This window comes from Lodderomyces beijingensis (genome assembly GCF_963989305.1).
Source record: "Lodderomyces beijingensis strain CBS 14171 genome assembly, chromosome: 4".
NCBI lineage: Eukaryota > Fungi > Ascomycota > Pichiomycetes > Serinales > Debaryomycetaceae > Lodderomyces > Lodderomyces beijingensis.
In genome coordinates this window covers 1,076,593-1,616,748 of record NC_089973.1, presented here as the reverse complement: position 1 = coordinate 1,616,748, position 540,156 = coordinate 1,076,593, and the positions used below count along the sequence as shown (strand labels likewise).

Sequence of the window (540,156 nt, the reverse complement as noted above, 5' to 3'; positions counted from 1 at the left end):
TGAAAAAGCCTTGGGGGTACGATATTTCAAATTCAACAAAGCATCTGATTCAAAGACCCGGTTTGCAAACTCCAAATTCTATGCATCGACGGTGTTGACGCCAGACCCAGAGTCGCTCATGCAACTCTTGCAAGTCAACCCTTACCACCACGAGACTCTCTTGCAAGTGGCGATGGTGTTGCTCCGACAAGGCGACAACAAAGCCACGTCGAATGCGTTGGTTGAACGAGCTCTCTTTACATTTGACAGAGGCTTCCATAGAGTGTTTCACGAGTTGATGTCATCTGCCGAAAACGGGTTGATACGATTGCCCTATGAATTTTTTTCCAACAGACAGTTTTACTTGAATTTGTTCAGGTACATTGTCTCTTTGGGCGAGCGATCGTTATTCTCCACTGCATTGGCATACTGCAAATTCATGTTGAGCTTGTCCCCAGCTGAAGATCCGCTTGGAGTAAGGTACTTTATGGACTTTTACGCCATCATGAGCGAAGAATACGAATATTTGATCCAGTTTAGAAATTCGCCCTTGGTGACAAGCTATACTCGCTGGTATACTCCCGGCATTGCATTTTCCACCGCGCTTGCATATTTGAATTTGGACAAGGTAGACGAAGCTAAACGAGAGTTGATGAACGCCGCCAAAGCGTACCCATACGTTGCATACAAGATCTTGACAGAAGTCGCACTTTGCAATAGCTCAAACTTGAAAGGCTTGGACTTTAAAACTAACCACGAAATACTTGTTAGTGCAGAGACATATTTGCTTCGAGCAAAGCCCTTATGGCAACTGCATTTGCAGTTTTTGAGCGCAAACTTGGAAAAGTTCTTTTCCGAGAGGCCCCAAATGAAAGATAGCCTGGGATTTGTCAAGTCGTTTATGGGCCTCTTTAGCGGCAAATCCGAGGAGAAAAGCGCAGCAGATTCAAAGGAAGTGCCAATAAATCTCGTCCGATTTGCGATTTTATCGGGAGAAAACAAGATTATGGGAAAGCTTCCTCAAGCAGTCTGGAGCAGAGAAGACATTCTTGAATACGACTTGTTGCCACCGAGGGACCACGATACGGGCGAGTTGACTTTCGGGACCACGCAGAACCGCCGTGCCTTGGTGTGCGACAGCCTCTTGGACCATGTCGACCAAAGGATTCTTGGGACCATTGTCCAGGAGAATACTCGTGGAAACGCAGATGTGCTTACTGAAGAAGAGCTCGAGATCATGAGAAACCTCTTGCGAAACGCCGTGGAACGAGGCGAAGCTAACAACAACGACAACAACAACAACAATAATAATGATGGTGATGGTGATGATTAAGAACATGTATAGAGTAAGTCAGTATGTATTCCAGAATGTGTCGATGCATGTTGAAGTATAGAGAACGAGAAATGAAAAAAAAATTGGAACCATCCCAACAAAAGTCGTTGTGCGAAAAATTGGCTCCGTGGTGGTGTTGGCAGTTGCAGAAGCAAGAAGCAGGAATTGACGTTCAAAGCGTGTGAGGATACGACTGTCTTACAGCAGTATCCATTCTCCTTCCTCCTTCATGATTGCAATTGACTTGGAGTTTCAGCATTGGCAATGGCAGTACCAGATTTCAACCACATTTGTCCTATTCGTGATCCTCCCATTTCTATACTATGTCTATTGCAAATACGTCACGTCCTCCCCCAATGGATACAACAAGTTGGAGAGTCCCGTTAAGATCACCCTTGCGATTCCAGAAGAGGCCCGACCAAACTGGAAGGGAAAGAGGTTGTACCCCAAACCAAGGCTCATTGTCGAGAATGAGCCGACCAAGATCCAAAGCTATTGTCCTGCCACGGGTCAGGACTTGGGCGTTTTCGCAGCCACGAGCCGGCTGGATATGGACGAGATGATTGCCAAGGCAGCCAAGGCGCAAAAGGCATGGGCCAACAGCTCATTCATTGCGCGACGCAAATTGCTCAAGACGTTGGCAAGGTACATTTTGGAGAACCAGGAAATCATTGCGCGCGTCGCTTGCAGAGACTCGGGCAAGACCAAGCTTGATGCGTCAATGGGCGAGATCATGGTGACGTTGGAAAAGATTAACTGGATAGTGGCACACGGCGAGCGGTGCTTGAGGCCCAGTCAACGGCCCGGTCCTTCGAATTTCCTCTTGGGGTTCATGAAAAATGCCGAGGTCAGGTACGAGCCCATGGGGGTAGTCTCGGCCATCATTTCGTGGAATTACCCCTTCCACAACTTGATGGGCCCCATCTTGGCGGCCTTGTTCACGGGGAATGCCATTGTGGTCAAGTGTTCGGAAAATGTCGTTTGGTCGAGCATGTGGTATGTGGAAATGTGCCGCACGGCGTTGAAAACTTTGGGAATCGATGAGGATTTGATCCAGTTGTGCTATTGTTTCCCACAAGATGCAAACTACTTCTCATCGCACCCCGGGTTGAACCATCTTACATTTATCGGCTCGCAGCCAATTGCGCAGCATGTGGTGGCGAATGCCGCGAAACAATTGACACCCTGTGTCGTTGAACTCGGAGGCAAGGATTCCTTCATTGTGTTGGACGACGTCAAGGACCTTAATGCAATCTCGTCGATTGCCCTTCGAGGAACGTTTCAAAGCGCAGGCCAAAACTGCATTGGTATAGAGAGGGTGATTTGCCTCCCGAAAGTATATGACGAATTGGTGCAAATCTTCACCACGCGGGTGAAAAATTTCCGGGTTGGCTCTGACATTGATCAACTGGACGAGATCGACATGGGCGCCATGATTTCCGATAATAGGTTCCACCAACTCGAGGAGTTGATCCTGGATGCGGTGTCCAAGGGCGCCAGGCTCATCCACGGCGGCAAACCTTATCATCACCCAAACTACCCCCTGGGCCACTACTTTGAGCCAACTTTGCTCGTGGACGTGGACAATACGATGAAGATCTTCAACCAGGAGGTGTTTGGCCCGATCTTGACCATGATCAAAGCCAACAGCGTGGATCACGCAATCGAGCTAGCCAACGGCTGCGATTACGGATTGGGCAACTCGATATTTGGGTCCAACTTCAGACAATTGAGCAGCTTGGCCAACCAGTTGAAAAGCGGCAACGTTGCCATTAACGACTTTGCCACGTTTTACGTGGCGCAGTTGCCGTTTGGCGGCGTCAAGAAATCAGGGTACGGCAAATTTGGAGGCGAAGAAGGGCTACTTGGCCTCTGCAATGCCAAATCTGTGGTGATGGACAAACCTCTCTTGAGGATGCTTGGAGTGGCCACGGCAATCCCACCGCCAATCGATTATCCCATCCGCGACGACAAGAAAGCGTGGGGGTTTGTCAAGAGTTTGAACGTGGCGGGCTACGACGGCAGAGTATGGGCCAAGATCAAAGCATTTACAAGGTTAGCCAAAGGTGGGGAGTGACTAAAAGAGAGAGATAGCATAATAGACGGGAGGATATAATGAATTGACGATTGAAAATTTTTTTTTATTTTGTTTTGTTTTGTATAAAAAAACTGAATTCTATGTTCTCCGACGGTATTACTCCGATCTCCATCTATTCAAGTGGCTCGTTTCTGCTATTACTTTGCTGCGTTGATGTGCAATTGAGGGTGGGAAGTAATGGTTGCATCAACCAAGAGCTTAATGACATCCTGCTTCTTCTTCTCAAACTGTTCCTTCAAGCTCTTCAACTCCTGCTCAACTTCAGCATCGGCCTCCTTGTCGATCTTTTCATTGATCCCTTCGTGCTCCTTTTCGTATTTTTGTAGTTCTTCTTCCTTCAGTTTCTTGTAGGCTTCAATCTCTTGCTGCGCATCTTGCTTGGCTGTCTTCAACCTGTTTGTCCTGTATTTTCTGGCCTCGTTGACGATCTCCGCTGCCTCCTTCTCTGTCTTCAACAACGACTGGATCCCTGATGACATTGCGAATATGTAGTATGTGTAGGGAGCAATTGGGTCTTGGAACGATGGTTGGGGGTTGCAGAATCGTAAGTGTGTCGAAGCGGCGTGGATTGATTATCAACAAAAAGTCGTGCAAAATGGTTCCAAATGCTTGCCTTGCGAGGAGAGGTGTCGCTACCAAAATATCCAGAAGTGAACCTCTTTTTGCAGTCAATATATATATGAAGAAAACCACCAACATCTATTGAAAAAGGGAAACTAAAGAAGACTCTACTTGTTTGACTCTAACTAGACCTTGTCTTTTACCGAGAATTGTAAATCTGTGGGGGTTGCGAAAAAAGCCGCTTTAATCTTTGCAGCGATGCTCATGGTCAAACCAGTGAGATTCACAAGACAAATAAAAACCAATGCAACCGCAAAGATGGCACTCATGACCTTGAAGAATACAAAATCGTATCCGCCAACCCCTTTTGCAATTTCACCGTTGGCCAACGACATGGTGCCAACGGGGAAAGTCATTGTCCACCACCCTTTGCTCCATTTTATAAGGCCGAATCGCTTTGTTGTCCACTCGGGGTTGACGTTGGTTGCAAACGGCCTGCTTTTGGACATGCAGGAGATGATTGCAATGATCATGTAGATGTAGGCGCCCGCGAGTAGCAAGTACGCTGACAAGGCACAGGGCACGAGAAAGGACGTGCCGAGAACCTTGTCCGGAATGAAATGGAACATGTTGTTGCCGAAGAGCATTATGCTGTAGCTGCTCTGGCCCGTGAACCCCACGGGTAGGAACTGGGTAAAGATTTGCAGGGTGTCTGGTACTTTTAAGAGGATTAGTCGCATCATGTAAACGGCACCCACGCCATGGAATAGCATTATCGAGATGCAAAACAACATAAACGCCAATAGCTCCGTTATAATCTGTTGGTTTCGTCCTTCGAGATCGGCGGCGATAATGTGGCCCGTGGACGAGATGACGCAGCAGCACACCACGTGCATGAGGACGGTGGAGTTGATATCGCTCATGGTGTGGATGTTGAGCTTGGACAAGAACGTAAAATAGAAAAGGATGGTGTTGTTGAACGTGGCGATACCGACGCCAATCCACCACAACACCCAAAGGAAAATCGGGTACCGTCCTTGAACAAATAGGTGGATAGCATTGACAATGGTGGTGTAGCCCATCGAGTGCACGGCAAAGTATATCGAGTAGTTGTACTTGTGCATGTAGAGCGATATCCGCTCGGGATAGTACCAACAACTGAGCACAAGCATGATGTTGGTGGATACAAAGATTAGTATCGTGAGACAGAACATGATGATGCCGCAAATTCGCAACCATTGCGCTTCAAAGGGGAACCCGTATAGGATGTTTGCCGTGATTCCACAGCCCAAGAAGCCCACAAAGTACGACGGGTGGAATTCGTCAATGCATTCCTTCTTGAGGAACTTGCGGAGCATTTTGAAGAAATGGGGCGCGTCCTGACCCTTGGTACGCACGTCCGTTCCATCCATTTTGCTTTTGTCTCCCTCACTGTTTCCCGCCAAGCTCGTCTCGAGCGTGGATGAGGTTTGGGAAGTCATGAAGCCAGGGTGGGTGATGGCCAGCTGTACCTGTTCATCAAAACCCGTGCCGTCAAAAATTACTTTACTTCCAAGCAATCAACACAAGCGATCTATCGATGTCTTTCTTTTCTTATTCTACTTATTTTCTAAACATATCTATATATATATTATGAATCTGATGGCGTTTTCGATGTGACTCTTTTGTTCGTTACCATTTTACCGTGGATAATATCGCTGGTGGGACTCACTGGCCTCGCGAGGGGGAAAAAGAAGTCAGCTTTCTGGCATCGGACTTTTCAGCCACACGGCTGTGATCCACACAGACCCCCACATAGAAATTTTGGACTTGCTGCTACTACTGCTGCTGCTTTATGGCAGAGATTGAGTTATCAGATCTACGAAAGCATCCTACTTTCTTTTCTTTTCTAAATCCAAGCCACTTCAGGAGCTTTAGCAGCGAGAACGGATAGTTACTCGTTGCGTCAACTGGCAAGCGTTGACGGTCTCAGAATTGACTCCTTTATTTTCGTTCCTTCTTTCTTTCCGCTACCACAAACCCGCTTGTAACTCCGACGACGGAAAGTTGCCGAAAGCGGAAAGTTGCGTCGCTGTTATGGTCCTCTCAGAAAGCCGCGGCCCGATTTCGCAGCTGGACCCCTTTTTTGCAATTTTTATTTTCTTTATTTAACCGGCCAAGATGCCTCGACGAATGCGCTAGCATTGGAATCTGTCAGGATGTAGGAGATGCGGGGTCCTATATGGACGCTCCTAACGTTCTACAAAGTTATCTTTGTCTGAAATTACCTGGAGTTGCCGAAAACAAAAACGAGAAACCATCTCATTTCTAGGATAAGCGGGGGACATTCGTTGCAATGCTATGGAAATTATGTACCTGCATTCTTTTTTTGTTTTCGTTCTCTTTACATTTACGGACTTTGAATGTACATAGCTAAAACCAGGCAACATCCAGGCTACAACGTTCAATAATACCCGTCGGCAATGAAGCGCAACATGTACTCATCAATGTGGCCAATCCCTTCTTCGTAGTCCAAGTCAGCAGCTTCGTCCTCCTCTCCCGTTGATGCAAGAGCAGCAGCAGCTTCGAAATTGCCCTTGGCCTTGCCGTCTTCGGTGAAATCCTCGTCGTCAACGGCAACTTCCTTGAGTGCCGCTCCAGTGGCAGCTCGGTCTTCCTCGTCTTCCGCCTGGGCCAACGCAGAACCCATCTTGGCATCGCCCGAAAAATCAATGGTTCTGTTTGTGATATCCCGAGTGACGTCAGAGAGCGGATCGTTGACCAAATCGCGCACGGAAAATTTACCGAAATAGTCAGTGGTGAACTCACCTTCTTGAATAACGACATTATCCAATTGGCGCTTTTGATTGGCCTTTTTGATAATGTTCGACTCGATGGTGTACTCGGAAACAAATCGGTAAATGTGGACATCGCGCACCTGACCGATTCTGTGACAACGGTCCTGACACTGCTTGTCCATTGCTGGGTTCCAATCTGAATCGTAAAAGATGACTGTGTCTGCACCGGTCAAGTTGATGCCGAGACCACCGGACCTAGTGGACAAAATGAACACGGGAATCTTGGCATCACGGTTGAATTTCTCAGTGAGGAGTTGTCGATCTTCAATCTTTGTCGATCCATCAAGCCTCATGTACCGGTAGCCATGGATGTTCAAAAACTGCTCCAAAATATCCAACACCTTGGTCATTTGCGTGAAAATCAAAGCCCGGTGTCCCTCGGCGGTCAAGTCTCGCAAAAGAGTAGCCAATTTTTGCAATTTCCCACAATCGTACTGCAATAGGGTCTTGTCCGGAAACGCTATCGACAATTTCACTTGAGACTTGTGGAACGGGTTCTGAATCTCTCGAGTTGCAATTTCTTTGCTTAGTCTATACTGTGTCGATTTGGGGATGAGTTGGTCCTTCATGTCCAACGCCACCACAGAAGGGGTCACTATGGAGAATTTGTCAATCGCATCCGACATGAGCTCAGCTCGTTTCGAGACTGAGATGCAAAGCTCTTCAAATAAACCCAAGTCTAAACCCAGATGCAATTTTTTATTTCTCCTTATATTGAGCCTCTTTAACAAAGCTTCCCCGTATATTGGCCTTTTGCTGCATCGCAAATCATTGAGATACGACGCGTGCTGTAGCTTTTCCTTAACTTCATTTTGCTGCTCTCGTTTCAAAAGTCGATAATACTGCAAGTAATCATTAGTCTCCACTTGGTGGTGGTGGTGGTGGTGGTGGTGATGTTGCTGATCGTCGTTGTTTTCGCCAAGGAGAGTGTCAAACCCTCGCACTTGCTTCCTCATCTGTTCCAGAGACACTAGTCTCTTTGTGGACTCACAAACAAAATAATTGAGATGCTCGTTAGCTGTCAAATCCAAATTCAAAACACTGCGATCCACTTGGCCATTTCCTCCACTTTTGGTTAAGTTTTGAACTACATCACCAATCAACTGGTACTGCAGCGAGACCGCTCGGGGCATTGCAAATGATGTGACAATGGGCCTCACTTCAAATAGGTCCGGATGGTTACAAACTTTCCTCAACTGCATTAAGCAGTTGATGATTGACAAAAAATTACCCGAGGCCAACGTCTCCTTGGTCTTGGCGCGTGACATGAAATCATCATACAAGTACCGCTGTCTTTTCGACAATCGGCAATAAACAATGTGCTCGTATTTGCCCGGCATTTGCTTCTCCACGTCCTTCTTCAATCTCCGCAAAATGTAGGGTCTCAACACCTGGTGTAGTCTCGCCACCGTGTTTCTCGTTTCTTCGTCCATTACCTGAGTGGTCTTTTCATTGTCATCCACAATGTTGGAGCCAGACGCCAAACTTGCTTGCTCCAAAATTTTGTCAACTGGCTTTCCGAACCATTGCTGGAAATCTTCCAAATTCGTAAAACCCTCAGGCATCGACATATTTGCTTTGGACGAGGGCATCAAGAAATAAAGCAAGGACCACAACTCCATCAAATTGTTCTGCAACGGTGTACCCGTGAGGAGCAACCTGTTTTCGGTGTTGAAGTTGAGCAATGCTCTCCATCTTGTTGATCTAAAGTTTTTTATATTGTGAGCCTCATCGAGAATCATATAACGCCACTGTCTCCTCTTGAAAGCCTGTTGATCTTGCACCACGAGTTGGTACGAGGTGATGCAAACGTGGAAGGCATCGGGCTTGAACCAGCCTTTCCTCTTTTGCGCTCTTTGCTGAGGCGATCCGTAATAAGTCAAAACCTTGAGTCCAGGCGCAAATTTTTTGAATTCCATATCCCAGTTCAACATGACAGATGTCGGCACCACAATCAAATGAGGTCCCCATATATGGTGCTCACATGCCAAGTACGAAAGTAAAGATATAGTTTGAATGGTTTTCCCCAACCCCATTTCATCCGCCAATATCCCATTGGTGCTGTTATTGTAAAGGCTTGCTAACCAGTTGAGACCTTGCTTTTGGTACGGTCTCAACGTGCCTCTTAAGAGTTCTGGCACGGGAACATCCCGCACCTTGGATCCATTGACCATCTCAACCGCCTCCTCCTCATCCGATCTAGTGTCGGGAGTTTCCTCGTCCTGATGCTCGACTGCAGGTTCCAAATTGTCCGCTTCATGGTTGTTTTTACGCACCTGCCCGTTTGTAAATACTTTTTCTTCGCCGGAAAAGATGGACTCGTCGTCACTATCAGCACCGGAACCAGAATCGGAGCTTTCCATTTCAACATCTTGGTCACTTTCAGAGTCATCCATGTTGTCCGCAAACAAGCTGGCTAAACCGCCGCCCATGTTGATGGTACTCGAATTGTCGTCACGAGTTCCGTCGTCATCTGAGCCGTTCTGGTCATCCAGCTCCTCATTCTCATTCTCATTCTCATTCTCATTCTCATTTTCATCTTCATCTTCGTCGTCATCATCATCCTCGTCTGAGCTAGATCCAGTCATAGAACTGCTTTGATCAGAACCCAAAAGCGACCCTTCGAGATGTTCATCAAAGTCGATCCTTTGTGCTGACTTTTGTTGCTCCTCCTCTAGTTCCTTTGCTTGACCATTGGATACAATAGGTTCAACAGACTCGTTTTCAGCAGGTGAGATTGTGCCTTTTTTGGCATTCGGAGTTTGGTCATCGTGACTACTAACACCACTTATTTCTTCACTTTCTACTTCCTGATCATGCTCATGAGCCTTTCCATTGTTCATCGTGGTAAGTTCTGCGGGACTTCCCAAGTCGGCATATTTCTTTTTCAACTCTTCAATCGATAAATTAATATCATTCTTGTCTGCACCAGCATGTTTCAGCCGGTTGGATCCATTTGAAGGTTGCCCTGTTGCAAATTCTTTTTCCTCTTCTTCATCATCCTCTTCTTCCTCCGATGTAGTTGAAAATTGATCCGAGTCATCGCCCTCAAGTTCATGTTCATGAAAAGTGTCGTTCTCAGTCTCGTCTTCTTTAGATGACGTCCATTGCGCTTCGAGAAGCTGGGTCGAATGCTCCAACATTTGGCTCAAGTGTTCCCGCCCTTTCAACTGCTTCATTTCCTCGATTTTTTCGTTTTGGATAATCTGGTAAACCTTAAACGCCTCGGCCCACCTTTTCTTAATTGCTTGCATAACCGCTCTACTCAATTTCCTCAAATTCATATCTCTTTCCCTATTGATTCTGTCCTTTTCTCCCTTTTTCTTTTTAAAATGCTGTTCAACCATCAATGCAACCTTTCTCGATCGATTGATGTGTTGTCTTCTCATCTGATTGTGGATTCGAGAAAAGGATACTGCTTGTGCAAGAAGATGGTCCTGGTGTGTCAAGTTGTTACTAGTTCCTTGCAATTTGGGAGTAATCGACGTGGTGTCTCGAAAGGGGTCACTGAGTTTGACAGTTGATGTTGGAGGTAACAAGATTTTTCTTCTTTCCACCTTGTTGTTGATAAACTCCAACGTGTTGTCGCGGTTTATCTTGTTGTATATGTCCCGAAACATCTGCTGTTGCTGTTGATTGATGTCATCAAATTCTGGCTTTGTATAGTTGTAGTCGAGAGCATTAGCCTCGTCAATGATTGGCGTCCTGTAGCGCTCTTCCAAGAACAATCGAAGCTTGTTGCTTAGCTCCGGAGCTATTTCCACTTGTTTCCCCTGTTCCATTTTTATTCGAATACACTGAGGTTCAAATGGTTTGATTTGCGGCTCCGGCTGGCTCCGTGAAGGTTCAACTTCCATCAGTTCAGAAGGCTGTGGCTGCCACCCGGGCACGTGCGATGGGTGTGTAATCAAAAGACCAGGTATACTTGTTGTGACCAGTTTCACTCTTTTGTTCAACCGGGTACGACTTTTGGGTTCATTGATGAGCTCGATTTCGTCGTCTTCAGAATTTTCAAGTTTGTCTTCGTTTTCGGAAATCTCAGCCAGATCTTCCAGTGGCCTCTTGATGTCGGGTTGTTTATTTATTTGCTTCTTGGTCTTGCTCTTGGTTTGACTCAGGGTCTGAGTCTGGGTCTGGGTCTTTGTCTCGGGTTGCGCCTGTGTTTGTGTTTGTGTTTGTGTCTGTGTCTTTGATTCAGTTTGGGTTTGTCGCTGTCGGCTTTTAGTTGGGATCGAGGGCGCCGTTTTGGTCTCTAGCTTGGTTTGCTTTGGTGGTTTATTACTGGCTGCAGTTTTCAAATCAGGCTGTTTGGTAAACCGCTCCATCTCTATTTGGGCGTGCTTTTCTAGGACAACAGTCCGGAACGGATAAAGTTCATTTAGTCTGTCATCTCTCTCTTGTAGTCTTTTCTTCTGGAATCGAAACGGTAGAACTTTGAGCTCCTCGTCGTTTTCTATCTCTGCATCCCATTTCATCTTGTAATCGCCATCGTCACAAAACTTTGTAAACGACTCCGGCACACCCTTTGTGCATGACTTGGAAAACTCACTTGGTCGCCAGCTCACTATACTTCGGTAGTCGCAAAGTTGATATAGCTCATTGACCGCCTCCGTGAACTCACTCAAAACGGCGGCTAATCGATCTTCTTTCGACCTGATATCGACTTTTCGCCTCTTGGAAGATGGTAATGGTGATGTTTGACTTTCTCTTTTCGTGGTATTATTTGAGTTTGCGCCGGAATGGGTCTCCTGTGACCCATTATCGGCGGCACTGAAACGAGCCAGTGTCCTTCTTCGTATGCCGTCCCCTGACATGGATGAAATGACGGTGGAGATGCTTGATAGTTTTGGTATTTACAAACTACGCATAGAATAAGAAAGGAATGGTGTATATCACCTAAAATTCCGTAAAAGAAAAATTTAGAAACAAGAGGCGCGCTGAATTTTCACTTTTTGCAATCTTCAAGCTCGGGAGAAACACCTTTGTTCATGGAATCCAGCAAAGAATGGAATGTGGTTCCGTCGAAGAGGGACTTTAAGTTTTAAAGAGAAAAAAGGGAGACAAGTGATGAGCATCCCGGACCATGCGGTAGAAGCTGTACGCAGAAATAACCGAAGAGTCTCCCCATTATCTAGAACGGGGCACAATGCGAACTGATTCTGTTCCAATAACGTGAGGCACCTACGTATCAACTTTTTTTTTTCTTAATTGAATGAATCAAAAACAAAAGTCTGTGCCGATAGGACAGGGGATTGAGGAGCTACTTGAAAGTTCACTTTTCCTTTTTTTTTTTTTTTTCAAATTTGCCATTATTGTCTCCTACCCATCTATACTTTTCCAAAACCTTTATTCTCCGCAAGGTACTCCTTCTTGTTGCTCTCTATCTCGCCATCAGCGGGCAAGACGCCGCATTCCTTTTCAGCGGACAAATCAGGCTTAGCTTGATAAAAGGCAGCATTGTCCTCGGAAGTAGCACCCAACTCATTGGCCAAACCATTGAAAGGGTATGAGCGAATCATTGCTGGCTTTTCAGGGTTCAACTGAAGGTAAGCAACGATGGCGGCAACTCCTGCGATTAAGCCAAAGAATATGCCATTTTGCTTTAATGCCTCCTTGTTTGAGACAAAGTCGTAGTAGTCGGGAGACCAGACGTCCAACATATCTTCGTCAATGTGGACGGGGTCATTGAGGTTCCTTCTATTCTGCTGGTCATCGTATTTCTGGTACGGATCCTTATCCTGGGCCAACACCGGCTTTGGGTTCTTGTAGTCTCCAAACTCTGGGCGTTCTGGGTCTGCCAACACTATAGTTTTGCCTGTTGGCAAGTCGAAAATGGTCTTATCTGAGTAGCTCCTAAGTGAGGTCATTTGCACATGGCGAGCAGCAGCGCATGGGGTTGAGCGTACCAAACCGCTGGCTCCTCTTGTGGAGCGCAATCCGATCCTAGATATCATCTTGGTGTAGTATAGGGGAGGGGGCGGTCAATTGGTAAAGAAGATGTTAATCTAACTCGGTGTATCTCTGTTCTCCCATATTTGCGTTTTTTTTTTTTTTTCGGAGCCAATAAGATCAACTTTGATTACGACTGAGCAAACAGGAGAACAAGCACCATGGCACCTTTCAATATCTCAAACATCAAAGAAACAACACCAAGACAAGAGAAGAAGAAAGAGGAAAGAAGCCGTAGTAGGAATTGGAGCGTCTGGCAGCACAAGGGCCAGCTTTTTCAAAGCGGAGGTTGTCGGCCGAGTGGACTTGTAGAGAGTAATATCCATCTTCATCAATTGATACGTAGCATAAATAACCTATCCTCTCTACACGAAGTTTCCGAGAAAGAAGAAAAGTTCAAGAACTCTAATCACTTGCCTGTTTAATCTCTTGTGGCTCTCCGAATTTGATAGATTTTAGTGGAGAGTTGTCGCCATTGGCATATTGCAAAAGACCAGCTTGTGATTCCAAATTGACACCTATATCCTTGGCAAGGTAAGCAACTCCCAAAAACACCGGCACAAAAGCAAACAAGATACTTGAGTTGTATATGTTCCAGTACTCGTGTACTGGTGGTGGGTCCAAGTTGAAGTTGTATCTATTGGCAAAGGGATGCGTTTCCTTTGGTGCAGCGTGAGCCGCTGTGCTGTGCTGGAATCTCTTGGACAATACTCTTTTCGACACTCTTGAGAACATATTTGCGATGAGAAAGGAATGGACAGTCGGGGTAGGAAAGGTCGAAAACGACTGTGTTTGTTGTCTATTCTTTTTCGTTTTGTAAATGGAAAGAAACCGTCTAGTTGTGATGATACCACTATCACTACGCCAGATTACCTCCGGAATGAGTTTGTTTTTTCAGTGTCGTGAACTTTTGCGACAGTCGCATCTTCCCCATAGAGTAAATGCTCCTCACGTGACAGAGCAGTAGTGGCGGCCACCGTCATCGTCAACCCTTTTTCCAACCCATACGTTGCAGCTTGACTCCCTTGCTCAATACCTCAAGCTAACGCTTAGCTGCTGTCACTGCTACAATCAGCTGTATATATGGTCTAGATTCTCTGGTGTGCTCTCAAGCCAGGACGTTAATTGATACACGTGACATGTAATGAGCTGAAACCTTTTCAGGAGGAGTGTGAGCCGTGTAGTATCACCGTTGTATAGGCAATGACAACGTGATGCTTCTGAAGAACAGCTTCCATCTCCACCAGTTTGGGGATTCTCTTCTTCAACGACTTTGGTATAGCTCAAAAAAAATTCACATCAAGGTTGAAAATTTCAATTCAAAAAGTTTTTGCAAATGTGCTGCAAAAAATAAAAAAAATCAAGAGCCAAAAGTCACCACCACCAACCTTTTACCAAAGCAATCACCAAAAAAAAGGGAAGAAGAAGGAGATGGACTTTTTGGGTATTATCAGGTTTGAAACTCTCAACGGCACCAAGGTACGTGTTGGCACAGAGAGTCAAATAGACGAAAAAAAAGCAGTTTCAGATACTTGTCTGACCATTCGCGTCTTCACCACGGAGGTGTTGAAATTTGGGCGAGGACGAGGTTGCGACGTTCGAATTGAGAATCCGGCTGTTTCTCTTCACCACCTAACAATCTGGTCGGTTCAGTTTGACCCGACAACCCCGCCTGTGCTTTACGTTAACGACAATTCCCGCAATGGAGTGGTTTTCAACGGCCAGGAGATGCAGAGAGGAGAAACAAGAATGGTGAAAGATGGCGACGAATTGGAAATCAAGACGGCTGCTTTGCTCACCTACGAGGCCCTCTCGCTAGATCCGATCACTCCATCTTACACTCACCACAATACGGATGCAACGGTTGGCAAGTGGCAGATTACACCAATCAAGATTGGATGCGGCTCTTTTGGCTCCGTGTATGTTGCAAGATTGAGCGGCTCGCTCAAATCCTTTGCGGTGAAAGTTCTACACCCAAAAATCCCCGATTTGACCTTGTCGAATTCACGCTCAAACCGAGAGTACAATCTTTTGAATGGGATCAAACATGTACGTAGCACAACTTCAATTGCCACAACGGTGACATGATTTGAAACGTGTATCCTTTTTTTTTTTTTTTTTTTTTTTTTTTGCAACCAAAATTTACTAACCCATAATCTTTCTCACCCAAAGCCAAATATCATCACAGTGCATGAGGCCATTACTACAAAGGCGGCCACTTATATCTTCCAAGACCTCATTTGCGGCGGTGACCTATTCTCGTATTTGGTTGATGAAAACTACCTCAAAGCAGTTCCCGAAAAAGAGGCCATTTTTATCGTGTTTCAAATAATGAAGGGGCTCCAGTTCCTTCACAAAAAGTTGCAAATAGTTCATCGCGATTTGAAGTTGGACAACATATTGATGCAGATCCCATTGCCGAAAACTAAAATTTACATTTGCGATTTTGGCATTGCTAAGCAATTGGAGAAAAGCAGAACAAATACATGCGTTGGAACCGTTGAGTACAGCGCTCCCGAAGTATTTAGAGCCAACGAGAAGGGGCAATCCGACTCTCCGTACAATTTCAAATGCGACACCTGGTCTTTGGGGATCATCACTCATATTGTCTTGTCTGGCATTTCGCCATTCTATTCAGATCGCAAGGAAGTGATTTTGAAAAACGCTAGAGATGGCCGGCTCGATTTCCAAAGGAAGCAATTTTCGAAAATCAGCACATATGCAAAAGACTTTGTGGCTGCCCTCTTGAATATCGACGTCGGCTGCAGGCTAGACATTGACGAGTGTTTCGAACACTGCTGGATCAAGTCCAATCGAGCTAAACTAGAAAAGTTTTACCGCGAAAAAATCGAGAACATATTGTGACGCGCAGAGGCAATAAAAGAAAAAAAAAAAAAAAAAAAGGAATTAAAAACTCCTCTAAAGGCAGCAAAAACCAAGACCAAATCCAGAGGCAAAGGGTTACCATCCCATCAGTAATGCCGTCCTCATCATTTCCGCCATCATCGTCATCATCTCGATCGTACTACAATGGGCCTAGAGATAATGAAGGGCGATGGAATGCAAACACGTCGGGCAATCGGGGCAGATCCCTGTATTCGCTGAATAGCGGCCGCACTCAAGCGTACCAAGGGCACCAAGGGCATCAAGGGCACCAAGGGCATCAAGGGCATCAAGGGCACCAAGGGCACCAAGGGTACCAAGGATACCAAGGATACCAAGGTTCCTCTTCATACAGGGCCAGACAAAATTTGTATCAACAGCACGGCGCTCCGCGACAAATTGACCCGCAGTTTCAGATGTGGATGGGGGACTTGGACCCGAGCTGGAATGAGGACACATTGTGGGCAATCTGGAGTGACTTGGCTGCAACTCCAGCTTCTGTGAAAATAATTAGGGACAGAGTCAGTCCTCTGAAACCTTCATATGCATTCATCACGTTTGACTCGCAAGAGCTGCTCGACCTCGCAATCCAAAGGAACGGGCAGCCTGTGCCAAACAACACGCAAAGAAGATTTAAAGTCGATTATGCCAGCGGCAGGAAACGCGCTGCTCCAATAACGGCGGCGAATGCCGGGCGAGGCGGAGACGGTCTGGGAGGAAACGATTTTTCCCTATTTGTTGGCGACCTCTCCTCCGAAGTGACAGAGGCGACTTTGCACAACAAGTTTAGTTTGAAATACCCCAACGATATTAAACAGGTCAGAGTCATTGTGGACCAATCCACGGGGAAAGGGAAAGGGTTTGGGTTTGTCCGGTTTTACAATGCCGACGCCATGAAAAGAGCGTTGACGGAGATGCAAGGGATCATGGTTGGCTCGAAACCTATAAGGGTGGGCGTAGCCGCGGGATCGGAAACTGCACAATTAAGCAGTGCTGACCCACGAAGTGAGACGAAGCGGATCAAGCTTCCCCAGACTCAACCAGAACTCAGTGCAAGCACCGATGAAAACAACACCACGCTCAAGTTTCTAGGTTTGAATTCTAAATGCACCGAGTCAGAGTTGGAACTATACCTCAAGGCATTTGGAGATATTGTCTACTGCCAGATATCACCCAATCTAAAAGAGGCCAGTGCCAAGTTCTTACTTCGCTCATCAGCCAATGCAGCGATGACTCACTTGAATGGCGCAGTGATCAACAATTGCCCCATTGAGGTTATCTGGGGCTCGAGCGTGCAAGTGAAGGACGGAAGCACAAACTTTGCTCCGAATAACACAACCGCGGGCCGTTACACCCCCGCTGAACGGCCTCCACCTCCAGTGTTTTTTTCGTCGGAATATCCAAGTCAAAGGTTGGATCAGTTGGAAGAGGGTCAGCAGATCAGAGATTTTGCAGAAAGGTTTGACGCAAGCGAGATAAAGTCGACAACTTTAGTTAATGCTATATATTTGGAAAAAAAGATGGCGCGGGACGCTATTCTTTCATAGTAGATCAATGCAAGTGTTCTGAAGATGATGATGCAGCTGCTGCTGTTCTGGAGGACAGTTATGTAATAAGTCCTCTCTGGATTCGTACTGGTGACCACAATGCCAGCAGTAATTATGCGATTCTCTCAAATATCTGACAAGGCTCACAATTGCTTGATCTAGATCTAGATCTGGATCTTTACGATTTCGATCTTCATCGTTCATCGTTTCTCCCAGTTTTTTCATTTCATTCAGTTCTGACTCGACTAATGCACGCCAGAGCGGATTCACACGCAGTAAATCACTCTTGCCATGGCTGTCAAACAAATCGTATTCTCCGCTCATTTCAAAACATAACTTCATCAACTTTTGATGTTCGCGACGCTTGTGAGAGTGCTTGTAGTGGTCAACGATTTGCGCTTGGCGAGTTAATACGTCTGGTTCAGCAAGCTCGGTAAACATGGGCGTTGTAAGCATCCCGCCAACACCTCTCTTGTGATTCGCGGGATTAATTCTAATCGGTTCCCTGCCAGCTGTGTTCAGGGCGGAGGAAGACGAGCCTAGGGCATCTCCGACTTTGAATCCCATCTTTTGCATGATTTTAAGCCCTATCGAATTCGGATTCGTTTCAAATAGCGATCTGTCCAAAGAGTTCGCCTTAAGCGGGCCCGCTAGCTCCGGATCGAGATCTGTTTGTTCGTCATTCTCAGTGGAGTCCATGTGATCAAGGAAAAGCTCATGGTCTTGGCCGTCATCGCTAGGTGGAAACGCATCCAGAAACCTCCCTAAGGTCAATTTCTTCTTCACAACTGTGGGAACAGAAACAACGTCATCTTCATCGCTGTCGGACTCGTCAAAAGCAGTGGTTCGTCCAAAAAAGACCATCTACTACATAGATAAGACACAAGGCACAAGACGCCAGACTCAAGACAAGAGTCAAATGGCATCTTTTTCAACACCCAAGTGAGATTTGGACGCGCATAAACTATTTTCTCACCAACTTTCAGTCCATCAGTCCGCAAGATATAGCTTCAGTAGACTTGTCCGCTCTCCATGCTCCCACACAGAAGACTAGACCCCTCGCTCAAGTCGAACTCGGTCTCGCGGGTCGGCTCGTCTACACGATTGAACCACCTCGCGCAGGATGCAGCAGTACTCGAATCGTCGCCGTCTACACCGTCAGCCTACGTCACGTCGTCCTTGAACCCGTCCCGAAATTTACCAGCAACAACAACAACAGCAACACAAGCAGGTAAGACAACCCGCAATGTGGATGGAGCAGCCGATGCCTTCAGCCGACTACCAATAGCCAAGAACCTTCAAGAATTCCGAGTCTTGTTGGATAAATTGAGCGATAACGTCATGCAATTCCGGGACGACCAGGTGTTTGCAACCGTGGAGGAGTTAGCGCAAGTGAACACGGCACTAGAGAACGACATTGACGAGTTGTCTAAGCACAAACAGAGAAGGCGAACCATTGACGAGCTCAAGCGTAGGAACGAAAGCTTGGATGAGACTTTAAAGAGTAATTTAAAGCAGTTGTTGAAGTATCGCGGCGAGTTGAAGAAACTTCCGAAAATTAAAAATGAGGACCCAATGGAGTTGCATCGTGGTCCTGATGTGTCCGTGGAGAACATTTTAAACTATTCCATGAAGCTTGCCAAATTTACAAAAGCGCCAGCGGCGATGGGGAACATGCCGTTGCAGATACATCCAAACAACTTTGTCTGGCCAGCTGAGGACTCGTTGAGGAGAGGCATGTTGGCTCTAAGCTCGATACAAGGCGAGGAGATTATTCGAAACATTTTAGGTGTTGAAGAAACGGGCCCAGAAGAGAATATAGTGGATACTCACGAGGGAGACTCGGAGAGTCTTCTGGAGGTTAAGAATAAATTAGGCGAGCCCGGTGCTGCAGAACGGAAAAATTCACATAGTTTCGGAGTAAGTGGCGAGGCAGACACGTCAACGGTTGAAAGAGAAGAGGAGAGCCAGCCTGGAGGCTTGGATCTTGACTTGTTTGACCCCGATGACGAATTGTCGGACTGAAATAACAAAAAAAGCTAAATACTAGAAGTAATTTGTATTAGTAAACGTTCCATTCTATTTATTTACAAGTAAGATGCTTCTAATGCTTCCCAAACATTTCACTGGGATGCTTGAAGGTCCCACTAGCCTTTTCACCTCCCAATATGCAATCCAACTCCAACTGTTTCGAGTACTTTTGACCGCTTTGCAAGTGATCCTTGACAAGATCAGCCAACCCGGCAATAAACAACTCATTGCCATTCATAGATTCCGCCCTTTTGATCTTTTCAGGGTGCTCGGCATCCTCCATGATCTCGATATCCAACTCGTGTAAAGTTTCAATATGATCCGAGGTGAACGCAATGGGCACGAGCACAAGACCCTTGACGTCGTCCCTCTTTTCCAACTTGTCTATAATCTTGGCAGTTTGTCCACCCAACCACGGCTTGGGACCAACTTGAGATTGCCAGACTAATCTATACGGATTGGAAAATTGCAACGACTCCATCACTTTGTAAACCGTGGCGGCTACTTCAGCAGGGTAAGAGTCACCCAAATTGACAATGTCCATGGGTAACGAGTGTGCCGAGAACAAGATAATCACTTCGTCCCTGATCTCCGGTGGGAACTCGGCCAATTTCTCCTTGATGTTGCTGCCGAACGCCCGCACCAACCCAGTCTGTTGCGGCCATCTGTCAATGATGGACCATTCAATGCTCCTCTCGGGGTCGTGCTTCAACGTTTGTCTATACAACTCATTAATCGAGGAGCCCGTCGTGGAGTACGAAAACTGCGGATACTGCGAAAACGCCACTGCTCGCTCGACTCCATCCTTTTTCATTTCATTCAACGCGTCCTCAGTGAGTGGTTTGGCGTATCTGAACGCCACATAAGGTTTATGCGGCGCAGTTTCCGGGTTGGTCTTGTCCAAAATCTCGCAGACTTTTTGACACTGGTACTGCGACCATTTCTTGATTGGTGATCCTCCACCAATCTCTCTATAGTGTTCCTCTATCTTGGGTGTGCGTCGCTTGGCAATAAATTGACCCAAGGGTTTTTGGAAAATTCCAAATGGGATGAGATCGCCATCTTGGAATAGACGTAATAGAAAGTCATACGTTTCTTCAGTTGTTGACGGGCCTCCCATGTTCATAAACACAATTCCCGTTGGCGGCTTGCCTCCAGTTGCCACTGTTGCTGTTGCTGCTCCGGAGTTGTATCTTGCATAGGTTCTAATTGTAGAAGCCAAGAACGGCCTCGACGTGATATTGAGCAACATCTTCTTGCCGTAAACGTGGTCTTCTGAAAGCTGAGATTGGTTTGGATCTCTGGTTCGGTGGGATCTGTGCAAAGGTTGCTGAAAACAGCGTCGTGATGCCCAAATTTATGCCCAAAATTTTTCACCAACGTCACACTTGCCTTGTGTGGTGGGGGAGGAGTTTGGAGGTGGTTGGGGGTGCCTGTAGCAATTTTAAAGAAACTTCGCAGCCACGTTTGAGTCGGTGCTTTTCTCTTTGGAAGAGGGCAGGTACGGGAAAACTCGACAAACAGACTACAAGCTTGCTCTAAAGAAGAAGAAGAAATAGAATAAGATGAAGCAAAAAGAGCAGGGCAGTTGGTGATCATAGACTCCCCGCGGTACTTCTTGTTGGAGTGCAGGATCCAACTTTGGGGAAGTACTTGGTCTGGAGTTTGATCAAATAGATAAGAATTTAGATAATGGCGGACATACGCGCGGGAGGAAAAGTTTTGGCTATGAAAGCGAGGTTCAATCTGAAATGTTTCAACCTAAAAGTCTATCAAGAAGTAAAAAAGAAAGTATAATGAGTCAGCAGCTGTCGTTTAGAAACCACCAACCTGCACTTTGAAAGTAAGAAAGAATGTGTGTCCCAGCGTCCGTTAATTGTTTGGTGGATTATAATGGATTTAATCTCACTCGTGTTTCATGGTCTTTTCCTTCCCCACCTCGATCCCCTTCAGGATCTTTTCCTTCTCCTTTTCGAGCTCCTCCAGAATCTTTCCCTTTTCCTTGACAATCTCCTCCTTTGTCTTGTGGAAAATGCTATTAATCTCGTCGGAAAACTTTCTGTAGGCTTCTCTCAACCCCTCGAAATCGTCGTCTTGCAAAAGCTTGCGCGACTTGAAAGAGTCCCAGGCTTCATGCAAATGTTTAATGTCTTCATCGAGCTCGTCTTTGTCGAAATTTTGGAAAACGTCAAACGAAGGGATCCCCAACGCAGGCGCATCGTATTCTTTTTCCAATTTCTTCTTCACCACTTGGGAAACGTCTCGGTTCTCCTTTGCAGATAATTGTGAGTCGGCAAGATGACCTTTTGCAACAGCAACATCGGCCAGCGCAACGGGTTTCTTTGGTCTTTTGCTCTTGAAATATTTTGCAAAGGGGCCCTGGTATATGAAAAATGTAAGGGCAACAACAACCACCAACCAGAAATATACCGTGCCCCAGCAGTATAGCGACTTATCCAAGTCCAAAATGACAAACGGCTGAGCCAAGAATCCAACTGCTACTTGCGTGTTGAACCAACACACCAAATCGTAAACGCGCTTGGTGGGCTTTGGGCTTCCATCCGCAGTCAAAAAAAGGGGTCGAATGTTCCGCCTGTAGTACTTACCAATGGTTTGAAGGAAAGCGCCAAGAAGGAACGTCAAGTAGTAGCCCGGCATTGTGCCGTGCCAAGCTGCACTCGTCAAAAAGGTGAAAACAGTGCTTTTGAAACCGGGTTTCTTGCCCGGCTTCACCACTCGCAAATAAACATAGTGTTTCAACCACTTGTTTGTATTTTGATTCCAAGCTTCAAAAGCACCACGGACATTCTGTGCAGTCTCAAACCCGCAGGGGTCGATATTCTGGACTCTGTCCCATCTGCTTTCGCCAGTTTTCGGATCGATGCCATTGTATCCGATCCCGCACAAGATGCACGCTCCTTCGGCAATTAGCCAGATTGTATAGTATTTCAACCGGTACGTGAACCCCAAGACCCACATGTAAAGCACCCTATACAAAAACCCGTGCGTGTCCATGAAGGATGAAGAGTACATGTAGTCCATATCGGCATATTTCGGAGACTGGAGCAACAAGAACGCCCAGAAGAACCCTTGAAGAAGCTTGAAAGTGGCCTCCTTGCCGCTTTTGGGGATTCTTCTTCTCACTTTCGTGCCGGGTCTTTTCTCCTCTGGAACGTCGTCAAACAAGGTTGAGCGTATAAACCTGTCGTAGTCGGCGTAATCAAACGCTGGGCCGGTCAATAGCGAAGCGTAAAAGAACAGGTAGCTAATGAACGGCAAGATGTTGGGGTGTTTCTTGATTGCTCTCGATCGATTGTACTCCGTGAGCGACTCGGGTGCTTGCTTGCCGTCGTAGACGCTCCATCCAAAGGCAGACAACTTCATCACCAAAATCATTTGCGCGCCACTGATATCGATCGCAGTGTGGTCATACTCGGCAAAGAACTGAAGCCGAGCGTGGTTGTATAACAAGTGGACCATCAAGAATAAGAAATTGATCCACGGCATGTTTGGCGTTGACAAGTATCTCGTGATGAAATAAGATCCCATGGCGGCAATGAAAAGCGTGGCAAACCCGCTTCTCAAGTTGCAGATGCCAAAGACATAGAATGCAGAAACGGAAACGATAAATAGATTCTTCAACGTATAGTTGCGGTCTGGTAATCGTTTGAACACAATGCCAACGGGATACGAAAGCAAGGTGCACACCAACACCTTGATGCTCGCGTGATCTAGCTTCGTCAACTCCAGCAACTCATTGACGTAGTACTGGATAATTGAGATCATCGTGGATCTTGTCCCGCTAGGTGAATCGACCGAAAACTGGGCCAAAAAGAGAAAAGAAAGAACAAGGAAAGGAAAAGGAAAGGGTGTTCGTGATACTTATCACGAACCAACAAGCCGGATGCAACAGAACCACAGCGAGGTAGCGCACGCTGTGACACCAGAGAGAGAATGGCCCGACACGGCAAGTAGTCGGTCCCTTTGATGGTGATGATAACCAGCTCTTCACTCAGGTCACCGGGTTCAGCATTGCAAGGCAAGGCCAGCGGTTTGCTCTCTTGAGCGGGGGTTAAAAGTAAAGAAAGCAGTGCTTCCTACACTAGTTCCAGATGGACAAAACGTCCAACAAAACGTCCATTTTCTTTCTTGTTCCCTTTATTTATTTTCTTTGCTTCATGACAGACGGTGAAACTTATAGCTGCAAGAAGTTTTCATCTTTCTGATCTTTTTTACTTTTTCCTTTTTTTGTTTATTCTTTCGACAGCACCATCCGATAGCCTTGCTTTATAGCCTCGGTGATATCGTCGTTGGTAAAGGGAAAAGTTTCCAATGCAAACGCCACGTCTTTCCACTCCTTCTCATCTCTAGCTTTCAGCAATCTCACCATCAACTTCTCGCACAATTGTTTCTGGTGACGCTCTTTATCAACAAAGCCAATCAAAAATTTCAAAATTCTCTTGAACGCATCGTGTCCCAAGGATTCATCGAATGAAAGCCCACTGAAAATGTCAATAAAGCCATTGTAGATTGCATTATCCTTGGCTGCCAACTCAGTGAAGAATAAACGGCACATATCGCTGATATTTTGGTCTGGATGTTCCAAACACTTTGCCATCGACGACAATTGGCCCTTGACCTTGACTTGGCCAGCAAGAATCAAAAATGTCACCGTCATCAAACAAGTCCTTTGAACCATGATGTTCTCATCCGTGAGCCGGCGATAGATGTAGTCTGTGTTTTCGTCAATCAACCTGTTGAAGCTAATGGCAAGATCTCCGAGTCCCAAGACGCAGTTGCATCTTATGACAGGATCGGCGGAGCTCTCCATGATGCTTAAAAGCAAAGGGAGATTCTCCTCACAATAAATCGAGGATACACACATCAACTTCACCAAGCACAAGCAAGCGTGTCTTTGGAGAGTGGCATTGCGGTATTTTTTAGGAGACGAGCAAATCTGTCGCACCATAGCTCCAAACCCAGCTAGCAAGGCCTTTTCGCCATATAGTAGCTCTTTCTCTCTAACGTGCGAGACAGCATCGGCAAAGTCATCCTCCGATGTTCCGCCAATCATTTCTAGTTCATTTCCCTGTGCTGCATCGTCCTCTTCGGCCCTAGCGTTAGCCTTGCCGCTTGCCTCTGCTGCCTGCTTTTTCTTCTTAAATTGAGCTTCAAGAGTTTCGAGGAAAACAATGGTTTTGATGGCAATGTGGCCCACCAAGAAAAGCAATTGCGAAAGCCCACTTGATCGCTTCTCGTTCGCATCTGGGGATTTGAAAACACTGTTTGTTTTAATTTTTAAAACCTTTGTACATGCGTCAACCGGGTTTGGAGAAATGCAAAACAAGGCGTGAATCGCTTGCTCAGCTGCCGCAAACCATTCGGCATCGTCGCTGTACTTTGTAAGCACGTGTTGCAATTTCCGTACAGCTTCTTCCTTGTCGCTAGAGGATACCGGGTTGTTCGTCCACTTGCCGCTCGTCTTTTGCAAGGCAATGCACGAGTATCGACACAATATGCAATCTCGCTCACCACTGTCACCCAATCCAATATTCAAAATCAGCTCAATTCCCTGTGTCACCACTCGAGGGTCTTCGTTACCTAGCATCCCGAGAATGATGATAGCTGCGCGACGCTTTCCAATCACTTCCTCGGTATCTCCTGCATCGATCTTGTAAATTTGCCATAGCACGGTGACCACATCCGCGTTGATCATGTGCATGGAGTACATCGTGCAAAGTAGCTTCTCCAACGAAACCAAGTCCGAGAGCGATGCCTGCACAGTCAAATTCATGAGGTTCTTGGCAATGTGCGCCGACTTCTCGGCTCGAGACCCCTCGGGAGTCAACAAAAATAGATTTTTGTAGCAGTCAATCAAGTGAGCAGAGACAGATTTCCCTTCTTCGGAAGTTCCTTTCGTCCATATCAAATGCAACATTTTCTTGATCCCATCACTCGCGTTTTCAATTTCATACGCGTCGGCCAAGACAAGGTAATCCATAGAGTCGATGGCTTCATTCCTGTTTCTGGAAAGCAATAGCTTGCAGACGAGATAAGTTCCTTCTTCAACGGCATCGATAAACTCTACAGCAGCTTTGTAAAACACAAATTTTAGTTTGGCACGAGCCATTTGTGTGGTATCAGGTAGCACTTTCAAATTAGCTGAGGTGTTTGAGTTTCCTGGGGCAGATTCGTCCAGCTCGTGCTCGTTTGTGGTGGTTGCCACATCCGCCTCGTTGTTGTTTTCCTCTGCATCTTGCATAGAGACGTCCGAGTTTGAACCCGATTCTGATTCCAGGTCTGACGCTTCGTTTGAGGCGTCGCTAGTCTTTCTACTTTTGCCGTCACCACCGGCATCCAAAGTCGGCGACGTATCGATCAAAGGTTGCGGCATGCAGCTCAATAACGCTTCTTCAGCTTCCTTAAGCTGAGCTCTCCAATATCTGCGAGCTAGATGGGTACCATGATTTCCTTGAAACGGGTGATTCAATACGAGCTTCCCAAGCAATTTTATCGCGTTTCGTCTCACGAGCGTGCTTTTGTCGCTTAATGATTTGACCGCCACTATGATCATCTTTCCTCTTCGTTCACTTAATTTGAGCTTCAACTCTGCGACCCGGGTCAAGGCCTGGATAGCCTTTGCTCGCACAAAACTGCTTTGGTCCAAAACTCGCTCGGACAACAAGTTCAAGATCCTTGCCGCCTGAGTTTCGGTGTTGTGGATGTCGTCATCCTCATTCGTCAACGACCGATCAATGCGCTTCAACAACTCCACGGCGACATTCCCACAGGCCTCCATCACGGCGCACCGTAGCTGGTAGTTGGTATTTGCCAACAACTGGATGACGCTGGTCATTTGCTTTAACACTTGCATAGGATCTAACTCTGAGAGCTTCACCAAAAACTCGGACAACGCCTTGGGGCCATTGGTGTCATTCGGGTTGAAACGGGTCTGGGCGATTTCGCGCAAAACCAGCTCAGTGAGATGGGTGTGCTGGTGTTTTGAGCTCAAGGTATTGAGGAACGCGGCAATGTAAGGTGGCAAGTGAGGGTAGAAGGTTATGTATTGAATCAATGAGTGCTGCATGATTGTGCCGTGGTGGTGCTTCGTCACTGCGTAGGCCAAAACTTCAAACATAAGGAGCCTTATACCAAGAATCTTCATCCTTTCTGGACTCTCCATCATATTGACGATTGGTCTCGAGAACAATTCAACAAATGCATCCCTCTCCGGCGTAGTGATGAACATTTTCCCCAAGTCGAGGGTCATGATCACTTTAGCTGCCGTGAGGGCAGCTTCAACATTGGCGCAGTTTGTTTTCCACTTTGCTAAAAGCTCCCGGGGCACACTTTTCTGCGAGCGTGCCTCCCCTATCGGCAGAAAATCCTCGCTTCCATAATGCTTGAGAAGGACATAGCCCAAGTAGCCAAATCTTTCCATAACCGTTTTGAACTGGCCCGCCAATTCCTCTTCTTCTTGGTAATCTTCTCCCGCAAGAATCTCCAGGTAGATCTGCGCCAAATTATTCAACGAGGAGGTGATGAGATACGACCATGTCTTTTGCTGCTTGGAGTCCAACCCCTTGTAAGCATGCGTGATTTCAACAATCTCTTCAAAGCGATCCGCGTCTGTGGTGATGTACTGGGGATTGTGAGCCAACGCGTCAACTATGGATTCTATCTTAGCAGGGAGATCATCATAGTCGAGGGAATATTCCCTATCCACGTCGAATTCATTGAAATAAGACTGGAGGTTAAAGTCCATGCTATCTTGAAGCAAGCAGAACCCCTTTCTCGAGTGTTTCCTGCAATATGAGTAGCAGAAGGAGATTGTAATGGGTTCAAACTGTCACGTCAAATACAAACAAACAATACAAACAAGGGTGATCCAGACCGGTGTCGCAGAATCAGTGTCGTGTCGCAAATACTACAAATTGATACCGTGAAGACTACAACATATAACCATAATGACAGTATATCCCCAATACAATAGCGGTTGTTGGGCACAAGGCAACCAGAAGCCAAAGATACTGGTCAATAGAGTATAAACTTCAGTCTCTGAGCTTGGCATAGCCTTTCGTGACAGCATGCTGGGTTCCCTTTTTCTCTCCTTCCAAGGCATTTAGCAAATCCTTCAAGACCACCGAGTTGGTCGAGCGCACTTCTCTGTACCTCAAGCCATTGTCGCCCCTCGCGGCTATGATTGCGCTTTTTTTGCTCCTTGAACCAGAGCTATTTCCTGCCGCATCTGGGCCCCCGCCCAAGGACCCGCCGCCGTTGCTTCCAGAGTTCATCCAGCTATATTTCTTTTTGCCCGTGGCCATCATGGCCGCGGTGGCATTAGCAGCACGATGCAACGTCTCCTCGGTGCCCGCTTTGGAGTCAACCTGTTCTCCCGTGGAATCATTGGCGCTGGTTTCCAACCCGAGCAATATCCTCTTTTGCACCCGTTTCTCTTCCATTTCCTTTTGCTTCAACGCGATGTTTCTCAACTCTTTGGAAACGTGAGACCTCTGCGATGTTGACAGCGACGAGTTTTTCTTTGACGAAGAAGAAGAAGAAGAAGAATTTTGCGTTTGACCGCCTCTCCTTCGATGTCGAGACACCATGAGGGCTTTGCTCGCAAGATGGGTGATCCAGTCTTCGCAGGCACTGGAAATCAAGTTCAATATGTCGCCATCTTCAAGAAAATTCTGGTTGATTTGGTGGGTTTTTGTGATCTTGGTAAGAAACGCTGAGAGATGGTATGGGTTTAGTAGAGGCGCCGCGGCGGACGACCTTAACGTGTCCGACCTTTCCAATCCGCCCTGGGCACGTCTAGCGCTCTGTCTTTGCAAAAGAAGCTCCTCCTCTTTTTGAATGTCCACGCCCGCCGCAGCAATGGCGTCATTAAGCTTTGACGAGTCTTGTTGGTCTAGCTGCTTTGAGGTTGAGGCCTCATTCAGCTTAGACAAGTCTTGTTGGTCCAGTTGTCTCGTGGTCGAGCCCTCATTCAGTTTGGACGAGTCTTGCTGGTCCAACTGCTTCGAGGCCAGGGCATCTCCATCTGAGGGTTGTACATTTGCTAGTCGCGTAGTAGCGTAATTTGCTGCTCCCGCTGCCCCTGCTGCTCCCGCTGCCCCTGCTGCCCCTGCTGCCCCTGCTGCCCCTAATGCTCCTGCTACTGTTGCTGCTGCTGTTGCTGCTGATGAAGACGATGGAGTGTTGGTTTCAACGTCGTTTTCCTCCACTTTGGCTGTCTCCACCGAGGTCCGCGGCACTTGGATTGCGTTCTGAACTTCATTCGCAACTGGAGTACTCACATACGCGTCGTTGCTCAACTTTAACCTCTTTGACCCCTCGCCGTCCTCCTCACTAGACGCCGGCATCTTCTGGTCCTCCATTGTCTTTTGATAGTGCCGTATGGTGTGTGTTGTGTGCAATGGAGGAAAGTTGTTGAGAATCATTCGTGTGCACATTTGGTAGCGGTGCACGTGACAAGGAAACTGGCGATGCTCTGCCCTCAAAAAAAATTCAGATACCACAGGTGTTCAAGAACACACTCTTTACCACAGCACAGTTCATTTCTGAAATCCCAGGGTCCATTGTTAAGTTTGCCTAAAAAAGAACAATAGCATGTATTCAAAAAGCAATGTCTTATTTCAAGGACACCGGAACTTCCGTCTCCGAATAGTGCTCGCAACTTTATCAGGCAAGGCCATCAAAATCACCAAGATCAGGTCCCATGACTTGAACCCCGGTTTGAAAGATTACGAGGTTTCGTTCTTGAGGCTCATTGAGTCCGTCACGAACGGCTCTCACATCGAGATCTCGTATACTGGTACCACGGTAATTTACAGGCCAGGGATAATTGTCGGCGGCAAAGTGACGCACAACTGCCCGCATTCGAAATCGATTGGCTATTTCTTGGAGCCGCTTTTGATGCTAGCGCCCTTTTCCAAGCACAAATTCAGCGTGCTTTTGAAAGGGTTAACGAACAAGGAGAGCGACGTTGGGGTCGACACCATCAAGTGGGGGTTGCTTCCGGTGATGGAGAAATTCGGCGTGCGAGATTGCTTGATACACATTGTGAAACGCGGCTCGCCGCCCTTGGGCGGCGGCGAAGTTCACCTCGTGTGCAACTCGCTCTTGCCCGTGCCGCTCACGATTCACGCGATCGAGTTGCCCAAATTTTCAGCCATTAGGGGCGTGGCGTACTGCACCAGGGTGAGTCCGTCCACTGTCAACCGGATGATTGATGGCGCGAGGTCGGTGCTCAAGGGAACGGGATGCGAGGTCAATATCACGGCCGACGTGTGGAAGGGGGAGAACTCGGGCAAGTCTCCCGGGTTCGGCATCACCTTGGTTGCAGAATCGAAAAAGGGATGGAGAATCGTGGCCGATAACGTGGGCGGGACCCAGGGCTTGCCTGAAGATCTCGGCGAGCTAACCGCTTATCAATTGATGGATGAAATTACTAAAAGTGGAGGCGTGGGCCGCTTCCAATTGGCGCTATGCCTCGTGTTTATGACCATTGGCAAAGAGGATATAGGAAGGATCAAAGTCCACGATAGCCAGATTGATGAAAACTTGATTCACGACCTAAGAGATATCAAGGAGCTTTTTGGTACGGAGGCGTTCATACAAAATGACACCGATTTGGACGCCAACGACGAATACAAAATCATCTCGCTCAAAGGAAGTGGTTTCACCAATATATCCAAGAAAATAGCTTGACGAAATGAAAAGAAAAAAAAATTGGAAATCCAATATAGACTTATATATACTTCTAATTTATATTTTTTTTTTTTCCTTTTTGTTTCATCTTCACCAGAAGGAACACCAACCAATGTAATGCTGGCACAAGTTTTCAACACTAGTAGCTTGTTGTATCAACTTGTCCACTTGGGTGGGCACATCCAACCCTTTCAACCGCTTAATGTCATTACCCGTGAGTTTATCTGTTATTCTCTTCAACACCAACCCAGCTCTCGCGTTTCGTATCTCGAGCTCATTCTGCTTCTGTAAACGAGTAGCCTCTTGCTCGTCGATGCGGCCGTTTCTCAACAAATCGCCGACGTTGACCAAGTTGACACGAATACCAGTGGCTTCAGCGAGCACTTTGGTCGGGAAGTCAAAACCCCAGTTGATCAAAGGATCATAAGCAAAAGCCTCCAATATTGCCATTAGCGACTCCTTGTTATCTCTCAAGACCCGCATAACGTGTTCGCAAGTGATTCGGAACGAGCCCTCTATACCACTTACCTCCATAGCGTAATTCAACATTCGTGTCAATCTAAATGGCACCTTTTCAGGGTACTTTTCCCGCAAGATGGCAGCTTCAAAACAGTCACCAAAATCAATGTGCACTACTTTACCGGTGGTCCTGTTCAACATCAAATTTGATGGGTGGCGGTCACCAAGGCCCAAGATATAACCCACCATGGACATAACCGCCAAGGATCTAGTATAGGTTGTTCTTCGATCCAACCACGCTTCCGAAGACTTGGACTTCAACCACAACACCTTGTACAAGTCCTGTCCTCTCGTATTGTCGAGTGCGCTCGTAAACACCTCAACTTTTTGAAGAAGTGTAAGAATATCATAGTCGGGAGACATCTGTATCAAAAGCCTGTGCTCAATGTTCAACATGATATTTCTTGACTCCCGGTAGTTTTTGATCAACATGTGGAAAGTGTCACTGTTGGAAACCCAGACTAGCAACCCTACTTTTGGAGATAACGGAATAGCCGCGTACTGCTGAATATCAAGGTGACGTTTGAAACACTCGGGGTCGTTCACCAACAAAGTGTTTACCAACCCAAACAACTGCATCACTAGATTGTCCTGTCTGATATCTTCGTGACCCTTTAGAACATACTGGTAGTCCTTGCCGTTACTTCCCCTGATGGAGAGTTTTCTTGGCCGTTGTTTCGATGATATGACTGAAAGGGTGGGGTCAAATTTGATGATTCGGATAACGGGCTTACCAGCTTCATAAGTCCCCGGTACCGCTAGCTCCAAGTCGTGTGCCTTCTCCAACATGGGCGACACAAACTGCAACTCGAGACTGATAATCTGAGGAAGTTGTCGCGAGATTCTGCGGAAAATGTTATAGTAAATGTCCCAAGCCTGATTCAAGTTCGATACATCCTTTGTTCGCTTGAAATTCAACACCCACTCAAAGGCGTCTGCTATATCTCGGCCGTACTGATTAGCAAACGCCTGTTCTCTCATAGTCTCGGGCCCCTTCTGCAATGCCTGGTGCAAAGGCTCCAACACTTCGTACATCTTGTCGCTGTCCTTTTCACCAAAAAACAATCTCGAGGCATCCTCGAGCCCCTCGTACCACTGCTCGTGCCACAAGACAGCAACCCGGATCAATTCTCTACTGACCAACTCAGATTGATCCACCAAGACTGAAGAATGGAATCTCATCTTTTCAATTATCGACTGGGCTGCTTTTTTCCTGCTAGCCGACTCCGATGTGATGGCAACAGCCAAAGGGTACACCAACGCTTGAGGATGAGACTTGCCCAACTCCGTCAATAAGCCAAACAAGGATCGGCTCACGATTTCGTTTGGCTGGTGGATCCGCGATATCAATTGCGGAACCACTTCGAGCCAGGTGTCAATCTTGACCATACTAAAACCTTCGGTCATCGCCTGAGCAGCCTCTGGTATGCCACCGAATTTGAACCATAGCGTGAGCAATCGCAACATATCCTGAAGCGAGTTTGAATTGGAGAGAGCAATGGAATGGAAAAACCCTTTGATGGAAGGGATGACGTGACGTTGGATGGCCTCCATCAGAATCACGCTGGATTTGTTGGCTGCAAGCATTTGGGAGTTGTTTTGCACGCTTTGCACGCCAGCTTTCTGTTGAACGCCGGCAGGCTGATGATCCGCGGCTTCGCTAGGGTGAGTTTCTTCCAAAGTTTCAATTTTTTTGTTCGTTTGAGGCTGGCTTGTGTATAATGAAATCACCTCAAAATTTGCCAATGCCCAATTATGCCAGGCTTTATACCACTTGTTATCAAAATGCGTAGCCAACAAATATGCACCCAAGATTATCTCCGAGGTTTCAGACCTCCAACTATTGTTCAATGCAATCTGCCACTCTCCTTGTTTCAAAAAACACCTGGCTAATAGCCGCGTGTACTCTTCGACATGCTTTGGAATTCCCGGACCTTCCGATGGCAACGGTTGTGTAATCAAGTCGTTTGGGTTCAATCCTAGATCCTGCGACATTCTGGTGGTAAAGTCGATCAAGTGCCTCAAGGCTTCGGACCTTTGTCCTTTTGCCCACATATACTTCAACTGGGCGTACACAACTTGTGGCGGCGCCCTCGACGGATTCTCGGCTGATCCTTCCTCTAAAAGCAAATTTAAAGACTTTTCAGCAAGATTCAACCGACCTGACTTTCGACAAAGATTGGCAAATTTTATCCACATGTCCATATCCTGTTTGGGCTTTATAACCAATGCTCTCACTTTCAACATTCGTTGCCAAATGTCTACGTTCCGTTGACACCCGAGCAACCTCGTGTTCCACGTCTTTCTCATAACTGCTCTTTTCTCGGACCCCTGCGGCAAACACTTGTACTTGATAATCTCCTCCAACTCCGCCAACATTTGCACCCTAACCACAACACCATAGGCTCTGTTGTAACTTTCACTAACAAGCGCCGTGATTTCCGTCACCAATAAATCTCTAGCCTTCAATATTTGCTCAGATGCCTCGTCAAAGTTGTTGCGATGCAAGCTCAAGATTGCATTGAAAAAGGCCTTGTCAGGGGACGCGGTTTTCATAACCTTGATGCATGCATCCATTCGGTCCCACTGACCCAAGCCCCAAGCCGCTGCGGCGGCCAACGGAGCAACACTTCTTTTGATATCACTAGATGAGCTATCCCACTTTTTGCGTGTCAACTCCGAGAGTTGCTCCCACTCACCCAACGCGTGGAAACACCTCATTTTCCCCATGGTGATTTCCATATTTTCGGGTTCGGTCTTTTCCCGCTCGTTGTAAGCTTCAAGGGCATCATCCCATCGGTGCAATTTCTCATACCACGTTTCCTTCAACTGGAGGTCATGGTGCATCTGGGCATGCTTCAATATACCTATTGCCGCGTCAGACTGCTGAAGTTGATTGTTTATACTGATCAAGGCCTCGATGGTGGGCGTGGTGGGCTCTTCATAAAATTCCAATTCCTTATAGTGCAACGCCTTGGCAAACGCGTGGCAACGTTGAGCATATTGGCCAAGGGTGCTGATGGCAATTGGCAAAGATTTATCGTCGTGCTCCATAAACTCTGCCAAATTCAAAAGCGTCTGGTATATTTCCGGAGGATTTGTTGGAGACGAAAGCGCAATACAAAAAGCCTGCACCAATTCCTCCTTGTGCTGCGAGTATAATTCACTCCAACAACTAGCAAAACTTGCGTTGAAAAGATCCTTGGCCAAAGGGTAGTAATCCGTGGCTAACCCTGCACATGCACGAATTGCGTGCGATGGACTTTGCAATAATAGTTCTTTGCTCAATTTGGTGAACCACTCCTGCCAATCTTCCTTGGTATGCTTTTGGCTTGCATCCCAGGACATCTTCAACATTCCCTGGTTGACGGGCAACTTCTTTGACGGCATATCGGAGTCAGCGGCAGTAAATGGGCCGTGGTCATAATCCTTGTAAACGTCTAGATATAGTGGCAACGGATCACCACTTAAAAGCTTTTCGACTAGTTGCTCAAATTTGGGAGATGTAATCTTTTGCTGGACCAAAGTCTTTTTGATGATGGGCACAAAAACAGTAAACTCGGCACCTAGCCGAATGAGCATATAATTCAAAGTGTTGACGCACGGCTCTCTCAAGTCGTCCAAGCCCAGACTCAAGACCCGGAGCAACGGGTGTATAATTCTCGAGGCCATGTCGTTCAACATTACATTCTTGGACAATCTTCCAATGGTTTCTATTGCCTGCCTTCGTAAGTCGATGGGGCCGGTCTCAAACAACTTCACAATGGCGGGAACGATTATATCAACAAACTCCTCGATGGTTGACCCAAAAACAACAAAGCTTTTCAACACGTGGTGTGACGAGATTCTCTTTGGCGAGTTATCTTCTTCAAAAACGCCAAGTAAGAGCATCAATACCTCGGGTAAATACAGTTTGAACTCTCCCTCTAATGCCTTGGAGATGGACTGGATGACGTTAATGATGGTGACTTGAATGTGCAACTGGCTGTTGATGTGGAAAAACTCCTTGATGGCCTTGAAAATCTCTTCCAAATACGGCCTTATATGCTGCTTGACAATCACGATTATATACCCGAGTTGCTGAAAGTAGAATTTGAGCATGTTTTGCTGACAAGTGTGCATTACATTGATGATTCCTGGTATGATTTGCGGGAGAAAGGAGACACAGCGCAAGCCAATCGTTTGGAATATGTACATTATTGCTTGGATAACTTTGGTGTGGTGCAAACTCAATGAAGGGTCCTTGAGGATTTTCATTAAATTGGAAATGGCCACCGTGGGGTAGTATTCCTCGCTTGAAGGTGAAATGCCCAGCATCAAAAGCGCAACATCAACTGGAGGAGCATTTTGTTCAACTGGTATGTTCTTCGAGGTTTGCTCAACCTCCCGGTGCTTGTACGGGTCCAACGCCCCTAGAATTCCCAACAATCTCACCGTTTCCCTTCTTATTTGTACCGAGTTGTCCGATTTCAAAATCGCCACCAACATACCAAGGAGCTGTGGGTAATCGAGCAACGGCTGGATGACATAACCCGACGATGATGATAATTGCCCCAATGTTTTCAAAGCAGCATCACGCTTGTATGAAGAGCTTTGGTCTTGAAAAGTGTCGAGAATCAAGGGCATCAAATCGGGAATAAACGGTTTCAAGTCTTCTCCGCCAACAACGGCGATTTCTCCCAAGCACTTTATGGCACTTGAAGCAACAGATGAGCTCATATCCTTGGCCTTGGGTAGTAGCGATTCCACAATCGGCTTGACATAGGGTCGTGTTAATTCCTTAGAATTGGCAATGAGCAACGATAACAAAATTGCGCTTTCTTCCTTTTTCCTACTCGTCACTGAATAGTCCAATTTGGAGAGCAACTGGATCAAAGTTTTCCGCAATGAAGGGACTATATACGCCGGGTTGATCGACGAGAGACGGCCCAAGATCTTAATGGCAACTTTCCGTATCAGGAACATTTCATCGTTCAAAGCAATGAAAAGCAATCGAACGTTTTCCGCTTGCGATAATTGAGGGTCAAAATTGCCGGCTTTCGCTAGCGAGTTCAATCCCGTGAGCCTAATGTCGGGTATGGGGTCCGTTATGGAAATGGCCAACAACTTGCCCAAGACGTCGTTAACCGCAGTCAAGGCATTGACGCTGACTTGCTGACAAATGGGGTCCTTCAGGAAAATCTCACAACAAGTCTTTGTTGCTGTGAGTCTCACTTTGGGGTCGTTGCTGCCCAAGTAAGTTATGGTGCAATGCCGCACAAACTCGTTCAACTGGTAATTTTCGAATTTGAACGCGGTCAACATCTCCAACGCTTGCACTATTATCATCCCATCGAGTTTCTCGTATTTCGCTTGATCGCTCCTTATACTGGACACGCTCATTCCCGTATCTCGAGAAATCATAATTAGTCGACAATCGCGCGCAAAACTCTCCTTCATCTTTATACTGCCATATGGTGACCCTGGCGGCTGGAAACCTTTTCCCGAAAGAACCAAACTAAGGAGATTTAACAACTTTTCGTTGACTAGATTGTTCAATGTGGGAATGTTTTGGCCCAAAGTTTGCAACACCACCTGCATGTGGGTCGATAGCGAACAGTTGGTAAACATCATATCCAAAATGTCTCTTTGAAGGTGCTTGGTCAATGCTGGTCCAACGGCGATGGATAGCTTACCGATGCAGTCGAAAATCGCGGGCTCGGTCTCCTTCTTGCTGATGCTGTATTTTGAGGTCGATGAGTATGCTGCCATGTTTGCCGATATCGCGTTGGCATTGTCTGTTTGCGTGGCCGCGTTGTTTAAAATCAGCTGCACTCCCGTGTGTGTATTATATGCCAAGCCTTCTCTAATGTTGTCCAAAATTGCATCCAAGTAGGTTGCCGTTTGGTTGCCGACTTCCAACGCAATAAGGCCAATACTTGTGAAAATGGCGCTCTTATCTGCGTTGGCGGTCTCGTTATGCTGGCCTCGATATTTTTTCAACTGCGATAAGAAATAGTAGAATGTTCGATGCAAGCATTTTTCAACAAACAACTCCGAGTTCACCTTGCACAACAAAGGAAATATCGCGGTGATTTCCTGCCGGATAACGGCAAGTTTGTGATGTTTATAAAGCATGGTGTTTTCGTAGATGGAGTCAAACCGGGAAACAATGAACGAGTCCCTGTGGTATTTAAGGAAAACGCGATACACCAAGAGCGAGCCGTGGATATCCTCGCTCAGTTGCGTTGCCGAAGGAGCCACTGATGTTTTAGCGTCACTGATGGTGAGTGAGCCAGTGTCGTTGTCATTCAAAATCTTTGACGAGAGCTCAATCATTTTTTTGATCCAAAATGCTCGAGCAGTGGCGTCTCTATTGTAGATGATGTCCATGCATTTTGCCAACGCAATGGCGGCATCCTTCCTTATGGTGAGTTTGTAGTCGCGCAAGGGCGACCAAAGAGTATCCAAGATTTGATTTGTCAATGGAAATAGCAACGTCGGAGCATAGTCTGCCAACGCCGTGATTATGAGTATCGCGGCGTGCCGACGATTCTCATTCTGTCTGCTATCACTCTGGAGCCACTCGATTGCTCTTTTTGCCTCGTAGTCGACAAAGTCGCCCGTCAAGTTGCCGCCAAGTGTAGACAACCTCCCCAACGTCCTCGTGGCCTGCCTCATGATCACCAAGTCGTTGGACAATATAAGCGACCCAAGGTAGTTTGAAAACCTCGCCGTCTTGCTGGCATTCTCCTTGCCGACGCCCGAATCGAACTCAATCAACGCATTCAATGCGGCAATCCCGCCAAGGATCTCCGCCGTGTTTTCGCGGTGAAGCATGTCAAAGATCGTCTTGTTGATGTCATTGTTGTACCGGTTGAAATGCTCCGATGACAAGTCTCTTGCAATCGACGATAGGTAGTTGTGTAGTTCTTGCGCAAACCGCAACCTCTCCTCTTCGTGGCTCGAGGTCAAGCCCTTGAATATCTCGTTGAGCGCTAACCCGTCAACGACTTGCGGCTGCACTAGAGTTCCCGCAGACATAAAGACATCCAAAAGGAAAAGACAGAGTATGCGTGGAGATGTAAGATAAAGAAAGAAAGATAAAAAAAAATGGAATGGGCGGATGTCTGGATAATTTCACCCAGAAGTATACTTGGAACTTATCATCGGTTCTTGTGTGGGCGGGAAAAAAAAAATCAAACATCTACAACAAGGTGAAGAAATTGCAATCACCATCCGCCACGAGAGGTATGGAGAGACAGAGAAAGGACTTTACCGATATATATAAGTATATATGTATTCACCAGGGGCTTTCAAAAGGTGGGGAGCTCTTACGTTGGCAGAAAAGAGCCTCAAAAATCTGTTTTTTTGTAGTAGTAGGAGTAGGAGTAGTATCTATGGAACGGAGAACAAGGAGAAACTTCTCACAATGCTTGGACCATACTCGTCATAATCGCTCTTGGTGTAGCAGAAACTCTTAAACTCCGAAGTCTGCGCCAACAAGGAACCACCAAACCAAACTGCATATCTCTGTTTCTTATGCGAGATGACTTGCACGTCGACGCCGCTGCTTTGAACTCCACTCAATCGCTCGCTCAATGCAACTCTTTCTTTTGTGATTGTCTTCAAGTCTCGTTGCAATCTTTTACCGAAATCTTTGAACATGGTGGATCCGCCGGACAAGACAATGTTTTTGTAAAGCTTTTTCCGCACATCTATTGGGGTTGCTTGGATGACTTGGTCGACCACAATGGGCAACGGAGTCAAGAAATCCGACGAGCATATCTCCGGGTTGAAGAAGATTTCAGGAGCCAAAAACCGCTCGTAGCCCACATCAACCACCTTGTTTTTGTGTCTATCGGTGTACTCAACAATGTACTGGGCAAACTTCTCGGTTGGGTACTGGTCGAACCTGGTAAACTCCTGGACAATGTCTGGGCACACGTAACAAAACTGTTGCTTGATCTTCTCCGCGGTTTGCAAACTAGTGTCGGCCTCGCCTCTATCTCTCAATAGCTGCTGGATAAACAACGTGATGTCTCTACCAGCCAACGGGATGTTCTTGATGGCAGCTCCAATGACATAGCCTTCAGCCACGGGGATAACGTGGGTGACACCGTCACCGGAGTCGATAACGGTGCCGCTCAACGACCGATCTTGCACTTTGGGGGAAGTCCACGAGGCAGCCAAGGCCAAGACAGCCTGTACGGCAATATATAGACCAGCGCAATTGAAACTCTCAAACATGATCTCAGCGGTGCTTTCTCTATTTTCCGGCGGGTTCAAAGGAGGCTCGGTCAACAAGAAATAGTGGTCCTCGGGCTCGCATCTCAAGTATCTGAAAATCGAGCTTTCCCAAAACCTCTCCATCTGGTCCCAGTCTTCAATCTGGCCGTGTTTGATGGGGTAGTGCAAGCCATACCCGGGCCCACTTGCAGCTTCGAGAGCTTCGTCGCCGATGTAAAAGTCCAAGTCCTCCAAGCCCCTCTTGGATGACACGTTTGACGATCTGCCTCCAATCGCGGTCTTGCCGCCTTTCGATGAAGCCGATGACGTGGCAATTGCGGTGGGGAAGACAAATGACGGCGAATCATTACCCGCGAATCCGAGTTTCGTCAACCCTGTACCGTTGTCCATGACAACTGCTGGTGTTCCCATACTCATCGTGCCGTTGAATAAAATATGTCTGTATATGTATATATCTCCTTTTTTTCGTATCTATTGAAAGTTGAGCAAAGAAATGAAAGCAAACGGGCCGGGATCAGGGTCAATCTCCGATAAGATCTGGTTATTTGGTGATTGCTGTCGCCGTTATCGTTGTTGATGAATAACGGGTCTAAGAGCTGTTCTAAAGAGAAACACCGAATAGCCGGTGTCGTCGAAACCACCCTCTTGTTTGCTGGTGGTGTGCGGCACTACCAAATTTCGCTCAGTCACCTCGACGGCCTTTCATTCAAAACCAACTACATTGTTCAACCAACTACACTTCGATTTCTTCGTTTTGTATTTCACTTAGAGGCGGATGCTTGTAGGTATTCAAGTTGAAAATTGCTATCTAGTCTAATAATCGTCAGCGCCACTGATTATAACATCGTTGATTTTCAAAATCATCCTTGTCAATTGCGTAGCCAAGTACAATTGTTGTTTCTTGCCAATCAACGGATCAATGACAAATAGTTCTCTCATGTCGTTGGTGCCCTTACCTAGACAGTCGACACCCAAATGCGAGTTGTTTTCGTGCGCTTGTTTAGCTTTCAAGTTGCTCAATGTTTCAATTGGGTCTAACCCAGAGTTCTCAGCTAGGGTCAAGGGGATGGTATCCAAGGCGGCTGCAAATGCTCGGAATGCATACTGGTCGATGCCCTTTTGCTTGTCGGCGGCCTCAGACACCGCGAGCGAGCACGTCAATTCGGCTGCACCGCCTCCATAAACGACCCTGTTGTCTCTGATGAGGTTTCTAACCACGCATAAGGAGTCGTGGAGAGCCCTCACGGCCTCGGCCACAATCATCTCGTTGGAACCTCTGATGAAACAGGTGACTGCTTTGGTGTTTGAGCACTCCTCAATCACCAACATACGGTCCTTTGTAGTTCCAAACTCCAACTCTCTAATAAGGCCAGCTTTGCCCAATTTCTCGGGGCTCAAGTCTTCAAATCGAGGCACAATACGACCATTGGTAGCTATAGCAAGTAGTTCGAGCTCGGAGCCGCCTATCCACCTGATGGCATTCAACCCATTGGCCAATAACAAGTGGTTGGCCTCGTCGTCAAACCCCCACTGGCAAGCAACCACATTTGCCCCTGAAGCCTTGACTAGATCTATCATCTGCTGAAACTTCATTTGCTCGTATTCTTGCAACGCTTTGAACTCCTCCACGTTGGAGATGTCCAACTTGTGCTTTGTCTTGGGCTTTGGTGGCTCAAACGGACACGTCAAAATGGCAATTCTGCAGTCCCTGACCACTTTGGGCATTTGGGGATGACTCCAGTCTTTTTCTAATAGCACACCTTTGATGAGCTCCGAGTCTTCGATGGATCCACCGACTTTCTTTTCAACCTTGATCAACTCGAAATCGACATCTTTTCTGTCAAAGTCGGCAACGTCGGTAACAGCGTCCACCGCCATATTGGCAAACTGATCGTGTGCTTTAGAAACAATCTTTGAGCCCAACGAAGTCTTTGCAGCTTTCAACAAGTTGCATTTATCCGAGATCGTCAATGCATCGGCTACTCTGTCCAACTGCTCCACGGCAATCTTGCACGCCTCGTCGAACCCATTGGCAATCTTGATGGGGTGTATTCCCTTTTCAATCAACTCTAAAGCCTGGTCCAACAATGCGCTAGCCAAAACAACGACTCCCGTGGTACCATCGCCGATTTCATCGTCCTGCGACTTGGACAACTCAACTAATAGCTTGGCAATTTGATTGTCCAAATCCATTTGCGACAAAATGGTGGCGCCGTCGTTGGTGATGGTTATATCTCCATCCGGACTGATCAAGATCTTGTCAAGCCCCCTGGGTCCCAAGGAAGTCTTGACGATACTGGCCACGGATCTAGCTGCCAAGATGTGAGATTTGGTGGCTTCGACGCCATGTTTCCTCTGCTTTTTACCTTGGTCTCTCACAATGATGAATGGTCTGCCCATTTCATCTTGAGCCACAATGGCATTGGACAAGTCCGGCATCCCCTGTGCTGCCATTTTCTTTGAATTCTAGGTTAATTTGATGGAGGTGTTGGTGCAATCCAACGAAAAGATATGGCTCTCTGATTTTTTTTTTCGTCTCTCTTTTGAGGTTTCGAATTCGATGGAATGTTGAAGAGAGACGTGTTTGAGTAGAGGGAAAGGAAGAAGTAGGTTAAAGGAGACAGGGAGGGAAAACCAAAGATTCAAACCTAGGCGAATTGAAGATAGATAGAGGCGGTGGCGAACGGGGGACCTTACTTTTACTAGCTGTTTCATTACAAGATTGGTTTTGAAATGACAGGTGCAGGTATATCTAGCGCTCAGGGAGGAACAAACTCTTTTGGAGACGCTCTTTTTCAGAACAAACTCTTCAAGGATGAACTCTTTCAGTTTAAATCTCTTCCTCTAGGTAATGACTATTCCTTGGATCAGCATCCTGCTACTCCGTATTACGGAAAAAACAGCTGTTTTCAGTGTAGGTAAAAACTGGATCCTCTGTCCGTCAACCTCATCTCGTGATAAAAAAAATCAGGATGCGAAAAATCTCTCGAGCTTCATCCTCATCATCATCACCAGTCATCATCATTAGTATCCACTTTACACACGTCAACAAACTAGTGATTAAATGTCGGTAGTAGGTTCATTGATATTCTGCACATACTGCGGCGACTTACTCGACTCGCATAGCTCCACATCGAACATCACATGCCGGATATGTCTGGCTTCGTACCCCAAGTCCGAGTTTGCCAACTTGAAAGTCGTGACGAAAAGCTCGGATGACGCGTTCCCGTCCAAGTTGAAACTGGCCCGGTCCGTGGTCAAGACGAGTTTGAAAAAGGATGAGTTGGATGAAGGTGCCACTATCAAGGAAAAATGTCCCAAATGTGGCAACGAGGAAATGCAGTATCACACATTGCAGCTTCGGTCGGCTGATGAGGGAGCTACGGTGTTTTATACGTGCACAAATTGCGGCTACAGGTTCAGAACCAACAATTAAAGGATAGGCTAGAGAAGGAAGAATATTGACTTCTATACATTATAATGGACGGAGAAAATTAACGAGGATTTGTCTTTTTTTTTTTTTATTCCTTTTGATTTGTTCAATTCACAGTAGCGTATTCCAATTGACCAGAGTTTTCATACTCATACATGTCCAACGCGACAATGGCCGAGTCTCTAACAACTTGCTCTTCGTCGTTCAAGAACGACCGCAACACGGGCAAGCACTCGTCAGTGGCAATACTGCCGAGTGCCTCGGCAGCTTCGTGTCGAACCATGCCAGCTTCAGTTTCATCTTTCAACACTTTGATCAACGATGGCACCGTCACGGGGTTGCACAATTGTCCAAACACATAAGCGACTTCGTGCTTGAACAAGGCACTAGGGTCATCGAAGCCCGTGGCCAACGCCAAACACGCTTCATCCGTGCCGATATCTCTCAACCTGAACATGGCTCTATACCTCTCAAATAACGGTTTCTCCTGGTCGTTCAAGATGGCCTGTAGTTTTTCAACTTTGGAATTCGAGGGGTCGCTAGCTAGTGGCGGCGCAGGGTCGACCGATTCGTATAGCGACTTCTCCAACACTTCAGTCTTGGCCTGGTCGGAATTCTCCCACTTTATCCTCTCAATCGCCAACTCGCACGTCTGTCTAATCTCAATCGAAGGGTCATTCTCGAAATAGTCCGTCAACAACGGGAGCGACTCCTTGTCCCCCAACGCGCCCAATGCCTCAGCCGCTTCGTGTCTCACCATCACCTGCTGCTGCGAGTCCGTCAAGACATCACGCAAGTAAGTAGCAGCGTACAAGTCCTTGGTCTGGCCCAACACGTAGGCGACCTCGTGCTTCAACAATTCGGAGCTGTCGCTAAACGACTCGGCTATGTATCTGATGGCCTTGTGTGCCCTTTCCTTATCCTCATCTTCAGATCCGATCGACTTTAAGCTGAACAACGCTCTGAACCTGTGGGCCAAAGGCTGCGTTTTGGATGCGTTGACGAGCACATCTCGGAGCTGCTCCAAGCTGCTTTCCTCGATTTGATCTACAGCTGACATAACGATGGTTCTTGAAGTATATGTGTATGAGCTAGGAGATCTTCAATGATAAAAAAAAAAAAAAAATGAAAAAAATTTGAAAAATGCTACGGTAAAAAATTTTCAGCTTTGTGTAACTGTAGAGCCAAAAAGAGAAAAAAAAAAGAAAAAAGGGGAAGAAACTGCGCCGCACAAAAAACGGCTTTATTGGCATCGGTGGTTCTTCCCCACTAGTCAGTCTCGTGTGGTATCATATCTAGATGGTAGGCTATACAGCCTCTGATCTGGACTCTTAAGTCTCACTTTGGCGTCTTTTGAGGAATAGACCCACTTGTTACGGTGTATTCGAGAAGCCAGATGGTATTGCAGCGCAAGTCCTCCCAAAAAGGAAAGCGCAATTTTCTTTTCTCTTTCTCTCTCTTTGGAGTTCCCGCGCATCGGAGAAGCTCCATCACCTTCGAGAAATTGGGCTCAATTTTTGAGTCTAGTTGCTGTCACATTTAGTGCCTTTTGGGAGACGCCGTGTCAGAATAGAGGTCACACGGGGGCAGTTGCGGTGTGTAATTTCCTTCATCACTTTGTTTTCTTTGATTTTCTTTTTGTTTTTTTTTTTTTTTTTGCAAGTTTTCCCATTCAGTTACTGTATCTTTATCTACAATCTATAAGCTAATTGCTATTCTAACAAGCTCTTTACCTCGTCCTTTGCGATTTCCTTGTCAAAGTCAGGTCTAGGCTTTTCGTAGCCTTCAACGGTTCTAGCATAAGTGATACCACCCAACCTACTGACTGGCTTCAATTTTGCAATGTCCAAGTTGTTGAGGTCGGCATTGATGACGTCTTCTCTAACGTGGAAGTTGACACCCTCGATGATACACAAAGTACCGGTAGCTCTGGTTGGATCGGACTTGGATTTCCATTCATGAGAAGCAATCAACTTGCCTTCAATTGAAAAAGCCGACTCGGCAACATGCTGGGGCTTGACTTTGGTGGACTCGAGTGGCGTCAACCCTGACAATTTCCACTCATCAACGTCGATGGGACTGTTGATGGCGCAATAGTTGGCAGCTTCAACAAACCACTCGCTGATAATATTTATGGTCATTTCCTCGGTGTCCAAGATGTTCTTACAAGTGTCCTTGGGGTTGCCTCTACCGCCTGAAAAGCCAATTGTAAAAATGGGTGGGTCGTGGTTGACAAGCGTAAAGTAGGAAAATGGAGCCAAATTGCGGACGCCATCTTTCGATATCGTTGAAACAAATCCAATTGGTCTAGGGACAACGGCACTGATCAAAGTCTTGTAGTTGTCAACTGGGCTTCTGCCTTCTCCATATGGGTCGATAGCAATCTTTTTGTGCTGTTTCCAGCTATCGTCATTGGCACCGGATCCGACTTTCCAGTCCTTGACGGGGATCTGGGAGTAGCTCCACACTTTTTCAGTGGGGAAAGGTGGTCTCTCGTTTTCAACCTTGTTGAAATCTGGGTGGGGGTTTCTTCTGACTTGGTTCTCTAAACCGAACCTCTTGGGCTCTTCTTTGGCTGACATATTTGCAAGGGTCTTCTTGGTGGTGAGGTTAGCTGAGCGACACTTCAGAATAAAGAGTAGCAGCAGTGGTATTTTTCTTGCAAATACCAAAGGTCTTAAACAGTTCATACTCTTGATCTCATGACGCAGAGATTACTAATGCGTAGGCCACAGATCCCCAAATTGATATAAATCGGAATTGTGAAGGAAAAAGCCCCGGTGCCTGCTTTCTGGCTTGTTTTTATTCGCATTTCTCAATATACACCCGCAGTTGTGGTGATAATATTTTATTTTCCGAGTTCGAAGGGGATTGAGAGCGATGGTGCACATTGCTGTGAATTAGAGTGTTTATGGGTAGAAGATTGAACCGACAATAGGGACTCAATGGTTAAGCCGTCATCCTTAGCCCGGTTGCCCTCCCGGGAAAAGCGTTTTTCCAGAAATAACCACGCTGCGTGGGGTTTTTGAAGGAGAACCAGGGCTCTTGATTCAGGAAGCCTGAAAAAGGTTACCGATAAGGGGACCCACCACGGCCGGCACCACTGTAGCCACTACTACTGCCGCCGCTACTTTTTTCAAACTTCATGTAGCAGCCCACTCGCTCGCTCGCTCAGGGGAACGTTGCCAAAGTAGTCCAGATCGAAACTAGCCACAGTTTGTATTGCCACTTTGGTGGGATGTTTTGCGGAAAATGAAAACGCTCATCTCGTTGGGGTAGAAAATATGCATACACGATGAGCAGGGCAATTTTTCAGCAAATGAGGGCCACGAGCACGAGCTTTTCTGGCTGCCGAACTTACTAACTGCCTGACAAACTACTAGATGGTTTGACACGGCATGGGGACATTTTCTTCCAGCAAGACTCGATCCGGCTCGGGCAGCACAACTCGGGTCTGATAAAACCAACCACTGCTCTGTATTAACCCAAAGAGAGAAAAGAAAAAAGGTCAATGGGGGGGTTGACGTTTTCTATTTGGGATACCAACCGGGTTTTGGAAAATCCCCCATTTCATCTTTCAAAGCATCAACGGGAAAGAACTTCCCCGTCCCCCAACACCTTAATGCGTGTAAATCTACTCGAAACCAACCGCACAATGTGGTGAAACTGTTGCACTGAGAACACACGAAGTGGATACTGGAAATCGAGGAGACCCTCTACACCAGGGAAACACCCACTTGCCAATTCATTGCTCCAAAACCAGCCCCAGTCCAAGACCCAGTAAGCTGCTTTGTATTGGAAACTCTGCGATTATAATTTGCCCTCGTTTTCGTTTGGTTTTGTTTATTTTGAAATATAATTCACTTTCTACCTCGTAATTTCCTTTTACCCCATCTTTGAAATTTCAAGTCCACAAGCACACACGGTCAGCTTTTTTATTTTGCTTTTCTTTGATCGTATGACCAAGAAAAGTTGAGGTAAAAGAGAGGATCATGGGAAGGCCATTGGTTTTTCTTTTTTGTTACCAAGAGACCCCCTTCCCCACATTTTTATATCAACTCCGGTTGGTTTATGGAAGTCAGATGTTCAACACTCTCTCTCTCTTCATGGGCTCCCCAGAAACCATCGGACTTTTATTTAAAAAAATGTGCATACTGCGGATATACACTTTAATTTTCCAGATAACCAAGTGGAAAAAAAACCACCCCCCATGATATTTAAACGGTAGGAATCATCCACTCTTGAAACCCATCATGGTTTAATCTTGTTTGGTTTTTTTTTTCATTCTTCACGAAACTTTCAACCTACAAGGACAAAAAGTTTTTCTTTTAAACCAACCAAGATATATAAATCAAAAGACACAATGCCAGAAGCAGTAAGGAAAGGTCCAAAGATCACGGACATGACCGATGAGACCATCACAGAAAACACCATCTTGGTCAACTCCCAACACGATGACATGAGATTGATGTTCCTTTTACAAAAAGCCGTTCAGCACTTGCACGATTTTGCAAGAGAGACCAGGTTGACTACCGACGAATGGATGGCCGCCATCATGTTCTTCACCGAAGTCGGTAAGATGTGCAGTGACATTCGCCAAGAGTTCATCTTGTTGTCAGACACCATGGGTTTGTCCGTCTTGGTTGATGGTATCTCCCACCCAAAGCCAGCCAACGCTACCTCGGGTACCTTGTTGGGACCTTTCCACACGCACGATGCTGAAGTCAAGGAACAGGGTGGCTCGATCTGCTCCGACGGCAAAGGTGAGCCTTTGTTGATTGAAGGTTTGTTGACTGACCCTGAAGGCAACCCCTTGGCAGATGCCGATATTGACCTTTGGCACTGTGACGCCAATGGGCTTTACGACACTCAGTACTCGGACAGAGACGCCAACGGTCCAGACATGAGAGGTATCGTCAAGACCAACGCAGACGGTTCCTTCATCATCAAATGCACCAGACCCGTGCCATACGCCATTCCTCACGATGGTCCCGTAGGTAAATTGTTGCAGAAATTGAACAGACACCCCTTCAGACCCGCTCACGTTCACTTTATGATTAGCAAGCCCGGCTACGACCAGTTGATTACTGCCTTGTACGAAAAGGGAGACCCATATGAAACCTCCGATGCCGTCTTTGGTGTCAAGACCCCTTTGATTTACACTTTGGACAAGTTGGGCGAAGAGAGAGCCAAGAAGTACGGCATGAACGCCGACGACTGGTACTTGAAATGGCACTTTAAGATTGTTACTGAAGAGCAATCCGTCAAGTTGGTCCAAGAGAAGAACAAGGCTGCTTTGAGAAAGAGTGCTGCCAACGTTGTTCTCAACGACCAAGGTTTGCCCGAATTCTCTCCATTGGATTAAGCGTCGATGTAGTAGTAGTAGCTAGCATAGCATGAGAGAGTATATGACTGTTTATGATTGCCTTTGTTTCAATTTTTTTCCCTTCTTTCTGGAACTGTACTGTATTGAATCTAACCGGTTTTCTGCAACCAGTTGGTGTGATGTAATTTGGTGTTTCGGCCACGGGCCGGCCCTTCGGATCTAATTCCGGCGATCTTGAAAATTTGGGTGGGGCGATTCTAACCGATTTCCGATAACGAACCATAACACCACCAAGAATATATGGAAAAGAAAGAGCAGATATATCCGGGCTATAGCGTATAAGCATTGACTTTTTGGTTTCCTATTTGTTTGTTGTTGTTTTTTTGAACAATACCGTACATGGGTCAGTTGGAGTAGAGCTTGTAGTTGGAAAGGAAACGTAACAACGCTGACATCATCTACAATTCTGCTCAGTTTTGATGTGGAATTAGCTGTATATATGAAAAGGAAGAAGAGAAATTACATGTGGGTTATCTACTATCGTGTCTTAACTCGTCTTGTCCTGTCCTGTCCTGTCCTGCCTTGTCCTGTCTTGCCTTGTCTTGTCTTGTCAGCTGGTCACCTGCCATGACGTGGGGTGGGGCGTTGACGAGCTTTTTCCTTGGGAATGAATGATGGATAATAAAAACCATTCTCCCACTCCCCCCTCTCCCTCCCCCCAAATATGGGTCCCTCTTGACCCTTGTCTTTTCCCCCATCGCTTTCCCCCACCTCCCAATCCCGATGCCTAGACCCGAGCCACGCCCGCGGAGAAATTATTTCTGGTGGCCGCCAACCTCGAGGTTGTTTATTCCTGGCGTCATGGGCTCTCCATTTAAACGCATTTCCGACAAGTGCGAATTTCCACGAGATATCCGGGTTTTGCGTGTGGAGCTGGTGAAACATTTACCTTGTCCATGTTAAAAGTAGAGGGAAGAAGACGGTTTCACACACAAACTGCGATGGCTTCTTCTATATAAGCAAACTAGATTGGCATTGTTGTCTCATACCGTGGTGCCAGGTTCAGCTCACTTGTATTAACAGAAAAACTGGACAAGCTATTTCTCACCATGAAATTGCCCACGTTTACAAGATTCTATAGATCGAGTCTTCTACAAAGATGCTTTTACGCAACTAGTAATGGCAAGAGCAAAGTCGTTCAGACTACAGATGAAGCATTGGAGGGAGTCGGATCCAACATCACCTTGTTGTCCGGTGGGTTCGGACTAAGCGGTGTTCCCGATACCATCATCAATGCCATGGTCAACAAACCAGGGATCCAAAACGTCACTGCGGTTTCCAACAATGCTGGGCTCGACGGCCGAGGATTGTCGCAATTGTTGACAACTGGACAGATTACCAAGATGGTCAGCAGCTACATTGGTAGCAACAAGACGTTTGAGAAGTTGTACTTGACGGGCCAGATCGATGTCGAGTTGACTCCGCAGGGAAACTTGGCAGAAAGAGTCAGAGCTGGTGCTGCTGGCATCCCTGCTTACTATAGTCCCGCTGGTGTTGGCACGTGGTTAGAAGAAGGTAAACTACCAGTGAGATACGACAGCAAGGGGGAACAAGTCTTGAAAACAAGCACCCCGAGGGAAGTAAGGGTATTTGGCGGCAGAAAATTTTTATTGGAAGAGGCCATTGTTGGTGATGTTGCTATCGTCAAGGCCCACAAGGTTGACACTATGGGCAACTGTTGGTTCCGCGGGGCTGCCAACAACTTCAACTCGGTGATGGGAAGAAACGCAAAATTGACCATTGTTGAGGCTGAAAATATCGTGCAGCCGGGGGAGATTAAACCCGAGGATGTGCACCTCCCCGGAATCTACGTTGACAGAATTATTCAGTCCACCACACCAAAAGACATTGAAATTTTCAAATTTTCAGAACCAGAAGAACAAGCAGAAGGAGAACAAGGCAAAGACAATGCTCAGTCTGCAAGCGACTTGAAGAGAGGCAAGATTGTACGGAGGGCATCTCAGGAGTTCCAAGATGGCACATTTGCCAACTTGGGCATCGGTATGCCCACTTTGGCACCTAAATACTTACCCGAGGGAGTCCACGTCACTTTGCAGTCGGAAAATGGTATCTTGGGCATGGGCGCCTACCCTAAAAGAGGTGAAGAAGATCCAGACATGATCAATGCCGGTAAGGAAACCGTTACTCTTGCCCCCGGTGCCTCGTTATTTGGCTCCGAGGAATCGTTTGCCATGATCAGAAGTGGCAAGATTGAGTTGACCATGTTGGGAGCCTTGCAAGTGGCAGCCAATGGAGACTTGGCCAACTGGGGGTTGCCCGGTAGAGTCAAGGGCATGGGTGGTGCCATGGACTTGGTCAGTAACCCAGCAAACACCCGAGTTGTCGTTACGATGGAGCACGTGGACAAGAAGAACAGGCCAAAGATTTTGGACGAGTGCCAATTCCCCTTGACGGGCCAGAAATGTGTCTCCCGCATCATCACCGACTTGGCCGTGTTTGACGTCATCGATGAAAAATTGGTGTTGATTGAAATCGACGCCGAAAGTAGTCTTGAAGAAGTCACGGCAAAGACTGCCGCTAAATTCACGGTGTCCCCTGACTTGAAGACTATTGCATTTTAATGAAAATCAACAAAGAAACAAAACAAGTAACCGCATAGACGTGTATAGATTTTTTCGTCACCGATTTTTAACGAAGTATAATTTTGATTTTCCTTTTGGTTCTAAACACCGTTCAACACTGACGACTGAATGATAGTTCATAATTATATATCCTACGTTTCGGCTATATTCCGGCTATATTCGAGAAGCACCAGTGCCCGATCAAAAATAAAAAAAAAAAGAGTGTTTAGCATAAAAGCAAAACCAGACACGAGATTTTTTTTTTTCCCACTCTTGAACTCTAGGGAATGGAGTCAACACCAGCCATTAGTGATGAGTAACGGTATCCATCTGGAGATGGTGGTCTAAAACCATGTAGCGGGTTATAATATGACAAAGCAACAAACCTGGAACAGAAAAGAAGAAAAACCAAAAAAAAAAAAAAAGAGTTTAGAATCAGGCCACTTTTATGAATAAAACAGAGTCAGTAACGAGAATCGATGGTGGTGATGTGTAGTACAATTGACACGGGTCTGCCATGCAAAGGAGACCCTGTCGATATCTGACAAACCTTCCATGTTTCCTCACTTGGGTGGTAAGTCCAATCTTGGGCGAAAATAAAGAAAAAGAGCGAATATGTTGGAGAACGAAGCTAGAAGCTAGAATAATATTCCACGGGACTGGAAAACATACAGCCCAAGGCAAATGTACCTTCATGCCGCGTGAACTTGTATTTTTACCACCACCTGGAAGTACCCAGCAAAGCGAAACCCCGAACCTCACTCTTCTGTTGCACTTGCAAACTCAGTACGGCCTTTGTCTTTCGCCTTCCCCTTTTTGCAATGTAGAATCAGGTACCTTCTCCACCGATAGTGTTCCCTCTCGTGCCTATTTATCGGCCACAGAAACGGACTTATAATAAGTGGTGAAACACCAGTTACTTTCGCCGTTGATGATAAATAATCAAATTGCCTTGAGCGAGACCGAAGAGCGTGGCGGATAGGGCGGGTTCTTTACACGTTCGAGGCAGTTTATTGCGCTGACTCTTGAAGGCGGTGAGAAATGAAAGGGCAAAGGCTGAGAGAGAAGGTGAAGAGATTGGTTGCTTCACACCATTCTCCTTGTGTGAAGCAACAAAGCATGGTTCATCTCCAAACCCGATAGATGGAAAGCTGTCAGAAAGGACTGGACCCTGGAATGGCACCCCTCTCCCCCCCCCTCCTCCTTCTACTTCTCTTTCTCCTCTTTCTCCTCTTTCTCCGTCGCCGCTGCCGTCATCTCACAGGACCGAGTTGCTCTTCGCTCTCCCATTACAAGAAGAGAAAACAAAAACTCAACTGCAACATTCCCTGCAAGATATCTTTGTATGTGGCGTGTGCAGTGCGTGGTAGATGTAGTTGGTGGTATTATTTTGGCTCCATTCTTTTATTATTTATGGATCACCAACATCACCAGAAAACCCTCCTCTCGACAACACACTCACCCACTCTGAACTAGAATCTTTTGCGTAAAGCAAATACTTTGAATAATAACCTCCTTCAAAAAAACCCACAACACAACTTCATCCAGCTTCATTCTGCAGAAAGAGAGTATACGAGAAATCCCTTTTGGAGCAAGTTCGATTCAAAAGAATACTTTTATGACTGCCATCTAACAGGACACTATAAAACTAGAGTACATTAGTCTGACATTCACCCACGTCGGAGCCAAAGTCCCATCGATCATTTGCGGGGAAAAAACCACCAACCACAAATTAAAAAAAAAAGGAACAACCAAAAAAAAAAAAAAGTCAACCACTGGAATATCGAACTTAGGAACTACAAATAGGGCGTAATCTGGACTAGTCAGAGTGAAACAGCCTTGTCTTAGCCTTGCCTCATCGTCAAATTCCACTTAGCCCTCCTGTCTCGCTTTAGTTGTGCTTCGTTTTCAACAAAAGACTTTTGCGATAGACAGGTGATTCTTTTATTTTGTTCTTTGTCTTTGTTCGCTTTTGTTTGTTTTCTGTTCTTCTTCCCTGTTTCTACGATTCCGCCGGCTTTTCCAACAATTTTTGTTCCGTATGAGTGCGGTGAAGAATGAAGAGTCGTCCCAGCCCAAGAGAAGACGGATAAGTCAAGCTTGTGATTTTTGCCGGTCAAAGAAAGCCAAATGCGACGGACTCACGCCCTCGTGCTCCAACTGTGCCGCTAGTGGAGAAACATGCAAGTATACTCAGTCGTCCAAGCGCAGAGGGTTGCCCACGGGGTACACGCATGACCTCGAAAAGCGAATCTTGATCTTACAGGGTTTGCTTGGAAGCTTGGTGGAGAAGGATGCCAAGATCGAGAGTCGCATTTTGGAAACACTCAAGGACTCGGCATCGTTTATCGAGAACTTGACCAAGTTGAACCGGCTGTGGGCGGGCACTTCCACGTCAAAGGGGGTAGAAATGATCCAGGAAGAACTCGACCCCGTGTTCAGGGGCATGAAACATGGAAATATCTTGAAAAGCGTGGCCTCTTCAAACCAGAGTATTCGCGATAGCAACTCCAATCTGCCGTCAAGTGCATCAGATCAGTTCTCGGAATCGGGACGCCTTCAGAAGGCCTCTTTGATCAAGTTGGAATCGGACGGCGACGCCAAGTCGGTTCAAGCACCTTCGGACGTTCTGCTGCTACCGACATCGTACACCCACGATCCTCCCTCTGACCAATACCATATGTTGAGCACTTCAAACTCGCTATACCCAGTGAGTATCGTCAACGATCCTTCATTCTTTTTAAACTACGATGTTTTCCAATTTATTTCCGACGAAATTGAAGGTGCCGACAGCGCTGATGATAGTTGGGAACCAGTGGCCCTCCAATACCATGGTTTGTCTTCGATTATATCTGGCTTCACCAATAGAGCCATCCAACTGGCTTACAATCAAAAGATGCAAAAACGCAAAAAGAACCCATTCCGCGTGGGCTCCATTTTCAACGTGTCGTCGTTTGCAATCAACGCTGCGTTCCAAACTAGTATCCTGCTCCCAGCGGAAATCTTTAAGCTTCCATCAAATGTACGGCAACATGTCAATGACTATTTCCAGATCATCCACATCATATTCCCCATCGTTGACAAGATCATGATCAACAGACAACTACACCATTTGCAAACCAGCCATAGCGACGAGCGGCAGAATGTCGATTGCAACTCGATTGCATTGTTGTGGGCCGTGTTGGCCTTGGGTGAATGCTGCGCCAACCCAACGGCCGACATGAGCATCAGCATGGAGTACGCCAAAAATGCCATTATGGCTTTAGAGCATTCTCTTACCTCGACTATAGAAACGATGCAGGCGATGTTATTGTTGGGGATCTACTACTACCAAGCCGGCCAATGGGACTACTCGTGGGTCTTAGTCAGTTCCAGTTCTAGAATGGCCATTGATGTGCGGTTGATGAGACCTGCGACCGATGAAGAGAAGAACCGGTTCAAAACACACACGAGCACAACGCTAAACAACATCAGCCGAGAGCGGACTTGGGCCGGCGTGTTTTTGTTGAATACATTCTTGTCTGCGCGAATGGGTAGGTCGCCCGTTGTGAGGGCTACTGATTGGCCCGTGCCTCAAGTCAATAACGATGGCTGGGAAGAATGGGATCCCTGGGTCAGCTACCAGGCGCCCAATGAGTTGAAATTAGACCACGGTAGATTTCTTTCAGCATTCAACGAGCTATTGAAAATTATTGCCATATTGAATTTGGCCATCACTTCGACGTTGCACACCGTTAAGGGAATGGTGGATGACCCCGAGGCAGATGTCAAACCTGACTTGAAACTCGACTACGACGATCGTAAAAACTCCGAGATGAAGACGATGAAAGATTTCGAGTCTTCAATCAACGAGTGGTCCAATAATGTACCCAGTTTTTTGCAATTGAAACCCAAGAATAACCCACCAACGGTTTTAAGCTCGCATGGTGTTAAGCAGCTCATTTGGTGCATATTGATGGTGAGATTGAGCAAATTAAAAGGAACCAATGAAACGCAGGACCGAATAATCAAGGCAAGAAACAGGACGTACACCAGAGCCATCACCAGTTTAAAGGAGATTTTCACTGCCGAAACGGTTGCCTTGGTCCAATGCTATCCATTTGTTGACTATTTCTTCACCATGATGCTAAATTTCCCACAAATGAATGACATGCACACTGAACAGGAACAAATGGTGTACTATAGAGATGTGAGAAACATAATGACAACGGCGGCAGCCACGTCTGCCCCCATGAGAGTCTCGCTCGAGATATCCAAGATGCAAGTAGTAACTGAGCCACCTTCGCAGCTAGATACACCAAAGGCACAAGAGAGTCCCACGATTGCCAATTTGCTAAATTCTCCAACTCAGCAAACGGCACGAACGCCATCTTTGCCCCTTGGTCAGCGTCCATTCGCTTTTAAGCCGATGGTGGAGCCCTTGGATGCTCAATCTCGTGCATTATTGAATGGAGTCGATGCATTGAGTCCGCCGTTGGACCATGAATATGATCAGAAGTTTAGAAGAGGAGCAAGACCAATTCCAGTCGGTCCTCATCCTCATCCTCATCATCAACATCATCGTCAACATCAGCATCAACATCAACATCAAAATCAGCATCAACATCAAAATCAGCATCAGCATCAGCATCAGCATCAACATCAGCATCAACACCCTCATAGTCATCCTAATGACCGCGGTCTCGTCCCGCCAATTGTCGGACCTCAACCTGACTCATCAACGCGTCCCATAGGCTCCAGTGCAGGTGCAAATCCGAATCCATATCGACAACAAAATCCGGCTTATCCTCCACAGGCTCCACTTCCCAATAGTCAATATTACGCACATCCGCTTTTCCCGCAACAGAATATGCCGTTGAACGGGCAAATCATGGAGAAAACCATGGGTGGTGGTGGCGGTATGGCTAGTTCTGTGCCTCTTCCCAATGGCCCATACAATTTCGGAAACCCCCAATATTGTCAATCGCCCACTTTGCATTCTAGTTCTGTACGACAGCAAGTTCAGCTGCCGCATCAGAAGCAAGGTCAATAGAAATGAATCAACTTGAGAAGGGAGGCCACCACCTAGAGACAATCTTTGCTGTGTTTGTATTTTTTTAAGGACCTTTTTTTTTTTTTTTTTTGTAGAAAGAATATACACCGATAGACCACTATTAGACGAAACACCAACTTCTTTCCACCAATTATAAATATATTCCATCATTGTTTTACCCGAATATACCTTCTTCCATGGCAGAAGGCACATCTTTATCACCATAAGCCCCATGCCAACTAACAGGCTCGACAACGCCACCACCAGTTGTGGTCTTCTTCTCAATCTTCAACTCGCCAAGAACGGCATCAAACATCAGTCGCGCATCGTGGAAATTGTCGCCTTCATAAGCATAGCTCACAACGAGCACAACCTCAACGTCCTTCAACTCCACTACGGCGCGCTCGCCACGAGGCAAATTGAACACCAGGAGCAAGGTCTTGACGAACCGGTTCAGGTGATCGTCCTCGCCATTATCATCATCCCGCGGAACATCCTCTAGCTCCTTGCCTTTTGAAATTGACAATTTCTCCAACGTGGACGAGACCAAGTTGTGAGCCGTGTAGACGCGAATGGTACCGCTCGCGATTCCCTCGACAACGCCCGCATCCGCCGAGTTCAAAATCACACACTTGCTGAACTTGTTATTTTGGATGAATGGCACGATGATTTGCATCACGTAGGAGGGAGTGTACGTTGGAGCGATGGGGCTGCGTTGTTGGACCAAGACAAGGCCGAGTTTCGCGCTGTGGTAGACTTCGACGGCGTGGCTTATCCCCGGGGGAGGAGGCGGCGTTGCGTAGTCCACGGGCGACGCGAACGGGTATAGATATAGGTCGTCTAAGTAGCCGATCTTGGTGAAGTCGTAGTTGTGTATTAGGAGATCGATTGTGAGTTGCGGGATGTTGCCGATTGAGATCGAGGGTAGGATCAATGTTGTCTTGGACAAGTCGGGTTGAGTCACGTCTTTCAATGGGATGTAGAACGTCATATTATCTCTCGGTGGGAGTCCTTGCTTAAAAAAAAATGGAAAGATGTTCTGCTATGGCTGTTGCTCTTGGAGTGTTTTGGCCCTTCGAGATCTAAGGGAATGGGGGGGGGGTTTGGGGTAGACATGTTGGCGGTGGTCGGGGTGTGTGCTACCATGTGTTGAAATTACTGCGGCTCAAGTGCTGGAAGTATGTCACATGATAGTCACGATATTGTCACATGACTATCATGTGACTAATCAAAATATTGCCACGTGACAGTCACGTGACTAATCAGAACACGGGCACGTGACACATCTCTGCATCGAGCGCTCGCTACTTCTCCACCTTGATCAATGATTGGAACCGCCGAGGCGATGGAAGCAAGAGCGTGGGGTGGAACGAGCGGCGGGAAGGAGGTGACACTAGCTTTGCCATGGATGAAACCGACACGTGACTACCCTTTCCCACAGTAGAAACCAAAAAAGACGACAAATGTTACGCTGAGACGAGTTCAACTAGGCAGTTTACCTTGCTCTCCTTGAAAGGCGGAGGACCGTAGTGCCGTTTTCGTTTCTCCCTCTCTCTCTCTTTTCCCCCCTTGCTTGCAATTGTTACTGCGTATCTCCAACAGCACACAACCACTCTTTGTCCATGCATAATTCTACACTTTGAACATAATATCAACAACCACTTCATTTCTAACCCCCCTCTTTTGCTTTCTCAGTAGCCTTTCATAAACAGTTATTTATCTCAATTGTACTTGCACCGACTGGATTAGCTTCTTACATGCCTAATCTTTTGAAAAAGCTCCACATCACAAAATCTGGCAATCTCGATAATAGTAGTAGCAGGAGCAGCAGCAGCAGCAGCAGTAGCACTAGTAATAGTCTTGACCGGAAAGCGCAACCTCCGCCTACCAGCAAGCAAAATAGTATCAGTAGTAGTGTTTACAGCACAACAACTTCATCCATCATGAGTCAACAACAACAGCAACTACTGTCCCAGACGCAGTACTACAACCAGATGCAACCGGGTCAAGACATTAACCATCCAGGAAGTGCCCAGTCAGCAAGTAATCCAGAGACAGTCAGTGCTACTACTACGGCTAATGTGACCCAGGCTCAGCAGCAGGAACAACGACGCCAACAGCAGCAGCAGCAACAGCAGCAGCAACAGCAGCAGCAGCAGCTACAACAGCAGCAACAGCACCACCAGACGGCTGCAGACGAAGCCATTCAGAGATCGTTGTTGCCTGCTAGGTCCACTGTCAGCAAAGGGAAGTACTCGTTGAGAGATTTTTCCATAATGAGAACATTGGGCACGGGAAGCTTTGGCAGGGTCCATTTGGTTCGTTCTGTGCACAACGGGCGGTTCTATGCGATAAAAGTGTTGAAAAAGCACCAAGTGGTCAAAATGAAACAAGTTGAGCATACCAACGACGAACGCAAAATGTTGAAGTTGATCGAGCACCCCTTTTTGATTAGAATGTGGGGCACGTTCCAAGACTCCAAGAACTTGTTCATGGTGATGGACTACATTGAAGGGGGCGAGTTGTTTTCACTCTTGAGGAAATCTCAAAGGTTTCCCAACCCCGTGGCCAAGTTCTATGCTGCCGAGGTTGTGCTAGCATTGGAGTACTTGCATAGTCACGACATCATCTACAGAGACTTGAAGCCGGAAAACATCTTGTTGGATAGAAACGGACATATCAAGATTACAGATTTCGGCTTTGCCAAGGAAGTTAATACAGTGACATGGACCTTGTGTGGTACTCCCGATTATATTGCGCCCGAGGTGATAACAACGAAACCATATAACAAGTCGGTCGACTGGTGGAGCTTAGGGGTGTTGATTTTTGAAATGTTGGCTGGTTATACTCCATTTTACGATTCAACACCAATGAAAACTTATGAAAAAATTCTTGCGGGCAGGATTCGTTATCCAAGTTTTTTCCAACCTGACGAAATTGATTTGCTTTCGAAGTTGATCACGGCTGACTTGACGAGAAGATTGGGCAATTTGATCAATGGGCCGGCAGATATCAGAAACCACCCGTGGTTTCAAGAAGTTGTGTGGGAGAAGTTGTTGGCTAAGGATATTGAAACTCCTTATGAGCCTCCCATCACCGCGGGAGTCGGCGACTCGTCCTTGTTTGATCATTATCCTGAAGAGCAACTAGATTATGGAATCCAAGGCGAAGACCCATACGGACAATATTTCCTTGACTTTTGAAAAGGAAAAGGAAATGGAAAAGGCTAAGGCTAGATGAGATTATACAGTAGTAAAAAAAAAAAAAAAAGAAAGATAAGCAAAGTGTACAATATTTGAGAAGAACTGAACTTTTTCAACTTTTTCAACTTTTTCAACGTTTCAACGTTATTTTAGGATCTTACTCTGTGCAAGAGGGGTGGGCTGGTTGGAGTCAATTTCTGAAAAACCATGGACGTGTTTTTCGCCACTTTTAACGTGCCTTATTTTCATCGTGTCTTTTCCTCAATTCCATCTCTTCTGGATTCCAGGCAAGCAATCTCGATTGGATCTTATCCTTACCCTTCGTTCTATTTCCCTCCCCCCAGTTCGTAAAACTAGGCCTGGAAAACATTCTTACATTCCAAACAAACGAAAAACAAAATCATACTAGTATCCTTCCGACGCTGCTGACTCTGGAAAAAAACGCAATCACGATTCCCACAATTGGGACACTCCTTATCGCTTCGAGGCAACGTTGGATCGTTTCCTATATCATCAACGACACCAGCAGTAGCGCCGATATTTGTAATCAATTCGTGTCGATAGACTCGGGGCGCATCGGCAATCTCTTTGTAGTCGCAGTTTCTGCATGCGTATAGTAATCTCTGGCCGTCTTTGTCTTCTTGTGGGTAGAGCATGTTGTTGCACTCTGCGCAGAATCTGAATGATGCCATCTTCTTGGGATGATAGTGGAGCTGTTGTAATTTAGATGTCTTAGTGGATAGATGTCTAGGTAGTGATTGCCAGTGGTTGGTTTTTTTATTTCCTTACAGTGAGTCGTGGAATGCAGCCAATTTTCAACACTTGCGAAATACGTTCAAAAATTTTTCAAGAGCTTTTCAAACATCAATCCAAACCTCCCGAAAGCCCAACCCAAACCAGCGTGTGTGTGTGAGTGTGTGTTGACCCGTACCCCCATTTCAGTTTTATTCCTTTTTCCACATATTTAAGAACAATGTCAATGCTAGTGATTCGCACCGCAGTGAATCTCGCCAAGAGATCATCGCCCCTTACAAGAACAGCAGCATCCTTCGTATCCACAACGAGACTCAATTCCACCACCCAGACCTCAACCGCCGCTGAAGTATCTCCCAAAATCGCCCAGATAGTAGAGCAAATCTCCACCTTGACCCTCCTCGAAACGTCAACGTTAGTAACGGAGTTGAAAACCAAGTTGAACATATCAGACATCGCCATGCCCGTCGCCGGAGCTGGCGCAGGCCCCGCTGCCTCGGCTGCACCAGTGGAGGAAGAAGAAGCCAAAGAGCCAGTGGAGGAGAAAACCATATTCAGCATCAAATTAGAGAGTTTTGACGCTAAATCGAAGCCCAAGATCATTAAGGAAGTTAAAGGTTTGCTCGGGTTGAGTTTGGTTGAAAGTAAAAAGTTTGTTGAGAGCGCCCCCAAGGTCTTGAAGGAGAATGTTACGAAGGATGACGCTGAGAAGATCAAGGCTACTTTGGAGGGTTTGGGCGCAAAAGTTAGTTTAGAGTAGAGTCTTGGGTTAGGGTCTTGTAAATAAATATACATTATTCACGACTGGCGAGCACGCGAATCGAGGAAAGAGAAAAGAGGACAGGAGGGTAGGAGGAGCAAAGTCGCGGGACGCGCTTAAAGGGCTTTTAGGACCTGCTTGGAAAGATGGTAAGATTCTCAAACGGAGAAGGGGCCCACCAACAGCTCCCGACGTAATTCTTTCTCTTTGCTTTGGACATGGTCTTTTCTCTCTCCTTCACATCCAACCAGTGGCGCACAAGGGGCACAGAAAGGATAAATTAAGAGTTGTCCCCTCCTGCCATACGAGCCTTTTTAGTGGGCTTTATTTTTCCACGACTTGCTGCTGCAAAACGAACAATCAGATTAGTCTGCCAAACCCTTGACTCCGTGCTTAGCCATCGAAAGACGAGACACCAAAGGGACGTCAAACCACGTCAAAAAAAATTCAACCTGCAACATGAGTTTTTACCATCTCCACGCCATGCAACGTCACTAACTACCTAATCGGAGCCAGTTTGACTCAGGAAAGGAGATCCGTGATCTCTTTGTCATACATTTAAATTGAATCGAATTTTGCAGATGCTGAAAGTCCAACTTTGCTGTTTCGTTCACTTCCGATCGGGGTTGGTTTAATTATCAATACCTTCCCCCCTCTCTCTCTGAATATTCCTCTTTTTTCCTCTACTCTCTCCGTGACAAAGTCTAGAAACTCCGCAGGGATCTCAGATCAGATCTTGCTCCCCGTCTACTCCGTCCAGAGGCAACAGAATATGTCCTTCAATCTCTCGATAGAGAAGGGGGAGTAATAAAAAGGGCCGTGTCACGTGACTTGTTCCATTTCTTGCAAAAGACAACTGCAATTATGTAATCAATACACCAGAAGTATATCTCCACACAACTCACCTCCTCGAGAACCCCGAGATTCCACCATCAGAGGCTACAGATCGATCCGATGGGTGAATCCAACTAGGCTTTGGGGTTGGTGCCACTTTACAAAACAAACTCCTACTTTTTACTTACATTATTACGCTCACATCCGCCTCCCCCCTTCTAGGGCGTGCTCTCTCTCTCTCTCTTTTTTTTTTTTTCTTTTCGCAACCACATAAGAAATACGGCAATATCAGAAGTCTCTGTGGCACATCAGCAGCTGCTTCGTCAACGTATCCGGACTTCTGCACTCGTGGTATTCGCGAGTGTTGGGACCCGGGTATATGTGTGTCTCTGAGTGCTCGTTTATCAGCTGGACCGTTGCAGTGGGGGAAGGGGGGGACAAAAAACAACTAATCTATTTCATTCTTGACGTGGCTGCAAAAACGAGTAAAATTGCGGCCATCGAGCAAGATTAGTGCGTGGGGGGATAAACATCATCGAGCCATTGGCTCCGAGCATTCTCCGTGGTTGCGTCACAAGTACAGAAAAGAAGGTAGATGATGATGAAATTGCCATTTTGACGAGAGATTAGCGAGCCGGCCCCAAAAAATAAAAAAAAAAAAAAAAAAAAAAAGAAAAAGTGCCCATCTTGCAGCAAGGATAAGCTGTTTGAACTTCCCAGCTGAAGTTTAGTACCCAAGAAAAACCCCCGGTTCCTATTTTGCACGGTGCACGAGGCAGTGGTTGTCATCTGGTCCGCCTTGACCAACCACAACCACAACCAAAGACGACGGTGGCGACAAATCGACAGTGTGAAGGTTTTTTTTTTTTTTTTATCACCTGGAGTCAACAATGTTGGTCACATTGTACCCAGCATTCCGCGTTTGCTCTGGATTCAAAATCCCCTGGCATTTTCGTAGATTTGCTCTGAGATCTACAGCTTTGAAATGCCCTAGTTTTTCTTTTTTAGGTCATCGTCTTGACGTGCAATTACTCTTCCACTGCCCAAAACAAATAATTAGATAAAAAAAAAGGAAAGAGAGAAAGAAGCGATATTTAACACTGGATCTGACCTCGTCGCTCTCTATTTTGGCTCATTTCAAAAACGTTAGGGCCCGTTGGCGGGGCCTTGGATCTTTAGGCGCCCTATAAAGTCTTGTTGGAGACTTAACAAAAATAGAATTAAAAAAATTGATGATTTTGTTTAGCTTGCTGTTTCGTCCCTTGCTGTCCCCCTCGAAGAAGACTCTTTTTGATCTATTTTAACTTGCGTCGCTTTAGGCTTATTCTAAATGTGCTTCGAGTTGTGATACCCAGGGCATAGCCTAGCCCCAATCCGAGTAGTTTCGAAGGGTTATATCCCTCTTGCCTAGCTCCACTCTTAGCCCGTTTAGACCCCCTCCTTCTTCAAACTACAAGAGCCACCGTGGCTACGCTGTGTATGCAATCAATCTTCCAGCTGCAAATTAAAAGATTAAAAAAATAAAGAATCAAAGTCGATTGTTTTGTTTGGGCAGAAGGACAGAAAGAAAGGAAGAAACAACCAAAGACGCAGAGAGCAAGGCAATCTTCACCATTACTCAACGTTTTTATATATATGCTCAGATTGCCCCCCCCCCCCCCCTTTCTGCTTACTCCTCGCTCGTCTTGAAACAAGATCTTTAGTGAAGTTCCATATGTTCATCTGTTAAAAGTCAGATACTCAACTGCCAACACCATTTTTGTTCTTTTCTTCCCGCATCAATCAATCATTGACTCGATCAATCAATCGGATTCCTAACTGCCTACCCCAGAAGAGAGAGTGTGTGTTTCTTTCGAAAAAACGATACTTGCTGGAACAGACCAAGAAGGGGTTCCATTCGAAGCAACTCAACTTATATATATATTCATACATCAACTAAGTGGAGTTCCGTCCTTTTACACTTGCGTACAACCCTGACACATATATATATCCATACATATACCCAAGTAGAGTGTGATTCTAAATCGACAGAGGAACCAAGAAGGCTGAAGCAATCCATCCATCGATCTCACACTGGCCAGAGTTTGAAACAATCAGCAACTTGAATAAAGGCTGAGAAAATTTTACAGAAAGAGTATGAATTGGACGAGTTCAATCTTTACAAACACGCCATAACTTTTCAACCAAAAGTCACACTCACACACTCGCAACCTGCTGGGTGATATCTACGCTGTATCTCAAGTCTGAGATCCCGAACTCCATTCAAGACCCGAGCACCGACAACAGCACCAACAACAACACCAAAAAAAAAAAAAAAAAAAAAAAAAATTAAAAAAAATTACGAAGAGCCCTTCATGGCAGAAAAACCCCAATATAGAGTACCACTCGATTTTTTGGATTTGGATTCTCAGAAATTTGTATCCAAAGAACAGATTAAGCCATGGTTGCAAGAAGGCTTGCAAAACAGCGGCATTCATGTTGTCATTGAACGATCCGATACCAGTAAGATCATTTTCAAATGCAAGAACAAGGAGAAAAAGACCAAAGTGGTCGAGTCCAAAAATAAAAATACCAAGATCCCCGTGAGGCGACATACAACGTGTCCGTTCAAAATAAGAGCAAACTATAGCGTTCGAAATAAAGTATGGACTATTCTGATGGTCAATGACACCCACGACCACGTTGTGCTCCCGCCGCAACTGGTGGGCCAGTCCGTTGTTGAAGATCTATCCCAGCTCAGTAGCAATAGCAACAGCAATAGCAATAACAACTTGGGAAATGGCATGAGTTTGAGTATGAGCAATATGAAGACAAAACTGCGGATGGAATCAAATTCAAGCAGTCGCAAAAATAGTACCGGCGATAATCAAAGCTTGTCAACCTCGGCTTTTTCCAATAGAAACAGCGACGAGTCAAAGGATAGTCCTCCTACATCGCTCACCTCGATTGGTGAAGGATTATCAGGCACCGATGATAGCTCTTCTGGTGCCAGCTCCAACGGCAATGGCAACGGCAGTGGCAAAAGGAGGAGAAAATCTCAACTGGCCAATGGCACGGCCAAGCCCAAGAAGTTTAAGGAAGAGCCGCCAATCAGCAATAGTCATAAATCGGGGATGGGGTCCAGAATCGACCACAAGCAGATGAACCCTTATAACCAAAATGAACTTCTCAAGAGACCTGTGGAACAGATCCCAAACGGCGGGGCTCTCCAAGGAAATTTCCTCCAAACCCCACAACTTCCGCCAATACCTCCTGTTGACCCACAACCAAAGCAGCTGCGACAAAAGAATCATCCATCTCCTAATAAAAAAAGTCACCACCTGCGTCATTTACCGAATGCCTATGCATTTCCTACTCAACAACAACAGCAACAACAACAACAACAACAACAACAACAATCACAACCACAATTAATGAATGAACCACCACCCACTTCAAACCAGAGCCAAATGTACTCCATTTACGCATTGCAGAATTTGCAAAATCAAGTGCGGGAAAATGTCAAGATCAACATTCTCAATGACCCCAGGATCACCCCGCAGCAAAAGACAACCATGTTGGACTCGTTTGTGTCCCAGTTGCTCCTCGATTACCGAAACTATTTTAGTCCGCAGTTTATGATGTCCTTGAAAGAGAATCTATTCGACCAAGGCAAAAATGCAGGTGTTTCTCTCCCTGCAAACAACGATTTCACTCCAACAAATCACACTTTGCTTCTGCAACAGCAACAGCAACAGCAACAGCAACAGCAACAGCAGCAGCAACAGCAACATCAGAATCATCACCAGAATCACAATCACCACCATCAGAACATTCTGAAAAAAAACATGCTCAGCAATTGGCTACTCTCGGCACCAAACGGAACAAACGGCAACACAGCGTCGATTCCATTGTCTCCGCTCTTGAACGACAATGCCACCAACACTGACTACTCTTCTGCGGCCGCGGCTGCGGCTGCTGCTGCGGCTGCTGCTGATGCCGCGGCTGGAGTGCTACCGGCAAACTCCGGCATTTACGGAAGCGGACTAGATAATATGAAAATCTCGCCGCCTCAAATGAATGGTCAAAGCAATGGACAAGTCCATTCCAATAGTTCCAGCGGCCACTCCGCTACTTCCTTCAATTATAACCAACCCCTCAGTGCAAACGATCAAGCTCAGAATCAATTACCACCGCTCAATATACAAGGTCCGCCCAAGGACATTAACCTAGCAGATTTCCCCTTGAGCAACAACCCACTTCCACCTGCATCCCAGAATAACTCCAACATAAAATCAAGTCACCATTATAACATGTACAACTCAAACAATGGTGGGTTCCCTAGCATCAACAATCTCAACACCCCAACCTCCTTAATGCCCCCGCTAAACACAGCTGCATCGACGCTCAACCCATCGCAAATCCTCAAACATGGAAACGGCTCAACCAATTCTAATTCGCATTCGCATTCCCATCCCCATTCCAATTCCCATTCCAACGGGACGTCCAACGGCAATGGCAATGGCAATGCGAGCACCAATGGTGGTTCATTATCCACGGGAATGAACTACAGCGGATCAGGAAAAGGCATAAACCTCCATAACAACAGTTTTCTCGGCTCATCGCTATTGAGCTCGGCGTTCTTGTTTGGACCAATGAATAACCCATCATTGGGTCACGCTAATGGCACAAGTGGGGCGTTGAGCTTTGGAGCTGGCGACAAAGATGGCAACGGCGTCGCCGGTGGCGGTGTTGGTGGTACGAACATCATGAACAATATGACAAGTTATGATTCAGGATGAGAGATTGTAAGGGCAAAGGGACGATCTATTTAACTTAACTTATAAAGTGTCAAATTGCTTCACTGAAACAATTTTCTTTTTTTTTTTTTCATGTGTATTTGACGCTAAACTTTTACGTGTGCATTCATATAACATTTCAGTTCTCGTGTTTGTAATTTTGTATAATAAATTGTTGATACATTTGCATCGGATAATGAAGTCTTGATCAAGCATTTGGCGCTCTCTCTCTCTTTCTCTCCCTGGAGATTGAATAAGAAGGGGGAGAAACGGGGGTAGTGAAAGTGAACCATCTGTCAGCAATGAAGGCAAATTTCAACTTGTCTCTTACGGAGTAAGAGCGATGGTATTCTAACCGCAAAGAAAACTCTACTATATTTGTTCATCTTGATTTAAAAAAGGAATCCGTGTGTGGTTTTAACGAAGAAGTCAGGTGGACGAACTGAGAGCTTATCCATAAATTTCGCTTCAATTCTCCTCAAAGTTGCAGAGGAGTCACAACACTATATCATAGTTCGAAGATCCGTATCGCTCATATTCAATCCAAACATAGCAGAGTAATCGGCAACATTAGCTCAGCCCATTCTAATGAAGCCCAAGCTCTCTCTTCCGAGCCAATTTGCAAAAGTCGAGCAGAGGAAAGAAGTTGCACCCAGGCTCGATACAAGTTGCAAAAAGAAAAATCGAGGAGCGACAGGGGTTCGAACTTGTCTTCTAGTTCAAACTATCACGTGCCAAAGAAAAAAAAAGAATAAAGTGCTCCCAGACAGGGAATTGAACCCTGGTCTACCACGCGACAAGCGGTAATTCTAGCCACTAAACTATCTGGGACTTTCTATGACCTAGCGTTGTGTGTAAAAGTAGTCTCTACATTTTACCAAAGCTGGTTATGTTTGTTGAAATATTCTGGAATTTTGTTCAACTTGGTAAAGGTCAATGGTTTTAGTTGACGAGTGCCCATGTACGAAAGAGTACTATAACTACTCCCCAAAGCAATTCATTTTGCATCGCTTTCTTGAGAATAGCCGTGGAATTTGCTATTTGAAAGAGACTTTTACTCTTTAATTTGGTGTTGAGTATACGAGAAATCAACCTTGGGCGTTTCAACGCCGACAAGAGCGAGAACCAAAGTCAGAGCCAAAGTCAGAGTCAAAATCATAGGCAAGGCGGCAGCGTACTTCTGCCAAGATACACATCTTTATATCCATGTGAAAAGCGGCATTCGGTTCCTCTTTGACAGCAATAATTGCTGCCGTTTGTAAGGGTTGTGTCTCTAGATACGAGACTTCCCGGGTGGAAAATATGCACCATAAATTACATCTTCTTTTCCCACTATTGTTTCTCCAATTCCGCAAAACTTTTGTTGTTTTTTTTCATTTTAAGATTGAACGCATTAGGGGCCCTTCCATCAAGAACGATTTCACTTACATAACGGGCAATTTGACGGACGCATTGGTCGATTTGGTTCCCTTGATTGCAAAAAAAAAAAAAAAAAAAGGAGAAAGAAGTCTGTGTACCATGACAGTTGAATTTTTAGGAATTTTTTTTCTTTTTTTTTAAGTGGCTCATGGCTCAGGGACAACAATTGTCACGGCAATCTAGAATGTCGATCAAGGAGAGCTAAAGCTTAGACGAGAAGGGGGATCAGCAGACCAAGGAGTCAACGGTCTGATTTGAGAAGAAACTATTTTGGTTGCAACGGTGAAAAAAAAAAAATCGCTGGATTTCTAGAACCCTCAAAACCCCCTTAACTCCACCCCCCTATGATTAGAACATCACCAACCCAGGCAGTTACTGAACATGAGTTTTTTTTTTTTCAATGGCGATGTGTTCCTCCTGGGAACCAATAGCGTTGACATTGTTCTTTTTGATAAATTAAAGACTCCTTCTTGATCTTTGTTTTTTGCAGCTTAAGCAAGTGTGCGCCAGGTGTAATATTCCCACTTCACAAGTACGCGGCCACGCTCTACCTCCACCCCCCCTCCCATATGTCCCATGTGTTCCCAAATCCGCCCTATCCCATCTAGAAACGCTGGAGCCTAAGTTGTCACTAGTCGAGCCAAAGAACACGTGAAATTGGAATCGTGGGTCTAGACTTGGGTAAACGTCAAGAAAGAGATGGTGGACCCGCAGCTTCCAACTGGGGTATAAATAGGGCCCCCGAAAACCGACCATGGGAGGAGGATTTCACGAATTTAGTGAGCTCCAAATCCTGAGATTTCCACCACCACTGCAATCCCAGTTATTCAATTTTCGTTCGCTAATTTAAATATCATCGTTATCATGAGAGTTTCATCCGTTGCTGCTTCTGCTGCTTTGCTTTCTGCTGCGCAAGCAAACATTATCCTTTACAAATCGATCGGCATCGACAAGAACATTGGCTTGGACAAGAACATCGGCTTGGACAAGAACATCGGTCTCGACAAATCGATCGGTCTCGAAAAGACCATCGGGTTAGACAAATCGATCGGTCTCGAAAAGACCATCGGGTTCGACAAGACCATCGGCTTTGAAAAAACCCTCGGTATCGAGCTTAGCAAATCCTTCGGGTTCGAGCTCAGCAAGTCCTTCGGGTTCGAAAAGACCAAGTCTGCTCCTCCTCCTCCTCCTGTCGTTACCGATTACACCACTGTCACCGACGTGACTACCACCTACACCACTGAATGTCCTGAGACTACTCCCACTCCTCCTCCCACCACTACTGAATGTCCTGAGACTACTCTTAAACAAAAATGGACATAGACCAAAATTTTCTTTTCCCGCTCTAGTTTCATAGATTTTAAAGTTGGTCACATCGATGGTGAGATACACCACTGATTTTCTAGATGGTGATGGGTTGCTAGAGCCTATCTTGGTTTTTTTTTTATATATATTTCCACTCCCGTTGCAAAGAATTTTACATTCACTTCCACTGATACAATACCCGACCCATTTTTTTTTTTTGCAGTTTGTTGAATTACATCGAATATCAAGTCTTTCTCGCGTTTCGAATTTTGTACAGTTCATTTATATATCCCCGTGTATGATATTAAACATGGCTTGCTTTCGTTCTATCTTTAACTCCCCGCTCACTCACTCGAGAGCAGCCTGGGAGATGTAGTTGATGCAAAAAAGAGGGTTGCCATTTTTTATACCTGTATTGTCCTATAGAAACCTTGTTCAACCGGAAACGCCATCCTTGGCCATTTGGTAAATGGCATAAACATTCAACACCGAGACAAAGATCCAAATGACGACAGCAACCACAGAGGTGACCCAGTTGTTCGTCATGTCCTTATACCGTGCCTCTTCTTCATCATCGCTTCCGCTTCGCTGCTGCTGGTGTTCTTCTTCATCGTCGTCTGGCAACTTGACACGCATAATCTTTTTCGAACAAGTGAAATATATCAACGGTGCAGTCAAGGGAGCCAACAAGATGGAGATGATAACTTGCGAAATGTTCAACGCTACCCCCATCCCGTTCCTCCCGATACACAAACTGATAATCAAACACGGCACTATGGAAATGCCACGAGTTATCAACCGACGCAACCACGGCCGTATGGTCCAGTTGATGTGTCCCTCGCTTACCACTTGGCCCGCGATGGTGCACACGATTCCAGCGCTCTGACCGCTGAATAATAGCGCCACCATGAATATCGTACCCATTGCCGGTGCAATCGAGCGCGAGATCAAGTCGTGGATGGTGTACAAGTCTGCATCGATCGCTTCTGGAGTCCCGTATAGCGTTGAACCCGCGACGATGAGTATCGCGGCATTGACGAAAAGAGCTAGCGTGAAGAGGGTGATTGTGAGTTCTATAATGGAGTATTTGAGGGAGTACTTGATGGCTTTGTATGAGGGCTTGTACTCGTTGTAGAAAAACGCAGCTTCTCTCTCGTATGATTTTTGTTTTTGATCGTCCTTTTTCTCATCAGCATGGTTGTTATTATTGTTGTCATCAGTGGTAATCTCTTCGAGTTTCACGTAGCCATTCTTGACGTCAAACTCTCGCAATCTTGGCTGGACTAATCCCGACCCAAGGAAAAGCGAGTGGATCATCACCGTGGCTCCCACAATTGAGGTAGCCACAGTCATCCCATTGCCTTGAAACATCTGCTTGCTAGGAACAAACCCGCGAAAGACATCTCCGACATCAGCATGGATTTGGCTCAACTGAATAGCAAAGCAAATGACAACAACCATCACCAACGCGCCAATGGTATATTCGAATATCTTGACAAATCGCATCGAGCTAGTCTCAGCTCGATACGTCATCATCACAAAGAGGACATCGACGATGGTGATGCACACACCGGCGGGCAACGGGATGTGCAACAAGATGTTCAACGCAATGGCACTTCCGATAACTTCAGCTACGTCAGTCGCGATAATGGCACACTCAGCCAAGATCCAAAGCATATAGTTTAATTTGCGCGGTAGATATTCGCGGCAACAGCGCGCTAAATCGTAGCCCGTGACACTACCCAACTTGATACATAAACTCTGGAGGAAAATGGCAATGACGTTGGACAAAAAGACAATGAAAAGGAGACTGTATTGGTTCGAGCTACCTGCTGTGATGGCAGTTTGGTAGTTTCCCGGGTCGAGATACGAGACACTCACGACGAGTCCCGGCCCGATGAACTTCAGGTATTTCTTGAGGATAGCTGTTGTTCGTGAAGCATAGTGTTGGAACTTAACGTTGAAAGTGGGGGTTATGTTTGCAAAGGGAGGGAAGTACAGTTGTTGTGGTTCAGGTGCAGCTTCGATACGTCGCGGCGACGTTGAAGATGACATCGAAATGGTTTCAAGCTCACTGTTTCCCTGGTCGACTATATCTAGCGACTTCATATTCTTGTATGTTGTTTGACCTATAAGTGTACCCCTTTTTTCTTTAAAGTTGAAGCCGGTTTACTTGAAGTTAAGTAAGGCTATTTGAAGTTCTGCCAAAAATAAGAAAATTCGGTTTCGTGGCTTGTCTCCTGACCGTGACCTTTAACTCAAGCTTGGCTCTGCTAATTATATTCTTGATATTACTATATCTTTTACAAATTCTGTCACGAACACCAGCCGCGTTTTGTGAGGTAAAATTTTTTTTTGACGGGGCCAAAATAAAAAGCGTTCTGAAGTATGAGTGTTCGTTGATATAGCTGGCTACGGTACGGCGTGGTTTCTTTGCAAGTCAACGGAATGAAGTGGTGAAGAAAAGAGGGCGGTTTACCTTTTTGTATAACTGCTGGTGGTTTGAGTCAACTCCACTCGAGATGTGTTGCGTCGTGAAAAGAGAGAGGGGGGGGGGGGAAAGGCCGGAAGAACTCTCGACCGCCGTTCCGGTTTATTTTCGTGGTAGCTCTGCAGCCCCAGGACATCACCGCTTCCTGCTGGAGCTGAGTAGCAGAGCAAGACGTTTGTGGGCCAGAGCCCAGAGACTAGGAAAGCGTTGTTTCTTACAAAGTCAAGCAATGAGACTGCATCGAATTCTTCTCTATCATCTATAATCTAAGTTGCGCTTTTTTTAAAAAATCTATGGGTTTTCAACAAAGTCCTTGATAGGTTCGCCGCCCATGATCTTCTTCAACTTGTTCAAGATATCAGCAAAGTCATTAAACTCAGTGTATGGGATGTTTTCTCTAACACAGTACTTGATCAAATCCTTACCGTGCTTGGCAAACAACAAATCCGTCTCTTTAGCCGCACTCAAGTCGCTGACACCATCGCCGGCGTAGAACAATTTAGGCAGAACCAACCCTTCGCTATCCTGGTCCAAGTCGGCATACCCGTGCTTTTCCAAGTACTCCTTGATCGACTTGGCCTTATCGTGGCCAAATGGAGACTCGGGGTCCTTGTACAAGAGCTCCCAATTGGCACCATCGTCGCCACCAAGACGCACGTCGTTCGAAAGAATGTCGATCTTCTCAACTGCCTCGGGCCCAATCAACTTGGTGATCAACGCCGATATAATCGGTTTCATCCCGGACGAAACGACAATTATGGGGATGCCTTGTTCTTGACAATAGGTGAAAAACTCCTTGAAGCCAGGGTCAAGTTTAATGTTGGCAAGCAAAGTCTCTACACATTGGTTGAAGGGGGTCTTGACCGATTCAATCTCTTCTCGGAACCCATCGCGGAAGTTGGTTCTGCCTTCCAAGATTTCGTTCCCGATGAATTCTCTTTGCTTTTGGCCCATGCCGAGGTTATCTGTGAGATAGTCATTGGAGTCTTGTAAGGTTATTGTTCCGTCAAAGTCGCTAAAGACAATTGCTGGTGGGTTCTGCAAAGCCATGGTTGTAACAGTAAGTTCAAGAAAGCGCCGTGGTAGGAAGAAAGAACTCTCGTGAAAGAATTAATCACGTTGAAGGCTTGTTGTTGCATTCAGTTTCGAAAGGAGCAATGAATGTGTTGAGGAATATCTGTCACATGCGCACGACTTTGCTGCACCATTCATTTCGCCGTCAAAGGTGAGTTTCTATTGTGGGGTACCCTAGCTCACTCAGGGTCAACAATTGATGAAGAAAATTCCTTATTCAATCCGTTTTGGACTCGTTGGTTTATGATACAATATTGCAAACTGCCCTTACTGTTACTTGCTCTTTTTCTTTTTCAAAAAAATTGCTTGTGGCGTGGGCACCAAAAGTCACGTGACCCACGTTTTTGGTTGGCTGCAAACTTTACAAGAACATGAAATTGTCATGATGTGCGAATGTTGGCTTCTATTTCGGCGAAAGTGGACCCCAAGGTTGTACAGCCCACGGCCCGCCAGCAAGTGCACATTTTAATTTCCCCACGGAAGGTAAAGCATTTTTCCAGCTGGAGATATGCCGCTTTCGCTTTTAGAGTCATGTTATATCGGCATCGCACTAAAGTAGACACAGCTACCCTTTTGCAGGAGAAGAACTCGTAAAAACGACAAGATGACAAATTCCATCATCTAGCGCCGACGATACTTTGCAAAAAACAAGAAGGACTTACAAGATTGGCTTAATTCCGAACCCACCAATTACAGAAATTATCCTCTTGCAGTTGCATCCCATATTCTTTTCTTGTGTGTTTGATCACTGGTACTGTATCTCAGTTCCGGTATTGTTGCAACCCCTTATATCTCGGAATCGAGCCTGCTTATCGCCCAAACACGTGTTTATGTCAATAGTGACGAGATTCAGGAGTACCGTTTATTGTCAAGCAAAGAAAGAAAAAAAGGATTCCCGTTTGCGAAATGTATATACATCTCCGAAATCATACTATAACGACGTTACTATTGTGCTTGAGACTTTAAACGCGTGCCAACTCCGTGCGAGGAGGGAGGCGGGGAGTCAGCTCTCTTTGAAAGTTTGATGAAGAAGCTCTGGGCATTACTCAGAGCTCTGGATATTCAAGAACTTATTCCAGAGTCAAAGTTTCTTTTTTTTTCCCTGGTTTACCATGTGGCGCAAGTGTGGCGAATTGTGGACAAGGTTTCGCGGAAGGCTAACTAGCGTGAAAAACATATCCGGACCAGATCTAAAACCCCCATGACCGGAGTTGAGTTTAATGGAAACGGGCCCGGATTTCAAAGCTTTTAATAAAAGCAGTACTTTTTTTTTTTTTTTGCTTATGAAAGATTAGGGTATTTCCGAAACGCGGTAGGAGGTTTGTAATTCACATTGTAGAGACGGAGATGAGATCAAACAAACAAACAAGAAGTCTCAATTCAGCCGTTTCTCGAGCGGAACAGAGTAGAAAGCAACAGAGTGAGCACAAGCAAGATTTATTTCAACATCTTCTCAGAACGGGTAGAGCTTGGGGAGAAAGATCTACTTGTTGCAAGTGGGAAAGCTCTCGAGGAGTGAAGATCCCCGAGATCTAGATCCAATACAAGATGCCATTGCCACATTGCCATGCACGTGACGCATGTGATTTATAACTCGGGTGTTTGTTGTTCCACTTCCATCTAAAACAGATGCAGAATGGCAGGAGTATTCGCCACAGCGCCCTCTGTGGTCGACCCTACTGAGGCGACAAGGGCAATACTAGTCTGAGTCTGAGTTTGAGTCTGAGGGTAGAGTCAAAGGAAGGGGGTGCTCTTTACTCTGCGCAATTATATTTTAAAAAAAAGAAGGGCTAGGGCGCTGCGTTGATGTCGTCGACTATGCGTACCAGCCACAAAAGACACCACCATGCCAGTCGGGCAAATGTGGTCGCAATTGTTGTGCTGTTCTTGCGATTTTGGTGGTGGTGGTGATAATGCAGGTGGAGTTGCTGTTGGGGCCTGCTGTGATGGAACCGAAGAGCCGAAGAATTCGACGTTGATGCAATTTTTTTTTTTTTTGTATTCCTCTGTAGTTGCTTTCATGGTCTCACCACGGACTTCAGCCAAGGAGAAGCACCAAGGGGGGGGGGGGGGGGGGAAGAAAGCTGTACCAGGTGATACTTTGAAGCTACTTTCTTTCAGAAGGCCTGTAAAGTATTATTGTGTAGAGGGCAGTGAACGAGATGCGAGCAAGTGGGGATTACTCTGGGAAATGTGAGTTCTTGCTACTTTGCTCAACATACAGGGCAGATAAAAAGAAGAGCCCGACAAAGAACTTGAAGGACCTCTGCTTCTAGATTTCTACAACTATTCTGCTAAACAACTGGAGAGAAGGAAGTAGAGGGATGACTGATGCAATCTGTGAATCAATCATGTCTTGAAATCAAACAAAAAAGAAAATGCAGCTCCACCACGGGCTATATTCTTAGGCTGTGCAGTGGGAGGGTCGGGGGCCTGGGCTGCTTGATCAGCTCAGCACATACCTTCCGATTGGACAAAAAATCGGCAGTGGCAGGCCAGGTACAAGTGCTTAAAACACGGGAAAACCAAGGTCACCAGCAAAAGACATCCCGCCACAAGTTTTCCTTATTTGCCTTGTATCTTTATATATATACTTTTTTTTACGATTGCTTCTTCGTCTTCCGTCTGGATCAAGACGGACACATTCATTAGTCACCTCTTGCGCGTGACGGATTTCAGCCCGATGCGAAAGCTGAAAACACTCGAATCAATGACAGGTTTATCAGTTTTTTTTTGCACCCGTGGCACCGACGGCGTGGGAGAGGAAAAACGCAGTAACAAGAGGAAGTAAGATCTCTCCCAGGGTCAAAGGTTGAACACTATGGTGCTGCTGCTACTACTACTACTAGTATTACATCGTGCCGTCTATCTTTCCTCTACATTCTCAAATCTACACCTCCTGCTTCATCTGCTGTGGTTCGAAGACCCCCAGTGGGTGTGGGCGGAAAGTAGACAAAAAAAATATAAAATTCTTTTAATTGGCGATTTAAAATTGCTTTGTTGCTGCCACCAGCCGGTACCCGTTACAAGCTATAAGGTACAAGTTTGTAATGCAACTGACAAGTAGAAGCACCAGTGTCAGAAGAGACAGCAGAGGTGTTTACTGCCAAGTAGATGAACCAGAAGTAGTTTGCTCTACAGGACAATTATAATCCGTTTTTCTTTTTCCAATTTTTTTTTTTTTATATTTTTGATACCTGTTTAAACCATTGAGAATAGACAGTTGTACCTTTGCTTTTTCAAGTACATCAGCCTGTCTGGCAAAAGGAGTCTGAAAGCAGGTTGGGGCGTTTTTTCACAGTAGATTCAGATTTCAATAAAAGGAGAGATAAAGTACAGCAAAGATTCAGAAGCAATCAGCATATATTGAACACTATTTTCATTCTGGAACCCCCCCATCCATCACTACCTCCCTTCTTCTTCCCGTCTTGACCTGACTTGACTCCATTTCGACACTAGTATTTTTCAATTCATCCGTATAGATTTCACTAGACTTCTAGAGAGTGACAGAGTGAGAGCCACTGTGTGTATCCGTATCCCGTATCCCACATCCCACGTCGGCGGCAGAATTTCACAATTTTCAAAACCCACACAACGGATTTTTCCTTTTTCCATATTGGCATATTTTGTAAGCTAGATTATTTATACATATAATACATCAACACCAGCAGTGACATGTTTGAAAATCTCAAGGCGTTCATCAGACATGGCAAGCAGGCCAATGACATGAAAAAGAAAGGTTCTTTCTATGAAATCCCATCGAACCGCCACCACAACCACAACACATATGCCACGTCAGATCCTTACGACTCGGAATACCAAGTTCTCGACACTTATAACCCATCAGATAAGCAATACGAGCAGTACCAAAAACAGTACGAAGAAGAGTTGGGCCTCACAGACCCTGAATTAGCTGGTCTTCAACAGCAGAACAACCATCACGACAACCACCAAGAAAATGGCATTTACCAAAACTACGACTCGCGGTTCTCGGACGTGACCTTAAATGAACCTACACAACAGCAGCAAATGAACAACAAAGTTGCCACGCAAATGGTGGAAGAGGAACGATTGCAAAAGATGAAGTTCAAACAATACCCCAATTTGGACAAATACCAAGTGCTCGAGCAAATGGGCGAAGGCGCGTTCTCCGTGGTTTACAAGGCGGTGCATTTGCCCAGCGGCAAAGATGTTGCCATCAAGATTTTGCGCAAGTTCCAAATGGACCAGCAACAGAAACAAGCCGTGTTGAAAGAAGTTACTATAATGAGACAATTGAAGCACCAAAATTGTGTTCGTTTTATCGAGTTTATCGACTCGCCAGTGTATTACTACATTGTACAGGAATTAGTCTCGGGAGGCGAGATCTTCACCATGATTGTCAAGTACACGTATCTCAGTGAAGATTTATCGCGCTGGATAATAACTCAAGTGGCCCACTCGATAAGATATTTACACGAGGAAGTTGGTATAGTGCATCGTGATATTAAACCGGAAAACCTTTTGTTTGAACCCATTGACTTTAAACCCAGTGCCAATCCAATTGCCAAACTAAGAAAAAGTGACGACCCAAACACCAAGAAAGACGAAGGTGAGTTTACGGCTAATGTTGGTGGTGGAGGTATTGGGGTAGTCAAGCTTGCAGATTTCGGTCTTTCGAAACAGATTTGGGAACACAACACCAAGACCCCATGCGGTACCGTTGGCTATACTGCCCCGGAAATTGTTCGTGACGAGCGCTATTCCAAAGAAGTGGACATGTGGGCCATTGGCTGTGTGCTCTATACTTTACTTTGTGGATTCCCTCCCTTTTACGATGAAAGAATCGAGACGTTGACTGAAAAAGTCGCCAAGGGCCAATTTACATTTTTGCAGCCATGGTGGGACGAAATCAGCGATGGCGCCAAAAACTGCGTGTCCAATTTGCTTACAGTTGACCCCAAGCGTCGTTACACCATAGACCAATTTCTCGAAGACCCCTGGATGAAACTAGAATCGAAATCGGTGCCCGAGCTTGCCATTCCGCTGCGGGTGCCTTCGCGCGCAAAAGTGTCACACCCCATCCAATCACAAAACCAAGGTGGCCACTCGAGCAAGTACTCCAAGAAGTTTAAAGCTCAAAACCAGGATTTGTACTCGCCTGCCGCAGTGGCATTGCGTGACGCATTTGACATTTCCACGGCGGTGCACCGTATGGGAGAAGAGGCGGCCCTTTCCAATAAATTCACGCAGCAAAATGTCCAAGATTTGATTGAAGAGGAAGAAGAGGAAAACGAAGAAGATGTAACTGATTCGGGCCGTGTTCTCCATCACCATCACCGTAATTCTTCAAGCATCAAACTCAGATCGCACAAGAGGCAGGAGAAGGACCCTCGAGTCCCCAGATCTGCTGCCAACCATATCAACATCAACAATGGATTCGATTTGAATCTTGGCGGAGCGCTGATTATCGAGAGGAGGAAAAACAAGCAAATCCCCGTGCAAAGCAGGTAACAACTGACATCCTTTTTTTTTTTTTTTTTCCTTTTATCAAAAGCGGAGTTTTTGTCAAGTTGTTGTTGCTGTTGCAGTTATCCGGGTTCTGCTCTGAGGTGTTATTTAGATAGAAATTAGATTAGAATGTTTTACATAGATTGAAGTTTTTCAATGTTTAGATACTGAAGGTTCTCATGTCCAACCATTGCAACAAGAGACTTGATTTCTATTTCCGCCGCTCAGTTGAGGTTTTCAGTGATATATGCACTGCGCATGCTTAGGCGGCGTCACCTCTACACCTCTCTCGTGGTTGAATCGGCCAATAACAATTGAAGTTTTCTAAGAACAGTGGTAAGGGCGGCTTCAAGGATTCAATGAAGCATCTCTACAAATAGCGAAAATAGCCAAGCTTGCGCATGGGATGTAGCAGCCGAAGGTCCTTTCAAGATTATAACTAAGATTAAGTTTAGGATTAGAATTAAGATTAGAATTTCGCTAACGATCGCAAGGTCCATGAGTCCGCCCCCCTTGGTTGCATCGAGGGTGTAAGTGTCTGTAACTCTGACTCAACTTGGCCCCGGTGTCATCACTCAGTCACGAGTTGCCATGAGCCACATCTTTTCAGTGAAGATTTTGGTATAACCCCTTTTTTTTTGCAGCCTCGGGAGGATCGCTTCGTGATGAAAAGGTGCCTGTTTTTCTTTGGTTTTTTTTGTTGGTCAACGACGACGAAGCTTGGTTTGAGGGCAATGGCACTCGATCCCTGCATTATGAATCCCCGTATGGATGTAACCGACACTCTGTCGCTTGTCGTCGACACACTTGCTCTATTGCGCAATTTGCAGTTTATGCGGCGGGTTCAGGGCTTCACGCAGTCCTTGACTCAGCTGCTTACAAATGCACCAACTCCCTTACAAAATAGTATGCTCCATCCACACCCGAACCAAGATCCACAGTTATATAGATACACATATATAACCAACTCAAGTGCTGCTAGATCCAGCCCATTTGCGGTCAATTGATTCAAGAACAAGAGTGAAGATGTCCACAGCTAGCACCAACACCGCGGAACTCCCCAAGACGCAAGCAGTCTCCAGCTTCACCGAAGTGGGAGACTTTGACAAGATCACCTTTGACACCAACTACCCCACACCGCAAATTACTACGCCCCACGATATCATCGTCAAAAACGCCTACTCCGGCATCAACTTCATCGAGGCATACTTCAGAAAGGGCATCTACCCTGCCCAGGAGAAACCATACGTGTTTGGCCGCGAAGCCAGCGGAACCGTGGTCGCCGTGGGATCATCCGTCACCAGCTTACAGGTAGGTGACAAGATCGCCTATTTAGCCCCGCAGACATTTGCCCAATACACCAAGATCACCACCGACAACTTCAGATACATCATCTTGCCCGCAGACTCCAGCGACGCCGACTTGAAAATCTACGGCAGCTTGTTCCTCCAGGGATTAACGGCACTCACGTTGATCAACGAGGCGTACAAAGTCAACCAGGGTGACTATGTCTTGGTATGGGCCGCCGCTGGTGGCGTAGGCAAGATCTTGGTGCAATTGATCTCACAGATTGGAGCCCACGTGATTGCCGTCGCTTCGACGCGTGCAAAGCTCGAAATCGCCCAAGGGCTCGGCGCGCAGTACGTGATTAACTCCAGCACCGATGACGTTGTCGCGAAAGTCGATGAGATTACGGGTGGTAAAGGTGTCGCGGCATCGTTTGACTCGGTTGGCAAGGACACGTTTGAAGCTTCACTTGGCGCGTTGGCGCTCAAGGGATCGTTTGTATCGTTTGGAAACGCTAGTGGGCCCGTGACGCCATTTCCCTTGAGTCGCTTGTCGGCTAAGAATACGAAATTGACGAGACCTACTTTGATGGGGTACATTGCCACGAAAGAGGAGTGGGATCATTACTCGCATCAGTTGTTGGAGTTGGTTCGAAGCGGCAAGTTGAAGTTTGACGTGAGCAAGACGTATGATTTGAAGGATTACCAACTTGCTGCAAAGGATTTGGAGAGCAGAGCCACTACTGGTAAGTTGACTTTGAAAATTCCCGAGTAAGATGAAAAAGTCTCAGGTTATGGTCTAATTAGTTATTTTTCGGTATGGACAGACTAATCACTTTTATGACTACCACCCACTAGCTGAATAGTGAGCTTAATGCAGACAATCGACAATGGACAATGATAATTTTCCTCTGTTGTAGAGAGGTGGCCCCGGTCTTGGACCTACTATCCATCGCCCCCCCCCCCCCCCCCATCTTCCAGAAATTTGCTTCCGTCATCTCTCTGTAACCATTTCCCCCAAGATCAAAGCTTGGGTCTACTCTGTTCATACTTCATCAAATCCTCCGGCGTAACAACCCCATAGACAAAATTGCCCAAGCCAGCATCATTAGTAACGATAGCGAAATAGTTGCCCCGGTTGAAAAACCCCGCTAGGTCCTCAAGCGGACTCAACGGCGTCAACACACTATACCTCTTTCCGCGCGGCTTCAAGATCTTGGTCGTGGCACTCGTCCTCTGATTCGTGCCCGTGGTGCCCTTGGTCGACCCCGCATCTTGCTGTTCGCGAAGTTGATCGCTTAGATACTTGCGCTTCGCGCCCTGGTTGAACCACATCATATGGTCCAACACCACACCCAGCACCTTGGCACCGTTCGCCCCGAGGTCAATTACTCCGAGAAGTCTCTTGTTGACCTCGTGGATTACTGGTAAGAAGGTGAACTCATTCTCAAAGCCGATGGCGAGGGCGTCGCTAGTTGGAGTGGTGGGGTTCACGGATATGGCTTGTGGGATGTTGAGGTCTTCTATTGTTGCGCCTCTGTAGTCCGTGGTGTGGAATAGCGTTGTCGTTGTTGGCGTTGCCATTAGTAGTCGTAGAGGGTGGTTGTTGTTTGAACTATGGAGTTTTGGTTGATTCATTTCTTGATGTTTTTTTTTTTTCCTGATGATATCACACCACCACCAAAATACTTTGGAATAATATAGACAGATCATTTAAAAAAGAAAGAACGCTTGATCAACGTGAGAAGGTTAAATGTACAGATATATATATCCCACTAGGCTGCTTCGGCGGTACGGTATTGAGCTTGTCCGTTTCTAGACTCGCGAGCCTCGGCAACCTCGCCTTCCTCCTTGACGACTCTTCGCCACACTTCTTCATCATTGCCCGTGTCCAATATGCCGATCCTCATCGTTGCTAAAAGATTAGTCGCGGCAGTCAGATGGCCATAGACACCGCCATAGAAAGCCTGCGTAGCATCTTTACCATGCGAAGCTTTCAACAACGGGACTCCACCGGGATGTTGGTGCATAAACGGCGTAATGTCATGGATGATATTCTGAATCACTATGTAGATGCGGTCCTTGTTGGAAGACGCCGCAATGGTGTTTTTGAAATCTTTTGGGGAAATGAGCGGGAGTTTCGAGATTGGCGTGCCCCAATTCAACTGGCTCTTGGCTCGATTAATGACTCGTTGCTGCTGCTGAAGGCATAGATGCGCTACTAAATTATCGGGAGTGCGACATAGCTCATAAACGACGCCTAGTTTCTCCAACGTCCAAAGGAGCCACTTGGTAGGGTCATAGGTGAAGACGCCATTGTTGCATCTGTAATCGTGCGGGAACTCATGATGGAAATTCTGGTGAGCTTGTCCATACGTCAACAACGCCACCAATGGGTTGTGACAATTCTGAGACGAGTTTTTGTCGTTAAAAGGTTGCGTCGGAATCGTCACCTGGATGCGCTTCAAATGACACACGGACTCTGTGCTTAGGAGCGACTGCTGGCAAAGAAACATCCGTAGTATTCCAGGGTATATTATTCCGTTGGTTATAGTATCGCCGCAAACAAATCTTGTGATTACCGCCGGTATTAAAAAAGTCGTGATTGCAAACCAGTAAAGGTACAGTTTTTCCTGCCAAATAAGCAACGTCCTCAAACTTTCATCGTAATTCTCGCTAGTTGTATCATCTGGTGAATACTCATTATCATTGTCACGGCCATTGTCATTACCATCGTCAAGCTGGGGCATCAACTCGACAACCTCGTTATCTGTAGAGTCCTCCTTATTTTCCACAACATCAACAGGGCTCTGTTTCATTGGAAACTCATGTTCGATAAACTCGTCGTAAAACCTCGTAATCTTGGGCTTTTTCAACAACCACCCATAGTGACTAAACAAAAAACCCCTTTTTATCAGGTACGGGTCGCGTTCTGTATCCTCAGTGAATCGGTGATGAGCCCGATGTAGAGCAGCCCACCATCGAATCGATCCCAACCCACAGGCACAGCCAAAGATGGCAAAAATGTACTTCAACGCTGCGTAGCGGATCTTGAACGAGTTGTGGGCAAAGTATTTGTGGTAGCCGGCACTAAACGCAAGCATGGAAACATTGTAATAAATAATTGTGAAATAGAGAGTCTTTTGGTTTGCCGGTAGTATACCTTCATCAAAATATATCATATAACATAGCGCCAAAAACGGCAAGATGACGGTGGTGAATAGATGCGAATAGTTGATTCTTTGGACAAAATCCCGCTTCTTCTTTTTCATTTCGTGAATACGGGTGTTTTTCATCTTCTGAGCTTGGTTCATCAAGTGCTGAGAAGTAAATGAAGCGGAGCTTGTGGAGGAGCTTGCAACTTTCCTTCGCTGGATCTTGAATGTCTTTCCCGTGTCATCTCTGCCTCGTCTTTCTCCTCCAACTCCTCCAACTCCTCCAACTCCTCCTTCGTCCTCTTCTTCTTCCCTCATATCAATTTACCCAACGCAAACACACACCTGCACTCTTTCTCCTCTAAATCAAGCCGTAAAGCTAAGCAATTCGATATCCCAAGTTCCCGGGAGTTAGAGCGTCTATGCCTGTGCCAGCTAAATACTTAGTCCAAAGGTTGATCCAATAGTGGTTATGGTGTGTGTGGTTGATGATGTGTAATGAATGCCTCCCTGAAGAGGTGTTCGTGCCCACTGGCGCGAAATCTTTTCTTCTTGAAACCGACAAATCCCCCCTCCAAAACATCAAGAACTCTCTAGCCATTGGCATCAACAAGCTAACCAACTAGCAAAGGGGTTCCCAGATCCAGGTTTATATATATATTTATATCTAAATAAATACAGGTGCCGTTTTCAAGGTTGAGCAAAGATGAGTCTGAGAAGCGGAATGCCCACCATATCTTACACGCCCACGGATATAACCATCCCTCAATCGATTTACGATAAGGTCCCCAATCTCGAAGAATACAAGAACCTCAAGGAAGCGGAGCGCAAGATTGATCTTTTGATAGCTAGAAAAGCGCTAGATTTCCAGGCAATACAGCAAAAGACGATACATCCGTTTGAGTACAGGTCAAGCACGGGACTATTGAGGGTGTTTGTTTACAATACATGCGAGAACCAACCATGGCAGAAACAGCAGCAAGAACAACAACAACAACAGGCAGCGTCAGATCCCACTGCAGACTCAACGTGGACACTCAGGGTGGAAGGGAAGTTCATCAGTGACAACAAAACAGAAGCCATCGACACCCACAATTTGAAATTCAGCTCTTTCCTATCGGCAATCTCAGTGGACTTGCTCCCCAATGAGCACTATCCACACTTGAAAGACTCGCCCGCCAACATCATCGAGTGGAGAGACGATGGCTCAAATAACCTACAGAGGAACCCCGCCACCGAGGTCAACTTTGACGGATTGGACGTGAAGAGAAACGGGATCTTCAATTTGAAGTGCAAGATTGCCCTCTTGGTGAAGAGCTACTCCAACAAATTGCGAGTCTCGGACGAAATGGCCCAGTTTATCGGCAAGACAGAGTGCACGCAACAGGAAGTCATGTATACCATCTGGAGCTATGTCTTGTGGAATAAGCTCTTCAAAGTCAACGACCTGTATATGCACGTTCCCGCTGTTGAAAACGCCACTATCAACCCCATGAGTGACAAATCTGGCGGCGCCAGCGGTGGCGAAGCCGGCGGTGTCAATGACGATTTAACGCTCACGACAGCCGATGATGCCCTTTACGATCTCCTCAAGGTCCGAGAGTTTACATTTAAGGACTTGTACAGGTTGATTCAGCCACATTTCAGGCCCAGAGAACCCGTGATTATCGACTACGAAATCGACACTAGAAAATCGACAACGTTGGGCGGATTGATCATAGACATACCAGTTGAGTTACCCGTTAATCTTTCCCAGGCTCAAAAGGAGTTGTTGGACTTGAACAAGAATGCCTTTGACAACTTGGCGCATCACGATGCGGCTATTGAGAAATTGAACCTGAAATTGTCGTTGGCTATCATTGCCTTGAGAAATGCAAACTCGCGCGAAATCTTTTTTGAAGATTTGAGCAAGGACCCCGTGGGGTTCGTGGAGAAATGGTTGGCAACTCAATCTGAAACGTTGAAAGCTTTAAAAAGCGATGACGGCTACGACGAGGAGACGGTGAGAAGAGCTCAATATTTTGTAGACAACGAGGACTTGATAAGGGAAAAGATTGACCTCTTGTTTGGAGCTGGCAAGTTTTAGAAATTTGAATCCTATCTAATAAAATGTATTATATTGTGCTTTTTTTTTAAAAGAAATTTTTTTTGGTGTTCTCAGTCTATATACTCTTTGTCGTCATCATCATTGTTATCGTTATCGTTATCGAGATTGTCATCGAGGTTGTCTACTTCGTCTTCAGCGTACTCTTCATCCAGACGGTCGTCATCTATCCAAGTATAAGGGTTGCCAAACAGGTCGGTATAGCGAGTCGAGTTTGAACTTGATGCCCCGCGATCTAGTCGTCTTCGTTTCAGTCTGCTCGTGGTAGACAATTCTTCTTGTCTCTGTAGCAAAGGTGAAATTTCAGATAAATACGCATGTAGTCTCCGCAGCGCTTTGCAAAACGATAATTCGCGGCTCTCGAACCTCGTCTCTTGAATTTTGTCTCCCAAGAAAGCAATGAAATCATTCAACTCGTCACAGTCACTGGCAACTTCGAACCAAAAGCTATTTGTTGTTTCCTTTGCATCTATTTTGTTCAGTCTAATCTCATTGCCTTCTGCATCAAACTGCACGCCGTATCTTGCTGAGTCATACTCGAGCATGCCTTTGACATCCTGAACGTACAACTTGAAGCTTGATGAACGGGGCCCGCCAATGGTCGAGTCAGACCCTTTAAAGGCGCTCGACATTTTCTTGACGCTTCCAAGACCGCCCGTATTTTCATCGGACATGCGACACAAGTAGAAAAGCCCTCCTTCAAAGTCAAGATCTCCAGCAACGAGATCTAGCAACCGTAGACTCATAGAGTGCAGACTTGGGTCAGACGTTGGATCAACGTATTTCAAGTTTTCTTCAGAAGATTTCATCTTGGACAACTTTTTTTCAGCTTGAGATTTGGCATCGTGGCAATTTTGGAATCCGTAAATTACGGACCTCGCTGCATAATAGGTATCTTTCTCACCGGGCAACTCTTGAGCTAGAATATTTGGAACGAGGTAGCCCTTGATGGCTTCCGACCTGGTCAAAGACCACCGAGCCAACGTTTGCAACAAAATCAAGCGATCATGGGGCAACAAGGCGGGCAAACCCTTGGATTCAAAGTTGCTATCGTAGAATGGATTGAATACAGTGACATAGTCACTCTCAACTTTTGGAAAGGCATCCATGAGAAGTTCGGGATGTGCAGGGTAAACGGGACTACCAGCATCACAGCTTTCAACTTCCAAAGGTTCAAGCTTTTTCCATTCACTTGGCATGCCTAGCTTATTAGTTTGAGGCTTCAACTCCAGAATAGCACTTGTTGAACTTTGCACCTCTTTCTTCCGGTTAAGAACCAAACCCAACAATTTTTTAAAAAGAGCATCCATTTCTTTCGACACGTAATTGGCGTCATACGCCTCGGCACTGGAATCGTCTTTCGGTGGTTGCCCTAAACCAGGCTTGGGCAAACTCAACCCCATTTCAAAATCTAGTGGTCCTAGGTTGGCTTCTAAAGGCACCAATTGCTTGAATTTTAACAAAAATGACACTAGAAACACAATGCTTTCAGCGTAGGGTGACTCTTTTACTGGGTACCCCAACGCAAGTGGATTGCTTTTCTCAACCGACACCCCGAAATTGGACCTGTGAGCATCCGACATGAGGCTGATGGGCACTAAAGGTGACGGCAAAGTTTTTGAAGTTTTTGAACTTTTCTTTACTGGTGGAGCAGCTCGGCTTATGCCGATGGAAATGGACTGGCCATGGTCTTTTCTAGAGGTAGACGGAGGTTGAGATGGAGACGGCAGCTTCATGGGCGTGGCTCGAGGACCCTTGGAAAGTAGCATCTTCTTGGGATGCTGGTTTTCTTTGTTCAACGCATCGTCTATTGAACTAGACTTGCCAGGAGCTGCCTGATGAGTGTCTAAAGTTGGCGCTGGGCCCGACTTTGGCGTTGGCTTTGGCACTGGACTGAAATTCAACACAGACTGCTGTTTTGGCTTCCCTATCGACCGCAGCAGCGTCACGAGTCCCTTTGTTACCCGAGGCGTGCCTTTCCCACCTCTAGAACCAGGACCCTCGACTGGCTGATGGTCGAACCTAAACTTGGACATCATGGCCTCGTTATAGTTTTGCGTCGAGGAAGATTCCGGCGGCGATGGTAGCTTCGTAATGTGTTTTCTCGGCCGCCCGAGCCTTTCAGGCTTTGCCTCGGGGTCATAAGGGACAACTCTAACTTTTGCCGTAGGCGTGGGTGTAAGCGTAGACGTAGGGGTCGTGGTGTGCGTGGGAGTGGTTGGAGCTTTGACATTGTCGCTTGCCTTTGCAAAAGGTAGCAGGGACTCGCTTGAGCCATCTGTGATTGCATCTCCAACTGCAGCAGAGACGAGTAGCGACGATGCTTCATTTGAGCCGTTTGGCAGCACAATCGAGTGTTCCCTGGGGAGGTTCCTCGGCAGCTGCCCATAGTGGAATTCGGGTAATTTTTCAAAATTTGGATCAATCTCCATAATCTCGGTAAAGCCCCTGTCGTCGAAGGAGTATAGCTTGTGGAAGGTAGCTATATAACTTGAATTCCAGCTGAAGCTTTATAGATGCAGCTTAAATCGGTTTAGTATTCCTCGTGGCGTGGCTTTCACTTTCCAACGGCCTGGCTCAATGACTCTTATGCTTTCAAATGCTCTAATCGAAAAGCGAAACGGCAAAACAATCAATTGACTTTCTTTGTTTATCTGAGCAAGCACAGTTTTATATAAAAGTTGACGCTGGGGGACCACTGGTTCATGGATTTGGCTGCTTTCTTGCAAAACTTCCAGGTACACTGGTGATATCACGAGAAGAGGCTCCACCCAAAAAAAAAACACGGGTAGAATCAGAACAAGACGCGTTATCCCTCTCATAGAGACCCCCAACCACTAGAGTTTATACATCCAGCACAGACCCAGCAAAATGGCAGACTTTGGCAACTACGGCAACTACGGCGGTAATTACGGAGACGGAGGGTTCGCCAATACCGGCTTTTCAGATGGCGGGTTCAGCAATGACAGTCAGCAAGCAAACACCAAGCAGCAAGTGCGCTCGAGTCTCACGCCGGTCACGATCAAGCAGATCTTGGAGGCAACGCAGCCTACACCAGATGGCGACTTCAAAATCCACAACGTCCATTTGAACATGATTAGCTTTGTTGGGGTTGTGCGCAAGGTCGATGGGCAAGGTATGAGTGTCGTGATTGCCGTTGAAGACGGCACGGGGTCAATCGAGATACGTAAATGGATCGACGAAAACAACAGCTCGCTTGCTGAAGAAGTGGAGAAATACCTGGCTTATAAGAACAAGTACGTCTCCGTGGGAGGCTCGTTGAAAACCCACATGAATAAAAAGAGTATCCAGAATGCGGCCATCTCGCCCATCACCAACGCCAACCAGATTTTGTACCACCACTTGAGTGCCATTGACGTTCACTTGAAGAGCCAGGGAATCCCAAAGAGCAGTGGTGCCGGTGATGATGGCTTGTTTGTCAAGGACAATGACGGCGACCAGTCGATCATTGACAGAGTCTTGAATTTCATTACAGAGGAAAGCAAAACGATGCAGGACGGCGTTCCTATCAACTACATCGTGGAGAAACTCGGCATTTCAAAAGACGAAGGGTTGAGGCACTGCAATGAGTTGGTTGAGAATGGAAGGATATATTTGGGTTTCAATGACGGCGGATATATAGCTGTTTAAAATGTATTGTTTATTTCATGTTGTGTTTTTCATCTACTCGTGGCCGTCGCGGTGGCCGTAGCCCTACCTGTTTCATGTTTCAACAGCTTTTTGCTGAAAAGACCGTCCCACAAGTCAGTATCCGTAACTACTTCTCCTTCTGCACGCTGTTTGTGCAGTACAATACCGATGTTGCTCATCACCGATAAAGAGTCGGCTTGCACGAGATCGCGCTCGTTGAGCTCACCACCATCAATATCATCGTTATCATACTCATAATCATCACCATCATCGTGATGACCATGTCCCAGGCCGTTTTTATGGTGGAGCAATTTCAATCTCTTGTTTGTTGAAGTAACAACAATATTCTCCTCCACGGTATTTTCAATCGCAAACATCCACACAGTGGTTGGCTTTCTTTGACCGATTCGATGGATTCTTGATATCGCTTGGAGCTCAAGCGAGGTGTTTAGTAATGGCTCACAAAGGAAAATATGGGTTGCGTTGACCAAAGTCAAGCCACTTGATTGTGCATTGGCATTCAACAAAAAGCAAGTGAACCCATTGCTTGGGTCCTTGAATAATTCAACGGCCCCGGGCCATGTGCGCCTCTTGCTTCTAGTCCTATTGCTGCTCTCGCCATCAAACGTCAAAAAGGTGACTTTTGCTGCCCTCAACGCAGAGCTCAAAATGTACAACATGTCTTGCCACTGGCTGAAAATGATGATTTGTACGCTAGGGTCTTTGCTGCGTAAATAGAGAACCTGCTTGACAATCATGTCAATCTTGGAGCTATAAGTGGCTTTCAATTTGATATCTTCAATCTCTCGAAGAATGTAATCCTCGACACCTTTGTAAACACCATGCAAACCAGAGGCGGCTTGGTGGCCACCATCGTGTATCTCATTGCCTTTCAAGGACAGCTCATATCTGCTGAAATTGTACACCGAGCCATGGTCAATGGCCGTGTTGCACATGGGGCATCTTGGTCTTCTATTGGCAAAGCCAAAGTAGCTCTGCTGCGAGTTCTTGATCCAGTGGTCCAAACATTCCCGGCAGAACTTGTGGCCACACGTTGTTAGCGATCCAACAGTGATTCCGGACTGGCAAATGATGCACAACATCTCGACGTTTTCTTTGCCCTCGGCATTTGACTCCTTCACCAACTCAGAGAGGTATCTCAACCTCGCAACCATCGAGTCCATCGACAGGTGAGTACGCTCAAAGGTTCTTGTTAGCTTGCGCAACTGCGCCTCAATGTGTGGCGCCCTCAAATTCTTGCGATCGAATGGGTCATACTTGGGAGCAGCCACCGAGTCCGAAATCTGTTGAAGTTGCCTATAGTAATCGACCCTCAAATTGAAAATGCTGTTGCAGTGCACGTTGAGCTCTCTATTGAATAAACTAAAAGCAAGCTTTTGATTTTCAAATATCGTTCGCACCCTTTGAGCAATGGCTTGAATGACCTCGGCTTCGGCCGAGGAAGAGGCATTGGCAGACTCCTTTGCATCGTATTCGATTGAACCCAATTCCGCAATCAAGTCCGAGAATATCGGTTCCTGCGAGTTGAATGTGCTGCCAGGTTTCGATATCACATCTGTTTGCCCTAGAATCAAATGGTTTCTTTCGACGAGTTTCTCGCCCAACAGGGACAAAGAAGATGCAATCGCCTCCTGGTTCTTTAAACCATTGTCGTATTCGTTATCGTCTGGATTTGTGCTCTTTTCGGTGACTTTCTCCGAAAGAAGATCCACGAGTTCTTTGAAGCCGCTATTGAGCTCGGAAGCGTTTTTGTTTAATGGCTCCACTGTTCTTTTTAAATTCCTTATAAAAGTGGCCACAGTGGCATTCAAGGCTAGCTCCTCCAACTCGGCAATTTTTATCGTAGGTAAAACGTTAAAAAATCTTTTTGATGTTTTGGGTAGTAGCCAAAGACCCTCATCTACAAGAGACTGGTCCCAATTTGTGTAAAATGTACGGTCAAAAATCCTTTCACGCAAAGCTTTGCCCAACTGCTCCAAACTTTGCTTTAAAATAAGGGCACGGATCTGCTCTGCCAACTCATAAAACTTGGTTTCATTTTCTTGCGGCGTGTCCATTAGTTCATCAAGTTTCTCCTCATGTTTAAAATCAGCCATGGGGACAGAACTGACAACCGAAGCAAGTTCGTCGGCTCGCTCGTCGCCCTTGTATTGACCAAAACTTTCTTCAAGAATGGAGTCGAGATCTACCTCGACTCTGTATTTTTCAATATGCAGCTGAAACTCTTTATCGTACAATTGGAAATTTGCTGATGCAAATAGGAAATAAAATTTGTGCAAAGTCACCAACCAATTTCTCAAACGCAACCGAATGGAGCTGATTTTGGACTCCAAATGGGATTCGTCCGAATTGGGCTGCTCGTGGTGGCCAATCCTGCCAATCTCGTCATCATCTTTCCTTTCCAGGTTACTTCCCGAGGCATCGTTTCGGAAATCTTGCAAGTACTTGCCAAGCACGACTTCGAGCCTGCGAATAATCTTTCTTGTTTCGATGATTCCACTTTTCAAATACTTGATGGCATCTTGCGGCCGGTAGATAAACTCCAAGAATTCGCACAACTGGGAAACCAATTCGACTTGTCTTCTCTCCTTCTCGGTGACTTCGCCATACAGACGAGTCAACATGTCGTCCAACAATTTCTCCAACGATTCCAAGGGCTCTACAAAATCGTGTAGTCGCGACTTTCGCGGCCTCGAGTGGCTCATTTCCAACATACCCACTTGCGGCGAACAACAGATTTGCCGCAATCTGCGAAGCCAACTTCTCATGGTCTGCTGCAAATTTGTTGTTTCAAAGTCGCTTCCAAGTGGATTCCCTTCGCGGTCCAAGCCAATGGCAGCTGAAAACTCGGCAAACTTTTCGTCGTAGAATTCTTGCTCAATCGGCGTGAAAGGTATCGTTAAAAGGATCCGGTTCTGTGCAGGTAAGCGGATATCGTTGCGAACCATAGCTTTCGTATGTCGTATCGCTATAGTGGACCAAAACTGTTTAAAAAGCTCGTAATTGCTCGTCAAGTTATACCAGCCGAGGTCTCCAATGTTCGAGTCGAAAGGGTAAAACTGGAGAAACTTTAAATAGGAATAAAGGTCGTTCAAGTCCTTCTGGATGGGTGTTCCTGACACCCCCCAGCTGTGGAATCGCGGGATCATTTGTGCGCTTTGGAAAGCTCTGGTCATACTCAGTGATACCATTTGAACTTCGTCCAAAATCAACCTCCAGAACTCCATCAACATCAAAGGGCATGCATAATCGATGGCTTGGTACCAATCTGGTACTTCGTTATGCTTCAAGCTCAATGCAATCTCGTCCTGGAGCGCTTGTTCATAATCGGTGAAAGGCTGCTCATCGCTGGATTTGATATTGGCCCTCGGTGGTGGCTTTGACTTTAGTGAATAGTATATGGTCTCGGCATCCGAACGCAGAGACTCGATTTTTTCCACGTGGCCCGTCAAATCTGTTGGCTCTTTGCAAAAAAGCGAATCCTTGCGAGCCGCGCGAGTCTTTCTCAAGTTGTTTGAAAACTTTGCATAGTCCAATTCCTTGGAGATGACCGAATAAGTGGCAAACACAATGTCGAACTTGTTCAAGTACTCGGCAATAATGGCAGGCTTGTAGTTGAACATCTTGTAGGAGCTCACGCCCGTGTACTCGATGATGGAAAGCGAAGGCGCGAGTCTCAAGATCTCTTCTTGCCATTGTTTGATGATTGTAACGGGAGCAATGATCAAGGTGGCCCTGCTCTTGATGACCATCTTGTAGTCACCAACGGAGCTGAGAGGTCGCTTCACCCTCTGGTCGACATCCTGGAGAGGCCTCTGGTTCAACAATATAGTTGCAGCCGACTCCACCGTCTTGCCCAACCCCATCTCTTCGCACAAGAGTCCCTTTGCCGGGAGCACAGTTGGGTACTGACTCTTGTCCTCGCTGCTCAAGTAATTTTCCAAAAACGAGCAAAGGTGGCTCATTGTCGAGATGTGGCCGGTGATGGCGTTGAAATATAGTTCTTGGTTATTGAAAGCTATGGGCCCCTTCCACCCGGGAGACAATTTGTTCATGGCAGATAGCACTTTTTCGTCATTGCGCAAATCCTCTTTCGTGACAAAGGGCACCTGGGTGCATCGACTATCGTCAGAATTATATCGGGCATTCTCCATCGATAGCATCCAGTTGACAGTCTTTTTCTGAAACTTTAGCAAAGTCGTTTCCAACTCAGGTATGTCGAAATCGTCTTCAAACGGGGGCATCTTTTCCGTGTGCGCATACACAGCACTGTAAAACAGTTCCGCTGAAACTGAACCGCTTTCTTCTGCAGAGTCCGTGGCGGAAAAGAGAAGGCCAGAAAGCAAGTTCAGGATCTCCTTGGTTACAGCGTTTTTGAAGTTGACAAAGTAATCGAGTTTGTATGCGACAGTCAACGATACGGACGAACCCCGCGTCTTTAAGCAAATGGACACACTCGGCCTCATCCCGTTTCTGGGGTTGGCAAGACGAACGAGCTGGAGCTCGTTCTGCACTTGGCCCTCGCAGTCGGTAAACTCTACTATCGGAAACTGTTTTGTAGAACTTTTTGCACACCAACTTATGGTGAACTTGTCGTCACTTCTCCTCGCGTGTTTGAAGCCAGTAACACCCACACTAAAGCTCACTTCCTCGGGAATCTCTCCCAGGGGAAAGAGGACACTGGACGTCTCCTCGATCGTTATCGTCCGCGAAAACAAGTGGGTTTCGTCCTGCGGGGCCGACTCTTGCTCATCCACCTTTCTTCGCTTTGGTAAACGTGCCTCAACACCACCACCCAGCTCCAATTTGCTTTCCTGGTCGACATACCGTAGCACGTTGCTCTTGTATATTTTAACAATCTTCATCTCTGGTATCCTTGAGAAAGAAAAAGTTGAAGAAGAAGGATGAAGTGTACCACCACAAGACACCCACACCACCTACTCACTCACTCAAACACTTACACACACTCACACGCTTGCCTACTCGCTTTGCCACGCGCGCGCACCTCTCCTTCTGGCTTCACTTTTGGCGGCCAAATAAAAGGGGGAGGGAGAGTTTTGATCAATTGCGTGAACACGAGATAGAGAGAGAAGAGGAGTAAGAGTATAGATGAGATGCCAGTATAGGTGAAACATGATCTAGTGTTTTCCGAGAAGGTAGATAATCTCTAACAAGCGTGTGTGCTGTCACCTTTTCAGGATCCGGTTTTTATGGGGCTTTTTCGACCTCGTTGCAGTGGCGTTGTTCCTTTTAGCACTTTCAGCCAATATTCTTTCGGCCTCGTCTCCGTGTCGAAGCCTCTTCCCTTTCGTGCCTGCCTGTTCCTTGAACGCATAGGCGGCACTGACTTTTGAGTTCATCAAGACGGAGTTGTTCATTTTCTCAATCGCCCTGTCGCTCGCGTCGAAATCCAGAAACGTGACAAACGCATGCCCCATCGACTTGCCCTCGGGGTCTCGACGTATCTCGGGTTGCTTGATCACCGTTCCGAAGCCCAGAAACGTCTGGAGAAGAAACTGCTCGTCTATCAACGGGTTCAAGTTGCTGATAAAGATCCTTGCTCCCACGTCGACGTACTTGTCGCTGAGGAGCTCCAGCCTCGTGTTGACAAAAGTGCCTATCGAGCGGTTCTGCTGCGTCTGCACGGGGGTTCTCGTGTCCAATTTTTTCAACTTCAATAGCTTGCCAAATAAGCGGACGCCTCGGAGGATGTCTTCAGTGTACTTTGCATCTTCGGCGTTTTTAAACTCGACAAACCCGTACCCTTGGTGGCTCTTGTGTACTCGGTCCTTGGGCATGTTGATGTTCTTGATCGGGCCAAATTGGAGAAACAACTCGTACATTAGTATCTCCAGACACTGCGGATCAAGGTTCCCAAAGTACAACGAGGCATTTGAATTTCTATCCGAGTCAGACAACCTTTTGAATATCGAGCTCATGGCATCATGAAAGGGGGGGGGGGGGGTGGCGGGAACGGAACCTACCTTCAGAAGAAGCAGTAGACTTCTTTGGTTCTCCTGCCTTTATTTTTTTGCACCAGTAGAGAAACAGAGCAAAAGTGAAAAATAATGGTGAGTCGCCCATATCGTCTGTCAAGTACATCCACTTTTCAAGGATGCAACTAGTCTACTTCGTCTATATCTACTTCGCTAGGTTTAGTTATTTCCCCGAGTGTTGAGTCCAGAATAACTTGTATCCCTGGACCTGGCTCTCGTTGGTGGTTATCGATACTATGGGAGGGTTTCAGAGTAGACTCCTCCGGTGCGCCCTCGGAATCACCCTCATCCTCGTCGTCGTCACTACTACTCAGGTCTGAGGTAGACGAACAAGAAGAAGAAGAGGATTCCGAGGAGCTAGCGTCCAGGCTGTCTTCTTGCCGCAAATCGTAACCATGTTTTTCGTCCACAACTATGCTTTCTAACTGTGCCCCGGCCGTTGCCACGTAGATAGTAGGATACTCCAAAACAATCTTGTCCTTCAACGCGGAGCTCAAAGTAGACCCCGGCTCCAAGACCAAGACCGAGTTTTTCGGGGTATTAAGAGCATTTTTGAGGTAAAAGCCGAGCTGCAGCCCTTCCTTGCCGTTCATCATGCCGTGGGAATCCAAAATGTGCTTCGGTACGAGGTCTTGCAAGGTTAGATTCTCCTTCAGCCGGTAGGTCGTAAAAAGCGCAAGCTCCTTGCCGTTGCTACCGACAAAGATCCACTCTATAGTCCACACAAAACAGTTCAGTTTCTTGTCGTAGCCCGATTTGTTTGACGAGGCCCGCTGCATGCCGCTGGGGACCTGTATCACGAGGGTATTCTCTCTTTTCACCATCATCGCAGGATCGTGCGGAAACACTTTCAACACCAGTTTCTTGCGAGGGTCGTCTCCTTCGCCAGGTCTTCTGAATCGTTTTCTGCTTTGCTGAATCTCATTCCTCGATCTTTTCAAAATGTTCCGTGCATTCTGACGTATATCCTTCTTGGACAAGTCGATGGCCCTATCAAAGCTTTGCAAGAGGTTGTAGTCTCTGTTTAGATGTATAGGGTCTGACGCCAAGTCATCTTGTTTGATGAATCGCGATACATCTACTTTACCTGAACACGAATGCCGACTCTTATGGGTTCGGTAGCACTCTAAAGAGCAGGTTTTGTGAGAACACGCTGGACAGGTATACTTTGAAATTAGAGTCTGACATATCATACACTTGCTTTGGGAGCCCTCCATGTGAAAGATAATTGAACTTGTAGTCCATTTCCATCCCCTGTTGTGAGATCCACATTGAAGCGTTTTTTTTTTTTTTTTTTTTTTTTCACATTTTTCACCCACAAAAATTTTCCAAGTCAAACACCACCAAGAACCCACTCTACACTCTACACTTGATTTAGAGCTGTTGCGATTTACAATGTCATTGGCTCGAACGATGATGAGGGGTGTTTTCTCTCCAGGATCGGTGCGGAACGTTTATACGAGAACTGCTAGAAAATTTGTCGAGGTGCAGTTACTACAAGACGTGCCTGGAATCGGCGTCAAGGGTCAACTATTGAAAGTCAAGCCAGGGTTTATGAGAAACTACCTACATATCGACAACAAAGCCTGCTACGTGACACCAACCACCCCGCCAAGAATAGAGGTGGTGGACATTGAGGAACTCCGGTTGAAGGAATTGCAAAAACAAGAAAGGATGTTGAGGTTGAAGAAGCAGGAGGAGGCCCTTGCATCCAAGCAAGAACAAGAACAAAAAGAGCCAGTGGCAGGAGGAGAAGCTGAAGCCTTGTCCCTTGACGACCTTTCGGACATATTCTCGAGCATGAAGTCGTCCTACAGGAGAACGCAAAAACCTGAACTCGATCTCCAGTCCAACTCGCCTGAGCTCGACTTTGAAATTGCCCTAGATGAAACCCGCAAAGCTGGCTTGAAAAGCGTCGAGGAGTTGCTGCAGGAAGAAGCGGCAAATAAGAATGATATCAAGATTAAGAGGACAACAAGTAAAGGAACACTTCCTGCGATGGTGACGTTCAATGCGTCATCAATACCCATTGGCAAAGAGAGCATTGCTATCAAGTTGAGCGAGCTAGGTGGCAAGCCGATCAACCCAAACACCGTGCAACTAAGCTACATTGACACGCCCGACACGCCAATCACCAACATAACAGAAGTCGGTAGATACAACGTGAAGATTGAATCTTTCACTACGGGAAACAACGGCGAAACCGTCATTTTGGAAGTAGAATAGTTCCCTCGAACGTCGTAGATGTAAATAGTAAAAAATCGAGTCGAACTTGTACTGGCCATAACAATTACTCTGTTCAGCGGCACAACTACCGCTTGTAGCCAAAAATTGAAATATAAAAAGATAGCGAGTGCCTGGATTCTTTTTGCCATCATTTTTCATCATCTTGGTCTCTGATTCTTGTACCCAAGAGATATGCCGTTACAGTATAGTGCAGCTAAAACCTCTACCTCGAACCGAAGCCCGTCCAAATCACCCATCAAGAAATTCCAACGGGACGCAAAGAAGATCTTGCCGTCGCAGCGGGTCTATAAACAGAACTTGCTCAAGAAGAACTCAAGCTCCTCTCCATCACCGCCGTCTTCGCCAACTAAAGGCAACGCGGAGAAGCTTCAAGTTTCCGATTACAACGTGCAGCTAGACTATCAGCTCCCAGATAAAGATGACATTGTTGTGGCTATAGATTCAATAACCGGCAACCGGTGGTCAGAGTCCACCAGTTTGCACGACAAGTACAGGCTCGGCCATTTGCATGGTCTCCCACTAGAGGAAGCTATATCCAGTATAAAGGGGCTTTCAAGTGTGTCCAAGGCGGATTTGCTCAAGTTTAGGCAAGCGTTGCCCCTGGGTTTGGTGACCGTTTCGCAGATGTACTCCATCTTCAACTCACAGGGAAATACATTTGTGGACAAGTCCATCGAGATGAACATCCAGCGAGGGTTGATTCGAAAATTCGTCATTAGCAACGCCTCCCCCGTGATTCTGAGGTCTTTCAGTAATTTTCCGCTGAAAGTCAGTTATGGATTTGAAAACGTCGATGTGATAGCCAAGAGTGACGACTTTTATGATGCCTTGAAGGTGTCTATCGCTGCAGTCGCTGACAAAAAGGACTGTGCCAGGAAAAGCCTCGAGAGGTTTTATGAGTTTGTTCAATCACATCCACAAGAACTATTTGTTTCCTCAAGCTCGTTTGACGATGAAGGCATTTCAAACTTGGTGCAACTTGGCTACATCACCTTGACGTCAAACTATTTCAATGAGCAAGAAAGCCACTTTGCCATTTCGTACCCTGGCTGCGGGACATACCTCAGGTTGGTGAACGAGGGCAGACTTTGGCTAGTCAAGACATTAAACAAAACTAAACACAAGGAATTGCTAGAAGAGGACATATTTAAAAAGTATCTGGGGGTAAACATGGAGGGAGATCCAAAGTTGAACAATTTCCGCAAACCCTTTTACGGCTACGATCTACATTGGATCTTGGCGGATGCCTTAGGGTCGGGGATCATTGAAGTTTTCAACACGCCAGTTGGAAGAGGTTGGAGATTAACGGGGAAAATATAGAAAAGGTTTCTTTGAGATAATGTACATATATATGCTGCGTAAATACCGAACGAATGACGAACATGACTAATTTAAGTATTTTTATTCTTGACAATTTTTTGGGGAAGGAACTTGAACGATGTGACATAAACCCTTGTTACAGCTTAGGTTCTAAGCAAAAACAAACAAAAGAACCCTCAGTTGGACTTACATCTTGATTCTTTGTTTCTTTTGCAATTTCTTTTGCTTCTTCTCCTGCGCTTTCTTCTCTGCCTTTAATTGCTCTTCTCTCGACAAGCTTCTCAATTTCTCTCTTTCCTCCCTCTTCAACCTCGCTTGTTCGTCGGCCAATTTCTCATTTTGAATCTCTTGTTCAATCTTTTTCAACTTTTCAAGTTCCAACTCTCTCGTCTTGACTACTTTTTTGATTGCCTCGGGTCTGAAGGTGATGGTTTGCTCGGACAATTTGTCAACGAGGTCAAACACCGCGTCAAAGACGTTGTTGATGACCTTGATGGCCTCCTTGTTGTTTGTGAGAGACAACTCGATAACCACTCTTCTTTGAGGAGCAAACCCTCTCAAGGTTTCAGGCTTGACAGCTGGCTGGTCGGTGAATGCCACCAATTTCACGTAGGAGGCACTCTGCAAAGTAAGCGAGTTTTTCAACTCAGCAGTTGTGATTTTCTCCTGAAACTCGTTGACTTCGCTCATGTACACAAAGCTTTCTGGCAAGTTTGGAGAGTCGGAAGTTTTGCACAAGGACAAGTAGTAGTTGAACTTTCTGGCGTCGTTCATCCCCAATTTGGAAACAACAGCGGAAATGAAATTGTCGTACTTGCCCAGAGGAGTAATGGTGATTTCAACCTTGTCTTGTGGCGCAGCGACACTACTTGTGAATAAGCTGAACCCAGTCTCCATGATCCAGAGGAAAATGTTTTGTCTAGGCACGAGGCTAAACTTCAAGTCGACTTTGGAAATGTTCAAACGTCCCGTGGCATAAGATGAGTAGTTTTCAGCGCTATCTTTCACGTAAAGCTTGTTTGGCGTGACTCCGAATTGGTAAAATTGCTTCTTGAAAGTTGGTTCAATCCCTTTTAAAAAGTTTGTCACCTTGGCTTGACTGTACAAATCGCCGGCTTTGAACAAGGCGATGAATAGCAAGATAAACCCAAGCGTGAAAAACTCTAACCTCCAATCCCTCAACTTGACTCTTTCCCATAACGTCAATGCCTGAAGTTCTTCCAACGTGATGCCAGCAGCTCTAAACAAAAAATCGGTTAGTATCTAGACAAACATAGTTCTGTTTTTTTTTTTCCTTCACTTCCTACGTATTTTTGTTGGAGTCAATTTAACATACTGATGGCTTACTTGCGATGGGAAATACTTTGACAAGAACTCGAAAATCATCTTTTTGCTGTCGTCTATCTACGAATTGTTTGTGATGGATTGAGATATCTCGAGATCTTGTCGAGATCCTGAACGATTTTTCAACCACAACAGATAGAATACATGCGAGCGAAACGTCGCTACCCTTAGCCGTGTGCTCCTCCACGCTTCCACAACAAATCCAAGGTCAAGGCCGTTTTCTTTTCTACTTCTTTGGTATCAGTCTATAAATGTTTCAGTGTATATGTGTTTGCGGATGCTACTTTCTCTTTTTACTACTAGGTTCTTCGCTAGTCAGCTCATCGTTGTCCTGCTTCAACCCTTCATGAACGGCATTCTGGATCAATTTGCGCAACTCTTCTTCTGGATTCTCACTGTTCAACACCGCCTCAATCTTCTTCCTCCTCTCTTCCAACTCTTCTGGACTGAGTTGCTCGTCCCCGTCTTGCTGCTGCTCCGTCTCCAAAGTATACTTAATTTCATGTCCATCGACGTTTCTGGGCTCAGGCAAACTCTCCAAAAACGCATTGGCCTCCTTTGCTTCTTTCTCGGCATCTTCATCGCCACCGCCATTTTCTCCAGCGTCTGCTGGCTTCCCGTGTGCAAGCCCTCTCAAGTACTTCGCTACATCGGGGAATTCGTCCTCCTCTTCAATATACTCTGCTGCCGTTAACCCATCGCTGTTTTTGATCTTGTAGTCCGCGTCAAACTGCTCGATTAGAGCCTTGGCGACACTGAGGTCTTCAACGTGGTGCAACGGGGTATCCCCTTCGGCATCCTGTATGTTGATGTCGCCGCCTTTGCTTAGCAAGTACTTTAATAGATCGAGATGGCCATACGACGCTGCCGCGTGCATCGGGGTGTACCCGTTGGGGTCCTTGGCATTTGGCGAGAGACCCTCCACTTCAACCAATTTAGCAACGGCGTCTTTCTCATCGTTTGCAGCTGCAATCCATATGTTTGAGACCATCTTCTTGTTGGCTATTGTATAGGTTTCAAAGCAGTTGCCTGTAGCTTCAAGGGCTCACTGGCATCCCCATCCATCGCGATAAGTTTAAAGAGGTAGAGGCTCCCCCGCGGTTTTCCTTACATGCACGACTACTAGCGGGCCACCGACCTTACGTCAAGCCCTTGCCATTCTGGAATATCCACATACGCTGCTTGCCATGATTGCTTTGAAAGAGTGGATTGCACGAGGTTGAAGCGTTGTTACGTATTTCTAGAGGCAGGAAGTCACCAAGACCTTCCCTCTTCCCTCCAAAATCTGCAGACAAAGAGAATTCTCCCGAGACCGCAAAACTAACCATGTTCCAATACTCAATAACTTCTATCTAGATGTAACCAAAAAACAAACAAAAAACAAGAATAGGGCATTGCAAGTGGTCTGCCCCCTCCTTCCGTCCTGTTTTTTTTTCAATCTTGACATCTTCTTTTGAAAAATTGAGGACGACGTAGGCTTTGGGTGAGGAAGCCGTTGGTAAATTTTTAACATGGGTAAAGGTTTTTTCGTTATCCAAGTCCAAGATCTTAAAGTTACCGTAAACCAAAAGATCTTTGTTTTCTTTTCTCAACCTCAATGATTTTTTCCAGAAATTTAACAACGAGTCGACATCGTCTAATTGACTAGCGACGTTGACTTGCTTGTAGTTGGTATTGACCCTAGTCCACGGTTCGAGGTCTGAAAACCGCCAAACTCACTCGAGTCCCACTGCATTGGCGACCTCGCGTGGTCTCTAGCGACAAGGTTGATAACGTCCATGAGCTTTTCTCTCTTTTTCAGGGAAATCCTTGTCCTTGCCGTATTTCTCCTCAAAAGCTTTATAGTAGTTGATGGTATTGATGTCCTTGTACTCTTCAATTGGCCATTCTCGCGGCAAGTTGGTCATTCCAATTTCTTGACCTTGGTACCAGTGAGTGTTGTCTGCATGATACTCAACAATTTACCGTTTTTAACTTGATGCTTTTTATCTCCAAATCGTGAGATGGTCCTTGCTTGGTCATGATTCTCAATAAACACGGTGAACCAGGCGTCAGTACCTTCAATAAACAGGCATTCGTTTTGCACTGCTTGTTTGAGGTCTTTCAAGTTGAAACCTTTGTATCTGAATTTGTCGCCATCTTCACAACCAACCTCAATCACATCAAATAAAAAGATCATGTTCATTTCATTCTCTGAAGCACCCACGTATTTCAACGCCTCCTCTTTGCTGCAGTACCCGACTTCACCAACGGTCATAACATCGTATTTGGAAGTGACTTGATCAAACATCTCCTTGTGGAACTCGTGGGTCCTGGGCCCGTTGTTGGTGTATATTGCACTAGGTTGATAATATTGATCCTGGAATACAATGGGGGCATCGAGAAACGCTTGATCTTTAGAGTACATACCGGCGGTATCGATTCTAAATCCATCGACGCCACACTCAAACCAAAACTTCAAAGCCGTGTCATATACGGCCTGTCTCGTCTCTTTATTCTCCCAGTTCAAATTAGGTTGTGTCGAAGCAAACAACCTCAAGTAGTACTCCCCTGTATGTTCATCATACTCCCACGCTGATCCAGAGAGACATGCGGGCCAGTTCTTTGGAGGACACTTTTGCCCACTTTTGTCGTATTTGGGTTTCTTCTCTCTTTGCTAGACTCTTTGAACCAGGCATGTTCCGACGAAGTGTGGTTGATCACCAAATCGCAGATAATCTTCATGCCTCTCTCATGGCACCCGTCAATCAACGCCTGCATATCCTCCATCGTGCCATACCATATCATCCTGCGGGGAATCATACATCGGACTCAACCAAATTACATCCACAAACTCTTGAGGTAGTCCAACTTAGAGATTATACCCTGGATATCACCACAGGCGCCATCAAATGTCTTGTCGTCACCATTGTACTTGCCTTGAAGCCTCTTAGCGAACGTAGCGGGAGAAACTTGATAAACTGTAGCCTCTTTCCACCAGGTATAGTCAATAGTCGTGTGGGACCATCTAGCAACAACAAAGTCTGAGTAATTGCAGCAAAAAGAAGAAGCGAAAATGACATCCTCCAACAAGAGGGGTGGTCAAGTCAACTTTCTATAAAGCAAATCGTTTCGTCCATCCCCTCACTAACTTCTTCAGGCTCGAAGTTTGAAAAAGTGGAGACTTTGGCCAATCCGAGGAGAAGAAGGAGAAGGATAGAAGAAGTAGAGTCAACAGGAGAGTTCGCCTAGTTTCTCGAATTAATCAAGTGCTGCCAGTTTCGAAAGATCGCTTCAATTCTCGTTGAGATTTGAAGCCCTGCTTGGGGCGAATTTGCCTCGACGAGTCGTACGTTTTTTCTTCTTCTTTGCTTCCTCCAAAAGAATGGGGGTAACTTGATTGTCGTGATTGGCGGGAGAGTTGGGGTTAAAGGTCTGGGGTATGCCTGTATGTCCCCCCCTCCTCAGGTCATGTCCGAAGCAGGGTTAAGTTCAAACTGCTTCTTTTAATTTTTATTGCGGTGTTGCCTCGACGAATTAACCAGCTCAGCTTCCCCCAAATTTTCATGGTAAATTTCCGTTTGGAGAAAAGGGTTGCCAATCAACTTGACTTACCTTTTTTTTTTGCTTTTGGAGGGTTCTATTGATTCAGTGTGAAGCAAATAGCGGCCATCTGGTCTGACTTGTGGCTTGTGACTGCATGGAAGGTTCGCCAGACACATGTTCACTGCTGTTGTTGTTGTCCAAATCTGAATGTCCATATGCAAAGAATGATATTCTGGTTTTTCATCGTCTTACGATCTATCCTATTGTTCTACTCGAGAATTTTACGAATTTTCAAAAGTGTGGGGAAAAGGTGAAGGGTGGAGGGTGGAGGGTGGAGGGTGGAAGGGGGGATCGGAAGAACGCAACACTTGCCATGCCAGCTGTTTGTCCAATTCATGGAGTTCTCCCGAGCATTTCATGTTTGCTTCTTCCCCGCCGCATGACTCAGGAAACCCAAAAAGTGCAAGATTTGGCCAATACGGACAAAAGTGTTGAATAATAAGCATTAGCCAGCTTTGCATCTGGTTAGCATGATACGCGTATTCAACATGGGAAGGCTGTCCATTCCTCTCCCTCCCTCCATACTTCCAGACCTCCCCCCTCCGCTGCTGTGTGTATGGACCTCCAAGCAAGCAAGAAAATCCTGGCCGAATTTCCGTTTTTCACAAATTGGGTATTCAGCCAACAGTCCAGCTACTCTATAGGATCTATGGTCATGGCGTCTATAAATACCCAAACATTCGACCATGTTCTTAGCCTCGACTCACGGACTCGTTAAGAACAAAAAAGAAAAAAAAAAGGAGACCAAAACCAATTGCCAAGATGTCTTCTGATGGTGTTGGCCCAAAGTATGCAAGCGACATGAAGCTCTTTGCAACAAGCTCGGTGACCAGTGATATCGATGAAAAATCCGCTGTCACGAAAACCAAATCAAGTGCAAACGTTGACGACTACATTGCTAAATTCTTGGAATTATCCGAAGATGCCAAAGCTGACGATCAGAGGGAAAAACAGATGACGTTAAGTGAAGGGTTGAGAACTTTCCCCAAGGCCATTGGATGGTCGTTGATTTTGTCCACCGCTTTGATCATGGAAGGTTATGACGTGAACTTGTTGACGAGTTTCTTTGCTTATCCGGGCTTTGCCAAAAAATTTGGTGACTATTACCCTGAAATCGACCAGTACCAGGTCCCTGCAAAGTGGCAAACGGGTTTGTCCATGGGTTACCAATGTGGTCAGTTGTTTGGTTTATTTGCCGCTGGTGTTTACGCAGACAAGATTGGGTACAGAAAGACATTGATGCCGGCATTGGCCATCTCGGTGGGGCTCATATTCATTCAGTTTTTTGCTCCCAACCGTGAAGTGTTGTTGTTGTCTTACATTCTATTGGGCATCAACTGGGGTTCGTACCAAACTATAACTGTAACTTACGCATCAGAAATTAGTCCCGCTAGTCTACGGGTTTATCTAACCACATACGTCAATGTTTGTTGGGTTATCGGTCAATTGGTTTCTTCCGGGGTGGTGAAAGGTATTTCAAACATGGATGATCCGCACGCGTATCGGATTGCTTACGGAATCCAGTGGATATGGCCCTTGCCTATATTGGCTGGAGTGTTTTTAGCTCCCGAGTCTCCCTACTTTCTTGTGCGAAAGGGCAGGCTTCAAGAAGCCAAATATGCATTGAGCAGATTGTTGTCGAATTGCAAGTATCTTCCGGACAAGAGTCTTGTAATTGATGGGATGGTGACCAAGATCCAGCTCATTGTTGCTGAAGAAGGCGCCCTCAACGCGGGTGCAAGCTTCAAGGATTGTTTCAAGGGCAAGAACTTGAGAAGAACCAGAATTTCGGCAACCACTTGGTTGATTCAGAACATGACGGGGTCAACTTTGATGGGCTACTCAACCTATTTCTACCAACAAGCAGGCATGGCTACTTCAATGGCTTTCACTTTTTCCATCATCCAGTACTGCCTCGGTATTATTGGCACTGTGGGCTCGTGGTTTTTGTCGCAAAAGTTCGGTCGGTTCACCATATATTTTGGTGGTCTATGCTGCATGACAGTTCTTCTCATGATCACTGGAGGCTTAGGTTGTTCAAACTCGAAATCCGCTAGCTGGGGAGTTGGCTCGATGCTTTTGGTTTACACTTTTGTCTACGACTTGACGGTGGGGCCCATGTGCTACTGCATCGTGCCAGAAATGCCCTCGGCCAGGTTGAGACAAAAGACGGTGATGCTTTCGAGATTTTTATACAATATCGCGGGAATCATTGTGTCTGTCTTGTCCAACTACATGCTCAACCCGACCGAGTGGAACTGGAAGGCCAAGAGTGGGTTCTTTTGGGGCGGGTTTGCCTTCTTGGCTGCTATATGGGCGTATTTCGACTTGCCCGAAACACGCAATAGAACATTTGCTGAGCTCGACAAGTTGTTTGAAGATGGTGTTCGGGCAAGACAATTCAAGCATACAATCCCCAACACGTTTGATGCTATGGAGATGATGCAAAAGATGGGAGACCAAGGAGTCAAGGATGTTATTAACACAAGAGAGCATGTTGAGTATGCTGATCAGGAACAAGGAGTGGAGAACCAGCAGAGAGAGGAGACCAAAAGAAGCTCGTAAACGAGAGGCAGACCCTAGAAGGTTGAGCTTGAGCTTGAGCTTGAGCTTTTGTTGTTTCAATTCTTCGTATTCCAATTCAAGAGATATACAACTTAAAAAATTAACTACTCCATATGCTTTTACGGAAACTACTGAATGTAGACGCGATTGTTCAGAAAGGAGGAAGGTTAGGACCAGAGTAAGGTCTTCTTTTATAAATAACACTTTGATTAAGGTCTATAAACTTGTGCAAAAAAATATAACGAACGAATGAAAGGAGAACAGTTTGTGGTAGTATGAGATGGACAACGAGAATCGTGGGGGGTAATTAAAAGTTGAACTCGGATTCGGTATCGGTATCTGGCTTAGGGCCTTTCTGGTCCTCAGCGGTGGGGTATGGAGGATTGGTTCTAGCTTTAGGAGGCGGAAGGGGCAAGTCGTGCCTTGGAGGAAGCGATTTGTCAGCGTCGGCGTGAGGTTGCTGTTTGGGCACAGTGAAATCCCACTCGTCAGATTCGATATCGGATTCTTCAAAGTAGAACTTGTCTTCTTCTTCGTCTGTTGCTCCTGCTTCCACATCGTCGTCGTCATCATCATCGTCGCCATAGTAGTTGGCATTTGCAGCGTTGGCCGCTTCTTGCCTCGACTCGGAGTTCTTGTAGCCGTGTGCGGTAACGCCGCGCATCTTGCCATACGTTTCTGGTCTATCTCTATGGAACCCTTCTTCGTCTTCATCTGAACTTGGGTAGTAGGTTTGCTCAGCAGTGACGATTTCTCTCACTGGCTTAGGCAATCTATCGGGCTTGTAGAAACGCAAATCGACTCTGCCAAAGATGTAAAGCAAGTTGATGATGAGTTCAAAGATTCCCCAACACACGTACATAAACCACTTGTTGGCTGCGCCGCCGGCGTATCGATCCTGTCTGGCTTGGAACACGACAATGGCTCTACCAATGGCGCCAATCAAGATCAAAGTGGTGGTTATAATCAACAACCCCATCGACACGTTGTGCTTCAAGTCGCCGCGCTGGTTGGTCAAGCCTTTGACACTGTGGAAATGATGGTGCGTCGCAGCGATAACTCTCGTTGCATGCCTGTGATTCGAGTTTCGCTTCATGAACCCAGCAGCTGCCCTTTGAGCAGCTCCCTTTTCAGGGAAATAAAACGGAGCAAAACTCTCAATCCACCACGGCTGATAAGTGTATCTCAACTCATCCTTTTTAGTGGGCAACCAGAAACTCAAGCCGATCAAGGCAACCGCAGTCAAAGAATAGGCAATGATCATGATTGATGTAAATTGCACCGTGGCAATCCACGATCTATACGACCGGTAGCTGAGAAAGTTGATGTATGGTGAAAATGAAGCGGCAATGGTCAACCCGAGCAAAATCAACACGAAGGAGTAGGTAAGCAACATGAATCCCCAAAACAACCTCCTCGAACCACCCACGGGGTGTCTCCAGGTGAACAACCGTTGCGCTAGGATCAAGTTGGCCAGCACAATGACAATAGCAGGCACAATCAAAAACACTTCACTCGTCAACCCCGTGGGGATCTGCGTCACGTCTTTCGACCACTGAGCACGCAAGGCAAAGCCCAAAATCTTCAAGATGGAGTAAAAAATCCACATGTAGGAAAGGTAAAAGTAATGGCCCCTCCATTGGTCAACGGCGAAAATGATAACGTGCATAACCATGATGAGGGCAAACAAGACGGCAAACACTATCGACGGGGCGAAATCCAGCATATCGGGGTATCCTCCAAACACATTGTTTTGGGTAATGACACAGTAATTGACAATCGAGTCGGGAATAATGGGGCCTTGTAGGTTTCGCGCAATGGAAGCTAGTCTGAGGATCCCTGTCCCCGTTGCGGCTCCATTTTGAACGTGGTATACGAGGTTAAGTAGCGCCGTGGTGGGCGTGTAGTAAAACTGATCGTCCCCCATGCTGATGCCGGATGAATAGCAATCTTTTCCTGTATCTTTCTATCAAGCTGAATCACTAGCCCGTAGTGTGTGTGGTTGTCGGCGGATCCGCAAGTTGGATTGACTTGAAAAGACCCGTGTCGTTTTCTCAAGATCTTCAGGGAAAACTCACAGCAAATGTAGGAAATGAAATGAAAACGAAAACGAAATGAAAGTGGTATTAAATGGAAATCAATTTGCTTCTGAAATCTCAGAACCATCCTCGAATTCCGTACATTTCAAAAAGGGCAAGATCTTTTCCGTTACATGCATCTGCCCCACTTATCCCCCTCCCTGCTTGCCCCTCTGCAGTTCATTTACCAAGTAGGCAGCTGTCATCATATCCCACCACGAAAGATTACTATACCTCTTTTAGACAATCTAAAACTGCCGAAATACTTCTAGTCCTTACAGCGTGAGAAAGCATCTGAATTAATGAGAAAAAAAAATAAGTTGCGAAATTTCGTTTTTCTTTTTTTTTTTTTTGCAACTTTTAGTTCGACAGTTGAACAGATCGAACCGTCAAAGTAAGTTGGGAGTAAAAGCATCTGGTATTATATCGCCCATCTTGCCTCACACACGAAGCAACTGGTATTTCGCCTAGCTGATAGGAGTGAACGTGGCAAACACGTTTCTTTATTATTTTTTCGTCTTCTTCTTACTTAAAATCGCGCCAGGGGGAGGGGGGGGGGGAAAGGAAAGAAAAGGGTTTAAGAGGAAGGTTTAGAGGAAGCTTCCCAGACTTGGATCATATCTGTAATATAGAAATACAAATTTAGATAAAATTGAATTATTTGAAACCCAGACACGGTCGTTTGACGTTGAACGTTTTGCTTGGTGTTTCTTTTTCTTTCTAATTTTTGGTTCCACTCGTTTAGATGGAGCAAGGCGAGTATCGCTTAATTACCAGTGGGTCGATTTTCTGCCGAGCAGAGGCTATACAGCATCGATGGAGACCCCATCTTTCACAGCTCATCGGTCGGTTCTCGAACCATATACTGGTGCTGGGCCTACCAGTTCTCGTCTCGTGATCGCATCGTGACATCGTCACATCGTTTTGTCGTCTTCTGTCGTCTGGTGTCGTTCCCTGTCGTCTCTTTCTCAAACCAACCCTCGCAATCCACTGCGATCCCCATTTGTAGATCTCCTTGGGGGTATTTACATTGATTCCGTATCGGGGGAGGCCCCAGTTGGCAAGATTACACAAAACCACTCATTACCACACATTGCCCAAAGAGGAAATTTCCACGGAACACGCTACCAAAAGGGTTGCATTTTTCTTGCAACCCATGTGAGCTGTTGTGTGGATGGTGAAAGTGTGAGAAGCCAGAACCTCAGAAACCTCTGAACAATCCATATAACCCTAAATGTGGTCCTTTGTGATTGAGGCTGTATCAGATAAGAGCTGGAAAAACGAAAAAAAAATAGCCATGTTTCTTTTAAACGACTAGCTTAAGGCTCCAGACTTTAGAATGTAAACTCCGAGTGAGCATCGTCGTTGTCAACATTGCGAGCTTTTTTATCCTTGACACTAGTCGGGTACGGTGCTTGGGTTTTATCCTGGATGGTTGGAGCTGGCTCATCGGAGCTCGAGCTGACAAATTTTTCAGGCTTGGCGACGGTGAAATCCCAATCCTCCGACGCGACCTCATCAAAGTCGGCATAGTCATCTTCGTCATCTTCGAACGCTGATTGCTGACCCTCGGGGTCAAAGTCCTTGTAGTCCTTAGTTGGCGGTGGTGGGGATTGCGAATATGCATCTTCCGTTTGTATTTGTGGGCCGCCATATGCGTTGGGATTGTTTGGAAATGCCTTGACCTTGTAGCCATGCTCAGCGCGACCACGTAGTTTACCATACGTTTCCGGTTTGTCTCTGTGGAAACCGTCTTCCTCTTCATCTGAACTTGGGTAGTAGGTTTGGTTAGCGGTGGCAATGTTTCGAACTTCCTTTGGTAGTCTGTCGGGTCTGTAGAATCGCAAGTCCACCCGGCCAACAATGTAAAGGACATTTATGATGACTTCGAATATTCCCCAGCAAACATACATGAACCACTTGTTGGCTGCGCCGCCGGCGTATCGATCCTGTCTGGCTTGGAACACGACAATGGCCCTGCCAATGGCGCCAATCAAGATCAAAATGGTAGTAATGATCAACAACCCCATCGACACGTTGTGCTTCAAGTCGCCACGTTTGTTTGTTAACCCTTTGACGTTGTGGAAGTGGTGATGCGTAGCAGCAATGACTCGTGTGGCATGCCTGTGATTCGAGTTTCGCTTCATGAACCCAGCAGCTGCCTTTTGAGCTGCTCCCTTTTCGGGGAAGTAAAACGGAGCAAAACTCTCAATCCACCACGGCTGATAAGTGTATCTCAACTCATCCTTTTTAGTGGGCAACCAGAAACTCAAGCCGATCAAGGAAACCGCGGTTAATGAATACACTATAACCATGATTGATGTAAATTGCACCGTGGCAATCCACGATCTATACGACCATAGACTGATGTAGTTCAAATACGGCACGAATGAAGCCAAAATAGTGACGGCAATTAGGATCAACACGAAAATATACGTGACAATCATGAACCCCCAAAACAATTTCCTCGAACCACCCACGGGGTGTCTCCAGGTGAACAACCGTTGCGCTAGGATCAAGTTGGCCAGCACAATGATAATAGCAGGCACAATTAAAAACACTTCGCCGGCCAAGCCGAGATTCACCTGGGTTATATCCTGAGACCAGCATGCTCTCAACGCAAACCCAACGACTTTCATGGCCGAGTACAAGATCCAAAGACACGAAATGTAGAAATGATGGCCTCGATACTGGTCTATAATGAAAATCACGCTGTGAAGTAGCAAAATCACGCCAAAGATCACGGCCAATACTAGCGAGGGGACATAATCGCTCATGGTGGGGTACCCTCCAAACAAGTTATTCTGGATGGAAATGGCATAGTTGATCAAGACTTGCGGTAACTTGGGCCCAATGAGTTCATGGGCAAAAGTCACGACCCGCACAATCCCAGTTCCCAGTGCAGCACCATTATGGATGCTTCGGACTAGATTTATAAGCGCCGCTGAGGGTGTGTAGTAATACTCCTCTGACATGATGATCCAGTCAATACCAGAGTGGTGCTCTCTTTTTGATCCGCTTTTTGTATATCCTAGTTGACTAACGGCTCGTCGCCCCAAAACAATGCCGGGGTGGAAACTGGCTATATAAATATATCAACATCTGTCAAAAACAGTAACATTGCATCCAGGAAACGGCTCTCTTTATTATAATACAGCTTGGAAGAGCCCTGCCCTCGGACACCCTTCCCTGCCTTCCCCACCTCAAACAATTGCCAGCCAATTCAGTAGGCAAATTTACTTCTGAAGTGAAGATTAATTTTTTTTTTCTTTATTACTTTTAAACTTTGAATAGTCGAGGGCATTGCTTAAAAAAAAAAAAACAAAAAAATCTTGAGTCGTCCTAGGATTCCCAGATTGAGGTAAATGGAGTCTGAAAGCTAAACGTACGTCAGGTGGAGATAGCATGTTTCATTGGGGTCGATTGATGGATTGAGCTGTCTGTCTCTTTTTTTTTTTTTTTGCGGAAATTGCTACATGAAGTTGAAAAAGGAAAAAGGTCCAGTTCCGCTTGGAGTAATAATTCGAGGTGGTAATTGGGGGTGGTGGGAAGAATGACACACGGCTGCAAGTGAGGACCCCATTCGAGGTTCAACATCGCTTTAAAAAGAGCACCAATCCCACCCCCCCTCTCCATTCCTTCAACTCACAAACAATAGAGCGAGTGAAGGTTGTGCGACACTTGAGACGAGGTGCAAAAATAGCTCCGTTCGAAAGGGTCCCACACAAAGGAGAAGGAGAAGGTTTTGAAAAAAATCTATTATTCTCCACACCGCAGTGCATGTACGGCTTCCCCCCCCTAAATTAACCATTGTCTCGTGGAATCATTTTATTAGCCCAGCCATGCATTGTCAACACAGCCAGAGGTACAATTCGATCACCCCGGGCGATCGAAATTTACTAAAAAAGTTTTTAGCTCCCCCAGCAATCTCAGAAGCTCATGGAGTGTTGACGCTTAACACCCGGTCTTCTCGTCTTCTTCTGCTCTCTTACAGCGTAATGAACAAGCCTTCTGTTCTGGAGGATTGCAGCGGCTTCAGAACCATGAATGGTCCAGTCCGGATGAGGCTAGGGTGGGAGACAGCAGCAGCACACATCAGCGTGGCTCTAGACATGCGAAATCAAAAAGGACAGCTTGATCTCTTGGTGGAGCACCAGTGCAAGGCGGCACTTTCCCAGTGTGGGAAAATTAACAAGTCACACCGTATCTTGACATTCAAAGACACACGTAAATACATACCTACGTATTGTTCAGCCCATGTTGGTCTTGCGTGAATCAGATCTATGTGTGTGCTCACAACCGCACTTGTGGAGCAAAAGAATTTTAAAAAATCACCTAATTTGGAATGCAACGCAATCTTTGTAATTCCTCGCTCTCTCACTCCACTGTCCATCAATGTGATAAGGACTTAGTAATACAATGCTCAAGTAGACAATGAATGTTGGGGACTTGGACTAAATCTCGGTTCGCCTTCGGAACGTGACGACATCCCGAAATAAGTGCTTGGTCTAAGTGGAATGGAACGTGGCAGTAGGGTGCTATTGCTCTTCTGGTTCTCTTTACTTGTCGTACAGCTTTCCTTCTGCACTGTTGCTGAACAGTGGTTTTTCTTGCTTTACTAGCCTATGAACTTCCCATCCCAAATGTTTCCTGCTCCTCAGCTCAAGTGTATCTAGTGCCATAAACTGTCATGCGTAAACAAGATAAAGCACTCTTTCATTCAGTATTCAGGGCCTCATAAACTGATAGAGAGGGGCCAGCTGGATAGAGTTGAAACCATAATTTATACTTTTTTTTTTTCTCATAAGGGGGTTGTTGCAGCAAAATTAAGGGGTCGCAGTATCAAATTAACTTGCTGCGTGGTACAAGAATTAAAACTTATTTTGTCCTCCACTCCTCCACTCCACAAAAAGTTCCAAACTAAAACCTACAGAAAAGAACAAACAAAGATATGGGAGGTCCGGATAGATATATTATTTAAAACACTAGATACAAGCAGCAGATTACACTGGGCCCACTAATGAATCCAAACCAGCATATGATATTCCCCAAGACTCGGCGTCCCTTGAGCAATTTCGTCTGACTCAACATAATCAACGGTATCTGCGACATCTGGAACCACAACAAGTAACCACGCACGGTGCCAAAGATGATATACATCACCAACTCGTGAACGAGACTGCTCAAGATGAAAGTGAAAAGCGCCGCGTGGATCTTGTTGACGTGGAACGCACTGATGCTGGAATGGTAGACGTGTCTGAGTAAGAAATTGTGCACTGGCTTGTTCCATAAGCGGGCAAACTGGGAAAAGTCAGTACATGACCACCAGGCCCCGTAGAATTCGCGGTCGGCGAATCGTGTAAGCTCAGCGAGCGCGTTAAGCACGGAATCCCAAATGAGGAAAAAAGTGAATAAATAATTCATGAAAAATGGCGGGATAGTGTCGAGGAGAATGAAAATGAATTGAGGAATCTCTTGTTTAAAGGGGAGCTTTTTCACTTCTTGACAGCGAGCAAATATCGGCAACAAGCTGTTTTCCGAAATGGTGATCATCAAAAAGAATAGACCAAACACGGCGCAGGTCTTTGCAAACACATAGCTCCAGCGGATCCTTTTAGTTCTAGGGTACGTCAAGGTGTAAACAAGGGTCGGGAACATGCTGTATTCAAAGTATGTGCCAAGGTTGACGTTCTGGGGGAACTTGATAATGCCCTGCTTTTGAAGCTCCTCGATGGAGATGTCGAGTCTTGCGGCCTCGAATTTGTGATGGTCATTCTCGGGTTTATCCGTCGTGGCGCGCGACTGGTACTCCAACTCATACTTGGCAAACTCGATACTTCCCTCCAAAGTTTTCAAAGTCGAGCTTAATTCATGGCCCTCGGGTAGTTCAACTTCATCGTTCAACAACTTGTTCAAGTAGGACTCGGAGAATAACCCCTCGGTGTAAACAGCCCACAAGTACCCGTTGTAGAAGGAATACGAATGAATCTTCATCAAAAACACAAGACTATGCAAAACCAAAAACACCCTGGCGATCCAGGGGAAATGCATGTAATAAACAAACCAAATCACGGTGCCCACAAATGCAACTTCGTAGACACTTTCAATGATCCATCCAAACCTTCTCCAGCTCAATAACCTCTTCTTCACCAAGAGCTGAGTGAAAAAGGAGAAATAGGTAGCCAAGTACATCACCAAATCGGTGATTCCAACTTTGAGCAAATCCTGGCGTAAGGTCTTGACCACGACCCAGTTGTAAAACGGGGTGGCGTTTTCGAAATAAATATGCACGAGCTGGTTCATCATGGTGAAGGCCGTCGCGAGCCAGAACAAAACGTAAAAGCCAAAGAACTGCGAGTTGATAAACTCGGGCGAGTCGAAAATCGTCGGGTTGGACGATTTGAACGAGAGGTCGCTAAATCGCAATTTGTATTTGCCGTCCTTGGCCAATTGTCGATGTTGTTTCTTGCAATCATGACCTTGGTCATCTGCATCTGCGTCTGTTGCCTCCGTTTTCTCCTTCTTTCTGTTGTTAAGACGCGCCTTGTCTTGCTTGGAGACATACTTGACCAACCCCGCCAACGTTATATCGGACTCGCTAGTCTGTAACCCGCTGCTGGTAGCCTTGGGCTTTGGTCTTTCCTTAAGCTCTTTATTGTGGTGGTGGTGGTGGTCTTGATGACGTTCGAGTTTTCCATGCTTTGGTAGTGTGCCATTGACTTCGTTGGCAAGGGGACTCGACGATATTGGAGTCGTCGCTGCCGACGAAGCGGTGGAGCCAGCGGAAGACACTTCACTGTTGGTTCTGAAATAGGACCCGTTCTTGGATACCTGCGCCGGCCGAATATCAGTGAGGTCCGCGGGGTCCTTGATTATCTTGAGATGTTCCGACTCATCGTTGTCGCTGGAAGAACCATACTCGTTGTTGATGCTGAGCAAATCTCGCTTGTCAATTGCGTCTTGTATCAGGTCGAGTCTGTCTGCCGTTGAAGTCCTCATTTTTGCGGAAAATGACGTATGAATATGACGTTGAATGAAGGAAAAGCTCCAGCGGAAGTGCTTAGTGTTTTTTGGTCAAGTTGATACTCTAGTGCAGGTCTTGGTCTTGGTCTTGGTCTGGGTCCGGGTATCTTACTGCTGGTGCTAGTGTTGGTGTTGGTGTTGGTGTCATGTAATTTGCCCTTGCTATCCGTCTCCTCCGTATGGCACACTTTTTTTTTCAAATTTCTGTTTGGGGGTTTTTTTTTGAAGTTTTAATTTCAGGGGGGGGGGGGGGGCGGCACTCTCTCAAGCCAACAAATCTCCTTCAACAAAGAATGGACCAGACCGGGTCCTCACGTAAATGTCGAATAGACAATCTTAACTAACTCTCAACGTGGTTATGGGGACTATTCTGTTCATAGCTCTCGCTTTCTTTACATATATGCATTCACGTAGTGCGTGAGTGCTCGTGACATCAGGCCTAGACTTGGTTTCTTGCACCACTTTTATTCTGTTGGGCTCGTAATCCTCAGGATAGCAAGCTTGCCTTTCCCAGCGTGGGCCGGAAACGGAAGGGAGGCATGTTACGTTTCAAAAAAAAAGCATGCGTTTAAAGACAACGGCAGGAGAACAATCAACCAAGATTCATCTGCAAGGGAACCTTGCGTGCAGTTTACTTTGCGTTGCAGAACCGACCAATTGAGGATGCCGGGGATGCCGTTTCCGCCCTTTTCTCGTTGACCGGCAGCCGCCGCTCGGTTAGGAGAGATTGGCCGGCAGCTGACCACATCGGCTAAACGAAATACATATATACATCCATACATCTATCACCAATGACTTCGGATATACAATGCCTTGCGTGTGTTCTCTTGAATCCCACCCGCCTGACGTTACTCAGCGGGAAACTATCAACGCTTGCAACGCTTGCAACGGCATCAAACTAAACTCACTTGAGTCATTTTGTCTATTCGTTTTCTTTTTCTATTTATACACACGTTCGAAAGGTCTCGTGTCGTTGAAACAGCTCTTCCAAACTACATCCACCACGGATTCAGCCTCTTGGCGACTCAGGCATCTGGGGTTGGCCTCGACGGACAACACAGCTCTTCTCTTGACGCAGTCCTGGAACTTTTTCCCGAAATTGCCCAACCCCGTCTTTTTAATCTCGTTCCAAACTCGACACTCGCCACTAAGCATACTGGCCCTGATCTCGGTGCACGCGTGATGTCTCAAATTGTCCATCTTCAAATCAAACTTCATGTAGTCGTACATGTGCACCAACTCATGCACCAAGACATCTTCAAGCTGCCATTTCGACCGGATCCAATTGCTGCAGAGCACAATGCCCAAATTGGGATCGAAGCCTCCGCCTTTGGTGAAATCGCAACTCTGGCAGATTATCTGCAGAGTGGGGAACGGTTTCTGGTCGCGGTTGAGTTTCCTGATGTGGTCCATCATAAACACAACCGAGGGTGAGTAACTCAACATCCAAGTCAAGTTTTCCTGACACTCGCGACATTTCGCGTCCAAGTTGCGATTCACGTAGTCGTACTCGTACTGCTGTTTGTCTTGATCGGATAGCCCGAGCCCCGTTTGGTACTGTAGCGTCCTCCTCCACCATTCAAAGCCGTTGTTTTTCTCCTTTGGCGATAGGGTGAGACCGTCTGTTGTCGAGCCAGAGCCACTTCTTTGCTCTGGCGATGCGGATGGCGCCGACATGATCCGGTCTTTTTGCTACTGTATGCCGTTGTAGTAGCAGGGTTAGTTAATAACCTGCGTTGACTGCTTGATTGAGGACTGGGGGCTGAGCTTTGTCTTGAGTCCAAGGATTGAAGGTTACGGGTGGTGGAAGAAAAAAAAAAAAGACCATCTCGTGGTGTGGAAAGTCGGCCCGCATCTAACCGCTGTCCAACAGAGACCTCTCCTTGATGTGGCAGAGAAATCACTTATCCCTTCCCACTACAACCGAGGGAAAGCATCTTCGTCGGTGTACACTGTTGACCACTCGCTAGCGAAACACCATGCACGGTTTTTGCTCGAATCAGCCGTGGTTTCAGCTCCATGGGGTCACCCCCGCCACGGCTGCTCCATAAATTCGTCTTAGCGCAAAAAAGTGAGAAAAAAAATTTGGGTGAAAAAAATTGAGGAAAAGTGAGCAGGGAGAGCCATTAGCACCTTTCTTGAATCCATTTTCGGGCCACGTTTAGCTTTCTTTCATCTAGCAGCAGCAGCAAGAGCACCAAAGACTACTACACCGCAATCGACAATGGCTGAAGGATTATCTCACCCATCAATTAAGGACGGCTGGTTTGCAGAGATCTCCGAGACTATGTGGCCCGGCCAGGCGATGTCTTTGGAAGTCGACAAGATTCTCCACGTTGAAAAGTCCAAGTACCAGGATGTGCTCGTTTTCAAGTCAAAAACCTATGGTAACGTGTTGGTTTTGGACAACTGTATCCAAGTGACTGAGCGTGACGAGTTCTCCTACCAGGAAATGATCACTCATTTGGCGTTGAACTCCCACCCCAACCCCAAAAAGGCGCTTGTTATTGGCGGTGGTGACGGTGGTGTTTTGAGAGAGATTTTGAAACACTCGTCGATTGAAGAGGCCTGGTTGTGTGACATTGACGAGACCGTGATTGAAGTGTCCAAGAAGTACTTGCCCGAGATGTCCGTTTCCTACCAAGATCCAAGAACCAAGGTCCACATTGGAGACGGGTTCAAGTTTTTGGAGGAGTACAAGAACCAGTTCGATGTCATCATCACCGACTCCTCCGACCCGGAGGGCCCAGCCGAGTCCCTTTTCCAGAAACCATACTTCCAATTGTTGAAAGATGCCTTGACTGAAAAGGGCGTCATCACCACGCAAGCGGAAAACTTGTGGATCCACATGGACATTATTTCCAAGTTGAAGAAGGACTGCCGTGACATCTTCCCTGTTGCCGAGTATGCTTACACTATGATCCCAACTTACCCTTCAGGCTCAATTGGGTTCATGGTTTGCTCCAAAGATGCCAATGCCGACGTTAAAAAGCCAATCAGATTCGACTGGGATGACGATTTCGTTGCAAAGAACTTGAAGTACTATAATAAGCAAATACATGAAGCTGCTTTTGTCTTGCCCAACTGGGCAGACCAAAAGTTGAACAAGGGACTTTAGAAATTGTATCAATTTAGTAGTTTCTATATATATAACTTTAACGGTATGCAAAGAGCAGGAGTGAAAGCAAGAGTAAGAGCCATAAAAAGATTGTAAACGATCGACTATACCCAGTATTGGAAAAATAAAATACACTATGCGTGCTCTCAAAGCTGATGCACAACGAAGCAATGCGGCATGGTTGCAACAAAAGACCGTCTTTCTTTTTTACTGTTTTTTTGTTTTTTTTTTTGCAACCGGAGCCTCAAGCCATTCTTATCAACTGACTTGCAGCTTGTTTTGAGGAGAGTTTTTGCAGAAGAAACTAACGGCACAGATGTTGGAAGCAAAAAGTAACCCCATCGGAGAGGCCGCGGTTGAATATCCGGATTAGGCAATACCCGCATCGCAGTCTTTACGGTGCCGCGTGCAAATTTCAAGATGAGTTCGGAGGCGGCAGCCACCAGAAGACAATGTTCATATAAAAATTTTCTTTTATAAAGAAAATGGAACCCTAAGGTTGTGGTTTCAAGACGAGGCCAGCTACGGACTGTTTCCAATCACATTCAGATTTTAAAAGTTCACCTATTTGTCAACTTTTCTCACAAATAGCGATGGCTTTTCCTTGCAGCCACAAGTTCACCGACTTCCTTCGCGAGTTACCCAAATGCGAACATCACGTGCATCTAGAAGGAACGCTTGAACCGCTGTTTCTTTTCAAGCTCGCCCAGCGCAACCACATCACCTTACCCTCGAGCTTCCCCAAGACCATCGAAGAGTGTAAGCAGCGCTATGACCAGTTTGCAGACTTGCAAGACTTTCTCGACTTCTACTATATTGGGATGAGCGTGCTTGTCTCGGAGCAGGACTTTTATGAGTTGGCCATGATGTATTTTGAAAAAGCGCATCACGATGGGTGCTTGCACTCTGAGGTGTTTTTCGATCCACAGAGCCACTTGCAACGAGGTGTGGAGATGGACACGGTGGTGCTGGGCTTTGATAGAGCATGTCACGATGCCACCGCCAAATTCGGCACGAGCAACAAATTGATCATGTGTCTATTGAGACATTTGCCCGCTTCTTCCGGGTTAGACACCATCAAGTTAGCGGACAACCTTTACCAAAAGGGGGTTATCCACGGCTTGGGGTTGGACTCGAGTGAAAAGCCATTTCCGCCCGAGCTCTTTACCGAGTGTTATAGTTATTTGAAAAACAAGCACCCGCAAGTCGGACTAACTGCTCACGCGGGCGAAGAAGGCGACTATACCTACGTTGAGAACGCGTTGGATCTCTTGCACACCACGAGAATCGACCATGGCATCCATTCAAGACAGAGCGAAAAAGTCATGCATCGCTTGAGCAGGAACCAGACTATGCTCACCGTGTGTCCGCTTTCCAACGTCAAATTGCAAGTAGTTAATGAAGTGGGACAATTGCCAATCAAGGTGTTTTTAGAGAAAGGCGTGCCTTTCTCGATCAACTCCGATGATCCTGCGTATTTTGGCGGGTACATTTTGGATAATTATGTGGCTGTGCAAAAGAGCTTTGCGTTGACTGCAGCGCAGTGGAAACAGATTGTCTTGAATGGGATTAATGGATCGTGGTGTAGCCACGAGAGGAAGCAGGAGTTGACGAGCTTGGTTGACGTAGTATGTGGAAGGTACTCAGACTTGTTTTAAGAAGTGTTGGAAAGATTAGAGAATAGATAGAGCTTTTATAGAATGTGATAGATTAGAACCTTGATGATTGGCAAATCAATATGGTGATGGGTGCAAAATCGGCGGGACAAGAATCGAATTGGTAGCGACGAGGTTTCCATGAGTCGTGTAGAAGTGGAGAAAAATTGATAGATGACAACAGCCTCCCCTTACCAGTCCCGGTTCCCCATTTACCACCACCACCCCCATCACTACTACATGAACCACTAGAGACAACAAAGATAGACTCAACCCCATACAATTCAAAATTAAAGACCCCTACCCATACCCTGCGCTTTTTTTTTCTTTTAAATAGCAAAAAGAAAGAATGTCTAACGCATCACGAAAGAAGCTCTTGCTCATGGGCCGTTCAGGCTCGGGCAAATCGTCCATGAGATCCATCATCTTCTCCAATTACTCAGCATTTGACACGCGACGTCTCGGAGCAACAATGGACGTCGAGCTCTCGCATCTACGGTTTCTAGGCAATATGTCACTAACGTTGTGGGATTGCGGTGGCCAGGACGTGTTTATGGAAAACTATTTTTCAAATCAAAAAGACCACATTTTCAAGATGGTCCAAGTGTTGATCCACGTGTTTGACGTTGAAAGCAAGCTGATTAACAACGACATTGAGATGTTTGTTAAGGCGTTGACGAATTTGCAAAAGTATAGTCCCGACGCCAAGATCTTTGTCTTGCTACATAAGATGGACTTGGTCCAAGTTGACAAGCGGCAAGAGTTGTTTACGGTGATGATGGACAAGTTGCAAAAGATTAGTAATCCGTACCAGTTTAAGTTATTTGGTTTCCCCACGTCGATATGGGACGAGAGTCTATACAAGGCATGGTCGCAGATTGTTTGTTCCTTGATCCCGAATATCAACTTGTTCAACGAGAACTTGCTTAAATTTAACCAAATATTGGATGCCGAGGAGATTATCCTATTTGAGAAAGCCACCTTTTTGGTGATTTCTTCTACGGCTTCGATTATACAGCAGCAGCAACAACAACAGCAACAGCAACAGCAACAGCAACAGCAACAGCTAAATCTGAACCTGAGCCTGAAGTCGAGTCTGAACCCGAACCTGAACCAGAACCAAATACATAAAGTCAGTGGACAAAGCCTAGTTAGCGACCCGCCTCTGAATCCAGACGAAGAATTGGATCCCAAGCGATTTGAGAAAATCTCAAACATAATCAAGACTTATAAACAATCGATATCCAAATTGCGGACCAACTTCACAAATCTCATCATTCGCGGCAGCAATGGCACCAGTTTCTACCTCGACGTCTTGACTGAAAACATGTTCATCATGATTGTTTTAAAGAACCAAACTGAAGTCTCCGAGGGGGTCAAAATCAGCCAGAATGAAGAATTGTTGGTCTTGGACAATATCAAAGCTGCTAGGAAATGGTTTGAAAAGATTGAAAACTCCAAATGAAAACCACGAAACCGTAAAGAATATGCATTAAATATCTCGTCATATGTAATTGCAAGAGATGGATGGTATAGACAATTTCTACCCTCTGAGAATGTCGCGCAAATGTCGCGTCGTAAAGTTTCCTCCCAATGTCGCTGGCGTCGTTTAAGGAGACAAACGACCAGAGAGAAGATTCACCTTTGCGAACAACACGCTCTCACCAATCAGGTTTTCAAATCCCACCAGTTGAGAGACATACCAACCAACCAACCAGCCGCTAAATTACCCATCCAATCAACTTCAATTGGCCCTAACTCGCCAAAATTTCAAAAAGCTAGCGCTTTATATTCCAAATCCACGTTTTTAGAAAAAATGGGTAAGCTAATCCAGTTGATAACTCATCCTTCAGAATTGAAAGCTGCAATTCAGTTGATGGGATTTAGACAGTCGCTACACCAAAAATCTTCCAATGACAACACTTCCCCTGAACTTATAAGATGCTACGAATTGCTCAATTTAACCTCGAGGTCTTTTGCTGCCGTGATTGAGGAATTGCATCCTGAATTGAGAGATGCGATTATGATCTTTTACCTCGTTTTGCGAGCACTAGATACCGTTGAAGATGACATGACCATAAAGCCCGAGGTCAAGATCCCCTTGTTGCGTCATTTTGACGAGAAATTGGACACGCAGGACTGGACTTTTGACGGGAGTGGCCCCAATGAAAAAGACCGGGCCGTCTTGGTTGAGTTTGACCAGATTCTAACCATTTACCACGGTTTGAAGCCCCAGTATCAGGAAATCGTCAAGGATATAACGTTCAAGATGGGCAACGGGATGGCTGACTACATCTTGGACGAGAATTTCAACCTTAATGGAGTTGAAACTATCACAGACTATGACTTGTACTGTCATTACGTTGCGGGGTTAGTCGGCGAGGGCTTAACGAAACTAATAGTGTTGGCGAGATTTTCAGATCTGAGTTTAGTTGAAGACAATTTTGTCAAGTCCAACTCGATGGGTCTATTCTTGCAAAAGACCAATATAATCAGAGACTACCATGAGGATTTGCAAGATGGACGATCATTCTGGCCCAAGGAAATCTGGTCGAAATACACAACTCTGCTTCCCCAATTCAACGAAGACCCCGCGTGTGAATTTGAGGGGCTCTCATGTATCAATGACTTGGTATTGAACGCGTTGGGCCACGTGAAGCATGTATTGGAGTTTTTGTCCTTGGTGAAGGACCCTTCAACTTTTTCCTTTTGCGCCATACCTCAAGTTATGGCAATTGCCACCTTGGCAGAAGTCTATAACAACCCCAAGGTGCTCCATGGCGTGGTCAAGATCAGGAAAGGCACCACGTGTAAGCTTATTCTTGAAAGCAGAACCTTCCCTGGAGTCGTCAAGATCTTCAGACACTATATCCAGGTTATAAATCACAAGTCGTCCGTGAGAGATCCCAACTACTTGAAGATTGGTATCAAGTGTGGAGAAATTGAGCAATTTTGTGAATCACTCTACCCTTCGTTGGATGCCTTGCCAAAAGGGGTCAAAGCCCCCGAGGGCTCGCTCGCCAAGGCTTTAAAGAGTAGAAAATCGATTGATGATAGTGTACAGGCAATTATCGACCAAGAAACTTTCAACACGAACGCGGTCTTGGGCGTTATTGGTGTTTTGATTGCTGCATTGTGTTCATATCTTTTAGGTTATAGAACCTGAGAGGAAGAAGAAAAAAAAAATCTTGAGGCTGTTATAGAGTTTGTTTTGAACATAATTTTTTAGTCTTTTTTTTTTTTCTACTTCATACGATTTGCATGACCGTGGCTATGGTATTTCAAATTGCTCATATCTATTGGTGATATCTTTAACCATGAAAAGCCATTGAAAAGCCATTGAAAATCCCACAGCCCTCTTGGGTGCCAAAAAACAAAATATCAGAGCCGACAGTCACACTTGGTAGCAAACCCCGGTCCGAATATAAACCGGCTTATATGTGCAACACTCATAATCAGTAATGATGTAACTTTCTGATCCAGACAACAAACCACCACCACCGCCACAACCACCACCTTCTCCTCCTCCTCCTCCTTCTTCAAGTGCCGACTCCAGAGTAGAGCTGCAACGTTGTGTCGACATTCCAAGCATCTACCAGGGTTTTTTTTTTGCACAACCACAAACACCTCCGATATCACAATCTGATCTGGACCCTGAACCCATCCCCCATCCCGTTTCTTCTCCACACCATGTCTCAAGAAGAAGTGAGTTTCCCCATCAAGTTGATCACGTGGTCGCCCCATATCAACAGCTCAACAAGCATCACCACGCCGGTGCTACTCCAGGATAAGAACGGCCCTTGTCCCTTGATCGCTCTCGTGAACACGCTACTTTTACACCAAGACATCACTGCAGTCGAGGAAATCGTGCCATTGCCAGCTTCGAAACAGACCAAGGCGGTCGCCAACCTCAAGTCGGAACTCGTGGAATACTGCCACACTAATGCCAGCCAAAAGATCAAATTGGACGAGATTTTGCTCTTGGTGGGCGACTTGCTCTTGACGTTTGCTGAAAAACTGCCGAAGTTGAACTCGCGAGTGGTGGATCGGTTATTGCTGCAATTGCCGAAGTTGCACACGGGCTTAGATGTCAACCCGGATCTTTTGGAGGGTGACTTTGCCCCGAGCTTGGCGACGCAGTTGTTTAGTATATTTGAGTTGCAGTTTCGTCATGGTTGGATTGTCGACCAGAAACACAAAGAGACAAGGGTAGTTGATGACGAGGAGGAATCTGTGAGCCGATTTGATGAAGTTGGAGGTGCTGGCGATGACGAAGATGATCACGCGCAGTTGGTCAAGACTTTAAGGAATTTGAAAACTTTTGATGACACCCAGGACTACCTTTTTGTCCAAAGCGAAGACAAAAGCCCCGATCCCGAAACAATACGAAGCCATAATTTGATAAGCAGTTGGCTTGATGAAAACTGCACTCAGCTCACCCGCGAGGGACTCACCAAGTTGAACTCGGACTTGCACAAGAACCAATTTATAATATTTTTCAGAAACAACCACTTCAACACCTTGTTGAAGCGGGGAAATGACGAGTTTTACCTCCTCGTGACTGATTCCGCATTCAGAAACAAGTCCTTGAGCAATCAGATTGTGTGGCAGAGTCTAACTTCGGTCTCGGGACAAGGAGATTTGTTCTTCACGGGGGACTTCTCACCCGTGTTGGACATCGACCAGGACTTGAGCTATTCTAATAGTAATAGTCTAGCAGCGGGTAGCCACCATGGGTATGGGGAAACTTTTGATTCAGACTTGATGCTCCTGAGACAACTTCAAGAAGAGGAAGATGCTGCGATTGCGAAACAGATGCAGGAGAGGTATAACAAGAGGCAAGAACGGTCGCAGCAGGGACAAATGGGCCAAACTACGCTGCAGCAACTTGATGACAAGACACTGTTGAAGCTGAAGCTAAAACTGACGCTGAAACAGAAATCTGCACAACCCACGCAATTCGCACAGCCTACATCAGCCATGACGTCCGATGAAAAGACAGTGCAGTCAGCAGAGTTGACTCCAAAAGAAGGCAAAAAGAGAAAGAAACTATTTGGGATATTCAGCAAAGGCGGGTAGAATGTACTTTTTTTTTTCTAAAACAAGTTGAATGAAACAATATTAGACGATACAATCACTACTATTCTTCTTTTTCTTCTTCTTCTCCATCTCCTTCTTCTTCTTCTTCTTCTTCTCCATCTCCATCCCCTTCTTCTCCTTCTCCATCTCCTTCTCCATCCGGTTTATTTTTCGCGAGGCTATCTGAACTTTTTCCTTCACTCTCATTCTTCTCTTCGCTTTGGACATTGACTTGCGTGTGATTATATTCTTCAGCTCCCTCCTGTTCCCCCTCATCACCTTCATCTTCATCATCGTCACCTTCATACTCCATCGGATCATATTGGGATCTAGCTCTATCCATCAGCTTCAATTCGTTGGTAGTGGGCTCGCGCAATTTGAAATTCACCAAATCAAACGTTTTTTCCTTGACGAATTTGTTGATTTCGCGATTAGTTGAAGTTCTATATTTTTTCAACTCGACTTTACCCGTGATGGGCAAATAATATGCCACTTTCTTCTTTCTAGTGGTGGTGGTGGCACCATCTTTTTCCTCTGCTGATTCAGGAACAAACTTGACAGCTAATTCCTGGTTCAAATGAGGATACTCCTGATACAGCATCTCGTAGTTTTTCGCAAACTTGAACTGGAACTGCCCACCAGTGTCGTCTTCCAAATCGAGCAAATTCACCGGTTTTTCAGGCTCGGTAGAGTTTAAAACCTGGTGCAATTTGCCCGCTTCGTCTTCATTGGGAACCTGAAACATCGACATCCACTCACCATCTTTTGAATTTATAGGTTTGAAAATCGCCGACTCCTGCTTCTGCCGTTGGAAGCGTTCATTGTAGGAGTCACCTTTTCTCCTCTTTAGCATCTTGAGCTCGCGATCTATCGATGCACTGCCCAAGAACCTCAAATTCATCAAGACGTTATCCATCATTGAAGTATCAGGTAAGAGCGGCCACGTATCTACCGCCTTGACCCTCTTTTTACGAGGATGCTGGAGCTTTGAGAAGTCATGCAACGAGTCATTGGCAGCAGTGAATGTCTCTTCCACCGCGTCGAGCTGAGCATCGGCGTCCAAGCTATGCATGGCCTCATTCTTGATCTTGGCATTGGCCTTGGCCTCTTCAGTTTGGATCGCAGCTGAAGTAGTCGTCTTTGGCGTGCTTCTCTCCGAGATGTATTCGGTTCTTCTCAAAAACGAGACCCCCGGTTCAGACTTGTTGATCTTGCCGATCCCCGCGTCTCTCAAGAGAGCACGGTCTTTGGGGTGTAACGGTATGGGCTGGTCATTTCGTGTAAGCTGGCCTATACTGGAGGGTTTGCCATAATCCAAAAACCCATTGTTGTTGATCAAGTTCAATTCCAAGCCTGACTGGTCATCGATCTTTTCCATTAGAATCTGGAAATTCTCCTTACGAAACAAGGATGCAAGTAGTTGTTCCGCTTCAGTCTTTTGTGAGATTGGGTTTGCCGTGTTGTACTCGATGTATTTGGGGTTTAGTGGTGGCGGGGGTAAGTTGTTGGTGTACCGAATCTTGGCCACGTAGTCCTGCCTCACTGGTTTATTCCTCTGCGACATGATGGTGATGTGACGTCCTTTTGGTTGTTGTTGATGAAGTTCTATAGTCTACCACAACCAAATCCTTTGAACCCGCTACATTTTTTTTTTTCAAGAGTTTGTCTTTCACCAAAACTTCAACGCGCGGGACGGTCCTACAATCTTCCTACAATGTATGTCAAACAAAGCACATATATAATCAAACAGCCACTGCTGCTACAACAAATACAAATGTACCAACAGCTTGCTGATCTTCACGACTTCCACTTGGTGATCATTTGAACGAAATCGTGTCCCTGTTGCTCGGCGAGATTCTTCTCCAACTCAGTAACTTGTCTCGAACCATCGCCGGCAGCAAACGTACCCGCGCCCCAAGGTGACCCACCATGGACCTCATCCAAGTTCGCTTGTCCCGGATGCCCGTACCCGAACGGAACATAAATAATGCCATGATGCGCCAACGTGCTCAACGTGTTAATAACGGTGGTCTCCTGCCCGCCACCCTGTGTACCGGTGCTGACAAACACACCGGCGTGTTTCCCGCGGAGTGCCCCCTTGGCCCATAATCCACCCGTGGCGTCCCAGTACGCCTTCCATTGCGCGGGCATGTTGCCGTATCTCGTGGGCACGCCAAACAAAAACGCGTCGTAGTCGGTGAGGACGTTGATGTCGGCTACGGGGATGTCTGGTTTCGGCAAGGCGTGAACGAGTTGGAGGATTTCGGGACTCAATGTTTCTTTGACTTGGAACATGTCTGCTTGGAGGCCTGCTCTCGCTATGCCTGCCTTGGCGGATTCACCGAGGGTGTACACGTGGTGGTATAACGAGTACAAGACTATTGCTATTCTTGGAGACGATGACATTGTGCGAGGGGGGGGGGGAGGAACTAGGACTATTGCAATTGAGTTATTGAGTTGGAATTGTGTTGAGCTTGCGGTGGGCTTGAGGTGGACTTGGAAGAGAAGAGGGGCTGTTTAACAGGTATTTATAACAGAAATAGAGCAAACAGCGCAAATTTAACAATTGGTGGATTTGTGCAAACAGATGTATACCTGTAATGCTTATTAAATAGCAAAGAAGGAATCAAAGTGAAACTACTTGAATAAGATATGCACAATTGATATAAACTGTGGTTTGCTGTAGTAATCATTTAGTAAAATTGGAGAAAAGGAAGAAGAGACTACCCCCTTAACAAACGCACAATCTAGATCTTCAAAAATGACCAACAACAAAACAATGTCTTATTGACGGAGATCTGGGTCACAGCTACATGGAACTAGCATGCCCTATTGAGGCAAGCAATGGTGCTGTCAAGCAGTTCGGTGATATTTGAAAAATAAAAAAAAATATGAGCGTGAGTCCCCCGGGGGAGATTTGAACTCCCGACCCCAAGATTGCTTTTATTGCAAAGCAGGTTCGTTCCAAATTACAGTCTCATGCTCTAAACCAACTGAGCTACCAGGGGTGTCTCTACGAACAGTATGCGGGGTAAGATGACCCAATCAGCTGTAAATTTCTAGCTTACACTGTAGCTGTTAAGCCAAGTCAAGTCAGGTCATACGCGTACATGTCTACTAGCATATTGTATTGAATCATGTGGTGAATACCAATGTACTAACTAAAAGCTACTCCTAATATTTAGTGAGCACCAGAGATGAAGAACCATTTGTCGATGGACTTGTCAATTGGAGCAGCAGGCAATGGTGAAGCTTCAGGGATATCGGCAGTGTCAGCCAAATAAGAAGGAGTCTTTGACAAAGTGGTGTTGGCCAAATCGATGCCCTTGGAGTCGACACTTTGGCCATTGATCAAAGCAGTCCAAGCCTCGGCACACTCGTTGATGACATCTTGAGCATATTTCTTATTCTTACATTCACCACTGAAGGCAAATTGATTTTCCGGCTTGCCATCTGGGATTTTGTAAATTCTAAACCATTCGTTGGAGGCTCTCAACAAACCCGGCAAATGCAGCTCGACATCTTCAATGTCATTCAATTTCGAAGCCAAGGGGTCGTTAACGTCAATAACAATGACTTTCCAATCGGTTTCACCTTCATCCAACAACGCCATGACTCCAAGAACTTTGACTTGCTTAACTTCACCGACACTGGCGACTTTTTCGCCAATTTCACAAACATCCAATGGATCATTGTCACCTCTGGCCTTGGTTTCCGGGTGGGTCACGTTTGGGTCTTCCCAAGTCTGAGGGAAAGCACCATAATTGTGAATGTAACCGTGGTGAGGGAAGCAGTTTCTAACAAATCTCAACTTGCCCTTTTTGGTGTCCTGAATGATGGGGTTCAACTTCAAGTCCTTGGAGATTTCCAACTTGGCGTTGGTCCATCTTGGGACTTCAACAATCATGTTGAGAATGGTTTTCTCTTCGTTGGCGTATAATGGAATGTCGTGGAATGGTGACACTGGCTTGCCATCTTTCTCAATGTAGACTTTGTAGTCCAAGGTGTTGGCTGCGCCGACCTGGCGAGTAGTGTATGGAGAAGACATTGGCTCGATTCAATTAGATTTCGACTCGTGTTCAACGAAAGAAGAAGAGAAGAAGAAACAACCGGGGACGAATTGCCAGAGTGAAAATTTCACCACCTCCTGCTGAAGTATTTTTTTTCTCCCACTCTCAGACTCTCACACAACAACAACAACAAGTGGTTGGTGGGTCGATGCACGTGCCTGCTAGTAATCACCAACCAGACGAGTATCTTTGCAACTTCTCCACTGTGGTTGCAAACAAGAATAACAAGCATGATGAGCTCAGGCTTGGGACTCGGAGCCGAAGTCTAGCTACTGCTTGAGTTTGCAAATTATAAACTTGATTTTTGTAATTCTAGAGGGGGGGGGGGGGGTTGATGTCAACAAAATGACGAGGACACAGTGGTTTTTCAAGAACTCGCGCACCAATAAAGTGCAGCCATTGCAATCCTTTCATGTCGAGCAAGGGCTGCAAGTGTATGTAGGCAGAATGGCATGTCATGGCGCACTTCACAATCAGATCTGTAATCAAGGCAGAGATCAAGACACGCCAAAGGACCCCGCAAAAAGACGTTGCTTGATGGCGAAGCCGCCCTGCTATGAGAGCGAGATCGGAACGGACAATATGAGTCTGTTACGGATAAGAGAGGGACGCATTCACATCCGCAAGGCTGTATCTCAATCCCATATCGGGGCTCTTTTTTTTTTTTTTTTTTTTTTTTTTAGTTACGACCAAGAGGAAATGAGGCTTTGTAAAAGCTTAGCTTTTGAATGCAAGCAGCCTTTTTTTTTTAAGAGGTGAACAGTGTGATGATGTCAGCTGAACATGAAATCCACAAACCTCGAGAGTTATGGAGAAGAGTACAACGTAGAAGAGAAGGACGAGGGCAAGTTTTGGAGCTCTTCTCGGCCTGTGCAACGCTGATTTGTCATCCCAAGAGTTTTTCGCAGCAATCGGAGTCCTCGCAAAATTGCTTTTTCTCACGTCATGCTGACAAAAAAGCGGAGGTCCGATTTTGGAAATATATTCACCTATACAAGGGACCAACGAGTCATGTTTGAAGGGACGCAAAATAGGGTTGAATTGAGCTCGTTGGGCTGTTGGTTTTACATCCACTAGTGGCCGGTGTTGAAGCACTCGCGGTTTTACGCCCCATATTGCCAACTTCTCTCGCCAAGGCTCATGGGCCTTTTCTTTTTTCTTTCTTTTAAGAAACTGCAGAGACGCTTAGCATTTAGACATCAAGGGTTATCATCCCTAGTTTTCTTGGAACCAACCCACACCCACCAAGTCACTGATGATTTGCAGCGATCTACACACCCACAATATCCACCATGCAGCTACTGCCACTGCTGCGGATAATTTTCGAGTCGCATTTCGGTACAATTCTTTTGCGGAGTCGACTGAACCTATCTCTTATACTTTGACAAGAATTTATTTAGAAAATAGCCCCACCAAGACCTGCGCTGCACTTTAAAGTGGTTTATAATGTGCAATGAAAAGAAATGAGCATGAAGAAAACTCTAACCTGCCATCACGCCCTCCCCTCCTTCGCACCCCCTTGTCCGTTGAGATGAAGCATAAATATAAAAGTCATGGGATGCGCCGTGACGTTGTCTTAGCTTCAACTTTAAATTTTTTTCATCCCCAGGTTAAAATTCCCCAACTTTCTCCAAATCTACCAATCTGCCAACACTAGAAAGCAATATAACACCAAGGTAAACAAACAATCAATCAGTTCTTCGAGCAAAACATTTACATAGGCCGTGGTCATCAAGAAACAAAAAACTACACAGAACAATATGTATCATCACGTAATCGCCGACTTCCAGCTCGAGAAACGGCTCTGGGGAAGCGGAGACCCCGGCAGCGGTCCACGCTGGGCGTTTTTCGCCATTTTGATAGCTATAGTAATCATAATAGTGCTAGGCACAATCTACGTTAATCGCAAGCGCGCCATGCGCGGAGTCAAGCCAGTGTACGGCACGCAATGGATGACCCCTCCCAATTATCGACAATCACAAACTGCGTATCAGCAGCCTAGTAATCATCCCGATTTGCCTAGTGGATACGTTCCCACATACACAAAGACTGCGAACGAGAACGACTATGATATGGGGTATTATGACGCGCAGGGGGTGTTCCATCGTAACCCTAATGCCAAGCTGATGGTTCAACGTCCGCCTCTGGCGAAAGTGCGCGATAGTGGCGGAAGCACGAGCGATGGAGGCGAAGTAGTGCGAACAAGCAACGAAGGTGAAGCTGGAGGTGAAGCTGGAGACTTGGAGGATATTAGTCGACCTGCGGGACCACCGCCACCTCGAGCCGGCGAGCTGGCTGAAACTCGTGCAGGAGAAAATACAAGGCGCGGGAACTGAAGAGAATGATAATGACACTCTATGACGCGGGAGGGGAACGGCTTTGAAGCGGACAAGGTGATAACGAGAATGGACGGTTTGGGTGTTCACTAGATTGAGTTTTACTCATGCATCATTTGCTCAGGGCTCAAATTTATCTCATCATGTTGAAACCTATCCAGAACAAAAGTGCATGACACGTATCTCCGCCCCACTGTGTAATTGTAAATCACTTTTAAGTAGAGTTTAATGAAACACATATTTATATTTATATATTGCTTCATATGTTTGATTTTGCTATTGCTCGTGGTTGCAAAAAACACACGGGTGGTGATAAAGTCAAGTTTGTGTCGTGGGTCACAAGTCAGTGTCGTGACAATGGTAAAGAGAACAGCGACACTCGATGCAGCTACCAAGTGCACTCTTGATAAAATGCGGAGACCGAGTGCTTCCAAATTTAAATCACGAACCACCACCACCACCATCACCACCTCCACTGGCGTTGTCGGCTACAAGCTCTTTGAGATTTTGCTAAATGAAAACGGATCGGCATGAAGAGGCACCGCGGTTAATAAGCAAAAGTGTTAAAATCGACTAGTTTCCATGATATCCAGTTGTTTTTGCCGCTGGATACTAAATTCGGAAGCGGTGTCTCCCCCCCTTCCCCCTTGCGCTTGATTTGAATGGAATAATTACCAGAGCTAAAATCATCTTTTTAACTCGTATCGAGTCGTACCCTATCGAGGTTGCCACTAGGGTATAGACAAAGACTATTTGCTTCTTGACAGAAGCGATAAAAGTCTGAGCTCAAGAAAAACACTTTTCTTGCTCGCCATACTCTTTTGGTGGTTATGACTCGGGGTAAATTGCGGACTCGGGTTCCAACACAATTTACAACAAACGGGGCGCCTCGCTCAAAAGTCTACTTTCAAGAAGCTTCACCACGAGAGTGGCTCTCTCTCACATGTCCACACTCCCGCTCTTGCTCTGAAACCTGACTTGACCTACTCTATCATCTTTCGTCCACCTCTCGTTGAAAAACCTGCCCTGTGGTTGTACCCCGGCGAGGATGTTCCCGTAGTTTTATATTTACGGAAGATTTCACTCGGCAAAAATACCGCTCGCTGTTTTCCCACACAAACCGTCTTCAACAACCTTAAACTAAAAGAAAAAAAAAATAGGTAGATACAGAAACGTACAGATTATAGACCGTTTCTATATATCCCAAGGGCAAAACAAAGCTATCGCGGATAACCACACAAAGAGTTCAACAACCTTTACATCCTCTTGACTCCGTCTAGATACGGATAAATCTTAGAAAAAAGAAAAAAGCCTGTAGAAAGAAAGGTCCAGTTACGATCTTGTTTGAAAAAGAAGTTTTGAATCAAGCTACCGATATCAACCTCCACAAGATCCATCTGGACATCACATTTCATCCCCACTAACCAACAACCAATAACCAGTGAGCAATATTCCTTGGATTACCATAACCACCATCGAGAAAAAATTCCAACGCCAGCACCACTAGCGACTACAACCAAGATGTACCATCCAACCCCATCGCAGCTCAGCTGGAAAAGAGACTGGGCAGACGGATACTGGGAAAACTCAAACGGCGCAAGATGGGCATTTTTTGCCATATTCATCGTGCTAATAATCGTGGTGGTATTGGGCACGATCCGAGTCAACAAGCGTCGTGCCCGACACGGAGTACAGCCCATTTACGGTACACGTTGGATGACGCCGCCCAACTATCGACAATCGCAAACTGCATATCAACAACCGGACCATCTCCGCGATCCTGACTTGCCTAGCGCTTACGTGCCCACGTATACCGCCACTGCGAACGAAAACGACTATGACATGGGCTACTATGATGCGCAAGGGGTGTTCCATTCCAACCCCAACGCCAAGCTGATGATGCAGCGTCCACCGGAGGCGAGAACTAGAGACGGTTTGAGGCGAGTCAGTGATGAGCATGCGGATGTCGACGAGTTGGGCGACGTTACTAGACCCCTGGGCCCACCACCACCGCAGCAATCACAACAAGCACATCAGCAGAGGGGGGAAATTGACGAAATTGTCGAAGTTGAGAGGTATAGTATCCTGGATTCGAATTCAAGTTTCGCGAGACCCGAGGGTCCTCCACCTAGTGGCACCGTTGGTTCTTCGTCGTCTACTTCTTCCGAGAAAGCTACGCCTGTTCAAGTGACGACTCTCGAGCGGAAGAAGTAAGAATATGACATGGAATATGCTTTTTTTTTACTTTTTTTTCAATGTTTCACTTCGGAATACGACACTTTCATCTGTTCAACCTTGTTTTGATTTTTTGATTTTCGTTTTTTTATATATATATATTTATACTTTGCATACGAAACACACGTTTGGTTGAAGAATTGTTTTTTTGTTTTTTTTGCCCGGTGATGACGGTCATTGAGATATGATAGACAAGTGGCGCTATGTGTTGTTTGGATTTTTTGCCGTTTTCCATCTTCAATATACAGATATATATATCTTTACATGTTTCAATTTGAGATTTCCTCCGCGTAATCTTGTATGCAAAATAGGGAACGTTATCTCGCCACGCTCTTCAAAGTGGTGATTCTCCTCACCTTCTCACCGGTTCGCAGCTTTGCAGCTTTGCAGTTTCGCCTCTCGCATGACGCACCACCCCCGCAAACTCATGTCTAGTCCATCAAGCCAATTTCTACCTCGGTGTCAGACCAACCAAAAAATAAACAAAAACAAAATCGCCCTTCAAATGGCCAACATACGAGTCGCCATCAAAACTGAAATCAATCAACTTCTCACCATGTCTGAGATCAAGCTCGCGAACCATCGCCTCAACTCGCTCAACTTCCTCCTCTGTATTATCATTATCGTCACCATCGTGGCTAGATACGGCATATGAGCCCACGTACTGGAGTCGTGGTTTCTTGTTGTAGAAAATGTAAATTTTGGCTAGCGGGAGCGTATTGTATAGCGAGAGTGTTTTCGATATGGTTTCAATTGTGGATGGCGCGAGGTGGGTCATGGCCTTTCCGCTTGAGCTGAGCCATGGTGGTTGTGGTGGTTGTTGTTGATTTGATGATCGGTTCTCTGTTTCTTTTTTTTTTCTGTTGTGGAGTCGACTTGCCATGTCGGGATTATTTGGTTGCAAATTCAAATTGCAGATTCCAATTGCAAATGCGGCAGCAACATGACAACGGGTTCTATCACCCCTGGACCAGTTTCGTTGAAGATGACGTTTGCTGTGGAAAGTGAAGTCGAGGCGAGGGGGGGGGGAGGAGGGGAAGAAGAAAACGAAAAAGAAGAAGTAGAGGCGATGGCTGTTTTGAAGATCACGTCTTTTTTTGTATCTAAGCTCATGTAGTTGTTTTTGTCATGGGCTGACGTTGACGACTCTGAGTGTCGGTCAAAGAAACAACAAGCAGACAACGTCAAGGTCAGAATACTAGTAATGGGTTGGTTATGTTGTACACATAAACTCTGGTGTTTCAGGGCAAGGGAGAGGAACCCCTTTTTTTCAACCGTCAGGATCGAGTTTGGACTCGCAGTTTCGTGGTATAATTACATCAAATTCAGGATCTTCTTTCTTTTACATCTACACTCCATTCCCCTTTCACACTCTCACTCCCTTTCTTATTAATCTCCTAGTTTGAAGCCCTGAAATCGAAAGTAAATGGCACAGTTCGGTACTGTAGATGACTCGGACCATGTGGTTGCAACAGCGGCAACAAAAATGCAACAATTGCTACACGGAAAAGTCATTCAAGCGTGGTAGTTACTCAAACTCTCCACGTTGAAGCCGTTCCCCTCTTTTTCACCAGTTTTCGCTAACTTGGACCAAAACTCGAGTTTGACAACCTTAAACACACTCTCCTATTTGCAATTCATACACATTTGATTGCGTTGAAACATGGCTCTTTCATTTGATACACCGCGAGAGGCGATCTGACAAGGATGCAATATTGACGTGACAACGAAAACCAGAACCAAATTTTATCTCAACGTCGACGGATATTAAAGACATGGATGTTGGCTGTTGGCTGTTTAGTCGGGGATACCGTTGAGCTGATGTTGTAGGGTCAGCTCCTTCTTCTTCGCCTTTTTCTAAACCTTCACCAACGCGACCCGCACCAAATCCAAGAAGGGTTTTAACTGATTGTTGAACTGACTACTTTAAATTGAATGCAGTAGTCAGAAAGACCTCTTGTAAAGGATCCTTGAAACCTCTCATCCCAGTTATTTTTTGTTTTTTCAATCGAGCTCGATGGGAGTTATAAATGAGGAGGCAAAGTGGCAGCAAATTCGTTCTTAAAATCTGTTGCCACATTACTCCACCCACCATCACATACAGATCAACTTTATCAGGCTGTAGAGATTGATTTCACACAAACCGAGTATACATTGTGCTGCTTTGCAAGTGAATCCAATCCACAAGATCCCAGCCCCGATTTACTCTACCTTTTACGTCCACCGTTGAGATTAAGGGGGACAAATACTCGAGTGCTTTACATATAAGACCCACCGCGGTGGTTTTTGGCTCCACTCAGCAACAGCATCGAGTTTCAGTTTCATTTTTTTTTTATTTATCTGAAAAATTCCTGCTGCGTTTGGCTTGATAAAGCGGTAGTGAAACTTGGAGAATTCATTACAACAATTGCTGATACCAACGGCTTCTTTTTTGCAACAACAGCCTACATCGTTAGGACCTACGCACAGTGCTGCCAGAAAAAAAAAAAAACCAGTGGGATTTCAATTCTACGACTCGAGGAAGCCTTGCAAAAACAAACAAAGAAAAATTACGAGGCTGTTTCATTGAGCATTTGTCTCCATTGATACATTTGGTGTCCCAATCAAGAGTGTGACAGGATCCGCCCCGCTAGCGAATTTCCACTTCAATACTTTTTTTTTTTTTTGGGAAAAATAGAGACAGACAGCAAGAAGGAAAGGAAAAAACTTGTCAATTTCTTAGCTCGTGTTGTCACAATAATTATTTACCAGCGCCAGGCGGACAAGATAACGGATTACCGTGGAGTGGGGAGAATTTGGGGTTTGAGGTTTTCAAAGATAATAAAGTCCGCGAAATTAATATTCGCGTGTCGCGAATACCACCGCCACCACCAGCAACACTATTGCCACTAGACCCGACGACTGTCAACCGAGTTGCACTACACCGGGCTTGTTAGCAACTAAGAAGACACCACGAAGCACGAAAAGAAGATAATAGAACTCGAGAAGAATTTAACGCGCTTTGAATTACAAGAAGGTATACATTTCCTGTAGCAATTCCAATAAGTCCCAACAAGTCCAAACAACTCCGAACAAGAACAACAACCACAGTACAACAAGCGACAGCAGAGGGGTCGAGACAACGAAACAACGACACAACGACACATAAAAAAAATAAAAAAAAAACCTGGGGATTGGAACGGGTACAAGAGACATTTGGCCACGGGTATTTGAAACCCACCGTGATAATTCTCACAAGTACAGCAATTTAACGCTGGCCCGAAAATACAACCCCTCAAAGAAAGGAAAAGAACAGGAAAAAGAAAACAACAACAGCAAATAAACATTAGGGGACAGGGGAATTTCGTAATTTCAGACAAAAGACAAATCTCCAATCTCAGTACACACACAAACTCCAATACAGTACACAATCTCCTCCTACTCCTACTCTCCCTTTTGCCCCCCTACCCCCTACCCACTTTCAACCGGTTCATAACTCAACAAACCCAAGACTAAGCGCAACAGCAGCGGATATTGCTGTTTTTCATTCCGCTTGTTTGGTTGAGAGTCTCCAGTGGGTGAAGCAGAAAGCCAAAAAGTGACGTGCCAAAAAAAGGAATTTGAGAAGAAAAAAAAAAAAAAAAAAGAGTCACCGAATTTTAAATTTTAAATTGAGCCAACCCAACCCACCAACCTACCTGTGTCCAGCTACAGCCCCAATTTCAGCACTAAAAAGAGAAGTGAGTGTTTTGAAACAACAAAGAAACATATACATATACATATATATATAAGTGGTTGAGTCGGGTACATACAAAGGATCGAAGTATACTTGACCCCCCCCTCCGTGCTACCCCTCGCTCCCCACTATCCAGTGCCGCTTTTCACAATTGGCGAATTTTTCACATTTTTCAGAATAATATTAAGAGAGCGACACACTGTGCTTATATACAGGAACACACACGCACACACTAGTGAGTTCATAAACAAATAACAAAAACCACCTAGTGCTACTTGAAATATAACCCACCACCGACTACAAGGACCACCCCCAGAGCAACTACTACAGCAGCAAAGATGTCTTCTAAGTCGCCGCTCTCCATATCGAATCTAATGAACCACTCCAACGGCTCGTCGGAACACCCAACGCGGACGCAGTCCCCCAGAATTAACAACTTGTCGAGTAGTCCTATTTATAACTATCTACAATTGCAGTCACAACAACACCCACTTCCACACCCACAGCCGCTTCCACAGCCACACATGAGCCATGAACAGAATCCAAGCAGCAGCTACAACTCGGTGCTAAGCTCACCCCAAAAGCAACCTCCAAATAACCAACAACAGCAACAACAACAACAACAACAACAACAACAACTATCAAAGCAACAGTTTCAGCAACAACAGCTCGACTCGCTATCCTCAGAAACCATCAGTCAAGCAGTGTCCCATGCTGCCAAAAAGGCCCTACTTTCAACATCGTCGCCAGAGGGCATCCAAGTAGCGTCTCAGATTACTCCCACAAGGTTGGCGAATTTACTCATCAAAAAGGGTCCCTTGCCTATTCGGCATATAACTGCACAATTATCAATTGAAGTGCCGCTGTTTGAAATGTTGAGTTTGAGCAAGCAACGAAGATTGATCATGGCTGCAATGGAGCAAACCGATCCATTGAACAATGTCGTTTTCGAAAAAATCGGCTGGGGCCAGTGGGCGGTTAGAGGCGTCGATTCCGACTATATTGTAACCGAAGGCAGTGAACAGAAACTAGCCCAGCAAAAGGAATCTTCGAAACTGGACTCTAGTAAAAACGGACCCAAGATGAAAACACTGTCGTTTGAAGAAAACAAAAAGATTATCAACATTAACGATTTAAGAAACCAGACTAATTTGAAATTGGGCTGGCTGAAGAAGAAAAAGCAGCAACAGCAATCACATTTGCCTCCTCCTCCTCCACCACTGACATTGAAAAACAATAATGAATTGGATAGATTGAGAAGAGAATCCATCACCAATCAAGTGCGAAATTTGCACAATTTGAAATTACCAAATGAAAGTATAGATAATGCGATAGCTTCTGACTCAGAAGATGAAGCAGAGGAAGTATCCGGGATATTGAGGGAAGAAGATGAAAGAGAAAGGCCAAGCTTCAGTGAAGAAGAGGAGGAAGAAGAAGAAGAAGAAGAAGAAGAAGATGGTGATGACGAGGAAGAAGAGGACGATGACGAAGAAGTAGTGGGAGGTGAAGGAGGCAGAGAAGGATCAGGAACAGGAGCAGGAGCAGGAGCGGTAGATGATGAAGACGAGGAAATGTTTGCTGTTGATGACGTAATACCTGAAGACAAAGCAACTAACGGAGAAACGAGATTCAAAAAGACTTCTCCTCCAATCAAGTTTGCCAAGAGAGTCCCCATCAGGTTCAGCCCACCTCCCATCCTGCTGTCTGTTTCGTCATTTGAGCTCAAAACAAGACGCAGAAAGTCAAGTTCATCAGCTCCCAACTCCATCACCAAGCCCTCGATAACACGCCAATACTACACTGGCAACTACCATCACCATCATTCACTGAAATTAAACTCGCTTGAGAATTTGGATAACTACCTTGTTTCATCGGCGAGAAACTCAACCGTGCTGATAAATCTGCCGACTCCTCCAGCAATTTCCTTCAGTTACAGCGGCAACAACAGCGTTGGCATCAATTCAGGTCCAGGTTCAGCGTTGAGTAGCAGCTCGCCAATTGGCTCCTATTCTGCTAATAACTCGGCAAACAGTTCAAGCAACTATTACATCCACAATGAAGAAATAGCCAAGGCCAATAAAAACAGAAGAAAATCCTCATTTAATGAATCCCATGTTCGTTCCACTTTGGCTCATGGACCCCATAATCAAACACAACTAAGACCAGCTTCAAATGTCAACAGTAACGATGCTTCAAGCGATACAGATGAAGAGGACTGGGAGTCTATTGGACCCGAGTTTTTAAGAAGGAAAACCACCACAACCCTGACCAGTGCAGCATCAGCTGCAGCTGTTCGCCCTGTTCCCACTGTTCCCACTGTTCCTGCTGCTGTCAATGTTGAACATAAAGTCAACGAAAGCTTAATAAGGAAACTAAAAGAGAAACACGCAAGCGACGAAGAATTGGACGGTGCAGGGGCCAACGACGAAGAGAAATCAGCTGCTTTTGCTTTAGTCAATCTAATGTCTGTTTGATGCAACAGGCAAAGGGCAAACTCAGCCCGTAATTACGTTTTTCCTAGGTTTTTTTTTTAGTTTTGTCTCAATGTGTATAATTACGGTATTATTACTACTGGTTAGATTAATAAAAACGAAAAAAAGTGCTGTTCGTCTCTTGAAATCTATGCATTTGTAAAGCGCCCCTAGAGAGCAATCTCTCGATTGAATGAAGGGGAATTTCCCACGGTGTGTGTGTGTGTGTGTGTGGCTTTTCCTTTTTGGGGTAGCCATTTCCTAATTGGGATTTAATATACAACAGCATTTTCTTTTGAACAAGACGCGTCTCATATGCAATAAATTTTCTTTTCCATTCTTCTTTTTTGAAGAATATCAACCGCCACCAACTCACTCACTTGTTGATTCATTGATTCATTCATCCAACTTGTCAATTTAGTCAGTCGCTTTCAAGATAATCAATCATGGCTACGTTAGCTACCACTACAACCACAGCAGCTGTGCTCCCGTCGATTCAACTAAAAGTCAACTACAAGGATTGCAAAGAGATCATCAAGGATTTCATCCAAACTTTCAAATCATCATCTAGCAACATTGACTTTGACGAGCAGCTTGAGCAAACGCATGAAGGCAAATACATGAATATTTTGCAACAAGTGGCCAACAGAGAGCAGGCCACCATATATATCGAGCTAGACGACCTCAAGTCTTTTTTGCGGTACTACGACGCTGACTCGCCGCTGTTGTATCAAGAAGCCAGAAACTTGTTACAGACTGTTATGACAAACACATATAGATTCATCGAGGTGTTTAGCACTGTTATCGACAAGTTGATGCCCGAACCGACCAAGGATATAAGCTACCAGGACGACGTGTTGGACGTCATTTTGTCGCAAAGAAAATTGAGAAACCAAAGATTGCAACAGGATGCAAATGAAGAGTTTAGTAGTTTGAGAGACGGGTTCACGCAACCAATGGACGAGTTTGGTGAACGAGACGACGTTGCTGATCCCACCGATGTCAACATTTTCCCCGCGAAATTGACTAGGCGATACTGCTTATATTTCAAACCGTTGACTCAAGGTGATGGTGATGGTGATGGCGGCGTCGGTAAACACGACACGGCATTGTCGGTTCGGCAAATCAAGGGTAAGTTTGTTGGCCACTACATCACAGTCCGCGGCATTGTGACGAGAGTCAGCGACGTCAAGCCAAGCGTCTTGGTCACTGCTTACACATGTGACAAGTGCGGATACGAAATTTTCCAAGAAGTCAATTCAAAAGTGTTTACTCCGTTATCGACGTGCAACTCGCCGGCGTGCACCTCCGATAACAACAAGGGCCAATTGTTCATGTCAACTAGAGCTTCGAAATTCTCTAGTTTCCAAGAAGTGAAAATCCAAGAAATGTCGACCCAAGTCCCCATCGGCCACATTCCTAGACAATTGTCAATACATGTCAATGGCGAGATGGTTAGAGCAATGAACCCCGGTGACACCGTTGACGTTTCCGGTATCTTCATGCCGCTGCCATACACCGGGTTCCGAGCTTTGAAAGCTGGTTTATTAACTGAAACCTATTTGGAGGCCCAATACGTTAGACAGCACAAGAAGCAATACGATTTGATGGAGTTGAATGATGAAACAGAAGCGAAAATCAGAGAGTTGCGGGCTGGCTCCCCCGGTGACGTTTATGAAAAATTGGCCAAGTCCACGGCACCGGAAATATACGGCCACTTGGACGTGAAAAAGATTTTGCTCTTGTTGCTATGCGGTGGTGTCACCAAGGAAATTGGTGACGGTTTGAAAATCAGAGGCGACATCAATGTCTGTCTCATGGGTGACCCCGGTGTCGCCAAATCGCAGTTGTTAAAAGCCATCAACAAGATTGCGCCAAGATCAGTCTACACCACGGGTCGCGGTTCCTCTGGAGTCGGGTTGACTGCAGCAGTGATGAGGGATCCAATAACCGATGAAATGATCTTGGAAGGCGGTGCTTTGGTGCTTGCTGATAATGGTATTTGCTGCATTGACGAGTTTGACAAGATGGAAGAAGGCGATCGTACTGCGATCCACGAGGTTATGGAACAACAAACGATATCTATTTCGAAAGCCGGTATCACGACAACTTTGAATGCTCGTACTTCAATCTTGGCAGCTGCCAATCCACTTTACGGAAGGTACAATACCAAATTGTCTCCACATGAAAATATCAACCTCCCTGCTGCCTTGTTATCGAGATTCGATATCATGTTTCTCATATTGGATCAGCCAAATAGAGAAAACGACGAAATGTTGGCTCAGCATGTCACCTATGTCCACATGCACAATAAGCAGCCCACCGTGTCACTCAGTAATGGAGGTGAAGAATTTCAACCGATAGACTCAAAAACCATTCGAGAATACATTTCAAAAGCAAGAACATATAGACCCGTTGTGCCTACAGAAGTGGGCGACTACGTGGTGCAATCATACATCAACATGAGAAAAGAGTCTCATCGCAACGAGGATTCAATCAAGAAATTCAGTCACATAACACCAAGAACACTTCTCGGTATACTTCGATTATCGCAAGCACTCGCGAGACTTCGCTTCGACAATTTGGTCACTATGGAAGACGTAGACGAGGCATTGAGACTCATAGAAGTGAGCAAATCTTCGCTTTACGCTGACGACGACGCAATGCAACAAATTAGAGACGACGAATCCACGACATCAAAGATTTTCCAAATCATCAAGGGTTTGGCGGTCAATTCTTCAGATGGCCGGTTAAAGAAACATTTGAAAATGCAAGATATCAAGGAGCGTGTCATTGCCAAAGGGTACACCGTGCAGCAGTTGGATGACTGTATGTTTGAATACGATGGTGTGGGACTCTGGCAAGTTATCGATAACGGGGAAACTTTGATGTTTACCAATACGGGAAACGACGACGACCGTGATGATGAGGAAATGGAGGAGTAAGTAGAAGCAAAAGAGAGGCGAGGAGAGAGAAAGCAGATGTATATTAATCTCATTGTAACATTACCGACGCAATTTATCCACTAATAGAAGTTGATGTACCGAACAAACTCTGTTTCTCAATAGGGCTCGCTCTTCAAAGCAAATCGGCCAAGTCACGTGACGCATGCACCAACTACCACCATCCCCCTCCCCCTCCACTCCTCCATGTATTATTCTAACCATCCACTCCCTAACTTTTTTGACAAGTGTGATATCGATTTTACACCTCCACCACTTTTGTTCAACACTTTTATCAAAAACAGAAACAGAAGAAAGATTCTCGAAAAAAAAAAATGTCGAAATCAGAAGACGTGCTAGACTTTCTCAACTCGCTTCCTGAAGTTGAATCCAAGTCGACCGCCGCAGATGGCACTCAAACCAAGAACGCTAAAGATGAAAACTTGTTTGATTTCTTGGACGAAATAGCACAACACGAGCAGCAGAAACCGAAAAAGAAGCTAGTTCCAAGAAGCGCATCGGCCAAGCCGGAAGAGTCATCGGCTTCCGTATCATCGGCTTCCGTCGCCACGGTCACCCCTGCTTCTGCTCGCCCAGCCAAAACTACACCACCACCATCACAACAACAACAACAACCTCAAGCAGGTGATGACTCCACCGATCCCACCACAGGCACATCATCCTCAACCACAAGTGAAGTCGAAGAGAAAATAGGCCATGTACTCCACGTAGCCGAGGAAGAATTGGGCGCATTAGAGCTGGAGTTGTCGAACCCCTTAGCGTCAATCTCGCTGTGGTGGAATCGTGAAGGTGGCCAGCGAGTCAGCAGCTTATGGGGCGCCATCACGTCCAACGCCGAGAAGTTGGGCGAGCAAACTTACCAGTTGGCGTCTCAAACCACAAATCAGATCAATGAGCGATCACGTAGCTTGGACGGAGAGCAATTAAGTCATCGCTTGAACTCGATGTTTATCAATATTTCCAACCAGATTAAGCAGGGCTTGATTGACGATGTCGATGAAGTGCTCAATGTGCTTGTAGTGTCGGACTTGTATGGGTTTCAATATTTGCCGCTGGTTGTCGAGGACAATTTCCAGCTGGTTATGGAGCAGGTGCAAGGTAAAATTCGCGTTAGTGTCAATGAATATAACCGTCATCATGAGAATGAGGCGCGCGGGGACAAAGTGGAGATGAATATGTTTTATGGCAAGTTAATTGATGGTGAGAAGTTGGCTTTGGCGAATTTGGAGAGCGCAATCAAGGAATATAAGAAGGTTGAAATTGAACAAGAAAATGAACAAGAAAAGGGAAATGGAAAAGGAAAAGAACATGAAAATGAAAAGGAAAATGAAGACAAACTTGAGAAAGAGCATCAAAATGGAAATGGCGATGGCAGTGATGAGATGTTGAAGCTGAATATTTTCATCTCGATCCAGCCCATCTCAACAGGAAAACTCAACGAGCCCAGCGAACCCACTTTGCAATCTGGACCAGCAACCACAGTGATAGATACCGCAAATGCTGATTCATTTACATTCACGGTTATACTCCATGATATAACAAACGAAATCTCAATCACTACCCGCACACAACCTTTCCCACTTCGCTGGGGATTGTGGCTCGATGGCGAACCGTTAGTTGCTACAGATGCAAACGCACAAGTTGACGATGAAAGCGTTGATCCAAAGGAATGGGTGCGCGACTGGATCCGCCAAGGTATACATTTGGGGTTGGGGGTATTGGCTCAGGAATACGTCATCAAGCGGATGGGTATTTAAATCTAAAAAAAAAAATATTCAATCTCCTCGACTGTAACCAATTATCTCACCTTTTTTTTTTCTTTACTTTATATGATATACATGAACTATAGGCACCTTCAAAATAGCTCAAACGGTTGAGGAGAGACGCCGATAAGCTTTATGTGGTTGTAGACTCACGTAATCTTAGTCATAAATGGTGGAAGGGGAAAGCTCAACTCAACAAAAGTCGAGTGCGGCTTTAGCAACTTTTTATTTTGTTGCATCTTCGGCCGTTATCCCAAAACGGCAATTGATCCGAAACTCCTTTTTTCAAAATCACCAGCAAGAATGTCACCGGCGGATATAACGAAGCTGATAAAGAGGGTGGAGGTCTGTGAGTGGTGGCAATTATTGATTGGTATAGGTATCCAGATATCCCCCTGATAACCTCAGCCCATTGATATATATATATGTATCAACTTTCTGACAAGTTTTGAAATTAAAATCCAATTTTCAACTTACATACGACAACTAATCCAACCATCATGTCGCAACCGAAACAAGTGGTAATAGTAGGAGGGTCGTATGCAGCAATTTCGGCCCTCAAAACCATTGCAGCTTCAACCAAGACCCAGTTATCCATCACTGTCGTGGCACCAAGCACCAAGTCATTTTTCAATGTGGCAGCGCCGAGATTGTTGGTTGACCCCAGCTTGATCCCACAAACACTCTTTTCATTAGAAGAGACAATACAAAAGTCGACTGAGTTGACCATCCATGAGTCGAGATTCATTCACGCCAGCGCTGACTCGTTGGACCTCGACCAGAATGAGCTCACAATCAAAACCAGCGACGGTAAAAAGGAGATCTTACGCTATGACTATTTGGTGATTGCCTCGGGAGCAAGATCGATTTCCCCCGCGTGGAAACTCAACCATGAGAAAGACTACCAGTACGCGGTGGACGAGATTGAGAAATTGAGCAGTGCTATCAAGGACGCGAGCTCGATTGCTATTGTTGGGGGCGGTCCCACGGGGGTGGAGACTGCGGGTGAGTTGGCTACCGCGTACAAGAACAAACATATAACATTGTACACGGGGTCGCCAGCTCCCTTATCTGCACAACTCCCCAATCACAGTAAGTCCACTATTGCCAAGCTTGAAAAGTTGGGAGTTGAAATCATTAATGACCAGCGCGTCACGAGGACATCTACCGGTGTATCATACGATGGCAAGAGCAAAGACTACGATGTGGTGCTTGAAGCGCAGCAGCTTTACCCCAACACCGAGTTTGTCCCCGCTGCACACCTCGACTCGTCCAAGTTCTTAATCACCGACGAGCATTTGCGCGTTCCAAAACACCATAACGTGTTGGCATTGGGGGACGTGTTGAGCTTGGGAGCGAGGTCCATTGTAGACTTGAGCTACGTGCAAAAACCGGTGTTTGAAAAGACGGTGGCTCGCGAGATTGGCGGCGACCAACGCGTGCAGTTGAAGAAGTACCAACGCGCTGGAAGTGTTACCATTCTTGTCCCCTTGGGGCCAAGTGGTGGTGTTGGGTCCATTTCCGGGTGGAGCGTGCCTAGTTTTCTTGTGTGGTTGACTAAAGCTCGTGATTATATGATTCCAAGGGCAAAAAATTTGTTAGAGTAGAAAGTTAGAGAGGTGCGGTCAAGTTTTTTTATTTGATATTACTAGTTAGCCGTTTCGTGTTGTTTAATAATCATTTCCTGTTACTGATTAAAGAAAAGGTGGAAAGAGAAGAAAAGAGACCATGTCCCTATCAATATTTTTCAAAAACAGCTCGTTTCTCTCGTGTAGGTGAAAGTTTCACATCCTTGGAGACAAGGATAACTTCGACGACTCTTGGTCCTCTACCAAAAAACACATCTCGTTGTAGAAGCTTCGTAGAGGATCAAAGCGTAGTGAAAGATTGCCCTGCGTGTTTGCTCAACTGTGGAAAATATTCATCATCATCAACAACAACGAAAAAAAATACCCACAACACACAACAGAAAGCTGTGAGAAACAACGAAATACAACTTTCAAATTACAAATTTCAACACCCCCTCCGCCCTCACTCGAACCCAATCACCCAGCCGCTCCATCATGTCGGATTACTCATCGCAAACAGTAGCCCAACTAAAAGATATACTAAAGGAAAGAGGATTGAGCACCGATGGTAAAAAAGCAGACTTAGTCACGAGGTTAATTGATTCAGACAATGTCACTACCACCAACGACGACGACAACGCACCAGCCGCCACAGCAGAAGCGACGATAGAAACTGCTCAATCTACGACGACACCAGCCGAAAAACCGGCAGCAGCAGAACAACAGCCATCCGCTGTTAGCCAGGAGGAGTCGACGTTGACCGTGATACAACCGCAACCAAAAAAAACCAAACACGCGGAAGACGCACCAGCACCAGCACCACCGCCAAAAGTGCTAACTGCCGACGAGAGAAAACAATTGGCAATTGAGTTATTGCAAAAGAAAGTCGCTCGTGCCGAAAAGTTTGGCGACGAAAAAGCAGCAGCGGAAGCACGTAAGGATTTGTCCCGAGTTGAGAAATTCGGCGTTGAGTTGGGCACTGCGTTAGCTAGAGAAATCGGGCTTGTTGATGACAAGTTGAAGAGCCATGGCTTCAAGAAGAGGTTCAATAATGGCAAGCATAGAGGGTTCAAGAAGAGTGGCCGAGGCGGACGGAAATAGCTGGATGCGATTCAACTATCATCTACACCTCTCAGTTTTTCCTTTTTGTAGTCTCTTCTCTGTTTCTTTCTCTTCTATAGAGTTTATATCGCTGTACTATACATATATAAGAAAAGACAAAACAATTCAAAACAAAAACTAATAAAAACGAAACGAAACGAAATTGGTTTCTTCGCTGGCCAAGCTCTTTATTATACCCTGATATCTTGTCCTTGTCCTTGTCCTTGCTCTTGTTCTTGTTCTTCTTCCTCATCGGAAATGTTAAAGTTTGGAACATCGGCGTATTCAATTGGATCATTAGCATTGGGATCGACAATTAGCCCGTTATTGTCCTTGATCCAAAGGAAAAATAATGAAATGATCAACGAAAAGAAATAAAACCATGTTGACCAAAGCACTGGTATCATGAATTTCGCCATTGACTTTTCAAGCATCCACATGCCTAAAGCCGATTGGTAGACGGGGTCTCTTTCTGTACGTGTTGGATAATCAGGCATGTTTTTAAAAGATTGCGCTGTCATCACCCCAGCGACAATACCTCCAAATATCGAAGTTACAATGGGCAAGATGTAAATCACCACAAAGGATTTACGGAAAGCCGAAACGACTTTTTCGGTGGAATCTGCATCTGACGCCGGCGGGAATGCGGCAATGGTTTTCTTGGTCTTGAAATAGAAAATCATGGAAAGAATGAACCATGCCATTGAAAGCAACCCGGCAAGACCCAAAAGGAATGCGGTAAGGGTACCGTATTGATTCAATAGCGTCTGTCCATGGTATCCAATTATAGGAGTGTCACTGGCACTGTTCGCCAAGCGTACATGCGATGCAAATTGAACCACAAGCGTAGCGACAAAGAAAGCGGTAACTTTGAAAAAGGAATCTCGTGGGAATTGTCTGTAATTATGCGAGTTGCCGCTATGGTAATAAATCACGCCGAATCCCATGGAGAATAAAAGTACCGCGTACTTCAAAAATGTGGTAAATGTTGTTTCACCAAATTGTGAAAGGAGCAACAAGAAACTGATGATCCGTGAACGTTGACAAGTTTCCAAAAAATTGTTGATCAAAAAAAGGACAAACCATTGATACATAGACAAAAGTGTAAACGGAGCCAACACCAAAAAGATCACGGCTTTGGAAATCACGGAAATCGAGTCCAAGTGCTGGAAATTGTCCCCAACTTTGAACTTGAGGATATAATTGAACAAGCTTGCAAAGACAATGATGGCAACGGCAATGGTGAATTTCGATTGCGCATAAATTAAGTAAAACGGATACGATAAGTTCCCGTAGTAGTTCTTGAACACAATCGGTATCTCAAATGGGTCTTTGTCTTCCACAGGCGGAGCAACGTAGACACAATAAAAACCAGAGTGGTCCACCTGAAACTTGACATCTTTGTCGACTATGCCGCTCCATAGTTTTGACTTGTCAACGTCATAGCCGTCAGCAGCATCGAGTATAAAAGTTCCATCGTCTTGATTCAAGATCTTCTTGAACAACACTTCCTTATCCTTGGGGCACAATCGACTAAACTCTTCCACAATCGGCACCGAGGTGAAGTTGACAATATCGGGATAGTAAAAGATCAAGCCCGGAATCTTGAAATCTGCCGAAGCGTGTTCCGGGTGAAGTTTGATATAGCTCTTTCCAGGGTGTGATGGAGATACCTGGATATTGGAACAAAAAACACCCTTTTTTGAAGTCAATATTGATGGACTGCGAAGAAACGCTGATGCCAAAGTTGTATATGCCGCCAATAGCACAATGGCTGTACTAAACCCGGGAAGCATTCTGTTCTGGACAAGCGGTCTACCTTTTCTTTCTCTTTCTTCTTCGGTTTCTTCTTCTTTGTTAAAGAGTAGTGTTACAATTACTTATTCCAATCCAACTGAGAACCTGCCACGATTTGTACGCTTGCTTTCTTGAGGAAAAGAACTGACAAGCTGACGGTTATGTGGATTTATATCGTGTTAAATTCAGTAATAATAGTAGTCGTTGATTGGTGGCTCTGGTAGAAATTATTTAATTTTAGGGGGGGTTTGCACTTTATTGGTGCGGCTCCAAATTCACAAACTATTTGGGGAAAGAGCAACTAAAACCGGCAAAAACAACCACCAGTGCCGCTAGCTCGGTCCTGAACGATGGCATAAGAGCCACCCATTGCTGTTAAAGAGTTATTGTCTTTCAAAGGACATGCGGATGTTGTCTCCTTCAGGCATCCTGTTGTCAGCAAACCGTGTAAAACCGAGTTCCATTGGACCTCGAGAGAGCCGTGGCAATAACAATAATAACAACTTGCTTTGCAAGTTGGAACCCTTCCATGAACCATGAGCCGTCTCCTCAGGGTTCACAGGCTCACAGGGCTCTTGACACGAGACTCACCTGTCACTCTACCTTTTAACTAGCGACAATGCAAGGCCAAACTCAGCTCAGTTCAGCTCGCATATAGCTCAATTTACAGAGTAGGTTCAGCTGCAAGATAGGGGTTTCTTCGCGGGGAAAAAAACCTCGAAAAGTCCAACTCGTTCCAATCCTTGAGTAAACCCGAGGAAAAAAAAAGCAGCAAGTCTTTTATACTAGGCTAATGCTAACTCTTGTATATATTTACATGAAAGTTGATCTTTCAAGAGCATCTCCATAGTGGAAGGGAGGGTTTTATTTATGATGGCATGGCATTAGTCACATCGAAGTTACAATGTCGTGAAATTTTGCCTCTGTCGCTTTTTCTGTCGTTTCTTTTGTTGCGACAATAAACCCCTTTTTTTTGCGACATCTCTTTTGACACTTGTTTGTTGTAGCGCACACGACCACTACCGGGCTGGAAGCTTCGAGGCTGGTTGTTGCAAACAGGGCCAAAGGTGTGTCCTTTTTTTTTTACAACCACCACCGTTATTAGCAGCAGCAACAAGATTGATTGATTCCCAGTCCAGAACAGGAAGAATGGGCGGGGAAGAGCCATATTATGAGGCATTGCCTACCAATTTAAAACCAACTCACTACGACTTGTCGATTTATGACATCAATGCCGAGAAAGACACGTTCAAGGGTACGGTTGTTATACATTTGGATGTGGTGGAAGCCGCAAGTGAGCTATACCTTAATTATAGAGACATCAAGGTTGCCTTGGAAAGCATATCTGTTGAAGTGGACGGGAACCCCATTTCTGTTGTTGCAATTGAGGAAAATGCAAAGAAGGAGTATTTCATTGTGAAATTTGCTGCTGCTGCTGCTGCTGCTGCGGAGAAAGTCAAAGTGACGATTACTTACGACGCCTTGATTCAGAATAACATGGCTGGGTTTTACAAGTCGAGCTACGTCGAAGCCGGCAAGGAGAAGTTAATGTTGAGCACGCAATTTGAAGCCACAGACGCGAGAAGAGCGTTCCCGTGTCTTGACGAGCCAAGTCTCAAGGCCACTTTCAAAGTAGACGTAACGGCAGACAAGGAATGGACAATCTTGGGAAACACGCGCGCCAAGAGACGCGAAGAGGTGGGCGATGAGTTACAAAAAGTGGAATTTGAAAAGACACCCGTAATGTCCACCTATTTATTAGCTTGGGCGTGTGGTGAATTCGAGTATATTGAATCATTCACCAAGGAAAATTACAACAACGGCAAACCGCTTCCCGTGAGAATCTATACTACTCCAGGCTATTTGGAAGACGCCAGGCTCGCCTCGGAGCTCACCCCGAAAATCGTCGACTATTTTTCCAAGATCTTTGAGATCCCGTATCCGTTACCCAAGTTGGACCTCATTGCCGTGCACTCGTTTTCACACAATGCAATGGAAAACTGGGGACTCATAACATACAGGTCGACTGCGCTTTTGTTCTCGGAAACAAAGTCGGCCCCGTCTTATAAGCAAAGAGTCGCCTATGTGATAGCCCACGAGTTGGCGCATCAATGGTTCGGGGATCTTGTAACTATGAAGTGGTGGGATGAACTCTGGTTGAACGAAGGGTTTGCCACCTGGGTTGGCTTTGTTGCTGTTGATTATTTGTACCCCGAGTGGGATATATTCAGTGGATTCGTATCTGAGTCGTTGCAACAGGCTTTGGATTTGGACGGTTTGAAAAACTCACATCCAATTGAAGTGCCCGTGGTGGATGCATTGGATATCGACCAAGTCTTTGACACCATTAGTTATCTAAAAGGCGCATCAACTATTCTAATGATTTCCAAATACTTGGGCACTGAGACATTCTTAAAAGGCGTGAGCTTATACCTCAAGAGAAACGCATATGCCAATGCCACGAGCCATGATTTATGGGCAGCCGTGAGTGAAGTTTGTGGCAAACCAATCGACCAACTTATGGACCCGTGGATCAAAAAAGTGGGATTCCCAATTGTGACTGTGGACAGGCACGGTGAAAATTTGGTGTTGACCCAGCTGAGATTTTTGAATGGTGGTGGTGTCACACCCGAGGAAAATGAAACTAAATGGTGGATTCCTTTAAATATTGAAACAGATTCCGCCACGTTGAAGAAGCATGAAAAAGCCGATTCTTTTGCAAGCGAAAAACTCGTGATTAATGAGTTTACCTTGGAGAAAAATGATTCCGTCTTTTTCAAAATCAATAAAGATACCGCTGGTGTTTACCGAGTCAAGTATGACGAGTCGATTCTCAAGGACAATATACTTGCCCACTTTGATAAACTATCGGCGAGGGATAAAGTGGGCTTGATTGCAGACTCGGCCGCTATTGCCTGCGCAGGAAACAGCTGCACAACTGCATTTCTCAAACTCGTGGTGGACATCGTGCCCCAGCTAGGAGACGATTACGTGGTTTGGTTAGAGCTTGGCAAACGATTGAGTGATTTCTCGATTGCCTTCACCACGAGTGATGCAGAAGTTGCAAAAATCAAACAGTTTCTCACTAAAATATACGCACCAAAAGCCGTCGAAATTGTCGAGGCAATTGGCGAGTTTAACAAATTTGACAATGCAGATTTTTTGGAGACAAAATTCCGGTCCGAGATATTGACGCAGGCAGGTAAGGTGCAGATTCCTCAAGTCTATGACTTTGCATTGAAGTTGTTCAATGAGGGCAATATCCACCCTTCGTTGCGCTCATTTGTCTACACCACTATAGCATCCTCGCCACGTTTCAACCAACAGCAATTTGAGACTTTGCTTACCCAAGTTACCCACCCGAGCTCGCTTGACTCGAGAGAAATTGCGCTTGGTGCATTGGGATCGGTCACCAACGAGTCCATCGCACCGCTTCTTCTTAATGCGCTCATTGACACCAGCATTATCCCCGCCATGGACCTGCATTTCTTGGGCAAACCACTTTGCACAAACTTTGCCACCAGGAAGTTGTTTCTTTCCTTTTTCTTGGAACACTATGAAAGTTTCTACAAGATCATGTCGACGAATATGGTTGTGTTGGACCGGTTTGTAAAGTTGACATTGCGAAACTACCTGACGCGGTCTGATTTGGACAGGATTGAAAAGTTTTTCGCCACGAGGAACGTGCATGGGTTTGAACGTAGTTTGAAGCAAGCGTTGGACAATGTCAAGATTAATTACAACTGGTACGAACGCGACCATGAAAAAGTTGCAAAATATTTAAATGAGTATGATTATGAAGCTTGAAAAAAGTACATAAATTAGTATTTACAACTTGTATTAAAGGGTTTTTCTTTTTTTTTTATCTACTATACGTCTACTCTACTAATGACGTCTCCTCTTTATTATATAAGCTTATCAAGAAGTAGTCAAGAAGAAGTTAAGAAGAAGTTAAGAAGAAGTAGAAGAAGCATCGACTTTATGATCGTGGGTAGTGGCGTATCTTCCACTTGGGTCCGAATGGCAACCCCACTCAGCTTTTGGAATCCATCTCATAACAGTCGAGGCAGCAGCCTTGGAGCCAGCAAACATCTTGTCAAACTTGCATCTGTACCAATAAGCCTCCTTAGTCTGAGGGATATCGTCGCCCCATTCGGGCTTGGGGTTCTTCATATCTTCATCGCTAACCAACTTCTCAGCGGTATCCTTCAAGCAATCGATCCAGGAGTAGCCCACGCCATCGGAAAACTGTTCCTTTTGTCTCCACAAGATTTCATCCGGCAAGTATGGGTTCTCCTTAGTGTCAAATGCCTTTCTCAAGACGTATTTCTCAATGTGGTCCTTCGTGATCAACTTGTCCTTGGGGTCGATGTTCATGCACACTTCCAAAAACTGCTTATCCAAAAACGGCACACGCGCCTCGAGTCCCCACGCCATGGTGGACTTGTTGGCACGTAAGCAATCGGCATAGTGCAAGTTCTTAACACGTTGCACACACTCTTGATGGAAGGAGTCGGCGCTGGGCGCATTGGCAAAGTACAAGTATCCGCCAAAGATCTCATCTGATCCCTCACCGGACAAGACCATCTTGACTCCCTGGGCCTTGATCTTGCGTGACAACAAGTACATGGGCGTCGATGCTCTAATGGTGGTGACGTCGTAGGTTTCCAAATGGTAAATGACGTCGTCCAAGGCGTCGATGCCTTCTTCCAAGGTGAAGGTGTGCGAGTGGTGGATGGTGCCGATGTAGTGGGCGACTTTTTCCGCGGCAATCAAGTCCGGCGCACCAGGTAAGCCAATGGCGAACGAGTGGAGCTGGTTGAAGCCACCCGATGCGTGCAAGGAGCCCGAGGTGTCGACTCCGGACAATTCTTTGTTGGCGTCGATACCTTGCTGGTGCGACTTGATGGCGTTCTCAGCGGCCTTTTTCGTTTCTCTAGCGGCGATCGAAGCGATTAAACTCGAGTCCAAGCCACCACTCAAAAGCACTCCGTATGGCACCTCGGCCATTAATCTTTTCCTTACTGCCAACTCCAAGGTTGTTCTGACTTTGGTGTAGTCGACCGGCTCAGTGGGGATCTTGTTTGCATCCCACCAGCTTGGCTTGTAGTATCGGACAATCTCATCCGAGTTGGAGTCGTAAATATGTCCCGGTGGGAACGCTTCGATCTCATCGCACTCGTCAATCAAACATTTCAATTCGGAAGCAAAGAACCTCGTCTCGGGGCTCTTGCTGCTCTTGCCCAAGTACAACGTGGTGATACCAATAGGGTCACGAGCAGCAACAATACGGTCGCTGGTCTTGTCATGCAAGACCCAAGCAAACATCCCGTCCAAATGTTGTGGAGCATCCAAGTCGTACTTCTGGAAAAGCGGAATGATGGGCTCACAATCGCTCAAACTCTTGAACTTGTAGTCGGGGAACTGCGTCCTCAACTGGATGTGGTTGTATATCTCCCCATTGACCGCCAACGTGAATCGGTCATCGGGCGACACAATGGGCTGAGCACCGGCGTCCAAGCCCACAATGGCCAATCTTTCATGACACATGATGCAGTCTTGCGATGTTATCATGTTGCCTGACCAGTCGGGGCCCCTGTGGCGGATTAATTTCGAGTACTGTAATGCCTTGGGCTTGAAGGACTCAACGTCCTTAACCCTAAACGCCGCAAATATACCACACATTGTCGATCTGGACCTTTGTTCTTTCACGAGATTTTCGTTATCGGCGGTGTGAAAAATTTTTTGGGGAGAGTTGAAAAAAAAAAAAAGGAAAAATTCAAATGGCGGCGGCGCACTCTGATGGAAAAAAGAGTCAGAGGGCCGAGTCTAGGATGGGTGCAAGTTGAGTCATCGTCGCTGAGACAGTCCTACTTTCACCCACAGAGTTTCATGGGGGGGTTGTGGGTATGTGTGCTTACGTTTACAGTGGTACGATCTTGTCGTTGTCTCTTGCGTAGCAGAAGCGGATTGCCAGTGGTAGAAGCTACTCTTGGGTGCAAAATCCCGGGGGTATCCGAGAGCGGTAGCGGGAGCGGGAGCGGCTTGCCTTGACGCTCGTACTCGTTCTCACTCTTGCCATCTCGCCATCTCATCTCCTTGAACCAACACGGGGAACGCAGTTTAGCGAGAGATGAGCCGGAGAGTGGCATCACGATGTTTGCCAGCAGAGAGTAATCTGTGCGGCTAACTCACTCGAAGTCGCCACCAATCGGTCTTTCCAGAAATTACCAGAAAATTGCAGGATTTTCTTCAAGATGTGTTTTGCTTCCAATTAAATAAATTATATTGAGTGTTGGTGACATGCGCCTCTGCCGTTGAATGTTTCTAAAATCTAATCTCTAACTTATCCACTTGCTTCCATGACCTCCACGCTCTTCCTTACATCATGGATTTTTCCCCATGATATTGTTATATCTTACTACCTCTCAATTTTGAAACTCTTTCCAACTCGCCTATGTCCCTTTCAAAGTTCTTATTAGTAATGTCGATAACATAGTTAACATTGATTTCGTCGGTCAAGAGATTCTTTTCCTCGGTGTTGACATGCAACAACTGGATCAAAAACCTATTGATAACTTGCAAATCTCTAGGGTTCAAAATCTGGACAAACGCCTTGGTCTTGGCCTTGTTCTTGAAGATCTTGATCAATTGTAAATTGTTGAGGTAGTACAAGTCGCTCACCAAGTACTGCTTGTTGATGGACTCGAGTGATTGGAACTGCGCCTTTTTCCGCAGTTGGGCAATGATGTATTTGAGAAGACCCTTTGTTGTTGGATACTTCAATTCGTCGTCGTCAAGAATGATTTGATCGTGCGTTTGTTGTTGCTTGGCTCTAGCATAGTTGCTGGCCAAGTTGCTAGTCATTTCCAAAATGTTGGTAATCAAAACGACATACGACTCCAAAAATGGTTGAGCCAAGTTGGCAAATAGTCTAACAAAGTTGGGGTCATCGATGGTGTATATGGCATATTCAGAGTCTTCCGCCTTGGATTTGGAAATCACGCCAAGGTCAGTGAGATCCTGGATGATAAACGACATGCCGTTTCTCTCATTTTCATCATAGTCGAAAAGAAACTCGTTTTTAAGGAAACCAGTGAGGATGTAAAATAATTTGCCAATGATTCTCCTGTTGCAATGCTCGGTCCCGTTAAGCAAGGTGATGATGTACATAACGAGACATCTTTGGATGATCAAGTGAATGGTCAAGTTCTTGTAGTAAAGTAGCTCAATGGGAGACTCGATTCTGATAAGGTTCTTTGTATCATTCACCTTGATGTGTCTAAAGAAATTGGTGATTTGCTCGATAATCAAGCTCGATAACTCAGCATCGGAAAACTTCAACATGTTTTGCAAAATGATTTTGTTGGTCTTTGACGACTCATTTTCTCTCAACAAGGCCTCAACAACGATCCTGTACACGGGGATCAACTCTTGCACCGAAAAGATGGCCTTATTGGCAAAGTAATTGTACGCCTGTAATGCAGTTCCTACAATGGAAACTTCTGGAAGAAAGGAGTTTCTATTGATTTCGTGTAAAATGGTGAATCCCAATTTCTTCAAGTTTACGTCTTTTTCATGCCTAATCTCAGGATTATCAATAAATCGTTCAAGAGTAAAACTTTCACCCAACTTGAGAAAAATCTTACCCGTCAATTTCCTGGTGCTGTTATCGGTGAAACCTTGCTTGTCGCGTATAATGACATCTTTCTTGTTGCTAAAAGCACTTCCGGCAACCGATAATATTCCAAACAAACTCTCTTGCTTCTTGTCGTCACCTTTCAATTCTTTTAAAAACTCGTCATTTTCGTAAACACGTTCATATGTCACGGCAACTGGTTGGAACAACATATTGAATTTTGGGTTGTGTTCTTCAAATCGTTGTTTTAAATAAATAGAAACCAAACTTTTCAAAATCCCGTATTTGGGGAGTAACAATTTGCCATCTCTTGAACGAGTACCTTCGATAAACACTTCAAATGGGATCTTGTTGATTAGTAAAAACTCCATGACATTGTTTAGGTTCCGCTCGGTGTATAATTCATTATTAAAAGTTCTAGGAATGAAAACGGCACCCAACCCTTTTAACAAGCCACCGACAACGGCAACATTTAAGTTTTCACCAGCGATAACCGCTGGGGTCGCCATTTGGAACCGGACGCAGATTAAGTGCAAGATGATATAGTCCAAATGCGACTGATGCGACGGGGTCCAAATGATACTCATGGGGTCCTCGAGGTATTTTTGGTATAAATTGGAAATGTCCTGGTTCGAGACCCAGATCCCCTTGGGGAACAACCTTCTCATGATTGTCATCACCGTGAGGTAAGCAGATCTAACAAAATTGTGCGAGGGGAAGGTTGGCAAATTTTTTTCATTATTTTGCTTGTAAAATTCCACCATGTACTTCTTGACTTCTTTGAATCTAGCTTTAAAGTCCTTGGCCTCGATCAACTTCATATTCAATTCCTGATTGATTAAGTCATAGACAATTTCGTCCAACTTGGTGTCATCTTTTTCCAACTTGCTGTTCATGTAGTTTTTGAATTTTGTTTTAAACTCGTCCGAGTGCTTGTTGAGAAAGTACTTGTACTCATTCTTGGAGTAAATCTCGTCGTAATTGGCGCCATACCCGAGAATCATCCTTATCGCCGAGTTCAAAATGTTAAACGACTGGCCCAAGGACTCGTAATTGTCCTCCACGTCGACATAGGTCTCCTTATCTATCGGCAAGGGGAACTTCAAGTCGATATTTGGGTTTTCAAACGGGTCGTGGAGGATATTGACGTCAAAGTCCGAATTGGCGACGGACTCGGCAACTCCCTTTTTCTTTTCCTGCCTTCTCGTTGTAGTGCTCATCTCAGCAGTAGTAGTGGTAGTAAATGCCTATATATGTATATGTCACTTTTCTGTTTTTTTTTGGTTCTAGTTGTTGTTCTTCTTCTACCGTTGGCGGTTTGAGGTCTCGAGATGAAGAAGATGTTATGGTCAACAGCTCCAAGTAACTCTAGCAGATGAAGCAGAAACGGAAACCAAAAAAAAAAAACGGCAAAAGACGGTTAGAAGTGTATTCCGATGAGGAATTGATTGGGTCAAAATCCTCTTGATAAGCCAATCTCACCGAGCGGAGGGGTGTCTACACGTCAATTGAAAGAGATCAGGAGACGGGGATCTTGAAGGGTATTTATCCTCCTCCAAATACCACCACCGGCAGTTGCATCAATTTTGGTTTTATTTTAAATTTTTTTTTTTTTTTTGGTCGTTCTGGTTATGTTTTGTTGGGTAAAATCTTAAACTGCATCAACAGCAAAAAGAACCCCCCCTTGTCGCCATCTTCATGAGCATCTAAGCAGGGGGGGATCTTGATAGACTGCTTGGAAGGGGCTGCTGATTGGCGAAGGGAGGGAGAATCATGGTTGGCTCCACCTTTTCTTCCATGATTGACATCACTACAGAGTATATCTTCTAGAGTGTTGGATTGATGAGGGGTATTTTTTTTCTTCCTCTGAAGACATCTTACGTTCTTACGATCTTGACACACACAACGGGTTCTCTCTTTTGACCTTGTAAATTACGTCCGAGGGGGGCAGGAAGAAGGTTGGTTTTCAGCTTCGTAGTCTCGCAAGAAGACAGTTTCCCCTTATCTGTCTGTCTTGATGAAACACCTCGGACGTAAACGCTCGAAGTTTCAACGGGGTTGGGAGTTTTAGGCTGAAATTTTTCCGTCGCCGAGTTGGTAGCACTGGCGCCATTGGAGATGGCACATACCGAGATTTTGACCCAAATTGGCAAATTAACCAACCAAAGCAAAACCCACCAGCACCAGCACCCACCACCCTCGAGTTCAAGCACGTTGGGTTAATGCAAATGTGGATATCAAGAGAAGGACATAGAGAAATATATTCGCCAGCAAAACAACAAACAAAAAACAAAGAACAAAAAAAAAACAGAAAAGGCTAACGTGCATGATATTGGAGGCGTGTGTGAAAATCGCCAGAGGGTAACCAAACATAGAGCCCTACTGCACGATCCTTCTTGGTTTGAGGCAAGTGGAGAACAAATGGGCCAAATTGGCATTGAAATTGGCACCCTAGTTGGGCCTCCTCCGCCCCCCCTCTTGGCTCAGAGCTCTCATCAAACGTTTCACCAATATCTATTCTAGTAAAAAACAAAACACACACATGCACCCTACTCCCTGTTTGCCCCTTAGCGCATTAATCTCGTTGTCTCTTCTTCATTGTATGATGCCACGAAGTGCTCAAATGAACCGAGGCTTGATTTGACAGATGTCAACTATTTAAAAGAGGCATTTCGTTTTGGCACATGTAGTACAGACTTTTTTGATATTTGCATCCATTTCATCAGTCCATCGCCTCTTCAGGGTCCCCACCGCACGTCGTCCTCAGTTTATTATCTCTCGGGGGAGACTTTTGCTCCAACAAAATTTTTTCTTTTGGTGATAATGAAGTATTATTCGCGGACAAAAGGGGTGGACCAACAAATATGAAAAAGAGTCGAGACTTTTGGCGGAATTTTCAGGAACCAGCTATACGAAGTTGAAGCTAGGTTCAAGACATCCGAGGCAAGACCTTGACAGCAGAGAGAAACAGAGGGAAAGGAGAAAAGCCTGAATTTGGTTTCGTTTTCTCTATTTTAGGACGCTTCGAGCAACGGAGACTAAACTTTCTCGGCTTAGCTTTCCTGTAAATCGCTCGCTAACTCTTTGGTGTGGCTTCAGCCGTGGGTTACACGATATCTACACCGTGGACGTGTTCAGTAGTTGCCTAAACAAATGTTTCATTGCACGTAGAAATGTTTCGTTTGGAACGGAAAGCTGAATCGGAGCGAGATTTCGAGCAGGGATTACCAAACACTCCAATCTGCGCTTCTAGTTGAACTAAACTTACACACAACTTGACACGCCTGTCGATATACACAGGGACGTAGATAAGAGAGCACAATGGTAGAATCCGGAAACCAGACCATTATATATAGTACTGCTTACACCTGATTTCGGCCCACCTCAGCTGATCTCGATCAGACCATGAGATATAATTTGCATCGCCCTCTCTCGCTTCTTCAAGCGCCAATCTGCTTCCCCCCTAGCACCCCCACCTGGCACAAAAAATGGTTCTACATCGGAGATAAGATAAGAGAATTTTTTTTTTTTTTTTTTTTTTTTTGGGAAACGGTGAAACTTCAACCTCAACCTGCGTTCAATTGCAAAAGTGGTCCAGTACTACTGAGTCGATATTTTTATATTTTTTGGCAGACCTGAGCTGTTGAATGTGTTGTAAAGCCGCGGGTAGAGATGAGTTGGGTAAACCGGCAACATTTGTTCTTGGTTTTAAATAGTTTTCAGCACCAAATCGCGGCAAAAGCTTTCTGTCCATTTCTGTTGGAAACGTCTCCATGTTGTTTCTTTTTTGAACCATTGCAATGAACGAGTTTCTAAGCTCAGTCAGGTCATCGAACCATCTCGCATTTCCCATTTATCAGGGTCTTGGATGACTTGTGCTCATCAACTTGCCACAGTGGCACGTATCGAGATTTCTCCCTGCTTTCTTGCCGTGACTTGTGTTGTGGACTTTCTCCTGACATCCAACGACACACGTGATTTGCAAAATAAGAAAAAGAAAAACAAACAGAAGCTCGAAACTATCGCTTTCCCAGCGCTATGTTTCAATCCAAATATAAAACATGCAGAGCAAAAGTATATCATTGCAATCGTTTAATCACTCTGTAAATTTTGCAGTTGGACTACACTTACAGAAAAAAAAAATAAAAAAAATGAACATACTAGATGGGTCGGTGCGTTGGAACGGCGGACGCACTCAATTTTACAAATTGGACTTTGAAACATACTCTCTACTCTCCTTCCCAATCAAGCCCTTGTTCACGTGACCATTGGAGTGGCATAAATAACATGTAGAACAACAATTTCGAGGTTTTGGCTTGCAATGTTTTTATTTTGCTTGACCTTGGGTTTGGCTCATGAGAATGTGATCCACGTTTGTACAGCTTTTTAAGAGGGAGAGGAGTGAAGATAAAAAGGGTGGAGGAGAAAAGAACTGGTTCATGAATACTAGTATTGGCAAGGTGTCGATACCGTGACTCAGTTTTTTGTTTTTGAATCACTTTGGTACCAGATTGATTTTGGATGACTCTGTTGCTCTGTCCCTCATTTCCCTCATTAGAACCTATCCTTGCCTCTGAAAGCTGGCCTCTTCAAACGAGCATCTTGTAGTTTGACAATTGGTTTTGAGAGAGAAAAGTAAAGGTCAATACACTTCCCTTGGTACCGTGCAATCGTTGCAACCCCGTTTCACCCACAATAACAACAACCACCTCACACATTCACACTGGGATGATCAAGGGTATGGGTTTGAACACGAACACACACACAGCTACGACAACAGCAACAACAACAACACGTGGTGGCATGGCTCTTTCTCACGGCGTTTTTGATAGAGTCATGCTTCGCCCTGGCTTTGTCGATCTTTATCATTCAACATGAGCAAATATTTTCTAAATACAAAGTAATCAACGCAGCTCTACTTTCTACTTAAGAACAAGATTTACGAACTTTTCTCAGACCATGAAGCGATTGGGGCATTGTTTACGACATGGTAGGATTTTCTATTCCTACCACTATAAGCTATTAGCAATCTAAGCCCAAAATAGTTTCGATTTTCGATTCTCGAATTTTTTTTAGTTTAGAGGGGGGCGTTGCTGAGGGTTGCAAAAATATGACACAAAGCTGGACGAGGAGCGGAACCGGTGATCTTTCCTACCCCCTACCCCCCAATGCAATTTCCATCGAGAATCATGCTGATCGCAGTCTTGCTTTTAAATCAAAAGAGTGCGTCCTGAATAAACCTCTGCTATTTCGAGCTCCATGACAGTGAGACCCGCGGGAGCGTGTTCCCCCAGATCTATACCTGTTTCTCACCAAGTTGATACCAGTCAAAGTGAGTCTGGTCAACACCACAAGCAAAGTCCCCTACAATCGATTCCCCGTTGCTGTAGATTATACAGAAACAAAGTCCCCACAAGTATAGCACGTTCGCTTACATCGCACAACCTTGCCCAAAACCGGCAGTGTTAGAAAAAGCACCAGATTCAAGCATGCTGAAGAAAAAAAGAACCATTTTTAGTCTAGACTAATTGCTAAACTCTTTTTTAGATGAACTCGAGAGGAGGAGCACTTACGAAGAGATCTTCGTAAATCTTTTCGTTGTTTCAGAAGAGGGGGACCACTTACGGTTGATGCAACATGGAGCCGTGCATTCAACATGATACTAATCCTTCTTTTTCTTCGTGGAAGATCATGAAGGCTTTTACAAGAGGTTGGTATTTCCATTTGAGGTCAAGATTTTTCAAAAAGGACGCCACGAGGCGAGCCGTTGGAGACCGTTATCTGGCTCATGTGGCGGGGTGTCAGTCAGGGACTGCCGAAAGCTGTCATTTACTTTCTTTTTTCTACAACCCTCAATTTCTTCCACGAAACAGGTTGGTTGTTTATTTTCCCCACACGAACTCACCTGCCCAAGGAAAAAAAGAACCACAGATGACGACCCCGAAATTGTTATGGAGTCCCCACGGTCGTAACTGGTTTAGTCGCACTAAAAAACAATCCCCACTATCTTTAGCCAGCTACAAAACAAAACATTCTAGAAAGGTCACCCTTGGTCTATTTCTCTGTCTTCCCACTTCACCCCGTTGAACTATTATTCATTTTTCGTATTATTCTACATTTCAAGAAGAAGGCGAAATAAGGTTTTTATCATTTTTAAGGGTTCTCCGTTTCTTTCTTAATTCTATTTTTCTGTTTCCTTTTTTTTTTTTTTCTTTTTTGTTTTGCAGCCCTTGAATTCTATTTAAACTACATCGCCTATTGCCCCTCATTCCCTTTTCAGGGTTTTTGTCAATGCCAATGCAACATGGTATCGGAAATATGATCATCAGTAGAAGAACGTTAGAAAGTCGCTAACTCCGCCCTATGGAGATGTAAACGGTGCTCGATAATGAACGCAGACTTGATTTGCTTTTTTCGCTCCTTCGATCGCTCGAATCAGAAACTTGAAATTCAGGTTCAATTGAGAGATAAGCTTTCCATAAAAAACAGCAAACGCAAGAAGATGGTGGAAATGGGCAAAGGAGCGCGGATATTACTCTAGATGATGACGATACACCGATCCATCTCTTATTTGAAAACTGGGTTGCTTTTAGATTGTGTTGTTGAAAACTAAAATGGGTCGCATCTTGCCTTGGAACTATAATGGGCGGTTGCGGAGTTGAACGTAAACGTTTGTGGACATGGCATGATTTTACCAAGACTTGAGGGGAGGGGGGTCATGGGTCCCCAACAAAACACAAGAGCAAGTTTTCAGGCGAAATTGGGGAGATGTGGCAGTTGGGCAAATACTGGCTACTTGGAAGTATGATCTAGTTTTGAGATTAGACTGCTTATATTTTCGTATATGATCAAGCATTTCTAGAGCACCACGACGATGAACAGCATTGATCTTCTTTTCAAAGTAAACTACCTTTGTCTTTCGATAATTCGAAAAAACCCCACAATTGATCGTCAAACAGGTAATTTTCACTGGAGTGTCCTCTTCTGGGGAAGGGGTTGTTTGGTCAGAAATCTTCTCTTGTTGCAAAAAAATAATGTTCCTGACACAAAGCCAAAACGCGTAAGAAGGACCGCATTTGGATTCCACAAATTACTCCATCCTAAACCTTCTATTTTTTATATTCCTTTTCTTATTTTGCATCTATCCCGAGAAAAAACACTCTTTAGTCGAACAATCTAATCGACAAATGTAACCACTTAAGTGTGACCCTGCTGAGTAAGTCCAAAGGTGCCATGATACCAGTACTGCCCAAACTGCTCAAGACTACGATGCCAGCGACTTCAGGAACTCTTTCTTTGACTATCTTGCTCGTAATATGGAAAAGAACTGAGATTTCTGGATCCATAGAACTTATGCCCTCTGTTTTTGTATTGACTGTGTTTAGATGTTTGCAATGAAAGGTTTAAGCCTGTCAAAACATTGAAAGCTTAGTGGAAGTCGACTCAAGAATCGGGAAAAACCCCCCTCGCGCTAGGGAGGCCAGTTCATCGCCCCCCTTGATGAAAATGAGAACAGCCGATTTCTTTTTTTTTTTTTTCTTTTTTTCTACTCACCAGTCGGAAACAGCTCCCAACTTGGACACAAGCTTGGTCCGATTCAGGGCAGTGGTTCTTTTTGTTCTTTTCTTCATACCCTCTATCTAGAAGGATATTGACGGTATTTTTTCATAACCACTCTAATTGCTTTTTTTTTCTTAGAAATTGCTTTTTCTCTACGCCGTATGATTAAAAATCTCTATGGGGGTAATCACTTACCAAAGCCCCTAATGGAACCTCTTTGCAGCTCAAAAAAAAAAAATAAACGGCAGACAAATACACACTCGACCAAGCCTTTGACATTGAGATGTCAAATCAACTCTTCAAGAGTTGAAAACGAGTATTTAAAAAGAAGACCTCCCCGAAGCCTGGAAACACTTCAAATTTGTTTTCTTTCCTTTCCTATCCCTCCTCCTCCTCCTCTTGACTTTCACCTATCAAAAACCCCCTTAGAGCTACCAACTTCTACCCCCCAACACCTCAGAAAGAAAAAAAATCAAAATCTGAAGAGTTTTTAGAAAATGTTGCCAAAGTTGAAAGAGTTCTTTATACTCTGGTTTTTCCTCATTCTATCAGTATGGGGTTTGGAAGTTACAGAAAACAGGGTCGATAGAGGTACGATTGATGTCAATGTTGGCAATATCAATATCCATTCCGGAGCTTATTGGTCTATAATCAATAATGCTGTCACTGCTTTTGTCTCGAGTGTAAATGTGCAGCCAAACGCTGGACTTTACATCTCCAGTACGTCGTCGTTGATTGCTTTACAAATTACAATGTTGGGGGTCTTGAACTCGATCGAGAATGACGGGGTGATTTCTTTCAACTCGCTCGCCTCCTTAACTGCTTCCACTTACAATCTTGTTGGTGCATCATTCACCAATAACGGTGAAATGTACTTGGCCGCGTCAGGTGTTGTGCCGAGTGTGATGAGCATCACCGCTGCGAATTGGCAAAATAACGGATTATTGGTCTTTTATCAAAACCAAAGAACCTCAGGTGTTGTGAATCTCGGCACGCCTCTCGTTGGACCAGTCAACAACAATGGTCAGATTTGTTTACATAATCAAGTTTACCAACAACTTACTGCCATTGCTGGTACTGGTTGTTGGACAGCTAGTCAGGACTCGTCGATTTACATTTCCAATGCAGCTTTGTCGGTATCAACAGGTCAAACTTTCTACTTGGCCGACTCGGGATCGTCAATGATTGTTCAAGCCGTGTCTACTCCGCAAACTTTCACAGTTAAAAACTTTGGTCGTCAAGCAAATGGAGTTTCAAATAAAATCGGCTTGACCTTGCCACTTCTTTCCACTTTGTTGCCAGCTTTCTCGTACAACTCAAATACAGGTATTCTTACTTTGAGAGCAGGAGGACTTTTGGCTCAAAATTTCAATATCGGTACCGGTTATAACTCGGCCTTGTTTCAAATTGTCACCGATAGCGGATTAGGTTTACCTTCAACTGTGGGCGGTTCAGTGCAATATAATGGCCCTGTACCAAGTCCTGGTTTACCTGCAGCATGTAGAGCCTGTAAAGGACCACCAGCAATCCCTGGAACTGAACCAACTCAATTCACCACCACCATTACTAGAACAACAAATGGTTCTCCACTTACTGAAACTGGTGTCGTTGATATAACCACTGATTCAAACGGTTCCTTTTATACCAGCACCACCATTTTCACCACTGCTGCTGTGCAGACTCAGTACACCACTACCTGGACCGCTACCAACGAGGATGGATCTGAAAAGACAGAGTCTGGAGTAGTGAGCCAATCTGGTCAATCGTTGACTACAGTCACCACATTCCCACAACCTGTTCAAACTCAATACACCACCACCTGGACAGCTACTAACGAGGATGGATCTGAGAAGACCGAATCTGGTATTGTTTCACAGTCAGGAGAATCGTTGACCACTGTCACCACATTCCCTCAACCTGTTCAAACTCAGTACACCACTACTTGGACAGCTACCAACGAGGATGGATCTGAAAAGACCGAATCTGGAGTAGTGAGCCAATCTGGTGAGTCATTGACCACTGTCACCACATTCCCTCAACCAGTGCAGACTCAGTACACCACTACTTGGACAGCTACCAACGAGGATGGATCTGAGAAGACCGAATCTGGTATTGTTTCACAGTCTGGGGAGTCATTGACCACTGTCACCACATTCCCTCAACCTGCTCAAACTCAGTACACCACTACTTGGACAGCTACCAACGAGGATGGATCTGAAAAGACCGAATCTGGAGTAGTGAGCCAATCTGGTGAGTCATTGACCACTGTCACCACATTCCCTCAACCAGTGCAGACTCAGTACACCACTACTTGGACAGCTACCAACGAGGATGGATCTGAGAAGACCGAATCTGGAGTAGTGAGCCAATCTGGTGAGTCATTGACCACTGTCACCACATTCCCTCAACCAGTGCAGACTCAGTACACCACTACTTGGACAGCTACCAACGAGGATGGATCTGAGAAGACCGAATCTGGTATTGTTTCACAGTCAGGAGAATCGTTGACCACTGTCACCACATTCCCTCAACCTGTTCAAACTCAATACACCACTACTTGGACCGCTACTAACGAGGATGGATCTGAAAAGACCGAATCTGGAGTAGTGAGCCAATCTGGTGAGTCATTGACCACTGTCACCACATTCCCTCAACCAGTGCAGACTCAGTACACCACTACTTGGACAGCTACCAACGAGGATGGATCTGAGAAGACCGAATCTGGTATTGTTTCACAGTCTGGGGAGTCATTGACCACTGTCACCACATTCCCTCAACCTGCTCAAACTCAGTACACCACTACTTGGACAGCTACCAACGAGGATGGATCTGAGAAGACCGAATCTGGTATTGTTTCACAGTCTGGTGAGTCATTGACCACTGTCACCACATTCCCTCAACCTGTTCAAACTCAGTACACCACTACTTGGACCGCTACTAACGAGGATGGATCTGAAAAGACCGAATCTGGAGTAGTGAGCCAATCTGGTCAATCGTTGACTACAGTCACCACATTCCCACAACCTGTTCAAACTCAATACACCACCACCTGGACAGCTACCAACGAGGATGGATCTGAGAAGACCGAATCTGGTATTGTTTCACAGTCAGGAGAATCGTTGACCACTGTCACCACATTCCCTCAACCTGTTCAAACTCAATACACCACTACTTGGACCGCTACTAACGAGGATGGATCTGAAAAGACCGAATCTGGAGTAGTGAGCCAATCTGGTGAGTCATTGACCACTGTCACCACATTCCCTCAACCTGTTCAAACTCAGTACACCACTACTTGGACCGCTACTAACGAGGATGGATCTGAAAAGACCGAATCTGGAGTAGTGAGCCAATCTGGTCAATCGTTGACTACAGTCACCACATTCCCACAACCTGTTCAAACTCAATACACCACCACCTGGACAGCTACCAACGAGGATGGATCTGAGAAGACCGAATCTGGTATTGTTTCACAGTCAGGAGAATCGTTGACCACTGTCACCACATTCCCTCAACCTGTTCAAACTCAATACACCACTACTTGGACCGCTACTAACGAGGATGGATCTGAAAAGACCGAATCTGGAGTAGTGAGCCAATCTGGTGAGTCATTGACCACTGTCACCACATTCCCTCAACCAGTGCAGACTCAGTACACCACTACTTGGACCGCTACTAACGAGGATGGATCTGAAAAGACCGAATCTGGTATTGTATCACAGTCTGGTGAGTCATTGACCACTGTCACCACATTCCCTCAACCTGTTCAAACTCAATACACCACCACCTGGACAGCTACCAACGAGGATGGATCTGAGAAGACCGAATCTGGTATTGTTTCACAGTCAGGAGAATCGTTGACCACTGTCACCACATTCCCTCAACCTGCTCAAACTCAGTACACCACCACCTGGACAGCTACCAACGAGGATGGATCTGAGAAGACCGAATCTGGTATTGTTTCACAGTCTGGTGAGTCATTGACCACTGTCACCACATTCCCTCAACCTGCTCAAACTCAGTACACCACTACTTGGACAGCTACCAACGAGGATGGATCTGAGAAGACCGAATCTGGTATTGTTTCACAGTCTGGGGAGTCATTGACCACTGTCACCACATTCCCTCAACCTGCTCAAACTCAGTACACCACTACTTGGACAGCTACCAACGAGGATGGATCTGAGAAGACCGAATCTGGTATTGTTTCACAGTCTGGGGAGTCATTGACCACTGTCACCACATTCCCTCAACCTGCTCAAACTCAGTACACCACTACTTGGACAGCTACCAACGAGGATGGATCTGAGAAGACCGAATCTGGTATTGTTTCACAGTCTGGGGAGTCATTGACCACTGTCACCACATTCCCTCAACCTGCTCAAACTCAGTACACCACTACCTGGACCGCTACCAACGAGGATGGATCTGAGAAGACCGAATCTGGTATTGTTTCACAGTCTGGAGAATCTTTGACCACTGTCACTACTTTCCCAAATACAATAGCAGCTTCGCCTTACACAACTACTTGGACTGCGACAAATTCCGAAGGATCCGTTATCACTGAATCAGGTATAGTTTCACAATCTGGCGAATCATTGACCACCATCTCCACTTTCCCAGCTGCTTCTCTGGAAGGCGGTTCAATTTACACTACCACCTGGACCACCACCAATGCTGATGGATCTGTTGCCACTCAGTCTGGCATTGTATCCCAATCTGGCGAGTCATTGACCACCATCTCCACTTTCCCAGCTGAGACCGCATCTACTGACGCCACTTCGACAGAGGAAGGCTCAATCTACACTACCACCTGGACCACCACCAATGCTGATGGATCTGTTGCCACTCAGTGTGGCATTGTATCCCAATCTGGCGAATCATTGACCACCATCTCCACTTTCCCAGCTGCTTCTCTGGAAGGCGGCTCAATCTACACTACTACCTGGACCACCACCAATGCTGATGGATCTGTTGCCACTCAGTCTGGCATTGTATCCCAATCTGGCGAATCATTGACCACCATCTCCACTTTCCCAGCTGCTTCTCTGGAAGGCGGCTCAATCTACACTACTACCTGGACCACCACCAATGCTGATGGATCTGTTGCCACTCAGTCTGGCATTGTATCCCAATCTGGCGAGTCATTGACCACCATCTCCACTTTCCCAGCTGAGACCGCATCTACTGACGCCACTTCGACAGAGGAAGGCTCAATCTACACTACTACCTGGACCACCACCAATGCTGATGGATCTGTTGCCACTCAGTCTGGCATTGTATCCCAATCTGGCGAGTCATTGACCACCATCTCCACTTTCCCAGCTGAGACCGCATCTACTGACGCCACTTCGACAGAGGAAGGCTCAATCTACACTACCACCTGGACCACCACCAATGCTGATGGATCTGTTGCCACTCAGTCTGGCATTGTATCCCAATCTGGCGAATCATTGACCACCATCTCCACTTTCCCAGCTGCTTCTCTGGAAGGCGGCTCAATCTACACTACTACCTGGACCACCACCGATGCTGATGGATCTGCTGCCACTCAGTCTGGCATTGTATCCCAATCTGGCGAATCATTGACCACCATCTCCACTTTCCCAGCTGCTTCTCTGGAAGGCGGCTCAATCTACACTACTACCTGGACCACCACCAATGCTGATGGATCTGTTGCCACTCAGTCTGGCATTGTATCCCAATCTGGCGAGTCATTGACCACCATCTCCACTTTCCCAGCTGAGACCGCATCTACTGACGCCACTTCGACAGAGGAAGGCTCAATCTACACTACCACCTGGACCACCACCAATGCTGATGGATCTGTTGCCACTCAGTCTGGCATTGTGTCCCAATCTGGCGAGTCATTGACCACCATCTCCACTTTCCCAGCTGAGACCGCATCTACTGACGCCACTTCGACAGAGGAAGGCTCAATCTACACTACCACCTGGACCACCACCGATGCTGATGGATCTGCTGCCACTAAGTCTGGCATTGTATCCCAATCTGGCGAATCATTGACCACCATCTCCACTTTCCCAGCTGCTTCTCTGGAAGGCGGCTCAATCTACACTACTACCTGGACCACCACCAATGCTGATGGATCTGTTGCCACTCAGTCTGGCATTGTATCCCAATCTGGCGAATCATTGACCACCATCTCCACTTTCCCAGCTGCTTCTCTGGAAGGCGGCTCAATCTACACTACTACCTGGACCACCACCAATGCTGATGGATCTGTTGCCACTCAGTCTGGCATTGTATCCCAATCTGGCGAGTCATTGACCACCATCTCCACTTTCCCAGCTGAGACCGCATCTACTGACGCCACTTCGACAGAGGAAGGCTCAATCTACACTACCACCTGGACCACCACCAATGCTGATGGATCTGTTGCCACTCAGTCTGGCATTGTATCCCAATCTGGCGAATCATTGACCACCATCTCCACTTTCCCAGCTGCTTCTCTGGAAGGCGGCTCAATCTACACTACTACCTGGACCACCACCGATGCTGATGGATCTGCTGCCACTCAGTCTGGCATTGTATCCCAATCTGGCGAATCATTGACCACCATCTCCACTTTCCCAGCTGCTTCTCTGGAAGGCGGCTCAATCTACACTACTACCTGGACCACCACCAATGCTGATGGATCTGTTGCCACTCAGTCTGGCATTGTATCCCAATCTGGCGAGTCATTGACCACCATCTCCACTTTCCCAGCTGAGACCGCATCTACTGACGCCACTTCGACAGAGGAAGGCTCAATCTACACTACCACCTGGACCACCACCAATGCTGATGGATCTGTTGCCACTCAGTCTGGCATTGTGTCCCAATCTGGCGAGTCATTGACCACCATCTCCACTTTCCCAGCTGAGACCGCATCTACTGACGCCACTTCGACAGAGGAAGGCTCAATCTACACTACCACCTGGACCACCACCGATGCTGATGGATCTGCTGCCACTAAGTCTGGCATTGTATCCCAATCTGGCGAATCATTGACCACCATCTCCACTTTCCCAGCTGCTTCTCTGGAAGGCGGCTCAATCTACACTACTACCTGGACCACCACCAATGCTGATGGATCTGTTGCCACTCAGTCTGGCATTGTATCCCAATCTGGCGAATCATTGACCACCATCTCCACTTTCCCAGCTGCTTCTCTGGAAGGCGGCTCAATCTACACTACTACCTGGACCACCACCAATGCTGATGGATCTGTTGCCACTCAGTCTGGCATTGTATCCCAATCTGGCGAGTCATTGACCACCATCTCCACTTTCCCAGCTGAGACCGCATCTACTGACGCCACTTCGACAGAGGAAGGCTCAATCTACACTACCACCTGGACCACCACCAATGCTGATGGATCTGTTGCCACTCAGTCTGGCATTGTATCCCAATCTGGCGAGTCATTGACCACCATCTCCACTTTCCCAGCTGAGACCGCATCTACTGACGCCACTTCGACAGAGGAAGGCTCAATCTACACTACCACCTGGACCACCACCGATGCTGATGGATCTGCTGCCACTAAGTCTGGCATTGTATCCCAATCTGGCGAATCATTGACCACCATCTCCACTTTCCCAGCTGCTGAATCTTCTCTTGATCCTGTTATTTGCAGAAGAGATGAGACTGATTGTATTCCAGCTTCAGAGACGTTTAAGTCTAGCTTATCGTCAACCGATAGCTCGGACAATACACCTCAAACCTCTTCTGTTGTCGCTTCCACAGGAGGTGGAGTTTCAGACAACGTGTTCACTTCTGATGCTCCAACTACTGTTGATGGAGGCAAAGCTTACACTACCACATGTACCACCACCAACTCCGAAGGTGTTGTTGAAACGCAGTCAGGAATTGTATCACAATCGGAAGGCTCGTTAGTCACCATTTCCACGTTTGGTCCAACTGCTGTTGATGGAGGCAAAGCTTACACTACCACATGGGCCGCCACCAACTCCGAAGGTGTTGTTGAAACGCAGTCAGGAATTGTATCGCAATCGGAAGACTCGTTAGTCACCATTTCCACGTTTGGTCCAACTGCTGTTGATGGAGGCAAAGCTTACACTACCACATGGGCCGCCACCAACTCCGAAGGTGTTGTTGAAACGCAGTCAGGAATTGTATCGCAATCGGAAGACTCGTTAGTCACCATTTCCACGTTTGGTCCAACTGCTGTTGATGGAGGCAAAGCTTACACTACCACATGGACCGCCACCAACTCCGAAGGTGTTGTTGAAACGCAGTCAGGAATTGTATCGCAATCGGAAGACTCGTTAGTCACCATTTCCACGTTTGGTCCAACTGCTGTTGATGGAGGCAAAGCTTACACTACCACATGGACCGCCACCAACTCCGAAGGTGTTGTTGAAACGCAGTCAGGAATTGTATCGCAATCGGAAGACTCGTTAGTCACCATTTCCACGTTTGGTCCAACTGCTGTTGATGGAGGCAAAGCTTACACTACCACATGGACCGCCACCAACTCCGAAGGTGTTGTTGAAACGCAGTCAGGAATTGTATCGCAATCGGAAGACTCGTTAGTCACCATTTCCACGTTTGGTCCAACTACTGGATCAATTGCTCATCACGAAACCGCAACGGAGATTGAGGTGTCCAAGGAAACCCAGACAGCTGTGGATGGCGGAGAAAATCATCAGACAGTCAGTGCAGATAAACCAGCTAGCGTCGATCAAGGAGAAGCTGCCACTCAGGCTTATGCAATCTCAGAGGGTGGAAACACATTGAGCACTTCTTTCATAAAGACGCTGACTACTGCTACTCCAAGTGGTGAAGAAAGATTCGAGCTGGTTCTGGCTGAGACCCATGTGCAATTTACTGGATCCACTGTGGAATCAGAAAGCCTGGCTAGGACATCAACTCCAAGTTCATCTACTTTTGTCAACGTCGACACGCCAGCATCGGCAGTACCTTACGAGGGAAGTGGCTCTGCCGTCATTCCTTCATCACTTTTCGCCATAGTACTCGCCATCCTTTCCATTGCGTTTTAGAGGATGCAGATGAGCTCAGTTCAGCTTGGCTCAGCTCAGTTTAGTTCTATTCAGTTCAATTTTGAAAGTGGCACGGTGCTATCTTTGCATTGTAAAAAGATTTTCACTTAACCTATACTACTTTTTTTTTATCATCAATCGTCAACTTCATTTTCGTTCATTCCTTTACAGGGGTTATATATTTACTAGATTTGCTTTAATTTACATTTACTGTTTCATTTTCTTGATCTTTTCTACTTCTCAAACCCTGCTGGTAGATTATTTTACCCAAAAGATCAGTCACGTGCGCGCGCCGCACCGCAATTTCTTTTTGTTGAAAACATTGTTGCAGATATTGCACATGTGCACGTGATGAAGTATCAGCCTTCATCTTTAATTTACTAGGTTTTTCACCACGAGCTTCAAATGGAAATGAGTCCAAAAGTTATCAGTTCCTGGACAGCTTTCTTGAGATAAAGTGCTCAGTAGTGGTGAAAGAGAAAAAATGGCACCTCACGCTTTGATCCAAGAACCAGTGAAGCTGGAGTCGGTTAGCGTCAACACCGGCGTTTCTTCGATTGTCACTTCAAACCCGTTTGGATTAACCACAGACCCACGATCAGTGAGGGGGGCTTCTTACGTTTCGGCTACTACGATCATCAACCAGACGGTTTTTGCTATTGCTTCCAAGATTTTCAGTTACGAGAGTGTTGGTGCAGAAAATGTTCTTGATTCGTATATCCAGTTGTGGTTGCACAAGCAACATGCCAACGCTTTTGGCGTAGTGCCGTTTTTCAACAAGTTCCAAGTTAGATCTGGTGCTGCCAATGCAATCTTGGGATATTTCAAGAAAAACGGAACTAACGGACAAGTTGTGTCTGCCATTTTGGGAGCTAGCGGTATCGACTACATGAGAAATGCCTTGTCAGATCAAAGGGCTCCATTGGCTTTGAATGTTTCCGCTCTTGACTTTGACGATTCGGTTTTGGTCCCCAATTACGGCCGTGCCTTGAATGTGGCTCGTGACTTGAACTTTCCAGTCTTTACCCCAGTTGAATCCGGGGTGGAAACGCAACATCTTGCAATTTTGAACCATTTTTTGGCTTTTATTACCGGGCAGCCCTCGGTGTTTTTGTTTGATGGCGTTGACTCTGCCAAGACTTTTAGGAGATTTGCCAACTTGTTGTCCGTTGAAGAAGTTGGTAATGTGTACCAGGAGTTGTTGGACTCTGCGAGCGCCAGTGGCGACATCACCGTGGATGCCGCGTTTGCATTGTTGAACAAGGTTACTGGAAAACTGTACTCTCAGTTTGAATACAATGGCGCAGAAGATGCAAAGACTGTTTTTGTCGTTTATGGAACCAGCCTTGTTGAAGAATGGAGCAATGTTGTTCCAAAAGAAGATATTGGGTTGATCAAAGTCAGAGCTCCAATACCTTTTAATCAGGAAAAGTTTTTGAGTTTGATTCCAAAGAGTACAAACAAGTTGGTTATCGTCAATGCCAACGAGAGGTTAGGTGCTGATATCACCGCCTCTGTGTTTTTGAGTGACTGGGCAAACTCGTTTGCTATTGAAAACTTTAAATATCCGCTTGACTTTGACTGGACTCCCATCACCATTACCAAGGTGTTGGCACAGTATGTTGACGTTGATGCTGAGAAAATCTTGACTGCACCTCCTGCCAAAGATGAAATTATCACCGCAAACACTTCTCCAGAAGGTAAATACTTGTTCTGGAGCAGGGACAACTTTATGTTGGTGGAGACAGCAGATAAATTGGCATTGTCGTTGTCATTGGATGATTCAAAGAATGTGCTGGTGAGAAACAAGTATGACAACTCCAAATCAGGAGGTGTTTTCCAGTCACAAATTGTTTCGACTTCTTCCAACTCAGCTGGTGCAGTTGACGCTGCAGATGTTGTTGTTATTGACGACTTGTCACTTTTAGACTCCTACGACATATTGGCAACTGCTAAACCAGGCAGCACCATCATTTACGTCAATTCGAAACTGCAAATCGATGTTGAGAAACTCCCTGTTGAGTTTAGAAAGGCATTGGCTTTGAACCAGAACAAGTTGGTTGCAGTTGACTTCACCACTGTTGATGCGTTGGATGAAGCCAACAACGCCACCAAGGGCTTGACGGCTGAGCTTTTGTTGCAGTTGGCATTTTGGAGGCTGGCTTTTCCTGAACTCGGTGGATTCATTGTCAATAAGTTGTTGCAAGCTAATGGAGGATCGTTTGAGCTCTTGGCCACCGTGTTGGACAATTTCATCAAAGCTGCTGATTTGAAGAATTCCATTGTTAACATTAAGGTACTTCCAGAATGGGCCGAGTTGGACGAACAGACCACCGAAGCAGTTGAGGGCGAAACCAAGGAAGATGATGTCAAGAATGGCGATGCCAAAGGAAAAGGCAAAAACCAAGAGAAAGAAGACAAAGTTAGTGGCGCTGAGGAGAAAGCTCCACTTCCGTTCTTTGTCGCAGAAAACTCCTTATTTGCCAATCCTAGAATTCTGACTGAGCAAAGTGAAGAAGTGAAATCATCTGCACACAAGAATATTGCCCAAAGACTTGTTTTCTCCGAGGCGTTTGGTGTTTCAAAAGATTTACGTCCCGATTTGCCAGTCAAGAACTTCATTGTTAAGGTTCAAGAAAACAAGAGATTGACTCCAACCGAATACTCGAGAAATATTTTCCATATTGAATTCGACACCACCGGTACTGGTTTGAAATATGAAATTGGTGAAGCTTTGGGTATCCATGGAAGAAACAATTCGCAAGAAGTTGAAAAATTCCTTGAATTTTACAACGTTGATGGCGATTCGCTCGTTGAAATCACCAATAAGGAAAACGCCAAACTTTTGGAAATAAGGTCGGCACGGCAAATATTGAGCGAGTCGATTGACTTTTTGGGTAAACCTCCAAAGAGGTTCTATGAATCATTGGCTGATTTTGCAACTGATGCCAAGGAAAAGGAACATTTGCAGAAATTAGCCGGTGCTGAAGGTGCCGAGGAATTGAAAAAGAGACAAGAAGTCAGCTTTGATAGTTATTTTGACATTTTGGAAGAATTCAAGTCAGCTAGACCTCAATTTGCCGATTTGGTTCGAATCATTGCTCCGTTGAAGAGAAGAGAGTACTCCATTGCATCATCACAAAAGATCCACCCTAATGCCGTTCATCTTCTTGTTGTTGTCGTTGATTGGGTTGACCCCAAGGGCAGATTAAGATACGGCCATTGCTCCAAGTACTTGTCGGATTTGAAAATTGGGGATGAGCTCGTCGTCAGTGTCAAACCATCAGTTATGAAGTTGCCACCCTTGTCCACCCAGCCCATTGTCATGTCCGGGTTAGGAACTGGTTTAGCTCCATTCAAGGCTTTCATTGAAGAGAAGATCTGGCAGTTGGAACAAGGTATGGAGATTGGTGATATATATTTGTACATGGGTTCGAGACATAAGAAGGAAGAATATCTTTATGGTGAATTATGGGAAGCCTATAAAGAGCATGGCTTGTTGACCCACATTGGCGCTGCTTTCTCCAGAGATCAACCGCAAAAGATTTACATCCAAGATAGAATCAGAGAAACCATTGAGGATTTGACCGATGCCATTGTTGACAAAAAGGGTTCCTTCTACTTGTGTGGTCCCACTTGGCCTGTGCCTGACATCACTGCATGTTTGGAGGATATTGTTTCCAACGGCGCCAAGCGTGCTGGAGAAACTATCAAGGATGTTGCCAAGGTTGTTGAAGATATGAAGGAAGACGGAAGGTATATTTTAGAGGTGTATTGAGAATATAGACGTTTTTGTAGATTGCCTGGAACCTATTATTCTATTTTTTTTTTCTAGTTTCGGCCTTATATATTTATGCTTGTTTGACGACTCTTTTTTAAAGCATTTGCTTAGCTCGTAGAAGCCTCCTTAGCTTTTACCGTCGAATTTCATCGAATGTTGAAAAACCTGTCTACAATTTACACCAGCTATCTAAGAAAACGTATCAAGATGGGTGCAAAATATCAAATGTGCGGGCCTTTGCTACCACCAAGTGTCTTAAGCTCTGGTTTAGCGCGGTTGAGTTTTTTCTACTTTTAACCCAATACTGGCAATTTGCATACCACCCGCTCTCATGGACGTCATTTCTTTTGACTACCAACCTCAGTTGCTCATTACTTTTGCTTACCTAGTGCTAATCTCGGGTGTACTAATAGTCAAGCTCATTACGCCGCTAAACAGGTTGTTGGAGTATGGAAAAAACACTCAACTAGTGGCCAATGCATCCTCCGCACCAACAACGCCACTCGTGAGTGTCATAGCCGACAAATTGGTGGTGCCAAAGCTGTGGTTTACGCATTTCTACATTTGCCTCTTTACGCTATCAACTGCCTCGTACTTCCGCGCCTGTCATGACAAGTTGGTCCCAGGGGAATCGGCAAGTTACAAGAATGCCCTGATAATTCAAGGGCTACTCGTGTTGCAAGGGGGTCGAAGGATGGCCGAAAGTTTTTTGGTGACGAAATTTTCGCCAACTTCAAAGATGAACTTCAGCCACTACGCCGTTGGGTTGTCGCATTACGTGTTGATCGCTATGGCCACCTACTTTGGAGTCAATGAGTTTTGCGCCACGAGCGCAACATTCACCATCATGGACTACCTTTTGATGGCAATGTTTGGTGCGTCGTCGTACCAGCAGTTTAGCGTCCACTACCACTTGGCAAACTTGCACAAATACTCATTGCCCCTGTTCCAAACTGTCGCTTCGCCTCACTATATGTGGGAAGTGGCTCTCTATTCTGTGCTTTTGATCTTCAGCGTCAAGGATGGAGTTACACCGATGACTTGGTCTTTTCTAGCTGCTTGGGTCTTTGTCGTGGTGAATTTGTCCATCACTTCCATCGAAACTTACAAGTACTACAAGAGCAAATACCCAGATGAGTTTAGATTGAAATGGGCCATCATCCCCGGTATCTTGTAAAACATACAACTAGAAGAGGATGTAACCCGTAAACCAAAAGATAGCACTCGCGCTTCATCGCCACACACGTAGTTCTCTCATTTGAGGCTGAGGGGATCTCTCTACAAGCAACAAGAGGACCTCATCAGTGGCTGATGCTACTCAAGGCTTATTCTACAATCTCGCAAAAGACAGAATGCCCCATAACAGTGTACCTCGAGCCAAGCTCGTCTTCCATAGTGCAAGGCTGTCCGGGAATACCGAGAAGTATCCCCAGGATTGAAACCGTGGCGCACATTAGATCGATCAATGGCTTGCCGTTCCCGCTCAGGTCTGTGTCGCTCTACTTGATAATGCGCCAGAAAGTTGTGGTGCCTACTAAATTTGGAACCAATGAGCCGTTTAAGGAGTTGAAAGTGTATGAAGAGCCGTTGGCGTTCAAACCGGCTCGAGACGTTTCGCAGAGTCTCTTGGGGCTAACGCTCCCCATCTTGATTCCAATCCCGCGGGATGTCACTCCATCAGCGTCGCTGGCGACATTTGGAGCCACCACGGTCCACTACTTGATGGTGAAAGTGGCAATCGGCGATAGCAGTGCCACGGTGCCGCTGTCGTATGTTGAAAGTTTCCCCGTGGTCATCAAGTGTTACGATACTTTGCCGTTGTATCGACAGTTCAACGAGCCGGTGCTCAATTCGTCAAAGAGTCCCGATAATCAAATCATTGCCGATGTCATGATCCCAACCACGTCGATTGGTCCTGGCGATAAGTTGAATTTGAACTGCAAACTCATGACGAACTCGGCCAGTAATAAAGTCAAACGACACATTACATTGAAACAAATCACTTTCCAGGTGAAGGAGTATTTGGAATGTTTTGATGGCGGGCTACCGCCTTTGAGAGAAAACAAGCTTTACACCACGACTTTAACGTCGCCATACGAACTCAGCACACAGGGCATGGACCACAAGTTTTCCCTTGATTTTCCTCGACTGAATGATTATTTACGCATCTACCAGATGGACGAGCCAACTATCATCGAGCAAGAAGTGTCCCAAGATCACGCCACCTCCATTATAGAGTCCACCACAATCTCATCAAGCAAGCCCTCGGATAAATTGGGGGAAGGGTTGCCAATAACCCATAATCAAAGTTTCACCCTCCAAGGGCATTTCTACTCTATCAAGTTTGAAGTGATTTTGAAAATCAGATTCTCCAAGGCTAAAGATTTTGATATAAGACTCCCAATAACCGTTTGCCCTTTTGATCGCAGTTCTAGTGAATATTTGTTGAAATGGATCATGCATGAGTGCGAAGTTGCCAAAGCTCGCTTCGGTAAACAGTTTATCGATGAGTTTTTTGCAGCTAAAAAATATAGTGATGTTTGCTTGTTAATGAATCGATATCGATCGCCGCCTGTTGTTTATCGATATTGCAAAGAAGACTGGGAAAAGTTGGGTTATGATCCAGCCAGCTTTAACGATCCAAAGTCAGCACATATATCGCTGTACATAGACTAGCTACAATTTTTATCGCTGACGACAAGTGTCTACCAGAGGAGCTCAAAAGTTGCGATACCTGTAAAGCCCCCGATTAACTTACATTGACTGCATTTGAATACCTTGAGCTGGATGCATGTAGATCTTGAGGGCATTGTTGTATTTGGTTGTGTCAATGGACTTGTTTCTCCGTCCACGTGACTTTTCTTTTCAAATCTGTTCACGTGACTTAGCAGCATTTTGAAGGGTTGAACAGACAGGCCGTCCTCCCCACACACACTCTATCAACAACCAAACCACAGAAGAGAAGACAGTTATAAAAGCCATATCCCAGGGCCTAACTATGAGCCATTTTCCAGAGTATGCTCCAACCGCGGCAACATCATTCACAGTGTCAACCAACTCGGCGCAATATAACCGAGAAGTAACGAAATCATCGCTAATAAAATCAACATTGCACAAGTCAACTTACGACTCACTCGCTGAAATATGCTCGATCATATCTCTGCTAGAGATGTTTGAGAATGCATTCATCAAGGACTTTGTTACCGACCGAGAAAAGTTTACTTCGACTACGTATCGACTAATTTCGCAATACCAAATCATAATCAAGACATTTGATCAACCTAAAATCAACTTGCTACAATCTGTGCTACTACCGGACTTGAAACTGGACATGTCCAACTTCTTGGAGTTGTTAATGGCGAAGTTTGGATTGAATTGCCCTCAAGCCATGGCTAGACTAAAAAGTGGTGTACCGTCCACAGTTGAGCGTGCTAGTGAAATTCAACTTGAAAGTGGGAGTGCAAATGGAAATGAAAGCGGGAATGGAAACAGTAACAACAACAACAACAACAACGCAAGCGCAAATGCAAGATTAATTGCTGAGATTACTGGTAATTTCATCACTCTAATGGATGCTGTCAAGTTGAACTATCGAGCTAGAGACCAATTGCATCCGCTATTGTCTGATCTCGTGGTAAACTTGAATGAATTTAGTGAAAATATCGAGTTCCAAGGCAAGTCGAAGTTGGTCAATTGGCTAATCAAGATTAACAACTTGGAGAAAGAGTTGGGACAGGAAGATGCCGATACATTCTTGGATGATTTGGACTTGGCTTACAAAGGGTTCTATTCATCATTGGACAAACAATGATTGACTTATACTATTGACTCTATTTGTTCCGCATAACCCAATACATTCTTGATGATGGATTCGTTATCAACATTAAGTTCTTCCTCGGGCTTGCTAAAGTAGATGACTCCATTCTCGAATCGCCAGTTCTTCAACTCCAACGAGTTTTTCAAAGTTTGTTCAAACGTGGCATCGCTCATCTCTTGCGGTAAATACAAGAGATTCTTGCAATTTGAGATGGGGATTTCCGCGTACGAGATTTGCAAACTTTTGGCGATTTCCAATCTCAAAGCGTGAATCAACGTGTCGACAAAATGAGTAAACTCCTTACATGGCAAGTTTTTCTCCTCCTTTAACAATTTCCAAATCTTGATGTAGTTGCCCTCCATCAAGTTACTTTCCAAATCAACGGGGAAGCTCAAGTACTTGTCCTGCTCGACATCAAACTGCTGTGAATTGTAAATAGACTCCAATTCTACATGGAATTTCGAACTCAAGCCCTGGCTCAATAGATATAGCAAGTACAACGAGATAATCTTTGTTGCATCGGTATTCACGTGAGCTTTCTTCAAATTGTGCAACTTACCATTTGTGTAAAAAGGTTTCAACTGAGCAAAATAGTTTTCAAAGCTCGAGTAGTCATTCTGGAGCAAGGATGACAATGCCCCAATTTCCAAGATTCTTTGCGTTATTCTTATATCGTTTATTTGGTCGCTGGTTTGGGTGTTTGATGCTAATGGTAGTAGTAAATTATGCTTGACCAATTCTAGTTTTATGGGCATCAACAATTGCTGGCATTTGCCATAGTCTTCTTTTTCAAACAGATGATATATTTCAGCAGTTAGCTTCTGTAATGACATTGTGTGTGTGTCTATATTGTAGTGGTATCAGTGGTTTTGGTGGTGGTTGTTGCCACTAAGTTTTTGGCGTTGGTTGTGCTGAAGAAAAAAGGAAGGTCGTGTGCGAGGGCCATCTTGATAATTTTCAGTACAAGTCCAGCTCAGCTCAGCTCAGCTTGGTTCAGATACTTTGAACTACAACATCTCCAAGCTACAAACCACGTAGAAGGACCCAGGAAATACGCCGGTTTCAATTGAAAAGTGGGGCACTAGGGAAAAGGAAAAAAAAAATTTGAAAAAAGATGAAGTTTATAACAACCAATTTCGTGAAATGCGCAGTTAAATCATGCCAATCGTCGCTAGACTCATTCCCTTTGCAGTATGAAGAGTGTCAGCTAGTGCAAGAAGAACAGGAGTTTAAGCCGGAGTTCGTGGTGCACATGTTGGGTAAACTAGAATGGGATGCCGTGTTATCGGTTGCTAAGGATTTGGGCAATGAGTCGCTTCCGCCTACAAAGCCCGAAGGGTTGGATCCTATCATGGAAGATGACTTGGCTGTCTTGAAAGAGCTACATACCTTGTTGATTGAGACCCAGCTTGTTGAAGGCAAAATGACGTGCAGGAACTGCAAACACGTATATTTCATCAAGAACTCGATACCGAATTTCTTGTTGCCTCCACATCTTGCTAACTAGTTTTCGGGTGGTGTTTTGGTGTTTCGGTGTTTTGGTGTTTTGGTGTTTTGGTGGAAAGTTACGGTGCCAGTGCATATCATGGTTTCCAGCCTGAGACGTTGGTTGTAAAAGGACGAGCCCGCAGGCAAAGTTGGTCTCCATCCAGCACAGCTCCGAGACAAGCTAGTCCCCGCACTCCATATACCCAGGCCGTGCACTTCTCCTTGGAAGCGAGTCCCCTGGCAAGGCTTCACCGGCTGGGTAACTTTAGCACTCTCTATAGCTTTTATTATCTACCTATTTTAATTTTGACAGCAGCGGCGGTGGTCGCCATGGGTGGCTTGCTATGCGTTGAACTACAAAAAGTCATGTTTTCTCGATTAGAACAAGACTCCGAGCATAGCATGACCTCCCATACGACAGTATGGCCCGTTAGATGCCAATAAGGCGAGCCTTGTATACCCATATACATGCTGGATCGGGATGGTTGGTTGCTTTCCCCCAGCCATGGAGTGGTGGAGAGCACGCTGGTGGGTCGGACGCTACCAAGTTTCTTCGCTCGCGAATTGTACAGCGGACTCACAATTTCTTCCAGTTGCATTTTCTGCCACCACCTTCACCACCAAGAGGGATAAGGAGTACAACAAGAAGGTCCAATCAGCCACCCACACCCTTCCTTTTGCTTCTCAAGACAAACCTATACCAACCGATAAGGAGATACCCCTCGACGGCACTATTTATTTAGTACTTGGCGGAAGAGGAGACCCCCCCCCCCCCAATCAAAAGAAAACGAGTCAGCCTATAGGTGTGCACGTTGTAGGAAGGCTTTTTCTCCCCACGACTTAGATCTGCCCTGTTACTCCACACATATACCTGCATTGCACCAAAGAATAGTTTGGTTGTTTGGAGCAAAGATTGGCTTTTTTTGTTTTTTTTTTAAGTTTGTAGGATTTTGCATTGGTTGAAACTAAAGAGTTGGAAAAACTTCGACACAAGAAAGGGGGAATGGTGAACATATCACTTTTCAGCAACTTCAGTTCGAGTTCCAACAGCAACAATGACTTGGAAGCGGCATCTAACCAAACGGGGAGCCCCTTGTCGCCGGCGTTGAGAAACGACCGGGACAGCTCGACGTCAAGCCCCGAGCTCAAACCGGTCTCGCGAACGCTGTCGCGAAATCGAACCAGATCAATATCCATAACGCGACTCTTGTTTGCAAACAAGGACGCTGACAGCATCAGACAGGAGCACGTGTTTGAGCCGACCAACCAGGGCTCGCCGCCTTCGACGTCGTCTGCTACAAACTCGGATAGCAACGGAGTGCGCAAGTTCAAGAGCATGTTCCGACTACCGTCGGGCTCGGCCGAGGAACGCATGGGAAGAATGAGGTCCACGTCGTCTCCGCAGAGATCACCAGTCAAACCGAAAAATCCAGAGTTGAAACGCGCCATTCCGAGCATAGTAACAACACTGTCGCCTCACTCGGAGTCGCACGACTTGGCCGAGGACTCGAGCCCCGTTGTTCGTTCTAACCCGTATTTCCACCACCAGGGTCTCCCGCCCCATTTGCAAGTTGCCCTGCCACCACAGCCAAAGTATTTAAACACAAACAAGTCCGAGATTACGGTTTCGTTGAGACATAATGATTCCGTTTACTCGTTGAACGAAAATGGAGTATTGAAACCTCCAAAAACAAACTTTGGCCAGTTGTCCTCGGGAGAGGAGTCCGACGAAGAAAGGTCTTTTCCGAAAACCCCAAAGCTTGGACCTGTGTCTGGAACTGGAACTGGAACTGGAACTGGAGCTGGACATGCACAAGGAAATGGACAGGGAACTGGACTTGGGATCGGACATCAACAGGGAAGTGGAACTGCAACTGCAACTGGACCTGGACCTGTACATGGGTCTGCACACGGGCACGGCTTACTGGATCAAGAACTTGGAGAAGATTTGCTGCAGAAACCTTCGCATTTGGAAAATGTGACGCCTCCGCCGTCTCCATTCCAAAGAGCTTTGCGTCGAGTTGCCTCGGCTCCATTGGTGCACAAGTTGGTTGTAAATGAACGCAACGAGGCTGCTGCTCAGCGCGAGTTGGACGAATCTTTCGACTTGAACAAGCATATTGGTGAGGTCAAAATTACTGGCAGGCCCAGAACTTTGACCCAAGATCGAACCTATTCGCATTCTGCAACTAAAGTGGTTACTGTCCAAGTGGGGCCAGATAGCTTTGAAAAAATCCGTTTACTTGGTAAAGGCGATGTGGGAAAAGTTTATCTTGTAAGGGAAAAGCAATCCAATAGACTCTACGCGATGAAGATTTTGAGCAAAAGGGAAATGATTGAAAGAAACAAGATCAAGAGGGCATTGGCAGAGCAGGAGATTTTGGCGACATCAAACCATCCATTCATTGTCACCTTGTACCATTCGTTCCAGTCAAGAGATTTCTTGTACCTTTGTATGGAGTATTGCATGGGAGGCGAGTTTTTCCGCGCACTTCAAACTAGAGAATCAAAGACAATTTCCGAAAATGACGCCAAATTCTATGCTGCTGAAGTCACTGCTGCATTGGAATACCTCCATCTCATGGGATTTATCTACCGAGACTTGAAACCGGAAAACATATTATTGCATGAGTCGGGCCACATTATGTTGAGTGATTTTGACTTGTCGAAGCAGAGCGAGAGAGCCAAAAATCCAGAAATCACATTTGCCAAAAATGGGATGCATTTATCTTCAGGAACCAGCTCTCCCCACCATGGGCCTTCGATTGATACAAAAGCTTGCATTGATGGATTCAGAACCAATTCCTTTGTTGGAACCGAAGAATATATTGCCCCCGAAGTCATCAGAGGCAAGGGACACACCAGTGCCGTGGACTGGTGGACATTGGGGATTTTCATCTATGAAATGTTATTTGGCATCACCCCTTTTAAAGGACACGACCGCAAAAAGACATTTGCCAATGTGTTGAAAAGAGATGTGAAGTTCCCCGATACACAATACATTTCGTCTCTGTGCAAGAACTTGATCAAGAAATTGTTGATCAAAGAGGAAGAGAAACGACTCGGCTCAAAAACAGGAGCCTCTGAAATCAAGAACCATTCGTTTTTCAAAAACACCCAGTGGGCCTTGTTGCGTCATGAAAAGCCGCCGATGATACCCGTCTTGACGAAATCGTCATCTAAAAAGCGTGAGATTCAAAAACAGGTTGACGAAGACTCAGCGCCTTCAACCAAGGCTGCCGACGACGACAATACCACTACCTCCACCACAACCACAACAACCACCTCCCCTGGCAAAGATGTAGTTGAATCAGTTGACGATCCAAACGATCCATTTGCCAAATTCAATTCCGTAACTTTGCGTTATGGCGAAGATTTTGGTGATGCTGCGTTGGAATTGAATGCAACTACTTATAATGAAGATCGCAGCGATTATACCAATGTTGCTTACACCATGACCTCGGTTACCCCGTCGCATGTCAAGCAACGTGGTTTCCTAAAGCGATGATAAAATTTTATTTAAGAAACTTATATGTATACTAGATATATATATATACATACATATATGCATACACGCGGCATATATGAGGGAAATTTCCACCTGGTGAAATTTGGAATTTTTTTCCATCTATTCCGAAATAGGAGTGTTGTTGAAGGTTATAAGTTTTGATGCTGCAAACATTTTTACGAATATTGCTATCCGCAATGACTCCTAAATTTTCAGAGTGTTGGAAACAAGGACTTCTTTCCTCGAGAAACTTTCTGGTAAAGCCAACTTGGAGAAGAAATAAACTACGAACCAAGCAAACAAACAAACAAACAAACAAACAAAACTCCACGGGCACGCCTCCGTCTCTCCTCTTTCCCCACATCCTCCCTGCAGATTCTCAAACAACAGCAACCATGATATCCATCTATAACTGAATCGAGAAGTGAGGGGGTTATCGAATGCATTTAACATCAAAATAATTTTATATAAAAAAAAAAAAATTCTAACCGAAAGAAAACGTAACGAGTTTGAACCAAGTGGAAAAGACAAACAAATAAAAGAAAAAGAACCACAGCGAAGCAACAACAACAAAGAAAACCTCTCTATACCGATACCTATAACCTGTTACCCCGAATTTTCTTTTCGTCCACCAGCTTTACATTTTTTGCCCTTTTTGTCTTTTATTAATCCTTTTTTTGGTTTTTTTTTTATTTTGTTTTTTGTTTTTCAAATGCTTATTTAGCAAGTGACGAAATTGATGATCTTCAACTTGACGCCACTACACTGAGCAGCAACATTTTGATCGTACAAGTTGTAGAAGTCACCACTCTTGCACTGGTAAAACTTGTCAGAGTCGCCCAAGGTCAAGTATCCATCTTTCGAGATCGACCAGCCTGCAGCGTAGATTGAGCCTGCTTGAGGTGGTGGGCCATCGAATTGGAATTGACGGTTGGCAACAATGGCACCGACTCTACCGTGGGAGTCAGTCAACAATCCCTTGTGCAAGGTGACAATAAGGTTGTTTTCTGATGAGCATGAAGTAGCGATTCCCTCAATTGGTGGAGTTATTGGTGTTGTACCGTTGGATTGTGGTTGGCCATCCGCTAATGTAGTGGCAGCAGCAGCAGCAGCAGCAGTGGTAGTGCCGTTGGTTGGCTTTTGAATTTGACCATCGCCAATTTGCTTAGCTGCTGAAGCGGTGGTTTGGTGTTGGATTTGGCCATCGCTGATTTGTTTGATTGCCGATGCAGTTTGGTGTTGGATTTGACCATCGCCAATTTGGTTAATCACGGAAGCAGCGGTCTGGTGTTGGATTTGACCATCGCCAATTTGGTTAATCACGGAAGCAGCGGTCTGGTGTTGGATTTGGCCATCGCCAATTTGGTTAATCACGGAAGCAGCTGTCTGGTGTTGGATTTGTCCATCGCTAATTTGTTGAATTGGAGCGGCGGTGGTTTGTTTTTGAATTTGACCGTCACTTATCTGCTTAACTGGAGCAGCAGTGGTTTGTTTTTGAATTTGACCGTCACTTATCTGCTTAACTGGAGCAGCAGTGGTTTGTTTTTGAATTTGACCGTCACTAATTTGCTTAATTGGAGCAGCAGCAGTGGTTTGGTGTTGGATTTGTCCATCTGTGATTTGTGCCACTGGTGCAGCAGTCAGATAAGTCGAAGTGGTGATGACATTTGGTTGACCATCGGATAATGTATTCACAACTGCCCTTTTATCCTTGATGGATTCGGTAGCAACTGCTTCAAAAGTTTCAATTTGAATACCAAAACTACCCGAGTAATCAGTGGTGGCATCAGCGGGGATCTTTCCTGTTGGTGTCAAAGTAGACCATGGCGCACTTGGAACAGTAGCAGCTAAAGCTGATGAGACTAATAATGCTGTAGTTGAAGCGAATGTGAAATATTTCATAGTCTATAATATTACTTGGCCGGTCCGTTGGATGATGATGATAAACGAAATCTCCTTTATTTTCTTTCGCCAAGACAAGATGGCTAAGGGGATCATGGCCCCATATTTATATCGAGCAATCGGTAAGCAACAGCTTGCCAAAAAATTAAAACCTCATTACGAGTTTTTCGTTGTTGGTTTTTCTTTTTTTTTTTTTTTTGTTTTCAACGACTCTGGCATAGATTGTGTGGTTTGGTATGAACAAAGGGAGAGGGAGCACCAGCAATTTCCAGTTGATGATGCAAATGTGCATAGCTTGTTCAATGCAGACACTTTGAAGAAGAAGAAAGGAACTAACATGGGGGATGGTGTATTAATAGACTGCATTGGTTGAGGTGCACTGCGCTAGTTTTATCCTACCCCTTTTGCGATCTTGCACTAATTGCATGCATGCTAACTTTTGTATGTTGGTAAACAACAAACAACAGCGAGCTGTGGCCCTATTCGTTCGAGTTTTGGTTCAATTGGTCACCGCTGTCATTACGGCAGCACAGCACATCAGGTAGGCAGCGGGGCATGTAGGCGGCAAGCCTCACGGTGCCGACGCAAGTTCGTTCCTTTTTTTTTTTGCTTTCCCGCTTTAATTCAAAGATAAAGTGCAACACCAGCATGTTGCGTTGCAATGACATCAATCACGCACTCGAGTGATCTGTCTCCACGATCTGTGCTGGCTGAATGAATAATCTTTTGCTGGCGACAGATGCAACAACAAAACTAATAAAAAAAAAAATGAACCAATAAATTTAGGATCGCTTAAACTTGAATGCAGTTGACACTGCCAGTCGGTCGAAACAAAGGTTGAGTTTGCCGGGCACAAACCAAAAACTTCCGAGCTTCATGGGGTGTTTCGTGATAATCTCTCAATCTCTCCGTCTCACACAGAAAGACGGGAAGAAACGAGCCACAAAAAGAGAGCATTCATTTCACCAGATTCCAAGGGTCAAACGGGCATGAGCATGAGCTTGATTTTGAGTTGGCATTGCTTGCATTGGAAGGTGTTGGAAGTTGAAAGTTGTTGCACCTGCGCCATGCAAATTAGGGGCAACAAGACAGGGGGGGAGGTTTTGATTCGCGCTAAAAAAACAGGGCCTAAAAAATTAATTAGAGATGACTAAATCAACGATGGCTGGTTCAATCAACGAGCTTCCATTGCTTAAGAGAAAGAGGCCAGAAGAAGTAGGTTGTGTCATCATCGTACCTATGCTTTTAGCTCAAGCTCAGATCTTATCCCTTCCGGCAAGGATCAGATGAATGACCGCACTCGATAGGTCTCGGGGCCTCTTATCTCATGTTTACACACCGGAGCTCACGCGGATCTCAAAAAACTCCTTTCAACAAAGTTGTTGAATGTAAAAGTTTATGTTTTGCTGTTGTTATTGTTGTTTTCTTTCTTCCGTCTCTTGTTAAAATGCGAGGCATTTTCGGTCATGGAACTTGCGGATGAAGCAGGGTTAGGTCAGATTTCGCCAAAGACTGAGAAGTTGCCGTCGAGTTCAACGAATCACCTTTTCGAAATTTTAGTTTTTGGCGACTATCCAAGTGGAATTCAGTCAAAGAAAGAAAAAAAGAAAAGAATCTAGCTAGCTAGCTACTGGTAGTCTTCTACGGTGCCCAAATATGACTGGGAAACACTATTACAATTCCAATTTTCGGGTTCAACTGAACGCTGTTTGGAGACGGATACCAACATCAAGGGTCCGTTAGGTTCACCTACGATAAACAATTTTTTTCTGAAACCAGCGTATTGTTGTCGATTCTTCATCGGCTCTAAACAAGGTGACGCAGCAAACAAGCCTTGCAAGCCGGAATTGCATTATTCTTGTTGTTCTTCTTCTTCTTCGAAGTCTAACCTGATTTAGACGCTATGTGGACATGATATATTTTTAGCTTCACCGATGAAAATTCTGATAAGCGCATCAGCTTCTATTGTCATACCCCTGCCTCCTCTTCCTCTTCCTCCTCCTACTTCTTCTTCATCTACATTCTTCCTCGTAAACAGCGCCGGGAGATCTGAGATTGGCGATGGCTCGTTGCCAGGCTCGACTTGCTACTAGCTACTTACTCATTGCTCCTGGTTACTTGCTATTTGCTAATTTGCTAAGATTCCCCTTAGGCCGTTTTTAGTGCTCGGGTGGGCTTATAACTGGGCTTGAGTGCTTGGTTTTAATATCAGAAAAGTCTCACATCGGCCGTAACGTTCGAGGGCCTTTCTTCTTATCTTCTTTTCTTCCGGCAATCATCCTCTTCGTTTTCATGAAACGGTATGGTGGCTACAATAGCAGCTCAATTACATTATTAATCAATGCCTCGAGTGCAATGTCATCTTGCTATATGTGCCCAATCGCTAAATCAAAAGCCCCCCGCCCCTCCGTCCCTCCGCTCTCCGTCCTCTTTTCTGTCAAAATAAAGTGCACCATGTTGATGACTTTCATAAGTAGATTTTTTTCATTGGAAAGCTTTCGTGAACAATCATCATCCTTAGCCAATAGAACCCCGAGGAACAAGAAAGGCTTGATTAGTTGCAAAAGTTTTGAGACTTAGCGGGTACGAACAATAGCAGCAGCAGTAGTAGAAGAACAAGAAGAAGAAGAAGAAGAAGAGGTCAATGCAGACAATTTAGGAGGAAAACGTTATGCTCCTTGAGTCTCGATAAACTTGAACCATATACTCAACTTTGAGAATTGAGTACAGCCTACCCTGATAAAAGGATCTGCTGTCCCGATTCTTTTTTTTCTTGATGTTGGTCAAAACACTTTGAAAAAAATTAAACTCATGTAGCCCACAGTTCAACAAGCAGGAGTTTTGGTCTGCCAAAATCGCCGTTTGATGTGGTGCAAGTTTTTTTGTAAATTGTTGCAATATCTGGAATTGTTGCCTATCGCTGCTTGTCGCCAAGAGGAGCGTTTATTGTAGGGTGTTGAGGACTAAAAAAACAAAAAATATCTCCCCGACTTCAGGCGGGATATCCGCTGAGGCTCATGAACGTGGCCGTGCAAAATTGTTTGAAACAATACTGCCTCGTTCAAGCACGGCCTTGGTGCCATGAAACAATATGGCTCCTGAGCTGAAAATTTATTACGCCCAGAGGTCAACAGTGGGAAAAAATTGTGTTAAACAACTGTAGTGAAGCACACACGAAGTAAAACACTCGATGGAGTATGTTTCTATAGTGTTCTCATTTATATATGATTTTGCCAAATTTCACGAATTTCTCTTTTTCAACCAAATTCAAGGATTGACTCCACTCATACATGAGGTAAAGTTGAGCATCTTCTGCAGCATCTTGCAAAGTGGGTTTCAATAGAGCCAGAGCAAACGGCGCACCTTTGCCGCGTAAATTACTTGAAATCTACTGCTATAGAACAAGTAAAAAATTAGTACAATAGGGGGGGTAATTGCAATTTTTGTAGCGTGCATAATCTCAGGCTGTTTCGTCGTGTTGCTTGACATGGATTATCCCCAAGTTTGCTGGTTGAGACATTTCACCACAATCGTTTGTGGTTTAAGTTGGGGGTTATTTCAAGAAGTTGCCTCGTGTTGATGATAGGGTCGTTGTATAAATGGAAATGAAAGCATCAGAAAAGGGAGAAAAAATTCAGCTGTTTTAACAGCAAAATTGGCATGAAAACAGGTAGAATTTCATATCTTTAACAACAACATAAAGCACGATGATTTATAATGTTCTTGCGAACAGATTATGAGTTAGCTCATCGAGATTGTACTTCTTTTGCCATGGAGCTCTGGACTATACTCGACTTGGGCAAAAGCAACCGAAGGAAATAACAACGTTCCTGGCTATGGTGTAATTTGGCTGGGTGCACAGGGGAAAGTGGGAACTTGCGCCTTGCTCGATAGTTTGTATATAAATGGCTCTAGTAAAAGCTATTTATTATCATCAGGAAAATGTCCTTCGATGAAGCTTCGACCACTGCCACTGGCACTCGTGAAGCTTTCAATTTGCGTCAACAAACATGAAGAAAATACCGTGTAGTTCTTGAACCTGAAGGAAGACAAGTCCCGCAAGGCTTTTTCCTGTCTTTTAATTTTTCCAACTCCAAAGAGAACAAGGTAGTTTCTCCTTTTGTTTATCACTGTAGAAATCAAACAGATCGAGGTCAAAACAAGAAATCCTCAAAAATGTGGATACTTCCAACTTCTTCCTATTTTGTTAGTGACTCTACCCTCCCCTCTGCTAGATGTCGTCGCACGTAGGGAGGAAACTTTGCAACCGTGGCCAAGTTTCAAAGACGAAAGTACATGAGTTGATATCAAACTCCAAATAGTCAGCATCAATAAGAAAGTTACTTTTCAGCAAGGAATGCTCTCAATACGGAAAGGCAATTGCTGCATTGAGTAATTTCAATCGTCACCAGACCAGCAGAAGGTTTTCCATTTCAAGAGTCCTTTTCTTGGTATCGTTATATCGTGCCGTGTCGAGTCAAAGATACAAATTATGGCGGATTTTTTTGACCCACATACATACACCTGAAAAGAGAAAGGATCAACTGTTCAAGGATTATTCGCCTTATTCGCCTTGTAGAGCCTCTTTGCTAGTTCTTTCATTCAACATCACGTGGTGTAGCTGAAATTATGAGCCAGCAACACACGCACACTACTAGTCGTGTTAATAGTAGCTTGCGTTGAATCCGGCAGGGCGGTGCTCACGTGAATACCGCCGCAGACGTCAACATTCGGACCGCCCACTGGTAAAGAGAATGAGTTTTCAAAAGACCACACCTGCCACCCATTTCGATACCGAATTGAGCTGGTTGGTCTACCGAAAGAGCTGGGGTTTTTTTTTTTCCAGATCTTTCTTGCTTCACACATGCGCGGAGTCGATTTTTTTTGCAGCTATTGCAGGTTGAAAACTGCGCCTACATTGCACCACCCACACACATGCTCACACCACTGTCCACACGAATAAGGCGCAACAAAGAGACGTTTTCTCATGTACCCGTTATCAGTTCCTAGTCTAGGTTGTTCTACATTACGGTTGTTGTTTTTTGTTTTCTTGTATTTTTTTTCCGTCTGCCTAGACGATTCGCTCGCTAACTCCGCTCAAAAAAGAAGAATGGTTCCTAAATTTTTTTTTTTTTGGCTGCAAGATAATTATATTCAATCGGGTCGGTTGCGAAATCTGCCTCTCTTTGCTTCAACCCGCTGGAAAACAAAAGGTGTGGGAAAAAAATGCCGTGTGTAAAAGTGTATAACCAATTGAGATTCACACCGTCAACATCATATGCATAAACGGTTCAATTAGCAGGGCACAAATTTGAAGAAACTGTGTAATTTTCCTTATGCTCATACCTCACCCATCAGAGACAAACAAACGAGGCGATGAAACACAGCACGCAAAATTGGTGTTTGCAGTAATCTCTTTGTTCTCGAAGTCTTGACAGGTTAGATTACAACGGCGATAACAAAATTGGGTTTTACCACCACCAACATATCAGCTTGAACCTTTGAGTAATTGAAGTAATTATAGTTTTGGAAAAATGGGGGTTGCCTTGATTTTTCATGGCATTCGGCAAAAACTGAAAGGACGATGGTTTTGTTTTGGCGAAACGTTCACCTGAAGCTTCACATCCACGGTATAAACTTTCTTCCTGCTTCGTTTTAGGTGTAGGAACCAGCGATACAATACCAAAAATAGCGTAGATTAACATGTAGGCTGGAGTGTTTTTTTTACGCCAACTTAAATATAGAAGTCGCTGGCATCAGAGCAAACTGTGTGATTGCTTTTAGGGAAGGGAAGCAAGAGGAGCGGGTGGTGAGGGAAGAAATTCAGAGAATTCCAGCGAGGCCCGAAGCATCGACCGAAAAGTGCCACATTGCACGTGTGAAACCCCACGATTACTGCTCGTTTTTGTTTGTAAAGAGACTTCCCCAGATGATTTGTTGTATGCTCACGAGGACAAAGACAACGGCAGAGACAAAATTGGTTGGTATAAAGAGCTCTAGCAGAACAAAGGTGGATGGGGAGAGAGGTGCAGGTGCACAATAGAAGATTAAATTCACTTGATATTCCTATTAAGGAAAATGTACATGGAAGAGAAGGTAGTTGGAATAATAGCCGTCGCTCGAGAAGAGCAAAGTTGATTATTTGAAGAATAAAAAGAAAAAAATTAAAAAAAATCTATCGTCACTTTGTCTCTTTTGTTTGACTTCTGCAGAATGACAATCTGTGTTTACGAGATGAAGCAGCTTATCGAGCCCTCTGAAGATGATCAAGTTGATCGCAAGTGAGAGCGGAAACCTGGGAGCCACTTTCAAAAGTTGTAAAGCTGCAAAGTTTATGAACCAGAGGAGGCGAGAGGAAGGGGAAATGCCCTCAACTAAGCAATTTTGATTGATTGATTGGTTGGTTAATTGTTGGCGCTATCCTTCCGAGTGCCAGCGACTAGAGAGTCTTTCAAGTCATCTCCAATCTTACTGGATTTCTTCTGGTAAACTAATCGAGCCAACTTGCAAGCTTCGTAACCACGCCTCCCCCCCTTCCAACCCCCAACTTCCAACCACCCCGCGGTCCAGCATTCCGGTAAATTTAACTTTTTTTGTTTCATTATTCGAGTTTCCACTTTGATAATGAAAAAAAAACGACGCCAGAACCTGTGGAGACGAAAGCTATCCCCGTTTTTTCTGTTAAAATTGCTTGCTGGTGGTCAAAAAAAAAAAAAAGATTGATGCCGCAGGCAGCAAAAAAGTTTCCACTGAAATTGTTGTTTAGACCGGTTTTTTCTTTTTTGGAATTTTTCAGCCTTCTGTCAGCGGTATACAACGAAGGAGGGCTGTGCACATCCGAGCCAACCTTTGAGCGGTCAAAACGAAAGAGGAAAAACTTCATGAGACGACTCTTTCTCAAATGGCGCTTCAACTCAAACCATGAACGCGTGCTCTTCATTTGTTGCGTCAACTATTGACGCGTTTTTTATTTGTATTTGGCCGAAGACAACAGGGAAAAAATCCGACGCAAATCCAGGGTTCAAAGGCCATCAGGTGAACTATGACGTGTTTAGCCACAACAAATTAAAAAGCACACTTGATCACCGGAGCAAATAGCAACAACTGCTGAGGACTAGAGGTGTTTTTTTTTCGTTTTTTGCAGCCAGTGCATCTTCAGACCGCAGGGTTATGCGGGTCATGCATCATATAATGTGCTCACCAACACTTTGATTGCTATTGTTCTTACATTACATGAAATCTACCTTCGTAAATGCCAACGTACTGGTGGTAATCGAGTATGCGGGTATATTAGTCCCCACTCATGCAGCAATTGTAATAGGAGACGAGATTTTTTTTTTTCAATGTGAAGTGCAATATCTTCCTTTCTTTTTCTAAAGAGAGTGAATGTGACGTCGTTTATTTATCACAGGTTTTAAACATAGTCTCCCTTCACGGCAGCTGGTGATACGAAACGGATTAGTACAATCCAAAATGTGTGAAGCCAAAAATAGTTGTCATTTGCAGGCTTATTCGTTTTTCCTACTCTCTATTAGCTCGCTCTCTCTCGTGGCGGCTGCCGGGGTTATTTTCGATACTCCCTTATAATTCTGATTTTTGAATTTTTTTGGCTGCGAAAAAAACTTTTTTCTTTTTTGCAGTAATTAGGTCTGACAATCACTCACGTCAAAAGAAAAACAAAAGAAGGAACAGATGGGTCGATCACAGTAGTTTTTGAGGCAAATCTTTCGTTTAATTTGCTTTCTTGGAATAGAGGGGGGGTGGGGCGGCCATCATTGGCAAGATTGTCGTCTGGATCTGTGAACAAGGAAAACGTTTTTTCTCAAATTTATTTTATCGACAAATGCTTAGTAATGAAACATAGGCGCTTCGCTTCTGGTCTAAAACACCTTCTCGTCAATAATCCCTTCCTCTTTTTAGTTGACTTGTGGTGATCAACTTCTTCATTAATCTCTGTGCAGGGATAGTAAAGTTCGTGGGTGTCGTTGGGTTTTTTTTTTTTGTTCTTTTTTTATATATATATATTTAATTTTTTTTTCATTTATATTCATTTACTTATATTTATCCAATTAATATTGGATACCTTCACCCAGGTTAATGTAATCTAACAACTCAAGATCTGGCCGTAGTCTTTGGTTGTTTTTTTTTCTTTGTTTTTCTTGCATTCTGCAGCTCTCCCACACTCTGGTCTCTTTGATTGTTGTATAAATAACCTAGATATCTCTCCCAAACCGATTTGCATCTCTGAAGCCGCACTTCAACCCACTTTACAACTTCAAGAGTAAATATACATATATATAAATCAACCCTTTACATTCGCTTAATAAAGAACAGAAAACTTTCGTCCTTTCAAATTGGTCCAGTTATTCAGTAATTTTCAGAGTATAATCGGGGACAACGTTGAAAAGATCCATGTTACTTTCACTATGCTTGTCAAAACAAAGTAATGTCATATAACCCTAACCAGAGACAAGATAATCTCCATCTCAATCTCAATCTTAATCTAAACACTAGCCCCAATTATAACACCAGTGGACCCAATACTTCAACTACTAGACCGGAGAGGACGTCTCCTCAACAAACCACACAGCAAGTGCTCCAAAATATACCGCACCAGATTCCTCAGCAAATCAGTCAATCGTTTACTCAAAACCCACAGCTTTCACAGGTCCCACTGCTGCTGGGTCCGACTCAGATACCGCCTCCTCACTTGTATCCACAGGGGCAGCTCTACTACAACCCTCAAGCTGATTATTCGTTGCCGCCTACCCTTCCACCTGTTTCCCAATATCCCATAAGTCCCCAGCAGTTTCAATACTCTCAGCAGCCACCGCAACAAATTCCATATCAGTCGTTTATCCAGCAACAGACTGCTCCTAGTCATCAAGCTTATGTTCAAAACCCAGCAACTGGTCAAGTAAAGGAGGAAAACTATTACCAGCAAATAGAAGCAATGTCTGCAGCAACAAGGAGTATCTCGTTGCACAACTATAATCAAGGTATATTACCTACGTTTACAGGGGCCGGATCCAATCTACTACCACAAGTGCAGCCAAATGAGCAAAGACTTCCGATACCTCAAGTTCTTACTTCTATCCCCGAGAAAACACCGGCTGTGCCAAACTCTGGCCAGTTTCCAGCCACCGACCAGTACAATATCTATTCTGGTTCGGGTTCGGGTTCTGGTCCCGCCAATCCTCCTCCATTTGCCAACCCAGCATTGGTGGGGAGTTCAGTACAGCATTTTCAACAACAACAGCAGCAGCAGCAGTCTTTTACGCGACAACCGCAGGTGATTCCACAAGAACAGCAATTACCACCACCACTGTCCATCTACGGCCACTCGCGAACAATTAGTGATATACCTCCATCAACGACATCATTATCGTCTTCTGCCTCTGCAAGGCAGAGCGGGGTGCAGAAGAAGGGCCACAGGAGAAGACACACTGCCACAGTACACGATATGACCCCCGAGACAGCAGCTAGAAATAGGTGCCGAATATGCGGAAAGCAATTCAAGCGGCCTTCGTCGTTGCAAACTCACTACTATTCACACACGGGAGAGAAAATATTCAAGTGCCCCTGGCCTGAATGTGGCAAGCTATTTTCGGTCAAGTCCAACATGACAAGACACTACAAATTACACGAGCGAGACGCCCAGCGAGCTCTGGATATTCGAAGAGAAGGCCAAACTCAAGACATTTCGGGGAATTTTCATTTCCCGCCGTTGCAGCTGGAAATGACGGCGCATCAAGCCCAGTTCCAGCAACAGCAACAACCATTACAGCCACATCACCGAGCATCCGCTTCAGCTCCTTCGAACATGTACAATCTTCAACCTGGTCAGTTGCGACAGACACAAGTTGAATCACAGCAGCAGCAGCCACCGATACAGCCACCGATACAGCCACCGATACAGCCACAACTACAGCCACGGCCACCGCTGCAGCCTTCGCAATATCAATCGTACTCTACGCGACCTGTTACAACTCAAACTACTACCACTACCACCACCAATGCGGGGGAAAGTGCAGATCCTCAAGATACCCAACACCAATACCAATATCTGCCGCCCCAACAACCACCTCGACAATAAGTAAAATAAAAAAATTCCTGTGATGCCCTTCAATTTCATTTCAGTTTTTCCCGGCGTCGCTCGACATCGGGGCATTTAGAAGTTCCTATTTTGAAGAAACACTCAAATTTTGTTGTTTTACGCTTTTTTTTTTTTCCTCGATCCAGCTGAGAGTGCAAGCAGATCGAAGCTAGACGTTCGTTAATCGACCAAGCCTAACATTCCTTACATCCGTAACTCACCTCAAGAGGAAACTTTGACAAGCAAGTATTTCTCGCGGGTTGTGTGGTTCTGTTCGAGTTCGATCTTTCCAAAAAAAAAAAAAAAAAAAAAATTAAAAAAAATTTCATCTTCGCTTTATCCTGTACGTCATTTAATTTAATGATAATCATGTGAGCTTCTAAAAATTTCCTGCCTGAAGCACGGTATAAACGTATGTATGTACTTGCGCCTCCTCTATTGATTGGGTATGGTTTGCTTAGATGCATAAAATTTTCATCTGAAACTTCCCACCTATTTTTTCCCGATGCGCGACAGTTCATGCGTTAAACATAACATGTTGGCTACCGTTTTAGAGTTCCATCTTCCTCGATAACATCTCAACTTGTAGTGACGCTTACCAGCACAAGACAGAATCTGGGCAATCCATCGGATTTTTCAAGACGGTTCTAGGTTCTAAGCCGTGAAAATCCCAAACGCCACAAGATAGTTCGGCACTTTATACCAAAAAAAAAAAGGAAAAAAAAAAGAACATATGACGCTGGTTTGTTTTTTTATTTGAAATCTCGGAATAACACTCGTTCGTCGGTCCCACACGACTACAAACCCGTCCGTCTTCATGCCATGGGATAGAGAAAAAAGGAGTTTTTACCTTCTCCATGGCGGAATTTCTTTTTGTTGTAGAGCGACGATATAACGTGGGGGAGGTGTCTGAGACGCACTGGTGAACAGCAGATTTCCTCACCACACATAAATATTGCGTGTTAACCGATTGAAATTGCATAAACGTTTTTCATGCCCTTTCGCTACTTTCTTTTCTGCATGTTTAAGCGAGCCACCTAAAAAAAAACATGTTGCAAAATTAAATGTTGCAAAAAAAAAAAAAGGAATTACGCAAAGTTGTGGAAAATCCGATTATTACATATACTCAAAGATTATCTGGTTTGACAACATCGGCTTTTTAGAATGTTTCTCAAACTTGGTTCAAGTACTTGTAGATGCCGTGTAAGTATAATGAGAGAAACTGCAAGCGCTGGACTTTTAATTTTATGACGACATTTATCCAGCATTTTTTTTTCCCATTTCAACTTCGCCACGGGTGTGCTATCGGTGGCTCAATTCATCTGAAAACGTTTAGATAATTTGCACATCTCGGCAATTTCTGCCAAATTTGTTTTTTTTATTTCTTTTTATTTTTTTTTTTTCAAGAAAGAGAGTCTGAGTTTGTCGCCACAAGGTTAGTTGCAATTCTCAGACGATGCAGTGTAGATCTTGCTTCAAATGGAGGGAGTTAAGTATAAGTGAGAGGGGGTTCGGTACATGAATACCGTTTAGCAATAGACCAATGGTGGAGCCACAAAGTGACCGTAGCCATGCTATAGGGTTTCGTTGGTATTAGTTTCCACAGGACACTGAGGAACCATCGCACTCAGGACGAAATAATTCTTCTGGATCAAACGGTCCGTTTCGTTTCTCTCTAGCTCGAAGGGGCTTGGCCGATGGCTTGTCAATTGCTACTAAACGGAAAGAGAGATTGTAGCAGCTTGGTATCTTTCTTTAAATCTACCGCAATAACAGAAGCGCAGCACTTGGCCCACATGCAAAGCTTCGAAAATTTACACGATGGCGAGACGAATGAAGACGACGATCAAGCTCTGATATAAAACCATTTGGAAGATCTTTGTCTGCAGGGTTTTGCCTGTTGTTGTTGGCGACGACGACGACGGCGGCGGCTGGGTGAGGAAGATTGCATGACGTCTTCCATCTACTCATTTGCAAGCTCATAAAGAAGAAGGGTCGGGCTTGCATATGTAGCAGGCCTTAACTTCAATAGTCTATGATACTGCTCTATCGATTATGTTTTATAGCTCTCCCTCGAATTTTGTTGGGTCAAATCTCCTTTGCACTGACACTCCATTGATCCCTAAACCAACTGAGAGGGAAAGAGAGAAAAAGAGAGAGAGGAAGAGGTGATCTCGCCAATCTTTGATTTAGACCGATTTTTACTCCTGAACATCTCTCGATGATCCCAAAAGCTGCAGCAAATCGATCGCTACTAGGTTCTCTTGCTCCCTGAAAATCAAAAATGGTCCGTCCATCATCAAAATCACAATCTACCTATTTTGCGGCCGGCCAACTGCAGACGAGAAGCGTGCAACCAAAAAGGAAAAGACAGACATTTGGTAGCGATAATCGTTTAATTTCATTCGCACGACCACACACTCTCCCTCTCCAACCAACCAACCAACCAGAGATACAACAAAAAAAAAAGCAGCAGCATAATCGAGTAAGCAAAGTCAGCACTACAATCGAACCAGCGACAACAACAGCAACAACAACAACAGCAGCACCAGAAAAATGGCAGCTGGACACTTTGCCAAATACATACGCCATGCCAATTTACCAAAACCACACCAGCCGGGATATATACATTGGGGATCAAAGATACTAGGAGCAACAATGTGGTTTTGGATATTCTATAGAATCAAGGAAGATGGCCCCGTTATGTTTGGTTTGAAATTGCCTTTTGAACATCACTAAGCTTGGCGATTGGAGAAATAGGTCTCATCATTATCGTTGATGGAGATGAAGAAATCGGCGGGAATTAGATATTTATCATTTGTTAGGTATTGGATGAATGTACGGATACTGTTTTTTTTTTTGGACAGTGATACAGATTGAGCATCTCTAAGATGTTTTCAGGAAGATTGGAAGAGGCTTGGTTTTGACGCCAGGGACTTGACTTTGCAGTGGAACACAAGGCACGCCTGCGTTGTCCATTTTTTTCTCTTTTTGTTTCGAACATACTATAGAAACATGTGGAGAAAGGTGAGCATGGAGTCGATTGTCATTACGTATTTCTCTGCTCCTCTGTTTCTGTCTCACCAAGTGAGCTCGTCTTGCTCTCTTGTGTGTATTTACCTCCAAAAACTCGCTTGAAAGAGCCCAAGAAGAAGCATTTAGGTAGTGAGAATGCACGACTGCAGGCTGTCCAATCGTCAAGGTTTCATAGTTCCGTCTTTAAGTCTGCACTGCGAGGGATTGGATAATTGCGGTCATTGCGACCTTCAGGGTGCGGGGTGTTTTAGGTTATCGCGAGACTTGATATGTGCCCACCATGTCTCGCGATCGAAGTTGAACTACCAATATCCACGTCATTTCACAAATGGTCTTAACTCACCACGAGTCGAGAACTGACCATTGGGGGCGAAAAAGAGAACAGAGTTTAGCTATTTCTGGCGAAATTCGTAGATCGCATGATGATTTCTTTTCCCCACGTATATTTCCCAACTCATCATCCACTGTGCCTACTGCTCGCATCTACTGGTATACTTCACGTGACTCAAGATTCTCTAAACTTTGTAGATCTAAAACTTTATACTTTGAGTAAAAAAAAACACCTACTAAAGAGTGTGTGCTCGTCACCATAGCGTCCTAGCTATTGATGTTGACTCCAACATGTGGTGTGTGAAACCCCCTCCACATAAGATTCAACCTATTTGTTTTTTTTTTTTTTTTTTTGGTAGTGGATGCTAACTTCTGAAAAGAAGAAGCTACTATTAATCCAACCTACGGAGATCGGAATTAAGAACGGTTTCTCGACCAGGCGATATGTACACGTATATATGCACCAATATAAACCAAAACAGCGGATAAATGCAGATAAAGTACCCAGGCGTGCTCCCCTTTCCTCTCCCCCCCCATCTAGCACGGCACTAATTCTGGCAAGACAAAAGTGTTCTGTAAAGATGATGGACGTTTTCAAAAAAAAAGAATGAGCTCAAGTTTAGTGCATGTTCTCTCGAGGCTCTTGGACCCCCCCAAGAAAGAAGAAGGTTTTTTCCTCCTTTCCAGAAAAAAATAGCGACTAGCATGATATGCTGAGATTGAAATATACTCGTCAGCCTTTAAACGTTGCTTTTGCCGTGCTTTTAGGACTACAAGATAAGAAGGTAGCAAGAGACTTTACATCCAAGAAATGTAGAGCGTCTCTCTTTTTCTTTCTCTTTCTCTCTATCTGTTTCTCTTTGTCTCTCTTTCCCCGCAAAGACTTTAAAATCTTTTGCTTCGATATAGCAACGCTAGATTCTCGTTTGCTCGAAACAACTTGCTCGATTTAATACCTGGATCGTTTTTCTTTTCTTTGCCTTGCTTTCCTTCTATGTTCACTCTATTACATCATCATCAGTTATTTGAAAAACGCAGCCCGAATGGATCATAAGGTTTGTTTGAGGGCAATAATATATGAGGTCACGAGTCGGTGAAAACTTCTACGCCTCTACATCTCCGAAATACCCCGGATTATTTATTATCCGACTTTGTGTTACAGAAGATAGAGAGAGAAAAAAAAAAGAAAAAAAAAAAGAGATTCCGAAATTTTGCGGGATGTGTGTCTTTGTCTTTGTGCTAGTTGCAGCTTAGACTGAAGCGAGCTAAGGCGTAACAGCAACCCTAAAGAAATAGGAGAAGGAGAAGCACGATGAGAGTTGGAAAGAGACACAGGGAAAGAGAAAAAGATAAAGAGATAGAGAGAAATGAGCATGTAGGTGCTCAAATTGAAAAGGGGCCACTAGCTAACCCATTTCACGTGGTGCTTTGGAATAACTGAAGGCACTAAGGAGACCAATAATAGTTGTTTTCCTTTTTTTTTTTTGTTTTCTAAACTCTGTATTTGCTTTCACAACTAGTCGAACTGACTACTAGCACTACTAGCACATGTACTACCATGGTAGTACTGCACTAAAATTAATGACGAAAGCTACGTTCGCTGTGGGTGTTTTTTAAAGCTTAATTTGAAATTCATAGCCCGTTGTTTCCTATTGTCTAACTTGAACCGGTCTTGAAAGAGAAAAACAGGCACCTGTTGTCTCTCTTGAAAGAGGTATCAAGCTCATGCATTTACTTTTGTAGCAGTGGTCACTCCTGTTGATGTTGTATTCAGGGGAACATGGAACTTTTTCTCTCTCTAAAATAAATTAAAAAAAAAAAAAAAAAAAAAACACGTCTCTTTGGGAACCAATTTCAATTTCAGCAATTTTAATATTTAAATTTTCAACTTTTATGTTGGACTTTAATACTCAAACAATAAAGGTGCTGGAGAAAGTACGAGAGAAGGATTAGGAGAAGAAGAACAAGCATCTTGGACTTTGATCAACGGCCCATTTTACAAGTGAGCTTTCAATTTCCAATACAACAGACTTTTGATTTTTCTATATATATACATACACATAGACATACACTACCAGTATTATAACTGCACCAGGGAGAGGGCAAGGCTTGTGTTTTGATTAAAAAAACAAAAAGAGCCAACAATAATATATCAAACAAGAACGCACAGGTGTTTGTATATATCAACATAACAACCAGTCTACATTTGCACATAGCAATAGCTATTTCCAATACTACTACAGCCACCACGGATCCCAGTACTATGAGAGAATGCTAGACCCTTCTAGTCGATTACGAAATGCTATAATCGAGGGGAATCTACCCATTGTTAAACGAATACTTGGAAGATTCCCTGAATTATGGTTGAATACCGATCCCAACCACAATGGTTGGTCAAATTTACACTATTCAAGTTATTATGGACACTATTTAATTTGCTTTCACCTACTAGCATTTATCAACAAGACTTTGGGACAATCTTCAAACGAATACACCGAGTTGGACCTACTCACATTTGACAACGTCACTGTGCTCCATCTTTGCATGGAAAAGCATCATTCGCAAACGCTACATTATTTGCTACAGGAATTCCCTGGCAAGCTATGGTTGAATTTCAAAGGAGGACAGCTTGAAAGAACTCCCTTGCACTATAGTAGTGCCTATAGCTTCACCGACGGTCTCAAATTGTTGTTGGAGTTTGGAGCTGACTACAAGGTCCGGGACAAGAATGGAGACACTTGCCTACATTTGTGTTTCCAATACGGCAGCATCGGATGTTTGAAAGAACTTATTCAGCACATCATCTTGAATGTAAGGGACAAAAAGGCAATTGAAGGAGAAATTTTACAACTAGAATCGATCAAAAATAAGCAAGGCTGGCTTGCAAGAGATTTTTCAGCCAGCTTTGACTTGATCCAAGAATACGAAATCGCCAAAAAGCGCATGCTACAAGCAGACCACTCAACCCCGACTCTTTCGATGCCACCGTTGAAGCTTCCCTATAGCGACAATAGCTCGCAAACGTCGTTGGACTCGCAAAATCGAGTGTTGGCGAGCCCCATCGTGCTGATGATGTCCAAGCAGACTGTTGACCAACCTGCCGTGGGCCGCAAGCACGCAAATTCTTTACCCTGTGACCCGCATTCACCTCGAACGCAAAAGTCAGCACGAAGTCGTTCAAATACTTCCTATTCTTACAAGCCTCCCGGGTTGACCATACTCACGGGAACGTCGTCGCCCATTTCTTTTCAGTCGCCTTCAACTCCATTAGCGCCACAACCACCAATGCTCAAGACCCCTTCGTTGAAGTCGGTGACCATTTCACCTTCTGTGCGCGGGGCAATAGCGAATGTGATGGAAATCGAGCCGGATTCCCCGACTTCGTACGTTTCTTCAAATTCGTCGTATACAACTTCACCTTCAGCAAAATCGCATTCGTCTCGCAAGAAAGCCATGTCGTTTTCTAAAGGCACACCACTACCTTCCATCGCTTCGGATAATGTGTTTTGGCCGTCGGTAGAAGAAGAAGAAGAAACCACCATTTTGACATCGCATGCATCGGATCCACAACTATCCGGGTCCAAACCGAGAAGTAACTCATCATCGTCATCGATTGCTGCAAAAGTTGCATTCAATTCAAGCAGGTCTTCATTGAATCAGCAACTGCATCAACTGCATCAACCTCTGGATAGTACCCGCAGTAGTCCCAGACGCTCCAAGTCCAACAGGCCGAGAAATGGCAACGCCAATAGTTTCAACAGCATGTCATCAGTTGCGACATGGTATAGCTCAGCTTCAAGCAGCGGCCATAACAGCGACATCCAGGAAAGCGGTGCCTCTGAAGATGGCATGAGTCGAGCAGAAACCACCACAAATTCAAATTCAAATTCAAATTCAAATTCAAATTCAAATTCAAGCAAGAGGGATGACATTGTTTTGGGGAAATCGAGGTCATCTGATACCCTCAACTCTCAAAGAGGCAGTGTTAGTCGAGAACCTACAACCCATAACGTGTTTTTGAATCAGAGTGCCAATGTTAGCATCAATTCATTCAATGGGCTCCCTCAACGGTCGGTCAATAGCATCAGTTTCAGTAGAGTTCGCTAGCTCATTATTTCGTTCCATTTTATTCTTTTTTTTTTTTTTATTTCCTGCATTTTTTAGTTGTATATTTGTTATTTAGACGGTTCAAGTTTCCAATCTTTTAGCATAAAATTACCTGTGGTGGTGGCACTGGTAGTAGGTAGATTGGACGTGCAAAAGAAGCGCGTGTCCATGGTCCAATCCTTGTAGGTTTCGGTTTTTTTGTCTTTTGGCAACCACATTTCAGTCATTTTTACTTATTGAGATACCACGAAGTATATCTCGTGAAACATGTTGCAAAAGTTGGTGACACGGTCAGGACACCCCATAAAAATGGAAATAAACGTGGAAAACCCAGCATGCGAGTGGAAATTGAAGAAAGGGAGTAGAACGGGGACCGGGTAAATCGATTCTAAAGAGATAAAGTAGCACACTTGTTGAAACTGTTCATGGTCCTGCGTTTACTCCTCCTACTGCTATTCAAAGCTTACAGCAGAGGTCCCCGAGAGGTGATGATGCAAAAAAATTTTTATATCCTACTTCTTTGTTGGTTTCAGCCAAGTACACAATTCGAATGGTCCCGTAATCTTGGATTGACCATGATAAAATCGACTCCATTCCTCCATCCGCCGCTAATGGTTAGCCCACCCGCGTTGAAAAGTGCCACGTTGCTAGTGGAAAGGAGCTCCCTTGAATTGTGTTGCAAAAAAGATAAAACAATAAAAGAGAAAAAAAAAAGTTCAAGATCATGGCCGTTACTACACGCTCCAAGCTGAACAAAATTGGCTGCTTTCTTTCAAAAGAAGATTGGTATGACACCAAAGCGACAGACGTCTATAAGCAGCTTTTTCACAAGCCAGTCTTCTAAACTGCAGCTGCCTTTGGCCAAGTCAGCTAGCAAGCCACTGGCAAAGAAAGCCGCGTTTTATTCCAATGATATTGATAGATTCCAGTTCCAGAAAAACGCGTCTCCGGCAGCCGATGCAGTTGCTGCTACACCGCCATCAGCACCACCGCGATCTCAACCGTTCTCGCCCCAGGCTGGAGGTGGAGAAGATGAAACGCTGCTGATTTCCTCACGCTCAAGCAGTATTGCGAAATTTCAGTTTGATCAAGCTTTCTCGTGTGAAGGGAGCCAGAAACGAAAGGCACTGTCTCCATCTATCACTACTAGCACCGCCGCCAATACTGCTGAGACACGGAGCTTGAAAAAGGCTCGCACTAGCACCAAGCTTACCCCGCTTGAAGTGCAAATTCTTGAACTCACCGCAGTACATCCTGACAAGATCCTTTTGATTCAAGTGGGATACAAATACAAGGCATTTGGCGAATACGCAGCGCAGCACGTGGCTAAAAGTTTAAACATCATGTATATCCCTGCGCCCGATCCCAGATTCTCCTATTGCTCCTTCCCTGAAAATAGACTACACATCAATTTACAGCGGATCTTAAACACTGGCGTCAAAGTGGGCATAGTTAAGCAAATGGAATCGGCTATAGTCAAGGAGATTGACAAAGTAGGCAAAAGCGGAGATGTGATGAAACGCGAATTAACGGGTGTTTACACCAAGGGAACGTATATGAGCGACGAGTTTATTGGAAGCAATTTGATCCCCAGTTCAACAGAACTGGAAAATCCCTGTTACATTGTGTGCATCAATGAAGTTGTTGGTGAAGGCGAGTTTGCCGTGGTTGCTGCTCAGCCACTCACGGGCGAGATTGTCTATGACGTATTTCTCGATGACCACAGCCGTGAAGAAATGGAGACACGATTATTGTATTTGCGGCCTAGCGAGGTCATTGTGGTGAATTCCGAGCTGGCGATCAGCGCGAGCACAATGAAGTGTTTGAGGTTGATCAATCACGAATTGAAAATTGACCATCGCCAACGCGGCGCCCTCGAGTTGGCATCTTTTTTAACTCAAGACATGGTGGATTACTACAGTGCAAATTTTCCTCAGCCGGTTCAAGAATGTGTCTCGGAGTTGATCAAGTACTTGTCCGAGTTTAAATTGAGCAACATATTCACCATACCTCAAAACATAACCACGTTTAAGGATTCAAGAAAATATATGATCTTGCCAGCCAATACTCTAGCAGCGTTGGAAGTTTTTGCAAACTCAACAGACCCCAAGTCGCTTCGAGGGACACTAGTTTGGCTTTTGAATCATACTCGAACCCGGTTTGGTAATAGACTTTTGGAGAAATGGATCTCAAAGCCGTTGATTGAACGAGATAAGATTGAGGAGAGATATCAAGCTATCGCGGACTTGAATAGCGATTTTAATCACGTTATTGACTCGTTGATAAAACAACTAGATAAAATCGGCAAGAATCTAGACTTGGAGGAGCTTTTGATCAAAATACACTATTCGGCAACTGCTTTTTCTACAAGAATCAATCGAAAGCAAATTTTCTCGATGCTTGAAAGCTTCAGCGAGATCTTGAAAGTGGTGAAACTGTTTGAAAAGACCATTAGTGGTGGCAGTATGAAACTCCAATCGCCTTTATTAAGGCAAATGTTGGACGATTTACTTTCGCTATCGAAAACTGACCTTGTATCCAACTTCACCGACATGATCAACCCTGCATATTTATTAAACGAGCTGAAAGATCCCATGGAACAAAAGACAAAATTTTTCAACTTGAACCACCATGGCTTTGATGAGATTAAGCACGAATTTGATGAAATCAAACACGTCGAGGACTTGCTAGATGAAGAGCTCATCAAGGTGCGGCAATTGTTGCAACGCCCGCAACTCAAGTACGTCTCAGCAAACAAGGAGCCTTATCTAATCGAGGTGCGCAATGGCAAAGCCGTAGATGCACTCCCCACGACATTTGTTAAAGTCAATGGGACATCGACCGTTAGCCGGTTTCGAAACAAGGAAATCTCCAAGTTGTATAAACTCAAGCTATACCACGAAGAAATGTTGGTGCAACGATGCGACGAGGCATTCGTCGAGTTTGTTGAAAACTTGGACTCGCAATACGGGTTCTTCCAAAAGATTGTCAAGCATTTATCCATTTTTGACTGCTTGCTCTCCCTCACAGCTGCCAGTGTACTCAACACCCAGGTGAAGCCAACTTTAACTGATGATTTGTTGATTGACGTCCGCAGCGCACGACATCCAATCATAGAACAACTCAGAGACAATTACGTGGCCAACGACATCAACATCCAATACGATACCAACCGAGCACTAATCATCACGGGACCAAACATGGGAGGCAAATCCTCATATGTGAAAATGGTTGCATTGTTTACCATAATGACGCAAATTGGGTGTTATCTCCCGTGTGAACTGGCCACCATGGGGATCTTTGATTCCCTCTTTATCAGAATGGGAGCAAGCGACAATATCTTAAAGGGCAGTTCAACATTTATGACTGAAATGCTGGAGTGTGGAAATATAATCCAGCGACTCACCAACAGGTCCCTTGTTATACTTGATGAGATTGGCCGCGGCACGGGGACAACGGACGGCATTGCTTTGGCATATGCCATTCTCAAATATTTCATCGAATGCGACAATAAGCCTTTGCTTCTTTTCATAACTCATTATCCTTCAATCCACGTCGTGGAACACGAGTACGATGAGGGAGAAGTGGTCAACTACCACATGGGATTTGAAGAAATACAAGACGCAGAGCTGACAGAACTGGAGCTTCCTCAAGTGATCTTTTTATTCAACTTGTGTCGTGGTGTTGTCAACAATTCTTATGGATTGAACGTGGCCAAACTAGCTGGCGTTCCTACGCAAGTGATTCTGCTGGCGTATGTTGTTAGCGAGGAGTTGAAGAGTCGGGTCGAAATGGAGGACAATTTTAGAATGTGGGGGTTATTGAAAAGTCTTGTTGAGAAGTTGTCGTCGTGAAGAGGGTTGCTATGTGACTCCTCCCTCACTGCCAAAGTCATTCAAGCGAGGTCAAATAGTCCAAGTCTGCTAGTTGCAGAATTTTACAATGGATTTATGGATACAGAGGAGGTGAAAATTTAGAATCAAGGAGCCTTTTAATTAGTTCAACACCCACCAGCAAAGCTCATCGAATTGGTCCTGTGGGAACTTTGAAAAGGAGACCCACATTTGTTTTGTTTGCAAGTCTAACTGGAGCAATAGCTGCGTTTTCTTGTTTCTTAATGATGAGCAGAAAAGGCAAGGATGTTGAATAAGAAGAGTAGCGAAGACGCACCGGCACCCAACTTGAAATGCGGAAACAGAGCTGATCCTATTGAGGGAAAGGGGGGAAGGGGAAATAGGGTGAATGCATATCTGTTGATGTCCGGATAATTGAGAGATGGGCAGCTGCGTTTCGGAAAAACGGACAGAGCACTTCTTACTATTTCCTTGAATATGCAAAGGGAAGATGGTGGCCTTTTTTTTCTTTTTTTTCTTTTTTTGGGGGGGGAGCAAGTCGCTTTTGACAATCACTCCTGCATACCGCGTATAAGTTTAACCAAGCATGATTCAAGTACACCATCAAATGGTTAAAAGAAATCGAAAAGCCGTAGGCATTGCTAACAGTACTTGTAGCCCTGGGCATCACGTAAATTAATTTTCAATCTCGCGTTTAGTTACTGTACTAGTATCAAATTGTCAAACCGGGCGACAAGTCCTCACATTTCCCAAGCCGGGAGCGGCAATTACCGTCGGACTAGGGAAGTGAAGCTGTCAATACTGAAGAGATCCCACGGCACACGGCTCCCTTTGCAAGACCTCTCCACATGTCATCTTTACCCGTCAAGTTGCTCGCTGTCTTACGAGAAGGTGATATACAGCTTGTTCAATTATGTACTTTATCTTAAAAACCTGCAAAACAGGCTACATGATGCTTCCCCACCTCTGCTTTTGCAACTTTTGCAGCCATAAAGGAGCTTGGCCTCAGAGAAAGAAACTGCTACTGACCCACTCAATTGTTTCTACAAAACAATAACCAGAGACCACGTCCTTGGTTATGGTTATGGTTATGGTTATGGTTAGACGGACTTTGCACTTGTCAGCAGTCAAGAATATGAAACCTCTTGAATATTGACATTGGTCATACTCATGTACATATATAATTTTTTTCTAATTGATTGTAAGTGTGTGAGCACTCTTGAATGTAGGGCAATTGACATTCCCCCATTTTCAGTAGAATCTCTCCAATGGGGGGAAAAAATTTAACCGTGCTCTCTGATTTCCTGGCTAGCAGCTGAAGCAAAGGGTTCCAGTAGGAGCAGGGAATAGACGGTAAAAGTGAAAGTCTTGACAGAGAGCTACTTCTCCACATTGTGGCAAAAGAGATTTAAAATAGAATGCCTGGAGCAGCCCCACGAGTTTCTTCCTTTCTTTTTTTTTTCAAGCGTGAAAAGGAGTCAAAAAAAGTTTTGAACATGTTGCGATTCTTCAAGATAACCATGTCAGGTCTACTAGCCTTTTTATTCTGCAACAGTAGACCGATAGCAATCAAGCTCTTCGACAAAGATCAAATCAAGCTCTACTTAAGCGTCTTTGCTCCAGCTCCTGATCTTCTCTCGACAGCGTGGATTTGCACGGGAATTAAAATCCGGGCCGCGCTATCTCCCCTTTACGTCTCCCTCCATTTATTTGCACCATTTGGCGGATTTGAATGCTCATGAGCACAGTGTCAAACCGGGCTTGTTTTATAGTCTGCGACGAGAAGTGATACATTGATTGTTCAACCCTTCTTTGGACAACATGTCAATACTCCCTACTAAGGGTTGTCAATCTGGCATCAAAAAAAAAAAAAAAAAAAAAAAACGTTGAAATCTGAAACAAACCAGGCAAGGCAACCGCAAAAAAACCGCATCAAGAGTTTTGCTACAGGGCTGCAAAACATGAATTTCGCACGCTTGGACCAATGTGCACCGAAATCCACGTGTTAACGATTACGCTTCTTTTGGATTGCAGGAGAAGATCTTATATGGGAGGACAAGCCGATTGTTGACGAGGTTATGAACGAATTGAAGCAATTTGGCTTGGTACCCCTTTCTTCTCTGAGGGGGAAGGGGAAAGACAACTCAAGTAAAACATCTCTTCGTATATTTTTATCTTTTTTCAGTAGCAATGTTCCGTTTGAACCAACCGGGTGTTGTCAGCAGAGTCCGACCATGAGCAGCCTGTCAAAGATCCGAGGGAAATTGGCTGTTGTTGATACAATGTAGCCAGGGAAGAAGGAACAAAAAACAAAAAAACTTCATTTGCCGACTAGCTATTGTTTTCTGCCAAACTGACGGTGAAGAGCGCTGGATTTTCCTTGCAGCTGGTTCGAAGCCCATATCTTGAAATCAAACCAAATATCACAGATACGCACTCCCTCGTGCAGGTAACGATTGTGTCGATTCAGCTGGAGAGAGCCGTTGTATATTGAGAGCATTTGTGCTGCCAGCAGCAATCCAAACCGAACGGCCAAACCCCCTTTTGGAAACATGGTTTCTATTGTTGAAAAGAATGTTTATGGGGGGTGGGGGTGAAATTGAAAAAGGACTCTGGTTATGAAAGCACCAACAATTTTGAAACCAACAAAGATCCATAACCTGCAACGCACGTCCGGCAGAAGCAGTTGTGTCAGGCTTCTTGGATACAGTCGCCGTAATGAAAGGTTTGCTTGCACCAAAACGGTGACTTACACTACTGATTCGAAACAACTTTAACAGTGCTTTGAAGTGTTGAACGTGGGTACTTTGTTCAACTTGATTGCGAGTATAATTGCCAAAAAAAGGGCGTTGAGAAGGAGGAGGATGACGACGAGGGTGTGCACATGTCAGGCCGACTTCGCTAACCTTATGCCCGATAGGAGGGTTTGAAGCGGCCCCGAAAAAAAGGCCGCCATCCCTTTGCATTCGATTTGACGGTAAGAAGCGGTTTGTTTTCCCGGAATGCCGCTATCGCTCCGGTTAATCTCGCAGACAAAGCAGATGTGATTCCTTTTTCACTTACGAGAAGCACGGTATACCACTGCGGTTGTAGCACCTGGCAATACGATTTCATCAGATAACAGCAAAAGGAGTCAACCAAAAAAAAACTTCCCCCCTTCTTTCCTTTCCCTCTTTTTCCTCTTAGCATTGCTCCTCCAAGATCAAAGTTCGAATGCTCAGCGTCAGAATCACCACAGATCAGTCTGTTGCTCAGCTATCGAAGTCTGTTTGAACCACCAAGATGTTAGTAAGTATTTACTAAGTGGTGACTCTGGCAAAAAAAAAACGTTTGCGTCTGTATATGCCAGACAATAGGACCAACAATGTCACTTGAAAATTTGGTTTAGGGCTGCAAACATGTATCTACCTATATTGATCGTGGCATCTTCTGTGTGGAAGTCCCGCGTGTATTGTATCCGTGCATTTTCATGGATTATGAGATCCGTCCATAGGAAAAATAATCTGCTGCTGTTGCTGCGGCGATTGAATGAGTTCAATATTCAATTTGGCACTTCAATTTGTCCCTTGAACAAAAGAACAATAGATGGTTGATTGAATCACCCCCTAGCTCCTTTTTTCCCTTCGAAATTGCTTCGACATTTTTTTTCTGGGGCTGCATTGGTCCGAACTGCAGGGATCTTTTGCAGAGTTCAGATTCATGCACCCTGTCAAAGATTCGAGGGAAATTGGCTGTTGTTGATACAGTGTAGCCAGGGAAGAAGAAAAGAAATAAACAAAGAAGCTTCATTTGCCGATTAGCTAGTGTTTTCTGCCAAACTGACGGTGACGAGTGCTGGATTTTCCTTGCAGCTGGTTCGAAGCCCATATCTTGAAATCAAACCAAATATCACAGATACGCACTCCCTCGTGCAGGCAACGATTGTGTCGATTTCAGCTGGAGAGAGCCGTTGTATATTGAGAGCGTTTGAGCTGCCAGCAGCAATCCAAACCGAACGGCCAAACCCCCTTTTGGAAACATGGTTCTTATTGTTTTTTTCCCTTTTCTTTGCCGCAGCTTGCCGATGATTTGAACCCATGCTCTGGCACTGGCTCTTGTTCACTACGTCACAATGATTATGAGATTGATCATCATGATGAGAGGGTGAGCCCATGTGCCCTTCTAGCTGCAAAATATAGGGGATCCGTGAGGGCATCAAAACACTATTTATAAACAGCTCGTTCCCCCTCCCAAACTTCAGCTATTCTTTACCCTTTTTCTCCAGACATCAGCAGCAACATGCAATCGTTCTACTCAATTGGATCAGCTACGCTTTCAAAGTTATTGGTGGTATTGGTGTTGACATTCTGCTCGGTGGTTGAAGCCGTGAAATACGAATCCTTGGACGTGTGGGTAGAGCAGTTGTTTTCGAGGCCATTCTACTTTACGAACGTTACTTTAGGTTCGCAGAAACAGAATGTTACCGTTTTGGTGGACACTGGAAGTTATTATTTATATGTTGAAGACGTTCAGAATACTGGGTGTAACGATATGTGCAAAAAGCACGGACCATTTGATTCCGAACATTCGACGACATTCCACAACTTGAGTTTACCGTTCAATGAATTTAACTCCAAAGGATTCTATGGTACGGATGATTTCTGGTTACCGGATGGTAAAAAGATCCTGCAATTTCGGTTTGCCGTCACTAGGAATCAAGGGGAATTTGGTAATTTATTCGGCTTGGCTTCAAGACAAGAGGACGCGAGAAATATTTACTGGGCTACTAAACAGGCAGGTGCTGCTGATACCCAGGGATATGCTTTTTACGCTGGAGACTACACTAAAGGTATAGCGGGCAAGTACACGATTGGAGCTCTTGACAGGGCCAAATACGAAGGTGAATTGCAAGTTTTTGACCACGAGGAATTGAAGTTCCCATTCACCACGCTCACACTTGCAGATGGCCAAGTTTTTCAAATGAACAACACACTTATGTTGTTTGACACAGGAGCTAGAGCAATCGGAACAACGAAGGAAATAGCTGACCCCATTAATAAGGCTTTGGGTGTTGATGAGAAGGGACAAGTCCCTTGCAGCTGGCGTAATTTGGACAAGAGTGTTGAGTTCAACTTGGGCGGTCTCAACTTTAGTGTTCCTTACAGTGACTTTTTCCATACAAACCCTGATGGTTCGTGCTCTTCTGCATTTCAAATTGGAGCTGGTAATCTTATGGGCAGTGATATCAGTAGACATTTGTACTTCGCTGCCAATCAAGAAACAAAGAAGGTTGCCATTGCAAAAATTAGAGTCACTGATGAAACGGACATGATCCCATTCAACTTTTAAACAAGTGGACTGTTCCGAACCGAACGGTTATTTTTCTTTTTGAGTTTTTTATATTTTGCTTAGTTGTATTGTTTTATTTTTGAGAGGAAACACGTCAATGGTTTAAACCTAGTTGAATAGCAATGCGTCATTTTGTTATAAAAGTTGTTTATTACCCATTACTTTGAATCAAGAAACAAGCCCGGCAAACTTCTGAAGTAACATTCGCTTTAATGACGACTCACCTCTATCAAGAGGGGGAGGGGGGAAAAATAAACCTTCCGTGCACTAAACCCACATACCGCAGGAGTGCTTTCTGCTCGTGAAAGGGAAAAAAACTGCAAAATGGCAATAGGTTACTTTGACGATGAGTGCCGGAGGTTGCTTTCTCTAGGCTCCTTTAAGACAAAAGACTCTTTTATCCAGAACAATACAAGTCCAAAGGTTATTTTCTTCAACTAGTCCATTCTCATATGTGGGAAAAAAACTTAAGAGCTACAAAATATACACCCCTTAAAAAAATTGGACCTTGATTGTAGGCGTACTGGATAAGCCAAAAGGCTCCAGAAAGGCTCCAAAAAGACTCCAAAATTTTTTTGCTAATTTCTATGGCTGTCAAGCCTTACCATCTCTTAGCGGCCAAATCCATCTTGTCTTCTCACAATTTGTGTAGCGTGAGAGAATCCAGTATAAGCCCACATGCGAGTTTATTCCCCGTGTTAACTATTTTCGCAACGATCAGCCCCGTCGAAGTTCTTTCTCAATTCTTGTGACTGAGACAGTTTGCAATTCCACGTTCACATCTGTTTTTCTTTACAACAAAATTCGATACAGGTCCGTGTATTCTTTGTTTAAAAGTCTATTTTATTTTAATCTAAAAAACTCTTCAACTAGAGAATTGAAAGCTTTGGGGTTGTCTAAATAAATGTGATGTCCAGCATTCTCCACAATTTCAAACCTAGTAATTTTGTCATTTTTATCGCGGATTTTCTTGAATATGTATTCGCCCCCTTTATGGTTCATCCAGTCCTTATCTCCGTAGACCCACATGTTATTAATATCATTTTCAGCTAGAAAACTGACAAGCCCACGGTCACACAAGGGAAGCTGTGCAAGAATCTCATGGTTTATTAGCTTTGTTATCGCCAATTCTCCTGAACCTTGATACTGGTTGAAGATCGAGTAGGAGTAGTCGTGCAACTTCAAGATTAAGTCGATGGAATCTTCCGAGTCGCCGAAATTCTTGAACCTTTGGAATGACCAATATGATAAGATTTTGGAGTAGAAAGGGCCAAATTTTTGCAAAATCTCAAAGGGAGAAATGTTATTTTGCCATAGTTTTTCGAGAATGTAATTCTTGGGGAATTTGGGCTTTCCCAAGGTGTTTAAAAACTTGGTAAATTCTTCATTAACAACAACTTTTCCATCGTCACCGTCTTCAAACATCAACTCTCCAAATGGATCTCCACCACGTTGGTGTAAATTAAAATCAAACTTTTTATCGTTAATCAAACTATGCTCATTTGACTCCGTACCCATAGGGCTCACCAAGATGACATCTTGAACCAACTTCAGCCCATCATCACCCACGTTATATTTCATCAAGTAACAACACGACAAATATGCACCCATTGAATGTCCAATCAATTTGAAACGATCAACACCTCGGATTTTCCTCCAAGCTTCAACCTTGTCAATGAACCAATTTTCAATTTGAAGAACTTGATCTATCCGCTGTTTCAATTCTTTAGGACGCGTCAAGAACTCAGCGGGGAATTTCGACCTCAGCGAGTTGCCAAAGCCAGGCAAGTCGATGATGTGGAGCTTGACTCCTGGGACGGCAACCAACAGCTCGACATTCTTGATGAAGAACCCTAGTGCTGCCATGTATCCGTGGATGATCACTATATGCTGGCTGGGGCTTGACGCATGCGTTGTTTCGCCCGCTGTGTCGGTGTTTTCCAAGTAAAACTCGTGTATGAATGATCCATCTGCAATTGGCACATCCATCAATTCGCCCCTGATGTTGCCCGGGTCCAATACGTCTTCCTGCTCTTGAGACGTGGGGGGTTTAATATAAATATAGTCTGGCAACATGGCTCGAAAAAGATTGTATTCAATCTGACGATTTTTCAATTTGGCTTGCTCTAGCTTGACATCGGACTTGCCTGCTGTACCGGTTTCTCTTTGTAGCTGCGGCGACGAGTACCACCAATCTTGGAAAGATTTCGTTAGAGGTACCGAATTGACGGAGCTTGCAGTTGATGAAGCGCTTTCATTTGAGGCTAATGTTGAAGAAGATGAAGAAGCTGATTTTGGTTCATTTGAAGCATTGGGATCGCCCATTGTTCTGATTGAGTCCCTGATAAGCGACGACATCTCTGTTCCAAGCTGATTGATATGGGTTGATCGAGGGGGTTGCCTGGAGGAGTTTCAGCTTGGGATTTGGAGAATTGGAAAACCATTTCCTTATCGGTGTTCTTTTCTTATCTTGTGATAAAGCGCGGGCGAGAACAACTATATTTATAATAAAATAAGCTGTTGCACTAACAGTCCCAGCATGGACATATGGAGGGGTAAGTTTGGGGATTCCAGATGAGGACAAAAAACATCACCATCGTCATTACTTCACGCAGTGTACTCAATCATCAACCCAACTATTGAGCACTGAGTTTGCGTCGTAAGATCTCGCAAGGGGAGGGGGGTTGAAATCACCAAGACCTTTGCCCTTTGACTCGAATCTTGAAGTCATCTTTTTTCATAAGAATCTCGTTTCTTTGGCAACAAAACTCTGGCAAGAAAAGGAGCCGCGAATGCTCATGTCTCGCAATCAGCTCTTGCATTTCAATTCCCTCTGACCAGTTCTCTTGCCCATTTTTAAAGAGTCAATTGGCTTTGAAAGCGCTGGATATCTTCATCATTCTTCACAGTGGTGCCAGTTGCTACCTTGTGTGAAACGTTTCTCTTTGCAACTTTGTAGCATACAGAGGCTAGGGCACTTTTGCATTTGCCCCAACCGTCACATCCCGCTCCAAGGAGACTTTACTTCCACGTCCGCGCCAAGGGCGACACTCGTCCAGATCGGTTCAAAACTTTGCAAAATCGTGGCTGCATTGATACATGTCCTCACAGTTCCAGAACCACCACCATTCGCCCGCTTCCCCTCCTCTAGACGGTACTACGGGATTCCTCAATCAATAACGATTGTATTAATATCACCAGTAAGTATATATGTATATATATATCAAAACCAAACCACTCTGAATTAAATCAAGACGATTGAAAACAAAAACCAAAAAAGAAAAACACATACCCTCGAAACCCCTCCAAAAAAGTACAAAATGAAAAAAAAAAAAACCTGTAAAAACTTGAGGCCGCATCAAACAATCAACCTAGCGCTGAGTCTTGTTGTCAAATTCAGTATAAGCCGGAGGAGCCGAGTTCAGATTCAGATTCAAATTCAGACTCAGGCTCGCATCGCCAGCTCTGCTATTCTCGAAAAGACCCTGACTACTGCTTCCTTCATTGACGGCGCCATAAGTGAATTGCGCATTGCTTCTCTGTGGTTCGGTTCTAATAACGGTATTTTCATCGGGGCAATGATGATGATGATGGCAATGTGGAGTCGATCCGCCGCCTGGCACATGCCCGGGGGCACCTTGAGGACCAACGAGTTGTTCTCTTCTACTTCTACCTCTACCCCTACCCCTACCTCCACCGCCCGGGGGCCCCGACTGGTGTTCTAGATCGTCACGGTAAACATAGTATACTTTGCTTTCATGTTCGTGCCAATACGGTGGATACTTGGCGATGATGTACCATGAATGTATCAAGCCGGGGAAGTAGCCCAATATCATCAAGAGCACGTTTATGAGCGAGTCCTTGGAACATAGGCCTCGGCGTATCCATACTGGCAACGGTGGGAAGAACACCGATAGGACGATGAGGAATAGATCGGATAAGCAAATACACATTCTTGATGGAAGACCTGGGATCTGTTCCTTTGTGGTGTCAGTTGTATGTTTGTGTGTGTATCTCTATAGGTGTGTGATCTTGGTAGTGGGTTGGTTGCCTCTCGGTTCCTAACTTGAGAAGTAGAGATTAGAGATTCCAAAACGCTGACTGAATTGGCCGGTGACTGACCGAGTGACTGACTGTCTGTCTGTCCATGTGTCTGTCTGTCTGTCTGTCTGTCTGTCTGAGGGACTTTTCCTTATTCTTTTTTTGTCCGATGTCAATGTCGTAGAGCCGACGACAGAAATAGTCCACGACATCTCAACCCCAACTGTTTTGGTTTTTGATACCACCTCTATATTTCGCCATCAAAATCTATAACCGGGCTCTACCACACTCAATACCGACCAAAGAGCGAGAGAAAGATCGAGAGAGAAGCTGTAGGGGTGTTTATGAGAAGGAGACAATGGCAACAATCACAGTGAATGTAAGCTATTTAACCAAACCAAAGAAAGTCTCGATATCGAAAATTTCCCCCGTATCGCAATTGGTATCACAGTGTTTGCAATTATACGATATCGACACGGATTACACTGGAGAGCTATATCATAATGACAAGAAACTAGACACAGGGTTGCCAATTAGACTCACCAACTTGATCAACAACTCCAAGCTTGTGCTCAAGGTGAAGAAAGCTGACTTGAATAAGGAGATCAATGTCAAGTTAATCACAGAACGGGGCCAGTCCGTGGGCAAGTTCAAAGCTACGGTGCTTTTGCTTCAAGTGTTGGATCATTTCAAAATTGATCCGTCCAAGCCGACTCAATTGCGGGTTTTGAATATGACTGTTGACTTTACCCATTATGCCACGACTACTTTGGGTACAGTTGTCGGCAACGCTGACAGTGTTGCAATGCGATTGGAAAACCTCAAGCTGAGCCAGGAAAAGGAGTTGATTAACAAGAGGCAACAAGAAGCAGTTAGGTTGCAAATGCAACAGGACAAATTGAGACGAGAGCAAGAAGAAAAACGCAACCAAGAAAAAGAAGAGGAAGCACAAGCGCAAGCGAAGAAGAAGAAGAAGGAGCAGGAGCAGGATGACGCACGAAAAGAGGATGAAGTAGAGCAGAAGGAGCAAGAACCTGTAGAGTCCATTGAAGATGAAAACATGGATCTGGCATCAACCAAAGACGATGTTGAAATGGGGGTGGAAACGACCGAGGCAGAGACTGGGACATCCACCACCGAAGAAACACCCGGGTCAGAAGCAGAATCGTCTTATGTTTACAAGGAGGAAGAATTTGAGACAACTCCTCAGTTGTACGTGCCATCGAACGAACCGCAACGAGCTTACGAAAACCCCGATGAAGACTACCACACCACGGTGCATCAGCTCAAAACGTATCAAAGTACAATTCGGAGCTCCGGCCAACGACCAAAAAAAACCGCGAGCAGCAAGGTCCCCAGTAAATATCTCATCAGGATCAAGTTCCCTGACGGGTCCATTCTCCAAATCAATTTTCTTGAAAACATTGCCGAGATCAAGTTTGGTCAGTTGATCAAGAAAATCGACGAATTGCTCTTGCCTCGGTTTATTGGCAATTACAATTTGAAAATCGGATATCCGCCATTCACAAAACTACAACAATCATTTGCACTAAATAACGAATTGCTATATAAGCTACCTGATTTCAAAGCAGAACAAGTGCTGTTAATATGGGAATTGAGCAATTATGATGCAACTTCTTCTTCTTCTTTCCAAAAGGGTCCCTTTTTGAATAATGGCAGTACGGACTTGATAATCAAACCAAGTGATGAATTACCGGAAAGGAAATTGGAGAGACACAGGGGCCAGTTGCCTGGTGATGAACTGGTCAAATCTAAAAAGAGTTTGCTACTGTCTACCAACCTGACTTCAAAAGACGAGGGCAAGAAGAGCAGCTTAATGTCAAAGATTCCTAAATGGATGAGGATTAATAAATAGATGAAAAAAAAAATAAACAAAGCATATGATTCTATTCTATTCTATTCTGTTCTTTTCTGTTCTTTTCTTTAGCGTTGGAAGGTGTCTTGGCCAATGTGCTGGAACAACTTGTAGTGTGTCCGCTCATGAATCGTCTCCCCCTTCTTAATCCCTCCGAAAGAGGAAACAGCGTTTTAGCCAAGTTGACTATCTAGTCATGTTGTTGTTTGGAGGCAACGCCGCACCATTAGAACCCTAACTACGCCAAATTAGGGTTTGTCGAGATCCGCTTACAAATAGGCGGAAAAAATAAACCCCACACACAAAAAATCCCCGCCACCACCGCTACCACCGCTACGACCACCAGTGGGCAAGTGGGGGGGGGTCACGTGTGTCACGCGGGTCACGTGGGTCACTGGCCCCCAAAATTCTCTCCACAGCGTGCTAAAAAAAAAAATTTTTCTCTCTAATTCCTTTGGGTGTTGTTTCACAGTGAAACCCACACGGTATTAGTATCTGGAGTGTCGCCTAAGCAGTAGATTTCGAATCTTCAAAAACATATACACGTATTTTTTTTTATCCAAACAGATGATACTTTGGTTTTTTTATCTCTACATCCGTGGTCAAAACAGAGTGCATGTGTAACAGTTCTTAACCAAGTTGACAGACACAGACCCTGTTTAAACCTGTTCTTTTGACGAAATTAGCGTAACAAGAGATAAGGTTCAGCGAGAGTAGTAGTTAGGATGACTCATTCCATGGATCCTGTTGTGTTGTTCCCTAGATGGGAAAGTAGGGAAGTACGAGGTGGAGGGGGGGCTAGAATTGCTTGCCTCGTTACTTTCACCAAATCAACACATTTGTCGGGAACTACACGACTTTTACTTCCCCCTTTTACCCCCCTCTCAGTAATGTGGTAATCTTAAAGCGAAAACAGGTGAAGTGTTATTTTCTCTCTCTCTTGTTGTTGGCTGGTGGACATGTGTAGTGTTTTAGTCGACTATAAAGCTCTACCAATTTCCACCACTTGTAAAAAATTTTCACTTTCAATTTTAAACCTTTCTCTCTTCTTCTTTTACTCTCTTTTTTTTTTGACTCTTCAATATCTATTATCGACATCTTCAACAACTAGCACACTTTTATTTTTTATTAAACCTCCTCGACTTTTGTTTTTTGAAATAGCCTTACTTTTACCTACTACATTTATAAAACCGTCAAAAATGTGTGCCTAAATTGTTGAACACCCCCCGCGATTAATTTACGATTACTTATTTATTACCTTAGAGATAAATAAAGAAAACGAGCTTGTACAAAACATCAATTTGATCTTTTGTTTGATTACTTTCCCCCCCCTGTTGTTAGATATGTTGAAATAGAATCCGATACCAGCCGTCCATTATGGCGAACCCCGTTTTAAACCTGCTACCACTACTGCCGCTACCCCAATAATTGAAAAGAACCTGAACCAGAACCCGATTAACCGTAAAATACTGAAAGAAATATTCCCCGATTACAGTCTATCTACTATGAAATTGAATACTCCCACAATGTCTACGACTACTGCTAGCGCCAACGCTACTCAAATGAAGTTTGAAGATTCCTCTGAATCTTCAGCAATGCCTGCAAACCCCGTTGTTCCCGCCGCTTCTTCTTCTACGCCAACCGTGCCGGCATTGGGCAAGATGACCGAGGAGACGAAGAAGAACAACAATGTTTTGTCGCCTTTCCACATCCACTCGAGTGTGTTGGACTCTGTCTTTAGCACTCAATTGGACGGCAAGGATGACGCCATTGATCATACTCCCATGTTTGATGAATTGGACTTTATTGTTGACGGAGCCAATGTCAATTCGAAAGATGAGTGGGTGGCTCTCTTTGACGAAGCAGCACTTTTTGCTGGTTCCGAGGAGCTTGCTGCTCAAGAAGATGCTTCGCAGCCCTTGTTATCTTTAGATGCTGGAGCTGGAGCCAAAGGTGGCTTGTTGGAAGATTCCATGTTGGAAGCCTTGTTGGTTGAACCATCTCCCAATGGTTTATCCGACGAGACGGTTTCCGCTGCCACTACTTCTGCCTCGAGCCCCGAATTGGCTGCAAGCAGTATATGTACTAGTGTTGCTCCCTCAACAACATCTAGTGGTGTCAAGCGCACTTTTTGCAAAGTTGACAATTCAACCACCACCACTGGCAGAACACAAGCTCAGTTGTTTACTCCCAATCCTTCTTCGACTTTGCCAACACCGCAGTTGGATGTCAAGAGGCCATCTTTGAAAAAGACCAAGGTTGACCACTTGGGTTGCGTCACTTACTCCAAGAAGCAAAGAACGCAGTCTTTGCAGCCGATTGATTTTACCGAAATTGAGGACTCGACCGCGTTGAAGAGAGCCAAGAATACCGAGGCTGCGAGAAGATCTCGTGCTCGTAAGATGGAGCGGATGTCGCAGTTGGAAGACCGCGTGGGCGACTTGATGGCTGAAAATGACGCTTTGCAAAGTGAAGTTGAGAGATTGAAGGCTTTGCTTGGCTCTCATGGTATATCCTGTTGAGCTTGAAAGTGTTTGTTTTTACTTTTTTTAATTGATTTGTGTTTTTGTTTTATTTGATAGTTTGATTTTAGTTTTAAATTTACATCTATATCTATAACTGGCAAGGACTTGACATCTTGCGCCCATTACAAATAGATCGATTGAAAATTCAAGTTTTTGAAGGGGAGAATTTTCTCGCTAATTGAATCAGCTCAGCTTTCACGTCTCCCGTATTGACCAGTCAATGACGAAAAAAAAAACTCATCGACGGGCCTCATTTCTTAGGAAAAAAAACATTGAGATAACCGTGTGGAAAATCAAAAGCTCAACGGTGTCAAAATAACACAAGATCTCGCTAAAAATTATATATAAAGAACATGACGCGATTTGGATTTGCTTTATGGCCAGTTTTAAACTGTAAAGACTGTGGGTGACTCTAGTTTGGTACCGACGCAAATTAACGTGGCGTTGGTGAGATAGGTTTTCGGGTTGTTTCGTAAAACTGGTGCAAACCAAATTCAGCTTCTTGTTGTTCTTAAAGTGTCACGTGCGGCTTGCGGAGCAAAGTGGACTCGGGGTCAAACTCTTGCCTTGCCATAGCTAACTTCCAAACGTTACTGACTCTACGACAATTGCTTTATCTTGCTCAATTTCCGTCGGAGTTAGACTTAGTCTAGACCCTAACCAACCACTAAAGCCAGCAGACTCGGAGTGTCTTACTAGAACCCCTCGTACAGTGAGACACTTTACACACGACGCAAATACGCAAATACGCAAAGGGCCATGTGTTATGAGGACGAGGATTTCGCCAGATAAGTAGCGAATTTAGATAATACGCACACAACTTACGAAGGGCTCAGCCAAAAATCTCGTTGGGATCATAATGATAAGACAATTCCCATCTTTAGAAGGTGTATATGTTGGTGTGTGTGTGGAGGAAATAGCGGGGTTGGGGGGACGCTTATCTCTCGTGCCATCCGACGGAACGTAGACACTTCGAGCTCTCCCCCCCCCCCACAACTACTCCAATTGATAACACTCCAAAATTAAGGGAAAATAAAGCTGGGCAGAGTTCTGGGACATGCGATAGGGCTAATGTAGCGGGGGTTGGTGGATCGCAGATGTGGGATGGCTACAACCCGAAGTTGTTTTCCTTCACCTGCTTCATGAGTTTACTGATTCTTGTTACTCAATTAGGGTAAGGGTGGTAGGGGTTGCTGAGGAGAGAGACTGGCACATTGAATTGACAGTTTCGCTCTTGAAACCCCCATTTTCTACTTGAAGCTGTTCCATAAGCTGAAGAACCCTCATGCTTCAGTGGCTATCTCGCGTGCACGGCATTTCGCAACGTCACCCGCAAGGAAAAGAAAAAGAAACCAAAGTCGGGCGCGAGAGGACGAATCCACTGTCGCAACTCGCTCTACTTTTTTTTCAGGTAGCGCACAAACAGCCCTCACCCGGTTTCTTCCCAGTTGCCGCACGCGTAGAGGCGGCCGCCGCTGCACCCACACATACATAGTTGGCCCAAGGTGCACACGTCACCATACTAACTCTGGTTTCGGCTGGCCCGTTTTGCCCTGCCCCAGTAATGCGGGACAAGAAAATAAAAGAAGAGTCTATCCGTCAGGGGGGCACCCTCGCGATAGACACTCTTTCTTGACAGCAGCCACCTGGCTGCAAAACTGTACACTGTGAACTGGAACCATCGCTGTTGCCGCAACTGGGCTCCGTTGGAGTCTCCGTAGGAACAAACACTTTTATCTCTGGCGGGAGTTTTAACTTCTCTTACCAATGCAGCTGCTCCAATTTAAACAGAGGAGCGAATCTTATTGAATATTACTTGCTTCGCTTGCGGGCTCACCGTAAACTCGTCGCTTAAGTATTGCTGTTTGGAGGTGAATTTTCGTTATCTCTTCTAATTTCGATTATCAGTAGCGCAAGGCAGCGGCGGCAGAACCGTTCTGCATTGTCCTTTGGCTGTTTGGCAAAGTTTCTTTCCTTCTTATCTCAGCATATAAGAAAAAAAAAAAGTTGACGAGAACAGTAGGAAGAAGAGCAGAGGAGAGCTAAAAATTTTTTACACCCTACATATGCTATGTCCAGCTTCAGCGAGGCATCAAGGGCGGCCAAACAAGATGTGCTGAGGGCTCTTCTTCTCTATACCTTTGTCCTTTTTTCTTTCTTTATCTTGCATCTTCAGCTATATTGGCACACCTGGGTTCAAGCAATCTTGAAAATATAAAACAGATCTCGAATTTCACCCAAAAATTTGCCTTGATCTAGGCTTGACACCAATAACTACACTGCTTTAGATCCCATTCCACACAACCTCGAGTCTTCCCGCTCAAATCATCCACTATATATCTGCTTCCTATCCCTCAGGCAGTATACGTCGTTCATCACCATCATCTCGCGCTGAAAACTTTTTCACCCCAACTCTTACACCAAGACAAACTTGTAAAAAAAATAGAACACACATATAAAGATGAGTTATCAAGCCCACGACTTGGAAAAAAGCATGGCTGTTGAGCCCGAAAAGAAATCGGTCCACTCCTTTGACGACTACAACGAGCCCAGCTCATCTGCTAGCGAAACCGACGTTCGCGACGCCAAGGTCAACTTTATTGATCGTTGGGCTCACAAGTTAAACGCTGAAACTAAAGGTATCGAGCCCGTTACCGATGAAGAAAAAACCGAGAGCTCAGTGTGGAGCTCGGCGTCCATGTGGTTGAGTGCCAACTTGGTCATTGCCACTTTTGCCTTGGGTGTCTTGGGAATCACCGTGTTTGAGCTTGCCTTTGGCCAAGCCGTGCTCGTGATCATTTCATTTACTGCCCTTGGTAACTTCACAGTTGCCTATTTCTCGTGCTGGGGTCCCGCTTTAGGTTTGAGACAAATGGTGTTGTCGAGATTCCTCATTGGCGACTTGACCACGAGAATCTTTAGTTTCATCAACTGCTGTGCCACGATTGGCTGGGGTGCCGTCAACATCATGTCGAGTGCCCAGTTGCTCCACATTGTCAACAACGGCGCCTTGCCTCCTTGGGCCGGCTGCTTGATCTTGGTTCTAGGCACCATCTTGGTGACCTTTTTCGGCTACCACGTGATCCACACCTACGAAAAATACGCCTGGATCCCCAACTTGGCCGTTTTTATCGTGATTATCGTCCAGTTTGCCAGAAGCCACACCTTCCACAGCGACGACTTTGTCGGTGGCCAAACCACCGCGGGAAACGTTTTGAGTTTTGGCGGAACTGTCTTTGGTTTCGCTACTGGCTGGACCACGTATGGCTCCGACTATACCGTTTACCAGCCACGCAACACCAACATGATCAAGATCTTCACCGCCATCTTCTTGGGTATCTTCTTGCCCTTGAGCGCTACCTTGATCTTGGGTGCCGCCTGCGCCACGGGAATCAAAACCAACCCCACATGGGACGAATTATACACGAGCAACTCCGTCGGTGGCTTGGTCTACGGTATCCTCGTTGTTGACTCCTTGCACGGCTTTGGCCAATTCTGCTGCGTGGTGTTGGCATTATCTACCGTGGCAAACAATGTCCCCAACATGTACTCGATGGCGTTATCCGCGCAAACATTTTGGTCGCCCTTAGCCAAGATCCCGCGTGTGGCATGGACCATCTTCGGTAATGGTGCCACGTTAGCCATCTGTATCCCCGCCTACTACTACTTTGAAGACGTGATGGAAAATTTCATGAACTTGGTCTCGTACTACTTGGCCATCTACGAGTCGCTCATGTTGAGCTCCCACTGGATCTGGCACAAGAGCAACTTTAGAGCATTCGACCCCATGCAATATAATAATAAGAAAGCTTATCCTATCGGTCTAGCTGGAACATTTGGCTTCTGCTGTGGTGTCGCTGGTGTGGTGTTGGGTATGAACCAAACGTGGTATACGGGGGTCATAGCTAAGAAGATTGGCAAGTTTGGCGGTGACATTGCTTTTGAGTTGGCGTTTGCCTTTGCGTTTGTTGGCTTTAACACTACTAGATATTTCGAAAAGAAGTATATTCGTTAATTAGACACCTTTAATTATAGACTCGTTTCAGTTCACTGGCAAAGACGGTATTCTCTGAGATTGAGGGGGGGGGGGGGGGGGCCAATGTATCCTCACTCCACGCGACAAGTTGCAAACTGGCGTGGCGAGCAAGATACGTCCCTTCTAGACAACTCACGCATGCTCCTCAACCATACAATAGGCACAATTCTTGATCCAACAAGAGACGGCGCGATGGTATTTTACCATGTATAGAAATGTGAGTTTGCAGAACTGGAAAAAGTCTTTCATCAAGTTAACGCCCAGATCAGAGCAGATCTAAAATAAATCAAATCAATGTATATTGAAAAACTCTAACGTCAAAAGTCGACACGGAACCGAAAAGCATGAAACTAATTTAAAAACTATAGCTAAACCGAAAAAATAGTAAATGGAAAACGAGGTATAATACCAACTCAATTTGTGACCCAATTAGGCACAAAATACTAAAGAGTTGATCAGAATAAATAACAAAAAATATGGGAATAAATAGGCAATCAACTTCGTTGTTGATGTCTCCATCATGAAAAGCAATTGCATAGTTGAAAACAACCCGTGTTTACGCGTTTAGCAAAAAACTGGCGCTTTACATAAAGTAAGCCAAAGCAATGGCCAACAAGGCGAAAACGGGGCTGTTTCCAGATGCGGCACCTTGCAAGACTGACACGGTAGTGGATGACTTTGGAGTAGCGGTGGTGCTGGAGACTGGGGTGGTCAGTGAAGCTGCGCCAGATGATGGAGCCGATGACGATGAAGGCTTAGCAACTGATGAAGATGACCATGGAGCCGATGACCATGGAGCCGATGACGATGAAGGCTTAGCAACTGATGAAGATGACCATGGAGCCGACGACGATGAGGACTTAGCAACTGAAGCTGATGAAGACGAAGATGAGGCAACTGGAGTTGAGGTCAATGGGCAGTAAGTGGTGTAGATGGTGGTGTCTTCAGTAACAGTGGTGAGACCAGTAGTAGCAGTAGAGGTCCAACATTTGTTTTCGCTGCATGAAGTGATGGTGATGGTAGTGGTCTCGACATCGGTGGTGGTTGTAGCCAAAGATGAGGAGCTGACTGGTGGTGGTGGAGCAGCTGAAGAAGAGCTCTTTGGTGGCACGGAGGAGCTAAGAGCGGATGATGAGCTAGCTGGTGGTGGAACAACTGAAGAGGAGCTCTTTGGTGGAACAACCGATGAACTAGCTGATGGGGGAACAACCCAGGAAGATGGAGGTGGAACAACCGAGGAAGATGTAGGTGGGACAGCAGATGAAGATGGTGGTGGAGGTGGAACAGCGGAAGAAGATGGTGGTGGAGGTGGTGGTGGCACAACTGATGAGCTGACTGGAGGTGGGACACTCGAAGTCAAAGGACAGTATGTGGTGTAGGTGGTAGTAACATCAGTGACAGTGGTGACACCGGTAGTGACGGGAACTGAAGAACAAGCATTGTCCTTACATTGGGTGACGGTGATCACGGTGGTTTCGATTTCATGAGTAGTAGTCAACACAGTTGACTCGCTAGCAACAGTAGTTGAAGCTGGTGGAGCTGGGGCTGGCTTGGTCTTCTCAACACCGATGGACTTGCTGACACCAATGTCAATGGACTTTTCAATACCGATAGACTTGTCAAGACCAATAGACTTGTCAAGACCAATAGACTTGTCAAGACCAATAGACTTGTCAAGACCAATAGATTTGTCAAGACCAATAGATTTGTCAAGGCCAATGCTTTTGTCAAGACCGACATCAACACCGACATCAGCACCAACACCAATGGACTTGCTGATGTCCAAGTTAGCGTGAGCTGAGGCAATTAAACCGGCAGTAGCAGCGACAGTAGTGAATTTCATTATAGTGGATTAGCGAGGGAATCAAGTTTGTTTCTGATGTGGTTTTAAATCAAAATGATGGACCTTTTTTTGAAGGGCTCTTGATCGCCCTTTTATAGGCAAATTTCCAACCTATGGAAATGGCATCTGCCTCTTTCATCTGCCCTCTGTCGTCTGTTTTCTGGTTTCTGCCCTCAGTCCTCTACCTTTCGTTTTTCAAAAACTTGACCTAATTACCTGAAGCGGCCAACTCCTCAATAGTCCATGAACAAAACGCATTGTTGCCTTTTGTTATTCTTCTTTGTACATTGCACCAAAAAAGAGTTGCCAGTGAGCTTTCCCAAGTTGCCCGTAACTTTTATTTTCCAAAAAAATGTTGATGCTGATTTAGTCCTGTTGAAAAACACAGGCAAGCCCGTTTGTATCAGGGCAAGCTCATATCCATGCAAGACAAGATGCACAAGGTGTAAAGATTCCCCGTGATTTAGGTCAAGGCACCCTCTCGCTTCCGGAGTTGAAATTTAGGGTCCCCTTCCCTCGAAGCCAAAAACTAAAAGAAGAAACGTGGTTTAAAATATAGTCATCGTCGAGGGGCAATACGCGAGCACCCTCCAAGTCAGAGCCAGTTTGGAAGCAATTTTTGCTTGGGGGAGGAGTTGATCCTTGTTGCTCTATTTTTTTTGGGGGGAACTAGGGGACATAAACTCGGGCTAGCCGAGCGTCCCAGCAATTGGCGAATTTTCCAAGGCTTGACGAACAAAAAAGCAGCACGGTTAAAGTGGACAAACAAAGGGGGGGAACTGAGGTGGCGGAAGTGGAGGGGTTTCCATTTCCTCTTTTTCCTGCAACTGTTGGCTTTCTATTGCTGACGCCATGCATGCCAAAACAAACACATCAATGTTTGGAATCCTCACTATTTGGTTCAATCCTCGAGACCCCTCAACAATCGTCTCCGTCTTGATGGACTTGATGACAAACATGTAATAGGCTGCTTCTCTTCTGTTTATTTTGATTCATTCAACAAGTACAGCACAACGCAATTGGCATTATCGTGAGCCATGTTGTTGGATACTGACTCGATGCTAATTTTAGGAGCTGCGTTGGCATTTTCTCTTGTTTTGTTTTGGATGATCCGGGTAATTAAGGCCCTGTATTTACTTACGCCACACATTCTATCCAACGAGTGTCTCTTGTACACGCGTAATTGCATTCTTCAACAGCGGCTTTCCATGGTTAGGTTTTTGGTTTTTGTTTTTCAATAATATCGAGCTCATTAGGGGGGTGCTGAAATGTTTATTTGTCAAAGAACCAGATCAAGCTGACTTGTCGAAGGGCACCCTTGTAAATCAAACAATCCATTGTCAGTCCTCACTTCGTGTTTCTCGAAAAGTTTTGGCTTTGCGGAGACACGTGGAGGAAGCTTTGAAAGAGGATAGTATACTGTCCCACCGCTATTAGTGCTTGCTCTTTTTGGGTCAATGGAGTGCGGTGGGGGTGGGGGGGTCTACTCTATGGTGCAATTGTACCTGAAGGGATATGCCTAATAGTTGCTAGAGTGAATTGTTTGCAACAGAGCCCGCGGCAGGAGATTAGCCTGCAATCGTAACGTCATTAAGGGGGAAAAAAAAGCGATTGAATTTATCCCGAAAATCAAGAGATGATGACTGAGGGTCATCAGAGGGGACCTTGAAATGCAAAATTTTATATATTTTCACCAATTATATAGTACAGAAATGCTAACAAAAGCCTAGTAAAAGTCAAATCTTGAACCGAAAAAAAATTGTGGCCAAACAGAATCAAGGTACATGAAAAGGACATTTTTCTTTTCTTCTTTTTTTTTTTTGCTTTTCCCCATCGAAATCCGAGACGAATGTTCAAGTGGGAAATGTATAGAACTGAAGTTGTGATCTAATTTTGATTGGTTGTTGTTGTTGAGGGATCGTTAAACAAAAAGGTGCTCATGAGGATGTAATTTATTAATTTTTTTTAAAAAATCACTATTTTGGAATCAGCTTAGATGAAGTAAGCCAATGCGATGGCCAACAAGGCGTAGGTTGGTCCATTGGTAGATGCAGCACCTTCATAAGCCGATGCTGAAGGAATTGAGCTATAAGTACTAGCTTGAGCAGCGAGACTGGTGGTACTAGTGAGTGGAGTGGTTGCTGGTGCAGCGCTAGTTGGTTCGACAGCAGCAGCAGCTGGAGAAGTAGAAACACTAGTAGCATCCACAGCAGCAGGAGCAGTGCTAGTGGTTGGTTCAGCAGCAGCAGGGGTAGGGGTAGTGCTGGTGGTTGGTTCAGCAGCGGCAGCGGCAGGGGTAGTGCTGGTGGTTGGTTCAGCAGCAGCAGGGGTAGTACTGGTGGTTGGTTCAGCGTCAACGGCAGCAGGGGTAGTGCTGGTGGTTGGTTCAACGGCAGCAGCGGCAGGGGTAGTGCTGGTGGTTGGTTCAACGGCAGCAGCGGCAGGAGGAGTAGAAACACTAGTTGCATCAACAGCATTTGGAGTTTCCTCTGTACTTGTCTGGTCGACAACAATAGTTGAGCTTGTGGTTGGTTCAGCAGCAGCTGGAGTTGTTTCGACCTTGGCTTCCTTCTCAGGAGTAGTTGATTCCGCGTCAACAGTCTCCGGGGTAGTGGAGGTTGTAGATTCAGTTGATGAGCTGGAAGCCGGAGCACTTGGCGTTGGGGCAACAGCCGATGGGGTAGTTTCAACAGATGATGAAGACTTGGATGATGAAGCAACAGACGAGGAAGACTCGGATGTTGAAGCAACGGATGTTGAAGCAACGGATGAAGTCAGGGATGATGGAGTAACGGATGTTGAAGCAACGGATGAAGTCAGGGATGATGGGGCCTCAGATGTTGAAGGTGCAGATGAGGATTCAGCAGTCAATGGGCAGTAAGTGGTGTAGACTGTAGTGTCCTCAGTAACTGTAGTCAAACCAGTCAAGGCAGTGCTTGTGTGGCACTTGTCTTCGTGGCATGATGTGACTACGACAGTTGTTGTTGCAACATCAGTTTTGGTGGAGATGGTTGCCACTGACGATTCAGGGAGAACCGACGAAGTCAAAGATGATGAAGTCAGCGATGATGGGGCCTCTGATGATGGGGCAACGGATGAAGGCAGCGATGATGGAGCAACAGATGATGTCAGCGATGATGGGGCCTCAGATGATGGGGCCTCAGATGATGGAGCAACAGATGATGTCAGCGATGATGGGGCCTCCGATGATGGAGCAACAGATGAAGGCAGCGATGATGGGGCCTCGGATGATGATTCAGCTGTTAATGGGCAGTAGGTGGTGTAGACTGTTGTGTCTTCAGTCACAGTGGTGACACCAGTAGTGGCAGTGCTTGTGTGGCACTTGTCTTCGTGGCATGATGTGACTACGACAGTTGTGGTTGCAACATCAGTTTTGGTGGAAATGGGTGGCTTTGATGAAACAGGGAGAACCGATGAAGACAAAGACGACGAAATCAGCGATGAGGATGACAGCGATGACGATGACAGCGATGACGAGGTCAGGGTTGAAGTATACTCGGATGATGATGATGATACAGATGACGATTCAGCAGTCAATGGACAGTAAGTAGTAAATATACTAGTCTCGTCCGTGACAGTAACCACTCCTGTAGTGACTGGCACTGATGAACACTTGTTATCCTTACATTTGGTGACGGTGATGACAGTGGTTGAAATCCTGTGGTCTGTGGTGTACACTGTTTTCTCTGGAGTAGTAGGTGCTGGCGCTTGTGTAGTTGGTGTTGTTGGAGCCGGTGCTGGGGGTTCTGCTTTGTCTTTACCAAGACCAAGCCCAAGGCCAAGGCCAAGCTCGGCACCAAAGCCGACATCAAAATGGGCTTGCGCTGAAGCCAACAATCCAGCAGTGACTGCAACTGTAGAAACTCTCATGATCTAAAAACAGCAATTTAAAAAGAACAAAAAGTCTTGATTTTCAGCGAAAGTGTGAAGTTGGTTGGATGAGTCAAGCTTTGAACGGATCATGTTTTTTGCAACAAGGTCTTTTCATCATCTATTTATAATGCTCTTGTCCTCGACCGTTTTGTTTTAACCTTTCTTGAAGCAGCTATTTCCATTTGTTCTTTTTTTTTCCTTTTTTTTCTTAATTTTCTTTTTTTGGTTTCCCTAGAATACCACCAACAACATACTGTTGTTATTATTGACGACAACGCACATTACACTAGTGGAAGTTTTCAGTTCATGGTTGGCGGTTTGGAAACAGACCTCGCAAAACATTGAATTGTGACAGAATCCATTTTTTTTTTTTTGTTTTGCAGCTCACCCTCTAATGCGCATCCTCTAATTTTGTTTCTAAATTCGCGACAGTTCTGAAACGCGCGACTGGGGGGAAGGGACCCTGCCATGATGATTGCAACCAATGCCTCAGGGACAAGCCACTTAAAGTGCACATGCAAGCTTACTCTCCACCAGGATGAATAGTTGTCTATCCTCAACAGTGTGTCCATTGGGGAACGGTCATCACTTGTCAAGCCAACGACAAAAAAACCAAATTCTTAATCAAAGTGGCCGTTATCGACAAATTTGAAAAGTAGACAAATTTTGCTACGAAAGGATCGATTGGTGTCGCTGGTGTTTGTTTTTCTTTGATTCAATAGATCTCGCGTTTTGATGACAACTGACCTCAAACAATCTTGAAACATTTGAAAAAAATGAAACTGCATGTGCTCAATTATAGAGTAGGAGGAGGAGAGGTTGGAGAAAGAGCATTACAAAGTGTAAAGGCCCGCGGCTTGCTTCTTAGTCGCCATGCACTACTTGCCCTGTCTTATCCTGACTGTTCTTAGCACTCGTCTATTCTGGGGATCTGCGTCTGGATGTAGTCTAGATTTTTGCTGCACGTTTTGGAGGACTTGAAACCACATCTGGAACAGTGGAGCTGTGACGGCTGCGAAATGTCAGACCTTTGTATCAGGATTATAGTTTAACTTTCTGGGAAAAGAAAAGGCCGTTTTTTTTTCAAACGGTTATCATTCGCCCAGTCAACCTCCACTGATATTCAACTTGCTCCCAGCCTCCAGAAGCTTTTGACAGCTTGCAAACTTGGCTGTCGCTTCACCGCCCGTTGCGAACTTAGTCTAATGAGTTTATTCACCACTCCGTCAACGACCATAGATTTGCAGGGTCTAGAAGAAAAGGAAAAAAAAGGGCGCCCTGAGGTTGTCGTCTAGTCCCTCGTCAATTTTCAATGCAGAATTCATTAAATCCAATTAGGCGACGGCCGATAAAACAGTGCACCAAATTTTTGGTTTTTTTTTCCAATTTCAGTCAAATTGGGCGCAAGAGCTTTTGATTCGCGCAATTTTTGCAGGATGTTGATGGTCGGGGTTGGTGAAAGAACCCTTCCATTTGACTGAAAGGAGCCAAATGTTGACAAACAAATGCAAAGAAAAAAAAAAGGATACATTCTCGAGGCTTAGGGCAACAGCAACGGAGAGCAGCAAACGTCAATCTCCCTTTCTTTTTTGGCTGAAAAATATGAAAACGGTTTCGCGGCCACTTAGTTTGGGTCCTCCCCTCTTGCCCCCTGTCTCAAACCCTTGAGAAAACGAACCAAGCTTTTTATTTTTTTATTCTTAAACTTGCGACCCTGAGAGGAAACGGGCCTAACCATTGCAAAAAGTTGCGCTGAGCATATCGGGGCAAGACGTTGCCTAATGAGTATTGAAAAAGTCAATCAAGTTTCCACACACAAATGGTCGTCCTTTTTTTTACCTTCAATGTATTTGCGAAAGGGATGGAGAGCAGCAAAATATGGAGGTGAGAAGCTATTGTTATAATTATTCATTGCAGCCTTTTTTTTTCTTTCTTTATCATGTGCATTCTATTGTCCGGTGGAAAAATCTTTCAGGACCATATGCCTCGATCGAGTCCTTTTAAATCAAGGCAGTGAAGCTCATGGCCCGGGCACTTGTGACTTATAGTTTAAGCTACAGTTGCTGGATTGAACATTGACGATTCTTCTTTCGTGCTCAAGGGTACGGCAAATGGGATTATTGTGCAGCGCAACCAGAAAAAGAAAATACGGATGCAGCCACCTTCGGCTCCAAGAGGCGGTGGTGTTTTTTTATTTAGAAAAAAAAATATCAAGATTGGCGAATTCCGCCATATCGTCAACGAATCGAAACGCAAAAAAACAAACAGAGTACGTTGCACTGGGCTCATGCCACTTGTAAAATCTGGCAGTCGTTATTGCCCTAAAAAAGAGTGGTGTCCCCAAAAAGGCAAGGCATTTATGAAGAGCTCGTAGACGAAGAATAGTGGAAATTCGCGATGGATTCTTGGTGGAACCCTTGGCGAGGAATTGCGCCCGTCTGCCATTCTCGTATACTAGTCTAAATGGTGGTGATACTATCGAGCTCACCGTACTGAATTGACTCGTCTCTCGAAACAATAACGATCCAAAAATGCATTGCACCATCATCGACCGTTGCGTCAAAAACTGTTATTTTCTTGACGCTGTTGATAGATAAATTGACTCTAGAGAGGAGGACATGGCGTGCTATTGTTGAACGTTCATCGTGCGTGCAAATGATTGGGATGACTGATGACATTGATTTTCTGAATTCTGACGAAAGCACGGAACCCTATTGGTGTCATTGTCAGACAAATTTGCATTCATAAACTATGTCTCAATAGACTCAAAACACTTTTTTTGGCTGCGAAAAAAAAAAAACAAATTCTGATGATATGAATCAACTCGAGGTTATGCTTTCGCAATCGAAGGGAAAGAAAACAGTATTGAAACCACTACTGAAGAGGTCACTTCAGTACATTTTGAGAGCTCTTACTGGCCGAGGAGTCTGATCCCACCACATGTATTAACAAAGCAATAGTACATGGGAAAATTCCCTTTCAGAAAAGAGTGCATGTTGAGTAGCGAGAATCACTTAAAGATGGGTGGTGGAATAAATCCATTGGAGTTTGGTCAATTGAAGAGACCTGGAACTAATGCAAAAGCTCTAGGTCAGCTTAATAGTATCCAGAAACCAACCCTCTTTCAAATGGAAACAACGTGTGTAACAGAAGAGCGGATCTGACTGTAACTTAACAAAGTCCGCGTGGTAGTGTACTCAACCAAAATCCAATCAACAATGAATCAACAAATACTCAAAAAACAACCACGAGTATAACGCCAACATACACACGCTTCGAAACCCACACCCGAAACGATGACTCAAGAGCAACCGGTGGACATAGCGGATACGTACAAGCAACTAACTGCAGCAGAAACTCAGGCGACCAACTTGGAGAAAATGTTGGATGCATTCGAAGCCAAACTCGATTCAATTTTACAAGAAGCTGAAGGCTTAGCCGAGGAAAATGGCCACCTGGATCCGCAAGAAAACAGCGCAGAGAAAGAAGTGACTCAGGACAAATCCAATTAACTATTAAAATGCAATGCAATGGAATTGTTTTTTTTTTTTTACTTCTTGATTCAATCTAGCATGCTTTCTAGTTCCTTGAGCGGTACAAACTCGGGCTCGTTGGTGGATACAAATGGGTTTATCGGGTGCCAAGGGTTGCATACTAGTTCGCATTCATGATCGGCTAGACCTGGGATGGTGACTTTTGCCGGCCGGCCTCCGTCAAGCCACCATTTGCTCTTGTCTGAACTTGGAGCTGGTAAGTTTCTATTATCATAATCAAAGATTTTCTTGTCAACGTCAAACGCACTGGAGGCAATGGCTTGCAATCCCCCGTGTTTGAGCTTGTATGTTTCATACAAGTGGTTTGAGATCTTCTTTTTGATGGTTTGGTTGATAATCTTAACGGTGATTTGGAAAATCGCATACACGGCTCGGTGATCTGAAAATGTAATGTTGGGCACGCAGTCGTACTCGATTGGTTTGATTAGATTTTGTCGAGATAAGTAAAGAATACGGTCCGTCCATGCGGGGATTCTCTGTTTTTCACTTGAATCGTAAACTTTGGTTCCATTGTCGAATTTATATGTTGGTGGGAAATGTATTTCTTGTTCGCCGTAAAAGGGGAACGATTCGCCGCTAGCCATTTGTTGATTCAACTGGTCAAACTCAAACAATTTGGCATATTTCTTTTGCAAGATCAACGGTTTGACATGCTCGTTAGATAAGTTGATTCTGTAGTTGAAATCCCCCACCCAAACGACAACGTCATGGTCGGGGATGCGCTTGTTTTTGGAAAACTGGAGTCCCTTGACAAGCGTCTTGTAATTGCTGTGGCGTTCGTCGTCGTTGCTTAACCCCGCGGCAAGATGAGAGCAGACAAAGCAGATGCTTGTATCTGAGAACTTGAAGCTCACGGCAACTCCACCTTTGTTTGCTGCTACTCCACCAAGCCCCGTTTTCTTGAACGAAAACTCAACGTTCGATACAAATTTAAGCTGCGACTCTCGAACGTAAAAAAACAACGCTATGCTTCCCAATTGAGCACTCCACATGGTCATGTATTTGCCACGCGTCAGCAAGCAATCCAAAATCTTTCTTTCCCATTGAGTCTTGTGTCTGAAATCGGTGTTTACCATTTGCCCCGGCTTCAACTCGATGATTTCCTGTAGTCCTATAAAGACCAAATCGTGCATCTTGTCGTTGGGGAAGATCCATTCTTCAATGTCTCCGTCGTATACAGTGCCATTGACATTAAACGTCGATGCAAAAAGCGATATGTCCAGCTGAGATGTAAACTCCTTGCTCCTTTGGTTAAGTTCGTTGGCCACGTAATCATGAAGCGGATTATGCACCGTTATCACGTGCTGATCTTGCAACCTTCCCAACAACTTTAACAATGCCAACTCATTGGGCTTTGTATTTTCAACCATCCCGGCCAAGTACTTCTTGGTAATGTGCGTTTTAACCGATGAGGCATGCGAGACACTACTCGTCTGCAATTTGTCGGTGCTCGACACATAGTTTAGCACCAACTTGGAAATTTGGCTATCATTCTCTTGCCATAATTTAGCATGTTTTGAGAAAAACTCGCGATCCAATTCGATGCCAATATCCTGGAACGCCAATTTAATAACCTCTTGACAAATCACTTTGGACAAAAAATTGGCCTTGCTCAAACTGTCAAACGAGTTCACCCGGAAAACCCCCAATTGTTTACCAACAAAACTCATCGACGAGTTGTCGTAAAATAAAGCTCCAAAGCGAACAGCAGAGTCGATAAAAGTGGCAACAATGTCGTACGGATTTTGTGAAGTATACCCGAGTTTCCGCGTTCTTGATGCGGGTATGGGGAGATGGGTATAAAAGACTTTGAATTCGGCCGGTTTTGAATCTTCTCGATGTTTCAAGTAATACTTTATTTGCTCTTCGAACGAGGCATTCAACACTCCCTTGTACGACTTGTCGGAAAGCTCGTTGAATATGTGCACGTCTCCAAACTGATTACCAAGTCGGTCAAAATGCCGGACAAGTGCCTCCTGCGACGCCTCAAATGATCTTTGAAACTCAATCTGCTTGCCATTGGCATTGAGAAATGTCTTTGCTGCAAAATTATTCTCCAACTCCCAGTACATGGGCACGTTCCCCCTCACAATGACATAGCATAAGCAAAACTTTTCCGTGTAAATAATCACCTCCGATTCCAAATAGTTTGAAACAAAGCCATTACCGTCGCAGCCCCAGTCGCCGAACAAGGGGCCTTCTTTCGCGCAGCTTTGCTTCGAGATCAATGTCATCAATGCTTCTTGTCCTGCAATTTCCGTATTGACAGACTTGGCATAGCCGCGCATAATGACGGTAACAAAACCCGAAGAGTCCACTTGCCGCTGTTCCTGCGGTGTTAGCCTATTTCGAAACTCGAGCAACTCGCCAATCATAAACTTGTTCCACAGAAAGCGGTTGAAATAGCTCGTGTCTGCAATTAGCTGAAACTCCGTCCTGCCAAACCCTCGTTCTTGAATGTGGGAGGTTATATCGAAATCCATTGAGTAGTAAAACGCGCCACTTGATAGTAGGTTCTGCACCGAGGACGCTGGGTACTTGATTCTCTCGCTATCCATATAGCTATTGTAATCCAAATCAAACAAGTGGTCATACTCATCGTTATTCAAACAGTAAAACTCGGTGCCTGTTATTTTGTAAATCTTCTCATTCATCGTAGGAGAAGCAACGTGCTCATCTTTGGTGACAAAGCCGAGGAAAATCTTGGACTTTAAGCTCAAGATACCGAGAAATGCAATCAATTTGGCTCCTTTCGGCGTCACATCTCGATACATGCTGACATCGACATAATCCTTGGACACAAATTCAACGAAAACTCGGCTATTGTCCTTGGTGTTGTCCTTGTTCTTGTGACCCTGAATAAATCCTCGTAGGCTCCTATGTTTGTAGGTTGGACTCGGGTGTCTGATTATCAATGCATGCGTAGTAGCTGTAATGACAAAGGCTCGTGGTTTCTCATTGAGATACAATCTCATTGTCACAAATTGACTGTTTATGGAATCAAATCGAATGAAACGCAGATGGCAATGATGATTAATGTTGTCGCCGTTTCACCATATATGCTTGGGTAAAGTTGAATGTGGTTTCTTGACTGTTGGCGGTTCTCCAGGAAAGAAAAGGGCTAGTTTTGGTGCAAAAAGTTATGTTCTGTTTGTCTCCCTTTGATGGTGAAATGAAAACACACACAGTACTTGATGCTCTGCCTTCTGGGTATATTGGGGTGGTGGCTGATTCTACAACCAACACTACAGTATACGAGAAAAGACACAACAGATGTGGGTTACGAATATACAACAACCATATACACATTCACATATCAGAGTCATGGGACCTCAACTGTCCGGGGGGGTTTTTTTTTTTTTTTTGGAAAAGATAAAAGATAAAAAGAAGGACACATCAGTTGCTCTTCAACACTCTGCCTTGCCACGCGCCGGCTTCTTATGCTACTTTTTTGGTCTTTTTTTGCTTCAAGTGTCCCTCGGGAAGCCAGTCGACGTTGTAACCGGACGCGGTCAGAGCACCGGCACCGGCACCAGCTCCAGCTCCAGCACTAGCTGGAGCGGAAACCTGTGTCTTTTTAGCTTTAGCAGCGGAAACGCCGTGTAAATATTTTTTACCCCAGATTTCGTAAGCCAAATAAGCAACGCCGCCCAATGAAGCCAACAAGACCAACTCCAAAAAGATGAGTCTTGGGTCAAGGAAGGAAATGACCTTGTCTGAAACTGAAGCCAACTGTCCGCGGCATGGAATAACTTTGATCAAGTCCTGGTGAGCAATGAAAACTTGAGGAACCAACTCATAGTTGTCAGGAACCAAGTCGATGCCAATGTTTTGCTTAAAGGAGCCCGATGTGCCTGGAGCAATGGTGAGAGGACCGACTCTGCCTTGCGTCAAGTTGGTGACGACCTCATTGGTCACCGGGTTGGTGAATTGGCCAGTGACTCCAATCACGGTGATTTCTTCTGCTTCGTTGTTGTTGACATGGTACTCAATGGTGACCTCATCGCCGTTGATCCACTCAGCAACGTCGTTACGTGTCAACTCTGGTGTCTGTGTGATGGAATAATCAATCAAGATGTCAACCACTTGCTTCTCGGTCGTCTCGTATGCCGAAACGCTGGCAATAGAAGTCAATGCTGCTGCAGCGAAGAAATTGAAGAACTTCATACTATGCTGGATGCTCGGAATGCTTGAATTGGATGGAACTCTGTGTTGATTAAAGGAATTGGCTCTTGATTCAAAGGACTGGTCCTTGTTTTTTTTTTTTTTTGCTCTCTGGTTTTGACGATGTGAATTTTTCAACAAAGTGCCTCACTCTTTTTTTCATGTTCTACGCTCAAGCCACGAAAGATCAAACAAGGTCAAGTTAAAGAAAGAAAAAGTGGAGTGCCATAGGATCCATTGACAAGAGATTCCACTACCTACCTGTTAGATCGCCAGATCTATAGTTTTTTTTTTGTTTTGTTTCGTTTTTGCTTCCATATGCTGCTATCCAGGTTGATACGGTAGCCTTTTTGCGGATAAACACTTGAAGAGATGCGGCTGTTGCATCTACGGTTAAAACTACCCAGGCTACGAAGTCACCTTGCGACTTTCATTCAGGCAAGACATTTCCAAAAACAGCAGCGACCAGCAACGTATGACGCCGCAAAGGCACAGGAGAGACGGTTAAAGAGGAGCAGACGACGACTCAAGGAGTACGAGACGGCCGTGGCGATGGCCCAGCAGTACAGACAACATCAAGCAAACGTCATTGAAATACTTCAAAGCAAGGAAAACATTGCGGCAATGTTTGCCGAGCATGATTCTGGGTGCACTGTTGCCTCTTATGAAGAGCTTTGTGGCGAGGTTGGCGGCGGAAGATTCTTGTATAACGACATGGAAGTGAGAAATACAATGATGCTAATGAGCAACATGTTGCTTGAAGCTGTCGTTATCGAAATGCAATTGTCGAGACAAGCTAGTCAAAGCCAGCACCAGGGTCAGCTGTTGATGCATGAGTTTAAAAAAAGTGATGATTTTTTTTCTTTGCAACAATACAGGCGGAATTTCTACAATTTTAAATCTTCGCAGTATCTCAATTACTTGGATGCTGAGCTCGGCGCCGAACGTGGCCCCGAAGTTCCCATACGTTTTTTGCTGCCCCATCGCGATGATTCAGAAATATTGGAGAGACTCAAGACTGCATGCCGAAAATACCAAGATACTGAGGATGAATTGCGCCATTTGCAATTAGCACGTCGAATCGTGGGGATTTTGCAATCGACGCATGCACATATACCCACGGTTCAAGTATGGTCTTTTCTACTTGACAAGTTTGGCCAGCTCGGGCTTTTCAACTACCAGCAGATTGTCTATCTATCACTTTTCCAATACAAGCACCAACCCTCGGTGCTCGCCCAGCCACCACCGGGGTCGGCCGGTTCAATTACAGCGCAATTGATGGCTGACCATTTTCTTCACTTGGTCCAGCAAGAACCAAACATCTTGAGTTCACTCATGGCGTACCAGGTACCGCGTAAGGACCAAGGCACATTCGTGGAGCTTCTTTCATTTCTCAAGTTGGATAAAGTCGCAGGCGAGGTAATGGTGATCAAGTCCCCCTTGCTCTCTCGATCCAAACACCGGTTACCGCGAGTGATACCCGGGTCTGATTTCGACATTACGGGGTTGGCTATCTCCCGCGAGTGCATGTACGCAATCATGAAATCGGCAATAGACATCGGATTGTTTGAGTATTTGGACTTGTTGTTTGATAAAATCGTGCTTCACTCGAATGATCTGCAAAGTATACAGTTGAGCTACACGGGCGACACCTTGGTCGAAGGCACAATTTTTGACTGCGAATTGTTCCTCATCATGTTGGACGCAGCGCAAAGGTCAAACGATTTGGGAAGAGTCATGTGGCTCTTGCCGTTTATAGATGACTTTATTGCTGAACATCAAGGAAACGTGCCACAAGAGTTGAAGAGCAGCATCTTGGAAGCATGTCAAGTGTTTCAGTTGGAGGGGAAACTAAACACGTATCAGAATGTATTCTGAATTTACTTGTAAATATATGTATGTATATATAATCTAGCAAATCTATATTGGCATTCGCGGGAGGAGACACTTCCCTCTACCGTATACTGGCTTTTCCCTCAGCCTCCCATTTCCGTATCCAGTCATTTGCCCTAGTCAAGATACTCCGCATTTCCCCATCCCTAATAGTCATCACCATATTCAGATTCTCCCCATGTTCCTCATTTTTCAATCTCACTGGAACACCAGGTTCTGACCTCACATCACCAGACAATCGTCCCAGGTTCATCAACTCAATGCATCCCAACAATATGGCACTTTGGAATTCCAAAATCGGGAAACATCGTTCAAACTGAGGCGAGGAAATAAACTCAAACAAACTGAGATAAATTGTATTCTGGAGCTTAGTATTGGTCTCCCGAAGCGACTCCAACTCCTTTGTCCGCTTCGACTTTTCGGCTTTGCGTTCGCTGAGTGTAGATGCAAGCTGTTTCTTTTGCTGATGTAGCTTGGAAAGTCGCTGGCTGAGCTCGGCATGAGCGGCTAATTTCTGCTTGTGTTTTTTGGCGTTTGAGTTGATGGCTGCTTTCTTAGATGACATTTTGACCAAATCAAAAAAAAAAAAAAAGCGTGATAAACAAGATCAATTCGCTTACTGAAAGTGGCTATAAGATGTAAATATTGGTTTTTTTTTTTCTTTCTGATAGTTGAATCCAAGAACCTGTCGAAGTTGAGCTGATTGAAGTTCTAGTTCGTATTACTCCTACCGGTTGTTGTTGTTATTGTTATTCCTGTGAATTGGAAATGTCTCCCCTTGATTTAATTCGGTTTTTTTTGTACGTGGGTGGGTTCTACTCCAAGTTTGTGGTGAGCCGAACAAAATTGCCTAATTGGGAACTGATAAGGGTAATTAGGTCCGAGACACATGGGTATGTTTCAAACTTTATCGGATCCTAGATGGGACAGTTGGAAACAGCAGCAGCAGAGAGATCGAGCAGGGGCGCCTAGATCTATATATATACCATCCAACCTTTATATACTGCCAATCAATAGCCCTCTACAAAGTGGCCCCTCCCCTAGAATTGTTGTTTGTAAATTCTTTGCGTTATTTTTCTTGGTGGGAGTCTCACATACAAATTCAGAGGTCACTGCAAAGTTTGTCATAAAGTTGAGTCGTTTGGCTTTCTCTATCGACTGTGTTTATTCCATAGATTTTGATCAATTCCGAAAGGGAACTCTCGAGTCTACGAGAAAAGAAACTCAGGAGTGCTGAATAGCTTCGAGGCTACGATTGTTGCGTGTGTGTGTGTTTACAAGAAAGTACTACAAATTTCACTTCACCATTCGCCGATAATTCAGTTTCAAGTCTTTCAGCGAAAGTTAGCTCTACAGGTAACCCTAAGAAGGCTAACCCTCAAATGGAGTCAGTCTCAACTAACTCTTCGCTCATTAACGCCATTTTTGTATGTTTGTATCAACAGAGCCAAAAAAAAAAAAATGGGCAATTTGTCCTCACGACATGGATGATTATCTTTCGAAAATCATCATCCATAGGTTCATAACTATCGATAAAAATTTGGATAGGCAAAAATCCTTGAGTTTAGGTCCGTAAGTTGAAAACAGGTTTATTCTCGAGTGTAATTCGATTGTAAGTTCTTGAAATGTGTGTCTGGTTCGCATTATTGTGTAAGCGTCTTTTGAAGATTATTATTACATAAGCCACACTATATTTTGCACCCAAACCTCCCTCTCTACCCCCCTCAGTTCAGTTGTTCTGTTGAAAAAAAAAAATCCAGATACTTCAGACTCTTGAGTTGTTGGAACCTTTCAATTATACTATTTGCAAGTTGACATGAATTCCTCGTGTCGATGGAAAGAAAAAAAAACGATGACAAGAATGCTTGTATTTCCATGGTGCATTTACAAGTGGCACCTAGAATAATCATCTCGATTCTGGGGCTGAATGAAGAAGAGCCCTAATATGACAGCAAAATTGGTCATAGTTGCTTCTTCCCAAGGTCTGTTGGTGTTTGGTCGTTAAGATCATGAACAAATTCAGTAAAAGAAGTTTCCTGCTTCATTTTTTAGGAAAAGAATTCGGAGCTTACTTTACAGTCGATATTGTTAGACCTTTTCTAGTGCAAAGGGAACGCGGTCCTGTTCCGCATGCTTGTGCGGAAAAGGGGAAGGAGTTAAACAGGCAAATGAAAACTTTCTCAAGGCGCCGGTCTTTCTTTCGTCTAGCTAAGACCCCTTTACAGTTCTAGTGGATGAACAGGGTTTGCAGCAGATTTCCCTCGACGTTTGCTTCGCTTCCACGACCGTGAAAAAAAGAATCTCACGACGAGAACGTCCGTATTGTCATCACTGTTCTAAAATTACATGCTCATCCTTCTCAGAAAAAGCTTTGTGTTAATGTGGCAGTTCTACTTCAGGTAGAGAAAAATACAAACTCGAAGACCGAATATAGATTTGGCAAATTATTGACCGCTTTCAGAAACCAGGTTATGTCTTGGAACTGTATGGGTTTGGAGCCAACCGACCCCTATTCAGTCAACAATTGCAAAGATTGCTCTTTCTTGAAAACATGATTGAAGTTGTCACAATCACAATACCTGAACCGGTTTACTTCTGTTCCATGGAAATTATCATCGTGCCGTCTGAGCCCTGAGTTTAAAAAACCCACCTGATTGAAGCACATGTTTTTTTTTTTCTTTGTCCTTCGGGCCCCGACGCGGATATCCACAATAGAATGTTTTGCAGCCTACCAAAAAAATTACCAACAAATAGTATGCCTCGGGCCATTCTCATAACCCTCTCGATTGAAAACTTCATAGCTGGAATAAGACATTTGCATTTTGAATATCAGGCTGTACTCAATGTTGAGAGCACATCACTTGATATGTCCCTCACTCAAGATGAAGAGAAAAAAAAAAGTGCGCTCTTGATGCGAGGAAATAAAAAAAAAAACTGCCGAGTCCCAGCAAGAACAGAGTTTTTAATTAGGAGCACTTTGTCTCAATATAGCAAAATAATGGCCGTCAACGTAACAAGAATGCAGTTTCCATATGCATGGTTAAATGTGGACGATTGTTCTCGACTCGTTTGTTGCTAATAAAAGTACCAAATAGTCGGTATTGTAAACATCCGAAGGTACGCGGGGCTTCAAACGCAAGTTGGAAGAAACCTTTCGAGGGTTTGAATTTCGTGCAGCCGACAATAATAGACAGAGCAAAGACTCTTTTTACAACTATTGTTCAACCTTTTTTTATCAATTGACAACGATTGTTGCTGCCGCATTGCTTTCAACCAGTTGATGAACTCAAACTGCCTTCCAACGCCTGGTGCATAAGTCCAATGCAGATGGCTGGCTCTTTTGCAGGCGGCACGGCAAGACCAACTTTTTTTTCTGGAAGCTGAGAGCTGAGATTGTGGATAAACCAACGACCGCAACCCACTATGCTCACTTTTTCACGTCAAAAAGTCAAAGGTTGCTCTAAAAAACGGTAGAGGTACCTGAATTTAGTGCCATGTTTTGCTCGGTTAAACTCAGGGAAGGCTTTTTTGTGGGGGGAGGGGGAAAGAGTGGAGGGGAGAACTTGTTGAACTTAAGTCACTCGGCATCGACCGACCAAACTATGAAGGAAACACTGCATATCAACAACATGTGGAACTGCATGAACCCTTGCAAATTTTTTGCATATACACAACCAGCACTGACGATAGGGTGCATTAAGGGCCCGCTTTTATCACCATCACCACCACCACCACCAAAACGGCAAAAAACTTTACGAAAGTAGGAATCGAGATCACATTGTTCTTTTGAAAAACAAACTTTTGAAAATGACACAAGCAACCAATAGGACGAAGACAGGTGCAATGAGGCCACATATTTGGCTGCGAAAGCTGATGCGGTTGGAACAAAAAATAGAATTGTACCAATGCAGAACGGAGTTGGCTCTGTCTTGCACATGAACAACAACAACAAGAAGAACAACAACTAAGCCGAAGTATCTCCTTTGAGGGACATATTTCCCATTCACCACGTGGCGAGAGGCTATCAGCCAGCTTCAAGACCAGCCCTGGTGAAGTAATATATAAAGGCCATGAATGAAACCCTTTGCAAGGAGGTTTTTCTGCCTTTCAATTTTTCAAGACAGGCTCTACAAGCAAATCACCAAGCTTCTTTACCTTCGCTTTTATTATTTTCATCATGAGATTTTCAACAGTTGCTGCGATTGCTGCTTTGGTTGCCACCGCTTGTGCGGACTTGAGCTTCCTTGACGACCTTCTTCAAGAGAAAAAGAGTATCATTGATGAAGAAAAGAGTCTTCTCGCAGAGAAAAAGACACTGCTTCTTAGCTACCTCGAGGATAAGAAGAAGAGCATTGAGAGCGAGATCTTTAACAAGACCAAGACTCCCGAAACTCCATCAACCACCACTTCCACCACCACTTCTGAAGCTCCATCGACATCGCCATCCTCGGCTCCACCTACGTCAACCACCACCACCACTACTGCCTCCCCTTCATCCTCCTCCGCTCCACCATCGTCTTCTTCGTCAAGCGCTCCACCAACTACGACCACCACCACTGCTACCTCCCCCTCATCCTCATCCTCCGCTCCACCATCTTCATCTTCCTCTTCAAGTGCTCCACCTGCTAGCTCCTCATCAAGTGTTCCACCTGCTAGCTCTTCATCAAGTGCTCCACCTGCTAGCTCCTCATCAAGTGCTCCACCTGCTAGCTCCTCATCAAGTGCTCCACCTGCTAGCTCTTCATCAAGTGCTCCACCTGCTAGCTCCTCATCAAGTGCTCCACCTGCTAGCTCTTCATCAAGTGCTCCACCTGCTAGCTCCTCATCAAGTGCTCCACCTGCTAGCTCCTCATCAAGTGCCCCACCTGCTAGCTCCTCATCAAGTGCTCCACATTCATTTTCCTCAGTTCCACCAAAGAGTTCTTCGGTTGTTCCCCCTGTTAGCTCTTCGGCCTCACCTGCTGGATCCTCGTCAACAACCACTGAAATCAAGACCACTGTGGTCACAATCACCTCGTGTTCGTCAGACAAGTGTCACACGACTACTGCTACCACCGGACTCACTACAGTGACAGAAAACTCAACTGTCTACACCACTTACTGCCCATTGACTTCAACTCCAGTGAGTTCATCTATCCCTTCATCGATCCCACCATCTTCATCTTCCTCAGTTCCACCAAAGAGTTCTTCGGTTGTTCCCCCTGTTAGCTCTTCGGCCTCACCTGCTGGATCCTCGTCAACAACCACTGAAATCAAGACCACTGTGGTCACAATCACCTCGTGTTCGTCAGACAAGTGTCACACGACTACTGCTACAACCGGACTCACTACAGTGACAGAAAACTCAACTGTCTACACCACTTACTGTCCATTGACTTCGACCAGCCTGGTTCCATCAAGCACTTCGTGGTCGCCAAAACCATCATCTGACACCGATACAACCGTTTTGCTCAGCAAGACCATCCTCACTACTCTTAGCTCATCTAGTGTCACATCTACAACAGCTCCTACCCCATCACCAAGCTCGTCGCCTTCAATCGGTATAACCACCGTTGTTACTGTTACTTGTACCGAGAACAAGTGCTCTAGTGTCACAAAGACCACCGGTGTTACTACCGTGTCCACAGGATCAACCACTTACACCACCTATTGTCCAATTCCTTCTTCAGCCGTTCCATCTAGTCCTTCCAGTCCTTCCAGTCCTTCCAGTTCATCGACTCCAACGTTGGTTCCAGTTACCAGTTCAACTGCCCCTTCAAAGTCTTCAACGACAGTCTCGATCTTGCAAGGTGCAGCTTCTGGAAACAGCCCAGTCTTTGCCTTGTTTGCTATTGCATTGGCTTACTTTATGTAAACTTGTTGGCAAGCTTCCACGCTGGATACAGCACACATTTTCTCGACAATTTTTCTTTCATTTTCATTCACAATCCTTTATTATTAATCATTTCAAATGGCATCTATATGATAGAACAACGCCAACACAGTATACCGACATGATGCATTGTCGAAACTTCGGTTGTTTTTTTCCTCCTTTATTTTGATATATTCTCAAAATTTTCGTTACCAAAAGTTTCGGTGCAAAATAATATATGTATTATTATTCCTATTTATCAAAACCTCAAGCCTCGAATCTCGAATCTAGTATCTTTCTTTCATCTTTGACGTATTTTTAGAGACTCCTCTCCTTCTTTTCTTGTTTTACCGGTCTCATTGCAGTTGATTATGGAATGGAAGAGTTGTTAAACGATGAGAACGGAATGGAATCAGAACTTCAACAAATGCCTCACTTCGTTGCTCTTCTGCAAAAAAGAACGACCGATTAGTCTCTGTTCAACAATTTACGGGTTGAACGTGACGGAAGAGACAGCTTTTTGGGAGTGGAAAAAAAACAAAAAAATAACAGCAAAGATTGAAAAGTGAAGAAGTAAAAAGAACAAGGCACTTTTTACATAACCAAACTTAGGGCGCTGCTGCTAATTCGGAAGAAAGTTCAAGCGGGAACGATAGGAAAGAAAGGTTAGGCCAGTCGGGCATTCCTTTTTTTTTGGCTGCATTCGAAGGACCCGAGTTGGGGCAAAGTCAGTTTCAAGTCGAAATTTAGCGGTGCCGAAACAGGATGCTGAATCTATCGATAAAGACAAAGCCTAACCCCGAATACCCAAAACCCAAAAAAACATGCCATTTAAATTCTAAAAATAGTTAGGATTAAAGTGTGTGATTAAATTGGAAACTGTAATCGTAGACTCCATAGCACTCGAAAAGGGTACATGGTCGAAATTTACAACATCACGAAAAGAGTTGAGTATCTTTCGGTGTGGACTGTTTCTAATTCAAGCTAGCTATTTACCCTTTTTGTAAATTTGGCTTCAATGTGCTTTCCAAAACTGTTCCGGCAGTCTTAGATCTTCCTTCAATGAAGTAGTCCGGCCATGTAGAAGTCTGAGGTCAAATGGTGAAGAGTAGTTGTTGCACCCTTATCCCATGTCACACAAAACCAACCAAAATTAGGGGTTATAAGGGGTAGGGAGGGGCTGTTTTTTTTTGTCTTCAGGGTCCCCACGCTAGCCATTTGAAGCATAAGCTTTTGTTCAATCTTGTTCAGTTTCTTAACGTGGAATTAACCTCGAGAACTTGTGAGGGTATAAGCTCAAAAAAGCTGAGTTTTGCATCTAGTCTAGCGTCGAAAGTAAGATTTGGTTAGATTAATTAAACACAGTTTGGTAGTGATCGACCCTGACAATCCAAAAATTTGCTCTCTGAGTAGGTTCATTCATGATGAGATTTCCCTCTCGAGTCGAAAATTGTAAATTCTTGGTTCTATCCTTGAATCACTTCTTGGTCTTACATGTCTTGATGGTGCTGCTCCATCGAACAACGTTGACAAGCGTTTTGCCAAACTTGACGATTTGCTTGGTGATATCCTTGGTCCTATAATTCCAACTTCCAACAAGAAGCGTTTTGCTGAACTTGACGAGTTGCTTGGAGACACTCTTGGTCCTGTAATTCCCACTTCCAACGTCAATGTCGTGATGTTAATGCTGGTTGATTAGTCAGATACGTCCAATTTTGCTTTTTTGACTATTACTCATCTACTTTTGGTTGTATAATTACTGCAGTAACTTACTATACTGTTTAATATATATTTATTCACTTTAATTGCGTTTTATAACTTCTTTAGCGTTGTTTGACTTTATAGGGGGGTGGACAAGTGTGGCCAAGTTTCTTAGCCGCCTAAGCTCTTGTTCATTTCACCAGCCCCATGAGTAAGCTCTTGTCAACAGCAACGTATTTCCTTACAACTGTTTGATAGAGTTTTTTGAATAGGTTTAGGCTCTTCTTGCAAACTCAATTGATGGTGAGAACTACTCCATTCAGCTGCAGTTAATTTGCTTTTTTGGGCAGGTCAGCCAGTCATGTTCCGAATTGAACTTCGTTATATCGAAAAAAGACATCCAAAAAGGCAAGCTAACTATTGGAGTTGTTTTTTATAGAAACCCTTTGATAACACAGACTTGACAGATAGGATGCTTCGTTTTTATTTATCTCAGTTAGTTCCGAGTACTTTCTTCAACCTTGGTATTATTCTTCATTCTCTCCTCACTCCCCCCCCCCCCCACAATGAAGGTGGCCTGTAATGCCCGTCATTCTCACCTGAATCATATGCAAAAGCCTTACTTGTCGTAACGCCAGCCGTTGCCACTGCTGCTTTATCCGTGTAGGGGCAACTTGGATGTTAATTGTTTATCAACATATGAGCGGTAGTCTGCAAGGTTGTGCATGCGCTGGAAAAGAAGGCCTCAGTTGATTGAGAGGAAAATCACATTGTTTCAACCTTTAAACATCAGCGAATTCCATGGTTTCATTACGTGATCACCATTGTATTGCAACTGCCGATTTATTGGCCACGTCTCAAGCTAGTTTAGAGCCTCTCAGTGGACTTGTTGAACCGCTCTTGGGTGGCCTTACCGATGAACTTGGACTCGGGGACCTTCTTGGCAAAAGATTAGCTGGGGAATTTGCTCAAGTTCCAGATGATATCGCGGCAAGGGACGATGTTGATAAACGTTTCCTTGAACTTCTTAGCAAGTTCAAGCCTCACACGCCTACTCCTTCCACGTTCACCACCACGGCCCATGACACCGAAACCACCACTACTCACAAAGTGGAAACTACTGTTGTTACTGTCACTCAATGTAAAGGTCTGGAGTGTAGTCTAGTTCCCCCCACTACTGGGTTTGTCACTGTTACTGACGTTGCAACTACTTACATCACTTTGACTCCCTTGCCAAGCACCACCACAACCACCACTGCTCCGCCTCCACCTCCACCAACAAGCACCGCTTCTGTCACTTTTGTTGAAATTGAAACCGCGGTTGTCACCATCACCTCGTGCTCATTAGACAAGTGTCACACCAACACCGTCACGACTGGTCTTACCACTGTCACGGAGGACTCCACGATTTTCACAACTTACTGCCCATTGACAACCACTGTCCCTATTTCTGTCCCTGCCAACCCTGTCAGCACATCAACAGACATTGAGACGACTCTTGTCACCATCACTTCATGTAAGGACAATGTGTGTCAAACTCAAACGGCCACAAGTGGAGTTTCCGTTGTCTCTGAGAGTACTACGGTTTACACCACTTATTTCCCAATTGTTGCAACCTCAAGTCCAAGTGCACCACCTCCTGCAAGCTCAAGATCCAGCTCCAGCTCCAGCTCTAGCTCCAGTTCAAAAGCACCATCTTCCAGTGCCGCTCCTCCAGCATCAAGTGCACCTCCTTCGGCTCCAGTTTCAAGCTCAACTGCAGCACCGGCATCATCGAACATACTCCGTTTTGGGTCATCCTGGAGAATTTAATGATTTGCCATTTTTCGGTTTTTTTGCATTTCGTTGAGCTCCGTTTCATATGTTGCTGTTGTTGTTTTTTCCTAGACGCAGAGAGGATTTTTTGGTAAATGCATATTGATATTTGCTTTCAATTTTTTTTTTCAAATTCTTCTCTTACTCTGCTGTGCTTGCCTGACTTGTTTCAACGTTTTTAAAAATTTCGTTTCAAAATCTCATAAGTATAGAAAATTAGTGCGTTTGCGGGAATGCAACGCACCATGGTGATGCCCAACCCTTTATACAAGTTCATGATGCCCCCGGGCAAACGCAAAAGTTTTCGCGTTTCTTTCCAAAAATCAGTGTTGATGTGCTTATGCTCCGTCTTGTTCAATATATCATACGTCTGGATGTTGGACTTGATGGTGTCAACGGGGAACATGGAAAGGTTGAAAGCTACTCCTGCCATGGCTCCGCTGAACAACAACTGCAAATCTTTGTTTTTGATCACGGGGTTCTTGGCCGAGTTGAAGTGCGCATTGATGTACTCGTAACTGCCAAACCAGATGGAGGTACCCACCACCTCACGGATCATTGTCGACTCTAACCCTTTCCAAAGTCCAGTGACGCCTTTATCTCGAAGCGTGGACTGGATAACCGAGGAATACGAATGCAGTTGGTTTTTGCTAGTGGTAGTGGCAGTGGCCATGTTGGAAACTTGGAGCTGGCACTTGACTAGTTCCACGGGCGTCAATATAAAGCTGGCCATGAAGCCGGCAAAGCCTCCAGACACACACTTGTTCCAAAGCGGTATGCTTTCGCTTCCCTCGCGGCAATGGCCAAGTTGTTTGGCCAACACGGTAGACGCATAGTTGTAGCTGCTGAACAACACCGCCGTTTCCAAGCACGCGCCCAAAAGAGGCGCTTTTAGCCCTTTGTAGAAGCCATGTATTACCCCTTCGTTATGATATGTCTGTGAGATCATGCGGAGTGTGCTTGCGTTGTGCAGTTGACTTGATTGTAGTCGGACCTTGATGGTGTCAAAGGGGAACTCGACTAGTTTGCCCACCATCCCTGAAATGGCTCCGTAGGTGATCTCCTTGACCGGGTGAAGCTTTAGTTTTTCTCGTGTCTCTTCCTCCATGGTATATATGCAGATGTCAAGTGAAGCTGGTGATGATGTAGTTCTGGTGGTGGCAGTAGTAGTAGGTGAAAAATTTATAAATTGTTGCGAAAAGTTTCTTACAAGAAAAGAAAAAAGAAAAAAATAATTAACCGCGCTGGAGAGATATGGCGGCGGATGCTCCTCGATGACATGGTGGGGGGGCATCACTCGAATTATGGGTCGTGATGCCGCGAGCCTCGCGAGTGCTTTGAATACACTTTTGCAAAAGTGGCGCACCAACACATCGTTGTCTTTAAGACAAAAGTTATGTAAACATTGGCCTATGTATCATTCGAATGAGCTCAAGGGGGGGCACCAGGAGAGTTTGAAGAAGATTCGGATTGCGAAAAAAACAAAAAAAAAAAGTGATGTGATCGTGTGACAACAGAGAACGTTTGATAAGCAAAGTGTAGTCCAGATTTACAACATAATTATACTATGACTGTGGGGGTGGTTGAACCATTGCTGTTCAAGCGGCTGTCAAAGTGGGCGAAATTATGGCTGATTCGTCCAACAACTTGAAAAACAAAAAAAAAAAAAAACAGAAAGTGCAAAAAAAAGCCCTATGCGGGACTCGAACCCGCAGCCTTGAGATTAAAAGTCTCACGCTCTAGCCGATTGAGCTAACAAGGCTTCTTACTGGCCATGGAGCAAACCTCTGCAATGTTATCAGCTAAACTCTTTCAAGTGTAGAGATAGCCAAGTAGTGACAAGTACAAGCAAAAAGACATAAGAAGATGAAGAGTTTCGCTGGTGCCAGTGGCCAAACTAGAGAACTGGAGAAGATTTAATAGCAGAGAGCGTTTTGCATTACAGTCTCCAATTTGTCCGACTCATGTTTTGGAAAATTTTGCATTCAACGAAATTAAAGCTTCAATCTTGAAGCCTTTGAACACCTCATCCCACACATCTACCAAATCCAGTTTTTTAATGCACTATAAACACTTTCTTTCTGGTTTAGACAATAAGCACTAGGGCACCACCAGAAATGATCTGTTTTTTTGCGTTTAATAGACGCATCTCTATTCCACATCACTCAACATTACGCTGCTTGAGGGATAAAAGAACCAGAGAATGTCGATTTTTGCACGTCCCTCACCCATAGGAACACTTTATCAATTGAAACAACTTTTCAGCACTTTTCCTACTTTTTCCCACTTTTTGAAGCCAGAGTATCAGTCCCTTTAGTGTGTCTCCACTTGTTCACCTCAACCAACCATCTCACATTCTTTGGCTGCAAAAACCCATCAAGGCACCTCCTGTGGCAGAATTTTTAGCTCATGGTACACGCACCGGTATTCTCAGGAGAAGATCAAAGAACAAAAAAAAACATCAAAAAAGCACGAAGCTGGCGAGAACATAACTGTACTCCAACGCTAGACACCAGCATTGCCAGGTCAATTCTTTGCAAATTAAATGTCTGTTAATATATTTAAAGACCAGGTGGAGGAAGATCGAGGTGAAAATGCACGTATGTCGGCGTTTCTCGGCGCAATTGCCGTGGGAGATCTCGTCAAGTCGACGTTGGGACCCAAAGGGATGGATAAATTGTTGCAAAGTGCCAGCAACCCCGATCACGCCATAGTGACCAATGACGGTGCTACGATCTTGAAATCTATACCATTTGACAACCCGGCAGCAAAAGTGTTGGTGAATATCTCGAAAGTTCAGGACGATGAAGTTGGCGATGGCACTACATCGGTGACGGTTTTGAGTGCTGAGTTGTTGAGGGAGAGTGAAAAATTGATTGACCAGAATATACATCCTCAGACCATCATTGAAGGTTTTAGAATTGCTAGAAGACACGCGATTGACGCGTTGGATCAAAACGCTCTGAACCACGGCGATGACCCTGTAAAGTTCAAGCTGGATTTGTTGAATATTGCCAAGACGACGTTATCGTCAAAGATCTTGTCCCAGGATAAGGAAAAGTTTGCCAATTTGGCGGTAGATGCCATATTGAGGTTGAAAGGTTCAACCAACTTGAACAATATCCAGATTATAAAAAAAGTTGGAGGGAAATTGTCCGATTCATATTTGGACCAAGGTTTCATCTTGGAAAAAAAATTTGGTATCGGCCAACCGAAAAAAGTCGAGAACGCCAGGATTTTGATTGCCAATACGTCGATGGACACCGATAAGGTAAAGATCTTTGGCGCCAAGTTCAAAGTCGATTCGACATCGAAATTGGCCGAGTTGGAGAAGGCGGAAAAGCTCAAGATGAAGAATAAAGTGGACAAGATTAGGAAATTCGACATCAATGTGTTTATAAACCGTCAGCTCATTTACGATTACCCCGAGCAGTTATTCACCGACGCCAAGATCAACTCGATAGAACATGCCGATTTCGACGGCGTGGAAAGATTGGCCTTGGTCACGGGCGGTGAAGTTGTGAGTACCTTTGACAATCCTGAAAATGTCAAAATCGGCCACTGCGACTCCATCGAGGAGATTCTTATTGGTGAAGAAACATTTTTGAAATTCTCGGGTGTTGCCGCTGGTGAAGCGTGTACCGTGGTTTTACGTGGTGCCACCGAGCACGTGTTGGACGAGGCTGATAGATCCTTGCATGATGCCTTATCGGTGCTTTCACAAACCACAAGGGATACCAAAACTGTACTTGGCGGTGGATGTGCCGAGATGATTATGGCAAAGGCAGTAGACCAAGCCGTAGCGAATGAGACTGGCAAAAAGGCACTCGCGATTGAAGCATACAGTAGAGCATTGAGACAGCTACCTACAATCTTGGCAGATAACGCGGGTTACGACTCGAGCGACTTGGTGACAAAGTTGAGATCTGTGATCTACAATGGCATGTCCACCTCCGGGTTGAATTTGAACAACGGTACCGTTGACGACATGAGATACTTGGGGGTTGTCGAGAGTTACAAGTTGAAGAAAGCCGTGGTGAATTCAGCCACGGAGGCAGCCGAGGTCTTGTTGAGGGTAGATAACATCATTCGTGCTAAACCCCGTACTGCTGATAGGAATCATTGAATAAATATATATATAGAGACGCGTTCAATGCATCATCGTAATCATACAAACGACCATCACCACCACCACCACCATCACCACTCATCTCTCGCAAGAAAAAATATCAACAAAAAAAAACAACCGCCAGACAAAAGACTTCCCCAACCTCCTCGCTTAATTGCTTAAATTTCGTAGATCCAAGTGCAAGACAGGTAAGGACAAAAAAAAAAAGGGTGTTCCATGCTGGGGGACTTAGTTTGAAACACACAACCAACAACCAGGCATATATATATTCAACTAGATTAAACTCCTTTATTCAACCACAGGCAGTTTGCTTTTTTTTTACTTTTTTTCCTTTTTTTTTCACCAGTTTACAGAATTCCAGTTTTTGTTCGGTTTTTTTTTTTTCATCATTTTCCGACCAATAGTCAGCATCCAAATAATAATCATCCAGTTCAAGTTTTCATGACTCGGAACATAATAACCTCAGCATCGGCGTATATCCATAATGACTCCTCGCAGAAGGATGACCGGAACCAGTTTGTGATACCAGCAAAGCCCAACGACTATGAAGCGCTTTTCAAGAAACTCGACATTGAAGAAACGGGTCACATCACATTCCTCGATTTTGTCAAAGCCATGAAGAAAATAAACCACCCCATGAGTGGGAATCGCGAGATGTTGCAGACTGTGTTCAACTCGTTTGATGAAGATCGGGATAAAGTCATCGACATTAACGATTTTAGACGACATTTGAACACGACAGATGAGCAAATCTTGCGTGGGTTCAACAAGATAGATGAGGACAACGACGGACGCTTGAATAAGCAGGACTTTGTTCGCTATTTGCGGGAAAATTTGAAGTTGAAACCCAGCGACGTTAATGTCGATTTGTTATTTCGGCAAATCGACTACAAGCATGATGGATATATTACCTATGACGAGTTTCGCGATTTCTTGATTCTAATGCCTCGTTTACACGGGTCGAGAATCAGGACGGCATTCAACTTCATTGTTGAAGAGTTTGATGTGAGTTCCGATGGTGATGTCACTTTGCAGAATCAATTTTTGAACGGCATTGGCTTTTTCTTAGCCGGTGGGCTAGCTGGTGTTGTATCGAGGACATGCACAGCACCATTTGACCGAATCAAGGTGTTTTTAATTGCACGTACCGATTTAACTTCCACGATTCTCCATTCAAAGCAAGAAATCGCCAAGCAGATTGCCCTGGGTGCCCAAACGCACGTTATCGAGGAATTGCGGAAAAAGCTAGCGCATGCCGAATTGGAAAAGAAAATCGAAGCATCGGCGCCTACTACATTGAGAGAAAAGACCATTCGCTCACCGATAATCCAAGCGGCACGCACGATTTGGAAACAAGGTGGAATCAAGGCCTTTTACGTGGGCAATGGCTTGAACGCGCTCAAGGTGTTTCCCGAGTCGGCGATGAAGTTTGGCTCGTTTGAAGCAGCCAAGCGGTTCTTTGCCCGAATTGAAGGAGTCGATGACGTGGCCAACATTTCGAAATTGTCGACCTATCTCGCTGGTGGATTTGGAGGTGTGTTATCTCAATTTGTGGTGTATCCCATCGACACGTTGAAATTCAGACTACAATGCTCGAATCTAGATAGCTCGCTAAAGGGGAATGCATTGTTGATCCAAACAGCCAGGGACTTGTTGCAAGAAGGCGGCGTCAAAATTTTTTATCGAGGCTGGCTTGCTGGAGTCAGTGGGATATTCCCCTATGCCGCCTTGGATTTGGGTACGTTTTCCACCATCAAGTCGTACTTGATACGCAGAGAAGCACTTAAATTGAAAGTGCCCGAGGACGACGTCAAATTGCCCAACTGGATCGTGCTATCCTTGGGTGCATTTTCGGGGTCCTTTGGAGCCACTGTGGTTTACCCCATTAATTTGTTAAGGACAAGGCTACAAACCCAGGGCACCTATGCCCATCCGTACACGTACAATGGATTCTTTGACGTTCTTCACAAGACGATAGCGCGGGAAGGTTACCCTGGTCTTTTCAAAGGGCTAGTGCCCAACTTGGCCAAGGTGGCACCGGCGGTCTCGATATCATATTTCGTTTATGAAAACTTGAAAAACTTGTTTGGGTTGCACGAGACGGTGTGAAAAAAAAAAAAATCATCCTCATTTACTTTTTTCCAACTGCCTAAGAAAACACTCCTATAGAATTATATATATATACATCTAAGAGAGAAAGAAAACATTATATATAAATACTAAGCAACTAGTTTTCTAGTTGCTTACTCTAAGTACGGATTCAATCTGAATGGATGAGTTTGTAAAATTTCGTTAATGAATCGGTGTAAAACTGCGGAATCAATGCTTGATCAGTGGGAGACAGGATGACGCGCTTCAACTCATCCACCGTGGAAACACCAGACAAAACAAGCATGGAGCCGTGGCCATTGCCCATGCCGGCGTCATTGGCAAACTTGATATCGGAAAACAAGGTGTCGCCAATCATGATGGACTTGGCTCTATCGAAACCGGTGTCGTAAAAGATGACATCGGCAAAGGTCTTGCTTGGTTTACCGACGTCGATATAGGGTCTGCCCGAGCAAAAGGACATGTATTCAACCATGCTTCCGCCCGCTGGTAACGTCAACCCATCGGGACCGGGGTAATTTCGGTCTCCATTGGTGCCGATAAAGGGCAATTTGCCGCCGTCGTAGAGCAAATACTGCAACGTGGTTGCGATTCGCATAAAGTTGAAGTCGTTGGTTGATCCAGCTACTACTGCGCGCACTTCGGGGTCTACTTTCAACAAGGGGTTCTTGGGGTTCCACGATTGGTCCAAGAGCGGGTTGGATCCGCCTAGTGGGATATAGCCTTCGTCAACGAGCTCGTCCTCGATTCCCGAGTCGCCCAACACCCAGACTTTGGAGCCGGATTCGATGTCCATTTTCTTCAACTCCAAAACGGCCGAGTAGCCCGTTGTGTATATCTGTTCCTTCGTGACGCCATGGATGCCCAAGCTGTTGAATTTCTCAACGTATGCCCTGCGTGACTTTGACGAGTTGTTAGTGACAAATGCAATGTGTTTCTTGTGGAGCTGGAGCTGCTGTAAAAACTGGGCCACGCCTTCAATCAAGGTTTCTGCTAGCCAGATGACTCCGTCGCAATCGAGGAGGAAATTGTCAAACAGGGTCACCACGCGAAGAGCTTCCTCGTGGCTGTCAACGTAAATGGGATTGGATTTTCTGGTCATCTTGTTACAAGGAGAGCAAAGAAGATGGTGCTCGGCTGGTGTTATCTCCCTGATGAGAGGAAATATAATCTCCAAGAATATTCCCGGGAATCTTTCACATTTCAAGATTCCCAAGATTTCCATGGAGATTGCTGCTGCTCTTTAAACCCGAGACCGAGATCTTTTTGACATATTGGCAAGTTTTGGCGCAAAGTGTGATGACGTAAGCACACACGTCCAGCGTGTGTGTCTCGACTGCAAGCTTCAACAGCGAGATAATTTTCTAATATGCTTCCCAAGCGGGCCCACCGCGCGGGCGACTTGTCTCGGGCTGCTTCCTGAGCGCCGGCTAGACTCGATCACTGGAGGTTACCCATACGGCTGGCACTCGAAACAAAGCCAGGCAGAGTTGTTTCTTGAAATGTTACTTATCCGCCGCTTTTTTTTTTTGGAGGGTGGAAAAAGAGTTCTTACTGACCGCCCAGAAAGGGCCAAGGACTCCTTGGGCCCTACCTCTTTTGCTCTGATCTGGATCCAACTCGCGTCAAGCGAGAGAGCCTTCTTCTTTTTTTGGTTTCCAACTGTGAAATTGTAAAGTGGCTTTGAGATGAAAACCCACCTTGGATGGTTTGTTCTAACGAGAAAGGATAGGGGGTAGGGAGTAGGGAGTAGGGGGTAGGGGGGATAAATCAAATTCTAAGCCACAGTAGATGTCGATATTTAGTGGTGGATTGAACCTTGAGCTGGGAGATCCAACGCGTATAGCCCCCGTCTCCTCTCTCCCCCTTCAAAGCTTAACATTACTTCATGAAACTTGGCTTGAAATTTCATCTCTCGGGTGAACGTTTGGCCAAAATGATAAGGTTTTTTTTTTATGTAAGTTGCATCTAGCTGGATGTAAGGAGGTCTAAAAACTTCCACGGGACGCGAAACCATTCTGAAAGTTGTTTTTAGTTCGTTTCACATCTTTTGTTTGGTAGGTAGGTAGGTTGTGGTGGCAGTGGCAGTGTCGGCGGTAGACTTAGATCCACCCACGTTGCTCTCTGTTTTAATTTGTCACTTCAAGGACAATTGGTGTGTGTGGTTACGATGGAGCCGCATTGGAAAGCACCAGTTCAACTCTAAAAATACTCACACCACACAACCACCACTCCTTGAAATCAGTCAATTGGCAAGGGGGGTTGTAGAGACCATTTACAGCAGCTCTCGAGCTCGAGCTTAACCCGTTTTGTTTCTTGCCAACAGGGTTCCTTCGAGAGCCCTTTCCCCGGAAATGTGCAAGAATTTCACCATCAACGTCATGAGAAACTCGAGCCATAACAACTTTTTTTTTTCATAAAAAAAAGCCGTACCAGCAACGCGGATCTCCAATTAAAAAAACCATAACTCAGTTGTCGTCCGCAAGGGAAAGGAACAAAGGAGTAGAGGTTGTTGGGTTTGCTATGAATGTGCTGAAATTGCACCATCGGGTAAGGTGTTCTACAGTAAGGGATTGAAAAAAAGGGGGGCCACCACCGTGGAAAACATGTGGGGAGAAGCACTGACTAAAATATAAAAATAAAAAAAAAAAACCCTCCCATACCAAAACTACAACTACAATCACAGCTTGAACCAGAACCACAACCAGAACCACAACCTGGAAGCAAAGCCACCCCTGCTCTATCTCCTGGAAAACTATATAAGTACCACTCAATTTCCCTCCTGTAATGAATCTAGATCGAGTTTCTTCCTTCCCTTTTCTTCCTCTCCCCCCTTTTTTTTCTTTTCTTTATTAACTTGTGTGTTTTTCAACCAGCAGGCATCAATTGAATCAAGATGGTTTTCGGATTAGGTAAAAAGGACGACGATGACGATAGGAAGTACGGGAATGACGATTCCAAGTACGGGTCACTGACCACCGGCGACTCATACGGGAACACTGACACTTATGGTTCGTCCAATAAGGGATCATACGGTAACGACGATTCAAACTATGGTTCTTCTAATAAGCAAAGCTATGGCTCGTCTAATAAGGGATCATATGGTAATGATGACTCAAACTACGGCTCCTCCAACAAGGGATCATACGGTAACGACGATTCCAATTATGGTTCCTCTAACAAGGGGGGAGACTCCTACGGCGGCTCATCAGGCAACACTTATGGTGGTTCATCCGGTAACGACGATTCAAACTACGGTTCAAGCACTAAAAAGAGCGGCTATGGCAACGACGACTCGTACGGTTCATCGGGCCGTGGCCAGGACACCTACGGCTCGTCCAATAAGCAGAGCTACGGCACCGGCGATGACAGCTATGGCTCATCGACTTCCAACAGAAGAGGCGGCAACACTTATGGTGGCGACGATAACGACGATTCAAACTATGGCTCGTCCGGCAGATCGGGTAATACTTATGGCGGCAGCAGCAACAGCGATGACAATTACGGATCTAGAAGAGGCAATGATTCTTCCGATTACTAAATGGAGGGTGCCGTCGTCTTGTGTAGATTTATGTTTTTAGCAGCCCGTTACCCTTTGGCTTGTTTAATCTAACTTGAGCTCCTTGAAGGAAAAAAGAAACATGTAGAATGCAATTTGCTGCTCTTTGCAAGGCCCAATTTGCGCTGATGTTGATGTAAAGTCGTCATAATATGAGGCTCATGGCTCTACAAGGCAGAAGCTAGTTTTCATCATCTATTATTAAACAACAAAATCATCTGTATAACTCACCACTCACTGCACCCCTCCCTCTCCCCTCCTCCACGGTGTGTTTTTCTCACAACGGAGCATACAACACTTGAGTGATGTATTTAGTTTTATACCGCATGATGGAAGCCACCGCCAAAGTATTATGCTTGATTGAAGTAGTAGCCAAATGGTTCAACACAACATGGTTAGGAGTAGGCAAAGCACCGGAATTGTTTTCATTGCTATTGAAATTGTTCAAAATGACACTTTCTAAATGCGGAGGCAATAGAGGTGGATGCAACCATGCTTGTTGTTGGCCATTATTGGACTTCAGTTGCTTGTCAATGGCAACATAATACTGCTCCATGACTTTTGGATCTGTAAAGATTGGCGGGATATCCCTGGTAAAGACTAGTTGTTGATCCTGAGGATTTTGGTCATAATAACGCGAATAGCCATTGCCCATATCGTCATCGTCGTTGGTCAATTGCCATCTTGTAGATCTTCGTGTAGTTAAACCGGGCTCACTGGCCTCCTTTGGTTGTGCTTGTGGTGAAGTTGGCGCGACAGCAGGGTCAACTTTTGGAGGCGGGGGGCTCACTTCGATATAGTTGACGATATTACCAGTTTGATCCGTTGCCGTGGGTAAAAAATCCGAGTATCGCAATTCGTTATCCACGATGAAACGTAGCCTATGCGTGCCCACTGGGAGCCCCAAAGTTATCATAAATGTCCCGTCCGGCTGTTTCACTAGTCCAATCATCTTTCTCCAGCCGGTGAATGATCCAGTCACGTAGACTTTCTCTCCTCCTTGCAGCCATTTGATATCAACCGGGAGAGTGAACACCTGTTCTTGTGGTTGCTGCGCCTCTGGTTGTTTCAGCTGAGCAGGAGGAGGAGGCTGGTTGTATTGCGGCTGTTGCTGTTGCTGCAGCAGTTGTGATGGGGGTTGTTGTTGTTGGGCGTTGTTGTTATGCTGCTGCTGCTGTTGTTGAGCTGAGCCGTCGAGTGTTTGGTTCTGTTGTGCCAAAGCAGTAGACGAATGGTCCACGTGCATCTTGTCTTCGTCGTTAACTTGCGCGTCATCTTCTCTGGCATCCAAATTCATTCGGTCCAAGTCTATATCATTGGTGGTGTTGGATTTCCCCTCGGTCATCGAAGAGCCGTTTGACGACGACGATGCTGTCATCGTGTCAGCACTTGTCGGATTGCTTGCGTTACTCACGTCAACCATCGACACATCCTTTGCCGTGGTATTGCTACCATGCATTTCTGATTGCTGGTTGTGTCCATGTCCATGTTCATGTTCATGCCCCGGGCTATCCGTTTGAGACATGTCGTATTTGTTGGAAACTGTTCACTCTGTTTTTTTTTTGTTTTTGAATGATGTACTCTTTCCTCCTTTTTTTCTAATGTTAAAAAACGAATGTAGATCTGGGCTTGAGCTTCAAAGTAAGGTTGAAATGAACTTCTAAACTTGTCAAATCATATACTAGATCTCTCTCGTGCCTACTAGTGTTGGTTGTTGTCTGGGATATTCCTGGGGTTGAGCTGGCTCTCTCTCACTCTCCGCCTGTCCAACTGATTTTTTTTTGGTGTTATTTTTTTCACTGTCGCACTTTGTTCAAAGCCACTCTTTGACTGGATAATAATCAGGACGGCAGGAGTCAAAGGGCCAAGGACCGGTCCGGTTGGCTTCTGGAAGGAGAAGAAGGAGGAGAAGGAGACTGGTGTGTAGGTTCGTGCCTTTTTCCTTTTCAAAAAAACCAAAAAATGTCAGTCAATTTTGCAAATGTTGAACGGCACCATCGGTTGGCTTTGAAGAAAAAACCAAGGGCAGTCCCTGGTTTGTTTCGTGCCGGCAAGAGTTGCTTCCGGGTCCAAATGTAACATCGATATGCCTGCTATATTGCTAGCACTACTACCGCTATCACCTACACCACTCTATACACCGAAACAACAGCATTTCATATCTAAATATTCGCCTTGGATGGTGGACCAACGGTGAGCACGTCTAGTAAAAAATCGGCGGCGATCATCAAAAGTCAAAACTCAACTCTCTAGCTTTTCCTTCGGCAGTCTCCCATTTTTTTTTCTTCCTCAGTTCATCCAGGTCTTCGGAGCCAAACCCACCTGAAATCTCCCATAAACACGCAAACTTTTTTTCTCACCTCTTTCGGGTTTTCTCTGCAGCTTGTAGATTGGTGATATTCGTCGAGATAGCATGATAAACCAAAATCAACACCACGGAGGCAAATCCGAACGTCAATGCTATCGTGTTCAATTGGTCGTCCAGAATCATTTTATCAATTGGTCAGCAATTTCTCAAAAATTGATATCTTTCGTTTCCTTTTTTTTCCACCCAGACGGCAATGTGTTTCGTGACGATTGCTTCTCGAGTCCACGGGGTCGAGTTAGAAGGAATCACGAACGGGTTGGATAGTTGATCTTAAAAAGGACAAATCAACCTGGATACTTCCACGTTTTACTTTCTACATACGGCCAATGTCGGAAACTCACCCCCCGAAAACACGACACGACACTTCTCTGTCACGTGACAGTGGTCAGACCATGGTGCACTACCTGGCGGAAACATGCCCAAGAGGCCTTTCAAAAGAACCCTCATCTTGAGCCCTTCCTTCCCCCCCCCCCCCTTTGCATCCTTATAGGGAACTAAAAAAACCAACAGAAAGATGTTACTGCCGTGGAAATCAGCACTTACTCGACTTTCAACACGAACCCCCAAAGCACCACCAGCGCATGCCCTTGTTCTACGCACACCTCTCCCACTACATCATCGAAATTTCACCACTTCGACCCGAATTTGCAATAACCCACCACCAGAACCGAAAAACCCAACCGTGATCAGCATCCCGGAAATCTCGGAAGAAGACTTGGCCCTCTTGAACGAATTCAAACATACAAAAATCGAGCCACGAAACAACCCCTCAACCACGCTGCCTCCCTCAAACGAGCCATTTTGGATCAAGAGAGAACGCAAGTTGAAATCCAAACATCAACAGTGGTCGCCGCACCGTAAGTTGTCGCGCACGGAAATGATCAAGCTTAAAGAAATGCGAGAAAATTTCCCCGAGTACCGCACCATCGACTTGGCGGACTTCTTCCACATCTCACCCGAGGCGGTGCGCCGGATCTTGCATAGTAAATGGGTGCCCAATGACCGCGACGAGGATCGATTGATGGAGCGGTGGGGTCGACGTAAACAGGAGAAACAGGCGCAATTGGAGGAGGCTCGCAGAGCTGCTGGCAATGCTGGTGGTGGTGGCGGCGAGAAAAATAGGAAAAAGGTGTTTACGCAAAAGAATCATAAAAAGGTGGATCATCGCGGGTTGAATAAGGATTACATGCTGATTGGTCGAAGGTTTTGAAAAAGGAGGTACTTGGGGTAGTTTTTGGAGGTGGATGAGTTGGGTCATTGTGACTACTTGAAATAGAAGAAAATACAAAATGTAGTTGTATATGCTTGTATAAATAGAAATATTCTAATGCAGTGGTAGAATGAAGTAGAAAAATTTTTATATTTTGTAATAGTAGTTGTAATTGTAGTTGTAGTAGTAGCAGTCGGATCCTCATCTCATTTCATTGCACTTCATTTTCTTCTCTTGTTGGCTTCACTGTTCAAATTCGGTGTGCTGGCACTGGCTTTCCTCTTTTTATTCTTAGGGTCTTCGGAGTTTATCGTCTTGGGAGAAGGGCTGGAGACATTGGTTGAAAGATGCACGGATGAGTTGGTCTTGTTTAATTTGCCGCGCTCTTGACCCTGTTGAGGTTTCAGTTGTTGTTGCTGTTGCTGTTGCTGCAGCTGGGGTCGCGATTGCTGATTAAGTTGCAAGTTTTGAGCTCCATTGAATTGAGGTTGTGTTTGCTCTTGTCCCACGAGCCCAGTGCCCGGCATGCCCATCTTCATAAACGACGCAGCTTGAGATGTCGACAATAACAATTCCAATGCCCTCTGCGGCGATTTGATCTTGCTCTGCTGGCTGAAATCAATCAATTGTTTCATGTTTGATAGTATATCTCCAACTTGAAGGTTCCTCAATACCGTCACGCCTAATCCAAACGAATTGACATGTACTGAAGCCTTGGAACTTTGTATCGACTCTCCAACTGGCTTACCCTTGCTCAGGAATAGGCTTGACTTGAGCGAGATTAGATTTTCAAAACTGGTACAACTAGCATCTAACCATTCAATGCGCAACTCTTTGCTCATCAACACCTTGATATGGCCCTTAGCCTCGGTCACGGACTCATCCTCGTAGCGAGATGTCAATTTCAATCGCGCTATTAATATAATCGACCCAGTATTCAACACTTGATACCGTATGCCATAAATATCAATCAGGAAACTTTGAATATCAGATTCGGAAACAGCTTGAGCGAGGTATATAGGTGCCGTTACTGCATTTAGTTCAAACTGAGTATTGGCTTGTTTGCCAAGCTTTAAAAATTCAAAATCAAGCCCCGTAGTTTCATTAATCGATGGCTCATTGGCGTTTTCATTACTGCCATTGCTCAAATTGATCTTCATACTGGCGTTGGGCAAGAAGTAAGCTAGATAGATTTTCCTCCAGTATTCGCTTCTTTTCAAGTTTTCCCGGCTTTCATTGCGGATGTTATCCACGAGATCGAGTATCCGTATACCGGCAGCGTTTCCCAAGTTCCGCTTGAGTAAACGCGTATTGATTTCCTGCTGTATTTGATCGGGGAATACAGCCATCGAGTTTGGTCCCTGCATTCCAGCCATGGCTTGCGACATCATTTGCTGTGAAAGCATTTGCCGCTGCTGCTGCTGCTGCTGCTGTTGATGAAGATGCTGTTGTTGTTGTTGTGGTGCAAAGTTGGAATTCATCGGTGTTGCTTGCGCGCCACTACCTGGAGGTTGTTGTTGTTGTTGTTGTTGTTGTTGTTGTTGTTGTTGTTGTTGTGGCGGTGGTTGTGGCTGTGCTAGAGTTAGTGCTGGTTGTTGCAGAAGTCCCATCAACGGCGTCTGACCCTGTGAATTGTTAGCAGATGTAGACACTTGAAACTGAGGCTGCTGCTGCTGCTGTTGCAGCAGCATAGCTGTTTGCGGCGCCGAAGCCATTCCAGGATTGGGATATTGCACCACTTGTTTCACGACGCTGTTTCCCGCTAGCACGGGACCATTGGTATTGGCATTGGGATATGCAGTTTTCGACATGTCTTGTCCATTGGCAGGAGGACTCCCGCTGTAGTTTGCATTTCGTTGTAGACCCGGTCGGCCTGAATTCCCCGACATGGGTGCAATCTGGTTTTGCTGCTGCTGCTGCTGTTGGGGAGCCTGTTGCGACAAGTTGAAAGCTTGTTGTGATGGAGACACCGTGGATGTTCCGTTCATTCAAGCCGGGGTTTTGTCAGTGGCTCTTGACTATGTCTGTTGCACAGCGTTTGATGTTGGAATGTGCGCGCTAAAAGGTTACCTAGCTTGATTATTGTTTTCTAGACACAAAAAATAAGAAGAATATCGGGGTCGGAGATCTCCTGTCGGTGGTTTTATTTGATGATGATGGCGATTTTGGTGGTGCTTTATTGTTGATCTTGATCTGTTGCAACTGTATCTCGTGAATACCAGCTTTGTTGTGGTACATGGGGTTCTAATTTTAATTTTTTTTAACGCCTTGTTTCGAGCCAGAGAGACAATAGCATGAGCTACCAGAACAGAAACTACCCGGCACAACACACGAACAGGAGGAAGTGAAGAAGACGGATGAGGAAGAAGAAGGAAGAGAAGGAAGATGGAAGAGAAGGAAGAAGAGCATATCCACCTCGTAACCTCGTTATTGCGCAGTTGTTGACCAGCACATTCATATCAGAATACCTATATATGAAAAAAAAAAAAAGAAAAAAAACTTACTTCCAGGCCAATATGGAGTTACCATTGAGACTAGTGGTGTTGTTAACATATCTCACCAATGCAGGATGATCAAGCATGGGCCTTCGCTCTTTGAAAAACAAACTGGCATCCTCGTCATGTCCCGTGTCGCCAGCCTTATCATCAGCTATAATCTCACGAGACTTTGTCGCCCGCCGCTTTAGCAACTTATTTAAGGTGTCCCTTTTCTCCTCTTCAAGAACCTTGTTCTTGTAATCCAATCTCTTTCTTGCATTCTCAGCTTTCCGAAGGGCAATTTCCTCTTCTGTTTCGGTTTTCTCCTTTTTGGTTTTGGCTTTCTTGCCACTTTCGTCCAATTCAAATAGTTGCCCCTCGCCGTGGTCATGGCCTATTTCGTCCGCGGTTAATCTTGCTCGTTGTCGTTCTGTCATTTTCGTGATATCGTTTGCTGCATGCGGGTCGTATTCGTCTTCCTCGTCCGTCAATATCAAGTCAGGGTCCATATTCTGCACGCGAGGTTTAGATTCCCTAGTGACTTTCACCTTGGCCTTCTTCTTCGCGGGCTTGGGAGTAGGCACGGGCTCAGATACGTCGTCGTCAAATAAATCATCGGTATCCTCTTGATAGTAATTGACTTGTCGCTTCCGTGTCTGTCGGCTGCCTTCGGGAGAAATGGCGGAAACAGCAGAAACAGCAGGAGTTGTTGGTGGTAGTGGTGGTGATGATGGTGAAGATGGTGAAGATGGTGATGATGGTGATGATGGCTGCTCTGTTGCTGCCGTTAAAGCGGAAGCTGCAGCTTCCACTTTTTTGGGTGGTTTTATCGTTATCTTGATTGACTTTGTAGGTTGGTGAGACTTGGAACCAAGCAGCGGTTTCACCAATGTCACTTTTGCCTGTGGGGGAGTTGCAACGTCTGCTTCAGCCTCGAGTTCATCTTTTAAACTCAAGTCTTCATCCACGTCTGATGTTTCCAAACCGTAGTTGTCATCATCAACTGCCTGATCCTGGTCCTGATCCTGGTCGTTCTCACTGAAGCTTGAGCCTCCCTCTTCCTCTTCCCCATCCCCATCATCATCATCATCTTCTTCATCATCATCATCTTCTTCTTCTTCCTCGTCAAGATCGTCGTTCAATCCTTCCTCATCGTTGGCGTCAAATTCATCATAGTCAACTTCTTTCTCCTCTTCTTCTTCGTCCTCCCCCTCCTCCTCCTCGTCGTCTTCTACCTCATCAACGATTTTCTTCTTATTCCCGTCTCTGGTACCTCCAGATGTCGTGCTTTCATCCTCCAGGTATCCTACCGCAGCATCGTCATTTTGTTCTTCAATCAGTTCGTCAGAGAACCGCAATTCGCTTTCTTCGTCGCTGCTAATTACGACTCTCGCTTTGGCCATGGCGATCTATTTTGATGGAAATTGCTTGCAATCGGGGTGTCCTTGCCTGTCACACCTTGATCTTGTTTTTTTTAATTTTCTTTGTTGAAAAGCGCGGATCAAGAATACCAACTCTGGAGTTTTAACGACTTGTCGGTGTGTTTATTTGTCTCCAGACATCATTTCAACCACATTTCTGAGCAAAGAGAATGGAGGAAAGAAAAAGGGATTGCATGTATTGCTTACCAGGCGATCCAGAAAAAGCTGCTGTTTGGGAGGGGGATCTAATAACTAACACATTGTATGGGACTACAAAAATCCTTTGGCAAAATCTCGTCAAACCTCTTGCGGCCAACGTAGAAAAAGCACTTCCAACTACTAAACTTGACCGCTCATATATAAACCCTTGATACTTCTAATCTCATTCTTGGTTTCAACAACAAGGTTCTTCTTTTTCACTTTGGTGTTCAACGAAGCGCCCGGCGCCAACATACCGCGATCCAGAAGGAAAAACTCGTCCACGTTGAAATACTCCATTTCGGCCTTGTTTTGGAAATCCTTGATCGCGTACGACAAGCCCTTGGAATGCATAAAGCTATCCATAGCATAACTTCCTCTGACACTTTCATGAAGCAAAGTCGCGATTTTTTTCAACTTCAAATGCAACTCCGTTTGACCCAAGGCATCATTTGCTTGATTCTTTTCGTCGTTGTCGCCACTTGTTTGCACTATTGCGTCAGCATACAATTTGCCATGGCGTCTAATTGCCGTAATGGGGATATAGTTGACTTTGGTGATGACTTTCAAATACAAGTCGCGGAGATTGCCACGGATACACTCTAGAACTTCTAATCGTCGCTCTGAAGCTGTTTGCAACAACGGCTTGATGGCAAAGACTGCAACAAGGAAGGTTACAACTAGTGAAATCGACGCTCCATGAGTCAACTTGATCAAGTATATTAGAAGCTGCGATTTGCTCCGCGGGCCCTGGCTGTAGGACGAAGGATCGTAGGATGATTCAGGGATTGTAAGCTTTGGGATCGATGACATAGTGTAGCTGGTGCTCTCAGCCTGGCGTTGTCGTCGTGATTTGGCCGCTTACTCCACTGCTGACCCCAGCTTTTGACCCTGAGGTGGATTTTGCCAGGCCTTCTACGTGGCGGCAGAAAATTGGCTATAACAAAACCCCACGGAGCTACCAATTGATGGGTTTGAGAGAGATGGGCATACCGTACCGAGGTGTGATTTCTTTCATAGGCTTCGAGGCTAGATTCCACCTTTGCTCAACAGAAATGCAATCGTTTCGATGAATTTGGTCATACTTGAGCCGACAGATAGATTGTCATCACTTCTGGTTTTGAAGTTTTTTTTTTTTCTTCGTCTTCTTCCATCAGTTGGTGATACATCGATGATTGCAAAATGAAGCACGCGGCATGATGCCAGATTGGAGAACATTAATAAGAAATACAAAAAAAGAGATGATGAGTCTGCGTGTTGAGGCTAGCCTGAATGCGATTGACTTTGCTATTGAGATTTTCAGGTCAATATCGAGCAAAATACTCTGCTATGGAGAGTGCTCAAGTTTACATGCGAAATATTGAATTTTTCATCTAATGGAGGCATTTCCCCCCCCCCCTCCCCATCCTCTATTCTTGTTGTTTAAGTAACCATTCAAACAATGGTAGAGACTTTTTGGAGACCGATCAGGTCATCGAAAATCGGTGGACGTGGAAAAGTTAGTCATGTTGCGCAAGTTTTGCTTAGACAATTCGATTTCCTGTATCATAACTTCCTGGCGTGCCTGATTGTGGGGCTATATATACCCACCCCCCTCAGTTCCAACTTTTTGACCCGCTTGTTGAGCTAGAAGGAGATGGAGCAAAAGAACTCGGGTCCCGACGGTATCACAAGACACACTCATACAACAATCTCAACTCCAATTCATCAAACATGCAGTTGAATTGAAAGAATACACCTTTGCCTACCTTCCATCAAAAAAAAAAAAAAAAAAAAAAGTATGCAAAAAAACTCCCCCAATCTTGATCAGCACCATTACCATTAAAATATCCAAACGTAGAAGAAGTATAGCACAACAATACCGAAAACCAAAAGCCACATCTTCCAACTAATACCAGCACGCTGACTCATAACAACCATCTTGTTATACGTATTCTTCAAAGTGACCTTGCCACGCTCGAAATTGTTTGTGATGTCGTCATTTAAACTTATCGACTTGTTGATTTCAACACCCATCTTCTCGCCCAAGTTTTTGAGCAAGCTGATCTTCGCTCCCATTGAGTCCATTTCCTGGTCGTTTTGCGTTTCTAGTGAATTGAGGAGGGACTCGTTATGCAGAGCACTGGCGTGGTTATTGTTCGATGCCAAGTTGTCATACGGTGAAGCTGTGCTTCTCAGTGGTGCTCGTGAGGGCGGGGTCTGACTGCGCAGCTGTTGATGTTGTTGTTGGTATGGTGGGCGTATATACTGTGTCGGTGTACTGAATAGCTGAGTTCGCAAATCTCGCTGGTGGGCACTTCCTGCAGCTGAATACCTCGATGTCATTACGCGTTCACAATAGATATCCGTTGTCTGTATATATCTTGTATATATGTATACTATGCTATGGCGGGTGAAATGTGGAGTGGTTCCATGGGTGGTGATATTAAAAGTGTGAGTTTTTGATGTTTGTTGTCAACTTTCGGAACAATTGCAGACAGAGAAACTGGTCACGTGACCTTGCCGATTGATCTCTCATCTCAGCCCTCCATCTCCATCGTCATCTTCACTGCTTAAACCATCAACCGGGGGTTTTTTTTATTCATCCTCCAACTCAAAATTAAAGCATCTGTCAAGATATATATATATGTAAAATTGTTGCAGAAATGTCTCAGGAAGTACCGAAATCGCTCACTTCGGTGAGACACGTGATCCTCATTCTATCAGGCAAAGGAGGTGTCGGTAAGTCGTCGGTGACAACCCAAACAGCATTAACGTTAGTCAACAAAGGATTCAGCGTGGGCGTGCTAGACATCGACCTCACAGGCCCCTCACTTCCGCGCATGTTTGGGGTTGAAGCCAAACAAGTACACCAATCTACAAAAGGGTGGGTTCCAGTGCAAGTCTACCCGGAAACGAGCCACGGCAAGGGCAGTCTCAAGCTCATGTCGCTTGGGTTTCTCCTTGGCGACAGGGGAAACTCGGTGGTGTGGAGAGGACCGAAAAAGACCGCCATGATCAAGCAGTTTCTCCGCGATGTCATTTGGGAAGGCGGCGCTAGTGGCGAGCCTCTCGATTATCTACTTATCGACACTCCACCCGGCACATCGGATGAACACATTGCCATCGCGGAGGAGTTGAGGTACGCGCAGCCTATCGACGGGGCGATAATCGTCACTACACCGCAGCAAGTTGCCACTGCGGATGTGCGCAAGGAGATCAATTTCTGCAGAAAAGTCAATTTCGAGATTTTGGGCATTGTGGAAAACATGTCGGGGTTCATATGTCCCCACTGTTCCGAGTGTACTAATATCTTTTCCAGTGGTGGTGGACGGGAGTTGGCGCAGAGCTTGGACTTGAGCTATTTGGGGAATATACCTATCGATCCGCTGTTTGTGGAAATGATTGAGCTACAAGAGGACAGCGAGGGCAAGAGGTTGATTGATTTGTATCAAGGGCTGGACTTGAGGCCGATCATGAATGATATCATCGAAAAGATCTTGCAAAAGGGTCTACCTTCGAGGATACCGTAGCTGTGTGAAAAGGCTTTTCACAATCGTTATCTAGATAGAAGAGATAGATGTTCTTTTTTTGTAAGTAGACAAAATCTATACCTTGTTTGCTTTTTTCCATTTGGTTATCCGCCTTTTCAAATCGCCAGCCAGTTGTTGATAAATATTCAATTTCTTATCCCACTTCATTCGTTCGTAATCATCGCCATATTTCTCGTACAAGGACTGCAACCATGCGTTTTCCCTGTCAGATAGATGCCTCTCTCGAATGATTTTGGTATTACGCTGGGCGTATTCCTCCAACTCCTTAACCACGCTGCTGCTGGTGCTGCTAATCTCTGGTTTTTGCTCTGCGTCGCCCTCGGTTTGCTTCATGGTACCGTAAATGACCTCAACAACTTCGTTAGTCTCGGGATCCCTGATGATACGAGCCTCACCCGCAGGGATCTTGGCGGGATCCTGGGTCTGTTCAATTTCTTGAATCGAGACCAGCACCAGCGCCAGCGGCTTGCTTTTTTGTTTCTCTCTATATTCCGAAAGCGTCTCGACCTTCTGTTCCGATCCACCTGCCATGTTTCCCAACTTGGCTCTAAGTCCCAACCGTTTATAATTCTGCTGCAAAGTCAAGGATTTGTCCCAGTTCCTCGCAATGATGGGGTTGGAATGGATATTGATGTCTCTCTGCTTGTCTTTTCTTCTCCTCGTGTTTTTCTTTACCGATGACCTTGCCATCTTTCTTTTCCTGACTGACACCATTTTTAATTCTTATTGCTGGTCTTTTTACTAGAGCGTTGGTATGCTGCTTAAAAAAAACCTGGTTCAGGTGCTTTGGTGTTGATGGAGGAGATGAGGGGGGTTCTGGGTTGAGCCGCAGTTAAATTTTTTTTTTCTCCAGATGCGTGAAGTGAAAGAGGTAAGGGGGAGTTTTGTGAGATTGATAAAATTTCAAGAGACAGGGACCTCAACAGTTTGACCGATGGCTTGATCAAAAAAAGACCCCTTGAAAGTCCAATTCCACATCTCAATTGGTGTAGATTCTCCCCACCACTCTCCAAGTGCCTAAAATCCCCGGTTTCGAACAAAACAATCTTCTCGTTCCTTTTTTTTTTGGGCAGTATATCTCTAGGATAAAAAAAAAAAAAAAAAGAAACAGCCACAACCGAAGCCAAATTACTCTTTGGAATTTTCACCGCCAGCAGCTTCAGCAGTCGCTACTACTTTTGTTGAGCCTCTGCCACCGTTACCGCCGTTACCGCCATTACCACCATCACCGCCGTAACCACCACCACGTCTAGGCCTTCTAAATCCACCACTGCCACCGCCTCTGCTCTTGCCTCTGAACCCGCCGTTTCCTCTAGCACCACCCCTCTTTCTAAAACCAGGCAAGTTAGTTCGCTTGGGAGTAACACGAATCTCTCGCCCTCTGAACTCCTTGCCGTGGATCTCGTTGACTGCACGCTCAACGCTTGCAAGATTGACAAACTCAACATAGGCGTATCCTTTAGACAACCCGGTGTACTTGTCAAACAAAATCGTGACTCGTTGAACCTCCCCAACCACTTTCAAGAACTTTTCCACTTGGTCGGGGGTTGACTGGTAATCGACGTTGCCCACATATACCGACCTCGAGTCTATCTCTTCTTGCCTGGCCAACCTTTCCAAACGTTCCTCCTCTGATTCCACGGGACGTTGAACGGATCCTCTCCTTCTCTCCTGCAGTTGCAGTTGCCCCTGTTGCTCCTGTTGCAGCTGCTCCTGCAGTTCCTGCTCGTGCGGTTTTTCCTCTTCTTCCGACATGATTACGCGGCTTGATCTTTGCTGTTTTCTACCCGGACCAAATGCTATATGTATATATTCTCCAAAAAAAAAAAAAAAAAAAAACCTAATAGGGGCTGAATCAATAATCAGTTGATCCAATTGCTAAAGGCGTTCCCTTTTTCTTGCCTCTAAATTTTTCCTTGCGTCGGCGCCCCCCGCTTGGCTTGCTAGTAGCTCAATTGAGTTCAATCACCACCAAAATTGAACTTTTGATTGACAAAATATACACCTGTATCGACCTCTCTCTCGAGCAAGATGAAGAACTCTGGTGTGGGAATTCGAAATTTTGACGATTGTTGAGAACCGAGTGGATGGGTGGGTGATCGTGGGAGATCCCGTTTGCATGAAAATCTTAACTATGCGGCGGTTAGTAAGGGGTTACGTAATGCGACTCTAAACACCAAGAAAGCCACTCCTTGGTATACCCCCCTCCCACGCAATCACAGTCATAATACCCTTTGAAACCAACCAACCTTGGAGTATATACCTAGACGGGAGGGGGTCCTATCCGCGATCTAGCACTCTACATGGTTGACACCATACTCTTGTGAGAAACGAAGTTAGTATTGAAAAAAAAAAAAAAAAAAAAGGAAGAAAAGAAAAATCTATAACGATATCTGCCCAACCAGGCAGCGAAAGTAGCCTATACTTCGACGAAAGCTCTATAGGTAGTCAATGGTTCGCTCTCCAGCGAGTCCGCATCGTCGGCAACCAAGTCAATAGCAGTATATGGAGCAACGAAATAAACGTATCCAGTCTTGACTTCCTGCTTTGTTTCATCAGCGCCCGCAGCGTCGCCAACAACCTGGATAGAGCCCGATCCGCTAGTGGCAATGATGATCGAAGGTCCGTCGATGGCATCGAAATGCTGAGTACCGCCATTTTTGCCAAACACCGTCTGCAGCACGGAAAACTCCTCGATGGGAGGGTCAAACAAGTTAGAGACCAAGGCATCGCCTCTAGATTTGGCAAATTTGGCAGGCTTCATCTTTTGCTGTTCAACGGGTTCACTCGCATAGGTCAACATATCGACTAAGTTGGGCACGTCTTTGAATTTGGGCGTGAAGCCGGCACGAACAACGTTATCCGAAGCTGCCATGCACTCAATTATATCACCACTGATGTAGGCGTGCGGGTCCTTGGCTTGCAAAAACATGGCTTCGCCTTTATTCAAATTGACGTGGTTCAACAAGAGACATCCGCAAAACAAGCCGATATCTTTGGGGAACTGCGCATTCATGCGTTGGATGAGTTCCGGCAATCTTGCATCTATCGCGGTGAAGATCTGCGGCGAGTCGTGACTCGACTGAACTAAACTTGCCGCGGATGCTTGTATCTTGTCTTCGCTTGTATTCATCAATTTGCTAAACACCTTTTGGATCAATTTGCGGTTGGCTCGGTCCTCGCTTGATCCACTCTTGGCCTCTGCTGGATATATACCCGCGACAAACTCGCGGCTCAACTCTTCCCCGACAATATCTCTCAACTCTGCCACCGTTTCCAACGTCTTGGCAATCTCGTGCACGGGCTTGAACCCGCAAAATCCTTCAAAATCAGTAACAGCAATGGCCATCTCCGGCTTGTGATTGTCGTCGGGGTAATTCTTGGGGTCCTGCTGGTGCAATTGCGCACCGAGTTTCTTGTCTGGGTGGGCTTGAATACTCAACACTTTTTCAATGCTCAACACCTTGAATAAAAACGGCAATTCCTTTGATGAGCCAAACTTGTCAATCACGGCTTGTCCCAATAACTCGCGTGGGTGCTCACTGACGAGGTCACGCAACGTTTCATCGTATTTGATGGCTTGCGAAGGCACGCTTGGGTGGGTGCCCATCCACAACTCGGCGTACGGTTTGGACTCGTCTATCGTGATGGAAGGGTTGGACCTTTTGGCAAACTGGGCCACTGCTGACGACGAGCCTAGTTTACCCCAGTCGTAGTTCTGGTACCCGCATTGAAGTCTGAATAACTTGTCAGTCATGATATACCTTAGTCAATTGAAAAAAACAAAAAATCTGGTGTTGGTGTTGGTGTGGTGGTTGGCTTTGTTCCTGGACGCTTTGGTATTTATAATACGTCAGTTTTTTTTTTCGCGAAAACACCAACACCTCTTTCTCTTTTTTTATTCTTTCACAGCCAGCTGGCTTGTTTCTTTGAATTTAACAGGCAAAAGCTAGCCGGCCCTAGTGACGGATGCAAAGCGGTTGTCTGTGTCCATCGCATATGTGAAAAACGAAAATTAGGCCAACAACTCAGCTGTAACTGATTAATTTTGACCATGTGGGATAGAGGCGCCGCATGGGGACTTGTTCACCTAATAACAAGTATTGAAATTTGGCGCGTTTTTTTTTCCCTCTCCTCGCTGGATCTGAGGTTAGATCTTGGATCTTAAATTCTAGATTACTGCGATTTGCAATCGATCTCAAAAGATCTCTTGAACCTGAAGCTGATTGGGGGCCAGTGACATGGTAATCGTAAAGTATGAATTCAAATTTCAACATTCAGCGCGTTCAAGAATGTCAAGAGTAAATGCAGAGCCCATGGCTCAAACTCCAGCCAGTTGATTTTGGCTCTGATTGAAATAAAATGTCCAAAAGTAAATTATGCTATAAATAAACACTCCATCTCCATGTTTTTTTTTTTTTTTCTTTTCAATCTTTCTTGGGCAAAAAACTCTGGTTGTTATTGCCATTATTAACGCCGATAATCCCCTGCGATCTATACCTCCGTCTCTTGACAACTCTAACAATAAACCCAGCAACGAAATAACCAGCAACAAGCACGGCAATGTACCCAAAGATCCCATACTCGTGGACAAGATTCATAAAACTCAACGCGCCGGAATAGGGACTTCCCACGAGTCCACGTTCGATGTTCCCGTCTTCGTTGAGTAGTGAAACCAATACACGTTTGACCTGCTTAGGCTCGTTGCGTAGCCTTGCGCCGTCGTCAGCGTTGGTGTTCCAGAAATATCGATGGTCACGAGACACAACCACAACGTCCCCAACTTCGTAGTTTTTGGGGTTGATTTTCCAATTCTTGAGGCCTCTAAACTGGTGGGATTTGGACTTGTCCAAGAAGGTGAATATGGCATCGTCCTCGTCCCATGGATGTGGCACTTTTTGTCTCATCATTTGCAAAATTTCGTCCTTGTCTGCATTTGCTGCTTTCAACTTTTCAACTTTTTCATGCTTGGCGTTTCGCGCCTCGACGATTTGTTGGAACTGGTGTCGCCTTTTGATATAGTTGTATTCGTGAGCCACCAACGAGAGCTTGTACAACTGCTCATCTGTTTGCTTTTGGTTTTCCAAGTCAACAAACACAATGACAACCTTGGATTTTTTCGGTATGATGAGCAGTGAATCCACCAGCGGGAAATATGTTGATACCAACTCCGGTTTCAATTCGCCATAAAAGGGAAACTGTACTCTTTGCAACCATTTTTCAATCTTGTCGTATTGTCTCATATCCTCCACGGCAAAGTTTTGGTATATCTCGGGGATTAGGCAGTTGTCCTTGAAAACGTAGATTGTGGGTATTTCAGTTATAGTCGTAGCAATCTGGAGCGCCTTGTCCAATTCATACTTGTCGTCGTTTCCATCATAGTTGATAAACTCAATCAAGCTATTCCCCATGGTTTGAACATTCTCCTCGATTTTCTTGTGCTTGGCTTTATACAACTGAACATTAAACGGCGATGCTTGCAATGTGCGGAGCATATAGGGCAAAATCACCTCGTCCTCGGGCACAACAGTATTGACGTCATAATAAAACAACACGGTTATTTTACTCTTGAGCGGGTAATACTGGGCAATCGGCTCGTGCCGCAACAGTTTACTATACTCCATCACCTCAGTGACACTTCGCGCAGATACGACTTCGTAAGCGCTATTTTCAAACAACTTGTAAACCCACCATTTCATCTTGGAGACCTCGGCGACGCCGTCATAGTCGAACCGAACAGTCTTTCTATCCTTGGGCAAGAACATGATATACTGTGGTTGTGTCGCCTGCCCATTTAAAAACAGATCCAACTGTAATCTCTTGCATAGCTCGGGGTTATCCTGGCACATAACATGACCCGAATCAGCAACAGCGATAATCTTGTTGCTCAACCGGTCCCAAGTCTGTTTATGGCGCAAACACTCAACACATGCGCCTGAAAATTTCACCATCTTGCCTCCCAAGTCGACGCTATCCCATTGGTCTCTGGTGGCTTGCCAGAAAGATACAAACATGGGCCGGTCAATCTCACCGCTAATGGCCTTGAACATATCGTCCAAACTCAACATCTTGGAACTGCTGGCCATGGTGCCCTCGCCGTACTCAGCAACACTCTCTTGAACATACTTGACCACGTTATCGGCAGTCTTGGCCAAATTTCGCGGGAAGGCATCGATATTCTTGGATTTTCCAGCCACGGGTTGTCCCGTGGAGTCCACCACTGGTGCATAGAGCAACATCATGGGGTAGGCGTCAATCATTTCCCGCTCGCACAAGTCTCCATTCTCGACACAGTTGACCTGTCTCATGTCGATCACTTCGCTGTGCTGGGGAAACTTGGTTTTGATTTCCAAGTAGGCTTCCTTCCATTTGGGGAAAAAATCTTTACAATGGTGGCAATATGGCGAGTAAAATTCCACGAGCACTAGCTTCCGTGAGGTGAGTTTGTCAAACTCTTGCGTTGATAACGATGGCGGGAGCTCAATCTCTCCTGCAGGTGGTGGTACCTGTTCTTTTTCTTTTTCTTGTTCTTGTTCTTGTTCTTTTTGATCTTCTTCTCGTCGGTTGAGTTTTGCAGCTGAATGCTCCTGGGCGAAAATCGTCGATCCCAAGTATCCTAGTAGCCAGATTAAATGTAGCAACCTCATCTGAGAATATAACCGATTGGTTGTATAGTTAGCTACGAGTGAGTTTGTAGACGAGTATCACCGTAAATTTGGAATTAGAGTTGGTGTTAGTGGTGGTTGATGGTGAATGAGCTTCCGAAACAGGTGAATAAATTATGATCGGGATCTCGGGTCAAGATGTTTGGAATTGGACAAAGGAAAAAAAAATCCAGCGTCTCGCGCGGCGGCACCGACACCGTCTCCGACACCCACAGCGCCAACATTATCTTTTTCAAAAACATTGGTTCATCAAACATTCCACACCGATGGCGGAAGAAAATTACGAGTGACGGTATGCTGTATAGTAATTAATCTATTAATGAACCCTTATGTCGAACCATGAAAAAAAAAAAAAAGAAAAAAAAAAAGGAAAACAGGAAAACAGGGTTAGTCAATTCTTGCCCCAAAAAAATGGAAATTTGATCGTCAAAAGGGGCATTTCCGACTCTTTCCACTGATCTCTAATAAATATGTCTTGAAATACTCAAAGCTCACCAAAGTAACAGCACTAGCGGGTACCGTCCTCGCCAAGTTGGTGAAGTAACCGGCATAGAACCCGCGCAACCCTTCCTTATGATATATATTGGATATGATGGTCTTTAGCTTGGGCTTTTTCAAGTGGAACCTGTTTGTCAGATCCGACCCCGTTCCAGGCTTAGTGCGTCGTATTTGCATTCTGGTGCGGAGTATTTCATGAGGATAAGTAATGGTGCTGGCCAACATTTTCGACAACGACGACGCAATGATGAGTCTCCAGATCAAATGCGGCACTTCCTGTTGTTGGTCTATGGTGTTGCAATGTAGCCAAGTTTTCAATTTTTCGTAAACGGGGAAATGGATGCCCACGTGAAGCAAGCCAAACAATGACGGTATTAGTCCGCTGTAGAAAACCCGAATGCCTTCATCGCGATACATCTTCTTGAATGCGTCCATTGTTCCCTTGTACTTGACATCATCCGGCGATGACGAGGGCTTGTTGGTTTGCACCATCAATCGAGTCTTGACTACCCAGATCGGGTTAACGGCAATGGAGCTGGTCATGCCTGCAGTGATCGCGGCAAAGAAATGGTTCAATCCCGGGCTATCGATATCCCAGTGGCGGGAAAGGAAACTAGGATAGAAATGCTTGGCTTTTTCGTAAACTGTGAAATATATTGTCCATGTAGGTAGATACCCAATAGTGATGGGAACCAAACCTTTATATAGTCCTCGCACCCCTTCATGGCGCAAGATTGACTTTAATGTCCCGGTGAACCCCAAAATCTTGTTGTTGGTGGTGGTGGTGGTGCCGTTCCCGTACCCTTGCGCTTGCAATCTTGTTTTGATCACATCCAAGGGGCACACCACCACCCCAGCCAAAAAACCAGACATGGCTCCGGCTATGGTTATCAATTGTGTCGTGGAGCAAAATGAAAGTATCCCAGGTAACGTCCACGTTCCCAAGGCCGCTATTTTATGTGATTTCGGGATGCTATAATTGTCTGGCGTTCGTCGGATTTCAAGATCCTCGCCCTGGACTATATCGGAGAAATCCGGTGACGTTGAATGCAATGGTGCTTGTGTCTGCCTCTGTGTTTGTGGCTGTTGATGAGTTTGAGCGTGACGTTGTGGCAGTGACGGTGGCGCTCGAGCCAACGAGCTCTCGTGTATTTGGTTCTGCTCTGTTTTGCTCATGAATATTGTGGGATCCTGGGGCTGTAAATGCAAATAGTTGGTCTTGGGAAGCCCTTTATACTGGATGAACTCTGTAATACTTTGGATTGCTAGTAACTAATGTAACGGTTGAATATATCGTTTTGATATCTTAGACAGCATGAGTGAAAAGAAGAAAAGAAAAAAAAAAAGAAATGGTTAGTTAGTGTGTATGATATAGATGTATATCTTTGCTTTGTCGAGTCTGATGACACCTTGATCTTATGCTTCAAGTGGTTGTTTGAATTGGGTTTAAGGTCTAGTGGAAGTAATCTTGGTATGGGTGATGAAAAATGATTAGCTCGATTTGATTCGAAACTTCTTTTGAGCGTGCGAGAGGGCGGGAAGGAATCTTTTTTCTCCCGTGCCAGTGTCGCAAAATACCGCGACAGTTGCCGCGAAATACCGCGACAGTTACCGCCAGCCCGAGCGGGAACCGACAGAGTAAGTCTAAGCGAGGGCGCCAACCAGCGGTGAAGAGGCCATGAGGAATAAAACTCCTGTGAGGATCTCGTTAAAGCCATATGGAAATACACCTACCCTTTCAATAAGCCTATGAACTGTTTTTTTTGGGGCAAGGAGAAAAGCAACGACCATTACATGTATGATGCTCTCAGGAAAGCCTTTCTTTGCATAAGGGACAACGGTCTACTAACATGACGAACGGCAAGTCTTTATCCTACAAGCTCGCTCTCATTTTTCCACTTGTGTTGGGGTTTCCAGCACTGGGTGAAAAGACCTTTTCCGATAATCAATTCCCTTTCCCTCTTTAGATTGACCAACTGGTTGTTGATGGTGTAGGCGGTCTTCGAGACCAACTGCTTCCTGTTCAAGGTCGCTTTTTCCTTTCTTCGTTTCTCCTTTTTCTTCATTTGTCGCGATTTTCCGTAGCAAGCAAGTCACTGTTTGAGAACAGCATCTCTCACTAAACACACCCCAAACCTATATCGTCAGAAGCTTCCCTTCCCCCAAGGCAATCATGGTCAAATTCTATTTAAAGATCTCAGCAGAGCTAGATAACGTTACCGAGCTAGAGCCATTGGACACCCCGCAAGAGCCGCACTACTATACCTTCAAAATCGAGTGCACCAAATGTCGCACTGTCCATGACAAAGATGTGCAGATCAACAGATTTGAAAAACACGAAATGGGAGGCTCAAGAGGTGAGGCAAACTTTGTTTTTCGCTGTAAAGAATGCAAGAACGAGCATAATGCCAGCATTGAAAGAACCAATGCTAAGTTAGAAAATGGCGACAGTAAACCTGTGGCCATACTTGAAATCGATGCGCGAGGTTTGGATTTCGTTGAGTTTATCCCCGACGGGAAATTCCAGGCAAAAGGTGTCGAGACTGGCACCGTGTTTGATGAAGTTGACTTGGAAGACCTGGAATGGTATGATGTTGACGAAAAGACCAATGAGGAAGTTTCTATTACTGATGTTAAATGGACCATTTCCCGGTCTTGATCATGGTTTGATGAATTTTTAAAGCAAACCTCTGAGTCATTCCTCGTTCATTCTAAAGAAAAAGAGATTTGCCAAAGTAGAAGCTTGTAACTCAATTCAAAGCACGTATTTATACACTAAACCTCTAGGGGGATTACCCTGCTAGTTAATGGCAACATGAGACAACCTCTGTCCACCATCAAGAATCAAACACCATCCATTCAATCCAATTCAGAAAAGATTTAAAAAAAACTCCGAAATATCGATTGCCTATATAAAAGCTATGAATTGAAAAACATCAATAAAAAAAAAGAACAAAAACTTCAAGAAGAACCCAGGTTGTCTTTTCTTCATTAACTCTCCTCTACTCGTCGTCACCATTCTCGCCATCAATATACATAAGACCCAAGGAACCGAGCCAATGGGTCATGGTATAGTCAGAGGTAAAACCACCACTCAAAGCGTCTTCCTCGCTAACACCCAAGATCTGCAAAAGGTTATCGAATCCATGTTTGGAATCTTCGATTTCACCATCCAAGATAGCACATATACCTCTTTTCAAAACGGGGAGTGAAACATTCAACGATGGGAGTTGTTCGCCTTCCCTCTTGCCTAACCATCCGCTGAGCCAGCAGCCCAAGTTGTTCAAGAACCCATCAAAGGCCAGGGTTCCGCTGCTACCACTGCTGCCCGAAGTTGGCGCTGCGGTAGTTGGTGCTGCAGTAGTTGGAGCTGCGGTAGTTGGTGCTGGTGCTCCAGTGGTGGTTGTAGTTGGTGAAGATCCACTTCCACTTCCACTGCTAGATCCAAATAGCGAGCCCAAGGCACTCAATATCCCATTTAGAAACGCACTAAGATCACGTTTTTCAATGTCGCCCGATGCTGCCACTTGATTTTGGATCGCTGCCGCGTTGGTCAAGGCGAGGATTGCGGCTGTACTAGCAACGACTGAAGCGACTTTCATTGTATCGATATGATGATAGACTTGCTAATGGTTGGTGAGAGGAGGAGAATATTGTGCTGCCGGCCTAGGAGGTGGATTATCAGTTTCTCTTATATATAAATATATATGTATATATACAAGATTTCAAATGCATACCTTTCTTGATAGCATAGCAATGAATCCAAAAAGTTATGAAGCCCCATGAATGAAACTTTTTTTTTTCAACTTTTGTTTTATTTCATGGAGTTGGCAAATTTTAGGAGTAGCCAGGGTTAGAAAACGTTTTCTCTTTTTATTTTTGCTTGTTTTATATCAATGGTGTTGATCATATTTCAGCATGCCCTGCAAAACACACGCGTGAGAGCCAGGGTCAATGCTTAGCAACCGCTTGCCTCTCTGGCTAACCCCCCTCTGGAAGCTTCGAGTCGCAAACTGCTAGTTTAGGGAAAAGCATCATTTGCGAGGAACGAAGAATCTCGTCAAGATCGTCAAAGATGAAATCTCAAGATCCGTATCCCAATAGGGTAATTTTGAAAGTATAAGCGCGACACTTTTTTCCCAAAAATCGATAAGCAAGAATTTCGATAGGTATAACAAAAGAGAAAGAAACGTTCAAAAGTTGACTGAGACAAATCTTTTTGATAGAGAGAAAGAGAGAGAGTGTGTGTGTATGAGTGAAGGGTTGTGAATCCTTGTATCTACACTAGTTGATTGACAATCTCCCTGCGGGGCTTTTGCCTTTCTTTTCCCCTTTCCCCTTCTCCTTTCTCCTCCTATTTCCAAGGGTTCATCTCGGTATCGTCGGATATACGGCACGTGTCTTGAGATCAGCACCAAAGCACCCACAAACGTCCCTGAAGCCTTTGTCTTTCTCCTCCTTCTCCCTCTCCCCCGCTCGAGCCATTATTAAAAATCAGAGGTCCATCCCCCCCAGTAAGCTTTTTATGAATTGGATCCATGGAGCTGGAACAAAAATGATTGCTCTTCCGGACTGAATTGAAAGAAAAGTAGCGAAAGACAACAATAAACACTAATCCATTTTCTAAAATCACCATTCATCCAATCAATTGGATTGGTGTCACGATTTGAAATCTTCTTAACGTAAGCTAATCGGAAAACACGATCAAAAGTCCCTAAAATATATGCGTTTGCTTCTTCATCTCAGGACCTATCTTCGATGTTGTTCTCGTGTATGGCAGGCTTAGAAACAAATCAAAGAAATGTGGTGTGGAATGAAGTTTCAAAGCCGCGATAGCACGCCCTAATCTCTAAAACCGGAGACAGAGATGCGCTTGCTGTTTGTTTTTTTTTTTTTTCTTTTTTGCAGCCAAACTTGCGAGAGATTTGACTCGCGATATCATTTGGCAGCAACACATTAGCGGCGCTAAGTTTCGGTTTTGGTGGTATCTCCGGTATGAGTGTTGTTTTCAAGTACTCACCAAGGCCAAAAAAACATGGTCCACCACCTCATCCATCTCTTCGGCATGAGCTCTTCCTTGACAGCTTCAACAGGCATCACTTGATGTATATAAATACACTCAAGGTAACTCTTAAACAAACCCAACCTTGAGATGTGAAACCAAAAAAAAAATAGCAAAGGATGGTAACATACACCATAACAGATGACGAGACATACCACCACGATTACAAATTCAAAGTGCAACGTAACTGTGGTGCGTTCCACCCAAAGCCAATAGAGATGAATCAATGGCACCAACAACAAGTCACGGGGTTTCGCCGCTCAGTGAACTTCATAATGAAGTGCAAATCATGTCGTCGTGAACGATACGCCACCATCAGCAAACGTGGATCTCAGTTGATTGTCACTGCTTTTAGATTGATCGCGTTGGAACATATCGCGGACGATCCATACCAATGTCAAAATTCGCAAGGAGATTTGATGGTCCAAGGGGTGGGGTTATTGGATGGCGAGTGGGGTTACGTAGATGAAAGTTCGGGTGAAGAGATGAGGATTTCAGATTTGACATGGGAGATTGAGATGGTTAAGTATTCTGGCTACGCGCTGAGTATAAAGCAGAAATATTGAAAATAGAGGATGATTTTAAGTAGAGCTGGGTGTATTCAGTAGTGGTTTTGTTTTTTTATTAAATGATTGAATTTTTTTATTCTGTGGACAAGAACACGGTCCATTTATTCGCCGCTCAACTTTCAATGTGGAAAAAATGAAATAGCAGCCTGGAAACTCAGATGGAATAAATTTCTTATCTTCTGCAAATTGTGGGGGTAAGGGGGGAGAAAAAGGGGCGTTTTGGAGCTGGAGATTGAAAAAAAAATTGGGGATTGGGGGATAGAGGGGGGTAGAAAGCGGTGGGATATTCGATTAACCGGTGGGGAAGTGAAAAAACAAGAACCGGGGCCAGTCTCCAGAATGTGAAACGCGGGGAAAATAACGACAAAGTTCTTGTTACATAAGGGACCAGACTTGAAAGTTATGACCAAACCGTTGGATGCGGCAATCGGAATATTTCATTTGAGAAATTTTTTTTTCTGAAAATGACGCCCTTGGTGTTGGATCAACGTATTATTTAGGGGGTAGGTTTTTCCGACTGTGATTGTTTTTTTTTTCACATATAACTTTTAATTCTTTCAGAGACAGTCTGATCGCTATGCCAAGCATTCAACTGAACTGAAATATATTACAATGCAGAATATGTGAGCTTTACTAAAGATAATACTTCAAGTTGAAGTCCATCGATTTCGATAAAATCAAGCAATGCAAGAACATTTTTGCTTGCCCCCAATATATTCTATAAATCAAGCTGTCAAAACGGCCTGTCTGGCCATGCATGTTTCACTGCAAAGGGTAAAAACCACACCCTCACCTTATCCCGCGTTAAACGTTCTCTCCAGCCGTTGAGTCACTTGCAAAAAACCGAATAAAAAAGTTGCGTTTGACTGCGTTTGTTGGAGGAAACTGCCGGGTGAGATAAGAGCCACCCCAGATATCTTTCTGGGGTTCCATAAGTTCTCTTCAAGTGAGCACATGGCCGGCACTCCACACAACACACACACACCTTTCTCCCCGCTTTCTTTCCCCTTTGCATTTCGAGCATTTCCGGAAAAAAAAACCATCTCACAACCATATCTCTTCGAAACACACACACTTTTCCCAGCTCCATCTTTGTGCTGCTTGCGCGATACCTGTTTTGTGTAATGAATCTCCATCTGAGTTTCGCAACCATTTTCTTTTTTTTTTACTTTTGTTCTTTTGTTGGCTTTATTCTGCGCTGTGGAATCGCGCATTGAGGTGGAATTTTTGAATTGTAAAATGGCATGGTTTGTCTTTTAAGAGGGGTTCCTCCAACAAACTGATGCAAACGTTACGAATCTTTGGTTTACAAGGGGGTAAGGTTAAGGACGAGGATGAGGAGGAAATAGATGAATGTAATTGTGGAGGGAAGGAAAAACCTGTACAGTCCATCCTACAGAAACGCCTTATTCCGCGTTCGAGCCCTCAAGAATATTCAAGAAGCCCGTGGGGGAGGCAGTGGGGAGTATCTTTTTTTTCTTTGACATGCATCTATCTATAAAATCCACCAATCTCTGTCCTTTTAATTGCAAGACCCTGCAACAAGTTGTCAGTTCACTCAATTAAATAAAATCAATAAAGCCTCATGGTCAAGGCAAGATCAACTCAATTCGATATCGAAAAGCCCGTGCATTCGCGAGACGAAGCCAAATCCAACTTATCCGATTCGTCGCATTCACCAGAACTAACACCAGAGCACCAGCAGTACCTCATATCGCGCCACGGCACAGTCAAGCTTGACCCCATCCCGTCGCAGGACCCCAATGACCCCTTGAACTGGCCGCAATGGCAGAAAAACTATGAAATCTTGAATATCACATTTAGCACTTTTTCATCGACGTTTATGGCCTCGGGGATGAACTCAGCGTTTGAGCCTCTCGCGAAACAATACAACTCCACCTTGACTGATGCTTCCTATTTCACCTCGGTTCAAATTGCCATCTTTGGCATTTTTCCTTTCTTATGGGTGCCACTTATGAATACATGGGGACGCAAGCCCTTTTTAGTGATGGGGGCCTTGGGATGTTGCGCGTGTAACATTGGCGGTGGGTTCGCCAAGACTTATGGACAACAGATGGCCACGAGGGCACTTTCGGCTTTTTTCATCGCGACTGCTACGAGTGCTGGATCGAGCGTGGTGGGCGACTTGGCATTTGCCCACGAGCGAGGGCGCAAGAATGGATGGTGGAGTGTGGGTTTTGTAGCTGGCACCCCCATGGGTTCATTCATCACTGGGTTCATCCAGTATCACGCTGGTACCAAATGGATTTTTTTCACGTATGCCATCATGAATTTCTGCCAGTGTTTAGGATGGGTGTTTTCAAGAGAAACGATATATTCGCGCAACTCGCCTGATGATGTCAAATTCCGTATGTTCAGAGTATCGAAAGCAAGACCATTTGCATGGTCAATTTTCGTGCGTCCATTTCACCAAGCATTAAATGGCAACATCTTGCTTGCGGTTCTCGCGGCGTCGATAACTTTCTGCTACGCCAACATTGTGCTAAGCGTCGAGATGCCCCAAGTGATGATCCCGTTGTTCCATTTGAACCCCCAGCAAATGTCGCTTCAGTACATTTCCATGATCATTGGCTCGGCGATAGGCGAGATCTTGGCGGGACCTTTGTCGGACTGGTGGATGGCGCAGAGCGTCAAGCGTCGCTTGGGCCATCGTGTGGTTGTTGATCGGTTATGGGTCTCGTACAATGGCTACATCTTGGTGATTGTGGGGCTCATAGTCTGGGGGGTATGCTTGGCTCAAGCAACACCCGGACATTGGACTATAAAGCCCTTGGTTGGCATCGCCATCGCCGCGACGGGGAACAACATTGTCGCCACTGTAGTCACCACGTTTGCCATTGACTGTAACCCGCGCCAAGCGGGCGACGTGGGCATTTTCCTAAATTTCTGGAGATCGCTTTACGGATTCATTGGCCCTTTTTACTTTCCCAAGATGTTTGAAAATTTGGGCATTGGTGGATCTGCTGGGTTAATGTGTGGACTCGTGGTGTTGTTTGCTTGGGCTCCAACCTGTATCGCCCATGGTCTTGGTATCTACAGGGAAAAAAGACAGGTAATGTAAAATTTAAAAAACCGCAAGGTTTCCTGGGAAAAAGTGGACATTTTTATCTTTGCAACGCATCTCTTTCTACCTAAAAGTTCGGGACCATCGTGCAAACTCCGAGAGGAATCTTCCTTTACGATTTTGTGTCACTCTACCCTTGTTTATCCGAGAGCGAGATTTTTCCTTCGGCTTTTTTTTTTAACGCCGAACGACAACCGGGTCTTGTGCCGGCAACCCCCTTCCCATGACCGTTCCACCACGGCAAGTCCAATTCTCTTGATGAATGGGAAAAAATTTGTGTGAGAAGTATACCAAAAGTGCTATCAGAGAGCGATTGGTTTTTGCTTACGACTGAATCATCCACAGTAACAGCAGTGGCAAGGCAATTGGAAAAGTAGGTATAAAAGACATTACTATTGGCTTGCTTGCTGTCCAAGAGGGATTTAGTGGTGGTTGGATTCCCTTATCAATTCGTAAACCTAAAGCCCGAGAAGCGTTAAAAAAAAAAAAAAAAACCAATTTAAAAAGGCGAGTGGTTTAATAGAATTCATTAAACAGCAATCTATATTAATTCCCAGAGACTCCAGTCACGATATAAAATGCAAGGGAATTGTCCCTCTCCGTAGATCCCAATTTTGACCTCCTCAATTGGATTCAGATTGAACTCGATTCAAGTCGTTTCAATTTAATTTTCGCTCCCACCTCCCACCTCGCCCCAATTTGCAACCATGGCTGGTAACTTGGCCGATTCAATAACACAACCGATAAACGACACCTTGAAAAAGGCAACCGACAAAGTCACCAACGGGTCGTCCTCCTCGACGCCGCCACCATCATCGTCACCCAAGATCAAGGAGTTCACCGCGGCGTACTACGCAGCATGCACCATCGGAGGAATGATTGCATGTGGCCCCACACATTCGGCAGTGACACCACTAGATCTCGTGAAATGCAGACGTCAAGTCGATGGCCACTTGTACAAATCCAATGCAGCTGGATTCCGCACCATTATGCGCACACCGGGAGACTCCCTCTTTACCGGTGTCGGAGCCACTTTCATCGGGTATGCATTGCAAGGAGCTGGTAAATATGGGTTTTATGAGTTTTTCAAGAAACAGTACCTGGACCTTGTCGGCCCCAAGATAGCTCATGATTACAAAACGGGCGTCTATTTGGCTGCTAGCGCTAGTGCTGAGTTTTTGGCTGATATCGCCTTGTGTCCGTTCGAGACTATCAAAGTCAAGACTCAAACCACGATCCCACCATATGCCTCGTCGGTGTGGCAGGGATGGAGCAAGATTGTCAAGAGTGAAGGTGTTGCTGGGTTATACAAGGGGATCGTGCCCTTGTGGTGTAGGCAAATCCCATATACCATGGTTAAATTTGCTAGTTTTGAAAATGTCGTTGAGGAGATTTACAAGGTCTTGGGTAAGCCCAAGAAGGACTATACCACGTTGGAGCAAACTGGGGTCAGTTTCTTGGGTGGTTACATTGCTGGTATACTCTGTGCTGTAGTGTCACATCCTGCCGATGTGATGGTGTCCAAGATTAATACCGATAAGAAACCGGGTGAATCCACGGGTCATGCGCTCCTGAGAATATACAAACAGATTGGATTTGGTGGGTTGTGGAATGGGCTACCAATGAGAATCTTGATGATTGGAACTTTGACTGGGTTCCAGTGGTTGATTTATGATTCATTTAAAGTCTGGGTTGGTTTGCCCACCACTGGTGGTCATTAGTTCTCATACGGGCGGGAGAGAGTCCATACAATTATTGACATAAATTATAGGTATAAGATATAGAAAATATGAGAAAACCAAAGAAAACCAAAGAAAAGATACAAGAGTGGCATTTTTTTTTTTCGAGTTGATTTGTATTCTCTATTAATTCCAGACGTTTTTGAACAAATCGTCATCTAAACTCAATCCCGAGGCAGCTGGAGCCGAGGCAATCGATGATGTTGACGAGTCGTTGTTGTTAGTCCACTCATTAGCCCATTTGTTTGCCGGTGGCGGAGGCTGTGGTTTGTTTAGTGACGCCGTGGAGCTCCTGTTGAATCCATTGATTGCGGCTCCGTTAATGTTGTTGCTGTTGTTGCTGTTGTTGCTGTTATATAAATTCGACATTGAGTTTGAATGTTGAAACAGAAGTCCCGATAACGAGTCGGATAAATTGGCACTAGTTTGTACATTGTTTCTTTGAGGAAGGTAGCTATTAGATGGTGAAGGCGATGCGTATAACGAAAGAATTGATTTTTTCAAGTCTGGCCTCGAGTTGCTGGCAATGCTGCCGCCAGTAGATTGTGCCGATTGAAGTGGTTGAGGTGTTCCACCATTAGATTGGGATGAAACACGTGGCGTGACTGGGGTTGAGTTTCTTTGTGCAGCAGGTTTAGCATTACTGGTTTTGGACGTTGTAAAATGGCCAAAATCATCGTCATCGTCACCACCGCCTACCAAATCTCCCAATGTTGTTGAAACGGGACTAGCTTTACCTTTCGGAGGCTCGGCTCGAGGTTTAACCGCGGTTGTACTGGCACTAGGTTTTGCAACCTTGACGCCATTAGGATCAGGTCTGGTAGCAGAACTGCACCATTTCTTCAAGTCGTATTTCGTCTTGATGAAGTTTTCAATCTTGGATTGATCTGGTACATACCCCGCGGGTAATTTCTCCTCCCAATAGCCATTACACTTGTCGTTGCCCCACTGCACCATGCTTTCAATTTGGTCATCTGTCCACGAGTCCAAATCGACACTTTTAACTTTGGAAATGTGCGTACCCATACTTCTATGTATGCCTGAACAACGAATACATATAAAGCAGCCCAAGTTCCAAGAGGCCCAGCGCGGGTTCTTGTTGACCTTGCAATCAACGCATGATCGATTACCTTCTTCTTTGAGTAGTTGTTTGAGAATCTGCTTGTGTTTTTCCAGGTGAGTTTTCTTGGATGATGGGAGTGCAGTGGATGTTGTTGCTCTATTGAAAGAACTCATACTAGAAGAAAGAGAGATATAAAAACGCAAGAAAAGCGAATGAAAAAAAAAAAAAAAAAATGAAAATGCAATATGTGTGCTGTTTGATGAACTAAAGTTATTGATGATGATGATGCTGATGCTGCTGTGTTTGCAAAAGGGGTCCTTTGCTAGTACGCCTTGAGATTGTTTTGGTCGATACACCCGCCTTGTATTTTTTTTGACTTGTGACGTTTCAGGGCTTCCTTTTATTCAACAGAACACACACTCTCTTTTTCCTCCAAACAAGTCTTTAAAACTTCATCAAAAATTGGCAATTTCTGCACTACCTCTTTTTTTTGGGTCCACGCGAGCTAATAGAATCTACAACAAAGAAAGGGTTGCAGCCAGGACAATGCTGCCACCACAAGTGTAACCAGCAGATGTATTAACTGAAATCAGGGAGCAGGGTCAACCCCGACCAAAAAAAAGAAAAAAAAAGGGTAACCTAATACCTCTAGTGTGCGTTGGAATAGGAGGACATTTCTTAGGGAAGAAGCAAAAAAGAAAAATACACTTTTGGAGTATAGGCTGATTGGCGAGCAACAGTTGCCCCAATTGATAAGAAACCATCCTTTTCCAAAATTCCATTTTCATTTTTCTTTGTCGTAGAACTAAAGTCTCGGAGTGGTCTTGAAAAAAAAATCAACTTACGTCTCATAAGTTTGGGGGGCAGTATAACTTTTGGAAAGAAGGTCTGGGGTAGCTGCGTAAATCTTTGCTGTTGGCTTTTTCTAGCCGCGACATGAGCAGTTAATCTCAAGGTCACCGTAGAAAGTCTTTGCCGCAATGCAACATTGAAGCCTTCGGTGGTGGGTCTTGTTTCTCTTATCTAACCTGTCAGGATTGGGAGAGATACGATAATCAAGGACCTTGCACACACATTCAGAGTAAGCGAGAGACATCGAGAAAAGAGGGGGAAGGGGTGGTTTGGTTGTAACTTCGTAAAATTAGTTTAACGTTGCAATTTGAACCTGAGCATACGTGAGAATCTACGCGTTGCTACTCTTTAGTCTACCGTTTTCATGGTTGAGACCAGTCTGTTTCGCCCTATCCTCAGTTGTGAGTAGTGTTATTGATTGACAGCCTTTCCCTTTTCCCTCTACCGTCGAGGTGCCACGTGACAGTAGGGTCATGACGTCATTCCAATCAGGAGCACGAGGGATGAACATTCGCACTACCTGTGTTTAAAGTAACAATCTGTATCAACAGTGGAAGAGAACAAAACAGAACAGCCAAAACATGGTAAGAACATTGAGAGTATCATGTATTCATGACTAGGAAAAAAAAAAAAGAATCAAATGTAGAAAATTGGAATTGAAAGTAGAATTAAGACTAGACCCACCAGGAAGGAATTAACGAACAGGACGGGACAGGACAGGGAAGGACATTTGGAGATTAATGCAGCGTGTGAACCGAGGGAACAAAGCAAAGAGATTTCATGTAGTTATCTCAACACTTTGTAAAAGGACTTGATAAATAGCTTTTCAACCAATTGTAGATGCATCATACTGGTCAACGCTGTGGAATGTACTGGCCAAACCGGTTTTATGCGTAGAAACATTGACTGCTGCTGCTGCTGCTACATTACATGATAATCACCACCTCTGATCTACCTCCGCGACTTTCTTCCCTGATCTGTTGTTCTTATCTACTGCTATCAAATCAAAGACATCTCTCGAAATCCACCATCAATAGGGTTCAACTGGTCTTTACTTTACTTTTTCCCCCTACAAGCCGTTCTTTTCCACAACCCAATCGCAATCCAATGGCACGTGATCCGTGTTTCCCCACAAGCGAAAAAAGATAATAATAATGTATCAACCTTGAGACACGGTGGGAGTCAGCTTCTGTACAACAATGTTTACTTCCCCTATCACGGAGAGAATAGAGTAAAAGCTGCAGTAGTAGTATTGGGTTTAAAATTAAGGACACACCCGGCAAAATATAGAACTGCACAACTACAACTACCCTAGCCACCATCCACGGCACCTTTGCCCACTACTACCACAACTTCCTCAACTTCGTACTACTTTCAGTCGGCAAAGGCCAACAAAGTTAGAAAAAAGTAAATTGAGAAAAAAAAAAAAAAAAAAAAAAAGAATAAAAAGAGTAAAAAGAAAGGTTCAACAGGGAAAAAGAAAAAGCATCGGAAACCAACAACGTTTCACCGCCTGCACCCACTATACATATAAACATATACATATACATATACATATAAGTATATATATGTATATATAAGGACAGGGACGGGGCCTCACAGATATCGAGTTGCGCCTTTTGCAATGCCCAGGTCATCAAGGCGAACCATGAGTCCCTGCTACTTATCCCTCAAGCAAGTAAAACAGCACGATAAGCCCCACGATTTGTGGATGATTCTATATAACAAAGTCTATGACTTGACGGAGTTTCAGCAGGACCACATTGGTGGCATCGAAGTATTGTATGATTGTGGAGGCAGTGACGCCACGGAAGCATTTGAAGATGTGGGACATCTGGATTTTGCTGCTGATTTGCTCGAGCCTTTCCTTGTTGGTGAAGTGCGGCCTGAAGAATGCCGTGAATATCGAAATAACTTGTTGCTTGTTTACAAAAAGAGAGAAGATGTGAGTAATAGTAGTGGTAATAGCACCACCAAGAATTACCAACGGAAAGGTGTCATTACACGGTGGATTGAAATAAATGGGATTCTGCTACGGAATAGATTTGAAAATGACATCGATTGGAAACAGTATGGTGATTGTATCCTGCGATGGACGAGTCTATTGTGGTTGACTTGTCTTGCTATAACCAGTTTTGCCTTGTTGATCTTGATCCAACGGCTTAAATGAGACTGGGTGGACATTTCAAACGGAGACCATTTCCGTCGTTGACATTGCGAAAACATGAATGAAGTTTGCCCAATTCAAGGTTGCAATTTACACCAGGATTGATGTGCATCCGCTCATGAATCAAGCCCACCCGACGATTAATTTAGATTGACATCAGAAGCAGGAAAAAGAGCCTTTTTCATCCAACTACACTACAACAATCCTAGAAGGGATTTCGTTTCATATCGATAGAAATACCCACACATTCGTTGACGGATACTTAGACCCTACATATACACACACCCTAGTGTTGACAAAGCTGTGCTGGCGGAGCTTTTGTTTAACTAGAGCCCCTAGAAACTCAAGGGAAAATGAAATTTTAAAGATTTTAATCAACATATTTATAGAGAAGAACCGCGTGTTTGGTTCAACTATTTAATAGAAGAGATAGAAAGAGATATATTTATTGAAGAGTAATTGCAAGTGGTAAAACCGCAAATGTGATTTCCTGTGACTAGACCTGTCCCCCACCCCCCTATATCTTCAGTCTCCCATCCCTTATTGTTCCTAGCATTATGAAAAGGAAGCGAGGTCACTTGCTTTCAAGGAATGAAAAGAATGAGGATTCAAGATAGGTAGACACAATCACATGGGATAAACTTGAATGAACGAAAAAAAAATAAAAAAGACTGCGAGCTCCCTTGCGGGGAATCGAACCCCGATCTGCTCGGTGAGAGCGAACCGTGATAGCCATTACACTACAAAGGATAAGTCCATGTATTCCGCTGTTTTCTGTAACATGCAAACGTGATACTTTGCAGCCAACGTCTGTGCTCAAATATGCTGCAGGAAGATCAATTACGCCAACTTTGACTTGTTTATAATGACAACTTTGCTGCTGGAGGTCCCTCTTTGGAAGGTGTTGGCTGGTTTATCTCTAGCGATGAGTCTGAAATACGATTTTCAAAATCGAGATGGGGTTCTGGGTCCCCTTCAACACACCTACATTGGATGCAAATCCCAACTTCGCAAATATCTAGTGTTGAGGTTGTCCTTTTTTTTTTTTGGTAACATTGTGCCAAAAACTGGGGAAACTAGTCAAATAAACATTAAGAAAAAAAAACAAAGACAAGCTGAAATAGTTGAGATCTATGCCCATAGCAAACAAGAGCAGTTTGTCACTGCATCAATAAGCTAAAAAGGAGAAAGAGAATTCAGCACGCAATGATGATTTGTAGATAAATTGCATGCTGGACCCACGCTAAAAAATAATACCGGTCTGGTTCTTGATAAAGAGGTCGAGCTCCTGGCAGTAGTCGCACACGGTGGATAACACCCACTACCAAATTTCAATCACCTTCTCCGGAAAAAAAAAAAAAAAAAAAAAAACCATATCTTATCAAGCACAGGAATTTTCAGGCAAACTTCGAAAAATACAAAAAAAGAAAGAGACACATCATGTCGGATGGAGAGCTATTTTCTGAAGATTCGTACGAGTTTGAATTTGAAGAAGACGAAGATGTCGACGTGGCGAGTGGCGGCGGATCGCGTGGCTCACACTCCGATGATGCAATTGACGAAGATGAAGATGATGGCATTGTATGTATAGCGCAGCAACAACGGAGACTGGAAACTTTTCATTCGCTTTTGTTCTTGTTTCTGGTGACTAACGTTTAAGTAAAGGAGAATCGATATTACTCAGCCAAGGCGATGAAGGACGACGATGTCGATCAAGCAATCGCTGAGTTTCACAAGATTGTCAGCGGTAGTGGTAATGGGGCGATTGGGAATGGCGAGAGGGAGAAACTAGAGTGGATCTTCCGTTCCTACAAGCAATTGATCAAGTTGAATTTCCACGAGGCAAACTACGATGAAGTAATACGTATCCTACGTGCCGTGTTACCATTGCTACCGAAGTTGAACCAGGTGGCCTATATCGAGGAATCGCTATCACGTATGATTGTACGATATTCCAACGTCATCAATGTCGACTTTGTCCAAAACTTGTACCGCGTCTTGCTTGATCAGCTGTATTTTGTCAATGACAAATTGTGGCTCAAGATCAACTCGAACTTACTCAATTTATACCTTGAACAGCGGAAATATAGTGATTTCGCCGCGTTGTTGGCGCAAGTGCACACGAGAGTCACGCGGATGCCCGAGCTGATTCAGAAATTGTACATGTTGGAGATCATCGCGGCCGAGATTGAATATTTGTTCCAGATTGATAAATTGGACTTGACGAGGATGAGCAAGTTGTACAAGTTGAGTTGTCAAAGCACCACCGCGGTGACACACCCCAAGATTATGGGTGTGATTAAAGAGTGCGGGGGAAAGATTCAATTTTATCGCAAGAATTATCAAAAGGCCAAATATGAGTTTTACCAGAGTTTCAATAGTTTTGATGAAGCTGGTAGTTTGATGGAGTACAAGTTGAAGAATTTGAAATATCTCGCCTTGTGCTCTTTGCTTAGTGACTCTGAATTGGATCCGTTTCAAAGTTCTCAGGAGACTCATACTTTTGTTGAGAATAATGGTGAGTTTGACAATTTAAAGAAATTGATTCACGCTTACAACAATTTCGACTTGAGGCAGTTTGAGCAAAGTTTGAAAGATTCTTGTCGACTGGATTCATTTGCGCAAACGGATGAAATCTTCCAGCATGCCCTGGGGGAGATTTTACAGAATTTGAGATTGAAGATCTTGGTCAAGTTGATTGAATCCCGCGAGGAGATTAAATTCGATGAGCTATGTGATGAGTTGAATTTAGGGGTGGAACAAGTGCAAGAGTTGTTATTCAAGCTAATGCATGAGGGGAGATTAGGTCAACACATCAAAGTGGATAATTTACGCCAGCGAGTTTGTCATGACGAAAATTCGGTGGAGCTGTTGATGGTTCCTACGACGCCAAAGTGTATTTACTACAACACGAGACTAGTGGAGACAATTTTGTCCTCGTCGAGTCCGGGTGGACATGACACTAGCACGATTGAAGATACGATGGAAATCGACGCGAGGTCGATGCAAGCGTCAGCACCAACAGCAGTGCTCTTTCCAACTACGCAAGAACGTGCTCCTACCACCACTACGAGTACGACATTAAGAAGCCAGTTTTTCTTTTTAATTGACCGCGCGTATAAACCACTGGATTGGTACGCTTCAATAGCACGGTGGTACAGTTTCGTCATGTCGGCTCCACCTAAACCCAAACTTCGATCCGACTCAGCAGCTGCACTACCACTGGCGCGCCGGCGACTGCAAGAGAACAACAACCTAGGTTATAGTAAAGCCGCGGAGAAGGAGTTAGCTAATTTCCAAACTGGGCTCTTGAATTCCACCATTGATGGCAGTGTTGGCGGCGGTGTAGGTGCTGGCGGCGGTGGCGGTGCTGGAGCTGGCTTAAACGGTGTAGGTGGGCTCGATCCGAGTGCAGATGGAGATGACGGTGTTGTTTATTTGAAACGGATCAATTTGCTCAAGTCCTGGGTCACTGCTCTCCATGATTGAAAAAGAAAAGGGAAAAGGGAAAAGGGAAAAGGGATGTTGATCGTCTGGTATTTTTGTAGCGTGGTCTAGGTGGAGTTTCATATCTTCAATGGTTGATTGAAACAGAAAACACCCTCAATGAATCTATCAAATGCGCATGATATGTAATAAAATCAACCCGGTGTACTTTGACCACGGAAATGCAGCGGAAGGAAGTAGTTTTTTTTTTTTTCGGTATCATGTAACCAGAGCTGAATTCCGGATGGTTAGAAAAGACGGCCCCTATTTATACACTCACCAAGAAAGTGCTTGCATTATAAACCGGGAACAACCACCAAAATAAAACCCGGCCACGAGATCACCTCTCAAAGCCATCAATGTATCAGAACCCACCACCTTTGATCCCGCAAAAGGCATCGAAAAAAAAAACGCATTCGTTTTTTTCTCTCCAAGTCAGACAGAGGCAGAGGCGAAGGCTTAGGACATAACCACCCCCCAATCACCTCAACTCATGAAGGTAAGAGACGCGCCTTACGTCTATTTCATCCAAGGTCAATCCGTCCCGAAAAAGTCACTCTCCGCCTTTAATTAGTGTGTTTCCCAAAGCGGTGAAATTACACGCGTCGCGCTGCATGCTCCAAGTAGATAAAATTTGATTTATTTTAATTTTAGATCTTCTCGCTCGGTTCCGTCACGAGAGCCAGCGTTTGCTACCCGGGTTGTTCAAACGAGATTTAATATTATCTCGGTCTTGAGCACATCTGGAGACACCTTGTTTCAAACGTTCGGTCTAGTTTGAAGAGCGAGAAGGAGGGGAGCGGGGGCGAGTCCGGGTATCTGGTGTTGTTGTCGACTTGGCGTCGCCTCACGTCATTTATCCACGAGATTCAATTGACACAATGTGGCTTACACTAGGGGAGGAAGGCACAAAGGATGTACGTGTTGGAGGGAGTGGATGTAATGCGCATATGCCAATTAACGCTGTGGTGTGTGTATTGCATGTGGGAATCACGAGGTGAGAAGGCCCACCAATTTCCAATTTTCCACGTTCCGTTTCCATTGTCTCTTCTGTGTATTTGGCTGACCTACCTGCCGGTGGCAGGTTATGTACTTTCAATCCGACAAAGGAGAAATGGGGGAGGAACAAGAGTGCTATTGTCTCAAGTTCTAGAACACCTTTTTTTTCTTCATTTATTTAACTTGCCCTGCCTGGGACACGGCTCTTTTTTTTGTTCTTCCTCTTTTCTGGTTCACTTGGCACTTGGGAAGGTCGAGAGATACGAAGAGAGAGAGAGTTTAAAACCCAGATTGTGGATAACAGGTTCATCGGAATTGACAGCTGTTTCCAGTTGGCCTCCTCGTATGAGGGAGTTCCAGAAACAAGGAGAGAGAAAGAAGAAAATTTAAAGAGTTTTTAAGCTTGCTATTTTGATTGTTAGGTTTTAATTTAGTCTGGTATTGTGATCCGGGCGAAACGCGTCGATTCGCTCGAGGCGACAATTTCACCGACACCGACACCACCACCAAAGAAACGAGCAACGGGATCAATAAAGAAGAAAGTGCAGCCAGCAATGAGGCACCAATCCGCCATGCCGCTGATATATGATATATCTCTGCCGCATTCCATGAAATTTTTCGGCCCCCCCCCCTCGGGGCTATCGTCGACTCGTCAGTTGTATCGTTATCTCCCCCTGCAAATAATCAAGATTCTCGCCTTGAAAACAAGACGAAACTTAAATCACCTCACCAATGGTACCACCCACGCGCATTGCCTCTCCTCCAGGGTTTTTACGCAAATCGCTATTGTTCCCACCTCCTATCTAGCCTATGCTTTTCTTCTCTTTCTCCTTCTCTCTCGCTTGACTCGGCCAATTTAACCGGCTCGTCTCAGACAACCTGCAGCAGAACAAGAATCAAACAAGGATCAAAGCGGGAGAAGGAGAGAAGGGCAGAGGAGATAGGGAAAAAACACGTCTATACTTTTGTTCTTACAATAACAAGACATGTGAGGAGTGAGGTGTAGATATCGACGGCGACGGCAAGTCTCTGGGCCAAGACTCGAACCACCCTGCAAACGGCAAGACGTTTTGACCAGAGCGGCCGAGAGAAAGAGCAAGACGGTTACGAGCAAAGGAACCCGAGATGGTTCTTGAGTTGTAGATACGGTGGTTGCACTTGACTCGTGTTCCTGATGTGTACTCAAATGGGCGTGTGTGACGGTAGATGCCGAGTGTCAATTACTTAACCCGATAAAGCGCTAAAGTGCGAATTAGCAACGAAATTAAAAAATAAAATATTTATTCGAGAACTACAATAGCGTGCTCGCGCTACCATGTGGCGGTAAAAACCTCTCACAAACGAGACTCTTCACACTAAAAATTCTTTATCCCCCCCTTCCCCCCTCGAGCGGCAGCCCAGCTCTCAGTATACGTTGATATATATGTATATATATATATGGAAGCCACCCCCTTTACTCTGCTACTGCTGGTGGTATATATTGACTCTTCTAGAAAGTGACATTTTCAACTTGCCCGTTTATACTTGTCTCTTGGCCATTTTAGCACCCACTTGGCATACGACTGTTATATCTGCAGCGACAGGAGAGGTGTCCCACCAACAACCATAAAGAAGATCTATCGGCGGAGAAAAAAATTTATAATTTTCATATAGCTCGTTTTTTTTTTATTTGGCGGTGGTATAGCTACATCTTTACGATCCCCCCCCCCCCCAAATAAAATTATATATTACTTACCGGGTTCTGTTGAAGTTGCGACTGGAGATATCGACATTTTGGGGCACACTTTGATTCGTTTTTGAGTGGGCATTTTATCTTTTGAGGGGAGATTGTCGTCAGTGCAATTTCGATTTCAATTTCAGGTCCAGCTCACGTCTCGGAGGGATATATTACTCTCGTCAAGTGCTCCTCCGTCTAGCCATAGCCGTCGGACCCGCTTTCATTCCTTGGGTTTGGTTTCTCATTTCAAGCATATATGGCTTTAAGCATAAGCACCATCAATCGTCCGGGTTCAAGTTTTTTTTTTTCTGTTTCTTTTAGGCTCCTAATAAATGCCTGATCAACTTCAACCACTGGCTGCCAGTGCTTTTGCTCCTCGGCATGAACACCACCATTTGCATCCTCACCATCGCCAACCAATGCTTCAACAATCGCCACATTTGAACTCATACATGATACCGAGTTTGAATAATAGTCACCACGGCCACCGCCAAGCTCCTCATATGAATTTGGCTGCTGCTGCTGCTGCTGCTGCTGCCGCTGCCGTTACTGCCGCTCAACCACCACCACCACCTCCTCCTCCTCCTCCCATGCATCTTCCCAATGAAAGTCCTTACCAGGCTAACCGATTTTATGCTCAACAGAATCAAATGCAGCAACAACAAATACAACTAGCACAACAACAACAACAACAACAACAGCAGCAGCAGCAGCAGTTGAAGTTGGCCGCAGCTGCTGCCAAGCAAGAGGAAGCTCAGCCTACGCCAAAGAGGAAAAGAGGTAGACCTCCAAAGAAAAACTCGTTTGCTGAAAAAATTACAAACACCATCAACATCAATGTCAACACATCTCCTTTGCATGCCAGTCCTGCAGAATCAAACTCAAGAACTGCGGCAAGACAAGGCGCACCCAACGTCTTCACCCCGTTGATGAGAGTAAGTCCTACAACTTCTTTCTCCTCCTCTTCCATCAAATCGGCTAGAAGAAGAAGAAAAAACTCGTCTGCTTCAACGATATCAAATCCATCACCCGTGGCAATGTTGAAGAAATCGAAATCTTTCACTCATCATGCTGATGCATCTGCTACAACCACCACCACCACCACCACCACCACTTCATTGGCCTCAGCAACATTGGTGACTCCATTAACTTCGCAAAGCCGGTACTTTCCCTCCGATTCCAACTCTTATCAATTCAATAAAAAGACATTGGACAACATGTCGATGATTACCCAATCCCTGGCATTTTACAACACACCTCCTACGGGTGCAGCTTCAGGCCCAGGATCAAGTGGTCATGGAAGAAGCCAGAGTTATACTCCTCATTTCAACTCCAACATGACCTTGGCTGAGCAAAAAAACCCACCGGCACCAACCATTTCATCCTCGGCATCGTCTCAGTTGAGTTCGCCACAAAGGTTGAAGTCGATCCAAAATCTATTACCACCAGTGTCCTTATCGTCATTATCCTCGAATGACATGGCAAATGATATGCAGTGGCACACCCATGCTCAAGTGGAAGAGCCTCATCAAAAGAAGAGGAAAAGCAGCTTGGATGGGTTAAAGTCTAAATCGGCACCAATCACGAGAAAACCTTCGCGGGATTTCTCATTGAATTTGACTGTTGACGCACTGGGTAAAGCTGTGTTTTCAACAAACATTTTCGATACCGAAGAAGCAGAGCCTGCACCCAAAACTGTTGTTGACCATGATGATGATAATGATGATCTTCACCATCACCATCAAAGTGAGCATGAGCTTGGTTCAAATATAGAGGTAAACGTTTTGGAGGTGCCTGTAAAGAATTTTAAACCTACAATTGCCAGGACTCACTCGGTGACAGATGTGGAAAATATCAGCCATGTCACACCACGGGCTCCACTCAGAAGACACAATTCCGATGTAACCAGTTTCGCCACCCATCAGAAACTCGAATCTAGTCAACATCAACATCAACAGCAACGTCAACCTCCGAATCAACATCAAAACCTGCTTGCTTCGATCAATGAGATCTTGCCAAGCATCAACAACTCGGCAACACCTGTTGCTCACCCTGTTCAGCAACAGCCTCCATTTTTGCACCTCCCACCGCAAACTCCAAAGAGCAACCAATACAACTCCAGCCTCTTGTCCACTTTTTCCACCGGCCTCACTCCCATGTTCAACTTGACGCCGAGCTTCAACTCGATGATGAACTCGGTAATGAGCATAAACTCACCCCAGTATAGGAAATTTGGAACTCCTAGTCTCCTTGGTGGCGCAGGTGGCCATTTCAACAATGCCGCTATGATGAACCCGTTTTTGATGAATCAGGAAATCTTCACCGGCGAGCAACAAACTCCATATAGCAAGTCGTCGTCGCTGGTGTTCTCCATGCACCAATCACCTACACCAAGACAAAGACATCTTCACCATCACCACCACAACCTGGAGTCTTTACCAAACTCGGGCAATCGTGAATTCATCCCTTTGCAACAGCATCATCATCATCAAATGGAAACTCTCACTGAGCAAATCGTGCAGCAGTCACCATTACCTCAGCAAGAGCATCAGCCACAACAGCACCAATCTCCTCATCAACCACTGGAAGTTGAAGCTGAGCAACAGCAGCAGCAGTATCAAGCAAACGATGAACATGCTTCAGTGATTTTGAATGACATGAGGACAGAGACAAAAGAACATGTCGAATCACAAGACTCTTGTCTTCCATCTCCTCCGTCTTCATTGGGAGACGAATCCGGCGATGCAAGGTTGGCGTTGAAGAAAGTCATGCATGTCCGCAGATAGATGTCTGAATTCATGAAAAAAAAACACACACATACACAAACCATTACTCTATTCTGTACGTTTCATTTCACTACATAATTTCACTAGACTACAACATGCCATAAACAATTCTGATAAGACACTTGCCGATCTTGCCTTCTTTTTATTTTCTTTATAGGTCTTGCTTTTGCATTAACAATATACGTTTACAACTAGAACCGAGCCGTCTATGGACCAAAGTCGCTCCCTTTTCGCTCTTTTTCTCTTTTTCCCCCCGCCGTTGGGCCGGGTAGCTTTTCTTTTCTCCTGCATATGAGCAACCCTCTCAATTTTTTTCAAGTCGTGCACGTTGGCAGAAAAGTGAAAAATTTCAACCATTGAAAAAAAAAAGGAAAACTGAAAAATTTTTCACTTCTCAATTCCCATTTTCCTCTCCTCTTTTCCCTACTCATACTTCATCAAACACCTCAAAGGATGTCTCACAGAAAATACGAAGCCCCAAGACACGGATCTCTTGGATTCTTACCACGTAAGAGAGCTGCTAAGCAAAGAGGAAGAGTCAAGTCCTTCCCCAAGGATGTCAAATCCAAGCCAGTTGCCTTGACTGCCTTTTTAGGATACAAGGCTGGTATGACCACGATTGTCAGAGACTTGGACAGACCAGGTTCCAAGATGCACAAGAGGGAAGTTGTCGAAGCTGCCACTGTTGTCGACACTCCTCCATTGGTGATTGTTGGTGTTGTTGGTTACGTTGAGACACCAAGAGGCTTGAGATCGTTGACTACTGTCTGGGCCGAGCACTTGAGTGAAGAAATCAAGAGAAGATTCTACAAGAACTGGTACAAGAGCAAGAAGAAGGCTTTCACCAAATACAGCGGTAAGTACGCTAGCGACGCTAAGCAAGTTGAGACTGAGTTGGCTAGAATCACCAAGTATGCTTCAGTTGTCAGAGTGCTTGCTCACACTCAAATCAAAAAGACCCCCTTGAGCCAAAAGAAGGCCCACTTGGCTGAAATCCAAATCAACGGTGGTTCAATTGAAGACAAGGTCAACTGGGCTAAGGAACATTTTGAAAAGGAAGTTTCCGTTGACTCTGTCTTTGAACAAAATGAAATGATTGACGTTGTTGCCGTCACCAAAGGTCACGGTTTCGAAGGTGTCACCCACAGATGGGGAACCAAGAAGCTTCCAAGAAAGACCCACAGAGGTTTGAGAAAAGTTGCTTGTATTGGTGCTTGGCATCCAGCCAACGTTAACTGGACCGTTGCTCGTGCCGGTCAAAACGGTTACCACCACAGAACCTCCATCAACCACAAGGTTTACCGTGTCGGTAAAGGTGGCGATGAGTCCAACGGTGCTACCGAGTTTGACAGAACCACCAAGACCATCAACCCAATGGGTGGATTTGTCAGATATGGTTTGGTCAACAATGACTTTGTCTTGTTGAAGGGTTCTATCCCAGGTGTCAAGAAGAGAATTGTTACTTTGAGAAAGTCCTTGTACACTGACACTTCTAGAAGAGCTTTGGAACAAGTCAACTTGAAATGGATTGACACTGCTTCCAGATTCGGTAAGGGTAGATTCCAGACCCCAGCTGAAAAGCACGCTTTCTTGGGTACTTTGAAGAAGGACTTGGAAAACTAAACCTGCTTTGGGGAATAGTTGAACGGTTGAAGGATTAGTTTTTTTTATATGTAGTATGTGTCGGAAGCTATCAAGGGTGTATTGATTGTTTCTTACTGTATTCAATCTAATGACTGATCTGGTCCAAATTTTGAAAAGATGTAGTTACTTGTCCTTTTTACACTTAGAGTAGTGGGGGTGGATAAAGCCGAGAGGGCACCAAAATCTATGTTGTCACCATATCCTAGAAACTTCAAAAAGAGTAGAAAAGGTCGAACAATGTTGAGGAAAATATCACTGCAACAGAAACGAGACCATGTTTCTTCACTTTAACTTCAAGTATGCCTTAGGAAACAGCGTTCTAATTAGCGTGATTAGCAATTCTCCCAGCCCCCTCCACCCTCCCCTCATAAAGTGACGAGCTGCTCAATAAGCATCTTTTATTTTGGAACTGAAGTTGAATTGGCGTGGCATCGGGTCAGTGGGCTAGAACATCGACTCTTAATTCAATCACCATGACAGCTTCCTTTCCTCCAACCGAGGGCTGAAATAATGCATAGAGCTAGGCTTTTTACAGAGTGAAAAAGTGACGCGTAAATCATTCACGGCAGCGTCACACTTGTCCACATTGACCCCGACTCTTGTTCTTCCTGATATACCAGCTTCAAAAGCAACTGATCAAGAAGAGATATCAATTGTCCAATAAGCATTCTAAATGTACATTTTTTTTTCTTACCACGCTGCTGTATGTACGTATGTATGTGACAATGCAAATCAGTCTGAGCCATGGTGCGATTTCCCAAAACGAAAGCAATGTACGCCCGATTGATGAATTTTGATTCCCAATCTGGGAATGTAGGGCGCTTAATTGTTCAGAAGACCCCAATGTAAAAGAGTGACGACCTAAGTCAGTTTGGATGTGCATCAATGCGAACGCGCTCGTCTTATTTTTCACCAATGTTTAAAGTAAGGTTGCCGGACTCTTGATTTACACTCCACGCAGGGCAAGCTCAAAACCCTTGCAAAAAAAGAAAAAAAATCGAGCATGTATTCGGCGCAAAGCCATATTTGAAAATGAGACGGAAAATAGAGGATACCGTCACTCATGCACTGCACGGAAAGAGAGAAAAAGGGAAATCTTTGTTGCGGTTTGTTGGCTGTTAAGACAAGACACGGCGAATATCTTTCTCAAGATGATACATGATCACGCTATGCCCGCCTTTAATTCAAAGCATCTCGTGCCATGCAATAGAGAGAACAAAAAGAATCATGGCCCTCTGGAGCAAAGGCTTTTTGTTTTCTGCCCTCAACCGCGGCATCAAACAGCTCCATTTCATGTGCATCATCAGAACGCGTCCTCTTTGTTTGATCTCTTTTTGTCAGAGCTGGACTCGGTCATTTTGATGTTCGTGTGGGTATTTGATGAGTGTTGTGCTCTCCCGCTTTCGATAGAGGTCATTTTGCTCATTCAAGGGTCTAAATAATGACGCTTGAACCCTTATTGATTTGCCTCGCTAGGTGAACTTAGGGGTTCCCGGGTTCAACTAGGATGAAAGTTTTGATGTCGATCATCGCGTTCAGCAACAACAAAAAAAATAAAAGGGCGCGTGACACAAAACCACCACAAACTTTTCAGCTGCAAAAAAACTGTTATCTAGAACAATAAGAGGCACCAGGGGAATGCACATCCACCCTTACTCTCCTCCCTCATGAGAGACATAACCAACATCCAGTGTGTCTCTTTGATAAGGAACCACAACTCGAGTCAACCTGTTGAGAACAACGAGTATGTGTTGTGCTTCAGAGATATCGAACAAGAGAACTGCTTCACAAGGCTCCGCTCTTTTATTATATATACCTTAGTTCACGGGCAGGAAAATGCCAGATTGAACCAGTTTTTCATCTTTTTTTTTCCTGCTTTCAATAAGACATTATCATTCGCTACATATCATCATGAGATTCACTACCGTTGCTGCTACCACTGCTGTACTTGTCACTGCGCACGCCAACTTTGCCATCGACAAATCGGTCGGTGTCGGTCTCGGGGTTGGTCTTGGCGTGGGCATTGAAAAGAACCTTGGTCTCGAGAAGGATAAGCCGAAGCTTGGGCCAGGTCCAGTATTGCTCACAAAGTCTACTACTTCCACGCCACCACCACCACCATCAACAACAACATCGACAACCCTTGAACCAGAGTCAACTGTTTACTCCACCACTCACGAAATTGGCACAACTGTGATTACGGTGACTTCATGCTCGCATGGCGGATGTTCTTCTGTTCCTGTGACTACTGGGTATGTCACTATCACTGACGAAACGACTGAGTACACGACTTATTGTCCATTGACTGCTGCTGAATCGTCAAGTACTCCATCTTCGTCGTCCTTGGTTTCATCAAGCATTCCATCTTCCTCGCCTTCAAGTGTGTGCAGCGAGACAACGGCCACAACAACCACATCATCATCATTATCGGCCAGCTCTACTCCAAGCTCGTCCGTCCCAGCAACATCGAGTTTTCCATCAAGCTCCACTTCAAGCACATTAGCCGCGGAATCAACGACTTCTTCATCGTGTTCTGATTTCCCAACGAGCTCCACTCCAAGCTCATCAGCTCCCGAATCGACAACCACACCAACCAGCTCTGTTAGCTCAGTTAGCTCAGTTAGCTCAGCTCCAAGCTCGTTAGAACCTGAGTCTTCAGTCTACTCACCACCATCCACCATCACCACAGACGTCTATCTCACAAGTACCGAATCGACCTCATGCGCCCCCTCCACCACGTTGGTCACGACCCCGTCTCCATCTCCATCCCCATCAAAAGTCGCCGATGAAAGCAGCTCCCTTCCCAGTGTCTCCGCCGACTCAGTGCCATCTGTATTCCAGGGATCAGCTTCGAATGTCAAGCCATGGGTTAGCGTTTTGGCTCTCGCTGCTGCGTTCTTGATGTAATACCAATCCAATACCTAAATTTTTATTTTTTTCTTGATCCTGGGATATTGGAAAAGAGCAGGCTTTTGCAAATCTGGTGGCCTTCAATTTTTTTATTTCGCTTCCTGTATGGGGAAAAGATATGTTCTGGACATGATTATGACAGTGTTATGCTATGGTTAATTTTTTTTTTGAAAAAATGATATGTATTATGTTTGGTTGTGGTGGTTCTTCCTTTTTCGGTTGATGTGTGATTAATTTCGAGGAATATACACAATTTTAATGACTTCGAACTGTACGGTATTTACTGTAGAAACTAGAGGCGGGTTTATTTGATCTGAACCATTACGTGGTAACTTTTACACTTCAAACGAGCAAATCTCTTGCACCATGTGTCGACTAGTGATGGCACTTGAATGTTTGCATTGGCTAATAGACTCTAGAAAACATTACGAGCGGGACGAACACTCCTTATATGGCTCTACAGTGACGCTTTGATGGGTTGCGGGTTTGTTAGTTTGTTCATAATGCTTTCACGTCAGTATTTCCTATCCATTATCTTCACTCTTTCTCGTGTCTGTTTGTTGAATCTGCTTTTACGTGGTTGTTTCATGAGAGAACTGACCTTACTGCAGTTCGAATTACCACCAGTGAGCCTTGTCATGGTCACGAAGAGAGGAAAACTAGATATGTTTGGCAATGATGAACTTTTCATGCAGGGCTGAGGGACACGTGAATGATTTTTATCTTTACTATTGTCTTCCGGTGAGTCAGTAATACCAACAACTACAAGACAAAATCACGGCTTTCACGACCATGGCGCACACAATTTTGAGAGGTTATCTAAACCTATTCAGAATGATTGATACGTTTTAGTTTGCTTGTTCTTTTTTTCACGTTGAAGTTCTTGATGATGTGATTATTCGCGCTCTAGAATGTTTTACGTAATTTCAAACCAGAAAACATCTTTTTAGGAGGTTTGACTGAATGAGGGAGGGGAAAGAATGGGTGATTATTTTGACTGAAGACTAAGATCGCTTCAACGTAATTCACCATCATTCGTGAAAGACGCGATCTTTTCGTACCTGGTTTAAGAACGAAGCGTTTGCGCGAGCACATCTTTCTCTTCTTTGATTATGAAATAGAAACTACTGACAAGAATCTTCCACAACCCGGCTCAGATTAAGTATTTTAAAACAAATATCTCAAACTTTCGGCAATGAGTTCACACACCAGTGATCGAATTGGTTGATTTTGTCACTTTGTCTCGAGAAAAAAATTAAAACATGTTTTGATACTTTTTACATGGCATATGTTCATATTTGACCATACTAATGCCGGCGTCTTGAGTTCCTGGCACCACTATGGGGTATTCGCTGGACATAGCACACGCTGAATGCATTTCGCGCTTATACCCCAACCACCGTGTGGATTTTTTTTTCCCCTTTTTTTTTCGGCGACTTATTTACAAAGCCGTTGATGGTATTTGGAAAACTGAGAACTGAAGTTTAGACAACAACAACGCCACCACAACTCCTTCTCCACGTCTTCAAAAACGGATTCCATGGTTATTGCTTCTTTTTTCTTTTTCTCCCGCTCACCACGAAACGCGTCTGCTCTCGCATCGAATCAATCCAGATTGTTCCGTAATCATCATCTCCAGATTTTTTCCTAGCTTACAATAGTAAAAAGTCTAGTTTTAAACTGGAATTTATTCTCCTCTCTTTTGTTCCTTTCTTGTTTTTAAATTACAAGGGCCAGTTGTATGCATCTGCCATGTTCATCAGTTTTTCACTTCTTCTTAAAATCAGGGGGAGATTAGGGGCAAAAAAAAAAAAAATCAAAATTTGCGTTTATTTGCGCGTCTGGAGAGAGGGCGCGTGACACAAACAAGAAAAATGAAAAAAGAAAAAGTATTTCGCAGTCGGAAAAATATACTGTAACAATCGGTAGAGCGTTTTGGCACAATAGAAACCGACGGGTGAGGCGTATCGATTTCAACAACTAAATCAAATCGACATCCACGCTCAGCACACTGATCATTTACTTGTAGCTAAAGCTCAGATGAGCGATGTAGCGCTAGCCAAGGTTATGTGTATACACGAGCTTTAGAACAAGCTCGCAGACGCTTCTGTATTCTGAACCCGTCAAAACACAGGATGAAAAGCCAGGTAATTGAAAAATACTCGAAGTTAGTCTACTTCATTCAACAACCAACTTTCAACATTCCTTAGACCAGAAAAATTACAGAAAAAAAAAGAAAATGAAGATTTCCGCAGCTGCTCTTTTTATTTTACTTGCCATTGCACGAGCAAACCTTGCCATCAGCAAACAGATTGGGGTTGGACTTGGTGTCGACAAGCAAATCGGCGCTCGAGGTGGTGATGGTGTCAATGCTGGCGTTGGCGCGAATGACGGAGTCGGTGCTAATCTTGGTGTCAATGAAAGAGTCAATACTGGTGCCGGTGATTCAGGCGCCAACGCAAATGCTGGTGCCAATGCTGCTGCGAATGCGGGAGTTGGAGCCGGTGGTAATGTTGGAATTCAAAAGAATGTTGGTGTCGGTCTCGGTCTCGGAGTGCAAAAGAACCTAGGCCTAGGGCTTGGACTTCAAAACAGTATAGGACTTGGGCTTGGTGTTGGTGTTGGTGTTGGCATTCAAAAGAGTATTGGTAATCAAGCACCAACGACTTCCCCTCCACAATCTAGTGTGTCAACCACCCTTGATCCCGTTGCAACAACAGTGATTACAGTCGCCTCCTGTGCAAAATGGTCGCTGCTCCACTCTGGAACAAGAAGTGACTAGTTATACCACCTACTGTCCATTGTCGTCGTCCTCGCCATCAGCTTCGCTCGAGCCAGTTTATTCCTCTTTTCTTTCAACGACATCCGTGATTGAAACCGACATTGTGACTATTACTTCATGAGGACAAGTGCCACATCCAGACTTCCACGGTGTAATACACAATCAGCACCAAAGACATCACGATCTACACTACCTATTACCCGATGAATGCCACCTCGGTCTATACGCCTCCGCCAACAACAACAACAACAACAACAACAACAACAACAACAACAACAACAACAACACCAGCAGCAGCAGTAGAAGCGACAACACCAGCACAAGAAGAAGCACCGGCATTAAACGGCACACCAATTATCCCCTCTAGCTCAGCAGAGGTAGAAGTTTCCATCACTACTACAACTTCAACTTTGAAATCATGCACCACTTGTATTCCGTTGGTATCGAGCACGGCTAACTTTGCACCCCCCGTCAACTCTACCTCAAATGCTGCTAATCAGAATGTTGCACCTGTTTACGAAGGTTCAGCTGCTATTATAAACCATTCTTTCGGTGCTTTGGCTATCGCAGCCGCCTATTTCTTAATGTGAGAATTCCTCACTATCTTAGATTTAACAGGAACCAACTTGTTTCGCATTTACTTGGCTTAAACAAAAAAGACAAAAAAAAAGATAGAAAAAATTGCTGGACAATATAAGGGCTATCTCACAATTTCATCCACTAGCTTCACGCCATCTAGTAGATTAGATTGGTTGTTTTTGGTTTGGTTTATCTGACTTGGGTACACTTTCCTTTGGTTAATTATGTAGTTACTTTCGATGGATAGACTTTAAGTTTCCCCACTATTTCGAGTCATTTGCCTCTCCAATTTGCAAAGAGAAGCAAGTTCAGCTCTATGCAAAGTCCAGCTGTGTTGTGCTTTTGCCTTTGGAAAGTGGCATCCGAGGGTTCAACCAATGAACCAGGGTCAAGGTCTTTCGATCTGCACACGCATTGTTTACATCATATTTTTGCAAAACGAAGCAAGGCGTCAATCGAGTTCTGTGTGAGTAAACACACTGATCAATTTTGAAGCCTTGCACATCCTCAGTAGACAGCACATTGAGGATATTGTGGCTGTGCCAGGAATGTTCGGAGGAATCACACCACTACTACGGGAGAGACATCTAACATATTGACCCTCGTCAACTGCATGGGGCGAATTTCAAACACGCAAGTAAAACGCTACACTACGTTATTTTATTAAGCAGAGGTAATAGACCCTGCTCCAAACAATATGACGGAAAGATGAAAGGGAATTTATTTTTTTTTAATTTGTTCTACATCCGTTCAAGTCAGGACCGGTAGAGTAGGAGAAACTAATTAATTAAAGCGTCAAAACAAAGCAATGGAAAATTGTTCGCTGCAATCGAATGGAATGTAAGTCCCCGCCCCCACTTCCCGTGAATGAAACTGTTCCATATTTTTCTTGGGCTTGGAAAAAGCTAGCTAGAATGGAAGGACGAACTGCAAGTACCCGAGCGACGCTGATCGACAAAAAAAAAAGGGAATGGAAACAGAAATAGAAACACCTTGAAAGAACTACGAGCTTTCTCTTTCAGGAAGGTGCCAATACCCGCTAATCAGCTGTCAAAGCGGAAATTGTCCTCCACAACATACCCTGTCCAGTCCAGAAATAACAAAAATTTAGCGCAAATCGTCCGCTATTGCTGAAAATAGACGCAACCGCAATCAAAACTGGTTGCAATTTCGGTCCACAAAGATTAGATTGGGGGCACAGGAGTTGCAAATTTTTTTTTCACATTCCGCGCTCGCGTACAGGCAGAAACAATAGCAGGGGGGTCTGCCTTGTCGGGTCCTTGCCGTCGCTAAATTGATAGTTTTCTCCCCTGCCAACACGAAATAATCTTATAAGCGCTGAAGCATAGGACAATTGGATCCTGTCACAAAGAGATCTGATCAGATGCCAATGGTTTGAGGTGAAAACAAACACAGCGAGATGTGCATCTACAACAAACAAACAAAAACACTAGGACTGCATGAGTGATCGTTTGATCTCAAGCGTGAGAAGTTGCAGTTAACCAGAGTTGTTGAAATAGAGAAAAACAAACAGAAAACAAAAAAACAAAGTAATAGTGCCATGGTTGAGAAACTTGTTTGAGGGATGGGAAACATTATAAAAAGGGTCCCATGCCATTCTCATCATGTCGATTTGTTCTCAACTTTATCAACCAAAAAAACTTATACACTCGCTACTTAAATAAATAAAATACAAATTAACTACTAATAATCATGAAGTTCACTACTGTTGCTACTACTGCTGGCTTAATTGCTTCAGCTCACGCTACTATTGGTCTTGACAAGTCCATCGGTGTTGGTGTTGGTGTCGGTGCTGATGTCTCAATCGATAAAGGAATCAACAAGAATAAGCCAGCTCCTCCAGCTGAGAGTGAATCTGCACCTGCGTCAGAAACTACTGCTGCTGAGTCAACTGTTTACTCAACCACCCACGATATCGAAACCACTGTTCTCACAGTCACCAAGTGTAAAGATAACGCATGTTCATCAGTCCCAGTTACCACTGGTGTTATCACTGTCACTGACGAAACAACTGCTTACATTACCTACTGCCCATTGACCAGCACTGTCTCAACACCACCAGCTGCTTCATCTTCAGTTGAATCTTCTTCAGTTGAAGCATCTTCAGCTGAATCATCCTCAGTTGAATTATCCTCAGTTGAAGTATCCTCAGCTCCATCTCCATCTGCTTCTACCGTAACTGATGTGGAAACCACCGTTGTCACCATCACTTCATGTCACGAAGACAAATGTCACACCACTACTGCCACTACTGGTGTCACCACTGTCACCGAGGACACCACCATCTACACCACATACTGTCCTTTGACTTCGAGTATCCCACCTCCAGTCAGCTCATCAGTTGTGCCACCACCACCTCCACCACCATCTTCTTCCGCTGTCCCACCATCATCAGTGTTGTCTACCACCACTGACATTGAAACCACCGTTGTCACCATTACTTCATGTCACGAAGACAAATGTCACACCACTACTGCTACTACTGGTGTCACCACTGTCACCGAGGACACCACCATCTACACCACATATTGTCCTTTGACTTCAACTCCAATTGTTGAATCTTCATCTACTCCAGTTATCCCATCATCATCTGCTCCAGTTGTGCCATCATCATCTGCACCAGCTTCATCACCAAGTGCTCCAGCCAGCTCGTGGGCACATGCTTCATCTGCTCCAGTTGCCCCATCATCATCTGCTCCAGTTGCCCCATCATCATCTGCTCCAGTTGCCCCATCATCGTCTGCTCCAGTTGCCCCATCATCGTCTGCTTCATCTGACGTTTCTATCTATGAAGGTGCTGCTGCTGCCAACAACGGCCCAGTTTACGCTTTGTTGGCTTTGGCTTTGGCTTACTTTATGTAAGCATGGTAGAGTTTTAATGACAAAATTTTGCCATCAATTTCAAACACACATACATATATATTTCTTCTGGTGAATTATCCTGCTGGTGCAAAAGAGTAAAGATTTATTTCTGATACCCCACACCTGCTACTTTCCTGCTTTACAGTTTGTTGAATTTCATCGCACATCGATTCCAGCTTTCGGTTTCTGTTAGATATACTATTTAGTTCATTCCATACTTGCAAATTCAAGTTACGATTTATTTACATCAAAATTACTTTCTCTAAAGATTAGGGCTCCCTGAAACTTTTTATGCGGCGATATCTATGGAATCTTCGGTGTTGTCGATAAGTATCATAAGTGACTGTAGATTGTTGAGTTTATCAGACCACGTCTCAGGTTAGTCTTTTGATTATGGAATCTCTCGCTGTGTTGCAATCAAGTTTCTAGTACGCGGAAAGAATGGCCCACTCCATAAGTTGAAAGTTACAACCAACGAGTCACGAGAACTTGCCAACACACAACTCAGATGATGCCTTTCGAAGCAAAGTTGGCAAGGAGAAATTACAACGCTTTCTGGAAGGAACAACCCACAAGCATCAAACAGCTCTGAGAGTTGCTTCTACAGCGATACAGCCATTGACGAAAGGCATTGGCTTTACATCCTTCCGACTATGTTGGAACCGAGAAAAAGCTTTCACTTTTGACATGGCTTTCTCCATGAATGGTGTGTGTGATGATTTTCGAAAACTCGCACGGCAGTTTACGAACCAAGTACAAAGATGTGAACGGATGATCCACGAAAGAAAAAAATACACGAGTCTTCTACAAGTCTCCTTTTTTTACGACGGGTAGTAGTTCATCAATTCACTCCTAGTTTTTTGCCATTCCCATGGGAAATAGAATCCCACCACCACTTCATTTTTTTTGTTGCAAATCAAAACAAAACTGCAAACTCTCGAGCATCCATAAACATCCAGTCACAATATGCTTCAACTAGTCAGCAGTCCCTGAGCGGCATTGCAACCAAAACATCAAGCAGGCTGCCAATTGTTTGAACTCAAGCCGTAGCAATCAATCTCCACGGTTCTGGAAGAGCATAGACAAAATAAATGAAGAAAACTGGAAAAAAGTCTGCAAATTTTTTCTACAACTGCAGCCATAGAGAGCCCAAAGACGAATCCTATTGTTCGTAAAAGTGTTCGAGGCCCGGAGAACATGTTTCAAGGTTACGAATGTGTCCTTCTCCCTGGGTGAAGCGAGGGTTTTGTTGTGACTCCAAGGGTTTCGTAGAATGAAGTGGTCTCAGAACAATAGCACTGGCCCGCTTTTTCCTCTTTCTTTTTTTTATTTTCGTGTCGCCCATGGCGCATAATTTCCAGTTGTTGTTCGTGGTGACGAATTGCGCCCTCGCGCCAATCCGGTAGTTGCTTGCCCCATCGAAGTCCCTAGCTTCCCCTGACGTAGGGCGGAAAAAATCAACAACAACAACAACAGCCCTAGTTTCAACGTGTGGGATGTTTTCACTTTAGTTTGCCCATCGGTGACTTCTTGAAAATGACGAGAAACTTCTGTGGTTTACTCCACCACAAAAGCGGTTACTAGTGGAATGCACAAGGAAAGAAGATGGGGGAAAGATGGGACGCGGTGAGAGAAGAGGGGGTTATAAACGGCGGTGTTGAAGTGGGGTTGGGTCAAACGGCATTCTAAGGGGATTACAATTTCTTTCGCACTCGTAGGGACCCCCACACGAGCGCTGTTCTTTCTGCCGAGTATGCCGCTGCTGTTACGTCTGCCGCTGGCGCTGTTCGTGTTGTTGATGGTTCGGCCGAGGCATACATGTTGTGGACGTGGGCTGGCCTCTTATACTTGATGAAACAATTCAGAATCAGGTTTTGCATCAGGCCACACGCAACCGCACATAAACTATGTGAACAAGAGAGAGTATGTGTATTTATATGCATGTGCCTGCCCCAGCCCCTTATTGTGATTCACCAATCCCACACTCAAAACCATGTTGTCCAGAAAACAAAACAACAAATACAGAACTGCTGCTGCGCATCCAAGGTGAAAACGAGAGAGAGAGAGAATGGGAGAGAGATAGTGTGTGTGTGTGTGTGTCTGCGTGTGTAGGGACTTCAATGATTCAAGTAGGTGAATCAACATGATGGATAAAGTGTCCTATGCTATTCAGCTGAAACCGAATGGCAGATTTCGAAACAGAGATCATGACTTCAGACGGCTTCGGGTTTATTATAAATACAGGATCAATCAGCCGTCTGTTTGAAAAGAAAAAGCTATCTCATCACCAATCCAAACTTTATTCACTCGCTTTAATAAAATAAAAATACAAATTAACAAAATGAAATTCACTACTGTTGCTGCTACTGCTGGTTTAATCGCCTCAGCTCACGCTAATCTTGCCATTGACAAGTCCGTCGGTGTTGGTGTCGGTGTCGGTGTCGGTGTCGGTCTTGGTCTCGAAAAGAACATTGGTCTTGACAAATCTATTGGTCTCGACAAATCTATTGGTCTTGACAAATCTATTGGTCTCGACAAATCTATTGGTCTCGAAAAGTCTATTGGTCTTGACAAGTCTATCGGTATTGAAAAGTCCATTGACATTGGTGTCAGCAAGTCCATCGGTATTGAGAAGACCAAGCCAGCCCCAGCTCCACCAGCTCCAACTACTGCTGCTAGTGAGTCAACTGTGTTGACTACTACCCACGAAATTGCAACCACCGTGATTACCGTCACCAAATGTAAGGACAATGCTTGTTCTTCAGTTCCCGTCACTACCGGTGTCACCACTGTCACCGAGGACACCACCATCTACACCACATACTGTCCTTTGACTTCGAGTATCCCACCTCCAGTCAGCTCATCAGTTGTGCCACCACCACCTCCACCACCATCTTCTTCCGCTGTCCCACCATCATCAGTGTTGTCTACCACCACTGACATTGAAACCACCGTTGTCACCATTACTTCATGTCACGAAGACAAATGTCACACCACTACTGCTACTACTGGTGTCACCACTGTCACCGAGGACACCACCATCTACACCACATATTGTCCTTTGACTTCAACTCCAATTGTTGAATCTTCATCTACTCCAGTTATCCCATCATCATCTGCTCCAGTTGTGCCATCATCATCTGCACCAGCTTCATCACCAAGTGCTCCAGCCAGCTCGTGGGCACATGCTTCATCTGCTCCAGTTGCCCCATCATCATCTGCTCCAGTTGCCCCATCATCATCTGCTCCAGTTGCCCCATCATCATCTGCTTCATCTGACGTTTCTATCTATGAAGGTGCTGCTGCTGCTAACAACGGCCCAGTTTACGCTTTGTTGGCTTTGGCTTTGGCTTACTTTATGTAAGTGCTGGATATGATATTATTCAACAAAAAAAAAAAAGCATTTTGTCTGCTTTTTTTTTTTTGCATTTTAGAATTTTTTCAGTGGTGCCTTGTCCAAATTTGATCGGTGCTGTTTTATTTGATACCCTCTTTTATCCCACCTTCGGTTTCTAGCTTAACTTAGAATAGATTTCATATAGCCATACTGTTTCTTTACTTCCTACAGCAATTGCAACTTAGACACTTTTTCTTTTTCCTTTTCTTTCTGTCTTTTCTTCAAGTATTTGGAGATGGCGCGCAATGATTGCGAAATTTGTAGTAGCGATTGCAAGTTTCATAAATCCATCTTACATAATCGAGAATTTGACATCACGATGAACGTGAAGACCATCGCTCTCAGAAAAAAAAAAATTCCCACACATAACGAACCCACCATCGACAACAAAAAAGCAGTCAACTAACTAACGAGCCGAACCAACAGTAACGACGAAAAATGTCAGCGTCAAGACAAGGGATTCCACAAGTACGAAATCCGACGTATGCACAGCAAACTACTCCCGAGCAAAGGTACTGGCGGAGCTACACGAGCCCGCAACTAATCAAAGAGAATCACGCTATAAACCATATAGAATTCAACCCTGTGGCACCCCACGACTTCTCCGTCACTTCTTCAACCAGAATTCAAATCATCTCATCCAAGACGCGCCAGATCATCAAGACTTTTTCTCGATTCAAAGATGTGGTGCTATCTTCGAACTTCCGCTTCGATGGGAAATTGATTGTAGCATCCGATGCCTCGGGGCTAGTTTCGCTATACGACAGCTATCAACCGCGCAACTTGCTCGTGAGCTTGAATCCATCATCGCACGCGACTCACGTTGCCAAGTTCCACCCCACGATCGCTAGCCAATTAGTCACTGGTTCGGATGACCGTGTGTTGCGCGTATGGGACATCTCGCAGACGAGCTCGGGCCCCTTGATGGCGTTTGATGAAGCGATGCATGGGGACTACATCAGGAGCGCTGCTTTTGTACGAGATAATGCCAATTTGATAATCACGGGATGTTACGATGGCATAGTGCGTGTTTTCGACACGAGAGACCCTAGGAGTGGCAGTGTGGCGAAGTTTGAGCAAGATGAACCAGTTGAGGATGTCATTTCGACTAGTTCGTCCACGGTGGTGAGTGCCGGGGGCCCCCATGTCAAAATCTGGGATTTGACTCGAGGAGCCCAGGTTCACCAGTTGGACAATTTCACAAAGACCACGACGTGCTTGTACGATACGAGGGAAAAGGGCTTGCTTGTTGGTTCATTGGATGGACTCGTTAAGATATTCGATTACAATACGACGAATTGGGACGTGAAGTTTGGTTGGAAGTTTGGCAGTGGCGGGGTCTTGACTTGTGCTGTCAGTCCCGGTGACTACAAGCATTTCGCCGCTGGGTTGACCTCGGGGTTGATTTCTATCCGCACCAGGAAAACGGAACCCAAGGTGAAACAGGGCATTAAACAGGAGACTACAAGTGCATACGCGCGGATGATGAAGGGGAGAGACTATATGGGGGAAGAAGAGTATGAAATTGTCAACAACACCAGCACTCCCGTACAGCAACAGCTGCAGCAGCAAAAGGGCAAATTGAAACAATTTGAAAAGTATCTTAATGCATTTAAATGGTGGGAGGCGTTGGATAGTGCTTTTGCGCCCGGTTTACCCAAGGAACAAACCATCACCATATTGAACGAGTTGAAGAAGAGAGGTAAGATGAGAATTGCGCTTTTTGAACGAGATGAGATCTCGTTGGTTCCCATGTTACAGTGGTTCATCAAGAACATCGAAGACGTGAGATCTTTCAATTTGATTTGTGATTACATTGGGGTGATTTTGGAAATGTATGGTAACATGATTGACAAGAGCGTGGTTCTTGAAGAGAATTTCAATATTTTATTGAGGAAAATCGACAGTGAAATCAAGAAATGTGAAAAGGCCAGTGCAATCAACGGCATGTTGGAATTGTTGACTGTATAAAACAAAAAATAGTAAAGAAAAGGAATATAAGAAGAAAAAAAAAAAAAACAAAGATAATACATTTGCAAGAAGTGAATACTGAAAGAAATAAAAAAAAAGGAGGTCAGTGATTGCCATTTGATATCCCAGGATGCCCTTTCGTTCTATTTCTTACCATTTTCTCCTACGTTTTCGTCTCTTCTTCTCTTGAATTTTAGCGTTTTTAACCAGGGCGTTTTCCCGACACGTGACGGAGCAGTACCAAGGGATGTCACCTGTGGTGTACTTCAAAGCATCTGCTTTGTTGAGTAAGCCGACGCATTTGTAGTGGAACCATTCTCCATTGGGACAGTCTTCTTCTTGATCGCAGGAGATCATTCCTCCAAACGAGGGCTGTTTGCAAAAACAATACCTTTCATTGTCGTCGTTTTCCACTTGCTCTTGTTCTTGAGAAACTTTTAGTGTTTCTAGTTTCTTTTCGGGCAAAGCACTAACAACAGCAGGTTTGACATCTTTTGACTTTTTATGTTCAGTCACTGGCTTTTTTAATTTGGGAGTAGCAGCAGCAGCAGTAGTGGTACTGGTGGAAGAGTCTGCCGCGACCAACGACGACACTAGTTTCAACTTTGGCTTCACGGGAACTGCAGCTGGGGCCAGAGCTGGTGCGGTTTTCGCCACCTTTTTCTGTACTGGTTCTTCGATTTTATCAACTTTTTTCGGAATCTTGAGAATCAACTTGATTCCAGACTTTTGGCTCGCGCCCGCTGCCGCATTTTCATTCTTTTTAGTTTCCTCCAAGGCTTCCTTTTGCGAAGTCAACGGGTGTTCTTTATAGTGCCTCTTTAGCTGCAGCATCAAGTCCCTCTTCCGTTTAGTATCATCTTCAACATTGCAGTTTTTCTTGTACCGTAAATTGTTCAACTGCTGGATCTCATCCTGTAGATAGAGCTTATGAGTGATCAATTGGTTATTCAAAGTGGACGCCTCCTGAACTGCTTCCCTGCTTAGCCACGCAATGCGTTGTCCAAGTTGATATAATTGCAATTGGTCATCTGCTGTTATGTGCCGTGTTTGTTGATACTTCCGTAGAATCGTGTCGAGTTCATCTTTGCAAGTGTCTATTTTAAGATTACACGCCTGAATTAGCCAATGAGATCGCACTATGTCCGACGGTAGATGGTCGATAGTGGATAGAAATGAGCCTTGCAACGAGTATGACGGTAGAACCAAGACCTCTTCCTCCGCTATAGCAGTTACCGACTCCGCAGCCATAACTGCCCCTATCTTCTTCGTTTCATCCACTAGGCAGCAACGTTCTGGCAACCCTGGCAAAAAAAAATGCTGTAAGCCGATGCCACATTGCCTGACCTCCAAAAGAAAAACAAACAGCAAGGGGAGATTATTAAGGGGGCTGCGCTACCACATGACACTTGCGACAATATCCGGATTGGTCAAACCGAGATCACCCGGCGTTTCCCCTTTCGTCCTTTCCCCGCCATCCCTCCTCCACCCCACAAGGAGAGGCTCAGCCTCTCCTCTCCATCCGCTCCTCCAGCAGCAGCCTCCCCACACAGCGGTGCAACAATTCGCCTCACAGTCTCTCAGCCTCAATAGGGCACATTCACAACAGCTGGAAACACGTACACACACTCTCTGTTGTTTTACGGCGTTGTCAATCCCTGCTATCACGGCCGTATGCAACAAACAACTATCAACAAGGATCGCAATGCTTCCAATTTGGCCCAAAACTGCCTTTTTCTTCGACGGACTCACATAGCCGCACATATGAGAGACAGACAGAGACAGACAGACAGGGACAGACAGACAGGGACAGGTAGATAGACAGAGACAGAGACCAGTGCTCTCGCTGTGCAATCTGGTGCTATTATTCTTCCCGTTCCTTTTGTCGCGATTGCAAAAAAAAAAGAAAAAACACCACACATTTACTGAGCGACTAAACTTCTTTCTTTATCTGGGCATACCAACGGCGCAAGAGAGAAGTGGTTAGATTCGGCCTCTAGTTGCACCCCGCTCCAACGGATAGCGACAAGGGACAAGGCGAGGGGGTTATAGCTGAAGATCTTCTTGAGCTTCCCATCCATTGAGGAAAATTTGCTCTCTTTTTTTTTTTTTTTTTTTTTTTTGGTTTTCGCATCTTCATGTACCTATCCATACGCCAAGCATATTGCACCGACAACCGGCGAATAATTTAATATTACAGCGACACCAAAGACCGCCACCACTACCACCACCACCGCTACTACTACAGCAGCAGCAGCAGCAGCAACAGCAACAACTGCACAGCTGCGAGAGCCATAGGCTCAAACAGAAATAAAAAAGGGAGAGAGAGAGGAGGAGAAGAGCCAGACATAGAGGGACAGAGAGTGGGAGAGTGAGGTATGCAATGTCAAGTAGTGACTGCCGCCCTGTATTACCAAGAGAATTCGTGGATAGTTTTAGCTCAGCTATCGGCGATTTTCAGCTTTCTTTTTTGCTTTATAAAGTGGAACAGATATCACCTCCATCTTCACCTTCATTTTTTTTCAGGTGTCTCCATTCTTTGTATATATCTACACATATATATATCAGAACTCAGACGCACACTTTGTCGTTATCATGGACTTGGCATTTTCCGCGGACAAGATCTTAATAGACGTACTTAGACGGGAAGATGAGCAGCAGCTACTGCAGGACAGTTGCTTAATAGGCAACAACTACAACGGCAAGTACTTTGTTGCGCGGATCACCGCGGTGCCGGTTCTATTCATCCTCTCGGGGTTGGGATCATTTGCTCCCTTGATAGCCATGCGCACCGACAAGTTCAAGATCCCCAGCTGGGTCTTTTCCGCCATCAAGTTCTTTGGCTCGGGTGTGATTATAGCCACGGGGTTTATCCACTTGATGGCCGAGCTGAGCCGGAATTTGACCCACCCTTGCTTGGGCGCACCATTTGTCGACTACCCGTTTGCCGAGGGCATAGCTCTCATTGCGCTATACTTTATCTTTTTCTTTGACGTTATATCGCATCGGCGATTGAACAAAAGTGCACTTGAAGCATATAACAAGAAAGTGTTGGAGATGGAGAGTTCATTTTCGAGCGTCAACACCGATGAAATCGAAACGAAAGACGAGACAAATGAACAACAGACCGACAAGGAGAAGCAAATCAAGCGTCAGAAATTAAGCATTCAAAAATTTCAATCGGTGTATCAGAAAATCTTGCAATGCATCATCTTAGAATGCGGTATAGTCCTACACTCGTTATTCGTGGGATTATCACTAGCCATCGCCGGGGACGAGTTCATCTCGCTTTACATTGCAATTGGATTCCACCAGTTTTTCGAAGGCTTGGGGCTCGGCACGAGGTTCGCCACGACAGAGTGGCCCGAGGGCAAGAAATACGTGCCGTGGCTCATGTCGCTCGCGTACAGTTTCACTACCCCCTTTGCCTGTGGCATGGGGCTAATTGTACGCGACTCTTATCCCGTGGGGTCAAGAACCGCCTTGATAGTCACGGGGGTGTTTGACGCGTCGTGTGCTGGGATATTGATCTATAACAGCGTGGCGGAACTCATGGCTTTTGACTTTATATATTCAGGCGACTTTGACGACTTGTCCATGAAACTGTTGCTGCTAAGTATCTTGTCCTTGACTTTGGGAGCGTTTGCCATGGCGATAATTGGCAAGTGGGCTTAGAATTTTTTTTTTTTATCAATTTTTTTTATAGAGATAGGCTGGGGAAAGGGAAAGGAGTAGTTGACTCAATTGAAATGAAATTGATAGCTACTCGTCAGTTTTAGATTATACCAACACGCAAGTAGAATAAAAGTTGTTTTTGTCTTTGGATTTTTCGTAACTCATCAATTTTTTTGGTTCTATGAATATATATACAAGGTTTCCAATTTTTTCTATCTATCTATCTGTATTCGAAAACGGCCTCGTTTTCGATGATGTCAATCTTTTTAAGTGTCAATCTGGTGGGGTCCAAGATGCCGCCGACTTCAGCCATCCCCAGGTCGAGATCAGCTAGCAACTCTTTGGACACTTCGATGTGCGAACGGACATTGCCAAAGGGACTTATATTCACGGCAACAAGATCAGTCCTGGCGGGGCTAGCAAGCAAGCTGATTTGCAAGTCAAGGTCCTTGGCCATGGTCTCGGGGCTGATATACTCCAGAGTGAACATTTTCAACATCAACGCCTGCCAGAAAGATTTGCTTCTTTTGTCCATGCTTCGCAAGATCTCGGATCTGGCATTCAACCGCGAGATTATCCCCGGGATAGACTCATCACTAAGCGTATTCTGCAGCAAGTAATGGTCTTGGAATTTCCACTGATTCACCATGTCGATGTAACGTCGCAAGGGTGATGAAACGTTGGAGTACATCTTGAGCCCCATAAGGAAATGCTTTCCAGGCTCATCGGACATGAAAGTCCTCGTCAATGAACCATAGAGATTCACCAATTTGTCGCTTGGTATGTCCTCGCCTGCGTGTTGCAAATTGAGCAATTGCTGAAACTCCTGGCGTAAATCGGGGCTGAATTTCGGATCCAGGCATTTGTAAAGAATCTTTATCCCCTTTTCTGAGGCCACTTTCGCCATGAGGTAATTGGCTATAATCATGTTTTCAGTGACTAATTCAGTTGACGCCCCTTGCTGGTTTTGCGTTTTAATGCTTATAGTGTCGTTAGTCTGAGGTAATGCTAGTGTTAACTTGCCTCCAGCCCCGGCATTGCTCACATCAGCGCCACCGCCATTACCATTACCATTATTTTTGACGATATATACCAGCAGGTTGGAGTCGCTGCCAAAATAAGCACCATTTGACATTCTCAATTGGCGAAGCAATTTGGACACGTGCAGAAGCCTCAACAAATTGTTAAAATCAGCATCACTGGAGTTGCCCCTTTCCAAGAACTCTCTACTTTTGTCATGATCGTCAAGAAGCTTGTTGACGGCGTCGTAGGTGAAACCCTGGCGGAACCGCTTGGCCAAGGCAAATTTGATTTCTCCAGTAGCGTCAATTTGTTGCTGAATTCCCTGCAAAGTAGAACGGTTGGGCGTGAACAGGGGGTCTTGCTTCTTGGCGCGAATGAAGTCATCCACGTCTTTCTTGCTCAATTTATACTGAATCACAAACGTCCTGGTTTCTTGTCCATTGACACCCAAGCCGGCAATATTTGAGATTGATTTGGGCAACATGGGAAACACATCTTCCGGAAAATACAGCGTTGAAGATTTATCGAAAGCAATGGAGCTGATGACTGAGTCTGGCCGGATATAGGAACTGGGCTCAGCAATGTGGATGGAAATCACATACTTGTCGTCGTTGCCGTCCACTTCACTTATCGAGATCCCGTCGTCGATTTCATGAGCCGTAGGCTCATCAATACAGTAGACGCACTCGTCCGTCATGTCGACTCTAGAGCTAGCCATGGGATCCTGATGATATAAATTTGACAGCAAACAGTTTTCCATAAATTCATCTTTGGTTGTGGCGCTATAAGCATCGTCAAAGTATCGGTAGTAATCGTGCCTCAAATCAGCCTTTGGCGACAACCTTTGTCCCGCAAGATCTGCCTCTCGAGACCATTTCACGGGGTTTTCAGTTTTGCCATCGTTCAACTTGGTTAACAAATCAAACGCCTTGCCAAAAGAGTACTCAAATTTGTAAGCATCTTCAATGGGCGTGACTCCAGACTCTAGCAATAACGCATCAGTCCTTCTCAAAAGCGCAACCAACATTGTTGAGATTTTGGCATTGTTATCGTACTTCCCATTAATGTACTCCTTCAACATCTCAATCACCAGTTGATACATTACCGGCGGCTTGCGTGTGCCACTTTTTTTCTCACCGACTATTAGTTTATCAACGCAATATTCTGCAATCTCGTCAATCCCACCGCTATTCTCCAAATAGTTTTGCGTGGCATCTACATGGGAAATCTGGCCCATGGGCCATATCGTGACTTTTGACGGCGAGTTTGGATCTTTTTGAATTGTCCACAACCTGCTCTGTTTTCTCAATGCAAATACAACCGCTAAGTACTTTGGTATTGAAAACGGTATGCTATCGTAATCAACAGCATCTGCCGGCTTCTGTGCCAACAGCGCACTGGCACTGGCACTTGGTTCTTTAGTTGCTTTACACTCGTCGAGTTTGTACAATAGCTCAAATATCGACACTGTGCGAGGCGCATTCAACTCTCCCGTGGCATCACGTTGCAAAACCCGATGGAGTTTCTCCAATTGCAAATTGATTTGCGAAATCATGCCAAAGGCTTCATTTGCAACTTGCAACAACCCTTTGCAAAATATTGCTCTTTCTTCTCTGTGAATGAGAAAAGTCTGCACGGGGGAGTTGACCAACAATTTCGCCGAGGCTTGAGCCATGAGAAAATTGTTTGGATCCAACTCGGTCTCTTCCAGTTCAATCTGGTTCACATGGTCATTGACATATCGATTTTGCAATTCAACGGGCAACGCTTCTTTTGACTTGGAGAAGTGCGGATCGGGCACACCCACGGGCTCAATATCGAGCAGTTTTCGCTCTAGCGAAACGAGCTTCTTTATAAGCCTCTCGTACGACGAGGGGATAGCTCCCGGTATTCGACAATTTATAGTTGAAGTGTGAGCAAAGATGACTTGTCCCATATCAGACGCAAGGGTCACTATACGAGACCCAAACGTTTTCGGCAAGCCCGTGACAAGGTATACTCTCAAACTCTCTGTTCCTAACGTGACCAAATCTCCAATTTGGATGGGAGTGTTTATCAGTTTCCCATAGACGAGGGGCTCGCTTGAGAGTTTTTTGAAATACAACTTTGCATCGTGCTTGTACTTTTGTTCGTCCAGTGACGATGATTTCCACTGGCTCGGCCGTTTATAGATTTGAAAGTTTTTTCTTGCTTTTTCTTTGATGTGATTGAAGACATCGTGGTTTGCCTTTTTCAAGATATAAGCAGGAACTTCGATTTTGCCAGGGTCCGATTCTCTTTTCTTAGTAAATATGAGCTCGCGGAGACCGTCAATGTCGACGTTGGCATCTTTACTGTCTTGCTTCAGGAGGCTTTGCGTTCGCATTCCGTCTAGAAAACTAGCGAGTCCTGGGCCGTTGCCCTTGGGGGTGTATGATTTATTCACCACATCGAATTTGTCTTCTATAGCGTTGGCAGTATCATCATTTTCCACAACTTTTTCAAATAAAAAAGGAGAAGAGCGAATCATTGCGTCACTCTCGGAGTTGCTATCACTATTCAAGACTCTGGTCTTGGATTTTTTGGGCTGGTGTTTACCAGACTTTCCCCGTTTCACTACCTCTTTCAGTGGAGGTCGAAGAGCAGTTGCCACATTTTCAAGGTTTTTCAGCCGATCTGCGGTACAGAATAACTTTCTTCGCAGTAGGCTCCTCGAAGCCTGTTTTGCAATCAAGTCAAATTTGTACATTCAAACAAACTGGGAGTGACTAGGTGACCTGGGGTTAGAATATCATGAATCGTAATGAGCTCTCCATAATTCACCTCCTAATTGCAGCCGATGGATGTGTCAAAAATAATCATTTCACGACACGGCGGAGAATTTCAAAATCTGCGACATCACGAAATAAAAACTACTCCAAAGAGATCGTGTTGCCAAAACAACGATATCCCAGCACCAGCACAGAATAGCATCACCACAAGTACCACACCAGTCCACACCAATATAGAGACGGTCTTTTTCTTCGCCATTCTTATGATAAATGAAGGTAGATGAGTTGATTATAGATGGGTTCAAGTCGTATGCGACGCGTACTGTGATATCAGGGTGGGACGCGTCGTTCAACGCCATCACGGGGCTCAATGGATCGGGCAAATCAAACATTCTTGATGCCATCTGCTTCGTGTTAGGGATCTCGTCGATGCAGACCGTGAGAGCTTCCAACTTGCAGGATTTGATCTATAAACGAGGCCAAGCAGGCGTCACCAAGGCAAGTGTCACCATTGTTTTCAACAACTCGGAGATCACCAAGTCGCCAATTGGATTTGAAAAATCGCCCACAATCAGCGTGACCCGGCAGATTATCTTGGGAGGAACCTCGAAATACTTGATCAATGGGCTCCGGGCCCAGCAGCAGACGGTTCTCAGCTTATTCCAGTCGGTGCAACTAAACATCAACAACCCCAATTTCTTGATCATGCAGGGTAAGATCACAAAAGTCCTCAACATGCGAGCGAGTGAGATACTATCGTTGATTGAAGAAGCGGCCGGCACGCGTACTTTTGAAGACAGGAAATCCAAGGCCAACAAAACAATGCAGAAAAAGGACACCAAATTGCACGAGATCAAAACGCTTTTGGAAGAAGAAATTGAGCCCAAGTTTGAAAAATTTAGAAACGAGAAGCGGTTGTTTGTGGAGTACCAGCAAACTCAGATTGATTTGGAGAAGCAGACGAGGTTACTTGTCGCGTTTGAGTACAGCGAGCTTTCAAACCGACTCACCCATAGCTCGGAGCACTCGATTCAGCATGAAAAAAAGCTTGCGGCTCTTACTCTTGAAGTGGACAAGGTGACCCACGAAATCAACAACTTGAACCAAGATTTGGCGCAAGTTCGAGCCGCGAGAGAAGATAATTCAAAAAAAGATGGGAAATTGGCGGAACTAGAGGCAGAGGAAAATAGGTTGGCAAATGAACTTGCAAGATTAGTCACGCAACGAGGGCTTGTCAAAGAAGAAGTGCTCAATGAGGAAAACAAGATTGAAGAACTCACTAGAAAAAGAAACGGACTCGAGCGAGCTATAAACGATACTGAAGAATCGTTTAAAAATAACAAGGTGCAAGTCCTGAGAGCAAAGGAAGAACTTGGGCAGTTGAAGGAGGAATATGAAAAGAAGTATGAGTTGTTAACCGGATTGACCACGGGTCTTTCAGCAAAAGGAAGCGCGTCCACTGGTTATACTGCACACTTGGCAGAAGTGAAAAACAAGTTGAACCTGTCAAGGAACTTGATTGGTCAAAATAAATTGAAAATCGAGCATTTGCAACGCGAAGCCAAACAGGAACAACCCAAGTTGGAAAGTGCCAAGAGGGAGTACGAGGCTTTTGAAAAAAATATCAATAGATTAAAAGAAACGATTGAAGTGAAACAGAAAAAATTGGACGAAATAATGGGGTCGCAGAATGTAAACCCAGATGAACTTCGTGAAAGAGAAGAGCGATTGCATTATGATCACGAAAAAATTTCAAACGAAATGTACTATATGAAAAACAATCTTCGAGGTCTCGAGTTTTACTACGAACGCCCTCATCCGCAGTTTGACGACACATTAGTGCGAGGAGTAGTGGCGCAACTATTTGATTTGCCAGAGTCCTCTTATGACAAAGCCATTGCTTTGCAACAATGTGCAGGCGGAAGGCTATACAATGTGGTTGTCGATACGAGCGATGTTGCTTCGCAGCTATTGGAACGTGGTAGGTTACGCAAGCGAGTCACCATTATCCCCTTGGATAAAATAAACCCTGCGGTGTTGGGTAAAGCTGTTATTGAGCGCGCTGAAACTATTGCACCAGGTAAAGTCCACCTCGCCTTGGATTTGATTGTATACGATCATCACATACACAAGGCGATGCAGTATGCATTTGGAAACACTTTTATCTGCGCAGATGCAAACACAGCCAAGGCAGTCACGTTCCACCCGAATGTTCGAGCCCGGTCGATAACCATTGAAGGAGATACATACGAACCAGAGGGAAATGTTTCTGGGGGCTCGCGCCCAAACAACACCAAGCTATTATTGGCGTTGAAGGATTACAACAAGTTGGGCAAGAAATTGACAGCCATCAACGATGAAATGGAGATGGTGAGCCATGAGATCCAAAAGTGGGAAAAAGCTCGAGAGTCTACGAGTGGATTGAGAAATGAACTTGAAATGACGCGCCACGAGTTGTCGCTTCTGGAAAGAAAATTGCAAACCAACCAGTCGGCGTCCTTGGTTAGAAAGAATCAAGAACGGCAAGAGGAAATTGAAAAACTCGAACTCGAAGTGGGCAAGGAAAAACAACGCTGCAAGGAGCTTGAAGTTGAAATTTCAAGCATCGAAAAAGATATCAAAGAGTTTAGCAGCGACAAGACTTCAAAATTGGATAGCTTGAAAAGGGAAGTTGAAAAATTGAAAAAAGAGGTTGACAAGAGGGAGAAAAATTTAGCGCTGGATACAGAAAACTTTCAAGTATTGCAATGGGAATCAGAGCAGCGAACGGCGGAGCTCAGAGAAGTAACTGAAGAATTGGCCAAGTCAAGCCAACTGGTTGATGAGCTTCGCCGCAAAGATAAAGTAGACCAGGAGAAGCAGGAGACAATGGAAACAGAGTTGAACCTTGCCAAGGCTCTTGTTGAAGAGGAAAAGGACAGGTTGGCGGGTCTCGACGAGGAGTTGAACGAGTTGGTGAAACTAATAGAGTCAAAGAGAAAGAAAATCGACAGCGCCAACCTCAAGATCAAAACACTCGAGCTCGAGTTGGAGAAAACCAGGTCTGCTGCATCGTCGTTGAAAGACAAGTTGGACAGAATAATAAGTGACAATGAGTGGGTCATGGATATAAGAACCGTTGAACGAACCATGCAGCAGCACCCCGAGGCCAATTTGGATGAGATCCGAGCACAAGTTGCGCGTCTTAACGAGCGGTTCCAAACCATGAGAAGAAAAGTTAACCCAAACATCATGAGCATGATTGAAGAAACGGAAAAGAGAGAAACTTCGTTGAAATTAAAGATCAAAACCATTGAAAAGGACAAGAAAAAGATTGCGTCAACGGTCGAGAAATTGGATGGGGAAATTAGGAAAACGTTAAACTTGACCTATCAAAAAGTTTCCGAAGACTTTGGTCAAATTTTTTCAGATTTGTTGCCTGGGTCATTTGCCAAGTTAGTTCCAGTCAACATGATGGATGTGACAAAGGGGTTGGAAGTGAAGGTCAAGTTGGGGCCTGTTTGGAAAAACAGTTTGGTGGAGTTGTCGGGGGGTCAAAGATCCTTGATTGCTCTTTCGTTGATCATGGCGTTGTTGCAGTTTAATCCTGCACCCATGTATATATTGGATGAAGTCGACGCGGCCTTGGATCTTTCACACACGCAAAACATTGGCCACTTGATCAAGACCAGGTTCAAGGGCTCTCAATTCATTGTTGTTTCGTTGAAGGAGGGGATGTTTACCAATGCCAACCGGATATTCAGAACTAGATTCCAAGATGGAACCTCCGTGGTGTCTGTCATGTAGACCAAACACCACCGTTGTAGCGGTTTTCCGTTTTTTTGATATACAACAAGGGGGGAGGGTGAAAGTTGACGCGCGGTTGCGCAGCCTTTATATCAACATGGCACAATTGATCCGCGACCTTCTTTCAGTTCTTAGTACGCCTGAAGGGGAAATTTCCCTTTCTTGTGGACATATATAATTCCTTCAAATTTTTTTTTTTTTTGCGATAAACGCTACGAGGTGATTTATTTTTTCTTTCTTTCGTTGGTTTGGTTTGATGTTATATCGTACTTCTTTCCTTGGTAGACATTAGTTATCGGGGTAGGTTTGCTTTTGACCAGGTGAAAGGGTAGTACTATACTGGTCTCTCTATCGAAACATCTCCATCGCATCGTTTTATCATCTCAATCATTTCCCAGTCTTTGAAAAAAAAAATCATCAAAAGAAGAACAGCTGAATTGTCTCTGTCTGTGAGAGTGAGAGTGAGAGAGAGTCCCCCTGGCGAGAGATCCTTCCTTTGCTTCATCCGTCTATTAATAGGTATCGCCAACAACACCTCACACGGCCACAGCAGCAACAAGAAGAGCTGGAACCAGAAAAGCAGAAAGAGCTGTTGCATATTGAACAGTTTTAACACGGAACAGGACAACCTTCAGGACAACAAACTCGGAGACATTTAGTATATTTGGCCATTTGTCATTGCCATTGAAACCACATCCCGGCACCATTTTTCAGCATTGAGATTTCGCGTCCACGTCATTCACTTTTGCCCATATCAAATAACCCACGCTAGTTATCCAAAAGTTTCAATTCTCATATAATTCCAGTGATTTAGTCAAAAAGGATGCTGACGTTTAGAAAGACCCAGCAGCAGCAGCAGCAGCAGCAAGGACCTTCCTCGATACAAATTACACCGTACGACTATAACGATGACACCAAGACCCACGGCAAGCCCAGTTTCACACCAAAGAATTTCTTAGTACCGTTTGGCCACATTAGATCGATTCGAGATATACTTATACCAGTAGTGATATTTCTTGTGATTCTATTCACGGTAGCTACGCAATTTTTCCAATTTAGCTCGACGTTTGTCCCGAAGTTGCTGGGGTTGGACACGAACCAAGTGCAGTTTTTCGACCTTGCCAACTATAAGGGAGACCCCTATGGCTGGCAGTACGATGAGCGGGTCTTGTTTTGCGTACCCTTGAGAGATGCCGCTGCCCATTTGCCCATGTTTTTCAACCACATGAAGAAACTCACCTATCCGCACAATCTCATTGACTTGGCTTTTTTAGTCAGTGACTCAAGTGATGACACCATGGGTGAACTAATGAAGCACTTGGAAGAAGTTCAAAAATCGCAGCAACCATTTGGTCAGATTGAAATCTTTGAAAAGGACTTTGGTCAAGTGATTGGCCAGGGGTTCAGTGATCGACACGGGTTCGCGGCACAGGGACCAAGACGCAAGTTGATGGCTCGAGCTCGCAATTGGCTTTGGACAGTTGCCATTAAGCCGCACCATTCCTATGTCTATTGGCGAGATGCCGACGTTGAGACTGTGCCGCCGACAATCTTGGAAGACTTGATGCACCATGGTAAGGATGTCATTGTGCCCAATGTATGGCGCCCGTTGCCCGATTGGCTAGGCAACCAGCAGCCATACGACTTGAATTCGTGGCAGGAAAGCGACGGGGGATTGCAATTGGCAGATACGTTGGACGAAGACGCGTGTATTGTTGAAGGCTACGTCGAGTACCAAACATGGAGACCGCATTTGGCGTACTTGCGAGATCCATATGGCGACCCCGAGGTTGAAATGGATCTAGATGGCATTGGAGGTGTCTCAATCTTGACCAAGGCCAAAGTGTTTCGCACAGGCTCGCATTTCCCCGCGTTTTCATTTGAAAAACACGCTGAAACAGAGGCATTTGGCAAATTGAGCAAGAGAATGGGGTATAGCGTCGTTGGCTTGCCTCACTATGTCATTTGGCATATATATGAGCCATCGCAGGATGATTTGAAGCACATGGAGTGGATGGCGCTGGAGGAAGTACGACAACAAGAGGAATTGAAGGTCAAGAATAAGTACGATAAGGTGTGGGATAAGGCTTATAAGGACGTACAGGGAGAATGGTCAAAGGAAAGAATCAAATTTTTGAAAAACACCGATATGTCAAAGCATAGAAAGATTCAGGTGGACTGGGAAGGTGTTGACGATTGGCATATCGATGAAGGTCAAAAAAATGAGAAAAAATTGGCCGATTTCAGTCCATGATCCTTTTGTTTTTTGAGTGGTGATGAAGACAAGGGTAGATGTTTGTAATTTTAGACTTATAGAGAGACAAAAAGATAGCATTGGAGAGTAGGCCTCATCGAAGCCTGGGTGTAGGCAGGAGGGAAGAAACCCTAGCTCGCTAAAGGGAGTACCCAACTCGAGGGATGTTTTTTTTAAAAAAAAAGACCTAGGAGCCAAGTAATTCAAGTAGGCATCCCGTCGCGCAACGTCAACACACACTCAAACATCTATGAGGGGGTTCCTCGTATCGGCCAACAGCAGTCCCCTTCTTGCATCTAACCATCGTCTGAAACAGGCAAGCGAGCAACCAAATCGGATAAAAACAAGCCTGAAAACAGTGCCTGTTCACCATTCCACCGAAACCGAGTCCCTGTGGTGATCGCGATACAAAAGGTAGTTCCTTACCATTGCAAACCAGAGCAAAGAAATAATACATTACGGTTGCAAAAAAAAATAAAAAAAAAATTGAAAATATAAAACTTGGGGTGGAATTGGTTAAAGCTGGGGAGGGGGCGGCGGCGGCGGTTCTAGAAAACGGGCGGAGCATCGGAGTTTGGGTTAAGGAGTGAATAACATCTTAGCATGATGTAGTAGTTTTTTTGAGTTCGGTGTAGACCTTGATTTAACCTTGAGTTGAGGTGAATAAAGTACCGCACGCGTGGACCGATTAGATCAGGAGATGTTAGTATGGTGTTGACAAAAACAACAACAACAACAACAACAAACAAGCAATGTTGCGTTCCTTTTTTTGAATTTGGATTTGGATTTGGATTTGGATTTGGATTCCGTGACCCCTGACGCCATCGACTCTTGTTTAGAATTTGGATTGGGAGAAAGATGGATTAGGGTTACTAGCCAAGAGAACGGGCGGAGTTCGATACGACTCAGCGTCAATTGGTTGAAGGAAATGAAGCAGTTGAAAAAAAAGGACCTCCAATCCATCCTTCACTTTCTGCGGAACCAAGAAAAAAATTAGCTAAAGATAAAGAAACTTCCCACATTGAACGTTTATCTCCATTCGAGTTTCGAGTTTCGAGTTTATAGAGCTTTCCCTGTTACATTTTTGATTTTGCGGTTGAGGGTTGAGTTATTAAGGTCTCCTGCCCTTAGGCTCACCGAATCCTTTAGATCTCGACTGGATGTATCTGGGCTGTGTCTCTCTCTCTAAAGTATCTAGGAGCTTGAACAAGAATAGAAAGCTGCATCGATTGCCGTGTTGCTTATTTCACGGTGATGGTGAGACACACGCTTTGGAGTCCCAAGCAACGATCGACGGATCTGACGCGCAAGAATATTGAAACACATTGGACCAACGTGTCGCACCAAAAGGAAAATGCGAAAATGATCAATCATCATCACCAAATTGGCCCTAATAAAACCAGTCGCCAATCACTGACGTGGACTCTTGTTCTTCTCCGTTCTCCTTTCTCCTTTCTTCTTTCTTATTCCCTAAGCATATCGAATCTGGAATGGAATCGTCCCAAATTGTAAAAGTTGAAAATAGAAGGACTAGACTAAACTCATCTCGTTTTAGACAACTTAGACTTATGCGACGCTAGATTAAAGAGCAGCAGCAGATAAGCCAGCAAGCTTTACGGTTTGCAGCGTAACTTTCCCAAAGTTATGGTTTTTCCATCTAAGTTGAAACCCAAATACCCAAATCAAAAAGACGAAGGTTGCTGCAATGGATGCTAAAGAAAACAAAGATGAATGGTGTGAATCAATTGTGTCTACTGCCTGTGATTTCAACTATGCATGTTTTTGCGTGATTCTAGCCTGGTAAAAGGCAAAAATCCACCATAAGGGTGACGAAGCTGAGAGAGCGGAGCAGACAATGACTAGCCCACATGATCTCTGACCAAGGGGCGAGGAGAGGGGAGGAAATATTATCAGTGGACTCGCCCACGGCGTGGGTGTTGTAATATGTTGCTGCTCTTGTGTGAGTGGTGCCTGCAATTTATTTTGCCTGATGCACGTCAATTCGTAAAAAAGACGAGGAGATCTCGCAGTTACATCATCACCATCTTGCTTCTTATTATTATATACTCTTAGTGGCTATTGTCAATGCCATGGCCAATTATCATCGTTTATTATAGTTGATCTCAAAGGAGATCTTGCTTGAGATACAGTGGAATCGATCACCCGACACCAACTATGCGCATGTGGTATGCCCTCGGCGCCAAACGCCTCATCCCTGACGAGACAAACTTCAAGGCTAAATCCCCCATTCCCCCCTCCCCAATTCGCTAGTCTCACGGAAACGTCAACCAAACAAACAAACACCCAGCCTTTTGACAAAATGGCTAAAATTTCGTTCATTTCTGGCAACTTCCTTCTTCTTCTTCTTCTTCTTCCTCTCTATCTTACCCCCTTTCTCCCCGACACATACATAAACAAACACATAAGAAAATATGTATTATTAACCTTTCTTCTAAAGCTAATAATTGAGCGTCTCATAACCGTCACCATAACCGTAACCGTAACCGTAATACATAACCAGGACCATAAAATGCAACTCGAAAATTATGTTTCTTGACTGCGCCGTCTGTTAGGGCGGCCGCAATCTCCAAGAGCCAGCCAGCCAGCCCAGCAATGTTGCATTCGACTGGCGGATCAATCAAATCAATCAGCCCGAACCCTCAAATAAATAAAACAAAACAACGAAACAACAAATCAATGCAGCACAATCCCTCGTGATTCCAGAGGAAAGCAGCGTCATAACCAAGCTGTATCTCTATTGTTAGCGCGGACCCAACGACAAAAAAGAAGATGAACCACTAGTTTTTTTTTACTACCGTGGTCAAGTTAGACAGGCACTTTGTCAAGATTAGAGTAAATTACGTCGATCTTTCTATCTTAATAACCACCACTTACCCCCCCGTGGGTCTGCACCGACCCAAAGCAGGAACCACTGCATGGAAAATCTCACTTCCAACCTTCTCTCACTTCTTTAAACCACCTTCACGCGGGCTCCAGTGGCTCCCCAAAACATAAAGACAGTCGCGAAAACAAAAAAATGAGAACGAAAAAACGAAAATAAAACCCTTGGTGAAGAAACTTTCAAGATTGGAACACGGCAATTGGCTTTTGGCTCGCAAAAGATCGCGTTCCTCTTCCACTCTCACCGTGTGCTAGAACATCTCTTTCTCGCGCTGAAAAGCAAAAACTTTGTTTAGTCTGTTCTAGTCAAATCCACATTAAGGTGTACTTTCGCAGGTTTTTTCGTGGGTTGTCGCTCTTGCCGGCCATGAAGAACGTAAAAATCAAAAAAGCCAAAATCTATTATTTTATTTGTTTGTTGTTTTTGGATCTAAAAGTCAAACTCTGAAAATATCATCACGATATAATACGCTGTGCTGCGTTATAGTTCTTTCCCAAGCAAATGATGGTGGTTATGGTACTAAGTGTGTGTCTTGTATAACTGGCGGGAGAAGTGCAGTATGAGGAGGGGGGGAGGTGTGTTGGTGGGTGGTTGGTTGTAGTACAACATTAGGTTGGGTTACATTCAAGATTGACCAACTTAAGTTCTATAACACAAAACCGGCGGGCTTTTTTTTATTTTTATTTTTTGCAGTTGATGTGTTGTAGGTTCTGAGCGTTTTCTGTTCCATGTGCCATTGCAGCAAAAAACTAACAAGACAGTGTTAGTTTTTTGACTTCACCACCAAGGATTCTTTGACGCCAGAAGATAGAATAAAATTACCAGAGTCAAAGGAGAATCGAAATATCAGTATATAATCTTAACCAGCCCCCCTCCCTCTCTCTCTATTTCTGTTCAATTCTCTTTTTTCTATATCATTGGAAACATCCTCAATACCCCCATTCCATCCTTGTTTTTTTTTTGTTTCTTATCCACATCATCGTCGTCACCGTTGATCGTTTTGTTATATAATTCACATTCGCTTTTCAACCAACAACAGAAATGAGATTTACATCAGCTATCGCTGCTTCCGTAGCATTGTTATCATCCGCCGTCAAGGCCCAGGACGTTGCATGTTTGGTTGACGGTGAAACCGTTGCCGTTGTTGACCTCGACACCGGTGTCTGTCCCTTCACCATCCCCGCTGAATTGCCCCAGCCATTCTTTGAGTTTGTTTCACTCGAGGACTACGATGTGCTTTTCTACTACTCGCAAATCAACGGCTCGCTGAAATTCTTCACTGACATCATCAATGCCGGTAACGTGATCAACATCCCAGCTAACCTCTTGTACGGCCAAGCTGGTGCTCCATTGTACCAAGTCCACGCTGAAGAAGAGCCAAGCGCCAACTCGACTGCCGCCATCAGAAAGAGATTGATGAAGTTGAGAGGCGTGGATATCGATCTCGAGTCCGACTCATTGGCCAAGAGACAAGACGAAGAAGAGTTGGTTGCCCAATTGCAAGAACTCGAAGGTACTTTTATCCAAAACTCGGTGTTTGAAGTCGTTGACGCTGTGCCATCCTCGGGTGCCTCATCCGTCCCTGAAGAATCGAGCGAAGCAACCGGTGTTGTCTCCACCATTGTCTCCACCGTTATCTCGACTGAATTGATTGACTGCACCACCATCACCGGCGTCACCACCTTGTCCGATGGTGAAATTTCAACTTACACCACCACTTCCTCCTTGTCCGGTGTTGCTCCAGGTGTCGTTACCGAAGAGGTTACCACCGTTGTTACCGTCACCTCCTGTTCGTCCGACCTCTGCCACGTCACCACGGTGCCAGCCACCCCATCCTTGGTCACCGCTACCGCCGGAGGTGTTGTTACCGTCTACACCACCTACTGCCCAATCGAATCCGTTGCTCCAGTTGAATCCACCAAGACCATCACCATCACCTCATGCCACAACGACGCTTGCCACACTAGTGCTGTTGCTGCTACTCCAGCTTGGACCACCGAGACCGTTGGCGGCACCGTTACCGAGTACATCACCTACTGCCCCGTCACCGCAGGCCACGTTGAAACCAAGGTCGTTGTTGCCGGCACCACCACCTTGGCCCACACTGGTCCAGGGGGCGAGGTCAGCTACACCACTTCAACCGTGTACATCACCGTCCAAACCACCCACGGCCATGTTGGAACCGCTAGCGCTCCAATCGTCGGCGGTGCTGCTCCTTCCACCCACGTCACTGGTGCTGCTCCTTCCACCCACGTCACTGGTGCTGCTTCTACCACCCACGTTGTCAGTGGTGCTACTCCTACCACCCACGTTGTCGGCCAGACCGTAGCCGCTGGAACCCACGGCGCCTCCACCGCTGCCGTGACTGCTTACCAAGGCGGTGCTTCTTCCAACAGCGCCAAATTATTGGCCTTGGCTGTTCTCCCCTTGGCTTACTTCTTCTAAACCCCGATAAATAAACTCCCCTCCTCACCCCCTTTAAAAAACAGAAAAAATATTATCTACACACCACCACCCCCCAAAAAAATATTATCTAAACACGATGAACATTTTCAACATTTTCAACATCATCATATCACCTTCATCATGCGCTGCTTACCGAAAACCATTTTTTAAAGCTTTTTTCTATATTTCGGTCTCCGAGGTACCTTGGGAACACTCGGAAGAAATAAACTTAATCTCCAAAGGAAAAAAAAGGAAAAAATGAAATCAAAATCAAATCGAGTCCTGAGAGTCTTCACTGTAAAATTGTACTGATATCATATTTTTTTTTTGTTCTTGTTATTTAATTTTTATTTTTCGGTCTACATCATACTTATTGCTTTCGTATCATTTCATCAACGACCACCATTATCAACACCCGTTATAATTCCACACAGCTCATACAGTCCACCCACTTGACATCCTATTTCTTTTGTTTGATCACTTCAGTTCGCTTTACCATTTTGTTTAGTGTCTAGGTATTTTTCAATAATGATTTTGCAACGTAAATTATTAGACCGTGGTGGGTAAACTTTTCTTTCCTTTCCTTCTTTCCTTTCCTTCTTTTCTTTGCTTTTCCTAGTCGCAGACCATCTTGTCCTTGTATCTATTCTCTTCAATATGGATCTTTCTCAAGTGGAACTGCTTTGATTTCTGAGTGTCGAATCTTTCCTGGCATAGGAGACACGTGAATGACTTCACTGGTGTGGGAGTCCTGATCATTTCCAAAAGCATCGAGAAAATAGTTTGTGAAATACAAAAACAAGAACAGCTGTTTTTGTATGGGGTACTTCCTAAGGTGAATTCTTGTGGAGGGGCAAAGTGATTGGTCTTTTATAACTTTCAAGAGTCACCACCAAGGACTTCTAGGGGTTGAAGAATCAGGTGGAGCGGACGAGAAGAGAGAGAGAGACAAGGGAAGAGAGATGGGACGAGTGGGGTATTCGACTTGCAACTAGAGTCATTCAATTCAAGCTCCCCTTGATATCTCCCACCACCATGGAGGGCCCATCTCGAGAGAGAGAGTCTACCCCACATTGTTCTGCCTTTCGATTGCATTCGCAACGCCACAAGGATGTGACGTAAGGCACAGACATTTTTCGGCTTCGATACATCTTCTGAAACAACCTGCAACGCAAACATGTATGACGCGCGCAATCGAGTGGGGGGTTGGTTGACGAGACTAGGGTTTTGTTGATTCTGAGACGTTATCGCGAGACGCGTACTGCTCTTATGTGTTCAAAACTTAAGTTGGCGTTGCAACGTGGAAGAGTTTGTTTTCGATTTCATGATTGTTGCAATGCGACAAACAAAGCAAGCGGCAAGCCATAAGTCTTTGTCCTGATACCGGTGGCGAGAGTCGAGGGGGCGATGATGAGATTGTTTTTTGGCGCATCATCCCATGACCGAAGAGGCCTACCGTCAAACTACGACCAATATTACCAATGTATTTTTTATAATTTCTCGAGTCCCAAAAAAACAAAACCAGGCTAAAACTAAATGTCTTTATTTCTCTTTAATCCATTAAGAATCGAAATCAATGAAAGAAAAGAAGCTTGCGACACATCGGTGTTGATACCAACACCCCATCTCGTGACCTTCTTATTCACCAACACCTCGATATATGTAGCAGCTCTCGCTTGTGAATCTTCGCCAAGCGAGTGTTCATGGTAATGCTTAACGTCAATGTCAACGTTCAAATGGTTAGCCAAGGCGTTGTTGAACGCAGATAATTGACCATTACCTTGACCCTTGATCTTGACGGTTTTACCAGCGACGCTAATCTCAGCCTCAATCTCCTTGATACCTTTACTAGGCGACGATATCGAGTAATCAACCAACTTGAAAATTTGGTCAGGCGACTCGCTCGAGTCCTCGTCGTAATCAATAAAGTACTCCAGCTTGAACAAGTCGCACAACTCTTGATTCGTCAACTCTTGACCTTTAATCTCGGCGCGTTCTTGAACAATCTTGGAGAAGGCAATCTGCAAGCCTCGAGGCAAATCCAACTCCAAATTCCGCAAAATGACCCATGCTGAGCCACCTTTACCCGATTGTGAATTAACCCGGATAATGGCCTCGTATGTACGTCCAATATCCTCGGGGTCCAACGGCAAATAGGGTAATTGCCAACGGACATTTTTGGTGCCCGATGCTTTCTTCTTGGCTTCGTAGTCGGCAAACCCTTTCTTGATGGCATCTTGATGCGATCCACTAAAAGCACATACGACCAAGGAGCCACCATAGGGAGCTCTGGCGTGGACGGGGATCTTGTTGCATTTCTCAACAATATCAATCACAGAAGTGATATCGGAGAAATCAAGATGGGGCGACACGCCTTGCGTGTACAAGTTCAACGCTAAAGTGACCAAGTCAACGTTACCCGTACGTTCACCATTACCAAAAAGACAACCTTCAACACGATCGGCGCCTGCTAATTGGCCCAATTCGGCAGCGGCAACACTACAGCCACGGTCATTATGTGGGTGTAATGAGATGCAAACAGTTTCTCGATTGCTAATGTGGGTGGCGAAATATTCAATTTGGTCAGCATAGATGTTGGGGGTAGCCATCTCCACCGTAGCTGGCAAGTTGAAAATTATCGGTTTCTCCTCGCTGGGAGCCCACGCCTCCTTCACAGCTTCACAAACTTCCACCGCATAATCCAAATCCGTATCTGAGAAAGTTTCGGGTGAAAATTCAAAGTCCCAATCTGTGCCAGCAGTTGAAGGATCATCTTTGGTCAATTGGCGCACCAACTTGGTGCACTTGACGGCCAATTGCTTGCTTTCTTCTTTGCTCAATCCAAACACCACGTTTCTAAAGCAATCGGACGTGGCCAAATAGATGTGCACGGTGGCGCGCTTGGCGCCCTTGAGCGACTCCACGGTTCTCCTTATCAACTCCTCACGGCACGGAGACAAGACCTGCACGGAAACATCCGCGGGCGCAGTTTCAACGGCAAATCTCGTGAAGTCAAAATCAATTTGCGATGCCAGCGGGAAGGCAACTTCGATTTCCTTGAATCCGATATCCACAAGTTTCTGAAAATACTCCTTCTTTTCCGCTATCGACATGGGATCGGGGAGAGATTGGTTGCCATCTCTCAAATCTGTCGATAACCAACGTGGAGCCCTGTCCAAAGTTCTCGAAGGCCACTTGCGGTTTGGTAGATTGACATTGGGGAATCTCTTGTACTTGACCGAGGGGTCCGCAAGCATAGGCATAGTTGCAAAAAAAAAAAAGTCTCTCTAGTATTGCAAATGAAGGAAAGGGAAAAGAATGTGACTCTTTTTTAAAAAATGACCTTCTTTTTTAAAATGACAGGAGATGATGGGGAGTCAGGTTCTGTTTTCTATATATAAAAAAAAAAGTTGAAAAATTATGCAACTTTCTCCCAATGAGTAATATGTAGCCATGTCCAATTTTGTGTCATGGAAATCTGATGATCTCTGTGGTGTGTGTGCGGTGTGTGCGCTTTCGCTTTCTCCACAGTTACTCGATTTTGCCCGGAGCGGTTCAGGAGGAACCCACACCTGTCCATCGCCTGCGCTGAAAACTGGACGCATCCGGAATTTGGTCAACTAGCGCAAATTTTGTTAGTAGTGGGATTCAGTATCGGCTACCGACGGGGGAAAACACGCATCCAGTCCCCCATTCTTCCAGTACGAGAAGCTCAAGGTCAAGCTCAAGGTCAAGCTCCTACACGCTGTAACGGACCCACATCCAATTCAACGGGGCTTTAATTACTGGTGTCTTGTTTAACTAGATAATTCTCTTGGAGAAACCAGTTTTCTTTTATTTTGGAAACACCGACCCACAAGCGTTAGATCTCGACCTAAAGTGCCATGAGAGTGGCTCTCAAACAAGCTATTGGTCTAGTCTCAAACTCTACACCCAGCTCATCTCCTTCATCATCATTGAATAGGGTGTGCACATATACACGCCCTTTTCAAATCTCTCTCCAAGTTGAAAAAAGAAAAATATTGTCCCGTTAGCGAAAACCACCTTTTCGCAGCTCTTCTTCTTAACAGATTCAACGTCAAATGAAAAAGATTGAACAGTATGTGTTTCTAGTTGGCGATGCTCGAGAAGTTTGAAAGCTTCAATTTCAAGAATTTTTTAGATGATTAGAATTTAAACATGCGTTATCGTCATGATTACGACCACTTTAACAATGTCTTCGGGCGTAATTTGAAATCAACAAACACCTACATGATATTAAATTGACATTGAGAATCTCGAATTACTTGAGCAAACAAAACAGCAGCAACAACAGTTTGATACTAACTTTGTTCTTTAGATTCGTGAAATGAAAAGGACTGTCTTGCGAAGGATCCATCATGATAGAATCTAGGGGGTTTCAGCTGGAAAAGCACTTTTAATGCTTCTTCTTCCTTATTTTTCGAGATGCCGACTGTTGTAGTTATCGCTGTTGTCGTATTACAGTTGTGAAGATTATAGTAAGATGGTCGCCCTTCGATTGTAGCAGGGACAGTCGAAGCCAGTTCCCTCCCCCTCTTTATTTTCACCGGCTGTATTGCTGCAGCAATGGACAGGATTTTCCCTCTCCATTCGTCGCCAGCGGCTACATCGTTTGCCAATCAATAAATAGCATCCTAGAGGATAAAATGCTATTAATTCAGCAGCCAACCTGTCTGTGGAAAAGGGTGTGTTTCAAACTACAGCCATCGGCGTCAAAATGACAATCATCCTGAATTTACCCGGTAAATTTGAAACAAAACAGCGCTAGGGTCCCATACAAAGTTCAGTCAGATTTTGATTCTCTTTTCATTTGTGCTTGTCTCATGCTAATGTGATCATTTTTGTTGTTTACCACCAGAAGCTTGAGTGGATTGGGCTGGAAGGGGGGGAGCGCCGAAAGATCAGAGAGATTAGGGATCTAGTCTGCAAAGCGGTTACGTACATTATCTTTGAAACCAAATCGACAACCATGAAAATGTGCCATACAAAGTTGACAAGGGAATGCAATCCACATACAACAACATCTCGCTGCCACTGATCGGAGGTGATTTACACCTGTCCGGTTTTGAAGGCGATTTGATTTCTAAATGTCTCGAGTGCTGGGTTGGAGAAAAAATTTCAATGCAAGGTTGACTATGGCAAGACATCTCTTGCGATAGCTACAGATCCGAGTCAGAAACATCGACAATGGTCCATATCAAAGTGGTTTGAAATAAGCTCAGGTATCCAACTTTATCCTTTGCCAGTCAAGAGGACCCGCCAGGTGTTTTGGTGCAGTAAGTTTTGTGGATGGGAAACCTTTTGGTTGTCGTGTGTTCCAACGTCGACAAGAAATTACTGGATTAGTGTGCGGCGTGCGGCGTGCGGCGTGCGGCATACAGTATGTGGCATACAGCATGCTCTCGCAAATGAAATGGGTATCATCTATATTGTCTACAAACGTAGAGTTTTCCTACTAGTTAGGGAACAAGTCGTTTGCTCGTTTCAAATCGTCAACGTTCAAAACGTCCGATCCCAACGCAAACAAAGTCTTCAAGTGCAGGTCGACCAAGTTCCAAGGCCACGTGACATCTCCCCAGACTCTAGTCTTTAACCCATATTGATGAGCAGTGTCAAAGAGACCCTTCAACTTGACCTTTTGCGCTTCACTGTAGTCGTTGCGCAAGGTTGAGTTGTAGTCGTTGCCCAACAAATTCTGCACTCCACCGCTTGCGACTCTTGACAATTTGCCCCAGTTCTTCAACGTGGTCTCGTTGGTGCTCGAATTGAAAAGACCTAATGGAGCATCCAAGAAAAAGTAGCGCACCTGTTCTGCCTGCACTTTCTCCACGGGCAAATTACCCGTGATTGTCAAGATAACTGGGCCCTGGTGCAACGTGTCGCTGGTGGTGTTGTAATAAGTCAAGTACCCCGCGTCAATAAAAGGCTTCAAGTGCGGTTTCAATGCGTCATAGGTGGAGTTTGGCTCAGTCTTGATATCGAACCAGAGGTACACTTGTTGTTCGGGGTCATTATAGAAAACACTGTGCTTGGCTTGGTCACCCAACAAGGCGTTGCCGCTGCCGTTGGTGTAGGTGAATTTAGGATTTGAATACTGCAAAAACTGGAACAATGGGTTGAGGTACAAATTGAAAATGGTTCTAATTGGGTGCAAAAACACCTGGTTGTGCCCCACATACACTTCGTCATCTCTGAAATACAAGGTCTCATTTGGGGTAGTGGTGATTCCAGTAGATTCCGTCGTGGTTCGTTGCAAAGTGTACGATTTGGGGAAATACCAAATATCGCTTTCGATTGAAACAGCACCTACACTCAAAGCGTCAAATAACGGATGCTTTCTCCAGTAATCATTGTGCGAATGCAAGGGCTTAGGGTAAACGTCTCTCGTCAAACCTTCAATGGTGTAGTTGAATGGAAGCACCGGGGTTGAGCTAGAGTGGCCGTCATAGTTCAAAATCGAAGAAGCAGATGACGACGAGTTGTTGTAGCCAGCGTCGTCTCTTGCTTGCAATTGTTTGTAAACATTCATCATTTTTGAACTCGCTTGTGGTGCCAACGAAAGGAAGATCCCCAAGATCGAACAACAAGTGGGGATTTCATGCTCGATTTAAACTCCTTTTCACAGCAACGTGGGCATAGTGGCTCCAGCAAGCATAAATGACGTTTAATGGTATAAGTCAGGGCCGCTCATACCCACCCCCCCTTTTTTCCTTTCTCCTGTTCTCTAGCTCAAACATTCATAACTGATGGAAATTTCCACGGAGTTGTCCACCTTCCACAGAGTTTTAAATTGTAGTTGGACTGCAAATGGAAAACGTGGGAGGAAGTGGTGGAAATTACATGCATTCAAAAAATTTTGCAGCTCAGGAGTCAGTTCAAATGTATGGCTTCAATTGCAAGGGGAAACCAATAGTGTTTGCGTTGTCTTGGTAGGTTAGAACCTTGTCGCGCTTATTTGGGCCACATTTTCGATGGATTTGGTGTGCTCCTGAGCGGAAAACAATGCCCTTGGTTATATAGTGACATTCATCTTTTCAACTTCCATTACAACATAAACACCACCCTGCCATGTGCCCCACTCCCTCTCCAGTACTCCTCACCCTGGGTGTATATACTATGGCGTGCCTCAATAAAGTGAGGACAGTCGGCACCGGTGCTTGGAGAAAAAAAGATCTAAAAGTCATTTGCAGCCACAGTATATTGAGAACCGCCGATACAAATTAATAGTTTATTCTAGACACAACTTTCTATTCTTCTTCTATTGCATGAAATCTAAGGCTATACAAAAACGTCGCCTCCTCCCTCTTCTAGTTGGGGAACAAATTGCTTGCCCTCTTCATGTCATCAACGTTCAACAAGTCCGATCCCAATTGGAACAAGTCCTTCAAATGCAGCTCCGCCAAGTTCCAGGGCCAAGTCACGTCTCCCCATACCCTAGTCTTTAATCCATGTTGATGAGCCAAGTCGAAATAGCTCTTCAACTTGGCCTTTTGATCATCGTTGAAATCACTCCTTAGCGTAGACTTGTACAGATCGCCCAACAAGTCCTCGAGTCCAGCACTAGCGACGCGCGACAATTTGCTCCATTTCTGCAAATCTTCAGCTTTGGCGGATTCGTCGAATGACGCCAACGGACCGTCTAAAAAGAAGTAACGGATTTGTTCTGCTTGCACTTTCTCCACGGGCAAATTACCCGTGATTGTCAAGATAACTGGGCCCTGGTGCAACGTGTCGCTGGTGGTGTTGTAATAAGTCAAGTACCCCGCGTCGATAAACAGCCGCAATGCCGGTTTCAATGCCTCGTAGGTGGCATCAGCATCCGTCTTGAAGTCAAACCAGAGGTAGACCTGCTGCTCGGGGTCGTTATAGAATATGCTATGTTTAGCCTGGTCGCCCAACAAGGCGTTGCCGCTGCCGTTCACAAACTCAAACTTGGGATTCGAATACTGCAAAAACTGGAACAACGGGTTCAAGTACAAATTGAACAAGGTGTTGATCGGCTGCAAAAACACCTGGTTGTGCCCCACATACACTTCGTCATCTCTGAAATACAAGGTCTCGTTTGCGGTAGTGGTGGTTCCAGTAGATTCCGTCGTGGTTCGTCGCAAAGTGTACGATTTGGGGAAATACCAAATATCGCTCTCGATTGAAACAGCACCAACACTCAAAGCGTCGAATAACGGATGCTTTCTCCAGTAATCATTGTGCGAATGCAAGGGCTTAGGGTAAACGTCTCTCGTCAAACCTTCAATGGTGTAGTTGAACGGCAACACGGGCGTCGTGTCAGAATTTCCATCGTATTGCAATAGCGAAGCAGGATCGCTCTGGGTGACGTTGTTTGACACGTCTCTGATGTGTACTGCAGGCTTGAAAACGTTAATCATGGCTACAAAATGCGAATTGAGAACACAAAGTATCACGAGAGTTCCTTCACTTCGGAAAGCTCAGACAATGGGATTTTTTATAAAAACTTGGACCTGGAGTCCATAATCATGATGTCACTGTTTAATTTCACATGGTTGTGAATCTACCTTTTTTTTTTTCCTCGTAGGTTTTGAAGATGAGTCCATGAGAAACGTGGGTTGCTGCTTTTTCTTTTTTTTCGGCCGAAATAACCATTCACGGGAGAGCGGATCGGCAGATTTGGCCGCGTTTCGCCTTGCACCGCAACCCTGTCTCGCGAGGGGGTGGGCCTCTATTGTCAACCAAAAGCCAACAAAGCCAACAGAGCCAACAGAGCCAACAGAGCCAACAAAGCCAACCGAGAAGAAGATGCGGTTAGAGTTTGAATGTTTTTGGTTCAATATAGCGAGAGATGTGCAGCTAATGTTGCGTCTTAGCATGTGGGATCTTGAGCAACGAGATCTGCAAAGATCCACCAGAAAGATCTCGGCCTGGATTTAACATTATTGCTACAATTTACCTACACCATTACTCATTACTCACTATTCACTAATGTCACTGATTTTTTTTCCTTCCGCCCCACCTCATGCAATCAAAATATCATCAAGATATTGCGTTAGCTTGTTCATGCGCTGGATGGTGCTCTTGTTAAGCTCCTCAGGACTATAGTTCAACTTATACTTGATGAATTCACACAAGGCCGACACGTTATTGAGACATGCTTTTTGGTTAAACAATTTCTCAATGTCGTAATCCTCAGGAACAACATAATCAATCTCGACAAGTTCCCCAGTTTTCAAAAACTCAACAACCAAACGATTCAAACGATTCTCCAGGTCGGGATTTGTGCTCAAGCGGATGAATTTCGTCAAGGCAACCAAACTGCATGCAATCGACAAAAACGCCGTTGAAAAGGATAACGCATACAGTGGCAATTTGTTCCACGACCCTTTCACCGACGCTTTCAACTCGGGCGAATCCCACCAGTCTCCTGAGTTGCTGATAACATCCCGGAAATTGGTCTTGTGTGTATCGTCGATTTCACTGCCACCTAGCAACGTGGGACCTATCACTGCTGAATAGTGTTTGCAGTGTGGCAGTGGTGCAATCTCCATCAACGAAACAAACCCACGCATTGACCGAACAACCTCGATAAGGCTGATCCATTGGTGCTTACCAAATGCTTTCAAGTTGTCAGTCAAATCATCCATCTCCAATATGTCCTCGCAAATGAGCGGCATAGGTTGTTTAGGGGTGGAATTTTCAGGGTCGTCGCTTTCCGTGGCCTTGCGCTTGAAATCGTACTTGGTCATTTTGAATTTCATCCCTGGCGTGATGAAATTGTGATACTGTACAACCTCGGCAGTCCTGAGGATCAAGTTGGCAAACCAATAAGTGATGTTGATGACAATTAATTTCTTCTCTTCAATGACTAGAGTATGCTGGTTCTTAATCTTTTCGGTGAAATCAATGTTGAAATCATTCTTGGTCACCAAATTGTCAAAAACAAGATCGCCATTTGAGAGCTCGCTCATGAGTTTTTCAAACATTTTCGCAGCTAGGATAAGACTTGAAATATCCGAAGGGACGTGATTCCGCTCATACAACTGCTTCCAGCTGGTTCGATTATTCACCAATTTCAAATTCATGTAATCAACCTCGTTCAAGGGTAATAGCATGTTGTTGCAATAATGGTCGCGCTCGTAATCGAATTTGAAATCATCCAAGATCGACGAGAGTTTATAATAAGGTCTGCCTTGATTGAATCTGAACAAGATGACGTTGGAAATGTAAAAACTCCACACTAGCTTCAAAATGATTTCACGCTCGTAAATCTGGCGTCGCGTGCCAAAAGTAGGGTTCCTCGTGTGACTGGATGAGTTGCTGCTATCGAACCTGCTCTGGCTGTAAATCTCCACGTAGTTGTTTTCATAAATCGTTTCGTAGATTTTGATATTGACCTGATTCAAAAGGCCCATGTTGAATCGAATCGAAAGACATCTTGTGATGGTCTTGTAGCAAATAATAATCCCGATGTCGTTCAAGAGGTCCCAGAATTTGTGCATTTTGCCAATCCAGTATTTTTCGTCGGCGTTGATCTTGAGGGCGGGATCCCTTCTCGTGGCAATAATGCAAACAGTGGCTATTATCAGGTGCAAGATCGAGGCATCTATATTGAGTGCCAAGTTTTTCAAAAAAATGGGCTTTCCTGGGAAATGGGATTGACTAGGCTGGTTGTAGATGTAATAATAATTGATCAATTTATCTAGCGTTTCCCAGGGGGGTAAGTCATACTTGGCCAAGTCGCTATCTGAAAATGGTGCTTCAGAGCGAGGGCCCTCGACCAAGTTCACTCCATTGGACGAGGTGCTGCCGAGATCTATCGAGTTCCGATGGGTCCTTTGGCTAATCAGTAGATCCTCGATATTTTCATAGCCCCGGGCTTTACCATTACCGAACCCGAGAATACTACTGGTGCCCTTTTTCTCGCGAGTTGTCATGCTGGAGGACTCGAAAAAGCCAACACCACCAGCAGCAGCTGCTGCTGTGGGAGACTGACGATCAAAGTCTCGACTTAGCACCGAGTCGCTGCCATGCTCACTCTCAGGTTCATAGTAGTGGTGATGATGAGGACGATGCGGAGTAGGGGGCGGATAAGGAGCATGAGTAGCATGAGGATGAGGATGATGAGGATGAGGATGAGGATGAGGATGAGGATGAGGATGAGGATGAGGATGAGGATGGAGTGGCGGCGTGTTGCTGTGGCGATGATGGGAATGTGGTGGTGGAAAATGAGAGTGTACATGTGGTGGTAGTGGCGGACCCGGCGGTGGTGGTCCAGGTGGAGGAATCCGATTGTAAAAATGATGCTGTGGGGGAAAGGGAGGCGGATAACTTGGAAGATGTGAGGTGCTGCTACTATCACTACCACCACCACGACCACCACGACGACCACCACCGCTAGCTAGCCCTGAAGGATGGTGCGGTAGTGAGGTGTAAGCTTCCGTGTGTGATGTGGGGTGTCCTCCTGGGTAAAGATGAGTTGGTGAGGGCGTCGTTGACACAGACCCCAGGCGGTTTCTGAATTGAGCACCCAAGTCCGATGACGGACGCGACGAATAGAGTCTATGTTCTGGTTCATCGGTACTCTTTGACGGCCTCTTGTCGGATGAAGCAGAAGGACGAGGCAATCTGTCGTAGTTCGTGCTGAGGCTTGAGTTTACTGGCGATGGTAATTTTGAAGTCCCTGCGGTGCTTGCACCACCACCACCAAGAATATACGAGCTGACCATCTCTGTGGCTGCGCGAGGATCGTCTGTCTCCAGAATCTGTGGATCTAGTTTCCCTTTCTTTTCTGATCCACTGCGTGACTCCATATCCTTGACGGACCCATCGTCTGCGTCTTTTCTTTTCCGTCGACCGCCTCTGTTGCTTTGAACAAACACACATTCAAGGTCAAGGAACTTGCAATTCGAGCAGGTCCTGGTCTTTTCCGGAATCACTTTGGTTCCGTCCGCGGAGGTGATTGCGCTAACTGGTTCTCCATCGCACTTGATTTTCTTCTCGCGGCATGAAAGACAAGCTCGTCTAGCAACTCGCCTGGGCCGCTCGCCTGTTTCTCGCGCACGCGGACTGTTGTGACTCTCCGGCGTCATTGACGCAATTTCACTCATGCCGTCGTCGTCGTCGTTGGAGAACTGTGTCAAGAGGAGCAGCAAGTTGCCTTTAATGGAGTCCTGTCCCAACGTTGGTCAGTTTTGTTATTGAAATCTCTCTCTCTCTCTCTGAATTTGGAAAAAGGAGTCACTTTATCGAGAATTGAAGTAGGTGAAGGTCGGTTATAACCGGTGATCTCAGCATTCGTGCCATACGGTGTTTGACAAAATATGTACTGCATAGAAACTAGATTTTTTTTTTTTTTGACATCACAGAAGGAACTTAATCTTGACTCCATCAGAAGGCCGACGCCTACAATTCCTCTAATTCCTCTCTTTTTTTCTTTTTACGCCTGATTTGCAATGTTGGTTGGCTAACCCTTTTCCCTGCTGCAGGAAATAAACAATACAACTCTTGCGCTGTGATTTTGTTCAAAAATCCCAAGGTTGTGTGTGTGTGTGTGTCAAGGTCAATCTGTGTCCACGACATATTCAATACAGACTTGCAAGGCAGAAATCAGCGCAAGAACTCTTACGGTGTCGTCGGGGTATTTCGGCCTTTCTTTTTTTTTTATTATTTTTTCTTTTACCGTGGGTTCGGTTTGTCAACCAACTTCCTCCAGCCGATTCATTTTGAGAAAAAGCAAATCAGTAAAGGTTCCCGATCCCTCACTCTCTCTCTTTCTCGCCTGGACAAATTCATATCCGGTCACCCAGAAGTTCTACTCTCACAAGCCGCATAAATGAAACCGGGATCCACTGCATATTACTGGAAACATGAAATTCAGCCACAATCGGCATATAACTGACTTGGGATAGTTTATCATGGAGCTTCTCCTCCAGTGCATCTACACACGGCTGTGGACATTCAGTATCATCGATCAAGTCGCGGTCAATGCCAAACACTCCTTGAAACTGGCAAATGAAGAAAAGTTCTTGTCAAATTGTCGTCTAGATCCCCGGAGATTGACCCGGTGAGTGAAGAAACAACACTGGGTTGGGTTAATAAAATTTAAGATGCAAAAGGGCTTATAACAGCATGTCCTAAGCGCAATATTTGCATTCTTTTGCACGACCGGGAACGGCAATGCGCTTTTGAGCCTCTAAGATTATTCGCACACACCCCCCCTCCTTCTCCGTTGCTTTCCTCTCCTCGCCGCTTTTCCTTCACACGCCGTAAAACTTTTAGTGCTGGATTAGCTGTTTAAAACTTTGATTTTGTGGTGGACTCCAGTCTTTACCAGAATAGAGATCTAGAATGCTCAGTTGATTTTGTTGTATCTAGCTTTAGCAGCAAGAAGTACCCTTTGATGGTGCTCTCGTTGCTTTTGAAGTTACACGGCTATCATTCATGCAAGCATCTGCCGTCGTCAGAAACGAGCAAAATGCCGGCGAGCCGGGAAATTATCGCAAATTTCAAATATCGAGTCGATTGTTTGAAAGCAGGCTCTGGGAAGCCGAACCAAGAGCCAAACCATCAATATAAAAAAAAAGACAAAAATTATATAAGCCTCGCATCGATGTTAATGTTTGACTTGGCGAAGGTTAAAGGGATTGAGGTGCAGCTAACGTCACCGGCGGGATCGTAATTTGTAACTGGAAAAGCTTGACTCAGAGTCCTTTCTTTTTTTTTTTTTCAAAAACAAAACCCACCTTCAATTGCCGTGCCACGAATGCCTTGTTTCATAACAGCTCTTCGTGAAATGCCCCATCGAACAGTTGCAGCGAGCATAGCCTGGTGAGGCATCAACCTTTTACTCCAAACTCGCTGATCTGCAGCAAAAGGGTCAAACTTTTTGGTTATTGATGCAGTTGACGTGCGGCAAACCGTTCTAAATACAATTTTTTTATGCGCATTCTCCACCGTCGTAATTCTGAAGGCATATAATTGATCAAAAACGCATTATCTTCGGCGTCTCAAAATGATCCCGAACCACACCATCAAACGGGACTATCCTCTTTTTTTTTTTGTTTTTTATTTTATGGCAGCTAAAGAGGACTATTTCCCCGCACATTCTCCAAAATGAGAGAAATCCAGTATATCAAACTGTGGAACCTCTTTCAAATAGAATTCAGAAAGTGCCTCCATGGATCACACAAATGAATAAAAAGAATGGGCACAGTCAAGTGCAGAGTGAGACTCTGATTTTCTCTATAATCCCACTATTGGGACTATTGAAATGTCGAAGTTCTTTTTTTTTTTTCCTGGACAATAGGTTCTCCCTTTCTGGATGGCATCAACTTAATGAAGCAAATATTTGTGGATGTGCGCAAGTGAACGTGAACATGTATGGTAACTTCTATTAGAATAAGTAACATGTTGGCTCTAAGTTACCAATCCATCGATGCAAGCCACTCTATGTTTTGAGGTGAAACACCAGTCGTAGAAGTGTATACAGTTTTCCTGGAGCTTAAATGTGGGAGGTTTTGCAACAATATGGTTACACCGCATTTGCGTCAAAAATCAAAAGGCAGCAAGATCAGTAGCCTAGCATCAAAAACAAAAAATGCCCGGCATCTATTCTTTTTTGAACCAATACCTACAAAGAAACGTTAGAGAGGCAATTGAGTTTGTTTTTATCACAACGCAGTCAAATTTTTTTTGCGCCAATCATTTATTCATTTGAGTTCACTTCCCCCCTCGACTCTCCTCTCTCACGACACTATATTGTCCAATTACGCTTTCAAGTTCTTCTTGAAACTCAACAATTTGAATACTTCCACCAACTTGATACTTCCGGTTAACAACTCCTCCTTAAAGTAAAACAAAAAGGCAGCAGTCAAGATACTTTGACTCAACTTGACAGCCAATCCACCGTACAAACCTTCCAAGCCTTCTTCGTGGATAATCTTCTTGATTTCTTGATACATGGACAACTCCGATACTTTTTCACCCTTTTCATCCGCCTCCAACACCTTCTTTCTTATGTGCATTCTCGACTTTAAGGTAATGTAAGGGTACGTCAACGAGGTGGCAATCAACTTACCAAATGCACCGATGAAGAATGCCTTGACCGCAGTGAATGACTTGACACCACCGTTAGCGATAATGACATTCTTGATCTGCTCAAAAATGGTGTACTGGATAATTGGATTTATCACCAAGACCAAAGCAGGTAAGACACCAGCGAATAAAGTCCCAACACCATCGTTTTCGATAATCTCGATAATCTGTTTAAATGTCGAGTTTGAGACTTTGCCTTCACCTTTTTTCTTCTTTTCCGTCATCATTCTCGTGTTTGCGACCCAGAATGGGTTGGAACCAACACAGGTAACAGCACCGGCAATGGCACCAGTTATGATAGATTGCAACGTCGACAACCCGGCTCTTTTCCTTCCAGCGGTGCGGTTGGCTTTCAAAAACAAGTTGGACACCAACTCGTAAAAGTAGTAGTAGATGAAGTTGGTCAACATGATCCCGTACAACGCACTCTCCAAGCCCGAGTACAATCCCAACACCCCCTTTTCACTGATGATTTCCTTTGCAGCGAGCACGGAGCTACTGTTCTTTATCGCGTAAAGGAGACGTTGTTGGCAATTGGCATCTTGAAGCTTCTTTGCCAACTCAGGTGACTGTTTCAATTTTTCTTCCTTCTTCTTGGCCTGGGTTTGAGCTAGCGTGGATAGCGTCACCAATGGGTATGTGACTATCATCGACAAGGCACCGCCACCAGCGCCAGCAATGGCGTGGGCTATTTCTTCTGTATCTGCCGACATTTTCAAAAACCTGGTTCAAGTTGAAGGGGAACCAGAAGAAAACAGGGTTATGGAGATATTTCGAAAATAAGAAGAAGTATGAGAAGAAAGAAGAAAGAAGGAATAAGTAAAAATAAAAATAAAGAAAAAATGTGTGTGTGTCTTTCGGTCAGTTGGAAACTTTGACGTTGTTGATTTTGATTTTGATTTTCACCGTCGCTTTCTCCAAACGTAATCAGACGTGATTTCAAAAGATCAAAACAAGCTGCCTAGACTAGACTAGTACGACACACACATTCGAGAATAGAACTGAGAAAGAGGTTTAGTCAAACGCGGGTTACCGAATAGAAAAGCACCCACAACCAGCAAAGAATAAAACAGCTCACGTTTGGCGACTGGAGACGGAACATACTCGAATGCAGTTGTCCTATCTTCCTTTCGTTTCAACCACGGTAAAAAAAGAACATAACGCTGAAAAATTTCACATGCAGGATAGTTTTTCGAAAGAGACTAAAGAATGAAAGTATGGGGTAATTTTTTTTTATCAAACCAAAGCACGCGAATCCACATGAAACTATTGCAACATGTTTTTGGTGAACATGAGGTATTGGGGATTGGTGACGATAGTGGAGTCATCACCACTGAAAATTGAAAAAAAATAGATCTGCCATTGGAGGTGTAGACCAGCTCTGCGAGATAACTGTAAGCGGCGGCCTCGAAAGAGTCGTTGTGTTTGAGTGCGCGTGTCAGCCGGATCATGAGTAGCACCAAGGATCCGAACTGCGAGCGATTCAAGTCAACCCTGAGTTGTAATGGTGAGTTCTTTATGACTTACTCTAGTAATTTGGAAACTCAAGACAGACAAAAACAAGAGCAAAGCGCTGTAGAGTTCAGGCTAACAGGTGCCATTGACAGAACCTGAAAACAGATAATTTCCAGTTCACCTTGAGAAAACTTTTGGTGTTGAAGCTCTCTTGTAAGCGTATAGTTGAATCTATCAAAAACTTATTACTCCGTTCTTCCCTAAGCTGGAGACACGGCCGTAGCTGCTTCAAAAAGAATAGAATTAGATGGGCTCGTCGCAATAATAGCTGAGCTGTTTTTCGGTTCTCGTAGCGAGCTTCCTGATTCGGCGTTGCGAAAGCGCATTTTGAAAAAAGCGCATTGGAAAGTGGAAAAAGAAAGCGGAATGAAGCGCAAGTAGAGGTTGATGAACGGAATTTTTTTTCAACAACATAAACTCATCCTCAACTTTTATCCATTCATTCATTCATTCATTCATTGCTTACCTTCCACAGACTCTCAATGAAAGGGCTCGTGCTTTTTGCTGCTGCACTTTCGTCAGCTCAGACCATCTTAAACGCCCACTCGCCTTCGTTCTTGGATCAATTGTACGGTGAGTTGGTTCACGATGCTCCCAATATTTCCCACAACAGGTACTTGTACCAACAGCAGCAGTTGCAGCCGCAAACAGACGAGATGGACTTGGTTTTCTCCACCAATGATCAAAAACAACCAGACAGCTACTACGCCCATATCTTCAATTATCATATGAAGATGAGAGCCACCATTGACCTTCCTGATAAAGACGACGTTTCAGACATTTTAGTCGACCAAAACATGTTTGGAGGGATAGTAACCTATGCGCATCTCCCGCACTTTCATTGCATTGCCAAGCCATCTCGCGACACCAAGAACAAGATCGATGTAGCGATCATTGGGGCACCATTCGATACTGGGGTCTCCTTCCGCCCGGGCGCACGCTTCGGCCCAGATTCGATTCGATCTGCAGCGAAACGTCTTGGCTCGGCCTGGAACTCGCCCAAAAAGAGACCGGGTTATCCCGTTGACCCATATGACCCATCCACACATAACTATTCCATCGTGGATTGCGGAGACGTGGCAATGACGCCCTTTGATAATAGGATCGCCTTGAACCAATTGTACCGTGGCCTTCGCGCCATTCTGGAGAACTACAAGAATACCGGTTCAGTATACGCGCATCCACGTGTCATCACACTCGGAGGAGACCACACCATCACTTTGATGTGCTTAAAGAATTTATACGAGCAGCACGGCCGCAAGATTAAAGTTCTTCATTTTGATTCGCACATTGATACCTGGGATCCCAAAGTATTGGGCGGGGGGATCACCAATTACATGAGCTTGAACCACGGCACCTTTTTGCATTATGCGCACGAGTTGGGGTTGATCCAAGAAGGGCACGGCTCAAACTATCATGTAGGTATAAGGGCACCGTTAATAGACACCAAGTACGACCTGCACCACGACTCCTATTGCGGATTTCAGATTATTGGTGCAGCAGACATAGACAGAATCGGAGTTAGGGGCATTGTAGAGCGGTTGAAGCAGAGCTATACCGAGGAAGATATCAAGAACGATACTCCCGTTTACATCTCGGTCGATATTGACGTTTTGGATCCTGCTTATGCGCCAGGCACGGGAACCATGGAAGTCGGTGGGTTCACCACAAGGGAATTGTTGAGTATCTTGGACGGATTGAAGGGGTCTGAGTTGGGTAACCACCTTGTTGGATGCGATGTTGTTGAAGTCAGCCCACCTTTCGACTCCAATAGTGGCATCACTAGTTTGGCCGCTACTGCTGTCATTGACTCTTTTTTGAAGATAATGGTACGGTGAGAGAAACCAGCACAGCGTTTTGTAGATGGATGATGATGATGACACCAACGGACAAAAAAAAAATAGGAGTCAAAATGTTATTCTCCTTTTTGTTGTACTTGCTCCGATTCACCGTACCAGCATTGCAATTGTATAGAATACTTGGTATTATGTCCAAAACTGTAGTTGCCATGGAGTTTCTTCCAAAAATGGAGGCTGATGCTCTTTTGCCGGAGTCCCCTTTACGGATCAAAAGCATTTTCTGCTATTCTTTTTTAATTCATTATTTATCTACTTGTCGATTTTAAATCGAAAAAAAGCAAAGTACTGCTCAGGTACAATGAAAACAGAAGCAATATGTGACACACTGTATCTTGCATTCTTGCTTGTCGAGATGTTTACTTTTATGCCCTGATGTCTCCTAAAAGAGGTTCAGGGGGGCTTTATTCGGACCCCCCTTTCTTCCTCGTGAGATAAGGGAAGAGAGGGGAGAGAAATAATTGCGGTACTGTATGAAGGGGAATAAGCGCAACTTTAACCCCCTCAAAAGAAATACAAGTCCTTTCCCATCAAAAACTCACTCGGCCAAAGGCTAGAGACGCAAGTCGGGTTTGACATGCAAGTCATCTCGGAACCCTCGAGGTCGATAGCAAGAGTAGAGAGTCACCTTTTGCTCTCGAGCACGTCGAAGGTGGATAACTCCGCACAGTAAATACTCGTAAAGCAACCTTGAGGTTTCACCTTGCACCACTCCGAAATACACACAACACAACCTTGACCGACTTTTCCGCCATTTCAGGACTCAAAGTGGAGCTCAACGATGGGCCATTTCTCTTGAATCAGATCGGAAAAATTGTGACATTGAACTAAGGAAAAGGAAGAACAAGAAGAAATGGAATTTTAGAAAGAGCTCTAAACTTTTCTTCCCCTCGATATTTGAGAGATTTTATGCTAAGCATGCACACGTGCCAATGAAGAATCTACGAACAGAGCTGGATTGAGATTCACGTGATGCATCCCGAATCTAGGCAGTGTCGTTGGGATTGTTGTCTGTTTTGAAAACTGCGCAAATAGGATTTGCAGTTGCTCTGTTGTAACCGTGTTAGTATGCAAATTAAATTGAAAATAGCGAAAAGTATTAACGCTGGGCACATTGATTGCATTTTTCAATTGTTCAGATGTTGGAGAATACTGCTGCTGCTTGACATTTTGCTCTGCAGGAGAAGCAAAAGGTTGTGGTTACGTTCTTTTTTTTTTTTTATAATTGCCACTGGTGCACTCGACTGTAAGATCCGGCAGTAGGAACAGCAGTAATAGCAGCAGTAGTGATGGTAATGGAGGTTGTAGCGGACTGAAGCTAAATGTACAACATTTCCACTGGAAGCTACTAACCTATTAAAATTCTAGCAACCGAAGATAGCTTGGATGGAATATATATAGAACTTCACCGTGTTGCCCAAACCAATCGTAGAAAGAAATCAACCGTTCACCAACAACTCTATTCCAGTTCTTTACCAGTTCCTTATCCATTTCATTTTTCAAGCCTCATACAAAAAATACAAAAAAAGAAAAGTCTATGAACCGAAGTCGAGATTTGACGGCAAACGACAATTGGAGTGGAGATATTAGTCCTCTGAGTGAAAGCATCAACTCGTCGGGCCAGAACCCATTCGATGCAAAATCAACGCCTCCAGCAACACAGCGAGAAAACTTGCGCAGTTTAGGCGGTTCTAATTCAACAGTGCTGCTGAGTAGTAACCCCCACGCGGGCCAAGCTCGACCACCTCAACAACACCCTTCCGATTTCTCGAGCTATTATGGACGTCTCTTTGTAGTCAACGGAGAGAGCACCCCGGACAGCAACTCGAGGCTCTTGAGCACACCATCGAGCGGCTCCATTTCCTCCCTCGCCAACCCATTCACACCTCCGCCGACAAAGTCATATTTCTCGCAAGCCAGCAACAGTCCCAGCAATTTGAAAAGTCCCATACGAAGTAACAGCGTGAAAATAAGCAGACCTCCGTCATACAACAGATACCCCACCATCAACGGCTCAAACTACGCGCCGGCTTATCCAGAAAATATACAAGAACACCACCACCAACAGCACCAACAGCAGCAACATCTTGCTACTTCATACCGAGACTCGCCGCCGTCACCGCTGTCACCGCTGTCACCGCTGTCACCGTCGTCACCGCCCTCCTCTGCTTCAACCACTGCTCTCAACGAGAAAAACATACTCCTTAAGGAGTCGCGGCAGGAGCCACCTATAGACAAGGAAAAGAATTTTCTATACCATTATTCAGACGTCAGCCCCTTTGGCGGGTACCCTGCATCTTCTTTCCCCTTGGACATCAATGAAAAGGAGAGCGACGACCACTTGCACAACCCGGACCCGATAAAAGACGCCAAGTACGAAAGGCATCGGTTCTGGTACGATTTCAAGTATGGCGATACCAGATCCCGCTTCGGGATCCTCGGGTTTGTCTTTCTTTTCGCAGCCGCGATTGCCGTGTTTGTGATTTTGCCCTGCGTGACATACACGGGGGTCACTGACCATCGAACAGTGGTGTACCAGACATATGAGACTTTGACCCATTACAAGTACCCGCAACTAAGTGCCATTCGCACAACTTTGGTTGACCCCGATACACCAGAAGATGCATTGAGCATAAAAGCGCGCGATGGAAGCCAATGGACCCTCGTATTTAGCGATGAGTTTAATGCTCAAGGAAGAACTTTTTATGAAGGCGACGACCAATTTTTCACAGCGCCAGACTTGCATTACGACGCCACCAAGGATTTGGAATGGTACGACCCTGATGCTGTGACCACCGGAAATGGAACCCTCAATCTTCGAATGGATGCCTATAAGAACCACAACTTGTTCTACAGGTCGGGCATGGTTCAATCATGGAACAAGATGTGTTTTACCCAGGGCAAGATTGAAGTCTCAATACGGTTGCCCAATTACGGTACCGTTTCTGGATTGTGGCCCGGGATATGGACAATGGGCAACTTGGGCCGCCCCGGCTACTTGGCCACAACCGAGGGAGTTTGGCCCTACTCGTACGACACCTGTGATTCCGGCATCACGCCAAACCAATCGTCACCAGATGGACTTTCGTATCTTCCAGGCCAGAGACTAAACAGCTGCACGTGTCCCGGGCAAGACCACCCCAATCGAGGCGTAGGTCGAGGCGCACCGGAAATCGATGTCATTGAAGCCGAGGTTATGACCGATCCCAAAGGCAACAAACCCAACAATGGTATTGCCTCGCAATCGTTGCAGATTGCGCCCTTTGATATCTGGTACATGCCCGATTACAACTTTATTGCCATCCACAATGCTTCGGTGACTACCATGAACACGTATGCGGGCGGGCCGTTCCAACAGGCTATAAGTGGAACAACCATGTTGAATACCACATGGTATGAGCGTCTTGACAGAAATGACCCTGGCGCTTCCGGATATTTCCAAAAATACGGATACGAATACATCAATGATGATAACTCGGGTTACTTGCGTTGGTTTGTCGGTGATGACCCCACGCTTACGTTGATGGCCACTGCATTGCACCCCGATGGAAACATTGGATGGCGAAGGATTTCTAAAGAGCCAATGTCGATAATCATGAACTTGGGAGTGAGTAACAATTGGGCTTATATCGACTGGGTCTCGTTGGTGTTTCCCACCATCTTCCGCATCGACTACGTGAGGGTTTACCAACCTCCCGGTGCCGTTAATGTCGGTTGCGACCCCGATGATTTCCCCACGCACGACTACATTCAGCTGCATTTGAACATGTACGAGAATGTGAATTTGACCAGTTTGGAAGATGCAGGTTATACCTACCCCAAGAATACCTTGCTTGGCTGTTGAAATTTTGAGAAACCTCATTCAGATTCAGATTCCGATAATTCATCATTTCATGTCCTTTCAATTTTTAATTCTGCACCTCTAGCAGTCTAACTTACCTCTTGGTGCTTGTGCTTCTTTTACCTTTTATTTCAAACATTTTTCCCACGTCATTTTATCGAGTATACTTTTTTAGATAGATCCTGCGGTTGTATAGAAACTCAATTCATTCGTTATTTTTTTTTTTTTTGAACATGTTTTATAAACTCTTAACCTGTATTTCTGAGGTCTAGGAGATGCATCATCAGCATTGAATAGTATTCAACGAATTTATACTAGTTCAGTACCAATGCAAACTGGATCTAGTTTTTTTTTTTGCTTAAATTTTCGGTTGCAAGTTGCAAAAATTTTTCGCAGCCAAATAAAGTTTAGATGTAGCGACAACGTCAAATTTATTCTTGCGGACTTCTAAAAAGAGAAACATACCACCCACCAATGTTAGACAAAACAGTCAAGGTGGTCTATTACGTTAACAAAAGGCCCCTCATTGTTAACCATACTCAATCAAAGTCTCTAGAAACTGTTTACCCAAAAAATAGAGAAATCACACAGAATATTTATTTAAAGTAAGAACCATACATATTCCACACCCTATTCACCAATGCCAATTTCGTGTCAAGTCCAAAAGTACTATTATTCAACTCGTTCAAGTCGCGGATCCAATCCTTATGCAACTCCTTGGGGATGATGGGTTCGGAGCTAATTATAAGATTGATGATTTCAATCAACAACTCGCCTTCATACAGATCTGCCTCTGCCCGCTCACTCGCTTGCCTCTGTTTCCTTTCGGCTGCGGTGGCATCTTTCCCACTCTGTTCCTCCTCGATTTGGTCATTTCGCAACATGATGAGCAAGTTTTCTATATTGTTCAAACACTTCAAGCAAACAATGTTCAATTGCTTACCGTTGACCATAATTGGTCTGGCACTTGTAAGGTAGCTGTAAATTTGGTAAAGGATGATGATTGACGGACTCATGGATACAATTCCAAACACCAATTGCTGACTCTTCATTAGCTTGTCGATGCCACTTATGGCTACTGCGCCATCAACTTTAACTTTTTGCATTTGAATCAATACTAGTCTCAAAAGTGATCCCGAGATGATGTATTTGATAGGCAGCCTGATCTCCTGTTCATAGCGCGACATGACGATGTTCAAGTCGCCGTTTTGCACATCGCTAGCAACAATCTGGGGCGTGGTGTCAATGTGGTTATCGTGAGCAAATTCCAAAATCATCTTTTCGAGCGAATCCACGTCGGACCTGAGCGAGTCCTTGGTGGTGATTGTGATTCCATCGCTATCGCTTCTCAATATGTTCAACATTTCATTGAGCGGCTTGATGACCCAGTTGACAAAGAACCCCTTTACGGGCTCGATTCCGTTATATTGGATCCAGTGCAAGATTTCATCTCGGTTTTTGTACATCGATTGCGATTGAGATGGTGCGTAAATGAGCACCACTAAAAGAAGGGGCCAGTATCGAGTCAAGAATGACGATTGCGAGGTGGCAGAGTACTGCTTTTTGTCAAATTTTATAATCGAGTCTGCAGCTTGAAGTATCTGGTTCTTGCCGTCCTTGTCAATTCCCAAGATGGCTGTCAAGGTGGGCAACAAGTTTTCAACGTTGCCCTTGATGAGTTTATCAATGTTACCTGTATTCAACTCTATTTCGTTCTTGATGGCTCTCAATTTCGTCTTGATTTCTCTATTGGTGATTGTAATGGGTGCTTTGACAATCGAAGTGATGTACCACTTTAACGATGAGACAATCGAGGCATCGCGCTTGGATAAAAATGCAATTGCCGGGTTATCCTCAACAAAAATTGTCTCAATTGCCTGGAAAACCAGCTTTGTCATTGTTCTTGCAAAATGGTTGATCCTGAGCCATGTCCCATAAACTTGGTTGTCCTCTTCGACTCCCGGTTTTTCTGACACTTGATGGAAGCTGGAGGAGACGGCCCTATTAGTTCTCTGAATCATTTCTATTGCAAAATGGTACAACTTGATTGGCGAAGTTTGCACAAAGTAAACCAACTTGTTGAATCTGGAGTTATAGATTGTTTCCCAGTACACCTGCTGGTTCTTCAAAATCAATGTCTTGTAAATGAGCGAGTTTGACAAGTTCAAACTCAAGGCAAGTATCGTATATTCGTTGATTAGCGTCACTATCGTTTCATCATTCTTCCCGTGCGGGGTGACTCCGTAAAGCCTAGACTGGATATCCTTGAGCTTCTCCAAATTGATATTTGTCACTTTTTCCAAGCTAAAGCTTTCGACATCAAGCAAAAGGAACAAGTCCTTGAATATCTCTTGTAATTGTTCGTTTCCTTCTGGTTGTTTTTGAGCGGTGCCCTCAACTTGTTGTTGCTGTTGATATTGGATTGCTAAAAATGTCTTGGTGAAGGCATTGAGGGTTTCAAACTGTTTACTTATTGCAATTGATATACGGTTGTTGCTGTTGACAACTCTGAGTATCTTTTTGGATCGCGACGAGTTGGGCGATAGGCCCAACAGTACAATATCCATTGGCGGTGGTTGTGGTTGTGGTTATGGTTGTGGTTGCTGCCCAGGGCTTTTGGTTAGATCTTAACCCCGTGGAAAGAAAAACGGAAAAATAAAAAAACTGAGATCTCCAGATCTTTGGAAAACTCTACGAAAGAAACAGGATACAGATTCAACGCCTCTTTCTACAACCACGTGTCTTACCAAGTTATAGCTAGTGTTTTGTTCTTTTTTCTTAAAAACATTAGAAACATCTACAGGTCTTGCTAATCGTCGCTGCTCTTATCGCTCAAGACTCCACTAGCTTTTATCAATGCATCGACATTCTCATTGCTCCATATTTTCTGCAAAACTCTTCCTTCCTTGTCTAAACTCAATGTAGCAAACTCTAATTTCTCGCTGTTCAAATTGGAGGCGTCCATGGTCTTGGACAAGACCTTGATGGCAAGCTCGCAGCCTTCTTTTAAAGTCAATTCCTCTTTGTAGTCCTTCTTCAATAGCGTTTGTGCAGCCGAGTTGTTGGCTCCAATGCTGGTTGCCTTCCATCCACTGAAATTTCCCGAAGGATTGGAAGTGTATAGCTGGAACCCGAATCTGTCGTCCCAGCCCGCGTAGAGGAAACTGACGCCAAAGGGCCTCAACCCACCGTGTTGGGTGTAACCTTGCATGATGTTCGCCACTCTTTTGATCAACATCTCGCAGGGGATCTCCTCGCTATAGGTTTTCAAATATTGCTGCGCTTGCACCCTCGCATTGTTGACTAGAATCGACGCATCAGCAGTCATACCAGCAACTGCACAGATCATCTGGTCGTTGATGAGGTAAAGTTTCTCAGCGCTTCCATCGTCGTCCAACAATTTCGAAGTGACTTTCTTTTCGCATGCTAATATCACACCTTCGCTTGTCACTATACCTATGGCCGTACCTGCGTTGGAGATCGCTTCTTGTGCATATTCGACCTGATACAATCTGCCCTCGGGCGAAAAAATTGTCGTTCTGGAATCGTATCTTCTGGACATTTTGCGGGGAGCGGCGTACTAATTCTTGATTTCTTTTCTATGACCAGTGAACCCAATTGACGTTTAAAAGAAAACTTGATTAACCAATGGCGTGTTTCTTCTGGTTGCCTCTGGTGGCGTTCTTGGCCGAGTTCAAACATTTTGAGAGGTGTGCCAAAAAGTTCCAATGTCGTGAAAAAACTGTGTCCAGAAATATCCCCAAAATTTGAGACACTCACCAAGAGAGTCTCCAAGGGGGCCTGGATCTTCAACAACCATTACATTCTACCGAGTCTTCAAAAACAAGAAAGGAAAAGAGGGTTATGGCAGTTATACCGGTGAGATAGTATGTCGGTCTTTATCAGCTCGAGAAGCGTTCCGATAGGATACAACACGCCCGAGTTTCCGTCGTTATTCTGGCCCGTCGGCCCAGCACGACCTTCGTATTTGAATTCCTTCCTATACTACTCGTGGGACGTATGGCGATTCACCGTCTACTGGTCACTAATACTTTCCGGCGGGCTTTATTTCTGTGTCGGGGTCATTGCCTCAGTCAGCAGCATAGTCAACAATTACCGACACAAGCTCCCCGTCGGAGCCCCGAAAATGATCTCAACAGTGACTATCATCCTTTTTTACGTGTTTGTCGGCTTGCTCAAGGGCTTTATTGGAGGTGCTATCATCGGGATCATCTTGGCTGCTATATACCAAGCTGGTAGCTTGGCGATGAGTGCGTGGATCCCCTTGACTTGGTCAATTGCACAGCTATTGTACGACATAACTTCGTCGTACCTGACGAGCTCAATAATTCTCTAAACTGTTGCGACGGAACAGAAACCAGAGAGAAAAGCGATTAAGCACATACTATAGAAAGTTGTATAAATAGAGATTTAGTTTTTAAGAAGATAAAGTCGTAGCTGTTGGCTTGTTACTGTGTGCTTGTTTTATCTGCCAACGGCACCGGCTGGGACGCGCAAAATTTGATTGGAAATTTCCATCAAATATACCCTCTTTATCTTGCCTTTTTTTTTTTGTTTTGCCAGTTCTAGCCAACAAGTTTCATCATGGCTCAAGGCGGGTTCGATATTGACTTTATAACCATCAATCAGATTGCATATACCTTCAACAAGCTAGTCAACTCAAACAACCATGCGTTATATCGAGATCAATTGATCAACATGGCACAGGAGTGTCTTGAATTCATGAACCAGTACAGCTCACTACATCCCTCGTATGAATCCTTGGTGTCCTATTTGGCATCGCAGGAAGTGGACGTTTCATCATACAATGGCCAATGGGCAAAGAGGCTAAAAACCGAAGCAAACAACTGCGCCAACGAGGTGGCGGACGAATTGACTGCGCTTCAGATCAAAAACGTGAGTCGAAAACAAGTCTCGGGGCTATACAGCCGAGTGCGAGCTGGTTTCATTTCACGAATAATACAAACAGAATACCAAGAGGCAGCGAGTCTACTCAACAAGTACGGGTCCTTGGCGGAGTTTTCTACGCAGCCCAAGACAAGAGAACAGTATCAGGACAACAGGTATGTCGAGTACTTGTTCTTGAAGTACGTGGCAAACGCGTTTAGCCTCATTTGGTTCCCCTTGGATGACAACAAGTACACTGTTGCCTCGGGCGTCTACGTGAAAGAAGGAGACAAACTATTGTACTCGAGTTCATCGTTTAAGCCACTAGACAAGATTTACAACCAAGTCACTGCCTACCAAAAGAAAAACGAGTCGCTATTCGAGCAGCACGATGACGAAATGCGGTACTTTTGGATCATTAGATTTCTCCATTTGAGTCTACTTTTTAAGCAGTTTGAATTTATACAATTTCACAAGGAGTTTAAGGACATGTTTATAACGCACAAGGAGCCGTTGGCGTATTTGATATCCGATACGTCATTGATCAAGAGCAATCTTTTAGTGATGTTCACCATGGTCACTATTTTCCTCAAGCCGTTCAATTCGTTGAGCTTGGTCAATTTTGAAAGCGACGATTTGATTGAGTTTTACCACGAAGATCCCAGCAAGATCGAGCACAAGTTTTACAATCAAGTTGTCAAGCCTCTTAGCGAGGGCGACACCAAACAAGTGAAACGGGTTTTCAACAATGGTGTTTTCCTCCGCGAGCTTGTTGCTTATCTAGAATACAACTTGCCGATTTCAACGTCAAAGTTTTCAAATAACACCAGCTCCTTCATCGAGTACATGAAGGTCATTATCGATAGCAAGCTATTCCTCACCATCATATCCAACACAAGAGCAATTCCACGCTCTCAAGTGTTGAAGCATTTGGGCTATGACCTTACCAAAATGAGCGAGCAAGAACTCTCCGAAGTGTCTAAACACTTGATTGGATTGATTTCGGCTCTCGGGTTGGGGCAGCTAGGAATAGGCTACCACGCGAGCGAGCAAGTATTTTTCAACCACGGCCCACCGCTGACAAAAACCCAGCTTGCTCGATTGCAAAATGACATTGACGAGGTCCAGCACGAATTGAAAGGTGACGTGTTGTCAGGGATCATGACCAATCTACTTCTTGAAAAATATCACGGTTAAGTTAAAATTTTTGTGTTAGTCTAACTTGGCTATTAATTTCATAATATATAACCTAGCATCTAGCGCATTCAACTGTATATTGCTCACATCGAGGGAAATTCGGTCGTGGAACAAGAGCTGGCTCACGAGATAGCAGGTAATCATAATGACAAAAACACCGCAATCGTCAAAGTTTCTTTGCTGGTCGCACTTCATGTGAACCACCGTGATCTTGCCCTTGATCAATTTGGGACAGCTTTCAAGCTTTGCACACAACAGCATCAACTGCCTTGCGTCGTTTTCATTGTCGCTGATCCTCATGGAGTCGTATATGTACAATTTGTTTTCCAAAAGCGACAACACCCCCAATGCCCAGTGATCGCCATTGTTTGAGGTTTCCAAATCAACCTCCTCGAGTGGTTCGTCTATAAAGTTTATTGGTAGGAAAATGAATCGCAGCTTCAGCAAGTCGCTCATTGGGAGCAAGTTCTCAATGTCGTCTGCCGGGAAATGTAGCATCAACTGCACCAAGCTAGGGAACAAAAGTTGGATTTGGGTAGCAAAGTCGCGACACTGGTCCAGTTTGATGAATATTTGCACCAAGAGTTCGTAGACAAACGAGATGTCATTGTCGTTCAACCACTCGCCTGGTAAAATGTGCTCCAAGTCGGATCGGTAAAGGGCAATGGAATGGTACTGGAGAATCTTGAAGTCCTTGCGAAGGCTCAAGGCATCCTTGGTATCTGACTTATTTAGAATGATGTTGGTGAATAAATGCTTTATTTCCTGCTTCGCCATATACGGCCTATAAGCGACATCTTCAACAACAACCCCGCGGCCTTTTTCATCTAGCTCCGATTGGCGTTTCAACTGGCGTTTCCGCTGCGCGGAGATTTTCTTCAGCTGCCGCAACTCGCGTTTCTCCAGTCTGGTCAACTTCGTCCTGGGTGCTGTTCCATCTGGCGCCGTAGTTGCCTCTTCCTCCTCCTCTGGTGGCTCCTTGCTCTCATCCATCTCCGGCATGTACTGCGACCATGGTAGACACTGGAGTCCATTGGTGAGTATCCTCTCCTTGGGCTGGACATCTTCCGGGTCCCCCTCCCTCGAAATACAAATCCCCTTGTGGTCCCTCCATTCAAAAACGGTCATGGCTCAAGTCTTTTTTTCTTTTTCTTTTTTACCTATTTCTAGGGCATCACCCACACACCGGTATGCAGCTGTCGAGTCAACATTGACAAACCTCTTTTTTTTTGCAAAAAAAGACCAACCATCAGCAGAAGTGGCCAAAAGTTGAAACGAAAAAAAAAAACCTAAAGAAAAAACCTTTCCAGAATTTCTCGGACATTTGCAACCATCCTAATCACCTACATTAGAACCTATCAGAATGAGTTTATTGCGAAGCTTGGCTGGACGGAGGGTTTTCTTTTCCCACTGCCGTCGATCTCTATCGCTCAACACCCGGCCGAAGCGGGAGGTCAAACTAGGCCAGCCGACATTCGAGACAAGACCGCATTACATACCACTCGCCGGGAATCTAACACCAGGCATTTCTGCACTCGAATACTTTGAACGTCGATTGAAGCTAGCATCGCGATTGCCCGATAAGTCAGTGTTGATAATAGTTGGGAACACGGTCAAGTTTAGTTCGGGGAGCGTTTTTTATGATTTTCAGCAGGAGAATGATTTTTACTATCTAACGGGGTGGCTTGAGCCGGATAGTATCATGGTTTTGGAGAAAAAGGGAGACCATGGACGAGATGAGGATGTGGCTCTCCATTTGCTTGTTCCGCCAAAAGATCCGCAGCGGGAGCGTTGGGAAGGCGCCAAATCGGGACTAGAAGGAGCCTATGATTTTTTCAATGCAGATTATGTGGAGGATGTCGCCAATGCGTCCTCTTACATCAGCAAGTTGATATCCTCCAATGAGCATGTCTTTTACGATAACAAGTCGGGAGACTCTCCGCTGCTGAATCCGGGCTCCTCCTCATCATCATCATCTCTGCTGTTTTTCGGTTTCGGAAAGAAAAGGGAAACTTTGAATGACGCCATTATGAACGCGGGAAAGCCCGTTAACCCAGTGAAGAAAGAAGTGGCAAAATTGCGCAGTGTCAAGTCGCCAGCTGAAATTGAGGTTATGTATGCTGCGGGCCAAATCTCGAGTAGGGCAATCAACAAGGCCATGGGTCAAGTTGCTTCTGAGACTCCTTTCCAAACGGAGAAAACGTTGGCAAAGTACTTGGAGTACCAATTTGTCAAGGGTGGCTGCGATAAACAAGCCTATATCCCCGTGGTTGCAAGTGGCTCGAATGCGTTGACGATCCATTACACTAGAAATGATGATTTATTATACAAGGACGAAACGGTGTTTATCGATGCCGGTGGGAAACTTGGAGGTTATTGCGCCGACATTTCGCGAACTTGGCCCAACTCACGCAAGGGCTTCAGCGAGCCGCAACGGGACTTGTACCAAGCGGTGCTCAACACCAACAAGGCGTGCATCGATCTATGCGACGAGAGCTTGAAGATGTCGCTTCATGATATACACGAGTTTTCCGTTAATACCTTGCTCAAGGAACTTCGCAACATTACTGGATTTGGAAACACTACTTACAATGACGTCAAAGTTCTTTATCCTCATTACATCGGCCATCATCTCGGCTTGGACTTGCATGATGTGCCGTCGATCTCGAGGTTTGATAAATTGAAAGAGGGCAACGTCATCACTATTGAGCCCGGGTTATATATCCCGGAAGATCGACCTTGGCCGAAACTGTTCCAAGGTATTGGGGTAAGGGTGGAAGACGATATAGTCGTGGGCAAGACTAAAGATGAGATGATCAATTTATCAGCTGGATGTGTTAAAGAGGTCACTGGTATTGAGTCCTTGATCCGCAACGGAGTCTCGACGCCTGGAATAGACGACGAGTTGGTGACCTTGGATATATAGGAGGGAGAGGGAGAGGACCAGCATGTAGATACTTGATAAAAACTTTTGATTCTCTTCTTTTAACGTGTATATTCCTTTTTATGAGTTTTTTTTTTTTCCTTATTTACATGATCTTGACTCAATCAATCTCAACGACCCAAATTCAACAAAAGGGAGTTGGACGTCCCATCGGAACCCTCTCCGCCTGCTCCGTTGCTTGGCAAATATGTAACGTTTGGAGATCCAGCTAAGGTGCTTGCAATATCCTTTGAGGCTTCCAATCTTCTAATCATCAACAAACCATCACCCGCTTTGGCCAATGCTTTAGAAACAACGTCTGCCGATTCAGCTTCACCTTCAGCTCTAATGATACTAGCTTTTTTCTCCTGCTCTGCCTTCTCAACCAAGTACTTTGATCTCTCGGCATCCTGCTGAGCAATCTGTTTCTGCTCCACGGCCTTGGTGAACTCGCGGCCAAAAGTCATGTGGGTGATTGAGACGTCTTCCAACTCGATATTGAATTCGTTAGCTCTTCTCGATAACTCCTGTCTGATTCTCGCTGAAACAACTTCTCTTTGAGTGATCAACTCCGCAGCATCAAATTGCGCAACTATCGACTTTAATATTTCATTCCCGATGGCGGGCAAGACTCTTTCGTCATAGTCCAAGCCGAGAGTCTGGTATATGGTGGGCAATTTGGGCACATCGGGTCTTGTCAAGACACGCAATGTTATCGAGACGTTTTGCAAATCTTTTGAGCCCGTGGTTGTCGTGATCACCTTGGGTTTGATTCTCACGTCAAAGATGATGGCTTTTTGCAACCAAGGCACGAGGAAATGAGTCCCTTCGCCAATGACTGTCTGCTCCACACCTTTCAAACGGTCGAACAAGATGGCTTTTCTCCCGCCTGGCACGTCGTACATTGCGGATTGGCCCACGGCAAATGCAATGCCTGCTGGCAAGGCAATCTTGGAGATGATCTCGGCTATCCTTTGAGACATTCTTGCTTCCTAAAAGTGAGTTCCGCTGAGCTGAATGGAGTTGCGGTCGGAGGGGTTGTGGGTGCTGGCAGCGTGTGGGTTGAAAACTGTGCGCCTAAGGGAGCAGTTTTTTCGCCCTTGCTATTTCAATGGCCGTGTGCGCTACCAACTGTCTTTTTGCAGCTGGTTCCACGCCTGCTGTGTTTCTTCTTTTTGCCTCAGGGTGATACATCCATGCTCCTGTCAAGTCCAACCCACGGGTGAATATTGGAGATGTATGGCACCCGACGTCCCTCTAAGGAGCTCCTGATTTGTGGGTGCTTGCGGCGGCACTCCCTTTCATTATGATCTGTGTGAGGCGCTGTCCAAAACGGACCGCCACTGGCAAAACGCCGCTACGCCAGAAACAGTATCATATTTCGCAGCTTCCTTGGGTACCTTTTCCTCTGAGCCTGAGACCGCAAGAACTTACACTTTCTTCCCCCCCCTTCCCTAGCTCCTGATTGTGGGTGCTTGCGGCGGCACTCCCTTTCACTATCATCTGTGTGAGGCACTGTCCAAACGGACCACCGCTGGCAAAACGCCCCTACGCCAGAAGCAGTATCGTAGTTCGCAGCTTCCTTGGGTACCTTTTCCTCTGAACCTTACAATTCCTTCCCCCCTTCCTTCCCCATCTCTCTCCTGGGTCTAGCGACATTGGTGATTCCCAATAACCAAACATACTGCTCACTGTGGTTTGGGGTCGTGGTCGTGTAACTTGGTCCAAATGTGTGAACAGCCAGCATTTCGAAATTTACAACGAGAGGAAAATTTGAAACCTCCGAGAGAAGAAAAGGTGCCACTAGAACAACCATCAACTGGTTTTAACCAACACACTTGGAATCGGCCAATCAATCAACACGAACAAACTTATACAGTCCAAGTTATGTCCGCCTCGTTAGATAAATCATTAGACGACATCATCTCGTCGACCAAAAAGACTTTCAAGTCGAAAAGACCGGATGCAAAGATTGGTGCTGGTGCCAAGGGAAACCACAACAAGGTTGGTAAAAAGTTGACGACCGGTGCTGTCAAGAGCAGGAAGCCTACAACTGTGTCGTTCAACAGACCAAATGCTCCAAAAGCGGCTGCTGCTCCAGAGATTGACTTGAGCTACGCTACCAAAGTCAACGTTTCTGGGTTACCAAAAGATTTAAAATTTGACAATGTCAAGGTATGTTTCAGGTCATAAGAAAATAAAAGGAAAATCAAGAAAGAGGGAAAATTTATTTTCGTGAAAATTTGTTATGAAATGATATGTTGTCAACATCCGCTGCTTGGCTTTTGCTTAACCAAGTATCATCGATGATGAAGATGATTATGATGATGACGATGAAGGGGTTTTTTTTGGAGTTCTTCTCCACCAGAACTATACAAAGGCTGGTTCCTTTGCTCGGTTTTGTTTTTTTTTTTTTTTTGCTTTCCAGTATGGGATTTGATTCTTGATCTGCTGACTATTTGGATGCGCCTAGCGGCGGGCTCATATCTCGCATAGCCACCATCGTGCAGGTTTGCAACACGTGGTGTGCTGTTGTGCGGGTGGAGTTTGATCGCGGAGGGTACACCTTTTTGAAAATTCGACCCTTGGGACTAGTGTGGGCGTCGTTGGACCAACTTATTTGCACCTCACCCTTCCTTATCCTCGAGGGTTTTTTCATAAGGGTCCCGTTGATGCGACCCTTTGCTTCTTTTTTTTTCTTCTGCATGCTGTGGACTTTTGGACGGATGGACTTTTATGCGACTTTCCAGTTTCGTTGGCCTTGTTGTGACAGACACCACCATTGTCATCACCACTGCCATCACCAGCACAATGCGTACGTCCTTTGGCTTCAGGGATTGACTATGTTTGAATTCAGACTGAAAAGCGGGGGGATTGCCGATACTAGGGATCACTGAAACTTCGGGTCGAGGGAGCAAAAAAAGTCTTTATGGAACGAAATTCACTTATGCGAGATGGGAATTATGCATGTGTGTGATTTTTTTTTTTTGGTCGTATGGTTTCGAAAAGCGTGCAAATTAACACGGGCCTCAAGCAGTTGAGCAGATGTCATCCTGAATTTTCATCCTCCATAAGTCCACCAGCCATCCCAGTCACCACTACGTCGCCGCATTATTTTTATTTTTCTTTCTTTTTTCCAACTCAGCAGATCTTGTTTCAACATATGGGAATTCAATCCGGGGCAACACTGGATCTTTTTACAAAACAAAAAAAAGCATCATGTTTTCATTTCTTGATTTAGTTTTTTTTCACATCACGTTTCATTTCATTTCAGATTTTTTTTTTTTTCATTTTCCTTGTAAACAATCACATGTATATAAGAGAGACACTAACATTTTTAGGAATTTTTCCAATCGCAAGTTGGAGGAGTTAACAAGGTGGATATGAGCTACAACGAGAAAGGTCAATTCAAAGGCTATGCCACCATTATATTCAAGTCGAGCAAGAATGCTGCTTTGGCTGTTGAAAAGTACAATGGTGCATCCATTGATGGCGGAGCAGGAAAGTTGAGACTAGAATTGATCATTGACATTTCCAAAAAGCCATTGGCATCTAGAATCGCTGCCAAGCCCGTTCAAGCAGCTGCTAAAGCAGCCACTAAAGCCAAAGCTCCAAAAGCTGGAACCAAGAAAGTCTTGGTTAAGAAGACCGTTAAGAAGCCCACCAAGAAACCAACCAAGAAGACTGTTGAGGAATTGGACCAAGAGATGGCTGACTACTTTGACAACTAGCCATGGCGTCATTCCTTGTTATCGTCGATGGCCTCGTCGTTGACCTCATCGCTTTCGGCCTGTTCTACTTTTCATCTGATATGCTGCTTTTTTGTTGTTATGTAATTGATTTGTTTTGTAAAAAGAAAAAAAATGTATTCTTAGATTGCTGACTTGCATGTCGCCTCTTTTGGTTCTCTGTAGGTGGTTCTCTTTTGGTTCTTTATCAATTTCACCAAATTGGGGAGGATCTTACGAAACCTTCCCCTGCAGATAAAATCTCGTGTATTGAAAAAATATACAAACACACCCTAGATTAGAGATTCAGGCACCAAGATCTAGACGTCTGTTATTTCCCTTTTCCCCTAGTCCATATCTGCAGAGTTTGCTACCTACTTGACACTTACAGTCCACACGGGTGTCGACTTTAAAATTTCCCAAATACAAGTACAAAGATAGAAAAATGCCAAACTTGGAGTACATTCTAAGTGCCGAGTTTCACATCGACCAGGGCCCTTCGCTCGTGCATCAGTACCCGCATGAGATTCCAGGGCTTCGAAATTTGCATTTCCTTCCGGAGTTGATGCTTCCCGACCAGATTCACAAGCGGAGTGAAGACTATACGCTTTTCCTTCTTTACCGAAACTCGACCACGGGGGAGTTCCAGTACCTTTACGATAGCACGAGCTGCGAACAGGAACCCTATTTCTTATATACCTTGGTGTCTAATCAACAGAACGAGGAGTTTAAGCGAGGGGCCCAGATCAAGAGCGTGTCGATAGTCACCAAGCTTGCATATTTCAAAAGTCTCAAGCCTTTGCTCATGATTTGCTTGGATTTGCAATTCAAGCGCAATGACGTGGGGACACTACGTGATTTGTACCATAGCATCAACAAGAAAAACTTTAACATCCATTATGATGCTCGCGGCCACACTAGCGACATTGGCATCATTAAGAAGATCTTGATTACTAGTATATTGGACTTGCCCATTCACGACAAGATATACTACGATGAAGCGTTTCGCAGGAAACTCTTGGGGATCGGGAAAAGCCTGGTTATCAATGACGACTTGTTTATTCGGAAAGATCTAAGTTTCAACTCGATTGTTGATTTCAAGTCCGGGAGCTTTACCATGAAGATCCCGATCAAGATTCCGTTGTTGAGCTTACCTGATACCATTGGCGACTACTTAAACCCCACGGATTTGAACTTTAAACAGAATTTGATGAATATATTGAATTGCAAATTGGCGAGCTCGGTGTTGAATAATGAATTGACCATCTATGGGTTGCAGACACCGCCAATCATCATCTTGATCAACGCGGTGCTAACGGGCAAGAGGATTTTGTTCTTGAGCTATGAGAACAGCTCGGGGCATATCATCGATCAAATCATGCTCATGATTAAAATTGTCACTGGTGGTGGAATTCTAAGTGGCCTACTAACGAATTACAACGTGTTCCCCATAATCGACGTCTCCAAAATCGATCTACTAGAGGAGTGCGAAAGTTTCATTGCTGGCACCATTAACCCTTTTTTCAGGAACAAGTACCAATTGTGGGACTTGTTGTACGATTTGGATACCAATGAATTGATCATTAGTCTGAATATCGACACCGGGGTGGGGACGGGTGAAGTCGAGTATAGAAACTCGATTATAACCGAGGATGCGAGATTTTTATCGAATTTGCAGCTTTCGCTATTCAACTATAACGACGACTCGACCACGGTGCAGTTGATTTTCCGCAGACACATCAATGAAATCATCCGGATCTTGCTAAGCTCGAAAAATTTCAACAACAACTTTATACCAGCGAACAAGGACTTGATCTTGCTACTCGACGGCATTGGGTATTTCTGGACGAGCGACACTAGCAAGCTCTTGGAGATTTCATGTTACCAATCAATCTCGAAGAAATTTCAAGACTTGTTGTACGATGGAAAATTGGTGTACAATCTCCTCCTTCCAAACTTGTCGAATGAGCTAAACTTGATGATTGATCTACATTACCATTTGCAGAGCTTGAGCAATATCTCGGTCTTGGGCAGCAACAAGATCAACGAGCGCGAAATCTGGTTCAATATTTTGAAATTTCTCATTAGTGGCAAGTCGTTGGAGATTTTCCTCTTGGTGACCTACCTCATTCCACCAAGCAGCTCCACCAGCTTACAAAGCTCGTCGGCTCATGGTGGCAACTTGACGATCTTTGACAAAAACAAAGGTATCGAGCTTTTGCTCATCAATTTGTTCAACCACGATGACCAGATCAAGTCCAACATCGTGATGATCTTGCAGGAGTTGCAAGATAACTACTTCTGCGGCTGGTGTCTTGAGAAATTCGTCAAGTCGAACCAAATCTACGAAATTGCATTCAAGGATCTAATAGACAATAGCTGATGTCAAAAAAAAAAATTAATCATCTACAAACAATCCATGTTATTTCCTTAGTTGAAGTAGATCCACCACTATTTACAAGTACGAAAAATATCATCTCTTGGGAGTGCAAGCTCCACCCCGTAAATCACTTGATGACTTTGTCCTCTCTCGAAGGTGTGTAATACTGCGCCTCTTTCTCCTTATCATCAGGGAACCACTTCATCTTCAAGATATTGTAAAAGCTCAAGCGATCACCAGGCCGTCTCGAGCTATAAGCATCGCCGCCGCCCATATACTTGCTCTTGCGCCTCTCGTTATCGTCATAGTTTAAATTGGGGTTCTGTGCGGGAAATCCAGGCCGTTTGACACTGATGCCGAACTCGTTATCCGAGTTGTTTAAATCGGAGTCGTTTTCCATCTTGTGACGTTGCTCCTTCTCGTAGGCGATATGTTTTTTGCCCACGAGAAAAAGCCCGATTGCTATGGTGGCGAAGATGCCGTACCGCTTGAGGATGGCGTTACGGGTGTCCTTTGGTTTTACTGCTAAGTTGTTTGTCTGCATTTGTGGTTTGCGGGGGGAGGAGGCAAGGTGTGATGGGCTGGAGGAGTTGGCGAGGTGTGTGTGGAAAGCGTGGAAAGTTTTAAGGGAGGGTTGTATCGTGTTTTCAGTGACGCGAGAGATCAACAAAAAAGAAAGAGGTGATTTGTGGAGATGTTGAAGTGAGCCATGAAGAGATGAAGAAAATTGAATCAGCAAATCTACAAAAACTCTACGTTGTATCAATGACAAGATCTTGTTATCAGTAAATGTGGCAGTGTTTAATGAGAAGACGGGTGATGACTTTCTCTTATCCGTTTTACCCCATCTCTCTTTGACAAAGTTTCTACCCTGGTCTGACTACGCAACTCTCTAGCATTCCAATCTTGCAGTCAGCAGTCGCTTCAATTTGAACCGGTTGAAACCTTGTTCAATGCGCCCGGGGTATTGAACAGGTCTCGCAGCTTCATCTTCATTCCGGTCCAGCGTAGGGTGAGCGTAAGGTGGGGACTCCCAGCTCACAACACACATGTTGAAGCTCTACTCCATCCTCGAAAATTTCTTCCTCGTCAAGCTCCAAATCTCGTCACGTAAAGATAAACGACAACAACCGCAATCACCAAAATCAACCGGAAAAGATAAACCACGTTGTTGGCGTCATTGCTTCTCTCAACTTTGTAAACTTCCTCAACGTCACCTCTAAGTTGCTGTTTCTCCAAATCGAAATCTAGATCCGGGACCAAATTTGCCTCCGCCAGCTCCAGTTCCACTTTCGATAGCGACAGTTCCAGCTGCGCCGTGTGGTTTTCCATTTGGGTCATTCCACGTTTTGGTTGGTTCATGCACATTCTTATGGAAAAAAAAATTTAATCTCTGCAAAGGTGCAACGATAAAGTACAGGAGTGGAATTCAACTTAGTTTTATATATATATATCATACAGGCGTGTGAATCTGGATCTCGGATATGATTATTGAATCTGGGGAAATTCCAAGCTGCTGGAAACTTATGTTCAAAAACGCTCGTGATTTTGGTTAGGTAAGCTGCACTTTGGAAAAACCCATCGAGATTTGAGAACCGATACAAGTCGATTGGAAGACGATCTGCCACTGACGTGAATGTGGCATCTCTCTATTAGTGCAGCTAGATGGCTCTGTTTCCCGTCTCTGCTGCTTCCTTATCCAGTCCGCATTACTGAACGATTTCCCCAAGTCCTCTTCTTTCCTACATTTCTGCCCCGCAAAGAACAACTACATCAAACCTCCAAAAAAAAAAAAAGTACAATTCAATTGTAAAACAAACTCACTTAAATAATGCTGTGAAAAATCCAAACCATCCCTTTTATATACTTGTATCAAAACAAAAACTTCCCTAATCCAACCATCTTCTCTTCTTTCTAGTAGCAGTGATGCTAGCTTTGCTAACACGTTCACTAGCAGCATACCAGTTGGTAGGATAAGGAGCAACACTAGCCCAATTGACGTCGGAGGACGCTTGATAGCTCCAGCCGGGGGTAATGGTGGAGTAAACAACAGGGCTCTTTTGCTTTGTAGTGTAGTAGGTGACAGCACTAGTGGGGAACCTTCTCGTCCACGAAGTAGCCGTGACGGTTGAGCCCGGCTGCATTTGCATTGGCGCATATCTCGTCTTGCCCGTTTGCAAAGTGTATGGTACGGTGAATGAAGCACTATCGACGCTTGCTGAGGGCGCGTTCATGTTTTCAGTAGCGCCGCCTGGTTGGTCACCGGTCACGGTGACTACCCAAGTGGCCGTTGGGCCAGTCATGCCCGTTAATTGGAAACGAGGCGAGTAGTGGGTTGTTATAGCGCCATTGGTGAATAGTGTGTAAAATTGGAGGAAATAGTACCCGTTGGGGGCCGTGGCCAGGGGGATGTTGAGAGTCGTTGAGAAGGTGGTGAAGGTCTGTTCCGATATAGTCGCTGGAAAGCACTGGATATTGGACGTCGCACCGGTACATAATGAAATGGTGTAGGTTTTAACGTTACCGAGTGACAATGCCGAGTTTGAATCGTCAGCGTCTTTCCATTCCACTTTGATGTTTGCCGTGCCTCCTGAGCCGGAGAACGAGTCTCCTTCTTCTGGCGACGTGATCTCCACGTCGGCAAATACTTTGGAAAGTATTGCTAGGAGAAAAGTTATCTTGATGACTGGGAGTTGCATTTGCTAGCGTGGCTGTGTTCCACGGTGTCTATATTAGTGAGGGTGGGCGTAATATTTTGAATAAAGCAAGCGCTAGTAGTTATCTGGTGAGCGAATGTATGACTCGTCTAACAAGGGTCAGGTTTGGCTTGGTTTAGCTACTTGGTTTCCCTCGAGCGTTCAAGATGAAGGGGTAGGTATTATCAGAGTGCAGTGTTAAAAGTTCAACTTCCTCTGAGTATATGGGTTGTTTTCTTCCTTTTTTTTTCTCTCTATCTTTTTTTTATTCTCACTCTCTATGCTGGCACACCACAACTCTCCAACTACTCAGCTCGCGGGAGGAAGGTGCCAGAAATGAAACGAAAACGACGGGACGGGAGAGGAGGAAAGGGTTGCTGTTACTACTGTCTCCTTACGAGTGCTACTGCAACTCACGTGTCGACCAAGAAATTGTATTTGTTTGCACTACCACCACCGCTACCACCGCTGCTATTACCACCTCACGCTACAATCAACCAACCAAAAAAACAAGCGTGGTTATGCCGAGGGTGCGTTCCTCTCCTCTAGGCCGTGAATTAACCCTTTGCGTCGAGCAAACTCGTGTTGTTTTTCTTTTGTATTTTTGTTGTTTGGGCTTAGCTCACGGCACTGGGGACTGGAACTCGCCTTTGTTTGTACCGCCAGTTGGTAGCAGCTAGCTCCAGGAACAAGCGCGGGCCACTGCCGAAATAAAATACATCAAAAGTTGGTTGTTGTTATTATTTGTCGAGTTATATCTTCCAACTGGCCAGAGAGCACCACTGCATATGATTACCCATTTGGGTAATCTACGCATCCACACTCCACACGAGACGAAGAATTGAGGGATAAAGAGCCGTTGAATTATGGAGAAATCGGAAAATAGCGCATTGGGAACATGCTGCAAAACCTTGAAATTTGATTCAAACCTGTGAGTCTATAAACCTAACAAAATCGAAAAACATAGAAAAAAAAACATCCAAGCAACGCCATTTCTTCTCTCTATTTCTCTGTAAAAATCTAATCCCAAGATCAGGAACACTGCAGTGTCATAACTTCGTAAGATGAAAATAAAAAAAAGTTCCAATTCAAAAGTCTTCACCATAAGTAAACAATTAAAATCAAAAGGAGTATGATTGAGATGAGCACCCGTTCAGAACTCGTGACGTTGTCAAACAATTTCTTTGTCCCGTCAACAGGCGCAACAGTTGCAGTTGCAGCACCCGGCTCTACCCCTTCTGGCCGCGTTCCTTTCTCAACGATATCATCCAACTTCATCTCGCCACTCGTGTCTCCCACTTGATGCTGCTGCTGGTGGGGGTGATGGTGGTGGTGGTGGTGGTGGTGATGTTTCTTATGGTGATGGCTGCCCTGTCTCCTAGGCAGTAGCTCTCTGCCTTCACGTGAAGTGACGGGGCTAATCTCGGCATCGATATTGTCGTGGTGCTGCGAAGGTGACAGGATGGTGGACCTGCGCGAGACCACCTTAGGCGATGAAGGCGGCGAGCCCAGCTGGTTGTTGTTGCTGTTGCTGCCGACCAAGGGGATGCTATCTGGTGTAACTTTGTTCAATAGCGACCTCGAATGTTTTAGAAATATCATTCTTGTGCTAGCGATGTGTGGACATCATCACCACCAACACCACCATCATCATCATAGCAAGCCATACCCCTATACATGGTATATATATATATTAATGTAACTAAGACTGGTTCTTCGGGTGAAGACACCAGCTAGCAAAGATAAGCTACAACTTAACGCCGATCGAGTCAAAAATTACCTCTTTTACCACATGCCAAATATATTTCCCTCAAAGTGAACTACGATGCTAAACCGAAACAAAACAAAACTCTGAATTACCCCAGATAAGTGTGATAAGCATGGTTTCGAAAAAAACCGTTGCGGTGGTCATCCCATGATTCAATCTCTGCACCTAAACTGTCAAGCAACCTAAAATGAGGAAAAAAATAGCCAATCTCCGGGCCATGCGGGTCCAAAAGAAAAGAAAAGAATGGCGAATGGAAAGGTCAAGACAAGCACAACTTGAGATGTTCAAGTGCGAGAGTGGGGAATTTCGGAGATATGAAAGGAACGACGATGTCAGATGAGTGGCAAGTGAAAAGGAATGAAGCAAGACGAGATGACTTCCAGGCGATTTCCCACCTCCCATCATGGCACCAGCTCCTCCTCTGCTATCCAAACTAAAAAAAGAGAGAGAGGAAAGGGGGGAACGCGAGGCGGGCAGGCTTTAATTCTTGGGGCTCTGGTGTTCTGGTGCTTTAAGCTCTAGGGGGTCCATTTCGTAAAACGAGGCTTGTTTGCCATCTAGTAGCATAGTGTGTGGAAAACCAAAAGACTTCAAACTGCTGTAGGTACGCGGACGTTACGGGATCGTTATCATCGACCACGTCTAAATATTTGCGCGATGCAACTGAAACACGAAAAATAAAAAAAAAAAAGAAAAAGATTCAAAAAAAAACGAAAAACTTTTTCATATTGATGGGTTTATCCTTGGTGGTGTTTCAGATGGTTTTTGCTTCTCCCTATACTGATGAATCTGCCCTTTTTCCCTTCCTCCCTCTCCCGCCACTAGAACTCACGAGATGAAAAAGATTTCTTGTAGGATCGAGAGTTTTGACGTATTCCACATTATTTTTTTCCAAAGTATTATAAATCATGATGATGGCTGCAAAAAACAATTTTAATTGGTGACGATTGCGCAGCTCTAGCCCCCCAGCCTCTGCCACTGGATTGAGAGATTGGTCGAGTGAATGCGATGTTGCGCAAGACAACATTTCCCATCTCCATCTTCAAATATGTATATTTCGAAATAATTCGGTGCTATGAAATAGTTTTTTTTTGGCCCCTCTCTCCCCTTACAGATAGTAAATATAATCAAGATTCTAAACCGCCGCCATTCCTTTTTTTTTAGTGAATCTGTATAGTAATTGTACGTATATACAAAAATAGCCCTCAAAAAAGCAAGCAAAAATGAACTGAAATAAAAATGCAAAATGCAAAATGCAAAACTCCTCTCATCATCATCATCATCCAAGTCATCCAAGTCATGAATCCCTCTTTTTTTTTTCAACCCTTGGCCATCTGCAAGCCCGCTGCATGCCCCCGCCATATATAAATTTCCTTTTTTGTTTCCGCTTCCCTGAGATAATCACCTCTGTACTTTAACTTCACTAGAAAACCTAACCGATCTACGCTTAGGTTTAACCAACGCGTCACCATAAGCTTCGTTTTCGCCCTGTTTCCTCTTGCTAAATTCATTTTCGCCCCCCAAGTACTCCACTGAGCTATGGCGAGTGCTAGGTGAATACCCGTATTCTTCATCATAACTGTAAATCAGCTCGCCGTCTCTGCTTATGTCGACAGTGAGATAATCAGTATGGCTCAATATGCTGTTGTGTTTTGGGATATTGGCAGTGTTAGAAGACGTCAATTTGTAATTTGCAAATCGGCTCGATAATGATACGAGCGGTGATGCAACGACCCCATTGGCAGTCGGTGAGTTTGATCCCGATGAAGACATGGACACGTCTGGATGAGATGTTTGTTGTTGTGATTGTGATGGTGGCGGAGGTGATGCAACTACCGCGCTGAAAAAGCTAAATGTGGGAGTTTGAGGCGACTCCATGGCGTTGGGAGTCGCCGGGTTGCAACGATGCAAGATTTGGGCTCGGTTTATGCTCATGTTACGCCCGCCGCCGCCGCTGCTGCTCGCTGTTCTCTTTCTTGTAGGTCGTGATGGAAATGTGGTGACGGTATCTTGACGGCTCAATGCAAATGTGGAATCGCTCGAAACGACGCGCTTTTTCGACTTTGCTGGGGCTGCAGTCGACGAGCTTAAGGAGGCGTTTGAACTCGATGTTGGGATTGGTGATGATTTACTTCGGTTGAGTTGTTTTACTTTCTTGTTCGAGGTGGCGCTTGTGGTGGTGCTGTCACCAGCAGTTGATGGCATGCTGTTTGAGCGACTGAGTTTACTTTTGAGAAAAGTTACTCCCGTCCATTTAGAAAGCATGATCATCTCGTCTCCGGTTTGGATTGGGGTTTGTCCTGGTGAGTGATTGCACTTTTGAAAAAAAAAAAGAATAGAAAATTCGCTGTGCTGGTACTGGTACCGATATATGTCGGTGGAATATGGACATGTGTATATATTTATAGTTTTCACTAGTATTTATATACGAAGGAGCTTTATTTAGTCAGAAAGAGAGAGAGGAAAACAAGGGCCCCGTCGTAAGAGCCCATACTACACTATGCGATTACATAATCGACTACTCCCTTAGCACATACACCTTCAAAGGCAGATTTAAGTAACGGTACAACTGACGGGGGGAGAAGGCCAGACCACATTAGCCAGACGCACCACCGAGAGAGGAGTATACTATTAATAGTATAGGTTGGGAGGAAGAGAGGTGTACCGGGCTTTAACTGCTACTGCCACTGCTACTCGTACCTTCCTCTCCCCAGCATGTTTCGCCACTGGCCCCCGAAAAACAATTGCACATGATTCACGGACAAATTAAGGAGAACGGACGGGAAGGGGGGTTTAACGAGCAAACTGAGCAATGGAGTTAACGTTAAAAAAGGATCGGGGTAACGACAATGATCACGCACATGCGGAAGAAGGAGATTGAAGCTGTAGTGAAGGTGATGGGGAGGCGCCTTCTCATCTTGCCCTCCCTAATAAAATAAAAACCAGCAGCAGCAGTGTAGTTTGTCCATCTCTCATAAATTTGTCGTCGATCGATTCTACTTCGGGTATGTTGTATGTGCTAACTGCCTTTTCTTATGTTTTATATGCAACGGGGAATGACTCAGCTGTATCGTATTGCCCTATTGCCCTCTCGTGGGAAAGTAAACGTCTCGCGGTAACTTTTTTTTCTTTCCTTCTGTTGTTGTTGAAGGACGGTGCGGTTGTTAGAAATGCGTGTGCGGGTGCGGGTGCGGATTTGTGTGCGGGTGCGGATGTGTGTGTATGTTTCAACCGTGTCCCGAAGGTTTGTCCTGGAGGATGAAGCACCCAACCGAACGGATGTTCATCTAACCTTTGCTTGTTGTAAATATGTTATAGAGATTGACCGACTTACTTCCCTGGTTAATCAGGGCACTCTCTTACAATGATGAAACATCATACAAAAAAAAAAAAGGTCAAGCCCCATATGGAGAAACAAACTCCAAAAATTTACATAACCGGCAATTGTTGGTTATCGATAGTGCGACTGGGGATCAAAAATAACAGATGCGCAACGTATTGCAGCTGTTTTTTTTTTTTTCAACTGCAAAAAAGCCCTCCCATGCCATCAAACATTTTTCACGAAAAGATAAAGCTGATGGATTTCAACTCGGAATTGTGACAGCAGCGGATTTAAAGTCAAAGCCAGAAAGCCAACATACTCGCTTACTTACACACATAAAAGTGCCTTCCCTGTCTCTGCTCTCTTGCTTTCCTAGTTGAGAATCTTTTCCAATTCTACAGTATCCCAATCTAAAACCACTCACCACACAACAATTCATCGCTCGATTGCCACAAGCGAGAAACAATTGACTTCAAGTCGAAAGAACTAAACCCACTTCAACCAATTCCAAACGTCTAGTTGGCTCTTCTCTGCCTTTTTTTTTCTCTTTATTTTTTTATTGTCTCCTATACTTTGTTTTCGGGATATGGAGAATCGCATCGGGAAGCCTTGTTTCAGAGAAACGATAATTGCGCAATTCTACTTTCGTTTTTCTTCTTGTTCTGGTAATGTTTCATGCACTACAACCAGAGCGTGTGGAGGAGAACTTTTTTGCCCGGGGCATCAGAATCGGATGCGGAGAGGTTTTCATTTACTGAAAGCAACGAAATTGGTGCCAACGCGGAAATCGCAAAGCTCAAAAGAATTCTCTTGTTGCTGGATTGAAATGAGGTATATATATATGTATGAGTGTGTCTTAACGCTTGCTTTGATGGGGTATATGTATATAACCTCAATCGCTGTGTCTTCAATTGAGAGCCTCTCTAGTCTATTCATGTATATAGAAGTCAAAGTGATCAGAAAAAGGGGCTTCTTCTTTATTTTCACGTGGGATACATGAACACCGAGAGCAAGTTTGGAACTTCGCTGCTTTACACCATGAGGAAAACGGCTTGTTGTATGAAATGTGAAATAGCCACGAGATTAAAATCATAGCCCTGGGCTATGTGAGGCTGTGAGGAACTTGAAAGGCTATGGATCAACCCCTTCTCTCACTTTCATTTCCTTCGATGCTCAATGCTTGCTGTTCGTGATCGACATCGCGGAGGGGGGCTTGCTTTTAGTCAAAGGGGTCACCTTTTGACTTTGATCGACAGTGGTGGTGTGAACTCGCTCAGGGTGCACGGGAACGTTTTATTTTTAGAATTGAGCTACTTTTCTGCGAAATCATGAAATTTAATATAAGGTATATGAGGTGATTGCTTACTTGCTAACTCGCTCGCTTGCTTAACTGTCTCAGTCAGCTTTATCCTATTTCTTTGAGCTCTTGTGCATCCCTGAGACTGAAAGGTTGAGGTGGATACAAAATGGCAAATTGTAGGGAGGTTCCTATCTTTTGGGATCATTTTGCAGCCAAAATTTAGAGAAATTTCAAATCTTCTATACACTCTAGTTGAAGCAAACATTTTTTCAAGTGGGCAGCGGTTTAGCATTGGCTTCTAGCTAAAGAGTATTTTGCTATTACAGGACTCATCTCCGCCCCCTCTCCTCCTCTAACGTATAGGTTTGAGAATGGATGCAAAATTTGTTGATCTTCTTTCTAAAGAATGGGCGTCGCTTATTAAAAGGGTCCTCTACAGCATTCTAAAGCCACATTACAAGCACGGGCCTCTTCTATAAACTAAACAAGGTATGGCAACGGTAGCAGTTGATCCCAACTGGGGTTCTTCATTTATCTATTGAACGCAGGTGCCAGACGCGTGATTGAGCTTGAAGTGATATGTGCGTGTATGTTTTGCAAGAGATGATTTTTCTTTTTTTTTATTTTTTACGCGTCGCTGGTTTTGATTTTTTTGGCACCTCGCCAAAATAAAAAAAAAAGAGGGAGACAGGGAGAGAGACGGAGATATTGAGGAGAGGAAAGGCTAGTTTGGTTTCAAGCCCTTCTCGTTGCGGTAGGTCGAAAACGGTTGAGTGAATTGAACCAGATTCTGTTTTTACTGGAAAAGAGGATTGCTGCGTTGGCGATGAATTGAGCAGCAAGTAGCGCGATGGTAAACAGATTCATGCTGAATAGACGACCATGAAGAGGACGACGGGGGGGGGGGGGGGGATCCGCGACGAGACAACAGTAGCATTCATCAATTGTAACGTTCTTCCATCCATCCCTTTCCCTCCCTCCCTCAAAAGACATAAATAAATAAACATCATCGCCAAAAAAACAAGAGCAAAAAGTAAGGGGGTGGGTGTTAGTGTGTGTGTCGCTCCAAGTATAAACGTTCCGCTATTGTTCACAGGCACAAGTTGCCATCAATGTTATTAAAGCTCATGAAATAAGACAACTCAGCTTCTTCAGTTCTGAATATATATTACTATTCCCAGCCCTTCGAGCGATTGTGTTGTAATTGCATTTGAACCTGCGTTTGTCGAGATTAATATTTTTTGTTGTTTTGTTGTTTTTTTCTCGTAGTCTCGCGAGATTGCAGATGTGACCCCCCAAATGGAGACACTTTGCAAACAAAACAGGCTAATTTTATATAATCAATGTAGTAGTGAAGAGGCAGAAGCATAAGACGACGGTGATGAAGACAACTGCTGCTGCTGCTGCTGCTGCTGCTTTGGAATAAGCTCTTGGACTTGGGACCAAAAGCAAGATAAACACAACTCCACCTTCTCGCAAGGTTAAAGTTGATGAAAAATCTAACCATATCACAAGATTACCTTTTGCGTGTGTTTCTCAAGCTTATTTCGTCAACGAACGGCTGGTTAGCCAGGGCAAGATTCGAGATCTCCATTCCCGTCACTCACGAGAGAGTGAGCGAGTGTGAGTGAGGTGCCAACATATGCCAGCGAGAGTCGTTTGTTTCATCCATCAAAACTGAGAGTACCAGTGACCTTTGGTGCAGTTTTCAAATTGCAGCATAAAAATCAACATGAAACACGTATAGTGGGTGATTGTTTTCGTTGCCGTGGTGTAATCATTGCCTAATTTTAATCAGGAATCTTTGCGCGGTGAAATTTCCTCTTTCTCTTGCCTTTCCTTTTTCTTGAAAAAAAAGAGAGAGCTTTGATTCCCACGAGGGTGACTGCCATTCAACCTAGGGAGGTTCAAACCTTCAGCCTTGTCCTTGCCCTTTCTCATTCTTTCAAAGCTGCTTCTGGTGGTCCATTTTCTACCCTTGGAACTTTCACACTTTTTTATGCATTGGGAGTCTTTTAGGCTCTTTGTTTGCAAACCACCAGTAACCTTTTTTAATTTTTTAATTTTTAATTTCCAACATTATTTTTTGTTTTTTTTTAATACGACCAAACCTCAACCCAACCCAGCCTAATCCAATCCAATCCGACCAACCAACCACTTCCCTAGCGAAACATACACACGCCTTTTGGCTCCTCTCCACGCCATCGTCTTTCATCATTTTTGGTTGAAGCCAACAGATTGGATCACGATAGAGTAAAATATCAAGCACTCAATCATCCACTCATTCACTCACTCACTCCTTCATTCATTCATTCGTTCATTTTCTTTTTTTTTTCTTTTTTTTTTTTTTTTACAACAAGGGTCGTCACTGGACCTCAAGATCTACATTCAAGATATACTCGGAGTCATAGCTACAGCTAATCTCGCAATTTGATCAACGTCAGGTAAATAAATTTTGCCTTTTTTTTTCCATCTTCATCGTCCCTTGTGTTCATGATGAATGACGAAAAGTATGAGCTGAACTTTCCCAACTCCAACTACTTATCCAATCTCAATAACTTGAATGGCACCAACCAGAGCATAAATTTGAACCGTTTGCCCACCTTGGGCGAAATTTTGGCCAATAAATCGAAATCGCCCGTGGATCTATATACATTTTATCAGTTTATGAAGGATGTCGAAGGCAAGGTTGATTATCTCGATTTCTGGTTCGATTTGGTCAACCATTTGAACCTCTGTAAGCATTATGTGAAAGGGTTGAGAGACTCCATTGTGCGACAGTCGGCCACTTTTCAAAATTACAATGCAGTTACTGGTCAACAACAACAGCAACAGCCACAACGCGTATCAGACTATTCATCAGCACACTCACAATTTAGAGCTGGATCGCAAAGCCCGATATCGCCTTCTGGATACAGACACTCAAATTCAAGACCAATCTCAGAAGCATCGCAAAAGCACAAGTCTTTGAGCTCGTCGATTTTACTAGATTTAATCATCAATGATAACATATTGGAAGAAAATGATTCGCATCGATTATCAGCCTTTTTGAGGGGTGATATAACCCTCGAAAATCTTGATCCCAAGCTTCGGGAATTGATTGAGCAATACAATGCAGAAACATCCGACCAAGACCATGCTGCGGGACGAGCCTCTCCAGGAGGACTCCACTACCACCCACCAAAATCTCCCGCTTTACAAAGCCATAATCGATCGTCAACCAGTCTCGGACATTCCGATCTTTACACGCAAGAAAAGAGACTAAGTTCTGGTTTACCCTTGTTTGATCACCTGCATGGATCCGAGAGTCATTCAAATTCGGGCGATTCATTATATGAAAATCAATTGGATATAGGTAGAGCCGACCAAGCCGTGAATGCGGCACGATATGTCTCCCTTCACGGCCAGCCAGGAACAAGTCAAAGCCATGGTCAGCCGCAACGCGTTGAAACTCGCGAACCTCCCTATGGCGATGAAGGGAATCTAGTTTACCCCAGCCAACCGAAAAACAAACGAGCTTCAGTGATAAACCCATCACTTTTGGAAAGATTAATCAAGAGCTCGCCCGCTAGTGGAGGTAAACATTCGTCATTTATCACTCGCGAAAACTTGCGAGAATCGTCCCATAATTTACTATTGAAATATTTTGTCGAGGATTCGGAAAAGAATCTCAATTTGCCGCAACAATTAAACTCATATATAATTAAATCCATTGAAGTGGATGGACGCGACGATCCTGACATTTTCAACTATGTCAAGACGTTTGTGTTCAGCAAATTGGAAAACGACCATTTGCCCAAATTTCTCGATTTTATGGCAACTAGAAACATCAACCACTCCAACTTTGGTAGGATCATTGCTGGGTTCTTTTTCATCTTTGGTGGATTCTGGATAAGCTTCATCTTTGTCTTTTTAGATTACCGCAAAGGATTGCGTCCAGTCATTATTGCCCCATTCTTTCTTGGGTTTTATTTGGTTACATCTTCCATCTATTTGGTGGACCCCATCTTGGCGTGGTTGGGATACCTGGAAACGTTTTCTAAAAGCAATGGCAGAAGATCATCGGTTTTGAAGATTGAAGAAAAATTTATCTATAAATTTATCGTCAAGAGGAGTTTGTGGGTTTTGTTTTTAATTTTAATATTCACTGCTATTTTCACCATTTTATTCAGTCTTGTCCCTGGTCATCGACTATGAATGAGTTGAGTTGCAGGAATGTTTTAGATCAAGATTCAGTTCTTTCGTAATATATATTTAGAAAAATTGGCTTATGTATGAAAATTTATGACCCTAGTGATTCAAGAAAATATATAAACCAAAAAAAAAAAAAAAAACAAATCTCCGTCACCTTGTCCAATTTGACTGGATCCAGATTCACGCTCAAGTTCCATCCACTGCTCTCTCACCTACAGTTTCATCACTTTATACGCCAAAGATACAATTTCACCTTTGAGATTAACTAGATAAAATTAAAATACAAAGATATATGATTTAAACAAACATCCTCAACTCCCAGAATGTCCATTTTATAGCCCAGGACTTTCGTCCCCATCAAATCATCACGCACCGTCATGAAACATCACATTGCTTTTCCTCATAAATATGAAAAGAAGATAGAATTGGAGGGAAAGAAAAACAGTAAAGACACTCAACAAACTTAAGCATCTTCAGCAAACAAAGCTTCTCTCTTTTCAGCAATTCTTTGTTGTCTTCTTTCTCTGGCAGCTCTGTTTCTAACTCTTCTAGCTTCAGCTTCGTCCTTCAATGCCTTCTCCCTAACGGCTTCGGCCTTGGCGGTGATGATGTGCTCAACCAATGCTCTCTTGTGCTTAAAAGTGTTACCTTTAGCAGCCTTGTATAAGCTGTGGTACAAGTGCTTGTCAATCTTACCGGCATCTCTGTACTTAGCCAACAATCTTCTCAAGACTCTCAATTTTCTCATCCACAAAACTTGTTGTGGCATACGAGCATCCTTGGTACCTTTTCTCTTACCGTAACCCATGTGTCTACCTTGAGACTTGGATTCCTTAAGAGCTCTAGCTCTAGATCTGGAGTGGACGGTATCTGGCTTCTTGACAATGGTACCATTCTTGTATAATTTTCTGATGGCTTGTCTGGAGTTGGCACTGGCAATTTCAGTGGTTTCGTTTGGATCGAGCCAAACCTTTCTCTTACCGACTCCAATGACACTGGCGGCGAGTCTCTTTTGAGTTCTTAAGTTAGCCCTATGATGGATGTTAGTATTCATTCGGATAAAAGTTGGTTGGAATTATGGCGATAGGAATGGAGGATGGAATCCAGGAAAATCTGGCTGGAATGCTGGTTGGAAAAATAAAAATGAGGCAAATTTCTGGCGATGGTCAAGTGTGGCAACTTTATACACCTATCTTGACATCAGTCTGTGATGAACACACCACACTATTGAACGATTGGTTGAACGAAAGCTTAGACTTTGAATATTGGTGGAACTTCAAAAATGAATCATCGCTAATGTGCTGGTGTGTGTGCTGTTGTGGGTGTACCTTCCCTTGCCTTTGCCACCCCCCTTTCCCTGTTCTTTTCAAGATACTAGATGTTTTTTTTCCAACGTCGCTAAACTAGGTTGTTCTCATTCGAAACTTAAACCACCGTCTGACTCTCCGTATCTTCCTCCCTCCATTTCGCTATCTCAATATCCATTATTCCATCCTTGTTGTAACATACATTTTCGTTAGTTGTCTTGGACTGTGAGCTAGGGTAGGTTTCGTAAAATCTTTTCTAACAAATTTGTTAAATCAATTTTTTGGTGAGAAAGGGAGAGAGTGAGAGAGGCAGGTGTGCGACTCTGTGCATGCTCTGTGCGCGAAGAGGCCCCCAGTATGTAAGTTTGGATGTGTCTCTCTCTACTGTAGTTGAAGTGTCTCCTTCCCTTCATTTTTCAGCCTACTTGTTCAAAGGTGCACGACTGTGATGGAAGAAAAAAACTTCGGGTTATAGCCCTAATGCAGCACGTGAACTTCTGCAACATCGTCTCATCGCTAAATCTTCAGAGGTACACCTCAGCCGAAGCTCATCTCATCTTCAAGAATCAAAGACTAGTTCAACGGCCTAGCCCAAAACCCCCCCTTGGCTACGATCCCCCCACATTCACTACCCCATAGCCCATTTATTCAATTGATCAATAACCACTATGGCGAAATCACTAAGATCCAAGTCGAAGCTTCAAGCAAAGTCACTCAAACGTAAAGGCGAGTTCCAGAATTTCGTCGATGAGAGAAACAAACGGATAGCTGAGAAATTGCAAAAGGAAACAGCTGAGCAAGAAGTTAAAAAGAAGAAGGCAAAGGAAGATAAACAGGATGGTGGGTCTATGGATGTGGACCAGCCGAAGAAAGTTAGCACTTCTGGTTGGAGAGACTCCAATTCTCAGAGGTATAAGCAGAGTAAATTGAAGAACAAAGTCAAGAAGAAGACTATGAAGTTTTAGAGATTCTTGTTTGATTATTTGCTTGTTTTTTAATTTTCTACTTTGGCTGATTTCTCATAGTTCATTCGAGTTCAAGTTTTACTACCAATCGGCTTTGGATGATAGATTTTTTGGTTTGTTACGGGAGTTTTTCTTTTTTCGTTTTATTTGGATCGCATCATCATAATTCAGTTCTAAAATTTGTACATTATATAGCTAAGTTTCTTTATTCCTATTTTTCAAAATAAAAAAAGAGGTGTAGTTTTGTTTTTTTTTTTTTTTTGTTCTTGTAACGTTCAAATGTGGGGAAATTTTGCAACCACGAATCTAGGCTTTGCCCAATCTCTCACTGAGGTAATCCTCATATCCAATGTCCTCCAACACATCAGCTTTACCCAAGACTTCTGACTCCATTCTGTTCATGTACGCGCTCATTTCATTCATCCAGCGTGAATCGTAGGCACCAAGAATTCTGATCGCAAGCAACGCGGCGTTGGTGCTATTGTTGATAGCCACCGTGGCAACGGGTATACCTCTGGGCATTTGAACAATTGAATGCAAGGAGTCAACGCCATCTAAAGTAGAGCCTTTCACAGGTACACCAATCACCGGTAATGGTGTCATTGCAGCAACCATACCGGGCAAATGAGCTGCACCGCCAGCCCCGGCAATTATACATTTCAAGCCACGCTTTGGCGCCTCAATGGCATACTGCGACATCCTGTGGGGAGTACGATGTGCACTAACAATGGTGACTTCAAAAGGCACTCCAAATTGTTTCAATATACGTGCTCCAACGGCCATCACGGGCAAGTCGGAATCGGAACCCATAATGATCCCCACTAATGGTTGTTGCTCAGCCCTTTCTGATGTGGGGAGGGCAGGTATCGTTGCTGAACTGTTGCCCATTATGTATGCTAATCTGTTTTCAGCATCGCTCATTGAGGAAGTGACGATGTTGATGTGGCCCATTTTCCGCTCGGGACGAGTCGTTTTACCGTAAAGGTACACCGAGGAATGGGGAGTCTCCAATGCTCTGCGACATGTCTCCAACTCCTTATTTGCCGTTTGCTTATCTCCCAAGACATTCAACATGATGGCATTTGTGTTTGTTGTTGCGAAATCGGTGAAACCCTGGGGCATAGGCAAACCCGTCACTGCTCTCACATGAGCTTCAAATTGAGACGTGACACACGCGTCAATGGTGTAATGGCCCGAGTTATGAGGTCTAGGGGCAATTTCATTAATGAGCAATTCGCCATTGGGCAACAAAAACATCTCGACTCCAAATATACCACAGCCAGGGAACGACTTTACCGCATTCTTGGCCAACAACTCGGCCTTTTTAGCTTCCGTATCGGTGATTCTCGCTGGCGCATACACCAAGTGACAAATGTTATTTTGGTGGATCGTTTCCACGGTAGGGTAAGCAAAGACCTCGCCTTCAATCGACCGAACCACCATAACCGCCAATTCCTTGGTAAAGGGGCACCATTTCTCGGCATATAATGGTCGATTGGCCAAAAACTCCAATGCTTTAGCAATGTAGCTCTGGTCCTTGACCACAAAGTTGCCTCTTCCATCATAAGCCAAAGTTCTACTCTTGAGCATAAAAGGGAACCCATACTCATCACCAATCTTGTTCAACTCCTCAGCCGAGTTCTCCAACACCGCCTTGGAGTCCGTAACGTTGATGCCATGTTGGATCAAGTGCTGTTTCTGCAAATACTTATCCTGAATCAACTTGATGGTCTCGGGCAAAGGGTAGATTTCAATCTTGGGGAATTTGGCCTGGATACGCACCAAGGCATCAACGTCAACATGTTCAATTTCCACGGTGATGATGTCGACTTTTTCAGCTAATTTGGCTATGCTTTCGTAGTCGGTAAATGATCCATCCACGTGGTCGTCCAAGGCGTTGATTTGCTTTGCTGGCGATTGCGGAGCATCGAGGATTACCGTCTTGATGTTGAGTCTATGTGCTGCTTCGACAATCATGCGGCCTAGTTGGCCGCCTCCTAGTATTCCGATAGTTCTGCCGTCCATTGAGAGTCTGCTCTATTTTTTCTTTCCGTTTTTGGAAGGGACTAGTTCGGAAAAGATGAAGGGTATGTGTGAATGAATTCGGTATGGAATTATGATGGTTTTTGGGGAAATCTGACAAGATGAGGTCGATAAGTATGGTAGCAGTCAGATGGAGTCAAACAAAAAAAAAATGCTGAAATGAAGAATTAGCAGAAAGAGAGAGTCTTCTTTATATTACAGTCACGTGATGAATTTGCTTAAAGCGGAAGGTGAGGCTGTTTAGCTGCTGCAAGCTAAAAATCTCATACCAGCAGAGGGTTCCTCTGCAAATAAAGTCACTTTTCGCCACGAGCCGGAATGAGTATAGGGCAGCTGCACGTGAGCTCAAACTGTTGAGTGGGTGGGGTCGGAAAGATACGTCTGGCCAAGTTTTCGAAAATCAACTTTTTGGAATCGAAAAGCCTCCAAATACCGCCTAATGTTGGCCAATTTGCCAGATCCTCATGGGTACGCCAGCTTTTTTCTTTCGGTCAACTACAGCTTGTTGATGCTAGCCCTTGTGTGATAAAGTTGGGTCTATGTGTTAGTTCGTCGTTGCAAGCAGGACTGCGACGACGGCGGCGGCGCTCTCTGAAGAGGCTGAAAGCGAGCGTACAGCTGTTCGTTGTTTGAACTAACCACGACATGAGAGATCTCGGCCTTCAAAAATGACAGAGCGGGACAAAATGGGAAAAGAGAAGGCTTGAAAATACATGATACAAGAGGTAAGGGATGTAGTCTACTCACAATACAGTTGGAGCGTTTTGCAACTGACCCAGCACCGCCCTTGCATGCTTCCAGCTTAACCAGGCAAAAATGTTGTATCATTCAATTAAGCTGGGTTGTTGACGAGTGGAGGCCTCAGGAGGGGAGAAAGGTAGCTGTTCTGGGTATTGGACGAGAGATGCCAAAGCGCAAGTCTAGCAGAGACCTGCCAAAAGTTTCTTTTTCACGTTTAGAATTGTTACTGGTTGTTGAGACTTTGTTGAACAGAACCCTGTTTCTTGACGTCACAATTGTCCAGGTGGTGTGACTTTCTTCGACTGTTTACCTCTCGTCTCAACTAGTATGCATCTTCAAAGCATAAAGAATTGCAGTTTGCAACGCATTTTGAGAAGAGGTGTACCTGTACTTGCAATCATGAGGAAGCATCTGCGCAGGCTCCATCTCGGACTAGACAACAATGTGACAAATAGGTGCCAATTGAAAAAAAAAACAAAACTCCCTAATGTTATGAAACGGCTATGGTATTTCTCGGGCAAATGTGGTTTTGTCTCTTTATCAGACGCCGTTGGGGTACGTGGTTAGGCGGCGAAGAGGATGAAGGACCCTGTATCACGAAAGAATTTATGAGAATCCCCTCCCCTGAAAAAACCCCCTTTATTTTTTATTTTTTTTTGTGCTTGTTTAGAAGTTGCAAAAAGCAAAATGGCTGCAAACATTCTCATTTCTCGAAACAAAATATCCTGCCCGTTACTTTCCATCGCTGGTCAGCTTTTTAATTGTTGCGCCACTTACACCATCATAACCGCACCTCTTATGACCTTAGCACCATGTGTTTTTTGTTTTTGTCCAAAGTTAAGAGCGTTGAAGGTATCAGACAATAAAACAAATATCAACATTCATTTCTAAATACAGAACTAAACTCTTTCCCCACAAGAGATAAACAAGAGAAAAACTTGATAGGGCAATAAGCGATACCCGTCTCAACTCTCGACTGCAGCCAAAATGCTCATCCTTTTCCGCCATGTTTATAACCAGCTGCAGAAAAAGGGGGGGGGGGGTCTAGAAGGAACCGTACATATTGTCAGCGACTGCAGGTGCCTGGTAATACGATGAGCCGAGCGCATAATTGTTACTTTCATGACCTCTGTCACCCAGAAATTCTTGCGCCGGATGATGTTGATGATGGTGATGATGATGGTTGTTGAGGTATGATGCAGCGGAGTAGGGATCTAGCAGCTGCGCCAGGGCATGGTTGTAGAAATTCGAAGCTTGCTGCTGGTTCTTGTCCGGGACGTATTCGGGGTAAAGCGACGCATCGGCGGCAGTAGTGGCGGCGGTGGCAGTGGTGACTGTGGCGGTGGTGATGGCTGGCGCCGCGTGGCCAAGGCTGAAGACTGTTGTGGCGTCAGTCGAGTCGCTCACACAGCGTCTTTGCTCGTGTTCGATTCTCTGCTCCATCACATCTTCCCAGGATGCCCTGATGGTAGCGTCTGTGGCGGCGCTGGCGGTAGGGGTGTTGTGCGGTTGCAATGTCAATAAGCTTGTAGTGGTGCATGCGTCCTCCATCTCCTTCACCTTGGCGAATTCCCAAAGGAGCACAATGTTGACTCTCGATTTCGACACCAAGCTCGCCTCGCCTTCCTGTTTCCACCCCGTGGCGTCGTAAATTACTTGCTTGATGGTGATTCCTTTCAAGGCGCTGCCTATTTCAAAGTACGACTTGCTGGCGTGGGTGCTAAAGAAAAACTTCCAAAACTTGGCAAGGAACTCGCGGTTTTCATTCAATTGGATCCCAGTTTCATGAAGTTTCAAAACTTGTTTCCCATAGGAAAACACGCAGGTGAATAAATTGAGGCAGGGTGGATTCAGATGCCCGTGCTCTGCGGTAGAGTAATTTCCGTCATCATTTGTCAACCTGTAGTTTGATTTGAAGCCCGCTTCAATCTGAGAACTGGTGACGCTGTCGGAAAGGAAAATCTTGACCATGTTGTGCACTTTTGGGATGCGTGGACAGCTCATGAACTGCTCTAGGCCTGGAAACCGCGAGTTCAAGATTGAGTCATCAGATAACACCAACGTCTCGATCTCCCTGTCGTTGTCACCACCACTACCACTACCACTACCACTATTGGCATCGCGCTGGACTGTGAAAATGGCTGGCCGGGAATATTGGTCATGCACCGACATAAAGAAACTCTTGAGCTTGACTCTGTTCAGCTTATTGCGCTTTTCTTCTTTCCGTTTCTTAAAATCCGGTAAACGAAGCTGACTCACCTCATCCAATTCGTTCATCTCGTCTGCAATGCCGATCTTTCTCTTTGACGCATGGCTGAAGCCCAACGACTTGGTCAAGTTGATCTTGTGAAATACTTTTTCAAATCTCTTGATGGCTTCGCGCTCACCCATCTCATCTGAGTATTTGGGGCCCTCATTGATCAATTCAATCAAGGCGTGGTTCTGCTCCAAATTCTTGATCACTTGGATATGCGACGACACTTGCTTTCTGGTTCTGCGCTTGCCCGTCTTCATAAAGATGTAGTCGGAGATCAACTCGTTGCGGCCGCACGACCGCCCGGCAATCTTGATTTTGCTCAAGCCGTTTTTGGGGATTATTTGCAATACTTCTTCCAATGCTTCTTCAACGTCGCTCGACCAGATCTCATCGTCCCGGACATCATCAAGTTGAGCTTGACCTTGGTGAAGATTAACACTTTCGTGGTCCAAGCTTCCGTCAGTTCTAACACCGAGACTTTCACCGTCCAAGTTAGCGGCCGAACCCCGCAACTCGAGATGCAAATTCCTCATTTCATAATGTGCCGAGTGCGATATCCCCAAGACTGTTCTAGGCAGAATATTTCCGTCCCTCGCAGCATCAACGTTTTGCGTAAAGAAAGCCGAGTCGCCCAAATCATGGGAAAAATTGTTTGAAATGGGCATGGCTTCCCTGACGAGACTCGAGGTCTCATGGACTTGGTATAGTTGCTTGCCGTCGGCATCGAGCGCAATGTCGACGATAAGGGGCAATTTGCCCTGGTTCAACGGTTTGTTTCTCCTGCTTGCAAACTGCTGTTGATCAGCTTGTCCGCTTCGATACGAAAGGTCGGATATGGGAGGAGGGGCCATCGCCATAACTGCTTGAGACATTTCCATCACTGCTGCTTTCCGTTCCTGTTTCTAATTCTGTTCTTTTTCAATTTTGTTTTTTTTTTATGAAAATATCGAGTTGCTTCTAGAAAAATCTCAAAGCCACGATATAGTACTGGTAACTCAAAAACAGCTCAGTGTGTTCTAGTATGCTTTGGATGCGAGAGAGTAAACCTGTTCCCGATAATGATGATGATGATGATAATGTTGGCTTTTTTATTCAAGATGGCCGTGGTATTTGGCAACTTTCTTTAAGCAATTCCGCACTTTGGTGAAATTAACAAAGACTGACTTTGACGAAGCAGTGGTATGATCTCCAATCGTGTGAACTACCGAGTGCAATGTGAAAGCAAAGGTGGCTCTGATTCTTTCTTTTCAAAAGGCAAGAAAAGGAATTTAAAAAAAGCAAACCTGAGTTATACTTCTTTTCCCCTGGTCATCAGGAGGAAGAATCATGCGATTCAACCCAACACTGTTAGCATTCAAATGTTAAATCCCCATCCGTCTCCATTTTAAAACCCGGTGGCTGTTTACCTTTTTCCAAAAGTTGTTTGTTTTGCAATTTAATAGAGCAAAAAAAAAAAAAAAAAAAGGGCACGAGATGCATAGATGGATCTTTCACGGCACTCCAGGCTATAAAAAAACGCCAAAATAAAACGAAAATAAAAAATTAAAAAAATTAAAAAAGAATACATCGGCCCAACTCGCCACAACTCACCCGACAAGAGCTGGAACATCGTTCTTCCGGACATCAACATCAAGATGCGTTTTCTCAAAAGCTGCACCAAGCTTGATACTCCAAGAAAGATATCAAATCTTCTCCCCATCTCCTTTCCCGCGCTCCACACACTCCCATAAACTCTTACACGCTCGACCCTATTTCGCTCTATCTTTGGTGTGGCTCGAAGCGAAAAGAATTTAAAAGGAACTTAATTTCAGGCACGCAACACAGGTCCCCCCCTCTCCTCGTTCTCTTTTCTCCTCCTAGTCGAAGGGGACTCAGGGGACGAACGAAGCAAGAGGCAAGACGAGAAAAAAAAAACGCGCTTTTCCCCCTCAATTTAACACACGGCGCAGTGCCAGAGAGAGAGACTCTCAATTCGTAACGATTGCAGCTCGATTCGGCTCTAGTTTGAATGGCCAGAGAGGCAGTTTCCGTTTCGGGAAATTGTGGGTCTAGAACCGTGAGCTTTTTTTCAGATTCGATGCAGATTTCGCTAATCGTATTTGGAAACAATACACGACGCAGCCCAGCCCCCCTCTAGCTTCTCCAGTTAAAGCACCTGATGCCCCGTGTTTGCACGGCAGGATTTCCCCCGCCCCCGTCCCCAAAATCAAATGCACGTGATTCCTTCTGTACATTTTAGTGGTCTCTATATATATATAAACAGAGAGTGATAAACTCGGTCTGTCTCTCTAATTTCTCAATTGAGTCTGGACCGCTGTCACATATGGGTACGGCTCCAATTAAGTAGATGATGCTGAGGCGAGTGTCTTGATCGGGTCCGGAAATATAATCTGCGTTCCAAATTAATTAACATCCTTGCTATTATTTTAAACGATTTGTTTCAATGTAAGAGCTCGAAAACGGTTTTCATCACCTAGGAAGCTCGCTCAAAGGTGCAGTTGCTTGCCATTTGCGAGATGTCGAGATGTCAATTTTTTTTTTTCAATAGTTGAAGTCGACCGAATTGCTCTCCTTTGTCTCGTCTTCTTTTCCAGCTGATGAAGGATCAAGTCCATCACTAAAAGATTCTGCATAAGGCGTCTGTGGGCAAAACAATGACAAAAACAAAGACATCTGTCAAAACCGATTTCAATTTACTTTTCGATTTTTTTTTTTTTTTTTGAGATCGACAGTCCCTAATTGTTAATTTTTCAATCGGCTGTTGCATCGCCTGCCAAAAATCGCTCAAACAATTTCTTACTCTCTTCAGTTTCCACCTCTTCATCATCGGCGTCGACTTCGCTGAGATCATTCTCCTCCAAAATCCGCCTATAACTTGGCTCCTCCAAATACGTTTTCGTGCCGGCTAAAACTAGCTGTGGGAACTGAAGCGTAGGAGCAGCAGCCCATGGTGGTGGCTCGGAATCGTCGTCAATCGCGGCAAATTTGCCCATCTCCTTGTCGAAATCTCGTTTCCAATTGCGCATTTGTTTATAGACGTTGGTGGACGGCTTTGTTTGCGTAAACACACAGTTGCTCAAGGCATCGACATCCTCTTGCAATTGCATAACTGAATCATAACCATAGTGGTTGTTGTGGTCCACAATCTGCGCGAGGCTTTTGGTGGTGGTGCCATTCTTGGGCTGGAAATTGAGGATCAGCCCATTGGCATCCCGCTTCGTATTAACAAGGCGTAGCAAAGACGCAATTAATGTTTTGGTCGGGAAGTAGGCAGTGTCCACAATGTCCCTGTTTACCTGTTCGATGTCCTTGTACAATTTTTGCCGCTCGAGCGCATCTTGGTTGATGGCAATTAGTTTGTCTAAGTCCGAAACAAGTAGATCGGCAAATTTCAATTTCTCGTCAACGTGTGCTTGATTGTCGCCGTTATTCTCCAAATTGTTTGAATCGTAAAGTATCGAGCTCGAAGATATCAAATTGTTATTTTTCCTCACTAACGGTGCGCCATTTTTCAGCTCCCTTTTCAAGCACCAATACCGGCACATTTCATTAGCGATCGAGCGCAAATCCTGGTCAATTTCCAATTTTGTTCTATTGGGTAGTCGACTCAAGCCGAGAACCTGATTGGTGGATTCTTCGGGCAAACTGATTTGGTTCTCCACTTTCAACTTGTACATGATGCCAACGAGCACATCGCTGAAAACTTTGGGGGCAATGGGAGCTCCTGCTTCCGTTTTCCATTTAAACACATTGAGTTTATTCGCTTGTTTTTGATCGCTGCTCAATCTGGCATTCTGCTGGTTCAAGATCTTGGTGTCTCGAAAATACCGCCGCGTCTTTTCAATCCCAGCGGGCACCGAGCTGGCGTCGAATGATGACGGGCCATGCTTTTCGCAAAACGATTTCAAGGTCAATTTACTCGCAAGCGCCCCCTTGATGCCCTGGGTCATATCCATATACAACCCTGCCCGCTTGGCACAAGTGACGTGGTACGCCTGGAAGCAGTTTCTATTCGAACATTGGATACAAGCTCCCACGCGTTGTTTGCAGATATAACAGTTTAATTTCCACCGACTCTTTGGTATAGCATCGATGCCTTCAATGGGCTCCATGTACACCGGGTTGGCGAAATATAGCTCGTTTATCCATAGCGCACATAGCACATGGCTCCATAGACTGTTATCGAGCTGCTTGAATGCCCCCGTTGTGCTGGGACAAAACACGCACTCGGTGGTGTTTTTTTTGTTCTTGTTGATCATGCATTTGCGGCATAGCCACTGGCCTTCGGGGATAAAGGCAACACCATAGCATTCTTGGTGTACTGCAATGTCGCACCCGTCGCAAAAGACAATGGCGTTGGAGTTGTCGCAGTCGCTGTCGTAGCACACGGCGCATTTCTGGTCGTAGATAGATCCCGGCTCGATGCCATCGTCGTTGCCGTATTTCTCGTTATTGTGGGCCATTGTGAGCACAGTTTTGGAAGCGTCGAGCCCGGTGCCAGTGCCATTGCCAGTGCTGTTGCTGCTGGCGTTATCTCCCCCCAACGAGTTTATTCGATGCTCGAGCTTCTTCCATTCGGACTCCAATGTGCTTATCAAGATTTCAAAGATTTCCGGGGTAATTTTAATGACATTGGAGCTGTTCTTGTTCCTATCCTGCAAAAAGAGAAAATCCTGTTCATCCATGTCATATTCCACCAACATCTGTTTCAGCTCTAAAAACTGCTCAACCTCTTGTTGAGAGTTTCCACTTTGGTTAGATCGGCTCGACGGCAACTGGAATGGGCGCACGTAGGTGTCTTGTATGACCTTGGAGTAAGCTTTGGAAGGTTCTTGGAACCCATACTCAAAGAGCTGTTTGTTGAACCTGATGTTTGGATTGGGCAACTTGGGTTGGATTTTTCTAAATGTAGGAACCTTTAAATTCAACACTTCAGACAGCGGTTTCTGGCTGTTGCCGTTATTGCTCAGATTGTAGTTGTCGTCGGTGTTTTCATTGACAAAAAACACGGGCAACGCAGCAGTTTCATCCAAGTCGGGGTACAATTCACCCAATTCGAGCTCTTCTCTGGGTTTCTCCGCTGACACTACATAACCGAGCAGTGCTTGCGCTGAGCGTTCTTCCATGTGTATCATAAACTCTGCTGTATGTATCGATATCGCAGCTTGTCAAGCCTCATCGGTGTAGATATATATGTATATGTCAATACACGTGTATTTATGATGAGGTTGGTATAGGGCTTTTGGTTCCAGGATTAATCCCCTTGTGTAGGTCAGTTTAGGAATATTTATTTATCTTTTTTATCTTTCTGACAAGAGACAGATGGAAGGAAATCGCGAAAAAAAAATTAATAAAGATCAAGAGTTTCATTTACACGTACATTATACATAATATAAAACTGTCATTAAACTCATTTTAGACGATTGTAGCTACGTTCTGTTGGCTATCGTTGTGCATCAACCCAGGGGGTCGTTCTACTTTCAAATGAAGATCCAACAAGGATGACTCGTGGGATGCCTGCCTCGAAAGAAGCGGCGTGCTAATCTCAGTGCGACACTCGGGGGACGCGCAGTAGTCGCCATACAACTGCGTCTTGTGCAAGGGGGATCTGAGGGTCCTTGGAATAGTTTGGTTATGGTGGTTGGCTCCATGAGTCGATGGTGTAGAGTTTAGAAGCAAGGTTTTAATCTGGTTGAGCTCGTCCACGTCAATCGTGGCTTGGGTGGGTGGAGTTGCCATGTCCCCCGCGTCGAGGAGAAAGTGGTGGGTTTTCAAACATAGCGAAATTGGCCGCTCGCTCCCACTTGTTTTTAAACATTGGAGAATGAGATCCTGGGCCGCGCTTGATGATGCAGCGGCACCGGTTTCCCACGCGTCTGAAAAGTACTTTTTGTTGATTATAGCGTCTTTTGTCTCCTCGTCGCTGTCGCAGTCAAACGGCAAGTATCCCTCGAGCATGAAATACAAGCACACGCCTATGGCCCAGACATCGATGGGAAAGGAATAGCCGACTTCTCGATCAAACATCTCCGGGGCCATGTAACTCAAAGTCCCGGAAACGTCATACAATTTCTCTTTTTCCTGCAACACCTTGGCAAGCCCAAAGTCGCCCAAGAGAAGAGTATTTGATTGCATGCTTTGGAAAAAGATGTTTTCGGCTTTGATGTCGCGATGGATGATGTTGTTTCGGTGCAAAAACTCGGTGGCGGAGACCAACTGCCAGGTGATAGACTTGGCCGCGTGTTCCAGCAACTTCCCATTCGATGAATGGTGCACAATCCTGTCAAAGAGATCTCCTCCTTCGGCAAGATCGGTCACTAGGTAAAAGCAGTTTTCCGTCTCAAACTGGTCGACTAGCGATAGAATGTGCGCATGAGTTGACGACACCCTTTTGAGAATCTCGAGCTCGCTCTGCAAGAGGGTCTGCAACCCGTACACGAGATTCTTGGTATATCGTTTTGCCGCGTAATGGCTGCCGGTGTATTTGTTTTTGCATTCAAACACGGTGGAGTAAGTCCCGTGCCCAATGGGCTTCTTTGCCAAAATGTAGTCCGATTTCTGGGCGATCATGGCTTCCAATCTGACCCCAAGCTCTGTTTTTCGTTTCTCTTGGAGACTCACGCGGTGTGGAAGGAAGTAAAAGAATTGCGGTTTGGTCAGTGTAGCAGTTTGGACATGCTTGATCTTTTGGAAGTAGAATTCAAGGTTTTTTTGCTGTAGTTATTAAAACAAACAGTCTCTCGCGTATTGGAAAAGGGAGGATCGCAAGTTCTATGTGGGCTGCATTAGTTTAGTTTGCTACAAGTTTGCTTCAATTGGTCGAGAGAGCTTCGGTCTAAACAACAATAAGATGAAAAACCTTCCTTTCCTTTAAGTCCCTATGCAGCAGCAGCTGTGGCTATGGTTATGGTTGTGGTTGTGATTGTAGCTCGCTTCAAGAGTCTCGTGTTTTCTCTCTTGTTGTTCAACACGGTTCACTAGTGTTGGATCGGCAACTCTACCCTTTTGGAGCCTACGTGACTTTGTGCGTGGTGGTTTGGATCTAGACACGCGGAGATACACTCGGATTTCACAACCACCCATGAACCACCTATGAACCCATCCACCGATCTCTCTTATAGTACCAACCCTAGCCTCCCAGCCTTAGCTAAAAACCAACCGTCAGCTAGGGATAAACTGTGTGAGACTGACATTTGATTCCAGAAAAGAAAGGAAAAGAAAAATTGAGGAGAGCAGCACATGCTGCTTTTCGTTCTCCCCCCCTACTCCTCTCCCTCTGTCTTGAGTGAATGAAGGAATCAGTGCTGTCAAAGACTGCCATCCAAGGTCGTCAGGTAGACGTGACAATGTTCCGTTATAAAACTCGATAGAGCTTCGTTTACAAAATGTAAGAGGCTTTTGAAAGAGACCCTTCGAGAAGTGGCTTGTTTCTTGCATTTCATTCTTCCCCCCCTTCTTGCAAGTAGGACGTGGGATCGCGAAATAGCGAGAGATATTGACTAAAGGTCGATCCACTGATTGTCCTAAAAAAAGCTGCACTTTGGAAACTTTGAGCCCCTGCAAGGGGAACTTCGCAAAAGCTTTTCTTCCAAGTGGGACGCCTAGGCAATAAAGTGAGCTCTTCAAGTTGGATCCAGGTTTGACGTTATACAATCGACAATCGCCATGCCCGCTCGTGTTTGTGGTACATAAGGTGGCAAAAAAACCTGGAGACCAAATTCACCCACAGACATGGAAGGCCGTTTATATGGTTCCCAATAAAGTTACGGTGCAGTCTCTTGAAAGGGCCCCGCCAGAGATCTCTCGCAGCGTTTTGGGCTTTTTGGCCAGTGACCGTGCTCGTCCTCCCTTCCCTTCCCGCATATTTAGCTCGCCAGCTCGGTCGATGCAATCTGGGGGGTTGCGCGCGCATCTCATCCCGCACCTGGCAAGTAAAAAAATTAAAAGAAAAAAGTGCTGCAATTCATCAGATCCCACGCCAAAAAAGCTCATCTCCATCACTTACTCGAAAAACAGAAAACCGATATCGAACCATGAGCACGGGGCTCAACTTATCCAACTTGAAGGATAAGATCACAAGCAAGCTAAACCAGCAGAAGCTGGCGACACTCGCGCAGAAGAAGGGGAAGAAGGGGAAGAACCAACTGAAGTTGAATGAAGTTGAAAGCAGCTCCAACTTGGAGAAAGAGGACAACAAAAAGAAAAAGAAGAATGAGAAAAAGGAAGGGACAGCCGTGAAGAGTTCGAAGAAGGAGATGGATGAGATCCTCCGTCAAGAGGCATTGGCGTTGGGTGCCACTGAAGACGATATCCGCTTGCTTGATGGCATCGAAAGCGATGACGAAAAAAGCGAAATTGAGTTTGGTGAGGGAGAGAAAGAAATGGAGGAGTCGTTTGGCGAAGATTTGAGTGCATTCATGAAGGGTATTGGATTGGGTAATGGAGAGGTACCCGTCGTTGACGAAGATGAGGAAGAAGAAGAAGAAGAAGAAGAAGAAGAAGAAGAAGAAGAAGAAGAAGAAGAAGAAGAAGGGTCGGATCTTGAGCTGGAAAATGAAGAGGAGTCTTCTTCTGAAACCAGTGGCGATGAGGAGGAATTCGAGAACGACGAAGAAGACGTGCCTGATTTGGTGTACGACGACGGAACATCCTCATCTGCAAATAATGCTCCGCTCAAAAACAGCAAGAACAGCAAGAACAGCAATAACAGCAATAACAGCGATGAAATGGGCGCAGGTGATTTTACAGTTGTCTCAAGTGACAAATTGGCCGTGCCCGGAAGACTAGACTGGTACAACATTTTCCCCAATCCAAACACCACCGGTGAAAGTCTACCGACATTGGATAGATTTGCTCGAGAGAGACTTCTTGAGAGGGCGCAAAAAACATTGGACAAGGACAACAAGACATATTTGGAGGAGTTTGCATCCAACTCGTCGCAAAAAAAGTTCTTGTCCCAGATCTTGACTAGTGGTACCTTGAACGATAAGATTTCGGCCTTGACATTGTTGGTACAGGAGGCCCCCTTACACAACATCAAGGCGTTGGACACATTGTTAGGTTACTGTGAGAAAAAATCAAGAACTGCTGCTTTACAATCCATCGTGGCGTTGAAGGATTTGCTACTCAACGGGCTATTACCGGAACGTAAATTGTTTGCATTCGATAAACAGCCATTGGCCAAAGACCAGCTGGATGCACATTTGGCTGTTTTCTATTTTGAAGACATTTTGAAAAAATCGTACTTCAAATTGATCCAAATCTTGGAGAAATTGTCTCAGGACTCCATTTTGCATGTGCGGATGAGCGCATTGAGCCACATTTTTGACTTGTTGAGTTCAAAGCCCGAGCAAGAAGTGAATTTGCTTAAATTGGGGGTCAACAAATTGGGTGATACCGATAACAAAGTCGCAGCAAAGGCGTCGTATTTGATTTTGCAATTGGAGCAAGCTCATCCGGCAATGAAGAAGATCATCGCCGATGCCGTTATTGATGTGATTTTCAAAAACAACAACAACGACGATCATTCTAGGTACTATGGTATTCTCACGTTGAACCAAACCATCATCACTAGAAAGGAAGAGGAGTTGGCAAATGTTTTAGTTAAGACGTATTTTGCCTTGTTTGAAAAAGTCTTGATTGAAACAAATGCATTCACAACGGAAGAAGATAAAAAGGCCGGTGGTGCTGGTGGTTTGGGCAAATCGGAAAGAGGGAGAAAAGATCACAGAAAAGGTTTTAAAAGGGGTAAAAAAGGTGGCCGGTCGGTGAAGAGGGAAGAAAAAACCGAACAGGAGGTTATCGAGGAGAAAAGCTCAAAGATGTTCTCAGCTTTGTTAACGGGACTCAATCGTGCGTTCCCATTTTCAAACTTGCCCAACGAAGTTTTCCAACAGCATTTGGCCACTTTGTTCAAGATTACCCATAGTAGCAACTTCAACACCGCAATACAGGCCTTGGTGCTTATAAACCACATTGTCACGCAGCAAAAATTGGACTCTGACCGATTCTACCGCACGTTGTACGAGTCGCTATTGGACTCGAGGCTCGTCAATACTTCCAAGCAAGGGATTTATTTGAACCTCTTGTACAAGTCATTGAAGAATGACGCTGGCAATGTTCCGCGAGTACTAGCTTTTGTCAAGAGAATCATGCAGGTGATTTTGCACTGGTTGAACGTGGGTGCCATTGCCGGGATGTTGTATTTGTTGATGGAGTTGTCCAAGACCATCCCCGAGATTTTGGACTTGTTGGTTGACAAGGACTCGCGGCCTGAGGAAGAAACAGCCATTAAAGAAACTGGCGAGACCAACTCCAGTGAAGAATTAGTTTACGATCCAAAGAAGCGTGATCCCACACATGCCCATGCTCAGAATTCTTCACTTTGGGAAATCAACCAATTTCTCGCTCACTACCACCCAACAATTGCCATTTATGCATCATCATTCGTGGCAAACACGTCTCAACCAAAACCGGATTTGGGACTATACACACTTGCTCATTTCCTCGACCGGTTCGTTTACAAAAATGCTAAGCAAAAGGCCCAAGTTAAAGGTTCTTCAATCATGCAACCGCTCGGAGGCGCCCACACTGGTGATTTATTGGTCAAGGCCACCAATACCTTGAGCAAGGAGTTGCCTGCCAACACCGAGAATTGGTTGAACAAAAACGTTAGTGACATCAAGGCCGATGAAAAGTTTTTCTATCAGTACTTCACTACAAAAGTCAACAAGTTGCGAAACAAGAGTAAGAAGGATGTGGGAGACAATGACGATGAAGAAGGTGAACTTGAGCGTGATCAAGATTTGGATGATGAGGACGTGTGGCAGGCATTGGTGAAGTCCAAGCCTGACGTTGAAGATCTTTCCGATGAAGGGTTCTCCGATTTCGATGAAGCTGATTTTTCGGATGATTCCGACGCGGAAGATCAAGCTGGTGGATCAGGTGATGAAGCCGAGTTTGACGAGGCTGAATTGGCCGAGACGGGAGAAGATGGATCAGAGGAGGAGGAAGAAGAGGACAACTTTGACGAGGACGAGAGCAGGATGTTTGACGTGAATGACGACGACGAGTTTTCCGATGGCGAAATAGACACGAGCGTGCTCGGTGGAGAAGCTGATTCCGATGATGAGGCTGGAGTTGAAGAAGAAGAAGAACCAAATAGAAAGAAACGCGCCAATGCTGCCGGTGCCGATGGTGATGACAAGAAGAAGAAGAAATCCAAGCGTCAAAAAGTCAGGGATCTCCCCTTGTTTGCATCAGCTGAGGACTATGCTCAATACATGTAAAGTTGCCATAAATAAAACGAGACTGAATTTTTTTTTCTTTTTTATGTTCCGAGATCCTTCATTGGAGACCCTAGCGTGCGTGTTGATAACGTGGTTTGTTTTTAGAAAACCGTGCATTTGCACTTTGCCCAAGTTTGTGTAGAAACTGAGAATTTCAACGGTTTTTTTTTTCTAGAAAAAGCAGGTACGAATGCTTATTAGGAGCTGATTGCCTGATGAGGAGCAGTTTGGAGCCATTTGGGCAAAGAGAAAGAAGTGAATTTTCGTGTGTAATTGGACGTTAAGTTGAAATTGAAGTAGAGATTCACATTTCGCCACTCGGGTGAATTCCCATTGAGCCCTGAGGTTTACACCAAGGCAAGAGTTTCACCGCATGATTGCTTTAATCATCTCTCTCGCTTGAGTCCGCTTCTTTTTTTTTAATTGGGCCAATTCACGAGGGACAAACAGGTACAATCACTCTGAAAAGCCAAAACTCAAAGACGATTCCATGTAGCAGGGACTAACAGTGCAAGGGCAAGACCGCTCATGAACATACTCGGAGGAACTCACTGAAACTTTTCCAACTTGTTAATCCAACGAATTTTTTTATTTTGGGCATTCTTTTGCATCTTTGTCTCTCGCCCAGCATGAACCAACGCAACTCCATCCCTGGCTCCTATTTCTTCATGTCCCCCGTGCCGTGCCGTGCAGAGTTCACGGTCGAGTCTTAGTTGGTATAATCTCGCGCAAGGTGGAGAAGCAATAGACTCCCTAATACAAAATCTCTCCCCGCTTCGCTTCAAAAGATGGGCTGATTGCTGTGGATGAGCAGTCACATGACTTGTGCTGCATCTATAGCGAGTTATAGTCCCCAATGCAGCCAAAACGGCAGAAGAGGGCAGCTGTCTGCACCCATCTTGCCGATAACAAGAGATAGTCCCCACGGCATGGGTGGAAAAGAAAGAAAAGAAAGAAAAACACAAACAAACAAAGTTGCTGACAAAGCCACATGGAGTCGCGTGATGTGATGCGACGTGGACAAGGCGTGACTTGGCGAAACGAGTTGCAACCTCACCAACCAACAACCAAGCTACGCAACTGAAACTGGAGCTCGGTCCCCGCTTTGATTTCTTCCCCTCGCTCCCTCTCAATGTATGTGTCTATGCTGGCCATTGTGGGGTCTAGACTCACGGCGGAGCGGATTTCGTAGTCAGTTGCTGCGAACTCGGGGTCCTGGTCTCGAGGAAAGGGGGCGGGGGAGGATGGTGGGGTTGGTTGATAGGCGGCCATCGGCCAATAATATGTCAAATGGCGAAATATATGTGATCTCCAGCAGAGAAAAAAAAAGATGGTACTGCACACAAGCGGACTTTAAAAGTCGCCCGTTTATGTGTCAACTGAAGAAAAAAAAATAAAAAAAAGATTCTTTTCGGTTCTGTGACACCTCTCCGCCTTCTTCTCTCCCACTGTCTCTCTCTCACTCTGGCGGTATTTTTTATTCCACTACGAGATGAGCAATTGAAGTTGACGTCGGTTTATCCCACGCTGCACGCTCACTACGCACTGGACATAGATACAATACGCCCAGCATATAACGTCCGTTGATCTTTCTCCATACGCTGCGAGAATCTCTCTCTCTTTCTCGCTCTCTCCGCCCGGACTTATGAGCCCTTCGATTCCAGCTCTTTGTTAGCTACAAAATTTCACTCACTCACATACACACACATATACATATATATATATCTATCTACATATCTACATATACACATACACATACACATACACATTGGAAGCACAGATACTTGCTATCGACTTCAACTTCTTTACAATTGGCCCAGATATTTCGCGCTTTTTCTTTTTTTTTTATTGGCCCTGTTTCCAAACCGTGTAAACGTCTAACTCCACCGGGATGGACACATGTCGAAACCCACTCCAGGTGCTCACATCAAAGTACGAGATCTGCGTTATTGGCGCCGAAAACACAGGCAAGTCGACCCTCATATACACCTACGTGCACTCGACGCCTCCACCACCACCGCAGTCATCACATCACCGCCAAATCGAGAATGAAAACTTGTACCAGAAACACATCTACAACCCACAAACGCACGCCGTACACAGCTTCTCCATCTTTGACTCGAATTTCGGCCGCGACGAGATGTTCACCGCGCGCGAGCGCTTGCCCGTGATGAATGCCCACTGCATCATGCTCGTTTATGCCATTGACGATTACGACTCGTTTGCAGTGATGGAGGACTTGCACGCGGGCGTGATGTCGGTGCGGCGTGACCAAGCTGGGGAGGAGCCGGCGTGTGTTGTTGTTGCCACGAAGCTGGATTTGGATGCGAGTGCGCGCTGCGTGAGTGAGTGCGAGGGGAGGGAGCTTGCCGCTAGGTTGGGCGCGATGCTGTTTCATGAGTGCTCGGCGCGCGATGGCGGCGCGGCGCTGGTGCTGGGGGCGTTCGAGGAGTTGGTGGAGTTTCTAGCTCGCAGGAGCCAAAAGGAACGCGAGAGCGAAGCTGAGCGTTCCCGCGCGGTGCCAACCAGCGCCAGTGGTAACGGTAATGGTAATGGTAGCTCGTTTTCCGATGAAGAAGAAGAAGAAGAAGAAGGGGCTAATGGTGCTTTGGTTGGAGAATCATCCATGATGAACCCAATCGTACGAAAGACGAGCCACGAAAGTGTCAAGTTGCACAGCTCGTCCTCGCTGGCGACCCTACCAGTCCAAGTCAATAAAAATAACAAGGTGGATAAACATAGTCGACAGCTGTCTCAAGCTACCACTACTGCGACTGCTACTTCCACCACAAGTCAAGCGAAACGACAACCACCCCATAAACCATTCCATAAACCACCCCAAAGACAAAACCTAGGTAAACTCGACAACAACCACAACGCTCGAGAAATTCACAAGTGCTGTATTATAATGTAATGCCAAGTACCCACCTAACAAATCAGAACAACCTTGGGATGTGATTAACGTGATTGTAATTAATAGATTGTGATAGACTTTTTGCATAGATTAATCAAACTATATATATACATATATAGTTTTTTTTTTTTTTTTTGTTTGTTTTGCCTAAATTGTAGCTTGTTCCGAGATATGCGAAAAGCCCCTAAACTGCTCCTGCATCTCTGAAGTCAAGACAGTATCAACCGGCGTCAATCTTGGCGTCTCCGAAGTAAACTCCTTGTCAAAATTAGAATAGTCGTGCTCAGAGTGGACCTCAGGGATATAAGGTGGCGGAACACGGCAATTCAAGACATCGTCGAAATTGACATCTTGGAAATAGGAATGCTCCATAATCTCTTCCGCGTCGCGTGGCCCGCTTCCGAGTCTCTGCGCAGGGTCCTTAGTCAACAACGCCTGTAAAACCAAAACCGTTTGTCTTGATAAACTGATGGGATACTTGACTTCATCCTTCTCGATAGCATTAAAGATATCATCTTCATCTTCACCTTTGAAAGGCGACTGGCACAAGAGCATCTGGAACAATAGAACACCGAATGCCCACCAATCAACCGATCGGTCGTAATGCTTGCCCAAAACAATCTCGGGGGCCATAAACTCGGGCGTGCCACAAAATGTAGTGGTGGTACTATGCTGCCACATGTTCTCCTTACATAACCCATAATCGCCAATCTTAATGTGCCCCTTGGTAGTAAGCAAAATATTGTCCAATTTCAAGTCTCGATAAACAATACCATTATCATGGAAATATTTCAATCCAAGCAACACTTCACAAGCGTAAAACTTGGCTCTCTTGGCAGTGAACCGGTTCTTTTGTATATGCCACATCAAATCTCCTCCTGAAATGTACTCCATCACAAAATAAATCCGGTTTTCCGTTTGGAAACAACAATGCAAATTCAACAAAAACGGATGCATCTCCCTATTGGCAGTGAGAAACACTCGCTTTTCCGATTTAACACTCTCAGCTTCGTCATTTTGAACTATAAAGTCTTTCTTCAACACCTTGATGGCGCATAGCTTCTGCGTGTGTCTCGATTCGGCCAACATCACTTTACCGAAATTACCTTTACCCAAGACTGCCAAAAACTGGAAATCATCCAATCCAACTTTTCTTCTACGGCGTTTGCTCTTGGGTTTAGTTAAAGTCGTTATTGCGGCGGGAGTCTCTTCACGACTATGCTGATGATGATGATGGTGATGGTGATGATGTTGGTCGTGGTGGTGGTGATGCGGCTTGTGTTCTTCCACTGGTGGAACAATCTGCTGGTCCTCAAAGGGACTGATAATTTGTGGCTCTTGCTTCTCATCCAATGGCATAATCTGGTCCTGCGTGGCAATGTTGTCATAGTCAAAGTGGCGGAACTCATCCTCCTTGGCTCTGCTTTCGTTGTTCTTGCGCAATTTGTCCGTCTCCATTGCCTGTTGCTGTTGTTGCTGTTGTTGTTCCTGCTGTTGTTGCTGTTTCAACAATGCTTCTTGACGCTTGCGTTCTTCAATTGGACAATACTTCAAATCCATCACTGGTTGCACTAATGGCTGCTGGGTAGGGTACAAGTCTGAGCTGATGGGTTCAATCACCGCGGGAGGCGTCACGAAGGGAGTTTCCGCTTGTGGTGGACGTCTCCTTCCTCCACGACCAGCGCCCCCCGCCAGTTCTACTGGCTCTTGGTACAATTTCTGATTATTAGTGGTTGGTAACCTGGCCTCATAGTCATTCTCTTGTTCCTCATCAGCAAAGCGATGCAACATTTCCCCAGATTCATAAGAAGATTTTTTCTCTATAATCGGCGGCTTTTGCAACTGTTGTTGCTGTTCCTCCAACAGAGTACGAGCCTTTTCTTGCACCTGTCTGATCTTCTTTGGCGAAACTTTTGTCGATTTGATCGTCGCGAGAATCTCATTGGCCATCTGCAACGACATTCCACACAAGTCCGGCACGAGATGCGTGCATTGAGCATGGCACATAACTCCACACTCGGAACACTTGCGTGCATTCTTCTTACCCCAGGGTAAGAGATAACCACAATGGCAGCACCATTTTGTCCCGTGGTTTGTAATGGGCTCAAATCTATGCGGAATGCGGTGTTTCAATTGCGCGGCATCATAGTCTGCGCCCGATTTCGAAATACATTTGGTAACCACTTTTTGATAGCATTTCTTGTGACATAGAAATTTACAATCTTGACATTGGAACCCGGAATAACGTAGAAACTCGCCGCAAAGTGCACAGCACATGACATTGTAAAATTGCTTTTGAACAAATTGATGTCCTTGTTGTTCAAACACTTCTTCCTTCTTTTGACGAATGGCACCATGACGACCAAGCGGGCCCATAAACTGTTTTCCCTGAGTTACAGATTTCTCAAAGTTTAAGCTGAGGAGCATTTGACCGCACGGCTCTAAACTGATCCATGTGCTAACCTGCACTTTTTGGTGTGGTTCAGCAGCGTCATGTTCAGCTCTTCCTGGAGACCGTGTTGGGTAAACCTCATTTTGAGCAGTTGCAGCTGCAGCACCAGCTGGTGCTGCTCCTCCTCCAACACCAAGTTTTCCCGAGCTTCCATTCGCCTGAGGCAAGTTGGAAGCAGGCAACCAACCACTTGACCTTCTGTCATTGGCCACCTTCTTTTTACGAATTTCCTCGGCCAAATCAAACAACGAAAGCCAGTTGATTGCAATGGGTACATACGAACTGCCCTGTTTGTCCATGACAGATAGCTCAATCTCATGACTCTTTTCCACATTGATGACGATTTCTTCACTCCAATTATCGTTCTTGGAAGGTTTAGTGCGACTTTTCTCGACATCATCAATGCGAACGCTAACCACTGTTTCTCTTTTCTTAAAAGCCGAGGTGGCAATATGATCAACGTCTCTGACGCATGTTATATTAACAAACAATTTCCCACTCAATGGTTTCCGAACATGCTTGGGAGTGTCCATAATCTCATAGTCTCTAGTGAAATCCTCCCAGTTAATATTGAAATTCTGATACTTTTTCAATGTCTTTTCCAAAAGTTGGATTCTTTGATCGCTTTCGGCTTTGCCTCCTTCAGCAGCATTACTCGATGATTTATCGCCATCCATTAAGTATAGATGCGAGATTTTCTTGTTGGCTTCTCGATACTGATTTTCCACTTGCAACTTGAACTGCAACTGTTGAATCATATGCTGGATCTTGTGTCCCAAAGAAGGACACTCGTATTTGATCAAGTCAAGCCTTGAGTATGACGGCTTATATTCCGATATCGTCGAGTGTCTGTCCAGCGCCAGTCCCAGTGCGGATCCTGATCCATTGCCAGCGCCCGTGCCGTTTCCGCTTCCATTTCCATCTCCATCTCCATATCCATTTCCGTCATTAGTCGATAGTTTTTGCATTTGAATGGTTAGTTTGTTCAACGATTCCAGGTAGTAGTCAATCAACGTCTGTGATTCAATGATTTTGGACTTGCATTTCTGCTGGACTTCGGCATTTGTTGAGCTTCTCTTGACATCTTGGTAACCTTGAATTATATTCTGCTCAATCTCAATCTTGCCCTTGATACCTTTGATCACCTCCTCTAGCTTCTCCTGCGAGTTTTGTTGGGACATGGCTGGAGTTTTGCTAGAAGATCAATAAGAAAAAAATGCTGACTTCCTCGAGGAGAGGGGGGTAGGGAGGGTGTGAAAAGGTGAAAGGGAGTGTGAGAATTTAGTTTTGGTTATGCAACACGGGGAACGACGCGGATACGGGTTTGATCTGTCTCTCTTTCTTTCTTTCTCTCTCGCTCTATTTCAATATGATCCTATCTTTGTAGGGTTGATTGTTCAAAAGCAGATCAAGTGGAGCCCTCTGTTTTCTACAGAGTCCAATGGAATCCTTCTGAAGCTAATAAAGCGTTTTGTATACTGATGTTATTTGAGTACCGAATACGCTAGGGCTATGTGGCTGCCTCTCGAGCGCGGTGGTCGACGAGGAGGAGAAGGAGGTGGTGGTGGTGGTGAAAAGGCAGGATATAGTAGACAGCAGTTACTAGTAGTAGTAAGAGTTGTTACTCGTAAAATATTTTGATTTCAGACCATACATGCGACGGATGCTACCATATGTGGCTGCTATTTTAGTTTATAACAAACTAAAAACATTCCCACGGCTCTCACCACCGACAATAGTAGGTGTCGTATATACATTCACACGTTTTACCTTCTACACAGCTTTGTCTACTGCTACACATGCCCCAATCCGCTACTCACACCACAACTTCAAACAGCCAGACGGGAGGGGTAAAGGGAAACGTCGAAACTGAAAGGTGTGCTATAGCCCGTTGCACATTCCCTCACTCTGTAGTCTCTCCTTTCTAAACGCAGCACACGTGATCTTCACGTGACACAAGTTTTTTTTTTCGCAGCTCACAGCATTTAAAGTGATGATGTATCTCCTTGAGTAAACAGTTTGCCAGAAAATAGTCCACTTGTGTGAGGTTGCTCTATGTATGTGTGTATGTGTCTGCGTATGTGTCTGCGTATGTGCCTGTGTGTATTTCGTTTTTCTTTTTTTTTTTTCATCTTTTTTACGTTCCCTTCCCCGAATGGCCCCACGTTTTATTTGCTATTGCATCGACAATCGCAATCAGGTGCTGGACAAGTGTAATGTTTTGAAAACCATTCCTCTGCATGAGAAGCATGGTAACAATGGTTGCACGTCAAGCAAAAGCTAAACCAGTTTTTGAATTTGTTTTCAATCTTGACATTGGGATCCGTTTTATTCAACTCGCTATTCTCTAGTGGAACATCGGAGCCTAGTGACATTAGACATATCGAACACCTAGGTAAAGCAGCACCACAGTGCGGGCATGAAGTAATGATAATGCCGCCATTCAGCTTGTTGCTGGATTTGTTAAACTGCTTCAACAAGGCTTGATTATTAGGAAACCCGGGCTGGACAGCGCTCGATTTTGGCTTTGAAATGTTTTTGTTGCAGCGAATGCATTTTAGGAAAAACTGCTTGGGTGTAGCCTGGATGCTCACTTGTCCATTGACATTCTTGGAGAGCTTTGTCCGAGCAACATCTAGCCTGGCCCTCACGTTGAACATCCCCCAGCTGTTCAACATGTTTCGATAGCAATCAACCCAATGTTTAACTCTGTCATCGACAAAATACCTGGGACACGAAAACACAGAAATCAATGCAACCGTTTGCACGTCGCTGGTTCTATCGACATAACTTTGTAGCAAATCGATCCCCCGAGGAGTTATCCCGGTTAAAATTAAACCTTCGAGATCACCTTTGTTCACCACCGTGTCGGTTAATCGATTGAGATAAACAGTCAAGTCGCGGTCGGAAAGATGTCTAACGGCAACACCTATTCGCTCTCGCAACGGAAGCGAATGCTCGTCCAACACGTCCCACCAATCATCATCAGCAATAAAAGCAAATATTGCTCGCAAATAAGGGTCCTCCAACTCCGAAGCCATCTTCCTGCATTGGTCCTTCCAAGGGCTATTAACATGAGAATCTTTGTAAGCTAGATATCCAGCAACTGCCGTGGCCATCAACTGATAATTTTCCTTTTTTGAACTACCTAAAATCTCAATGGCCTTGGGCACCTTGCCATGGAACACGGCCCAGCCTGCAGCTTTGGCCACGTACCCGCCAGATATCAAAAGTTGAAGCTTTTTTTCAAACTCATCTTCAGTTAAATACCAGCCGGAAACGATTAAACAGAGTTTTCTTTGTGCCTTCTTTTCACTGTCAACTGGAATGTTGATGCCTTGATATTTTTTGCCCTTGGATGCGATTATGTTTTTAACCGCCTGTGCGTACCATGGCTCAGTAATCGTAGTCGATGTTGTCATTGAGCGTTTTTGGTTATTCAACGCTTCAGAGCCACTCCAAATACCCAGTATTCCTTGGAATCCCAAGTCGATGCCTTCTGAAACCATCGTTCCCTTCTCCAACGACTTCTTGGCCATGCAGAGCCACTGCCAGACCTGGTGTAGCGACAACTGGTTCCCCTCAGGATCCAACTTTTCCACAATCTCGCCATTCTTCTCTGGATCCGTACCGTACCCCATCATTGCTCTCTTGCGGATAGTTAGACATATATCGTTGCGGATGACCTTGCTTGGGTCCAACAATAATTTGGTCAACGGCAGCTCGGCAAAGTCCACGTCGTACATGTTTAACGGTCTGTCCAATTCGTTCTCCTCGTCATCTGCCGTGGACACCTCTCGCATATCAAGCTCAAGATCAAGCTCGTCGCTGTCGAACCGCCTGAGCTCCTGGTTGGGAATCACCCCATCCCCAAATTTGTTTGCACTTGCTTCTTTCTTTTGAGAGTCGTCCAAGATAAAGTCAGTCAGTGTTCCTTCGGGACCAGCAATTGAAAACTCGTTGAAAGGGTTAAAGTCCAATGCCTCGATAGACTCCACCACGGGCATCCTAAACACGCTTCCGGACTGCCTCATGCAAACAAAGTTGGTTGACGTATGGGAGGTAATGTCGGGAGAATAGTCAAATGAGATGACTTTTTCATAATCTGTCTTGACATCGAGCACCATGGAAACGAAAAGTGAATCGTCGCTGTTGCGGTATAGCTGGCTCGCTTGCTTTTTAAGACTACCAGTAACCGTGTTTTCTGCTGCTGCCGTTTCCGTTGTAGCTGCCGATGGGAATGGCGATGACGATGCCGCTGTTGTTGTTGTTGTTGTTGTTACCTTGCCATTCCCATTCCCTTGCAAACCATAACACGCTGGCACGGAGCTAGTGTGCCATCTCCGTATCAAATCCCCGTTGAATATCGAAGAAAATTCGCCTCTCCGTATAGACGAGTAACGAACGCATGGGTTTTGTATTTTGCGGCCTGGAGAATCGCTCAACAACTTATTGAACTGAAGAATAGGAGTCTCGGTGACAACCAAGCCGCCGGTGGTTGAGCCCCTCAGTTTCTGGCTGCTAGTCAACATACGACGGTCCCAAATGCACAACGATCCATCTTCGCCATGGGACTGGAACAAATGAGTCTGGAATGGATCCACCATCAACCCCAACGTGCATTTGGTAGCCATCTGGAAGATCGGTTGATCAGCTCTCAAGTCAATCTCCCTCAAGAACTTGTACGATCCACATAATACATTGGTATCGGTATCCGGTAGGAATGTAGCTGAAAGTACTGCTTCATTGGGCAAAAACGAAGCAACAGGTTTCTTGACTCTGCTTTCATCTTCGGCCTTGACAAGGTCTTTACTGCTCGATTCTTCCACATCCCAGATTTGTAACGAATTGTCCTGTCTTCCCTTGTCAAAACCAGCAACAAGCAAATTCGATCGGTTGAAAGTAATGGAATTACAAGGACGGTTCTGCTTCGGTCGCAAATTGACAATGGACAGCCCCGGCGTTTTGATATCGAATATCGAAACCGTGCCATTTATAGATCCCACGGCAATTGTACCAGGCCGCGTATTCAGGTACGAGGAGCATTGCAAATTGTCAAACCCCGAGCGCGATTGAAGTTGGATCATGGAGTTGGATTCAACACTGGGGTCTTCATGGTTAGTTTGGTACAAGATGACTTCTGACCCCGATGGTGTCACCGCGATGAATTGTTGTTCGTAGACATCGTCCCAGTTGAATGCTCTTACTATTGAACCCGCCATTAAAAACGGGAGTGAGTACTTCTGTATATCGATCTCTAGGATTAAAGAGGTGGTGGAGGTTGAGGTCGAGGAATCCGACCTGCAATGCTGTAATGTGGAGGTAAACACTAGAATCACCACCACCACCGCCGCCGCGACCTGCGCAAGGACAACGGGCAAGAAAATGAGGGAGAAAAAAAGGTGCGGTAAAACTGTGATCACGTGCGAGCGGCATTTACTTTGTTGAGCGAAGATTTCACCAGTTGCCGCATATTCTGCTTCCTCCAACCTCATAAAAGCAGTGAAACAATGCTCGCACGTCTTGAAATGTCAATCTCGATTAAACTTTACGCTAGGCCCTTGGGGCATTGATAGTGGATACCAAAAGCTCACCATCGGTTGGCCAGCGTTTGGGTCAAAATGCAATGTACCAAACGGCAAAATTTTGGTGCCCAATTTTGTTTGAAAATGTGGTGATGGTTGCAAAAAAAAATAAAATTCCAAAAAGTGCAGTTGACATTTGTGTGCTCAAAAGACGCTGTGAATGACAGTTTATGGTAAGAAATGGTTTTCAAAATCAGAATGAACATTGCGACAAGAGCTGACAATCTTTTTTGGAGATTGAGAGTGTATGCATTGGAAAAGTTGGCACGGGAACGATAACTTTGAAAGTTATTGTGCATATGCTCGTAGCATTTTTCACCTATGAAACTAGAAACGCTTTCAGGGAAGTCGCCCACGAGATTCTAGTCTTGAGTAGATAGAATCGCACTGAGTATATTATCGTTCAAGAATGACGCTATCTTGTCTGCAACGGCACAAGTACGGAACAACATGAGCGAATCTTTTTTTTTTTTTTTTGCAGCTACGACAAACAATGCTAAAGTGCTTGTTCTCAAGGTTCAACAGAGCAGTTGACGGCATATAGATCCGTGGATAGGAAAAAGAATGGCCAGTTGGAAATGATTTTTCGAGGATCGTTTTTTTTTTCGTTTTTTTCTGTTCATTCATGCTCGAGAAGAACCGTTGATAAAGTGTAAGATGAAACGATAATTGTCTTGCAGAGATCTTGCCTCTTTATTTGTACTGGCCAAATTTATGAACCGTTTAGTCTACAGAAGAGAAGAAAGAAAGATTAGAAAAACATATATCTAAATTGTTGCATCATAAGTTGCCCGATTAAACCATGTCGATATGTTCTTCCCAATTGATGAGGATGAAATAATGGTTGCACAATAAAGAAAAGAGATCGGTTGCAATCTGTGGGGTAACTTCGCTTTTCTTTTTTGTGTAGATAATAGGCTATTTTGGCTTTTAGCGAGAAAACTGCCCCCACCTCTCTAAAATGCCGGTAATACCCATCTATCTGTTAGCGAACGCATTGCAACTTGCACTTGGAACACCGCAGGAAACTGCATTCTTTACATTGGCTCATATTTTTTTTTTGCAACCATTTGTACTTATCCAAGTTTCACCACATCACGATGAGCCATACAAAAAATTTTTTTTTGGTTTACAATAGTTGCAAACCCACGAGTTGATACGGTTGGACTTGGTTGAGATTATTGTAGGACTCTGCTAGTTAGTTTTGCAATGGTCTCACTTTTTTTCAATCCTTCGTAGAGCCACTTAGGTACGGTTTGGACATATAAATGGACAAATGCCGTCTTTATTAAACTGCTCGTGGCTTGTGTTCCACTTCTTTTACTCGTCAACCACACAAGAACCAACTTATTTACACTCCTTTGTTTTTTTTTCTTAAATGTTGTTCTCAAAACTTTCGTTTTCGCTACTTGCCATTGCTCCCGCGTTCGCTAGTCCAGCAGTGCGGTGCCCGTTCCCTCAAGATGCGAGTATCGTTGCCGTTGCTACAAATGGAGAAAACGCAGGCTGGGCAATGAGCCCCGATGAGCCCTGCATTCCAGGCAAATACTGTCCTTACGCTTGTCCGCCAGGCCAGTTGACGAACCAATGGGACCCCTCCGCGGGTGCAGCTTACACCTATCCCAGCCAAATGAATGGTGGCTTGAAGTGCAACGCAGATGGCACATTGACCAAGCCCTTCCCTGATAAAGACTACTGCACCCAGGGAAGAGGAACAGTTTCCGTGTCGAATCAAGCAGGTGCTGACGTTGCCTTTTGCCAAACTGTGCTTCCTGGCAATGAAGCCATGTTGATTCCAACCAACGTGGACAGCGGCGGCTCGCAAACTTTGGCCGTGCCCGACACGTCCTACTTTGCTGGGACAGCAGCTCATTACTACGTCAATCCGCCTGGTGTTTCGACACAAGATGGTTGTGTGTGGGGAACCGCAGACAAGGAAATGGGCAACTGGTCACCCTACATTGCCGGAATGAACATGGATGGTAGTGGCAATACATTCGTTACAATTGGAGTCAATCCAAAACATATTGATGATTTCAATGGCAAGACACCCAATTATGGGCTCAGGATCAAATGTGATGACCCCAGTAAGTGTGTTGGGTTGGACTGCGAGATCAACCCCAGAAATGGCTATAATAAAGCCACTGGTCCAACTTCGGGAAAGTCCTTAAATGCTGAGTTCTGCATTGTCACTGCGACAAACGGTGCTCATGCCGTGATTGAGGTTTTCCAAGCTTAGCTTGTTGAGAATCATCTACTTTGAATTACTCTTTTTCGTTATTGCTATATATATATATATACATTCTTGTTATTTTCTCTTGTATAGTTGTATTAAACAGACATTCGCTTTAACTTTGTTTTTTTTTTTTTTTACTTGTTGGGGGTTTTTTTTTTTTTTTTTTGCAGCCATTTGCTCAGCTTTTGTGACGTGTGCAGGTTAACCGGGCATTACATTTATTCACTTGATGTAGACCTTATACCTCGTACTTGGGGTTTTTTATTCTTTGTTTTTTTTTTATACCACCCTGATGAAAGATCACATTTTCAATTTCAGACAACAAAGGGATCAATCTGATGTTTCAACCAGTAGTTATTCAACAATGGACAAGACTTTAGAATCGACAGCGAAAAACGTTATTCTCTGTTTGGATGGGACCGATAACGAATTTGGTCCCAAACCGTTTACAAATGTTTTGAAACTATACCGATTGTTGGAAAAGGATAGTGTTCAGCAAATATGCTACTACCAGTCGGGGATTGGCAGCTCTTTCAAGGTTGAGTCCACCGACATTAGCGAGCTCAGCTATGGGAAATCAAAATATGACATTATCAACAGTCAGGTCGATACTTTGATCGCATTCACATTAGAAAAACACGTTTTGGACGCATATGAGTTCCTAGCCAGGTACTACAACGAAAACGATAGGATTTTTATCTTTGGATTTAGGTACGCCCCCTTCCTCTTTTTGCCCTTGGCCCTTAGCACTTGTACCAATGCATTTACTAACATCCAGAAAAATCGAAAAAAAAAGTCGTGGAAGTTTTACTGCAAGAATAATAGCAGGAATGCTCGAGATTGTGGGGTTGGTGCACTATCCAACAAAGGATTCCGTGGCAATGGCATGGGACATCTACAGCCACTGGGAATATTCAGGACAACCGTTTATTGAAAGTCCCAAGACGAGGGTCGCGCAACAGTTTAAACAGACATTCAGCAGGAAAAATGTCCACATCCATTTCATGGGCTTATGGGACACGGTGAACTCAGTTGGGTTCTTATGGGATAGAATGTTCCCCTTTACAATCAGAAGTTGCCATGTCAAGCATATCCGACACGCAGTGAGCATCGACGAAAGAAGATCAAAATTTAAGCAAATGCTTTTTGCAACCAAACAGGAAAGCTGCATGCATGAAGGGTCCTCATGCAGCAGCTGCAACTCATACACGACCCAATCTTCATGGGCTAGTCTCAGTGGTCTTGCGGGACTCGCGGGACTCGCGGGGATTAGCGATATCATTCGTCGTGTCACTAGAGGCAAGACAGCCGTGAGACCTCCGCCTGAGGTAGTTGACGACTTGGTCGAGGTGTTTTTCCCCGGTGACCATGCTGACGTCGGCGGAGGATGGCCCTTGGACACCGCGGGGCAATCGCTTTCCAACATCTCATTCCGATGGATGTTGGCTCAAGCCATCAAATTTGGAGTCTTGTTTGCGCCCGGCTCGATTAAAAAATGGTCGGTAACCAATCCTAGTGTCGCCAGCTTGTTTTCAACGCATCATGACGCCTTGTCCTTTGCATCCTACCCTGAATTCAACCACATCCGTGAATCCTATGTGAGTTTACCGGAAAAGGCCATGAACCAGTTTGCCGGCCGCAGCGACGATTCGTTTGGCCATTGGTGTTTCTGGTGGATGCTTGAATGTTTTCCCGTTTTCTACAAGAAGGAAAACCACTATGGCGAATGGAGGCGAGTTTATCAACCGAATTTGGGCCACCACAGACAAATCCCCGAGAACTGTGTTCTCCATTGGAGCTATTTCTACAGGTTGCACTATATTCACGACTACAATCCCACCAATGTTCCTGTGCAAAATATTTCAACTGGGTTCCTCCAGCTGTTGCTGGATTTCAAGCTCTTTACGTTCAACGAGGTCCAGCGCTACGCCGAGAACTTGACGGTTGCTCGCATAAAGAACGATTGGGATGGTAAAATCTGGGCCAAGATCCCCGATGAATTGGCAAAACTATTGGAAGACAACCCGAATTTATAAATCTCTAGGCAACGTCCTACATAAAAATTCAAACAAACATGTTTCTTATTGCTCTTTTGATTCTGTTTTTTTTTTTTTTGGTTCTGTTTCTCTTTTTTTTACTTTTTTATTAATTTTGGTTTGTCAAATTAGTTATCTATAACTCATATGAACTCTGTCTCCTCGTCTCCTGCTTCTTCTTTTTTACTTTCCATTCTGCTCCTCTTTAACCGACCATCAAAGTCTCATCATCGGTGAAATCGTAGGCTGGAATTTCCAAGTTCAAAGGAGCTGGACCTTTTCTAATTCTTCCCGAGATATCATAGTGGGAACCGTGACATGGGCAGAACCATCCACCGTAATCACCAGCTTCACCAATAGGCACACAACCCAAATGCGTACAGATACCCAACATGATCAACCACTCTGGCTTCTTAACACGATCAGAGTCGGCTTGTGGGTCTCTCAATTTACTAATGTCAACTTCATTAGCTTCCTCGATTTCGTCTGGGGTTCTGTGTCTAATGAAAACTGGTTTACCTTGCCATTTCACAATGACATTTTTACCTTCAGGAATGGCGCCCAATTTGACTTCGACTTTGGCCATAGCCAAGACATCGGCTGAAGCAGCAAGCGTTGAAAGGAATGCCTCCACGGTGGATTTGGCTCCAACGGCAGACAACAAGCCCATTGATCCAACCATAAAGTAGGTGAAGTTTCTGCTAGATTGTGGGCTTTTGTGGTTTAAATACGACGAGAAGTCTGGCTGTTGGTAGTTTGACAACTGAGCTGTGCTCGATGACAAGGTTCTTATGGAATCTAGTGCAGAATGTTAGTATCGTTTCTCTATCATTTCTCTCTCTGTATCTCTGAATTCCTGGGATTCACCTTCTACATGTGAATGCAAGTGACGACGGTAACTCCGCTAAAATGTTGTTTTTTTGGGGCTTTTCATCCTCCTTCTTTCTCATCCGTCCCAGGGTCATCAATGCAAAACCAAGTTTGTTTATTTGTTTGTTTCATTTCTTCTTGCAGATTGATGGAGCTGAACATACGTTTCAAGTTCAAACCATTTCTCAATGATCTAACTGCGAGGGAAGCTGACATGGCTAATGACTATGACTATGTGTGTAGTGGGGATGGCTTGGGGAACGTGTGTCTTGTTTGCTAACTATGTCTGGCCCTGGAATACTTTCAGTATATACCCTTCCACTAGGTGACTGAATAATCAGTTTTTTCTATTTGACAGTGGCTGTTTTTTTTTCATGAAGGTCAAGCTTGCTGCTTGTATACAGGTAGCATGGGCTCTTACTGGCGAAGTAACAATTTATTAGATTTCTCTTATTGGTTGCACAAGTTTGGTAGCGCTGGCACTTTTCCTATTAACATGTAAAGCTATATACTTATATAGGTACAAGGCTCCAGTGTTCAGCACCAAGTACCCATTACCCATCACCAAGTGTTAAGTTACATGGTACGGTTTTCTTTTGTTCCAAACTCAGAGGGGTATAGGAATCCTCTTTATTTGATCCCAAATCCAGAGCTTTCAGCCACGGCTTTGGTCAATTTACTCACGAGCTTCTCGCATGAACTGTAATTGTAGATTGCCAATTCATTGAAACACGTATGTGCCACCGGTAGTCTATCGCTATCGAAACCATGGTCTAACAACGTCAATTTAAACGGCAAGTTCTGGATCCCGGTAGCGGGGACTCTATCCGAACCAGTAACAAACATCAAAACCTTTTTGCGTCCACTATTGTCTAGTCCCCGCATGTAGTTCCAAAACCATCTCACGATACTGGAGTTGGCGGCTTCTAAGCTCGACGTCCAGCCGCCGTATTTGGTCACCGACTGCAAGATGTCGATATCAATCACGTGCTCGTCATTGCCGCACAACAAAAGACGAATCTCTTCTTCCGAGAACAACGAAAGCGCGTTCCCGCCAATAACCCCGTTGAACCCTTTGGTGAATGCTTCAAGCTGGGTTGAAATCCCGTCCCGGGTCATGTACGCACAGTATCGACTTATGTACTGGTCAAGGTTTTTCCTGTCCACTTTGATCTTCAGTCCATTAGGTAAAAGCTCTTCATTATGGTATGTGCCGAGAACATCTTGAAACGAGATTTCAAAAGTCAACTCCAAAGAGCGCAACTCGTTTGCATTTAGTTCCTTGAGGCGCATCAATCCGTGGTGCGATTTGGGGTATATCTCCTTATAGTCGTCGATATCCAACATTTTGCCCAAGACAACCTTGTACAATGCCGTGGGGAACTGCAAGTCCAAAATAGTTGAATTGTAAATCGCCAAGCCCAAAATTGCTCCAAATAGATAGTACATATCCGAATTCTCAACCGGTTTGAGATTAAACCACAAGAAATTGGAATCTTCCACATTGTAGAACATGCCAGATGAAGGATGGAAAATCTGCTTTGTCAACACATAAAACCATTCTTTGCGTAGTCCACCTGCATCAACACCGGGCTCGTCGATAAACTGGACTTTTAAGCTTTTTTTCAAGTTTTCCATATTCGACTTTATACACTGCAACGAGTCCTGGACAATATGGTCCCTTCGCACTTTGATCCGCAAGTGTATATCAATCAATATTCGCTTGTCAAGCGAGTTTATAAACGCTTCTTCTGCTTTCCGCTCCATTTGTCTGCGCGCCTCAAACTCCAATATGGATATCTTGCTTCCTAGCGACATCAAAAACGGATACTGGCATATAAAAAACAGCGGGTTAGCCGCGGCGCTAATGGCTGGAGTTTGTCCGTTGTGAAGGTACTCAAACAAGCTTGTCAACTCTGACCTTTCCGTTCCTCGTGTCGAGCAGTTACCGCTCCTTTGCCAAGAGTCGAAATCTTGTCTGATGTTAACAAAGTCAACTAGAGAGTTGTAAAAATGCGACACCGGCAAGTGGTGGTCTTTTCTAATGTTGTTGGCCTTGTACAAGATGGCCATCACCATAAACGCACTCTTCACGCGCCAGTCGTTGCTGTACTGATGCAATTTAATCTTGCATTCATTCTGCGCGTTTTTTGTTTTCCGGCTCGACTTTGCGGGGAACGGGTTTGAGCTGATTCGGCTTGTGGGGATGGCGACGGCCTCCGGCGTGGAGATTCCAGGGTTCGCCTCAATTATGGCTTTCAAGTTGGAACTTTCAAAATATTCTCGGCCTTCGCCAGCAAAGGCAGCAGTTGTCTGCGCTGGCGGTGACAATTTGACTTGCGGGTTATTGACCAAGTAGAAATATTTCTTGAGTTGAAAGGTGATGTAGAGGTTTACCAAAGTAATATTCTGAGCTAGCTCGCCGGCATCAAGGCTTGCAAACCAATTGACAATCTGTTTCTTGAGTTTGTGGTCGTCGATGCATGAAATGATTCCAATGGACCGTTTCAAAACCTCATAGCAAAGAGTTTTAATCTCGGGGTTGTCACTCATTAGTTTCAGCCTCGGGTCGTGTGAAACGAGAGCCCTTGACAATATGGGGATTTCAAGAAAGAGCAAAGTGGACCGGTAGGCATTCATGTTGTCTAGCGAAAACGCAGGTATCCTCTTTAAATGGTCATCTGCGCCCTTTAAAGCGCAGAAAAGGGGCCTTTTGGTGGGTAGCTTGGTGAGCAAGTTGAAAGTTTGCTGGATTTCTGACAAGGCCGCATTGAATGCTTGCCGGTGAGAGTATTTCTCATGAGTTGTTCCTCTGCTTGGCGGTGCCCGGTTCAGCAAGTCCCAGCACTTGAATTCGTTATACAAATAAGTCGAAAGCGGCTCAAATATGTCGTGGAGCAGCTCCCTTGCCGCCTTTTCCTCCTTCATTCGGCAGAAACACATTTCAACCATATCGTTGACCACCACAAATGAAAAAGCAATCTCCACACGAGAGGGAGCCTCTTTCTTGCCCAACCCACCTATATCCATCAAGTTGGTGGTTTGACACATTGAGCAGCGGTATTTCCGGGCCTTGCTGGGGAAATACAAAAGCGCCCCGCAGCAGAAACATTTGCAAACATCCCGTGACGAAGACCGACTAGAGCTGCTTGAGCTAGAGCCAACTAAATTGATATCTGTGGATTTTTCCTCTGACAATTTGCCTTCTTTAGTTCCTTTCACCGAAGCCTCGACAACGCCGAGAGCGAGCGGCCTCGAAGAAAAACTCAAAAGTCCCTTGAGACCCCATGAAGATTTCGATGTTGGTGCAGCGACATTTGTGCTTTCGAGTGCCATCAAAGATAAGAAAAATAAACAAGAACCAAAAAATTTAAAAAAAGAAAACAACCAAAAACCAAAAAAGGTTAACCTTTTTGTTGATCCTCTTGTACTTTTGAGCAGCTAGAAAAGCGGGTTGCAAACGGAGTTTGAAAGCGAAAGGACGAGGACAAGTATCCTCAAGGTTGGAAATGGCTGCTTCTTACAAAAAAAGAAAGTAATTGGCCAGCTGCTGCGTTTTGGGAATTTTTTAACTCATATACTTGATTAGATTGCTGTCAACGGAATCGTAGGATCTTGATATGCGAAACCTCAATGTCAATGGTTTGCGACTACGTAAGTAACAAGTCTCTCTTCTATTGTTTTTTGGGGTTAATCCGGAGACGGACTTATCACGGTGCTACCATGTGTATGAAATATATCCGTGTGTCTTACTTTGGTTTCAGTTTTTGCGACACGACAAAGATTCGGTAGCTGTGTGGACCGGTGTGTATAATGTGGGGGATTGAGGGTTGAGAGGGTAGGTAGAATGATTGGGACCCGCTTCATTCAATTTCACATAAAACCGCGTACCTGGTTCAACGTATATAGCTGAGATTGGCGGCCAAGTTTTTCTTAGATTCAAGCTTGGAAATCTGGCCGATTCACTGGCTGCTGATTAGCTTTTTTGGAAAAAAAAAAATTTCAACCTACGTTTCACCCCACGGCGATGTTCGTTGCAAAACAGATAAATAGGTTGGAGTCGATAACTAATTCTGAGGAAGTTCAATTGAATGGGCAGAATTATCTATTCTTGACCGAGGGAAACGCAATTAGAGTATATGAGCTCGTGCAAGACAAGTATGAGCTACGAGGGAGCAAGTATTTGCAGCACAGGGTCCTCGCGTGGTCAAAATTTGTATACAAGTCCCGGAGTGTCTTCGTGTTCATCGATGCTGCTTACAAAATCCAGGCATTTGACGTATCCCGAACGGTGACACCAACGGAAGGCAGCGCGGCGACGGCGGCAATGTTGGTGGTAACTGATTTGCTAACGGAGTTGTCAAGAGAGGGACAGCAACAGTCATCCACTTTTGTAAAACCATTGATTCAACCCCTGAGCCCCATTGACCCAGATTACATCTTGCTCCAAGTTTTCCATTCAAACGTGCAAATGATTTCTGTTTCTGCCATTATGGAGCAGATGCAAATGTTGTCATTGTCACGAGGGTGCAATGGTGAGGGCAAATCCCCGCGGCTAAAGCCATTGCCGGTTCTCTCCGCTCCATTGGGCAACTTTGACGTGCTCCAGTTAGTCATTATGGACACGTCGCCAGCTGGCAGTAAACGAAAACGGAAAAGCCTGGACTTAGACCTGAACCTGGACCTGGACTTGGACTTGGACTTGGAGATTGCAATCCTTTGCAAGGACGTTTTTGCTTCTGTCTCCTTTAGATGGCTACAATTCGACTCTGGTCTGGAAACATTCCAGATCACAAAGCAGTCTCCTCCGTTTGACGAAGACCCGTCTCTTATTGTACCATGGTCGTCGCGACGTGGAGGAGGACTCATGGCATTTACTAGCTCGAGTCTATTTTATTTCCCCTCGGTGTCGATCTCCAATCTTTCCCTTGCCAGGTCCTTAAAAGAAGTTTTCATCCTATCTAAAAAGCTGGGCACTTGTCTAGTGATGACGTTAAGCAAGCCCGGTCGGGGCAAGCTGAAAGTGATTTACAGGTCATATCTCCAAATTGACGATTTACGTTTATTGCTAGTGACATCGCAGGGGAACTGCTACATGCTATATGTCGACTTTGAAATGAGTTCCAGAGACTCCATGGTGGTGAACCAGATGAACTTCATTGACCTCGGTCCACTAACGGTGCCGTCGAAGGGCATGGGCTTGCACCACGTAAGGGGCAACATCTTTTTCCAATCATCCGAGGCTTCCAAATCAGTGCTTTTTGAAATATTGCCCACCAAACCAAACATAAACATACTAAGTCTGATTGACTCGAGTCCTCCAGTTGTGGACATTGGCGAGGGATCGACGCGTCAGCATATATACACTTGCCAAGGTTGCTGGGATGGGAGCGAGCTACGAAGATACGACGAGATCCCTCGAGCTTTTTATAAAACCAAGAACTCAGTGCAATACCCAGCGAGGAATCTCAAAAGTTTTGAGGAGTTGAAGGGCCAGGGTCACGGTCACGTTCGCTATTTGTTTAAAATTCTGGACTTTTTCCATCAGTCGTCCGATTTGTCGGCACCTGTTTTTTTTACGCTCGACGAGCAGTTGCAGCTAGAACCTTTTGATGCAGACGCGAAGGATACGGCAGACCCGGTAGACACGACAGAAGTGGTACAGCAGGTTGAAGATGATGATAGTCGCAAAATAACTTTGACGGAAACTATGCTCCGCGTTGATCAAAAGACGTGTTTTGAGTTTAAAAAAAACTTGATTGGACGCATTGTTCCAGAATACCATCTAGTCCTCACAGTTACTGATGACCAAGAAATTGTCTTGCTTGATTACCTGCGAGCTGGAAGCAAGACCAGCATTTGCATTAAATCGTCTGGAAGTGATGTCATCTCCAGCGCTGACGTCTGCAAAAACGGACACGCTACGTGGGTTTTCGCAGTGTTTTTGTCGGGGAATATGAAGATATGGCGGGTGAACGATAGTTTTAGTGTGCCAAGAGTGGTGTACGATGACTCGCCGATCAAGGATTTGGCGCCGGTGGTTTCCGCTGCCATCGTTACTCGACCAGCACAACATTCATCATCATCAGATAAATATAGTTCTGCATCTAAGCGACATCCAAAGTTGCTACTAGATGTATTCTTACTGTGCGCAGGGAGTGGAGGAGGAACAATTAAACAGCTTTTATTTGAAAGCCCCAGCGACAGGAAGTTGAACTTGCTTAGCGTTGAGCTGAGCAAGTTGGATCCGCGAGATGCAACAACTTTTCAAATAAAAAAGCGCGGTGACCGCGTGGTGATGTTCAATACCAACAACATCGTAATTCCTACTGCGCCGCGTGGTGTGAGCCATTATGGGCTTTCCATTGTGCGCAAATGTGGAGTTTCTGATATTGTATTTATGGGGGGCAATTCCGCCCCAGACTTTCGGAAAGAGAAAGAGATTGGCAGACTTTTGGTAATCTTTGAGCTGGGTCTTGTGGAAGAGGCCGAGGTGAGTTTTGGCATGACACCACAGAGATACCCGCTGGCTTCCTTGCATTCAAACAAGCTATTCACAAAGTGTGCTCTTCTTCCCGAATACATCTTTCCCACGCCTGGTGAGCGTTATTTAGTTGCACTTGCATACGACAAACTGAGCACTCAGGGAGAAATGCGCTCTGAGCTAGTACTTGTCAGCTTACCGGACTTTAAAGTGGTTGATGTGTTCAAGTTCAACGATTCGACCGTGGTGGTGGACTTGTGCATGCTCCCGCGAGATTTCGTGTTGCATCACACCTCAGATGAGGGCGCCCAATTTGTCGCCTTGTCTTCTTGGGACAAATCCCCGCTAGCAATGTTCCGCATACGCGACTCCAAAATCAAGCTAGTGGAGAGATGTGCTGTGGAAAACTTGAAGATGACGAAAGAGGTGAGATTTCAAAATATCCTCGTCGCGGCAGAGAGGGACATGGGTGACTCTAATGAGACGGTAAAGATGTGTCCATTCATACTTTCTGGTTCAGTTTTGATGAAGATTTGTTTGCTGTACGAAGAGCAACGCCACAGATGGCAGTTGATGTTTGAAAAACATGCTGCTGTGCCTTGTTTTGCTGCGGACGCGGCATGGGCCACCCCCGATGGAGCCATCATCGCTGATGCAGTCGAGGGAATCTGCCGCTATGACGCACACACTTTTCAAAAGAATAAACTCGACTCGTCTTTGCCGTACGAGCCTTGTCGGCCTTTGCTGACATGCGTATCTGTCTCGGGTGCTGAACCGCAATATATCATCTCTGGGGATACCTCGGGGACTGTGCATTTCAGTCAAAGTCAGCATTTTCCAACTAAGGAAGGCATTTTCAAAATCGGCTGGACGCAGATCAATGTGGTCACGTCTGTTGATAGTGGCACCGACTTTGCCCATGACTTGGCACTTGTCGGGACTGTATCTGGGGCACTTTTCTTGATCAGTGAGATCACTGATCCAGAGTTTGAGGCAAAAGTACGCAAAGCAATTGTGTGGGTCAAGAGATTCGTGCAGAGAGAAAACTTGCCATCTATTGAGGAAGTGCTTGTAACTGAAGAGGAGGATGACGAGGAGGCCGGGGAAGTGGCCGAGGTGGTGGCGGGTGCAATGACAAAGTCCCGACAAACGAGGATCATCGATACACGTTCTATTGATCTTTACCTTCAAAATTACGCCGAGCACCCTCAGGATGAGTCAACTCCAATTGAAGACCTAGCTACTCTTTATAAATTAGCATCGTAGTGAATGTAAAACCACACAAACACACACACACACATACGCGTGTAAAATTTTGATCTGGGTTTGTTTCCAGTGTAATTTGGTGATTGTCCTCATAGTCTCACTCCAATATCATGAACATGTATATATTTTTTTTCTTTCGCATCACTGTAGAAATATGGACTCGATCAGTAAACACAGGTCAACCTGACATTCAATCAGCAAAATAAGCAACAGAAATACAAATGAATAAGTTTGAGGACGTGGAGATGCTAGATATACCTCAAGCGGAGAAGAAGGTGGAAGAGGAGGTGGAGGAGGAAGCCTATGACCAACTGTCTTCGTCTCTGACGGAGAGTTTATCAGAACCATCATCAGAGCAAAACATTGACGGCAATTGCATCGAGTCTTCGACCGCATCTCCGCCAGAGCCACTGTTGCTCAACATGGCATCGGTGGCGCAGGCCAGTGGTGGTGGTGACTACCCTGAATTGCTAGACTGGCTAAATAGCGATGACGAGTTGCAATTCCGATACCATAAATCCAGCAAGAAAGATCTGGGTTTAAAGCCCACGGCGATGTATTCAGCATATATCAACTTCATCAATTCCAACTTTAAACTCGTGGAACTGTTGTTGTCAAAACTTGATTACGACGAGCAAGTGGAAGATCTAAGCCCTCCCACAATTGGAGTCATCAGCACCAGTCAGAAAACACTAAACGGACCGATTTCGAGGTCAAAAAGAATCGACGCGGCATTTCAGGACTTGGTAGAGAATTTGCAAAAGCTTCTTGAACTGACTGCTGAAAAAGGAAATGCAGCAGAGGAGGAGGAGCAGGAGGAACAAAAGGACAAGCTCAGCGATGTGCTTTTAATTCTAAAATGCATCGCTTCTACATATTTTTGTGCCGACGTGAGGAGAAGACCAGAGATGGTTGCCGAGTGGGTCAACAGTTTCGATCCGCAGCCACCGAGGGAGTTGATCACTGAAATTATGATCAATCAGCCGCGAAGCTATACGCACCCTTTATTCTGGAACGGCCTTGTCCGCAAGATGGTGCTACGGGGCTTGTTTCAACAAGTGGACGAAGTGTTGGAACATTCAAATTACATAGAGTTGCGAGACATGTGCAATCCGCTATTTTCAGCAATTCAGGACCTCAAAAGCTTGGTATCATCTTACAAGTCGTACTGCTACAAGGGGCAGTTCATGCAGTGGAAAATACTAGCATGCGAGTACCGAGATTCATTATCCCAATTGAAACGCGAGGTAACTGACTGGGAAGGCCAGGATGTCAACTATGGGACCGTGTTTGGGCAAATCTACGACATTGCATGCATCATTACCGGGTTGCCCAAGACGATTGCCACGTGCAGCGACTCGTGGTACGAAATGTACCTCGCGCTTTCCCTATACCAAATCAGAGACAATGAGCTGGTGAGCCACGCTTTTTTCAAGTCTGCCATCTCGGAAGTGCCGCCTTCGCCCTTGGTGACAAACGCGGGTGTCGACTTTAATCTCGATGATTTGACGGAGGGGACTTTTATCAATGCCATGGAGGGACGAATAATGAAAGTAATGGAGACCCTTTTTGACCTCAGTCCGGCAACGGCATCGTACGTGTCACTTTTGATGGAGTTGAAAGGATATTTCAAAGATTATCACTTGAACAATACTACGGGCAAGCTCTTGGCTCCGCAGAAAACTATATCGGAATATTTCCTCACCCGGCATGCGCATGACTGTTTAAACTTGCACGATCTTGTGCCTGTGGGTATCGGCCTCTTGGGCAACGGCTTGATTTACCAAAGACCAGAGAGCACCGAGGTGAATCGCAACACCGTGGCCGAGTTTATACCGCACTACGACATCAAGTCTAATGACGACTTGGAGTGGGCATTGACCATCTGTGCCGATTTGCAGTTGGTTTCAACTGCACGCGACTTGTACTTTCAAGCTGGGACCCAGGCCTTCGATGACGGGTTCTTATACGAGGCATTGAACAACTTTGTCAACTGCTATGACCCTTTGCAAGTATCGGGCAGCACACACTTGGAAGGGTTGCACAAAATCCATTTCATTGTCTGGGACATCATCTTTACCGATTGTCTCGTCAACAACAAGCCCATCAGAGACGACTTGCTCAACAATATCGTTGAGCAGAAACTAGACATGGAGTTGCATCCCGTGATCCAGCAATGCATCTCGCCATATGCGGTGTTGAAAGAGTTTTACGACTCGTTGAATGATTCCACAGTGAAAGCATCGAGCAAGCTTTCCAAGATTATCCATTTGTTGAAATTTCAGTACATGCCCAAGAAATTCTGCCCGTTGCTCTTGTGCCAGTTTCTACCGTTTTTGGCAACCAACCAAAAACTCCCCTTGCCGGATCTCATTGTTGGTGTCGAGTTGATTGACAACTACGAATCCGAGGCTACCGAGGAAGAAAAAGAGCAAGGAGAGTATCTCTACGACTATTCAACCAAAGTTCAAGAAATCGACACACAGTCGGAGCACGACTGGAGAATTGGAGCAGAGCCTATACCACCTGACGTCAAGAGTATGCTCGTGTTGTTGAGAAGTAGAATCACTGCTAAAGTTGGCAAAGTTTTTATAGATTGAGTTATAAAATAAAAGAAAAAAACAACAACAACTTTACAACACAACTTTGAACAAGTTCTTCAAAACTGTTCTTATTCTCCTTCTGCTTCTTCTTCTTCTTCTTCTCCTTTGGCGATGATTCTAGGACCCAAATATGAAGGAGTACAAATAAAAATATCATTTTTCATTTAGTATGCAATCACTCTCTTGATTTTTTGTTGTTTTTGTTCCTTTTTTTTTCTCCATTCCGAGTTACCTGTTTCTTTAACAAGTAACATCTTGAGATGCTCTAGAGTTCAACAATAAAGCAACAATCAAACCGTACAATCCCAAGACTTCGGCGAAAATCAAAATCAAAATCATACCAACGAACAATCTTGGTTGTTGAGCAGTACCTCTCACACCGGCATCACCCACGATACCAATGGCAAATCCGGCAGCCAAACCGGACAATCCCACAGATAAACCAGCACCCAATTGGATGAATCCAGTGTACAATGCTTGCTTTTGAGCAAGAGAATCACTCACCAACACCGAGACCACCAACCCGTAAATGGCAATAATACCAGCCATAACCACGGGGACAACGTTTTTCACCAACAAGTCTGGTCTGGTAACGGAAGTGGCACAGATACCAACACCGGACTTAGCAGTACCGTACGATGCTCCAAAGCACGTAAAGACGATTGCTGCGGCACAGCCGATTGATCCAAAGAATGGAGCGTAAACAGGACTAGAAAGTGGGAAAAGGAAATACGTTAGCATAGGCTCTTGCGGTTTTTATTGCTGTGGGTACTTTATATTGAAATTTTCTGGAAGAAATGGATGCAATTGCCGAGACCGATTGGTCACATCGTTTATATCTGCATAGTTCGAGCACAATGGCGATGGCGATGGCGATGGCGATGACGCCCAGTCAATCCCAAAGGATGGCACTTGGCGCGGTGTTGAAAAAATTTGTGCTGCCAAACGGCTGTCACATAGATAGCAATTTTAAGATCGCCGCTTCGTTGGCGGCCTTGAACTATGCCACCCTCTTTCCAAAAAATACATGGACATCTGAAGAAATCAAAACGACGGAGTCTTGTAAACAACATACCATAAATCTGACATGACTGATTCGTAAACTTATAAAGCTGATGGATCTATTAGAAGTCTATTCAAGTAGCTTTTTTGCTGGTTTGAAACTGCGGCCCAATGGGAGATCTAAGTGAATGGATGGTTGGTGGGCTTTTTTCCGCCTTCACGTTCAACGCTGTCAAAGGACCGAATGGAGAAGTTTTGCGACAGAGTTACACGACCCTCGAGGGGGGAGCGGCGCTACCACATGCGCGACGGAAAGATCGCCCATCTTGTCGCTATCATCTTCGGTGGGCGCTACCATCTGTCGCTATCACCACCGCCATAACCCACCGCCCACCGAAGCGCATCGCATCTCCCACTGAGTTCTCTTTGACGGGGGGGAAAAAAAAAACCTGCGGGTCAGATGTTATACAGCCATTCACTCACTTTTTTGAAGAGAAGAACCACCCTCAAACGGCGAGCTTATATTGTTCAACATATTTGCAGTGAGCCTATTTTATTGGAAACTTACCATCACACGGAGTATTAGACATGTCGGCACCAAACCCAAAGGCGTTCCCATTGGCAGATTCGGCCTTGACCCAGCAAATCTTGGATGTCGTGCAGCAGTCCCAGAACTTGAGACAGTTGAAAAAGGGCGCCAATGAAGCCACCAAGACTTTAAACAGAGGCATCTCTGAGTTCATCATCATGGCTGCCGACGCTGAGCCTATTGAAATCTTGTTGCACTTGCCGTTGTTGTGCGAAGATAAGAATGTGCCATACGTCTTTGTTCCTAGTAAAGCTGCTTTAGGAAGAGCCTGTGGTGTTTCAAGACCCGTGATTGCTGCTTCTGTCACGTCAAATGATGCTTCTTCCATCAAGAACCAAATCTACGGTATCAAGGATAAGATTGAAACTCTTTTGATCTAGAGGAATCTTTTATACACACATACATACATAAAAAGGATTCATGTTGTAAACTACAAATCATCTCCGTAACTGCCCTTTTCTTTTAATCTCTTTCTTTTGACGACAGATGTCGGCCCTTTAGCATTGTCAAAGGTGGAAGTAAAGCTACAGCGATGACTGTGCAAAGAATCCTAGGTGGTGAGAAAAAGTGCTGCAAAAAAAAGGCAAAAAAAAACAAAAAAATTCCAATTCCATGCTGCTTCGTGGCTTCCGCCGACCATGTCCCAAGCACAGTCAGCAGAGTCTCTAACTAGATTGCTCAGATCCAAAGATGAAGAATTGGCGACGATCGTAGAGACTGCTCATAGGGTGTTGCAGGGCTCATTTGACGTTTACTTCCCCAGAAAGCAGGACTTTATCCTAAATCTACTCATTGACAGATTGAACGATCGGTCCCCAAATTCGAAATTCAAGGCATGGAAATACAATGCTGACGTCTGGAGCTTGCTACAAGATACGTGGGATGCAGCAGAGACTCACTCGAAGGACAAGACCATTCAAAATTTGAAGCTCTGGGAGATCATCGCGGAAATCTTTGCCAACTCGAGATCGAGCCTAGCCACGGCAGAGTGTTTGGCAACAGTCTACCGGGTGGTGCTCGCGTTGACTAAATACAAATACATTGAGGTTGACGAAACTACTGGCTTGTCGCTTCTTGCAAGCTTCCTAAAGGCGGTGCATGCACGCGATTTGAACTTGAACCTAGACAAATGGGCTGAGCTTATTTGCGGGGTGTACTTGCGGGCGTCCTTGAAACTCAACCACGACTCGGCAAAACGACTGTTTCAAAAATTCTTGGACGAGTGCCTCCCCTTGTTGATGGAGGCCCTCGCCATTATGAGTTTAGACTCGAACTTCTCCAAGAGTATGAAAAACTTGTTGGTTGCCAAAATGTTTTCTCCCCAGCTGGTGGAGTACTTGCCCAAATGTCTTGAAAAGGGCTTGACAAAAATGAACTTGAGTACTCAAAACATTGAGCGGTTCTACGAGATTGCAGTAGAGCAACTTGCAACAAGCAATATGAAAGAGTGCGAAGCAATGTACAACATTCTCGTGGCTAAAAACGACTCTTTGGCTGAACCCTTGTTGCAAAAATTGGTTGCTTGCAACAAGAAAAAGATCATCTCGCTGGATTTCATATCTGCAATATACAAGCAAGAAATTGCCGATAAAAAGTTTATCGACTTGAACTGGGCAATGGTTAAATACATATTCGAGATTGATAGTGAGCTCGCTACAAAGAAATCAAAGTTTATATTTGAAAAATACAACTCCTCGTTCAAGATTGATGGCAAAATTCTACCAGTTGCAAAAGTGATTGTGTCGGCGTATGCAAAGAACCGTGAATTGGCCGATTTTTTTACCAAGGTCTGGCCCAAGGCGATTCGTGCTGATGAGTTGTGGGAAAGCCCCGACTTTATTGCTTTTGTTGCTGAGACTGTGCCGACTCTTTCCGCAAAGCAGCTAAAGGCACTAGTGGAGGAATCGTTAAAGTTGGACTCGAGTTTTGAAATGTCCATCATTATAACGGCCATCACGCGCGGCTTGATACTGTGCTCGCCAACTTTGACCGAGCCCTTGCGACTGGTATTTGAGGAAAACAAGCAAGCGTTTGAGAGTGGCAACGGTTTTTGGCAAATCAACTATAACTTGCTTTGTCTATACAGATTGCTGTTTGACGGGATGGAAAGTGTTGTGGATGAGCAGCAGATTGATGAGCAGGTGGATCTATATTACTACTACACGTCATTCCGACTAGTTGAGTTGGGGAAGAAAAATGAAAAACTACTGGAAAACTTGCAGTCCCGTTTTATCAATTACCTCAATGCATTTAAGTCGGAGGATTCGCTGTTGGTGAGTAAAGTATTCCAAAGATGGTTTGTCATCTTCGACAATCACTTTAGCAACTCAAATTTAGCAAAACTAATCCATATTGCAATTCTGCTGGGTGGCGCTCTATCCAGCATTCCCGATGACTTTTTTGAGAACCGCAGAATCGTTACTTTTTTGATTCGGAAATTGCTTCAGGAGCCCGACTACAGTATCATCATTAGAATCCCCCTCGCGTGCTACACAAAGGAGTTGAAACGAGCAATGTTGAACACACTCACAGACAAGTGTGTGCAACAGCAGCACCCATCCATCGAGGTCATCGATTGCATAAGGCTATTTTTGAGCGAGCCATCCACGCACTCCCAAATCGAGCAAGATGTGGATACTCTTTTGCAAGTGGTGCAAAATGCACAATCAGTTTCTCATTCAAAGGCATTGGAAATAGCAAAACTTGTGTGGGATGCAAACTTGAAACGGTTGCTGCACGAGGAAAGCAACCCATTTGTGGACAATGCATTGAGGAAACTTTTGGATTCGCTTTTGAGTAAAGCTAAGGGACCTGACTCAGCTGAAATGGAGCTCATATTAACAATAGTTGAGAACTCAAACAGCAACAACAACTCGGCGTTTTTGTCCAAGGTGAGTCAGCTTAAGATGTCATTCATCACCTATTGTGCAGAAGCTGTGCAACAAAGTGATGACCACGAGATTTCCATGCGGTACCTTAAAGGGCTTGCTGCAACTTCTGATGCTGATAGTTTACCGTTCAACAAAGCTTTGGAAATACTGAAAAAGATCCACACCAGTTTGCCGAAAAACTCGCAAGCAAACACCGCAGTGCTCAAGCTTCTCAGCAAAACAATGCCTCTAACGTTGGATCATTGCGTTTACTTTTTGGGTCTTTACTTGGCCACCTCGTGCAACAATGTTGAAGAAATCAGAGTAATCGGCGACTTTTTAACCAGGGTGTCTGAAGACTCCGAGTTGTATTCAAACCTCCTCCATGCATTTACCGAGTCCGCGTTGAAGGAGAACCATCTGAAGTTTTCAAACCAAATCATTGCGGCTGCTACATCATTCTTGACTTCTTTTTCCACCACCAATACCACAACCACAACCACAACCACAACCAACCGATTGGCCACGGAATTATTCTGGCTCTTGGCTGCATTTACCGAGCCCATATCAAGTGAAACGGCATGTGGGCTTTTGACAACAGTACGGAACCTACTTTCCACACGATCTAGTTTTTTCAACCAATTCATCCTCGAGTTGACATTGGAGCTCTCCACCACTATACTCTATAAACTACAAGAACCAAGTCCCGAGGAAATCGGAAAAGTTTACATTGCAGCGACGCAGCTAGTTTCAAGCATTTTGTTGCACCACAGATACAAGTTGTCTACACGCCATCATCTCCTAATTAGCGTCTTGTCAACCTTGTTGAGCTTTTTGTGCCTGTCCAGCGCGTTGGGAGATAGCATTGAAGGGGCAGCAGCAGCGGCGGCATATGCGAGGTTATTGCACAATTTGTGTGAGCCATCGGAGCGTATATCCGATACTCCAACTGACATGAACTCGTCCTCGAGTCTAACAACCTCTGCAAACGTGCATAAAAAGTTTTTGCGCGGCCATTTGGGTGTCCTTTTGCAGAATTGCATTTACTTTCAGTTGAAGTTCACTTTTAGCAAAACAGTAGGCGACGCATTATCCAGTGGCATTTACAGTATCTTTGACGTTTTAACAAACAAGGAGCTACAGAGCGTCAACGCATCCTTGGACTTTGGCGGCAGGACGCTTTACAAGAACTTGTACAACGACTACTTGGAAAGGGGAAAATGGAAGAATTAGTGAAAGAAAAAAAAAAAAAAATGAAAAAGAAAAATCCAATCTATAGAAATACATATACACATCTATATACATGTGTGTATGTGTGTATGTGTATGTGTGCATTAAGTCAGTTGTACATACCTCGAAGGGTCATTATGTAAAAGTTTGCCCAAGTTCTTTCTCATCGAAAGTGTAATCAAGTTCATAAACTCCCAGATTTTCTCATTGCGTTCTTCGTAAACCTCCACCTCCGGGGTCTCATGAGCATGCGACGAATACTCGTACCGTAACACGTCTTTTCTCGTGATTATCCCAATTAAAACACTATCCTGCTCAATTAGAATGTACCGCGGACCAAGCTTGACAAATATATCAAGCACAAACTCCAACGTAGCATCTGACTTCACAGTCAAGGGCGACCGGTTGACCAAATTGCTGAAGTCCACCCTGTCCAACGACCCACTGTCCTGCTGGCTGAAATTGCAAACAACGACATCGTTGATCTCTTCGTTCCGCTTGAGGACGTATTCGATCGCGTACCTCGATATGTACCCGTAGACTTTCGGGTTGCTTCCCGAGTGCACTATAGGGAACCCGCGGAACTTTGTAGTTGCCATGGTTTTGCGAAGCTGCCCCATCGTCAACGAGTCAGTAGCGTCGCTTGAAAACGCCACCATCGCCGTGGACATGGCTGACACAACGGTGGTGCCAAAGGAAAAGTCCTCCTTGGCATCAATAAGGGGCAAGCCATTGAACTGGATCATCTGGTCCGCGATGCCTCCGTTGCCCCATTTGTCATTTATGCTCTTTGTGATAGCAACCACAATCATCGTGGGGATGATGTAGCGCACGGCACCTGTCAACTCAAACATGATGATCACCACCGTGACAGTCAAGTCCGTGATCCCGCACAACCCAGCTGCTGCGCCTAGGAACGCGTATGTGCCTGGTATAACGCATTTATCATTGTTTTCGGAGCATGCCGAGAACAAGAAGGAGTCAGGGTGGTGGCGGTAGATGTAGTCTACCAAAATACCGATTGCCCTCCCGAAAGTGGCACCCGCGGCCATCGAGGGCACAAAGATCCCCGCGGGCACTTTGCACCCGTATGTGATGATAGTGAGAAACATTCTCGCGACTGTGGCAAAGAGGAGCGACACGAACAAGCCCGCCTTGCGTTGGTCTGGATCGCATAGCGGGTGGTGGAACCCAGAGTCGCATTCGCGAAACAATATCTGCATGCTCTCGGTCATGTCCACTTGCAAAAACTGGTTGAAATAGGAGAAACAGGCCGTGAATAACGTCAAGATGAACACTTCTCGTATCGCCCAGTTGCCAAGGTATTTCTTCCTGAATGCCACGACTTGGATGTTGTACTTTGACACAATTATGCCGTAGACTCCTCCAAACACACCCAAGAGAATGTAGACTGGTATCTCAAAATAGTGCCAGTTTGTGTCGTAGGTGACTTCAAAAAGCACCAACTGGCCCGTTCTGAACGGGTTGATAGCAGCCAAAGTGGTCACGGCAACCAACGAGCAAAAGTACGATTTCCACAATGTGGACAAGTGGAAAACGGAGGACATCTCCTCTGTGGCAAACAACACTCCGCCCATGGGAGACCCAAACGCGACAGCAACACCAGCGGCAGCAGTTGCAGTCAAAAACTCGCGACCTTTCGAAGCAGACTTCCTATACTTTGTAACCAATTTCGCCACGCAGTTACCGACACATACCGCATAGTGGACACTGGGGCCCTCTTTCCCCAAACTCAAGCCCGAGCCAATGGCCAAGGGTAACCCCAAGCACTTGATCAATAACGTCCACCAACCAAGAAACCCTTCCACGACAAACCCCGAGATAATGCACTTGATCTCTGAAATTCCCGAGCCCGCAGCAGAGGGAGAATAGGATTTCACCAATTTCGCGGCCACGTAGCTCATAACTACGCTCAACGCGATAAACATGGCATAGTTCAACACCTCAACCTGGGACCACTTGATCCATCTTGAACACACACCTTCGCCACTTTCGCCCCAGCAACAAAACAGCTCGTTCAAATAGAAAGCTCCTCGACAGTGGCCCTTCTTGATACTAGCTAGGAACGACGTGATGATATTCAACGAGCCCGCAATACAGCCGATAATGATCCCCATTGTAGCGAGAATGAGCCAATTGAGAATCTGCGATAGCACCTTGTCCTTGAAGTTGGTGCTTCTACTCTGAATCTGCTTGATCTTGAGGAGCCGCTGCTTTTGCTCGTCTAGCTCATCTTCGACCCAGTCAATGGTGCGGAAGTCGCTGAATCTTTGAAGTTGTCTAATCTGGTGGTGAATGGTGTTTTTCGGGTTGGTCTTGAAGCTTCTTTGCGATGTCGTCGTTGACACTAGCGTGTCCGAAACGTCATCCTCTAGGGAGCCGACGGACATTTTTATCGGTGTTTATTGCAAAACTTGAAATGTGGGGGGTTGGGAAAGCTGGTTAAGCCAAAGCTTGTTATCTCGTGGAGTTTGAACGCGGTTGAAGGGGAACCAAAAAAAAAAAAAAAATTGCGGGCGCCGCTTAACTTTAAAGCCTTTTCACGGCTGATGATGAGAGCTCTGTAATGGTCTATGGTCTATTATATATTATCTATTACTTATTAATCATTAATTGTTAATTCACCTTTAGTCTATCTAGCTGTATGACCAAGGGTCAGGTTTGCGAATAGTTGATCATGTTCTTCTTAAACATTTCAATAAAATGGTCGAAATTCTCATACTCCGTGTCCTCAAATGAGAAATCGTAATAGCTGAGGAGCAAATTCAACCCTCCAATCGGGGTAGTGATTGCGCTCAACATAAACTCCGATGCATAGGGGGCCATATCTTGTGAGAAAATCATATTGGTAATCGTCCACGTGTGCAGACCGCAATCATACTCTGGCAACTTCACCAACCCCAAATTCGAAATCTTGACGGCGTCAGCTTTCGGGAAGCCCAAATTTTGATCGAAAAATCGAGCATTTGAGCAATGGGTTAAATCGGCTGAATCTTTAAACCCCTTCATTTGGTTAAGCGCTCTGGTGTTGCTGATCCCTTGTAACAAATGCCGATTGATTTTCTCAACTAGTTCCCATGAAAATTCAGTAATTGGAGGCAAGTTCTCCTTAAAGCCCATGTGGGCCGAGGTTCCCAATATCTTGTATTTGGGATCACTCAACATCTTCCTGTACACTGGTGGTGCCTTTTCCGGGGTGAAATGCCTCCTCATTGCCATTGCAAACCTATGCGTGGTGTGCTCCGTGTCGCCAAAGATTGGTTGCAATGTAAGTGCTTGGATGATTTCAAGGTAGGGCGTAAGAGTCACCTTTTTGTCTCTGCATTTTTGCAAAATGGCCTTTGTTTCCTCGGTTGTGAAATTCATCAATTTAAAAGCAATTTCATGGGTGTCTAAAGCGTTGAACCTGCCCTTCCATTTCGTCGGAAAGTTTGGCGGTATCACTTTCTCGAAAAAGCAGTCATCTCCACAGGTATAGTCCAAGTCCATGTCTTCGAGAAACAAGTCCACTGGCGGTGGAAGTGAGTTTTTGATAAACTTTGCGTCTGTATGGATGTTGAATAGCGGTGTGTTTGGATCGAGCGATTCTAGCGACTCTGGGGTGATTCCATACTCCTTAAACAAATCTGACTTGGCGTCGCTATCAAAAAGGGCAAGATTTTCAAGAAACACCTCGTGAAAGTAGTTGCCAACCACCCCGTCTGCGATGGTATGCTCAAATGCGGCTGACAAATCAAAATCTCCAACAAGGGTCAATTTGAACAATGGCTTTGCAACGTAGAGGGCAAAAGTGAGCTCATTAATCTTTTTGAAAAACTTTTCGTTAACGACACCATTGTCTATGTAGCCTGCTGGCTCAACAATTTCAAGCACACCGCCCAATTCCATTTTGTCGAGGAGTTTGTACACATAGCAGCTTCCATCCTCGTCAAATTGCACGTTGGTCAAAAGAATCGGGTAATCCAAAAGCGTCTTCTTTAACGCCAAGTAAAACAACCGCAAGTCCAGTTTCAAACTGCGATTGTAAGTGGCTGTTACTTGGAAACTGCGATAACAACCAGAAGCCGTCCTCGACCTGAAGAAATTCTCCACGACGCTCAACGGCCTTGTGGTTAGTAGCCCCTCGACATTTTCAGCGATGGCCATTTTCTTTGCTTCTTGTTGTTTTTGATCTCGGGCAAGAATTTAATTTGCCTGGAAATGTGTGATCCAGAGCTGGTCTCATATCTGATATATATATGGATATTCGGGCAAGAAGCGTCTTACCTTATACTTATGCTCCTCCCATTCGAGAATCAAGCGCTAAAACGGTGAGCGTGTGTGCTGTGACTAACAAACCAGATATTTGCCGCAGTGCCTATTGTTCATGGCGATAGTTGATACGAGCAGAAGAACACCAACAGAAGTCAATAATAGATCGGCTTTCGCTTCTGACTTCTGGAGCTTATCGATATTGTATCTTTGCACTATCCTCCCCTATTCCCATCCTTTTCTTCCCCCCTTCTGGTTTCGAGACAAGGTGCCACCAGTGGAAGAGGTGGCGGATATAGATCCTTACCTGAGAACAGCATGGCAGGAAAGAGCGTGCGCGCCTGAGTAAATGAATGCCTTTGAGCAATCACTAGCACCCGCCTCCCAACACGAAAACGTTAGCCTATCGGGATCTTCAACGTCATGACATCTTCCATCTGGCAGTCTCCTTGTCATCATGAATTGAGGACACACTACGCTGTTGTGTCTCTTCAACTCTTTTATCGTTGGTGTTATCGCGATTCAAAGAATGGTGTACCTTCTATTTTGTTGATTTTATTTTATTTTTTGCTGGTGATTTCTAGGATTGCCTCCGCTTTTAACCGCGAGAGTGTCAAACCTTCACTTCCTCTTATCATTTGACGATACAGAGCTATTGATAGCTACTACTCAACTCAAAGGATATTAGTTGAGACAGCCAGAACCACCGCCAGGAAAGCATAAGATGCCGTTTTTTGGTACGTTGCTTAGCAGCATCCCCTCTTGTGAGCAGCGCCCTACTAACTCAAGGCCAGCAATTCCGTTTTCAGTGAAAGTTGCCCTTTTCATGGGTGCAGCAGTAGGTGCAGGTTTTGCGGTTTTGAACAACCAGCAAGTCATCTTGGAGACTGCAGAAGCGTTTTGCAATGCGGGTTCAAAACTCTGTCGACAGAAGTTGGAAGCTGCCAAAGTGAGAGCCGCGGGCGTTCGTTATGCCGACCAATTTGAAGATGGGCAGCTTGCTGATGCCGGGAAAGGCGAGGCGAGAGCAACTGGGTCCAACGTAAGAGACGATGACAGCAGTTCTGACCTGGTCAGTACCCCGGACACTACAGATTTCCTGGAGTTGGACACTTCAGAGTTCCTGGAGTTGGATACTGATTATGAGCGCGAGGACGATGAAGATTCAGAGGACGAAAAGCATAGCAACGTCCTGGACTTTCACAAAGTCTCTAGCTTGGACTGAAACATTGAAGCGGGCAGAGGGATACGGAAAATATTTTGTATTTTTTATATTTTTTTTGTTGATTAATTACTATTATTAGTATATATATTTTTATATATGGGGTATAGACCAGGTTGGATGCCTGGCAAGGAAGAAAGTTTGGATTTTTTGGAAAGTTGGAACATCATCGGATATTTTTGTTCTTTGTTTTTTTGTTTGGTTGTTTGTTTCAATCCATATTAGCTTAGGACTGCAAGAATCACCACTAATAGGAATATGGACACAGCAACTAGCAAAATGCAAGACCACTTGCCTCTTTTCCGTTGGTATGCATTCGCCTTTTGTAGCTCCCTGTCTGCTTGTTGCGTGTGGCCGTGTAGTTGAAGAATGTTATCCTCGATGGTGTTGATCTGCTCTCCTTGACGGTTTAGCAATTGGCCTAGATCCTTGAATATCGAGTTCACCTCCATAATACCATCTGCCACTTGCTGGATTTCCTGGTTCCTTTCTTCAGTTAGTAGTAGATGGTACTGCAATTCCGTTTGCTCGACTATATCAGGATCCTCCTGCTCCTGCTCCAAAAGCTGAACTTGCTGCTGGTGTTGTTGCTTACTCAGGCTCCCACTTGCGTCCCCGCTTGAGTTGTTGTTTTCTTGGTTCGCTACTGCATCAGCCACGGGCGTCACTCGCTTTTTGTCGGCGTATAATTTGGATAACTTGGCAAACTTCTTGACAAGTTCGTGGAATTCGGCGGTTAGTCTTTCCTTCATGATGATTTGCCGGCCCGAAACTTGCATCGCATTGCTACCGCCACTAGCGCTCCTCTCCGCCGACTTGTTCATCAAGAGAGACAATTCCCCAATGAGGGTCTCGATCGCCCTCTGAAGCTTCGAGATGTTACTCTGCAAGGCATCGGTGTTTGTGCGGAGCTCGAGCGAGTCTCTTTTGGTGCCGAGTTGCCTCCGCTGCGAGTCGAATTGCGACAACGACTGGCTGAAGCCCTGCAACAGACGGGAAGTCTTTTGGATAACAAAATCTAAGGTGTTGGAGCCGGGAACCTGTCCGTTTTCGTCGTGTGCGTCGTCGGATGCATAAGTTGCCGTGGGCTGGTCGGACTTAAGAAGCGGCTGCCTCTGAGCCTCGAGATCGATATTAGCGAAGGACATTCACTTGTCGATGGTAATAATAATGTCGTATAAGTATTCTTATTCCTTATTCCAACGGACACTTTTTAAGGAAATTCGGATCTCTTGCGTTCGTATGTGCGATAAATGAGATCTAGGAGCCCACCAGGCGTAAAAAAACACCACGCCAAAGAAAGATGAATCGACACTTGTGCGCAGAATCGCAGCAAAAAGAGAGATCTCCCTTCCCTCTTCTTACCATGACCAAGATTGAAGGAAAAAAAAATGCAAAATCAGTAGAAGCAAAAATTGGAAATCGCAAGAGATCCTTCAGAAAAGAAAGGCTTTAACGCTGGGGCCATGGAATTTTTCCGAGATGCGACGTTGAAACGTGAAAGATGGCAATAAATTCCCGTTTGATGGAAGGGGGTGGGAGAGTCGGATTAGGATGCACTTTCCATAATTCGATACGATAACCACGTTTTCTGCAGAAGTTGCCCATCCCAACGCCTTCTAATTGCTCGACAGTTAGATGTGTATATTTACATATATATATTACCACAGACAGACGCCATCGAAGAAAAACAAGGTCTGATGAGAGGGGGGAGAGATATTTTGGCATCCAATGAAACCTTTGTTACACCGCTTTTTGTTGGTGGTTTTTTTTAGCTTCTTCAGGCTTGCGTTAACGGCCCCTGCGAGTGACACGGGAAACGGGACCACGGTTGAAGCCGCTGATTTCTCGAAAGATGTCAATTCGCTAGTGGTGGCCTTGCAGGACTTCAATGCCCACCAACATCTCCCTACTTATATGCATGGCAGCAGACTTAGAACCTCGTCACAGCCAAGAATGCACATGACGAAACGGTCGGACATCCCCATCTTGGATAGCATGTTTGCCTACTTGGCCGATAGCGGATTTGCAATTACCTTTATTGATTTTGTGCTTTTGAGGCGCGAGTTGTTGCAAGTTGTCATCAACACCACCATTTGGGTGATAAGATTGAGGTTGATTAGCTTGCCCAACTTGTTGAGTGCTTTGGAAGACTCGGGGTTGGTTGTGCAGACGTTGCAGTTGGGTTTGGAAGACCCCGACATCATGCCCGGGTTGATTCGCATAACGCGCGAAGTCTTGAGCCAGACCGATCTCAGCAACGTCAATCTACTCAATAAGCGTGGGGACGAGACCCAGGGTGTGGCTGCGATTACCGCATCGAACAAACGATCAACAGTTTTCCACTGGGACTGGGAAAAGAGAGATAACCCAATCATGACGGAGCTATTCACGGCGTTGAAGGACTCGGGTTTGGCGGCTGCCGTGGTGAGCCATTTACTAACCAGCGAAAGATTGGTTGAAGCAAATGCCCATTTCCTCGTGTCTATCTTGGAGTCTCACGCTTTGAATCTAGCTGACTTGGTGCAAGCACTAAAGAAGTCGCGTTTTTTCTGGGGTTTGGCTAAACAGTTCATGAAGAATCCACAGGTTGTCAAGGAGCTCGGAAGCACGATAGTACTGCGCGTGGCCAAGGGGTTGATTCCAAAGCTGTTGATCACGGACTGGGAAGCCTTGGGCTTGGTTGGCTGAGCAAAAGTTGGTCGTCCTGGGGGTGATGGTGGTGGCGTTAATGCTGTATAAGTGGATGGGGGTTTTTTCCGTTTTTTTTTGTTTTATTTCGCAGCCAGTGCAGCAACGTCTTCTTTGGCTGGGGTGTCTTTTGTTTGTATATCGTTTCTGTATTGCATTTTGTACCGCGCGTCTTTATTTCTTTATATCAACCAACACAGCGGTTTTTTTTTTTGAAGTTTTCATGAGACGCGTTCAGCAAACATCACCAAGAAGCCACTGCCCTGCACTGCACTGCACTCACACAGACATAGACATTCACAGTTTTGATTCGGAGTCCGATTTCGATTTCGATTTCGATTTGCTCTTAGCTCCTTTTTTTTTTTTTTTTTCCTTTCTCCAAGTGAAACTTCTTGACGGGAATTTGAAATTATACCATGCTGTCGAGGCTTGCTAGACGTGAAAAGCTACAGCAGTTGAAAGAGGCCAGGAGAACCGGTGGAAATGTTGCCCTGGCTCAAGATGAAGAGACCGATTTCAACGAGATATACGACGAAGTGGACGAAGACACCTATCGAGAACAAAAGAGGAAGCAATTGATGGAAGATGATTTTGTTGTGGACGACAACGGAGAAGGATATGTTGACCATGGGGCCGACGAGTGGGACGAGGCGTCAAGGCCCAATTACTACTCGGATGAGGACGACGACGAGGAAGACAAGGACGTTCGCCAAACGTTTAAGAGACGGAGACAGAACCGGGACGGTCAGCGGCCGGTGAAGGTGGCGAAGACTGCTACAATCAACAAATTTTTCAAGCCGTCCAGTGGTGTCGAAGTCGCCAAGAAGGCCAGCACCAACATCGACGATATTCTTGACGATTTCCACGACGATAAAGAAAAGAAACGACCCGGAGTGCCCAAGCCGTTCTCCGCCTCTAGTGCAAAGAACACCGAAACCAAGAAAAAGAAGAACCAAAAGGCGGCCTTTGGTTTCTCGACGGTGGCCCACAAACAACCCAAGTCTAAAGTGGCTGCATTCAATGCCTCGTCTGACTACACAATGGATTTTGATGATTTTGAACAGCCGTCTTCGCCGATCAAGACAGATGACAACCGTGCTAGAGACAATTTCAGCCCGCTTGCTTCTTCACCAAGTAAACAACTGCAACACGATGTCCAGGAAGTGCAAGTAGAGGCACCGGTAAAACAAGAGCCACTGTCAGCACAGCTAGGGGAGGAAAGTGACTCGGAGGATGACGTTATAGTCACAAAACGAGCAAGAGTCTCGGCGGTGAAAAGAGCAGCCAACGAGGCTATCGTTTCATCTGTCAAACCGTCACCAGTTGTGACAGCTCTGACGGCTCTGTCTTCCCTGCCTGTCTCGGCAGCTCCCAAACATAGCGTCGCAGTGTTCCAGAACCACACTGAAAAACTTGACCAAGGTAGGATCGATGATGAGAACGGGAAATTCAAAATGTTTTGGATGGACTATGCTGAAGTTGACAGCTCGCTCTTGTTGTTTGGGAAAATAAAAACCAAAGATGGCAAACTTGCATCGGGAGTCATCCAAGTGAATGGTCTTTGCCGTGAGCTATACATCTTGCCAAAGAAAAGTCGAGTCATTGGTGGTGAAGAAGACGTAGACGATGAAATGCAAACTATTACACCCGATGATGTGCGCGAGGAAATCACCCCAATTTTCATGGAGAACTATAAGCTCAACACGCTTAGAGCCAAAGCTGAAACCAAAAAGTATGCGTTTGAATTGGCACATATTCCAAAGGAAGCCGAGTACTTGAAAGTGCTCTTGCCGTACAGCGCCGCGACTAACAGGAACGCGTTACCGGCAGACGTGGAAGGTGAAACTTTCAAACACATTTTCGGCACCAACACCAACATGTTTGAGTCCTTTGTCACCCAGCGAAATATCATGGGCCCCTGTTGGCTCGAAGTAGAAGGAGGAGATTTCGAAGCTATTCAGAATTCATCGCATTGTCAAGTCGAGGTCTCGGTCGCTCTGCCGAACAAGATTACCCCGATAAATTCAAATGCCCCACCCACGCCAAATTTGACGTGCACATCCATCTCAGTCCAGACACTACTCGACCCCAAGAGGAACAAACAAGAGGTGGTTTCCGTCTCGTTAGCGACGTATTTCGATCTACCACAGGATGCGCCGATCCCGGAAAATTTAAAGCCAAACGACTGTGTCACGTTTGTGAGACCTCTTGGAGCCGGGCTGTCGTTTCCTCCTGGTATTGCGCAAATAGCCCGCAAGGAGAATTTCCAGTTGAAGACGTGTCCAAATGAAAAAGTTTTGTTGAATGCCGTGGCAGCCAAGATAAAAATGTTGGACCCGGACGTTTTCATCGGGCACAGGATGGAGAACATTTCCCTTGATGTCTTGGTGCATAGGATGCATGAAAACCTGGTGATGACGTGGTCTGCCCTTGGACGTAGGAACAGGAAGCAATGGCCACAGTCTATCAACAACAGCAACAATAATAAAAAGTCTAGTTTCAACAACAATTTACTTATTAGAGAGGTGTTTCAAGGGAGACTATTGTGCGACATTGCCAATGAGATGGGCCAATCCTTGACCACCAAATGCCAATCTTGGGACTTGTCGGAAATGTATGACGTAGTTTGCCACAAGAAGCACGAGCCGATGGATGTCAGCTTCCAGAATCCACGGTTTGCAGAAGATGCAACCTTGTTGATATTGGCCCTCAAGGAGAATGAGTTCAATGTGAGGATCACCGGTGAGATTGCTTTTGCTATTCAGATTCTCTCGTTGTCGAAGCAGTTGACCAACATTGCAGGCAACGCCTGGTCTCACACGTTGAGTGGTACAAGAGCTGGTCGAAACGAGTATATTTTGTTGCACGAGTTTAGGAAAAACAATTACATTGTGCCGGACAAGGAGGACAAGTTTCACAAGAATACCTCGTTTGAACAACAAGCAAAATTGGAGAATGTCACCGATGAAGTGTCAACACACACGTCCAACAAAAAGCCGAAATACCAAGGTGGTCTTGTTTTTGAGCCGGAAAAGGGGCTCCATAAAAACTATACCTTGGTTATGGATTTCAACTCCTTGTACCCCAGTATCATCCAAGAGTTCAACATCTGCTTCACGACAATTGATAGAGACGCGTTCAACGTCACGCATGATGAAGACAGAGACATGCCCAGTATCCCGGAGAATGACGCCGAGGCTGGCGTTTTGCCGCGCTTGTTGAACACCTTGGTGACGCGTCGTCGCGAAGTCAAAAAGTTGTTAAAGGATCCCAAAAACACCCCATTCCAAAGAGCGCAATACGATATCAAGCAGCAGGCACTCAAATTGACAGCCAACTCCATGTACGGTTGCTTGGGGTATGTGAATTCCAGGTTCTACGCCAAACCATTGGCGATGTTGGTCACCAACAAAGGAAGAGAGATTTTGATGGACACTAGACAGTTGGCAGAATCAAACGGATTGAGAGTGGTGTATGGTGACACCGACTCGGTGATGATCGACACTGGTGCTACTAGCTTCAACGATGCCATCAAAGTCGGCGAAGAGTTCAAGGTGCAGGTCAATGAGCGATACAAATTGTTGGAGATTGACATTGACAATGTGTTCAAAAGGCTATTGCTACACGCAAAGAAGAAGTACGCCGCCATGACTGCATCTATCGATCGATCAAATGGGGAAGAAGTCACAGCACTAGAAGTGAAGGGGCTCGATATGAGGAGACGGGAGTATTGTCAGCTTTCCAAGGAAATATCAACATATGTTTTGATGAAAATATTGTCGAGCGAAGATTCAGAGAACGCCTTGTCGGAAATCTACTCGCACTTGGAAGAAATGAGGGACAAGATCATGGCCCACGAGATTCCTCCCATCAAGTTCAAAATCAATACCAAATTGTCTAAAGATCCATCCTCGTACCCCAATGGGAAAAGCATGCCACAAGTTCAAGTTGCTTTGAGATTAAAGGAGCTGGGGAAAGTGATTAAAGCTGGCAGTGTCATCACCTATGCTATCACCGCGCCAGTCCTCGGCGAGGAGGACAATTTGTCAGTTGCCGAGAGGGCTAGAGCCATCAATGATCTTTTGGAAAAAGGGTCCAAGTACAAGCCTGATCCTGTTTACTATCTTGAGAAACAAATCTTTGCACCTGTGGAGAGGTTGTTGGACAAGATTGAGTCGGTAGACATGGTCCGCGTGGCCTCTTCTTTGGGAATTGACACCAAAAGGTACATCTTGAAAATCAAGAATGGGGATACTGATATCGCCTCGATGGAATCAAACATATCGGACACCGAGAGATTCAGACAGTCGAGCTACTTGGTCTTGCGTTGCAAATGTGGGCACCAATTCAGATTTGGTGGGATCCAGGCCTCCAAGGACTACCAAGTAAAGTTTAATGGAATCGTTTGCTCGAAATGCGACTTTACGTTCCCGCTCCTACGCGTCACGGCACAGTTGGAGCACACGATACGCACCCACATTTCCTTGTACTATGCCGGCTGGCTAGTGTGCGACGATTCATCGTGCGGCATAACCACCCGCCAGATTTCCGTTTACGGCAAGCGATGTATCGGTGCCTCGGGAAAAGGGTTGGATTGCAAAGGAGTCATGAGCTACAGGTACTCCGACCGGGCGTTGTACAACCAGCTACTCTACTTTTTGTCAATTTTCGACGTTGACAAGACCAAGCTGAAGAAATTGAGGCCCATCACGGATGCTCTTGAACGCGTGGTGGATGACGGCAAGGACGTGGAGTTGGCCGCAGGTCAGGTCGAGGCATTGGCCGAGCAGAATAAAGACGCGTTTGCTTGTTGTCAGGACGTGGTGCAAAAGTATTTGAGTGAGTGTGGACGTCGCTACGTCAATATGGGGTCGATTTTTGACTTTATGGGTGCATAGAAGGGAATGTATTTATATAATGTACGAGAGAATAAGAAAATAAACGAGCTTTTTGTGTTGTGTGGCCCCCCGTCCTGCGGCTTACTCTGTCTTCTACCGACGGCAATTGTCAATACAAAAGAGACTCTTTCTTTGCGCAACAACCTCGCCAGTTGGTTTACTGCGCATTCTCGTGTTTTTTGGCTCGTCATTTTCTTCGAAGCCGTGTGCCAAGGTCGAAGTAAATGGGTGGTGGTAACGTTGAAGATTGAACCGATCACGTGCCTCCAATTCTTTTTCAATGTCGCAAAAAAAAAAATCAAAAAAATGACAGACAAAGAAAATTGTCAAGAAAAACACCGGAGCCGTAGAGGGAAAAAAAAACAACCTTCAAAGCAAGATATATATATACACACATATACCTTGAAGGAGAACTCCACCACCTGCAAAAAAAAAAGTCCCTTATCCCATGGACAGTAATCACATCCCGTTTGCACTACCTGGTCATCCGAATAACCAACAGCTGCTGCTGCAGCTGCTGCAGAATTCTTCACAGGGAAGAATTGGAGGCATACCGATGCTCACTCCGCAACTACTCGCCTCGTTGAATGCTCAACAGTTGCACGCCATGAAAAACAACCCACAGTTTCAGGAAATGATTAGACAGTTTAAACAGCGCCAAGAGGCAATGCAACAACAGCAGCAGCAGCAGCAAGGGAAAAGTATGTTGAGCAATATTCAGCAACAACAACTGCCGCATGGTTTGGACCAAATGCACCTGGGGCCACCAACTTTTCAACAAGATCCTTCGATGCAAATGAGCCGAGAACAAGCTCTTAGACAACAACAACAGCAGCAGCAGCAGCAGCAGATGCTAATGAACCAACAGCACATGGTCAACCCGATGAACCAAAATTTAGCCCAGCAGCAAACGATGCCATTGCAGTCGCCGCACCCATCCCAACAACCTCAACAACAACCTCAACAGTCGCAACAATCTCAACAATCCCAAGAGGCTCCTTACAAAAGAGGTGTTCCGAACCAAGTCTCCCCTCCAACAGTCAGCGCGCAGAATATGGGTATTCCAGGAGGCTTGCCTATGAACAAAATACCCAGCCGAATGCCCTCTATTCCAGGTGTCCCGGCTGTTGTTGGTGGAGCCAGTGCCAGCCCCAGCATGGGTGCAAGCGGAATACCCACTGGCATCAATATGCCCATGGGAAATATGAATGCAACACCAGCTCCAAATATGAGTCCCGGAAACCAGCAGATCCCACCGAACCAGTTTAGTCGATATCCGCAATTGCAACAAACCAATCCAAATGTCAATTTGAGCTTCCCCGCGGTTCCGCCCAGTGCTCAGAATTTGTTGAGCAAAGTGCCAATGAAACAGTTGGCTAGTTTTGATGAATGGTCGAAAAAATTAAAGCTGCAAGGCAAACCTGTTCCATTGGATACCGAAGTTTACGAGACGACGATCCAGAAGGACGCCATGTTTTTGGCTAACCACGCGCGGCAGTCTCACGAACATAAAATCGAAGTGGAGTCGATGAACAAGGACTTGCAGCATTATAACCAGATCAAGCAACTTCGAATGAACTCGATCCAATTGAGTGCCAAGAACCAGATGAACAATAGCATCTGGGGTGAAGGGTATCAGGGCTACGGGAACGGCATCACGAACGCCATGACAAAGTTGATTCTACCAACACGAGACTACACCGACAATGCCATCAACAGCCGCGTTATGCTGCAGGATAACCTTGCCAAGAACTATATCCCAATACGGCTTGAGTTTGACCAGGAGAGGGACCAATTTAAATTGAGAGATACATTCTTGTGGGATTTGAACGAGACAATTCTCACTGTGGAGGATTTCACGCAGCAGTTGTTGGAAGACTACAAGTTTATACCTCGAGTCCACTACCACACGATAGTGTCCGTTATCAAGGAGCAGATTGCCGAATATCAACAAAAGCCACTCAAAACAGTTGGCGAGCTCCGGATACCAATCAAGATTGATATCATCATCAACAACACCCAACTAACGGACCAGTTTGAATGGGACATCTTGAACTCGGAAGAAGGCGACCCTGAAGAGTTTGCAAGTTGCATGTGCGACGAGCTCTACTTGCCCGGTGAGTTTGGAACCGCTATTGCACACAGCATCAGAGAGCAGACCCAGATGTATTTGAAAGCGTTGAATGCCGCGGGCTGGAACTATGACGGGACTCCCATTAATGATGAAAACATTCGCAGCCATTGCTTACCGGCGTTGAGACTAGTGTCCAAGGACTACCAAATGGTGGATGATTTTTTCTCGATATTGCGCAACCCCACCACTGTGTCCGACTTTAGCCCGCAGTTGATCAAGCTCACGGAGTTGGAAGTGGAAAGGATGGATAAGGAATTGGAGCGAGAAAGCCGCAGAAAGAGAAGACACAACTACAACGAAGATGTGCAACAGGCAATCGGAAGCGGAGGTGTCTTTAGCGCAAGCAGTGCCAGCACATTTGGACCCTTGGGATCCGCCAGCACGGGAAGCGGTGGCTCGAGAGGATTCACCTCGTCGAGAAGAACGGCGGCACACACGGGCAGAGGCACCTCCATGCTTGATTTGTCGGACATCCCCAAGACGTTCAGGACCCCGGCACCTTCGAGTATTTTGCCTGGTGCAGTTGACCTCGGCGTATCTGAAATCTACGAGTACGACGAGGTGTTTGTCAACAAGACGCAAATCCCCAATCCGGATTACAAACCGCCAACTCCGGAACCTGTTTCTAATGACTTGGTGACATATCATCATGACCCCTTGGAAGGCACATTCAATGTCACAATCCGGTTGTTGGATTGAGTCGGAGACAAGCAGCAAGCAGGGAAGTGGGTGGCTTTACTTGTGTACCTGTATGTGTTTTTATTTAATTAGATTTGTAACAATAAGTACTTTTTTTTTGATTGCCTTTCGCTGGCCGTGGCAAATGTTTGTCGTGGTGATGAACACGGTTGTTGTTTCCTTACTTGGTGTGTCACTTGGTAGTGTAGAAGAAGAAGAAGAAGAAGAAGAAAAAGGGTGTAGTGTGCGCGTTTACCATCTTGATGTCTGTTGATACCGGTAAGAGATCCTCCGATTGCGATTCCTATATCCTATCCCCACACACACATTCACGCCTCAACATCATCAGAAAGACGGTATCATAGATGACTGCTTACGAGAGGGTATGTTTCTGTCCATCTACAGAGAAACAACGGAAAAGAGAAGACACAGTTGCCTGCTAGCTGGCTGAGCGCGCCCCCAACCCCACTTCTCCCTCCATCCCCAAAGGCCAACGGCAAACAGGGAGACAGAGAGATCTTGCAATCTCCAAGACGCATACTAACTATTCACCGCAGCTAAGTAATGACGAGAGTACCGCTCATGACGTTTCACCTTCGCGGAGTAGCATGAGCAACACCATGAATTCTTCAACTAGATTATCCATAGATTCCGACACGCAGACAGCTCACAGCCCCGCCTCGTCTTCGTCTCCACCTTCATCTTCGGCTAACCCTTCCTCCGCCACCGTTGTTGATCTCGAGTCGCAGCAACGGCCACGTCTCACGCCGGCACAACGGGCACTACGAGTATTCAACCATTTTGTCCCCATCCAACAGACTTACCATCGTATATCGAATGGAATCCAGCATGGACGCATGGAGCGCAATGTGCCCGGGAGATTTATCGGGCAGGGCACCGATGGTGTTTTCCAGAACCTCATGGCTAAACCGGATACTGCTGCCGTGTTGCAGCAGCAGCAGCGCGAGCTTCATCCGCCCACGTACGAGGAAGCTAGCCAGGACCTGAGCCCGGAGTATTGGGAACTGACGATGATTTCACCCATGTATGAAGACGAGGTGTTTGTGCAGGGTTTACCCATGGGCAACATTGCCAATTTCGCATGGAATGCGCTTGTCACCATTGCGTTTCAGTTTGTCGGCTTCATCTTGTGCTATTTATTGCATACTTCTCATGCTGCCAAACAGGGGTCTCGCTTTGGACTAGGGGTCAATTTGATCATGTATGGATGGAACGTGATGCCTGTCAACACGGGCAATGCCAATGAGAAGCCGCAGAAGTTGATTATTGACGATGCGAATGACTTTGACATTGACAAGAATGCCAAGTTTACCGGTAGAGTCGATAACTATGTCGCTAGTGGCGTGTTTGTGCAGGGTGCCAATGACGCAGCTGACGATGCGTTGGGCGGAGGCAGTTATGCTAATGCTCCCTACGTCGCGTATGGATTGATAGCATTTGGACTCTTTGTGATTTTGAAGAGCTGTGTTGATTACTACAAGATTAAGCAGATGGAGAAGCAGATTTTGAACCCTTCGGTGAGCAGCGCGGTCGAGACCCAAACTGTCACTGGTCAAGTTGAAAACGACGAAGAGTCTTCTGGAAGCGACCACGAAGAACATCACCGTGAACATGAACGGTAATGACAAAGCACGGCGTAATTGTAGAGTTCAAGTTTCCAGCTGTGTGTTTTCCCCTTTTTTTTTCATTTTTTTTTCATTTTTTTGTTCCATTCTATATCTATAGATTTTATATTAATTAAGCAATACCAACATCTTTTCATATATGGTAAACACAATGCCCCCGCTCAAGACCAATCTCCCCAAACGCGGCGTGGCGCCCTTCCAAAACGTAGCCAAGCCCTCGTTTTTGAAAATGCGAACAAAGCAATTCAAAGTCGAAGTATATTTTTTATCCGAGCCCAACGCCTGCATCCTCGTCTTGACGGTGTCGATGGGCATCGTGGTGTACACAGTGACTATCCCAGCAATAGCGCCAACGACAAACGTAGCAGCACTGCTCAACGGCTGATTTGGCGCAGTATGCGTCGCCTGCTGCACCATGCTCTTGATCGCGTTATAACTGCCCAACCTTACAGCTTGGTTCGCAGCCTGTCTCAAACTAACAGGCACAACACCAGCGTAGACCCCCTTGAACCCCAAGTCGCGCACCAACTTGAACGTGCCGCCCGCACCACCATACCTTGGCCTTTCGCGCTGCTTATCGTCAATCAACCCAGTCTTGATCGCCTCAAAGGGGGTGACGGCCACAACGGACTCCAAGAGCCCCGCGCCTAACCCCGCGATCACCCCCCTGGGCCCGCTCAACTTGCCATTGGCGTCAACCAACATGTTCTTGATGGCGTCGAACCCCAAGAAGCGCACCGAGGCCTTGACGGTGTTGCCCACGACGAAAGCGGGACATCCGACGTACAACGCTGATATGCCGTGGGTGGTGGCGACGTTGTAGATGAGCCGGAGCGGGTTCCTGCTGGATCGAGTGGTGGTGGAGCTGGGGGCGAGTTGGAGGCGCGTCTTGGCGAACTCAAAGGGGTATGTTATTACTCCTTCGACTGCGCCTGCTACTCCTCCTGCTATGAAGGATTTGTACGGATCTGGTTTCTGCTTGATGTTAGCGAAAATGATGAAAATCATGAAAGTGGGAGTGGGGGGAGAAAAAGAATCAGTTCTTGGGGGTTTAACATACTTTGGCTTGCGACATGGTGGTGGCGATGAGCTTGGTTTGGGTATATTGTGGGGTGTGGGGCCTCGATGAATATGGAGATTTTTCAGAATTTTCAGATTTTTGCAATCTTGGTTTTCTTTTTTTTTCTTTATGCGCAACCGCTCTCGGCTTGACTCATTTGCTTCTCTCCACACAAACTCACACACACATACACATGATCAAAGTATGCAGAGGACGCGAGAGGCACAAACGTCTAACTCAAATCAAGTCTAATCTCTCATCGATTAAAGGTATCAATTGCAAGTTTAAATAATATACAGTCAAAAGCAAAAAAAAAATCAAAGTTGGCATATCTAAGCACCAGACGAACTAAAGAACATAATATATATAAAAAAAAGAAACTGTCACACCAACACCAATACCAATTGCGTTAAAAAAAAAGAAGAAGACAAAGTTCAGGGCCAGGCTTGGGATCTTCGTTCTTCTGGGTTGATAACTTGCAAGACTTTCCGGTGTGTGTAATCAGCAGCATCAGCAAACGAGTCTTCACTCAATCGGCGTCTGCCCACCATGATCGGGTTCAATCTCGGATCGACAAATCCCTCTACTCCGCCTTGGGCCTTTTGCGGACGTCTGACTCCACTGTCGCCGTGTCCTTGTAGACTGACGCCGGCGTTTTTGTTGACGATTGCATCATGTGGATGATGGAATGGGTTAACCACGGGCGTGTCCAATGGGTGGTGATGGTGGTTGGCTGATTCCTGTTGCAGTTTCTTGTGTGATTTTCTGGAGCCGTGGTCGCGTGACACGCCAGCCAATCCAGCTTGTAACTTGTCATGCGAGTAGAAGCCGGCATCGTCGTCGTAACTATAATTGTCGTCGTCGTCGTCGTCGTATCTGTTTCTTCTCCGGATCAAGAAGAAGGCGAGTGCTGCAATGATGGCGACACCGACTACGCCACCGACAACCCCGCCAACTATTGGTCCCACCGACGATTTCCTCTGGTCGTTGGCATCCGAGGTAGCGGGAGTCGAGGGCGATGATGAAGCATCGTTGTTTGTAGACGATGGAGTCGATGAAGCAGAATCACTGCTTGTTGTCGCAGCAGCAGAATCGGGGTCTCCCGAGGCTGTTTGTGTGAGTGTTTGGTATACAACTTGTCCATGTTCGTCGCTTGTTGTGATTGTACTAGTAATAGTTGAAGCTGATGGCACTGAAGTTAATGTAGTTGCTGCAGATGTAATCGTCGAGCTTGGTGAGCCACTTCCCAAAGAAGATGAAGGAGAAGAGCCAGATGATGAAGAAGAACCAGATGATGAGGAAGAGCCAGATGATGGTGATGATGACGATGATGATGATGATGACCTATTAATATTTCCATCATAAGCAGCGCCATAAAACACTGAATAATCTGAGGAGCCACCGCACATTTCCTTGTTGTAACCGGGACATGGTATATTACAGTTACCATTGCTGGAAGAGCTGGGCAAACTCGATAAGCATATACATTCTGCGCCCTTGATGGCAATGTATTGTGCTTGAGGACAAAGCTGGTGCGAGCAATAGCCTGAACTTTGCCATTGGTATGTTGATTTTGAAGACGAGGAGGATCCAAGCAGTGAATAGCAGCCAATCAATGGTGCCTGTGGATAGTAGTCTAGTGTTGCTGCATTTGTAGCTTGGGTTTGTAAATGGAGTAGCACCAAGACGGATATTAGATGAGGAAACATGTTTACTTTTCGACAATTGGCAAAACCCAGTTCCTAAGATTGAAAAGCAGAAGTGTTTCTCTACTCTGGCTGAGTGTTATAAAATGAGTGGGGGAGGGGAGCTGGAGGGTCCCTATCCTTTTTCTGATTGGACTATGAACCTTCTCACTGAAATATCCTGGTTAAAAGAAAGGAACAGGTGATATCCAGAGTGGTTGTGTTGGTTTCAGCACTGGCTTTTAAAAAAAAAAAAAAAAAATCGTGGTGGGTTTCTTCGTTTCTCAAAGGTAAAGCGAGTGGAGTTAACAGTAGTAGCAGCAGTTTGTCTAGCTCTGAGTGGTCGACAATATAATGAATGGATAAACTGAAGTGAGCTGAACCGGACTGGATTGGATTGGACTAAAATGAATTGGCTAAATCCTAAATCCACACTTGTAGCCCCCTTTTGACGACAAAAATGATGGTAGGTGTTGCTGAAACTGAAAATGAAATTGAAAATCAAAAAAGGAAAAGAAAAGCAAACAAGGCAAGGGAAAACTAAATTTCGAGTCTATAATTAACTGTGAAAGCGAACGAGTGAGTGAGTCAAGGAGTGAATGTTTCCCGAGTCTCCTGGATGTCTTGGACGTGATTTTTTCCTGTAAAACTTTCCTGTTCTTTATTTCCAACGATCCTGAAACTTGTCTTAAAAGCTTTATTCCAATAACAAATAACAACAGAAGAAGAAAAAAGAAAAAAACAGGAAATCTATGTGTGTGTAGAGCGAATGTATGTTTGTAGAAACGAGTGCCGTGGTTGTAGTATATACAACGTGCTGTTGTTCTTGCTGTTCTTGTTGGTGGTACTGGTGGTGGTGTTCTTCTTCAACTTCTAGAAGCGTAAATTGAAGTCGGTGAAAATTTTAATTCTAATTTAATGTTTGTTTGTTAAAGAAAAAAAGAGGGTTGGAAATTTTTTTGCAATTTTTTCTTGTTCTGGACTCTGGCCGGGTCTCTTGCTACAGTCTATTAATGTAGTAGCAGCTTCAACTTCAGCAGTGGTGGGGGGGTGGGTAGTAAGGGTAGTGGTAGATGCTGTTGCTGTTGTTGTTGTCTGGAGGGATAGAGAAAGGGTGTGTTGTGTTGTATTATGTTGTGTCTATCGATGTTGTCCAGTGGAAGAGCAGGTCGACTGGCACCCCAAGAGGGAGGTTTTATCGGTTGTTACGCCTGGGTTGTCTCGTGGTAAACACCTTCGCTACGCCATCCCTTTTTTTGTTTTAATCCAAAGGGGAAGGGGGCTGAAATTAAAACAAAAAAAAAAGGGCGCACGCGATAAATTTAAAAATTAATTCCCATTGCAACAATGCAACCTCCAAGAAACGAAGGGGGGCAACATGAACGTCAAGAACAAGAAGCAAAATAAATGTAGAGGTCTCGAACCTATACATGAGGTTGTAGACACTACAGAGAAAGGGAGAGAAGGAGAGGGACGGAGAGGGCAAGGGGGTGAAAAGTCTAAAAGGAAAAAAAAAAAAAGTCAAATGTCAAATGTCGAATGTCATCGTGGTGGTGACAAAATGTAGTAATGTAGCAGTCGGGTATGGCGTGGTTGGTGGGCCATTTTCGTATTCTTGGAACTGGCTCTAATTCAGTTGTGATTCTTGTTTAAATCCAAGGGCGTGGTTGTAGGATTGTGGATGAGAATGAGGTGGTGATCTTCATCAATCTACCGGGGAAGCAGGAGGACGAAGGATGAGGGATGGTGACACCGACGCAGATGGGAACGGATGAAAAGCAACTACTCTAACTTCTAACTATAGTGTTTCACTACTCTCTGCGGTTTGAGGTATCGATACATCTACTACAGAGATGACAGAGTGCTGCCATTTTTGCCTTTCTTGAAACTCTCACGTCAAATCTAACGAAAACGGGAGAATAACACTGCTTTATTGGCACTCATCTTCGAGCTTGTTGCAGGGCCAGGGTCATCGACTGTTGAAATATCTGTAAATGTTGTTGCAGGCTGTGGTGTTGTTATTATTATATAGTTGTGTTTGAGCCGACTTAATGAGCGTTTCGAAACAAGAGAAAAAAGGAGGAACCGAAAGAATAAAGTGTCGTGAAATGCTGCGACAAAGATAATCGTCAATTAAGTCAGACAAATGAGTTAGTGGCGAATGTCAAGTTTTTTTACGACACTTGTTCAAACTGTTCAACTAACGTTGTGTAACTCATGACGTACCATAGGATGCAATGGATGGTTTCAGCCAACTCCAGTTTTCTTACATATTTGCAGTGAGCATTGTTTCTTACTTGCTTTTTTTCGCCCTATGCTGCATCGCTCAGAGCCATCGCCACCTAAAAGAATGCCGCTGCTGAAAATCGAAGCAAATTTCGTAGCAGCAGAGAAGAAATAAAAAAAAAAAAAAAAACCAACACCACCAACACCGCGTTGTTTGTTTTCTTTATCGCCAACAAAAATCACTTCGACGCGTTTGTTGTTTGTTTTCTTTATTTTTTAATTTTTAAATCTTGAATATAATTTCACTTGCATCGAACTCCAGACACATCCAAAGGCTACAAAAGACTTGAAAAACTTCTCTGCGCCTCGTTTGCCTCTTTTGTCTAGGCATTTCCATCGGTTGTCGATCTTTTTATACGTTACTTGCTCTTGGAATTTTTTAAAACTAGAAAAAAAAGTACGCGTCGTCGAGTGGTTCTACTCTTGGTGCGTGGAACAACTTCTAACCCCCTAAAAGATTGGCAAAAGAAGTGTGCCTTTTTTGAAATTGACTGCCGAAAACTCTATTTAACTCTGGTATTCCGAGATTGCCAGCACAGCAGCCGATACCAGAGGCTACATACAACTAGCCTTTTCGTTATTCGCTTGACATTACCTCTCGCAATGTGTATCCAACAACAAAAATTCAATGAACATGCCAAAGTTAACCCTGCTCTTTTCTAGTCGTCACTCGACGATTTGGTGATCCGTTGTTCCTCTCGCTGTCCGCACAGTTTTCTTGCCTTCATAGTGTTTCGTATTGGCGGGAAAAAAAATTTGAAAATGGCTGCAAAAAAATTGCCGTCTTTTTTTAGCAGCATCACAAGCAATCCCAAAATTACCATTCCTAGTGGTACAGGTTATCTCTCCTTTTACCACCAAAAAAAGATTACACCACTTTAGATTGCCTCAGTCAACGGAGTAGGTCCGTTCCAAGCAACCTTGAGTACAATGTAAAATCAAACGGACCTGGTCCTGCTTCAACAACTGCCCAACCAATCCCTGATTTATCTTGTTCTTTTTCATCATCAACATTGACGTCAATCACCAAAGACTTGCCATTTCCAAACGCAGTGACCATTCGAACCACAGAAGAGTTTAATCAGTTGTTTCAAGTCGATTGGGACCAGGTGAGATCTTTCCTAAACATCCCCTCTGATTCAGCCACCACCACCACCACCACCACCAAAACCAAAACCAAAACCAAAACCACCACCACCACTGTCGTGTTTCATTTCCCAGTAGCGCTAACCATCTATATTGACCAGTTCGGGAATATAAGTGCCGCCGACAGGATTGAAACCGACGACTCTAACAAGCGGGAGGAGTTGCCTCTCGTCGAAGCAGCTGAAGATATTGTTGAAGCTATCAGTGGTGGTGATGCTGGTGATGACGATGCACCAAGTACATCTAATGATGAAAGATCCACTGTGAAGGATAACCAGAAACATTCAACACAGGTGAAAAAGTCATCGGCCTTTTGTCCCGAAGAAGTCGTCAATGAGATTGAGCCCATTGACCAAACTGTTCCATTGAAAGTGAGAAAATCGAACGCATCCAGTTGCGCCTATGTTGACAAGGTTGCAGTTGTCTCCAACCAACCTACATCATTGCGCAAACGCACGAGAATGGTTGAAAAAGCTATGACAAAGTTGAAACCGTTCATTGCTTTGACACTGACTTCACCTTTTACCTTCTTCGTCTCGTGTTGAGCCTTGGGATCACATCCAATTTGCTACCTATATAGAACAAGAAGGAAAAATTGTATCGTGTTTATTAGTGTGCTTTTTTTCTTTTGATTAAAGGTCCGTGCTCTTTCTTCGTTTGCAACCATGGAGGTGCAAATATACTGCTATCAAAAATTATTTCATTGGCTGCTGAGAAGATTTATTAATCCGGAAAGAAAATGGGGCTTTATTATTGATGTTGTGTTGGTGGAAGATAAAAATATGGGGGGGTCGAGAGAGAGGCAGAGAGGAAAAAAAAAGAAGGTCCTAACCAGATTCGAACTGATGTTATTTGGATCAAAACCAAAGGTGATAACCAAGCTACACTATAGAACCTAAAACCAACTATGCCAATGCACCTGGCTTCTACTTGGTACAAATCTATAGTATATTATCATCGCTATTTTTTACAAACATGACGTTGTTGTACTAGAAGACATAATAACTGACGGATACAAGACAAGTAGAGGGAGAAACAGTACCAAAATATAAACTTCTAATATACAGGGTACACAGAAGTGGTAATACAAGTGCCGCCCTTCACATATCGGCTGATCGTGAAGATGAAGGTCGCCTGTACACACCATGCTCGAGGTGGGAGGTATAAGTTGACTAGGTATTGGTGTATGGATGTTCAAAAAGCTGGTGTTAGGATGTGTTTGCATCTTGCATCTTGTGTTGCAGATCCACCAGTAAGACACAAGATGTGGGATCCCCCCCTAGAAAGATACCAGAGCACAAGATGTGAGATCCCCGGGGAGATATCATGGCACAAGATCCAGTTGCATCCTAACACCAGCTTTCCACCGTGTATTAGAAAATCCACGTAAAGGTCACCTTTGAAAAGTCCAATCGCCTCAAGAAGTTCATATTTGAGAATGCTAACGGAACAGCATTCAAAGAAGACCGATTTATTGTTCATTAGGAAACGTGTGGGTGTGTCTTTTTCCCTCCATAGGGACACTTTCATTAGGATAAGTTATTCAAGTATTGATGTGTGGATACACAAAAAGTTGGTGTAAGGATGTGATTGCATCTTGCATCTTGTGTTGCAGATCCCCAATCTTGTACCAGAGCGCAAGATCCAAATGCATCCTAACACCAGCTTTCCACCGTGTACTGAAAATCCACATAAAAGCTGCGTTTGAAAAGTCTAGTTGCCTCAGGAAGATTATAGTTTGAGCATTTGGACCTGCTAGCACTCCGAGAATCCCAGTTCAAGCTTTAGGAGGTGTGTAAGTGTGTCTTTGTCTCTCCACTGTGATGTTGGAAGTCATAACGACACGTTTTTTTGGACATGTTGCTTAAGTATTGGTGTAAGGATACTCTTAAATCTGGTGTTCGGATGTTTTAAATTCTGGTGTTTGGATACATTTTGGATCTTGTGTTGCAAATTTCCAGTGATACAAAATCGCAGGAATCAAATCTACATCTATATGCAAAGATATAACATACAAAATCAAAACCACCCGAAAGGTCTCTTGTCGACACTGGTGCATTGAGTCTTGCTCAGGGGCAATCTTGTAGTCATTTACCAAAACAAGGAACTAATCCGAATTTAAAAAGCAAGAGAGCATCTCACTCGGCTACCGCATACAATAGATGCTTTATGGACAGGCCACGCGCATCTTTAATGGAAGATCTCAGCAAATTATGCCATAGCTATCGCTGCAGCTTCTTATCAACTATATCCGCAACGACTCTATCATCCAAAATCAAGCAGTTTCTCATATACTCCTTACTAGTCAAAATCAACTCGTAGTACATCAAAAATCGAGGCTTGGGGTTCCTCTTTTTGAACAAGATCGACGAAGGGTGAATGAAGCAGGGAGTCTTGTTCTTCTTTGGGTCGATATTCTGGTAGCAGTCCCCCATAGGCGATAACTTGACAACGTTGTTAAAGAACCCGCTCATCAAGCATTTCTGGACAAGCAAGTCATTGGAGGCGTCGTCTTCGGCTATGTGGTCACGTTCTGGATTCAACTTCATGCCTATCTTGGTGCAGATTTTGATCAATTGCTCGTAAATGTTGCGTGCCCTTTTCAATGTCTTGTATTGGGTGAAGTAGTCCTGGCACCATTGACTGGAGTAGCCGCCCACGTTGCTCCATTGTCTATATATGTTCAACAAGGTGAAATGATCGCCTTGTTTACTGGCAAACTCCTCGCGTCGTTTCAAGACTAGTTCACGCCCCAATTTTTTCGGGCTATAGTACAAATTGGCCGATTCCGTTAGCATGGCGATGATGATGCAAATCTCCCTCGTGATTTGATATTTTTCACTTTCCAAAATGCATTTGGAGTAAGTTGGGTCTAGTGGGAACTCGCTCATTTTCGCACCCGTCGAAGTTAATGCGCCTCTCGAGTTCAACGCATCTAAAGAACGAAGCAAATTCAACGACTTTATAAGACTCTGCTTATTAGGAGGATCCAAGAAGGGAAATCGAATCAAGTCGTTGATCCCAAGTGACAACAAGAGAAGCACCACTGAGTTCAAGTTGATTCTCATAATCTCGGGCTTCTGATTGACCTCCAATTCATGATCAAACGAATGCTTAGTAAAGATTCTAAAGCATTTTCCCGGGCCGATTCTACCGGCACGCCCTGCTCGCTGGTCGCAATTTGCTCGCGAACAAGGAACAACCAAGAGACTTTCCATGCCCGTCAGTGGATTGAACTCGGTCTGTTTGACGTAGCCGGGATCAATGACATACGCAACCCCAGGTATGGTGATTGAAGTCTCGGCGATGTTTGTCGCCAACACCAATTTTCTCGCCATTGGTGGCGTCGGCTCGAAAATGCGCTGCTGTTGCTCATGGGGTAAGTTGGCGTATATGCTGCACACCAACAATTTCCCGTGCGCTTTCAACTGGTCCCCGAGCTTAACCACTGCTTCGTGCACTTGAGTTTCCAAGTTTTCAATCTCCTCTTGGCCCGTGAGAAAGACAAGGATGTCCCCTGGCAAAGGCTGCGTCAAGTGTATTTGGAAGATGGTGGTGATTATCGCTTGGAGATAATTTGCCTCGGGCTGCTTCGTGTAGTGTATCTTTACGGGGAATCGGCGGCCGGGGATGTTCAAAATTGGCGAATTGTTGAAAAATTGCGAAAACTTGGTTGCGTTGATAGTAGCACTGGCAATGATTATTTTCAAGTCCTTGCGCGTCTCGGTCAAGTCTTTTAGTAAACTGAGGAGAATCTCGGTGGATAGCGTCCGTTCGTGGGCCTCGTCAATCATGATTGCACCGTATGAGTCCAACTGGGGATCCTTGAGGAACTCACGCAAGAGCATACCATCGGTGAGATACTTTACTTTAGTTCTAGCGCTCGATTTGTCGTCGAATCGAACAGTGTATCCAACCTTGTCGCCCAAGTTTACTTGCATCTCTTGCGCGACTCTTTGCGCTACAGAGGTGGCAGCAACTCGTCTCGGCTGCGTGCATCCGATAATCTTGGTGTCATTGTGGGAGTAGCCAGCATGGTACAAGTACTGCGGCAACTGGGTGGTTTTCCCGGACCCAGTTTCCCCGACAACGATCAACACTTGGTTTTGCAGGACAATCTTGAGGAGCTCATCCTTGTACTTGTAAACGGGGAGACTTTGCTGCACATCCTCAATTTCTCCTTTTTCGGCAATCTGGGGGTCCTGTTGATTCAGTGCTTCGTCTCCCGAGAGTATCTCATCTTCTTCGTAGTTGACGTACTGCGACTCGTCAAAAACGTATTCGTACTCTCTATCGTCGTTGACGTGGATTTTGTCGTCCGTTTTGAGATTCAATTGTTGTGCTCGTCTAAACTGCTCGGCTTCCCAGTTGACCGTTCTCGTCGCCTGTGCCTGTGCTTGCACTTGCACTTGTGCTTGGGCTTTACCATAATACAAGTCAGACCGGCTATGCGAAGAAGAATTTGGTAGATGAAATTGACTAGATTGGGTTCGAGATGTTATGCTTTCGAGTTTATCTTGCAAATTCTCGAGCTTGACTTGGTCCGAGGGGCTGAGGTAGTGTTGTGATTCAAGCTCCTCTATCTGGTGTTCGAGTCTCGACTGGTGACTATAATGATGTTGCTTGTGCAGCTGAGAGTTTGAGTAGTGAGGCCGTTCTTCTCGTCGAGGCCTCTGCTTCTCTGCTAGGTCTTGGCTTACCGTGTTTCCATTTGCTGGTGGTGGTGCTGAAGAGACTCTCGGCAGACGCACATTGTCGCTAACTTCGACAGCAGTCAGAGACTGCCACTGCTGCTGCTGTCCTTGTTCTTGTTGTTGTTGTTGTTCCTCCTCGGTCTCCTCATAATCTATACGGGCTCTCTTTCGACTGAAGCCCTCTCCTTTCTGCCCGTTGCCTTCGTTCATGAAAGTGTTGGTTCTCCGTCGGAGTTGATTTCCCAAACACGATGATCTTCGCAGTGTGAAATTGGGGGAGAGGAAAAAAAATTGAAACTAGCCGCAATTTCCAGTCTGTTTTGGTAGTGGTGGTGATGGTGATGGTGATGGTACTGGTACTATCACCGTTCAGGATTTCTTTAAATAAAATAACCTTTAGCTTTCAATAGCAGAAAAGAGAGCGTTATGGCTCATCATCCAAGGCAAAGAAGGTCTTCGAGGATAGCTCCCTTGCAACATGAAGATTCATCCTTTATAAACCTAGCTCCAGAAGGCTTGCAACCGGCGGACTCGCACCACACCTCAGCACACCTCCCCACCAGTCACAACATCAATGATTCGATTGACCAGTTGACAATGAGCGACCATGCGTTCCACGAAGCACTCGGAACGCCTCCCAACTTGCATTCGAGGTTGTTGGACTCGCCGGTCCAGTCATCATCTGCGTTCTCGGTTCAGTCGTCGCCACGGCCAAACTTTGATTCCTTTGGACCTAGATCGAGCACCAGCTTCTACGACTTGACACGAACGAGCAGTGTCAATACTCTTAATCATTCCTCGTATATCCCGCCTTGGACTCAACCGTACATCATTGGCATTGCGGGAAACTCTGGAAGTGGGAAAACTTCCATTTCGCAGCAAATCATCCAGGGGATAAACCAACCTTGGACTGTTTTATTATCATTTGACAATTTTTATAAAAACTTGAGCGCGGAGGAGAGCAAGCGGGCGTTTGAGAACGAGTATGATTTTGATACGCCCGAGTCGTTGGATTTGGAGGCATTGGTGGATACAGTCAAGGCGTTGAAGCTGGGTGGGAAGGCCACTATACCCGTGTATTCTTTCGCCAAGCATGCTAGGACCGATAAGACAAACACTATTTATGGTGCCAACGTAGTCATCATTGAAGGGCTATACGCCTTGTATGACGAGCGGCTTTTGTCGATGATGGACTTGAAAATCTACGTCGATACTGATTTGGACATTTGTTTGGCCAGAAGGTTGACGAGGGACATCTTGTACAGGGGAAGAGACCTCGAAGGTGCCATCAAGCAGTGGGAAAAATTTGTCAAGCCCAATGCCGTCAAGCACTTGAACCCAACGATGAACAATGCCGACTTGGTCATACCACGCGGGCTAGACAACAGCATCGCCATCAACTTGATGATCAAGCATATCAAGAACCAGCTTGCACTTAAGAGTGCCAAGCACTTGAGAAACTTGAGGAACGTGGGGGTCGATTTTGACTTCAACGTGGACGAGTATAAGAATATCGGAATCTTACCCGTGACCAACCAACTTTGCGGAATAAATACCATATTGTTCAATAAGGACACCTCGAGAGAAGACTTTATCTTTTTCTTCAACAGGATCAGCGGGATCTTGATTGAATTTGCCCAGCAAAACTTCTTTGACGATTACGAAAGTAAAGTGGTTACCACGCCTCAGGGGTTCACGTGCCAAGGGTTGACTATCCCGCAAACTCGAGCAGTGGCCGTGAATATCATTCGAAGCGGAGACTGCTTCATGACCGCGCTCAAGAAATCCTTTTCCGAGTTGGCAGTTGGGAAAATGTTGATCCAGAGCGACTCCTCGACGGGCGAGCCGCAACTACACTATGAAAAACTACCTTCTGCCATTGATCAAATCGGCAAGATTATGTTATTCGACTCGCAGATTATCAGTGGCGCCGGTGTGATCATGGCTATACAGGTATTGATTGACCATAAAGTCAAGGAAGAGGATATAATTGTTATTAGTTATCTTTGCACTGAAATCGGGGTACGGAGAGTTACCAATGTGTTTCCCAAAGTCAAAATTGTCATTGGCAAGTTGTCGTCGATGGATTTGAGTGACGATTGCGCCGTGCCTTGGTATAACCAGGAGAAGTCACTAGATAGTCATTGGCATTTTAGAAATAGGTTCATCGATAGTTTGTATTTTGGAACGGAATAAAACAAAAAAAAGAGAGATAGAGAGAAAAATTTGCAATTGCGTTTGGCTTTTCCTCACATTTTTGCTTTATTAAAATTGATAGGTATTTACTTGACGGACAAAGAAAAAAAAAAAACATCAACAAGTGTCAAAAAACCCTAGGTTCTTCAAACTTTAAAGCAATGGAATTCCTTCTCCGGTGGTTTCTGGGTCCTCGTTCCTGCATATGTCGAGGTAGACTAGACTTGGAAGCGTGTGGGTTTTCACACGGGCTCGACGTAGCAAACGGATCAGTCAACTTCTTCTCTAGATTAAACTCGGTGATTCTCTCCGAGGGGGAAGTTGAAGACGAGCTAGCCGAGGGGCTATCCAAGCTGAAATTCTTCAACTCGGGCCACTCGTGTCCCCCATACTTCACGGCTTCGTGATCTGTAGTTTCAACCAGGTGGTTGTGGTGGTGGTTGTGGTGGGTTGGGTGACGGCGCACTTGCTTGATTCCATCTGAAAAGTTGTTCAAGTCACATATCGAAATCCTGCGGTGGCAAGCGCTAAATTCGTGCGGGTGGGTGATGGGGCTCTCCAGCCGCATGCTTGGGAACGAGGCTGCTTTGGTTACTGTTGGCACGGAGCTCGACAGCGTTGGTGGGTTAGCAGCAGCACCACCACCAACTGCACCAGCAGCAGCAGTCGCGGGAGGGATAAGTGGGCTTGATACTAGATGAGGTGGGTATAGATCACTTGTGTCAACCGCGAAATCATTTATAGAATGGCTAAAGGGACTATATTCTCGCAGTTGTTGCTGTTGTAGTGGTTGTGATTGTGATTGTAGTTCTTGAGCATCAATTGTCGTTTGGCTATTGTTCCCTTCGTTCTTGCTATAAAGCAAAAACGCATTCAAGGGGTCATTTGGTGAATCGTTTTGACCTGGTGAAGCAATAGCTAATGAGCATCTTCTTGTGTGATGATTTGAAGCAGCCATAATGATGGAAAGGTCTTTCGCATTGACTTGCTTTTCTTCTCTAAGGTTAGGTAGGTAATTTTTTTGGTAGTCTTTTTTTTTCTTTGAATGAAGGTGCAAGGAAGAAAAAGCAGAAGCTGGAGAGAAAGACAGGAGAGCCTCTTCTTCTTCGTGGTGGTAGTTGTCGTTGTCGTCTTCTTCTTCTTCTCCTTCTTATCCTTCTTATCCCTCTATTTCTTCTTCGTCTTCTCTTCACCAATTGATGTTAAAACCAATATGGGGGACGGGATTTTTTTTATTTATTTTTATTTATTTTTTTTTATTTCTTTTTATTTTATTGTTCCTTCTCCACCTCTTACCACACCCTTTTTTTTTTGGCCCGCTCTTTTCTCTCCAGTGAGCAGCAGGAGCAGGAACAGGAACAGGAACAGGAACAGGAGCAGCAGCAGCAACAGTGGTTGTACCAAATGCCTTAGAGAGCGGAGTGTAACCAGTTGCTGGTGGGTTCAAGTGTACATGATTGGCGGATCGTGGGTTATGGGTTTAGCCCATTAAGTGGGCAGTGTGGGATTTAATTTGAGAGCGGCTATTCTACTTACTCCAGATGCCGGGTGTTGTTGTCCAAGAGGCAAGAGCAAACTTACACACATATTAGCCGTGACAGTGACAGTAGCAGTAGCAGTAGCAGCAATGGTGATGGCAGCAGCCGTGAGTATGTGCCCTTGCATGAAATGGAGTGATGCGTGTGTGGAGTAGTGGCAGTTGCGTGGCAGTTGGCGACTGACGTGACGCAATTTCTTTTTCACGACAATAACCCATGAGACACAACTCCCCCAGCTTCAAACCACACACATCAACACTCGACCCAACCAAACTTCACTCCCCACACACTCCCCCCTCCTGCTGCTACTACGCTTGACAGCTACGTTAGACCGTGCTTGTTCATGCAGTCATTATATAGTTATATACATGTCACACTTTCTTTTTTGCGAAAACGATTAGATGAAAACTGTTGCTCTCGCTAATGTATAGAAAAGTGTGGAATCTTCTACACACACCCCCCCTTTTGCTGCGAACAAAGCTTTCATTCCCTAGCCACTTGAGACATAGAGATTCAGGTGCATTTCTACTCCGTGTAGATTACTTTCGTCTATTGTATGCATCGTATGTCCTTAGCCTCCAATGTGTATGTGGAGCAAACTGAAACCAAAATAGAAAAAGAAAAACTATCACCAGACCGGAACTTAGAATATGTCAACTGGGTTGCCCATTTGCGATCGAGAAAAAAAAATCTAGCCTACATCAGCCCACATTGGTTATACTTTGTCTTACAATAAACGCGAAAAGGAAACACGCACACACAGCGGCTGTCAAACAAACATGGCCATTCGTGATGCTATATCCGCCGTTCTTCTATTGTGAGATCTGGCCAACTAGCGCGATGTTCTTTTGTTTTTGGTTTTTTTTTTGGTTTTCTTTGAGGGGGGAAAGGGGGGGTTGGTTATCTCCAACAGAGTAGATAAACCCTCCTCGTACGATTTTTGAAACAAAAGTCAGTGGAGCCGAGAGACTTGTCATCAGCTTGGACAGCTATCGAGTCAAACCACTAAACGTCCACGTCAAGCAAAAAAGAAACTGGAATTTGTAGAATACACTTGAAGATAACAAGTAGAAACCCATAATTTTTTTTGAGAGACTTTTCTGGAAAACTGAGGTTTTGGTTCTGCTATAAAAAAGACGAAACATATCCCAAGAAATCCATCCTTACGCTCGTATCTACATGGTCTGCTATTCAATTTTTCATTCGTAACCTATACACATTCAAATTTATTTATATATATATATCTAAAGCTGGGGAAATTCGAAGCACACGATCAAAGCCTTGCCATCAAAACAAAGAAAAATGAAAAATGAAAAAAAAAAAAACTAATAGAGTCCATGTCCCGTGACCAGTGGCTCTGATAGATTTGAAATCATCTATTATTCTACGCATTTCAAGAATAATTAATTACGAACAGCTCAACGGCAGAATCAGATGCTCCATGGACTCATGGACTCATGGACTTCTGGACTAATGGAACGCAGGGCCGCCTTCTCCTATTGTATTCTACAAGACAGGCTTGCTATCAACCAGCATTTAGGTGTTAGGTTGACGTCAACAGTCAAGCCAAAGGTTCACTTAGTGGGTATTTGATACGGAGTCTCCAGATAAGCAACTATAAGAAGGGCTGAAGATTTTACGCACACGCGCCTCCGCCTTGTCGCGAGATTGAACTCTCTCTGTATCGCCCGCGCGAGGAGAAATTAGATGTCTAAAGATCCTTACTCGCTGGACTCTTGGAAACAAAAAGAATAGATAAGTATTTGATCATATAACCCGAGGTTTTCTCTTATGGAGTGGCCACTCAAATTGGTATGGTGGCGGTGATGGTGAGTGAACCAATCAAGAAATTATACCCGCTATTCCCTTTCCCCCTCCCTTTCCCCGCAAAATCTGGCGCCGCACTTGCAGCTCTATTGGGAAAAATAATACACCGGGGTAAGCTGCCTGGTGAAAAAAACATAAAAAAAAAAATTGTCGATGAAGAGGTTCTTATCTTGGTTTGAGAAGCAACAAGGCGAAAATTTCCAACAAGTTATATACACATATATATATATATATATACATAAAAATCAGCAACAACAGCAACAATGGCAAAGCTCAGCTCAAACATCGGTGCGCTTGGTTTTAGCTACCACACTCGTTTCAGGAGGTTTCCAAAGATGTCAGTCGCAACGACGACAGTCAACAACACCCACACCCACCACTCCACAATTACTCCTTTCCGCTCGAATCTGACGGCGAGTTTTGAACCTGCCCCAAAGATTGGCATCCACGACATAAGCCCGCAGGCAGTCGAGGCCAAATACGCCGTCAGAGGGAAAATCCCCATCATTGCAGACGGGTTACTGGAACTCATCAAGAAGAACCCCGAGGACCACGGCTTGCCTTTCAACAAAATCGTCAATGCAAATATCGGGAACCCCCAGCAGTTGGACCAAAAGCCATTGACGTGGTACAGACAGGTTATGTCGATCTTGCAGTATCCGCCCTTGTTGGACCTGGCTGTTGAATTTCCCCAGGACGTCAAGGATAGAGCCCGGTTGATATTGGAGCATATTGGATCCTTGGGTGCTTACTCGCACTCGCAAGGCGCCCCTTTCTTTAGACAATCCATTGCCAACTTTATCACTCAAAGAGACGGCGGTATCCGTGCAGCAAATGCCAACAATATCTTCTTGACTTCTGGTGCCTCAACGGCAGTTTCCTACTTGTTGCAGCTCTTGTCCAAGGACGAGCACTCGGGTTTTTTGATTCCCATTCCCCAGTACCCGTTATACACGGCAACAATCGCCTTAAATGACGCTAAACCCATTGGTTACTACTTGGATGAGTCTCAGCACTGGGCCACCAACCCGCAAGAGATTCGTCACTTGATCAAAGAGAACAAGGAAAAAGGTGTGAGCATTAAAGCGCTCGTGGTGATCAACCCGGGTAACCCAACTGGAGCCGTGTTGTCGCGCGACGACATGGTAAAGTTGGTTGATATCTGTGCCGAGTATGGTGTTGTTTTAATTGCCGATGAAGTTTACCAGGAAAATGTTTTCGACGGCAAAGAGTTTATATCTTTTAAGCGCATATTGGGCGAACTTCTCAACGAAAAGCCGGAATTGTACAAGAATGTGCAATTGGCCTCTTTGCACTCCACTTCAAAGGGTATCAGTGGGGAATGTGGCCAGCGTGGTGGATACATGGAGTTGGTTGGCTTCAGCGACGCTGTTAAGGACACAATTTTCAAATTGGCCTCGATCAATTTGTGTTCTGTCGTTTCTGGACAAGCCATGGTTGAGTTGATGATAAACCCACCAAAGGAGGGCGACGAGTCCTACAAATTGTACAAGGAGGAGACCACTGCCATTTTTGATGACTTGAAATCGAGAGCCGAGTACCTTTACCAAGCTTTCCAAGAGATGGAGGACATTTCTGTCGATAAACCACAAGGTGCAATGTACCTTTTCCCCAGATTGAACTTTGAACCCGCCTCATACCACAAGCTCTTTTCCAGAGCCAAAAACTCAGACTTGCTCATCGATGACATCTACTGCATTGAGTTGCTAGAGTACACGGGCATCTGCTGTGTTCCTGGAAACGGATTTGGCCAGAAACCAGGCACGTTCCACTTGAGAACAACGTTTTTACCCCCGGGCAAGGAGTGGATCGAGAGGTGGACCCAGTTTCATGAAAAGTTTGTGACAAAATATAAAGATAGCACATTATTTATTTAAAAAAAAAAAAAAAAATTCTACATGTCTACTACAGAAACACAACTCAAACGCAGCGTAAGCTTAAAAAATTCATGTCAAAGCAACACCACGAGTCTCCGTTGGTGGCGATTTTTTTTTTTTTTTACCCGCCTCTCATCTGTATACATTGCCTAAATTAATGGACTTGACCACAGTGTAATCGTCTATGCCGTAAAGCGAGCCCTCTCTGCCAAAACCGGACTCTTTAATCCCGCCAAAGGGCAACGCGGCATCGGTGAAAATTCCCGTGTTGACGCTGACCATACCCGACTCCAAGTACTCGGACATGTACCAAATGGTGTTTATATTCTGACTAAAGATGTAAGAGGCCAAGCCGAAGTGAGTATCGTTGCACAATTCCAACACTTCTTCCTTGGTGGAAAATTTGGCGATGGCAGCCAAAGGTCCAAACGTCTCCTCGTGGAACACTTTTGCGTCCTTGGGCAAGTTGTATAAAACAGTGGGCGCGTAAAAGTTCTTGCCTAGTTCAGGCAACCTTCCGCCTTCCACCAAAACCTGTGCGCCTTTGTCAACAGCATTCTTGACGTGGTCCTCGACTTTTTCAATGGCTCTGGTATTAAGCAAACACCCGTGAGTAACGCCTTCCTCCATTCCGTTGCCGATCTTGAAGGTCTTGACCTTTTCGGCAAACGCTTGACAGAACTTATCGTAGATGCCACTTTGCACGTACAATCTATTGGCGCAAACACACGTTTGGCCCAACGATCTAAATTTGGACGCGATGGCCTGGTCGACGGCCAAATCGAAATCGGCATCGTCGAAAACGACAACAGGGGCATTACCCCCCAACTCCATCGACAACTTCTTCAACGTCAGCGAGCTCTGCTTCATCAAGAGCTTACCGACGGCGGTGCTTCCCGTGAAACTTACCTTCTTGATCAAGGGCGACTCGCACACTTTTGTGCCCACCATCGGCGTCGACTCAACCGAAGCCAACACGACATTGAAGACACCCGGTGGGAAACCAGCCTCCTTGGCCAAATACGCAAGGGCCAAAGAACTGAGCGGGGTCTGGCCGTCGGGTTTCAAGATACACGTGCACCCCACTGCCCACGCTGGCGCGGCTTTTCGAGCTCCCATGGCACTGGGGAAATTGAACGGGCACAAGAGCCCCACGGGCCCCACTGGCTGCTTGTAAGTGATGATCTTGTTGTTTGGGTTCGATGGCTGGATGGTGTCTCCGTATACTCTTTTCGCCTCCTCGCTGAACCATTCAAAATAACTAGCACCGTATCTAATCTCCCCCTTGGCGTCAGTTAAGCATTTGCCATTTTCCAAAGTGATGATGGTGGCCAAATCGTCCAAGTTTTCAATCATCAATTCGTACAACCTGCGCAACATCTTGGAGCGGTCATAAGGGTTTGTTTTTCTGAAAGTCTTGAATGCCTCGTGCGTGATCTTGATTGCCTCGTCGATCTCCTCGGGTGTTTGCTCGGGCAATTCAGCAATGACTTGCTCCGTGGCAGGGTTGATGACTTGGAAAGTCTTTTTGGACGTGGAGTCTACAAATTCGCCATTTATGAAGGGCTTGGTTTGAATGAGGTTTGGGTTTTTCAACTGGGACGCTATCGACAGTGGCATGATGACTCTAATGATGAAAATGTGGGAAAATGAAGCAAAAAGTGATTTCAAAGTAATCTGGGGCTGGAGGGGTTTTATAAGTGAAGAACAAAAAAATAAAACGCAAAAAAAAAAAGACAAAAAACCGTTTCTTAGCGGCATTTCCCCAAACGTAATGTGCCTAGTTCGCGGCTACGCAATCGTTTCGCTCGGTCCGCTACTTTGTCCCGACCAGCCTTTGTCTAATGCACGTACACCCAGGTCAACGCAGTCACTCTCACCCCTATGGTCAACCTTATGGGACTATACTGGTGAGATTTTTAACTGTTTGAATGAAAGCGAGTTGAGCACGATTTTATTCTGGCCAGAGTGAAATCTTTGTGTATCTTCTTGCGTCATGGAGCTGTGTTTACGAGATTTTCTGTTGCGGCCGGAGTTGGTGCACATGAAAGCCAGATCACTTTTACAGTACCACATAGACTACAGACTACAGACCATGGAATACGGGCCATAAACTACAGACGCCCGGCCTCTAGAACAATGATTAGACAGATCTTCTCCTCTTTTTTACTGTTCTCTAACTAAAATTAAATACGGAATAATGTGTGAGCCCCCTTCTCCCATGAGTTTTTGAAAAAAGTTCGTTTTTTTCTTCCTCCTTAAACAACCTCAAAGTCATATAAAACAAAAGGCTCGTACTCAGAGTCAACCAAGGACGCGTATTCATGCAAATTCGAGTTGACGGAAGTGTAGCCATCACCACCCAAGTATCCAAACTTCTCAATCAATTCCTTTTTGGCCTTGCCAACGCTTTTGAAGTTGCTGCCTTCAAACTTGATCAAGTAGTTGTCAAACTGCGGTGGCAAGCCGTATCTCAACACAGCCTCCACGTAGACCCTGATGACTTTTATGTGGAACCAGCATGCGACAATGTCCAGATACGCCGTCTTGCCCAACCTAACGAGCTCGTTTTTCTGCTTCAGTTCCGTGGCTTTTGTAACGTCAAACTCTTTTCTTAAATCGTTAAGTGTCTCTTCGCTGTAGGAGAAATCTGTACGTGGGTGCCATTTTTGCTCACGTGCACTGTTGATAAACTCCTGCTGGAATTTTTTGAAAAGCGTCACCGTAAACAAGGTGAATTCTGAGTCTTTGGCAATCACCTCCGCGGACCTGGGTATCACAAACTGGGTGAGTGTCTCGTACTTGTTCTTGAACTCCGAGACCAAATTGTTTGGAACGGCAATCAAAACCGTCACCAAGTTCTCCGAGTCCAACACAAACTGCTCGGGCTTGACAATCTCATGTAGAGACTTGATGGACAAGTCGCCGTTCCTTTTCCTATCGGCTGCTAGGAAATTGGACTTGGCAGCTTGGTAGTTTTGGTAGCTTGATCGAACGTCGTTATCCAAAGTTATGGCTTCGCTTGATATGACCTTGACTAAATGGTTGATGGGCTTGTCTAAACGGTACTTGGAAGTGTTCCAGTGGAAATTCTGGACAAAATCAAATATGGATCTAGACTGGACTATGCGCGAGTTGTTTTTGGACTCGCTCACAGAGGCGAGGATTTCAATGACTTTGCTAACTGCGGAGCCCAATTGCTGGTCGATTTTGCTCAAATCTTCACTTTCCTGAACCAATGAGTCCAACGTCCCACTTTGGAAATCGGGCACATCGAGCTTGTAGAGTGGCTGCTTCCCGCTGTTTAAAGATTGCTCTAACCACTCCTTGGCACGGGCCGATTGCGGTAAGGAAAGGATCAAATAGTCTGCAAGTACCTGTGGAGATGAACTGGACATTGTGGAAAAAGAAAAATTGGCAAAAAAAAAAAAAAAAAGTAGTGTCGAGTCTAGATAACAAGCTATGCTTATTTGAGTTGGCGGACTTTGGGACTTTGGTTGAGGATGTGTAGGTTTAGGGTACGCAATTGATAGGAGAGAAATTAAACCAAGGTGGTATTCTATTCTCAGGTGGGTTTTTTTTGGACATTGGATGTTGGATGCTCGATAATCTTAGATTTCGATTGGGAAACGTACACGACATGTGTGTGTGTGTTTCTCTGATTGAGGGGGGGTGTGGGAGTGGCAGTAAAACTTCTAGGCTTACTTAGAAAAGGCGTTTTTTTTTTCTTTCAACTACCGACGAAAAGCAGACTCAAATGCTGTAACTATCATGGCCAAGTCATTGTGTTAACTGCGAGTAAAGCATGGTGTTGGAGTCGAAATCGAAGTGGTGAAAACTTGATGTACAATCCTACCACTTTTTTTTTTTTTTTTTGAGGGGGGAAACAAGACCATCGCAAGATCTCTTAGAAAAATTCATTTACGGAATTAAAGAAGAAGGAAAAAAAAAAAAAGAAAGGGCAGGAGAAGTTCCATCTTCTTGCAACACAATCGAAAGAAGCAGCCATGAGCAACTCGTTGGAGGTATGTCGACCCGTCTTGACTTTGAAGTAAATTGGTACTATTGATAAAAAGAAAACCATCGTTACTAACGTTTATTCTTCTGTTAGGAACGGTTAAAAGAGCACTCAACTGCGTTCGATGGGTTACTTTCGCTCATACCTGCAAAGTATTTCTACGATGATGCAACTCAGGACCAGTGGCAGCAAAAAAAGCAGTCCAAAGAAGAGAAGAGACAGAACAAGAGAGCGAAATTAGATCCGGAGTCCAAGAAGGCAGCCGACGAACTTGTCAATTCTCACGCAAGTGCCAAAGACGTGATGGAAAACAAGTCGAGGCAAGCACTCGAGCATAGACCCCGAGGTGAACGGAAACAAGGCACTTTAAATGGCCAACAGGCTACTCAAAAAGACCAGACAAGAAGGGAGGAACTCCATATTAACGACAAGTCGGAAGCAAATCGCGCTAGCAACGACAACGACGATGACAACGACGATGACGATGACGATGACGACTTGATGGCGGAGGACGCCGGCCTTATTTTTGATGATGATGGAAACGAGATTGAGCAAGAGTCGTTTGAGAAAGAACTGATACGAATTACAAACGGAAACGGAAACAAAAAGGGAAACGGAAAGAAATCCGAAAGCTTATCGCCCGAGGAACAGGCGGCGAAACAAAAGAAGCTTGCTGAACTAAAGGAAAAGTTAGAATCAAAGATCAACAACTTGCGGGAGAAACGGAAAGCCATCGGCACCAAAGCACTGGGTGCGCCGCAATCGCGTGAGCAAATACTAGCAGAACGGAAAAGAAAAGCCGAGTTGACCAAGCAGCAGCAGCAGCAGCAGCAGCAAAAGCGGAAACACGAGGAGTTGGAAGACGAGGAAAACTCGGATGGCTCTGACAATTCAGACGCCGACTCCGATATGGAGGCAGACGCCAATGAAGAAGAGGACAAGTCGGTGATGTTTGGCAACATAGCATTCCGAGACGGGTCTCAAGTCACGTCAGACTTGTCTAGGTTACGAAATTCCGCTGACAAGAAGAAACTCAAGGGACCAGCCAACAATGATTTGAAAGCACACCTAGCGAAGTTGGAAAAGAAAAAATTGAAATTGTCTTCAATGACACCAGAGGAACAGGCTGCGCAGAACAAGAAGGACAACTGGCAGCGGGTGATTTCACAAGCCGAAGGCATTAAAGTGAAGGATGACGAAAGGTTACTAAAGAAGGCCATAAAGAGAAAAGAGAAGAAGAAACTCAAGAGCGAAATCGAATGGAGGGACAGAAAACAAGTGGTTAAGGATACAGTTGCAGCCAGAGCCAAGAGAAGAGAGGAGAATTTGAAGGCGAGAAAAGAAAGTAAGCACGTAAAGGGCAAGAAGAAGAAACAACAACCCAAATTGAGGAAATTCACAGGTGTTGTTAACAAGAAAGCTGGAGGCGGACAGAAAAAGAGAGCAGGATTTGAGGGCAGTGTCAAGTCCAAGGGCAAGAAGTAAGCCCTCTGGGTTCCCTTTCTCTTCCTCTTCTTCTTCCTCTTCACTGAATAGTTACTATTGCAGCATAAACAAAAGAGAAGGATTTGATGATGCACGAAATATCGTATTACAACTTTTTTACTCTAGCGTGACTGTAAAAGTAAGGTAGAATGGAACTATTGCTCTTCGGTGTTGTTCTCGTTCTCGACCTAGTCCCTTGTCTTTGTCCATGGCTTAGTCCCATTCTCTGGCGCCGGTAGAGTGAGCGCAGGAGTGAGCAAGTGATGAAATGATGTAATAGAATAAATATATATATGCCATCCTGCATACAGCGGTGCACTCTAACCCTAAATGATAGCAACTTTTAGGAGAAATTTCATCCATTTAAATCTCGAATCTACCACCACCACCACCACCATCACCATCACCACCCTTCCTTTCTTCTTTTCCCAATTTCAACTTTCTTGTTCTATTCAACATAGATTTGTTTTTTTTTCAAGTAACTGAACCAATTGAACCAATTGAACCAACTTACATCAATCTAGCAATGTCGGGATTACCAGTTCAAGTTAAAAACTTTTTAGCAGAAATTGACAAAGTATGTGTTACATCCCTTAACTGATGATGACGATGGTGGTGGTGAAAATAAAGAGGCAAAGGGAGAGGACCCTTGGGACACGGGGAAAAAAAATGATTGGTTCCACTACTGAGAAATGATATGTTTACTAACTGAAATGAATGTAGAGCACCAGTGGAATTGGTCCATTGACCCATTTTGAAAAGCAAACTGGCTTGCCAAGGTCCTATGCCGTCTTGGGTTTTGTTGCCGTTTACTTTATCTTGATCTTTTTAAACTTTGGCGGAATTGGTCAATTGTTGTCAAACATTGCTGGTTTTCTTGTTCCAGGCTACTACTCGATCTTGGCCTTGCAAACCCCTGACGCGAAAGACGATACTGAAATTTTGACCTACTGGGTTGTTTTTGCCTTTTTGAACGTGATTGAGTTTTGGTCCAAGGCCATCTTGTACTGGATTCCATTCTACTACTTGTTCAAGACCATCTTTTTGTTGTACATTGGAGTTCCAGTCACTGGTGGCGCACAAACTATTTACAAAACCGTGATCAAGCCAATCACCGATCAATACGTTCGTCCAATCGATGCCAAAATTGGTACTACCTTAGGCGGCTACACCTCGTCATCCTCTGGTCAAAACAGATTTGCTGACAGGCTCCACGACTCTGCTGAGGGTGTTTCAACTTCGGTCCACATCTAATGCAGCCTCTTCAACGGTTTTTGCTTTGTCTGTTTTGTTTTATTTTATTTTTTTATGCTCAAGTCACTCTTTAGTTGAGGTTAGAGTAAAGCAAGAAGCTTGTATGAGTGGTTAACTTTTTTTCGAAAAATTTAAGGGTCCGGTCCGCAACGTCAACCCTGACAAGGGTCCGGGGTCCGTATCAATCACAGTTGTGAATGTATATTCCTTTTTCTTTTTCTTTTTTTTTTTTTTTTTTGTAAAATAATATATATACGTCAAATGTACATACATTCGACGTCTTCCAACCCACTGAGGAAAATAAGCGTCAATTTTTTATTCTTCTTGAATTTGAGTGCCTTGCTCGCGAATTTCTGTGGCCCGAGGTTCCAATGAAGCGTCCTGAAGAAGGGGATGAACGACGTAAGTGTAGGGTAGACCTTGATCTGCGCAGTACGGCCCGCGACAACGGGGCACGTATAATACGTCGATGAGCTTCGCGCAAAGCTCAACTCGGGAGTGACGCCAGCACCTAGTTGCCCGCCAATCCATATGTAGTAACCCGCGTATATCCCCGCGTTTAAATCGTGCTCCGAGGTGATCTTAGTGAGCATCCCCCCGGAAAAGGCAATTTCGCCCCTGGCGTCATTGTTAGCCACCGTCATCAACGTCTGCACTACGATGCCGCGTCTCTCGATTCTCGCGCTGACGTTCTCGGCGTAGTATTCGAACCATTTTTCCGGTATGCGGGACTCGTGCTTGAAGGGATTGAACGCCTGGAGTTGGAATGCATGGTAGTCGATCTCTGGCGCTAGATAGTGGTCTTCTTCGATTAGATGCACCACTGTTTGGTTCGTTTGGGATGTCGGGGTGGCGATAAAGTGCCGGGCTAGTTCATGGATCCTTTTTTCAAATTCTTGTAGGTTTCGAACGTCTATTATTGTTGCTTCGGGGTCTTTTGGAAGTGGGATTGTCGAGAGGGGGTTTTGGTTCTTCCAGTGGCCCGTTACTTGCAGAGGAAGCCAAAAGGTGAAGATGATGGTAATGAAGACGAGGGGCGTCATAAGCATACTGTTTTATGACATTGACTAGGTTGGTGAGTGGGTGGTGGGGGGGGATGGAATAACATCAGATCCCATCGCTTGGGTGTAATTTCTTTTGCAGCCATTTCCAACTTATTATACTAAACGAAGTCAACCGGCAACACTTTTCCAAAAAAAAAAATCTAATAATGATGGGTTGGCACAATACCAAAGTTGTACAGATTGATCACTCCTGTTTTTGCTCATGGTGGCAAAAGGAAGAAAGAACTTCCATTTGCCAACCATCTACCAATCATTTCCTCTCAAAGCCTTGCAAAAAAAAAAAAAAAATTGCCATGCTGCGAAGCCACAGAATGCTGGACGCCTCAAAGATTCCCTAGAGAGGAGTATATTGGACCCCCCCCCCCCCCCCCAAGTAGCATCTCCACTTGAAAAGTTGGTTTTTCCATTGGAGAGCAGACCAGCTTCTTTTAAAAAAATCCAGACCAGTTTAGGGTCTAGATTAATCTCGAAAAAACTCCCAAAAACCACTTAAAAACCAGAGCTGGTTTGGAAACTCCCTGATCCCGCCTAGAAAAAGTGGTAATTTTTTTTTCCTGGCAGCAGGGTGCAGAGGAGCATAGAACACTTCAACACAAAGCGCGGGGAAATTTATCCTAGGCTCTGCTTATTAGTCATGGACCGCGAGGCATGATGTTGAGGTGCTTTGGGATGAACTCGGCAGCGATAGATCACGCATATACATATATACGATGGCATGCATGCCGCAAACTGGACGCATGGCACCAAAGCGACTGAACTTTTTTGTAGTCGCGGGTACGTGAACGCACTCGGCCACGATATCACTTGGGCGATGAGTTGATATCCAAATGTGAAGCGTCATCTCACATTAGTGCGTTGTGAATAATACCAAAGTAAACCTAGGTTTCATTTGCATTCGTACTTCATGTAAGGCTCCGGCCGCTGAGCGAGGATGTAGAGTTCCACATCAGTAACACTTTTCAGTAGTATTTAGTCCTCTTTTGTTTTCAAAGCAGATGGGGAAAAACAGAAAAAAAAGGTTCGCTTGGGGGGTAATCCAATTTTTCCAACATTCTACTCCTTTTGCAGCCAAAACACTGGAAAGTTTGCACGGCAGAGAAGGATGCAGAGAAGAAAACAAAAACCAAAACAACACAAGCAACAAAAGCTTCTACGCTTTTTGTTGAGTTGAGTTTTAAAAAAGAGTGTCTTAGACACAACATTCGTTCAGGGTGTTGTGCCTGAGTGTTCTAGCTAAGATTTAGGCACCCTCGGGATATTCTCCCTTTTCTGTTTCTTTGGTTTTGGTTTTCGTGGCTTAATCGTTGGTTCTTAGGCGGGTGTCGTGGTTGCAAAAAAAAAAAAAAAATGTCGCGTCTTTGTGCTTTCATGTAGTCTGTAGTCGTCATGTTGGTAAAAGTTGATTCTTTTTTAAAAAAAAGAAAACGTTTGTGCACAGCCCAGACCACTTGGAGATGGTGCTGGTTCAAGTGTTTCCGTGTGCTTTCCGGGTCTCTTGGTCTCGAGCGGTATCAACAAGTAACGAAGCTGGGAACATTTTCTCCAGGGCGTGATTCTTTTTTTTTTTTTTTTGCTGTGGCAAAGCAACGTACTCAGAGAGGCATATGTATGGAAATCGCTTGATGTTCTACAGCTCATCACCAAGAGGAAATGCGGCCAAATCTGCCATGTGTGAAAAGAGAATGCTCCCAAAAGACATGTAAAATAAAAAAAAAAAAAACTCCGAGATATGAACTATACGGTGCAGCCGTGTGCCTTTCGTAATCTCAGCAATTGCTTTTTTTTTACATTTATTTTTGCCCAAGGCGTTAGGTGTTTAGGTCCGTGGCCTAGTTTAGTTTTCCTTGCTTGATACAGCGCCTTTGTCAAACCAGTTCACTAACTACCATTGGGCATCTCTTGTGGGGGGGGGGGTGAGATGTTAGTGGTAGTTATTATGACTGATACATGCACCTGCTCCTACCCCACCTCCGAATAGAACAAAGTGTGTTCAAGAGCCCTTAATTTCGAAAGGAAGGTTGCTTTTCTTCTTCTTCTTTTTGTTGTTATTGTTGTTGCAGAATGAAATTTCACACCGCGCTGATCATGGCATATGTGTCTCTGCTAACCCGCAAAATTATCGATGACGTATTCAGAAAGAACACCCATTTCAACAATAGGCAGAGCAAGCTAGTGAAAACAGAAAGAAAGTGACGCGCTGTGCATCGTAGACGAGGCTGTGACTGACTTTGTCTGCAACTGCAACTGCAACTGCTTTTGCTCGTTACTCTCCCACGTCAAAGGGTATAAACTCTTCCACCAAAGGGGTTAGAGATAAGCGTTTGTTTTTTCGGGGCTCGCAACACAGCCTTTTGTCTACAACTCCGATCTTGATACTATAGAGCGTGTAGAAGCAATTGCTTCTCGGGTGTCTATGATCTCATACTACGTTTGCGCCCTTCCCCCCTCCTCCTCTCTCCTCTTGGAGAACATCTTACTGTCTCTTGGTTTTCATCCGATAACTTGATTGTGCCAGACCCAATTTCTTCTCAAATACCGAATCGTATCTAATTATTCCTGGAATCGAGTCACGTAGTCTGTGTAGGAAATTGCCCAAGTTGAGGGTATTTTTTTTTTTTCGTTTTTCCATCCTCGCATTTTTTGGATTATTCTACGAGAGACAACCTCGACCCAGTCCACCAGCGTCCGTAACTTGAAGTAGCTCTACTCGCCATGGTTATACGTGGCATAATTGAAAAAAAGCAATGACTCGCCATGGCGATGGTTCAAAAAAAAATTATTTGAACAAATGGTAAGATCGGGGGAGAGCAGCACTAGGATTATGAGATTGATATTGATATTGATCAATACAATATCCGTGACCTCTCACACACCCACATTCACACTCAATCTGCCCTGCTCTACATGGGAAGCAGTAATAATTGGGGAAACAACAAGTGTCGATACGAGTAAGTTGTAGATGAGTGGGATGAGAAAGAAAAAGAGCAAGCTTCAGACTGCGTGTGTTGTGTGTTGTATTGTCCACCAAAATCAGCAAGGACGGAGAAAAAAAAAAAAAAAAAAAAAAAGTGCACCCCGAGTCAAATTCTCGAAACGAAAACAAGATTGACTTTCAAACATCAAACATCAAACACTCGAACAGTTTAACACAGTTTAACACAAATGGTGTATTCACCTGAATGAAGGGGGAGGGGGGAAAAGTCAGAATAAACACATATCCAGTTTTAGGGCCCCTTGCTAGAGATCAATTCTACAGAAAAAAAATAAAAAGACTTAGCTTTGTTATCCAATATTATCCAATGTCACAAAAAATAATACGTCATTCGGGGTTGATTTTTATGACAACCCCAAGAAAGTAGCCACATTTGGTAGCCCCGATCAAGAGGACACCACTCCAGTAGACTATACTCTCCACTATTAGTTGTAGTAGAATGCATGTTAACATCCTCTTTCATATGTCTAATGTAGCTCATACTAAATAAGAACAGTAGCAGTACCTTAAGCAATCATAGCGACAAACAAAGCAAACCATACACACACAAATAAAAGGTGTACCGGGAGGTGTGCTGGCAGGGTGGGCTTTGGATAGCAGTGTTGTCAGCCCTATTGTGTTGATTCTGAAATTTTGTTCTCTTTCAACTTTGTGTTATTGTTTCTGCTCAGTTTAAAAATTTCACATCACCCACATTTTTTTTTTTTTTTATTTAGTTAGCGTTGCCAAAGCTTGAGTGCCAGTGGGTGGGAGTGTATCAGTACCAGTATGAGAGAGAAAGAGTGTGTGTGTATACGGCTATGAGTATAAGTATAAACAGATATCCTCTGTAGCAATTCGTCAGCAACATATATCCTCTTCATCTACGTTCTTTTTATTTTGTTTTTTTGTTTTTCATTTTCCATCTTTGGCCCAAGTTCTTTGCAATAATAGTTCAGTTCAATTGGAACAACAACTATTGCTAAACTACCTTTTACACCCATAGTATTTGGACTCGGGGCAAGAATACAGTTATATATAATTGATTGCTAACCATGGCGGAACAGGCCTCTTCAAACAGTTCTGTTTCTCAATTTCTATCAACACTTATACCCACGTTAGTGATTGCAGTCATCTTTGTCTTGGCATTCATTGCGGTGAAGAACCACCAAAAGAGAGTGTATGAGCCACGCTCCATCGTCAAGACCTTGCCCGATGACTTGCAAACGCAGCCGGCTCCAAAAGGCGCCTTTGGCTGGCTTGCCTCGCTTTTGAAAAGACCAGAGTCCTACATCATCCAGTATGCCGGTGCAGATGGTTATTTCTTTTTGCGGTTTCTTTTCGAGTTTTGCTGCATCTGTATCTTGGGGGCTATAATCACCTGGCCCATTTTATTCCCCGTGAATATCACCAATGGTAACATGAACCAGCCAGGCTCAACAGTTTCCGGCTTTGATATCTTGACCATTGCCAATGTCCGCAACAAATGGAGAACTTTTGCTCACGTGTTTTTGTCGTGGATCTTGTTTGCAGCAGTGATTTTCTTGATTTACCGTGAATTGGTGTACTACACCACTTTTAGACACGTGTTGCAAACTACCCCATTGTACGACTCAATGTTGAGTTCAAGAACGTTGTTGTTGACTGAGATTTCGACAGAGGACCTTACTGATGCCAATTTGAGATCGTATTTCCCGACGGCCACCAATATCTGGTTGGTTAGAAACTACAAGAAATTGGAAAAGAATGTTGAAGAAAGAACAAAGTTGGCTAGTAAATACGAAGGCGCTTTGAACAAGGTCTTGACCAAGGCTGTCAAGTTGAAGAACAAGTGCATCAAGAAGAGCAAACCGGCACCTGAACCAAGCGACGACCTTAACGCGTACTTGAAAGATGGCAAAAAGAGGCCAACCCATAGATTGAAATTTCTTATTGGTAAAAAAGTTGACACTTTAAATTATGGTGCTGAAAAGTTGGGTGAATTGAACAAATCAATCACCAAGCAACAAGACGAGTACCAAACATTTGACTTGTTGCCAGCCGTCTTTCTTGAGTTTCCTTCTCAATTGGAGTTGCAAAAGGCTTATCAAGCTATCCCATTCAATAAAGCTTTTAAAGGAGTCAAGAGAGTTACTGGTGTTTCACCCGATGACGTTATTTGGAAGAATTTGCAATTGACTCCAACAAAGAGAAGAATTAAAAAAGTTCTTGCCAACACTTTTCTCACCTTGATGATTATCTTTTGGTGTATTCCAGTTGCCGTTGTGGGTGCCATTTCAAACATCAACTTTTTGACGGAAAAAGTGCCCTTTTTGAGATTTATCAATAACATGCCAAGCGTCATTATGGGTGTTATTACTGGTTTGCTTCCCTCTGTTGCCTTGAGTATCTTGATGTCGTTGGTTCCCCCAGTGATCAAGTGGATGGGCAGAATCTCGGGTCGTCTTTCGATCCAACAAGTTGACGAATATTGTCAAAGCTGGTACTTTGCCTTCCAAGTGGTTAACGTTTTTCTTGCCATTGCCTTGGGCTCTTCAGCTGCCTCGGTGGCCCAGGAGATTGTCAAGGACCCCGGTTCCGCTATGCAACAGTTGTCTCAAAGATTCCCACCTTCGGTCAATTTCTACTACTCGTATCTATGCGTACAAGGGTTGACCATCAGTTCCGGGGTCTTGTTGCAGATTGTTGCTTTGATCTTGTCGCAATTCTTGGGCAAGCTCTTGGATAGCACTCCAAGAGCCAAGTGGACGAGGTGGAACACCTTGGGCCAACCAGGATTTGCTGTGTTGTACCCAGGTTTCCAATTGTTGACTGTTATTGCTCTTGCCTACTCGGTTATTGCCCCTTTGATTTTGGGCTTCACTGCAATTGCCTTTGCATTGTTTTACTTTGCCTACATTTACACCTTGATTTATGTCATGAGACCAAGCACCGTTGACGCTAGAGGCAGAAACTATGTCAAGTCCATGTTTCAATTGTTCACCGGGTTGTTCTTGGCCCAATTGTGGATCACTGCGTTGTTTGTCTTTACCAAGAACTGGGCTTGTGTTGCATTGGAAGCTGTGATTATCCTTGTCACCATTGCTGCCAAGTACTGGATGAAACACAAGTTTTTGTACAATGTTGATGCTGTTCCAATCTCGGCAATCAAATACGCTGCTGGCGACACTACTTACACCTACCCAATGTACGACCAAGGTTACTCGGAAATCAAACGTGAAGGTCAAAATTACTGGGAAGGTGGAAACCAGTTGGGATTGTCCAATGTCGACATTAAAGACCAGGTCTTGCCCGATAGAAACCCTGCAGCTGCCACCACTAAAGAACATGATCCATCTGTTGCAGGAGCAAGCTACGACCAGCGCGGTTCTGACATTGATACTAAAATCGGCAACATTGAAAGCGAAAAAGGATCGCACTCTGAAAAGACGCCACGCCCCTCGACTTTGGGTGGTGGTGGTGGTCCATTCCAAGAAGCACCCAGTTCTCAAGACGAGGAAAAACGCGGTGTTGGTAAAGACGCAATCAATGGCGTTGTCGGTGCTCCAGGTAAGGGAATTTCGTGGCTCAAGATTTTCTTCCAGCCCAAGACTCAGACTTTTGAAATGATTAGAAACATTATGCCCAACTCCTACTTCAACTATGTTGAATACAATCCCGAGTTTATCAGACACGCTTATGACGACCCTGCAGTCTCGCTGGAAGAGCCCCACATTTGGATTGCAAAAGATCCATTGGGATTATCTGAGATTGAAAAGAACAAGGCGCTCAAGCAAGGAGTTGATGTTTCCGATGAAAATGCCACTTTTAACGACAAGGGTCAAATCATTTTCACTGGTCCGCCTCCCACCTATGAGGATGCCATTAGAGTCTAGGTTTTGCCCTTGCCTTTGATTGATTGATTAATTGACTTTGGTAATTGATTGCATTTAGGTTGCTTGTATTTTTTACTCCACTTACATTACTTTGTTTCAAATCTTTCTACTGTTTAATAATATATTTTTAATTTATACTGTTGGCTAGATTGTAGAGAAAAATTATCATCAAGCAAACGATTAAAGAGAGATGGTTGCAAAAAAATTACCGATTAATCTATTATCCAATCAGGGTATAACGTATAAATGCTGGAAGTAGAAGGGGGGCGGGGGGGAAGACAGGTACTCTAGAAGAAGTTAGCAAGGCTAGCTCAAAAGGGTTTTGCGTCCGGGGTCCAGCATCCGGGGTTTTGCGTCCGGGGTCCAGCATCCGAGGTCCAACACCCAGGGCCCAGCGTCTAGTCATCCACCTCAAATAAGTGCAACTCTTGTTCTCCTCAAACTTCCCCTCTATTTCCCCCGATTCACACCATCAGACGAGGTGGCTGGGATTGGTAATGCGTCGCCGCCAGAGTCTCGCCAACTGGCCTCGATTCGACTCGTGTAGAAACAAACTTCCCCAGTTGGTCGTAGAATCCCATATCCAGAGCACCAGCCTCGGCCGAGTACGCAGGAACATAATCACTAGGCAAATCGTACCCCCTCTGCAGTAGGCCAAGCTCACACATGGGGGGAGCCTCGTTATACGCAGGCAACCCTCTTTCGGTCGTCCTTCTCCCACTTGCCGGTGCGATGGAAATGGTGCCATTGCGTGTAGCAGCTGGTGATGATCTTTGCTCTCTTGCTTTCTTCTCCTTGTTTTTGATGGTTACAATCACCCAGCACGCGACGCAGAACACTGCTATTGCTGCTACTCCGAAAATGGCGTAGCCTCCGCCAATTTCGCGTTTCACCAAATGCGATTTCGGTTCAAAGTATATGATTGGCATGATGAAGAAAGAAAGCGAAAAAAGGAACTGGAGTTGTGTTTGCAATGAGATGGATAGGGGAGGAGTAGTTATGGTGGTGGTAGTAGCATCGAGAAGGATTTCCGGGGAAAAAGGGCTGATTCTTATTTTCAATTGCTTTCTAAACAAGATTGATGATTATGCGCAGTTGGATTTTAATCGACAAAGCAAGATTGTCATCTTTTTTTTTTTCTCTCTCCATTACATGTTGCAGATAAGGGGGAAGAACGGAGAAAGGGGGCAAAAGTGTAAAAAAAAAACCTGTTCTTAGGTGGCTGAGCTGTGTAATATTGAGTTCAGAGTTGTGCACATGTGGGTTTAAGGGTGATACAGGAGACCGCAAGACCCACAGGCGGGTTAGTTACATGCGACAAGTTGGTTTGATGTTGATAAGCAATACCTTTCAAAAAGAAAACAACCGGGACATTCAGTGGCTCTTTGGTCCGTTTACATGTGGAGTATTGGAAACATGAGTAAATTGAGTTTGGGCGGAGGAACGGTGTGTGGACCGAAAAGTTAAAAAGTGTTTATAAAGATGATGATGATGGTGAAGGTAATGATGGTCTCGAGTCCCAGTAGAAACCCCCCCCCCTTCCTCCCCTAAAAATGCTCGAAGTTCAACGGCTATATTTTTTCAAAAAGAGACAAAATTGTCTCAGCTTGACCCTTTTCGGTATAATTGGCCCACTACAAGCAAGCACATCCCCTTTTCGGATCTCTGCTTAAATTGCAACTTCAACCACTTGAGCAAAAAATTGAAAAATGAAAACTCCGGCTGCTTCCGTTTAAACGGAAAAATCACTTGACAGATTTGTGATGTTGTTAGTCCCACTTTGATTCATAGATGGCGCTACTCTGTTCCCCGTAACGAGAGTCAAAACAATAATATGATACAACTTAAGGAGGGCGGAAGTCGAGGGGGAGAGTCAAGGGGTCCATGTTATTTCCGTTGCGTTGCGGAGAGTGAATAAAAGGAGAGGATCTGTCAAATAAACTCAATGAGTCAATGGTTTAGATGGTGTGTCTACTCTAGAAAACCAAGCTTCTAATCCGTGCTTCACCTTTTTTTGGAAAGAAATTGCATCAAAATTGGCGTAAATTTCTTCAGCTTACAGTTGTTTCTGCAAACTTTGATAAAATTCTCGTAAATTTGGCAATTGTTTCAGGTCAAAAAAATGTGATATTCAGATTTACAAGAGGAAAACCCGATGTCACCAACAAGTAGTGAAGTTTGAAATGTATCGCTGACAAGGGACACTGAGACCCAGGTAAATTAACGAGTTGCAATATAGTAACCTGGTAGACCAGGGCGGAAGATTCTACGGAGCAAAAGGGGGCTACGAAAGCCGGGCTAGATATCATTAGGATGGAAGAAAAACAGATTCTTGACATTTACTTTCTACTTCTCTGTTGTTGAGACAAAAGACAAAAAAACGAACAATACAGTGGCAGTGACAATAGTAGTATTGGTAGGGTCTAGATCATACGAGGGTAAAAGCGCAACCGAGGATGTCTGTTGTATATAACATGAAACGTCTATCAATTTTTTTTATCACTGACGAAGAACCCACTCTATTCTCTACGAGACAGCAAAATTTTGAAACTTGAAAGTTGAAAGTTGAAATTTGAGTTTTTGGGTTTTGAGTTTTGAGTTTTGAGCCACGTGACAAAGATTATGTAAAGTGAACTTCGCTGGTAAAAGAAACTCTATTTATTGAAACTTCATCGCAATTGACATTCTTCCTCGCGTACTACTAGATGATGTCGATCAATCGATCAACCAAGCAACCAATCAAAAACTCCAGAGTTTTTACTTTGATTTGATTTGAGTCGATTTCGCTTGATTGCGCAAACATAAGCAAGAAAAGAATAAAGCCTAAACTACAATGGAATGCTGTCAACGAGGCGTATTTGCTGCCTTTTTTTTTCACCACCTTCCCTCTTGTCTTAGTGATATTACTAGGATGTGGCAACTGATTTGAGTGCATCTTCGTTCGTTCGTAACAGAAGACCCAGAAAGAAGCGGAAAAAGAAAATTAAAAAGTATCTAGATTTATCTCCGATTGGCCGCATCGAGAGGCAGAGAGACGGAGAGAGAAATTGCGGATAATAAAAATCAACGCTCATAATAAAGGTGGCAAGCATCGATGGTTATTGGCAAACAACAGACAACAAACGAGAAACAGAAACAGAAACAGAAACAGTAAACAGTAAACAGTAAGCAGACAGCAGGAAATGAGGCAAGGCGGAGATATATTAAGATTTTTGAAATGTGACACATCCATCAATCTCATCCATCGAGTCCTTTCAACTTAAAAAGCTTATCAGAGGGAAATGTAGCAAGCTGGAAAATCATATCGCCATGGAACAAGCCCAGCAGTGGTACTACAAAGAAGCAGAGAGATGAGATGTGTGTCAGCAGTCAACCTGTGGTAGTATCCATTTATTGCGAAATTCACGACAATTTGGGGTATTGTATGGACAACAAGAGGGTCTGATCTTGTCTTGTCTTGACTACACCACTACTATCCATCTGGCAAAATTCCAACCTTTTTTTTTTTTCTAACTTCTTTAAAGAAGTAGTAGTGGTAGTCGATTCTGCTATATTGTTCGAGGATGTACTGGTGTAGTAGTTATTATTGGCTACACGAGTAGTTTTCCAACTCGTGGGTTGGAGCAAGTTGGTTGTTGATAGTGTTAGTGGTGTGTGTGTATATATATATATGCTACCACATGGGCCCTTTGCTCTCTTCAAGGGTTTTTTTTTTTATTTATTTTTGAAAAAAAAAAAATTGAACCACAAAATAGAAATAATCTCTGGCATTGTGTGCAGTACTGGATCTGCTACTAAAAACACTGAAATGCGTTATGAGACCACATATCTCTACAAACTATTGACTACTGACTACTAACCAAACTGCCTCTCCCTATTGTCCACCTCGCCCGCAACGAGAACAACAGCAACATATCCTTAACATTGTAGTAGTAGTAGTGGTAGTGGAGTTAGTGCTAGTAGCAGCAGTAGTAACAGTAGTAGTAGTAGCAGTAATAATAGTAGTGGCAGCAGCAGTTAGTAGTAAGAAGCTGAAGACGAAGGAAATTGTCAGATTTTATTTTGTATATCTATCACGAACTACCAAAGTAAATCATCATCGACAGCAACAGCAGTCTCACATTTTCTTCAACTCTCAGCATCGTCATCAGCACCGTCATAAGCAGCAACAGCAGCAGCAGCATCAGCATCACCACCAGCAGCACCACCGCCAAGGTCACCAGATCTTCAACCCACATATATTCGTAAACGGGAAGAGAGCTTCTAAATTTCAATCATTCGTCGTTCAATCATTTTCAGCACCATATTTCCAAGTTAAATTATTTCTCATAATATATTAGCATCGTTCCATTCCCATTTCCCATTTCCCAAATTCAGTTATATTTCCAGTTCCAGTTTTAATTTCCATTCCAATTTTTATTCCAATTTCTATTCCAGTATCTTCTATCTTTACTGCCTGGCCCCTTTGATGTCTCATGGAAACCCCTTCCCCTGATTTACCCAGCCGATTATTATCAGAGTTCATCCTACATGTGTTTGAGATCTTGAAAATCAAAATTTTTACAACACCCAAATAAACAACATAATTCTGCATCACCGATTCTTTTTTAAAATATGACAGATCTTAATCAGTATCATCATCACCATCATCAACAGCAGCAGCAGCAACAACAACAACAGCCACCACCACCACCACCACAACAACATCAGCGACAACAGCAACAACAACAACAACAGGCACCACCGACTTCAGCTTCAACATCAGCAGCACATCCACCGCGGCGAAATCATGTAAACCAAGTTCCCTCTTCTGTTGCGCCAACTTTACAGAGCCCGACCCAAACCAATCTATCGACTCGACTACCACAACCAGTGACTCAACCACAACAAGAACCCCATTTTTCCAACCTACGGCACCATGCCATATTGCCTCGTGCTAAAGAACGCAAAAGTAGAAGACCCCACAAAAATTCAAGAGACGGTATGTCAAACCAGTCAAATTGTTCAATTTTCAATTACTAACATCCAGTTCCTAGGTTGTCCAAATTGCAAACACAAGAGAATCAAGTGTTCGGAAGAGCTTCCGTCGTGCCAAAATTGCATAAAGAAAAATTATAGATGCGGCTACCTCGACTACTCTGAAGATAAATTGGAAAAGCTACGAAGAAAGAATTTAAAGCGAGCAAACGAAGATGCAGAAGATTCAAATGATCACGCCAAAAAACAGCTGCAACGGGAGCAACGGCCACCTGAAATCTTGATAGACCAAGACCAAGATCGAGGTCAAGATCAAGATCGAGATCGAGATCACAATAACGACCAGAATCAGAATCATAATTACGATCACGCTCAAGATCGGTCCCGGTTGCAACCAAAATTTTCTATTCAAAATGGTCACTTTAAACAAAACACCAACATGCCCACCTCAGTGTTGGCAACAGTCCAGCAAAACCCAATCCAACCTTTGAACTTGATCCCTTCTGCCAATTTGGCCATTGCTCCTCCCTCACAGAATCCTATTCCTACAAGCAACACATTCTTACTTCCTCCTTTAGGTTATGACCATGACCAACGAAATGGGATTAAATCTACAATGCAAATGAGTATTCCTGCAAGATTACTCAACAACATCAACAACAACAATAACAACAGCAACAACAACAGCAGCAACAACAACAATGGTGATAACAACAGCAACAGCAACATTAACAACAGCGCTAACAACACAGTCCATGGTTCAAGTTTAAATCTCAAAACACCAGATACGTTCGGGCAAGCTAGGGTCGCAGCTTCACCGCCCATTTTCAATCCACCAAACTCACTACACTCGTCTCCTTATTCAGATTCACCAAACGATGTCAATGAACTTTTTTCAAACTACTTGTCAACGTTTATCCCAAACCAAGCACCATCGTCAAAGACCCCACCCAACATCTTTGACTTTGTAGCAAGCAACGACTTGGACCATTACTTCAATGTTCCCGTGGAAGATGTCGATTTGAACTTGGCCGTTTACAAAGATGCAATTAAAAAGATTTCGGCCGCCAATAATGACCTCCATTTTTCAGAGAGTTTGACCGAGGTACTGGATGAGAATGGCCCATACCTGCATGCAACCAATATCGGTACTTTGGATGCAACGCACCTTGGCCACGACGGTCAGTCCAAAGGTGATCTATTAGATGACGCTCGATCCGTTGACAGTTTTGAAAGATCCAACTCGATATTTACTCGACACTTTGGCATTGATATTTTTGCCAATGAGCATAGCGTGAAAACAAACAGTAGTGGTGGTGGAGGAGCAACTGCAATCACACCTCGCCAGTTTTATGGTGAGCCGTTACCAAACGCAAACAAGTCGCTCGAATCTTTCCCCGTGTTGAAACACTCAAAAGACATCAAGATTCTATTCACTTCCAATGCTAAACTGTACAAGCCCTTGTCCAATCTACACACTTTGCTGTTACAACAGTCTGATTGGACGGAAAAGGACGACCGAAGAATGTGGATATCCATTTTCGCTCACGCAATAAACTTGCACTACATCTACTTTACCTTCTTTATGGACAGGTCCCTCAACATCATTTTAAAAGTGTGTAACAATGCTTTGAAATCGAAAAGCAGCACCACGTGTTTCACCTCAGCGATACAAGAGATTCTCACCAAAAAGTCGTATTCCTATTTTGGAACTTTGATCAAGGATCTTCGAGAATCTGTTGGTGGAGTCGACATTGAAAGCACAACCACAGTCTCATGGTATGCGGGATGGTCGTTGCTTTTTCACACGCAAGCAAGTGCCAAAGCAGTCACGCTTATTCATGGCGGATCAGCCTCGCTCTTGTGGAATTGCTTTTCAAACCACCGGAATTCCAGTGAGCTCCTGCCAAGCTTATCATTTATCGCCTTTGCCTTGAGATACCACACATCTGCAGTTGTGGCACCCGACTACAAGTTTGATGTTATCAACGAGTTGCGGTCCAATTTCGTGCAATTTAAAAAATTTATCAATTACAACACAGAATTGACTTCTCAGAATAACGGTTACATCATCAAAAACTTTGTCGAGTTGGGAAATTTCTTGGAAGACCTAGCTGAGACCATTTATCCTCAATTTGTGCAGATTGACCAGTTTTTCAAAGCCCAAAACGGCGAACAGAATTCGTTTGGCGGAATCAAATATTTCTCGCCGTCGTTGCTTTACGAACTAGTCAACAGATGGTTCAAGTTGGTGCCTAGTTATGCACGTTCAATTGGACGTGCAATGTCGCCGCTAAAGAGAACTTTTTACTTGTTCTACATTGCAATCGCCAAGGCATTGGTTCATGTGCTCCCGATAATCAGATGCACCTTTTTGGTAGACACCTGGAATGCAAGATACCCGCAGTCCGATTTCAATTTTGACTTGTTCAAGTTTGAACGGTTCGAGGTTCTGGACGTTAGCCAATACCATTACTTGAGAAACTTGGCGGCAAAGCTCCTGCGCACTATTCGGTTTTTCAACACCAGGCAACAAATTATAGCACACTATATGGCAGCAAACACAGTGCTCGACGCAGAAGACCGGCTCATCAACACCGCCAGTCTTGAGCAGTACAATGCAACCAACGCCGTGCCTATCCCGGACGTTGTTTACATCAAGGTGCAGAAGATTGACTTTAAGGAGATTATGCTTTCAAACTTTTCGATAAACACGATTGTCAACATCTACAACTACCCGATTTTGATCGACTTCAGTAGACGTTGGGACAGAAACAGCGAGTTTCGGAGAATTGTTGACCGTGAAAACCACAGCCAAAAAGTGAGAATTGAAGATTACAGGCAAAAATACGAAGGGAAAAGGTCAGGGCGACAACTTGATGCTGATGACATTACAACGACAAACATCAACCATTCGTACGACTTTGAGTACGACCGAGGAATGTACTCGTTTGATTACAAGGTCGAGCCAGCCACCAACTATTTTTTCAACTATCTCAAGAATGCCATCGGTGACCAGAACGTATCGACGGAAGAGTTGAAGAGCCAGGCGCATAATTTTGAAAAGTCGCAAAAGGCGATTTTCCTGAGCATGAACGTAAACATGGCGAGTTTATAGACGAGAGGGATCACTGTACATAAACATATGTATATAGGGGGAGAACTGAGAATTGAAAGTTGTTTAGCTGTGTGTGGTTTCAAAATGAAGCGTTGTTTGTGTGAGAGCCCCTAGGTTTTTTCTATTTGTCTTTCTCTCTTTTCCACACACACACACTTAGAGAATTCCTCTTTTTTCCAAATCGGGAAAGCGTGGTGTCAAAATTCCGCGTTCTTCTCCCTTGCCCCCATCCCCCACGCGCCAGGTATCTCCGTCCCTTTTTTTCCCCTTTGTTCTTTTTCCTTTGTCTTTGCACAGAGTAAGGAGTATATTGATAAGTTTCGGACACCATAGAGCGCAAGATAAGAAGCGGTTATTAATTATTTATTTAATAAGTTAATTGAATGAGTGAATGAATAATTTTCATCAACACCGACACAACTTCATTTATTTATTTCTTCATTTATTTGGTAGGAGATATCGACATTGCAACCGGTAACGAATAATAAATAAATATGAATGAGAAACCAGCTGGAGAGAGGAAGGAGAGAGTTGGGAAAAAGTGGGACTACAGGTCAATTACACTCACCACTGTCGCCAGCTTCGCCTTGTTGTGCATTTACTACCTCAGATTTCCGAACCTTAGCTTTGCAGACTATGGTGAAAAATTACTAGACCCCGAGGCAATTCTCCTTCAGTCGTTAGAGGTCAATCTTGCTGCCAACTGGTCAAAAAAATACTCCGCCGAGGCACATTTAGCAGGCACCAACTACCCATTGGTGGAGTGGACCGAGGAGAAGTTCAAGGAATACGGCTTCGACACAACCATTGACCCTTACGAAATCCTTGTCAGTTACCCCAAGGATCATGACTTGAAGTTGCTCGACTCCAAGGGAAAAGTGGTGTACCAGGCACCTTTGCAAGAGGATGTCATTGACGAGGATCCCACCACCCACAACGACACTGTTCCTACGTTTTTGGGATACGCCGCTAGTGGGAACGTCACTGGCAACTACGTCTACGCCAACTATGGTACAAGGGAAGACTTTGAGAAGTTGGCAAATGAAGGCATTGACGTCAAGGGCCACATCGTTGTAGTTCGATACGGAAAGATATTTAGAGGACTCAAGGTTAAATTCGCGCAGGACTTGGGCGCCATTGGGGTTTTGATCTACTCCGACCCTGGCGACGATTATGGACTCACCCCAGCAAACGGCTACGAACAATACCCCAAGGGCCCCGCTAGACAGGAAAGTTCCGTTCAAAGGGGAAGTGTACAGTTTCTAGGCGGAGAAGGCTCAGCACCGGGTGACCCAACCACTCCAGGCTATGCCTCCAAGCCTGGTGTACATAGAGAAGACCCGCACACAAGCATCGGCAGAATCCCAGTGTTGCCTATATCCTACCGAGAAGTGAAACCAATATTGCACAAGCTAAATGGCCACGGTGCAAAGATTGCTGGCTTTGAAGGTGAATTGGAAGGGTTTGATTACTCAACTGGACCTTCGAAATTTGAGCTCAATCTCTACAATGAGCAAGATTTCAATATCACCACCTTGTGGAACGTTTACGGAGAAATCGAGGGTGAAAAGTCCAACGAGGTGATTATATTGGGCAATCACCGTGATGCTTGGATCAAAGGCGGTGCCGGAGATCCAAACAGCGGGTCTTCGACATTGTTGGAAGTGGCCAGAGCACTAGGCGACTTGAAAAAAGCCGGGCATAAGTTCAAGCGCACAATCATATTGCACAGCTACGACGGAGAAGAGTACGGCTTGTTAGGGTCTACCGAGCAGGGAGAATATTTCGCCAAAAAATACCAACGCGAGGTTGTGGCGTACCTCAACTTGGATGTTTCCGTTAGTGGCAAGAACTTCAACTTGGAGTCGTCGCCCGTTTTGAACGAATTGTTGTTTGATGTCGCAAAGAAATTGGAGTACCCCAAAGGCGGATCCTTGTACGATCACTACGTTGAAAACCACGGCGGCGAAAAGATAAGAACCTTGGGAAGCGGCTCGGACTACACTGTGTACTTGGAGCACTTGGGCATTCCCTCCGTGGATATGGGCTTTGGGGGAGGAAAAGGCGACCCAATCTACCATTATCATTCCAACTACGACTCTTACCATTGGATGGAGAAATTTGGCGATGAAGGCTTTGTTTATCACAACTTGTGTGCCAAGTACTTGGGATTGTTGGCGTTGGCGTTGAGTGAGAAGGAGGTTATCTATTTCAACTTGAACTCGTATGCACTGGGATTGATCGAGTACTATAACAAGACCCTCGAAAAGATCCCCACTGGATGGCTCAATCAGTCGGTAAGCTCCCTTGGGCTTGGCAAGTTTGACTTGGATGAATACAAGTTTATAAAAGAAGTCACCATGAACCGCTACGTTGAGCCTATGTGCAGAATGATGCAGATGAGAATCACCAGTGGCTGTGAAGATCCTGAAACTGACAGCGACCAATCGTTGGAGGGTCTTCTCAACCACACCTACCACCAGTTGAAGTTTTTGAGCAACTCCACCAAAGGATTTGACTTGGCGTCCAAGGACTTGCAGTTCCGATTCGAAACGATCAAAGACTTGCCATTCTGGCAAAGAATCAAGTTGCACTTCCGCATCAAGCACCAAAACTTGGCCTTGAAGTACTTTGAGCGCAACTTTTTGCATCTCAAGGGTTTGCACAAGAGACCATGGTTCAAACACATTGTGTTCGCCAGTGGTAGATTCACGGGCTATGCTGGTCAGAACTTGCCCGGTTTGAACGAGGCTATTGAAGATGCAGACTTTGAGCGTTTTGTTGAATGGGTGGGAATACTCAATAGAAAAGTTTCCCGCGTTGCGAACCGCTTATTGCATTGATGCTTGAGGGTTTTTCCATGAGATATCGAAACTTTCTTTGTTGTTGAACGAAAAATGCGTTTCGAGGTTGTCACTTGCAAGGCTCAAATAGCAAAAGTAAAAAAAATTGAAATTTGAAAATTGAATAAAAAAGTTTGCGTTTACCTTCTAAGATGTATTTAGCTTTTCATCCCTCTCTCTCTCCTCTACTACTTTTGAATGCCTTTGTTTATGCCAAAGGTGGCAACAAGTCACTTGATATTGCATAGTTTGATTATGTCGGTGATGGTGATTTTGTTATTTTTGGCACAGTTTTGCCCCAATTCTCCTTTTATTGTGGAGAAAACAACACTAATAGAGTTTTCTAATAGAGCTAAAAAGCCAAACCTAGAGAAATGCTTATCGCAATTTTCATCTGTAGCAGCTTTGAAGCATGAACCGCCAAGGGGAAACTCGGATTGGATGGTGTTTATCCTTCAAGGAGCCCAGTCTTGCTTGATCATGTACCTCTACTGCAACACCGGCCTCTGGGTGCTGCTACCAGCTGCATTTTTTGCAGGCATACGCAACTTATGAAATGGCTGCAAAATATTTTTTGTTAGTCCCAGAACAACAATATATAAGGACAACTTTTGAATTTCAACTTTCAAGTCCAGTTTGTATATCTTCTTTCTTTCCTTCCTTCCTTTCTCCTTTTCATCAACAAACAAGTTTTATACTTTATCAGCGTTTCAACAAACTTCCAAAAAAACAAACACGAAATGCAAGTTACTCACGAAACGCAATTTTTGAATGCACCTTCTGCATCCACCCCAAACGGTTTTAAACGCTTTTTCAAAGCAAACCCAAACGATTTGTCAAAGTTGAAGGGTTTACCAACTTCAACTGTTACTGTTGATGTTAATGCCGATTTTGATTTGAACTGCAAGGAAACTACGATTAAGAAAACTACTGCACCTGGTGAAGCTAAAAAGCTTCAATCAAACCAGGACACCAAGGACAATGGTTCAACCAAGTCCGAGTCCAAGTCCGAGTCAGTCAAAGTCAAATCATTCAATGTCCACCAATTTTTAAAGTTGGTTATCAAGAAGAAGAATACCAAAGTCGAGTCATTTGGTGTGCGCCGCTTCTTAAAGTCAGTGTTTAAGAAGCATACCAAGATTGAGTCCCGTTCCGAATCAGTTAATGCCGCGCAATTGTTGAGACCATGTATTAAAAAGCATACCAAGTTAGAGCCTGTGATCGAGTCCGTGTCCGTGTCCGAGTCTCAGTCTGTCAAGGTTCAATCGTTCACCGCCGAACAATTCTCAATCAAGCCAGCTGCTCCAAAATTGCAACCAGATGCAGTTGCCTTGAACGCCGCCCGCGATGTTTCCCACCTGAGCTGCTTTGATAGTTCATCCCTTTTTGGAACTACAAACAAAGCATATCAAAGAAATGCTACACGTTCAAATTCAAACTCAAGCTCCAGTTCAAGCTCCAAGTCTTCAAACACCAAGCCCAAGTTTCTTGAATTATTCGCTGATGGCCACAGTGAAGAATCCATGAGGCTTCTTGATGCTTTTGAGAACCGAGTCCGCTTAGTTCAATTCTCACCACATGTGATTGAACATGAGTTCGTCGAAGTCACCTACGATGATGATCAACAAGGGCAACAACCTGTGCAAGGAAAACAACCTCCACAACAAAAACAACCAGTGCAACAACCTGTGCAACAACCAGTGCAAGAACAACAGAAAGTGTTGGTTCCTCAGCCATGCCGTTGCCACGTCCAAAAAGTCAAGGCAAAGTTCATGAGGTTGCAAACCAAGATGACGGGCTGGTTTCAAATTAAGCTGAAGTCCAACCATGGACTACTCTTTGACACCGAAGGATTATCTGCAGAAAGCATCCAGACTTTAAGAAACCCCGGACGTTCCTGGTTGAACTACGAAGAGGCACTAGTTAACAAGTGCGTCGAGGTGGACAAGAGTAAAGCTGTGCCCCGTGAGAAGCAGCGTGCTGCCTCATCAACAAAATATGGAAGAGTCTTCATGGGATTCGGATATATGGATGAGTCATGGGGTTTCAACATCATCACCAAGTCCAACACCAACAAAAACAGGCACCCTTGATTCTAGAGTGATTTCACTATATTTGCTATTTATTATCCTATTTTATATTTATGCATATTAATTGATATTTGAACCTTCCTTTTGTCTAACTTGATTGGTTTTTTTGTTTGTAGGAATTCTCTCAACTTCAGCTGAGCGATTTGAAAGGCCTCAAGCTAACACTAACGAGCTCGAAGTCGGCAATCTTCTTTGCAAGAGGGTGTGGGCTGAAGGCCCCGGTCAGCTTCCAGATGAGATAATTGCGAGGGACGAGGCCGTGAGCTTTTCATCTCTCTCTCTCACCTCTACTACTTTCGAATTCGACCGGCCCCTCCCTCTTTGCTCTGGCCTCATGGTAAAAAGCCAAGCGCAGCTAGTACTCGTTGAGGATTCGTTGCTCGTGAGCGGTGTTTGATTGACATGTGTTGGTCCAGTGCTCGGGCTTTGCCGTCTAAGTTTTTTAAGAGTTACAGTGCATGGGTCAGAGGTCAAAAGCTCGCTCTTCACTTTGGCATTATGGGTTAGTTTACACTGGGCCATGTTTCTGATTAAACCCTGTAAAAAATTGCCCTGTTGTTGTTGTCTTTTGGAAAAAGAAACGAATTGATTTTGGCGAAACTTGTGCCGCCCCTGAGCTGGTTAAATGAAGGTTGCAAAATTCTCTTGATATAGTATAACCCCTTAAAAAAAACATAAGAAAAAACCACTACTCAAAATTGCCCCGTGCTCGCACTTGCTAAAAGTTTGGCTAAAATGCCCACCGTCCCCCCTCTTTCTTCTTACTGCTCTTCATCAAGATCCTAAAGCTTAAGAGGGCTGTATATAGTCAATGTTCAATATCAGTAATCTCAACATCAAGTGTCTACATGACATGTTGTTGATGTTGGTGTTGGCGGGTATTTGTACTCTTACTCTCACACACTCCTCACTTCCACTCTCGATGTAATGTGGCCAAGTGTGTAGTGCACCCCGCATTTCCTGATTCTCCTGGATTTCTTAAAACTTTCTGGCCATGTTTCTTGCTGGTATTTGAGAAACACTCAGGACCATTTTCATTGACAAATCGGACACAGCTTGCTAGTTGAGATGAACATAAACACTTGAAACTTTCAAAGGCAGCCGAATTTTACATCAAGATTACCAACGCAATAGGAGCTAGTAGAAGAATCCGCTGGCAACTGGTATGGAAAGGAAGCTTGCAAATAAAAGAAGAAGCCCCACCAGACCATTCAAGAATGACTCCTCATTTTTTTTTTTTTTTTAAGAACACCAGTGTGATGACTACATGCTAGAGATTGCCAGCCAGGTAAGGCACGGTATTGGAAACTATACAAAAAGGCTTGTCTCTGAATGACATGAACGTGTTTCCCAAATCACCAATCCAACTTCACACATTCGAACCACATCAGTCAGACAGAAAGCAAATCATGAAATTGTCCACTCTTCTTGCCACAGCTGGTTTCATCGTCTCATCGTCTTATCCCAAGCTAGTTTGAAACTCCTGGATGGCATTGCTAACGCTAACGCTAACGAACTTGATGTTCGCAATCTTCTTTAAGAAAGAGTATGGGCTGAGGACCCCGGTCAGCTTTCAGAGGAGATAATTGCGAGGGACGAGGCCGACAGGCGTTTTCTTGAGCTTCTCAGCAAATTCAAGCCTCATACACCCACACCTTCGACACTTACCACCACTGCTCATGACACTGAAACCACCACTTCTCAAGAAGTGGAAACTACCGTCGTCACTGTCACAGAGTGCAAGGGCTTGGAATGCTCAACGCATCCTGTCACTACGGGTTTTCTTACTGTCACAGACGTCGCCACTACTTATATCGCTTGGACACCGTTGCCAACACCTCCTCCAGATACCACTCTTTTTGAAGTCGAAACCACAGTGGTACAATCACCACTTGCACTTTGGACGTGTGCCACACCACAACGGCAACCACTGGTCTTACCACAGTTACAGAGGACACAACCGTATACACAACATATTGCCAATTGCAACATCGATTCCTACAAGCACGTCAACAGACATTGAGACTATTCTTGTCACCGTCACGTCATGTCAAGATGCCAAGTGCCACACCACAACGGCAACCACTGGCCTCACGGTGGTTACCGAGGACACAACGGTCTACACAACATATTGCCCCTTGTCCACGGCCCCGAAACTGATCATCGTTGCGACTACTGTTATCTCCATAAACACTTGTGTGGAGGGCAAAAGTCATGCTGCAACTGCCACAACTGGCGTTTCTGTTTACTCACATGATACTACAGTCTACACCACTTACTTTCCAGTTGTTCCAGCTGCCCCAGCTTCAAGTGCCCAAGCTCAAATTGCTTCAACATTGTCAATTGCTCCACCACCAAGTACTCCACCTCAAATCGCTTCAACATCGTCAATCGTTTTACCGTCAGGTTTAGTTTCGAGCTCTGCCGCAGCACCAGAACTATCGTCTTATTCCGTTTTGGAAGCTTCTGCCTGTATAATGAGTCCAATATTTGCTTTGTTAGCCATCGCATTGTATCACTTAATCTTATAGGCAGGCTAGGACCTGTAACTTCTGACAATTTTTACAGCTGTTTGGTCTCCAGAGGTGTGGAAATCCGAATTCTGATAATCAAAACAGTCCTCCCTCAGATGAGGTCTTCACCATACAAGCTACAACGATAGTTCAGGGTCGGGACTTCATTATTTAATCAAAATTTTTTCCATTCGACATTAGTTCTAGCCACTTTTTACATGCTATTTATTTCTTTGGACCAGTGGCTTTCATTCTGTGAAAGACACTTGATCAGCTTTCGAACCCTTTACCATCGATGGAATTGTCCTTCTAGTTTATCTCTCTAAGCGAAATTTGGCGGTTGACAGAAAACACTCAGCTCAGTTGTGGGAAGATAATACGGTGGTACGTCTGGAGTGCTGATGCAAACCGTACCTGTGTATTTGAAATATTGAACTTGAAATCATTGCTAATGACAAAAAATTTTGCCGCAAATTAATGAATGCAAGGTGCCCCTTTCGGTTTTGCTGACAACTCTTTAGCCATTTCATCAGACTCAATGCGACTGAAAGGACAATAAACGACAAATTGTTTTCGATCTATTACTTGAGGTAATATCAAGACATCAAGCAACATCACCACGACTCGCTCGATAATCCAACCATTCGCGCACCCACGTAAACCAAACGCTAAAGTCAGGATCCAATGCCATATAGCAAAATTCGCAATCACAAATAGCTAGCATATCTCACCAAACTCAGTGTCAACCGCATAATCAATCCAATAACACAATTAAATCCTGCGATCTTTGGCCCAATTGATCATCTTAAATACCACCCAACAATGCCGATTTATACGACAACCTCCTTGCCCATCACCGCAGCTTGATAAACTAACACTGGGAAGCATGTTCGCCCATTTACTGGTTCTTTTCGCATTTTTTCCCCACAACCTCGACTAACGACTTTAAACGTAACAATTGGCAAGATGTTCTTCACTACTGCATGGACCATGGGATAAACATTTCCTGAATAAACATGCACTTCTCCAACTTCGAAAACGTCCTAACACCCAAATAAAGGTTAAACTAAACCGTGGAAAAAAAGAATAGAATGCGGGATAGATTATAGGGACCTTCATTCTACAAACAAGTTTTGAGGGCTCGCCTTCACGCACTCTCTCCGTACACACGCATTTGTATCTGATAAGACAGCTAAAGCACAAGCATCTTCATCCTGGACGAGCAAATAGTTTCAATCCGACTTACTGCGTCATGAGAAGATAGGTTTGTGTAAAATCGTTGACCACTGAACTAGCGAAAAAAGTCCTTTTGAAAAGGAGGCATTCGTTGTTCTTCTCAGCTTATAACACGGCAAATAACGGGAAATCAGTAAAGTTCTAGTTGATGAAAGTAATACCACAATTTCGATTGACCAGAGTCAGTAACGAAGATACCGCACTACCTGCAGTTTTGTGCCGCAAAGTACAAATCTCTTTCTACGGAAGTCACTAAATCAAGTCAGTGAGCACAATATCACCAAATCTGATAGATTTCTCTAAGATGCAGATAAAAAGAGGAAATGAAATTCAAGCTCAAAAACTGTTAGCATTTATTCAATAAAACTGTATATATGCCATAATAGGTGCAGCCATAGTGTAAGAGGCAAGCAAGAGTTTCCACTTTTAACTGTTCATGCTTTTCAGAGACTGCCAGGGTCAAAACTCTTTTTACCTAACTAAGGAAGCCACAAAATCGGGATCTTGGTAGATCCAGTGACAAAACCTCAATCACGAAAGTCGTAGCGATACGAACCTGGATGACAATAACTGTGCACCAGAATCGCCAGTAGTCTGAAACCGGGAATTAAAGATCCAGAAACGAGATATAAACCGCAGAATCGTATTAGCCAAAAAATTTTCAGGAGAGCAGGGTCAGATATGAACTAGTCGTTACGAAAGTAGTACCTTAGCTTCGTCTACAACTAGAATAGAGGTCATACCACAAAGTGTTTAGCACAGACTTGGAAAGTTCAGCCATTTAATCACTTCTCCGAGCAAATGTTAGAGATATATAGCAACATATTCGAGCGTAGCAACAAGACAATCCATGCTACAATTGACATATTTTTCCTTCCAATAGCTGCAATGTTGGGCAGCCGGGTGGAAGGAAAAATTGGATGTTTACATCCTAACTGCTTTTGAAGCATAATGTCAATTTTTGAAAAAGTTCTAGCATTTCAATACACCATGGGAGTCCCAACAGCATCTCGCTGAGTTTCGGACTTTCAGTCGATGTATTCTAGTCTTGACTTTCAAAGTATCATGGAGCGTTCTGACCACTGGCCACGCCAAATACCGGATTTTACCAACTACAATCGGCTCCGCGTTCAGCGTATTCGCACTCAGTACTTCGGATTACGTAGAGAACTACCCTGGCAAGTATTGCATTTTGCGAAAATGTTTTCATGCCGGCCCCAAAACTTATCGTGAGAAGATGCATCATGGTCCTAGGCAGCTATCCCGATTACTTGCAATGTGGTCTAAGCTTGCCGATTGTTTTGTCATGTTTAAATAGTTTGGAGGGATCGCAAATATTCAGTGCAGCTATGCTGGAGTATGAGATATGCTTGGGTTATATTCGCGAAGCCATAGAGAGAGTCAATTTTGGTTTTGATTCGGTTCTTTAGCGTAGATGCCGCTCTAAGATTGACGAACTCTAGTCACAATACTTTTGCTTTTGTTACTATGCATATGACTTTGGGGAAAACATTGCAGAATTTTGTAGTTTGTGCGGAAAATTCTTTTTAGATTTTGTTCCCACTCTCAGAAATTGATAAAGATTTTGTTCGCCATCTTTAGATTTTGCGGAAGAGATTCGTGAGATTTTGTACTTTGCATTTGATTTGTGGATCATTATCCAATATGTTAAGATTTTGTGAGCGCAATCTAGCTAATTTTACTCAAAATCTAGGAAGAAATTATGTTCTTGTTATCCCTTTGCCAGCACTCGCACATCTTATTAGTAAAAGACCTTGGTAAATGTTTTCTGAAAGCGGATTCTAGTTTTTAGTATGGGAGCTTGTTTTCATCATTCGATGAACCATTTGGATGCTTTTTTGATGAGACAGTCACTTTTCATGGTCAAAATTGACCTAAAACTCCTTCCGATTTTGCGTCAATTGTCTTGTGAAGGGATCTCCGTTCTGTTGGATCTCAGAGCACAGTAAGTGCGCCAGATTTTGCTACTGGTGTTGGTTTTTACAATGTCATGGTTCGTTTTGACTTCCACGATGACCTTCGTTGATCGCTTTTTTATGACTCAAGAGTCTAACTGTGTTGTAAATAGTGTTGCAGAGTTAAATTCGTGTCGTGGTGATGAACTTTCATTACCCTAGAGAGTTAATTTCGTGACCTTCTTGTTGATGTTGTCACGATCACGATCTACGGTGTTCTTTTGCTTTGGTCACCGAAAATTGTAGAGTCAATTTCATTTAAAAAGTGCACAATACAGTGCAGAGCTGTGTCTGTCGCAGACGGAAAGTGAGAGAATAGCACATAACATTCAGCAATAGCCTAAGTCGTTAAAATCTTGGTCGATCTGTTGTAGTTATTTGTAGTTCTACAACAGGAGCCTTCTAGCGGGTTCAATTTTTCTGAAAAGCATGAACTTTTGAGTTTGTTCCAGAAGACGTCGAGCACAGCTGCAGCTGTGCCTAATGTACCAACCATTCGTGCATGTTGCCCAACAGCAAATCTATAAGCTCAACAGAAAAGGTATCATCGATGAAACAGGGGACGGGGCAAAGGAAGCGGGGCTCTCGGCGGCGATGGTGGTCTCTTGAAAACACTCACGCAGTGTTCTTTAGTCTTGCCTCTGCCGCTCGGGCGCGCTGCTCCCGCATCAAGCGTGCTCTTTGATCGGCACTTAAACTTTTCACATTGAGGTTGCTGCTCACGCTCCTTGCGTGGGTAGTCTCGTCGGTCTTGCCTTTGGTTCCCTCCTTCTCGAGTTGCTCCTGAATAAGCTTCTGTTTTTCCAACTTGATCTCCTGTTCCTTGCGTCTATCCTCCAGATCGAAATCCTCCTTTGACCTGGCAGCTCCCACTTTGGCTGCATTCCAATCACAGTAGTCTTCTCCCAACTTGCTTCTTGCTATCTGGAAAGCTCTTTTGGTACTCAAATCGCAAAGCTCTGCCGGCACCCTTCCAGCTTTGTTTGGCACCAAAGGCGACGCCTTTAGATTCATCAAAAGTATTTGGATCATGTATGGGAAGCCATTAGCGGCCGCATAATGTAGTAGAGTCGGGGTATTGGGATCTATCTCGCTGAGCAAAAAAGCGTCCACCTCAATCGACTTTTCCTTGACCAACTTCATGAAAAGTGGGGCTTTCTGTTTCTTTAAGGCGTTCACCAACTCGCTAGCGGTCGCGTCCACTGCTGCTGCTGCTGCTGCAGAGGTCTTTTTAGCGGCCTCCGGAGTGGCATTCGAATCTTGTGTGTCAGTCCTCAGATCCACAGTCTCTGGCTGAGGGAGTTCGACAACTTTGTAATGGGTCAACTCCACCCAAGCTCGTTTTACTTCCGCTAAGCTCGCCCTGCTGGTTGAAAAAGGTATCTTTTTAACTCTCGGATCGCTAAAGGAAAGCGGGGCTCCGTCGTATCCCACGAGAACCTTTTTGTTTGAAGGACCGTTTGCCCTGATAAACACGGAAGAGCACTCGTTGAGTTGCTCTGCCCATTCTGAAATCAATTCGCGGACCTCTTGCATCAACGCGAGCTCGTTGTATCTTCGGATACTTGACCCAGCTGAGATGGCTTTTGAACCGGAATTGTCGCTGACGCTTTGCGAACCACCCTGTTTCCTTCTCGTGGTGTATCGGTGGAATGTTTTGGACAGCAACACGTTGATTTTTTGTATCTGAGGAGCGTCTTTGGAACTAGCTCGCCCTTTGATATCCAATTGCTCGTGCCCGATTATGGCTCCGGCAAAATGACCTCCTCCAATCATGAATATGGCTGATTTCCCAGTCTGATGCTGGCTCAATTGTCTCAAGCCACTGAGAGGAGACTCGAGCTCTTTTTCGGTGAATACAGACTTATAGACGGCCACGGCTTTTGTTTCGGGCACGAAGGAAGTGCCAAACAAAACATACGGGCTCTTGGTGTGCAAGTGCGACACTGCCGTGCTCTCGTCCTCCACGAAAGTGAGTTTGCTGATCAATCTGCGTACTTTGCGGCTATCATGATTGTCGTCGTGGTCGTCCTCCGTTTCTGAATCGCTTTCACTTTCACTTTCCGAAGTTGATGTGCTGTCAGCTGATTGCAGTTCCAATAGCCGCTCGAATTCTTCCTCCCCGACTTCTGGAAGATTGTGTTGCACTCGTTTCAAGTTGTATCGATGAAGATCGGACTTGTAATATGTCTTATCCTTGAGGCTCGGCTTTGAATCCCCAATGGCGCTGTTGTTATCTTGAGGTTGAGAGACTTGCGAGGTCTTCAAGTCGAAGTGTAACAATTCAAGCGAGTCAAGAAACTCATTTGCTAAATAGTAGATGTACCTCGTATCCATCTCGACATGGAAAGAATGAAAAATTAAAAAATTAAAGAAAAGAGAGTTTTTTTTTGTTTTTTGTTGTTTTGGCGGTTTTTTTTTTTTATTTTTTTTTTGTTTGGGAGTGAAAAATTCGGAATAAACAAGAGGGGAGCAACCTTTGCAAAAGGAACTATACATAAAATATATACAGTGAACGTGTTCCCTACACCGAGCCATACTTGTGGCACAGTCTCAAAAACACCTCTATCTTCTCCGGTTTCATGAAGGGGTGTGTTCCGTGACCAAAATTTATGATGTAGTTTTGGGTACCGAAGCCTTCGAGCATCTTTTTCACCTTTTGCTCAATCACTTCGTCTGAGCCATACATGACGCCTGGGTCCAAGTTTCCCTGTAAGGACACCCTTCTGTCTCCAACCACGTCTCTTGCTGCTTTGGGCTCAAACAGCCAATCAAGCGAAACGCAATCGTAGCCAGCATCTGCAAGTTTATCGAGAGCGTACCAAGCACCCTTTGCAAAAACCGTCAACGGTATTTCATCTTTGATGCCCAATTCTTTGAGTCTTTTAGGCAACTTGGCGGAAATCTGCTGCAAGTATGGCAAAGAGAAAACGGCAAAGTCGTCGGGACTCAACTCCCCCGCCCAGGATTCAAAGATTTGGAGCATCTGGGCTCCTGCAACGACCTGCTGCGCCAAAAATTCGATACAGGCGTCGCACGTTGCCTGCAATAGCTTATGCGCAGCATCCGGAAACTCGAAGATCCACTGCTTGGCAAACCTAAACATCTTGGACCCTTGTCCCTCCGTCATGTATACCAATAGCGTCCAGGGAGCACCAACGAATCCTAAAAGCGGAACCTTGCCGTTCAACTTCAGTCGGGTCAACGTGATTGCTTTGTAAGCCCAGGCTAGTTTCTCCGATACGTCAGGCTTCAAGTCAATTCTTGATAAATCGTCTGGGTGCCTCAATGGTGAAGCGAAAACAGGGCCCTTTCCTTCAACCATGTTGATTTCGAACCCCATGGCCTGGGGTATCACTAGAATATCGCTGAATATAATGGCAGCATCAATGAGGCCATCGAAATGGTCCACTGGCTGAATCGTGATCTCGGATGCTACTTCGGCGTCCTGGCAAGCTTGAAAAAAATCTCGATTTCCCTTCACCTCGTGGTACTCTGGCAAATAGCGACCAGCCTGGCGCATGATCCATACCGGGGGTCTCTCAACTTTTTTCCCCTTTGCTGCTCTCAAGATCAAATCGTTTTTCAAAGGCGCAAAACTGGACATGGGTGTTTTCTGAGTTGGAAATAGTGGGGAATAGTAACAACTAACAAAGTGGATCAACCGTGTTGAAAGCGAGCCCGTCGGACTTTGTTTCAAGCTTTTTTTTTCTCTCTCTCTGTCGAGACATGTTGTATGGAGAGAGAGTGTATTTTTTCAACACCAGATTTTGTACTTTATGAGCAGCAGAGGAACAAGCAAAGCGGCTTTGCTCTGCCGCCCAATCAGCTTAGTTTTGGCGAATAAGTGGAAGAAGTGTATGGCGTCTTCCACCGATCGTTCCCGACATGGCTAGACTTAGACGTGACATGCACACGCATACACACACTTTCTCTCTCTTTCTCTCTGCGTCTGAACCTCGTGTCTGGGGGGAGGGGGTGGGTGATGTGCCCCAGGGAGCTCCTAATACTCCCCTATAGAGAAGAAGCAAGATGATCATTTGGTTGCGACAGGTAGACCTGCATGTAAAGAGGAGAGAAGGTGCATGTTGACAACGCTTTGTAAGTTTTCCCGAGGCGCAAGGCAGTGAGGCTACGAGGGAAGGGCTGGCTGGCTGGCTGGCTGGTTGGTTGGATGGTTGGTTGGTTGGAGATTGAAGGAGAAGGGCGATGAGAGAATGAGAGAGTGTGTGTGTGAGAGAGAGCAACAGAAATGCTGACCCACGTAGTGAGCACTGTAGTTAGCATTGAATAGCAGTAGCGCAATCTCAACCAGCTACTTTTTAATAGCACATTTCAAGAATCAGAGGACAGAGCAAGTAGCAAGTGGCTGAATTTGCGCATCTTCATCTCCACGGACGACAATTGAGAAGAGCCCAGGAGCCTAAAAAGAAAAAGAAAAATAAATAAAAATAAAAAATAAAAAACAAAAAGACTAGCTCAACCAAAAGTCCATTCGATCGTGGCCTCAACTTAAATTGACATATGACCGACGAAGAAGACCATTCCCTGCACCAAGAAAGTCACATCGATGGCTATGCAATTGCCAACGGGAAGAAGCAGCCAAACGTATTTGTGCGAGCATTAAGGTCTGTGTTTGGATACAGAAAGACTTCTTTGTCTCTATTCGTGTTCGTGACGGCGTTCGTCTCGGTGCTACTTTCCGTCGTGGACAATAGTGTCGACTACACGTTTCGGTTGCCGTCAACCAAACTCGAGAGGCTGCTACTTGACGATGCGTGGCTCGACTTGGAGGTCATTGGAGCGAAAGAACACCCGTACGGGTCGAGTGTCAATGACGAGGTCCACGATTACTTGCAAGATAGAATTAACGAGATAATCGAGGGCATTGATTTTATAGCCTTTGACAACGACTTGAACGGAACCAACAAATTCATGTACCAAGCGGTGGCCAGCACGAAAGCGGTATCGTACTATGAAAGCAACAATTTGTTGGTAAAGATAAAGGGGAAAAGCCCACTGCTCCCCGGGTTTCTCTTGAGTGCTCACTATGACTCTGTGCCCACGAGCAATGGTGTAACCGATGATGGCATGGGCATTGCCAGCATGTTGGCGGTCCTTTCGTACATGTCGCAGCAAAATCAACCAGAGAGAACCATGGTTTTCAATTTCAATAACAACGAAGAGTTTGGACTCTACGGGGCTGAAGCATTTACCCATCACCCGTGGTTCAAGCAAGTGAAGTATTTTTTGAACTTGGAGGGAACAGGAGCAGGGGGCAAAGCGATTTTGTTCCGCGGTACCGACTACGGTATTGTAAAGTATTTCAAAAAAGTGAGGTATCCTTATGCGTCGTCGATTTTCCAACAGGGCTTCGCCAACGGACTCGTTCACAGCGAGACCGACTACAAGGTATACAAAGAAGCTGGGCTTCGCGGACTTGATCTAGCGTTTTACAAGCCGAGGAACATATACCACACAGCAGAGGACAATGTCAAGAATGTTCCGCTTCGTTCTCTATGGCACATGCTTTCCAATGCGCTTGACTTTTCGCAGTTTATGGCAGACAATGAGATTGACGAATCGGGCGCCGCGGAGTCTGCAATCTACGCTTCGCTATTCAACCATTTCTTTGCAGTGTGCTCTTCCGATTTGGCAAAGTTTAACATAGCTCTCGCGGTGCTATTCCCGATCTTGAATGGTCTTTTGATCTTCTACACTACCAAGTCCCGCAAGTGGAACATCACCGCCGTTCCAACCATTGTCTTGCCCTTGGCATTGGTCTTGACAGTACTTGTGGTCTATCTTGTGGTTACCCAAGGTTTCAGGCCCGTCAATCAATTCTTGCCCACCTCGAGTCCTGGGCTATTGGTAGCCACGACGACGGCGATACTGTTGTTGCTATTTTCTGTGTTTTCGAATATAATCGTTTACTTGTTTAACGTCCCAACTGCAGACTCAAAGTTGGTTGCCATCATCGAAGTTTCCTTCATATACTGGGTGGCGTTGTTGTTTTCTACCAAGGGTTTGTTAAGTGACGCAACGGCGCCGAGCCATACTGGTGAGTTCTACTTTAGCGTGCTATTGCTTTTGGAAGGCACCGCCTCCTTTCTTGGCCTCCTTGGCTGGACTTTTACCAGACCGCAGAAGCATTTGTTGGGCGAAGAAGAACCACTTTTGAATCTCTCGGACGACGACGACGACAACAACAACAACAACAACAGGTACGTTGACGAGGTGGAAGAGCAAGACGAGGCGCATCATCATGCGAAAAATCCAGTCAAACACATTGTGCAGCACTTTGGATACGACTGGTCGTTGCAGTATTTGCTAACTGTGCCCGTGTCATTCTTTCTTATTTATAATGCCGGCTGGCTTATCTTGGATGGCCTCAATAAGACTATTCAGGAGTCTGCATTAGCGGAGTCGTTTGTCTATTCGCTAATCCAGGCCATCTCGATTGCATTGATGTTGCCCGTGCTTCCATTTGTATACAAATTGAACAGATACATGGTCTTGGGCTTGGTGGCTATAGCAGTCTTGGGTTCAGCAATCGTATGCATAAAAGAGCCCTTCAACGAGCTCAACCCTTTAAAGCTCCGGTTTTTGCAAACGGTTGCTAGCGACAAGTCCTTTGTCAAAGTGTTTGGAAGAGAAGGTGTGCTTTTTGATCATATCTCGAGATTGCCTTCCGTTCGTGAATCAGGCGTGAAAGTGCTGTGCTCACCTGCTCCAGATGGAAACCAAGTCTGTTCTTATAGAAGCGAAAACTTCCCCAACATAATTCCAGGCGGCCCCGCTGCTCCCTACATTGAAATAGACACCAAAAAAACCACCACTACCAGCACCTCCACCGTCAAGTCTAGTGAATTTGGGATCAACTACGACGAAATTGTGATCAAAGCACCAAAGAACCGCATGTGCAATTTGTATTTCGATAACGACGACGTCAAAGCTGTTAGCATAGGCGGGAGCCGGAAAGATTTGCTCCCATTCAAGCAGATTCCGAGCGGGTTCTCGCATGCGAAAAACTATTACTACAAGGACGTTTCGGGGATTCGGACTTTGTATCTCAATAAGCTAGACTGGGACGAAAACTACAACGTGGGCTTTTACTGGTTTCCAAGCATCAACGACGAGAGCAACTTGCTTAGCTTCAAAGTCGAGTGCTTCTGGGCGGACTTGTCTCCGATCTCACGCGATGGCGAGGTATTTGAGGCAATTCCAGCTTATGAGGAAGTGATGAAGTTCACTCCGCACTATGTAACGTGGGCCAACAGAGACCGGGGTTTAGTCTCAGCATCAAAAGTTGTATCACTATAGATTTTGTCGAGATTTCAATATATTTGTATTATTGTCGCCGCAGTATCCTACCTACTGATCTCTGGTTTTTTAAAACTATTCCACTTCTCGATATTTGTATTCCCAAACCAAGGCCCGCACATCTTTACTCTTAAGATGAACAGGGTGAACTTGCAAAAACGAAACAAAAAAAAAAAAAGAAAGTGCAACTTCTGTGGCTCGAACACAGTACCTCCAGATCTTCAGTCTGACGCTCTCCCAGGTGAGCTAAAGCTGCCGAAGGAAAACCCACGCCGGGACTCGAACCCGGAATCCTTTGATTAGAAGTCAAAAGCGATAACCAATTTCGCCACGCAGGCCTTCTTACGGCTGTGACAGGTGAGACACGAGACACAAAACTGCTTTTGAGCTTTTTACTTTCCCACCGAAAACAGACTAGCATGGTTCCGTCCTTCCCCTTCCACCCCATTACCACTCTCCATTTCCTCGCATTTACTCTTGGAACTTGTTATCTCATTGATCAGAGTGCCACCTCATCAACTCGAGAAATTTCAAAAAAAATGCCACCCGTTGGATATAAGTATCCCTAGAAATCCTCATATTGATTCACATGATCATATCATTTCCACGAAGCAAAACGAGATTTGGCTTTGTCGCCAAATAGTTGGTTATCAACAGCATCAGCTTCAGAAATAAACAGTAGCAAGAAGCTGCTGGTCTAGCTGGATCCTAAAATGTGGGGGAAACCTCTGGCAAAATGAATTGTTGTTTCGTTATTAGCGAGTCAAAGATATAGGCAGCAGTTGATAGCGGCAGGTCCAAGATACGATAGTTGTCGCAATTGATCAGACGGTCATTTATACATGAGTAATGTGATGTGTAGTAATGGTAACATATTATCGAGATTTCAGTGGGGGGTGGGGTGAGCTCACCCTTTTATACTGTCGTTGGTTTGGTACATAAGACACCCTTTTCGAGTTGGATACGTATACATTAACTGGTAGTATACTGCTAAGTGAGACCCTTAGCCCTTCCCCGCCTAGTCCTCTTCTATGAAAGCGCGCTCCAACATTTGGAGGCAAAAGTTGCAAAACAAAACACCCACACACAATATAAAACCAACTTTCTAGATCAGCACGGGGCCCTTCTTGTTTCTCTCTGGATATTGCAGCATGTAATTTGTTAAAGGGTGGATACCGCTCCTTTTCCTGGACTTTTTTTTTTTGGTGGTATGTGTGACGCTAGTGCGGTTTGAGCTCCGTCTAAATTTTTTGCAACCAATTTACTGCAAAAAACTTTCAAACTTTGACTCTCCCAACGTTTGTCTTTTTTGGCTCGCAGATTTCATATGCAAGTAATCAGTTTCTAGAACTTTTATTTCCACTATGCTTTGCTCATGAAGTCCAACGAGAGAAAAGGTGGGGGAGGAGCAGGAGGAGGGAAAGGCATCAGATGTCCTAAAAACTAATAGGCAATGGCTGCAAATTTCATGTCATATAGCACTTTATATATATAAACAAAATATCTTGTTTAGGTACGGCAGGTGCGAGTAAATGGGAAATGAATCATTTACGCTTCTTTGAATTACACCCGGATTGGAAAAAGAGAAAGTTAAATTTGAACACGAACTCTGATTCAACACCTAGGTTAGTCAGTTGGTTGCAAGATCCGGTTTGGTGCATGTTTGCAACTCACGCTTTTACACCAGCGAAAGTTCCTTAGCCTAATAAGATTTGATATACTCTGTAACTGTAGGAGCGAGCGCGCCCCAAAAAGGGAGTATACAGACAACAAACTGATCACACAAAGGATATTCACAGATTGGGAGGTATGTGTTTGGCGGAATTTGAAAAAAGATACCAGCGGTGGAGTAGTGTCCAACAAAACTGACACCAACCCTTGGGGTTGCCATATTTTTCGCTTCTAGCGCCACCAGAGCTCCTTAATTTCAGCGTAGCAGACCTTGCCTTTGTAATCTCCCTTGACTCGGATTGAATTGAACTGAATTGACAATCGTCAGCATTTCTATATGTTACTCAACTATTGTCAATGGTGGTTGAGTAATACAAAAGAACAAAACATATCTGGCACTCTTCTTGGCAGTAAAATGACTCTGTAGTCTAGCGGCCATGACGTTTCGTTTACAATTTTGCAAAGTTGTAAGCCCCGAAAAGGTCCCGAGTTCGATCCTCGGCAGAGTCATTAGAGTTTTTTTTTTTTTTTTTTATTTTTTTTTTGATTGGCTCTTTGCCCTCACCACACTAGGTGACACCAGGAAAAAGTCGCCTGGCCTACTCGGTTTGCCCCCCAGAAGCCTGGCTTGAGAGCTCCTCTTCCTGAGACGCCGGTCCTCAAAATGACAAGAGACTCGGTTCAACTCCTTTTTTTTAAAAGGGGGATAATAGCAAGAGAGAGAATACAAAGCAAAACCGGCTTACCACAACAGACCAATACACTGTAAATTGTAAAATATTTTTGCCCCGTTGTTGTTTTTGTGTTTCTTCTTTTCTACTAAAACAGACTTTACAACTTTGATGCGTTGACAAACTCAACACCTTGCTCAATGGATCCTTTCAAGCCTTTCAATGCTACATCGATCAACTTCTTCTCCTCGTCAGTGACGGTTAATTTTTCAAATGGATTGACAAAGGAGCTGATCTCGCCTTGGCTCAACACCACGGGAACCGAGAAAAAGTCGACGCCATTCAAATACTTTTTGGAAAGCTCTTCACCTCCGGCAATTCCAGGCAAGTATACGTAAGCCGAGTCTGGCACCTTGTAGTTATTAGGGCCTCCGCTCAACGTGTCTATCAAATACTCAGCAAACCTATAGCCAGCATAAGCCATAGACAAAGTCGCCGAGCCAGCACCGTTCTTGGCCTTAACAACCTCGTCTCCTCCAAATTGGACACGATGGACGAATCCTTTATAGTCGGCGTCATTGAGTATTCCCACGCTTTGGTCGAAATTGATCAATGGCACAATGGTGTCCCCCGAGTGGCCCCCAATCACCGAAATTTTGCCCTTCAACTGTTTGGGATTGGTATTGGTCAATCCTCCCAAAAATGTTTCTGCTCTGACACTGTCCAAAGTGGTGACACCAAACAACTTCTTTGGGTTGAAAACACCCAATTTCTTCAAGACTTGAGCTGCAATTGGGACTGTTGAGTTGACAGGGTTGGAAATGATCAAGATGGCTGCATTTGGAGCCGTTCTCCCAACTTCGGCAACCAAGTCCCTGATGATGGAGGCGTTGATGTTGAACAAGTCGGCTCTGGTCATGCCTGGCTTACGTGGGACCCCAGCTGGAATGACAACCACATCAGTGCCCTTTAATGCCTCAATCAAAGCCGTCCTGTCTTGCTTATCCTGTGGCTGGTATCCGGTAACAACAGCAGGAGTATTGATATGCGACAAATCAGCAGCCACACCTTTGGCATTGACAATGTCAAATAGTGCCAACTGAGTGACGTTGGTGTTTAATTTCAACAATAACGATAATGGCTGGCCGATACCACCGGCAGCTCCAGCAACTGTAACTTTAACCATTTGTGATCTTGTATATTTGTAGTTTGATCTGACTGTAACTCAATTCAGAATAAAGGGGGGGGATGGTAATGAAGGCGGTGTGGATGAGGAAAGGGTTAATTTTCACAAATCATGTGGTAATTTTAATTTTATTGCTTCCCACTACTCGATAATAAGCGTGGGGTAAAAGAGAGAGAAAAAAATCAAATATGAAAAAGAGGGAGTCAAGTTCTCACCCACGGAAGAGAGAGGAGAAACGGAGAGAAAGAGGGAGAGAAAGAGAGAGGGGGGGGAGAGGAGTGGGCGATGCATGAAATCGGCTCCAAATCTATATGCAATTTACATGCTAGGCTGCAGCTTTTTCAAAGCAGATGGTGATACTTGTACTTTGTTCCCTCTATTGGTGAAATCGACGATAACTAGACACTACAGTAGTACCAAGTCCACCGTTAGGGTAGACCGAGCCCAGCCCAGCCCAGCCCAGCCGAGCTGTGCTGAGTTGAGCTGAATTAAGCTCCGTGGCATCAATTCTCAAAAGGTCACGTGACCAAAGTAAAGGTTGCAAGTGAGTGAAAACCAATTCACATCTATCATTTCCTGTTGTTTCAACAGCCAAGTACGGCCAGTTGAGAATCTCTGGTTTCATTCTCCCAGTTCAATGGCTTCAGACATCTGTCTCCTTGCTCCTTACAAACAGTTGCATTTTGTTCAGATTCAAATCATGGTTCGAAGTGGTTACCATTGAGAGAGAAAGATAGAGAAAGGGAAAAACTTTAGGAAAACAGAGAGAAGGAAAAGAAAGAAAGGAAGAAAAAAAAAAAGGTAGAGGCGATAAGAAACATACCCACCGACGACCAACTTTTTTTTCTTTTTTCATCAGGCCTTTGGGAAAACCATGTTATTCAAGCTTCTAGTTTCAGTCAGCACCTTGGTGCTAACCTCGACCGCGATTGACTGTTCTGCGAAAGAGCTACAGCCATACAATTTTGAGAGCATTAAAGGCACACACTCCATTACCAATATCAAAAACACTCCGCCATCGAAAACCAGCATCACTTGGAGCGTGGGATTCTGCGACGCAATACATGACATCACCAACTGCCCGCCAAACTCCGACTTGTGCGGCATCACCACCATCTTCAGGGATAACGAGAGCCCGGTCGTTTCCGAGATCATTGCATTCAACTCAAACATCCAAAAGACCTACGTGCCTATAGATAACGGAGATGGCGGAATCACGATTTTATACAAGGGCGCAAATTGGGGCGACTCCTTGGTCGATGCCGAGTTGAGACTTGCTTGCGACAAGAACGCCAGGGATGACGATTTCAAGATTGACGAGTGGACGGGACAAAGTTTGAAAATCACATTGAATACAAAAGCTGCCTGCATCACAAGTGAAAAGGACAAGAAGAAGAACAACGGCGGTACACCAAAAAAGGACAACGGCGAGTCGTGGGGCTGGTTCACTTGGATATTTATCTTTTTGGTGTTGTTCTTGAGCATATACATCATTGGCGGGGCTTGGTTCCAATACAACAAGGGCAATGCGATAGATTTCCAGAGTGCTTTAAAGGAGGTCATAGAAAACTTTTTCGATCTATTAAAGAGTCTTCCCGGTTTCGTCAGGGAAATTGTGGAAAAGTTTACAGGAAGTAGCAATAGGGGAGATTATAGCGCCGTGTAAATACATGGATCTCTCTCTTGACTCGTGTGATATCTGTAGTAGCAGTGACTATTAGCAGTAGCAGTCACTGCAGCAGTAACAAGTAGTAACTACAGTAGTAACAGTAGCAACTACAGTAGTAACAGTAGCAGTAGCAGTGACAGTAGTAAATGTCACCGAAAGTGCAAGCGCAAGTGGTAGCGCTCACGTTCGTGAAGATCCAATTTTTTTCAAGATTCTGCCAAACTGACTCCTCCTCCGATCCTTGATCTTTCCGCTATAAAGCCATCCAAAAAAATGTCAACCGTTAAGGAACTTATAGGGTCGCTCAAACCCGAAGAGAGGTTTATATCTTTTGAATTCTTTCCGCCAAAGACCGACTCCGGCTTCAGAAACCTTCTCGCACGTTTAAACCGGTTGCTGACCTTTAACCCACTATTCATCACAGTGACATGGGGAGCAGGCGGATCCACTAGTGAAAAATCCTTGGACTTGGCTGCAACGTGCCAGCAAAAGATTGGACTCAACACCGTTTTGCACTTGACATGCACAAATACGGATAAGGAGGTCATCGATAGTGCTTTAGCGCGCGCCAAAGCGAATGGGATCAGAAACATACTAGCACTTCGAGGCGATCCGCCGCGGACGGAGGAGTACTGGACTCCCAACTGCGACTTTAACAACGCGGTAGACTTGGTAAAGTACATTCGCGAGCAATATGATGACTACTTCTGCATAGGAGTTGCCGGGTACCCAGAGGGCCATGTGGATGGTGCCGATACTACACTTCAAAATCCCAGAAAGGACATTCCTTATTTAGTCGAGAAAATAAAAGCCGGAGCTGATTTCATAGTCACACAGCTTTTTTTTGATGCAGAAAAGTTTATCAACTTTGAAAGGTTGTTGCAGCAGACTCCAGAGTTGAAAGATGTTCCGTTGATACCAGGCCTCATGCCTGTGACGACTTACAAAGTATTCACCAGAGCAACCAAGCTATCGCACGCAACAATCCCAAGAGAGATACTCCACGAGTTTGATGAGGTCAAGAATGACGATGACGCCGTAAAGACCTTGGGTGTGACATTGATCTGCGACATCATCGACAAACTCGACAAGAGAACTTCGGTCAAAGGGTACCATTTTTACACCCTAAACTTGGAAAAAGCCGTTGCGTCCATCTTGAACAAGTCGGCTGTGTTGAAGGGAGTGCTCGAGGGGCCTTCAACCACTTTTGAAAACGAGGATGCGCTCGCATCTGACTCGGAGGACGCGAGCCCCAAGCACTTTAGGCGCAGGTCTTCTGTAAACGAAAGAGCCATCGGCACTTTGCCAATTGGAGCTCAAAACGGGAAAGATAAAAAGACAATTGTGGACATTAGTCGCGGGAAGGGAGCGTTGGGCAAGGACGCTACATGGGACGATTTCCCCAACGGGAGGTTTGGAGACTCAAACTCCCCAGCTTACGGTGAAATCGACGGTTATGGTCCTACTTTGAAAATCCAAGATCCAAGCGAAGCCTCTAATAAATGGGGCACACCGGAAACCATAGACGAGTTGAGCCAGATTTTCATCGACTACCTCTCGTGCAAAATCGACGTGGTCCCCTGGGCGGACACGAGCCTTTCTCCGGAAACGGCGTTGATCCAGGAGGAGTTGTTTGAGCTCAATCAAAAGGGCTGGTTTTCCGTAGCTTCGCAGCCGGCGGTGAACGGATGCAGGTCCACAGACAACATATTTGGGTGGGGCCCACCAAACGGTGTCGTGTACCAGAAATCCTTTGTGGAGTTGTTTATGCCCAAAAAGGAATGGAAGGAGCTCAAGAAACACCTTGATGACGAAACGACTTATTTTGCCGGCGACAAGTCAGGACACATCGAGCTGACCATGCTCATTGGAAAGAATGCCCGCAATACGAAAAATGCGGTTACTTGGGGCGTGTTCCCTCTGAAGGAGATCATTCAGCCTACTGTGATAGACTACGAATCATTCAAAGCCTGGAACGAGGAAGCGTTTCTTTTATGGCTCGAGTGGGCTAGATGCTACAAGAAGAACTCCAAGACGTTTGAACTTTTAAATTCGATCTACAGCAACTACGTCTTGGTGAGTTTGATTCACCATGACTTTACACAAGAAAATGCATTGTGGGACCTCATATGTCAATAGCAATTAGCGAAAACCAAGTTGTGATTTTCCCTCCCCCCCTTTCCTCCATTCCACCTTTTCCCCGCTCCCCTTTCCTCCCCATTCACACAGCCTTTTTTAGCGGGGTGGGTTCAGGGCCACGGTCAGGGCCACGGTCAGGGTCATCAGACTTGACAAGAGATCGATTGCTCGAGCTGCTACGCCTTCATTCAAGGTTGCAACTAAGCCTCCGTCCCCTGGATGTATACCTTTATACTCGCAATTTTTGTGATTTAGAAGAAGAGCACCTCTCAATATCTGCGTTCCTTGTTTGACGAGTATCCGCCCTCCCAACTTGATCGGCATCGGTGTTCCCGTGGTTTCTCTTCGCAAAAATGGAAGCGGTTCCTGCTCATAGGCATAGGTGAAATTGTTGGCGTTATCTCGTAGAAGTAGCTTGTACACAATACAAGAGCCCTCAGGCGGCCCCGAACTGTCTTGATCGTCCATGTTGACTTCTCTGATGACCTTGTTCTTCTTTAGGCGGTCCGCTGACGCGTTATTGGGATCAACGTGTTCTCTCCACTCATCGAGTTGGTTTAGCCTCGATCTCGAAATGTTTTCCACCCACATAACGTGAAATAGCACAGCATGGCCTAATGGTGCCAGCGGAGTGTCGGCGTAGTTTGCAGTTATTAGTGACATTCCGATACGGACGGCATGATAAAAAAAAAGGGAAAAGGAAAAACTCAAATACCGCCGTTCATGAGCAGCAGCGACAGTAGCAACAACAACAATAGAAGAAAAAAAAAAAACAAAAAAAAAGAACGGAACGTAGATTTCGCGATTGAAGTGGAGGTGGGGTCGGAAGTTGGGGGATGGTAGAAAATGTTGAAAAAAAGTCGCAATCGAAGGAGGCGAGAGAAAGGAAAGAGAGGTTGATCGAGAAGGCAAGAAAATGTCCCTATTCATCGAAGACGATGATGACGAGGTAGTAGCGGAATCAAACACCGACCTTGTGCTAGATGTCGATAACGGAGATGAAGCAAACCGCGAGAAGAATGGTAAAAGTCTGGGCAATGCGAGGAGCCCTCCCTCGATTCCGGTGCAGTATCGCGAAGACGACCTTGTTCCCGTATACCCCGACCGCGAGATCAATTGCGCCTTGCCTTTGAAGTACCAGCAGGAGATCGTCGAGGACATGTTGACCAAGGATGCTCTTTTGATTTTGGGAAGAGGCTTGGGCTGGGAATTGCTCACGGCAAACTTGCTACACGCGTTGAGCTCGCCAGTGGTGGAGTTGGGAAAGTCGCAGAAAAAGAAAAGCCTAGTCTTTGTTCTCAATGCTCGAGATGACGAGATCGTTCGGTTAAAGGATGAGTTTGGCGACCTTAGCTGGTTGAACAACGGCATAATGGGCAAATTTGTCGTGATGGCGGGGGACTCGCTGTCGTCGAAGCGGAAAGCTGCCTATCAAGAAGGCGGCATAATCTCAATCTCAACGCGGGTTTTGGTTGTCGATATGCTCTCCGGAATGGTGGATCCAAACGATATTACGGGCTTCTTTGTGCTCCATGCTGAGAGGATCCGGGAAACTTCCAACGATGCGTTTATTATCAACTTATTCCGCGACAAGAATGACTGGGGGTTCATCAAGGCCTTTTCCGATGAGCCTGAACTGTTTACCGGCTTCACGCCGTTGGCAACACGGCTAAGGGTTTTGAGGCTAGAAAATGTGCTTCTTTGGCCCCGGTTTCACGTTGCTGTGACCCAGTCGTTTAATTACCACCACCGCAAGAAGGACACCAGGAAGTTTGTCACGGAGATAAATGTGAAGCTCTCCTACAAAATGAGCAAAATCCAAGCTGCGCTTTTAACCTGCACCCAGGCCTGCATTGGCGAATTAAAGCGCCACAACCCATCATTGGCAACCGAATATTGGGACATGGAAAATGTCCACGATCCCGACTTTGCGAAAAAGGTTCGCCATTCGTTGGACTCCCAGTGGCACAGGTTGACGTTTACAACAAAACAGTTGTTATCGGATCTTGCGACGATTATTGATTTGATGAATGCGTTGCTCACTGTTGACTCCATAGCGTTTTACCAGACAATCAAGAACATCGTGGACTCGAATATAAAGCAGCAGTCAACAGGATTGAACCGATCAATGAGTCCATGGTTGAACCTTGACGAGTCACAGACTGTGATCAGCTACGCCAAGGAGAGAGCAATTGGGCAACAGAATGGGGAGTACATCCTCGAGGAGTTGCCGAAATGGCCACAACTTGCAAATCTTTTAGATGACATTTTGCGCGAAAAGAGCTCCAATACTAATGATAGTAATAGTAGTAGTAATGATGGCCCCATCTTGATCATGTGCACCAGCAAGAAAGTCGCCCACCAATTGCGCAAGCTCTTGTTGTTCATGAAGCAGGAATCACAAGGAGACCGGCGACGATGGGTTGACTTTAGGCCATATATGATCTCCAGATTGCACGCATACCTCAGTTGGAAGGAAGTCAACAAAATGGTGATGAAGCTAAACTCCGAGCTCAATGAGAATCCCGAGGAAAACGTAAACAGAGACGCAGCGGAAATCACAGTTTCGAAAACCTTTTCTAGGAATGGACAGCCCGTGAGCAAGAGGAGGAGGACGCGAGGTGCGTCAGTTGCAGCTAGAGTCGAGCAGTTGCATTCAATCGGTAACATTGAGGACAAGGCGCAAGAAGACGAAGACATAAAGAGGTTTGTGGACGATGCAGAACTTGGGGAACTCGGGGAGTCTGAGGAATTTGAAGGACTTGATGGTGCTGATGGTGCTGAAGGTGTTGAAGTCGGTGACGTACAGCCTGAATTTGTGAGTATGGACTGCAACACCCAGATCATCATTCAGGTCTACAATGACAAGTTCAGTGCATCCTTTTTGGAAGAGCTAGCGCCATCGCATGTGATCATGTACCAGCCAGATCTCTCGTTCATCAGAAGAGTAGAGATATTCCAGGCAATCAACCGAGATTCTACAGCAAAAGTGTACTTTATGTACTATGGTGACTCGATTGAAGAGCAGAAGCATCTATTGAGAATCAAAAAGGAAAAAGAGGCGTTTACAAGGTTGATAAAAGAAAAGGCAAACTTGAGCAAGCATTTTGAAACCTCGGATGACAACTACAAATTCCAGATCAAGCGCAACCTGGTCGTGAATACAAGGATCGCCGGCGGTGCCCAATTTCGAACCGAGAGTGACGAGATGCGTGTCGTGGTGGACGTCAGAGAATTTGGGTCCTCGTTGCCCAATTTGCTCTACCGGATTGGGATACAGGTGATCCCTTGCATGATAACCGTGGGCGACTACATCGTTTCGCCCAGAATCTGCGTAGAAAGAAAATCTATTCCAGACTTGATATCCAGTTTTAAGAGCGGGCGGCTTTACAACCAGTGTGAGCAGATGTTTCGGTACTACGATGTACCGACCTTGCTAATTGAGTTTGATGAGAACAAGTCTTTCTCCCTCGAGCCATTTAGTGAGGCCAAATTCTTGAAAGCGAAAAACAACGCGGTAAGCTCGATGGATCCGAAAATGAGGCAGAATTTGCAATCACAAATCCTTTCCTTGCTCTACTCGTTCCCCAAATTGAAAATCATATGGTCCTCGTCTCCATATGAAACCGCTCAGATTTTTTTGGAGCTCAAGTCGAACCAAGAGGAGCCCGATGTGGGGGCGGCGTTGGACAAAGGTGTCAACCGTGGCGTGGCTACTCAAGACGGCGGGCCGCCTGTTTACAACGATGACCCGATCGACTTTATCCAGAACATTCCTGGCATAAACAATCTCAATTGCCACGCTATCATCCAAAAAGTTAGAAACATCGAAGAGTTGGTCAAGTTGTCAGAGGATGAATTTAAAGCTATATTAGGAAACGAAAATGGCCGGAAAGCACACGCTTTTTTGAACAGGAAGTTGTATTAAGTTGGTGAAACCTTATCTACTTGTTCTACGGCGGTCAGTTTCTTTTGCTTTTTTGCATTTTTATTTCGCTTTTCTTTCTTCATTTTGTTTGAGCTATATTGGTTTATGCAACTTCGGTTTCTGGTGCGTTTGCAAGATACAACGAGTAGTCCCATTGATTGGCAGAGTTTGGCATTTGGCATTTGGCATTTGGCATTTGACGTTTGAAATGGGGACATGTCAAAATTCTGCAGGGACAGGGAAGGGGACGCTACCGCCGTTACGAGCGTTGCGAGAACGATATTGACAGATTATATTCCGCGCATTTTGTTTACCATTTGACCTGATCTCCCAAAGAGAGAGAGAGGAGAGAAAGAAAAATATTTACAATTTGCGCTTTGCAGCCTCCTCTTCATCGTATTTAAGCTTGCTATTTCCCTTGAAAGCTGAAACTGAGAGATCCAACCGAGATCTCCAACTGAGGTTTTCGAACTGAGGTTTTTTTTTCCGAAACTGAGAGGTTTGTCCAAATTGAGGCTCTTTGAACTTCTAGGCAAATGTTCAGATACAGAGATGCCAGCAACTTTGAAAATGCCACACGAAGCGATTTCAAAAGCCATTACCACAAGATCCAACGGTTGATCAATACCCGAGTCCACTTGAGTTTGAAGTATGACCAGCTAAGATCTCCCGAGATCCGCGCAACCTTGATGCTGCCGATTACCCACGAGATTGTTGCAATTTGCGAGTCGACTCTGCTAAATCTCGACGTTTGCACCCACCTCATCTTTATTCTTTTGCTACTCCGATACGAGTATTTTATACAGCTGGAAAACAACCTATTATATTTCGACCTCTTGTCCACAAAAGCCATGGTTTGCGAGATCTTGGCGGTGAGGATGTTGAGAGAGTACAAGTCCCAGCAAAGAATCAAGATGTTGTTCTACAAATGCCCGCACCCGATCAAGATCAACGGGGCAGAGCTCGATATCAACACGTTCGAGCTTGGAGTGCTAACACTGCTGAAGCTTTTCCTATCGCAGCCCATCATTATCCAAATCTTGGACCGGTTCTACGAAGGAGATTTGGTGCAAAGTGAAAAGTACATGCGCGAGGACGATGAAAAGAGCCTACTTGGCGACGATTTCGGCAATCTCAGAGCGGGGCGCCGCATTTCCTTTTCTCGTCTTTTTTACAAAGCAAACGTTGTTCCTCGGTACCAGACCCTCGCACTCAACTTGAAGTTGATTGTGTTTGCCGCGTTGTACTTTGTGATGATGTTTGGACCCGTGAACTGGATCACGGAAACGTCATTTTGGGTTCTTGGCGTTAGTCTCAACTTGGAGTTGTTTCTCAAAGTCACGCACATTGACCACAGGTTTTTGAACATGATTCTTTGGAACCACATCGACTTGTGGTTGATCATAATGCTCGACGCTAGCTTTTTGATGCGTTTTTTCGTTTTGAGGCACTATTACACGGACATTTTCAGTTTGATCGGCGTCATCTTGTTCCCGCGCTTGCTTTCCGTTTTCAGCAACTACAAGTCGTTCAACTTGATTGTGATTTCGTTCAACAAGATGATTTGGAACTTGGTTGGATTGGTTTTCTTTTTCTTTACCTTGATTAGCGGGTTTTACTTCAGCTTCATCGCCTTGAACCAGGACCAAAGCAAAGGGGTCATCTTGTTCAATATGGTCAAGATCTTTTTCGGGTTTACACCCTCGGTATGGGACAACTGGGAGTACTTCAACACGTTGGGTAAAATGATGCAAATGCTCTACCTATTCTTGATCCAGTTTATCGTGGGCACGATTTTGGCGATATGTTTGAGTGGGATTTTCCTCAAGGCTCGCGAGAATATGCAGCAGGAGTTTTATTACTATAAACTGAAAAACATGGTGCTGTACTTTCGCATGGCGAAATTGAACCAGAGGCGGAATTTGCCAAACTATTTCTTGCAGTTGTTCAAGGCTCCCGTTGTATTGGTGATTTTTGTGGACGAGTTTATTCTGACGGCACTGCACTCTCGACGAAGCCCAGGTGGCAACTTGAAGAATTTCGTCTTTTTCAAAAGCGATGAGCCTTTTGGCGACGCGGGAGCCAATGAAAGAAACCAGATATTTTTAAAGAACCACCAATCATTGAGCACGTTGGGTGGCGGCCAATTGAGAACGGGATCAACAGATTCGTTTTTCATTGACCAGCTTTTGAGTCGCAAATACGGCACGGGCATGGGGACTGGCATCTCCCTGAGTACGGAAATGGGCACGGGGAAGATTGAAAAGTCGTCAAACAACGAAGACCGCAAAATCAGCTCCAAGAGAATGCTTCTGCCAAATGCGCAGCCTCAAAGCTTGCAGCGGCTATCCAGTGCACATCGCCGCCACTCTTTGTTCCATCAATCGTCGCCTTCTTGTCAACAGACGCCTGCCGCATTCAACAGCAACATGGCTGGCGGACTACTATCGAGGATAACTACATTGGAACACTTGAAGGCCAAACGTAGCATCTCAAGCGACGCCGATGACAATAAACTGGTTTTGATTTACGACATTGCAGAAATCGCTCACGATGACGATGACCTCGAGAAAGACGGAGAACTGATAAGTTCCGAAATCGACTCGCTCGAGAATAGTTTGGAAGCAACGCCACCTATGCATGTTGGCTCTATAGCCGAAAGCGATCTTGACCATTATGACAGCGATAGAACTTTCCAGCTTCAGCATGGGTGAGAAATATGTGGCTGACTTGGTCGCCGGAGTTTGTACCGTAACACTACAGTGGAGCATTGAATGTGAAGCCTCTGACGTTTGGACCGCAAACTGTAGTCCAATTCCCTCTTTCTCATTTCTGTAGTGACTGAATTGTGTGCTCTGTTTTGCAACCACAGCATACTATGAACCTAGGAACCCACCCACTGAAACCATCGCCGCTGCCGCCTTAGACGGAGGACAACGGAAGCAATTTCGAACTTCGGTAATTACATAATCTTTCGAGTAAAAATTTTGCTGAGCCGCGTGAACTTCCCGATTAGGATAAAGTACCCGTCTGGGGCCACCAGCTAATCACATTCGCTCGATTTGCAATTACCGGTGCAATTAGCCAACGCTACATCGACTCATGACATTCACAACTACAACTACGGGATGCTGCTTACTGCTATTACTGCTACTACTACATTACCTAAAATTTCACGTTTTTTATCACCGTTGGCATCACACTATCAGTATTTCAACTGCAATAGTGTATATGTAGAAATATATATATCGAGATTGGCTCCCCAGTTAGAGTCATATCTCAATCTCCACACGTCTCGCACTTCCCAGAAGTCAACCTGACTGCAGAACAAAAAGAAATCCCTTTTCCACGCTACAACTAGTCGGTCAATCCATCAATCTACCAGAGAACCCCTGTTCCCCTTCATCCTTTCCCCAAACCACATTCCCTTCCTCCAGGCAAAGCGTTGAGAATTTTCTTTTTTTTTTTTTTAATTTGTATTTCTCATACATTAAATTTTTCACATCGATATTTTATTATATACACATATTTTTTTTTTTTGATTCACACTACAGCTAATTTTCTCCATACCAAGCTAGTACTTACCACCATTCATACCTTCCCCCCAAAAAAATCCCAACACCTTTCATTTCACAGATGCCTCACAATATTATGCCCACGGACTCGCCAACCACATCGCTTACTCATATACAGATCGGAGGACGAAAATCGAAGCTAGCTGTTGTGCAATCAGAGTTGGTGAAACGGGCCATTCAGGACATTTTCCCGTCGTTGTCATGTGATATACTAGCATTGAGCACCTTGGGCGATAAAGTACAAACACAACCGTTGTACACGTTTGGAGGCAAGTCGCTCTGGACGAAGGAGCTCGAGATTTTGTTGTTGGATGCTGTTGACGAGTTCCCCAAGTTGGACTTGATTGTCCACTCGTTGAAAGACATGCCCACGCATTTACCAGACGAGTTTGAGTTGGGCTGTATATTCCAAAGAGAAGATCCGCGAGACGCGATTGTGATGAAAGCGGGCAGCCCCTATCGACACCTCAAGGACTTGCCTGGCGGGTCGATTGTTGGAACGTCCTCCATCAGAAGATCGAGTCAACTCATTAAAAACTATCCCCATTTGAAGTTTGAGAGCGTGAGAGGCAATATCCAGACAAGGTTAAGGAAACTCGACGACCCAGAGAATGAGTTTTGCTGTCTTATATTGGCAAGTGCCGGCTTGATACGTTTGGGGTTGGGCGATAGAATCACTTCGTGTTTAGACGAAGTGTATTATGCAGTGGGACAAGGTGCGTTGGGAATAGAGATTAAAAAGGGTGACGAGAAAGTCAAGGATATTTTGAAGCTTATCGAGGATCCAGTGGCCACAGTGTGCTGTTTAGCCGAGCGCTCCTTGATGAGGTATCTAGAAGGTGGGTGTTCTGTTCCATTGGGCGTGCATTCCGATTACAACGAAACGACAAAACTGTTGACTTTGAAAGGGATAATAGTCAGTCCCGATGGAAGCAAATCGGTAGAAGACGAAGTGACCCGAACTATAACGACAAACGAAGATTGTGAGGCTGTGGGTATCGAGCTCGGAGACAGGTTAAAAGCCAAAGGAGCAAAAGAAATTTTGGACAATATCGACATGACAAGGAACATCAACGCCAGACCCACAGAAGTATAACCTTGTGCGTGCGTGTGTGCGTGTATGTATGTATATATGTATATATATGTTTAGTTTCTGTGTGTGAGTGTGTTTACGCCAGGATTTAATGATGATCATTTTTCTAATTCTTCAATCCCTCGTCAGTTTTTCCCGTTTTCCTTTATTTGCAATTTGTTTTCCTCGGCCCTTTGTTTCACCTCCTGCTGTTTCTCATAAAAGTGGAATACTTCAAACCCAACTTCCACCATGATCAACAAGATAATAATCCATTCCAATCTCGTTGACTTTTTCTCATTCAAAACACTGAGAAATGCCCGTTGTTCTTCTGTAGCGTAATCCAACTTTCGATTCATAATCGAGATTCTAGAGTTGATGTCGAGAATCTTGGACACTGAATTGTATATCCTTTCCAAAAACGGTTCGCTCCAGTAAAGATCCGGAGTGTCGATGAGCTCTGAATATAAGTTCAATTTGCCCCGCAACAAGAACAACTTGCCCGTGATTTGAAGCATCTCGTGCTCGGTTGTCGTTAGCCTCTTGCCGCGGGCCAAAATGTCCGAGTTCTTTTTGGCCAACTCTAAAAACTCATCTAGTTGTGTTTCCAAGATGGACAATCTTGTAGATCGGCTCAATCCTATGGCAAACGCCGCCATGTCCAAGGTTCTCTTTTCGGCATCGGCGCCTTGCACCACTAGTATTTCTCCGTGTAAGTAGCTATTGCCATTATTGAGCGGCTCCTTTGGAACCTCCTGCAATTCGATCCAGTCGATTTCCTCGCTTTCAAACTCTTCAAACTTTGATTCGATGGCATTCTCCAACATCGGTAAATATTTTTCCACAATCTCCTCTTCAGTCAAGTTCCAGCCTACTAATGTCCCATTGGAGAGCACCATTAAGTTGCTGTTGGGCAATTTGATGCTGAGGGCTTCCTCAGGAATCACGATTTCGTGTTTCAACGTTTGCACTGCAGGTAGCACTTGTTCCAAATTGATGGAGTCCCCCACGGTCACCGAAGTTACGATGCTCAAGTACTTATCCAACGGGTTCGAAGCTGCATGGTCTCGATTTTGGCTCAAGAGGGACAAGATGTAGCTGGTGGACTCCTTTTGGAAATTGGGATCTGTCCTGCGCAACTTCTGGGCACCTATTTTCTTTTTGGGAACTTTCTTCGCTCGCCCCGGCGCTGCTTCGTAGGACTTGAATCGGACAAGCCTTAGTAGTAGACCCGCGTGAGTGTTTTGTCTTTTGTAGAGTAGTTGTAAAGATCGGTGGAGCATATGGAGGAAGGATTTGATCAATCAATCGTTGAAGGGATTAAGGGATGTTTTACACACGTACTATTTTTTTTTTTTAAAAATTGAATTTGATTTGTTTTCCCGCCAATTTTGCAGTCATTTTACACACACACACCTATTGTAGGAAAAACTACCTCAACACCAAGAGCAAAGTTAGCGAGTTCTTTTTTGAGAGGCACAAACGGTGTTTAGACTGTTCCGTGTGTTTTCCGCCAGACAAATGAGTGAGTGAGTGAGTGCGTGCATGTAAGTGAGAGAGTGCAAGTGAGAGAGTGAGTGTGAGGACGATGGTGGTGATTGCTTTGACTGAGAAGATTCCTCTGACTAAGAAATTGCTCAAGTGGTTCCCTTTTCCCAGTAGGATGACAAGTAGAGAGCGCGTGGTCTTTGAATCATCGTTGCGTCAGAGCAGCCCGTCATTATGAAAGATGTTTTCAAGCCCCCCTAGCTCTTCTTCCAATTTAGAGCCAATTCACGTAATATGCAAAAATACACACTACTGTAGTTAAAACAGGCAAGAAGTGGCACAAGGAAACAGGTTTCGTGGTCTAGTCGGTTATGGCATCTGCTTAACACGCAGAACGTCCCCAGTTCGATCCTGGGCGAAATCAAATTTTCTTACTTTTTTTTCTATTTTTTTTTCCTTGTGATTTCCTTTGAGAGGCTACATTAAAGACAGCAACAAGAAATTTTTTTTCTTTCTTTCTTTTTTTTTTTTTTGAAATCGAGGTTTACTGCTCTAGTGTTGGATCAATGACTCAGAGTAGCGAAAAGCCCAGTCTTCAACACGTCTAGGTAGGACGTCAGATTCGAACGCGTTAGTTGTAGAATTTGTTTTTGAGAGATGTTGCAAAAATAGAAACCCCCATTAAACGCTACCAAGAGACGTGGACATTTCCTTTTCCTTCTCTTCTTTTTGTCTTTTTTTGCAGCCAAGACATGAAAACCTTCCATGTCTTGAGCTGAGAGACAGCTATGGTTATACCGTCCAAGTTGAACAGATTTGAATCAAATGAAAATCACTTACATTTTCCAGGCAATCGAATCGAGAGTTTATTCGAATTCATGGCATTACACTAGCGCGTGCACACGAGATACAATCTCCATCCGACGTGAAGAAGGAGCTTTTTGTATATCCGGGGATTTTTTCTTTTCGCAACAGATCAAGTCCCACTTGCTGACTCCTAGCTCCTCTATGCTCCACCGGGTATGGTTAATGCGTCAAACCGGGGAAGGCCACGAGTCAAACTGGGGAAAATCACGAGTCAACATTGGGGTATTATTTCTCTCGCACGAGAATACAACTTTAATAACGTTGCTAGTTGACGGAGTGCCGTCTTTACGACTTGTTCGTATCACAGCCAGAATAAGATTTCAACTGTGCACGGCACCAATTTTTTCGTTATTGTCATCATCTTCAAGGGGGATAGTGATCGCAGAGCTAAAAGGATAGATAAGTTTTCGAAAAAAATTTTTGAAAAAAAAAAATCAAAAAAAGCCTCACCGGTGGTGGCTTTCCATCGTGTTGTGCCGTTTGGACGAGTAGTACAAGATCGATTCTCTTGTGATGAAAATTATTTTGTTGATGAAGATGATGGTAATGAATCTCAAGCCACAGGGGAAGACGTGAGACAACAAGCTCGCGTATCCAAAGAATGGAATGGCACGAGTTTGTGTACCCTTTCCCCGGCTTTTGCTGCCTGCTGCTGCAAACAAGGAATTTTGAAAAGATACGATTAGTGAATGGAATAGAGATGATTTCTCAAGGTGGTTCTGCCACATATGCAACACGGTTGACGTAGGTCTAAAGTATGGGACTTTCAAAATGAACAGCAAGCCAATTGCAGGCTCTCTATATGTCATCTCAAATAGACGACAGGCCCATTCTATTGTCCCAGACCTCAAATGCGAGCGGTTTACGCTATCAAATGGCTTTTTAATGAAAACCGGTTCTGTTGTATGTCTCCGAACAATCCAAAAAAAAAAAAGCCAACAGGAAAAATCCCGTGGGCTCTATTGGCCCCGTCTTATTAACACACCACGCCCACCAAACAATAATAATAGTAGTAGAGACAAGCACAAGAGAGAACGTTTGAGACAACAATAATAGTTTTTAGCGTTGGGGTGTGGCCATAAAAGACGACGACACAATTGCAATTTTAGTCATGAATTAGTGAATTGATCTGACCTGCCATTAGCGGGACATAAGTTTGAAGTGCACCTGAAAAAGTAACATCAAAAAAGAACCAAAAAATAAAAAAGTCTTCAAACAGAGATATTATCTGTGAGTGAGTCGTTATTTATTATTCAACAGAGGGATGGGGTTGTGAGAGCAAACAATATGGTTGGAAGATCCGTGAATAGATAACGGGGACAAGTTGGAAGATTTCGGCTATGAGCGGACAGGGTCACTTTGTATAGAACATAAATCTGAACGAGGGGTGTGTCAAGCTAAAGAACAAGATATGATATCTCCGGCTTGCCAATCCTAAACCCACCAGGCTTAATTTTAAAGAGAGCTAAAACTTAAACAGAAGCAAACTGTGGTTGGGTACTTTCGTCGATTTGGTGATCGTCGGGCATAAACTCTCTGGCGTGTGTATGTATATATGCATGTATCTGTAAAATGTGTGTCAACTCCGAGAAAGAGAGAGAGTGTGTGTAAATGTATGCGGGTCTGTTTTGATGCTGTACGTCGTAAAAACTTTTACTTTCTTTATTTTTTCTTCAGATGGCTGCACAGCGCAGAAGCGCAATTTTTGGTCTTTTTTTTTTTTCTGATTTGCAGCCGCCGGCATTAATTTTCTTTTTAGCTTGTTTTGCATCTTGAGAGTGATCAAAATTTTGAGACCAAACTACTTTCTACAGCCAGTCAAGTTTATCACAAAACGTCGATATGAGATAGTAGCTCGTTCTTATCTTTGATCTAATCGTAAGACACTTTAGACATGTCAACTAGCCGTGCTCCAGTTTTCTAAGCTGCGGAAAATGGCATACCATCAGCAGACAGTAGACAGCAGACAGCGGAACAAGAGCATGGAAAGTTTGGAAAAAGTTGTTGTAATGACAACAGTGTAAGGAGATGAGTTTTCTAGAAGCTTAGCAATGGATCTACTATTATTAAGTTGTTCTAAGCCGGGCCCACAATAGAAACAGCAGCAATGCTTTTCACTGCTGATAATAAAATTTGGAATAATTCCTTTCCATAGTTGTGGAGCAAAAGAACTCCAGCGATGACCAAAATTCAGAGAAATAAATTAAAGGAAAAAGAAAGAAAGAAAAATTGTGTGTGTGTTGCTGAACAACTGGAATACAAGGGGCAGCTGCAACTATTGTTGTTGTAGCTTGTTCGACCTATTGATTTGAGAGTTCAATTGTTTTCTCTTGTCTTGTCTCGTGGGTATCCTAACAATCCTAACAATCCAGACAAGTGAGCTTGATAGTTTTTTTTTTTTTTTTTGGCAGGAAACAAAGCCTATATGTGGATCGAGAATTTTTGTTCTTGCGGTTTGCACTAACCTAATACGGTATGCTTATGCTCTACAGCTGAACGGAAACGACCCGCCTTTCCTTGCGCCTGTGTAGTGTGAGTTTATATGCCCGGTTTGTTGCTCGTCGACTTACAAGCTTTGAGCATAAGAGTAGTACCACAACCACGCGAGGGGGGAGGCCATGTTTTGGGACAAACTTAATCCAAGGTGGTGGTTTAGAGTTTAGGGATATTGCGTGATTGAAGAATTTAGACGGGGCAAGTTGTGGTGTCAAAAAAAGAGGAGTTGAAGTTCAGCTGGTGAAGAATTAGATTAGTTAATCAAAATGGAGACGACTACAACAACAACAACAAAAACAACCAATCAATAGCGGGGGAAATTTTTGGCTTTGGAACATGCCTATGTACTGACTGCTTTTTGCTGGAGAGTATTGTTTAGGTTATGAAACCAAGGAAAAATTGCGTAATTTTCAAAGATATCGATGCTTTTTTTTTTTGTTTTTTATCTTCTATACTTTACATCGATTGTTTGAGTCAACTGTGGATGGTCTATAGCCACTAGAACAAAGAAGGATGCACGGTTGATTATCATCGTAAGGCATTTTGAGGAAAAATGATTTTGCCTCGCTCTTGTTGTCGTTTAATGTTGCTGCTGTGAGATCGTTGAAAATTGAAGGGTTGAACACTTTGCAGTTGTGTGTCGATTATTTCTTTTATCTCTGCCAGGAAGAAGATTCTTCCGCTGGGGCAGCTCATTTAGGTAGATGACGAAGGAGAAGAAAAAGACAAGAGATAGACACTCTCGTGAGTGAGCGAGTAAGCAAGCGAGTAGACGGCTTGAAGAGATAACCTAAAGGTGGTGAAATTACTTGCACGACAATACAGATTGAGATCTCTGTTTCTCTCTGTCTCTTGCTGAGCTTAGCTGTTGGGAGTAGCTAGTACTAGCGAAATAAGGGACATTAAAACAAAACGACACTTCTATCATAATTCCCCCCGCTCCATATCATTCATTTAGTCGTGATTAGCAACATGGTTAAAAAAAAAGACAGGGAAATACGAGTTTTTTGGGATTTCCGTGGATATAGCAAACAACAGGGGGTAGGGTTGATCCTCAGAGAGAACTTTACGAGGTTTGACAGGACAGGTGACAGGTGATGGACAAGTGGGGTGAGGGAGAAGGGGGGGTTTGTTTGGTTGGTGTGTATGCTGTAGAGCTCAGCAGCAAGCATTGGAAAGCGCCTTGTAGAAAGAAAGAGACCCCAAAGCGCAAAAAAAAACAAAAAAAAAAGGAGCCATAACCATACTGGAGATCTCTTTCCCACTCTCCATATCTCTTCTCCATATCTCTATCGCTCCACATCTCCATATCTCTGCCTCTCTGGCCCTCTCTCCCTCTATCTGTCTATCCTCCAAAGTGTGGTGGTCAAAATCCTGTTCTCGTACGGCATTTTGAACCAATTGTAGCTATTTTTAGGCCGAGACACATCCACACATCAATACTACCGGGGCGGGTAATAATACATCTATTTAGAGGAAAGATAAGACGGTTACAGTATAACACACAAAATTGATTTGACGTTTTTTTTTTTTTTTTTTTTTTTTTTTTCTAAAATTTATCAGCCGGCTTGAATTGAAATTTAATTGGCAATTAAGAGAGGGAACAGTCACAGCAGATACAGAGCCCAGAGGCAGAAGCAGAGGCAGCAGAAGTCCCGGGGAAAGAGAAGGGGTGTGTGTGCGTGTGATTGGAGAAGGTGGATTGTCAAGTGTCTTATTGTCTCAGTTTTCTGGTTGCAGATTGTTTGTGTATGTATATATATACATCCACAAGGAACTCCTTTTTTTCCAATCGACTTTTCAGTCTCAAATTGTTGGTTGTATCATCCGTTTACTTTCAAAATATACATATATATCTTTGGCCGATATCGAGAGCGAAATCACCATAGCTACAAGCTACATTTACAAGTAATTACAACTTCAACAAAAAGTTGTCGTTTTCCTTCTTCTTTTTTTTTTTTTAAACAGTAGCAAAATCTGGCAGGAGTCTGGGAAGTACATGTGCATTTTGCTTTCATCTTGGCTTTAAATATTCAACTATACTACTAAGACTAATACTACTGCCATGCTTATGTTGACAGTTGGTTTGGTGCAAGACCCTTACCAGATCAAATCTTCCAAAATCTACACCATCAAAGCATCCGCGTCGAAATCAAGACAGCCCCACAAAAAAACCAATATATATGAATCCTTCATTTTGCCAAATGTACTTCAACAGGCCCAATTTGGCATTTCCAAATTTGTACACCGTTTAATCTATGGAACCAAGAGATTTCAAGAATTGTTTCCCGCTATCAACAATGTTCACCATACTATCAATAACAAGAAAAGTAGTAGCAACAACAGCAGCAATTTGCCTTCGTCGTTCCCCAGGATTTGTGCTGTTGACGACTTAGATTTAGGGTTTGATGGTGATGCAGCTAATCAAATTCAAATCTTTGACAATGTCAACTTTGGTGACTTTGACCAAGGTCAGTTGCATCTCCATCATCATGTGCAACACCCTTTTGACAAGAGTGGATTTGAAGATTTTCATACTCCAATCTTTCAACAACAACAGCAATTGGGCTTGCAACAGCAACAGCAACAACAACAACAACAACAACAACAACAACACAACCACCACCAACACCAACACTTTCCTTTTCATCCTCCACCAACCAACTTGCCTATGTTTGATGACTTTTTCGAAGCACACCAACAGCATCAAGCCAATTTCACCCAAAGACACTCTAATTCTCCATCGGGTTCATTGAGCTCTATTTCCAATTACAACTTTAACGAGCAACCCCTTGAGAAGCAGCATGAAGCAAAGTTTAACAATATCAATGTTTTCGAAATCAGCGACAAGTCTACTGATGATTTTGCATCAAAGAACCAACAAAGATTTAACAATGGTCACCTTCAACACCAACACGTTCCTCCATCGCCACCGCCATTTTTTGAAGATTTTGCTACTGGAGCAATCAATATCGAGAACCAAACTGGTCATGAGCAGCACAATGTCGGCAGGTACAATTCCTTGCCTCACACTGGCTCTTCAGTTTCATCAAACGAAAGCTTTTTCAGCCCCTTGGATGATGAGATTTTTGGTAAACTCCACAAGAGATCATCACCAAGATTACCTAGCCAGAAACACGCACAATCACAACCACACCAACCACATCAACATCAACATCAACATCAACATCAACAACCACTTCACCAACAGCACAATTTCCCAATTTCAAGAAAGAGAAAGCTCGATGAGTCTTCAGTTTCATTAGCTTCTGATTCCGACGTTCCAATCTCACCCACCGAGATTGTCGTCAAGAGCAAGCTTCTGAAGTTGATGGAGAAGAAAACCAAATTGCAGCAGCAGCTGCTGCTGGCCAGTAACAAGAAACTGAAGATTTCACAAGCCAAGTTGTTGCCCTTGGAAGACCACACCAAGATTGACAAGGTTGGCAATAACGACAAGCCAATCATTACATCTACAGTCACCAACAACACTACTGTGCGCAAATTGTCCTACGCCAAGAAGAATGGAACCATGGACCACACTTTTGAATGTCCTCACTGCGAAGCCAACTTTAAGGTGAAGGGTTACCTCACGCGTCATCTCAAGAAACACTCCACAGCTAAAGCATTTAGCTGCCCCTTTTACCAAGAGCAAGGTAGATCAGGCACCAAATGCCACCCTACTGGCGGGTTCAGCCGCAGAGACACTTTTAAAACACACCTCAAGGCGTTGCACTTTATCTATCCACCAGGCACAAAGTCCAATGAGAGAAATCAGTATAGTGGAAGATGCGCTGGATGTTTCCAGTTTTTTGAGAATAATTTGCAATGGTTGGAGACCCACATTGAAGCTGGCGCATGCCAGGGTACAGTATGGGTAAAAGAGAGATTGAGTCGCAAGTTGGAGGGTGTAGTCGCGGCGGAATTGGATGACTTTGACGACCTTGATGACGATGAGGAGGAAGATGACGAACAACATCAACATCAACATCAACATGACGAAGTTGAAGTTTGTGATTCCGATAAAGAGTTGGCCCATCATGCATCACACTACATCAAGCTGGAAATTCTTGATTAAGGCAATAGGGGGAAAATGATGATAATGATGGTGATGGTGATGGTGATGACGAGGAAATACAGCTGGACCTGGACCACAAGAACGTCGTCACACATGTATGCTCTTCCAATTTGTAGATCAAATTGTGAGTATCTTGATGTCTTTTGCTTTCTTGAAGCTTTGTTGTGAAAAAATATATTTTATAGAATGCTGGTGAAGATTGTCTGTTGCAAAAAAGCAAAAAGTTTTTAATTTTTTTTTTTTTAATTTTTCGAGTTTCAAATAGACTGCTTATTAGTTCAATTCAAGTACATTCATCAACCAACTTTGACATCTCATTTCTCTTCCATCATTCTGTTTGGCTGTGACATTCACTGTTGAAATAAAACAAAAGTAAACTACATAACTGAGAATGAATCCATTTCCAGAGGACTTCGCTACTCTTTT

The 540,156-nt window shown here is 44.8% G+C and overlaps 215 protein-coding genes across 215 annotated transcripts in view; 112 read left to right on the top strand and 103 right to left on the bottom strand. All coding sequences in view use genetic code 12, as the record gives it.

The window, feature by feature from the left end:
* LODBEIA_P37150 (uncharacterized protein) overlaps positions 1 to 1,312 on the top strand; it is a gene marked incomplete at both ends in the record, with an annotated part of 2,370 nt that extends 1,058 nt beyond the window's left edge. The window contains one exon of the mRNA XM_066973856.1: positions 1 to 1,312. This exon is cut by the window's left edge and continues 1,058 nt beyond it. Coding sequence (XP_066830653.1) covers positions 1 to 1,312 — 1,312 coding nt within the window.
* A 229-nt stretch (positions 1,313 to 1,541) lies between these two features.
* On the top strand, positions 1,542 to 3,389 carry LODBEIA_P37140 (uncharacterized protein; the record flags this gene model as incomplete). Its single annotated transcript, XM_066973855.1, has 1 exon — positions 1,542 to 3,389. The coding sequence occupies one exon, from the start codon at positions 1,542 to 1,544 to the stop codon at positions 3,387 to 3,389; it is 1,848 nt and encodes a 615-aa protein (XP_066830652.1).
* A 158-nt stretch (positions 3,390 to 3,547) lies between these two features.
* LODBEIA_P37130 (uncharacterized protein) lies at positions 3,548 to 3,889 on the bottom strand (the record flags this gene model as incomplete). The annotated part of the gene is made up of 1 exon (XM_066973854.1): positions 3,548 to 3,889. The coding sequence occupies one exon, from the start codon at positions 3,887 to 3,889 to the stop codon at positions 3,548 to 3,550; it is 342 nt and encodes a 113-aa protein (XP_066830651.1).
* A 267-nt stretch (positions 3,890 to 4,156) lies between these two features.
* Positions 4,157 to 5,383, bottom strand: LODBEIA_P37120 (uncharacterized protein; the record flags this gene model as incomplete). The annotated part of the gene is made up of 1 exon (XM_066973853.1): positions 4,157 to 5,383. The coding sequence occupies one exon, from the start codon at positions 5,381 to 5,383 to the stop codon at positions 4,157 to 4,159; it is 1,227 nt and encodes a 408-aa protein (XP_066830650.1).
* A 1,031-nt stretch (positions 5,384 to 6,414) lies between these two features.
* On the bottom strand, positions 6,415 to 11,622 carry LODBEIA_P37110 (uncharacterized protein; the record flags this gene model as incomplete). The annotated part of the gene is made up of 1 exon (XM_066973852.1): positions 6,415 to 11,622. One exon carries the CDS (start codon positions 11,620 to 11,622, stop codon positions 6,415 to 6,417), a length of 5,208 nt encoding a protein of 1,735 aa, XP_066830649.1.
* Positions 11,623 to 12,135: 513 nt separating this feature from the next.
* LODBEIA_P37100 (uncharacterized protein) lies at positions 12,136 to 12,762 on the bottom strand (the record flags this gene model as incomplete). Its single annotated transcript, XM_066973851.1, has 1 exon — positions 12,136 to 12,762. The coding sequence occupies one exon, from the start codon at positions 12,760 to 12,762 to the stop codon at positions 12,136 to 12,138; it is 627 nt and encodes a 208-aa protein (XP_066830648.1).
* Positions 12,763 to 13,162: 400 nt separating this feature from the next.
* Positions 13,163 to 13,492, bottom strand: LODBEIA_P37090 (uncharacterized protein; the record flags this gene model as incomplete). The annotated part of the gene is made up of 1 exon (XM_066973849.1): positions 13,163 to 13,492. The coding sequence occupies one exon, from the start codon at positions 13,490 to 13,492 to the stop codon at positions 13,163 to 13,165; it is 330 nt and encodes a 109-aa protein (XP_066830647.1).
* A 696-nt stretch (positions 13,493 to 14,188) lies between these two features.
* On the top strand, positions 14,189 to 14,845 carry LODBEIA_P37080 (uncharacterized protein; the record flags this gene model as incomplete). Its single annotated transcript, XM_066973848.1, has 2 exons — positions 14,189 to 14,236; positions 14,411 to 14,845. 2 exons carry the CDS (start codon positions 14,189 to 14,191, stop codon positions 14,843 to 14,845), a joined length of 483 nt encoding a protein of 160 aa, XP_066830646.1.
* A 243-nt stretch (positions 14,846 to 15,088) lies between these two features.
* Positions 15,089 to 15,622, top strand: LODBEIA_P37070 (uncharacterized protein; the record flags this gene model as incomplete). Its single annotated transcript, XM_066973847.1, has 1 exon — positions 15,089 to 15,622. One exon carries the CDS (start codon positions 15,089 to 15,091, stop codon positions 15,620 to 15,622), a length of 534 nt encoding a protein of 177 aa, XP_066830645.1.
* Positions 15,623 to 15,735: 113 nt separating this feature from the next.
* On the top strand, positions 15,736 to 17,187 carry LODBEIA_P37060 (uncharacterized protein; the record flags this gene model as incomplete). The annotated part of the gene is made up of 1 exon (XM_066973846.1): positions 15,736 to 17,187. One exon carries the CDS (start codon positions 15,736 to 15,738, stop codon positions 17,185 to 17,187), a length of 1,452 nt encoding a protein of 483 aa, XP_066830644.1.
* Positions 17,188 to 18,219: 1,032 nt separating this feature from the next.
* LODBEIA_P37050 (uncharacterized protein) lies at positions 18,220 to 19,212 on the top strand (the record flags this gene model as incomplete). The annotated part of the gene is made up of 1 exon (XM_066973845.1): positions 18,220 to 19,212. The coding sequence occupies one exon, from the start codon at positions 18,220 to 18,222 to the stop codon at positions 19,210 to 19,212; it is 993 nt and encodes a 330-aa protein (XP_066830643.1).
* A 79-nt stretch (positions 19,213 to 19,291) lies between these two features.
* Positions 19,292 to 20,470, bottom strand: LODBEIA_P37040 (uncharacterized protein; the record flags this gene model as incomplete). The annotated part of the gene is made up of 1 exon (XM_066973844.1): positions 19,292 to 20,470. One exon carries the CDS (start codon positions 20,468 to 20,470, stop codon positions 19,292 to 19,294), a length of 1,179 nt encoding a protein of 392 aa, XP_066830642.1.
* A 653-nt stretch (positions 20,471 to 21,123) lies between these two features.
* Positions 21,124 to 23,004, bottom strand: LODBEIA_P37030 (uncharacterized protein; the record flags this gene model as incomplete). Its single annotated transcript, XM_066973843.1, has 1 exon — positions 21,124 to 23,004. The coding sequence occupies one exon, from the start codon at positions 23,002 to 23,004 to the stop codon at positions 21,124 to 21,126; it is 1,881 nt and encodes a 626-aa protein (XP_066830641.1).
* Positions 23,005 to 23,470: 466 nt separating this feature from the next.
* LODBEIA_P37020 (uncharacterized protein) lies at positions 23,471 to 26,983 on the bottom strand (the record flags this gene model as incomplete). The annotated part of the gene is made up of 1 exon (XM_066973842.1): positions 23,471 to 26,983. One exon carries the CDS (start codon positions 26,981 to 26,983, stop codon positions 23,471 to 23,473), a length of 3,513 nt encoding a protein of 1,170 aa, XP_066830640.1.
* Positions 26,984 to 27,269: 286 nt separating this feature from the next.
* Positions 27,270 to 28,601, bottom strand: LODBEIA_P37010 (uncharacterized protein; the record flags this gene model as incomplete). The annotated part of the gene is made up of 1 exon (XM_066973841.1): positions 27,270 to 28,601. One exon carries the CDS (start codon positions 28,599 to 28,601, stop codon positions 27,270 to 27,272), a length of 1,332 nt encoding a protein of 443 aa, XP_066830639.1.
* Positions 28,602 to 28,833: 232 nt separating this feature from the next.
* On the top strand, positions 28,834 to 29,934 carry LODBEIA_P37000 (uncharacterized protein; the record flags this gene model as incomplete). Its single annotated transcript, XM_066973840.1, has 1 exon — positions 28,834 to 29,934. One exon carries the CDS (start codon positions 28,834 to 28,836, stop codon positions 29,932 to 29,934), a length of 1,101 nt encoding a protein of 366 aa, XP_066830638.1.
* A 90-nt stretch (positions 29,935 to 30,024) lies between these two features.
* Positions 30,025 to 37,476, bottom strand: LODBEIA_P36990 (uncharacterized protein; the record flags this gene model as incomplete). Its single annotated transcript, XM_066973837.1, has 1 exon — positions 30,025 to 37,476. One exon carries the CDS (start codon positions 37,474 to 37,476, stop codon positions 30,025 to 30,027), a length of 7,452 nt encoding a protein of 2,483 aa, XP_066830637.1.
* Positions 37,477 to 37,830: 354 nt separating this feature from the next.
* On the bottom strand, positions 37,831 to 39,099 carry LODBEIA_P36980 (uncharacterized protein; the record flags this gene model as incomplete). Its single annotated transcript, XM_066973836.1, has 1 exon — positions 37,831 to 39,099. The coding sequence occupies one exon, from the start codon at positions 39,097 to 39,099 to the stop codon at positions 37,831 to 37,833; it is 1,269 nt and encodes a 422-aa protein (XP_066830636.1).
* A 396-nt stretch (positions 39,100 to 39,495) lies between these two features.
* LODBEIA_P36970 (uncharacterized protein) lies at positions 39,496 to 41,136 on the bottom strand (the record flags this gene model as incomplete). The annotated part of the gene is made up of 1 exon (XM_066973835.1): positions 39,496 to 41,136. The coding sequence occupies one exon, from the start codon at positions 41,134 to 41,136 to the stop codon at positions 39,496 to 39,498; it is 1,641 nt and encodes a 546-aa protein (XP_066830635.1).
* Positions 41,137 to 41,746: 610 nt separating this feature from the next.
* On the top strand, positions 41,747 to 42,118 carry LODBEIA_P36960 (uncharacterized protein; the record flags this gene model as incomplete). The annotated part of the gene is made up of 1 exon (XM_066973834.1): positions 41,747 to 42,118. The coding sequence occupies one exon, from the start codon at positions 41,747 to 41,749 to the stop codon at positions 42,116 to 42,118; it is 372 nt and encodes a 123-aa protein (XP_066830634.1).
* Positions 42,119 to 42,221: 103 nt separating this feature from the next.
* LODBEIA_P36950 (uncharacterized protein) lies at positions 42,222 to 43,175 on the bottom strand (the record flags this gene model as incomplete). Its single annotated transcript, XM_066973833.1, has 1 exon — positions 42,222 to 43,175. One exon carries the CDS (start codon positions 43,173 to 43,175, stop codon positions 42,222 to 42,224), a length of 954 nt encoding a protein of 317 aa, XP_066830633.1.
* Positions 43,176 to 43,827: 652 nt separating this feature from the next.
* LODBEIA_P36940 (uncharacterized protein) lies at positions 43,828 to 44,697 on the bottom strand (the record flags this gene model as incomplete). Its single annotated transcript, XM_066973832.1, has 1 exon — positions 43,828 to 44,697. The coding sequence occupies one exon, from the start codon at positions 44,695 to 44,697 to the stop codon at positions 43,828 to 43,830; it is 870 nt and encodes a 289-aa protein (XP_066830632.1).
* A 1,781-nt stretch (positions 44,698 to 46,478) lies between these two features.
* LODBEIA_P36930 (uncharacterized protein) lies at positions 46,479 to 47,480 on the top strand (the record flags this gene model as incomplete). The annotated part of the gene is made up of 1 exon (XM_066973831.1): positions 46,479 to 47,480. One exon carries the CDS (start codon positions 46,479 to 46,481, stop codon positions 47,478 to 47,480), a length of 1,002 nt encoding a protein of 333 aa, XP_066830631.1.
* A 1,070-nt stretch (positions 47,481 to 48,550) lies between these two features.
* Positions 48,551 to 50,083, top strand: LODBEIA_P36920 (uncharacterized protein; the record flags this gene model as incomplete). Its single annotated transcript, XM_066973830.1, has 1 exon — positions 48,551 to 50,083. One exon carries the CDS (start codon positions 48,551 to 48,553, stop codon positions 50,081 to 50,083), a length of 1,533 nt encoding a protein of 510 aa, XP_066830630.1.
* A 2,041-nt stretch (positions 50,084 to 52,124) lies between these two features.
* LODBEIA_P36910 (uncharacterized protein) lies at positions 52,125 to 55,115 on the top strand (the record flags this gene model as incomplete). Its single annotated transcript, XM_066973829.1, has 1 exon — positions 52,125 to 55,115. One exon carries the CDS (start codon positions 52,125 to 52,127, stop codon positions 55,113 to 55,115), a length of 2,991 nt encoding a protein of 996 aa, XP_066830629.1.
* Positions 55,116 to 55,290: 175 nt separating this feature from the next.
* On the bottom strand, positions 55,291 to 56,106 carry LODBEIA_P36900 (uncharacterized protein; the record flags this gene model as incomplete). Its single annotated transcript, XM_066973828.1, has 1 exon — positions 55,291 to 56,106. The coding sequence occupies one exon, from the start codon at positions 56,104 to 56,106 to the stop codon at positions 55,291 to 55,293; it is 816 nt and encodes a 271-aa protein (XP_066830628.1).
* Positions 56,107 to 57,058: 952 nt separating this feature from the next.
* Positions 57,059 to 58,318, top strand: LODBEIA_P36890 (uncharacterized protein; the record flags this gene model as incomplete). The annotated part of the gene is made up of 1 exon (XM_066973826.1): positions 57,059 to 58,318. One exon carries the CDS (start codon positions 57,059 to 57,061, stop codon positions 58,316 to 58,318), a length of 1,260 nt encoding a protein of 419 aa, XP_066830627.1.
* Positions 58,319 to 58,671: 353 nt separating this feature from the next.
* Positions 58,672 to 59,010, bottom strand: LODBEIA_P36880 (uncharacterized protein; the record flags this gene model as incomplete). The annotated part of the gene is made up of 1 exon (XM_066973825.1): positions 58,672 to 59,010. The coding sequence occupies one exon, from the start codon at positions 59,008 to 59,010 to the stop codon at positions 58,672 to 58,674; it is 339 nt and encodes a 112-aa protein (XP_066830626.1).
* A 281-nt stretch (positions 59,011 to 59,291) lies between these two features.
* LODBEIA_P36870 (mitochondrial 54S ribosomal protein bL12m) lies at positions 59,292 to 59,831 on the top strand (the record flags this gene model as incomplete). The annotated part of the gene is made up of 1 exon (XM_066973824.1): positions 59,292 to 59,831. One exon carries the CDS (start codon positions 59,292 to 59,294, stop codon positions 59,829 to 59,831), a length of 540 nt encoding a protein of 179 aa, XP_066830625.1.
* Positions 59,832 to 63,019: 3,188 nt separating this feature from the next.
* LODBEIA_P36860 (uncharacterized protein) lies at positions 63,020 to 65,446 on the top strand (the record flags this gene model as incomplete). The annotated part of the gene is made up of 1 exon (XM_066973823.1): positions 63,020 to 65,446. The coding sequence occupies one exon, from the start codon at positions 63,020 to 63,022 to the stop codon at positions 65,444 to 65,446; it is 2,427 nt and encodes an 808-aa protein (XP_066830624.1).
* Positions 65,447 to 67,726: 2,280 nt separating this feature from the next.
* Positions 67,727 to 68,185, top strand: LODBEIA_P36850 (uncharacterized protein; the record flags this gene model as incomplete). Its single annotated transcript, XM_066973822.1, has 1 exon — positions 67,727 to 68,185. The coding sequence occupies one exon, from the start codon at positions 67,727 to 67,729 to the stop codon at positions 68,183 to 68,185; it is 459 nt and encodes a 152-aa protein (XP_066830623.1).
* A 417-nt stretch (positions 68,186 to 68,602) lies between these two features.
* LODBEIA_P36840 (uncharacterized protein) lies at positions 68,603 to 70,276 on the bottom strand (the record flags this gene model as incomplete). Its single annotated transcript, XM_066973821.1, has 1 exon — positions 68,603 to 70,276. One exon carries the CDS (start codon positions 70,274 to 70,276, stop codon positions 68,603 to 68,605), a length of 1,674 nt encoding a protein of 557 aa, XP_066830622.1.
* Positions 70,277 to 70,949: 673 nt separating this feature from the next.
* LODBEIA_P36830 (uncharacterized protein) lies at positions 70,950 to 71,708 on the bottom strand (the record flags this gene model as incomplete). Its single annotated transcript, XM_066973820.1, has 1 exon — positions 70,950 to 71,708. The coding sequence occupies one exon, from the start codon at positions 71,706 to 71,708 to the stop codon at positions 70,950 to 70,952; it is 759 nt and encodes a 252-aa protein (XP_066830621.1).
* Positions 71,709 to 75,407: 3,699 nt separating this feature from the next.
* LODBEIA_P36820 (uncharacterized protein) lies at positions 75,408 to 77,225 on the top strand (the record flags this gene model as incomplete). Its single annotated transcript, XM_066973819.1, has 1 exon — positions 75,408 to 77,225. The coding sequence occupies one exon, from the start codon at positions 75,408 to 75,410 to the stop codon at positions 77,223 to 77,225; it is 1,818 nt and encodes a 605-aa protein (XP_066830620.1).
* Positions 77,226 to 78,248: 1,023 nt separating this feature from the next.
* Positions 78,249 to 79,283, top strand: LODBEIA_P36810 (uncharacterized protein; the record flags this gene model as incomplete). The annotated part of the gene is made up of 1 exon (XM_066973818.1): positions 78,249 to 79,283. One exon carries the CDS (start codon positions 78,249 to 78,251, stop codon positions 79,281 to 79,283), a length of 1,035 nt encoding a protein of 344 aa, XP_066830619.1.
* Positions 79,284 to 79,531: 248 nt separating this feature from the next.
* On the bottom strand, positions 79,532 to 80,092 carry LODBEIA_P36800 (uncharacterized protein; the record flags this gene model as incomplete). Its single annotated transcript, XM_066973817.1, has 1 exon — positions 79,532 to 80,092. The coding sequence occupies one exon, from the start codon at positions 80,090 to 80,092 to the stop codon at positions 79,532 to 79,534; it is 561 nt and encodes a 186-aa protein (XP_066830618.1).
* A 191-nt stretch (positions 80,093 to 80,283) lies between these two features.
* On the bottom strand, positions 80,284 to 81,981 carry LODBEIA_P36790 (uncharacterized protein; the record flags this gene model as incomplete). Its single annotated transcript, XM_066973815.1, has 1 exon — positions 80,284 to 81,981. One exon carries the CDS (start codon positions 81,979 to 81,981, stop codon positions 80,284 to 80,286), a length of 1,698 nt encoding a protein of 565 aa, XP_066830617.1.
* Positions 81,982 to 82,387: 406 nt separating this feature from the next.
* On the top strand, positions 82,388 to 83,749 carry LODBEIA_P36780 (uncharacterized protein; the record flags this gene model as incomplete). Its single annotated transcript, XM_066973814.1, has 1 exon — positions 82,388 to 83,749. One exon carries the CDS (start codon positions 82,388 to 82,390, stop codon positions 83,747 to 83,749), a length of 1,362 nt encoding a protein of 453 aa, XP_066830616.1.
* A 71-nt stretch (positions 83,750 to 83,820) lies between these two features.
* Positions 83,821 to 86,199, bottom strand: LODBEIA_P36770 (uncharacterized protein; the record flags this gene model as incomplete). Its single annotated transcript, XM_066973813.1, has 1 exon — positions 83,821 to 86,199. The coding sequence occupies one exon, from the start codon at positions 86,197 to 86,199 to the stop codon at positions 83,821 to 83,823; it is 2,379 nt and encodes a 792-aa protein (XP_066830615.1).
* A 439-nt stretch (positions 86,200 to 86,638) lies between these two features.
* Positions 86,639 to 87,418, top strand: LODBEIA_P36760 (uncharacterized protein; the record flags this gene model as incomplete). Its single annotated transcript, XM_066973812.1, has 1 exon — positions 86,639 to 87,418. The coding sequence occupies one exon, from the start codon at positions 86,639 to 86,641 to the stop codon at positions 87,416 to 87,418; it is 780 nt and encodes a 259-aa protein (XP_066830614.1).
* Positions 87,419 to 87,447: 29 nt separating this feature from the next.
* On the bottom strand, positions 87,448 to 92,304 carry LODBEIA_P36750 (uncharacterized protein; the record flags this gene model as incomplete). The annotated part of the gene is made up of 1 exon (XM_066973811.1): positions 87,448 to 92,304. One exon carries the CDS (start codon positions 92,302 to 92,304, stop codon positions 87,448 to 87,450), a length of 4,857 nt encoding a protein of 1,618 aa, XP_066830613.1.
* Positions 92,305 to 92,625: 321 nt separating this feature from the next.
* LODBEIA_P36740 (uncharacterized protein) lies at positions 92,626 to 93,378 on the bottom strand (the record flags this gene model as incomplete). Its single annotated transcript, XM_066973810.1, has 1 exon — positions 92,626 to 93,378. One exon carries the CDS (start codon positions 93,376 to 93,378, stop codon positions 92,626 to 92,628), a length of 753 nt encoding a protein of 250 aa, XP_066830612.1.
* A 182-nt stretch (positions 93,379 to 93,560) lies between these two features.
* Positions 93,561 to 94,628, bottom strand: LODBEIA_P36730 (uncharacterized protein; the record flags this gene model as incomplete). The annotated part of the gene is made up of 1 exon (XM_066973809.1): positions 93,561 to 94,628. The coding sequence occupies one exon, from the start codon at positions 94,626 to 94,628 to the stop codon at positions 93,561 to 93,563; it is 1,068 nt and encodes a 355-aa protein (XP_066830611.1).
* Positions 94,629 to 94,830: 202 nt separating this feature from the next.
* LODBEIA_P36720 (uncharacterized protein) lies at positions 94,831 to 95,661 on the top strand (the record flags this gene model as incomplete). The annotated part of the gene is made up of 1 exon (XM_066973808.1): positions 94,831 to 95,661. The coding sequence occupies one exon, from the start codon at positions 94,831 to 94,833 to the stop codon at positions 95,659 to 95,661; it is 831 nt and encodes a 276-aa protein (XP_066830610.1).
* Positions 95,662 to 95,853: 192 nt separating this feature from the next.
* LODBEIA_P36710 (uncharacterized protein) lies at positions 95,854 to 97,002 on the top strand (the record flags this gene model as incomplete). The annotated part of the gene is made up of 1 exon (XM_066973807.1): positions 95,854 to 97,002. One exon carries the CDS (start codon positions 95,854 to 95,856, stop codon positions 97,000 to 97,002), a length of 1,149 nt encoding a protein of 382 aa, XP_066830609.1.
* Positions 97,003 to 97,188: 186 nt separating this feature from the next.
* Positions 97,189 to 98,388, bottom strand: LODBEIA_P36700 (uncharacterized protein; the record flags this gene model as incomplete). The annotated part of the gene is made up of 2 exons (XM_066973806.1): positions 97,189 to 98,242; positions 98,339 to 98,388. 2 exons carry the CDS (start codon positions 98,386 to 98,388, stop codon positions 97,189 to 97,191), a joined length of 1,104 nt encoding a protein of 367 aa, XP_066830608.1.
* Positions 98,389 to 98,626: 238 nt separating this feature from the next.
* Positions 98,627 to 99,674, bottom strand: LODBEIA_P36690 (uncharacterized protein; the record flags this gene model as incomplete). The annotated part of the gene is made up of 2 exons (XM_066973804.1): positions 98,627 to 99,381; positions 99,524 to 99,674. 2 exons carry the CDS (start codon positions 99,672 to 99,674, stop codon positions 98,627 to 98,629), a joined length of 906 nt encoding a protein of 301 aa, XP_066830607.1.
* Positions 99,675 to 100,249: 575 nt separating this feature from the next.
* LODBEIA_P36680 (uncharacterized protein) lies at positions 100,250 to 101,152 on the bottom strand (the record flags this gene model as incomplete). Its single annotated transcript, XM_066973803.1, has 2 exons — positions 100,250 to 100,801; positions 101,126 to 101,152. The coding sequence occupies 2 exons, from the start codon at positions 101,150 to 101,152 to the stop codon at positions 100,250 to 100,252; spliced, it is 579 nt and encodes a 192-aa protein (XP_066830606.1).
* A 1,541-nt stretch (positions 101,153 to 102,693) lies between these two features.
* Positions 102,694 to 104,496, top strand: LODBEIA_P36670 (uncharacterized protein; the record flags this gene model as incomplete). The annotated part of the gene is made up of 1 exon (XM_066973802.1): positions 102,694 to 104,496. One exon carries the CDS (start codon positions 102,694 to 102,696, stop codon positions 104,494 to 104,496), a length of 1,803 nt encoding a protein of 600 aa, XP_066830605.1.
* Positions 104,497 to 104,803: 307 nt separating this feature from the next.
* Positions 104,804 to 106,423, bottom strand: LODBEIA_P36660 (uncharacterized protein; the record flags this gene model as incomplete). Its single annotated transcript, XM_066973801.1, has 1 exon — positions 104,804 to 106,423. The coding sequence occupies one exon, from the start codon at positions 106,421 to 106,423 to the stop codon at positions 104,804 to 104,806; it is 1,620 nt and encodes a 539-aa protein (XP_066830604.1).
* A 1,485-nt stretch (positions 106,424 to 107,908) lies between these two features.
* LODBEIA_P36650 (uncharacterized protein) lies at positions 107,909 to 109,549 on the bottom strand (the record flags this gene model as incomplete). Its single annotated transcript, XM_066973800.1, has 1 exon — positions 107,909 to 109,549. One exon carries the CDS (start codon positions 109,547 to 109,549, stop codon positions 107,909 to 107,911), a length of 1,641 nt encoding a protein of 546 aa, XP_066830603.1.
* A 2,002-nt stretch (positions 109,550 to 111,551) lies between these two features.
* Positions 111,552 to 113,573, bottom strand: LODBEIA_P36640 (uncharacterized protein; the record flags this gene model as incomplete). The annotated part of the gene is made up of 1 exon (XM_066973799.1): positions 111,552 to 113,573. One exon carries the CDS (start codon positions 113,571 to 113,573, stop codon positions 111,552 to 111,554), a length of 2,022 nt encoding a protein of 673 aa, XP_066830602.1.
* Positions 113,574 to 114,536: 963 nt separating this feature from the next.
* On the bottom strand, positions 114,537 to 115,274 carry LODBEIA_P36630 (uncharacterized protein; the record flags this gene model as incomplete). The annotated part of the gene is made up of 1 exon (XM_066973798.1): positions 114,537 to 115,274. The coding sequence occupies one exon, from the start codon at positions 115,272 to 115,274 to the stop codon at positions 114,537 to 114,539; it is 738 nt and encodes a 245-aa protein (XP_066830601.1).
* Positions 115,275 to 115,821: 547 nt separating this feature from the next.
* Positions 115,822 to 116,715, top strand: LODBEIA_P36620 (uncharacterized protein; the record flags this gene model as incomplete). Its single annotated transcript, XM_066973797.1, has 1 exon — positions 115,822 to 116,715. One exon carries the CDS (start codon positions 115,822 to 115,824, stop codon positions 116,713 to 116,715), a length of 894 nt encoding a protein of 297 aa, XP_066830600.1.
* Positions 116,716 to 117,308: 593 nt separating this feature from the next.
* LODBEIA_P36610 (uncharacterized protein) lies at positions 117,309 to 118,373 on the top strand (the record flags this gene model as incomplete). The annotated part of the gene is made up of 1 exon (XM_066973796.1): positions 117,309 to 118,373. One exon carries the CDS (start codon positions 117,309 to 117,311, stop codon positions 118,371 to 118,373), a length of 1,065 nt encoding a protein of 354 aa, XP_066830599.1.
* A 346-nt stretch (positions 118,374 to 118,719) lies between these two features.
* On the top strand, positions 118,720 to 119,835 carry LODBEIA_P36600 (uncharacterized protein; the record flags this gene model as incomplete). Its single annotated transcript, XM_066973795.1, has 1 exon — positions 118,720 to 119,835. One exon carries the CDS (start codon positions 118,720 to 118,722, stop codon positions 119,833 to 119,835), a length of 1,116 nt encoding a protein of 371 aa, XP_066830598.1.
* Positions 119,836 to 120,186: 351 nt separating this feature from the next.
* Positions 120,187 to 121,536, top strand: LODBEIA_P36590 (uncharacterized protein; the record flags this gene model as incomplete). The annotated part of the gene is made up of 1 exon (XM_066973793.1): positions 120,187 to 121,536. One exon carries the CDS (start codon positions 120,187 to 120,189, stop codon positions 121,534 to 121,536), a length of 1,350 nt encoding a protein of 449 aa, XP_066830597.1.
* A 524-nt stretch (positions 121,537 to 122,060) lies between these two features.
* Positions 122,061 to 123,449, top strand: LODBEIA_P36580 (uncharacterized protein; the record flags this gene model as incomplete). The annotated part of the gene is made up of 1 exon (XM_066973792.1): positions 122,061 to 123,449. The coding sequence occupies one exon, from the start codon at positions 122,061 to 122,063 to the stop codon at positions 123,447 to 123,449; it is 1,389 nt and encodes a 462-aa protein (XP_066830596.1).
* A 61-nt stretch (positions 123,450 to 123,510) lies between these two features.
* LODBEIA_P36570 (uncharacterized protein) lies at positions 123,511 to 125,013 on the bottom strand (the record flags this gene model as incomplete). The annotated part of the gene is made up of 1 exon (XM_066973791.1): positions 123,511 to 125,013. One exon carries the CDS (start codon positions 125,011 to 125,013, stop codon positions 123,511 to 123,513), a length of 1,503 nt encoding a protein of 500 aa, XP_066830595.1.
* A 233-nt stretch (positions 125,014 to 125,246) lies between these two features.
* LODBEIA_P36560 (uncharacterized protein) lies at positions 125,247 to 125,855 on the bottom strand (the record flags this gene model as incomplete). The annotated part of the gene is made up of 1 exon (XM_066973790.1): positions 125,247 to 125,855. One exon carries the CDS (start codon positions 125,853 to 125,855, stop codon positions 125,247 to 125,249), a length of 609 nt encoding a protein of 202 aa, XP_066830594.1.
* A 775-nt stretch (positions 125,856 to 126,630) lies between these two features.
* On the bottom strand, positions 126,631 to 127,497 carry LODBEIA_P36550 (uncharacterized protein; the record flags this gene model as incomplete). Its single annotated transcript, XM_066973789.1, has 1 exon — positions 126,631 to 127,497. One exon carries the CDS (start codon positions 127,495 to 127,497, stop codon positions 126,631 to 126,633), a length of 867 nt encoding a protein of 288 aa, XP_066830593.1.
* A 1,782-nt stretch (positions 127,498 to 129,279) lies between these two features.
* LODBEIA_P36540 (uncharacterized protein) lies at positions 129,280 to 129,855 on the top strand (the record flags this gene model as incomplete). Its single annotated transcript, XM_066973788.1, has 1 exon — positions 129,280 to 129,855. The coding sequence occupies one exon, from the start codon at positions 129,280 to 129,282 to the stop codon at positions 129,853 to 129,855; it is 576 nt and encodes a 191-aa protein (XP_066830592.1).
* Positions 129,856 to 131,376: 1,521 nt separating this feature from the next.
* LODBEIA_P36530 (uncharacterized protein) lies at positions 131,377 to 132,069 on the top strand (the record flags this gene model as incomplete). The annotated part of the gene is made up of 1 exon (XM_066973787.1): positions 131,377 to 132,069. One exon carries the CDS (start codon positions 131,377 to 131,379, stop codon positions 132,067 to 132,069), a length of 693 nt encoding a protein of 230 aa, XP_066830591.1.
* Positions 132,070 to 132,541: 472 nt separating this feature from the next.
* On the bottom strand, positions 132,542 to 132,868 carry LODBEIA_P36520 (uncharacterized protein; the record flags this gene model as incomplete). The annotated part of the gene is made up of 1 exon (XM_066973786.1): positions 132,542 to 132,868. One exon carries the CDS (start codon positions 132,866 to 132,868, stop codon positions 132,542 to 132,544), a length of 327 nt encoding a protein of 108 aa, XP_066830590.1.
* A 3,275-nt stretch (positions 132,869 to 136,143) lies between these two features.
* On the top strand, positions 136,144 to 138,279 carry LODBEIA_P36510 (uncharacterized protein; the record flags this gene model as incomplete). The annotated part of the gene is made up of 1 exon (XM_066973785.1): positions 136,144 to 138,279. The coding sequence occupies one exon, from the start codon at positions 136,144 to 136,146 to the stop codon at positions 138,277 to 138,279; it is 2,136 nt and encodes a 711-aa protein (XP_066830589.1).
* Positions 138,280 to 138,722: 443 nt separating this feature from the next.
* Positions 138,723 to 141,221, top strand: LODBEIA_P36500 (DNA replication licensing factor MCM7; the record flags this gene model as incomplete). Its single annotated transcript, XM_066973784.1, has 1 exon — positions 138,723 to 141,221. The coding sequence occupies one exon, from the start codon at positions 138,723 to 138,725 to the stop codon at positions 141,219 to 141,221; it is 2,499 nt and encodes an 832-aa protein (XP_066830588.1).
* A 332-nt stretch (positions 141,222 to 141,553) lies between these two features.
* Positions 141,554 to 142,996, top strand: LODBEIA_P36490 (uncharacterized protein; the record flags this gene model as incomplete). The annotated part of the gene is made up of 1 exon (XM_066973782.1): positions 141,554 to 142,996. The coding sequence occupies one exon, from the start codon at positions 141,554 to 141,556 to the stop codon at positions 142,994 to 142,996; it is 1,443 nt and encodes a 480-aa protein (XP_066830587.1).
* A 506-nt stretch (positions 142,997 to 143,502) lies between these two features.
* On the top strand, positions 143,503 to 144,609 carry LODBEIA_P36480 (uncharacterized protein; the record flags this gene model as incomplete). Its single annotated transcript, XM_066973781.1, has 1 exon — positions 143,503 to 144,609. One exon carries the CDS (start codon positions 143,503 to 143,505, stop codon positions 144,607 to 144,609), a length of 1,107 nt encoding a protein of 368 aa, XP_066830586.1.
* Positions 144,610 to 145,065: 456 nt separating this feature from the next.
* LODBEIA_P36470 (uncharacterized protein) lies at positions 145,066 to 145,671 on the top strand (the record flags this gene model as incomplete). The annotated part of the gene is made up of 1 exon (XM_066973780.1): positions 145,066 to 145,671. One exon carries the CDS (start codon positions 145,066 to 145,068, stop codon positions 145,669 to 145,671), a length of 606 nt encoding a protein of 201 aa, XP_066830585.1.
* Positions 145,672 to 145,862: 191 nt separating this feature from the next.
* LODBEIA_P36460 (uncharacterized protein) lies at positions 145,863 to 147,467 on the bottom strand (the record flags this gene model as incomplete). The annotated part of the gene is made up of 1 exon (XM_066973779.1): positions 145,863 to 147,467. The coding sequence occupies one exon, from the start codon at positions 147,465 to 147,467 to the stop codon at positions 145,863 to 145,865; it is 1,605 nt and encodes a 534-aa protein (XP_066830584.1).
* Positions 147,468 to 148,617: 1,150 nt separating this feature from the next.
* LODBEIA_P36450 (uncharacterized protein) lies at positions 148,618 to 151,275 on the top strand (the record flags this gene model as incomplete). Its single annotated transcript, XM_066973778.1, has 1 exon — positions 148,618 to 151,275. One exon carries the CDS (start codon positions 148,618 to 148,620, stop codon positions 151,273 to 151,275), a length of 2,658 nt encoding a protein of 885 aa, XP_066830583.1.
* A 144-nt stretch (positions 151,276 to 151,419) lies between these two features.
* LODBEIA_P36440 (uncharacterized protein) lies at positions 151,420 to 153,153 on the bottom strand (the record flags this gene model as incomplete). Its single annotated transcript, XM_066973777.1, has 1 exon — positions 151,420 to 153,153. The coding sequence occupies one exon, from the start codon at positions 153,151 to 153,153 to the stop codon at positions 151,420 to 151,422; it is 1,734 nt and encodes a 577-aa protein (XP_066830582.1).
* Positions 153,154 to 153,879: 726 nt separating this feature from the next.
* On the bottom strand, positions 153,880 to 156,327 carry LODBEIA_P36430 (uncharacterized protein; the record flags this gene model as incomplete). Its single annotated transcript, XM_066973776.1, has 1 exon — positions 153,880 to 156,327. One exon carries the CDS (start codon positions 156,325 to 156,327, stop codon positions 153,880 to 153,882), a length of 2,448 nt encoding a protein of 815 aa, XP_066830581.1.
* A 6,837-nt stretch (positions 156,328 to 163,164) lies between these two features.
* LODBEIA_P36420 (uncharacterized protein) lies at positions 163,165 to 171,693 on the top strand (the record flags this gene model as incomplete). The annotated part of the gene is made up of 1 exon (XM_066973775.1): positions 163,165 to 171,693. The coding sequence occupies one exon, from the start codon at positions 163,165 to 163,167 to the stop codon at positions 171,691 to 171,693; it is 8,529 nt and encodes a 2,842-aa protein (XP_066830580.1).
* A 484-nt stretch (positions 171,694 to 172,177) lies between these two features.
* Positions 172,178 to 175,471, top strand: LODBEIA_P36410 (uncharacterized protein; the record flags this gene model as incomplete). Its single annotated transcript, XM_066973774.1, has 1 exon — positions 172,178 to 175,471. One exon carries the CDS (start codon positions 172,178 to 172,180, stop codon positions 175,469 to 175,471), a length of 3,294 nt encoding a protein of 1,097 aa, XP_066830579.1.
* A 334-nt stretch (positions 175,472 to 175,805) lies between these two features.
* On the top strand, positions 175,806 to 176,651 carry LODBEIA_P36400 (uncharacterized protein; the record flags this gene model as incomplete). Its single annotated transcript, XM_066973773.1, has 1 exon — positions 175,806 to 176,651. The coding sequence occupies one exon, from the start codon at positions 175,806 to 175,808 to the stop codon at positions 176,649 to 176,651; it is 846 nt and encodes a 281-aa protein (XP_066830578.1).
* Positions 176,652 to 176,785: 134 nt separating this feature from the next.
* On the top strand, positions 176,786 to 178,150 carry LODBEIA_P36390 (uncharacterized protein; the record flags this gene model as incomplete). Its single annotated transcript, XM_066973771.1, has 1 exon — positions 176,786 to 178,150. The coding sequence occupies one exon, from the start codon at positions 176,786 to 176,788 to the stop codon at positions 178,148 to 178,150; it is 1,365 nt and encodes a 454-aa protein (XP_066830577.1).
* Positions 178,151 to 178,472: 322 nt separating this feature from the next.
* Positions 178,473 to 179,285, top strand: LODBEIA_P36380 (uncharacterized protein; the record flags this gene model as incomplete). The annotated part of the gene is made up of 1 exon (XM_066973770.1): positions 178,473 to 179,285. The coding sequence occupies one exon, from the start codon at positions 178,473 to 178,475 to the stop codon at positions 179,283 to 179,285; it is 813 nt and encodes a 270-aa protein (XP_066830576.1).
* Positions 179,286 to 179,290: 5 nt separating this feature from the next.
* Positions 179,291 to 180,124, bottom strand: LODBEIA_P36370 (uncharacterized protein; the record flags this gene model as incomplete). Its single annotated transcript, XM_066973769.1, has 1 exon — positions 179,291 to 180,124. One exon carries the CDS (start codon positions 180,122 to 180,124, stop codon positions 179,291 to 179,293), a length of 834 nt encoding a protein of 277 aa, XP_066830575.1.
* Positions 180,125 to 180,405: 281 nt separating this feature from the next.
* On the top strand, positions 180,406 to 180,798 carry LODBEIA_P36360 (uncharacterized protein; the record flags this gene model as incomplete). The annotated part of the gene is made up of 1 exon (XM_066973768.1): positions 180,406 to 180,798. One exon carries the CDS (start codon positions 180,406 to 180,408, stop codon positions 180,796 to 180,798), a length of 393 nt encoding a protein of 130 aa, XP_066830574.1.
* A 984-nt stretch (positions 180,799 to 181,782) lies between these two features.
* Positions 181,783 to 184,287, top strand: LODBEIA_P36350 (uncharacterized protein; the record flags this gene model as incomplete). Its single annotated transcript, XM_066973767.1, has 1 exon — positions 181,783 to 184,287. One exon carries the CDS (start codon positions 181,783 to 181,785, stop codon positions 184,285 to 184,287), a length of 2,505 nt encoding a protein of 834 aa, XP_066830573.1.
* A 720-nt stretch (positions 184,288 to 185,007) lies between these two features.
* LODBEIA_P36340 (uncharacterized protein) lies at positions 185,008 to 186,189 on the bottom strand (the record flags this gene model as incomplete). The annotated part of the gene is made up of 1 exon (XM_066973766.1): positions 185,008 to 186,189. The coding sequence occupies one exon, from the start codon at positions 186,187 to 186,189 to the stop codon at positions 185,008 to 185,010; it is 1,182 nt and encodes a 393-aa protein (XP_066830572.1).
* An 8,446-nt stretch (positions 186,190 to 194,635) lies between these two features.
* Positions 194,636 to 196,285, top strand: LODBEIA_P36330 (uncharacterized protein; the record flags this gene model as incomplete). The annotated part of the gene is made up of 1 exon (XM_066973765.1): positions 194,636 to 196,285. One exon carries the CDS (start codon positions 194,636 to 194,638, stop codon positions 196,283 to 196,285), a length of 1,650 nt encoding a protein of 549 aa, XP_066830571.1.
* A 5,637-nt stretch (positions 196,286 to 201,922) lies between these two features.
* Positions 201,923 to 203,758, top strand: LODBEIA_P36320 (uncharacterized protein; the record flags this gene model as incomplete). Its single annotated transcript, XM_066973764.1, has 1 exon — positions 201,923 to 203,758. The coding sequence occupies one exon, from the start codon at positions 201,923 to 201,925 to the stop codon at positions 203,756 to 203,758; it is 1,836 nt and encodes a 611-aa protein (XP_066830570.1).
* A 788-nt stretch (positions 203,759 to 204,546) lies between these two features.
* On the top strand, positions 204,547 to 207,612 carry LODBEIA_P36310 (uncharacterized protein; the record flags this gene model as incomplete). Its single annotated transcript, XM_066973763.1, has 1 exon — positions 204,547 to 207,612. The coding sequence occupies one exon, from the start codon at positions 204,547 to 204,549 to the stop codon at positions 207,610 to 207,612; it is 3,066 nt and encodes a 1,021-aa protein (XP_066830569.1).
* Positions 207,613 to 211,890: 4,278 nt separating this feature from the next.
* On the top strand, positions 211,891 to 212,940 carry LODBEIA_P36300 (uncharacterized protein; the record flags this gene model as incomplete). Its single annotated transcript, XM_066973762.1, has 1 exon — positions 211,891 to 212,940. The coding sequence occupies one exon, from the start codon at positions 211,891 to 211,893 to the stop codon at positions 212,938 to 212,940; it is 1,050 nt and encodes a 349-aa protein (XP_066830568.1).
* Positions 212,941 to 213,783: 843 nt separating this feature from the next.
* Positions 213,784 to 215,265, bottom strand: LODBEIA_P36290 (uncharacterized protein; the record flags this gene model as incomplete). Its single annotated transcript, XM_066973760.1, has 1 exon — positions 213,784 to 215,265. The coding sequence occupies one exon, from the start codon at positions 215,263 to 215,265 to the stop codon at positions 213,784 to 213,786; it is 1,482 nt and encodes a 493-aa protein (XP_066830567.1).
* Positions 215,266 to 216,311: 1,046 nt separating this feature from the next.
* Positions 216,312 to 216,893, bottom strand: LODBEIA_P36280 (uncharacterized protein; the record flags this gene model as incomplete). The annotated part of the gene is made up of 1 exon (XM_066973759.1): positions 216,312 to 216,893. The coding sequence occupies one exon, from the start codon at positions 216,891 to 216,893 to the stop codon at positions 216,312 to 216,314; it is 582 nt and encodes a 193-aa protein (XP_066830566.1).
* Positions 216,894 to 217,339: 446 nt separating this feature from the next.
* Positions 217,340 to 218,857, top strand: LODBEIA_P36270 (uncharacterized protein; the record flags this gene model as incomplete). The annotated part of the gene is made up of 1 exon (XM_066973758.1): positions 217,340 to 218,857. One exon carries the CDS (start codon positions 217,340 to 217,342, stop codon positions 218,855 to 218,857), a length of 1,518 nt encoding a protein of 505 aa, XP_066830565.1.
* Positions 218,858 to 220,383: 1,526 nt separating this feature from the next.
* Positions 220,384 to 221,379, top strand: LODBEIA_P36260 (uncharacterized protein; the record flags this gene model as incomplete). The annotated part of the gene is made up of 1 exon (XM_066973757.1): positions 220,384 to 221,379. The coding sequence occupies one exon, from the start codon at positions 220,384 to 220,386 to the stop codon at positions 221,377 to 221,379; it is 996 nt and encodes a 331-aa protein (XP_066830564.1).
* Positions 221,380 to 223,843: 2,464 nt separating this feature from the next.
* On the top strand, positions 223,844 to 225,397 carry LODBEIA_P36250 (uncharacterized protein; the record flags this gene model as incomplete). Its single annotated transcript, XM_066973756.1, has 1 exon — positions 223,844 to 225,397. The coding sequence occupies one exon, from the start codon at positions 223,844 to 223,846 to the stop codon at positions 225,395 to 225,397; it is 1,554 nt and encodes a 517-aa protein (XP_066830563.1).
* Positions 225,398 to 226,001: 604 nt separating this feature from the next.
* LODBEIA_P36240 (uncharacterized protein) lies at positions 226,002 to 227,261 on the bottom strand (the record flags this gene model as incomplete). The annotated part of the gene is made up of 1 exon (XM_066973755.1): positions 226,002 to 227,261. The coding sequence occupies one exon, from the start codon at positions 227,259 to 227,261 to the stop codon at positions 226,002 to 226,004; it is 1,260 nt and encodes a 419-aa protein (XP_066830562.1).
* A 1,992-nt stretch (positions 227,262 to 229,253) lies between these two features.
* Positions 229,254 to 231,152, bottom strand: LODBEIA_P36230 (uncharacterized protein; the record flags this gene model as incomplete). Its single annotated transcript, XM_066973754.1, has 1 exon — positions 229,254 to 231,152. One exon carries the CDS (start codon positions 231,150 to 231,152, stop codon positions 229,254 to 229,256), a length of 1,899 nt encoding a protein of 632 aa, XP_066830561.1.
* Positions 231,153 to 234,451: 3,299 nt separating this feature from the next.
* LODBEIA_P36220 (uncharacterized protein) lies at positions 234,452 to 234,667 on the top strand (the record flags this gene model as incomplete). The annotated part of the gene is made up of 1 exon (XM_066973753.1): positions 234,452 to 234,667. One exon carries the CDS (start codon positions 234,452 to 234,454, stop codon positions 234,665 to 234,667), a length of 216 nt encoding a protein of 71 aa, XP_066830560.1.
* A 50-nt stretch (positions 234,668 to 234,717) lies between these two features.
* On the bottom strand, positions 234,718 to 237,684 carry LODBEIA_P36210 (uncharacterized protein; the record flags this gene model as incomplete). The annotated part of the gene is made up of 1 exon (XM_066973752.1): positions 234,718 to 237,684. One exon carries the CDS (start codon positions 237,682 to 237,684, stop codon positions 234,718 to 234,720), a length of 2,967 nt encoding a protein of 988 aa, XP_066830559.1.
* Positions 237,685 to 238,147: 463 nt separating this feature from the next.
* Positions 238,148 to 238,876, bottom strand: LODBEIA_P36200 (uncharacterized protein; the record flags this gene model as incomplete). Its single annotated transcript, XM_066973751.1, has 1 exon — positions 238,148 to 238,876. The coding sequence occupies one exon, from the start codon at positions 238,874 to 238,876 to the stop codon at positions 238,148 to 238,150; it is 729 nt and encodes a 242-aa protein (XP_066830558.1).
* A 369-nt stretch (positions 238,877 to 239,245) lies between these two features.
* LODBEIA_P36190 (uncharacterized protein) lies at positions 239,246 to 240,751 on the top strand (the record flags this gene model as incomplete). The annotated part of the gene is made up of 1 exon (XM_066973749.1): positions 239,246 to 240,751. The coding sequence occupies one exon, from the start codon at positions 239,246 to 239,248 to the stop codon at positions 240,749 to 240,751; it is 1,506 nt and encodes a 501-aa protein (XP_066830557.1).
* A 76-nt stretch (positions 240,752 to 240,827) lies between these two features.
* Positions 240,828 to 241,331, bottom strand: LODBEIA_P36180 (uncharacterized protein; the record flags this gene model as incomplete). The annotated part of the gene is made up of 1 exon (XM_066973748.1): positions 240,828 to 241,331. One exon carries the CDS (start codon positions 241,329 to 241,331, stop codon positions 240,828 to 240,830), a length of 504 nt encoding a protein of 167 aa, XP_066830556.1.
* Positions 241,332 to 244,943: 3,612 nt separating this feature from the next.
* On the top strand, positions 244,944 to 246,620 carry LODBEIA_P36170 (uncharacterized protein; the record flags this gene model as incomplete). The annotated part of the gene is made up of 1 exon (XM_066973747.1): positions 244,944 to 246,620. One exon carries the CDS (start codon positions 244,944 to 244,946, stop codon positions 246,618 to 246,620), a length of 1,677 nt encoding a protein of 558 aa, XP_066830555.1.
* Positions 246,621 to 249,119: 2,499 nt separating this feature from the next.
* Positions 249,120 to 250,130, top strand: LODBEIA_P36160 (uncharacterized protein; the record flags this gene model as incomplete). The annotated part of the gene is made up of 1 exon (XM_066973746.1): positions 249,120 to 250,130. One exon carries the CDS (start codon positions 249,120 to 249,122, stop codon positions 250,128 to 250,130), a length of 1,011 nt encoding a protein of 336 aa, XP_066830554.1.
* Positions 250,131 to 250,311: 181 nt separating this feature from the next.
* LODBEIA_P36150 (uncharacterized protein) lies at positions 250,312 to 251,241 on the bottom strand (the record flags this gene model as incomplete). The annotated part of the gene is made up of 1 exon (XM_066973745.1): positions 250,312 to 251,241. The coding sequence occupies one exon, from the start codon at positions 251,239 to 251,241 to the stop codon at positions 250,312 to 250,314; it is 930 nt and encodes a 309-aa protein (XP_066830553.1).
* A 1,437-nt stretch (positions 251,242 to 252,678) lies between these two features.
* LODBEIA_P36140 (uncharacterized protein) lies at positions 252,679 to 254,259 on the top strand (the record flags this gene model as incomplete). Its single annotated transcript, XM_066973744.1, has 1 exon — positions 252,679 to 254,259. One exon carries the CDS (start codon positions 252,679 to 252,681, stop codon positions 254,257 to 254,259), a length of 1,581 nt encoding a protein of 526 aa, XP_066830552.1.
* Positions 254,260 to 254,703: 444 nt separating this feature from the next.
* Positions 254,704 to 256,371, top strand: LODBEIA_P36130 (uncharacterized protein; the record flags this gene model as incomplete). Its single annotated transcript, XM_066973743.1, has 1 exon — positions 254,704 to 256,371. One exon carries the CDS (start codon positions 254,704 to 254,706, stop codon positions 256,369 to 256,371), a length of 1,668 nt encoding a protein of 555 aa, XP_066830551.1.
* Positions 256,372 to 256,522: 151 nt separating this feature from the next.
* Positions 256,523 to 257,473, bottom strand: LODBEIA_P36120 (uncharacterized protein; the record flags this gene model as incomplete). The annotated part of the gene is made up of 1 exon (XM_066973742.1): positions 256,523 to 257,473. The coding sequence occupies one exon, from the start codon at positions 257,471 to 257,473 to the stop codon at positions 256,523 to 256,525; it is 951 nt and encodes a 316-aa protein (XP_066830550.1).
* A 1,794-nt stretch (positions 257,474 to 259,267) lies between these two features.
* On the top strand, positions 259,268 to 259,912 carry LODBEIA_P36110 (uncharacterized protein; the record flags this gene model as incomplete). The annotated part of the gene is made up of 1 exon (XM_066973741.1): positions 259,268 to 259,912. One exon carries the CDS (start codon positions 259,268 to 259,270, stop codon positions 259,910 to 259,912), a length of 645 nt encoding a protein of 214 aa, XP_066830549.1.
* Positions 259,913 to 260,207: 295 nt separating this feature from the next.
* LODBEIA_P36100 (uncharacterized protein) lies at positions 260,208 to 261,389 on the bottom strand (the record flags this gene model as incomplete). Its single annotated transcript, XM_066973740.1, has 1 exon — positions 260,208 to 261,389. The coding sequence occupies one exon, from the start codon at positions 261,387 to 261,389 to the stop codon at positions 260,208 to 260,210; it is 1,182 nt and encodes a 393-aa protein (XP_066830548.1).
* Positions 261,390 to 262,812: 1,423 nt separating this feature from the next.
* Positions 262,813 to 263,508, top strand: LODBEIA_P36090 (uncharacterized protein; the record flags this gene model as incomplete). The annotated part of the gene is made up of 1 exon (XM_066973738.1): positions 262,813 to 263,508. One exon carries the CDS (start codon positions 262,813 to 262,815, stop codon positions 263,506 to 263,508), a length of 696 nt encoding a protein of 231 aa, XP_066830547.1.
* A 221-nt stretch (positions 263,509 to 263,729) lies between these two features.
* On the bottom strand, positions 263,730 to 265,496 carry LODBEIA_P36080 (uncharacterized protein; the record flags this gene model as incomplete). Its single annotated transcript, XM_066973737.1, has 1 exon — positions 263,730 to 265,496. The coding sequence occupies one exon, from the start codon at positions 265,494 to 265,496 to the stop codon at positions 263,730 to 263,732; it is 1,767 nt and encodes a 588-aa protein (XP_066830546.1).
* Positions 265,497 to 266,008: 512 nt separating this feature from the next.
* On the bottom strand, positions 266,009 to 267,388 carry LODBEIA_P36070 (uncharacterized protein; the record flags this gene model as incomplete). Its single annotated transcript, XM_066973736.1, has 1 exon — positions 266,009 to 267,388. The coding sequence occupies one exon, from the start codon at positions 267,386 to 267,388 to the stop codon at positions 266,009 to 266,011; it is 1,380 nt and encodes a 459-aa protein (XP_066830545.1).
* Positions 267,389 to 267,745: 357 nt separating this feature from the next.
* LODBEIA_P36060 (uncharacterized protein) lies at positions 267,746 to 268,417 on the bottom strand (the record flags this gene model as incomplete). Its single annotated transcript, XM_066973735.1, has 1 exon — positions 267,746 to 268,417. One exon carries the CDS (start codon positions 268,415 to 268,417, stop codon positions 267,746 to 267,748), a length of 672 nt encoding a protein of 223 aa, XP_066830544.1.
* Positions 268,418 to 269,425: 1,008 nt separating this feature from the next.
* LODBEIA_P36050 (uncharacterized protein) lies at positions 269,426 to 269,929 on the bottom strand (the record flags this gene model as incomplete). The annotated part of the gene is made up of 1 exon (XM_066973734.1): positions 269,426 to 269,929. The coding sequence occupies one exon, from the start codon at positions 269,927 to 269,929 to the stop codon at positions 269,426 to 269,428; it is 504 nt and encodes a 167-aa protein (XP_066830543.1).
* A 320-nt stretch (positions 269,930 to 270,249) lies between these two features.
* LODBEIA_P36040 (uncharacterized protein) lies at positions 270,250 to 271,116 on the top strand (the record flags this gene model as incomplete). Its single annotated transcript, XM_066973733.1, has 1 exon — positions 270,250 to 271,116. One exon carries the CDS (start codon positions 270,250 to 270,252, stop codon positions 271,114 to 271,116), a length of 867 nt encoding a protein of 288 aa, XP_066830542.1.
* A 75-nt stretch (positions 271,117 to 271,191) lies between these two features.
* LODBEIA_P36030 (uncharacterized protein) lies at positions 271,192 to 271,851 on the bottom strand (the record flags this gene model as incomplete). The annotated part of the gene is made up of 1 exon (XM_066973732.1): positions 271,192 to 271,851. The coding sequence occupies one exon, from the start codon at positions 271,849 to 271,851 to the stop codon at positions 271,192 to 271,194; it is 660 nt and encodes a 219-aa protein (XP_066830541.1).
* A 414-nt stretch (positions 271,852 to 272,265) lies between these two features.
* On the bottom strand, positions 272,266 to 272,892 carry LODBEIA_P36020 (uncharacterized protein; the record flags this gene model as incomplete). Its single annotated transcript, XM_066973731.1, has 1 exon — positions 272,266 to 272,892. The coding sequence occupies one exon, from the start codon at positions 272,890 to 272,892 to the stop codon at positions 272,266 to 272,268; it is 627 nt and encodes a 208-aa protein (XP_066830540.1).
* Positions 272,893 to 273,556: 664 nt separating this feature from the next.
* LODBEIA_P36010 (uncharacterized protein) lies at positions 273,557 to 274,894 on the bottom strand (the record flags this gene model as incomplete). Its single annotated transcript, XM_066973730.1, has 1 exon — positions 273,557 to 274,894. One exon carries the CDS (start codon positions 274,892 to 274,894, stop codon positions 273,557 to 273,559), a length of 1,338 nt encoding a protein of 445 aa, XP_066830539.1.
* Positions 274,895 to 275,564: 670 nt separating this feature from the next.
* On the bottom strand, positions 275,565 to 277,784 carry LODBEIA_P36000 (uncharacterized protein; the record flags this gene model as incomplete). Its single annotated transcript, XM_066973729.1, has 1 exon — positions 275,565 to 277,784. The coding sequence occupies one exon, from the start codon at positions 277,782 to 277,784 to the stop codon at positions 275,565 to 275,567; it is 2,220 nt and encodes a 739-aa protein (XP_066830538.1).
* Positions 277,785 to 278,228: 444 nt separating this feature from the next.
* On the bottom strand, positions 278,229 to 280,366 carry LODBEIA_P35990 (uncharacterized protein; the record flags this gene model as incomplete). The annotated part of the gene is made up of 2 exons (XM_066973726.1): positions 278,229 to 279,547; positions 280,234 to 280,366. 2 exons carry the CDS (start codon positions 280,364 to 280,366, stop codon positions 278,229 to 278,231), a joined length of 1,452 nt encoding a protein of 483 aa, XP_066830537.1.
* Positions 280,367 to 280,473: 107 nt separating this feature from the next.
* LODBEIA_P35980 (uncharacterized protein) lies at positions 280,474 to 280,959 on the top strand (the record flags this gene model as incomplete). The annotated part of the gene is made up of 1 exon (XM_066973725.1): positions 280,474 to 280,959. The coding sequence occupies one exon, from the start codon at positions 280,474 to 280,476 to the stop codon at positions 280,957 to 280,959; it is 486 nt and encodes a 161-aa protein (XP_066830536.1).
* Positions 280,960 to 281,302: 343 nt separating this feature from the next.
* LODBEIA_P35970 (uncharacterized protein) lies at positions 281,303 to 281,902 on the bottom strand (the record flags this gene model as incomplete). Its single annotated transcript, XM_066973724.1, has 1 exon — positions 281,303 to 281,902. One exon carries the CDS (start codon positions 281,900 to 281,902, stop codon positions 281,303 to 281,305), a length of 600 nt encoding a protein of 199 aa, XP_066830535.1.
* Positions 281,903 to 283,481: 1,579 nt separating this feature from the next.
* On the top strand, positions 283,482 to 283,928 carry LODBEIA_P35960 (uncharacterized protein; the record flags this gene model as incomplete). Its single annotated transcript, XM_066973723.1, has 1 exon — positions 283,482 to 283,928. One exon carries the CDS (start codon positions 283,482 to 283,484, stop codon positions 283,926 to 283,928), a length of 447 nt encoding a protein of 148 aa, XP_066830534.1.
* A 1,588-nt stretch (positions 283,929 to 285,516) lies between these two features.
* Positions 285,517 to 287,013, top strand: LODBEIA_P35950 (uncharacterized protein; the record flags this gene model as incomplete). Its single annotated transcript, XM_066973722.1, has 1 exon — positions 285,517 to 287,013. One exon carries the CDS (start codon positions 285,517 to 285,519, stop codon positions 287,011 to 287,013), a length of 1,497 nt encoding a protein of 498 aa, XP_066830533.1.
* A 710-nt stretch (positions 287,014 to 287,723) lies between these two features.
* Positions 287,724 to 288,737, top strand: LODBEIA_P35940 (uncharacterized protein; the record flags this gene model as incomplete). Its single annotated transcript, XM_066973721.1, has 1 exon — positions 287,724 to 288,737. The coding sequence occupies one exon, from the start codon at positions 287,724 to 287,726 to the stop codon at positions 288,735 to 288,737; it is 1,014 nt and encodes a 337-aa protein (XP_066830532.1).
* Positions 288,738 to 288,881: 144 nt separating this feature from the next.
* LODBEIA_P35930 (uncharacterized protein) lies at positions 288,882 to 289,781 on the bottom strand (the record flags this gene model as incomplete). Its single annotated transcript, XM_066973720.1, has 1 exon — positions 288,882 to 289,781. One exon carries the CDS (start codon positions 289,779 to 289,781, stop codon positions 288,882 to 288,884), a length of 900 nt encoding a protein of 299 aa, XP_066830531.1.
* Positions 289,782 to 292,318: 2,537 nt separating this feature from the next.
* On the top strand, positions 292,319 to 292,840 carry LODBEIA_P35920 (uncharacterized protein; the record flags this gene model as incomplete). The annotated part of the gene is made up of 1 exon (XM_066973719.1): positions 292,319 to 292,840. The coding sequence occupies one exon, from the start codon at positions 292,319 to 292,321 to the stop codon at positions 292,838 to 292,840; it is 522 nt and encodes a 173-aa protein (XP_066830530.1).
* A 1,437-nt stretch (positions 292,841 to 294,277) lies between these two features.
* LODBEIA_P35910 (uncharacterized protein) lies at positions 294,278 to 296,326 on the top strand (the record flags this gene model as incomplete). Its single annotated transcript, XM_066973718.1, has 2 exons — positions 294,278 to 294,418; positions 294,503 to 296,326. 2 exons carry the CDS (start codon positions 294,278 to 294,280, stop codon positions 296,324 to 296,326), a joined length of 1,965 nt encoding a protein of 654 aa, XP_066830529.1.
* A 3,132-nt stretch (positions 296,327 to 299,458) lies between these two features.
* On the top strand, positions 299,459 to 301,825 carry LODBEIA_P35900 (uncharacterized protein; the record flags this gene model as incomplete). The annotated part of the gene is made up of 1 exon (XM_066973717.1): positions 299,459 to 301,825. One exon carries the CDS (start codon positions 299,459 to 299,461, stop codon positions 301,823 to 301,825), a length of 2,367 nt encoding a protein of 788 aa, XP_066830528.1.
* A 453-nt stretch (positions 301,826 to 302,278) lies between these two features.
* LODBEIA_P35890 (60S ribosomal protein uL3) lies at positions 302,279 to 303,448 on the top strand (the record flags this gene model as incomplete). The annotated part of the gene is made up of 1 exon (XM_066973715.1): positions 302,279 to 303,448. The coding sequence occupies one exon, from the start codon at positions 302,279 to 302,281 to the stop codon at positions 303,446 to 303,448; it is 1,170 nt and encodes a 389-aa protein (XP_066830527.1).
* A 1,932-nt stretch (positions 303,449 to 305,380) lies between these two features.
* Positions 305,381 to 306,376, top strand: LODBEIA_P35880 (uncharacterized protein; the record flags this gene model as incomplete). Its single annotated transcript, XM_066973714.1, has 1 exon — positions 305,381 to 306,376. The coding sequence occupies one exon, from the start codon at positions 305,381 to 305,383 to the stop codon at positions 306,374 to 306,376; it is 996 nt and encodes a 331-aa protein (XP_066830526.1).
* Positions 306,377 to 308,618: 2,242 nt separating this feature from the next.
* On the top strand, positions 308,619 to 309,161 carry LODBEIA_P35870 (uncharacterized protein; the record flags this gene model as incomplete). The annotated part of the gene is made up of 1 exon (XM_066973713.1): positions 308,619 to 309,161. The coding sequence occupies one exon, from the start codon at positions 308,619 to 308,621 to the stop codon at positions 309,159 to 309,161; it is 543 nt and encodes a 180-aa protein (XP_066830525.1).
* A 2,292-nt stretch (positions 309,162 to 311,453) lies between these two features.
* On the top strand, positions 311,454 to 312,623 carry LODBEIA_P35860 (uncharacterized protein; the record flags this gene model as incomplete). Its single annotated transcript, XM_066973712.1, has 1 exon — positions 311,454 to 312,623. One exon carries the CDS (start codon positions 311,454 to 311,456, stop codon positions 312,621 to 312,623), a length of 1,170 nt encoding a protein of 389 aa, XP_066830524.1.
* A 2,341-nt stretch (positions 312,624 to 314,964) lies between these two features.
* LODBEIA_P35850 (uncharacterized protein) lies at positions 314,965 to 315,987 on the top strand (the record flags this gene model as incomplete). The annotated part of the gene is made up of 1 exon (XM_066973711.1): positions 314,965 to 315,987. The coding sequence occupies one exon, from the start codon at positions 314,965 to 314,967 to the stop codon at positions 315,985 to 315,987; it is 1,023 nt and encodes a 340-aa protein (XP_066830523.1).
* Positions 315,988 to 316,458: 471 nt separating this feature from the next.
* Positions 316,459 to 317,991, top strand: LODBEIA_P35840 (uncharacterized protein; the record flags this gene model as incomplete). Its single annotated transcript, XM_066973710.1, has 1 exon — positions 316,459 to 317,991. The coding sequence occupies one exon, from the start codon at positions 316,459 to 316,461 to the stop codon at positions 317,989 to 317,991; it is 1,533 nt and encodes a 510-aa protein (XP_066830522.1).
* Positions 317,992 to 318,141: 150 nt separating this feature from the next.
* LODBEIA_P35830 (uncharacterized protein) lies at positions 318,142 to 319,242 on the bottom strand (the record flags this gene model as incomplete). Its single annotated transcript, XM_066973709.1, has 1 exon — positions 318,142 to 319,242. One exon carries the CDS (start codon positions 319,240 to 319,242, stop codon positions 318,142 to 318,144), a length of 1,101 nt encoding a protein of 366 aa, XP_066830521.1.
* A 1,344-nt stretch (positions 319,243 to 320,586) lies between these two features.
* LODBEIA_P35820 (uncharacterized protein) lies at positions 320,587 to 321,666 on the top strand (the record flags this gene model as incomplete). The annotated part of the gene is made up of 1 exon (XM_066973708.1): positions 320,587 to 321,666. The coding sequence occupies one exon, from the start codon at positions 320,587 to 320,589 to the stop codon at positions 321,664 to 321,666; it is 1,080 nt and encodes a 359-aa protein (XP_066830520.1).
* Positions 321,667 to 321,886: 220 nt separating this feature from the next.
* LODBEIA_P35810 (uncharacterized protein) lies at positions 321,887 to 325,054 on the bottom strand (the record flags this gene model as incomplete). The annotated part of the gene is made up of 1 exon (XM_066973707.1): positions 321,887 to 325,054. One exon carries the CDS (start codon positions 325,052 to 325,054, stop codon positions 321,887 to 321,889), a length of 3,168 nt encoding a protein of 1,055 aa, XP_066830519.1.
* A 655-nt stretch (positions 325,055 to 325,709) lies between these two features.
* On the top strand, positions 325,710 to 329,225 carry LODBEIA_P35800 (uncharacterized protein; the record flags this gene model as incomplete). Its single annotated transcript, XM_066973706.1, has 1 exon — positions 325,710 to 329,225. The coding sequence occupies one exon, from the start codon at positions 325,710 to 325,712 to the stop codon at positions 329,223 to 329,225; it is 3,516 nt and encodes a 1,171-aa protein (XP_066830518.1).
* Positions 329,226 to 330,048: 823 nt separating this feature from the next.
* On the top strand, positions 330,049 to 331,479 carry LODBEIA_P35790 (uncharacterized protein; the record flags this gene model as incomplete). Its single annotated transcript, XM_066973704.1, has 1 exon — positions 330,049 to 331,479. The coding sequence occupies one exon, from the start codon at positions 330,049 to 330,051 to the stop codon at positions 331,477 to 331,479; it is 1,431 nt and encodes a 476-aa protein (XP_066830517.1).
* Positions 331,480 to 335,422: 3,943 nt separating this feature from the next.
* Positions 335,423 to 336,826, top strand: LODBEIA_P35780 (uncharacterized protein; the record flags this gene model as incomplete). Its single annotated transcript, XM_066973703.1, has 1 exon — positions 335,423 to 336,826. One exon carries the CDS (start codon positions 335,423 to 335,425, stop codon positions 336,824 to 336,826), a length of 1,404 nt encoding a protein of 467 aa, XP_066830516.1.
* A 1,532-nt stretch (positions 336,827 to 338,358) lies between these two features.
* On the bottom strand, positions 338,359 to 340,089 carry LODBEIA_P35770 (uncharacterized protein; the record flags this gene model as incomplete). Its single annotated transcript, XM_066973702.1, has 1 exon — positions 338,359 to 340,089. One exon carries the CDS (start codon positions 340,087 to 340,089, stop codon positions 338,359 to 338,361), a length of 1,731 nt encoding a protein of 576 aa, XP_066830515.1.
* Positions 340,090 to 342,302: 2,213 nt separating this feature from the next.
* On the bottom strand, positions 342,303 to 343,379 carry LODBEIA_P35760 (uncharacterized protein; the record flags this gene model as incomplete). The annotated part of the gene is made up of 1 exon (XM_066973701.1): positions 342,303 to 343,379. The coding sequence occupies one exon, from the start codon at positions 343,377 to 343,379 to the stop codon at positions 342,303 to 342,305; it is 1,077 nt and encodes a 358-aa protein (XP_066830514.1).
* A 775-nt stretch (positions 343,380 to 344,154) lies between these two features.
* LODBEIA_P35750 (uncharacterized protein) lies at positions 344,155 to 345,231 on the bottom strand (the record flags this gene model as incomplete). Its single annotated transcript, XM_066973700.1, has 1 exon — positions 344,155 to 345,231. One exon carries the CDS (start codon positions 345,229 to 345,231, stop codon positions 344,155 to 344,157), a length of 1,077 nt encoding a protein of 358 aa, XP_066830513.1.
* A 603-nt stretch (positions 345,232 to 345,834) lies between these two features.
* On the bottom strand, positions 345,835 to 347,751 carry LODBEIA_P35740 (uncharacterized protein; the record flags this gene model as incomplete). The annotated part of the gene is made up of 1 exon (XM_066973699.1): positions 345,835 to 347,751. One exon carries the CDS (start codon positions 347,749 to 347,751, stop codon positions 345,835 to 345,837), a length of 1,917 nt encoding a protein of 638 aa, XP_066830512.1.
* A 3,831-nt stretch (positions 347,752 to 351,582) lies between these two features.
* On the bottom strand, positions 351,583 to 352,623 carry LODBEIA_P35730 (uncharacterized protein; the record flags this gene model as incomplete). The annotated part of the gene is made up of 1 exon (XM_066973698.1): positions 351,583 to 352,623. One exon carries the CDS (start codon positions 352,621 to 352,623, stop codon positions 351,583 to 351,585), a length of 1,041 nt encoding a protein of 346 aa, XP_066830511.1.
* Positions 352,624 to 353,907: 1,284 nt separating this feature from the next.
* On the top strand, positions 353,908 to 355,263 carry LODBEIA_P35720 (uncharacterized protein; the record flags this gene model as incomplete). The annotated part of the gene is made up of 1 exon (XM_066973697.1): positions 353,908 to 355,263. The coding sequence occupies one exon, from the start codon at positions 353,908 to 353,910 to the stop codon at positions 355,261 to 355,263; it is 1,356 nt and encodes a 451-aa protein (XP_066830510.1).
* Positions 355,264 to 356,818: 1,555 nt separating this feature from the next.
* LODBEIA_P35710 (uncharacterized protein) lies at positions 356,819 to 359,125 on the top strand (the record flags this gene model as incomplete). The annotated part of the gene is made up of 1 exon (XM_066973696.1): positions 356,819 to 359,125. One exon carries the CDS (start codon positions 356,819 to 356,821, stop codon positions 359,123 to 359,125), a length of 2,307 nt encoding a protein of 768 aa, XP_066830509.1.
* Positions 359,126 to 359,718: 593 nt separating this feature from the next.
* On the bottom strand, positions 359,719 to 361,689 carry LODBEIA_P35700 (uncharacterized protein; the record flags this gene model as incomplete). Its single annotated transcript, XM_066973695.1, has 1 exon — positions 359,719 to 361,689. One exon carries the CDS (start codon positions 361,687 to 361,689, stop codon positions 359,719 to 359,721), a length of 1,971 nt encoding a protein of 656 aa, XP_066830508.1.
* A 242-nt stretch (positions 361,690 to 361,931) lies between these two features.
* Positions 361,932 to 362,684, bottom strand: LODBEIA_P35690 (uncharacterized protein; the record flags this gene model as incomplete). Its single annotated transcript, XM_066973693.1, has 1 exon — positions 361,932 to 362,684. The coding sequence occupies one exon, from the start codon at positions 362,682 to 362,684 to the stop codon at positions 361,932 to 361,934; it is 753 nt and encodes a 250-aa protein (XP_066830507.1).
* A 327-nt stretch (positions 362,685 to 363,011) lies between these two features.
* Positions 363,012 to 363,479, top strand: LODBEIA_P35680 (uncharacterized protein; the record flags this gene model as incomplete). Its single annotated transcript, XM_066973692.1, has 1 exon — positions 363,012 to 363,479. The coding sequence occupies one exon, from the start codon at positions 363,012 to 363,014 to the stop codon at positions 363,477 to 363,479; it is 468 nt and encodes a 155-aa protein (XP_066830506.1).
* A 248-nt stretch (positions 363,480 to 363,727) lies between these two features.
* Positions 363,728 to 365,227, top strand: LODBEIA_P35670 (uncharacterized protein; the record flags this gene model as incomplete). The annotated part of the gene is made up of 1 exon (XM_066973691.1): positions 363,728 to 365,227. The coding sequence occupies one exon, from the start codon at positions 363,728 to 363,730 to the stop codon at positions 365,225 to 365,227; it is 1,500 nt and encodes a 499-aa protein (XP_066830505.1).
* A 15-nt stretch (positions 365,228 to 365,242) lies between these two features.
* Positions 365,243 to 366,355, bottom strand: LODBEIA_P35660 (uncharacterized protein; the record flags this gene model as incomplete). The annotated part of the gene is made up of 1 exon (XM_066973690.1): positions 365,243 to 366,355. One exon carries the CDS (start codon positions 366,353 to 366,355, stop codon positions 365,243 to 365,245), a length of 1,113 nt encoding a protein of 370 aa, XP_066830504.1.
* A 235-nt stretch (positions 366,356 to 366,590) lies between these two features.
* On the top strand, positions 366,591 to 368,153 carry LODBEIA_P35650 (uncharacterized protein; the record flags this gene model as incomplete). Its single annotated transcript, XM_066973689.1, has 1 exon — positions 366,591 to 368,153. The coding sequence occupies one exon, from the start codon at positions 366,591 to 366,593 to the stop codon at positions 368,151 to 368,153; it is 1,563 nt and encodes a 520-aa protein (XP_066830503.1).
* A 128-nt stretch (positions 368,154 to 368,281) lies between these two features.
* Positions 368,282 to 369,133, bottom strand: LODBEIA_P35640 (uncharacterized protein; the record flags this gene model as incomplete). The annotated part of the gene is made up of 1 exon (XM_066973688.1): positions 368,282 to 369,133. One exon carries the CDS (start codon positions 369,131 to 369,133, stop codon positions 368,282 to 368,284), a length of 852 nt encoding a protein of 283 aa, XP_066830502.1.
* A 904-nt stretch (positions 369,134 to 370,037) lies between these two features.
* Positions 370,038 to 371,881, top strand: LODBEIA_P35630 (uncharacterized protein; the record flags this gene model as incomplete). The annotated part of the gene is made up of 2 exons (XM_066973687.1): positions 370,038 to 370,325; positions 371,492 to 371,881. 2 exons carry the CDS (start codon positions 370,038 to 370,040, stop codon positions 371,879 to 371,881), a joined length of 678 nt encoding a protein of 225 aa, XP_066830501.1.
* A 442-nt stretch (positions 371,882 to 372,323) lies between these two features.
* LODBEIA_P35620 (uncharacterized protein) lies at positions 372,324 to 374,261 on the top strand (the record flags this gene model as incomplete). The annotated part of the gene is made up of 1 exon (XM_066973686.1): positions 372,324 to 374,261. The coding sequence occupies one exon, from the start codon at positions 372,324 to 372,326 to the stop codon at positions 374,259 to 374,261; it is 1,938 nt and encodes a 645-aa protein (XP_066830500.1).
* A 124-nt stretch (positions 374,262 to 374,385) lies between these two features.
* LODBEIA_P35610 (uncharacterized protein) lies at positions 374,386 to 374,802 on the bottom strand (the record flags this gene model as incomplete). Its single annotated transcript, XM_066973685.1, has 1 exon — positions 374,386 to 374,802. One exon carries the CDS (start codon positions 374,800 to 374,802, stop codon positions 374,386 to 374,388), a length of 417 nt encoding a protein of 138 aa, XP_066830499.1.
* Positions 374,803 to 375,347: 545 nt separating this feature from the next.
* LODBEIA_P35600 (uncharacterized protein) lies at positions 375,348 to 375,620 on the bottom strand (the record flags this gene model as incomplete). The annotated part of the gene is made up of 1 exon (XM_066973684.1): positions 375,348 to 375,620. The coding sequence occupies one exon, from the start codon at positions 375,618 to 375,620 to the stop codon at positions 375,348 to 375,350; it is 273 nt and encodes a 90-aa protein (XP_066830498.1).
* Positions 375,621 to 376,147: 527 nt separating this feature from the next.
* LODBEIA_P35590 (uncharacterized protein) lies at positions 376,148 to 376,957 on the bottom strand (the record flags this gene model as incomplete). Its single annotated transcript, XM_066973682.1, has 1 exon — positions 376,148 to 376,957. One exon carries the CDS (start codon positions 376,955 to 376,957, stop codon positions 376,148 to 376,150), a length of 810 nt encoding a protein of 269 aa, XP_066830497.1.
* A 1,095-nt stretch (positions 376,958 to 378,052) lies between these two features.
* On the bottom strand, positions 378,053 to 378,556 carry LODBEIA_P35580 (uncharacterized protein; the record flags this gene model as incomplete). The annotated part of the gene is made up of 1 exon (XM_066973681.1): positions 378,053 to 378,556. One exon carries the CDS (start codon positions 378,554 to 378,556, stop codon positions 378,053 to 378,055), a length of 504 nt encoding a protein of 167 aa, XP_066830496.1.
* Positions 378,557 to 380,123: 1,567 nt separating this feature from the next.
* Positions 380,124 to 380,927, bottom strand: LODBEIA_P35570 (uncharacterized protein; the record flags this gene model as incomplete). The annotated part of the gene is made up of 1 exon (XM_066973680.1): positions 380,124 to 380,927. One exon carries the CDS (start codon positions 380,925 to 380,927, stop codon positions 380,124 to 380,126), a length of 804 nt encoding a protein of 267 aa, XP_066830495.1.
* Positions 380,928 to 385,837: 4,910 nt separating this feature from the next.
* On the top strand, positions 385,838 to 387,541 carry LODBEIA_P35560 (uncharacterized protein; the record flags this gene model as incomplete). Its single annotated transcript, XM_066973679.1, has 1 exon — positions 385,838 to 387,541. One exon carries the CDS (start codon positions 385,838 to 385,840, stop codon positions 387,539 to 387,541), a length of 1,704 nt encoding a protein of 567 aa, XP_066830494.1.
* A 460-nt stretch (positions 387,542 to 388,001) lies between these two features.
* Positions 388,002 to 388,592, bottom strand: LODBEIA_P35550 (60S ribosomal protein eL19; the record flags this gene model as incomplete). Its single annotated transcript, XM_066973678.1, has 1 exon — positions 388,002 to 388,592. The coding sequence occupies one exon, from the start codon at positions 388,590 to 388,592 to the stop codon at positions 388,002 to 388,004; it is 591 nt and encodes a 196-aa protein (XP_066830493.1).
* Positions 388,593 to 389,513: 921 nt separating this feature from the next.
* Positions 389,514 to 389,810, top strand: LODBEIA_P35540 (uncharacterized protein; the record flags this gene model as incomplete). The annotated part of the gene is made up of 1 exon (XM_066973677.1): positions 389,514 to 389,810. One exon carries the CDS (start codon positions 389,514 to 389,516, stop codon positions 389,808 to 389,810), a length of 297 nt encoding a protein of 98 aa, XP_066830492.1.
* Positions 389,811 to 390,116: 306 nt separating this feature from the next.
* LODBEIA_P35530 (uncharacterized protein) lies at positions 390,117 to 391,835 on the bottom strand (the record flags this gene model as incomplete). Its single annotated transcript, XM_066973676.1, has 1 exon — positions 390,117 to 391,835. The coding sequence occupies one exon, from the start codon at positions 391,833 to 391,835 to the stop codon at positions 390,117 to 390,119; it is 1,719 nt and encodes a 572-aa protein (XP_066830491.1).
* A 1,803-nt stretch (positions 391,836 to 393,638) lies between these two features.
* On the bottom strand, positions 393,639 to 395,729 carry LODBEIA_P35520 (uncharacterized protein; the record flags this gene model as incomplete). The annotated part of the gene is made up of 1 exon (XM_066973675.1): positions 393,639 to 395,729. The coding sequence occupies one exon, from the start codon at positions 395,727 to 395,729 to the stop codon at positions 393,639 to 393,641; it is 2,091 nt and encodes a 696-aa protein (XP_066830490.1).
* A 1,872-nt stretch (positions 395,730 to 397,601) lies between these two features.
* On the bottom strand, positions 397,602 to 399,977 carry LODBEIA_P35510 (uncharacterized protein; the record flags this gene model as incomplete). The annotated part of the gene is made up of 1 exon (XM_066973674.1): positions 397,602 to 399,977. One exon carries the CDS (start codon positions 399,975 to 399,977, stop codon positions 397,602 to 397,604), a length of 2,376 nt encoding a protein of 791 aa, XP_066830489.1.
* A 289-nt stretch (positions 399,978 to 400,266) lies between these two features.
* Positions 400,267 to 401,421, bottom strand: LODBEIA_P35500 (uncharacterized protein; the record flags this gene model as incomplete). The annotated part of the gene is made up of 1 exon (XM_066973673.1): positions 400,267 to 401,421. One exon carries the CDS (start codon positions 401,419 to 401,421, stop codon positions 400,267 to 400,269), a length of 1,155 nt encoding a protein of 384 aa, XP_066830488.1.
* Positions 401,422 to 402,884: 1,463 nt separating this feature from the next.
* On the top strand, positions 402,885 to 406,139 carry LODBEIA_P35490 (uncharacterized protein; the record flags this gene model as incomplete). Its single annotated transcript, XM_066973671.1, has 1 exon — positions 402,885 to 406,139. The coding sequence occupies one exon, from the start codon at positions 402,885 to 402,887 to the stop codon at positions 406,137 to 406,139; it is 3,255 nt and encodes a 1,084-aa protein (XP_066830487.1).
* A 1,891-nt stretch (positions 406,140 to 408,030) lies between these two features.
* On the top strand, positions 408,031 to 409,053 carry LODBEIA_P35480 (uncharacterized protein; the record flags this gene model as incomplete). The annotated part of the gene is made up of 1 exon (XM_066973670.1): positions 408,031 to 409,053. The coding sequence occupies one exon, from the start codon at positions 408,031 to 408,033 to the stop codon at positions 409,051 to 409,053; it is 1,023 nt and encodes a 340-aa protein (XP_066830486.1).
* A 147-nt stretch (positions 409,054 to 409,200) lies between these two features.
* Positions 409,201 to 412,686, bottom strand: LODBEIA_P35470 (uncharacterized protein; the record flags this gene model as incomplete). The annotated part of the gene is made up of 1 exon (XM_066973669.1): positions 409,201 to 412,686. The coding sequence occupies one exon, from the start codon at positions 412,684 to 412,686 to the stop codon at positions 409,201 to 409,203; it is 3,486 nt and encodes a 1,161-aa protein (XP_066830485.1).
* Positions 412,687 to 413,673: 987 nt separating this feature from the next.
* On the bottom strand, positions 413,674 to 416,727 carry LODBEIA_P35460 (uncharacterized protein; the record flags this gene model as incomplete). Its single annotated transcript, XM_066973668.1, has 1 exon — positions 413,674 to 416,727. One exon carries the CDS (start codon positions 416,725 to 416,727, stop codon positions 413,674 to 413,676), a length of 3,054 nt encoding a protein of 1,017 aa, XP_066830484.1.
* A 1,741-nt stretch (positions 416,728 to 418,468) lies between these two features.
* On the top strand, positions 418,469 to 419,329 carry LODBEIA_P35450 (uncharacterized protein; the record flags this gene model as incomplete). Its single annotated transcript, XM_066973667.1, has 1 exon — positions 418,469 to 419,329. One exon carries the CDS (start codon positions 418,469 to 418,471, stop codon positions 419,327 to 419,329), a length of 861 nt encoding a protein of 286 aa, XP_066830483.1.
* A 361-nt stretch (positions 419,330 to 419,690) lies between these two features.
* LODBEIA_P35440 (uncharacterized protein) lies at positions 419,691 to 421,362 on the top strand (the record flags this gene model as incomplete). Its single annotated transcript, XM_066973666.1, has 2 exons — positions 419,691 to 420,037; positions 420,123 to 421,362. 2 exons carry the CDS (start codon positions 419,691 to 419,693, stop codon positions 421,360 to 421,362), a joined length of 1,587 nt encoding a protein of 528 aa, XP_066830482.1.
* Positions 421,363 to 421,567: 205 nt separating this feature from the next.
* LODBEIA_P35430 (uncharacterized protein) lies at positions 421,568 to 422,448 on the bottom strand (the record flags this gene model as incomplete). The annotated part of the gene is made up of 2 exons (XM_066973665.1): positions 421,568 to 422,160; positions 422,397 to 422,448. 2 exons carry the CDS (start codon positions 422,446 to 422,448, stop codon positions 421,568 to 421,570), a joined length of 645 nt encoding a protein of 214 aa, XP_066830481.1.
* Positions 422,449 to 422,862: 414 nt separating this feature from the next.
* Positions 422,863 to 425,568, bottom strand: LODBEIA_P35420 (uncharacterized protein; the record flags this gene model as incomplete). Its single annotated transcript, XM_066973664.1, has 1 exon — positions 422,863 to 425,568. The coding sequence occupies one exon, from the start codon at positions 425,566 to 425,568 to the stop codon at positions 422,863 to 422,865; it is 2,706 nt and encodes a 901-aa protein (XP_066830480.1).
* A 691-nt stretch (positions 425,569 to 426,259) lies between these two features.
* On the top strand, positions 426,260 to 429,982 carry LODBEIA_P35410 (uncharacterized protein; the record flags this gene model as incomplete). The annotated part of the gene is made up of 1 exon (XM_066973663.1): positions 426,260 to 429,982. One exon carries the CDS (start codon positions 426,260 to 426,262, stop codon positions 429,980 to 429,982), a length of 3,723 nt encoding a protein of 1,240 aa, XP_066830479.1.
* A 221-nt stretch (positions 429,983 to 430,203) lies between these two features.
* LODBEIA_P35400 (uncharacterized protein) lies at positions 430,204 to 432,582 on the top strand (the record flags this gene model as incomplete). The annotated part of the gene is made up of 1 exon (XM_066973662.1): positions 430,204 to 432,582. The coding sequence occupies one exon, from the start codon at positions 430,204 to 430,206 to the stop codon at positions 432,580 to 432,582; it is 2,379 nt and encodes a 792-aa protein (XP_066830478.1).
* Positions 432,583 to 432,825: 243 nt separating this feature from the next.
* On the bottom strand, positions 432,826 to 433,674 carry LODBEIA_P35390 (uncharacterized protein; the record flags this gene model as incomplete). Its single annotated transcript, XM_066973660.1, has 2 exons — positions 432,826 to 433,294; positions 433,661 to 433,674. The coding sequence occupies 2 exons, from the start codon at positions 433,672 to 433,674 to the stop codon at positions 432,826 to 432,828; spliced, it is 483 nt and encodes a 160-aa protein (XP_066830477.1).
* A 501-nt stretch (positions 433,675 to 434,175) lies between these two features.
* Positions 434,176 to 434,556, top strand: LODBEIA_P35380 (uncharacterized protein; the record flags this gene model as incomplete). Its single annotated transcript, XM_066973659.1, has 1 exon — positions 434,176 to 434,556. One exon carries the CDS (start codon positions 434,176 to 434,178, stop codon positions 434,554 to 434,556), a length of 381 nt encoding a protein of 126 aa, XP_066830476.1.
* Positions 434,557 to 434,814: 258 nt separating this feature from the next.
* On the top strand, positions 434,815 to 438,279 carry LODBEIA_P35370 (uncharacterized protein; the record flags this gene model as incomplete). Its single annotated transcript, XM_066973658.1, has 1 exon — positions 434,815 to 438,279. The coding sequence occupies one exon, from the start codon at positions 434,815 to 434,817 to the stop codon at positions 438,277 to 438,279; it is 3,465 nt and encodes a 1,154-aa protein (XP_066830475.1).
* A 101-nt stretch (positions 438,280 to 438,380) lies between these two features.
* On the bottom strand, positions 438,381 to 440,687 carry LODBEIA_P35360 (uncharacterized protein; the record flags this gene model as incomplete). The annotated part of the gene is made up of 1 exon (XM_066973657.1): positions 438,381 to 440,687. One exon carries the CDS (start codon positions 440,685 to 440,687, stop codon positions 438,381 to 438,383), a length of 2,307 nt encoding a protein of 768 aa, XP_066830474.1.
* Positions 440,688 to 440,952: 265 nt separating this feature from the next.
* On the bottom strand, positions 440,953 to 442,443 carry LODBEIA_P35350 (uncharacterized protein; the record flags this gene model as incomplete). Its single annotated transcript, XM_066973656.1, has 1 exon — positions 440,953 to 442,443. The coding sequence occupies one exon, from the start codon at positions 442,441 to 442,443 to the stop codon at positions 440,953 to 440,955; it is 1,491 nt and encodes a 496-aa protein (XP_066830473.1).
* An 829-nt stretch (positions 442,444 to 443,272) lies between these two features.
* LODBEIA_P35340 (uncharacterized protein) lies at positions 443,273 to 443,773 on the top strand (the record flags this gene model as incomplete). Its single annotated transcript, XM_066973655.1, has 2 exons — positions 443,273 to 443,285; positions 443,343 to 443,773. 2 exons carry the CDS (start codon positions 443,273 to 443,275, stop codon positions 443,771 to 443,773), a joined length of 444 nt encoding a protein of 147 aa, XP_066830472.1.
* A 218-nt stretch (positions 443,774 to 443,991) lies between these two features.
* Positions 443,992 to 444,918, bottom strand: LODBEIA_P35330 (uncharacterized protein; the record flags this gene model as incomplete). The annotated part of the gene is made up of 1 exon (XM_066973654.1): positions 443,992 to 444,918. The coding sequence occupies one exon, from the start codon at positions 444,916 to 444,918 to the stop codon at positions 443,992 to 443,994; it is 927 nt and encodes a 308-aa protein (XP_066830471.1).
* Positions 444,919 to 445,501: 583 nt separating this feature from the next.
* On the top strand, positions 445,502 to 446,461 carry LODBEIA_P35320 (uncharacterized protein; the record flags this gene model as incomplete). The annotated part of the gene is made up of 1 exon (XM_066973653.1): positions 445,502 to 446,461. One exon carries the CDS (start codon positions 445,502 to 445,504, stop codon positions 446,459 to 446,461), a length of 960 nt encoding a protein of 319 aa, XP_066830470.1.
* A 416-nt stretch (positions 446,462 to 446,877) lies between these two features.
* On the top strand, positions 446,878 to 451,359 carry LODBEIA_P35310 (uncharacterized protein; the record flags this gene model as incomplete). The annotated part of the gene is made up of 1 exon (XM_066973652.1): positions 446,878 to 451,359. The coding sequence occupies one exon, from the start codon at positions 446,878 to 446,880 to the stop codon at positions 451,357 to 451,359; it is 4,482 nt and encodes a 1,493-aa protein (XP_066830469.1).
* Positions 451,360 to 451,915: 556 nt separating this feature from the next.
* Positions 451,916 to 454,192, top strand: LODBEIA_P35300 (uncharacterized protein; the record flags this gene model as incomplete). Its single annotated transcript, XM_066973651.1, has 1 exon — positions 451,916 to 454,192. One exon carries the CDS (start codon positions 451,916 to 451,918, stop codon positions 454,190 to 454,192), a length of 2,277 nt encoding a protein of 758 aa, XP_066830468.1.
* Positions 454,193 to 454,536: 344 nt separating this feature from the next.
* Positions 454,537 to 455,814, top strand: LODBEIA_P35290 (uncharacterized protein; the record flags this gene model as incomplete). Its single annotated transcript, XM_066973649.1, has 2 exons — positions 454,537 to 454,554; positions 454,729 to 455,814. 2 exons carry the CDS (start codon positions 454,537 to 454,539, stop codon positions 455,812 to 455,814), a joined length of 1,104 nt encoding a protein of 367 aa, XP_066830467.1.
* A 111-nt stretch (positions 455,815 to 455,925) lies between these two features.
* LODBEIA_P35280 (uncharacterized protein) lies at positions 455,926 to 456,892 on the bottom strand (the record flags this gene model as incomplete). The annotated part of the gene is made up of 2 exons (XM_066973648.1): positions 455,926 to 456,792; positions 456,878 to 456,892. The coding sequence occupies 2 exons, from the start codon at positions 456,890 to 456,892 to the stop codon at positions 455,926 to 455,928; spliced, it is 882 nt and encodes a 293-aa protein (XP_066830466.1).
* A 419-nt stretch (positions 456,893 to 457,311) lies between these two features.
* LODBEIA_P35270 (uncharacterized protein) lies at positions 457,312 to 458,586 on the bottom strand (the record flags this gene model as incomplete). Its single annotated transcript, XM_066973647.1, has 1 exon — positions 457,312 to 458,586. The coding sequence occupies one exon, from the start codon at positions 458,584 to 458,586 to the stop codon at positions 457,312 to 457,314; it is 1,275 nt and encodes a 424-aa protein (XP_066830465.1).
* A 5,630-nt stretch (positions 458,587 to 464,216) lies between these two features.
* On the bottom strand, positions 464,217 to 466,898 carry LODBEIA_P35260 (uncharacterized protein; the record flags this gene model as incomplete). Its single annotated transcript, XM_066973646.1, has 1 exon — positions 464,217 to 466,898. One exon carries the CDS (start codon positions 466,896 to 466,898, stop codon positions 464,217 to 464,219), a length of 2,682 nt encoding a protein of 893 aa, XP_066830464.1.
* Positions 466,899 to 467,114: 216 nt separating this feature from the next.
* Positions 467,115 to 468,884, top strand: LODBEIA_P35250 (uncharacterized protein; the record flags this gene model as incomplete). Its single annotated transcript, XM_066973645.1, has 1 exon — positions 467,115 to 468,884. The coding sequence occupies one exon, from the start codon at positions 467,115 to 467,117 to the stop codon at positions 468,882 to 468,884; it is 1,770 nt and encodes a 589-aa protein (XP_066830463.1).
* Positions 468,885 to 469,011: 127 nt separating this feature from the next.
* On the bottom strand, positions 469,012 to 469,842 carry LODBEIA_P35240 (uncharacterized protein; the record flags this gene model as incomplete). Its single annotated transcript, XM_066973644.1, has 1 exon — positions 469,012 to 469,842. One exon carries the CDS (start codon positions 469,840 to 469,842, stop codon positions 469,012 to 469,014), a length of 831 nt encoding a protein of 276 aa, XP_066830462.1.
* Positions 469,843 to 472,584: 2,742 nt separating this feature from the next.
* On the top strand, positions 472,585 to 474,147 carry LODBEIA_P35230 (uncharacterized protein; the record flags this gene model as incomplete). Its single annotated transcript, XM_066973643.1, has 1 exon — positions 472,585 to 474,147. The coding sequence occupies one exon, from the start codon at positions 472,585 to 472,587 to the stop codon at positions 474,145 to 474,147; it is 1,563 nt and encodes a 520-aa protein (XP_066830461.1).
* A 132-nt stretch (positions 474,148 to 474,279) lies between these two features.
* LODBEIA_P35220 (uncharacterized protein) lies at positions 474,280 to 475,767 on the bottom strand (the record flags this gene model as incomplete). Its single annotated transcript, XM_066973642.1, has 1 exon — positions 474,280 to 475,767. One exon carries the CDS (start codon positions 475,765 to 475,767, stop codon positions 474,280 to 474,282), a length of 1,488 nt encoding a protein of 495 aa, XP_066830460.1.
* Positions 475,768 to 476,405: 638 nt separating this feature from the next.
* Positions 476,406 to 477,545, bottom strand: LODBEIA_P35210 (uncharacterized protein; the record flags this gene model as incomplete). Its single annotated transcript, XM_066973641.1, has 1 exon — positions 476,406 to 477,545. One exon carries the CDS (start codon positions 477,543 to 477,545, stop codon positions 476,406 to 476,408), a length of 1,140 nt encoding a protein of 379 aa, XP_066830459.1.
* Positions 477,546 to 478,154: 609 nt separating this feature from the next.
* On the top strand, positions 478,155 to 479,650 carry LODBEIA_P35200 (uncharacterized protein; the record flags this gene model as incomplete). The annotated part of the gene is made up of 2 exons (XM_066973640.1): positions 478,155 to 478,172; positions 478,259 to 479,650. The coding sequence occupies 2 exons, from the start codon at positions 478,155 to 478,157 to the stop codon at positions 479,648 to 479,650; spliced, it is 1,410 nt and encodes a 469-aa protein (XP_066830458.1).
* Positions 479,651 to 480,176: 526 nt separating this feature from the next.
* LODBEIA_P35190 (uncharacterized protein) lies at positions 480,177 to 480,904 on the top strand (the record flags this gene model as incomplete). Its single annotated transcript, XM_066973638.1, has 2 exons — positions 480,177 to 480,227; positions 480,374 to 480,904. The coding sequence occupies 2 exons, from the start codon at positions 480,177 to 480,179 to the stop codon at positions 480,902 to 480,904; spliced, it is 582 nt and encodes a 193-aa protein (XP_066830457.1).
* Positions 480,905 to 481,161: 257 nt separating this feature from the next.
* Positions 481,162 to 481,947, bottom strand: LODBEIA_P35180 (uncharacterized protein; the record flags this gene model as incomplete). Its single annotated transcript, XM_066973637.1, has 1 exon — positions 481,162 to 481,947. One exon carries the CDS (start codon positions 481,945 to 481,947, stop codon positions 481,162 to 481,164), a length of 786 nt encoding a protein of 261 aa, XP_066830456.1.
* A 4,047-nt stretch (positions 481,948 to 485,994) lies between these two features.
* LODBEIA_P35170 (uncharacterized protein) lies at positions 485,995 to 488,814 on the top strand (the record flags this gene model as incomplete). Its single annotated transcript, XM_066973636.1, has 1 exon — positions 485,995 to 488,814. The coding sequence occupies one exon, from the start codon at positions 485,995 to 485,997 to the stop codon at positions 488,812 to 488,814; it is 2,820 nt and encodes a 939-aa protein (XP_066830455.1).
* Positions 488,815 to 489,278: 464 nt separating this feature from the next.
* Positions 489,279 to 489,743, bottom strand: LODBEIA_P35160 (uncharacterized protein; the record flags this gene model as incomplete). Its single annotated transcript, XM_066973635.1, has 1 exon — positions 489,279 to 489,743. One exon carries the CDS (start codon positions 489,741 to 489,743, stop codon positions 489,279 to 489,281), a length of 465 nt encoding a protein of 154 aa, XP_066830454.1.
* A 3,685-nt stretch (positions 489,744 to 493,428) lies between these two features.
* On the top strand, positions 493,429 to 496,909 carry LODBEIA_P35150 (uncharacterized protein; the record flags this gene model as incomplete). Its single annotated transcript, XM_066973634.1, has 2 exons — positions 493,429 to 493,795; positions 493,851 to 496,909. 2 exons carry the CDS (start codon positions 493,429 to 493,431, stop codon positions 496,907 to 496,909), a joined length of 3,426 nt encoding a protein of 1,141 aa, XP_066830453.1.
* Positions 496,910 to 497,403: 494 nt separating this feature from the next.
* On the top strand, positions 497,404 to 499,752 carry LODBEIA_P35140 (uncharacterized protein; the record flags this gene model as incomplete). Its single annotated transcript, XM_066973633.1, has 1 exon — positions 497,404 to 499,752. The coding sequence occupies one exon, from the start codon at positions 497,404 to 497,406 to the stop codon at positions 499,750 to 499,752; it is 2,349 nt and encodes a 782-aa protein (XP_066830452.1).
* Positions 499,753 to 500,492: 740 nt separating this feature from the next.
* On the top strand, positions 500,493 to 501,845 carry LODBEIA_P35130 (uncharacterized protein; the record flags this gene model as incomplete). Its single annotated transcript, XM_066973632.1, has 1 exon — positions 500,493 to 501,845. One exon carries the CDS (start codon positions 500,493 to 500,495, stop codon positions 501,843 to 501,845), a length of 1,353 nt encoding a protein of 450 aa, XP_066830451.1.
* A 6,337-nt stretch (positions 501,846 to 508,182) lies between these two features.
* On the bottom strand, positions 508,183 to 509,904 carry LODBEIA_P35120 (uncharacterized protein; the record flags this gene model as incomplete). Its single annotated transcript, XM_066973631.1, has 1 exon — positions 508,183 to 509,904. The coding sequence occupies one exon, from the start codon at positions 509,902 to 509,904 to the stop codon at positions 508,183 to 508,185; it is 1,722 nt and encodes a 573-aa protein (XP_066830450.1).
* A 187-nt stretch (positions 509,905 to 510,091) lies between these two features.
* On the bottom strand, positions 510,092 to 511,174 carry LODBEIA_P35110 (uncharacterized protein; the record flags this gene model as incomplete). The annotated part of the gene is made up of 1 exon (XM_066973630.1): positions 510,092 to 511,174. The coding sequence occupies one exon, from the start codon at positions 511,172 to 511,174 to the stop codon at positions 510,092 to 510,094; it is 1,083 nt and encodes a 360-aa protein (XP_066830449.1).
* Positions 511,175 to 512,091: 917 nt separating this feature from the next.
* LODBEIA_P35100 (uncharacterized protein) lies at positions 512,092 to 514,890 on the top strand (the record flags this gene model as incomplete). The annotated part of the gene is made up of 1 exon (XM_066973629.1): positions 512,092 to 514,890. One exon carries the CDS (start codon positions 512,092 to 512,094, stop codon positions 514,888 to 514,890), a length of 2,799 nt encoding a protein of 932 aa, XP_066830448.1.
* Positions 514,891 to 517,392: 2,502 nt separating this feature from the next.
* Positions 517,393 to 518,418, bottom strand: LODBEIA_P35090 (uncharacterized protein; the record flags this gene model as incomplete). The annotated part of the gene is made up of 1 exon (XM_066973627.1): positions 517,393 to 518,418. The coding sequence occupies one exon, from the start codon at positions 518,416 to 518,418 to the stop codon at positions 517,393 to 517,395; it is 1,026 nt and encodes a 341-aa protein (XP_066830447.1).
* Positions 518,419 to 519,292: 874 nt separating this feature from the next.
* On the top strand, positions 519,293 to 520,084 carry LODBEIA_P35080 (uncharacterized protein; the record flags this gene model as incomplete). Its single annotated transcript, XM_066973626.1, has 1 exon — positions 519,293 to 520,084. One exon carries the CDS (start codon positions 519,293 to 519,295, stop codon positions 520,082 to 520,084), a length of 792 nt encoding a protein of 263 aa, XP_066830446.1.
* Positions 520,085 to 520,360: 276 nt separating this feature from the next.
* LODBEIA_P35070 (uncharacterized protein) lies at positions 520,361 to 522,226 on the top strand (the record flags this gene model as incomplete). The annotated part of the gene is made up of 1 exon (XM_066973625.1): positions 520,361 to 522,226. The coding sequence occupies one exon, from the start codon at positions 520,361 to 520,363 to the stop codon at positions 522,224 to 522,226; it is 1,866 nt and encodes a 621-aa protein (XP_066830445.1).
* A 96-nt stretch (positions 522,227 to 522,322) lies between these two features.
* LODBEIA_P35060 (uncharacterized protein) lies at positions 522,323 to 522,889 on the bottom strand (the record flags this gene model as incomplete). Its single annotated transcript, XM_066973624.1, has 1 exon — positions 522,323 to 522,889. The coding sequence occupies one exon, from the start codon at positions 522,887 to 522,889 to the stop codon at positions 522,323 to 522,325; it is 567 nt and encodes a 188-aa protein (XP_066830444.1).
* Positions 522,890 to 523,142: 253 nt separating this feature from the next.
* Positions 523,143 to 526,154, top strand: LODBEIA_P35050 (uncharacterized protein; the record flags this gene model as incomplete). Its single annotated transcript, XM_066973623.1, has 1 exon — positions 523,143 to 526,154. The coding sequence occupies one exon, from the start codon at positions 523,143 to 523,145 to the stop codon at positions 526,152 to 526,154; it is 3,012 nt and encodes a 1,003-aa protein (XP_066830443.1).
* A 536-nt stretch (positions 526,155 to 526,690) lies between these two features.
* On the top strand, positions 526,691 to 528,868 carry LODBEIA_P35040 (uncharacterized protein; the record flags this gene model as incomplete). The annotated part of the gene is made up of 1 exon (XM_066973622.1): positions 526,691 to 528,868. The coding sequence occupies one exon, from the start codon at positions 526,691 to 526,693 to the stop codon at positions 528,866 to 528,868; it is 2,178 nt and encodes a 725-aa protein (XP_066830442.1).
* A 922-nt stretch (positions 528,869 to 529,790) lies between these two features.
* LODBEIA_P35030 (uncharacterized protein) lies at positions 529,791 to 530,825 on the top strand (the record flags this gene model as incomplete). Its single annotated transcript, XM_066973621.1, has 1 exon — positions 529,791 to 530,825. The coding sequence occupies one exon, from the start codon at positions 529,791 to 529,793 to the stop codon at positions 530,823 to 530,825; it is 1,035 nt and encodes a 344-aa protein (XP_066830441.1).
* A 122-nt stretch (positions 530,826 to 530,947) lies between these two features.
* LODBEIA_P35020 (uncharacterized protein) lies at positions 530,948 to 532,084 on the bottom strand (the record flags this gene model as incomplete). The annotated part of the gene is made up of 1 exon (XM_066973620.1): positions 530,948 to 532,084. One exon carries the CDS (start codon positions 532,082 to 532,084, stop codon positions 530,948 to 530,950), a length of 1,137 nt encoding a protein of 378 aa, XP_066830440.1.
* Positions 532,085 to 537,717: 5,633 nt separating this feature from the next.
* Positions 537,718 to 539,730, top strand: LODBEIA_P35010 (uncharacterized protein; the record flags this gene model as incomplete). Its single annotated transcript, XM_066973619.1, has 1 exon — positions 537,718 to 539,730. The coding sequence occupies one exon, from the start codon at positions 537,718 to 537,720 to the stop codon at positions 539,728 to 539,730; it is 2,013 nt and encodes a 670-aa protein (XP_066830439.1).
* Positions 539,731 to 540,156: the final 426 nt, after the last annotated feature.